At 39.9% G+C, this 487,587-nt stretch overlaps 1 long non-coding RNA gene across 21 annotated transcripts, besides 15 other annotated features; it reads right to left on the bottom strand.

The window, feature by feature from the left end:
• Window positions 1-7,494: 7,494 nt before the first annotated feature.
• LINC01811 (long intergenic non-protein coding RNA 1811) lies at window positions 7,495-284,227 on the bottom strand. 21 transcript variants are annotated; one of them, NR_183686.1, is made up of 9 exons: window positions 284,175-284,227; window positions 272,671-272,746; window positions 119,993-120,243; window positions 97,302-97,369; window positions 83,230-83,320; window positions 82,570-82,786; window positions 46,112-46,184; window positions 34,242-34,330; window positions 7,495-8,298 (listed from the first exon to the last, which is right to left on the bottom strand). It is a non-coding gene; the product is annotated as a long intergenic non-protein coding RNA 1811 (long non-coding RNA). The 21 variants fall into 21 exon arrangements; NR_183685.1 differs by lacking the exons at window positions 46,112-46,184; window positions 272,671-272,746 and having other exon boundaries at window positions 34,230-34,330; NR_183688.1 differs by lacking the exons at window positions 7,495-8,298; window positions 34,242-34,330; window positions 46,112-46,184; window positions 119,993-120,243 and adding exons at window positions 56,460-56,700; window positions 76,123-76,211.
• Window positions 23,467-23,667: a silencer, noted in NCBI's record as "peak4607 fragment used in MPRA reporter construct". NCBI's record gives its function as "represses an SCP1 promoter by STARR-seq MPRAs in K562 erythroleukemia cells {active_cell/tissue: K562}" and the evidence as "EXISTENCE:reporter gene assay evidence [ECO:0000049][PMID:32103011]".
• Window positions 24,701-25,284: an enhancer, noted in NCBI's record as "H3K27ac-H3K4me1 hESC enhancer chr3:34459799-34460382 (GRCh37/hg19 assembly coordinates)". NCBI's record gives its function as "activates a minimal SCP1, AML or CMV promoter by ChIP-STARR-seq in naive and primed H9 embryonic stem cells {active_cell/tissue: H9 hESC(naive and primed)}" and the evidence as "EXISTENCE:reporter gene assay evidence [ECO:0000049][PMID:30033119]".
• Window positions 81,489-81,658: an enhancer, noted in NCBI's record as "active region_19658". NCBI's record gives its function as "activates an Ori minimal core promoter by ATAC-STARR-seq in GM12878 lymphoblastoid cells {active_cell/tissue: GM12878}" and the evidence as "EXISTENCE:reporter gene assay evidence [ECO:0000049][PMID:35858748]".
• Window positions 81,669-81,738: an enhancer, noted in NCBI's record as "active region_19657". NCBI's record gives its function as "activates an Ori minimal core promoter by ATAC-STARR-seq in GM12878 lymphoblastoid cells {active_cell/tissue: GM12878}" and the evidence as "EXISTENCE:reporter gene assay evidence [ECO:0000049][PMID:35858748]".
• Window positions 194,878-194,927: an enhancer, noted in NCBI's record as "active region_19656". NCBI's record gives its function as "activates an Ori minimal core promoter by ATAC-STARR-seq in GM12878 lymphoblastoid cells {active_cell/tissue: GM12878}" and the evidence as "EXISTENCE:reporter gene assay evidence [ECO:0000049][PMID:35858748]".
• Window positions 244,995-245,104: an enhancer, noted in NCBI's record as "active region_19655". NCBI's record gives its function as "activates an Ori minimal core promoter by ATAC-STARR-seq in GM12878 lymphoblastoid cells {active_cell/tissue: GM12878}" and the evidence as "EXISTENCE:reporter gene assay evidence [ECO:0000049][PMID:35858748]".
• Window positions 251,754-252,255: an enhancer, noted in NCBI's record as "NANOG hESC enhancer chr3:34232828-34233329 (GRCh37/hg19 assembly coordinates)". NCBI's record gives its function as "activates a minimal SCP1, AML or CMV promoter by ChIP-STARR-seq in naive H9 embryonic stem cells {active_cell/tissue: H9 hESC(naive)}" and the evidence as "EXISTENCE:reporter gene assay evidence [ECO:0000049][PMID:30033119]".
• Window positions 287,579-287,638: a silencer, noted in NCBI's record as "silent region_14193". NCBI's record gives its function as "represses an Ori minimal core promoter by ATAC-STARR-seq in GM12878 lymphoblastoid cells {active_cell/tissue: GM12878}" and the evidence as "EXISTENCE:reporter gene assay evidence [ECO:0000049][PMID:35858748]".
• Window positions 336,348-336,397: an enhancer, noted in NCBI's record as "active region_19654". NCBI's record gives its function as "activates an Ori minimal core promoter by ATAC-STARR-seq in GM12878 lymphoblastoid cells {active_cell/tissue: GM12878}" and the evidence as "EXISTENCE:reporter gene assay evidence [ECO:0000049][PMID:35858748]".
• Window positions 352,937-353,436: an enhancer, noted in NCBI's record as "H3K4me1 hESC enhancer chr3:34131647-34132146 (GRCh37/hg19 assembly coordinates)". NCBI's record gives its function as "activates a minimal SCP1, AML or CMV promoter by ChIP-STARR-seq in primed H9 embryonic stem cells {active_cell/tissue: H9 hESC(primed)}" and the evidence as "EXISTENCE:reporter gene assay evidence [ECO:0000049][PMID:30033119]".
• Window positions 386,184-386,463: an enhancer, noted in NCBI's record as "active region_19653". NCBI's record gives its function as "activates an Ori minimal core promoter by ATAC-STARR-seq in GM12878 lymphoblastoid cells {active_cell/tissue: GM12878}" and the evidence as "EXISTENCE:reporter gene assay evidence [ECO:0000049][PMID:35858748]".
• Window positions 429,480-429,774: a silencer, noted in NCBI's record as "tiled region #2911; HepG2 Repressive DNase matched - State 7:EnhWF". NCBI's record gives its function as "represses a minimal TATA promoter and a strong SV40 promoter by Sharpr-MPRA in HepG2 cells {active_cell/tissue: HepG2}" and the evidence as "EXISTENCE:reporter gene assay evidence [ECO:0000049][PMID:27701403]".
• Window positions 431,300-431,594: an enhancer, noted in NCBI's record as "tiled region #5398; HepG2 Activating non-DNase unmatched - State 5:Enh". NCBI's record gives its function as "activates a minimal TATA promoter and a strong SV40 promoter by Sharpr-MPRA in HepG2 cells {active_cell/tissue: HepG2}" and the evidence as "EXISTENCE:reporter gene assay evidence [ECO:0000049][PMID:27701403]".
• Window positions 454,297-454,899: an enhancer, noted in NCBI's record as "H3K4me1 hESC enhancer chr3:34030184-34030786 (GRCh37/hg19 assembly coordinates)". NCBI's record gives its function as "activates a minimal SCP1, AML or CMV promoter by ChIP-STARR-seq in naive H9 embryonic stem cells {active_cell/tissue: H9 hESC(naive)}" and the evidence as "EXISTENCE:reporter gene assay evidence [ECO:0000049][PMID:30033119]".
• Window positions 468,088-468,288: a silencer, noted in NCBI's record as "peak4603 fragment used in MPRA reporter construct". NCBI's record gives its function as "represses an SCP1 promoter by STARR-seq MPRAs in K562 erythroleukemia cells {active_cell/tissue: K562}" and the evidence as "EXISTENCE:reporter gene assay evidence [ECO:0000049][PMID:32103011]".

Genomic DNA, 487,587 nt, shown 5'->3' with positions numbered 1-487,587 from the left:
TAGCAGAATTATGGAAAAAATCATGAAATCATCTCCATAGATGCAGAAAAAGCATTTGACAAAATTCAATATCCTTTCATGATAGAAAAAAAAACTGTCAATGAACTAGGTATGCAATAAATGCACCTCATCATAATAAAGGCCATACATACAAGCTCACAGCTAACATCATACTCAATGATGAAAAGTGACAGCTTTTCCTCTAAGATGAGGAACAAGACAAGGATGCTCACTCTTGCCACTTTTATTCAACAGAATACCGAAAGTTCTAGCCAAAGCAGTTTGGCAAGAAAAAAGGCATCCAAACTGGAAATGAGTAAGTTAAATTCTCTGTTTGCCTGTAATTTTATAGAGAGAACACCCTAAGGACTCCACCAAAAATTGTTACAAATAATAAACAAATTAAATAAAGTTTCAGGGTACAAAAGCAACATGCCAAAATCAGTTGCGTTCTTATACACAATAACAAACTAACTGAAAGATAAGTTAAGAAAACAATCCCATATATAATAGCACCAAAAGAATAAAATATTTAGAAATAAGTTTAGCCAAGGAGATGAAAGATGTGTACACTGAAAACTACAAATCATCCATGAAATAAATTTAAGATGACACAAATAAAAATAAAGATATCCCATATACATGGATCACATAAGTTAATATTGTCAAATTTTCCATAATACCCGAAGTAAGCTATAGAGTCAATGCAATCTCTATCAAAATTATAATGATGTTTTCACAGAAATAGAAAAAATAATCATAAAATTTGTATGGAACTATAAAAATAAAACTAAATAGTTAAAGCTTAAAGACATTATACTTTCTGATTTTATAATATTTTACAAGTCTATTTAATCAAAACATGGTGCTTGCATTAAAACAGCCTCATAGACCTATGGAACAGAATAGAGAATCCAGAAATAAGCCTACACATATATGGTCAACTAATTTTCGACAAAAGTGCCAAGAATACACATAGTGGAAAAGATAGTCTTGTCAATACATAGTGTTAGAAATTGTCAATACATGGACAATCCATATGTCTACATGCAAAAGAATGAAATTAGGCTCTTATCTCGCACCATACACAAAATCAACTTAAAATGAATTAAACAATTAATGCATTTAATTAAACCTAGAGTCATAAAATCCATCGAAGAAAACTTATGGGAAAATACCTTGTTGGTGGCCTTGGCAATAAATTTTTGGATAGGATACCTACCAAAAGCACAGGTAATGAAAGGAAAAATAAACAAATAAGACTACATAAAACTAAAAAGCTTCTACACATCAAAAGAAACAGTCAACAATATGAAAAGGCAACCTACGGAATGGAAGAAAATATTTGCAAGCCATGCATCCAATAAGAGGTTAATAACCAAAATATATAAAGAACGTATACAATTCAATATCAAAAATCAAACAACATTAAAAAACTAAGCAAAGGATGTAAGCAGAAAATTTTCCAAAGAATGCATACAATGGCCAAAAGATATATGAAAAGCTTCTCAACATCACTAATCATCAGGGAAATGCAAATCAAAACCATAATGAAATATCACCTGAAACATGTTCGGATGAGTATGATTTTAAAAAACATGAAATATAACAAGGGCTGGTGAGGATGTGGAAAAAAAGAGAACACTTGTACACTGTTGGTAAGAATGCAAATTGACAGAGTCATGTGGAAAACATATGGAGAGACCCAAAAACTTAAAATATAACTACTATAGAATCCAGCAATCACGCTTCCGGATATATATCCATTGGAAATGAAATCAGTATCTTGAAATGATATCTGTACTGTCATGTTCATTGCAGCATTATTTACAGTAGCCAAGGTATGGAAATAATCTAAGTGTCTGTCAATGTATAAATGAATAAAGAAAATATGAGCGAGAGAGAGATCGATGATTCTCAAGAATATAAGAATCAAACAGTTTTGATAGTTTATACACATACACACACACACTCAGAGACAGAGAGAAAGAATAGAATATTCCATTTTGTATCTCTGCAGAAACTTTCTGTAGAGATACAAAATTGAGTAATAAAATAAAGAAATCCTGCCATTTGCAACAACTTGGATAAATTTGAGGGACATTATGTTAAGTTAAATAAGCAGACACAGAAAGACAAATACTGTATGATCTTTCTTATACGTGGAATCTAAATAGTCAAACTCATAAAAGCAGAGAGCAGAATGGTGGTTGCTAGGGGATTGGAGGGGCATAATAGAAAGATGGTGGTCAAAGGAAAACAAACCTCCTTTAAGATAAGTTCTGGGGACCTAATATATGTTGAAAATATTGTATTGTACACTTGAAATTTGAAGAGAATAAATCGTCCTCACCGCAAAAACGTGGTAATGATTCAAGGTGATGCATGTGTTAATAGCTTGATTGTGTCAATTGTTTAACAATGTTTACATATATCAAACTGTTACACTGTTTGTTTCAAATATATACAAGTTTTATTTATCAAATATAACCCAATAAAGGTAAAAAAAAAAAGAACTGCAAAAGTCTAATTTCTGTAATTCTATCATTCTTTCTGCAAGTCCTAGTAGTAATAATTCTCTAAGGAAGTCTTCCTCATAAACTGTGTCATGGAATCTGAAATACAGTTCATATAGAAGAGTCTGGATGAATGCTTATTTTGCCTTAATAATAAAATCCAAAAGTAATCAGTTTGTGCTTTAGTAAACTCTTATGATGACCGATGAGTTTTTTTTAAATTAGTCTTTGATTTTTTACTATAATTAGAAACTAAGATTTTTATATATTTTATGTGCTTCATTCCATTGCAATCATTATTCATTTTGAAGATCAAATTGTTGCATCTTGGGCCAGTAGGAGCTCCCTTAAGTTGGCACCTATTTTGTTTTAAATGATCTTACTTGTCTTTGTTAGTTTTTAGTTTTCTACTACAGTAAAATGCAAAGACTCGCCTTGCATATTTTCTTTCCAAAACCTGGAATCAATCATATCTGGAGAGTGCTGCTTCCGTTATGCTTAGACGCCACAATCTGCACCTTAGGGGCGCTCATTACTACTTGGTTGTCATTGATTCTAGGCCATTATAAAAGCCTAGACAGATTAGTGGACAGGTTAAGAATGAGATAAGATGAAACAATCAGCATATCATGAGATAGTTCTGCTTCAAATTTTATATCATAGAGTTTTTATTTCATTTATGTTTACTTGTATCTCTTTTCTCTTAGGCCAAAAAATCTTGATTAATTACATCGGCACAATTACTTATTACCATGACAGCAGAAGGATCCATGGGCTTGCCCCTTTACCAAGTCAGTCAGGCTAAGGAGAAACCTGTTCTGACCTGAATTTCTTGGGAATGTGCCTGTGAATGTGATTTAATAGAGGAGAAACTTTGAAATTAGTGTGTAACATAAAAGAAGTGAGATGAATATCCATCAAAGATTTTCTCCACCAAATGGCAACTCTGTTAGCCTCATGCATGAAAATGAGATATCCCACCCAGAATATGTCTCTGAAACCCAGGAAAGGTGACTAAAAGGGCTATGCCTTTGGGATTTCATGTAAGACCTGCGTGTGGTTCTCTCTGGACCAAGTCCAATGCTCAGAGCAGGGTACGATTCTGCATCCAAGAGGCCTGCTGCTTTTGACTTCCCTCAACTTGTCTAGGGTACTAGCACTTGCCAAGCAGTTTATATCTAAATGCCATACCCACAGTTAGATTCAACACTACCCTGGACCACTACCATTCCAAGGCACTAGTAATCTCACAGAGATATGTAAAAAAAAAGACAGGGCTTTTGAATGGGGATAGGTAAAACATCCTGCTAGCCTGGTCATTTAGATATTTGAGTACTAGATCTGGGGACTCTACTGGGAGGAAAGTACTCTGGTTTTGACACAAACTCTAACCTTAACACAAAATGAGTTTCCTATTTTCTTATTCCCACATGGGCAACCTAATGGCTTCTTTCCATAGATTTGCATCACCCTTTCAATGAGCTGAATTAACAGTAATATACACAATAATCATGGAAGAAGAAAAAAGAAATTAAAATCAAAAGTCAAGTTTGATCATATCCCTTTCCCATCTAATTGTCCTATGACCCTGGGTGTGCCTCGCAAACTCTTTAAAATACTATTGCCTCAACCTTCATCATATGGAATATGTCACTTCAAACGTTTGCTTTAATGATTAATGAGATAATGTGTATGAAATACCTGCACATACTGAGTAATCAATAAATTTTCACTGAATCATGATCTTCCCTCTACATCTGTTTGTGGCTTCTCAAAGAAATATTTTGTTTGGCAATTTTAAAAAAATCTATATCTAGGGCAGATTATTCTCTGAGGGCAAGTGTTTGCAAACATTATATTTCTCTTCCAACATTTCTTTCCCATGAAGAAAATACCTATGTTTTTCCAGTGGCTAGGTTAAACTGCATCACAGGGTCTTTCTCATACCTCTGACATAAACCCTTGCATTATAAATATTTTGTAGGAATATAAGAATCGAACAGTTTTGATGGCTTCATTTACAATTTAAGTAGCTATATCATATTCCCTAGGAACTAAGATGCCACAATGTGTACCATATTTGTTATTTGAAACAAAGCTAAAGACTTAGTCAATAGCTTTCGAATAGGCCCAATTTATAATGTAAATGATGCATGCAGATGCTGTAAAAAGTAATAATAATTTAAAACCCCTATATCCTGTCGTATATTTTGATAGCAGCTACAAGGAAACTGCTAGCATAATTCTCTTGATGGCTTTCTGTGAATGTATTGAACCAATCCATTAAGCCTCGATAATAAGCCAATTAATTGTTTAGAAACATTACCCCAGCTCTTGTGTGTGGTTTTCCTCACACAGAGACAGGTGCCTATTTATCTCACAGGAGAAATGACCAAGTTAGATATCAATACTCTCCATGAGCGAGTTCTCTAAAATGGATTTGCTATCGATCTGTCCATTCGCTATTGTTAGCAAACTTGCTCTACACCATGAGGCCTCTGAATTTTTTACCCCTACTTAGTACCATGAATCATTCTTCTTCTAACCAACCAAAATAAAATTAGAGTTTGCATGTTTATATATAGGGTTTTTTCCTACAAGTGCAATATTGATTTTCCTCAAAAAGTATACTTTTCTTATGGTTTAATTACATATAGATTTTTGAGGATTTACACGTGCTATATAAACTAATGTCATTTCTCAATAAAGTTTAATTTGACTGCAAAATAATGAAGGGAGGAATTGTATCCTTCCTCTCATTTTACAGGTAATAAGACTGAGGCTCAGAGAGACCAAATGATTTGCAGTAAGACAGACCTGTGTGAAACTCTGGCTCTGACACCTGCCATTAGCCAAACTTGCTCTTCTTAAATCACAGTTTACTCACTTCAAAATGGGAACAACTCTAGTGTTCACCTCTGCTAGTTGTTATACAAATTAAGTGGTTTATATAAAGCTCTCAGCATATAATAAGGACTCAGTGTTACTACTGTGAGGCACAGATCTGTAATTACTTCCCTACCTTGGTTCTTACACGTAGCACATTGAATCTCATGCAATGTCTGTTTGGTTTTTGGAAATCAAAAATCATACAGGTATAAGATTTAACATCACTGGGGAGGCATGACCCCAGTCCAAAATCTGTGGCTCACATTGCCAAGCTGCAAAAGGCAAAAGCTAAAGAAATTCCACTAAACTTGGTTAAATGTATACTGTTGAGGTTTCTGTATATAAAAATAATAAAAATTCTTTTTCAAAATATGTCATCAGATATCAGCATTTCTATATGGTTCAACCTAAATTCTTTTTTTGCTCATTGAGAAATAGACTGAGATTTTGAGGGCAAGTATTGTATCTTCTTCATCTCTTTACAATCCAAGAGCCTGGAACACACTAAGCGCTCAATGAAATGTAAATAATATATTATAAAACATGCATAATATAGCACTTTCATTCATCTCCAAATCCCTGATTGTACCAGCTCATCACAGACTTTTTTTTTTTTTTTTTTTGGTATATCCTATTTCCAGGAGAAAAAAAGTGTTGCATATGTTGGTTGTGGTTAGACTTTTTAACGTAAAAGTCATAAAATACATAAAGCATGTATTTTATGTGCAGGCTATTCATGCTCAGCTGAAAAGAAAGCAAGGAAAGGATGCCTGAGTTGTGAAAGACTTTGCACAGTTCTCAGAGATCCTCACACTACCAAGCTCGAGAACACACGACTATTCACACAAGCTCCAGAACTCAGCACTCTGGGCTTCTTTGTGTCAAGAAGAGACTGTGCAGTAGCAGATCGAAATTATCAGTGACTCATAAAGTCAGGTTCCATCATGGCCATCCCTGCTGCTCTTACAAAGAGGGAGTCTTGTCATGGGACCAGAACTCCAATCACAGGCACAAACTTAAAGCTGCCCCAGTGACATTAAAAATCAACTGAGGCCAGGCGCAATGGTTCACGCCTGTAATCACAGCACTTTGGGAGGCTAAGGCAGGTGGATCACGAGGTCAGGAGTTCGAGACCAGCCTGGCCAATATGGTGAAACCCCATCTCTACTAAAAATACAAAAATTAGCCAGCTGTGGTGGTGGACACCTGTAATCCCAACAACTCAGGAGGCTGAGGCAGGAGAATCACTTGAACCTGGGAGATGGAGGTTGCAGTGAGCCAAGATCATGCCACTGCACTCCAGTCCAGGAGACAGAGCGAGATTCTGTCTCAAAAAAAAATCAACTGAAGAAATAGAGTTGCATTTACCCTCCTCATTTCATGGACAGTCCACAGCCCTGAGCTCTTATTACAAAGTCACCCTTTTATACCTGTAAAAAATAGTATAATTTCTACATTTCAGAATTGTGAAAATTAAATGAGATATGCCAAAAAGCATGGACAAAAATTGAATCAGTGTGTGAACCAGAGGCCAATGTCAAGGAAAGATGTTTCCTCCTACTTCAGAGCAAGAGTGGGACAGAAATATAGAGGACTATGAATGTTCTGGAAGTCTCTAGACTCAAGACTTCCCTCCCATACTACCTCTCATACCCACTACCAAATGTAACTCAACCAGAAATTCGATGTGGCAAAGATTTGGCGTTTGATCTTAAAAAGTAGACGTGAGGCTGGGCGCGGTGGCTCAGGCCTGTAATCCCAGCACTTTCAGAGGCCAAGGTGGGTGGATCAACTGAGGTCAGGAGTTCATGACCAGCCTGGCCAACATAGTAAAACCCCGTCTCTACTAAAAATACAAAAATTAGCCAGGCATGGTGGTGTGTACCTGTAATCCCAGCTACTCGGGAGTCTGAGGTGGGAGAATTGCTTGAACCTGGGAGGCAGAGGTTGCAGTGAGCCCAGATTGTGCCACTGCACTCCAGCCTGGGTGACAGAGTGAGACTCCATCTCAAAAAAAAAAAAAAAAAAAAAAAGAAAAGAAAAAAAAGAAAGAAAAAGAAAAGTAGATGTGAGAAAATATTAAGACTCATTGACTTTAAAGAGTCATTTTATTATAATTCGCAGGCCAGACAGAATTTTCACTGTCTCTAGGTATCCCCAGCACATAGACATTCTTCTGTTACAGAACATACCATACCCATGTTTAAATACTTCTATTTATCACTTACTGAAATCCAACTTTGGGCTACATTCTTTGGATGTCACATTACATTTAAGTTTCACAACAATTCAATTAGATATCTTTACTTTCATGTTAAAACAGATCAGGAGTTTTGAGAGTTCTTAGAGTTTTCATAACTTGACCCAAGTTCACACAGTTAACATACAACAGAGCTAGAAGGTGAGCCTATGAATGTTCATCACCATAGTCATGCCTTTGCCACCATGGCAGAAAAAAATATCTTATTTACAGGCTACTTTTTGAAAACAGGTCTGTGTCTTATTTGCTATTGTGGCCTCATTGCCTAGGTACTTAAATTCATTAAATACTGAATTAATTAGCAATCAACTACTAATTTCCTTGATTCGAAAGTACCTACAAGGCTCACAGGAATAATCACTCTTACCCTAGGACTGCCTCTAAGGAGAAGACTCATAAAGTTAGGTCTTATTAGGGACAGGGTTAAGCAAGAACCTCCAGGATATGGGGTCTCCTCTTCGTTTTTTACCAAAAGATGAATCCAGTCACGGACTAGCTTCCATTTGACTTCATGCTTTCCTGAACAAATTCCAGTCAACTGAGTTCAGTACAATAGGAAGACTTAGCTTCTGTGCCCTGGGGTTGTAGTAACGTGGTCTTGGATAAGTGATTTTTGTCCAATATGCGCCTCAGCTGCATCAAACGAAAAATGAATTGATGAAACACACTCTGATCTCTGGAAACAGGTGCTTATCTTACCTACTAGACTGTGCAGCCATGAGGCAGTGCCACACAGCAGTCAGGGTTTAGGCACTGGAGCCAGGCCATCTGGCTTTAGAACCCAGCACCAGGTGTAACTAACCATGTGATCTTTGTAGATCACTACCTCTCCCATTATGATCACTATTTGCCTCTCATTTCTCAAAGCTGTATTTTGTACATTCATAAAGAAAACAATGTCATTAAGCATCATGAGATATTAGAAAAGATTTCTAGAAATATGAATAAAAACTCGTGGTAAAAAGGGATGTTTGTTTGTGTATCCCCCTTCCTTTATCCTTTGTCTTGGTATCCTTCATTTGGTGGTAATGGGGTAAGAAGAGCCATCCTGCCCTGTGTATTTAAATTATGAGAGATATTTTCCACATGAATTCAAGTTTTAGCTCTATGCACTTCTTAACACTGTGTATTTCTTAACAGAGCATAAAAAAATGGTGTTCTCCATGTGCCATATTTTATCTGGTTTTCATGAAATGTCATACCTTTTAATGGGTAATAATTGGTTAAGAAGCTTATTGTAGTTCAACAGAGAATATTAAAGTTTATTTAGTGAGTGTATTTATTTAGGATAAAATCACTATTTGAAAGTTTTTAACCAAATTAGACATCTATACTTATTCATTCTTAACATGCAAATTTTATGAATAATTAAATGGAAAAACACTCCTTTTGATTAAACTGAAAACAACAGAACAAAAAGTAAAAGAAATTGAGCACAGTAGGTATTGATAGTCTACCAGTTAAGCAGGATTATCTAATGACAAGCTTGTTTTTCATAAACTTGCAGAAAATTTGAATTCTACCCATGGTGAGAGACCATTTTTCTCCATCATATTTCATATTAGTTTATTATTGCTGCTGTAACAAATTGTCACAAATTTAATGGCTTAAAGCAACACAAGTTTATTATTTTACAGTTTTGTAGATCAGAAACCTGACACTGGTCTCATGGGGCTAAGGTCAATGTGTCAGCAGGGCTGTGTTCCCTTATGAAAGTTCTAGAATCCATTTTCCTTTTAATACTTTAACTTTTATATTAGGTTCAGAGGTACATGTGTAGGTTTGTTATATAGGTAAACTTATGACTCAGTGGTTTGATGTACAGATTATTTTATCACCCAGGTACTAAGCATAGTTCCTGACAGTTTTTTCTTTTTTCTCCTGAACCTCTCCCTCCTCCAAACTTCTTCCCTCAAGTAGGCCCCAGTGTCTGTTGTTTCCCTCTATGTGCCCATGTGTTCTCATCATTTAGCACTCACTTATAAGTAAGAACATGCAGTATTTTTTGTTCCTACATTCATTTGTTAAAATTAATGCCTTGGGGGAGGAGCCAAGATGGCCAAACAGGAACAGCTCCAGTCTATAGCTCCCAGCATGAACGACGCAGAAGACGGATGATTTCTGCATTTCCAACTGAGGTACTGGGTTCATCTCACTGGGGAGTGTCGGACAGTACGTGCAGGACAGTGGGTGCAGTGCACCAAGCATGAGCAGAAGCAGGGCGAGGCATCGCCTCACCCAGGAAGTGCAAGGGGTCAGGGAATTCCCTTTCCTAGTCAAAGAAAGGGGTGACAGACGTCACCTGGAAAATCGGGTCACTACCACCCTAATGCTGCGCTTTTCCAATGGTCTTAGCAAACGGCACACCAGGAGATTATATCCCATGCATGGCTTGGAGGGTCCTATGCCCACGGAGCCTCACTCATTGCTAGCACAGCAGTCTGAGATCAAACTGCAAGGTGGCAGCAAGGCTGGGGGAGGGGCGCCCACCATTGCCGAGGCTTGAGTAGGAAAACAAAGCGGCCAGGAAGCTCGAGGTCAGTGGAGCCCACCGCAGTTCAAGGAGGCCTGCCTGCCTCTGTAGACTCCACCTCTGGGGGCAGGGCATAGCCAAACAAAAGGCAGCAGAAACCTCTGCAGACTTAAATGTCCCTGTCTGACAGCTTTGAAGAGAGTAGTGGTTCTCCCATCACGCAGCTGGAGATCTGAGAACAGACAGACTGCCTCCTCAAGTGGGTCCCTGACTCCCGAGTGGCCTAACTGGGAGGCACCCCCAAGTAGGGGCAGACTGACACCTCACACGGCTGGGTACTCCTCTGAGACAAAACTTCCAAAGGAACGATCAGGCAGCAACATTTGCTGTTCACCAATATCTGCTGTTCTGCAGCTTCCAATGCTGATACCCAGGCAAACAGGGTCTGGAGTGGACCTCCAGCAAACTCCAACAGACCTGCAGCTGAGGGTCCTGACTGTTAGAAGGAAAACTAACAAACAGAAAGGACACCCACACCAAAACGCCATCTGTATGTCACCATCATCAAAGACCAAAGATAGATAAAACCACAAAGATGGGGAAAAAACAGAGCAGAAAAACTGGAAACTCTAAAAAGCAGAGCGCCTCTCCTCCTCCAAAGGAGCGCAGCTCCTCACCAGCAACAGAACAAAGCTGGACGGAGAATGACTTTGATGAGTTGAGAAAAGAAGACTTCAGATGATCAGACTACTCTGAGCTAAAGGAGGAAGTTTGAACCCATGGCAAGAAGTTAAAAACCTTGAAAAAAAATTAGATGAATGGCTAACTAGAATAACCAATGCAGAGAAGTCCTTAAAGGGCCTGATGGAGCTGAAAACCATGGCACAAGAACTACATGATGAATGCACAAGCCTCAGTAGCCAATTTGATCAACTGGAAGAAAGGTTATCAGTGATGGAAGATCAAATCAATGAAATGAAGTGAGAAGAGAAGTTTAGAGAAAAAAGAATAAAAACAAATGAACAAAGCCTCCAAGAAATATGGGAATATGTGAAAAGACCAAATCTACATCTGATTGGTACACCTGAAAGTGACGAGGAAAATGGAACCAAGTTGGAAAACACTCTGCAGGATATTATCCAGGAGAACTTCCCCAATCTAGCAAGGCAGGCCAACATTCAAATTCAGGAAATACAGAGAATGCCACGAAGATAATCCTCGAGAAGAGCAACTCCAAGACACATGATTTTCAGATTCACCAAAGTTGAAATGAAGAAAAAAATGTTAAGGGCAGCCAGAGAGAAAGGTCGGGTTACCCACAAAGGGAAGCCCATCAGACTAACAGCGGATCTCTCGGCAGAAACTCTACAAACCAGAAGAGAGTGAGGACCAATATTCAACATTCTTAAAGAAAAGAATTTTCAACCCAGAATTTCATATCCAGCCAAACTAAGCTTCATAAGTGAAGGAGAAATAAAATCCTTTACAGACAAGCAAATGCTGAGAGATTTTGTCACCACCAGGCCTGCCCTAAAAGAGCTCCTGAAGGAAGCAGCAAACATGGAAAGGAACAACCGGTACCAGCCACTGCAAAAACATGCCAAATTTTAAAGATCACCAAGGCTAGGAAGAAACTGCATCAACTAACAAGCAAAATAACCAGCTAACATCATAATGACAGGATCAAATTCACACATAACAATATTAACCTTAAATTTAATGGGCTAAATGCTCCAATTAAAAGACAGACTGGCAAATTGGATAAAGAGTCAAGACCCATCAGTGTGCTGTATTCAGCAGACCCATCTCACGTGCAGAGACACACATAGGCTCAAAACAAAGGGATGGAGGAAGATCTACCAAGCAAATGGAAAACAAAAAATGGCAGGGGTTGCAATCCTAGTCTCTGATAAAACAGACTTTAAATCAACAAAGATCAAAAGAGACAAAGAAGGCCATTACATAATGGTAAATGGGTCATTTCAACGAGAAGAGCTAACTATCCTAAATATATATGCACCCAATACAGGAGCACCCAGATTCATAAAGCAAGTCCTTAGAGACCTACAAAGAGACTTAGAGTCCCACACAATAATAATGGGAGATTTTAACACCCCACTGTCAACATTAGACAGATCAACCAGACAGAAAGTTAACAAGGATATCCAGGCATTGAACTCAGCTCTGCAACAAGCAGACCTAACAGACATCTACAGAATGCTCCACCCCAAATCAACAGAGTATACATTCTTCTCAGCACCACACCACACCTATTCCAAAATTGACCACATAGTTGGAAGTAAAGCACTCCTCAGCAAATGTAAAAGAACAGAAATTATAACAAACTGTCTCTCAGACCACAATGCAATCAAACTAGAACTCAGGATTAAGAAACACTCAGAACCACTCAACTACATGGAAACTGAACAACCTGCTCCTGAATGACTACTGGGTACATAACAAAATGAAGGCCGAAATAAAGATATTCTTTGAAACCAAAGAGAACAAAGACACAACATACCAGAATCTCTGGGACACATTTAAAGCAGTGTGTAGAGGGAAATTTATAGCACTAAATGCCCACAAGAGAAAGCAGGAAAGATCTAAAATTGACACACTAACATCACAATTAAAAGAACTAGAGAAGCAAGAGCAAACACATTCAAAAGCTAGTAGAAGGCAGAAATAACTAAGATCAGAGCAGAACTGAAGGAAATAGAGACACAAAAAAACCCTTCAAAAAATCAATGAATCCAGGAGCTGGTTTTTTGAAAACATCAACAAAACTGATAGACCACTAGCAAGACTAATAAAGAAGAAAAGAGAAAAGAATCAAATAGACGCAATAAAAAATGATAAAGGGGATATCAGCACTGATCCCACAGAAATACAAACTACCATCAGAGAATACTATAAACACGTCTACGCAAATAAACGAGAAAATCTAGAAGAAATGGATACATTCCTCGACACATACACCCTCCCAAGACTAAACCAGGAAGAACTTGACTCTCTGAATAGACCAATAACAGGCTCTGAAATTGAGGCAATAATTAATAGCTTACCAACCAAAAAAAGTCCAGGACCAGATGGATTCACAGCTGAATTCTACCAGAGGTACAAGGAGAAGCTGGGACCATTCCTTCTGAAACTATTCCAATCAATAGAAAAAGAGGGAATCCTCCCTAACTCATTTTATGAGGCCAGCATCATCCTGATACCAAAGCCTTGCAGAGACACAACAAAAAAAGAGAATTTTAGACCAATATCCCTGATGAAAATCGATGCAAAAATCCTCAATAAAATACTGGCAAACAAAATCCAGCAGCACATCAAAAAGCTTATCCACCATGATCAAGTGGGCTTCATCCCTGGGATGCAAGGCTGGTTCAACATACGAAAATCAATAAACATAATCCAGCATAGAAACAGAACCAACGACAAAAACCACATGATTATCTCAATAGATGCAGACAAGGCCTTTGATAAAATTCAACAACACTTCATGCTAAAAACTCTCAATAAATTAGGTATTGATGGGATGTATCTCAAAATAATAAGAGCTATCTATGACAAACCCACAGCCAATATCATACTGAATGGGCAAAAACTGGAAGCATTCCCTTTGAAAACTGACACAAGACAGGGATGCCCTCTCTCACCACTCCTATTCAACATAATGTTGGAAGTTCTGCCCAGGGCAATCAGGCAGAAGAAGGAAATAAAGGGTATTCAATTAGGAAAAGAGGAAGTCAAATTGTCCCTGTTTGCAGATGACGTGATTGTATATCTAGAAAACCCCATCGTCTCAGCCCAAAATCTGCTTAAGCTGATAAGCAACTTCAGCAAAGTCTCAGGATACAAAATCAATGTGCAAAAATCACAAGCATACTTATACACGAATAACAGACAAACAGAGAGCCAAATCATGAGTTAAATCCCATTCACAACTGCTTCAAAGAGAATAAAATACCTAGGAATCCAACTTACAAGGGATGTGAAGGACCTCTTCAAGGAGAACTACAAACCACTGCTCAATGAAATAAAAGAGGATATAAACAAATGGAAGAACATTCCATGCTCATGGGTAGGAAGAATCAGTATCGTGAAAATGGCCATATTGCCCAAGGTAATTTATAGATTCAATGCCATCCCCATCAAGCTATCAATGACTTTCTTCACAGAATTGGAAAAAACTACTTTAAAGTTCATATGGAACCAAAAAAGAGCCCGCATTGCTAAGTCAATCCTAAGCCAAAAGAACAAAGTTGGAGGCATCACACTACCTGACTTCAAACTATACTACAAGGCTACTGTAACCAAAACAGCATGGTACTGGTACCAAAACAGAGATATAGATCAATGGAACAGAACAGAGCCCTCAGAAATAACGCCGCATATCTACAACTATCTGATCTTTGGCAAACCTGACAAAAACAAGAAAAGGGGAAAGGATTCCCTATTTAATAAATGGTGCTGGGAAAACTGGCTAGCCATATGTAGAAAGCTGAAACTGGATCCCTTCCTTACACCTTATACAAAAATTAATTCAAGATGGATTAAAGACTTAAATGTTAGACCTAAAACCATAAAAACCCTAGAAGAAAACCTAGGCATTACCATTCAGGACATAGGCATGGGCAAGGACTTCATGTCTAAAACACCAAAAGCAATGGCAACAAAAGCCAAAATTGACAAATAGGATCTAATGAAACTAAAGAGCTTCTGCACAGCAAAACAAACTACCATCGGAGTGAACAGGCAACCTACTAAATGGGAGAAAATTTTTGCAATCTACTCATCTGACAAAGGGCTAATATCCAGAATCTACAATGAACTCAAACAAATTTACAAGAAAAAAACAAACAACCCCATCAACAAGTAGGTGAAGGATATGAACAGACACTTCTCAAAAGAAGACATTTATGCAGCCGAAAGACACATGAAACAATGCTCATCATCACTGGCCATCAGAGAAATGCAAATCAAAACCACAATGAGATACCGTCTCACACCAGTTAGAATGGCAATCATTAAAAAGTCAGGAAACAACAGGTGCTGGAAAGGATGTGGAGAAATAGGAACACTGTTACACTGTTAGTGGGACTGTAAACTAGTTCAACCATTGTGGAAGTCAGTGTGGTGATTCCTCAGGGATCTAGAACTAGAAATACCATTTGACCCAGCCATCCCATTACTGAGTATATACCCAAGGGATTATAAAACATGCTGCTATAAAGACACTTGCACACATATGTTTATTGCGGCACTATTCACAATAGTAAAGACTTGGAACCAACCCAAATGTCCAACAATGATAGACTGGATTAAGAAAATGTGGCACATATACACCAGGGAATACTATGCAGCCATAAAAAATGATGAGTTCTTGTCCTTTGTAGGGACATGGATGAAGCTGGAAACCATCATTCTCAGCAAACTATCGCAAGGACAAAAAACCAAACACCGCATTTCTCACTCATAGTGGGAACTGAACAATGAGATCACATGGACACAGGAAGGAGAACATCGCACACCGGAGCCTGTTGTGGGGTGGGGGGATGGGGGAGGTATAGCATTAGGAGATATACCTAATGTTAAATGACAAGTTAATGTGTGCAGCACACCAACATGGCACATGTATACATATGTAACAAACCTGCACGTTGTGCACATGTACTCTAAAACTTAAAGTTAAAAAAAAATAAAATAAAAAATAAATAAAATAAAATAAAATTAATGCCTCCAGTTCCATCCATGTTCCCACAAAGGACATGATCTCATTCTTTTTATGGCTGCATAGTATTCCATGGTGTATATGTACCACATTTTCTTTACCTAGTCTACTGCTGATGGGCATTTAGATTGATTCCATGTCTCCACTATTGTGAAGAGTACTGCAGCGAACATATGTATGCATGTGTCTTTATGGTAGAATGATTCCTATTCCTTTGGGCATATACCCAGTAGCGGGATTGCTGGGTCAAATGTTAATTCCACTTTTAGTTCTTTGAGGAATCACTACACTGCTTTCCATAATGGTTGAACTAATTAACACTCTCACCAACAGTGTGTAAGTGTTCCCTTTTCTTTGTAACCTCACCAGCATCTGTTATCTTTTGACTTTTTACTAATAGCCATTCTGACTGATGTGAGATGGTATCTTATTGTGGGTTTGATTTGCATCTCTCTAATGATCGGTGATATTGAGCATTTTTTCATATGCTTGTTGGCTGCATGTATGTCTTCTTTTGAAATGTCTGTTCATGTCCTTTGCCCACTTTTAATGGGGTTGTTTTTTGCTTGTGCATTTAAGTTCCTTGTAGATTCTGGATATTAGACCTTTGTCAAATGTATAGTTTGCAAAAATGTTCTTCAATTCTATAGGTTGTCTGTTTGTTGATTGTTTCTTTTGCTGTGCAGAAGCTGTTTAGTTTAGTTATTTTGTATTTGTCGATTTTTGCTTTTGTTGCAATTGCTTTTGGCGATTTTGTCCTGAAATCTTTGCCAGTTCCTGTGTCCAAAGTGGTATTTCCTAGGTTATATTTCAGTGTTTTTATAATTGTGGGTTTTACATTTAAGTCCTTTATCTATCTCTAGTTGATATTTAAATATGGTGTAAGGAAGGGCTCCAGTTTCAATCTTCTGCATATGGCTAGCCAGTTCTCCCAGCACCGTTTATTGAACATGGAATCCTTTTTCCACTGCTTGTTTTTGTCAGCTTTGTCAAAGGTCAGATAGTGGTAGGTGTGTGGCTTTATTTCTGGGCTCTCTATCCTGTTCCCTTGGTCTATGTGTCTGTTTTTGTACCAGTACCATGCTGTTTTGGTTACTGCAGACATTTAGTATAGTTTGAAGTTGGGCAATGTGACTCCTCTAGCTTTGTTCTATGCTTAGGATGACTTGGCTATTTGGGATCTTTTTTGGTTCCCTATACATGCATTTTAAAATAGTTTTTTTTCTAAATTTGTGGAGAATGTCATTGGTAGTTTGATAGGAATAGCATTTAATCTTTAAGTTGCTTTGGGCAGTATGGTCATTTTAATGATGCTGATTCTTCCTATCTGTGAACATGGAAGGTTCTTTCATTTGTCTGTGTCATCTCTGATGACTTTGAGTAGCGTTTTGTAATTCTCATTGTACAGCTCTTTCACCTCTCTGGTTTACTGTATTCCTAGGTATTTTATTCTTTTTGTAGCAACTGTGAATAGGATTGTGTTCCTGTAGATGCAATTTTCTTGCCTTTTTCAGCTTCTACAGGGTTCCTGTATTCCTTGGTCCTCTTGTATTTTCAGAGCCAGCACTGGTGGATTGAGTTATTTTCACATTGCCTTACTTTTACCTTTTTACCTCCCCTTTCCACTTTGAAGGATGCTAACGATTAAATTGAGTTCATTCAAATAACCCAGGACAATCTCTCCATCTCAAGGTGCTTAATTTAGTCACATCTGCACAGTCCCTGTTGCCTTATAAAGTAACACATACACAGGTTCTAGAGATCGGGATATAGACAAAGGGAGGATCCATTATTCTGGACCCCAAAGGGGGCTCCATTATTCTGCCAGCTGTACATCTACAATTTAATCACATCTGCACAGTCTCTGTTGCATTATAAAGTAACATATACTCAGGTTCTAGGGATTGAGATATAGACATCCTTTGAGGTCCATTATTCTGCCTACTACACATCTCTTTTGAAACTGTCTATAGTGGTTAAGAGCGTTTACATAAGGTTTTTACCTGTCATATGATCATAAGCTAGACACCTAACTTCTCTGGCCTCAATTTCCTCATCTTTAAAAGAATGTTAATAATTCATGTGTGCCCTGTGTAGTTTTTGAGAATAGTAAATAAGTTAATAAAGTAAATGGGACATGTTAAGTTCTACACAATAGTTAACTGTTAGGAAATATGGGTATACAGTCATGTGCTGCATAACAACATTTTGGACAATGATGGACCACGTAATACAAAAATTGTTCCATATGATTATAATACTATATTTTTCTTATACCTTTTCTATGTTTACATACACAAATACTTACCATTGTATTATAATTTTCTACAGTATTCAGTACAGTAACATATTTACAGGTCTGTGGCTTAGGAGCAATAGGCTAAAATATACAGCCTAGGCATGCAGTTAGATTGTACCATCCAGGTTTGTGTGAGTACACTCTATGATATTAGCACAGTGATGAAATCACCTGACACATTTCTCAAGATGTATCCCCATCATTAAGTGATGTATGACTGTATTGGCTAATGTAGGCTTACTTTTATAACATGCAAACTCCCAAATTTTGGTGGCTTAGTACAATATAATTACTTCTTACTATGAAAAGTTCAATAAGAGTCAGAACAGATGGGGCAGGCTTTGCACTATGTAGTTATTTTTGTTTCCACCCTTCCCTAGGGCATCTGAATCCTCTCCCTTCAGCCATAGGGAAATAAAGAGAAAAAATGAAACATCTCAAAGGAGGTTTTTCTGAGTCAGGTCTGGAAATTATTTATATCACCTTCCATTCAGCCACTGCAAAGCAGGTTGGGGAATCTTTAACTATGTTCACAAAAAGAAAAAAAAAATGGATTTGTTGAAGAGCTAGGCAGTCTCTGACACAGGGAACCAGAAGGTAAGCATAAGGAATGGAGTTCCAGGGACTCCTGGCGCCTTTTGCAAAGCAAATCAGCCATTCAAACTAAAAAACACTTTGATCAACTTATGAGAAAAAAGACTTCTGGAGGAGACAGAAGACTGGAGTGAGAGATTTGTACAGCTCAGACTACATACTTCTTTGGACAGTTGGGAGCCCAGACTGTGGATAAGAATCAACAGCTCCAGTGTAGACATAGTTCCCTGATTTCAGAATGAAGCAAAGGCCACCGTGGGGATGACCAGCAAGCCATTAAATAAGCAAACCCAAAATTAGAAAACAAATTTGGGTTGTAGATGTGCATCTAGTCATTATTGGCATATAGATGATAACTGAAGTCAAAGGAGTGCATAAATGCAGGTAGGACCAATGAAGAACCTAAGAAGAGGAAACCATAAGGAGAAGGAACCACTGGGGAGGTAGCAGGAGAAAAGGAGAGTGGAGTGTAGCAAACAACAAAGGAGAAGATAACTTGTCAGCAGTGTCAAATGCTATCAAAAAATAAAATGACACTAGCCTACTGCCTTAAAAAACTTGAAGTCAGTGGCATCTCTACCAAGAACAATCTCTGTAGAGTGTATAGTGGAAATGATGTTGCTGAACACAAATTGTAGTGTGAAAGTGAACGAGTAAGAAAGAAAAGTGAGGGAGAGGAGGTGAATACAGACAACTCTTTCAAGACGTTTTATTGTGAAAGAGAAAAGAAAGGAGATTGGTGAAATATGATGGTTAAAATTTTATTTTTTTTTAATATGGAAGAGGTTTGAGCTGTTTGCAAGCTGAGGGGAAAAAAGCAGTGCAAGAAGTGTTGCAAAACAGTGAAGACAGGGATGATGGGCAGGTAGGAGGTATGGAGTAAGCCGAGAACCCCAAAGTTTCAGCATTTGCAGTTCCATTCTTATTGAGATCTTGTGAAGGAATGAGAGGACAGAAGGGCTCACCCCTGCAGTATTTGGGGGCCTGGAGAACAATGCAAAGTGGTTCAGTCTGAAAGTCCCTTCCAAGGACATGCAGAGTTGATTTTATGTCACTGGGTACCTACCAGTAATGGTGAAAATGAGCAAATAGCCCTATTCACATTCTGCCTAAATAAAAGGCAACTTGCGTTTCCATTTAATACCCTTACACTTCTCACTGTACAACAGAGAACAGAGAAGATCCCAATACTAATTAGGAGACTCTTTCATTAATTTATACCTGCTTTTACTCAAAAATATTTAAGATAATTAATTTGTTAAAAAATTACCCAGATATTTCACTCCTTCCCTAAGATAAGCATTTAATGCCGGAGTAATTACAGCAAGCAAAGGGCATAGAGCTATTGTACCCTCAAAACCAGTAACCAGAAAGCTGTATGGAGAACACAACCAAGCTTTTCTGTGCCTGAAGCAAGAAATTAAATAAATATTATTCATATTTTAAGGGATAAGAAAAATCAGTCCTTAATTAAGCTGATGTGAGAGATTTAGTAGAAGTGTTTATGAGTATTGAAATCTAGTTCCATAATATTGATGATAGTGTTTATAAATCACAATTGGTAATAAATCAATAATTATTCTTTTTTTAAAACAGAAAAAATGAACTCTTTATGATATTACATATAGGATGGCTAAAAAGGTTCAAAAAGCCTTGCAAAGTCACCAGTGTAATTATGAACCCTAGGCACCAGACTTCAGATGGAGGCCATAAGCTCAAGTCAAGTCACAGTGCATGAGAACAAAGGTAACCTGGCTTTGCAAGTTCAAATCCTAAAAGAAAAAATTGTAGAGTTTGAAACCACTAGGTCTCATGAGCTATACTTCCTCCATACACCTTTTTCTCAGCCATCCTCCATACACCTTCTTTCAGGATTTACTTTTCTCCATATTACTAATTACAATTCAACATACTAAACGTTTTAAATGGTTTTTGCTGTTTGTCTCATGAGAATGCATGCTCCATGAGATAAGAAATTTTGCCTGGTTTGGTCAACGTGTTATTGTCAAAACCTATTAATAGTCTCCACACATGGTAAGCACTCAGTGGATACCTTTTAAGTGAAGGAATGAACAAATCAGTAGAAGCTGCTTATATTTTAATCTGTTACTATCTACCACTTCGGCTTCATTCCCAGTGCTGCCTATGCTCCCAAATGTTCTCTATTCTCGTGTGGTCCCTGCTGTTTCATGCCACCGTGTCTTTCCTACACTTTCCCCATGGATTTGGCATCTCTTTATCCATACCCCCCCCACTCTCACAACACATGCACACAACCATCCTCATCCACCCCAATACTCAATATTCAGACATCAGGTATCTTAGCTCAAATATTTTTGTCTCAGCATAGCCTTAATTCACCACCCTAGCATATTCCCTTATTCTTTCACTCAATATTTATTCATTCAACTGATACTGATTGAGGGTTTTCCATGTGCCTGGCACTGTGATGGGTGTAAGAGGAAAAGATTGCAAGCAAATGTACATATGGATCCTGTGCTCATGGACTGTACATCACCATCATTGTATCTTTCTCATTCAGCAAACTACAATACAATTATATGTTTATCTCTGTTTCCTCAACTAGACTTGAAGTCTTGCAGGCAAACATCATTTCTTACTTGTCTCCATCTCCTCAGTACCTAGCACAGTGTTTCCTGCTTGACAAATATTTAAATGAATGAAACACCTTAATAACCAATGGAAACAAAGGATACTATCTCTACTTTTCATGTTGGCGACTTACTTCTTTTCACTCCCGGCACTGAAGAATTCTGTGCTATTGCTGTGGATGTTATTTTTACTTATGGTCTTTTTATCTTTCTTCCTCTCCAGTGCCTAATAATGGATATGACTCATTCACTATCTGCTTTGTGCCAGGCACTATACTCAACACTATACAATGTATAATATCCTGTTTAATCCTCACAACAGCTCTACCAAGCAAATATAATTGTCCTTATTTTTAAAAAGGTCTTTCATTTCCTCTTTTCCAGTCCCCCTCCCTTTGTAAATGTCCTCTATGCCTTAGTTTTCCAAGGGACACACAAGCCACTCAATATTTACAAGAAAGATCCAGATCCTTTTATCTGCTTTGCCCCTCCTACTCTGTTGGTAAACTTGCCTTTGACCATAAATAGTCCAATACAGATCCTGGCGAGGTAACAGTTCTAGACTATATTGATTTCCTTGACAAGTGACAAATAGAATATCATGATGAGTTATTTCAGTAAAAACAGAAAAAGTTACAACTTAGGACAGCTGTCACTGAGCCCAGTGCTACCTAGAGATTAATACCTGGTCCTCTTTCTTAGAAAAAGCTAACAACAGTGAATTCTCCTCCTCAAGCCTGTGACTGACAGCATTTGGACATTCACATTATATGGCAGCATCTACGGTGGTCAGTACATCATAGCTTACAAACCAAAGGGGCTTAGTAATTAAGGTATGGGAATGACCTAATTATACCCTGGCATCACTTGTAACATAGTACATAAAATGAAATCCCAGTCTGATTGTGTGAGAAAATTTCAGGGTATCTTCAGGCTTTGGATTCAATAAGACATTTTTGGAATCTCAACTTCTCCATTTGCTGATTATGTGACTTTCAGAAAGTTATGTAATCTTAGTATCTTCTCTTGTATTAGGCTGTTCTTGCATTGCTATAAAGAAATACCTGAGACTGGGTGATTTATAAACAATATAGGTTTAATTGGCTCATGGTTCTTTAAGCTTTACAGAAAGCATGGTGCTGGCATGTGCTCAGCTTTTAGGGAGGCCTCTGAAGCTTACAGTTACGGTGGAAGGTGAAGGGGGGAGCAGGCATATCACATGGCAAAAGCAGGATGAATAGAAAGATTCGGGGAGGAGGAGCCGTCACACTTTACAACAACCAGATCTTGCAAGAATTCACTCACTATCATGAGGATAACACCAAGCCATGAAGGATTTGCCCCCATGACCCAAACATCTCCCACCAGGCCCCACCTCCAACATCAGGGATTACAATTCAACATGAGATTTGGTGGGGACATGTAGTCACAATGTATCATCTGCCTTACTTGTAAAATCAGAAAATACTATCGGATTACATAGGCTTTTTGGAAATATTCGATGAAATACTATTAATAGAGGAGCTAGTATTTTACAGTAGATATAAATTATCTTCCCTTCTTTTGTTCTCTTCTGTTTCTTTCACTCTACATGATGAAAATCTAGAATCTTAAACTATAAGGGAATTAAATACTATCAATGTCAAACCCGCAATTACTGCAGAAAGCATTCCATGAGAGATCATCTGGCTGCCAGGGCTCAAGTCACCCACAAGGACTGAAAACTTTGCTACTTTACAAGGCAAGTGATGTTGAATGAAGGAATGAATGAGTGAAGAAATGAACAAAAGAACGGAAACAAAACACATCCCAGTTTTTTTGTGCTTCTTTGGCTATTCCCCCATTGTCATCAGTAATTTAGACCTGTCTGTTTTAATACTAGCCTTTTCTATTATGTGCATTTGTCTCCCTCACTAAACTGAGGACACTTTCATCATAAGGTCCATTTTTCTCCAACACCTAGCAGAGTGTCTGATATAGAAGATTGACTTAATAAACATTCAGATGAAAGATGCATGAATGAGATATTTGTAGAGTTCTGTAAATCCTTCTTTATGTAATACTTCTTTATGTAAGCAAACATTTTACTAAAATGACCCACCCTTCTGCTGTTATGCCTGTATATTTTATATAAAGCTACTAGGCTGGCTGTGCTGTGATCATTCTGATAGGCACATCACATCTATTCAGCACCATGGACAAGGTTCTAGCCCACTAGAACTGGGTGGAGTATTCCTAGAAGGGGATGGACATTCTCCATGTAAGTCACAGGAATAAGTAGTTGATCATCAGTCAAGACAGTGAAATGTGGATACTAAGACAGCCTAATACAGTATAGGCCTCTGCACAGAGTAGGCACCTGATAAATGCTAATTGACGACTAAAGGAAAAGGAGAGAAATTCCATTGTCTCTGATCTAAATTATACATTCAGACTGTCCTGGTTTTTTGGGACTGATAATAAATGAATTAAAAAAAAAAACAGTTTGGAGCATAAAGTCTTAAATGAAGAGATTTTCTTCCTCTAAATCCTTCTCTAATCTTTTTTTAAGTTTTCTTTCCTTTTTAGTGATAAAATCTCAATTCCACATGGTCATTTAAAGGGCTAAGCAGAAAATATGCTCTGTACTATTTATCAAACATATATTATTGCTCCAAACACTGAGCTAGCCTCAGGGATTGGCAGTTTGAGGGAAGGAAGGTTCCTTCCTTCATGAGCTGTCAGGTTCATAGGATAGACAGATAGAAACATAACTGTATTTTGATTCTGTAAAAAATTGCCACACAATTGGTGGTTTAAAACAACAAAAATTAATCTCTTATAGTTTTGAAGGTCAGATGTCCACAATCAAGGTTTCAGCAAGGCTGCAGTCTCTACAGAGGCTCTAGGTGAGAACATATTCTGTGCTGCTTCTGGTTTCTGGTGGTCGCTGGCTTCTTTGGCCTGTGATCACATCACTCCAGTCTTTGTCTATGTATTCCCATTGCCTTCTCTGAGTCTGACTTCTCCTTTGCGTATGCGGTATAAGAACACTTATCGGAGGAGGAGCCAAGATGGCCAAATAGGAACAGCTCCGGTCTACAGCTCCCAGCGTGAGCGACGCAGAAGACGGGTGATTTCTGCATTTCCATCTGAGGTAGCGGGTTCATCTCACTAGGGAGTGCCAGACAGTGGGCGCAGGCCAGTGTGTGCGCGCACCGTGCGCGAGCCGAAGCAGGGCGAGGCATTGCCTCACCTGGGAAGCGCAAGGGTCAGGGAGTTCCCTTTCCGAGTCAAAGAAAGGGGTGACGGACGCACCTGGAAAATCGGGTCACTCCCACCCGAATATTGCGCTTTTCAGACCGGCTTAAAAAACGGCGCACCACGAGACTATGTCCCACAGCTGGCTCAGAGGGTCCTACGCCCACGGAATCTCGCTGATTGCTAGCACAGCAGTCTGAGATCAAACTGCAAGGCGGCAACGAGGCTGGGGGAGGGGCACCCGCCATTGCGCGGGCTTGCTTAGGTAAACAAAGCAGCCGGGAAGCTCGAACTGGGTGGAGCCCACCACAGCTCAAGGAGGCCTGCCTGCCTCTGTAGGCTCCACCTCTGGGGGCAGGGCACAGACAAACAAAAAGACAGCAGTAAACTCTGCAGACTTAAGTGTCCCTGTCTGACAGCTTTGAAGAGAGCAGTGGTTCTCCCAGCACGCAGCTGGAGATCTGAGAACGGGCAGACTGCCTCCTCAATTGGGTCCCTGACCCCTGACCCCGAGCAGCCTAACTGGGAGGCACCCCCCAGCAGGGGCACACTGACACCTCACACGGCAGGGTATTCCAACAGACCTGCAGCTGAGGGTCCTGTCTGTTAGAAGGAAAACTAACAACCAGAAAGGACATCTACACCGAAAACCCATCTGTACATCACCATCATCAAAGACCAAAAGTAGATAAAACCACAAAGATGGGGAAAAAACAGAACAGAAAAACTGGAAACTCTAAAACGCAGAGCGCCTCTCCTCCTCCAAAGGAACGCAGTTCCTCACCAGCAATGGAACAAAGCTGGATGGAGAATGATTTTGACGAGCTGAGAGAAGAAGGCTTCAGACAATCAAATTACTCTGAGCTACGGGAGGACATTCAAACCAAAGGCAAAGAAGTTGAAAACTTTGAAAAAAATTTAGAAGAATGTATAACTAGAATAACCAATACAGAGAAGTGCTTAAAGGAGCTGATGGAGCTGAAAACCAAGGCTCGAGAACTACGTGAAGAATGCAGAAGCCTCAGGAGCCGATGCGATCAACTGGAAGAAAGGGTATCAGCAATGGAAGATGAAATAAATGAAATGAAACGAGAAGGGAAGTTTAGAGAAAAAAGAATAAAAAGAAATGAACAAAGCCTCCAAGAAATATGGGACTATGTGAAAAGACCAAATCTACGTCTGATTGGTGTACCTGAAAGTGATGTGGAGAATGGAACCAAGTTGGAAAACACTCTGCAGGATATTATCCAGGAGAACTTCCCCAATCTAGCAAGGCAGGCCAACGTTCAGATTCAGGAAATACAGAGAACGCCACAAAGATACTCCTCGAGAAGAGCAACTCCAAGACACATAATTGTCAGATTCACCAAAGTTGAAATGAAGGAAAAAATGTTAAGGGCAGCCAGAGAGAAAGGTCGGGTTACCCTCAAAGGAAAGCCCATCAGACTAACAGCGGATCTCTCGGCAGAAACCCTACAAGCCAGAAGAGAGTGGGGGCCAATATTCAACATTCTTAAAGAAAAGAATTTTCAACCCAGAATTTCATATCCAGCCAAACTAAGCTTCATAAGTGAAGGAGAAATAAAATACTTTATAGACAAGGAAATGCTGAGAGATTTTGTCAACACCAGGCTTGCCCTAAAAGAGCTCCTGAAGGAAGCGCTAAACATGGAAAGGAACAACCGGTACCAGCCGCTGTAAAATCATGCCAAAATGTAAAGACCATCGAGACTAGGAAGAAACTGCATAAACTAACGAGCAAAATCACCAGCTAACATCATAATGACAGGATCAAATTCACACATAACAATATTAACTTTAAATATAAATGGACTAAATTCTGCAATTAAAAGACACAGACTGGCAAGTTGGATAAAGAGTCAAGACCCATCAGTGTGCTGTATTCAGGAAACCCATCTCACGTGCAGAGACACACATAGGCTCAAAATAAAAGGATGGAGAAAGATCTACCAAGCCAATGGAAAACAAAAAAAGGCAGGGGTTGCAATCCTAGTCTCTGATAAAACAGACTTTAAACCAACAAAGATCAAAAGAGACAAAGAAGGCCATTACATAATGGTAAAGGGATCAATTCAACAAGAGGAGCTAACTATCCTAAATATTTATGCACCCAATACAGGAGCACCCAGATTCATAAAGCAAGTCCCGAGTGACCTACAAAGAGACTTAGACTCCCACACATTAATAATGGGAGACTTTAACACCCCACTGTCAACATTAGACAGATCAATGAGACAGAAAGTCAACAAGGATACCCAGGAATTGAACTCAGCTCTGCACCAAGCAGACCTAATAGACATCTACAGAACTCTCCACCCCAAATCAACAGAATATACATTTTTTTCAGCACCACACCACACCTATTCCAAGATTGACCACATAGTTGGAAGTAAAGCTCTCCTCAGCAAATGTAAAAGAACAGAAATTATAACAAACTATCTCTCAGACCACAGTGCAATCAAACTAGAACTCAGGATTAAGAATCTCACTCAAAGCCACTCAACTACATGGAAACTGAACAACCTGCTCCTGAATGACTACTGGGTAAATAACGAAATGAAGGCAGAAATAAAGATGTTCTTTGAAACCAACGAGAACAAAGACACCACATACCAGAATCTCTGGGACGCATTCAAAGCAGTGTGTAGAGGGAAATTTATAGCGCTAAATGCCTACAAGAGAAAGCAGGAAAGATCCAAAATTGACACCCTAACATCACAATTAAAAGAACTAGAAAAGCAAGAGCAAACACATTCAAAAGCTAGCAGAAGGCAAGAAATAACTAAAATCAGAGCAGAACTGAAGGAAATAGAGACACAAAAACCCCTTCAAAAAATCAATGAATCCAGGAGCTGGTTTTTTGAAAGGATCAACAAAATTGATAGACCGCTAGCAAGACTAATAAAGAAAAAAGATAGAAGAATCAAATAGACACAATAAAAAATGATAAAGGGGATATCACCACCGATCCCACAGAAATACAAACTACCATCAGAGAACACTACAAACACCTCTACGCAAATAAACTAGAAAATCTAGAAGAAATGGATACATTCCTCGACACATACACTCTCCCAAGACTAAACCAGGAAGAAGTTGAATCTCTGAATAGACCAATAACAGGCTCTGAAATTGTGGCAATAATCAATAGTTTACCAACCAAAAAGAGTCCAGGACCAGATGGATTCACAGCCGAATTCTACCAGAGGTACAAGGAGGAACTGGTACCATTCCTTCTGAAACTATTCCAATCAATAGAAAAAGAGGGAATCCTCCCTAACTCATTTTATGAGGCCAGCATCATTCTGATACCAAAGCCGGGCAGAGACACAACCAAAAAAGAGAATTTTAGACCAATATCCTTGATGAACATTGATGCAAAAATCCTCAATAAAATACTGGCAAACCGAATCCAGCAGCACATCAAAAAGCTTATCCACCATGATCAAGTGGGCTTCATCCCTGGGATGCAAGGCTGGTTCAATATACGCAAATCAATAAATGTAATCCAGCATAAAAACAGAGCCAAAGACAAAAACCACATGATTATCTCAATAGATGCAGAAAAAGCCTTTGACAAAATTCAACAACCCTTCATGCTAAAAACTCTCAATAAATTAGGTATTGATGGGACGTATTTCAAAATAATAAGAGCGATCTATGACAAACCCACAGCCAATATCATACTGAATGGGCAAAAACTGGAAGCATTCCCTTTGAAAACTGGCACAAGACAGGGATGCCCTCTCTCGCCGCTCCTATTCAACATAGTGTTGGAAGTTCTGGCCAGGGCAATCAGGCAGGAGAAGGAAATAAAGGGTATTCAATTAGGAAAAGAGGAAGTCAAATTGTCCCTGTTTGCAGACGACATGATTGTTTATCTAGAAAACCCCATCATCTCAGCCCAAAATCTCCTTAAGCTGATAAGCAACTTCAGCAAAGTCTCAGGATACAAAATCAATGTACAAAAATCACAAGCATTCTTATACACCAACAACAGACAAACAGAGAGCCAAATCATGAGTGAACTCCCATTCACAATTGCTTCAAAGAGAATAAAATACCTAGGAATCCAACTTACAAGGGATGTGAAGGACCTCTTCAAGGAGAACTACAAACCACTGCTCAAGGAAATAAAAGAGGACACAAACAAATGGAAGAACATTCCATGCTCATGGGTAGGAAGAATCAATATCGTGAAAATGGCCATACTGCCCAAGGTAATTTACAGATTCAATGCCATCCCCATCAAGCTACCAATGACTTTCTTCACAGAATTGGAAAAAACTACTTTAAAGTTCATGTGGAACCAAAAAAGAGCCCGCATCGCCAAGTCAATCCTAAGCCAAAAGAACAAAGCTGGAGGCATCACACTACCTGACTTCAAACTATACTACAAGGCTACAGTAACCAAAACAGCATGGTACTGGTACCAAAACAGAGATATAGATCAATGGAACAGAACAGAGCCCTCAGAAATAATGCCGCATATCTACAACTATCTGATCTTTGACAAACTTGAGAAAAACAAGCAATGGGGAAAGGATTCCCTATTTAATAAATGGTGCTGGGAAAACTGGCTAGCCATATGTAGAAAGCTGAAACTGGATCCCTTCCTTACACCTTATACAAAAATCAATTCAAGATGGATTAAAGATTTAAACGTTAGACCTAAAACCATTAAAACCCTAGAAGAAAACCTAGGCATTACCATTCAGGACATAGGCGTGGTTAAGGACTTCATGTCCAAAACACCAAAAGCAATGGCAACAAAAGCCAAAATTGACAAATGGGATCTAATTAAACTAAAGAGCTTCTGCACAGCAAAAGAAACTACCATCAGAGTGAACAGGCAACCTACAACATGGGAGAAAATATTCGCAACCTACTCATCTGACAAAGGGCTAATATCCAGAATCTACAATGAACTCAAACAAATTTACAAGAAAAAAACAAACAACCTCATCAAAAAGTGGGCGAAGGACATGAACAGACACTTCTCAAAAGAAGACATTTATGCAGCCAAAAAACACATGAAAAAATGCTCATCATCACTGGCCATCAGAGAAATGCAAATCAAAACCACTATGAGATATCATCTCACACCAGTTAGAATGGCAATCATTAAAAAGTCAGGAAACAACAGGTGCTGGAGAGGATGTGGAGAAATAGGAACACTTTTACACTGTTGGTGGGACTGTAAACTAGTTCAACCATTGTGGAAGTCAGTGTGGCGATTCCTCAGGGATCTAGAACTAGAAATACCATTTGACCCAGCCATCCCATTACTGGCTATATACCCAAATGACTATAAATCATGCTGCTATAAAGACACATGCACACGTATGTTTATTGCGGCATTATTCACAATAGCAAAGACTTGGAACCAACCCAAATGTCCAACAATGATAGACTGGATTAAGAAAATGTGGCACATATACACCATGGAATACTATGCAGCCATAAAAAATGATGAGTTCATGTCCTTTGTAGGGACATGGATGAAATTGTAAACCATCATTCTCAGTAAACTATCGCAAGAACAAAAAACCAAACACCGCATATTCTCACTCATAGGTGGGAATTGAACAATGAGATCACAAGGACACAGGAAGGGGAATATCACACTCTGGGGACTGTGGTGGGGTCGGGGGAGGGGGGAGGGATAGCACTGGGAGATATACCTAATGATAGATGACACGTTGGTGGGTGCAGCGCACCAGCATGGCACATGTATACATATGTAACTAACCTGCACAATGTGCACATGTACCCTAAAACTTAAAGTATACTAAAAAAAAAAAAAAAAAAAAAAAAAAAAAAGAACACTTATCATTAGATTTAAGACATATCTGGATCATCCAGGATGATCTGTCTATCTCAAGATCCTTAACTCGATTACATCTACAAAGACTTCTTTCCCAAATAAGGTGACATTCACATGTTCTGGGGATTGGGATGTGGACACATATTTTATTTTTTCAGGGTTACTATTCAATCTACTATAGTAACTACCCAGGCAGAGAGTCATTGTATTCATCTGAAGGGCAGAAACTGAGGTTTTAAAGGGTTAGATAACTTGTCCGAGATCACTAAGGGCTGGGACTGGCAACCAGGTCTGACTCAAAGGCACCTACTCTCTATGTCTCTCCTCAATCATGAGATTAAAATACAGTATCAAATGCAGTCCCAAATGGTCATGAGATCTAATTCAGATCAAATAAGGCAGGATTGTAAAAAGCCATGTGAAGGTTTGTCTTGAAAAATGAGTAAGTAGTAAAAATGCTGTCTTTAAGAAGATGATGATGTATACATTGATATGAATCAAATACCACCTATGTGGAGTCTGCAATAACAAATGTCAAGTGCTTTGGGTGAAGTGCTCTGAGCATGACATATTTCAGAGGAATAAGGGTCATTATTAGCTGGAGAGAAGAGAGGAGGTAGCTGAAAAGGCTTCTTGGCTGGATAGCGCTTGAGAGGGAACTAAGAGGAAGAGTGAGATTTAGATGTATGAAGAAGAAGATACCATAGACACTAAGAACATTAAGATGAAAGCATGAAGGAGAGAAGACATGGGGCCTGCTAGGAATCTGGAGAAATATAATGGGGCTACAGTGTAAGGTAAGCAAAGGAAATTATTGAGAGATAAGGTTGTAGGCTTGATAAAGCATTTGACCAGGCATCTTACTAAGGAATTTAGACTTGGCTTCAAATAGTGAAAGCTGCTGAAGATCAGTCAAGATACATAGTGAAAGAAGCTGATGTAAAATAGAAATAAAAGGAAATGAGATTTGCCTCTGGTTCTTCCAGTTTCTCTTTTGTGCCTTCATTGTGTGTGTGTGTTTGTGTGTGTGTGTGCGCACGTGCGTGTGCATATATATATGTGTGTATAGCATATATATGTATGTATATATGTATGTATATATATTGCACAGTTTATTAAACCATTTTAGCTCTTGTTCTGGGGAGGGATGCAGTAAAAGATAGACTGGCTCTGAGATACATCCAACACTAGGAGGTTTAAATGGTGCAATATCAGCCATTCCTTCCTAGTAGAACAAGAAGTCAATTGTTTCTGGTCCCAGGGCAGAAACTTGAGTATCAGCCCCTTTAAAATCTGGAATGAGTGGTTTGTTTTCCACTGGCCATTTCTCAACCAGCAGATTTTTTATATCTGGACACTGAGATATACTGAGGTCTACTGAGGTCTAATAGGGCTGGAATGTCTAATGAAATTGTCTACAGTGTTTGATCACAACTTGTGGGTCAGGAAGCCATTTACCTTTACTAGAAGGGCAAGTCCAACTCCCTATTGCTACACGTCTTCAGCCATGATGGGAGTGGAGAGCAGAATAAAAGGGCTGCTCACTTCTGATACCACATTGGCTGCTCTAGCAGCAGTTCATAAGGTCAAAGCCAAAGGAAGAATCAAAAACAAAAATCTAAATAATAAACCCTTTCAGCACACATTTTCATTCTCCTATCTCAAGAGTCAATCCATCTGCTTCTCTCATCACCTTTTTCTTACTTAGAAGTTATTCATAAGAGAAAACTGACCTGCTGCTGCTTCAATGTAGATTAACATTTGAAAACAGAAGAGACTGGTCTCAAATGAATCTTAGAAGGCTTTACAGTATAGGAAAATATTAATTATACCTAACATTCGTAGAGCATATTATAAAACATTTTTGCATGCATAATTCCATTTTATCTTTACAGAGTTAATGAAACAATACATAAAACATGCTTAGAGTTGTGCCTGGAACATAGCAGGTGTTCAATAAATATCATTCTCCTCCTCATTTACCACTGAACTATTTCTGCTGTCACCACTTCAGCCTGCCCTAGGCTGTCACTTCCCATTACTCTCTGTGGTGAAAACTGGGGCAATATTGCTCTTTTCTTTTCCTGCTAACAAACAGATTCTACCAAATCCTTTTAAAATGAACCTGCAGAAGTGCAGAGTGGCAGTTTCTGCAAATCATTTTTATGGGAAAAAATTATTTCTCTCCTCAATATAAACACAGCCTGGGTCTGGCAAACTAAAACAATAAAATGGGAGCAGCCTATTTGGGCTGTGCTAACAACCAAATCTCAACGGGAGATTTTAAGTCCAGGTGATTGCCACATGATAAGTTTTGCAGATGATCAGAAATATTAGTATAATCATGCTGTCATGGCTTTCTCTATGTCTTGCAGGTAAGAGGTTGGCCTTTAAGCCCAAGTCACGGAAAACTAGTGATAAACATCCTATGGCTGGCCAGATATGAAATAGTTCTCTTTGCATCTCAGTGACTCTTTCCTACACATACATACACAGACACAGACACACATATATGCACACACACACATATTATCTATGCGTACTAACCTACAGACAAAACTATGTATGAAAACAATTGAAGAATGTTGCTTCCTGTTTTGTATTGGTTGCCCGCAAAGATAAATCTAGCTCCTTTCCTTGTTTATCAACACCATGCTCATCCCTCAACATCACTTCCATATCCCCTGCTGTCAGAATTAACACCTTGTCCTGGGCTCCCAACACTAGGTACAGGAATAACTAATTAGCCCTAATTCTTTCTGCAAAGTGCAATAAATACTTGTTTGTTTATATGCTGGGCTCTTCTGCAAGAATGAAACTAGGACAAGGTCTTCTTTATCTTTGTAATTTCCCCAGGGTCTAGTGCGGTGCCTGGCACTTGGTAGGTGTTCAGAAAATGTTTGTGGAATTTAAATGAAAGTCAAGTAAAGGATACAGAGCAAATAAACACAATCACTTCTTCAAATGATTGGAAGACCCCATGTTGTTAGAGCCCTCCAGGTTCAAACACATGGAAGCTTCATGGGGAGACCAGGTTTCTTGTCTGACAGTGTATTTTCAACAGGCCCTGTGGCAAAGAAATCTTTCTTGATATTATACTGATGATTAAGGCATGCATTACATTGGCTCCCAGGTATTGTGAGACCTTTGTAAGTTATAAATGAGAGAAGGTTTAATTGTACTCAGCCTGAGAATCAAGATGATCAGACTCTATAAGGAAAGAGTTCCAGAGCCATTGCACTGATATGTGTTAGTCACACCTGCCAATCAGAAAGCATCACTAAGTTTAGGAAGATTTCATGTGCTCAAGTGAACTGAAGATCACATTATCAATAGAAATGAAAGGAACTAGAGCCAATTCCCAATGTTCTGTTGGCCAGAGCCATTGACAATATTCTAATGTTACAGAACCCTTGGAAATAAAGGTGCTATGGCTGCAACAATTTCTCCCCTTACTTCAAGATTCCAGTCAAATAGGAAGTATGATGTCTTGTCATTTGGGGACAGTGTGATGTGATTGTTAAAAAGTGATCCTTGTGTCTAGTAAGGCCTGATTCAAATCCCAAATCTACCGACAGACAGGTTGTGATATTGTGCAAGTTAATGAGATTATCTGGGCTTCAGTTTTCTTCTATAAATGGAGATAATATTAAAATGGGGATAATAAGATCTTCCTCATTTAAAAGGTGTTCATTTCCTTTCCGTCTGTGGCTTCATATTACCCACTCTAACCTAAATACATAAACAGGAATTTCACTCACTCATTCACTCACTCTGCTGTTTCTGGTGGTCTTCTTAAAGTGCATAAAAATATTACAACACAGGAAATTGGCATGTTCATGCGGTGTCCAAACACTGTGACCTATGAAGCCAAGAAGCATAGACAGATCATTAGCACCGCTTAATGTAAAAACAGATGACTGCTGTTACAGGTTAAACAAGCTACCCTCTTTCACAATGCAGGGCTAAGTCAAGGCTCTGAGTAAAGGGGATCTGGGCAGAACATCTGCCATATCCACTACACATAGATAAATTGTACCTGGCTGAGAAATATTAAAGTATGATGAGTATGTGCACCCCTCATGGTAACCTGGACCCCAAAGTAGTCTATCCCACAGTGTGGCAGCCTCCAGTTCTAACCTCAGATGATAATTGAGCCTGACTATCCATGAATTATTACACATAAGTAGATGTTGTTAGTGTTCCACCTCTATTTCTTTGCACTCATCTTGCTAGTACATACATGTTGCAATTTAAAGCAAGCCCAAAGACTTTATTTTGCCACCCACAAATTGGGCAGGCCATAAGTTCCACAATTTTGGTGCTCCCGGAAGGAGCCCTCAGTAATAACAAGTGGAAGCTGGAGGATAAATACCAAGCTTCCTCAGCCTTCAGGTGGCATACTTGAAGGTGAGTTCTGCATCATCTCCCAAAGCTCCCCAGTAGGGTTGAGCCCCAATTGCCCATGGTGTAACTGACTAAAAGGTATATATTTTGGGGCTGTTTTTCTCTTTCATGTCTTGTCTTTGAATGCTTCCTTTGATCACCCTTGAAATAAGCTACTTGTTCTCAAATCCTTATCTCAGAGTCTTCTGGGAAAACCAACCTAAGACCACATTTAACCACTAAGACTCAATAGCTACGTTCCCAACATAATCTAATTCTTAGAAAATTTGTATTATATTAACAAGACGCATGATAACTCTTTGTTATAACATTATTTAACTACAACATATTTTCCCACAGGGCTGAAAAATAGTTAACTGTACTTGCGTGCACACACACACAGAGTCTCAGTTTGAATATTATGCAAATGGAACAAGGCTTTTGAAGCATATAGCTGTCTGACATTACCCAAGGAGCCACAACTGACATTTGTATACCCCCACCTTGACTTCTGGTACTTTCCTCAGCACCAAAGCTCCTCCACTGATGAGTAGAATCTGACCACCAGCCTTCCTCCTCTTCCTCTACTTCCTCCTCCTCCTTTTTCTCATTCTCCTCTTCTCTTCCCTTGCTTTCTTTTTTCCAAGTATGATCATTACAAAATACCAAGACATTTTGAATTTCCATTATTGCTACACTAGCAAATCTGAATTGTAAAGTAAAATAAGTCCTGTAAAATGAAATAGACCTATTATTTCTTGTACTGCTCCATGAGCTGAGAGAGTGACAAATGGGAGACCAAAACACCAGGGCAGTTGGCGTTAATTAATACTAAATTTACTGAATTAAACAATGAATTTTAAAGAAATAATTCTAAGATGTCATTTCAATTAAGGCACTGTCACTGAGATAATGGATGTGGGTGGTGTCCAGGAAGGTTGATGATGGCACTGTTACAGGAAGAAACCATTAACTCCAAAGAAGCAAGTACATGAAAAAGAGAGAAAATAAAACCAAGTTTTCCAAGGCTTCTAGAAGAAACTGTCGAGCTGTTAAGCATCAAACTTCTCTACCTTTTCAACAAAGAAAGATGTATCTTGATTAAGCTCAATTAAGCTCAATAATCCTGAACAGATCAGTTTAGTAGTTCCTCAACTTTACCAAGGCTGAGCAAAAATAATTGCTTCCCTGGGTTTAAGGGAAAAGCAGGAAAGATTATTTAGGGTGAAAAGTTCTAAGTGACATAAACCTTGGCTTTCCTCCCAAAAATGATTTCCTCTGCCAGGCTCAGAGAAAAGAACTGTGAACCTAAATATATCTGAGACAAGTCTCTATCAATTTAGAAAGTTTATTTTGCCAAGGTTAAGGATGCACCAGTTACATAGCCTCAGGAGGTCCTGACGACATGCCCCCAAGGTGGTCAGGGTACAGCTTGCTTTTATACAATTTAGGGAGACATAATACATCCGTTAATACATGTAAGATTTACATTGATTTGATCAGGAAGGATGGGACAACTTGCAGTGGGGGTGAGGGGAGGCTTTCAGGTCATAAGTAGGTAAAAGACAAAAGGTTGTATTATTTGGGGTCTTTGGTCAGCCTTTCACTAAATACACAATTTACATGTGAGAGGCGGGTAGAGGAATAGTCACTTATGCCTTAGTCTGGCTCAGTGAATCTGCATTTTTACATAAACAGTGAGGCAGAGGAAGCAATCAGATATGCTTTTGTCTCAAGTGAACAGAGGGATGACTTTAAGTTCCATCCTTTGTCCCACACCTGTGAAGATAAGCTGTTAATTTACATTGCCAGGGTGAAATTCAACAGAATTATTTTAGGGTAAAGATCTTAAGGCCCACAAGGAATTTTCTTGTGGGCAAATTGTGAGGAGGTATGTAGCTTTTTAAAAATCCTTGTAGCCATCCTACTTGGGAATAAAATGGGAGGCAGGTTTACCTGGCGCAGTTCCTAGCTTGACTTTTCCCTTTGGCTTAGTGATTTTTAGGGTCCCGAGATTTTATTTTCCTTTCACAGAACAATAGCATCTTTCTAATGTTTGGAAAGCTGGTACAGGAAGAGGGAGGAATCACAGCCACAGACTTCAGAGCTAGAAGAAACTTTTTAATTGTCATTGAGTTCAACTACAAAATTGTCCAAACAAGGGTAAGGATCCAGAAACTGGAGCTTTGCCCAAGGCCACATAGTCCAGACCCCAGACCTACAGCCTGTTTATTTCTTCCTCAACATCAAAGTGGTTCTCTATCTGTGCTGAGTATAAGGAAACATCCTGAAGAGGTCCTCCGACTAAAAATGAAAATTAAAAATTATAATGAAAGGAATAACCAAATATGTCACTAACAGGCAAACACATCTGTCGATCTCAGTTTGTTCATCTATAACATGGATATAGTAACTACTAATTAAAGGTTCACTACCTGTAGGAGCACCCTGTTTTCTCATTTTATGTATTTAATACATGTCTGTCCCATTATTTAATTTTGAAGAACTCCAGTATGTCTGGAAAAGGAAATGTATGTGTGCACATTAAAATGCTGGCCAGAGGCAGGGAAGGGGAGTAGGGGAGCAAACACTCAGGACTTGTCCTCAAAGCTCCTTCCCTCACAGGGTGACTGACAGTTTCTGTGTTCTCCACGAGTAAGCCATGTGGAGGGGATGGAAGGGACACCATCAGTCTAACTGTGAGGAATAACTGTGAGTCCAACTGTGTTTTACCAACCCTCAGATGGCTTCCATTGTGTTTTCTGGTTTGTTTTTGTTTTGTTCTGCTTTGTTTTCCTTCTCTATCTTAGAATTTTTCTTAAAACAAATAGCTCTTCTGGCCCAGGACACCCCTGGGGATTTTTGTTCACCGTCACACTCTGAAAAAAAGGACAATTTCATTTTTAATTATAAATATTCATGTGTTCAGCTGAGACTGTGCATGTCATTATGATTCCCAAATTAGTTCAGAAAAAAAACTGACATTTTATTCAAATTTCTTTATTCTCCATTGAAGCAGAATAGGGTGACATTTTGCTCATGAAAGAAAATGGAAATTTTTCGTTGTGTTTGTCACCTGAATATTTACCATTCTCAATGATTTCCCATTTGCAAAGCTTCCTTTCTGAGTTACAAGAATCCGAGGGATCAAGAGAGTTAGGGCCCTTCAAAGTTTACGAGAGAGGAACTGACTTAGACAATTTTAAAGCAAACTGAAGGTGACAACATGAGTCATGCAATGTCCTCACCACTAGCCTATTATTATCCCTCACTCTACACATGGAAAAACTAAGAATCAGAAAAGTTCAACAGTTTGCCTAAGGTCGTACAGCTCTTACATAGGAGAATAAATGGAAATGAAGCTCTTTGGATTCCAAACCTAGTTCTCTTTCCAATCCACAACAGCTGCCCAAACATTGTAAAAGCCTCTGACCAGCCCAACTTCCAACTGAGTGCCACTTAATAAGCCAGCTGACACACCAACCAGAGTTATTCATGTTTCACAGATGAATGAAGGAAGGCAGAAGGAAATTAAGTCATTTGACAAATTTTTTTTTAATTTTATTATTATTATACTTTAAGTTTTAGGGTACATGTGCACAATGTGCAGGTTTGTTACATATGTATACATGTGCCATGTTGGTGTGCTGCACACATTAACTTGTCATTTAGCATTAGGTATATCTCCTAATGCTATCCCTCCCCCTCCCCCCACCCCACAACAGTCCCCGGTGTGTGATGTTCCCCTTCCTGTGTCCATGTGTTCTCATTGTTCAGTTCCCACCTATGAGTGAGAACATGCGGTGTTTGTTTTTTTGTCCTTGCGATAGTTTGCTGAGAATGATGGTTTCCAGTTTCATCCATGTCCCTACAGAGGACACGAACTCATCATTTTTCATGGCTGCATAGTATTCCATGGCATATATGTGCCACATTTTCTTAATCCAGTCTATCATTGTTGGACATTTGGGTTGGTTCCAAGTCTTTGCTATTGTGACGAATATTATACAAAGGCACCTAAAGGTTCTTGTTCTTGAAGATTCTCACCTAAAAAAATTCAAGTTTAAGTAGGAACAAAAAATGGAAGAAATCATGTGTAGGACCACTGATCAACCACAAAAAGCGGAGTGTAAATTCTTTCCACAAACACAAGGAATATATTAGTTTTTTAGGCTAACACATTTCCACTAACTTAGAAGCTTAAAACCCATTTAGTATCCCACAATTTTTGTAGAGCAGAATTCTGAGAACAGCTTAGCTGGGTCCTCTGCTCAGTCTCACAAGGCTGTAATCAAGGTGTCAATCCAGTCTATCGTCTTATCTGAGCTTAGGGTCTTCTCCCAAACTTACATGATTGTTAGAAGAATTCATTTACTTTTGGCTGTACAATCCAAAGCCATGAGGACAATTTGTCTAACCTCTAGGAAGGCCTAGGCCTTCCTTTTAAGGGGCTTTCCTGATTAGGTCAGGCCTACCCAGGTAATCTCCCTTTTGATTAACTCAAAGTCAAACTTATTAGAGGCCTTAATTACATCTATAAAATCTAATTATCATTCCCATATAGTGTAACATAATTATGAGAGTGACATACATAATATTCTTATGTCCTGCCCACAATCAAAAGGAAGAGATTATACATGGTGCATACACTGAAGGGTAGGAATCTTGGGGATCATCTTAGAACCCTGAGTATCACGGAAGCAATAAAACTTTCTAACTTGTAGCTCTCACATTCTACTGGTAATCCATACATCAATGTGGCACTGCCTCTGGGTTCTATACAGCCCTTTTAAATGAATGCCAGATAATTACTCATTTAGGCAAGCCAGGATGAGTACCTACAGTCATGCCTGACACAAAACAAAGAAGTCCAGAAATTCCAAAGCAAATAAAAACCAATCTTTTCTCACCAGATACTTCTAATTTAAAGACAGCTTGAAATGCTATTTATAAAAATTGGTAGGTCACTTCTACAGGCACAGGCCAAGTTACCAATGATGAACATGGGGAGTCAAAAATAAGGGATCCCAGAACAAATAGAGGAGCCATTTCAGGGTCTTTAAGATGAGATCCAAGAGTAATGCAGCCTTTGTAAGGTTTTGCTGGGATCCAACTTTAGAAAGAACTGAAAAAATAAAACCCAAAGAGATCCTGGGCTAAGCATCTAAAGACTTAGAATGTGGCCCTAACCTGCACCATCCCCTTTGTGACATGAATAACTCTCTTCCCATCTATGGGCCACACCATCCTTACCTATAAAATATGAGTGACCTGCCCAAGTTGAGATGATGTCTAAGGTTTTCCTCCTCAAAAAAAATACTATGATAATATTAATGATTCACGAGCTCAGGCATAGTCAATAGCATTTGTCATATGACTTCTCTCTTGTCATATACACTTGTATGTCCATGGACAATTTATTTAACCATCTAAGACTGTTTGTTGTTTAAATGGAGATAATAATGACCACTCAAGGTGGTAGTGAGAGGGTTAACTGATGTGATGTATAAGTCAACTACCCAGCAGGGTTCCTGGCACATAGTAGGCACTACTGGCCTACTCTTAGCATCCTCCATCCCCTTAAGAAAGCAAACTTCCATGAGATTACTTGTGAAATACTAGAGGCTATCTGCCTGCTATGTGAGTATACAGAAAATTCAGGTCTGATAGTCAAAACTAATAATGGTATTCAATCTAATTTTCCAAGCCAAAGGAGTGGAATGCTGAACCATAATCAATCTTTAGAGGTCAATTCACAGGGGATTTACCAGTTGAAGGCATGATGCTCCCTTGTGCAGAAAAATGCCACATTTTTTTCAGCCCTGTGTCCACACACATACTTTCAGCAAGATGCCATGTGGCTCTCTTAGACACTTGAAAACACACCCACCCTCTCGCATGACCTTATGTACTCAACTGTTTTTTGATATCAATTATTCCTTTAGAAATGATAAACTGTTTGATTCATTTTAAACAGGGTTCATTTACCTTGCACATAAAACAAATATCAAGAGTCTAGCATCAGTCTTCTTCCCACTCCTGAGCCCAGAGAGCCATATCCCTTCCCCAGAGGCAAACATTGTTGCCAAATTTCTGTGAACCCTACCAGAGATTGTGTGTGTGCACATATATAGGTATATACATAAATATTCACATACATGCATATACATTCCTCTACAAATGATAACATACTATATGCACTAGCACCTTGATATTTTTCTACACTTTGCTTTTTTCTGTACCTTACTTTTTCACATATGTTGGAGATCATTCTTTAACTGTACATATCAAGTTCCCTTATTTTCTTAGTGACTGCATAGTATTTCATTGTATGACTAAGCCATAATTTGCTTATACAGTCTCCTTTTGATAAATGTATGTATATAAGCATATATTCTTTCCCAAACTTTTCTTGTTCAAGTAAGCTATTGCTATTTATGTAATTAATAATCTCTTATTTACATTGGCTTAAATTATTGTGAGTATATTTTTAGGATAAATTTCTAGGAGTAAAATTGTGTCAGTTGTTGTTCCAATCATTTTACATGTATTCATTCAAAAATGTTTATTGAGAATCTAGTTAGGTGCTGTGAATATATCAGTGAACATAATGGACAGAATTGATCTTGTGGTGTTTTTATACTGTAGTAAAAATAATTAATTTGCTTTTCACAAAAACTGTTTTTGGATAGGGGCTATTATTCTCACATTTTACAGATAGGGAAACTGAGGTACAGAAGATTAAGCAAGTTGCCCAAGAGCACATAGGTCGTGTCAGGGATTAAAACCAAGCAGTCATATTCCAGAGTTCAAAGTCTATGCATCTTAGCACATGCTACACTTTCACACCTCTCTTAAATGTTACTCTACAATTCAACTTAATCTTACACAACGACCCTATTTATTTTTAACTTTTAGGTTCAGGGGTGCATGTACAGGTTTGTTGTACAGGTAAATCACATGTCACTGGAGTTTGGTGTACTCATTATTTAATCACCCAGGTAATAAGCCTAATACCGCATGGGTAGCTTTTCAGTCCTCACTCTCCTCCCATCTTCCAGCCTCAAGTAAGCCCCAGAGTCTATTGTTCCCTTCTTTGTGTCCATGTGTGCTCAGTGTTTAGCTGTGACTTATAGGTGACAACATGTGGTATCTGGTTTTATGTCTGTGTGGTAGGACTGCTTAGGATAATGGCCTCCAGCTCCATCCATGTTGCTACAAAGGACATAATCTTGTTCTTTTTTATGGCTGTGTAGTACTCCATGGTCTACATGTACCACATTTTCTTTACCTAATCTACTGCTGATGGACATTGGATTCCATGTGTTTGCTATTGTAAATGGTGCTGCAATGAACATATGTATGCATGTGTCTCTAGGGTAGAATGATTTACATTCCTTTGGGTATGTAACCAATAGATTGCTGGGTTTAATGGTAATTGTATTTTAAGTTCCTGGAGAAATCAACAAACTACTTTCCACAATGGCTAAACTAATTTACATTCCCACCAACAATGTATAAGCATTCCCTTTTCTCCACAATCTCACCAGCATCTGTTATTTTTTTAACTTTTTAATAACAGTCATTCGGGCTGGTATCAGATGGTTTTACATTGTAGCTCTGATTTGTATTTCTCTAATGATTAGTGATGTTGAACATTTTTCCATATGCTTGTTGGCTGCACTTATGTCTTCTTTTGAAAAGTGTCTGTCCATGTCCTTTGCCCACCATTTTCTCTCATTTGCATGTTTCCCTGACTCCATTATTGACTTCTTATGTCTATCGTCCACACTGCAACCAGAGAGTTATCTTTCTAATATGCAGCACTCATCTTGGTACTCTTTGGTTGCTTTAAACCTTTCAATGATTCCTATTCCCTTCTTTATAAAGTCTGCATTTCTTGCATGGCCAGGAAGCAGACACCTATTGGTAATCTCTGTACCCTCTATGCCACTCTCCACATACCCCATCCCACTAAACACACGCCATTGTTCAATCCAATTACGTGGGGGACCAAACTCTAGCCTCTTGACTTGTAAGTCCCACCTCACCTTTGTCAAAATCTTCTCAGCCTGGACTTCTTCTGCCTTAGGGTAGAGTTGGTCTGTTGCTTCATACGGATCTCAAAGCCCTTGGTAAATATAGGAGCTGGTCTCCAAAGATGCACCCCCCCAACACAACAAAGAACAATGCCTCTGTCAGTATTTGTGCTCTTTTATAGCCCCACCCCTTGAATCTGAGCAGGATTGGGACTCACTGGTAACAAACAGAATGCAGTGGAAGAAAAACTGTGTGGCTTCAGAGGTTTACTAAGAAAAAGCCTTGCAGCTTCCAACCTTGTCTCTTGGAAGGTTTAATTCAAGGGAAGCCAGTCACCAGAAATATTTATCTACATGAGACTGTCATGCTATAAGAAATTTTAAGCTAGCCATATGGAGAATCCATGTGAAGAAAGAGATATCTGTCAGACTATCTAACAATGGTTCCATTCATCCCAGAAGCTAGATGTGTAAGTAAAGAAAGCCTCAGATGATCTTAGTCTCAACAACCATTGGACTGCAAAAACACAAGAGAACCCTAGCTGAGTCCAATACCTCAAGAATCATAAGAGATAATAAAACTACTGTTTTAAGACACTAAGTTTAGGGTAATTACTATTCAGTCATAGATCACCATAAATATTCCTGAATTGGTATATAGACTACTGTGTAATAATTATTTGTCTTTCTATTTTCCCAACTAGGTCATCTGGGATTAAGGCTGTCCAGAGATAAGTTCATATCTGAGTCTCATAACACAGTATATTGACAAGAATATAAACTCAGGAAGTGTTTGATAAATAAACCAATGGATGGGGAAAGAGTGGGATTTTGAGGAGGATGACTCCTTTGTACCCTGGGCCATCTTCAGTGGGTCCACCATTATTGCTTCCACAAAAGTTTAGTTTTACAAGCATTTACTGGATGACTACAGTGTTATCCGTGAGGCCCTAAACATGAGCTTTGGAGTCAGATAAACCTGAATTCAGATCTCAGCTTCATCACTTGCAAATTATGTAAACTTAGGCATTTGATTTAAACTCTTACTTGCTCATTTTCAAACTTTGGATGATGAAATGCCTAACTTCTTGAAATTGTGGTGAAGATTGCATGATATGATTTTTAATCTTCACAGTATATGACTCAATGTTTTTCATGAATGTGTGTTAATTTGACAGCATGTGTAAAATACTTAGTCCAGTCATTAGTAAAAGAACTAATGAAATGGCCAATGCACTTAGTATAGTCTAATTAGGCTAGGCATGTTCCTTCCTTTATTCTGTTTCCTTCCCATAAAGTCAAAGGGGCAGCTTAAACTAAGACTAAAAGATCCACAGTACAATTAAAAAATGGTAGTGGCCTGGTTTAGTTTTGAGTAGTTATTACATGCCCAGAATTGGCATCAGCAACAATGAATCCATGTCCATACCTGCAGTCAATACCAAATTTCAGATTATAAACCAAACTTTTCTAAGAAATGAGCATCCTTACAAGTAATAAATTCTCCCTCTGGCATTCTCCTGTTTCATCCTTCCAAGAAACGTTGAGAAGACCGTGTTCCAGCCACCACTTTGTCGAGTTTTGTCATTTGTTTCTCTTCTTTAGTAAAGAAAATTATTGAAATAGAAGGGCTCTTGGCCATTTCTCCAAAAAGAGAACCTTTCAGGATGACATTTATGTGTAGTGGGATGTTTATCAGCAAAGAACATTTCTGCCTAAAGCAGAAAATGATTCCGTGAGGTAAAATTATAGGTGATCGATTACTCATGCCAAACAGGAAGGGCAAAATGTCAACATTTATATCCAGAGGATTGGGATTCCTGTAACATATTCTTCCCACGGTGCACTTAGTGTGAAGGGCTGCTTCTACAAGCCATTTCTGGGGCACTTTACCTGGAGTAACACAAATATCTTATCACCATAAATAGGGAGAAAATAACAGGGACTTTGATTTCTCCAAAGAAATATACTCATTATGATCAAGGAGAGGAACATTGGACTGATTTAACATACATAAATTGGCTGAAGACCTGTCTAGTGGCAAATATATCCTCTTCTCTCCATTAGCCTGTGGCTGTAGGTATTTAAAAATCCATTTCCACAGTGCTGCCTAATAATAAATATAAAATAGTTCGGTAAATCTTCTTTGCCAGCAAACATAGAAAAACTTGTCTCCTGCCTTGGGCACCATAGTTTGTCCATATAACTTGTTTTCCTTTCCCAATATTGAGCCTAGCACATGCATTAAAACTTACGTGAGCGTACCAAACAATTGCCCTCAAGAAGACAAAATGTAGCACTGAAATACATCAGAGGCTCAAAATTTAGAAGGCCTTAAGAACATCTATTTTCTCTCTTCAGCCAGCTGTCCTCAGGCTTGAGAAAGATGTCCCCTTTCTTGAACAAACTCTATATGAGGTGTCCTCCTCATACTCTTGCCATTACTTATCCTTTAAGTAACATCCTTTAAGAATCAACTCAGCTGTGATCTCTGCAAGAATTCCTCTTGACACCGCAAGTTTGGTTACAGATACCATTGTGTGTCCCTATCCCTCTGTGCTTACTTTTGTCACACTGCTATAATTCTTCATATGTCTCTTTCTTTGAAGAGATGCAGATTCCTGCACAGTAAGGCTGGGTTGCATTTATCTCTATAAACCTAGCAACTAGTACTGGGCCTGGAATGTAGTTGGAGCTCTGTAATGCTGAATGAAGCAAGGTGGATGGGAATAATCAAACCATATACCCCTCCCAGAAGAGTCCTTGGGTAAGATATTGTCCAAGATTCTAATTTCGTGGATATAGTTATGAAACCTAAAGTAGACTGAGGGAGTTGCCCTAGATCATACAGCATGTTGGTTTTAGAGAGGGAACCGAATTTAGTCTTCCTAAATCCAAGTTCAGGACTCCCTTATTTAAATTAAATCAACAATATGTATTAAGTATGAGGAATTCCACAAGGAATTTATATTTCAAGAACAAAAAGAACTATGTGATACATGAAACATAGATGAATGCAAAATGAGCTCTCGCATATGTACAAATAAAATGGTATGGGAGAATGGTGATAACGTGAAATTAATTCCAGGGGAACTGAATCAGATTCTTGGTGTTTTGAGTTACATCACTTTGAGTCACATGACGTTGTCCCATCTCTCATTTCAGCTTCAACTCTGTTCAGCCATGCAACCTCACTCTCACGCTAACAAGCATCTCACCTTTAACAAGCACTTTACATTTTCCTCTTCAGGGCCTGCTCCAGTGTTGGGACACCCAGCATTTATGCAAGCCCTGTGGAAGAGAATTTACAGCCTCTAGGAGCAATGCTCAACAAATGGAGAACAGAAGTCAGTGGATAAATATCCCAGCTGCCTATCCTTCAGATGTCCAGGAATACTGGAAGGCATTCTATGCATCTTTAGAAATGGAGGTCCTGGTGAAACTGAATCATGTTGCCCACATCAATGACCTTGAGAACACATGCTTTTATTGGCTTTTCCTCTTTCTCTGTCTCACCCCAGACCCTCACATCTGTTTCTTAGATAACTTCCCAAAAAAGCTGCCTGTAGAGCCTTGTCTTAGGTTCTGCTTTTGGGGAAACCAAAATTAAAACAGAAAAATGGAGATTCAGGATTGCTTTATAAGTGTCATAGGCCCTGAAACTTTGGCTTTCATGGGCCCCTTCTTCCATTGAAACAAACTAACTAGGCAAAATAGAACTAAAAATTATATTTTACCACAAACATTGATATAAAGATGTATAATCCATGGTGGATTTATTACTAGGTATTTATTATTAGTATATTTATCTTTTCCTTCTGATTTTAAAAGCATTTAAAATGTTAATGTTTTCATGGACCCTTGATACTGTACTTACTGTGCCTAATGGATAAATCTCCCCTAAGAGGTGAAAATACAAGGGAATAATATCATAGATAAAATATCATTGGACTGCCACTTGACAGGGGCTTCAATATGGCAGACTAGAAGACATCTGGCACTTACCTCCTCTACAAAGAAATAAAATAGCAATTAGATAATGTCACTTTTAATACAGCATCTAAGAGACAACACTGGAATTCAACAGAGAAGTGAGGAAATACCTGAGGCACAGAAGCAGAGGGAAGTGAGGCAGCCAGATTGGCCAAGCTTGGCTGGGAGCCTAGAGAGCCTCCCCCGTATGGGAAAAAAGAAAGTGACAGATCCCCAGCAATCCATATGTTTACCATGAACTCTTGTAACCCTAGCCACAGGAGAACTTCTTGATCCTCATGGGCCCTATGACTAACATAGGAAGCTGCTGGGGACTATGTGATGGCTTTACTCTACAGAGGGAGCTTATGCTGGATCCCAAACACCCCCTATGGTAAGTGCCAGATGTCTTCTAGTGATTCATATTGAAGATCCTCCCAAGTGGCACTCCAATAACATTTAATCCATGAGATTATTCCCTTGCTGCACTAAGCAGATGCAGCATGGTGCCATTTTGAGAGTCCAACACCCACTATACTGCATGCTTCCCTGGGACCCAAAAGCTCTTGCATTGCTATATCCCTGGAGCCCCACTAACATCCTCTCACATTCACCTGGAGGGCTGCATTAGCACAATGCTGGTGGCACCCGGTGGAGTAGTAGGGTCCCCAGAATTCTAGCACAAACTGAGTCTTACTCCTTGGAGAGACTTCCCCCAGGACAAAGGGAACCAAAGTGCACACTCCCTAGAGCCTGAGAACCACTTGGGCGTTGCATAAACAGCAACCCTCATCCTCAGCAACAGGACTGCCACACACAAGCCCGAAAAACAGGCTGTGCAAATGCCCACTGCACTGCACCCACTGCTGAGGTGGCTATGGGCCAAAGAAGAAGGGCCACTGTTCACTTGAATGCCCCCTGAGGACTGGCTTTTCCCATTGCTGCCACTGCTGTTGCCATTGCCACTGGCCCCAGGGGCTGAAGTTTACACTCCCCAGAACCTAAGAACTGCCTGCCTGTGGCTGCAGCCAAGATATCTCCACATCTCCCCACTGGCAGCAGAGCTGCAGCACACTCGCTTATGCCCCTGTCTTTACAGGCTTTCCCCACCTCAACTGCTGCAACTGTTGCAGGCACCCAAGCACTCCACCAGGGGGTCTAGGGATCACTCTATGCTGACCACTACAGCCAGCACCTGAGCACACCAACAGAGGGCCTGAGGACAGGCCCACCCAGCTGGACACTACCTCCTGAGTGACTAAGCACAACATCCAGGAGCCTGGGAATTGCCTCACCCCGTACACCACTGCTAACATCTACACACTCCTCCTGAGGGCCTGAGGATGAACCCACATAGCCTGTCACTACCACCAAAGCAAGCACCTACCAGAATATGCCATAATAGAGCCTGAAAACTGGCCTGTCAAGCCCATTGCAGCTACCATTAACACCAACATGTGATGCTTCAAAGAGTTGTCCCACCACTGCTGCTGCCATTATCCAGGCTATGCACACCATCCAGGGGACTAAAGACCTGCCCACCTGCTGAGTCCAACCCTGCCACTGCCAGGACCTAAGCAAGCCAAGAATCAACCTGTTTGGAGTCACTGACACCCATGGTCTCAAAAACAGGAGAGACTGGCCCATGCTTCCACCACTGGGGCCTGAAGACTGGGCAGCACAGCTTCCACTAACAACCACAGCCTACAACACAAAGGAAATCACAGACACAACTGACACTGTTTACAGCCTAATAAATCATACGGAGAATAAACTACTGCACACACCACAAATCAAAGCTAAAGTGTTCCACCCAACCAAAACTATAGATACATCTTCATGAAAAAAATCTTCCGCAAAAAAAGCTAATCCAAAAAAGTGGGAGAAGCCACTGTTATACCAGATGTCCAGGCATCAATGTAAGGACACAGACACACATACACACAGACACACAGACACACACATGAAAAAATAAGAAAATATGACACCTCTAAAGGAACACAATAATTTCCCAGCAATAGATTCCAATGAAACAGAAATTTATGGGAAGCCAGAAAAAGAATGCAAAATAATATTAAAGAAGCTCAGTGAGATGCAACAGAGCACAGATAAACAATACAAAGACATCAGAAAAATAACTTAGGATATAAGTGAGAAATTCAGCAGAGAGAGATATATAAAAAAGAACCAAACAGAAATCCTGGAACTGAAGGATTCAATGAATGAAGTAAAAAAATTATCAGGGACTTCAATAATAGACTAGAACAAGCGAAGAAGGACTCTTAGAACTTGAAGACAGGTCTTTTGAAATAAACCAATTTTTAAAAATTTGACATTATATCAAATATTTTCTCAGACCACAGTGGAATAAAACTATAAATCAACAACAAAATTAATTTTGGAAACTGTACAAATAACATGCTCCTGAAAGACCAGTGGGTTAATGAAGAAATTAAGAAAAAAATCAAAAAAATTCTTAAAACAAATGAAAATGGAAAAACAGCATACTAAAAACCTATGGGATACAGCTAAAACAGTCCTAAAAATAAAGTTTGCAGAAATAAATGCCTATATCAAAAAAGTAAAAATATTTCAAATAAAGAACTTAACGATGCACCTCAAGGAACTAGAAAGGCAAGAACAAACCACAAAAATTAGTAGAAGAAAAGAAATAATAAGGATCAGAGCAGAATGAAACATAGGGGCTAAAAACATACAAAGGATCAATGAAACAAAAAGTTGGTTTTTTGAAAAGATAAACAAAATCAGTAAGCCAATAGGTAGACTATGCAGGAAAAAAGTAGAGAAAGCCAAAATAAAATCAAAAATGAAAAAGTAGACATAACTGATTTCACAAAAATATAAAAAGTTATCAGAGAGCATTATTGACAACTATATGCTAACAAACTGAAAAGCCTAGAGGAAATTGATAAATTCCTAGAGATTTACAGCCTACCAAAATTGAATCAGAAAGAAATAGAAAATCTGGACAGACCAATAATGAGTAACAAGATTGAATAATAATGAAAATACTTTCAAACAAAAAGCCCAGCATTGATTATTTTATTGCCCAATTCTACCAAACTTATAAGAAAAATTAGCACTAATTCTCCTCAAATTATTTCCAAAAATTGAAAACTATAGACCAATATCTCTGATAAACATAGATGTAAAAATTCTCAACAAAATACTAGCAAACTGAATTCAACAAGACATCCAAAAGTTAATACGCCATGATCAGATGGGATTTATACCAGGATTGCAAGGATGGTTCAACATATGCAAATCAATAAACATGATACATCACATCAATAGAATTAAGACTGAAAGCCACATGATCATCTCAATAGATGCAGAATAAACATTTGATAAAATCTAAAAATGTTTCATGATAAAAACCCTGTTACAACCAAAGCAATCAGGCAAGAGAAAAAAATAAAAGGCATACAAATTAGAAAGAGGAAGTCAAATTGTCCCTCTTTGTAGACAACGTGATTATATATTTAGACAAACCTAAACACTCCAGCAAATAACTTTTAGAATTGATAAGTAAATTCAGTAATGTTGCAGGATACAAAATCCAAATACAGAAGTTGGTATTGTTTCTATACACCAATAATGAACTAGCTAAAAGAAATCAAGAAGATAATCCCATTTACAGCAGCTACAAAAAAAATAAAATACCTAGGATTAAATTTAACCATGGAGGTGAAAGACATCTATAAGTAAACTTAAAAAACACTAATGACAGAAATTGAAGAGGAAACAAACAAAAAGACATCCCATGCTCATGGATAAGAAGAATTAATACTGTTAAAATGGCCACATGACCCAAAGCAATCTACAGATCCAACACAACCCTATCAAAATACTAATGACATTTTCACAGAAATAGAAAAAAATCTTAAAATGTATATAGAGCCAAAAAGGAGCTCAAAAAACCAAAGCAATCTTGAGGGAAAAAGTGGAAGCATCACACTTCCTGATTTCAAAATGTTTCTGAAAGTAACATTTTGAATATTAACAAGTATCACAAGGGTATTAACCAAAACAGCATGATCTTGGTATAAAAATAGACATATGGATCAATGAAATGGAATAGAAAACCCAGAAATAAATCCACGTATTCACAGCCAACTGATTTTCAACAAAGTTCTCAAGAACATACATTGGGAAAGGGACACCCTCTTCAATAAATGGTGCTGGGAAAACTGGACATTCATATGCAGAATAATGAGACTAGACTTCTATCTCTCATCCTATAAGAAATTCAACTCAAAATGGATTAAAGACCTAAATGTAAGACCCAAAACTATAAAACTGCTAGAAGAAAACCTACGGTAAACATTATAGGACATTGGTTTAGGCACGTATTTTATGACTAAGACCTCAAAAGCACAGACCACAAAAACGAAAATTGATAAATGGGTCTATATTAAACTAAAAAGCTTCTGCACAGCAAAGGAAACAATCAACAGAGTGAATAGACAATCTTTTGAAAGAAGAAAATATTTGCAAACTATTCATTCAAGAAGGGGTTAATATCTGGAATATACAAAATACTCAAACAACTCAATAGCAAAAAAAAACAATAATCCCACAAAAAGTAGGCAAAGGACATAAATACACATTTCTCAAAAGCGGACATAAAAATTGCCAAAAGGTCTATGAAACAATGCTCAATATCACTAAACATCCAGGAAATGTAAGTGAAAACCACAATGAGATATCATCTTACCCTGGTCACAATGGCTATTATTAAAAAGACGAAAAAATAACAGATGCTGGTGAGCATATTGATAAAACATAACTCCTTATTAAATTTTTATTTCAATAGCTTTTGGGATACAAGTGGGTTTTTGTTACACGAAAAAATTGTATAGTGTTGAATTCTGAGATTTTAGTGCACCCATCACCTCAGTAGTGTACATTGAACCTAATGTGTAGGTTTTTTTTTTTCAATCCCTAGCCTGCCTCCCACATTCCCCATTTGGAGTCTCTAAAGTTTATTATATCACTCTGTATGCCTTTGCTTACTCATAGCTTAGCTCCCACTTATAAGTGAGAACACATGGTTTTTGAGTTTCCACTCCTGTGTTGCTTCACTTAGAATAATGGCCTCCAGCTCCATCCAAGTTACTGCAAAAGACATGATTTCATTCCTTTTAATGGCTGAGTGATATTCCATGCTGTCTATGCACCACATTTTCTTTATCCACTCATTAGTTGATAGGCACTTATGTTGGTTTCACATCTTTGCAATTGTGAATTGTGCTGCTATAAATATACATGTGCAAGTATCTTTTTCATATAATGACTTCTTTTTATCTGGGTAGATACCCAGTAGTGAGATTGCTGGATTGAATAGTAGATCTACATTTAGCTCTTTAAGGAATCTCCATACTGTAGAAAATGTAACTCTTATACACTGTTGGTGTGAATGTAAATTTCTATAGCCATTCTGGAAAACAGTGTAGACATTTCTCAGATAAACTAATAACAGAAATACCAGAAAATCCAGTAATCCTTCTACCAGGTATTTATCCAAAGGAAAGGAAATCAGCATATTAAAGGGATACTTGCACCTTCAAGTTTATTTCAGCACTGTTCACAATAGCAAAATTATGGAATCAATCCAAGTGTCCACCTTTGGATGAAAGAATAAAGACAAGGTGGTACACATACACAGTAGAATACTCTTTGGCCATAAAAAAAAGACGAAATCCTGTCATTTGCAGCAACATGGATGAAACTGGAGGTCATTATGTTAAGTGAAATAAGCTAGGCACAAAAAGACAAATATTGCATGTTCTCACTCATATGTGGGAAATAGAAAACTTGCTATCATGGAGGGAGATGTAGAATGATAGTTACCCAATATTGGGGAGGGTGTCTGTGTGGAGATTTGGGAGTGGGAGCATGAAGAAAGATTGGTTAATGGGTACAAACGTACAGTTAAATAGAAGAAATAAGTTCCAATATTTGATAGCAGAGTGGGGTGACTATAATTTTTAAAATATATTATATATTTCAAAACTGCTAGAAGAGGGGACTTGAAATGTTCCCAACACATAGGAATGATAAATAGTCAAGATGATTACTATAAATACCCTGACTTGATCATCACATATTCTATGCATGTAGCAAAATACTACATCTATACCATGAAAAGGTACAAACATTATATATTAATAAAAATGTTTAATGTTATTAGAGCTAAGCCTTAAAGAATGAGCTTAATTTGAACAGACATGAACAAAGTTCCTATAATTTCAACTCAGATTATTTGTTTTTTTAATATTCATTTTATTACATAAGTAAATCATGTTTATTACACGGAATGTGAACAATACAGAAATATTGAGATAAAAATAATCGTCTTTTTAAATTTAACCAACCAGAATGAATTCAACGTGAACACATTTCCAGCAGGTGTTCAGTTTTTGTTTTGGTTTGTTTTGGTTTTTGCATCATTTGCATTAGTAAGATATGTATTCACACAATTTTGCCTCAGTGCCCTGCAGATATTTTTATTTATTTCCTGTTTATTTCCTGGTATCTATTACTGATAACAACAGTCTGCCTTTTGTCTGATACTGACTTTTTAAAATAATCTGTCTCTTCTGCCTGATAACTTTTAGAACTTTCCCATGATACATGAATGTTGTAATTTCATTACTGTGTGTCTAGGGTGAAATTTCAAATTCTTCCATTCTTCAACTTCTCTTTCTTAGCCCTCAACTCTTTTTCTATCTCTGCTGTATTCTGGATGACTTCCTCTGATAATCTTTCTGTTTTACTTATTCACTTCTTAATCCTGTGTAGTCTGCTGATTAAAGTGTCCTTAAAGTTTCCTCCATACCCATACCAATATTTTTTGTTTCTGAAACTAGCTATTTTTCCCCAAGTTTTTCCGTCCTCTTCCATTATCTCCATTTTTATGGATTCTATCCTTTTTTAAACTTTCAATATTTTCAACATACTTATATTAAAGTACTTTTTCAGCTGATTTTATTACTTCTACTTTCTTGGGCATGAACGCTCTATTTGTTGCATCTGCTAGACTTACCTCTCATAGTGGTGTTTTTCAGTGTTTTGTGATATTTTCTCCTCAGCTTATCTTCAATTGGAATTTTCTTCAGTGAGCCCTGGGTTATGAAGCCCTCCTTGGGGGGATGTTTCCTAGAGACTTTCAGCTGGGGTCATGTGCATTCACCGGTTCTGGACTTTCTCATTTAGTCCTCAGCTCAGGTTTCCTTTGCCACAGGGCAATTCTGCTCAGGGCATGGCCTCACTGATAAATCTGAGCCCACCCTAGAAAAGAATAGGCAGCAAATTTTCTGCCAGGACTGCACAGTCCACCATTCTGACCAATATATTTGCATGTGTTTAAATTTTCCATCCTGCCTTTTATCCCTTAATGTTTGCAACATGAGTATTTAAATAGCGGCCCTTTTACCTGGAGCCTCCGGAACTTTAGGACATAAAAATAGGATCAGCTAAAGTTTGAAAATCTTGTGTTTTTGCATTTTTCCTGAGGCAAGAGTCCAGAGCTTTCATCACATTCACAAAGAGATCTAAGACTGAAGAAAGCTTGAAAATAACTATTTTAAACAGCCTTGAATGTCTCCTAAATTCATTTTAGCCCCTGGTATTATATCAAGAGCTACAGATCTAAGTTTTGAAAAATTCCTTCCACGTATTTTCTAGTGTAGGTCAGAGCTGAGAGAAAAATGTTCCAGCTGGTGTGGGTGGTACCAGCACATGCTTCTCTGAGAAGATTTCTTTATTGGAATTCATGCAAATATATTTTGGGTTTGAGGGAGCTGGGAGAGAGGATGTCTAGACAGTCAGCCCAACAAGTGTGGACGCCTTAACCAAGCAATAGGTAACCAGAGCCCTCCCCTTCTCTATACCCTTCATCCTATACCCCTAACCTCATGAAACCTAAAAGCACAGAAATACTATCAAATAAATGGAATATATATATATGTGTTTGTGTGTGCATGTGTGTGTGTGTGTGTGTATATATATCAGCACATAAAATAACATCACAAAAAATAATTTCAAGACGAAAAGTATGACTAGAGAAAAAGGAAGTCACTGTCTAATGATAAAAGGCCCAATTCGCCAAGTAGAAATAACAATTTCAAACTTAATGAACCAAAAAATTACCTCACGATATTAAAAAAAAACAAAACTTGACAGAACTACAAGAACAATTTGGCAAATCCATCATCATAAAAAGAGGTTTTGACAATTGAACACCGATAAGTGGCATCTATAATTGTGCCTTCACAAATAGTATCTGACCACAGTACTGATCACAAATGGAGGTTCAGTGAAGGGAATTTTCCCAAAGTCACACACAGCCAGTAGGTGGCCAAACTTTGATTCAAATCCAGGCTCACCTGACTCCAAAGTCAAACCACTTTCCAGTAGAGCTTGCTAGTAAGAACTAGGAAAGGGATTGCAAAAGAGATATTATACTTTAATATACATAATTCACTAGGTTGACTATTTTTCCTCTCCTCAGCAGCAGTTACTTGCTATTTTTCCCCACCTGTTAATTACTCGGGTTTGTGTGGGGGCGGATTTGGCTTCCCGCGGCAGCCCAGGCAGGTTGTCACACTGTCAAGGATTCCTCCATTAACAAGCTGTCAATGCACTGCCAACAGCCACCATTTGGTTTGTTCAGGGAGAGGGAGCTCTGGTGTGGAGACTTGGCTCTATCATTTAGAGGAATTAAAAAAAATAAGGCAAGAGGCAGATGTCTTCCAGTCTGTTCTTCCACAACAGATTCAGGGATATGGCGTGGGTTTGCACTGGGAGGAGGAGAGAATAAGGCTTTTAAAATAAGTGCCAAGAAATAAAAAGCTAAGCATAAAGGAATGAAAGGCGAGAATGATGCACTTAAAAATGTAGTCTTTCCTTTCCTCCAGACTTCCCATAGGACGAGTTTCTAAATAACACTAAAAGTGGACTTTTCAAACTCAAACTTTAAAAATGGTTAAAAAGCCATGGTTTAGATTTTTAAAGTGAAAGGTGCCATTTGCCTGCAACCTTTTCAAAGTCACCCTAATGAAATATTGGGAAAATTTTCCAGTCCACAGAGGCACTTTCTGAAGCCTCTGTCCTTTCTGTTAATTAGCACAATTAACCTCTAAGCTGGCAAGCCCCTCTGGCTCGCCACTAACAGGCCCACAGAAATGTCAGATTTTCAAAGGGCTTCACATAAGTGAATGGCAAAGTCCACCTTTTGAGCAACTACATTTAGAGCTGGGGGTCTCCATGAAAATCTTTTTTCTGCACCTGTAGACTGCACTCCTGACTCCTTACCTACAACTTCCAGCACCTGTGCTCACTGACATGCACTTGAATTCTCTCCAACCAATGAGATTTCACAACCAGCTCAGCAGAAAGCTTGTTTCCAAAAATTATATCAAAGCTGCCTTTGTTGTAAAAGTGAGATTTCAGTACTTAGATTACAGAAAATTAAGAAATACATCCACCTTTCCCTTTCTACTCCCTTTTTAGTGCACTGCGAGAAATAACATTATTGTTCAGGCCCAATGAGTCAGTCAAAACATAACATTAATTTGTGGTGAGGACTTTAGTTGGCTTAAGAAAAAAGAAAAGTCAATTAACCTGGCCTAGACCATCACTGAAGATATAAAAAAATGGTCTTTCGGCAGAGGAGTGGGATGCATGTTTGGAGGTTATATAGACATCATGAGCAATGGGAAAAAGGGAAAAGACTTGAAGATCTCCAAGCATCAGCATTGATTCAGCAGGATTCATTCCAAGCATCAGAGAGACTCCCCTCAAAAAGAACCTGAAAGGCAAACAAACAATTCAAGTTTTCCCCACATCTCAACTCTAGCTGTGTGCTATCTCACCCCCACCACAACCCCTCCAACCCACAGGCTGTCTCCTTGGAAACTCCTATTGGATTTTCTCCTATGGGATTTTCAGTTCCAAGCAAAAAAGAAAGCAAAGTGTTAGGTTTCAATCAGGCAGTAACCAAAGGTGGTTCCCCTTTAGCAGTGAGTGCTAAGAATCTTAAAAGCAACACTTTCAGAAATATTATTCCAGTGTCTTCTAATCTCAGCTATGTTATAGAACAGAGATTGGAAAACTAAAGCCTATGGGTCATATCTAGTCTGTCACCTAGTTGTGTAAATAAAGTTTCATGGAAACACAGTCATACTCATTTGTTTACATATTGTTTATGGCTGCTTTTGTCCTGCAACAGTAAAACTAATAGTTATAACAAAGACTATATGGCCTACAAAGCCTGAAGTATGTACTACCCTTTACAGGAAAAATCTCTGGGTTCAAAACACCTGTAAACTCTGGATAAAATGCTCAAAATAAATTTTTAAGGGAGGGGTGAGATGGCAAGAAAATTAGTCAAAAATGACCCCCCAAAAAAGAAGTCACAAAAGTGAGTGAGCACTTAAGCTAGTGAATGGCCTTGACGATACAGGATCGTCATACAAAGAAACCTGCAATCAGTGACACCCACAAAACCTGGAGCCCTAAAGAGTGACAACCCCACCAGGCAAACTAGCAAAGAACCTATCTCAAAAAGAGTGACAGTAAGGAAGTTTGCCTCATTTAGCCTTGTTTCTGAGTAAAGGGGAAACAAGTCGCCCCTAAGAATTTATAACCACTACCCAACCCTCAGGCAAAATTGGAGCTAAAATTCACACTGTCAATGTGGCATAAAAACAACCAAGCCAAAAGTTAACTTAAACTAATCAAGATTGGTAGTATCCCCACGGCTCAGCAAGAGCTCATGCAAGTCCTCTTTGGAGGAATGCACGTTACATACAAGCCTTAAGAAATTTCAACTTATAATGTTTGATAATAAGGGATATGAGCTCACAATCAGAATTACTTAACACATGAGAAAAATAAGCCACTTGGGGTCAGTAAACAACAAAATCAATTCTACCAATAACAGCAGCAATAATAATAAAAACAGCTAACACTTGTATAGGTTACTCTGTAGTGTGCTAGATACTTGTCTTAAGAAATTTATATTTATGGAAGCATTTAATCTTCAAAATAATCCAGTGAGTAACAATTACTTTATCTTTATTTGCCAAATGAGCAAAGTAAAGCACAGCATCTTCAGATTTTAGAATGATTAGATTCACATAGAATCTAAAACATATGTGTGTAATACATTTGAGGAAATAAATGTCATTAAAATCATGTCTCAAAATGACCCAGCATATTTGAAAGACTCAAAGAGAACTTGTAGAAATGAAAAATACAATAAATGAAAATAAAAACTCAGAAGGTAGTTTAAATCACATATTAGACCCAGTTGAAGCATGAATTATTGAACTAGAAATAGTCCCAGAATGACAAGAGAATTACTCAATTGAAAGATAGATGCCAAAAAAAAAAAACAAAATGAAAAAACCTACAATGTAGCATAGAGATAAAAAGTATAATCAGAGATAATGAGACCTAAGACATGCCTAACTGGAATTTTAAAAGGAAATAATAGGCTGGTAGATAGATAATATTTGAAGGGCTAATGACTTAATATTTTACAGAATTGATAAAAGACATAAGTTCTCTAATCATTAATTAGGATAAATAAAAAGAGCCCCATGCCAAGACACAATGTAATGAATCTGCCAAACACCAAGAAACAAACAAAGTCTTTAAAGGTACCCAGAGAAAACCAGATTACCTCCAGAGTCATGACATCTAGACTGATGGCTGACTCCCAGTAGTAATGGTGGAATCCATTTAAAGTACTAAAATAAAAGAGCTGTCAATGAGGAATTTTATAACCATCAAGGCAATATTTTTTAAATGCAGGTAAGATAAAGACAGTTACGGACAAACAAAACATGGGTTAGCTTCCAACAGACATTTAATAACATAATTCCTAAAGAATATACTTTAGTAATATTTATAATATTTTTAATAAAGTATATTCTTTAGAAATAAGAAAGAAGAAAATAATTTCAAATGGAAGGTTAGAGATCTACTAATGAATAGTGAGCAAAGAAAATAATTAAAACGTGGATAAATCTAAACACATTTAATTGTAAAAACAATGATAGCAATGTCCCTTTTGCGTGTTAAAATGTGAATAAAATACAAAAAAGTTTTTAGGTAAAAATATATAGATTCTGGGAGAGTATTTGAAAATTAAATATTTCAAATTTTCTACATTTTGGGGAAAAAGGCAATTTTAAAATTTATTTTAGACTTTATTAAATTACATACATGGTAAAAACTTAGAGGTACCAATTAAATAAAATAAATGGAATTTTAAACCTCCAAAATAATTCAAGAAAACTAAGGAAATCATGAGGGTGGGGGGAACCTCACTTGATTCAAAGGAAAAAGAAATTTAAAGCTAGACAAATGGAAAGTGTAAAATAAGAGAATGGGAATAAATCCAAATATATCAGTAATCACTGTGAATGGAAATTGACTAACCCTACCAGTTAAAACATATAGTAAAACTAGATAAAAATATACCTAAAACATGAGGGTGAAGAAAAGCTGTGAATTAAATGTATAAAAACAATGTATTAAGCAAATATCAGCACATAAAACAGTATCACACAAAATCAGATTTAAGGTAGAAAGCATTATTTGTTATCAAGGAGGTTGCTTCATAATGATTTTTAAAAACTCAATACTCCTTCCAAGAAGATATCACAATTTCAAACTTTTATACACTTAAAAAACATAGGCTCAGAATATAAAACTCAAAATTTGATAGAACTACCCAAAGAATTAGATAATTCCAAAGCATGAGATTTTAACACACCTCTTCCCATAATCAACAAGTAGGAAACAAAGTCAAATAAAGAAGATTACGACATTATAAATAACAAATTTCATCTAATGAACTTATAAAATGGATTTACATGTAATACACATGGAAGACATTTATAATAAATTTATTATTTATGTGCTACAGCCCAAAACTGACGTACATACATTGTTTTCAAGAATTGTTTCACTGGCAGTTAAATGGTAAGAGTTCATCTGTTTAAAAAGATGTTGAAAGTAATTGCAGCAGAAAATTATGATGGCTAGAATTAACATAGTGGTAATGTGGACAAATAGAGGTGAACAATTTTAAAAGAGATCAAGGAGGAATATTCATAGGACTTGGTGATTGATTAAATGTTGAGTACAAGAGACAGGAGGAGACAAGGAAGAGATCCAGTCTCCAGATTGAAAAAAAATGTGCAGGATTTTGTTCTATTCTCTGAGGGAAAAACAGAAGAAATACATTCAGAGTTCCAGGGGTGAATTCCATATGGGATGTGATAATTTTGAGGTCCAAGAAGCATAGCAAAGATTCAATAGGCAGTTGGTTTTATAGTCAAAGAATCGGCTAAATATTTGCTTTGGAGATATTGTTTTATGGCATTTGTTGTTAGAATATTTGTATTAATTTAAATATTTGGATAAGAGGATATGACACGGTAACATGAGTAGATTGAGAAGAAAACACTAAAACGGAAGAGACAGGTGAAATAGAAGGCTATATTAGTTATCTATTGCTACATAACAAATACTCCACAACCTAGTGACTTTTATTTACTCATACTTTGCAGCTTGGCAATTTGTGCCAGGTTTATTCAGGTGTTTCTTCCACTGATCTCACTTGCAATGACTCATATAGCTACAGTGGATTGGTGACTCAAATGGACGGATTCATCTAAAACAGTCTCCTTTCATCTGGTTATTAGGAAGTCAGAATATCCTAATTCCCTTTCATGTGACCCTACTAGCAGGTTAGCTCCATGCAGCACATCCACCCTATGGGTTCAGAGTTCCAATCAGTCAGAGGAGAACAAACCTATTGTGCAAGCACTTTTTAAGTCCTTGTTTGCATCATATTTGCTAATTTCTCTAAATCCTATTTGCTAATTTCCTTAAAGCAAATCATGTGATTATGATCAGATTAAATGGATACAGAAATAAACTCCATTTCTTGATTGAGGATCAACAAAGTTGCATTGTATAGGGACAAATGCACATGGATAAGAGATATTATTGAAGTCGTCTTTGCAATCTACCATAGAGATCCAGCAAAGAACTACTAAGTTGGAGAATTGTATGCAGAAAGCCCAAGAGCATCTTAATGCACAATCCAAGGGACAGAGTTTGGAGAATGATGAAGTGGTTCCCCATGTCAAATACTGTCAAAGTGTCAAGTAAGACAAATCTGAAGATAAGTCACAGGATTTATTAACAAAGAGATTGCTAGTGCTCTTATCAGGAACAGTATGCAAGTGTTAAGGGCAGAACCGCAGAGGGTTGAGGAGGGAATTGAAAGGGAGTAAATGCAAACAACTCATTCAGGAAGCCTAGTCTTGAAGAAGGAGTGAAGACTACACAGTAAGAGAAAGTAGGATGACCAAATGGTCTTGTTTCTCTTTACTATAAGACATACACAAAACTGAGCACCATTAAGAGTTAATTGGAGAGGCCAAAGGAGAGGAATATCAGGTGCAGCTGCAGGAAAGAGAGAAGTAAAAATGATGATTGACCTTTAGCCTTTTCTGTAACAAGAAGAAAGGTGAAAGCTATCAGAAATTGAAGGTAACTAAAAGCAAAGAAAGATGTAAGTGCATACCCACTTTCACACTGTCCTATGCAAGGGCCCAGTGTGTGGCTTTTCCCCACAAGTTACAGCGCAAATAGAGTTTAGTTGATATAACATAAGTTTGGAATAAAAACAAACCTGACCTTAACACACATTAACTGAGCAGCCTGGTGAAAGTAATTGAACATTTCTGATAATCTATGTTTCAGCCCATGCATAGAATCATAACAGACCCACACTGTTTGTGGAGATTATATGTGATAACATATCTGAAGATAACATACAACTTCAGTTTTCTCATCCCTCAACAGCTCCAGCTAACCGAATGGGTTGCATGGCATCAGGCAAATTGTGACACCTTTCTGAGTTCTTGTTTCTCCATCTATAGAAGTGCAGACTGACAAATGAGCTTTCCAGGCTCCTTCCAACATTGATGTTTTAGATATCTTTACGTCTCAGGAATGGCTTCAGCCTATAACCTAGCAGGCATTTGGAAGCACAAGTTTATATGATGGCAGAGAAAAGGCCCAGAGTGGACATCCTGGAAGTTCCTGGAAACCATGAACAATGCTGTGCAGGCTTTGAATGAAGAGGCAAGAATCACAGAGCCTGGTGAACAAAGAAGTCTATGTGGTAACTTGATGGCAACCTAACTGAGTGAAGTACTTTTCTAGAAATTTTACAATCCTCTGGAGCTGGCAACCTGACAGCTGCCAAAGCTCATGCCTCTCCTCATCCAGTAAATATTTACCAAATGCCTATTATGGGCCAAGCATTCTGCTAGACATTTGGGGTATAATAGTGATCAAAGGCATCATTTTGAGCAGCTAATATTCTAATAAAATATATGTTATATGGTAATAAGTACTACAGAGAAAAAATAAAGCAAGGAAAGGGAGAGGAGGAGCTGGTGGATAGATGCAGGTGTTACTTTAAATAAAACTGTCAGAGAAGGCTTCACTGAGAAGGTAATGCTTAAGTAGAGACCTAGGAATGATGAAGGCAACAGCCATTTGGACATTTGGAGAAGATCAAACCAAGCAGAGGAAACAGTAAGTGTCAAGGCAGGAATGCATCAGGTATGTTCAAGCCCAAATTCAGGAACAACACTTGTCATGGCCACGATACACAACATTATGAGACTCCTTTCTAGATATTTGCATAGAGTTCAGTTGATATAATAAGTATTAAAAATCAAATAGATTCAGGGTCCCACAACTCTGACCCCAGCTGTCCCCTTGCTACACACAGCCATGAGTTACTTGCAATGCACCATGATATCTACACTGATTTATAAGTTCACACAGTCTGTAGATATGGTTTCCTCACCAACCATACTTTTCTTCTTGTTATATTAGTTTCCTTTTCTTTTTAAAGGATAAAACTATTAGCTGGGAAATCTATTTTGTTCTGCTGTGAGCCATTTCCCTATTAACATTATCCAAAACATACTTTAAGATTAAAGCTTTTTCCTTTGGAGAATAAATTCCACATTTCAGCATAGCCATCCAGTTGCCAGGATTATTTATTCCCACATAGCAATGACCCCCTAACTTGCAGTTTCTCTCTCACATTCTTTCTTATGCCCCCAATTTTATTTTTGCTTCTATGTGATAAATTTCAGGCAATCTGGAGCCAACGAGAAGCAAATTTTGAGATAAGGATGTAAAGGTGTTAAAAGCATTTATTATGAGCCCAAGGGTGTCTACTTAAAATGCTGATGTTCTGTTATCCACCTGATATAATTGAGAAGCTGAGAATCTGGAGTGGTGAATTTCATTCCATGGCTCTTCACAATTTTCAAAGCCTTTTCATATGCCTTAATTTACTGTCACGTCATTCCCTCCCTCACTATTGACCTCCTAATTGCTAAATTCCATGGAAATTCTGGGTTTACACTGACCTTGGCCTCCCTGCAGCATTTGAAGCTCTTGACACATTTGCTGCTATGTTCTCAGCAGTGTGATTCGATCCAGTTTCTTCCCATCACTTTCTTTACTAGACCTCATTGGTAGACATCTTTCTTAACACACTCCAGTTTTGGAGTTTCCCTGGGTTCTGGCCCAGCCCTTTTTATTGTAAGATATCAAAATCCTCTTGAGTCCCCTGCCTTGTATATGCCAAGGATTCCCAAACATAGCCTCTAGTCCTAATCACTTATTCTCCACTCATCTGGCTCTGAGTTTCCAGTTGTCAGAAGGACCTGGGGGTCTCACAGGTGCCACAAACTCAACAAGTCAATAACCAAATGGTTTGTATCCAGTGCCTTTGCACATGATGTTCTGTACTGACTTTCTTTCTCTCATTCCCACTGTGGCCCCAACTAGTACATTTTCACAACCCATTCCCTATTCAGACTTTTGCTCAGACATTGTGTCCTCTGTGATCCTTCCCAAAACAATAATCAATTTCTCCTTTATACTTCTTCTGCAATAAATAACTTTGTCCTATTGCTGCAATGAACATCTATCACTGCATATACACACTGTGCTGTTACTTTTCTTGCACTAGGATTTTTAAAGTCATCAATGGTTTTGTTGATCCATATTTCCCCAGTGCCTAAAACTGCAGTCAATAAATGTGTATTGAATAATAAAAGGAAGAAGGTGAGGAGGGAAGGAAGGAAAAAGGAAAGAAGGAAGGAAGGAAGGAAGGAAAGAAGGAAGGAAGCGTTGACAGAAAAGAGAGGGAAAGAGAAAAGAAAGGAGAGTGTCCTAATCAATTTTGGTTGCTTGTAACAGAGTACCTTAAACTGGGTAATTTATAAAGAAACAAAATGTATTTCTTACAGTGCTGGAGGCTGGGAAGTCGAAGGTCAAAGAGACACATCTAGTGGTGATAGCCTTCTTGTTGGGTAGGACTCTGCAGAGTCCCAAGGTGATGAACAGCATCACATGGCATGAGAGTTGAGTGTGTTAATACGCTAGATCAGGTCTCCCTCCTCTTATAAAACCACTACTGCCACTCTAATGATAAACCATCAATCCATTAATTCATTTATCCATGAATGAATTAATCCATATATGAGGGTTCTACCCCAATCACTTCTTAAAGGCCCCAGCTTTTAACACTGCCATGTTGGGGATTTTCAACGTGAGTTTCTGAGGGGACATTCAAACTGTAGCAGGAGTTCTCAAAACATGCCTTAATTTATATATAGAAGAAAACAGATACCGGGGAATTTTAAAACTTGCCCAAATCCCCATGGCCAGAAACTGTAATTCCCACACTCAGATGCAGCCTTTTGATTTCAAATGACCAGCACTTTCCTCCTACGCTACAGTAGCCTCAGCTGCCATTTTTCCTTCTGTTTTGCTAGAAAATAGCATGGGCATTTTTAAAAAGATAAACCAGGACAGATAATTCTTTTGGCCTACAACTGGGACAGGATTTTTCACCCAGCCTTCCCTGTGCTTCTGCAACTTAAGAGAGAAAAAGTATGTTGATCTCAGCAGTCAGCAGGAAGTCATCAAAGCATTTCTCAGACAAATCCTACAGGACTGAAGGTGTCCAGACACATCTAACCCCGTGATTGTTTCATAGTATGCAATCCCAAGTGAACAAGTTGGGAAATGAAAGGTTGTGAGCATGGCTCTCTCCTGCCAACCCTGTCTCTGGCATTGCAGTCGCACTGCTTTTAGAGCTTTCGGAGCCCCTTGATCCTCTGTCCTATGGAAGCACTCCATCCAATGCCAGTGAAATAGCTAAATCCAGTGGGCAAAATGAATACACTGGACATTTCTGTCTACTAGAGTTTCCTTGATAATGAGTGAGCATAAGAGGATGAGGATGAGAAGAAGAGAAGGGCCTGGTTCTGTCCTCACTCCTCACCAGGCAGCTTGGTCCTGGCCTGCTTCAATGCGCACAATGTGTCAAGTGAAACATTGGCCAGGATTCCTGACAAACTCAGCCTTTTGCTCTCAGAGTCCAGATTGTGGCCCTTACTTCCTCATTGGCAGGAACTAGCTACAACGGAAGGGGAGCAGCGCAGCAGGGCGACTGCCAGAGGGCAAAGGCTTCTTTAGAGCTCAATGCTGAGTGAGCTTCTCACTCTCACCAGGCCCTTCCAGTTATGAAAATTTGCCGCCATTTGGAGATTGTGGCAGCAGTGAAGGTACATAGCTCAGCTCCCTCACTTCGAGAAAGGGCTTTCCTTTCAGCTGCAAGGACTGCAGTTACCTGATGGCTTCTAGCTGTCTAGTCCTCTGATTTCACCTCGGTTTCAAGGAAGGCTGTACTCTTCCAGGGCAGCCCCCAGCTATGGACATAGAACCTATGTCCAAGTTCTAGGACTTGGACATTTCAGTCGTATGCAGGACTCCTCCAGTGGATAATCCTTGCCCTGGGGCTGTTTTTGGGTTGGTCAAGGCTTTATGAGATCAGCACTACAGTCAGAGTTTCCCTCCCTCCTCCACACTCTGTCACAGGCTTTGCACTCCAACCCCAATAAGTCTTTCGCACTCCTAACTCTGTATCAGCACCTGCTTCCAGGAGAATCTAAATGACACAGTGGTCTTTCCTGGGATCCTGCCATTTATCTGTGCTTCTCAGTGATGTTTACTCTTCTTTTTCTATTTGGCGATATTTTTACTCTACCTATCTAATGATATTTTTGCCCTGTTTGTTACTATCCATTCATCAGTTGGAGGTTGACTGTGGCATAACTGGGGAAAGAAGACATCATTTTCAAGTGCAACATTAACTTTGTGTAATAAAAGAGAAATTACTTCACTAAGGATAATTACTCCGACTAATATTCTAGCCTCAACACCCATTGTATGGCTTCCAGTTTATGCACTCATGGACACAGGCCTGAGCTCTAAAGGACTGTACTTGTCCTGCCGCCACTTTAAAAAGTTCTAATTGTCAACTCTCCTAACTTTATCTGGGCATTCAAACATTGATTCTTAAAATGACAAATTACTGGCACAAATAAAAAAGATTAAATATGAAGACAAATTTGGGTTTTTTCCTTTCCAAAATATAGTCTATTTTTGCCTCTTTAATCTTATTACTAGCTGGGTAGGGACTTTCAGTTCACAGCCCATTCCCCTGAGGGGAAGTAAGAGAGGAGAATTCCTTTGGTGGTAGGAGGGGGCGTTAGAAAGTCGAAGGGAAGAAGGAGGATGGAAAGTATCCTATGAGTTAATTCATAACTGATTTTTGTAATGGGAGCTGTTGGGGTTCCTCCCTGCATCCTTTCCCGAGCCAGTGCCCCCATCCACGGATGATGTGAGTACTGGCTGCTTGTGACTCACTGACCCCTGCCCCCTCCTCTGAAGAAATGACATAGGCTGACCTGCAGCTGACCTACCACCACCCTGGGCTATAATCAGTGACTTACTGAGATGGAGGCCTGAATAACTGGCCCCCATTCCTAAGGTAAGTTTTTTTCCTTCAGTCCAGTTCTTTGTGTCCTAAAAAAACTTCTCTACAAAATAGTCACTGTGGTAATGGCCGTGCTATTTGTGAAATTGGTAAGAAATAGGCATTGTGTTTGCCTTAATTCACATAGAAAAAAAGGTTAATTTATTAATCTATCCATTTACCCCACATTCACTTAAGATGTACTCTCTACATAGCTCTATGCTATGTTGATCTCAACATTTATGGCTTAAAAACTTAATGGCTTAAAATAATGATAACCTTTATTTTTCTCATGAATCTGAAATTTGGGCAGAGGTGTCAAAGATAACTCATCTCTGCTCCACATGACATTAGTTGGAGCAGCTCAAAGGCTGGGAACATTCTCATCCTTTCAACGTGGCAGCTGATGCTGGCTGGTGGCTGAGCCCTCCACTGCGACTGAAACTACCACACATAGCCTTTCACCTGGCTGCTAGGTTTTCTTACAGCATGTTGGCTAGGTGCCCCAAGAGAACCAGGCAGAACTTGTATCACCACTATGACAACCTCAGAGTCTCATAGCATCCTTTCCACCATAGTCACTGGCCTATCCAGATTCAAAGAAAGAAACTGACCAGTGGAGGCATGTCCATGTCACACTGTAAAATGTCATTTGGAATGGGATATATATATATATAGATATAGATATAGATATAGATATAGATATAGATATAGATATGCAGCCAACTTTGGAAAATACAATCTTCAACAAAAATATAAGAGGTGCACCCAAAGCCAGTTGACCTTTATAGCCACTTTCATAGGGTGATGTGAGTATAAGCCAGAAAGCAAGAGTGGGAGTGAGCCCAGGGAAGTATGGTACCAGCATGCCCAGCCTTCCTAGGCTAGAGCAGAAGGCCAAAGGGATTGTCATTTTCATAACATCCTTGAGAACACAGTACCCACTGGCTGTGTACATCAGATGCTATCTTCTCTCCGCTTTTCCAATCATGGCAGAAACTGTTGTAGCCAGTTTTATGGTTGATTTTATGGTTGACTCCCTTTTTTTAGGTAAAGGAAAAATACCAGGTGAAATTAAATTTAATTAAGGATTCTTGAACAGATAGAAACAAGGAAAACGAAATTGAAAACCCTTGCAATATCTTATTATAGAGAAGCAATTGAAGTTTGCATTCCTTTAATGTCCAGGATTGCCAAAAGTAGTAATTTTTTTCATTATCCCTCATGTTTCTTTATTGAGCATATTTCTTTAAAGAAATCAGAGCCACAAGAAACAATTTGGTCTGTCCTATTAGTCCTGATATCTATGTAGTAGGCAGGGGGCAGAGAAAATAAATTACAAAGGGCGTGATCTTCAATGCCAGCAGAGCTTGGGTCCAAATCCTAGTTTTACTGTTTATTAACTTTATAACCCTGGACAAGTTGCTTAAACTCCTTGAGCCACATGCAGCAAATATTTATTGAGTGCCTATGCAAGCCAAGCAATGTTTTAGGTACTGAAGACAAAACAAACCAAACAAACAACATCAAAACACAAAGTCCCTGCCTTCACGGAGCATGCATTTTAGAGGGAGAATAAACAGAAAGCAGCTTATGTCAGTGGTGATAAGTGCTATGCAGAAAAAAATAATACAGGAGAGAAAGAACAAAGCATGAAGACAGTAGGGTAAAACTGGACCAGTAAGACCTCTCTTACGACAACCTGGAGGAAAGGAGGGAGACAGCCACATAGATGTCTGAGGAAAGAACATACCATAAAGAGGAAACAAATGCAAAGAGCCTGAGGTTCCATTGTGCTTGTCATGTTTAAGGAACAGTGACAAGAAACCCCAAGGAAGTCAAAGTGACAAAAGTAAGTAGAATGGAGGGGAAAGATGGAAGAGGAGATTGGGAAACAGAAATGTATACAGCCAGACCATGGAAGGCTTCATAGACCACAATAAGAATGGCAGGTTTACTGCAGAGTGTGGCAAGCCATTGGATGGCATTGGACAGAGAAGTGATATGATCAGACCTCAGTGTTTTTCATGAATCACTTTGGCCACTGGGTGGAGAGCAGGGAGTCAAGGGTGGAAGTAGGGATGCCAGTTAGGAGACTATTAAAGCAGTCCAAGTGAGAGATAGTTGTGGCTTGGATCAACAGGCAAGTAAGGAAATAAGAAATGGTTTGATCCTGGTTATATTCTGAATATAAGAGCCAAGTGAATGTGCTGATGGAACAGAAATAATAAAAGTATAGGAAGGCTGTTATGAGAATAAAACAAATAATGTGTGAAGTACCTTGCATACTGCCATATTCTCAGAGAATACGATTTGCCAGCCCACTTCTGCCCCACACTCCTACATTTCTTACAAGTAAAGCAAAATCCCTGAGAATTCACATGATATGTTGGAATGATAGGAGGGAAGAGAGGGGAGAGGAAGTTTCTGCTTTAGGGAGCGCAGACACAGCTGCCTTCCTTCCTCCCAGGTTGCCAAAATCCATTCCACCCTGGAGTGTCCTAGCTAAGAGGAAACTAGAAATCCTACACAGGTCAGCTAGAAAAATTGCAAGTGTTCTCTCTCTACCTCAGCCCTTTGCATATGCCACTTCCTCCCTCTCAAATCCTCCTTTGCTTTGGTTCTGCATCTGGGACCTGCTACTGATCCTGTAAGACTCAACTTGTAATTAGAGAGCAATTTTCAGGACTCCTACCCTCACCTTGTCCCTTTCCTTCTATGTCAGATACTGTCTCTGTCGCTTCCCCATCAAGCAGAAGCTTGCCATTACTTCATACTTTATGACATGGGGATGATGGCAGGATAGAAAATCCATCCACATTACTTTTTTTGTCTACAAAGACAATGTTGTTTCTTCGTTTGTTCTGTGACTGGTATGTTCTTCCTCACAAGCATCCCTCAGGTGAGTAAAATAAGAAAACTAAATTTAGTTTAAGCTGTGATTCTTGGATCTGATTCTAAATGTAAAGACTTGTTGAATTAAGCTAAATCCTCAGAGATCCTCAGAGTCTCTGCCATGTCTAAATCTACACTTTTGGTAGGGTCACCTCGCCTCTCCCTACAGGCAAGTGGCTGTCCCCATGGCAAGTCTCTCCTCTCAGCACACCTCCTCTCCCTTCCTGAGTTATGTTCATGCCACTGGAAAACCAAAGGTAACTCAGGGTTGCCAACTCCATCCCATCCACAGCTCTGGCCATTGGATTCCTTTATCCCCATTTCCATCTCCCTCCCTCCTTCCACATCTGCCAGAACTAGACAGAGTGGATTTTCCTCCCTGGTTTTTCCGGATTTGCAGTGACCTCCCATGCACAAAATTCTATGACCAACTCTCTTGAGATTTCTGAAGCTCTTCTCATAGGCTCTATCTCATCCCCCTGAGTGTATTATCAGGTGGGTGGGCTGTAGAGAAGGGAATCTAGTGTCCTTGAATTGACCTGGTGCCCTATGACTCTCTTCTGGCTTAGGCTGTGAAGAGGTAGGGCTAGGCTGTGCTCTAGAGTGTATTCCCTCAGGGGAGGTCAGTCCCACCCCAAGCATTCAGCCAGAAGCTGCTATGATGTCCCTGGCTGGTGTGACTAGCCTCTCTGTTTCTTCAAGAGCTGGAGGTACTATTCCTCCCTTGGACTCTCCCTGATGCCTCTCAGAGATACTCAAAGTCTCTGCCATGTCTAAGTCCATACTTGCTATAGGGTCATCTTCCCTCTCCCCACAGGCAAGTGGCTGTCCCCATGGTAAGTCCCTCCTCTTGGCACATCCCCTCTCCATTCCTGAGTTCTTTTCATGCCACTAAAGGAACTAAAGGTAATTCAGGGATGCCAATTCCATCCCCATTCACAGCTCTGGCCATTTGATTCCTCTAGCCCCCTTTCCATCTTCCTTCTTCTTCCCACATCTGCTATAACTAGAAAGAGCAAATTTTCCTCCCTGTCTCTTCCGGATTTCCTGTGACCTCCCATGCATAAAATTTTATGACCTAGTCCACCAGACCTACTTCTGCTATGTTAAATGGGAACTAAAATAATTTAGAACACTTTCTATCTCAACGAACACTGTACTTCAAGCCTGTGTCTGTCATCTAACATCACAATAATGCTGCATAACAAACAACTACAAAACCTTAGAGTACTCTAAATGAGCACTTATTTAGCTCATGTATCTGGATGTTGACTGGGGTCAGCTGACTGAGGCTAGATTCCATGGAGGTGGTTCAGCTGGGGTGATTCTGTCCATTTGTTTCTCTTCTCTCCCCTGTGACAAGCAAGCTAACCCAGGCACATCATTCTCAAGGTGGTGGTGGAATAAAGGAAGAAGCCCAAATGAGCAATGCTTTTCCTTGCTCATGATCCAGCAAGGCTGGTGGATCATGAAGTCAGGAGTTCGATGCCAACCTGGCCAAGATGGTGAAACCCTGTCTCTACTAAAAATACAAAAATTAGCAAAGGGTGGTGGTGGGTGCCTGTAATCCCAGCTACTCAGAAGGCTGAGGCAGGAGAATTGCTTGAAAGCCTCTACTGGCCTCAGGTCTGCTGATATTCCACTGGCTAAAGCAAGTCACATGGAGTAGTGTAATATGCTCCCCTCAAATTAAAGAGCACTTTAACTTGCATGTGTAAGGTTGTTTCTGATGAGGAAGTAAAAAGCAAGGACATGAACATGGACATCTGGAATATTGACTATTTTAGAATGACTCTTCTACAATCCCTATTTCCATACCTCCACGAGACTGATGATTATTTTGGACCAACTTGAATTATTATCCCTGTTATAGAATTAATCTATTAATCAGTTTCTCACCATTAAGTTGCAACCCCTCTTAAGGTCAGGGGCCATGTTTTATTTATCTTTGTAAGCCCTGAGTGCCTCGATATAGTATCTGTAATGGATAACATAGTTGCCTTCTGTTCATAGAGTCCACACTTCCCTGTTGCCTGCCAGTCATATGCTTTGGATGACTTTGAGCACACTTCCAATTTTAGGCATAGACACTATATTAGTTCATTTTCACACTGCTGATAAAGACATATCTGAAACTGGGAAGAAAAAGAGGTTTAATTGGACTTACAGTTCCCCACGGCTGGGGAGGCCTCAGAATCATGGCAGGAGGTGAAAGGCACTTTTTACTTGGTGGTAACAAGAGAAAATGAGGAAGATGCGAAAGCAGAAACACCTGATAAAACCATCAGATCTGGCGAGACTTGTTCACTACGACAAGAACAGTATGGGGGAAACTGCCCCCGTGATTCAAATTCTCTCCCACCGTGTCCCTCCCGAAACATGTGGGAATTATGGGAGTACAATTCAAAATGAGATTTGGGTGGGGACACAGAGTCAAACCATATGATTCTGCCCCTGACCCCTCCAAATCTCATGTCCTCACATTTCAAAACCAATCATGCCTTCCCAACAGTCCCCCAAAGTCTTAACTCATTTCAGCATTAACCCAAAAATCCACAGTCCGAAGTCTCACCAGAGACAAGGCAAATTTCCTCTGCCTATAAGCCTGTAAAATCAAAAGCAAGCTAGTTTCTTCCTAGATATAAAATGGGAGAAAATAGCCAAAACAAAGGGGTTATAGTGCCCATGCAAGTCCGAAATCCAGCAGGGCAGTCAAATCTTAATGCTTCAAAATGATCTCCTTTGACTCCATGTCTCATATCCAGGCCACTCTAATGGAATAGATGGGTTACCATGGTCTTGGGCAGCTCTGCCCCGTGGCTCTTCAGGGTACAGCCTCCCTCCTAGCTGCTTTGTGGACTGGTGCTGCATGTCTGCAGCTTTTCCAGGCACATGGTGCAAGCTGTCATTGGATCTACCATTCTGGGGTCTGGAGGACGGTGGCCCTCTTCTCACAGCACCACTAGGTTGTACCTCAGTAGGGACTCTGTGTGGGGGCTCTGACCCCACTTTTCCCTTTCTCACTGCCCTAGTGGAGGTTCTCCATGAGAGCCCCACCTCTGCAGCAACTATGCCTGGGCATCCAGGCATTTCCATACATCTTCTGAAATCTAGGCAGAGCTTCCCAAACCCCAATCCCTGACTTCTGTACACTCTCAGGCTCAACACCCACATAGAAGCTGCCAAGACTTGGGGTTTGCACCCTCTGAAGCCACAGCCCAAGCTCTACACTGGCCCCTTTCAACCACAGCTGGAGCTGCTGGGATGCAGGGCACCAAGTCCTTAGGTGGCACACAGCACAGGGACCCTGGGGCCGGCCCACAAAACCACTTTCCTCCTCAGCCTCTGGGCTTGTGATGGGAGGGGCTGCTGTGAAGACCTCTGACATGTCTTGGAGACATTTTCTCCATTGCCTTGGGGATTAAAATTGAGCTCCTCGTTACTTGTGCAAATTTCAGCAGCTGGCTTGAATTTCAACTCAGAAAATAATATTTTCTATTCTATTGCATTGTCAGGCTGCAAATTTTCTAAATTTTTATGCTCTGTTTCCCTTTTAAAACTGAATGCCTTTAACAGCACCAAAGTCACCTCTTGCATGCTTTGCTGCTTAGAAATTTCTTCCACCAGATACCCTAAATCATCTCTCTCAAGTTCAAAGTTTCACAAATCTCTAGGGCAGGGGCAAAATGCTACCAGTGTCTTTGCTAAAACATAACAAGAGTCACCATTGTTCCAGTTCCCAACAAGTTCATCATCTCCATCTGAGACCACCTCAGTCTGGACCTTATTGTTCATATCACTATTAGCATTTTTGTCAAAGCCATTCAGCAAGACTCTAGGAAGTTCCAAAGTTTCCCACATTTTCCTGTCTTCTCCTGAGCCCTCCAAACTATTCCAACCCTGCCTGTTACCCAGTTCCAAAGTTGCTTCCACATTTTCGAGTTTCTTTTCAGCAATGCCGCACTCTACTGGTACCAATTTACTGTATTAGTCCATTTTCATGCTGCTGATAAAATACCCAAGTCTGGGAGAAAAAGAGGTTTAATTGGGCTTACAGTTCCACGTGGCTGGGGAGGCCTCAGAATCATGGCGAGAGGTGAAAGGCACTTCTTACATGGTGGCAGTAAGAGAAAATGAGGAAGAAGCAAAAGTGGAAACCCCTGATAAACCCATCAGATCTCATGAGACTTATTAACTACCATGAGAACAGTATGGGGGAAACCGCTCCCATGATTCAAATGATCTCCTACTGTGTCCCTCTCAAAACACGTGGGAATTATGGATGTACAATTCAAGATAAGATTTGGGTGGGGACACAGAGCCAAACTATATCAGACATATCCCTCTATAAGTTTGTGTGAGAATATGTCAAGGGCAAAGATAATCAGTGAATGATATTCCCCCTGGACACAGAGTTCAGGGATGGTTTTTTCAAAGTGAAGCTCAGAATTCCTGTTAGCTTATACAAACTAACACCTAACTGCCTTGACATAAATGAGAAAATAGACTGGTCCACATAGCCCTGGTCCACTGGCAGCCAAATTGCTCCCATCAGGAAAGCCAGTCTAGCACAAAGCAGACCTGAGAGAATCACGGATGAAAGAAGATGGAGAAATAAATTGGGCCCTGCCTCTTAAATTTTCAGTTAAATACTTCACACTCCCATATCCCTACTCCTTGGCATTCTCTGTGCCCTTCATTCTGCTTAGTTTTTTCCATATCACTTATCACCTGAAATATTGCATATGTATTCATTGAGATGAACACATTAATTTGTTGTTTCTCTATCTTCACACACTAGAAGGCAAGCTCCTCGTGGCTACAGACTGTTTTATTTACTGTTCTATCCTCAGCATCCAGAACATGTCTGAAACATAAAATGTACTCAGTAAGAATTTGCCAAATAGATGAATGAATGAGTGGATAAATTAATGAATAAATTATTTAGGTCAATTTGAGTTTTCCACGAATTACCACTAGAAGACTCCTGATACACACTGTTCAATACACACTTGCTGAATAAGTGTGTATTGAATCCTGACACACACGGTTCAATACACACTTATTCAGCAAGTGTGTATTGAATAGTGTGTATCAGGATTCTTTTAGTGGTAATAAATGGAAAACTCAACCTAAATTGACCTAAACAATTTATGGATGGAATAATTGATGAGAGCATGAGACACAAGAGCTGTCTTCAAATATTGAAAGGCCATGCTGTAAAAAAATTAAAAAGAAGCATTAGATTCATTTAATTCATTCATTCATTCTGTGTCATTTCAGAAGTGGAAGTTGTATTAAGGCTCAATATAAAGAACAGTTTTCTAACAAGCTGTTCAAGATGGAATGTGTTGACACAGTAGGTAATGAGAATCCTGTCACTGGTGGTAAAACAGGTGAACCCAAGCTACTGATAGAAACTATAGAGAGTATTCTTGCAATAGTGACAGGCTAGATGCTGGATCATTTTCAATATTGATAATGTATAATTCTAGACTTCTTTCCTGGGCCTCCAGGATACACATGCATCTTAAAATGTGAACAGGTGAGAATGTCTCTTCATTATGTAGCTGTCATTTGCAAAGATTTTCTAGTCTTAGCTATGACATTTAGAGTCCTGTGACTTTGGGAAGGTCAGCTTGCCTCAGGGAACCTCAGTTTACTTATCTGCAAAAGGAGGGGATAGGAGTGAATAAATGAAATATTTCAAAATTATATTTGTGAGGACTCTTTGGCAGCTCGATGCTGTACTAAAAGCTTTATAGTAGCCTTGGTTTAATGTGATTTTAATAATTACAGAAATCTTTACACTGTAAGGGACACAGTACTATTAACCTCTTTCTACAAATCAAGAAACAAACACTCAAAAAAAAAACACTAAGTAGTTTTTCCCAGGTCACAACACAAATAACTTCTGAAACATGGAATCTGAATTATTAATCAGGACCCCAACTTGTTGATCTAGAGCTTTCAAGTCAATCAAGATTGAGAAAACTCCTGTACTCTATAATACCCAGGTAGGCTCTTCCATCTCTGAAGGTCTGGGATTACAATCTTCTCCCTCAGGCTGCATACTAAGGATTCAAAACTAAAATCAACACAGGGCAGCAAGAAAAGCAGCCTCATCCTGTACTGCTGGTTCCTCTGGGCTAAATATCTCCACATACCTGGATACCAAATCAATTCCCTAAAAGTTTGTGTTTCTCAAACATACCCTACCTCTGTCCCTTCAAGATTTCTTGACCATAAGTAGACACTCTGAGTCAGAATTTTCCAATTAGGGAATCAGGACCAATGCGGGTAAAAAGGATAATATTATTAGCATCTCCATTTTACAGATAGAAAAACTGAATTTTAATGAGACGTTATAACTTGTGCCAGGTCACTCACAGCTACTAAGTTCCAAGACATTTGAACTCAGCAGTATAGCTGAGTCTAAAAAGTCCATCCTCTTCTCTTTCTTTTTCTCAAATATTGTCCTGGAAGAGATATAAATAATAGTTCAATCCACTTTATTTATACTTTTAGAGAAATGTAACTTCTTCTCCTAATTTGAATTGTTGGAAGAATTATTAGAGGTATTACTTATCCACCTTCTCTCTAATGAATGGCCAGATAAATTATTGTGCAGAAACATTGTAAAGTTTCCTATTCCGACCTTTGATTAATGATCAGTTAGCTACTGCCACAGTAATGCTGTGTAACAGAACACCCCCAAACTCAGGAGCTTAAGACAATGATCATTTACTGTCATGGGTATAGGGGCCAGTTGCAGGCAGCTTGGCTTCAAACCACTGCATCTGACAGTTGCCTGACATAGGCTGGGTTCAGCCAGGTACCTCTACTTCAAGCTGCAAGGCTATACTCCATGTGTCTCTCATTTTCCTTGAACCGCCTAGGCAGAGTATGTTCTTCTCACAGTCACAGGTTTAAGAGAGCAAGTCAAACTACCCAGATGTTTTTTAAGTCTCTACTCGATATATCAAGTCTACTAACATTCCACCAACCAAAGACTATTCTATCACCAAACACAAAGTCAGGGGATAGCAAAGTACACTCCACCCATCAAGGTGGCATGGTACACTAGTTTGCTAGGGCTGCCATAATGAAATACCACAGAGTGGTTGGCTTAAACAAAAAATATGTATTTGCTCACTCTTGTAGAGGCTGGAGACTGGAAGTCCAAGTTCAAGGTATCAGCAGGTTTAGTTTCCCCTGAGGCCTGTCTTCTTGGATTGTAGATGGCCACCTTCTTGTTGTGTCCTCAAAGGGTTTTCAATCTATGCATGTGAATTCCGAGTGTCTCTTCCTCTTTTTATGAGGATACCATCATATTTGATTAATGCCCCACCTTTATGACCTCTTTAATATTAATTGCCTTTTTAAAGGCTGACAGTCACATTGAGGGTTAGGGCTTCCACATGTTAGTTTGTGCAGAACACAATTCAGTTCATAACATGGGGTTAGTAAATTTGAACAATAATGCTTGATCTCATTTTAAGTTTTCTACAGCTTGGAGTCTGACTAACCACAGTTTCAAATTCTGACTTCACCACTTCATAGCTGTGCAACCTTAAAAAGACTATGTGTATTGCCCTACTTGTAAAACTGGAATAATAATAGTAATTAACTCATGCATTTGTTAAAAGTTAAACAATTTATAAAAAGCATGTAGCACAGGATTTTGCACAAAGTAACTGCTCAAGAAATGGTGCTTGTGTTATGGCTCTTCATAGTTAAGAAGCTTTCACTTTATTCAGGGAGATTGCACGGGCTGTAGCCTCAGTCACATGCCTTCATTCTCAGGACCTGGATTCTCTCCTGTAGCAAATTCTATTCCCCCAAATCCATCTTCCTTCAATCTGTTTCTGCAATATGGTGATGCTTTAAAAAAAATCCACTTAACATTTCTCTGCCAATAAATTAGAGACCAGAAAGAAAGAAGATGGTACACACTTGTCTTTCTAGATATTTTGCAGATGGCTTGTTTGAAGCCATGTCATAGCCGCTGAGGCCTCAGCTAAGTGCTGGACTCTTCACAGCTATGTGAGAAGCCTGTGGGCTCAGAGGACAGTGCATGCATTAAGTATTGTCCTTTGGGAGATTCTCTTGGGAGTTCTTTTGGGATTAAGGATGTATGATCCAAATAATTTTTTTGATAACTTTACAGTCACTTTTCAGGATCAGGTTTGTTATTTCACAAGCTGCAGGCCACTGAGAAATCAGTAAAACATCTACTTCCCATATCCTCTTAATGCCTTCTCAAAAGAACTGATTACCTGCCCTCCCAGGATCAATTCCTTCAAAAATTAATTATTGTGTACAGTGGTCTTTAAACTCTCAAATCCCACCCCAAATTCAGCAAGCAGTTGGGCTGGGAAGCACAGATAAGGGTGCCAACATGTATTTCTTCTCTATATACCAACTTATTTAATGATCACAATCTGCCCAAAAAGTAGTTACTGTTTTCCACTTTTTACCGAAAACAAGATGTTAAAATTAAGTTTTGAGGAAGGCACCAAGACGCAACAGGTGTACATGCCGAAGTTAGATGCCAGACAAAATGCTGGATATAAAAGGAAATGTTTGAGAACTATTTCCACATGGATTGGCTTCTATAGGCAAATCACAGATATGAAAAAAGGTTAGAATATGGAAAAAGAACATTTCCTTTGAAATATATCTACAGAGAAATGATATTCAAAATGCAGCCTCCAGACTAGCAGCATTAATAATTTAGCAACTTATTAGAAATGTAAATTATCAGACCCCACAGCAGACCCACTGAATCAGAAACTCTGGGAGTGAGGCCCAGTAATTTCTGTTTTAATAAGCCTTCAGGTGATTCTGATGCAGGCCAGAGTTTGAGAACCACTGATCTAGAAAAAGCTATGTTCTGACTACCTCCTTTCCCCAACCAAGAAACATCCCTAGACTGCCAAGAGTAACCATTTGAGACCATCTGGGAAACCAGGGTCAATTCAACAAGTGGCCTCCCTCACTGCCAGCCATTTTCCAAGACTGGTTTACTCTAGTCATTTGTGGGGCATTATTCACGAAGCCAGGGGATTTAGAAAAGACAGAAATAAAACCAGGCTGTCTATGAGAAGACTTCCAAGTTTTCTAAAGACGTGTGGACTGGTGAAAAGTCAAAACCCTAACCCATCCTCTCTTCATTTCTGTGCCCTCATAGAGCTTGCCACACTGACTTTTGCTAATCCCTGGAAGAACAAAAGATGAATCAGGGACTCCTGGGGAAGTTCCTCAAAGTCCCTACAGGGAACAGAGAGAATTGGCAGACCAGTTTCCCTTACTCACTCAAGCATGCAGACTCAAGTTCAGTGATGAGGAAGGTCTTTGTATGAATCACTCAGGAAGGCTAATATGTGTCTCCTGGATAGTCAGTGTACTGAAATATGACCCTTGTCCTCTAAATAGTGGAGGACAGGGAACACAACCTGGCAAGTCGATTTAGTGCTTTCTGAAGTTCAGTGCATTAGTAAAGGTGTGCATTTGCAGGTTTTGTCAGTGCAAAGGATATGTATTTTCCAGGCACCCAACAATAGTGGTATGCATAAAACAGGCAGCACAGGCTCCTCTTAGGCACTGTATTAGTTTTCCAATGCTGTGTAACAAAGTATCACAAACTTAGTGCTTTAAAATGCCATTCATTTACTAGCTTACATTTCTGCAGGTCAGAAGTCCAGGCACAGCATAACTCAGTTTTCTGTTCAGGGCCTTAAGGAGCTATAATCAAGGTACCAGCTGAGCTGCATTCCTTTCCAGAGGCCCCAGGGAAGAATCTGCTCCCAAGCTCATTCAGGTTGTTGGCCAAATTCAGTTACTTGCTGCTCTAGAATGAAAGTCCTTGTTTCCTTGCTAGCTATCAGCTGGGGCTGCTCTTAGCTCCTAAATGCCACCCACATTACTTACCACATGGCCTCATCCATCTTAAAAACCAGCAACAGAAAATCCCTCTCACACTTCAAATATATGACTTCCTCTGTCTCTGACCTCTAGGCCCAGATTTAAAGGGTTTGTGTGATTAGATGCAGCTAACTTGAATATTCTCCCTTTTGTTTAACTCAAAGTCAAGTGATTGCAAAAGTAACCTATACTTAAGTACAAAGTCAACTAAAGAATTAACATTAGTTGCATGTGCAGATCTTTTTTTCCCATGTAGTGTAACAATCACAGAAGTCATATCTCATCATAGTCTAAGATTCCACTCACTTTCAAGGGGAGGGAATTATACAAAGGTAAAGTTTATTTATGGTCATTTTGGGATTCTGCCTACCATAGACCATTTTTTAAAACTAGAGAGGTAAGTGGGCCCCAGCAGGTAGGAGATAAAAGTGGATAACAGCTAGGGATCCTCCTTGGAGGTTAAGGATTTTGCAAAAAAGGATCTAAGCAAAAGGAATTCCCAAATAGCTCATGAAAGTGTCCTTTGAGAGAGAAATACAAGGGGGCTCTAAACTCTGCCAGACCTCAAAAGCAAGGAGCCAGAGAAGGAGAACACCAGTTGTCAGATGCATAAGAACTTTCTTGTATCCTCTTTTGCCCTCCACGCTCTATAAATTTTCACCCTGGCAAGGGCAAAACCTCTGCTAGCCAACAAGGGAAAGGAGTAAATGCTGGGACAAGAAAGAAATGTCACGTCATCACACTCTCTTCCCTGAAGGCAGGTGGCCATGAAATGTAGGTCTTCCCCAGGCAGGGGAAGTCTTATATTTGAATGAAGATTAAAGTCATGATTAACGTCTGGGCTGGACTTGTTGTTCCAGAATTACTAGTGTGTTTTATTGTTCATTTCGTATTCCTTTATTTAAAGTAGACACAGGTTTTCTGAGAGTGAACAGAAAAGCCATGGAGACTCCTGAGCTTTTGTATAACGGCATAGAAAAGCCCTTCTCCAATAAAAAAAAAAAAAAAAGTTCAAAAGAACAGTATAAGACGAGGAGGAGGAGGCAGAAAAACTGCTGCACCTTGATTATACCCCAAGCATTATGGTTATTCCACATACTAATTACATACATGTGAGACAACTGAGACGATTAAAAAGTGAATTGACTTGCCCAAGATACACAACCAGTGAGCTAATGAGTGACTGAGCTGGGATTGGAAATCGAGTCTTCCTAACTCTATAATGTATTCCTTTATTATCATGCCAAGTAGGAATTTTGACAGCAGGCACATTATGAATCTGAAGGACAGAAAGCCACAGAGGAGCTGCACAGAGATACGAGCCCACGCCCACTATGAGTAGGTATTTACCATCTCTTTTGTCTCCACCTGGCTTCTTTTCAAGCTGCAGAATCCAACATGATCTTCACTGTAGTGTCTCAGTACCTTTAAGAAGCCTTAATTAACTGTTCTTCCTAGATGAAACTCCAGACATTCAGACTTTCTAAAAACAGGAGGTAAGGACTCTGTTCTGAGAATAATCTAGTACCTCCCGGATAATCAATCAGTGTGATCTATTCATGACCACAGAATTTAGTTCACTTGAGATAATTCTTTCTCAGTCTTAGTGGGAAGAAAAATATGCAACAGTCTCAAATTTTTGTCTTCCAACCAGAATAACAGTAGAAGTTTTCTGGGGTGACCATACCCCAGTGTAGTGAGAGAGGAAGGAGCGCTCTCACTGAAAGAGAAAGTGCACTCAATGTGGTTTGTGTCTTCTCTTGTCAAAGCAGCAAATTGCTTCAAAAGAGGAAACAATGACAGAGAACAAAAATCACATGTACCAGCTCATGCCAGCAGGAACTGAGGAGCTGGGACACGCATAGGACACCGGGCAGTTAAACGAGGCTCAATAAGGAAACTGAGAAATGAGGTCACAGAGCACAGTAGAGTAGAAACAACAAGGACAGAGAGCTAGACAGCCTGTGATGTGTGCAAATGTGGGATTCTAGACATGCTTAACCAGCCCGTGTGAATCTCTTTCCCTCATCTGATAAACAGGCATGCAGCTCCCTAGAATTGCTCTAGAGGATGAAATGAAATAACATTTATACAACTGGTACTTAGTTGACTTGACTCTTGGTTCTTGCCACAACCAATACTATATGTTTTGGCCATTGACCTAGGAAATTGAAATTTTTAGAGAAGTCTTCGAGATTTATATAAATAATATAGTTCAAATCAGTTATGATATTTGTAATCAATATGGACGTCCACACAGCCTGTGCTCCTCCATTCACCAATTCCTTAGTTCTATCTGGTAGAGTCCATCACAAACATTTGTCATGAGGCTGGTGGTCAGAGCAGACTCTCAGAGGGAAGATGGACCTGACTATTCCCTCCCTTTTCAGAATCAGAGATGGAGTGAATGAAGAAACATAAAGCAGGAATAACTGTATTCTAACCTTGAACATGAAATCTGAGTGCTCTGCTAATATATTTCCACAGCACAAAAGAAGGGAAAAGAGAACTATAGCAGAAAACACAAGGTACAAACAGGCAGCCAATCTTCAGTGGCTGACTTTGCAACCCACCCGAGCTGATAAAGCTGCAGCCACGTAGGAATTCTCTTATCTGATTGTCAGCCAAGATGAGAATGTGGCACTGGGCCTTGAAAACTTTAGCTGTGCAAGAACTTGAAATGCCCTTACTTGAAATTTCATGAGAAATGTCTTCACTTGCCTTTCTTAGTTATTGTACTTTTGCTTGGTGTTAAGAATGCCTAGATAACTAGTCAACATCCTCATCCACAAGGAACTCACAAATAACAGGAAAAACAGATATCATATTAATCAAGGTAATTAATGCCATCTGCCCAACATACCCAACATTTTAGTGGCTTAATACATTACAAGTTTATTTCTTGCTTACATCATGTCCAAGTGTGGGTTGAGTGGCCTTCCTTCATCCTGTAGTTACACAATCTGAGGCATAAGACCTTCAAGATCAAAAAGGATGGCTGGTAGATGGCAGGAGGATCACGTGGGATGATTTCAAAAGTCGAGCTCGCAATTGGTACACATCACTTCTGCCCATACCTCACTGGCTAGAACTCAGTCATACGGAGCCGACCTAATGGCAAAGGGGTCTGGGAAATATAGAGGAACACACAACACACTGTTGCTGAGTCTTAACAGTTTCTGCCATGGAAAAACAAATTTATAATGGCAATGCAATGAGTTAAGTGCAAATATGGCATAGGTTTGTGATGACACAATGAAGGGAGTAGTAAATTCTGCTTGGGCGGATCTAAAAAGGTTGCATGGGAAAGAAGACACATGATATGAGCCCTAGAAAAAGAACAAGAGCAAGATAATTGTGGGAAAGAAGAGGGGCATTTTAAGGCAGAGGCATGGATGCATGGATTAGTGTGGCAAGTTTAGGAACTGTAAAAAAATGGGATGCCTGGAAAAGAGTGTGGATAAGAAATGCATGGAGTAGAGACTGGAGCTCTGAGTGAGAACTAATCCTGAGGTTAGGAGGAAAATTTCAGAGACACAGTAAATGCATCCTTGAACCTAGGGTTCTTACCAGGCATCAGGAGAAAGTCTGGACTCCAGGTATGATCAGATATGTGAATTGAGTCCTTGCAGACCTTCAGCCAATAAGCAAGTGAAGCCATCTTCACAGGGTTAACAAGAATTATGAACAGAAATATGGTTATAATTAAACATCAATCATGCTGCACTTGGCCCACTTCCTTGCCAAAATCACATAGCACTAGATAGTGACAATTTGCATCCCCATTGCTGCTGTAGACAAGATCTCTGACAGAATTATAAGGCTTTTGTTTAATCATCACTTAAGATGTCTTTGAGATCCCAAATTCCAGTGGAATGGCTGAAGCCAATCAGTTGAAAGACCCCCACAGAGGAATCAAATCAGAATAAAAATATAGTTTCTTCATCTCCCTGTCCCATGACTTTACCCTGCGCTCTTCAACCAGTCAACATTCTCTACAATTCAGTCCACTCCAAAATCCTTAAAAAACCCTAACCTCAGGGAGAGGGATTTGAGCGTTCCCCCCATCTCCTCATTTGGTGGCCCTATGACTAAACCTTTCTCTGCTGAAACACAGTGTCTCAATTCGTTGACTTACTGTGTGCATCAGGTAATGAACCTATTACAGTTACATAAGGCCTCCTATGTTTCCCTCTTCTGCTACAAAAAGGCAGCATTGTAACAATGATGACTGTAGGCTGCTTTAAGTAGCAATACCAGGCTTCTTTCTTGGGTTTGCAACACCATGCAGAAGGAAGGTAAGTTTGAGCATCAGACAGACCTGGATTCAAATGCTTTTCTGAAGTTACTCTCTAAGCCACATTTTTTCTAGAATGATAATAACAATGACTGCTATGGAAAAATAGCATGTAGAAGAAGTGAAATGCTGTTGTAGAGCCACAAGAATGGCATCCGATGGAGTGGACCTTCCAAATGTATTATTAGCACTTCCCACTCTCTGCCACATCCGCTTTTCTCTCCCTGTTTCTAATGCAGTTTTTGCTCATACAGTTGATGGACTTAGATTGCTCACAGGGAGCTCTTCCTTTTCACAGAGGTGTCTTTGGGCTGTGTGAGTTGAAGTAAAGCTGTTTACTGCCTTAACCCCATGCTCCAACACACCCACTGGGTAAAGTTCTTAGATGTTCCTGGAATCAGGCCGCCTCTTAGTCTCTCCTTGAAGCCTGCCTGACATTGGAGTCTAGAAGTCTTCTTAGATCCATTATCTCATTACATATTGACAATCACCCTCTGCAACAGACAGCATCATTCCCATTTTACAAATGAGGAAAACCACAAAGGGATTTGGCAAACAAGGCCAAATGTATTCCATTTCCTTTAATCCAATTGCCTGATACTCTCCCTGGTATAAAAAAATGACCACTCTTTATTCCTGCCTTAAAAAACAGTAAGAAAAGATGGAGATGCTTTGCCAGGAAATGAGATGGCTCTAAAATCAAAACTTGTCAGACTAATTTCCCCAGTAAAGCACTAAGTAATAAACCTAACTCTAGAGATAAAACACAGAAGGCACAGCTAACGTTGTTTTTAACATATGCTAAACTGTAATAAACTGATCACCAAGTAAAATAGGAGGGCCCTAGTGTGAGTATGTTAAAAGAATGACCCTCCTCCTTTTTGGCTCTATTATTTTACTGAGAAATCACAAAATCCATATATAAGATGTACAAACAAATATACACCTACACCTTTATATGTAAATGAATGTAAACATATACGTTCACACACTCATATACCCTAATTAACACAAACCAGCCTATATATACATTTTTTTCTTTTTCACTTTATTCTGACATAGGTGACCATAGTATAAAAATGGGAAAAAGGACACTTTGGATAATCTGACCCTCCCTCCATCCATCGAAAGGAGTAAACAAAATTGAAAAAGTAAAATGAAGCTTAGAGGGTACAGCATTTCACGGCCAACACCCCTGATTCAAGTAGCTTCATGATGTGTCTTTTCCCTTCTATTGGCTCCCATAGCAGAAAGTATCAGGGCCCATCCAGGGCCTTTCTTGACACCTTGAGGTCACCCACAGTCTGTTTCCATATGCACACTCTCGTGTCCTGGGCATATGCTCAGTCTGGGCTCAGGACAGGCCAGAAGTGCCAAGGAGGTAAGGTCCTGGGGGCCACTCTCAATGCTGAGCTGTGATAGGAGCTAGTGAGTAAATGTCCCAGCTTCCTCACCCCTTACAGGGACAGAATCTGAAATGTGCTCTAAACATCCCCTTATAAGGTCCCCATCAGGATTGACACCTGTTGCCCATGGCAGTGACCTGCTTACCAATGCACCTTTATTGGCCTTCCCCACCCACCCTGTCCCACTTACCCACACTCTTACTGTGCTGCCTGAGATCATTGCCCAAATAAATGACTTACCCAGGTCCCTATCTCAGGATGTGCTTTTAGGGCACTAAAACTACAAAAGTTTCCTAATTCCAAAGCCTCTAAACCAGGTCTCCAACCCCTGATATCAGCATGTCTCCCACTAAATTCCCTGAATCTTGACATATTTTCCAGATAGTTCCCAAGGGATGGTCCCTGCTCTGTGCTTTGATAATTTACATTTTGTCTCCCCTGCTAGTCTGTGGCAGGGATTCTGTCATTTACCAAGTGCAGTGCTGGAACAAGGCAGGTGTTCCATAAATGACTAATGAATCATCATGTCCTCTCTCTCTGAAAAGCACACGCCCATCTCTAACACTTCTGGCCTGACTCTGCAGCCCCGGAGTCAGTCTTGCGGAGTTGCTTAGAGGCTTGCAGAGGTGTCTGGCTTGAGATCCAAGAGCACCACGGGAAGCCCATCAGTCAGCTCTGGTAATATGCCTTACTATAACTGCAGACACATAGATGGGCAAATGGACAGGTCCCTGGCCACTTGTGCTCTGTGCTGGCATTATGTGTGCCTAAGGGGGCTTGCCTTGTTCTAGAGCAAAGAGAGTGGTGGCAGATCACTCCCGCCACCCACATCACTCCCACCAATTCCCAGCAGCTCCTCTCGTACCTCCCTGTAATGTCCCTATTTCTAAAGAACACATTCTTAGCTCCTCAGGATGAGGCTCTCTTGAAGCTGGACTCTCTCAAACAAAGCCACCCTACATGTTCTGCCAGCAGATCCAGTGAGCAGGAAAAGTCTCATGGATATCCCAGAGGGAGTTTCACCAGCCAGAGAGGGATGAAAATCCCGCGGCTACTCAACCTCAGTGTGAGTCCTCCCCTGCTTTGCCCAAGTTGCTCTTCAAGCTCATCCTCTGATACCCATGACCTTCCCCAAGCCTGAGCTCCCACAGAAAAGCTGGCACCATACACTGTATGGTAATGTCTTCCCTTCTGGACTTCTTGAGAACAGGAAGAGTTTCTGCATTCTTGTCCCCACTGCCTATCACAATGCCAGTTACACATAAGGCATTTTATATGTGTGTTGAGGACAAAAGTAAGCAGAGCTTTCCACACCAGGCAGAAACAGGCCTTAAAAATGTATATATCCCTTGGAGAGGGAACACAGTAATACACATTCATTCAGAACACTGAGACTTTGATGTGTAAAGGGGGATCTTAGAAGAGGAGAAAAGGTTTAGAAAGGAGAAACTTGAGGACAACAGAGGCATGCTTTGCTTAATTCACACAGAGAATGGATGGGAAGGATGATGCCGAGAAGGGAAGAGGATACCATCCCCTCTCCGTGCAGCATTTCTTTCGATATTTTAAAAAGAGCAAGAACTCTGAAGATAGAATTTGATTTGCAGCCTAGCTTTTCTGAGATTGTTCATGAAGGACTATGAAAATGCCAAAACACAGTAGCAGAGGAGTCTCGGGAAATGAGCTCAGGCCTGTCAGCATTTCTGATTGTTAACCAGTCACACTTTGAACTTTATTTCAAGCCTGTTTGAGGCCAGTGGAGAAATGAACAGGCCATAGCTACACCAATTACTTTCCAGATGAAGCTTCAACAGTGTGGAGGGAGGTAGTTTCTATTTGTTGACTCAACCTAGAAAATGGTTTAGAAAATTTCCTGGCAGGTATTAGCAGGAACCTGATCAAGGAATAACTCTAGGTAGGGATTTTTTAAATGAAATTCAGAGTAAACACTATAAAGAAAGTCAGCGTCGCAGTGAGAGAGGGATGCTGGCATTCCAACACACCTGGTGGAGACTGAACCTGGCGAGCAGCTCACAAAGCTGGCTCTCAGACATTTGAGACCCTCACCACAGATTTGGCAGTGCTGGAGAAGATGCATTCAAGCCCTGGCCTGGGTGTCATGGAAACCAAGTTTCATATGCACGCTCATCCAAGGTCTCCTAATTTACTGTCTAAAGCAAGCTTCCTCACCATTCTCCATCTGTTTCCATTTCTACATTTCAAAGTTGGAGATAATCCTCTTTAAAAAAAAAAGTGGAGAAAGTGAGTGCTTATAGAATACCCACTATGTGCCAGGCTCATACTAGGTGTTATACATGAATTACTCCATGAATCTTCACAACAGCCCAAAGTAGTTAGGTAGGGTGAGGTAATGTATAGCAGTCAGAATTCAGGTTTATATTTCAGAATTCTCTTAAAAACCACTTTGTTTTAGAGAAATGGATTAATACAGAGAGTATTAAATACAATGACTAAAGACTGAAGGCTGGTGAGAACTTCTGCTAGCTTTGAAGAAATTAGAAAATATTCGAACCACAGGAAGCCCCTGCCAATGATCTCATCTGCATGTTACACTGAAGTAGGGTTTCACAGAAGTTCACCTGGAAGATACTGTGAATTTCATGTTCATTACATGTCTACATGGCTATTCTCCAAAACAAGAGAGCAACAAATGCTTCTCCTCTTCTGTCTTAAAGGGCCGCTACCTACATGTCCCACATTGGAAAAACTAAACCAGAACCCTGTTGACCAGGGGTCCTGGAAAATGTAGTTTTCAGAATTTTAGCCCCTAAAAAACAAGAAAGAGCTTAGAATCAACAGTCAATATCCAGCATTGAGGAATACTATTGTGTTTATCTTATTACTGAGGCAACTAAAATTTCAAGAAGTTAAATAACTTTTCTCAAGTTCTTTCTGCTAGTTTGTGATGGAGATGGAATATTATTATAATAAACCTGGGTGTTTCTCCCTCCAAAACCTAGGAGAAATAATGGAATTTTGATTCATGCAGAGGCACAAATTTGTTCAATTGCATCCAGAGAGGATATTTCTGTGTTTGCGTTGCTGCCTATCCACTAACCCTGTCAGCATGAAGGAGATAAAAAAGGCAGGTTTCCCCATAAACCATGCAAGAGTCTATGTGATATTTGTCCATAATAATTAGGAAGAGTATGAGGGCAATAATATTAATGCCTGAGAAAAAAACTTCAAGTGCAACCAGGGGAATGCAAGTTAAAACCACAATGAGACACTGTGTCACATCTACCAGATTAGCAAACATGAAGTGCTAGCAAGGACATAGAGCCACACCAACTCTCTGCCACTGCTGGTAGACATAATAGATTGTTACAACCATGTTGGAAAACAATTTTCCATTACCTCTTTTTGAGACAGGGTCTCACCTAATCACCCAGTTTAAAGTGCAGTGGCTGAATCTAGGTTCACTGCAGCCTCCACCATCAGGCTCAAGAGATCCTCTCACCTCAGCCTCCTGAGTAGCTGGGACTACAGGCATGTACCACCATGCTCTGCTAATGTTTTGTATTTCTGTAGATATGAGGTTTTTCTATGTTTCCCAAGCTGGTCTTGAACCCCTGAACTTAAGTCATCAGCCCACATCAGCCTCCTAAAATGCTGGAATTACAGGTGTGAGCCACCGCACCCAGTTTTCCATTACCTCTTGAAGTTAAATGCATTTACAGACTATGAGCGAGGAATTTCACTCATACGAATATATCCTAGAGAAATTCTGGTACCTGTACGCCATAAGATGAAATACATACATAAATGTTTATAGTAGCATTATCCATAATAGATTAAAAACTTAAAGCAGACCTAATGGCCATTAACAGGATGAATAAATAAATAGAGTATATTCATACAATGGAATATTGTAAAGCAATAGAAATACATGAAGTACAATGAGATGGAACAAGATGTATGGACTTAAAAGGTTTAATGCTGAGGAAATAGTCTCTATTCCATTCATATAAAAGATAAAATACAGACAATACCAAATAATATACTGTTTAGACTCCATACATATGTCACAAAACTATAAAGAAAAGCAAGGCAAATATTAATTAAATATGAAAAATAATGAGTTATTTTAGGGGGAGACAGAATGGAGTAGAACTAGGGAGGGACACTTGGAGGAACCTTCTATGGTCTTAATAATAATCTAAGTGGGATGGTGAATTCAAGGGTGTTTATTATTATTCCTTACATTATAAATATGTGTACTCTTTAATATGTATATTTGTACACACATTTCTTTGTATATTTCATATGCAAAGAAAGTTAACGTCATAGTGGAGATTTTCTGTCAGCCTCTGCCTTTCTCCAGCCCCACTCAATTGCAGTTTGGTGCCGGGGTAGTGGATGTACAGCCTGTCCATCCCATTCTGGGCTTTCAAATTCAGCCCACTCTGAGACGATATAAGGTCTCCTGTGGTATATGAACTCCATCCCCAGAATTCCTCCTGACCATCTCTCACTTGACAGCTTTACAGTATGAATAAATCACATTGATTAAGAACATGAATTTTAAAATCTGTGTTTGGTTCCCAGCCCTGTCAATAAACAGTGTTGTGACCTTGGGATCATCATATAACCTCCATGTTTCTCAGCCAGTCAAAAAGTACTTTTCTCCTGGGATTGTTGTTATGAAGGTGCAATGATTTAATCTACATAAAATACTTAGAAGATTGACTGGCATACGGTGACTATAATTTAATTGTCAGGTTTTACTATTACTTCTTACTTTTTCTCTTGACAGATTTGTTGATCACCCCATCTTTCTTGCTTGACTCCACATCTCAGTAATTACTATGTACTTGGTCCCATTCCTAAGAACAGGGATCAGCAAACTATGGCCTGCAGGTCAAATTCAGCCCACTATCTGTTTCTGTAAATAAATTTTTATTGAAACACAGCTATGTGCATTCATTAATATATTGTCTGTGACCACTTTCATGTTACAAAAGCAGAGCTGAGTGGTTGTAACAGACTATGATCTGCAAAGACTATCTGGCCATTTACAGAAAATGTCTGCTGACTCCTCCTTAGAATATGGTTGAACTCTGCTCTCCTGGCTTTGATCTTGCCCATCTCCCATAACCTTTCTGCTGCAGACAGGATTCCACATATCTGTACTCCAACCTCAGGCACAGTGACAAATGAAGCCAACATAACTTATGTTCTTGGGCTATAGGGACCATGAAATCAAGTCCACTCATTTTTGGCCATTTCTCATCATTGATAGAAGGGGTTAGACACATCGAGTACCCAAGGCCACTCCTGAGCAAGGCAATGGCATGTGATAGCCGACTCTGGCATAAAAGGCTCACTACCTCCTACTAGAAATTTCCAACAGCATAGCATGTGATTACCTCACCTTGAAATAGAATATGTAGAAACATAATAAATATGCCAGGTTACATATTTATAAACACGTACAAAGATAAGCATTTACTGTCACCATGACCTGGCCATTAAAATGTTTTAACTCCTGAATATTACATCCCCCTAAGTAAGATAAAGCCATTAAAGCAATAATTGTGAAGTCATATGATCCTCTCAATGGGTCTCAGGAGGAAACAAGTCAATATAAAATAGGTGTCTATTTTTTTTAATGTAATCCCTATTCTGCTGACTTTGTCCCTATGACCTCAGCCACCAAAGATAACACACCTACTTCACAATTCTAAATGAGAAGTCCTCTAATAAGGGTGAAGGGTGACAAAAAGACAAAATCTAAAAAAGGAAACCACAAAGACTGGAAAGACAAGGAGTTTCAGCAAATCACCCATTCCCACCCAGGGAAAGAAAAAAACAGAAGTGCTCTCCTTTGTGTGCTATTTTGGTCACATGTGATTAATAGCCTGTCACACTGTCAGGAGAACCCAAACTCGATCAAATCGACACATGGCAGCTCTGTGCACTAAGGTGGGGCACATTTCTGCACAAAATGTGCCAGAGGGATGCACTGTGTATGTGTATATATATATAGAACACATACCTGCCACTTGCATCCCTTGATCCTGAAATACTGCTGAAATTCCTCTCCCTACACATACTCCCAGAGCGTTGTGTGTGTGTGTGTGAGTGTGTGTGCACATTTGCCCATTTCATTCAGCAAGCAGCTGTGAAAGCTGTTATACTGCCTACATAGCATCAGAAAAGGATCTGGTAAGTGTTTAATGAGGGGGAGGTGTGATAAAAGGGATAAGGCAGTTAAATTGGGTAACTTAGAAAAGAATGAGATAAGATAATGAATGTGTTGCCATGGAAACCAGGTCATAGGCGTAATCTAATACTGCTCTCTATCTGTAACATTCTATATTCTGAGAAATGGGCAAATCCTATTTTTTTTACTTATGACTATTATCTTTAGAGGGATATTAATAGTCTAGTCAGTGTCTTACTTCCCCACTCATTAGTGAAGCAATACATAAGTGAGATACAAACATGCCCTCTAGACTAGAAGAATGCAAAAACCCTTTGTGAATCCTAAAAGGACTCGCTATGATTTATTTTTGTTCCTTTTTAAATTGACTGTCACATTTCTCTTTACTTCCCATAAACATCCTATCATCCAAGCTTGCTCTTTACTAAAATATGCACAGGAGAATGCCCAATAAATTGATACATTTCTGTAAAATTTGGCTCCAAAACCAAATGCACCCCAACTGTCTGTATCAAAAGAGCCCTTCAAGCAATCATCCTGGAAGTTCTTGGGCTGGCTGATTCCCCAGGGTGAATATATTTATAACTCCTCCTTTGGCACATGGGAATTAAGGTGACTTTAAAATGCATGTTAAAATACTAAAACATAAATAAAAATGAAAATTTAGGACCCAAAAATGAAAATTTAGGACCCAAGAATGTAAATCTAAATGAAAGATCAGCATGGGGGCAAGGATGGTGCAATACATATTCACAGCCCTTAATGTCCTATGTGTGCTAGTTGAACTAATGTTTTGAGTGTGTCTTCTGGTGGTCAAAGCAAAAAAGAAAGCATGAAATAATAAATAAATGAGTAAACTAAAACATCCCTCAAAATAAGCCAAGCTTTTCTTAGAACTCAGTATTGAAAGAAATTTCTTACTTGGAGGTTCATACATGAACCACTCAGATATATTGTGCACAATAACCCAAATGCAAATGCAAGAATAGGTTTCATTAGGACCTTCAGCCGTGAGACCAAGATGCAAATTATGAACGCAATCTCGAGGGGTGGAGAGAGAGATGTAATGACACGGAAAGGAAGGGAATAATATGAAGAATTTATGGAGTATTTTTATTTGTCCTGCTTGGTCTAAGAATTATAATACTTTCAAAGAGAAATCCCCCCTATTCACTTCCAAATATCTCTTAATTCAGCTAACCATTAGGTAAGAATTAGAAAGCAGCATTTTTGTCCTCTGACCTAGAATGCAGATCTACTCTGGGTTTAATGATGATCATGATGATATATGGGCCAGATTTACCATCTTTTATGAAAATAGAGGGCTAATTCAAGACTCTCCAACCAATTCCCAGGTGATGGTGTTATTGCAAAGGCATTATTAGAATGAAGCACTCTGGAGATGGTTCTAAAGAGTTAACAGTGCAACTGGGTTATCCCGGAGAACTTGGTCCCATTCAGACTCCAGCAAAGGCAGAAACCATTAATGCTCATCACATCTCCATGGCTTCTCTGCATCTCCCAGCTCCCTTTACAATTAGGTTTGGACTATATAACAAAGTTTAAACCAAAGGAATGTGGGAATAAATGCTGTAAACCCTTAAAAAGTCCACAGTAACCTTCCAGTTACTTTCTTCCCTTGAAATGGCAAACTTAGAGGCCGTACGTTCCAAGTGGGGTGGCTCCATAAAGCAGTAATATGAGCAAGAAATAAACTTAAAGCACATGCTAAGCCACTGATATTTCAGGGTTTAGCTAGTATGAGTAGTCATGGATTACCCAAATGACTAATAATATAAGTCATTATATCCCATTATATTGGGATTACCCAAATGACTTAATAATAAGACAGCCAACGAACTGTCTTTACCATACTATCTGTCATTTTTAAATCATGTTTCAATAATTTTATTATAGATATTATATATTTTCAGCTTAAATACTCTTGTAAAAATATAGAGAAAAATTTGCAAGATATAACTACTGAACCATCTTTGAATGTGTACCCTTACAGACCCAATTTCTCTCTCTCCTCTCTCTGCTTCATTGCCCTCTCACCTCATGCCTTCTTAACATAGAGATGTAGAAATATAGTTAGAAAGATATATAAACAGTGGATGCCAGATATAAATAAATAAGTAGGTAATAAAGAAACAGACAGACATTAGGCTTAGATATGCTTCTGTAAGTTTCAAGTGGGCATGTTTTCACATAACCTCAACAGGTGATTGTATAAAGGCAACCCCTGTTAATTTATAAATGTTGGCATTGAGTACTGAGAAGTAAACTGAGATTAGCAGTTAGTGGTAGGAGAGCATTTTAACTCAAATAGTTCTACTTCAAAGCCTGCATCTGAATCACTACTTTTTACTGGCCTGAGTTAATTGATTATCTTTCATTCATTCCCTCAATTTTTCCAACACCAATTGTTGCTTAACTAGTAAGATAAGGGATAAGGTCATTATTGTTTCTTTCCTGTCTCCTGACAACTTGTGTTTCCTTTTCTGTCAATTGCCTGTTTTTTTAAGGATTATGTATATATTTACTGATTTGTAACAGCTCTTTATAAAGATATTAACGTTGTAACTGCCATATTTGTTCAAAAATATTTTTCCAGTGTTCTTTTTTTTAATTTATAGTGATTTTTCTTTATTTCCTTTCAAATCTTTCCTTATAATTTCCATTATAGTTTTAAAGCTCTTGTCACTCCAAACTAACATAAATATGCACTTATACTTTCCACGTATGCTAATCATTTGTTCCACCATTACATCCTTTGTCTACTTGAGAGTTATGCTTATATAAATGCTTCAAATCCTCCCTAATTTTGTTTCCTTGGTGTTTTCATTATTCATAGTTTTCCAAACAATATTATTGAATATCTATGTTTTATCCTATTGATTTGAAATGCTATCTTTATTATACGGTATATGAATTGTGATGTAGCAGGGAGAACAGACAATCTTGACAATCTTGACTTGTAAAGAACATGACTCTAGTGTTTGCGTTTCAAGTATGATGCTAAGTGCTTTGTCAGATATATTTTTATTACATGTATAAACTACTCTTCTAGCCCTATTTTACTTATAATTTACTTTAATCATGAATAGATAGCCATACGTTTTCCCTTACTAACATAATGGATTATTATAACATACATATATTTTATTAATAAGCCATCATTAAAATTCTGTAATAAAACCTACTTAGCCATAGCACATAATTTCTTTAATATACTAGAGTTCATGCAGTCACCATTTGTTTAGAATTTTTCATTTCCATTTCTAAAAGAAATCGATCTAAGTTTCCTGTAGTTAAATCAATTATAAGAAAAGAAAGAGGGAAAACTTACCTTTTATTATCAAATATTTCAACTGGCACAAAAATTTTGTGTTATATAATGGTTTGAAAGAACTCATTTCTAAAGCCTTATGGGTCTATCATTTTTTCACTGGTTATTTTTAGATACTTTTAATAATTTCTTTCAAGCTCTATTCAGCTTTTTTCCTACTTATTCTATGATTGATTGTTTTTTGTATTATCCTTTAAAATTATTCTTTCATTCATGTCTATCTATATTGGCATATATTGACATAGAATTCTATTTTTTCTGTTAAATGTGTTAAAATGTAAACAAATAATGATTTAGTTGCATCTTCTTGATCATTCCTAATAAACTGTATGGTTATTTATTTTTCTTTCCCTGGTCATGTTTATGAGATTTTGTCTATTTTAGTGGTCTTAAGTCTTTTTTAAAAAACATACAAAAAACCTCTAATATTTATTATTTTATTATTTTCAAACATTATTTCCATTTGTGCTTTTATTTCTTCCTTGGATGGACATAATTCAAATACAACCATTAAACACAACTCATTAATCCTATTGCTGATTTATCTTTATTCTGTTATCTACTTAGTATACAAAATATTGCATCTTATTATCCTGACTTTTTCAATTTTTTTTTATTTTGTACATTCCTGTGTCATTCATTAGCTAAAGTTTTGTGATTGTTTATTTTCATTTGGATTTTACCATTAGCAATGTAGACTTTGTCCCCCTTGAACATTTTATATTTTTTCATAAAATGTTACTTTTTTATATCAATCCTTTCTGTCATGTGAGGACACAACATTTGTCGCCTTTTATCCTTCACCTTCTGCCATGCGAATATGCAGCAAGAGGGCCCTTGCCAGTGCCACACCTTTGATCTTGGACATCTCGGCCTCCAGAACACTGGAGAAAAAATTTATATTCTTTATAAATTGCTCAGTATCAGGTATTCTATTAGAGCAGCATAAAATGGACTTAGGTGCCTACTGGAAACTCATGTAGTTGAATTTCGTGTTACTCTAATAGTTTTCACATTTACATTTCACACGTTTCATGTTCCTAAACATCTTACAACCACATTATCCTGCAAGACAATTTCAAAGTGTGGGAAATATCAATTAAAATCAAAATGGAAATGGTTTGTGGGCATATATGCTCTGCATGCATGTTTGTATACAATTGTATATGTGTGCACACATGTGGGTGAGTTCATGCATATATGTAGTGGGTGTGTGGTCTGCAACCAAAGATGACCAAAGAGACTGAAAAGTCATCTGACCAATAAGGACTAAGTAAAAAAGATTAAGTATCTCCAAGAGCATGTTCATTAGCTTCTCGACTCTTTACAAAGGGTTACAGTCCCACATAGCAGCGGTAGCAAGATCCCATAAAACATGATGAGCTATCATATTTCCTATGAAGACAGAGGCATATGGGCAGCACAGGGGAGACAAATCAAATTCAAGAGATTCAGAAAGACAGGTGAAGGCTAATTTAAATGAAAGTTTGAAATCAAGGCTTAATGACAGGATAATCCCTCTAGGAGCTACAGAATTTTGCTTCATATCCTTGTGCATATAGGTTGATAGTGATAATATCTGAAGAAACAATTACAGATTGCCTGATCTTTGAATAATCAAATTTGTAACAGTGTTGTGATATTTCTGTCAACTTCATGTAAGATCTCAAAATAATTTCTTCATGTTTAAAGGCTCATGCTGGCTACCACTATGGACTGCCTGAACCCCGCAAAACCCTCCTCTCCAAGTACTGCGCTCAGCTAGCTCAATTGAGCTGCTAATTCATCTGAGCCAAAGACCCAAAAGGACCTCCCCAACGCAGGGTCCTGGCCAGCTGCCGGATCCTGGTGACTGGGCTTAGTCAATCAGGTGCTTTTAGAGAGAGTGGCAAAACCATACCCTGCCAAAAAGAAGAGGTAAAATCTGGACTTCCTGAAATGTGTCACTGAAACATGCTGTTTTGGAATTCACTATTCCACTGAGAAATTCTCTCTCCTTCCCACAGAGAAAGACTCATGAGGGTGGAGAGACTAGGAGCCAGAATCCACCTGCTCCCCACTCATTTATTCAAATTGAAAATAGATCCTAAAGAACTATATGATTTTTTTCCCTGGGAAGGTATAAAAATATGTCTCTGTTAAAAGAAGAATCATTTTAATACAGCCTTGGGATGATCACACAGGTTTTTGAAAGTGAGTTCAGCTCATCATCTTTATTAACAAGTATTTATCTTTCTTATCTTTCTTGGGCAGCCTCCCTTCCACTTTTTATGGCCTACAGGTTGAGCTCACCTTCTCCATCATCATACAGTATCGGGGGGAAAATGCTTAAATACATTTCAGATGTAAATGAGCATCTTGGGAAGGAAGCATCATAAGTAAAGAGCCATCTTCACACACCTGTTGCCTCCTGAGGGCAGTTGCTCCATGGAGTCCACTGTGACCTTGTTGGCAAGTATCCTGATGATCTAGAAGAGGACACAGATTGATGCTAGCCCATCTCACCTGCATCATGCTATTAGCAGCCCAATTCTATACTCTATCCAGAACTACTTTACATACTAATCTCTCCTTCTTAATTGTTTTATTACATATACAATGTAGTCAACATGAAAACCAAGAAATATGATAAATAAGGAATAAATGAGGCACAGGTGTTCCCTGCAGGTCTCATCACAGCACAAAAAACCAACCCATTAAAGAGGCTCAGCTGCATTACTTTCTCCTTGAGCAGATTTTTATGGCCCCTTACACCTACATGTACAAAACAGGAAGAATTGGGAAGTCAGATGTGCATTCCTAGTGCTACCTGGTTAGCAGGCCCTGGAGTAAGTAAAGCTTGTGTTTTTCCAGGGAAGTAGCCAAAGAGACTTTCTTGTGCTTTTCCCGGTGAACCTACAGGCAGCAACCCCACATGTCAAAAGTGCAGACTGATGACATTGCCAAATGTTTCACACAAAGCCTGATGTGCTACCTCTTGTTTGTGTTATCATCCCTCTTCTGCAGTCAGAGCCTGTTCAGAGCTACACAAACCTTCCCTGGTTCCTTGAACCCCAGGCACCGGACAATCCCAATATGCAGCTTAATCCCAGTTTTGAAACACCAAGATCAGATTCCAAGATTCTCGTGTAACATGCAGACATGCATGATTATGTGGGCACGTAGTAGGTGTATATATTTATGAGGTACATGAGATGTTTTGATACAGGGATGCAATGCATAATAATCACATCATGGAGAACAGAGTATCCATCCCCTCAAGCATTTATCCTTTGTGTTACAAACAATCCAATTATACTTGTTTAGTTATTTTTAAATATACAATTACATTATTATTGACTACAGTCACCCTGTTGTGCTCTCAAATAGGCCTTATTCATTCTTTCTCATCACTGTTTTTGTACCTACTAATCACTCCGAACTCTCCCGAGACCTGCCCCCACCCCGCCCCGCCCCTACCCTTCCCAGCGTCTGGTAACCATCTGTATTGGTCCGTTCTCATGCTGCTAATGAAGATACCCGAGACTGGGAAATTTATAAAGGAAAGAGGTTTAATTGACTTGCAGTTCAGCATGGCTGAAGAGGTCTCAGGAAACCTATAATCATGGCAGACAGGGAAGCAAACACATCCTTCTTCATGTGGCGGCAGCAAGGAGAAGTGCCAAGCAAAAGGAAGAAAAGCCCGTATAAAAACATCAGATCTTGTGAGAACTTACTATCACAAGAATAGCATGAAAGAAACCACCCCCACGATTCAATTGTCTCCCACTGGGCACTTCCCATGACACATGGGGATGATGGGAACTACAATTCAGGATGAGATTTGGGTGGGGACACAGCCAAGGGATATCACCATCCTTCTACTCTCTATCTCCATGAGTTCAATTGATTTGATTTTTAGAACCCACAAATAACTGAGAACATGTGATGTTTCAGAATATGCCATGTTTTTCTTTCTCTGCCTGGCTTTTTTTCACTTAACATAATGATCTCCACTTCCTTCCAGTTGTTGCAAATGACTGGATCTCATTCTTATTTGTGGCTGAACAGTACTCCATTGTGTATAAGTACCACATTTTCTTTCTCTATTCATCCGCTGATGGACACTTAGGTTGCTTCCAAATCTTGGCTACTGTGAACAGAGCTGCAAAAAACATGGGAGTGCAGATAAGTCTTTGATATACTGATTTCCTTTCTTCTGGGTATATACGCAGCAGTGGGATTACTGGATCATATGGTAGCTCAATTTTTAGTTTTTTGAGGAAACTCCAAACTGTTCTCCATAGTGATTGTACTAATTTACATTCCTACCAATAGCATATGAGGGTTCCCTCTTCTCCATATCTTTGCCAGGATGTGTCATTGCCTGTCTTTTGGGGATAGAAGTCATTTTGTTATAACTGGTGTGAGATGATATCTCATTGTATTTCATTGTAGTTTTGATTTTCATTTCTCTAATGATCAATGATTCTCTGATTAATGATGTTGAGCACTTTTTCATATGCCTATTTTCCCTTTGTAGGTCTTCTTTTGAGAAATGTCTATTCAAATATTTTGCCCATATTTTTATCAGGTTATTAGATTTTTTCCTATAGAGTTGTTTGAGCTCCTTATATATTCTGGTTATTAATCCCTTGTCAGATAGGTATTTGCAAGTATTTTCTGTCATTCTTTGCATAATGTCTCTTCACTTTGCATGATCATGCTTTACCTAGATAGTAATGTTCCTGGTGGTTTCTACCATCCACTCTGCCAGCTGTGGCTAGTTAGAGTGCCAGGTTAATAAGGCCAAGATCTCTCAATTTCCACTTCCAAGGAGTTTCAAGAGAGGATGCTGATTCAGGTCTCTAAGATTTGTCAGAAATCTTCATATAGGTATTTAGCACAGATGCTTCAAGGAGAAATTTCACATGTTATGTGGAGGATATAAATACTTTAGCCTCAATGTTCCTCCAACTGAGATGCCGTGAATCCACACGTCTACAATAAATATATTAATCTTCTCATGGAATCTATTTCTCCATCTCAACTAAGGGGCTTAGATAGGGCAAATATAGCTAGGTCAAATTAAAGTGTAACTAGAATTCATGTAACTGGAATGATTAATGGAAAGTTTTACCTTCTCTCTGGTCTTGGATGGTGAGACATGTTTTCACACAGAGCATAAGATAATGAGAATTTCTAATCTGGACTCTCCTCATTATTAAAGCACATCACTCAGAATTACCTCAGTAGGGAATCTTCCGTGAATGAAGCCTTATGTCACTAAAGTCATTAATATTACTTGTTTCAGGCATGAATGAGACCACTACATAAATTTTGCTTTGAAAAATGGGGAAGAAGGGAAAAACAAAAAGTCAGTATGTTTTTCTTACGTTGGTTATTATGATCAGCAGCAGCACCAACAATGAGTGAGCTCTGAAATTAATAAACATAAATGCAGAAAATATAAACAGCCAGAGCTATCTTCAGCCAAAGATCAATCAAGCAGCAATCTCCTGATATTGTGCAACTCTAGGGGTATGCCTCAGAGTGGATTGATTGCTTGCTTTTTGGAGGCATTCTTCCTGTTTGAGAAGGAACTGTAGGATAATCATCAGACAGGTTTTTGCAGCCTGAAATGGGGTCTCTCTATAGCTTGGTTTTGTTTTGTTTGTACAACTCCTCAGTAAAAGTTACCAAGAAGGTATAAAATGACACCGCACAGCTCTGTTGCACCATAGTATTCAGGAAATCAAAGTGCTGAATGTTATAAGACATAGAAAGGAAATGAGAGGCATTTGCAACAGTGTGGATTCAAATCCCAGCATTGAGGCTCTGCTCTTACAAGCAATTTTTTCAGTTCAAATTTTAATCAAAGAAAGTGGCTCACTTAAAGTTTCTTTAACAACACTAGATGATCAGTATATCTAGACTGATCAGACAAAATGCCAGCACTCTGTCAAGCTACAGCTGCTTGCCATCTTTCCCCAGGTTGTCTTGAAAAAGAAATCAGGAAATTTAAGGTGAGGCTTCCTTGGAAGATAATTTGCATTGTGATATTTAATTGCCAAAAAACAGCTATTTCAGAAACCTATAGAGAGAATTTTAGATGTACAGTGAAAAAGGAAAATAAGCAGCCTAGGAACTTGTTTGCCACAATTCCAACATTCAGGATAATATAGTTAATTTAGAAATGAAAGGACTGAGACCCAGAAAAGAGAAATCTGAAAGATGCAGAACTGAAGCCATTGGAAATTTAGAATACAAATGGAAAAGAAATGAATGTAGTTTATTTAAAAACTATCTATCAGAGTGGCTAAAATGAAAAAGACAATACTAAGTGAGTGTAGCAATGTGGAAAAACTGGAACTTTCATAGCATATGCTGCTAGTGGTAGTGTATATTGGTACAACCATTTTGGAAAACTGTTTCGTGATATCTACTAAAGTTGAGCAAGTGCTTATTCTATGACCTAGCAATTCCACTCTTAGGAAAGTATACAGAAGAAACGTATAAACATGTTCACCAAAAGGCACGTACTAGACTGTTCAGAACATCATTATTTGTAACTGTCAAAAACTGAAAACCCTCCAAAGTCCATTAAAAAGAGGCTAATAAATTGTAATATAATCACACAATGGAATACTATGCAGTAATAATAATGAATAAACAACTACCCATAGCAACATGGATAAAACTTATTTATGTATCATTGAGTAAAGTAAGTTTGAAACAAAAGATTACATAACATAATGCCATTTATACAAAGTTCAAAATCAAGCATAACTAATCTCTGGTATTAAGAGACTGAATATTTGTGGACACAAGAGAGACTTTTGGAAATCTAATAAGGTTGAATTTTTTAAACTGAGTATTGCTTACATGAATATGCTCAGCTGGTGACGAGTCATCAAGCTACACACTTAAAATTTGAGCACTTTTCTGTATGAATATAGTACTTCAATAACATTTTGATTTTTGTAGCTGGTTATAGAGACGGTGATGGATATAGAAGATAAGAGAAATTCATCCCACACAAAATTGTTCTTGATGAACAAATGATATATAAATTCAATTATTAAAATACAGAAACTTTTTCAGACATAAAGAATTAAATTTGTAGATGAAAAGGGTAGTGACCTGCCCTTTCCTCAATTAAAAAAAAAAAAGGTAAACAATAATAAGCATTGTAATTAGATCCTACCAAAGTCACTGAAATTCAATGTTAACAAACCACCTTGGGAAGTTCAGCTTCCGGTAATGGTGAATTATATAATTCAGAACAACATTCCCACTGAAGATAGCTAGTAGAAAAGCTGGAAAACCCCCTTTTTTAAAAACATGCTGGAAGACACTGAAAAGCAAATAAGGTAGTAAAGAATTGCAATCACAAGAACTAGGAAAAGTCAAAGATGTAAGGTGAGCCCTCCATGAGAAGCCACTTTTGGTGTGGGGATTTTGCAAGTCCTGAGAAGTCAGTGGAGAGTGCAGGCAATGCGCTGTTTCTTGACCTAGGCGAGGCATACATAGGTGCTTGTTTTGTTCTTTGCAGATTTTCTATATGTGTGTGATAGTTTGCAACACAGAGTTAAAAAGGAAATATCAAGCTGTCATTTAAATAGAAAAAAAGAGTTAATTTTAGATTTATGCAAAGCAATACTATCAAAGCCAGAAAGCAGTAGACAACTGGTCCCAGTGATCTGAGGAAAAAATAACTGACAAGTAGTCCTTCAAGTATAAAGTTTAAAAGCAACAAACATACATTGTTTAGTATGCAATAACTTAGAAAAGCCAGCACTTCCGGGCCTTGCTTGAATAGAGTACTAGAGGATAAAATTCTGCTAGCAAACAGACATATCAAAATATAAACAATAGGAAGAAAGAAGAAACATAAAATGAGGACTGGTGGTTAACATTAAATTCATTTAAATACAAAACTTGATCTAAGCAACTGTGAGAATTATGAGATCACTGGTTCTTTTAATTCCACTGCAAATTTATCTCTGCTAAATTAAAGAAGGATTATGTTTAATATGTTCAATAAAAATAGCATGTGCTTTATAATTCCAATCTTGATAATTATGTTTTCTCTCTCTCTCTCCCCCAACTATATGTACTCCATATGTATATTAATAAAGAAATATCTAGAGTTGTGTTTATAAATGTTAAAAACAGGGCAGTGGAATTTTAGGCAATTTTTTTCTTTTTGAATGTCCGATTTTTGCATTTTTATTCAAAAATGAATGTGTTTGTGAAAAATAATAGTTATCATTCTTTAAAAAATAAACTGGGAACAATATACACAATATACGCAAAAATTAAGTCTATACACAAAAGTCAGCTAAGAAAGTGTATTTCCCTTAGCAACACTGAAGGAGATATTTAAATATAATCAGCATTCAATGAACACACAATTTAGTAATCAAAAAAATAACTGACAGCGTGTAAATTATTCATATTTTAATTTTTCAATTGTTTACTCTTTTCAAATATTTATTTCTCCCTTTAAAGCAAACACATTTATTCAGGAGAATAAAATTTAAAAGGAAGAAAATTTTGTATCAAACTGAGTTTAAATTACATATTGGAAATTTAGGTTCCACAAACGAAAGAAACTTCCAATAGTAGAAAATCGTCAAAGCTATCTTAAATGCTTACAGTACTAAGTCCTTTGTTAAATTCAACTTTTATAGAATCACTGTTTCTACCTAAAATTATCCCCCTGCCCCTTGTATTTCTGCTCCTTGCACATCCAGTCTTCTGAACCAAGCCAACAGGTTCCACCACTTTTGATGTTCTCTTCTGCTTTACTCGTGACATCCAGTCAAGGGCTACTTTTGTAACACATCCTCCACTCCATCCATTTTCATTGCCTCCAAAGTCAAGCCCTAATTATTTAGCATCCAGACTGCCTACCTATCCAGTGGCCTTACATCTAATCTCCCCACATTCATTCTTTCCTTAGATTACTTACGAAACCCACTTAAGACACCTAAACCCACTTGGGACACTAAGCTCAGGAACCCACTTAAACCCACTTGGAACATTAGGCTCGGACTTTGGAGACCATGGAATGAATTTCTTTCCATCAATTAGATTAAAATCCCACAAGGAGACAGGCAAGCAAGTAGTGTGCATGATACAGCATGGTAAAGGGATGCAACAGGCCCCAAGAATGAGGAATTATCCATATACAGAAGTCCAAGAAAACTTTCCCAAGAAGTAACAGGTGAAACGAACCTGAAGCATATGAGAGCCAAGTACAGAAAAGGGTATTTCAGGTGGAGACAGCATGGGGATGTTTGGGGAAATGTCTAATTGTTCGTTAAATCTGACGTGTTCAAAAAGAGAAATCTAGAGAACAGCAAGGCGGCTGTGGCGGCAGCCCACCAGCCAGAGCAAAACATATACGAGATTGAAGAGCCACCAGCTGATGTAAGGGCTGGCATGATTCAAACTGAACAGCACTGTCAGATAATCTTTCCAAAAAACATAACTGATTTTCTTCATTTGTGTGCTTTAAACTTTTCACCAGCTCCTCAATTAATTATAAGCACCTTTGGAATAAATGACAATCATTTTCTCATTTCCATGCAGGAAAAAAAAAGGCTTAAATATGCCCCATTGCTTAAAGGAACTGCAATCCAGTCAATTCATATAAATTATTATACATTCTGATTTACTGGAAGCAAAACAACCAAGCAGTAATTCACTATTCAGTGATCTTTCCATTCATTCATGTGCTGAAGATACAATGATGAACAGGAGGCAGTAGAGTCTCTTGGGGGGGACTCAAACATGAGCCAAAGCAAAAGTATGATTAGAACTTTAATAAAGATATGTACAAGGCACCTTGGGAGCCAAGCTGATGCATCTTAAGTCTGTGTGTGGATATTCTGAAAGACTTCCCCAAGAGGATGGAGACTGGGCTGAACCTTGAAGGATGAGTGTAGTTCTCAGCTGGCAAGGGCAGAAATGTTTAAAAGGTGAAAAACTCAGCCTGTCTTGGCCACAGAGTGAATGGAAATAAGAAACATGTAGAAAGACAAGTAGGATCAAATGACAAGCCTGAGAATATTTTTGGTTTTGCCTTTTTTTTTTGGAAAACTTAATATTTTTAATTGACAAATAATTGTATATATTTATGGGCTACATGTAATGTTTCAATATATGTACAATTAGTGTAATGATCAAATCAGCTAATTGACATATTCATCACCTCAAATATTTATCATTTCTTTGTGGTGAGAACATTTAGTATCCACTGTTTTAGCAATTTTGTAAAATATATTATTATTAACTATAGCCACCATGCTGTGCAACAAATTACCAGAATTTATTCTTCCTAAGTGAAACTTTGAACTCTGTCCAGCATCCCTCCTTTCCCTGTCCACCCTACCTCCTCAGCCTCTGTTAATCGCCCTTCTACTCTCTAGTTCTATGAGTTCAACTTCTTCAAATCCACATGTAAATTAAATTATGTGGTATTTGTCTTTCTGTGACTGGCTTATTTCACTTAGCATAATGTCCTCTAGATTCTTCTATGTTGACACAAATTACAAAATTTCCTTCTTTTTTTAAGGCTGAATAGTATTCTATTGCATATTTAACACATTTTGATCCAGCTGTCTGTTGCTAGACACTTAGGCTGACTCAATATCTTGGCTATTGTGAATAACACTGCAATAAAAGTGGGAGTGCAGATCTTCCTTTCACATACATATTTCCTCTCCTTTGGCTATATAGTGGGATTGCTGAATCATATGGTAATTCAATTTTTAGTGTTTTGAGAAACCTCCATACTACTCTCCAATATGGCTCTACTAATTTACACTTTCACCAACAGTAGGCAAGGGTTCCCTTTTCTCCACACCCCTGAAAACACTAATGTTTCATATTTTTGTCATAGTCATTCTAACAGGTGTGAGGTTATATCTCATTGCAGTTTTGATTTGCAATTTCCTGATGCTTAGTGATGTTGAGCATTTTTCCACATATCTGTTAGACATTTGTATGTCTTTTAGAGAAACATCTATTCAGGTCCTTTGCTCATTTTTAATTGGATTATTTGTTTTCTTGTTATTGAGTAGTTTGACTTACTTACATATGTTGGTTTTGCGTTTTCAAAAGTTCACTCTGGCAAAAGTGAGGAGTCAGGACAGTAAGAGATAGAAGTGAAGGCAGAGAGACCAGTTAGAAAGTGTCAAGGTAAACCAGGTGAGAAATGATGAGGGCCTGACCTAATGCATTTTTATAAAGTATTTGGCTTCATTCTCTCTCAGTAGGGCTTGTTGATATAAATAACAAATGTCAGGAATGATTAAAATCAGATAACCTGTGTTCTGATATTCAATTCTTTATTTTCTGGGTGAGACCTCTACTCAGACAATGAGCACTGGGAGGCAGGATAAATAGGTTCTGCTGGTATCTGTGGCTCTGGTAAACACCATAGAGATTACTAATCTGTTTTAAGTCAATTATCTCTAAAATCTGCTTTTAAAAAAGCTATGAACCTTCCTCTCAAAAATTATATACACAAAATTTTGATGTGTCCCAGTGTGTCCAAAGGTAATGAATACTCAGTTTCTATACTTACCTTGAATATTTGGTGGACTTTGCAGGAAACACTTCGAATTGATAATAGAGCAAAGGTCTCCTGCAGATGTTCATCTTGTAAATGTGGGCCTGACAGTGTGGGATAGACAGATGTAAATTGTGGGGCTAGCTCCTGAAACCCAAAGTATCAAGTACATCAAATATTAACTTTGAAGGTAGTATTCCGTAAAAGAAGGGATCTTACCGTTAAGAAATAGTATTGGGTGAATCAGCTAAGTCTACATGATGCCTTTGAGAGAAAGGTGTTTCAGTACAAAATTGCCTCCATGTGACAACAAAATAATACGGGCTTAAACTAGGTAGAAGTTTATTTTACTTTCACATAAAAGTCAAAGCTGTTAAGAAATTTCTGTTTTTACAAATTTATCTGTGATCCAGGCTTCTACTGTCTCATTTTCTGCCATGGATGTTTTGTCCACATGGTTTTTAAAATGCCTCATCATTATATCCACACTCTGAAAAGCAGGGTGGAAGAAAAAGGAAAAGGGTGTGTACCCCTCACTTCCAAGACATAGCTCAGAAATTTCACATAACTCTGATTCCAGCATCTCGAAATTAATCACATGGGTAAAACTACAGGCATGGAAAGTGGGGGAAATACACCTGATTAAAAATTATTGTAGCAGGGGAGAAATTCAGATGTTCATTTATGTTTTCTTTGAATTAGCTTCCACATTTGATGAGTTGAGAGCTATATTCAACAGCTTCCACATTTAGTGAGTGGGGAGCTATATTCAACTGCAAGATTAAGTGAGTAAAATTTAAACTTTCCAAAATTCAGGAGATTTATATCAGCAATACAATGGAATATGAGATATTAGCCTTTATCTGTCCACAAAAAATTAGATAGAAGATAGATATCCACAAACCAAAATAGCACAGAGAGGACTCAAGGACCCATTAAAAAATTTGCAGCAACACGGTGGAGCAAAAACCCAAAGAATATTTACACAGAAAGAATCATTGGTGAATTCAGCGCACTTGAGATACTAGGACATGGCTAGAAAAAAGGAAGAAAGGCAAAGGCTCTTGGCATCAGTCATATGGCAAGAGCCACCATGGTCCCCAGTGGCCTGCTTTTCAGTGAACACTGGCATCTTTTGCCCCTGAAGTAACAAACAGCCATTCTCACTGGGGAATCCGAGAAAGGGAAACACAGCTGCACTCCCATCCCCCACCCAAAAAGCACCCTCTGTTGAGCCACTTCAGGAACAGAGCTATCACCTCTCTCAATCCCAGAAATACTCTGACCATAAAGACACAGCCACCCCATGAATGCGTCCTCCTACAGACCCGGGCTCTGTGGCAGCACTACCCCACCAACGTCTCAAACACTGGAGCCATTGTCATAACAAGCTACTTCACACTCCAGGGCCCACAACCAGGTTCTTACTTTGTATGTCCATAGTCTGGGCACTGGCTCTGCCACCATAGAGAGCTAGGCCCCACCTTAACCCCAGAGCACTCTGATTGTATGAAAGCCTATGCTCCCATTCTCAGCTCCCTGGCTGCTTCACAAGTACCTGTGCCTCACATAATGTTACTAACAAAGTAGCTGGGTTTGGGGGTGCCTGAACCCCAGGTACTAGATCACCTTTCATAGAGAGTTAGGCCCTGCCCTGACCCTGGAGCTGCTCTAACTCTGTGTAAGCCTGTGCTCCTTTTATCAGGTCCCTGGATGCTTCATAAGTATCACTGCTTTGCATACTGTTACCACCACAGTAGTGGAAGTGCCGACACCCCTGGTTCCAGTACCATTACTGCCTCAGATCCAGGACCTATAATTTCTCCATGCGTGCTTTGGATTCAAATCTCAGCAACATGGCTACTTTACGGATATCGCTTATCAGACACCAGAGCCATTGCCACCATGAGTGGCTCTATAAGCCAGACACAAGACTAGGAAAAATCTCCTCAACCACAACTTTCCCAGTGGGAGAAAAAGAGATCAGGAAATCCTAAGCAGTCATCATCACCAAAGACCCCAAAAACCCTCATTGTCACTTTGAACAAACAGAGTCATGACCTCTGAGGATCCCTGAAATCACTGTCAATGCCCATATCAGCTGCCAGAGCTTTCACTGGTGCCAGAACCACTGTATCATAACCAGCAAGCACGCTCACACACACACACCCCATAGGGGAAGGTCTTTCTAAAATAAAAAAGTCCATCAAGTCTGGAAGAAGTGACTGCTCAAAAAAATGGCCAAACATCAATGTATGGCAACAAGAAACATTAAAAACCAAGGAGCTATAACACTGCCAAAAAAAAAAAAAAAAAACCCACAATAATTTTCCAGTAGCTGACCCCAAAGAAATGAAGATATAGAACATGACTGACAAAGAATTCAAAATGATTGCTTGAAGAAAGTTCAGATAAATTCAAGAAAATACAGAGAAATTTTTTTTTAAAAAAAGGAAAACAGTAAATGGGGCCAAAATGAGAAATTTAACAGTAAAATTATAATTTTTTAAAATCAAATTCTGGAGAAAAAAATATAATGAGTGAAATGAAAAATACAATAAAGGGTGTCAACAGCAGAACTGATCAAGCAGAAAAAGAATCTGTAAACTTGAAGACAGGTTATTTGAAAATATATAGTGAGAGGAGAAAAAAGAATGAACAAAGCTGATGGTATTTGTGGGACAGTATCAATAGCACAATTATTCAAATTATAGGTGTTTTTAAAAGAGAGAGAAAAGAGGTCAGAAAGATTATATAAAGAAATGTTATAGAAAAATTTCTAAATCTGGAGAAAAATACAAATATCCAAGTATAGGAGCCAAAAGTCTCCAATCAGATTCAATCCAAACAAAACTATACATCATGACATATAATGGTTGGTCAAAAATCAAAAACAGACAGCAGACCCTGAAATCAGAAATAGAAAAAAAAAAAAAAAAAAAAAAGCAAATAACATACGAGGACGTTTCACTAAGGTTAGCGGATTTCTCAACAAAAAAACCTTACAGGCCAGGAGAGAGTGAGATGACATATTAAAAGTGCTAAATAGGCCAGGCATGGTGGCTCATGCCTGTAATCCCAGCACTTTGGGAGGCCAAGGCGGGCAGATCACAAGGTCAGGAGATCGAGACCATCCTGGCTAACACGGTGAAACCCCATCTCTATTAAAAATACAAAAAATTAGCTGGGCATGGTGGCGGGCACCTGTGTTCCCAGGTACTCAGGAGGCTGAGGCAGGAGAATGGCATGAACCCAGGAGGCGGAGCTCGCAGTGAGCCGAGATTGTGCCAGTGCACTCCAGCCTGGGTGACAGAGTGAGACTCTGTCAGAAAGAAATAGAGAGAGAGAGAGGGAGAGATAAGAAAGAAAGAAAAAGAGAAAGAAAGAGAGAAAGAGAGAAAGAAAGAAAGAAAGAAAGAAAGAAAGAAAGAAAGAAAGAAAGAAAGGGAAAAGAAAAGAAAGAAAGAGAGAAACTGCTAAATAAATTTAAAACTGCCAACCAAGAGTAGTTTGTCTGGCAAAGGTGTTCCTCAGAAATGAAGAGATAAAGACTTTCCAGACAAATAAAAGCTGAAGGAGTTTATGACTATCAGAACGGTCTTGCAAGAAATGCTAAAGGAAGTTACTGAAGCTGAAGGAATGCACACTAAGTAGTAATATAAAATATATGAAAGTAAAAACTCCATGGTAAAAGTACAGATGCAAATTTAGAATGCTCCAATACTGTAATAGTGGTGTATAAATTATCTGTATTTTTGGTATAAAGGTTAAAAGATAAAACTATTAAAAATAAGAGTAATTATAATATTTAAGAGATATACAATATAAAATGATGTAAAATGTGCCATAAACATAAAATATAAGGGGATGAAGTAAAAGTATAGTTTTTTATGCTGTCAAAGACACATTGTTATCAAAAAAGACACATTGTTATTAGCTTAAAATATCTTATTGTAACTATAAACTGTTTTATGTAAGTCTCATGCCACAAAGCAAAACTTATAGTAAATACACAAAAGTTAAAAACTAACCAAGCACAGTGGCTCATTCCTGTAATCCCAGCACTTTGGGAGGCCAAGGTGGGTGGATCACTTGAGGTCAGGAGTTCTAGACCAGCCTGGCCAACATGGTGAAACCCCACCTTTGCTAAAAATACAAAAATTAGCCAGATATGTGGCAGATGCCTGTAATCCCAGCCACTCAGGAGGCTGAAGTGGGAAAATTGCTTGACCTCGGAAGGTGGAGCTTGCATTGTGCTGATATGGTGCCACTGCACTTCAACCTGAGCAACAGAGTGAGACTCCATCTCAAAAAAAAAAAAAGGAAGGAAGGAAAAAGGAAGGGGGGGGGAGGCAGGGAGGGAGGGAGGAAGGAAGGAAGGAAAGAAGGAAAGGGAAGGGAAAGGAAAGGAAAAGGGAAAGGGAAAAGGAAAAGGAAAGAAAAAAGAAAAGAAAAGGGAAAAGAGAAAGATAAAAAGTAAATAATCAAAGTATTTCAATAGAGAAAACTGCCTGATCAAAAAAGAATATAGCAAGAGAGAATAAAGGAAAAAAAGATGTACCAAACAATCAGAAAACAATAAAAATGGCAGTAATAAGTTCTTACCTATTAATAATTGCCTTGAATATAAATAGATTAAATTATCCAATCAAAATATATAAAGTCACTGAATACATAAACAAGACCCAACTATGTGTTGCCAATAAGAAATGTACTTCACCTTTAAGAACACACATAGATTAAAAGTGAAAGGATGGAAAAAGATATTCCATAAAAATAAAATCCAAAAGAAAGTAAGGGTAGTTGTATTTATGTTAGATAAAACAGACTAATTTGAAACTGTAAAACAACACAGAGAAGATCATTCTATATGATAAAGGGGTCAACTCATCTGGAAGATATAATTATAAATATATATTCATCCAAAATCAGAGCATCTAAAGATGTGAAGACAATATTAATAGACCTGAAAAGAGACATAGACTGTAATACAATAACAGTAGGTACTCCAATACCCAACTTTCAACTATGGACAGATCATCCAGACTGAAAATCAAAAAAGAAACATTGGACTTGAACTACACTTTAGACTAAATGGATCTAACAGATAAATGAACATTCTATCCAATAGCTGCAGAATGCACATTCTTCTCAAGACACAAGAAACAGTCTCCAGAGTAGATCACGTTAGGCCACAAAATAAGTTTAAACAAATTTGAGATTGAAATTATATAAAGTATCTTTTTGAAACACAATGGTATGAAACTAAAATCAGTAATAGGAGAAACTTCAAAAAATTTACAAACATGGAAATTAAGCAACATGCTCCTGAACAACCAATGGGTCAATGAAGAAATTAAAAGGGAAATACAGATATTTCTTGAGACAAACAAAAATGAAAACACAACATCCCAAAAATTATGGGATGTAGCAGAAGCAGTTCTAATGGGATATTTTATAGCAAGAAATACCAACTTGAAAAAAGAAGAAAGATCTCAAATAACAATCAAATGTCAATCTCAAGGAACTAGGAAAAGAAAACCAACTAAGCCCAAAATCAGCACAAGGAATAAAATAATTAAGATCTGAACAGAAATAAAAAAATATAGATTAGAAAAACAACAGATAAGATTAACCAAACAGTTGGTTTTATAAAAGGATAAACAAAACTGAAAAATATTTAACTAGACTAAAAAAGAGAGGACTCAAATAACTAAAATCAGAATCTTAAAAGAAGACATTACAATTAATACCACAGAAATACAAAGAATCATAAAAGGCTCTTATGAACAATTATAAACCAACAAACTGGATAATCTGGAAGAAATGGATAATATTCTAGACCAAAACTAAATCAGGAAGAAACAGAAAATCTGAACAGATCAGTAACAAGTAAGGAGATTGAAAGAGTCATTAAAAATTTCCGATGACAAAAGAAAACCCCAGGACCTGATAGCTTCACAGCTGAATGTTACCAAATATTTAAAGAATACCAAGCCTTCTCAAACTGTTTCAAAAAATTAAGAGCAAGGAATACTTCCAAACCCATTTTACAAGTCCAGCATTACCCTGCTACTACAGCCAGAGAAGGACACTATAAGAAAAAAAAAAAATTACAAGCCAATATGCCTAATGAAAGTAGATGCAAAAGTTTTCAACCCAGTGCCACAAACCAAATTAAACAGTACATTTAAAATATCATTCACCATGATCAACTGGGATTTATTCCTGTGATCACTGGATATATGCAAAACTATGAATGTGATACACCACATTAACAAAATTAAAGAAAAAAAATGTGATCACTCAACAGTTGTGGAAAAGGTATTTGACAAAATTCAACTCCCTTTCATAATAAAAACTCTCAACAAGTTAGGTATAGAAGACATGTACCTCAACACAATAAAGCCCATATATCAAAAGCCTACAGCTAACATCATACTCAATGGTGAAAAGTTGAAAGCTTTTTCTGTAAGAGCAGAAGCAATACAACAAGGTTGCCCACTTTTGCTACTTCTATTCAACATAGTACTAGAAGTCCTAGCCAGAACAATCAGGCAAAAGAAAGAAATAAAAGGGATTCAAACTGGTTTAAAAGAAGTAGTTAAATTGTCTCTGTTTGTAGATGACATGATCTTATTTATACAAAGTCCTAAAGACTCCACCAAAAACTGTTAGAATTCATAAACAACTTGCTTACTAATTTTTGCAGATACAAGATCAGCACACAGAAATCATTAGTATGCAAACTATCACTACATTACGCTAGCAGCAAACTATCCAAAAAAGAAATTCTTTAAAATATCATTTACAATAGCTATAAAAAAACTTAGAGATAAATTTCACAGTGTACAGTGAAAGATCTGTACACTGAAATCTATAAAATGTTGATGAAGGAAATGGAAGAAGACACAGATAAATGGAAAGAAATCCTGTATTCATGGATTGGAATAATTAATATTGTTAAAATACTACTAAAAGTGGTCTAAATATTCAATGCAATCCTTATCAAAATTCCAATGATATTTTTCACAGAAATAGACAAAACAATTCTAAAAGTCATATGCAACCATAAATAACCTTGAATAGCCAAAGCAATTCTGAACAAAAAGAACAAAGACGAAGACATCATACTACCTGATTTCAAAATTTACTACAAATCTGCATTAATCAACACAGCATGGTATTGGCATAGAAACAGATACATCGAATAGAGAGCCCAGAAATGAACCCATCCACTTATGGCCAATTGACTTTCAGAAAAGATACCAAGCACACACAATGGAGAAAGGGTAGCTTCTTCAATAAATTGGTGATTAGAAAACTTGATATCTACATGCAGAAGAATGAAATTAAACCCTCTTCTCAAACTATATACAAAAAATCAATTCAAAATGAATTAATAACAAACATAACATCTAAAACTGTAAAACTACTAGAAGAAAACGTAGGAGAAATACTACATGAAGCTGGTCTTGTCAAGGACTTGTTGGATATGAACTCGAAAGCATAGGCGACAAAAGCAAAAATAGACTGATGGGATTACATCAAACTACAAAGCTTTAGCATAGCAAAGAAAACAATCAACAGAGTGAAGAGACAACCTACAAAATGGAAGAATATATTTGCAAACCATACATCTGATAAGGGGTTAATATTCAAGATATATGAAATTCAAACAGCTCAGTATTAAGAAAATAAAACAACAGATTAAAAATGGACAAAAGGCCTGGACAGACATTTCTCAAAACAAGATACACAAATGGGCAGCAGGTATATGAAAAGGTGCCCAACATCACTAATTATCAGAGAAACCCAAACTAAAACCATAATGATCTGTCACCTCATAGCTGTTAGAATGGATATCATCAAAAAGCCAAAAAAAAAAAAAAAAAAAAAAGTGCTGTTGAGGATACGGAGAAAAGGGAACCCTTGCACACTGTTGGAGGAAATGTTAATTAGTACAGCCATGTGGAAAACCATATGGAGGTCCTGTCAAAAAAATAATAATAAAGCTACCATATGATCCAGCAATTTCACTTCTATGCATATATCTAAAGGATCTGAAATCAGACGTCAAAGAGTTAACTATACGCTCACGTTTACTGTAGCATTATTCACAATACCCAAGATATGGAATCAACCTAAGTATCCATCAACAAATAAATGGATAAAGAAAATATGGTGTATATAAACACAATGGAATACTATCCAGCCTTAAAAATGAAGAAAATTCTGTCACTTCCAACAACATAAATGAACCTGGAGGTCACTATGTTAAGTGAAATAAGCCAGGCACAGAAAGGCAAATACCACCGGATCTTACTTATATATGGAGGGTAAAACTCGAATTCATAGAAACGAAGAGTAAAATGATGGCTACCAAAGACTGGGGAGTGGGAGAGGGACGTTGGTCAAAAAAAACACTAAATTTTAGTCAGACAGGAGCAATAAGTTCATGAGATTTATTGTACATTCTTGATGTCTACAGCTAATTGCAATATGTTGTATGCCTGAAAAGTGCAGAGTAGATTTTAAATGTTATCACTGTAAAAAATAAGTATGTAATGCATAAGTAGCTTGATTCAGCTATTTCACAATGTATACACGTATCAAAGCATCATGTTGTATACTATAAATATACACAATTTTTACTTGTCAATTAAAAAATAATAATTAAAAAATTAAACTCTCAAGCTTACCTTGTTTGAGAACCACAAAAAAAGGTTCATAGCACCAGGTATCAAAAACCCTAGTCTCTTGGGCCAGAGTATCAAAAAGCACCAAAAGTGACCAAGGTGACATTGGAGAAAGTGCAAAGAGGGATGACTAATAAGCACATGAATTAGGACATGGTTGTCATACATTATCAAGAGCAACCACAGGAGAGAGGGCAAGGCACGGGATCCACAGCTTTCAGTGACTACTGAAACTACTTGATAAATATCATCAAGAACAAGAACAAGGACAAGGGCAAAAGTCAGTATTGGCCCTCAAGAATGTAGTAGTTGCCCTGGGATCCATCAGGGAAGTGGCATTGGTGTCTGAAGATTCAGCCAGAACACTACTGAAACTTTGAATAAGGATTATTTTTGTTGAAAATAGCAATGCTTCCAGCATCTAGATGATGTGGATGATGTACCTGGAGTTATCCATGTGTGAAGAAAGCAATAGAAAAGAAACCTTTGAGGAAGGTCTGAATTAAACTAATGATTCTCTCACTTAGTCAGAACATATACACCTGCTTTCCTCGTGGAATTTTAGGGTTAAATGTTACCTTTATTCCAAAACACATACATTTTGTTTCTTAGCAGGTTGGCGGTATATGAAATTATGAAAACGGTCTGAGAGATTAGATTTCAGAGTCTGACTTCCTTTCTTGCTGGCACTGCAGCCTCAAGTAAGTTATTTACAATTTCTAAACTTCAGCTTTTTCCTTACAGTAAGTGTATAAGTTACTTGGGTGAAAATTAATACCTTCACAGTGCTAAATCTTCTCATTCACTTTGTATCTCTTAGTAAAGTTTTCCTTGTGCCACATTTCTTGTTGACTATATATTCCTGGATGTTATATAATTTTCTTGCTATGAAGACAGAGATATTTTTCCTAATAATATCCACAAGTATGCAATAAACCTAATTGTGTTTTATATGCATATTTTTCTAACTAGCCACTGTAGGAAACTCTTTTATTAGTCCTACTACTTTTGCAGTTGATTTTTTTAGTTCTTTAGGAAAATAATAATACAACTTAGAACTTACTAGAGTCTAAGTTCTATGAACATGCAGATTCGTGACGGCTAATTTTCAAGCACCAGGCAGAGTAACTGGAACATCCTAGGAACTTTTATTAGTCAGTTTTTTCTTTGTTATACTGCTGAAACAGGTAACTAACTGCTCAGTTGATTTAATCAACAAGAGTTTATCTCAGTCACATTATGTGTTGGCAGCAGGTAGGCTGAAACTCTGTTCTACAGCTGTAGGTCTCTTTATATCTTTTTTTAAATCCCAGAATCCATGCTGATAGAGCAGATCCTTTCTAGGACATCTTTTCTCCTGGCAGAAAGGAAAGAACAATAGCAGAACCACAGGTAAAGCTCATTCTTAAATCTTCTGCTTAGATGTTGTACACAACACTCCTGCTCATAATCCATTGGCCAAAAGAAGTCATATGGGTAAGCCTAAGAACAACAGGGAGCCATGTTTCTCCTACAGGGAAACACTGCAAGTCACAAAGCAACAAGCAGGGATGTATTAATCCTTTTTCGGGTAGGGCAGCAATTTGGGAACAACACAATTCATCACAGTACTCAGGAAATGCTTGCTGAATAAATAAATGATTGCTTACTTTTTATTTTACCTTTGTCTTGTATGGACATGTATTGGATTTGGATTTTGGTTTTTCTTTATTCCTAGAATTTCAAAATATTTTTAGGCTATCTTGGGGAATGAGTGTCTATTTATTCATCTTGTCTAGACCTTAGCGAATCTTTCATACCTCTAGATTTGGTTTTGGTGGGATTGTATTTTGTTTTAATCTTAGAGAAATGTACTTTTACACAGTTGTCTCTTATTTTCAGTTTTACAGTCTGCTCTTTCTCTAAGTTTTGTTGTAAGTATAGTTGATATCCTACATCTGTTCCCCACATATCTTTTCTTACAAAGTTTTAATATCTTCATTTTTCTCTGAGCTCTGGGAGTATTTCTCTTGCAGTTACCAGGCTCCTAAATCTGTTTCCTGTGAGGGGCATCATTGTTCATTATTTCATGTAACTGATTTATTTAAGTTTTCTTTATGACTGTCTTACCTTAGAAGGATCAGGGAAAAAAGAAAGCATGTGTCAGCCTCCATAGAGCATTTTTCAATAGATTAATACATGTTTTTCCCTCAAAAGAAAATTAAAATTAAAATCACATGACTAAGTTTGTGTTGGACATTGTGTTTTGGTCTGAAATGTGTGATAAATCAATGAAACCTGGGTAGACATATGTTTTTATTTTTATTATAGGTAAGGGACTCATTAATCTCATTTTGCCCATTTTCCTAGCACAACTAATTGTTCTTATTTTAACTCTTAGAAAGGGTCTGGTTTGGAAAATACATTACGTGGTCACTCTAATCATTAGTCAACTTTTGTTTCCTTAAAAAACAAAGAAATTAAGAATAATTCAACCCCACTCTTCTGGATATTCTTAGGAGGATATCAGTTGCTGAAAAACAATTTCTCACTTCTGATGTTACATCCTTGAGGAAGTGCAAATCTGAGCCTGTTTTGATAAACAAGTACGGAGAAAAGAAATGCTATAAAAGGGCTGGTCTGTAGACAAACAACGGGATTACTGCATTTGATTAATATATCCACACTTCCCTGGTCTCTGCAGATGATAAAAAGCAGAGTTCACAAGGAGCAGGTTCATGGCCACGCCATATCCATCATTAGGGAAAGTATTAGCTTTCTCTGGTATTCACCTGGCCAGAGACTGGAGCAAACCTTCTTTCTGTGTTCACAACACCAAACAATTGAGACTCTTTTTCTTTTGGTAAATTTGTTTTATCTGAGTTCTAGCTACATAAGCTTTTGGGAAGGCTAATGGAAAATGAAATAAGAAACAGATAAATTATTCAAGTTAGTCCAGAAGTCCTACTGCAATAGACTTCTTTGAAGATCTTTTTTTAATTCCAATTAATTTTTTGTCTCCAAGAACTTTTTCCTATTTCCATGAAAAATTATTGTTTCATGATTCTCTACTTTTGTTTTATTGACTCAATCTTCTCTCTGATCTCATTGAATTATTATTTATTCTTTTAATAGCAATAAGTTCTTTTTTAATGGACTATTTGTCCATACTGGTATCCTTGTTATTACTATTTTTATAGATAGATGATAGATAGATAGATAATAGATAGATAGATAGATAGATAATAGATAAACAGTTACAGATACTATATATAGAAATATTGGTGAAGGTTTTTATGTTTATTCATTCTTATGTGATGGTAGGATATTTATGTTTGTTTAGTTTAAGGACCTATGTGCTATTGAAGGTTATATGGAGCAAATATAATAGTGTTCAAATCTTTAGGAAAAGACTGTGAGAAAAAGAAAAAATTTGAATTTATTGAGAAATAGTAATATTTTGAGAGACAGTATGGGTATGGGTGTATGTTGGTGAATACAGGCAGAAGAAACCAGATTTGAACAGAAACATCCTTTGGGGCTAAACATTCTTTCCAACTCCTAAGCCTTTTCTCCCTTCCCCAAACTTTCTACCTAACCAAACAGAAGGAAACCCACTGAGACAAGAATCCCCGCTCTAAACTAGCCTAGTATTCTCATGACCTTCAGTTCAACATGCACATCTCAGGCCATTTGGGGTGCCACTGCAGGATTATTCCCACTCTGTATAAATCCTTGAACATTGTATAGGGTTTGTTGGAAGCTCTAACATGATTATAATTTGCTCCTCACATATATTCATTGCCAGTAACTAATCCTCATTTCTAGGCCCTGTTTGTTCAGTCAGGAGGAATTTATCAAGCTTTTTGTTTGGTTGGTTTTGTTTTGTTTGCCAGGGGTCTTCTTAAATTCCTAGGTAGGCAATTCATCTCTATGAGGATAATGGAAACTAATCCATTCTTTTTTTCTTCATTCTTATCTCTACTGTTTCTTCCCATAAATCTCTAAAGTTTTAGGATGATACCATTTGCTAATTCATAGCCATGATATAGGAATTTCTTTGTTAATAGATCACATTCATGAAGGTGTGAAAGAATGAAAGAATTAGTGCTGTGGGCTTAGATGGCTGTATAGAACAGAAGTTGGGAGAAGTCTATTACTCTGTTTCAATGTGCTTAAAATCGTATGTCCAGTTCATTCCAGTATGCAGATATTTCGGTGGGTTTCAAAGTAACCCCATGAAACATTCTTCAGTCACATGAAATGGCAAAGTGATCCTTCATCTGAGTCCTTCAGCAGACATCCCTTCCTTCTATAGCTTTGCCTCGTATCTCCAAGGCCACCAACAATTAAACCAATATGGGATTAGCAAGTTTAAATCACCAAATAATTGAATTGACTTTCCCAAGGTGACAGAACTGGGTATTCCCCTCTCAGTCTTGCCCTGGTTCTGGAGCCAGGCTGCTCTCTTATTTAAGGTACTGAAGCTACATAACTTATTTGTTGGAATTTATGCTCTAAGAAGCTCATTAGTGTTACACCCTTTTTCTCAGCATGTGATCCAACATTGGAATCATTGCCAATAAAGATTCCATCATACTTTTGGTGCTTTATGTATGTAGGTAATTATTATCACGTTGCTACTATGTGGTTTAGGGAGGTTGGTTTTAGGGTGAGGGGGTAGAGGCACAGTTTAGTTATTAGTGGCACCACTGTCTCTGTTTATAGTTCTGTTTAACCACTCAGCAAAACGCTGGCTATTTAAGAGTTTCAACTGAACAGCAATTTGTGAAAAAAGATATGTGAGTTTACTGGAGTTATTTTTAACTTTGAGCTCCACCTACACACACCTGCTAAAATTGTGGGCAAGATGGAAGACATGTGGTAACAGTCCTTGGGCTGAAAAAAATCAGAGGAATCTAAGAGAAGCTTAAGGGCTCTGGGATCCTCTTAAGGGAATTGCAGAGTCTGTGAAAATGTTTCATCCAGGTGTCTTCCCTCTATTTTGAAGATTCAAACAACCAGAAGAAGAACAAATTGCCGATTTGAATTCCCAATAGGAAGCATTAATGTGTAGACCTTCAGAACAGACTGTCCTCACCTGAAAAGATCAGTAAGTCATGCATATTAATAAAGATGAGATTAAGGCCTAAAGAGGTTAACAGTTTTATTTTCAGTTAGGTAAATAGTGGACTTGGGTATTCTAATTCCTAGCCCAGAGTTCTCATCACCACCCCACACACACTACGTTCAAAGGTGTGTGTCCATAATGGTCTTGGCAAGTAAGTGACACTTCATTCAATAAGACTGATCCTTGGCTGGGCATGGTGACTTATGCCTATAATCCCAGCACTTTGGGAGGCCAAGGTAGGGGGATTGCTTGAGCTCAGGAGTTGAAGACCAGCCTGGCCAACATGGTGAAACCCATCTCTACAAAAAAATGCAAAAACTAGCCAGGTGTGGTGGGTGTGTGCCTATAGTCCCAGCTACTTGGGAGATGGGTGTGGGGGCTGAGGCAGGAGGATAGCTTGAGCCTGGGAGGTCAAGGCTACAGTAAGCCATGTTTGTGCCACTGCACTCCAGCCTGAGTGACAGAGTGAGACCCTGAAAAAAAAAAAAAAAGACTGATTCTTAATTTCCAAAAAAGACACCTATACTAAAAGCTTTCAGCTATCTCTGATTATCCTCTCTCTTACACTTCCGATCACTGAGGGGGGACTGTTCAAGCTTTCATATCCATATCTACCCTCTCTTTTCCTGCTCCACAGGTGCTGTTTTACCCAGGCCTTCAGCATTTGGGGCTCAGTTCTTGTGATGGCATCTTAATGCACTCCTTTTCTTTTACTCTCTCACTTTCCAGGTCTCCATACAACCAACAGGTGTGTCTTCTTCCTGTGTGATTTGGACCACTTCCTTCCTGAACAATCTGTTCCAGATTCTCATTGTTTACACAATCCCATCAAAAATCCTTAGCACAGCTTCTCAGGGTCTGAACCTAAAAGGATTATGCTGCTTCATCTCTCACAATTTCTGTTTACCAACTCTATGCTCCTGACACAGGGGCCTGCCAGACTTTTCCAGGAAAAAAAAGCCATGGATTTTGACTTCCTTTCAGTGCCCCAGGTCTTGATACATACTATACTTCTATCTAGAATACTATGCTTTTCTTTGCAAATTATCACAATTTGAAACAATGTATTTAATTGAATGTGGATGAACAAAATAGTTGAATTTAGTACTTATTCATTCCACTTTGTTTATATTCCATAATTTACTCCTCCAATTCCTCTAGGTTAATAGCTCATTGAGAATCAGAACCATAGTACCCTACTCCTATGTCAAGCACCATGTATTCTTCACGGAGAAGAATAGTTAGTTACCCTGTTATGCCCTTCTTATGTGTTCCTGCTGCTGTGATGTCCCACAAGTAAGTCTGCTGCCAGGGCATCCTGACCTAATTGGTATGTGACCTGTATATCCCACTTTCCTATCATGGCATGCCCAGAAAAATGGAATATAATCAAGGCTACTGTTACAATGACGGTCTGGTCCATACCTAGCTGCTACCACTGATCTCCCCAAAGCCAGATGCATACCAAAATCAACGAGAAGGCTCTTGGTCAAATGTGCACAATGCCAACACAGGCCATGCCTGGCCAAGGACTGAGGCCTAATGATCTGGCTGGCAGTTCTTAGGAAGGGAAATTGTCCAAAAATTAGATGCTAATTTCCCCACAGGGTCTCCTGAGGCCACTTTTCAGAGGAAGAATCCTTGAAAAGCAAGAGTTCTGATAGAGGAATAGTTCTCTTAAAGTTACTAAGGATTGGCCCGGCATGGTGGCTCATGCCTGTAATCCCAACACTTTGGGAGGCTGAGGCGGGTGGATTGCCTGAGCTCTGGAGCTCGCGACCAGCCTGGGCAACACAGTGAAACCTCGTCTCTACTAAAATACAAAAAATGAGCTGGGCATGGTGGTGCGCGCCTGTAGTCCCAGCTACTCAGGAGGCTGAAGCAGGAGAATCACTTGAACCCAGGAGGCAGAGGTTGCAGTGAGCCGAGATCACACCACTGCACTCCAGCCTGGGTGACAGACTGACACTCCATCTCAAAAAAAAAAACAAAAAAAAAAAACAAAAAAAAACTTACTAAGTATCTTTATGCAGAAGGGAGACAAGACTTAATGGGGAAAATGTCGTCCTAGGGGATGAAGGACATTTTCCCTATTTCTCGGCAAGGGGATTAGTCTTCATGTGGGAAAGGTCCTCATTGGAAAAGATCCTTATAGAAATAGGGTCCACATGGAAGAAGATTTCTCATGGGTAGAGGAACCTCAGGAAGAAAGGGTTCCTAAAGGGAAAATGTCCTCATGAGAAAGTGTCCTCGTAGGGAACAGTCCTCATGGGGAAAGGTCCTTGTACAGGAAGAATCCTCTTGATTTTAGAATCCCTATAGGAAAATGTCTTTGTGGAGGAAGAGTTTCTGTCAGTAATCTTTTTGAGAACTATTCCTCTACCAGGACACTTCTTCTTTCCAAGAAGAGTGGGAAATGTAAGGATGAGGCTACTAGTGTGCATGTTTGGAAGAAAATCAGTGGACCTAATAATAGCAAAGTTTCAATGAACTCATCATACTGTGTACCAGGCACAGCATGGTACCCTTTACAGTAGTAGCTCGTTTAAACCTTAATAATACCAGGAGGTAGGTACTATTATCATATCCATTTAATGAGGATAAAACTGAAGAACAACAAGGATAAGTAACTTTCCTAAATCATACAACTGGAACATGGTAGAACCAGAGTTTGAAGCTAGAACCCAGTTTCTGGCCATTACACCATTCTACAATACAGCCAAAGACCTTACATTAATCTGCCATCAGAAAAAAGTCAAAGATTCTATAACCCTGGATCAGGATTCCACAGTTTATTAGACTTTATTGCTTTCCCATTTTGTTAACTCTGAAATAACTCCTTCCCAGAAGAATAAACAACAAAATTCTTAAAACACAAAGGTTTTAGTATTTGTTTCAAAGAAGCTGAAGAGACTGAGTTTCTCTTACTACTAAGTTTTGAAAGAGGAAAATCCAGTGTTGTAGTGCAAATTGGCTACTATTGAGAATAAAAAGCAAAAGAGAATAGGTCCTTGGAGGATTGGTTCGAGGAAAAAGTCAGCTCAAAGAGCCAGTTTGGGGCTGACTAGAGAGAGCTTCCCACGGGTTCTTGACAGTTATCAGCATATCCGATGGCATGCAGAAGTCCAATATGAACCCAATCCTAAGACACTGCCTGAGGCCTCTCTGAAAGAACACCCATCACTTGCAGCTGGGCATCAGCCCAGGAAACAAGCATCTGCCTTTAGATTTAGACTGTGCTCCTGCCCAAGGGCCGCCTAAATTATAATTCCAGGTGTTGCAAGAACAGTACACCAATTTTTTTTTCAAGTCTGGCCAATGTGCTTTCTGAGAGCCCTAACCAAACAAGACTTCCAGACGTGAAGCAAAAAGAAAGCAAGTGGGAAGGACACAAATGCCAGATAATAACCCAGAAAACTAGTGAACTAAAGGGAATTTCTGTGGGCCATACTGAACATTAACTTTCAATAGCTAAGGGCAAAAATTAATCCCAGGGTAAAGCAGATTACTGATTAAATGACAGAGTGTTTAAGGCTACAATCTTGAATTCAAGTCATGGATAGCTTTGTGTCAACCCTTACACCAAGTTGCTCCACACACAATAACTAGTTGATCCCATGTAAAGATAAGCTACAAATAAAAATGGACCAGCTTCAAATCTACTCATTAAAAAATAATAATAAAGAAGAAAAAAGGAAAATAACACAAGATAAAAGGCATCCATAAGGAAATAGAAGACTCGTGCAAATAATTCTTCAAAGTCTCAAAGAATTACATGAAACTCTTTCTTTTAAAAAAGGACTTCAAGGCTAGGTGCAGTGACTCATGCCTGTAATCCCAGCACTTTGGGAGGCCGAGGTGGGCAGATCACTCGAGGTCATGAGTTCAAGATCAGCCTGGCCAACATGGCGAAACCCTGTCTCTACTAAAAATACAAAAATTAGCCAGGCGTGGTGGCGGGTGCCTGTAATCCCACCTGCTCAGGAGACTGAGGCAGGAGAATCTCTTAAACCTGGAAGGCAGAGGCTGCAGTGAGCCAAGCACACCACTGCATCCCAGCCTGGGCAACAGAGCAAGACTCTGTTTCAATAAAATACAGAAGTAAAATAAAATAATAAAATAAAAATAAAAAAGGACTTCAAAAAGAGAACTAAAGGTTCAAAAGCTTCAAAAGAGATTATAAGATAATAAAAGGAGTAATAAAGTGAGCTGATAAAGCTCAAGTAGAAATGTAAAAGAAAAATGAAAACATTGCAGAGATTAAAGCCATATTAAAAGCAGAACTCTATTGACTCTATCTATCTATATATATAATTAAAACACAGCCAAGACCCTAACAGGGTTCAGGTAATTATTCAAACAGTCAGAAAAATAACAAAGATATTCAAATTATTTTTAAGAGGACTGATAAACTAAAAGCAAAGAAGAATCAACATATATATATATGTATGTATGTGTATATATATATACATATATATACACATACATACATATATATACACATATATATAAAAATATATATATACATTATATATATATATATAATTGGTATCCTGAGAAAGAACAAAAAAATTAACAATAGTAGAAGTAAATTTGCCTAGAATAAAGAAATATTACATCCTGAGGGGGAGTAGTAGAGGTAATTGATTACAGAATATTCACCGACAATTCTATCGTAATGAAAGTATCAAACATCAAGAATAAAAATAAAATAAATTAGAAACTCAGGCTTCCACTTTTGATAATAACAGAGTAGGTACTTCAGGCCAGTTCTCCAACTGGACACTCAAGAATTAAAAGCAAACAGAAATAAGGAGGCAAGAAAATCTAAACTAAAACACAAACAAACAAAGAAAAAACCAAGAGAAACAAGAAGCAAGTAAAACACCTTACAGAAGTTTAAGATAATGGAGTTCCCAAACAAACTTAGAATAACCATCCTTAATATATTCAAGGAGATAAAATACAAGATTGAAGATTTTGAAAGATAATTAAGAATTATGGAACTAAACCAAATCAAAATTCTTGAACTGAAAAATACAATTAGCTAAATCAAGAATATTATGTACAGGTTTAGACACTGGTGAAAAAAGAATTATTGAACTGGAAGCAAGTTTAGAAGAAAATATCAAACGTGAAACATGGAAAGATAAAAGGATGAGAAATACAGGAAAGGGGTTAGAAAAAAAGTAAGAAACACTGACATCATAAAATCTCAGAATGGAAGGATTGTACGGAAGCAATATTTGAAGCAATTATGGGTAAGAACTTTTTTTTTTTTTTGAGACACAGTCTCTCTCTGTCGCTAGGCTGGAGTAGTGCAGCGGTGAAATCTTGACTCACTGCAACCTCCGCCTCCAGGGTTCAAGCAATTCTCCTGCCTCAGCCTCCTGAGCAACTGGGATTACAGGCACGTGCCACCACGCCCACCTAATTTTTGTATCTTCAGTAGAGGCAGGGTTTCACTATGTTGGCCAGGATAGTCTCGATCTCCTGACCTTGTGATCCACCCACCTCGGCCTCCCAAAGTGCTAGGATTACAGGTGTGACCAACTGCACCCAGTAGGGTAAGAGCTTTTTTAAACACTGATGAAAAACTTTAAGCTACAGGTTCAAGAAAACCTAAACGGAGTAATTAAAAAAAAAAAGTTAAGCTTCTCATAATAAAATTGATGAAACTAAATAAAAGAGAGTCTTTAGAAAAGTGTTATGGTCCCTTACAGAGGCAGATGGACCCCAACCCAAAATTTGGTTCACATGTCAAGACTGAAGGTGCTGCACACACATTAAAAGAGTATGAAGAGGTTTATTATTTACATAATTGAGGTCTCTGGGGAGAGCAGAGCAAGCCTCTCAAGCAGGTCTGAAATGGCTTGAGAGAGCAAGGAAAAAAAATACTGGCCTAGGTTTTTACTGGGTTTAGAGGGTGGGACAGGGTGAGAGTTTCCTCACATGGGCAGAGACTCACATGGTTTGAGTGCGGCTGGTGCCAAAAGAGGATGCACTCAAGCTTTCTTATCAACTTGTCCAAATGTGGGGCAGAAAGGAAAGAAGATGGAGTGAGTCTTAAAAATTGTTAGCAGTCAAATATTTTTTAATATGGCATCAGACTCCTCATTACAACGAGTGACTATCAGGCTGATAGGTGACTAACATCTCATTAAAAACAACAGAATGAGAAGACAACTGACACATAACTTCAAAGTGCTGAAAGACAACAGTATCTCTTTAGAATTCAATACTCAGCAAACATATTCAGAGAATGAAGGTGAAATAAAGACAAAAATTAAAAGAATTCATTAGCAACAGATCCAGACCACATTTAGGGAAATAGCAAAGGATGTTCTTCAGGCAGAAAGAAAATGATCTCATATGGAAGCTTGGAGATGAAGAAAGAAACAAAGAGCAACAAAACGCTAAATATGTGTCAACCTAAATGCATATTTTTGTGTTTTATATGGTTTAAAATACAGAGAGAATGAAAATGTGCAACAAATACAACAACTCATATAAGTTGATAAGATGTTAAACAGAGTTAACATTTTTAACATTGTCTAGGAAGAAGACAAAAGCTCCAAATAACAATAGACTTTGATTAAGACAGATATATATGTTATTATCTCTAGAGGAATCACTAAAATAAATATATATAAAAGGGGAAAGACTCAAAAGGACATCTAGACAGAAAGAGAAAGTTATATATAGACTTATGGGGTGTGTGTGGGTGGGGGGAATGTGAGTGTGTGTGTGTGTTGGAAAGGGATTTGGTGAGGTTTTTATTGATCTCAGCTTTACCCAAAGCAACATTTAGTATCAGTAGAAAATGGTGCAATATGCATAAATTCTAAGTAAAAGAAGGTATGACAATAATTGTATACATAGCCAAGTGATTATTCAAATTCAAATGAAACTGAGAAATATCCTGAAATATTCAAGAACTCAGGAAATCCAACACCTATGAGCCCTGCATGAAAAGATGTTATTAGAATAATAAAATATGCATAAAAAGCAATAAATCAAAATAAAGAAAAAAGAATGGAAATGCCAAGGTGAAGCTGATGATCTGTTTAAAAATAGAAGAAAAATTGACAATTGTGGGAATTACAGTTAGAAAAAGGGCTTTAAATATTATAAAACTTGACAATATTAAAATAACTAATAAAATTAGAAGTGCTGAGGAAAGACAGAAAAAAATATGTTTGCTATTTTTTTCATCTTTTTAGCAAAGATTTCCAAAGGTACACTCCAAAGTCAAATTATGTGGCTCAAATATTATTCCAAATTCATAAAAGTTTTCATAATTGTTTAGAAATATGTTTTATAATAAAGAAATATTTACCTTGAGTGCAGCCATTTTAATTACAACTTACCTTGTACTTTTTAGGTAAATTTCTAAACCTCTACCTACATACCTAGTTGGTTATCTGTGTATAAACATGGAGAGATATCTGAAGTAATTTTCATCAGAACTTTGTTGATTACTTCTAGGTTTTGTTTTTTGTTTTGTATCTGGGAAGTGGAATTTGGAAGAATTTTTACCTTTCTATGATCTTCTCTGTTGATTAAATGTTTTATGAAGGGCAAGTAGCATTTTTTAAATAATAAAAGTCATTCTTATAAAATAAACAACAAAATTGGAGAACTATTTGCAACATATATGACAAGCAATAGTTAATATAGAGCAATCTAAATAGCAACAGGAAAAAGACAAATACCAGAGAACATGGGCAAAAGACATGAAGACCCACAAGCACAGCCAACCAAAGCAAACATGGACAAATGGGATCACACCAAGTTAAAAAGCTTCTGCACAGCCAAGGATAAAATCAAGAAGGTGAAGAGACAACCCACATAATGAGAGAAAATATTTGCAAACTACCCACCTGACAAGGGCTTGATAACCAGAATATATTAGCTTGGTGCAAAGTAATGGCAAAAACTGCAATTACTTTGTACCAACCTGATATAAGGAGTTCAAACAACTCTGTAGGAAAAATACTTAATAATCCAATCCCAAAATGGGCAAAAGATTTAAATAGACATTTCTCAAAAGAAGACATACAAATGGAAACAGGCATATGAAAAGGTGCTCAATATCACTGATCATCAGAGAAATGCAAATCAAAACTACAATGAAATATCATTTCACACCAATTAAAATGACGTATATCCAAAAAACAGGCAATAACAAATGCTGGCAAGGATATGGAGAAGAGAGAACCCTTGGACACTGTTGGTGCTAATGTAAAGGAGTACAACCACTATGGAGAACAGTTTGGAGGTTCCTCAAAAAACTAAAAATTGAGCTACCATATGATCCAGCAATCCCACTCCTGAGTATATACCCAAAAGAAATCAGTATATCAAAGAGATATCTGCACTCCTATGTTTGTTGCAGCACTGTTTACAATGGCTAAGATTTGGAAGCAACCTAAGTGTCCATCAATAGATGAATGAATAAAGAAAATGTGGTACTTAGACACAATGGAGTACTATTCAGACAGAGAAGGAATGAGATCCTGTCATTTGCAACAACTTGCATGGAACTGGAGATCATTATGTTAAGTGAAATAAGCCAGGCACAGAAAAAAAAAAAAAATCACATGTCCTCACTTATTTGTGGGATCTAAAAATCAAGTCAATTGAACTAATGGAATAAAGAATAGAAAGATGGTTACCAGAGGCTAGGAAGGGTAGTGGGGTATTAGTGGGGAGGTGGGGATGGTTAATGAGTACAAAGAAAACAGAAAGAATGAATAAGACCTACTATTAATAGCACAAGAGGGTGAATACAGTCAATAACAACTTAATTGTATATTTTAATATAACTTAAAGAATGTAATTATTTGTAATTCAGAAAATAAATGCTTCAGGGGATGTATACCCCATTCTCCATGATGTGATTATTACACATTGCATGCCTGTATCAAAACATCTCATGTCCCACATATATATACATACTATGTACCCACATTTTTAAAATAATAAAAATAATAATAAAAAGATATGAAGAGCCAACACATGAAGAAAAAAGAGCAAATATCTATAAATAAATAAACAATATGATCTACTCTATTAATCCAAGCACAAAAAATAAAAACAGAAGATACAAATATTTGTTTATCAGTTTGGTAAAAAATTGAAACACTACTGGTCTACTTTTGGTGAAGGTATGTAAGTGACCTACTTGTGCATTATTGGTGTGTGACTCCTAGTTCACTTTTACATCCTATAGGCATCTTTTACATCTACTTTGCATCCTATAGGCATCTTTTAGGCATCCTATAGGCATCTTTTACATCTACTTTTACATCCTATAGGCGTATAATTTAGAGAAGACAAAGTGTGTTGTGTATTTTTAAATATAGGGAATTTTAGGCAAAACAGGACATTTAAGAGATATCATATGGCACAATAAATATTCATGCATAGGAACTCTATTCATGTTCCAGTTCCCTTCCAAAATATTCAATCTTGTCTTTTCTCTCATATTCCACGAATAAGTTTCTGCCACTTCACAGTGATTTCCAAACTAATTTTATTACCTTGAATCAATAAAAACAACCAGAATTTTCATACACAACTATTGGGAGTGTGAAATGGTATAATCACTTTAGAGCACTGTTTGGCCATTTCTAATAAAGTTAAAATACATGTTCACTACAACCCAGAAATTCCACACCTAGCTGGGTACTCAAGAGAAATGAATTTATATGTCCATAAAACCTTACACAAAACTATTTATAACAGCTTTATTTATAATAAACAAAAACCCAATGTCCATCAACAGGAGAACAACTAAATTGTGGTTTATTCATACAATGAAATATTACTCAACAATTCAAAGGCATGAGCTACTAATATGTACAATAACATGCATGAATCTCATAAAACTTATTGAGCAAAAGAAGCCAGATGCAAAAGAGTACACATTTTTTGCTTTAATGTACATGAAGTTCTAAAACAGGCACAATTTATCTATGGGGGAAAATGTCAGAACAGTGGTTATCTTTGGGGAATGGAGCATTGACTGGGAAGACATGAGATAATTTTCAAGGGTAAGAGAATTGTTCTATATCTTGATCTGGGTGTTGGTTACAGATATATGCAAAGGTTAAAATTCTTCTAGCTGTACACTTATAACTTTTGCATTTTATTGAAATAAATTAGACCTCAATAAAGTACTGCTGGCTTGAAAGAAAGGCTATTTCCTCTACCTAAAAGGAACTGAACTCTAGTTGCTACTCCCATCCTCCAACCTTCCTAGTACCTTCTCTCCCAACACTTAGTAGATTCCCGCTTGCCTGGAAGTCACTATGGGCTGAAGAGGATCTGAAGAACTGTGTGGATTCAATCCAAGGAGAGAAAGGGGTGACTGACCTCATTTCATTACTTTGGATGAAGCTGTGTCTATGCTGTTCGGTAAAACAGCATAAATGTAAACGAGGTGTAAACTGCTTTCACATCTCATTTAGGAAACAGATGAGGCGTGAAATGCATTTCACAGGCACAAGTACTGGAGGGGCATGCTTAGCATGGTGCAATGTAGAACATTTGTTCCTCTTCCCTCAGGGATACTGGATTATTTCTGAACATGGCTACTGTAGAGGTAGGAGGAAAAGCCGGTGGGTGTAAGCGCAGGAGGAAAAAGATGCGATCTGCTCTCTTCTATCCTTATAATGCCTTCCTCCCTTTCTCGGCCTGCCTACCTCTTACACACCTGTTAAAGTCTAGCTCAAATATCACCTCTGTACTCACTACTCACTCTAGCTGATTCAGTGGTTCTATCTGGTCACTCAGAGCCCTTGGTTCAGCATTCAAATATGTTACTTACTTCCATCTATCTTGCCATCTATAATGGCACAGAATGCGTATTCTTTCTGTAATCAAGTGTTTAGACTCAGCAATTGCTCAATTAATTTTTTAGGAATTAATGTGAACTGAGGCAGGGGTGATAGGGAGGAAGAAAATGTATCTAGGGATGGCATTTTAGCAGTAAAACCTTTTCCAGACACCCAAAAGAAATATAAAGTTCCAAAGGCTGTTTAAGCTTTTAAGAGCTTAAAAGATTTATATCATTGTATATTTTTCAAAGACACACATGTACACAATCTTCAGGGCAAGGTTATTTGTAAAAATAAATGTGGGAATTATGTTTTTTGATCTTTGAAGCAATGTTTTGCCTCTTTTGTGAGAGGAAATTTGATATCCTAGGTTTATATTATTATGTCTCTATCACCTATTCCAAAATATTTGACTGGTTTTGTAGGCTTTTGCTCAATAATAAAGGCAGATGTTTTTGAAGAGAAGAGTTTGGGATTTTGTTCCCAATGTCATTGCCTGATAATAATTGCATACGTCTCCAAGTAAGTTGCAACTTACATATTAAACGTCAACTCTTTATTTAAGGTGACTAAAACAAGGATGATTCCAAGCTAGAACACAATGAAGCTATCATACTAGAGACATTTTACTTAGAGAATTTCAGTGAAGTCAGGGAAATTGAGGTGGTAGCATATTGTGAAATAAACAGTACACCGAGATTCAGACCTGAGATCAAGACTAGTGACAAACTTGACCTTAAAAAATTGCTTAACATCTCCAGACCTCCATTTTCTCCTATGTAAAATATGATCAGTTCTGGAATGTAATTTGTACTTGTTCTGTGATCTAATGATTGCTTTCCTAGAAAGATATTGCAGACAGGTACCTAAATTCAGATGCACCAAGATATTCATCCTCACATTGCTTATAAAAGCAAAGAATTAGAAACAAGCTGGATGCTTATCAATGTGGGCATGGATAAATTACATTTGCACATTAAATAGACCCACATATCCTAATTAAATTGGTCTCAAAAACAAAAGATTAGTGAAAATAAAAGATGCAGTCTGGGATTTATAGCACAAAAGCATTTAGGCAATCCCACTCAACAAAGAGGGGAATGAGAATGATTATTAGAGATAGAGGAGACAAAGATAATATAAAATATTGAATAAAATAAAAAGGAACTATATATGAAGTAATGATAAACTAGATATTAAATCTTGGTTTACCAAAGCAGACACAGACAAAGATAAGCAACTATTTCTAAGTGGGCAAAGTTTTATTTTCCCTGCTTATCTCATGTCAGAGCCCCAAAACCCAAGATTTTCAATAGCTTTAAACATGGCTTCACATTCTCATTCAGTCATCTACTGCATTTGCAAAGAGGTTAGGCCCCTTCATGTTTAAATAACATATGCTGTACATTGTAAGTGGTAGATTGTCACAGATTTTGCTCAATATTAGCAATCAAGGCATCTTTTATTGTTAGTGTGATGTTAATTGGGACCATGCTAACATTCAATTAATTTTAAGCACAATAGATCATTTGTCAACAAAGGGGGGTAAAAATATTAATTGAAACATATGTGAATGGTTATTTGCTGGGTGTAGGAAACATCCCACAATTAAAGTTAATCACAGTGTGATTAATTGATTTTAATTGATTCAAGATGGGTTCCTGTGGCATAACATAAGTCTGTCAATAAAACTTATAATGAAGCCTCATTATGAGAAAGCAAAGTTATTGAGTCAAGCAGTGAAGGGGTAAAGCGGAGGCAGGCTCTTTCTTTATAATGCAGAAGGAAAGAAAGACCAGCAGCCCAGGGAGGACAATAGTGACACAGAGACTCAGTGTTCTGGGAAGGTAGAAGAGACTCAGAATAGTCTTCAGCCAAATATGGGAGCATACTTAGGCCTGGGAAATGGAAAGTGATTGATCAAAGCTTTGAAGATGAAAGGGTTGGGCAAAAAGCTGAGTCCACAGGTGGATGGGGAAGGTCAGTAGGACCAGCAGCTCTATCCATCAAATATAGTAATAAACATGGCTCATGTACCCCATGGGGTGTACAGACACATGGAGCCAGGGTGTACTAGAGGCTCTAAAATGCACTGGAATGGGCAAGACCTCTCAGTCCTAGGAGACAAGAGTGGACTTTCTCTACTAATAAAGATTATGTTAGATCCTTTGCTGGTTAACATTGGCAGGGCTCCCAGAGCCTCCCGGGCCCTGGATGTCAGTCTTGACTGTTGTTCCTAACTACAGATGCCCATATGGCATCTAGGAACTCTTATTCAGGATTCTCACTTCAGCATTTGCTGATAGGTATTCAAGGACAATACTTTCATTCAATTATGCCAAACCTAGAAAATCAAAGTAATTATCACTTGTTTTCACTGTACACATGACATCTAAGGCCTTCCATGATGGAGTTCCATCAACTTCTATGACTTCTCCCTCAATTCATGAGGAAAGCTTGGAACCTGCCAACTAAGTGCTTTTATCTAGGTGTTGGGTGTGGGTGTAAAAACTTCGTGTTTTAGTTTGAATTCCACCCAAAGTAAAACTGTGGTATAATACATAAATCTAATTTTTGTCCTCAGTTCCTGGTATAGAATTTCAAAAACCCTTGGAATTTCCTGAGCGATAGGGGTATCTTTGTTATTCCAATGAGATGGCATATGGCAGGGTCCCTACATAGGTTCAGGATGTGGGCCAGTCACTAGGAAGACTAATCACATGATTAGAGGGTTAGAACTTTGACTCAGCCTAATCTCCAGGGAAAGGAGGGGAAGCTGGAGATTGAGTTCAATCATGTGGCAATTAGTTTATCAATTACACCTGTGTAATAAAACGCCAATAAAAATTATGGATGCTAAAACTCAGTGGAGCATTCTGGCTGATAAAAACATGAATGTGCAGGGAGAGTGGTACACCCAGATGCCACCAGGGAAGGGCATGGAAGCTTAGTGTCTCCTTTTCCTAGATCTTGTTTGATATGGTTTGCCTGTGTCCTCACCCAAATCTCATCTTGAATTATAGCTCCTATAATTTCCACATGTTGTAGGAGGGCTCCAGTGAGAGATAATTGAATCATGGGGGCAGTTTTCCCCATACTGTTCTCATGGTAGTGAGTAAGTCTCATGAGATCTGATGGTTTTTTAAGGGGAAACCCCTTTTTCTTGGCTTTCATTCTCTCTTGTCTGCCACCATGTAAGATGTGCCTTTCACCTTCCAGTATGATTGTGAGGCCTCCCCAGCCACATGGAACTGTGAGTCTATTAAACCTCTATTTCTTTATAAATTACCCAGTCTCAGATATGTCTTTACCTGCAGTATGAGAACAGACTAATAACATTGTCCTATGCATCTTTTCTATTTGGCTGTTCCTTAGTGGTATCCTTCATAATAAAACTGTAGTCATAAATATAGCACATTCAGTGAATTCTGTGGAATTTGTTCTAGCCAATTATTAAACATGAGGGGATCACAGAACTCTCTGAATTTATAGCCAGTAAATTAGAAATATAGGTGATCCCTGCGACTCGCAATTACCATCTGAAGTGAAGGCAGACTTGTGAAGGACTTTGGCCCTTCACATGGGGTCTGTGCTAATACCAGCTAGTTAGTGTCAAAATTGAACTGAATTGTAGGACGCCCAGTTGGTGTCAGAAAATTGATATAAGAACATGAAATCTTGAGACAAGAACTTGGGTGCAGTTCTTAAGACACAGTCCCAAGAATCAAAAGCAAAGAAGTGGGAAAAGTGAGACAGAGAAGGGAGAAAAAACAATATGGAGTATATTAATCGCTGGTTACCTCTGTGGGCAACTAAGACTTAGTGCTGTTGGAGATGATTTAAGGAACTATGAAGAACGCATGCCCAAGGACAGAGACGCCAAGACACTCCTCCACTGATTCTCTTCTCTAGTTAGTTAAGAATTGCTCTAGGAAGGTGGATTGTGATTGTTATTTTCTCTACTGCTCTGGCTGTATCTAGCAAAGCTAAATGGTTTTCTTGGCTTCAGAGAAATTCCTGAGTAAAGCATACATATATATATATATACGTATATATATGTGTGTGTGTGTGTGTGTGTATATATATATATATATATATATATATATGGTGTAGATGCCAGAAACATACAAAAATCAGGGGGCTCGAGAGAAAGTGGCTTGGTGCATGACAAGTACCTGCTGCACTCGTGAATCTCAATATCCTCCATAAAGTACTCAAGCTGCTTTTTCAGACTAGATAATAAACAAATTATTTGTATGGCAACACTGAAGCTTTAGAGTATCTCTCCCTCTCAGTTTCATCTATAGTCCCTACAGAGGAAACAACACTAGCGCTTACTTGAAAATAAGTCACCATGCTCATGCTATGTGACAATTGTCCTTTTGCAAAAACTGATTGGATTAGGAATGATACAAGTGCTCAGTAAGGTGATCTGTGGGCCAACCAGTGGTCCACAAATGTAATGAAGGAGAGGATCATGCTGTCAGTGTTGGAGCTAGAGTAGAAACAAAGGGTTGCTAACTGAGTCCTGATAATGAAAGAGTCCTGATACTGTAAGGATATGCCAAGATGGTCTGAGGCAAGAGCTACCTTGGATAGAGCAAATTCCCAAATTACATTCCAGTATCCACAGAGTCCCATGCTATGGCTGTACTCCTGCAAGAGGCCTGGGTTTTTCACCGACAATATTGCCATAGTTGTATTATAGAAGCTAGCCCAAATGATTGTTCTATTCCTGGCCAGGACAAGAACCATACACAACAGACTCCCTCCAGTGGGGGCTCCCAGATTCCCAGATTGAAACCTGCTGTGGCCACCAGAATCAGCATTGTCCACATTGAAAGCTACTCTTCTCCATCCAACATCGCTCTTCTATCCTTAAGCCAACAATTATTCCAACAAACAATATCCCAGAGACACTTATTGAGACAGGATGGATGAAGAAACCACAGGGAAAAAAGACTCCATTCAAATGTGAGTAAGCTAAGATGCAGGGGGACTTGTCAAGGGCAAAGGAAAAAGCACTGAGCAGACATACACTTAGATAAGTTCTGGAATATTTTTTGAAGTACATACATCTACTCGGGCATTGAGGATGACATCTAAAATAAAATCCCCTTCCTAAGACAAGTCACCAATTTCAACTTGCCTTTTGTGGCTACAGCAATAGTACTTGCTTATAAAAGGGTCAATGTTAATAACGTGGGAAAATTGAATCATACATCCTTACTTTTTTCTTTTCTCTGCACATTGGCATCATTCTTTTATATGGCAGTCAGATTTTCACCATATATTGGGGCACCTGAGCAAACTCACATTCTTCCAACTTTGGGACCAATTATCATGGTCAGGGGGATATAATAATAATATTATTATATACTATCTGAGTCTGAGTCACTTGCCCAACCCTTTGGCTGGAGTAAAGGATATGGACCCAAAATAAGGTGTGTGGGGAAAGGAGGGGAGTAGATGTTCAGGTCAAACAAACAATATTCACTACACGTATGCATCATATGCATCATTTTATCCCCACATATTCATTCCATCAGTATATTTAATACCGACTATGGACCAGACACTACACCAGGTACTAAGATAAGGTAAGCAAAACAATATAATCCCTAGTCATGGAACTTACAATTCAGCATTTCTAGCTAAGTTTGGGGGCAAACTATCTAATCACTCTGAACTTCAGTTACAAATATCATCTGTAAAATTAAGATGATATTTCCCAGAAAACCAAATACCTCATGTTCTCACTTATAAGTGGGAGCTAAATCATGAGAACACATAGACGCATAAAGGGAAACAACCGACACAGGGGTCTACTTGAGGGTGAAGGGTAGGAGGTGGGAGAGGATAAGGAAAAATAACTAACGGATGCTAGGCTTAATACCCGGGTGACAGAATAATCTGTACAACAAACCCCCATGATACCAGTTTACCTATGTAACAAACCTGCACATGTACCCCTGAACTTATAAGTTAAAAAAATAAAAATAAAAAGAAGATAATAATATTTGCCTTTCATTGCTCTTGCAGAAAAAATTAGACAAGGCATCCAGTGTTCAGCATTAGCAGTTTAAGTTGTGTTCCCAGGGCAGCAGCTGTGGTGTTCCCATTGCTTCCAATTCTGCAGTGAGATTTTAGGAATTGTTTCTGGCTGCACAGCTTCCAAATCCTGTTCATCAGCTTTGCTGGAGATTCTGTGCACAATCTAATATTCCCTAATAAATTGCCCTTCTGCTCAAACCAGTTTTGATTGTGTGCTACTAAAAACCTTAACTGATAAAGAAAGTGCTTAATAAATGGTAACTATAGTTACTAATCCCTTAGCTTGTCCCTTTATTAAGAAAAGTATAGCTGAGACCCATGCAAGGTGGAATCCTGAAGAAGCATCCCTAAGAATTAAATCTGACCTTAACCCTGGCCATAGCAGGGGTTGAAAGTAGCTCCCAATTCTAATGGACAAGCAGGGTGAGGAGTCCTTTGTCATTTTCCAGAGACTAGAAGAAGGAAGGAGGCAATTCTGCCTTCCACATATAGAGGTAAAATCATGATTTCACTAAAGGGGTTTTCATGCATTGCACTGATTAAAAGTAATAACATGCTGCTGCTTCAACTCCAGATTTAATTTCAGACATTTAAATGTGTTATGGCCTTTCAATTGAGTTCTGTGTGTTCAGTGGAGCAGAAAGGTAGGGAATCTTAGATTTTCCTTGTCATCTGGCAGACATTAAGGGGAGCCACGTCCATATTCCTGACCTTCAGAGAACGGATGCAGGACCTGATTATCCCATTGACCCACAATCTTGAAGGTGGTGGGGAAGAGGTGGTATCCATGTGAGAAAACATTTTAGGAGTTTGTCAGACAGAGCCAGGGGTGATCAGACAGCCCTTGAAGGGCAGCTGGGCCACTACTCAGAAGTCTAGGTGAGTCGCTGTCTGAGCACCTGAGAGGAAATGCCTGTCTTCCCAGAAATACATATGAATGGCAGTCTAATTGTGTCTAGAATTGATTCCTTCCGGTGGGTTCTTGGTCTCGTTGACATCAAGAATGAAGCCACGGACCCTCACAGTGATTGTTACAGTTCTTAAAGGTGGCGTGTCTGGAGTTGTTAGTTCCTCCCAGTGGGTTTGTGGTTTCGCTGGCTTCAGGAGTGAAGCTGCAGACCTTTGCAGTGAATGTTACAGCTCATAAAGGTAGTGTGGACCCAAAGAGTGAGCAGCAGCAAGACTTATTGTGAAGAGCGAAAGAACAAAGCTTCCACAGCCTGGAAGGGAACCCTAGTGGGTTGCCGTGGCTGGCTCAGGCAGCCAGCTTTTATTCCCTTATTTGCCAACCCCCCTGCCCCAACATCTGCTGATTGGTCCATTTTACAGAGTGCTGATTGGTCCGTTTCTACAGAGTGCTGATTGGTGCATTTACAAACCTTTAGCTGGACACAGAGCACTGATTGGTGCATTTACAATCCTTTAGCTAGACAGAAAAGTTCTCCAAGTCCCCACCCAACCCAGAAGTGCAGCCGGCTTCACCTCTCATAATGACTTTGGGATTTATGTGGTCTCATTTCTCCTGCTCCACCCTCATCCAGCTTGAGATTCATATTACCCCAGGGGCTGCCACTTACATCCTGTGATACTTCGAAGTTAACCTTCCTTAGGCTCAGTTTCCTCACTCTTAAAATACAATCATTTTATCTAACATATTGTATTTAAAACACAGGTTATTGAATGGAACATCTACAAAATGCTTAGATTGTATAAATTGGTTAGCCATAATTTCATATTAAAAGACCAATAATTGCAACTAATTGCATACTTACCCTCAGTTTACCAGAAAGCAGGGCAGAAAGATCTGGGGTGGCAAGTATAACTCTTTCTGATGACTTGGCCCCATGTCTCTGTCTCATCTCTTTGCTTCCGTATCTTCCAACAGAGAGATGAGAGAAGACCAGTAACAATGACTATGCTGCCACAGCTCACAGCCTCAGGTAGTTTGCCAAGAGATGTTGGAACCCCTTGTCCTGGCCCCAGTCCCAGAAATGGAACCCATTGATATTCCTCCTCTGGGCTCCCAGTGGCTGGTCCAGTAATGCAGAGAGAGATATATCTTATCAGCACATAGAGCTGTGACCACCCTCATGGTGACCCCACCCTCCAGTATGTCAGAAAAAAGACTCAGGGAGTCTGAAATAAGAGCATGAAGACTTCCTCAATACATTTCTGAGTTTAGAACTCATTTGGTGGTTCGTATGGAAGCATGAAAGATTTTGGAACAGAGAAATAGAATGGAAAAACCAAGTTTAAACTCCAGCAATTAAATTGAGGTGAGAATGATCAATATTACCTCAACATTCTCCTCAGCTTGACTAAACTTTAGACAGGCTTCTTCTTGTCTATAAGCCCCTGACCCTGCTTTTCTTAGAGCAGTCGCTTTAGAAAACTTTCAATTGTAAATTTTTTCTCTGACCCTTTGAGATGTAAATCTTTTCTCAATTTTTGCTTGTTAGTTTTATAACCCAGGAATATCTTTCTCAAGTACCTAGGAGCCATTCCTTTGAAATGTAATCATCAAGAAAGATAGGGCCCCATCTCCCAGTCTCTGTGAGAAGGTAGAAGCTTAACTTTCACAAGTGCCAAAAAGCAAACACAGATCACATCAACCAACCTCCTTCCTAATGTCCTCCAACACTTTTCCTCTAGCTTACCTCAATGCTTAAAACCCCTCCACCCTTTTGTTTCAGCGGAGTTTAATCTCTCTCCCCTATTGCAATCCTGTTGAATAAAGTCTTCCTTGCCTTTATAACTCCATCCTGCGCAACTTTTCTTTGGCAAACATGGTTAAGAGAACCATTTAGAAGCTGTTATAACTTTCCAAGAGAAAGAGGCAAAGATAGCAGAGCTAGAAAGCATGGTTTGGATTTGGAAGAAGGGAGTAAAAGACAATTTAAAAGTCAGAGTGACTTCCTGCTACTTTTAGCTTCTGGGCAATAGGACTGCTACCCCATATGTGCCAAAGGTCAGGAAGTAAACTGGGCTGGAATAGAAAGACAAAATGGTAAGTTCTTTTTTAACATGTTGAATTGAAAGTTCCTCTGGAAAAGACAGAGATACAGCACAGAGGGCTGCAAATGAGGCAGGGGCCAAGGTACAATATTATCTATATTTCTTTTCTCCAAAGTAAGATGTATTTTTTAAAAATCGTTCAGAGGTACTACATAGATGTAGTAGAAAGCTGGGGCACAGATAATTACAACGTAACAAAGCAAAACAAAACCCCAACCAGAACCTCCACAAAAATAGCAGCCACTCTTTCCATTTAGAGGTTGTCTGTGCCTAAGGCACTGATGGGCTGAAACAGGAGAGGTAAGAAAAGGAATCGTTGTAACTAAGGCAATTATCACTATGAATGAGTATTAGGCAGAAGCTATGGGAGGATAGGAGGGTGGGCAATAACCTGAAAGGGGATGAGGGAAAAGTCATCAAATGGGTGACATTTGAGCTATACTTTAAAGTATGATGATTGTAAAGTAAGGAGCTTAATTTAAAAAGTAGAAAGACAAGCTATTGCCTGGGAGAAGATATTTGCTCTAGAGCACCTATCAACTAATATCCACAATTTTAAAGAACTTCTACAAAGCAATGTTTTAAAAATGCAGACAACCTAATTTTTTTAAATGGCTGAAATACTAAACAGGTACTTCACCAAAAAGGTATTTAAGTGGCCAGTAACCATATTAAAAAGGTGCTCAACTTTACTGGCTACTGAAGAACTGTAAATTAAGTCCATAATCTTCTATTAACACACACTCTCCAGAATAACAAAAATTAAAAATGCCAAGTGTGGGTGGGGCTGTGGAGCAATTAGACCTAAAACTTTTTAAGTAGGAGTATAAATTGATAAAGCATATAAATTGATAAAGCAACTTTTTATTTTTATTATTTTTTTTTTAAACAGGGTCTCACTCTGTCACCCAGTCTGGAGTGCAGTGGTGCGATCTCAGCTCACTGCAATCTCTGCCTCCTAGGTTCAAGCAATTCTCCCACCTCAGCCTCCAGAGTAGCTGTGATTACAGATGTGCACCACCATGCCCAGCTAATTTTTGTATTTTTAGTAGAGATGGGGTTTCACCATGTTGGCCAGCCTGGTCTCAACCTCCTGGCTTCAAGTGATCCATCTACTTCAGCCTCCCAAAGTCCTGGGATTACAGGCGTGAGCCACCACACTCAGCCTGATAAAGCAACACTAAAAACAGTTTAGTAGTATCTACTAAGGCTGAATCTATGCCAATCTATGAAACAGCAATTCCACTCCGATGTGTAAATCCAACAGAAAGAGGATGTATATTTACCAAAAAGCATATAAAAGAATGTTAATAGTGGCAAAATGTATAATAGTGTCAAACTGGAGAAACCCAAATGTCCATCAGCAGTAAAATGAATAAAATGTGGTATGTTCATTATACAGAGAAGAAAACAATGCAAATGACCAACTACAAGTACATGTAACCATATGAGTAAATTTCACTAACATAACATTAAGAAAAAGTAGCCACAAATCGTATGTACTGAATAATTCCATTTCTATCGAGTTTTTTAAAAGTCAAAAATAATTAACAGTATTAGAAGTTAGGATAGTGGTAACTCCTAAGGGTGGGAAATTACTGAAAGGGGGCACTAGGAGGTTTGGGGTGCTGTTCATGCTCTGTTTCTTGAGCTGGTGCTGGCCACTCCATTTGTTCAGTCTGTGAAATCTCCTCAAGCTGGAAATATACAATTTGCGCACTTTTCTGCATGTGTGTTACACGTCAGTAACATTTACATTAAGCAAAATAGAAGTGAAAGGGGCTTATTTTGTCTGAAATGCAGATTGCCTGGGAGAGGAGTAGCTCTAGGAACTAGACCCTGTGTTTGATGACTGCCTGCACAGTCTCCTCTTAAAAGCCAGACTGGAAAGAAAGGAGGTGTATGGAGGAGCAGAGATCTGCATTCCTCAGAGAGGAACAAAGAACAGGGGGCCAGAGAAGTAACAGGAAAGGAAAAAGAAGCAGTTGAAACAAAGAAACAAATGCTTACAAAGGCTGCAGACTAGAAATTGACACAGTGAAGCAGGCAATGACTTGAAAAATAACAGCTGGAAAATTTGTATCTAAAATATAATACAAGCAAGAATATTTAGAATGAGTAATTCTGCAAAAAGCCTAATTGCTCTCACCACTGTCCACCTAAAAGAAAGAAACTGAGGCAAGATTAATATAAGTAGGGGGTTTATTTGGGCCAGTCTTGAGGATTGAAACTTCAAAGCACAGATTAAAGTTATCCTGAATATGTAGTCCGGTCCCACCAGCAACAGTTACAAATGGATTTTTAAAGGAAATAAAAGAAAAGGCAGTTCCTAAGTTGTTTAGCAATAATTAACATATGAAAATAACATAAGCTATTGATCTGGCTATATGTTGTTCTTTGTTTCCTAAATTACAAGAAACGGAAGATAATGGGTGAGGCAGCTAGTTAGGAACTAAATGCTTTTAAACAATTCCCCCCACCCCCCACCCGTGTGGGTCCTGTGAGGGAGTGGGAGCATGACTGAAGTCCCATACTCACGCTGGCCCTGATCAAGTTTTCATACCTCACATAGCTCAGCCTGCTCTGAGTTGATTCTTTTTTATTGCTTTGATTCATGTGGAGTTGACACTGCATTCTGAAGCCAAGTGGAGTTTCTCATTACTTTTGCCCAACAAAGCAGGAGAGACTTCAAATAAGGGTCCAGAATTCTTACACTGAAGAAGAAAATTTTTCCATTGTTCTCTAACCTTCCCTCCTCTCCCACTCATAATCTTACCCTCATCTCTGCTTCTCTCTGCTAAATATGGAAGCTGCCACACCCACCCTGATGCCTCTGTCCTTCCTCCTCACTGCCTCTCAAATGTCTCCCTGTCACTCCAATGCTTTGACAGGAAGGGCCAGAGGACACTGGGTTCAGGGACCAGAGTCTTCACCCTGCAGGCTTTGATGGAATTTGAGCAGAATCCAGCATCGTTCATCACTGTCAGGTCTGGATGGCACTGAGTTATCACTACAGCAAATGCAAATCCAGCCATTCAGATGTCAGAAAGGCCTTCACAAATTTGCCTTTCTATTTCAGATTCCCAGGAAGGTGACTGTTCTCTTCTCAAGTTAGAAGATTTCAGGTCAGAGGCCAGAATATGGGAGGAATGCCTGTCTCTGCAAACCCACATGGCTCTGGATTAGTTGGGACGGGACCCCAAGGTCATGGTGAGGAACAAACTGTACTCTTCAGCCAAAGTGTGGCGCTCACTCTGCAGAGGTCCCTATAAAATAATAAGCTTCCTTTTGGCATCTGGATATTTTCTGCCCCTGCTTGAGCCCATGGATTTCAGAAAGACCTAACTGTTGGCTTACAACAGTCCAGCATCTGGGTCAAAAAAGGGGAACTCTAGGCTAGCGGTCCTCAATGTATGGTCTGCAGGACAAGTTGCATCAGCATCATATGGGAACTGGTTAGAAACTCAAATTAATGAGCTCTGCCTTAGAACTACAGAACCAAAAACTATCAGGGTAGAGTTCAGCAATCAGTGTTTTAACATGATGCCTTAGGTGAGTCTGATGCAAGCTCAAGTTTCAGAAATACCACTCTTAAGTCTAAGAAGATGAAGGTTCTAGGACTTCAAAGTACTCTAATGCTTCTCCTATGGTAGAGCTAGCAGGAGTTCATTTATTATTCGTCCAGATGCTGATTATGCAGTTCCAGGAATTTGAGTCAATGCCAGAGCAGTTGAGGTAGAGCAAGGAGGAATAACAAAAATGCTAGGATATCGTGGTGTTCTGAGACAGGTGAGCTTTTCGGAGCCTCCCAACTTGTCCCCTAGTGCTTAAAATTTGGCACAGATGCTACCATCAGCCATGACATGGATAGAGGAGACTCTCCCCTTTATGCTGATGTATACACCAAAACGAGTCACAGAAAAAGCAGGCTTCCAAGATTTTTCAGCTCCCGTTGTTCCAATCATCTTCTATGATTCTGTCTCCTAGACCTGTAGCCTTAAAGCAAGCTTATTTAAAATAAATCTGCCAGTCTGTTTCAAAGAGATTTGTTCTCCTAAATTTGTCCCAGACTGAAAACTGCACACGTCCAAAGTTTAAGAGGTTATGTTAGGAGAAATTGAACATTATGTTTTCCTACTGCTACTTAAATTTCCAGAGGCATTTACAAAAATTAAACATCAATGGGAAGCCAAGTCCTTTATGAAGCTAGCAATAGACATTGATCCTGTGATAATGTTATTATTTTTCTTATTGCTCTTGTCAGTATGCATTTCATCATCGCTGGGTTGGATGAGTATAGGGCAGCATGGGAAAACAATGTTTATTGACTTGCAGTTTCTAGGTGCTTTAAAAAAAGTTATGCACAGGTACATATGAGCATATTAAAGCTCTTAATTTGTGTTTCTAATAATTTCTTCTTGAATCTCTAAAATTATGACACTACGATTAGCATTTTATTACCACATGTACAATCTATCCAGTCACCTTGAAGTTAGATTAGATGGCATTCAAGTCACTCAGCACAGGTGAGTCAGACGGACTTTTGACCTCTCTGTAAAATAGGAAAATAAAGACAGTGACTTTATTTATAAGAAAAATGAACTTGGCCAACAACATTAGAGAATGCTTACTCATTCTGTACCTAGACACAGAGGAGCTTGGAACAGACCAGGAGAAATGAGACCATTATATACCCTATAATTACAACTTGTCTAATTGATCCAAGGGGAAGCAGAGAAAGTTAACTGTAGGGCAGCAAGATGTAAACTTGGGAAGTCAGATAAGAATGGACCTTGAAAGGGACCTTGAAAGGTATGCAGGGGGCCTGGGCACAACTGCCAAGCATAATCAGACACTGTGTGAGAAGAGGAAGTAAGTCTAGTCCCAATCACTTAATAAGTACAGATCTCTTAGGAAGAGGCTCTGGTACAGTATCCTTCCCCCGTCTTAAAGGGACATGGAGTCTCAGCCTCCCAGCAGGAATGTCTAGAGAAAAAGTATCTAGCTAATTTTGTGGGCAGGGGTGAGGGAAGGAGAAATATTGTCTGGCTTAGTAAGAGTGTGGTCTCCACAGTAACACAGATCCCTGATGTGACATTTGAGGCAGCATCCTTTCTGTGTCAAGACTGGTTCCTCCTCCTGCATTCTGGATCCCTTCCCTGGTGTCTTTTCAGGGCATCAATTACCCCATCTCTCTCTTATCTAGTCAACCCTTTCCTCGCAATCTTCCCCAAAACACTTAAACAGGCTCAAGCTTTCCCCACCTTAAAAATATCTTCCCTCTACCCCACACTTCCTGCAGCTACAGCACTCTCTCCTCCTCCTCACACCCAAAGTTTTCCAGAAAATTATCCATCCTTGCCATCTCCATATGCTCCCCTCCCACTCCTCAATTCACCTCGCTCTGTCTTCCACTCCTGTCACAGGCTTTAAAAAGCCACTGCAATCATTAGGTGACCTGTCTATTGCCAAAGTCTCAGGACATTTTCAATTCTACCTTACTTGAAACCTCCGCAGTGTGAAGGTCACTCCTTCCATCTATGCTCCTTCCTGGGTTCTTGGGGCTCCACAATCTCCTGGGCTTCCTCCTACCCACCTGCCTGCTTATTCATTTATTCTGCAGGCTCCTTCTCCCTACCCGACATGCCAGAGTTCCTACAAGCTTCAGGAGTCGTCCTTGACTTCTCCCTCTTCCTCACCACTCTCCAATCCAAAACATCACCAAATCTTGTTAATTTGGGTCCTTTGGTATTTGTTTATTCTGTCGGTTTTTTTCTGTCTTCACTCCTCTCATTCTCTAAGAGCTGCTATAGCCTCCTTCACAACAAAGAGAGAGAGCTGCCTAAAGTCACCCAGCTAATGAATGATGACTAGGAGTGGTTCCCAGATATTTTATCCCTTACTGCTGTGGAGGTTCCTCATCACCCTAATAGAATCACTCTTTATTCACAAAAGTAGAAAATTAATTTTGGATACATCATTTATTATCAAGATGTTGTTGAGGAAAAATAGGGTCATGTAAGGTGCCTCTCAGCATCTTCCTTCAAGTTGCAAGAATTAGAAAAACAGAGACAAGATTCTATGTGTGTCCTCAGAAGACCTTCCTGAGGACCATTCCCCTAGGAACTTAAAAAAATTAAGCCTCCAACTCTTTCCATCTTAACTGTGTAACAGAGGAAGGTGATGACAAGAGGAAGGAGACAAGCAAGAGTCAGACTTCGAAGGCTTGGCAGCCACTGTCAGCAAGAGGTGAGAACAGCAGACAAGACAGCAACACTCCTGAAATAATCAATCCATACGGACTGCCATGTGAAATGTGGAGCAGACTAGTTCTAAATGGCTCCAGGAGGCAAAATAAGACTCAAGAGAAGTTACTGGTAGATTTCAACCCAATGTGAGACAGAAAAATCTGTTGGAACTGTCCAGGGTGCCAAGAGGAGGAATGGGCCAGGAGGGACACTTACGTCTTAGGCTGCGTACAACTTTCTTATGGGTTTTGTCAAAGAGACTCTTGCACTATGATGAATAAGATAAAGTAAGATCTGGTTTTCATACCAGACCTCACAGGTAAGATAGTGTTCTGTGGTTTGACCTTCTCAACAACATTAAGAGACCAGTGGGCAGATACTATTCCCTACTTAGATAAAAGTTAGGTAAATCATCTTGATCACACAGCAAACTAATAGAGGATCCAAGATTCATCCACCCCACACTATCTTATGGGACACTATTACATTATACAGACTGTGGTAGGCATTGTAGATGAAATTGGAAAAGTAATCTCATACCACCAAGGAGATGATTAATAAAGATGATACTCATGCAGGCCCATTAACATACAGGGAGGTAAGATAGAGGTTAGAAAGTCCAGGAGGCTTACAGGACATGGAGGAAGTACACTTAGCAGGCTAAAAAGGAAAGAAGTAGTCAGAGAACGTGTGGCCAGGGCCAAGTCTTGAAGAATCAGTGAATAGAAGTTAACGAAGCAAATTTCTTCAGGTGGCTGGTATGCTGCTGCTACTCCCTGCAGATGTCCTTTACCAGGGCAGTAGTCCCACTGTCAGGAGCTTCAGGTGTTGGCTGCTATGGTTCCCATCTGCCTCCCTTCTCCAGACAATTGCTCCTGGCAAACTGGTGGCAACTCACCTTGGAGGTTACACCCCCCACCTACAGAAACATCCTACTTCCAACAGCTGACCCACATGGGGGTACTGGAGCCCCTGCTTCAAAGTGAGACAATCTCTATAGTGCAATTCACACTCCAGAACTCCCTGAGGGATCAATTAATATCTCATTCTCCTGTAATTCCTGCCCCTTACCCTATCCTGGCTCCTTCCCTCCCCTTCTCCTGAGACTGCTCCCTTGATAAATCATATAAATCTCTGTCTTCATCACTGCTTCTAGGGAACACAACCTAAGTCAAGGGGGAAGGATGTTCAAGGCAGAGAGGAAATGGAGGTGAGAAAGCACAATGCAATAAAAAACAGCAGTAGGTTGGAACAGAGAGGTGACCTGCAGTATGTCAAGGAATAAACTAGGGCAGATGAACAGGGGGCACAGTCCTACCTCCAGACATCTAGCTCAGTTACATTCAACCTCTCCAAATTGACCTCTGATATTCCACATGGCTCCAAGCTGACCTCTGATACTCCACATGGCTCCAAGCTGACCTCTGATATTCCACATGGCTCCAAGCTGACCTCTGATATTTCACATGGCTCCAAGCTGACCTCTGATACTCCACATGGCTCCAAGCTGACCTCTGATACTCCACATGGCTCCAAGCTGACCTCTGATATCCCACATGGCTCCAAGCTGACCTCTGATATCCTACATGGCTCCAAGCTGACCTCTGATATCCTACATGGCTCCAAGCTGACCTCTGATATCCTACATGGCTCCAAGCTGACCTCTGATATTCTCCATGGCTCCAAGCTGACCTCTGATATTCTACATGGCTCCAAGCTGACCTCTGATATTCTCCATGACTGCTTTAGATGCTATATTTCAGAGCACATCTAGGCCATGAAGTGAGTTTATAGAGGAAACGAGTGACAAATAAATTCCTTGATTTATTCAGTGGCATTTCACAGAGCAGGAACAAAGATGAGCTCCCTGGAATTTCCTGATTCTCAGACCTTATTACAGCTAGGGAACTTGCCACAGAATCCTTTTGAGGGAGAGCAAATTATCTCAGTAGGCTATTTTGTCCTCCCTTGCCTCTCCAGAAATGGCAACCTCCCCCTGCCCCTTTCATTGGCTCCGTCTGCTTTTCCTGCTTTCCTTTCTGGCCTCTATTCATAAGGTCATGCCCCTGGGTCTCCGTTAGTATTGGATTTTAATTCTAAATGTTCCCAAAGCCAATGAAGCTCTTTAATCACAAAATTGGGCTGCCAAGGAAAGAATGTTAATTGGAAACTTATTTCTAGAAGTCCTGGGAAGTTTAGACATGGATATTTTTCTTTTGTCTATCATGCCCTTAGCACAGAATAGACTCAGGGAAGCAAAAAATAAAATGTGGCCCCAAATATGAGAAATTGACCTGAGAAATATACAAACTCCTAAGAAAATGAAAGACCTCTGGATTTCAAATACTAAGGATAGTGACCCAGTTGGAGGCACCTGAAACCTAGTTATATTTTCCTAGGAAGCAGAGGACTGGGCAAAGGTAGACAGAAAAAGACCCCAAGAACCCAATGAGAGCTCATAATTAGGGTCAGGCCCCAAGCAAGGCCCAGCACCTGCAGCACTGCTCAGGTTCAGAGTATAATCTTCCTCTTTCACAATCACACAGGTAACCTGCTATGTTCCAAGCCCCTTGCTGGTCCCTGAGCCATAGACAAGAATAAGACACAGTTCTTGTCCCCAGAGCCTAGAAGGAAAAAGGGAAATTCATGCAAATATTCACAGCAGCATTGCCTGAGGAGACAGAATACACCCCCTCTGGGGGTGGAGGTAGAGGGCAGGGTAGACTTTCCTTTAATGGACTATGCAGAAGACTCACTCCCTTCCCAGATATGATATCCCCACAAAGCCAGAACACCATCCACCATCCACATACCAAGATTGCATGCTCTCACTGTTTCTTTGCTTATACCAACAGAATGACCCTGGCTGACATAGGCCAAATAATAATATGTTTGAAGACTTTGTGATGGTTCACAGAATACAAGAAGTGGTTAAGGGACTAACCTTGGACAAAGCTGGGGCCAGAGCAGCTTTGGGGATTTAGGTAGCAGATGTTAATACCAGCTGGAGGTGTGAGATGATTTTGCCAGAGGAATGGAGGGCAGATGACCTTAGGATCCAATATGGGGCACACAGGCTCCATGGGCCTACCTGAGATTTTCAGCCAATAACTGCTAAGTTTTCAAAAGCCATTTGTGGATCTGCTGCATCACAGGAGTCCTTATTTAAAAGGTAGAAATTCAGCTGCTTCACTGAATACAGTGACTAAATTCCTAAATATGGCCCAAGAATCAGTCTCTTAATAAGCAACTAAGTGGCTCTATCAACATAAGATCACTGAAGCCAGACCATCTCCTGACATACCCACTAATGAGTGAGTCTTCCCTGAGACTCTTCAGGTGTTGCTGGTTATGGCTAGAACTCTTCAGAGTGATCTTGCTCCCAAACCTACTGGACTCCCTGCTTCATGTCCATCACCTAGAACGGTGGCTGTTCCACGTTAGGATCTCTGTGTATTTAGTGAAGGAAAAGAAGGGAGGAAGGACAGGAAGGGGGAAAGAAATTTCTGAGTTATCCACTACAATTCAACTAGAGAACTAATCTACTGAGTACCTTTTCACTCAGTAAATTAACTCCTTAGGAATTAGTAATTTCCTGAGTAGGGACTCAGGAAAAGCAGACCAAGGGAACCAATACATCTGACCAAAGCAGCCCCTGAATTCAGAAACATTATAGTATTTTAACCTGTGGATGTTAGAGAGGTTCTATTACTCTTTATTAATACAAACAAACAAACAAACGCTTTGTTCCTAAAACGCTTTAAAAATGGGCTGGACCCTTAAAAAAATTTCAAAACCAATCAGTGCTAGATTATTTATTGTTCATTACTGCATAGGGAGGGGATTGGTGGTTAAGAAAAAGCCCTTCCCCGTGGTCCTGTCTTCTGAGTTAAGCCACAATGTAGACTGGGGAAAGTGGGGGTGCAATTTCAAGATTTAACAATGGTATCCAACTGATCTTTGCAGGATTGCAAATAAAGGAAGTTGTATCCTCAGGAGTGCTATTAACACTAAGGTCTCTCAGCTCCTATTGTTAAAGAACATTCATTACCAGGCTCTCATATAAAATCCTGAGAAAGAAGCAAATATGAGTCTGCGATGTTCTCAGTAGTTCTTATGCAATTGCCTCTTGGGCCTAATTAGAGCTGCTTGGGAGATTGGCCACCCCAAGTCAGGGTTTTGTGCTGATACTGCAAGTCTACCTAGTGACCTGAAGCTGGTGGTGATCCCTTCAGTGGCCATCTTGTGGCCAGTGGCCCTCAGACACCTGGAATAGCTATCCAATTTGCTAATTGTTTTTCTGTTCTCTGCTGATTGGGTTAAAAGATAACTTTGCATATTGTGTCAGGCAGCACCTGCTTTTTCTCAGCTAATTTATTTTAAATTGGTTTAGTACAGACTTTTTACCCCATGATGTCTACAGAGCTATGAATTCATTTCCTCATCTACCCTCTTGAATTTGATTAAGGAATGCAAATAGCTATATAGCTTTATGGTGAGATTAAAAGAACAGACACAGAGAACCCAAGCCAAGCTAATGCCGAAACTGGAAAACAAATATTTCAAAAGGTTTTTATCTGTAGTAGGAAATAGCAGGACAGTAGTTACACAAAATCTAACATCTGATAATGTGGAAGAATATATTGTACTAATCTATTGAACCTCTGTAAAATATCTAGCCCTTTACATAATTTTTCCCTTTTCATGTAAGCCAATGGGGACAGATATCTATTAATCCTATTACAACAACAACAAAAAAGAAACTAAGGCTTACGGAAGTTAAATAACTTGCCCAAGATTACTTACCCGGTAAGATTTGAACCTAGGTCAGTTCAACTCCAAAGCCAGAGACCTTTCTACATTATCCATATTTTCAAATCCCTTTGCTTTGACCTTCCAGACAGCTAAAGCAGGAGGTGATTTCAGGTGTTACAAAAGGATTCTTTACTTTCCAAAAGGATTTGCAACAGGGTTCCTTGAAATAGCCAATCCCCCTATTGTGCTGAAAATATAATTCAAGCTACAAAATTTCTATTTACAAGAAACATTTTTGCACCACATCTGCTGTGTAAAAGCAGAGTAGAGTTTGACATAGCCACTTTCCTTTTTTAATGGAAGCACCAAAGATGTAGGGCCTATAAGGGCAAGTATCATGAGAATGTAAATTTTTTGATGACCATAATGTGTGGCACATGCTAAACACTCAAAAATGTTATCTGCCATTGCAATACATTTTTCAGATGTCTCAAAATGCAGTCCGTGATAAATTGCAAAAATGGCCATAAATTCCTTTCCTCCCATAAAGAAATGGAATCTATTTCTTCACCCTTTGAATCTCCATGTACAGTGTGATTTGCTTTGGCCAACAGGACATTAGCAAACTTGATGTGATCAGAGGCTTGAAAAGTGCTTGAGCATTCTGACTTGCCAACCTGCTGAGCTTGGGACCCTGAGTCCACCATGTGATTCAGTCCAAGCTAGCCTGTTAAAGGAGAACCGAGGCACCCCAGCCAACAGGCATCCAGACCCTGGCTGCCAGCCTACCAACCACTAGACATGCAAGGGAGGCCATTCTAGATCAGCCGGCAGATCTGCCAGCTGATGGTAGCAGCATAAGAGAGCCAGCCATGATCAAGCTGAGCCAGCCCAAGACAGAAGAACTGAATGATCCACAGAATTGTAAACTAAAGAGAATGGCTTTTGTTTTAAGCCACAAAGCTAAGGGATGCTATCTTACACAACAGAAATTAACCACCACACAGTCCTGATGCATTTTTTAATCTGTTATATACCTAAGCCATACAAAAAGACAAGAAAACCATAGAATGGCAAGAAGTAAAAGCTAGCAAAGAGAGAGAACAAGGTGTCCAAAGTATGAAAGAAGTCATTGGAAAGTTAAGGGACTCAGAAAATCACATTTATGGTTAGCATTCAGCAATTTTCTCTCCCAGTTCACTGATCTTTCCACTACACCAATCTCTTTCTCTGAATTTTTGAGCCTAACTGGACCAATTCCATGTCCCATTGTAGTCTCCAGCCCTGGGGGAAGCAAGTCAATTGGAGTTTTAAGTTAATAATAAATGAAGAATTTTTCCAGTGTGCTTCTTCATTTCTCCTTCTCTCTTCAGATCTCTTTTGCAGGTTACTCAAGTCAGCGAGCAAACTATGGGGGAAATGGATAAAAGGACAGACAGGAGCTATAGTAATGTTGTATGACTAGAGGGTGTTTTTCACCTTCAAAGCGCATTGACCATAAATTCCAGGATATACTTTCACGGTTCACATTCCTATATAATGTCTACTTTTGAGTTCCTTAGCAGGGAATGATGTTAGTTTCATTTTTGTTTATTTGTAAAAATAAAAAGGTATAACACGAGAATAATGAATGATGTGTTCCCCTCGCTGTAAGGGGAAGGAAGTAGGATATTCAGAAGCTATCAGTTGTGCTTGTCAGTGGTCGAGCTAAGCATTCCACCTTTCACATTGAAAAGAGTGGGGAGTCTATTCTGATAAAAGGTGAGAAGGTGGCCTATCGCCTCCCTCAACCATAGAAACCCACACAGTTACCCAGCAAAAATTAATTGGTTATTCAGGGTTAAGCAATAAAATTCAGCACCCACCTCCAGAAGCCACTGTTTAGAAATGAGAGAGACATGTAACCACAACTAATATTCAGCAGGTACACACTATTATAAGCTATTCAAATATGTAAATATCTCCATATTGGCCAGTAAATAGTAAAACTGCCATAAATGGTAGAATTAATTAATAATGTAAATTCTAGCACATGTGGTTTATCTCAGAAACCACACACTGCAATGTCAAGAGACTCTTCTATTTTGGGTACTGGATCTGCTGCAGTTCATTGTTTTTTTTTTTTTAAATGAGCTGGCAATTTGCCTCCTGGTTCAAAAGGTTTTAGATGGGAGAGGGAGGCTAATGGGACAAGGTGAGGAGGGTCTATACCCACCCATTAGAAACATCTAACCCTGCCAGGCCTAGGTGGTGGCTGAAGAGATGGTCAGGTCTATGGGCTGAGATAGATGTCAGTACAGGACTCCCAGGTGAGCCTGGGGAGCCCTACTTTATTTGACAATCCATCCCCCATGGGGAGCGGCCATCCCTGACATTGTGAACAGTCTTGGAGGAGAATTCTGCCCTGGACATCCCAGCCAGTGACCAAGGGAGCCTCACTGCCTCTTGAGTAATCTCTGGGCAGAGAAGCCTTATGCCACCCAGTGCTTCCCACCACACCCCACCCTTCCCACAGCCAGTTGAGCCAACCCAAATAGGCCATCAATATCCATGAGGGCCTCTTTCTTTTATGTCCACATTTCTTATTGTCTCTCCCACTCTGCCTTTTTTTCACTTCATAGAGAGCACCCCAACCAGCTGCCTCTTTGTCAATGGTGCCCACTCTCCTGTGACTGGCCAAGGCAGGGCACACAGTCATTCACAGCCCTCTCCATCAGAAAGGCAAACCAAAATGCCAGATCCTGGCTCCTGCAACAACCAGGAGAAGCCAATTTGCCCCTCCCTGGCTATTCCTTTCCCCTGCCTCCTTCCCTCTACGTATGGCAATTCCTTTTGATCCCTGCCCTCAAAGAAGCAGCTGATATGAGGCCAGAACATGGATGGTACCAATCTGACCAACTGTGGGGGGAAGAGAAGATAGAAAGAATGGAGGCCTAGAGATCATCAGAAAGCTCAATGCTAAGATGGGGGCAAAGACACAAACCCCATTCAGGTTCTGTCAAGAATCTCAGTCTTCTAATGACAATCAAGGGTGGGAAGGGGAAGTGTGTCAGAAGCATTTGATGCAACTGGCAAGCCATGGTTCTGACAGGGTGCCATTTAGCTAGTGAATGCTGCATCAACCAAAAAAGCATACTGGCAATTTCCAAAAACCAACAAGCAACTAGGAAATTATATTGATGTGACAAAGGATTTCTGTTAGAACATATGGCACTTTGAAATAAGTTTTTAAAACATATAATGTTTAGTTTATACATAGTATAACCACAATAAAAACATAATATAGCATAATATGTAACACAATAGTAATATAAAATATATGCAGTATATGTAGATATAATTTAGACGTCATATATATAGTTTAATTATAGAAGAGGAATATATTTATTTTCAACTCTTATATTACATACCAGTTTTCAAGTACTTTAAATATCTAGACAAAATTAAACCATCTAATTGATAATATACAAGAGATAGTAAGATAAGAAATAACCATCTTGTACCATCACAGATATGGTAACTTTAGTATCATGATGACTGATTCTCCAATATTCAATTTGCTCCAAATAATTAGTGTAAGACTATCACGGTAATTCCATCCTTTACTAGTCAGTGATTAAAGAATGGCATATAACCTAATTCTAGCCAACAAGAAATAATGAAAGTCTCCTGGGATTCAAAGAAAAGTCTTCTCCATGTAAAGAGAAAGCCACAAGACAGACAGTCCTTCTCTCTGGTGCTGTGGTGGCAAGATAACCTGGAACTACTGATGTCACCAAGCTGCCAGCCTGATGACAAAGCCCACGCATTGAGGAAGGCATAAACTGAAATTCTGAGGAAACCAGAGCCATCACAAATACATCAGAGACTGCGTCTGTGGGAAATAATGCCTCCTTCTCCCTTAACTGTTTGTGTCAAGTGTTTCTATTCCTTGGTGCAAAAGCATCTCCTCTGACACAGGATCTCATGCCTAACTTCCCATGGAGGCCGAGGTAGCCATCACCTCAGGAGAGAGAGAGTACCTCCCAGACCCTCACCTTCACTCTTTTTTTTTTTCTCTCTTTCTGTGCGTTAAGCCTCCTTTCTCTTCCCACCTCGGTGCCACTTCTCTTGGTTGTGGCCTCCGGCAGGGATGGACAGTCCCTACCTGTTTTCACTGTTGTTGCTGACTTAAAAGAGGAGATGTTCCATATTGTGAGGTAGAGGAGGAGGGAAGAGGCTATTATTCATGTGGGATTTGAGTGCAGAATGTCTAAAGCACACTCAGACAACGTCATGCTGTGGGGAGTGACTATTTCCTTGCTAGCATGCCTCCCCTACCTGATTATGCTGAAGGCAATGTCTGTCTGCTTCTTAGGCCTGAGTTACCTTGTAAAAGCTCTCCTTACCTCCCAAAGAAGGGCAGGCTGGTGGCAGGGGTGCGAAGAGGAGGGTACCATCCAGCCACATAAAAAATGAAAGAAAAAGTATCTCCTCATGGCAGTCTCTGACAAATATGATGAAACAAACCTAATCTCAAGAAGAAAACCAACACAATTTTTCCAGCTAGAAATTATCAAGATGAAATTAAAGACATTTAATATTGGTCTGTTATCAAGTTCTCTGTCTCCATTATTCCCTGAGTTATGTGTTCTAGAAAGAGATTCTTGTTCTCTCCAAATTCTCCAGAGACTTAGAAAAAAACAGACACTGAAACAATGTGTTCAGGGGCAACTGAAACTTTTTAATAGCATGTATAACAGCTGTTTGGGTCCCTGGTACCATCTGAATTTTAACAGCTTTGGAGATTTGTTCTAATATAACTATAGCAGTCACTAATGAAGGTGAGACCATTCGAGATGATTTACATGAACGGGCCATTAGTAGGGGACCCACACAATTTCTCCTGGGAGAGTTTGTGAATGGGGATAAGCAATTTGAAAAGTTCAAAGAGGGGCTAGAAAGTTGGAATTATTTAGACACGATTTTTTTAAAAGATAACATAGCTATGACCTCCTCTAAATTATGTAACTGTTATTGATGTCAGGGAGCATTATGGTTAAAAGGAGACAAATGCTCAGATGGCTTTCCAAATAATAATAAACAATATATTTCGATTTTGTCTTTAAGTTCAGGGGGTATGTGTGCAGGTTTATTACAGAGGTAAACTTGTGTCATGGGGGTTTGTTGTACAGATTATTTCATTACCCTGGTATCAAGCCTAGTTATTTTTCCTGATCCTATTCCTCCTCCCATCATCCACCCTCAGGTAAGCCCCAGTGTCTGTTGTTCCCTTCTATGTGGTCCACTGTTGTCATGATTTAGCTCCCACTTAGAAGTGAGAACATGCAGTATTTGGTTTTCTGCTCCTATGTTAGTTTGCTAAGGATAATGGCCTCCAGCTCCACCCATGTCCCTGCAAAGGACTTGATCTCACTCTTTTTTATGGCTGCATAGTATTCCATGGTGCATCTGTACCACATTTCCTTTATTCAGTCTATCATTCATAGGCATTTAGGTTCATTCCATGTTTTTGCTATTGTGACTAGTGTTGCAATGAACATATGTGTGCATATGTCTTTATAGAATGATTTATATTTCTTTGGGTATAAACTCAGTAATTAGATTGCTGGGTCGAATGATATTTCTGTCCTCAGGTCTTTGAGCAATCATCACACTGTCTTAATTCAACAGTATGTTAATGATAAATATTTGAAGAGTCATGAGATGTTCTGTTATAAACACCTAAGGAAACCCATCAATAGTAAAAGGAGATGCCTCTGTCTACAGAAATAAATAGAATTCAATTCAGTTCAGTCTGAATGGTGACATGCTAAGTTTAAGATGCTGAGAATTATGGGTGTAAAAGTGATAATCCATAACATCTAACATACTCATTTTCAAAATCCTCAACCGCTGAGTTGTCTTATTCCTACCCACTTCCAACATATTGCCAGTCTCCAGAAATAGGAAGGGGGCATATCTTAAAGAAACCATTTGTGGGCTACTGCATAGTACACAGGTGTCCTTGTTTCAAGCTTCTCTCATCTGGAGGAATAAGAAAAAAACAGAAATGTAGAGTCTCAGAGAAGGCAAACATTTAACCTAGTTCTCAGACCCTGACATCTGTAGTAACAGGGTTATGGGCAGTTTGCCCACTCCTTGTCAGGTCTTCCTCTGAGATATTTTAATAAAGTGAGGCTTGGATTTACCCAGCAAGATAAATTTCCTCACTTACTGCTTGCACATGGCTAGTGGTAGCAGCAGCAGCAGCAGCAGCAGCAGGAGTGGAAGGAGTCTAGTTTCCCAAAATCAGTCCAGGAAAATTGTCCCCAACCCTCAGATTTAGAATGACCTTTAGAAACACTGACAATGTGCACACGTTTCAACACTAAGTTAGTGTTAAAAAAGTATTTCACTGGCACCATGTCCCTGCCAGTACCTACTGCTGATAAACATGAGTAAGAGAAGGAATTGTTGTGCTATCTCCCCAAACGTAGCTTTCACCCAGCAGCTCTGACATCTGAGAGCTGGGAGCTCCTCACAGGCCTCATGTGAGTAAAATTTTGAAAACAGTCAAAGATGATGATGCCACTATAATGGCTCTCTTTAAGCAAAGAAGGGTGAAAATAAGGACTGAAATATGGCAGCCCTGGTGGTCATAAATCTCATCAGAAACCTAGCAGCAGGAACAAACTACATTGATCAGTCAATCAAGAGAAAAGACACTGCTAGGCCACAGTCAGAACATTTCCCTCTTGCTTGAGAAGCCCTCAGGGGACAAGACACTCAAAGCAGAGACAGGCTGAGATCAGGACTGATGAATGTAACCTGTGTGTTTTACTTTTCATTTAAAGCCTCACAAAGTCTTCAGACCTCAGAACCCTGCAGAGTTCTCTGCAGTGGAAACTGCAAGACTCAGGGCACGAATACTAAGTAAGCTGATAACAATAAAATCTCTAGGGATGACCGCCTGTATCATTTAGGGTAACACCAGCTGCTATAAGCCGAAAAACAAACATTAGAAGCACAATAGAAGGTTATTCCTTATTCACATAACAGTGCTTGGTAGAGAACCAATTTTTCTTTCCATGGTCATTTGGGGACCCAGTTGATCATAGATCTTTGACACACAGCTTCCAAGATCGCCTTGGAAGTCATCTTCACTCTAGCAGTGGGAAAGGTAAAGAGCATGAAGGAACGTGCTTGGGGTTCTATGAGCCAAACTTGGAAGTGGTACAAATCATTAACTCCTCAATCCATTGGCTAGAATTCAGTCACGTGCCCATATTAAACTGCAGGGAATGCTGGGAAATGTAGTCTAGCTCTGTACTGAAGACGAAAAAGTATTTTCATACATAGTCAGTGGTCTCTGCCTCAGGGCCAGTCTAGTGATAATGATCAGCTCAAAACTTCTTAATATTACTCTTCCAATTTGGTGCACCCATAAGAGGAAAGAAAGCCCTAGACACGAATCCAGTTTTCATATGTTGTCATGTCTCCATAAGAGGGAGAGACTATAGTGGTTCAGATCTTGCTAACTTGGCAACACCCTGTCCAGTGAATTCTTAAAGTTCATTAGCAAGTGGCTCAGGGGTTCAAGTCGTGTGTGTATGTGTGTGTTCACAGAAAAATAATATAGACACATTGAAATATTTTTTCATAAGAAATGGAAAAGTACTATAAAACATACATTTCAAAGTCTGACAATACTGAATGGTAAAAAGCAAACGCAAGAAATGGCATTGTCCAAATAGAAATACAGTGATACTTATCTTTCAGGCAAACACTATAAACCTGCTATAGATTTGTCATGATAGCAAGCGGAAAGGCCAGGTGGAACATTCTTTCCACTGGAACCATCTAGAATTTTTATTTAAATTTGCAGCATGCTACAGTAAGAAGAATTTAGATTTTGAAAAAAAGACTAGACTCTTAGTTATCAGTTGTGACCTCAGCCTTCCTATCCGTAAATATGGGAGTAAAATTATAATCAATAATAGGTTACAAAAACACCCAAGTCAGTAGCAACTCCACTGTAGTTACTTGATAGATGCTAGAATTAGCGGTGGACATAGGGAAGTAGAAATTGCCATTAGAAGGCCCCTTCTCTTGAATTTGCAAGGTGTGAATGTGTTAGATAAAACAATTTTACCTAAATTTGAAGGCAGGGAGCAGACTATGTGTTAACAATGGAAATCTCTTTCCTGGCCCCTTTTTCAAATGGCAAATTCTTACTTGTCCTGGAAATTCAGGCATTACCTCCTCCAGAAAGCTTCTGTGACCCCACTAAGACTGGGTGGGTGCTTCTGAGCTGTGATTCCACAGCCCACCCTCTAACCTGTGTCTTGTCACTGTCATTACCTCATCAAGAGGGAACCCATAATCACGTATTCATCTCTACAGTGAGGTCATTTTAGGGCAGGATTGTGTCTTATTTATTATATCCCTGTCACCTCACAAAACACATGGCACTTAGTAGATCATACATGAATAAACAAATAAATGTCCAAGCCCAGTGACGCCTGAGGGATATGCAGGCAGTTGCCAAGAGAAAGATGTTTATGCTCTGTGTAGCATTGCAGATCTTGGGGGAAGAAAGCAGTGTTCATGCCCATAACGCTGGTTCTTTCCAGACCAATCATTAAAGTTCCCATCAGAAAGCTTTTAACTAAGATGTCTGACAGCTTCCTCCAGGATACTATGGTATAAGACTCAGGGCTGGATTGAGAAAAGCAGGGAGGATAAGAAAGCTGCCATTTCTTTTCATTGATGCTATTGAGAAAGAATCTGGTTCAATGAAAAAAATATATATGTACGTATCTTGAATGGAGTTAATTTGTTTTTCCTTTTCACACAAAACTGCAATAGGGTTATTTTCTTAATAGCTTGTGGCAGCTTGTTTTCTATAGCAGCTCTTTAAATTGAGCTCATATGGTAATAATTTACTTCAAAGCAACTGAAACAGTTGGAAAAAATACTGGATGAGGGAAATGAAGAGAAAGGCACTGGCCAGAAGAGCCAGTTGAATCCCTCTTGCTCCCTTTTGAGATTGTTTATCATTAAAGCACAATATCTTTCTTCCAGACCTGGATGATTCGAACGAAGACACAGTAAGCCAGCAATCAGCTGAACAATACTCTAAGCTAGAAGATGTATTTCTTATGGTAAATGTGATTTGAATCACTGAAGTTTTTAAATTCACCTCAGGATGCTCTCAGGCCATGCTGGCAGTAACAGGAAAATTCCAAGCTATTTGGTATTCTCTCCCAAGTGAATTGGGCATCATTATTACATGATCACTGTTGTTATTTAACATTCAGTGAATATCTACAGGAGTTAGGCACTGTTCAGGTTCCATTAAAGAGAGCTCTTGTCTTCAACCTGTTTGCATCCTGGAATGACAAGAGAAAGAAACACACAGAGTGAAATATAGGATTCTAGGATTCTTCACATGGCTTGCATGCTTGGTTGAGCATGGCAACTTCCATCAGGAGAGAAATTTCTCTCCCAAAATACAGGTGACCCCAATACTCAAGCCATCTTACAAATGAGTATGAGAGGCCAGGCAGGTACTGCATTCTTACTCCCAGAGGTATTACAAGCTAGCAATAGTGTGGGACCTTGAATCACTTTAATTTTTTAAAGGACCTTTTTCCTTTGCTTATGGCAGATAAAATGACCCCTTAGACTTAGCATTGTGTCAATACAGATAGCTAAACAAGGCAATCTAATGATAAACAAGACAGTGGCTAGATAGAATCCCAAACCAAGCAGAGGAGGAGAGCCTTAGTTACTTACCATGGGGTCACATATCAACTTAATGACAAAGACTGTCCAGGTCTAGAATTCATAAACAGCTACTCCTCTAACTTCCAACCACCAGCCCTCCACTGATGACACCTACCAACACACACACTCTAAATAAAAAAGAAACAACATGAAGATTAGAAAAGGAGTTAGAGGAAGTAGCAATTTGGAAGACTTCATCCATATGTTTGCATTTCTTGTCTGTGTATTTGGTCTCTGAACAGCTTGGGAAAAAATGAATTTAGTCCATCCTCCGTTAGCCTTACCTCATTAAGATCCCAAAGTGGTCTAGAACAGGTGTCTCTGGGTCTCGTTTCATCTCATTAAAATTCCAAAATGATGCAGAAAAGTTATATACATCTCTAGACTTTATCTCATTAAAATCTCAGGGTAATCCAGAACAGAGTGGCTCCAGAAGAAAAGGATTTTCTGAAGTCTCAGAGGAGATACTTTGTCCCATTGAGGTATGCATGACCACTCTAAAAAAATGAAAAATAATGAGTGGAGCCACAGGGGCAAAGTTGGAGAGAGGAAGGCAGTGGGCTCCTTTCTTGTTACATAAAGTTCTGTAATACAATCCTCAATTTGGAAAGATATCACCAATTCTAGGGTTCGTCCTTTCTTTTCTGCACGTTAGCTGAGGTCACTTTGTTTTGGAAAATCAAATAAAATTGTCTTGATCTCATCTGACATGCCGTGGGAAACCCATGCCCTGCTCAAGGTCTCACTGAATTCTCTTACATCTTTATTGTTCTCAAAGTCACATGAACCGTGATGGCTAGCAGCTCTCCACCTAACTCTCACCACACTCTCTATGCTTTCTACTTTGACCCAGGGGTGAACACTTTGACTTCTCCAAAGCACCATTCCTAAAACATTGTGTGTACATTGTACGCTTTTACTGATTCTTCAGAGTAAAACCAGGTGAGTATTACATTGCATCTAAGTACTGACTAGCAGACAAACCTGGTTGTTAGACAGCTTAAACAGTGCCTCAGCAACACCAGCTACATGCCCAACACCCACATACCTGTCACAGGGGGTTTTCTCCTCAAGCCCATTGGAATCTTGTTAGGCTGCTCTTTCATTTTCCAAATTATTTTTGCATCTATCTATTAACAAGGCTACCTCCAGCTCTCCAAATGGATTTTTTCTTTTTTTAAAGCTTTATTGACTGGGCGCGGTGGCTCATGCCTGTAATCCCAGCACTTTGGGAGACCAAGGCAGGTGGACCACCTGAAGTATGGAGCTCGAGACCAGCCTGACCAACATGGAGAAACCCCATCTCTACTAAAAATACAAAAATATTCACTGGGCGTGGTGGCGTGTGCCTGTAGTCCCAGATACTTGGGAGGCTGAGGCAGGAGAATCACTTGAACCTGGGAGGCAGAGGTTGCAGTGAGCCGAGATTGTGCCATTGCACTCCAGCCTGGGCAACAAGAGCGAAATTCTGTCTCAAAAAAAAAAATACATTGAGGTCTACTTGATACACGAAATAATGTACATATTAAATATTTATGTTTTGATGCATTTAGACATATACCTACACCCATTATTGTAATAAAAGTACTAAAAATAGCTATCCCCTCCAAAAATTTCCTTATTTTGTGGTGTGTGTGTGTGTGTGTTAAAAACTCTGAATATGAGATCTATACTCTTGACAGTTTAACATGCACAATACTATGTTGTTACCCAGAGGCACTATATTGTACAATAGATCTCTAGAATTTATTCATCGTTCATAACTAAAACTTTATACTGAATTATTTCTTTTCATTTTTAATACAGGGCAGTTAAGCGGCCTACAGCTTTCCCCTGCCACACCAGAGGGCCCATTAGGACATTATCATTAACAGTTCTGAAGCAATACATTTTTCTCTCAACCATACAATCTCCATTTCCCAATCACTACCCTAGCTCACATTTTCATTATTTCATGCCTAAGCAGGATTCTTCCCTGCTTCCAGCCTTTTCCTCTTTTAATTTAATCTGATGCTAGCAGATGCATTTTCTGAAAACCTGTTTTCATGCGGTCAACACTCCCCCCCTTTCAGACACCTTCAGTCACTCCTCACTGCCACTCTCATTTTCAAAACTTGATTTTCTAAAGGGAAATCTTGAAAGGCATGAAAATATGCCTCAATATATCACCACCAAAAGAGAATCGATGCTGATCAAAAAATAAAGCTACAATTAATGCACCATTAAACAGGAGCTGTTAAGTGCACAGAGGTCAAAGAAATCCAGTTATGTTTCCCATGCATAATAATAAATAACACAAAATATCTGTGGCACTTCACATGCTTGGAACACTTTATAGACACAGGCTAATTAATTACACAGATGAAGATATTGCAGGTCTTTCTTTTGATATCAGTGGGTTCATTAAATTTGACATTTGGTTAACAAAGTAGTTTTTTATACTTCTGCACTCCTGAGTCACAGAAATGTCAAACAAGAGTTAGCTTTCGTCCTTCCTCCACTTTCTAGGAACCTGTAGGAAAAAAGTCTGTGAGGGACACTCAGACACTCATGAGTCATTTCCCTTAGAAAAGAGAATTTGGGAAGGGCTGCCCCAGTTTCAGCCAACCTCTACCTTAGAGCTCACAGCTGCCACCCTGACATCAAGCCCCTGGATGTAGACACCACAGCTACCCCTGCCCAGGACACCACAAGATGGGGTAGAGGTCTTCCCATAGAGGTAATGATCCGGGGGGGGGGGGGGCGGGGAGGTTGAGACCCCTCTGTGTGCCCTGGTTATCAAATAACTCCCCAAAAGAGAAAATGCCAGAACCCACATGACAGGCCCAGATCTCATTTTATTCATTGTCTCTGACACACCGTCATCCCTGCCCAGCACACAAACCTGTGCTAGGATTTGAACTTTCTTCTGTGAATTCACTCAGGAACCTTGGGCCTGGATGTATCACTTTGGAAATCTAGCTCTACCATGACCCATGAGACAGGGGTCTCTGGTCCGCCTTGGGCGCTAGGCCCATAGAAGCCTAATTTACCTATTAGACTAGACCTGAAATCTTGCGCATTCCTAATGAAAACTGTTGGAGACAGTCTTCTACCACCTTTGCCTAATTACCAAGCAGTGTAACAAGGCTTATGCAATTTCAATGCAGTGTAACAAAAGCACCACAAGGGCCAGGCGTGGTGGCTCTTTCCTGTAATCCCAGCACTTTGGGAGGCCAAGGTGAGCAAATCACTTGAGGTCAAGGAGTTCCAGACCAGCCTGGCCAACATGGTGAAACCCATCTCTACTAAAAACACAAAAATTAGCTGGGTGTGGTGGCGGGTACCTGTAATCCCAGCTATACAGAAGGCAGGAGAATGCTTGAACCTGGGAGGCAGAGGTTGCAGTGAACTGAGATCAAGCCACTATACTCCAGCCTGGGTGATGGAGTGAGACCTTGGAAAAAAAAGAAAAAGAAAGAAAGAGAAAGTAAAAGGAAGAAAGAAAGAAAAAGAAAGGAGGAAGGAAGGAAGGAAAGAAGGAAGGAAGGAAGGAAGGAAGGAAGGAAGGGTCAGCAATGTGGTGCAGGTTGGATCATTCCATGAACTTGGTCAAATTTTAACAACAACTTCTGTCAACTCTAAGAGCCAACATCATGTTATGGAAAAGCTTGAACTCTGTAGCCAATTGACACTGGGTTCAAATCGCAAGTCTGCCAAGATGAAAGGAATAAATGAGTTTGAAAGTGCCTGGCATATACTAACTAGTAGGTAGGGATATTTCTTTAGTGTTATAAGGTCAGTTGCCCTTACTGTTACACTAATCAGGACTGTAATCATGGTACCTGCCATCCTAAGATACTACTAAAACAGAGACTTTGGCAGAGCATATTAAGAATTAGTTTTATTTTATTTCCATGGGAAACAAAGGAAAGATTTTGACAAGGTATTCTCCAATTTTTTTTAATTCAACCCTAATTGCTCCTGTAATTCTACTGCTTCCCAGTACAGCTCCACAATCACCCATGTGGTCCTTTAATTTTCTAAGAATGACAAAATCAGATTCTTGGACACCCTTTTCCAGACTTAGCTTTTGTTACAGAGACGGTGAAAGAAGTATTTTTTTTTTAAGAAAACATAAGTCATGGTGTAATTGGCAGATTTTCTCCCATAGTTCTTTTCTTTAATTTTTCATTTTTGTTGGTACTTAGTAGGTGTATATATTTATGGGGCGTATGAGATATTTTGATACAGGCATGCAATGCATAGCAATCACATCAGGGTAAATGGAGTATCCATCACCTCAAGCATTTATCATTTCTTTGTGTTCAAACATTCCAATTATACCCTGTTATTTTTAAATGTACAATAAATTACTGTTGACTGTAATAACCCTGTAGTGCTATTAAATACTAGCTCTTATTCATTTTATCTAATTATATTTTTGTATCCAGTCACTATCCCCCCTCCTCACTACCCTTCCCAGCCCCTGGTAAAAATCATTCTACTCTCTATCTTCATGAGTTCAATTGTTTCAATTTTTAGCTCCCACAAATGAGTGAGAACATGCAAAGTTTGTACTTCTGTGCCTGACTTATTTCATGTATCAGAATGTTCTCCAGTTGTGAAATGGATAATCTTGATCACTCCCCTGTACTCTTGCCTACAAGAGGCCATAATTGGATTCAATACGAATCAGCAGGAAAGGGATGGCATGGAGGAACTTCATTCTTCTTTTAAAGTAACAACTCCTGAAGAGTTACTAGGGGTGGAAGCAAAGATTTAAAGTTTTCTACCTGTTCTAAGTACACTGAAAGTGATAGATTAATATAATACTGGACCTGTATACTATGACAAACACTACTACTCAAAAGCACAGCATCCTCATAAGATGAAGTTTTCAATTCTTGTTTTACAACTGGGAAAACTTGGGCCCAGAACAAGGATTCAAAAGAGATCTGAAGAGTTTGAAGCCCAGTACTTAAACACTAGATTATAGGGAAATAGTTACTTGGCTCATCATCTCTCCTTTAGAGAAAGCCAGGTATGATCAGAGAGCATTTCCTAACCCGGAGCATCGGTGGTCTGGGTGCAGGGGATTAACCGCATTCAGAGAGGAAAAGATGAAGCAAGAGCCATGAGTAAGCCCAGGTGCTGCTGAGAAAAGTTCTTTCCCCATGTCCCAGCTTTGAGCTCCATGAGAGAGGTCACCTAGCACAGACAGAGGAGCTGGTGGCAAAAACAATGCTGTTTTTCACCCACTCCTCTTCTTTTCTTCTCAGAAATGCAGCTAGACATTTCCAGGCATACCCTGCAGCTAGGTGGAGACATGTGATTGAGTTCTGTGTGGGCAGAATTTATATAAACCACCTCTAGGTGGGATCCATAAGGCCACCTTCACAATCCTCTACACACCTTCTCTCTTTGTCTCCAAGCCAGAGGATCCAGTGGAGATCTGAGGATAGAAGAATCCTGTGTTCCTGAATGACTGCATGGAGCAGTACGTTACCATCCTGGCACCTGCACCGGACTATGACATGAATGAGGATAAACCTATACTTTGTTAAGCCAGGGATATTTGAGAGTTGTATATTATAGCACCTAGCACACCCAAATGCAGACCTTCACTCTTTATAATTTCACCACTTAGACAGGGGTTTTGGCCTCTTTAGCCTTTCTTTTCACCCCTCTGATGAGCCCTTGTTGTCTTTCCATTGCTCATTAGCACTCCTACCACAGCCTGTGCTGAGAAAATTAAAGAAGATGAAATTTAAATCAGTCAATTTTTTCCTTGTTAGCAGCTCTGGTCCTAAGAGAAAACAAAGAAAAAAATATTAAAAATTCAATGGAATCAGAGAGGAGGTTGAAATTGTTGCTGAAGATGAGGCTTGAAAATTATCTGTAGATTTCAGTTTTCTGTTTCTCTTCCCTTAATTAATCAACAGCTGATTATGTTACCAGGTAGCACAGTGTGAGGGTCACTGCTTTCTGAACATTTGTCTATGCTCCTTCTGGGCAGTCTGAGTCTTCATCCCCCATGAAACCTCTCCAAGATGAATGTTGACAGCCACCAATCATGGGAAGATGTCTCCACATGTCACTTCTGCCTCAGCTTCAAAGCAAAGTATCATATGATGCCATCAATGACAGAGTGCTAGAAATCATACTCAGTCATTTTGCATAGAAGTAAACCAGAAACCCAGAGAGGAAAATTGATTTTCTCACAGTCATACAGCAATGTCTAAGACCAGGTCTCCTGCTTCCCAAGTTAAATGTTGAAAATATAATTTCAACTGTTTATTCAAAATGTTTAATTTCAAATTTTGAAAATAAAATTTCAAAACCTGTGGAAAAGATGAGAAAATAAATTTACTGTGTATTAAATGGCAAACAAAGAATACACTAAAATATCAGAGAAGGTCTGGAAAAGGGCCAGGCATCTCTGCAAATAGCATTGTTCAGATATCCGGGAAGGAAGGAAGGAAGGAAGAAAGGAAGGAAGGAAGGAAGGAAGGAAAGGAGGGAGGGAGGGAGGGAGGGAGGAAGGAAAGGAGGGAGGGAGGGAGGGAGGAAAAAGAAGGGCAAGAACATTCTGTTTCCCAAAACAGCTACCCCCTGTAAAGTCCCGGCCCCTGTGTTGGCTCCCCTGTGGCCTTCAGCAGCAGTACCATGAGAATGTCCTCCTCCTGTGGACTTTGTGCTGAATCTAGAGCATGAGAGCAGGGCCAGGTTATGCTGTGTGGGTTTGACTGTCCCCAGTGTTATTATCCACATGGAAATTGGCATCAAGTGCATCTTGAGCCAGAAATGACACTCCAGAAGCAGCATCTACAGGATACATATGGACGGAGGACCCCACACTTCACTCTAAAGTGGGGAGTTTAAATTATTTAAATTTAAATTTAATCATTTAAATAAAATCCACCCTAAAGACAGCCCTGATTAGGAATCATATCTGAGGGTGCCAATGGGTTCAATTTAACTGACCAAATCTAAGAGTCAAATCCACTAATATTTAGAACCTTTTGCCCAGGACCAGATAATATCACTCAACTCTATCCCACTCATCTTCACATCCAAAAGTGCTAGGCATAAATATTGGAATACTGAGGAAATGACACTCCCAGGCCTCCTTTTACTCCTAGGTTCCATTTTTTTTTTCCAAGAGAAATGTCACTTATCCAGTTTTTAGAAAAGAGTAGGGAAGGAGGATGACTCTTAGTATGGGGCTAAACTAAACAAATTCTGCCTCCTTCAGGGTCCCTTTAGTATCTCCCTGAATCACCAAAATTCTCATTCGCCATCTAGATTCCCAAAGACCCTGGATTCATTTTAGATGGATGGTGCAGATCAAGAGACTTTATGAAGGGACCACTTACAGAGGTGTGGGAAAGGCTAAAGAAATCAACAAGAAGTGTTGTAACATTCAGAGACTAGCAAAGCAGAACACCACTACAAACCCCTAGGGCTGTCAAGGCGAGAGATGAAAATTGTGTTACTGGAGCTCAGTGAGAGCTGGGTTGGGGAAGGGCCACACAATAGGAGGTATGGCCATGGAGTGCACAGCTACATCCAGATGCTTGAGAGCGGAGGCAAGAAGAAGGCAGAAAAAAATAATCTGGCCTTTCCCTCCTCCTGTTCTCCAGGACAGGGTTTACCCATTGTCCCCACCTAACTGGAAGCCAAAGGGCATGGGAGCCCACTAAGACAGTTTATGTAGATCAGCATCCCAGGGCAGAGAGCAATACAGAGAAGAGGGGACAATGTGGGAGGGTAAAAAGAACCATCTGAGATCCCTACCTCTTTGTGCCTCCCAGGCTCATTGCTTCCCTTTCCAAAGTCTTCCAGATCCAAAATTACCTGTTTCTACTTCTCCAATTTAAAACTCACTTTCCCCTTAAAGTGGAGGACCCCAGCTATCTTGAAGAAGAAAGTAACTAATTCAGGCTAAGATACGAGAATGCTTTGTTGCATATTTCAAATACAATTCTGTTTACCATGTTTTCAAAAACTGTAAATGGAAACCATGGTGCTTTACTGCCATTACTTCAACCTCCAATTCTCGTTATAGACACCAATAATCAATTACAGTTTCCTCTCATACTGAGTCTGAATACAGTATCAGAATCCTTCCCAACACAGTACTCCAAGCAGTCACTACTAATTGACTGCAGTGTGTATTTGAGTTTTTAAGTTTAGACCTACTGGACTTCCTTGCTATAAATAATTGATAGAATTTTAGGTCCGCTGCAGTAAATAATTTAAGATTTTGAATGAGACTTATTTTTTGGATGTACAACTGCTTGAAAAGAGAAGCCCAGTTTCCTAGGACTCCTTGGACAATGACGAATGGGTCATCAGATGAAATTCATGGAGGACATCTTGTTAAGTGTCCTCCTCCCACCATCAGCATTTAATCTTAGAAATGCTTCCTTCACTCACAGCCGCTTATGTCCTCTTTTCCCTCCCTAAACTGGTCTCCTCCTCTCCTCAGGGATTGGACTACAGAAAACTGTGAGGCTTTGATCCAAAATCTCTACATTCCTTTGCCGTTGTCCAAGAAAGCCATCTTCACAACCAGCCTTGCTCTGAGAGATCTAAGTGCCGCTATCTTAGCATCCCCCACTCCTAACAGGACATGAGCAAATAACAAGATGGATAAAACCTCAGGACCAGAGACTGCTTAGCCTCTCCCCAAACTCAGATCTTCCTCCTAGGCCCATGGGTAGAGTTTATCCCCAGCATCTCCTGTCCTGGCATATGACTGAGTGATACCCAACAGAATAGGAGTCGAAGATGTATCCCACACAAAATCATCCAAAGCATAACTCTTTTTCTCACTTTCACAGTCATCTTGGCAGAAGTGTTGAAGACAGCAGAGCCAAGAGAGGAAAGGAAACTGGGCCCCTGAATTGTTACTTAAAGGAGAGTAACCCACCAATGAGGATCATCCATTTGGACTTCACACTTATGAAAAATAATCTTCTGTCTTATTAAGCCTGAGACTAGATGAATCTATCTGTTATCACCACTAATGTATCTTAACTAAAACACACGACCTTCTCAGATACATACATGTCAACCAATTGAATTCTGGCCCTGTATACTCTAATTTCATTATATGCTGACTGGGAAGCACAGTCCACTTATCAGAAATTAAATATTTGAGTAGTTTTAGAGGGGCTTTGCTTTCTGCCATAATTCTTAGGTATCAGACAGCCAACCCAACTGAAAATACACAGATTTTTAAGAGAAGAAAACCCTTTATCCTTGGGATTTTTGTTGCTGTGGCCATTTTGTAAAACGTCCTAATGTTGGTTTCCTCTTCCTTCAGGAAGAGCCTCATTGGTGGGTACCAGTGGCAGGAACGGCAGTAGGCGGAGAAGCAGAATCCATCCTCATCAATTTCAATTTGCATGACCTGGAGGCTCCATCCTCAACTCCCAGAGGGGTGTGTAACCAAGGCCTATGCACTAGACACACTAAGTGCTTCAGTAGGGAAGCTATAAGCTAAGCTGGTTCAATCAGATTGAATCTCAAGACTTGTTGGAAATGCTAAGAGAAACCGTTCCATTTTTCCAACTGGACTGGACCTTAGGATGATGTGGTCCATGGGCCTCTGTACAGAAGTTAAGAACTGAATCAACCCAGATGAAGCAGCACAAAAGAGTGGTCCTGGTAACATTAGTTACTCTAACCCCTGAATCAAGATGAACCTGAAGACTGTGCAGTTATATGCATCAGAACTTCCTTTCTTTGTATCACCAGTTGAAGTTGGGAGTTTTGCTGCCTGCAGCACTGCAACAGAATGACGCTAGCTGACTCAGGTGCCTTCTCCTCTTGACGAACAACCATCCTTTACTCAGCAAGAAGGATGAAGCTGAATGGCTCTTATTCTAATTAGGGTAGCTGAGCAATCTTTAAATTTGACACCTGGAATCTGCATTTGTTATTGTTGCAGAAACATCATAATATTGGGCTTCAGAAGGCAATTGCTTCTTTATTATAACTGCAATTGACAATGGAGAGGAATTGATTTACAGCAAAGAAATGGACAAATATCATGGGTCTACTCTCTGTCCTGTGTTGAGAGATTTACCTTAACATAATCCTCACAAAATTCTAGACAGGCAGTTATTATTATCCCCACTACATGGATAAGCAAACCAAGTTGATGACAGATCCTCCAGCTAAAGTATTCATTTTATAAATGAATAGATACTATCAGAGACTCAATACTCAGAGTGGAAGGAGAACTGAATAGAAATCACTAAAACAGATTTAATTCCAGCTCTGCTATTTTTATTGTTTCAACACTAAAGTGGTCACAGGAGCACTGCCCTGCTACCTCACGTGGCTCTTTGGAAAACTGAGTATTCTGATGGTACCAACATGGCAGAGCCAGGATATGGGCACCACACATATGGGCTCCTTCACCCCCATTGCTAGTGAGACACTATTTTGAAAACAGCTTTACAAATACTGGCAAAGGAGGATAAAGTAGGCCCTATCTCCTCCCTCAGCCTATGCCTTACCATAGGGCACACATGTACAAGTGGTTCCCACCTCCCGACTTGTCTGTCCTTTTGTACAGAGAAATTGCAATGGTGCAGGAAGGCCAGATCTCCATGGGCTTGAAATCTCTCCTCAGAGTACTTCACAGATTTGTTTTCAGCCATTTTTCTCAAAGAGTGTAGAATCCAGTGGGAGCCATGCAATAAGCAAATAGTTATACAAAAAAAGTGATGATTGCCATGGCCTGGTTGGGTGTCTATCTAGGAGACCTGATATGATTGGGTAGAGTTGAGAAAACGTTAGCCACCCTTAGATTAGTGGTAGCTTATGACTTATCACACTGGGGAAGAAGAGAGTGGATAGTGGATAGCAGATACAGTACCTGAGTCAATACCCAGTCCCTTTTAAAATAGGACTTTCAAGTTCCTATCAAGGCAATTGTCATATTGACAGGAGACACATTTTCTATATTTCTTGACCCCAAGGGCTGGGAGCTGAATTTTGCCACAAGCCAAAGGAAAGAGAATAATTCAGGATATAATAAATCCCTGCCACATGAGAAGTACCAACCTTTCTGGTTTTATGCCGAGCGCGAAGAGAAAGAGATGGAGAAGAAAACAGTCAAAAATATGTGCCCTGGCTTCCCTCCAGCCTGACATCCCAGAAAGTTTGTGCATGGTAATAATCTTCTAGTTGGAGACCATCAGGCTAGCATCTTCCTAGATCATAGTTTGAGCAGGGAGTCCTCCACTCAGCATGTCACAAAGTCCAACATGGCAAGAGAGTGATGGTGTAACGTGGATGGAGGGAGTTATCTAAATACATGGCATGAGGTAGCAGCTTTGACTCTTTGAGGTTGGTGTGCAGTAAGCAGGGGACACAAAAACTTTGTGTGTCCCGATGAGAGGATATGGAGGTACCAAGAACACTTGTAGACCAATTGAGCTTGGTAAAAACAAATGGTTATGGAGAACCAGTACTTTGCAATAAGACTTCAGCTTCAGGGAACGGCATGCACCCTGAAAAGTCAGATGAGGTCACCCATAACCAAGTAGACATCTCCCAGTAGCTCAAGAATTAGCCTGATTATCCCAGTTTCGTGGCAAAGGCCAGGAAGAACCCAGGAAAAGTACAACGCATTGGAGGGTCTCTTTTCCAACACTATGAGGACATGTAAACTACACCCCCCTCAAAATACCTAAATACCATCTTTGGAAAGACAAAGAGAAAGGGGGACGTTAATAGGAGCTGGCCTATTCCTAGAAAACACTGAGTTACCTCAATAATATAGTTTAAACAGAGACTGACAAGGATCTCTGACAAGTGTATTTTGCATCTCTAGCAATGGATAGGGAGAGGGGACAAGGGTGCATGATTAGCATGAGGTCAGTTACAGAATAATGAAGATGATGCACCCCCTGCATATTTGAATAGAACTGTGTGCATGCACTAACCCATGACCAATGTCATCATACCCTTCCTTCCCAGTATCACAGAGGTCTCGTTGATTCTTTTCATTGTGTTCTAATTTCACACGTTCTACCATAGTCAGCTGTTATTATTTCATGTACCTCAAGTCACTTTCTTATATTCTTTTTTTGTTTGAGGAAAACGCTTGAAGTAATTATGTTCAAATTAGCTACATGGGTGGTAAATATTTTGAGCCCTTGATTTCTCAAAAATATCTTTAACTGAAAGTTTGGATGGAGACACATTCATGAGATTTGTCATTTTATTCCAACAAAAAAAGATATTTCTTTACTCTTGCCAGTGAACAGTCTGATGTCAAGCTGATTCTTACTGCATCACAGGTAACCTGCTTCATATTTACAGAAACTTTTGGGACATTCTTTTTATTCTAAGAATGTTCCACTTAGCAACTATTTTGCTTCTAAGTGTGGATCTCTTTGTTCAGCATCCTGCTCAGTGTGATTTAGGGCATTACACACAATACTGTCTTACTTCACTTCTGGGGAACTTGCCTCTATTTGCCTTTTTTTTCTCCTCACTCCATTATCTCTGTCCTCTTTCTGAAACTCTTAATGGATGAATGTTAAACTCCTCATTCCTCATTTGTCTGTACACTTTTTTTTTACTTTCCTAATAGTGAAAACTGGATATGACCTATACTTTTAACAATAAGGGATCGATTAAATCCATCATTACACATTTGTTGGTGAGACATGCAGTAGTTTTCAAAATGATGATTTATAAAATGAAATCTACGTGGATACACAATTTAAACAACAAAAGATAGTAAATCACAAAATAAACAGCATCAGGAAAAAGAAAATTGTAATCTCAGACTAGGAAAGGACTTTCTGAATATAATAAAAATCCAGACCATTAAGGATAAATTGGTTAATTTGAACACATGAAGTTTTATATTTGTTTCACTTTTTGAAGGTTAAAACATATAAAAGTATACATTAAAAATGTACACAACTGTACACATTGCTGAATTTTTACAAAGCAAACCACCCACATAGCGAGCTCTTGAAGAAAGAGAATGTCACCAACACAGAAGGACCCTCATGCTGCTTCCTGTCACCACCACCCCAAGGGTATCTTTTGACTTTCTTGGCTTTTAATGCCATAGGTTAGTGCTGCCTGTTTTTGAACTTTATGTACATGAAATAACACAGCATGTGCTCTTTGTAGCTGGCTTCTTAAGTTCCCTAACTTCATGCTCATGAGATTCATCCATGTTGTTGTGTATAGTTCTAATATGCTTATTCTCATTGCTGTATAATAGTCCACACATAAATACATTCAAATTTATGTCCATTCTACTGTTGATAAGATGCTCTCTTTAGCTTTTGTTTTTCATTATGGGAGATGTCCTTGATTTATTTGCCAACTTTGGTCTTTAACCTTGGCTTTTCCATTTCTTTGTTAGTTCTATGATATCTTTTTTCCATTGTATAAACACATTTTTAGTTTCTAGGGATTCCTTTTTTCACTAATGCTTGTTCTTTTTTTCTTTTCTTGTACTTTGTAAAAATAGAAACAATATCCACCTGTTTCTAAGGATATTAGAACTTTTAAGTTCTTTTATTATTTCTCAATGATTTCTGTTTTTTCAGAAGATGGCTCTGGTTTTATTGTTGTTGTTTGTTTGTTTTACAGAGTGATCTCATTTAGCTATCACAGCTCACTGCACCGTCAACATCTCAGGCTCAAAGGATCCTCCCACCTCAGCCTCCTGAGTAGTTGGGTCTACAGGTGCACAACACCATGCCCAGCTAATTAATTTTTAAATTTTATGTAGACACGAGGTCTCACTATATTGTCCAGGTTAGTCTCGAACTCCTATGCTCAAGCGATCCTCCCGCCTCAGCCTCCCAAAGTGCTGGGATTACAGGCAAGAGCCACCACGCCCAGCTGTTTTTTTAATCTTGATCTTTCTCTTTTGTGTTCTTGGTTTTCCTTAAACGTCTGGTGATTCTTGGTTGAGAGTTCATATTCATAAGAGCTAAATTTCCTTTGCATTCAGACAGTTCTGTTTCCTCAGCAGGCTTCCCTGTAATTGGGACAACTGAAGGCAGGCTTCTCGTGGGGGCAGGGCGGGGGGAATGTGGATGGAGATGGTTGCTGGTGACAAGCAGCCTTCCCTGTGGGGTGCATGTGTAGGGAGCTGTCTGCAGGCTGAGTCTTCATGTAAAGAGAGCTTGGATTTCATAACAGAATGCTTTCCTGGGTGAAATTGCTTCTTGGTGTCCTTGTTTCTCTCTTTCTAATGTTAATTCTGCTGAGTTCATTTCTGATCTGCTCAGCTTTTCTTCAGATCCCCCAAACTGCAGAAGGATACCTTCCTAGAAAGATCATACACATTTTCTTTAGACATTAGTTCCTGGATTTTGTTCTGCTCCTACCCTGACTCATATGCTCTGTGCATAAGGAAACATGAGATAAAGAGGGACACTCCCAGGAGACTCAGCTGTTCTAATTTCAGTGTTTTAAAAGCCAAGAACCCTGGTGATCACCCTACAGCCAGCAGTGTTTATTGGTTGGCTTTGACCTCAGAGCTTCTTCTGCTCCCTTATCCCTGGTGTTTCAGGCTGAAATTTCTCCCATTCCGTCAACTCTGTTAAACTGATCATACCTGTCTTTTATCATCCAGGATTTTCTTAAACTTACTCTTTTACTATTGGCTTCTGTCTTTGTCTTCCAGCACTATTGTGTTTAAATTATTGTTTTAAAAATCTCCCCTTGTCCTTTTAGGGGGCTTTTGGGAGACAGGAAAACTAGCTGTATCAGTCTGCCCTCTTAAATCTGAAACCAACTCTGCATTTTTATAGGTCACTCCAGTGGAGGTGAGTAGACTAAGTTGGAGAGGGACAAGAACAGCTTCAAGAAGGCATGATTATAATAATTCGGGCATGATAAGTCAGGTCCTTAGGTTAGAATGAGGGCAGTACAAATTTAGAAGAGTGGAAAGATTTAATAAAAATTATGGGAGTGAAATCAACAGGATTTGGTGAGGGATTACACATGGGAATTGAGAGTAAAGCTTCAAAATGACCCCTGAAGTCTGGAGAACCAGCAGAGAGAGACACAACATTAACTGAGAGGCACTTAATAGGGAATGTAGTAGTTACTGTTGCAGCTGTCACTTTATTATGAAGAGGTGACATTTTAATATATCAAAACATTCCTGATTATAACTTAAATATTCCATAAACTGAAAGGTACAAAATATTCAAGTTGAACCCAGTAGAACAGCTTTTGCATTTCCAGAGTCATCCTTGCTGATGAGATGCAACCAGGACTCACTAGAGATTTTACCAGTCAGGCTCAGAAAATAGGCAGCAATAAATGCCAGAAGGCTTAGACTTTGAATTGTGTCTTGGGCTACTAGACTGTTTAGACTACATCTCCTGAACAAGTTTTATGGTAACTTGTGTAAATTTTGAGAAATGGAACATCTTGGGTAAAAGTTTAATCTTTTTATTTCCTCTGGTGTACTCCAATATAATTAACTTCATGTCAATAAATGCTATACTTTTATAGCATACAAAATCTGGACTGTTATATTTTGATGCTCTTGGCACTCCATATGGAGGCGGTCTTCAAAGAAGATGCTAACATCTGATTTCAAGTGGGAAGGAAGAAATTAATAGTATATTTCCAGAAGCAAGAAAAAGTGAAAACTGAACTCAGAAGAGGTAGTCTCCAAGCCTGGAAGTCTTGGCCTCATCACCACATGCTCCATATCCCCCCTTCCTTGAATGCCTACCAGCTCCTTAGCTGCTGTGTGATCACAGCAGACTGAATGGTGACCTGAGGAAGAGTGATTCTACAGCAGCAAATGCCTTATGAAAGAAATGCTGAGCACACAAGGGCTATTTATAGAAAAATACTGGGGTTTATTTGCAGTATCTTGGTTGTAACAACACAAAATCGTATTGCAGAATAAGCCAAATCAAAAGACTGGACACATTTTGTTTTTGTGTTTGAATCTAGATTTCGAGCATCTAGGATGATTAAAGTACCTATAAAATTCCAGCCATATTATAGCATTGTTAGATCATATTTATGTCCTTTTCTTGGTCAGATTCCTGAGGAAAATGAATTCCAAGAGAGTCAGAGTACCTCAAAGAAGACATAGAAAAGAGATGAGACTTTACTGGCAGGGAAAAAAAAAAAGCATCAAGTGCTTGGTTGGGAGAAAGGAGGGAAGAAGGGAGGATGTTTAATAAATGGAGAAAGAAGTGCTCAAGACCAGGGCTGAGGCCCTGGAAAATGATACCCACCTTTCTCTCAGTACTTTATAAGCTTATAAAGCACTTTCACTGCAATAATTTTATCTTTGTTTTCTGGGACACACAAGAGAGGGTATATTATCTCCATTTTATGGGAAAATAAGACAGAGATTTTAAAGAAACATGCCAAGGGTTTCATAGCTGGCAGTTGAGGGAAGTCCCAGGACTCCAAAATCCCAGCTTTGTGTTCAGTTTTGTGCTATTGAAAGACTGCAGTCCTTCATAATTTTGTACAGGCTACAATCATTCAAGCAGGCCAATCAGCCTTCAGTCTTATTGATGTTATTCTCTGCTAAAGGATAAACCAATGATCTGTTTGGTTCAGTCCATCTAATTGAAAGTTGACTTTGCATAGATGGGGAGGCAGGGAGACAGTAATTTGAACTTCCAGCTAAAATGTTATGCTACATTTAAAATTGCTTTCTAATCACACTGTGTTGATTACCTCAAAGTAATGTCTACAAACTAATGAGACTCAGTGTAACATGAAATTCATAACCATTGATGTGGTAGTCAATGTGTCGTTTGTATATGCACATAATAGAAGGACACCTGGATTACCTTATCACCATCTGCCACACTGCTTTGGTTATGGTGTGTGTGAGAATGTTGATGATGGTGTACAGGTGAGAATGTGTTTGTGTATCTGTATAGATCTGTGTGAGTGTGTGAGGGGTGTTTCAATGTGCTACGAGGAAATCAATTTTGAATGTAGGACTGCCCTTCTCTAAAATGAAAAGGTGATACAAGAAAACAAAATAAGCATATAGCTTTGCTCAAATTCCCTGGAAGCAGAGTCTGACATAGGGATGCAGATGCATGAGATTTATGGAGGGGGTGATCTCAAGATGGGTATGGGAAGGAGCTGAGCAAGGCTGTGGTCTCAGCTGGAGATGAGCTTCAGGCTTATCCTACTAGGAGCTCTGGAGCATTAATTGCCTCAGCGTCCCACCTTGAAGCAAGAGGACAAGCTTTCTTTACCCCCATATCAGTCAGTCACTGGCTGTGGGCTCTGGGAAGTAGGAAGAGGGCATAACATCTTGGGCCAGGCACAGACAGCTCTTGCTTGACTGAGGGCCAATTTTCCGGAGAAGAGGGAGCCATAAGCCAGTAGCAGCCAATACTCACAGCAGGTGAGAAAAGACCCCAGTTCTCCCAAATTCCAGCTCTGTGCTCAGTTTTGTGCTCTTGAAAGACTGCAGTCCTTTTTACTGGGCACTGGCCCAGTAAAGGTGATCTGGCCAGAGCATTAATAGCATCCACTATGTATTGCATTTGTTTTTATTTTTTGAAAAGCAAACTCATCCAGAGAACAGTTTGTGTGTTCTGCATTTTTTGATCAGCAGCTATTACCCCAGGGGTTAGAAACCATTTTGATTATGAACCAGTATCAAGGCTACACAGGTTATATAGTCCACTGGTAGCTTCATGCTTTAGTAAAAATGGTCTGGGACAAAAGCTGGTGAAATCTGAGTATGATCTGTAGTCTAGTTAATTATATTGCGCCAATGTCTATTTCCTGATTTTGATAGTTTTGTAAGATGTTTCCACAGGGAGAAGCTGGGTGATGCAAAGACAGGAAGTCTTTGCACTATTTTTACAACTTCTTGTGAGTCTATAATTATTTCAAAATAAAAAGTTTTTTAAAAGTATAAAATCTTTTGAGTCTCGGTTTCAGCAGCAATGAGCTGAGCAATCCGTTAGAGTTTAGATAGAATACTTTGAGGAGAGCTATCATGATTTACTGGTCTCCATATTTTCTGTTCTGTCACAGGGCCTGGGCCATAAAAAAATATATATTATGAAAGAATAAATCACTCAGTGATTCAATTAATAAGTGAGTGAATAAATAGTTGACCTTCAACAGATTACTTAAGCTCCCTGAGCTTCAGCTTCTATATCTGTCTACGGGGTAATTGCAAGGATCAGATGTATTCACATACAAACAACGCTCTGTGCAATACAAAGTTGTTTTTGGTCAGGCACAGTGGCTCACACTTGTAATCCCAGCACTTCAGGGGGCTGAGGTGGGAGGATCACTTGAGGCCAGGAGTTCAAAACCAGTCTGAGCAACAAGCAAGACTCCGTCTCTATAAAAAATTTTTAAAAATTAGCCATGTGTGGTGGCACACACCTGTAGCCCCAGCTACTCAAGAGGCTAAGGTGAAAGGATCACATAAGCCCAAGAGTTTGAGGCTGCAGTGAGCTGTGATCATGCCACTGCCCTCCAGTCAGGGCAACAGAGTGACACCCTATCTCAAAAATAAATAAATGAATAAATAAGGAATTTGTTCTTTTTTGAGATGGAATCTCGCTCTGTTGCAACCTCTGCCTCCCCAGTTCAAGCGATTCTCCTGCCTCAGCCTCCTGAATAGCTGGGATTACAGACGCGCACTACCATGCCCGGCTGATTTTTGTATTTTTAGTAGAGATGGCGTTTCACCATGTTGGCTAGGCTGGTCTCGAACTCCTGACCTCAAGTGATCCGCCCACCTTGGCCTCCCAAAGTGCTGGGATTATAGGCGTGAGCCACCGTGCCCAGTCAATAAGTTGTTCTTTATATGATCAAAGAACAGGACAGGCTGGCAGGCTTAGAATCACCTGGGAAGAAGCTTAGAAATCCAGACTCTCAGGTCTAATTCAGAATATCTGGGATGAGGCCCCTGAATCTATAGTTTTAATTAGCTTATCCAAGTGACTGGTGATGCAGCCAAGCTTGGGATCTATTTATGGAGAAGAACCTAGTATGCTATTAAACTGCTAAGCTAGAGGGAAGCAAAGGAAAAAGGAGGAGAAAGAGAGAAGGAAAGAACTAGAAGGTGATGAGAGATGAGGTGACAGCTGCCAGCATCCTCTCCAGCCTTCCTGGTACAGATTGCTGCCAGGTCTGTAGCAGGCATGGAATTCACAAAGAGAACTGGTGAAGCAATTTGCAGCCCAGTTGTCTAGGAGCCCAGTAATTAAAGGATGTCGTGGACCCCTTTCACCGACCCCCGAACTTACCCAATATAAAGTGACTTAGATTTTGATTCCAGAAGAAGTTTTAAAAATATCAGGCAGTGCTGTTTCTATATATAAAAAGTCTGTCGTTAAGGAAACATGTCTCAAATAAAGCTCCTTTTAACAAAATAAAAGTCCTCTGCATTCACCAGCAACATTTCATAAAAAGAGAAGGAAACAAGCTGTGAGAAAGATGATAGCTCTGGGGGAAAAATAAAATGTGCATAACCTTTGTACCCAGATTAGCATGCCACTGCCACATTTCTAGAATCACCAAGCAAGTTTTTCCCTCCTTCTACCAGGCTCAAAATCAGAATTTCTTGTTTGCATCATAAAAAAGTGGGGATTAGCCTTTGAAAATGACATTTTCCTTATTTTATGTATTATAGGCACCTGGTAAATGGTCTTCACTAGCTGTCAGGGTCTTCTGGAATATGGATGTGTATATCTGTGTCTCTGTGTGTGTGTTTGTCTGCATCTGTGTGTCTGTGTGTGTGTGCCAAAGAATGGTTCTTTGACTACTCATAGAACGAGAAATATGGCAGTCCTCTCTCTCTCTGAGAAAATGATTTCTCTACCCCAGGACTAAGATGACCCTGGTTCCTTCCTTTTACACCCTGGGATGCCTATTGGTACCTGCAAGGATGTAGCAGAATAGCACTGGGCTTGGAATCAAAAGATCTGGATTTCAGGCTGTGTTTGCCGGTGGACAAATCACTCAGCCTTCTCATCCCTGCTTTGGGAAAATTTTACTTGTCTTGATCTCACAAGGAAGTCGTGAGGACACCATGAAGGTATAACTGTGTGCTTTGTAAACTCCAAAGCAGGATGCAAGTGTGTTATTTTTATTGCTGGATAAATTGTGTTTTACTGTCTCAAACACTTTTACCCTGAAGGGTTCTCATCCCCTGTGACAATTTGAGGAAACCTTCCCTGGGTGTCCCTAGGCATCATTAGCCATAGGATAACACGTATGGAAAATGTGCCAGGCACTATGCTGAGTGCTATGTTCATTTACCTCATTTACTTAAAACAGCCCCGAGATAGGTCTTGTGATCTCATCTTTCAGAGAGGAAACAGACTCAAGAAGGCTGGGTAACTGTTCCCAGGGTCACGTAGGCAGTAGGCAGATGAGAGAATAGTGATTCTTATTTCTGTGATTCCACAGCTGGTGCTGTCCCCATGAGGCATCATGGTCTGTGCTCATTGTCACCACTTTGTAAGGTACTTTCCTGAGGGCTTGTCTGCCTTCCCATGGCTCTTGCCTGGTTATTCTTAACCTTTGAAGGCTGAATCAACATATGTGCTCAATTAATTGTATTATCTCATTCAATGTGTGAGGAAGAGTGGATTTGTGGGCTGCCACAATGAGTCACTTTTCATTGCCATTTTCCACACTCTAGAATGCCCATAATGTGATGCAGAATTGTTTTCCCAATGCAGTCAAAATTCTCAAGTGTGTGTGTGTGTGTGTGTGTGTGTGTGTGTGTGTGTGTGTGCACGTGCGCATGCGCGCGCACGCGCTATCAGACTGATTGCTATGTTCATCAAGGTCATTGATTCTCTCATCTATCCAACAATTGACGTAAGATTCTAAAGAAGCACCCCTTTGTTCTAGAAATACAATTTTATAAGTCTGAAAAAGCCAGCATTTGCATGGTGTTAAACTTAAAAATCTCTGTAATCAATGCTAATTTGACATGATGAAATGCAGCACTTTCCATCTCAAAGCTCTTTGCAAAAATTAATTACCAATTAATCTAAAACTTTAGAGCATTATTTATTATCTGTACACTCAGAACTTGAAAATATTTACATTTCAAAGCATGACATGTAAAACTATTCTATTATGTTTTAAAGTGGAAAAAAAAGTTCAAATTCTCAGAAAAGGACAAATCACAAGTACATCAGTGAAATCAAACTACCAGATTATTCTGAGAACTGTTAATATCTCCCTGGAAAATGCTATACAAATATCCAGTTGGAATCTTGCTGAAGGCATTTCTCTGAAGTAATAATGCTAATCAGTCTAGAGCAGTGAACTCTGACATGAGACAGTGAGCTGCTCTGCCCTTCCTTTCAGAATCCAAGGGGTTTTATTCATAGCTACTCCCTGAAATAGTGCTTGGTGGAAAGGAGGCAAATTGGATTGTCTCAACAGATAAATGAATCATTACATCAGAATGAGGGGGCGGTAGGGCAGGAGGAAAAAGAGAAATGGAAGGATGGGAGGGAAGGAGCAAGGAAAGGGAAGAAAAGAAAGAAGTAAGAAAAGAAGGGAGAAAAGGAGGAAAGAAAAGGAGGAAGAAGGGAAGAAGGGGGGACAAAGGGAGAGAAGGAAGGCAGGAAGGAGGGAAGGCAGGAAGGCAGGTTGCATAGAGTTGGTTTGAGATTAAAGGTACAATGCTTAATACTCTTAAAAGCAGGGACCATTTCTGCAGAAGAAATATGAACTGCAAAGACTTACTAGGTCTTAACTTTCATTTTAAGATATTAAAAGTAAACTCTTTTCCAAGACAACAAAATAAGTCTGTGGACTTCTGCCTCATCCAAAACAAGCCTCTCTTTAGCCCCACCTGGTGGCCCTTCTCCCTTCAAACTGTAAGTTAGGCTATGAGCTATAAAAATTTGCAGAAAATCCATGTACAACAACCCTAGGCTTGAGGCACACAATTACCTGGGAAGATTTTTCTAGAAACTGATCAGAGAGCATATTTGTCCACAATTCAGCTATCTCTCTGTTGCTCCCTCCATTCCTCCCTCACCACCTCCCTGTGCTACAAATTGTGGTTACAATTTATTTCGAAGCTGACAACAGAGCTAAAAGCCCAGATGACACCCCTAACACCTCCTTATGGGAAGGTGGTGCAGTCTGAGCAGGCATGAATTCATAGCACAGTGGGAACAAGTCTGTCATACCCAGGCTGTGAAAAATCCTCTGAATTTCCACAACGGAGGGAAGCAAACTGGCTGAACAGAGGCATAAAATGGACTTTGAAAGAAGAAGGTGCATCCTAGCTCTGAGATGGAGTACTGGGACAGCTTTCAGGGAGGATGTGTCTTAGCAATAGTAGCTCATGTGTTATTAGGGGCTTTCTTAGGTAGACATATTGATTGATTAATATTTACCCACAGGATCTGTACTGCAGTTAGGAGAAAGAATGGAGAAATTCACAGAGTTTCAAAGGTGCCATTCCTTCCGGAAACATCAATACCTTAAACTGTGTAACCCTGGACCTCTAGAGGGTCCCAGGTCTCGGAGGACAAGGTGAGGGTATGACTGCTGGCTATAAAAAGCTTGCCAGCTTCACCATGAACTTCCACACTGTTGCCCAGCCTCTATGTCCCTGGCCAGCTGACCCTGCAGGCCTGCTTCTCTTTGTACTAAAGCTCTGTCAGCAACACTTCTGTGCAGAGGGAGCTGGCACAGCAGCGAGCTGACAAATATCATTTTAAATTAAATAGTATATTTTAAAATGTGTTTCACATGTTAAAGGCACAGATGGTGAGGTGTCCATGCCTTAGGAGACAGCTGTGCTGAGGAGAAAACAGGTGTGGATTGCGGTTCATCCTCACACCAGCTTCCTGGCATGGTTTCCTCTGAGCAGCCAAGCTACCTGATCCACCTCCAGGCCCTTGGGCTGGGGATCTTGCTGGCAAAGATCTAGCCCACCTGGACCATACCAGAGGAGTTTCTGGTCTTGAGCTGGGGTTACTTCCAACTAAAAATACGATGCAAAACCATTTTACAACACCAAGGATACAGCTTTGTTCTTACTTATCTTTTTTGTGATGCTTGATATTATTGTTTAGGATCATTTTTGTTGTTGTGAATTTTTTTATTGCTTTGGTTAGTTTTGCAAGAAGGATACAAGTGAAAAAAGAGCAGGAGCAATGTGATATATATTCAGCTGATCAAATGTCCAGATTTTTCAGAGATCCCCAGCCTTTGGGGATCACTGAAGCCAAGTTCCCCTCCTTACGTAATCCCCATATTAACCTAAAGTGGCGACTCTCAAAGTGAAGGTCCCTGGATCTATGGCATTAGATGTTGGAAATGCAAATTCTCAGGCCCCATCCCAGACCTACTGAATCAGAAGAAACTCAGGAGTGGGGCCCACCCATCTGTGTTCTAACAAATCCTCCAGGTGATTTTGATTCTCTTCAAGACTGAGAACCACTGGCCTATGCTATCTACTGCAGGTTTGTTCACAGGGAGACAGGGAGATAATGTCCTGGCCTGGCCTATTCCAACACCCTGAGTTTAAAGGGATCTATTTCCTATAGTGAAACTAACTTACTGATTCAGTTCCTTTGTCTCTTGGGAGCTCCTTGGCATATTTGCATCCCTGGAACTCTGGTTCATGGCTGGGTCTGTATTTCTGCATTTGTAGGGGGAGGGCCAGATCTGAAATTGTGATGAGGGTACCAAGGTAATGCCATCTTCTAACTCAGTCCTAAATGCCTTCTTCCCAACTTATCCCACAGCAGGTTCTGTGCTCATAGAGAACAATGAGTCAGGTTTGGCCCATGGCTCAGTGGGAGTTCACAGTACAGTGGCGGAGACAACCTTGGAAACAGACTCTTGTAATGCAAACTGATTAGTGCTGTAGAGAGGCCTGAGCCAAGTGCCTGGGCACATAAAATAGCCCTAGGGAATACAAGAACACAATTCTCCCTTAATTTCTCCAGCCCTGGCAGAGACCCAGCATCCCAGACAGGCAAAAGGTATAGAAAATAAATATCTTCCTACATAATATTGTTCTCTGTTTCTTCTTTGTGAAAAGGACAGCTACAATGCCTAGTGTGGGGCATGCCACCTGGACCCCGGGAAGCAGTTAAGCAAAGGAGGCAAAGCAGCCTCCTTAGCTATCCCAGCAGTGCAATCTAGCTCTCTCTGAAGCTCCAGGGGGTACATTTGCAAGGAAAGGGAAAGCTTATCTATTCCTTTTTTACCCTTAAGAAGCAACAGTTGAAACCAAATTTCTAGAATTCTATGACAAAAGTCACCTCAGCCTGAGGTCTTACCACTCTCCTTTTGGCATGTTTCTTAAAATTCATCACCACTACTGTATAGTAATGACAAAGCCAGGATCCCTACCCATGCTAACCTCAGCAGAGGGGCCCATCGCCACCACTCTGACCTCTGCCAAAGGCCAGGGAGCTTTTTCTATCATCCACATTGACTCACCTGAAAGTGTCCAACACCCAGAATTCCACAGGACTCTGCCTGGGAGCTCTGGGTCTGTGACTCTGGAGGACTTCTATCTTCCCCGTTCGGGTTCCACCATTTATGAGCAAGGGCCTTCACTTCTCTGAGCCTCCCTGTATCTGCACTGAAAATGGAGCAGTCCATTCCTGCCAACCTAAGGGCAATGTGGTAAGGATATAATGAGACATCTATAGTATGGAGCCTGGCCCTGGTGTGGTTTGGTAAATGATAGTATTAGGAAAGCAATTTACAATGAGGATGTTGGTCTAGAGACTCTCTAACCAATTTAAAAGATTACATGGGATCATGGCACTGTGTCCTCTGTCTGGCAGTGCAAATTCTCTGTTCTCTGCCTGATGATCACCTGAGACACACTGCTTCATGACCATAAGAAGCTCCAACTCAGGGCAAAAACAAACAAACAAACAACTAGAACTAAGGAATGGTGAGCCAAAACGGCAATAAGTCCAAAGTGTAGAAGAAGAAACCAGCTCTGACTGTGGCATGGGGAAGTTATCTACTTCACTGATTTCATCTCACCATCAGTGAACAAGAGCACAGGCTGCACTTCGTCTTGCGCTGGCTGAGCAGAGGGTGGAATCTAGCTGCCCAGCCTCATTCTGACCACCAAGGCTCTTTAGCATGTCCAGTGCCTACAAAATAGTAGTATAGAGGACTACGAGGGGCCAAGAGGGGACTAGAGTTGCTGTGGCATCAACTTCTGGGCATGAAACCCCATCACAATCGCTGACCCCTTTACAATGGCTAAACCAAGACTGACTAAAGCTTCATAGTCACCAAAGAGACAGTGTCATGTTGCTGGGGCCCAGCTGGAGGTACCAACCCAGTGCTGGAGAGAGACCTTATTCCTGGAAGCCTAGAGAATCAGACTGTGTAGGAAAGAAACCATAGACTCCACAGTCACCCAGGGAACTCTCCTGGAAAGTTACGAGAGAAAGCAGGAGAAAACAATGCACTAAGGACTCTCCTATGCTGAACAATACTGTCCAATTAGTACTATTACTATCCCTAGTTTACACCTGAGGGAGCTGAGGCTGAGAAAGGTCAGGCAATTGCCCAAAGCAACATAGCTGGCAAGCGACAGAGGCAGAGCCCAGTGTCCTAAGTTTCCATAGAGACCACCAAACTATCCCCTTTCCTGCTGCACTCAGCAGAGTCAGTAGAAAGGTCGTGATCCCATGCCCTTTTAAAGGAAAGCAGCCCCTAGGAATACTCTGGTGCCTGGATGGGTGAGAATGTGCTTGAAAGATGGATTAAGAAGCCAGGACACTTTGGGCTTAAAACTCAGCTCTGCCACTTACATTCCTCATTTCTTTCTATCCTGGGTCTGCCAAAATGTAAGAAAAGTTTTCACATTTTTTTACCAGTTTTTCTCACCCATGACCACCCTGTCTCAAAATGATTATGCAACAGCCCAGAGTCCCCCATTCCAAAATTCTTTGCAAAGAGCAAGATTTCCCTCGCTATTTCTGAATTCATCCACACCTCTATTTCTCTCTCTTTCTCTAATTCTCCCTTCTCCCTACTTCTTTTTTTTCTCCCCTTCCTCCCTCAGTGGTTTTCTTTATTCTTCTTGCCACCATCTTCATCATCTCTACCCCCATTAGCTCCCTTTCCTCTGCTTCTCTCTTTTGCCACTCTCTCCCCGCATTTCCTCTCCCTTACTCCCTCCCCGTGTTCACTCATAAGACCAAGAGCTAAAATAAAAAGTCAAAACAACCCACAGTGTCTCAAATGACCTGGAGTGCCTCATCCTTACACATAAGCCCTCACCATAAACCTGGACCTGGTTCCTTACAGCTGCCCAATTAAAGCACCAAGGGAGGTTTTGTCTGGAGATGGTTTTATAGTGTTTGCTAAAGGGGGTAGTTGTGTTTTGTCTCCATGCCAAAATGAAGCAAACCTTTTTGGAACAGGAAGTCCAAAATAAAAATCCCAGCCAGCCCCTCTTAGTATTGTTCTGCATGCCAGCAACTTGATGCTTTTTCAGTGTGGGAGGAGAGAAACTACAAATGCCACCCTCCATACTGGCGCAGGCTTCCTCCTGGCCAGCGTACTCAGCAAGGTAAGGGCAGCTTTGAACAGGAGACAGCAAAACAATAGGAAAACTAGGCTTGGAGCCTTCGACCCAGACACAGAGGCTAAAAATGACTTCTACCCACACAGGTAGTGTTATTCAGCATAAAGGGGACGGGAGGGAGCTGAAGGCTTTGTAAAGAGATGGCTTAGAAAAGGGGGAGGAGTGAGCTAGGGAAAATTTTTATCTATTTCTGAAGCCCACAGCCTTAGGAGCCACCTAGGCAAAAAAAAAAAAAAAAAGAAAAGAAAAGAAAAAAAAGAGAGAGAAAGAGAGATGTTCTTAGCATTTGCAATTTCATTTCAGAAAACAGAATTAAATCCCAGGTCTGGCAGAGAATAAGATTAGCTAGTCCCACCCCTTATCTTTTCAGATAAGGTGACTGAGGTCCAACAACTGCAGGTTCAATGCCCAGGTCACCTCTACTGAAAGAAGAGGAGAATAGCACACTTCAAATCAGCCCTCAGCCTTCTACAACCTCCCACATCTGCTTTGTAAACAGATGAGCAATATCGCCTGGTCCTTGGAATTTTCATCAAAAGGGACTTGAAACTCAGCCCCATAGATGTTTGGGGCCCCAAGTAGCAGTAGCAGTCCATGCCACTAAGGGCAGAGCACACATATGCATGCTTTGAAGAATCTGAATTCTCTTTCATAAACTTGGCAAGAGGATAAGGATATCTGTCCCTCCATTTCATTGCATCATTTACCTCCAAATATTATACTCTCAGACTATGTTCTCTAATTCTCATCCTCATATGGGTAGCTGCTGGGAGATTTTTTCCCCCCAATATTTTATTAACTTCCATCTCCACCATTTCCTGGTGTCTTGGGTTTCCTCTGAGCGGAAGCACAGGTTGAAACAAGGTTTCTGGTGCACACAATATACTATGGGAGAACTCTCAGGGAAAGGGAGGAGGGAGTAGGATAAGGCAAAGGAAGGAGCTAAGCAAAGCTATGGTCTCAGAGTCTAGACTTGACTCAATCCACAGAGGGCTCTGAAGATAAATTACAATGCAAAGTATTCGTCACCTTTAGGTGCAACCTTTGTGCCCCCATAGGAGTTCATTATTGACTGTAGGCTTGCCCAGAGCAGGGCATGTGCAACGTCCAGGACCAAGCATCTGAGGACAGTTCTCTGGAGAATGGATGCATCTGTGAGCCTTCAGCAGCCCACACTTGCAGCAGCTGGGGGATGGGTACTTCAGCATAATAAATGGTACTGAACAAGGTACCAAGCACATCCACTACAGCTACCAGACTGGACTTAGAAATCTTCATATGGTTTTTAATGCATCCTCCCTCACAATACCTTCTCCTGGACCCCTAAGTCAAGCAGGATCAGAAGTGACAGGGTGCTATTCCTTTCTGTCTACTACCCAATGCCAGACCCAGTAGGTCTTGTCTTTACCTCTAGGGCCCACTTCCTAGTGTAGATTTCATCAACTCTTACCTGGACAGCTCATCAGCTTCTTCACGAGGCTCTCTGCTTCTAGTCTCAACATCTCTAACCCATTCTCCTGCCAGCTACCAGAGAAAACTGGGTAATTAAATGTAAACTTCCTGCATTAAACCTTTCAATGGCATCCCATTGTCCTCAGAATAAAGCCCAAATTCCTTAACATAGCAAACAAGATTCCCCAAGGCTTGGCCCTTGCCTACCACTCTGGCCAAATCACATGCTTCACCCCCTCATACTTTATTCTCCAGCTTACTTGCTTTTTTTTTTCTTTTTCATCCCTTCTTTCTTTTCTACCGTTTTACATCTCTGTGCCTTTACACAGTGCTTTCACTACCTGGAATACTTTTTTTTTTTTTTTTTTTTTTTAAAGGAGTTTTGCTCTTGCTGCCCACGCTGGTGCAATGGTGCAATCTCAGTTCACCACAACCTCCACTTCCTGGGTTCAAGCAATTCTCCTGCCTCAGCCTCCTGAGTACCTGGAATTACAGGCATGCACCACCAGGCCTGGCTAATTTTGTATTTTTAGTAGAGACCGGGTTCCTCCATGTTAGTCAGTCTGGTCTCAAACTCCCGACCTCAGGTGATCTGCCCACCTCAGCCTCCCAAAGTGCTGGGATTACAGGCGTGAGCCACCGTGCCTGGCCTGGAATACTCTTATCCCCATATCTACCTGATTATCACGTGTTCATTTTTCTAGATTGAGTTTAAAGGTTTCCTCTTGACTTGAAAATGGCTAAGAGAGTAGATTTTTAAGAGTTCTCACCATACACACAAAAAAGACAAGTATGTGAGGTAATGCATATGTTAATTAGCTTAATTTATCCATTCCACAATATATACATATATCAAAGCCTCAAGTTGTATACTATACATATATACAACTTTTATTTGTCAATAAAAAATAAATGCCTGATGCCTTTTCGGACCTCACAGCTATCACTTCACCTTGTACGAGTCTCTACATTACAATTTCCACATTTTGTAGAAGTTTCATTTTTTAAGTTAGTATCTCCCACTGGATCATGAGTTTTCTAAGGGTTTGACCCATGCCTTATCTATATTAATATCCCCATCTACTTTAATGCCTAACCTATAGTAGGCAACCACGGATCTTCCTTGAAAAAATGGACAACTCTATTCAAGGACCTGAGTGTTATTTCATCACCAATCCTAAAGAGTTAGGAAATAAGTTTCCCAGGTGGTTAGCATCCCTTTCAAAGATACTTAACGACTGAGCAGTTTTCTTATTTCATACTAATCATGCTGTCTATAAGCATTTCTATCTCTAAGTCATTGCTTAAATGGCCCAAGGCCTTGAAACATTATTTTTTCCCCTCTATGACATTATTGGGTCATAGTCTAACCATTATCCTACCAGAAGGGTCTTCTACCAAATATTATATTGGCAATTTTATTTTCCTTCATTAGACAGAGAAAATTCAAGTTGTACCACAAGCTTGGTACAAAAAGCAAATCTCTTTTTAATCACTGGAATAATGTCTGTTTGAATGGTAAGTGCAGAGTGAGTAGTCTTGGTTTTTCCATAAGAAGGAGAACCACCAAGCTGTTTTCTCTTGGTAGTTTGTGGTAAATATTATCGGTGTTCCCCAAAACCCACTTTTCCTCCACTTCCTGAGGACCTGAAAGATCATGCTTCACAGGCCCTTCTAGTTTTCTGGGCCATATGACTAGATCTGGCCAGTGAAAGGAAAGCAGAGATGAAGCGCGTCATTTCAGAGCTGAAGCGCGTCACTTCAGAGCTGAAGCAGAAGGCCTGTGTAAAACTGTTACTCCTCTCTATTCTCCTGCTCCAACAATCCTGGAGGAGGCCTCTTGTTGAAAACAGTCTGATATTCTCAGTGGCTGCCAGCAGGACAGCTGCCCTAGGGAATCACCTGGACCTGCTGAAGACTTTGCAAGGAAGGTAAGTAAAGTTCTTTTGTATTAAGTCACTGAGACTTTGGGATTGTTTGTTCCCGTAGCCTGTCCCTTCCTGACAAACAAGAGATTTGAAAAAAAAAAAACCACCCCATTACCTGTGTAGACAAGGGTAACTTTGAGTCATAAAGAGGTTGACCCCAGCAGTGGTCTTGATCCAGTGCTCCCAAGCTGACTGTGTCCTGATGAATATATCTGTGTATAAGATAAAGAAGCCCAATCCAGAGAGTCACAGATTTGGGCACCTAAGGCTGTTTTACATTCTTACTCAAGCTTGGCATAGAAGAAGTGAGGTTTTTTTTTTGTTTTTTGTTTTTGTTTTTTTACGTGAAGGATCATTGGTATCTCTGCTGAAAGCTGAACTAGCCAAAACTCACAGCAGGAGTGACCAGTCATCTACTGGAGTAGGCAGGATGAGTATGAGTAGTGTAAGCCAACTCACATCAACATTCTTGAGTTTACATGAGGACAGCCAAGCTTCCCCAATATAAAGCTATGCTCCTTATTTTGTTTCAATCCTCGAAAGACTAAAAAATCCAAATCATTTCCATCTTTGGCGGGCTGACAACAACTGTCTTCACCATGTTCCTGCTGACCCCTTGCACATTGTTGTCAGGCCTTTGAAGGTCCTGGAATGAACCAGACTCCAAAGTCCACCAAAGGGCGGCCCAGGCTCTAAAGAATTACAGGAGAAAAGCTAGTCTTCAAGGGGTCAGAAAGTCCCAGATCATGCCCTGCCTCTCCACAATGTGGGAGAATAATAGCTCTTAGTCCGTTCAGGAGTAGATTAACTCTGGAACCTGTGATTTAGTCAAAAAAACATTTACTGAATGCCTATTGTGATGTAGATAGTATTCTCGATATTGAGAATTTAGCATTGACCAAAGACATAATCCCTGACATCATGAAACTTATTTTCTAGGGTTGGGGAGACACATAAAATAAACAGATGAACAAATTGTGCATATCAGTTAATGTCAGATTGTGCCAAGTGTCATAAAGACCGTAAAAAGATGGTGTCAAAAACAGGTAGTTGAGTTAGGTATGACTGCTTGGATTGAGTGGTCAGGAAAGGCCTCTCAGAGTAACTTTGGAACTGAGCCTAAATTACAATAGTAATAGCTAACATTGATTGAGGCCTTTCTTTGTGCCAAGAAATGTTCAAAGCATTTTACATGTATGGATATTCTTAATCCTCTCAACAACTCCATGAAATTAGTACTATAATCTCCGTTTTACTGATGAAGAAACTGAGGCAGAGAAGGGCTTGGTTTGTAACCTAACCTCACACAGCTAGGAAAAGGGGGAGGCAGCCTTCTAACCCAAGCAGCCAGGCTCCAGCATCTGCTCTTAACTATTATACTACACTGTCTCTTAACAAACGCCATAAAAAATAGAAGTATGTTCTGGCCAGGCATGGTGGTTCCCAGCACTTTGGGAGGTTGAGGTGGGCAGATCACCTGAGCTCAGGAGTTCAAGACCAGCCAGGGCAACATGGCAAAACCCTGTCTCTACAAAAAATTAGCCAGGCGTGGTGGTGTGCACCTGTGGGTCCCAGCTACTTGGGAGGCTGAGGTGGGAGGATCACTTGAGCTCAGGAGGTCAAGTGTGCAGTAAGCCAAGATTGTGCCACTGCACTTTAGCTGGGTGACAGAGGGAGATCCTGTCTCAAATACATATATATATATATAAACATATATTATATATATATATATAAACATATATTATATATATATATAAACATATATTATATATAAACATATATTATATATATATATAAACATATATTATATATATATATAAACATATATTATATATATATATAAACATATATTATATATATATATATAAACATATATTATATATATATATATAAACATATATATATATATATATATATAAACATATATTATATATATATATTTATATATATATATATATATATATATATATATATATATATATATATGTCCATGTTGGTCAGACTGGTCTCAAACTCCCGATCTCAGGTGATCTGCCTGCCTCGGCCTTCCAAAGTTCTGGGATTACAGGCGTGAGTCACCGCACCCAGCCTGGAATATATATATATTCTGAGATTTCAGTAAAAACTCCAGGGCCAAGGTTAGAGCAAGTAAAAACTTCCTGTTTGCAAAGCAGACTTCTGGCCCCCAATAGTCTCTACTGGGACTACTCAGTTATTTCTAATTCTGATCTAACCCAAAACAACTGCTAAAATCAGGATAATTTCCAAGTCTGCTCCCTATGACGCCCAATAACCTCCAACAAAATATTGCACAAAGAAGATGTTGCATATTTTACATGATCTTGATATCAGGCCCAACATAATTGCTCTCTGAAATATTAAAACTCTGCTATGGCTCCCACAACCATCCGGGACCTTATAAAATCTAATTTCATCTAGGCAAAGCTTCTTGCAAGATAAACACAAGCCTATTCAAGGAAGTCTTAATTCAATGGTATTCAAAATATGCCAGCAGCTGATCAAGACAGACCTACAGGTCTGATAGAGGCTTGATGTTTTGAGCCATGTCCATTCAATAGATAATTTATTAAGTAATCCTCAGTGTGCAAAAACTGTGCTGAACAAAGTGGAGGTACACAAATTAGAATATTAATGATAATATTTAGGATCTCTACTTTAAATATTACAACTGTAGCAACTTTTGGTGCCGTTCTTGGCATAGTACTTTTCCCCAAATTCTAAAGAGGTGATAGAATTTTGGAGCTGGAAAATGAAGGAAAGGCTGGCATATGCCCTGAATCTCTGATCAGGGAAAAAGCTCAAGACTATTAAAGTGTTCAGCAATAGTGAAAAAGTATTTTTCTCTCCATTTTGGCAAAACACAATCATTTCAAGGACTGACAGGATATAAAATGCAAAGTAAAAGGAAAACTACAATAAAGTTTATGCCCCATTATCCAAATGCAGGGCTGTAGGAGGGCTGAAAGCAAGGCTTCCTCCTCTGCAGGCTGAGGCCTAGCCAAGTGCTGGACACCACAGGTGTGCCTGGGAATACACAGGTGAGAAGAATAAAACACTATCACCGGGACATGATAAAAGTTCCAGTACAGGCTAGGCATCTGTTGGGGATGTGGGTGGAGATTTCGAGTGACTTCTCAGTCTCAAAGCAGGTGGGCCATATCCAGAAAGCAGGCCAAATGTGAAAGTAGGTCATATCAATGAGAGTCCAGATTCTTTTGACCTGTGGTTCTCAAACTCACATCTGCATCAGAATCACATGCAGGGCTTGTTCAAACACAGATTTCTCTCCATCCCCAAAGTTTTTGACTAAGTCGGTCTGGTGAAGCCTAAGAATTTGGATCTTTAATATATCCCAGATGATGCCAATGCTCCTGGTTCAGGAACCACACTTTGAGAGCCACTACTTAGTGAAACATGATGGGAAGGCAGAGGAAAGGGGATTTTCAGAGGTACATCAACTTTTGGAGTCAGAGAGAAGCAGCGGGGAGCAAAGAACTGGGAGCTCCATCCTTGATGAGTTGTCCAGAACGGCCTCTGCATGGGACTTCCCACCAAAGGCACCTCTCTCTTGGGGAAGGAAGGAAGTAGTGCTTAGAGTATAGGCTGTGTGCAGGCACTATTGCCAAGGACCTCCATAAGAGTCATTTTACTTAATCCTACAACAACCCTATGAGCTGAGTATCATGTTCCCATTCCAGATGTGGAAAATAAAGCCCTGAGAGGTAGACAGATAAATCAGAATTCAAATACAGAAAGACAGGCTCTTTTCTGCAGCACATTTAGCATTCAGGCACTGTCTTTTGTGACATTTCAAACAGATACATTAATAAACTACTAAGGAATATTACCAAGGTAGTCACCATGCTTAGTAAACAAGGCCCTATCTGGTAGGCAGGCTTGTTTGTTCAGAGATTTAGGAGGCTGCTGATGTCTTGAGGACTATCAAAATGTTGCTTTACTGGGTCCCTGAGAGGCTGCTGTCAAAAAACCTAAGGATGGAGACACCCAAAAATCTTCAGCTCACCCATGAAGACGCTGCCACCACAATCACCACCACATTCACCTTTACTTTCATTTTCAGTGTCACCTCCAGGACCACTACAGGGTGCACCATCCATTAAAGCTAATAAGTAACAACTGGCAGCTGTTACTTCTACAACACTAAACCAACACATACACACACACACACACACACACACACACACACACCCCTCACATAATAAAGCCCTGGCCTAAGTTTTTGTGACACAGCCCCACCCCCCACCCCCTGCTTTCTATCTATTTATGAACCCCGGGAAAGTTCCACTCAAGCGACTCCTCCCCTGACCACTGCAGGATGATAAATGATGTGGTCCATTTGAGTACCTATAACCCATTTTCTTCCTTTCAAGCTGTTCAAATATGTACTGCCTTACAAGTTTGCTTAAAGCCAAACACTGTGTGTGGCAGAAGATACATTATTGAGTGAAATGACCAAGACACACCACAAATTCTCCATGGGACAAGGGGAGATAGGCTCCAGAGACCATTGGGGTTCCATTGAGCTCCCCTCTCTTCTCTTGTCCCTGATACACCATTTTCAGGGGCCTTGGCCCCACCTGTGGAGTGCAACAAAGACAAGAAGCCCTGAGGATGGAATTCTGATGCTGAAGAGGTTTCTGGAATCCCATTTCAATTAGAAACATTTCGCAGTTTTCCTAAAACTGGAAGCTGTCACTGAGAATTATCCATACCCTTGTGTTCTTTGAGCAATCTAAGCTTGTGGTAAGTATTCCTCTAATCATGATTGGCAGGACCCCAGGTAGCAGGAAAATCCTGAGACTGGCTCTGTTATAATGACCCAAATGAGGTGGCATCATAAGTGGGCAAAGGAGGAAAGGCCAGGATTTTGGGGAGTGTTTATATCTCACTCCACCCTTTTCCAAGGATATATATGAACATATTTTGACCCATTGTCTTTTGTTAAACAAATATGTCATAACTTTTAGAAGGCAAATTGACAGTGAGAATCTAAAATCTTAAAAATGTTTATAGCTTGGAATCCAGTAATTCCACTCCTGGGAATTTAGCCTGAAGAAATAATTATAGTGCATGAAAAAGCTTTATGTACAAAGGTATGTATCATAACAATGAATCAGTTGAAACAAAATATATGTCCAACCCCTGTAAAAAGTAAAAGTCTGATACTCCGAGTTTTCAGTTGATCTTTGTTGGGAAGGAATCCCTGAACCTGTATATCTAAAATACAAATATGGAAATCAAGGCACATCTATGCTTTGAAGTGTATAGCCAGTAAAAATGTTTCAAAGTGTAATAACATATAACATGCTTAACTTTATATATGTTGAGAAGCAGGTCATTTTCCTGGAATGTTTAGAAGCTGCCATATTCTCAAACAGTAATTATTTTGAAATCTCCTAGTGTGAATCTCAGAAAAAATGGTAGAAACTGTATATAAAGCTATGAAGGCAGCTGTGCATAAAGATAATAGATCGAAAACATCTGATTTTTCTTCTTTTCAAAAACTCTATTAAAGCTATAGTGGGTTTTTTTAAAAACATAATTCCACTAGGATAAAAAGAACAGGGTAGAAGATAACAAAATGTTGAAAATTGCAAAGCTAGTGGAAGATGGACAAGGGGCAATTGATCTTACAAACTAGAAATCTGAATTTTAAAATCGCAGTAGAGAATCCAAGGCCAACCGAAGTAAGACAGCAGAATCCTCAAAAAGCTTAGGTACTGTGAGCGGCAAGAACAGGTTGAGAATCCCTAATCCAAAATTTCAAATGCCCCAAAATCCAAAACTCTTTAAGCACTGACTCCAGGTTAACCTGGACACATTATTTTTTTCACTATATTAATGGTGTGTCATACTTTTATTGTTAATTATTTCTGTGTGAATAAATATAAGAAAATAATTCCTGATAAGCAGCACACAAATATAGAGTCAGGAGTGATGGCGATGCCAGACAAACACAGATTATCCCCATGAGTGGCTGACATGACACCTTCCTTTTCTGATCCTTCAATTTATACAAACTTTGTTTCATGCACAAAATTATTTAAAATAGTGTATACAATTACCTTTGGGCTATGTGTATAAGGTGTATATGAAACATAAATGAATTTTGTGTTTAGACTTGAGTCCCATCCCCAATATATCTCATTATGTAATATGCAAATATTCCAAAATCTGAAAAATTCCAAAATCAACACTTCTGGTCCCAGTGATTTTGGATAAGGGATACTCAACATGTATCTCTGGAAATGAGGCGAGAGAAAGAGGAGCCAAATTTAAAAGGATGGATGAAAACTATTCAAGAAGCAGGTAGATCTCCAGGTCCCGTCCTCATTCCACACTGCAGAATGACTTCCCACCTGGAAAGTCTAGAAGTTTCTTTCTGAGAAGCTTAGGCAGAAAGTCCCTGGCCTGGCACAGATAAGGGTGAGGAGTCATCCAAAAGCAGTGGAGTTAGATAAAGCTAAACATGCTGAATGCAGAGGCTAGCCCCCTCCCTTCTCTCAGCTCTCAGCCATGCCTTTACCCTTGGCCCAGCCAGGGAGGCAGGACCTGAAGATACTGACATTAGGGGTTCCACACTCAGACTACCCTACAGTGATGCTTGCCACCGTCCAGCCAACTCATTTGCTCGAGGTTTCCAAGATTTTAGTCCACATACCTTATACATGAGTACAAACCAAGGATCACCAGCCTTCTAAAGAAGCAATCCCTAACACAAAAGTATGAGAATCAAAACAAATTTTCTTAAAAAAGCAACTCAGAGCAAGCAAAATCTCTGCAAGAATGAAAACTTCCAGGAGATATGCATTGTACATCACCTCAAAGAAATAAAATGCATCTATAAAACAAGAACAGGATACTAAAGAAAAGGAACATCTGAGAACAAACAAGAGATCATATACATAAAAGCACACAAGCAAAAATTTAAAACACCACTGAAGAGTTGAAATATAAAGTTGAGCAAACATCCCCCAAAATAGATCAAAAGTAGAAGAGAAAGAAAAATAGAAAGAAAATATAGGAAAATGAGAGAATGAGTCCAGGAAAACCAATAACCAAATGGAAAGGAGAAAGGGAGGGAGAAAAAAACAATGAAGAAAGGAGAGAGAAGAAGAAAGAAAAAAAATTAGATAAAGAATTATTAATAGAATTATTTAAGAAAAAATTCCATAAACAAGGGATATCATTTTCCAAATTTTAAGGGACTACCAAGTGCCCTGCATTTCACTGTGAAAGTTCAGAAGACCCAACAGAGAGAAGGTTTTATGGGCTGCCAGAGAGAAGGCAAAAACAAGTCACATGCAAAGGATCAGGAATAAGGATGGCTTTAAATTTCCCAACAGTATAATGGAAGCAGGAAAACCACAGATCAATGCCTTCAAAATTCAGAGGGAAAGTTATTTCAAATTTCTAGTTCCAACCACATTTTCAATCAAATAGGAAGGTAGAATGAAGACTTTTTCCCCTTGGGAAAAAAAAAATGGCCACAAATGACCAGTGGTTGCTTGCTGGCATAGACAGCTTATTTGAGCCCTTAATTTCAGTAGGCTTTGCAAAGCTTGTAAAGGGATTGCCTGAACCATAAAAAAAGGGCACCACAAAAAGAGATGAAAAATCCAGAAACATAAAAGAGGAGCAGCAAACAGCAAACTCGGCAGAGTTCATCGTTTTCCCCAGGACTTCCTTGCTTTTTTTAACCCATGATTCTGGTTTGGGCCTTACTCTAAATTCCAGAAGCTTAATAAATACACCCTTCCTATTTGATATAGAGGTCACAGTCCATACACACCTACATTCTATTTATGTCACAGTCCATACACACCACAGTCCATAGAAGCCCAACATTCTATTGTTATAAACATTATAATCCGCTCTAGCCAGTTTAGGCATAAACTATTTTATCAAAAGATACCATGTAGACACAGATGTAGAGCAATCAGAACATTCATTCAAATCTATCGTACAGTTTCTATCTAGCAAGGCATGACCTAATGTTTCAGGTTGTGTTCTCCAGAAGCAGATGCTGAAATGGAGTTTGGTATACAAGATATTCATTAAATGTCACACTGTGGAAGGCGAGGGTTGTGGGGCATAAAGGACTGAGCTGAGGGAGAAGGTGGGATATGGTACAGACGCAAGAAAGCCTTGGCCAGCCCCACAGTTGCTCTGGAGTAACTGTGGTGTGCTGCAGTTGTTCCCCCACTACATTGGCCTGTAAAGGCTAGGTCTTAATAACCCCACCTCAGTCAGTCACTGATGTGGTCTACCCCAGAGAGGGCATTCCCTCAGGTGAGGCAGCTCGCTGCAGCTAAGGCAGACTCCGAAGGACCTGAAAGCTGGGGCAACAAGTCCTTCCTTGAAGGGGATTCTGGATGGTTCCTGTCTGTGTTCACCACACCTAGAAATTCTACCCCTACCAATAAACCCAACAGAAATGTGTATGTGCATTTTCTAAAAGAAATGTACGCAATGTTCAGAGCAGCACTATCAACAGTCACTCCAAGTCAACTACCAGATGCCCATCAACACTAGAACAGATAAATAATTTGTGATATACCCATACAGTGGAGTGCTATACAGCAATGAGAACAAATTAGAACTATGTGCAACCATATGGATGAATCTTACAAAGATCATTAAGCAAAAGGAGCCAGGCCAGAAAGAACATATATGGTTCCCTTTATATATAGTTCAAAAACAGTCAAAACCAATCTAGGCTGTTAGATGGTGGAATAGTGATTCCCCTTGCACAGGTAGTGACCAGAATGAAACACAACTCAAGGGCCTCCTGGGTTTCCCTTTCTTAATCTGGACACTGGTTACACAGTGTGTTCTCTTTGAGAAAAATCATTGAGCGGCACATTTATGATAGCTGAAACTATCTCTAAATATCAGTAAAAAATTTTAAACATTAAGTGGCTCACAAAAATATAAGATACTAAGTTCACAAAATCTCTGGTGGTGAAGGGGCCAGGAACAAAGTGACCAGCGCTATTGCAGTGGGTGAAAATATCCAAGCAGACCACAGAATCGTTTAATGAAAACCTGTCTACAGCTGAGTGCTCCTCCACACCCAGGACAGTGGAGACTGGATACCAGTTTCTCCGCCAAACCTGGCCCAAAAGAATCGGCAGCCTCTGCCACAGGTTTTACCGGATCAAATCTGCCTGGCATGACTAGTGCCTCACATTGTTCTTATCTGCCTCCAAGCTCACTGCAGGCCCAACAGCCTGGCTGAATTCCAGTCACGTGAAAATCGTAGAGGAAAGGGAGTTGGGAAAACGTAGTTTTTAGTCTTCAAAAGCCGGGAAATGGGTGCTGATGAGCTAGTCTACATTACTAGCTACAAATAGTGCCTTTACTACAATGATAATATCATATCTTTTGAACTAGACCCCACGTGTAATAATAATTTTTTAATCTCTATTGCCTGTATATCACCAGGCAAAATTCAACTTCAAATTCCATCTCTCTCATAGAAAATATAATTGACTTTCAGCAAAATCAATCATGGACATGAAAGATTTCTGAGTACACTTAAAATTCCCAGGAAGTTTTCTCTGATTTCTACCTAAGAAAATTAGCACCCATTGGTAAAATAGGGATAGGCTTTTCTGACTCCTCATACTTTTTCCCACTGCCTTTGCATTTCCTCCACATTGAAGAGTCCCAGAAAATGCAAAAGTATTCCTAGCTGAAAGGCAATATATCACTTCCTGCAAATTTGGAGGACTTAGGTGATATGACTGTGAAATACAAGTGCTGTATAGATGGAGTATCAGATGTTTACTTCAACAGGTGGCAAATGATCCTTGTAGAATCAGTAAATCTAGGAGAAGTGGAGTTTGGCTATGGCAGAGAACAACCAGTAACTGGAAGTTCATGACAGACTTCAGCTGCTTTCTTTCCCAGCCCTGCTCAGCCCAAAGACACCCAACCTGGTCCTGCCTAAATCGTAGCCCATCTGTACAAGGCCATAAGGTGCATGAGCAGCCCCAGCCACACCATTCAGTGGGGATCTGGATTTAATCACATTGCCAAAGGCCTAAAATCTGATGAGCCAGGGCCAAGCCAAGGATATTCAAATCATCACAGAGCCATATTTTCCTCTGCCTGTGCCATTCTTGTCCTAAAGACAGGCATGGATGTCTGATTCCATTTGGCCACTCCTGCTAGAGCCCCAACTGCTTTGGCTTAGCTACATCCCAGCCCCTGCCCACCCTCAGCTACTTTCCAGGGTTTTCTCGTAACTGCTGGTTAGTGATACCATATTAGTTCCTAGCCACATCTTAAATATCATCTGCTTGTTATTGTGTCTTGCTGACAAACTGAATCAGCCAGGCCAATGCCACTGCTTTGAAAACACACTGAGATCCAGTCCTTTAGCCTGATCAGACAAACCTGTGATTTGTCTTCCTTCTTTTTCCCCATGAACCCATGAAACAGAGGTCTCAGCAGTCATCTTGAGCACTCCACTTGACTATGACAATAGAGTCATTCAGCCTCTCAATGACCTTGCAGGGTCACATCTGACAGGAATGGATGAGATATGGAGTTAGCACATGACAGACCTTCATGTAGGTTCTTTCCTCATGTTGAATAGCAGTAGCAGTAATAGCTCCTATTTATACATAGTTCTGTGTAAGGCATTGGGCTATACGCATCACAGAAATCAATCCACCCATCCTCACGGCAACCCTTGCTTGGTCAATATGATTACCTCCATTTTATAGATGAAGAAACATGATCAGAGAGGCCAAATCACACGCACAAAGTCACACAGGAAGTTGGAAGCATTTTTGTGAAAACAACAATATCCTGCACCCTATGTTCACATCCCTTGGATGAATATATAACATCCCAGGAGATATGTATTCTATAGGAAGTTGACAGGATTTCCACACTAAGGCCTGCAAAGTCACTGGGTTAGGGGTGCTCCCCAGGAAGAAGGCTCATTTCTCCCCATACCCATTTCCTAAGAAATAGATGGGTCCTCACATAGGAAATAGAAACCCCAGAGACAAGCTAGAGAAAAACAGAGGCTTTCATTCTCTAGCCGTTTTCTCTTGGACCTAGATTGGATCATTCAGTAGGGTGTGGATGAAACAGGCTGGCTTCTTCACCACTGCTCTACATGGGAGCACTGCCTTCCTTCCCACCCCATTGTGCCTTTTTGCCTACAACAATCTCCATTTCATCCACCTATGGAAAATTACTTCTTTTGAGAAGCCTGATCTTCCATCTCCCTTGGCCCAGTAAGAATTAATCATTTTTTTTCTTTGTGCTCTCTCAACACAATGCTGTATTATAAGCAAGTGTTTACAAAGAGGTAGTATCATATTGTGGGAAAAGCTTTGAAACAGGAGTTCTATGACCTGGATTCTGGGGCTGTCATTTACTAGCTCTGTGATCTTAAACAAGGCTCTTGTCCTCATCTGTAAAATGCAGATAACACTGCTTCATCTACTTTGCAAACAGGGCTAAATGAGATGTTTGTGAAAGTGCTTGTAAATTCTCAAGCCTAGTGCCTGGGTTGGTGATTTTTCTTTTTGTTTGGGTTTTGTTTTGGTTTAGTCTGACTTTTGCTTCTTCCCCTAGACTGTGAGGGTGGAGACTTGTCTTAAGGAAATTTGTATTCCGCTTGGAGCCCACAGAGAGCCTGCCTGCTATAGTGCTCAATGGGAGTGGGTTCTCAATAAATGTTTATTGAAATTAAAATAATACAACTGTGAAAGATGGAATCTCTCATTCTCCATACGGATTTAATCACCACACCTCTCTCTTTCCCTCCCTGCATGTGTATGTGTGCCATTCTTGATACCATCCTTTTTTCTGAGCTGTGGCATCCCAGCCCTGCAGAGAAATTCTGAGGCTGATTGACAGAGCCACACAATGACTGTGAAAAGAAGTCTTTTCTCCAGATTCACACTGCCAGCAGGATTTTTTTTTTAATTTGAACCCACTGCCACCAGCCCTGCACCTTTCAAATTGGGGCAGACCCATCTTGGTGTGCAGGCTCTGGAGAGCAGCACAAGCAAGACCTGATGGAGATTGATACCCTAGCTAGATGGGTCAGCTCAAAGCCAGACTCCAGGAGCCTCAGCAGAGCCTACACACATGGCTTCTGTGCCTAAGAGGGGACAGAGTTCACAAAGACTCAGTCATTCTTTTCCCATGCTCTCTTTGGAGTGATTTGGAGAAATAGCTGGCACTGTGCAACACGGAATGGGGCCCTTCCAATTCAGGACCACATCACAAAGTACAATAACTCCAAAGTCAGCAGATGTATAAGTGGGTAATCTGCAAGATACAATACACAATTTTCAGTGTGGATGACTTCAGGACATTGACAATAATTCTTCTCCCTCCCACTGATACAAATTCATGGTGAGGCAAAAAAAAAAAAAAAAAAAAAAAGGAGTTACTGAGACAGACCTGGATTCTAGTATGAGCTCCATATACATGTTCTTAAGTGAGCTGTTTAAGCTCTCTCCTCTTCCTTCTCATTTCATAACTACCTTCCATAAACTAAGTAATTACTGCACTAAACACTACAATAGACTGGAACAAGACACAGTTCTAAGGTGAAACTGCCTCAGCCTAGTGAATGACTCTGTGTATAAGTGTCTAGCTACACATGTAGCAGTGCTCATGCTATAATAGGTTTGTTTTCTTTCTGTTCATCCCTGTCTCCTTTATCATAATCCCAAGCAGTTATCTGATACTTTGCTATTAAATCTTTATTTTTTAATTTAGGAGTTCAAACTTTTCATCATTCATACTCATTTTTAATCTTCCTCATGAATCACATCTCTGGTGGGTTTTTGAATAACAGATGTTTGAGATTTATAAATTATTCTTTAGCACATGTTAACTCAAATCATCATGCCGGGTTGATAGAATTAAAGTTCAAACCAAGAAACTTGATTTATCTGCTAAATGGCTGTTTCATGAGTAAGTGTTTTTTAAACTTAAAAACAGCTTAAGGATCCCCTTTACTATCTACACAAAATCTTGGGGTCCAAGTTCCCTAGGCTGGAAACCATCACCATCTGTGGCTCTGTTTCCTGGTAATATACATTCATCCCTATAAAAAGCATTCCTTCCTCATATTCGTTGCCTACACCTTGGTGTAAATCGGTTTATGATTCTCACCTTCATAAGGCAACAAGGGTCATACCAGGTTAGGAGTGGGTGGTTAGAGCTCTCGGAGCAGGCAATGGGACAAATAAGCGGCAGTGTAACCCTAGTTAGCAAATTTTAGAGATATTGCCTATGGCCAGCTCTAAGAACTTACTGAAAAGTTTCAGATATTGCTACTTAGATGAGCTGTTTATGCTTATCCAAAAGGTAACCACGATCATACTTACCACTCTAAGGTACTGCCCAATACAAAAAATCCTTCAAGAGAAAAGCTTACACGTACACAACAGAAAATGTGTATGGACCTGTACTTATTCATATATATTTCTAAGGCTTATCAGAGTGCATATAATGTTAAGATTGAGAGTCTTTCTGCCTAAAACATCATTACCTCATTATGCCACCAATGGAATGACAAACACAGATAGGCATTAGATGAAGTTTCCTTGAATGTTAATGGTCTGGAGAACATAATTTGAAGAGAAGTAAGAAAAGATGTGCAGAGCCCCCTGATGACTTCAACTTCTTCCAAGATGATTTTATTTAGAGACTTATTTCCCAAGTCATACTCCAGTACAGATTAACCTCTCCAATGAAAGTTCTAGAGTTCCGTCCATCCCCCAGGCAGGTAAGAAAGTTAGGGTTTGTTGTTAACCATGGAGTTGATTTCCCCATCTTTAATGCTTTTACAATGTCTTCTGGTTGGGACAATCAGAAAGCCTTGGTCAGGTACCCATATGTGCCAATTTGCCCCTGGTTGTCTCTGCTTCTGCCCAGTAGGAAAAAGTGGTAAAACTAATCCTTTTTCAAGGACAATATGACCAACTCCAGGTAACTGTACAGTCCAGTTATAACTAATGAGAAGGTCAAGTGAAATTGCAAGACGACAATAGGAGAGAGATAAAAGAAACTTTCATTTTCATTTCTGTTGAAAAAATACAAATAATCTGTATCTATCAGACTTCTTTCTTTGTTCTCCTTTATTCAAACAATAACTGAGAAAGGGGTGTAGAGATTGGGCTGGGACACAGCATATTCTTATTATTTTTAACTTTATTTTCATTGGGGGCATTTTCAGTGAAACTACATTCTACTAATCTTTTTTTCTAATTTCTTTTCTCTTATGAAAAGTTTTCTTTTATATTTAAGCCAAAATGTTTGTGAAGGTCCTTTTAAATTCAAATAAAATGAAGTCTGGCATTTTTGGTGCAGAGAGCAATTCCAGACCCAGTAGGGGAGTGCTTATAACTGAACAAAAATTCTTCTTTCACACAAAATGTGAGCTCCCTGCCTGGGGTTCACACATTAATGACTGTATGACTCATTATTATATATGCCTCCAAAGCTGAGGTTCTCTCCTCTGCTAACCCGCTCTGTACAACAGATGTTGAAATGTTAACTGAGGGACAGCAGATGTGGTTGGAGTTGTTTTTCTCAAGGTCTTTTCTCCATCACTCTTCCAAGCCCTTGTGATACAGCCAACACCAAGTTACAAGGTTACCCAGAGGCTTTAACTGATACCTGGCACAAACTCCACTGTCATTAACAAAATCACAATTCTTCCCAGAGGTGCCTCTTTCACCTTCTTCTGTCTTAGGGAGTAGCTGATAGTAGGTTTCCAAATGTCAGATGGCTTATAACTTCTGGTTCTGTCTCTGATTTTCTTCTATGAGCACTATGTGTTTCCCAGGGGCTGAACAACCATGGGATTTAGATGAAAACTTCAATTTGGAAGAGTAGAGTTGGAAAAGCATAGACTTGCTGGATGAAAAGACCTAGTTTCAAATCCCAGTTAAATCTTTAAAAGATGTTTGATGGTAGGCAAGTCACTGAAAAATCCCTCAACATCAGTTTTCACATTATGAAGTAGAAGGAAATTTATTTTGTAGAAGTGTTGGGGAAAGTGGGAGACATGAACAATTGGTGGAAAAGGCTTGGCATAGTAACTACACACAAGCAAGGAACTCCATACTTTGCATAGTAACCGCATGCTTTGGATAAACTGATATTTTGGCTACAATTTTTGGCTCTCCACCCCCGCCCACCCCCAATTCCATACTCTTTGTCATGTGATTTTGCAGTACTTTCCACCTGAGACAGAATAGAAATCTTTGTTCCTTGATTTGGGCTGTCATGTGACTTGTTTTGGCTAATAAAAGCTGGATCCAGGTGTGCCAATTCCAAACCTAGGCATTAAGAAGAAAAATGTGTTTCTATCATCTCTCTTGCACGTCTTTTATTGCAATGAATACAGCTTCCTCAGATACTCAGCTTGGGCTCTAGAATAAAATATAGACAGCAGACCTGAGTCCAATCTATAGTAAGGAACTAAGCCTGGTCAGACTGACAAGGAAAGAAAGGCTGCCCAGCCAAACCCAGCTGGGGTAGTTAATGCTTAGAAAACCACAAATTAGCCAGAATTATTATTATTATTATTATTATTATTATTAAAGTCATCAAATTTGGAGATGTCTTGTTACACAGAAATAGCTGAATGTTATAATACTCACAAAAATGAGTTTTCTGGTTTGAAGTGACTTTTGGCTGGCAGCCCCAATACATGCCTTTTCCGTCTATCTTCTCACTGAAATATCAGTGAAAATACAGCAAAGGGTGAAGAAACTTCACACTATCACATAAATTTAGGCTAAAAGGCAATCCATGAATCCACAAAGAATAGGTATGATCCCGAGAAAACTACATGTAAAAATTAATAACAGAACTAAAAATTGAAGAGCAACCTCTCTCTACTTTCTATCTCTACTCCCAACTATTCTATAATGAAGATAGAATATTAAATCCCTCCCCAATGAATGCAGAATGTTAGCCCCCTCCCCTACTTATTCACCAAATGTTTCATAACCAAGTATCATTTTTCTACATGCAAGATGAGATTGTAATACTCAGAAATTACCTGAACAGGAGTTAAGGCAACATGTGTTTGGGTAAATTGCTTGTCTGGGGCCACATGAGCTCTATAAGAAAATTACCATAGGTAGGAACAGAAGCAAGGAGTCCATTGACAATGATGCATTCTAGGAATTAAAGATTTTCACGTACAGCATTCAGGGCCCAACAGTGTGGGTAAGAGAGAAAGGCACCACCCAAATAGAGAAAGTAAAATCCTGCAAAGAATAAGAATGTGAACTATTAACTATGCATATTTATTTTCCTTTTAACTGAACAGCTGTGATAAACTGCACCAGTGGACAGAGAACATAACCAAAAGATTGGCTGTTGAAAAAGGCTGAGTCTGACCTGATAGAAAATATAACAGAAAAAATAGATCTTATTTCATGACAAATCTAACAAACCTAACAAAATTACATAAGCAGTTTCCCTTTGATTCACCAATCCCATATCTCAGAATCTACCCTGACGATACTCCTCCAAAATACTAGACAATATGTATTCAAGCTTGTTCAGAGGACTATTAAATAAATAAGGCTATCTCCATTCAGATAGTTTCACTCTGCTGTCACACAGAAAGAATGAAAAGTCTATGTACTGATGTAAAGTGATCTCCAAGATATATTGTTAAGTGACAGATGCAGGATTCACAACAATATCTAGAGTATGATAGCTTTTGTGTTAAAAAAAAAAAAGCAGGACATATCACCACACACACACACACACACACACACACACACACACACACACAATTATTTTCCCAAAAGACATATTGGAAGGATAAGCCACAACTAGGAAAAATAGTTACCTATAAAAGTCAGAGATAATGAGACGAGTAATGGAATGAAAGGGAGGAGGGTGGTAACAAGAATTTTCCGAGTATTAGTTTGTATATACTTTGTACTCATGAACCACATTAATGTTTTACACATTCAAAAATAAGTTAATCATGGAAGGAAAAAAGCAAACATTAAAATTAAAAATAGAGACAATAAACACTTCAACTGACATTTGAAAACAGTATTTGGATTGCATAACCTATAGAATAATACAACACCAAAAGGCAATGTATAAGCCTTTTTTAGGATCCTGATCAGGCAACCCAACTTCAAAAGAAAATTTGAGACAATCAGGTAAATCTAAATATGAAATAGAAACAAGGTAATACTCGGAACTTGTTATTTTTGTTAACTGTCATAATGGTATGGTGGTTACATGGGAAAAGTTCTTACAGATGCATGATGAATTATTTAAGGATGAATTGATGTGATGTCTGGGAATTCCTTTGAAAGCTGTCAACACGGAAAAAACTGTGGTTGGGATATGGGGAAAGATGAGTAGAGCAAACAGATTGGCAAAATACTGATAATTGTTAAAACTTGGTAGTGGGTACATGCAGGTTCACTTATTAATCCATGTACTTTTATGTATATATGAAAATGTAATAAAATGTCTTACAAAAAAGTCATTAAACATGGGAGAGTATAATTCTTGAAAAAGAAGATTAAAAAGACATAACAAAATGCCATGTGCAATGTATGAACCTTGATTCAATTCTGTTTTGGAGAAAACTATAAAAGACCTTTTGAGGATAAATATGAATGTGCACTAGCTCATAGTAGAGAATTATTCTTAATTCTTTTAAGCAAGATGGTAATACTGAGCTTATGTATGTATTCTTAAGAGAATTAGGCCAAAGTATTTGAGGATGAAGGGTCATGAGATATACAGCTTAATTTCAAACAGTTCGGCAAACATATTATAACATGCATGAAACTTTCCTATTTGGCTTATAGTGCTCAAAATATAAACTTACGGAAAATATTCATAACTGTAACAAGAAATTGAAAAAACTTTAAAACTCTCAGAACATAAATGCAGTATTAAATAAATGGAAAGATACCCATTGTGCTGAGATAAAAAGATGCAAAACTGTAAAGATGCCAATTCTCCCTGAACTATTTTGTAATATGGTTCTAAATCAAATAGCATTAGTTGTGTTGTTGTTGCTATAGAGATGGACATTTGGAGGGTGAGGCAAGAGGGGACCTGGAAAAAGTGATTCTCTCTTATAACCTTCTGAATGGGGTATAAATTAATTCAACCATTAAAGACAGCTCTTTGGTGACCACTAGAAAGGTTGGAGGTGTACATGCCTAATGCCCAGCAAATTCACTCCTTGAGAAATCTTTACATATATGCGCCAGAAATACTCAAGAACATTCACAGCAATCATATGGGTAATAAAACATTTTTTTAAAAACATGATCTGGAAACCATCCAAATGCCCATAAACAAAAGATACCAATAAATTGTGATGTATTTATATAATGGAATACGAACAGCAGTACAAAATTAACATAGATGAATACCATGAACATAATATTGAGCAAAACACCAAATCAAGAGGAATTAGTCAAATATAATGTAGTTTATACATAGTTCAAAAACAGGTACAACTAAACAATCCCTTGTCGTATACGTAGATATGTAAACACATCTGGAGATGAGATAGGAAAAGGGCATACAGAACCTTCTACGTGCTACTTCTAGGAAATGTTCCATCCCTCAGGCAAGTGGGATCACTGGTGTTTAGCATTATTTGCTACTTACATTTATGATAAAATATTAATTTATATCATTCAGTCTTTAATTAAAATATTTTAAATTATATTAAAATTCACTAATAAGTAAATGTGCATATTTAAGCTGGAAAATAATGAAAAGTATATGTAATGAAAGGGAATAGACATACCATATTAGTGAAAAGAATTATAAGCTATAACAATTAAAAGTAATTGGTGGCCGGGCACGGTGGCTCACACCTGTAATCCCAGCACTTTGGGAGGCCGAGGCGGGCAGATCACAAGGTCAGGATTTCGAGACCAGCCTGCCCAACATGGTGAAACCCGTCTCTACTAAAAATAGAAAAAAAATTAGCCAGGCGTGGTGGTGCATGCCTGTAATCCCAGCTACTCCAGAGGCTGAGGCAGGAGAATCGCTTGAACCCGGAAGGCAGAGGTTGCAGTGAGCCGACATCATGCCGATGCACTCCAGACTGGGTGACAGAGTAAGACTCTGTCTCAAAAAAAAAAAAAAAAAAAAAAAAAGCAATTGGTGCAGGCAAAGGAATACATGCAAAAAAATGAAAGAATCTAGAGTCCATAAATGACATTAAGATTATTTTTGAATTTAGAATATGAAAAGATGGCATATTTTACCAAAGATGAAAATAGTATTGGGACAACTGGCTTACCATTTGAAAATAAAATGAAAATTGATTAATACTCCAAACCTTACACCAAAATATATTTCAGAAAAATTGACCATTTAAAAGTAAAAAATACAGAAGGCTCATTTTTCCCTGCTTTTCTATTTTACGCAGTCATCCCAGTGTGCATATAATTTTATGTTCTATATTTCATATATATTGTACATATCTTGTATACTCTTATGGTATTCATATTTATAATACAATATATATCCAGAGGGTTTACCCTAACTTCCTTAACATTTCCCCAACTTCATAATTTGAGGTTACTGTAAATTTACAATATACTTTGAAAATAAACTGTTTTCTACAGGAAAAAATAAACAAATAAACTAAAAGTAAAAAATAAAGCTTAGACTGGGAGTGGTGGCTTACACCTGTAATCCTAACACTTTGGGAGGCTGAAGCGGGCAGATCACCTGAAGCTAGGAGTTCAGGATCAGCCTGGTCAACATGGTGAAACCCCATCTCTACTAAAAATACAAAAAATTGGCTGGGCATGGTGGCCCACGCCTGTAGTCCCAGCTACTCGGGAGGCTGAGGCGGGAGAATCACTTGAACCTGGGAGGCAGAGGTTGAAGTGAGCCAAGATCGAGCCACTGCACTCCATCTAGCCTGGGCGACAGAACAAGACTGTGTCTCAAAATAAATAAATAAAGCTCAAAAATTACTTTAAAAAGTCATCACTCATTTTTTAAATAATCTTGAGTGAAAAGGCCTTTGAAATTGAAGATAAATTAGAAAGCTGGAAAAATACTTTTACAATGCATTTAAAAGACAATGGGCTGGTATTTTAAATATTACTTCATTATTAATATGACTAACGACTATTTAGCTCTAACTATGAATCAAGTACTATGGCAAGTGCTTTACATGAATTACCTATTTTAAGTCTCACAAGAAACCTAAATGATAGATATCGTTATTATTTGCATTTTACAGATAATGGAACCAAAATATAGAAAGATTAAGTAGCTCATACCAGGTCAAACAGCTGATAAGTGTTCAGTCAGGATATGAAACCACACAGACTAGCACCAGAGGCCCTGCTTTTAAACACCACTTTATGCTGCTTTGAGCAAGTTATTTAAAATCAATAAGAAAAAGATAAACATCCCCGCTTAAATAAAAGTAAAGGATATACGTAAGCAATTCACAAAGCAATAAATATAAATAACCAATAATCATATAAAGATGCCAAGCAAACAACACTGAGACAGTAATGCCTATCAGATTGGCAATTTTAAACAAATGATAAAACCAAAGTTTTTTTAAACCAAGTGGCGAAAGAGGCATGGCCATTTTGTTTTGGTTAGATTGTGAATTATTGAAACTTTTTCAAAGACAATTTGCCACTACCTACCAAAATGTAAAATACACATGATCTTTCCTAAAAACTTCATTCCTAGAAATATACAACATGTTCAGAAAGTCACGATGGTATGCATTGTGAAATTTATGTTATAGAAAATTGTTATACTAACACTTCGAAATATTGAAATATTTGACAGTAGGGAAATTAGTAAATCAATTTTGGTTGATCCATATAATCGAATTCTATGGAGTTCTTACAAAAAAAGGTAACAATTCTGTGTATACTGACCAGGGAACATCTTCAAAATATAAGTGAAAAACAAAAATATGTGAACAACGTTAATAACATTATTTTATTTATGTAAAATATGTGCTTGTACACATGCAGAAAAATAATTTCTGGTGCATACGATGAAACTTTGAGTAGTGACCACCAGAGAGCAGTTAGGTCGTAGGAGAGGAGATTTACTTTCCGTGTTTGTTTGTTTTTTGTGAGATGGAGTCTTGCTCTGTCGCCCAGGCTGGAGTGCAGTGGTGCTATCTCAGCTCACTGCAACCTCTGCTTCCCGGGTTCCAGTGATTCTCCTTCCTCAGCCTCCTGGGTAGCTGGGATTACAGGCACCCACCACCACACCTCGCTAATTTTTGTATTTTTAGTAGAGAGGGGGTTTCACCATGTTGGCCAGGCTGGTCTCGAACCCCTGAACTCAGGTAGTCCGCCTGTCTCAGTCTCCCAAAGTGCTGGGATTACAGTCATGAGCCACCACACCTGGCCGAGATTTACTTTCTTATTTACATTTTTCTATACTGCTTGATGTTTTAGCTTGTGAATATATCATTTTACCAATATTATTTATTTATTTATTTGAGAGAGAGTCTCACTCTGTCGCCCAGGCCAGAGTGCAGTGGCATGATCTCAGCTCACTGAAACCTCTGCCTCCCAAGTTCAAGCGATTCTCCTGCCTCAGCCTCCCCAGTAGCTGGGACTACAGGCGCATGCCACCGCACCCGGCTAATTTTCGTATTTTTAGTAGAGATGAGGTTTCACCATGTTGGCCAGGATGGTCTCGATCTCCTGACCTCGTGACCCACCCACCTTGGCTTTTCTGATTATAAAGTGAAAAATACATATGATACTTTTATTTTTAAGATCTATTACGTATACAATAATAGTATCACATTACATATGATACTATTATTTTTAAAATCTATAAAAGAAGAGAGAACACTCAAAGTTTGCACAACGTCTTTGGAGATAATCAGTCAGTCCAGAATCAAATTTCCTAAAAGTATTAGGTGACCATAAAAGGAGAGAGGGGAAGCATGGTCTCATCACAAGGTGGGAAAAAGTTGCAATCAAAATTAGCAGCTGATAAGGGGACAGAAAAGATGTTAGGAGAAGAATTCATTACAACATAATTTAATAAAATTCAATAAAATATATTGAAGGCAGCAAGAAAGAAATCCAATGTTACATAAATTTCATCTGTCTACAAAGGACATGACCTGAAAAGCTGAGGAACAATTCTGAAATATAAAGAAAAAAAAGAAAATGTGAATAAATATCAAATATACATAAGTAAAATAGGACAACTCACTAAATACTGGGAGATAAATAATATCTTCAGTTTTTAAGGGATCGTGTCGGAAATTCTATATACTATAGTAGACTGATTTGCTAAAATGGCAACGAGCATCTCCTTCTTTTATGAGTCCCCTTTTCCAATGTGACTTTGCAGCATCTCCCATTAGGAGGTGGAGTCTATTTTCCTGCTCCTTCAACCTGAGCTGGTGGTCTCAGATCCTTGCTTTGGACAATAGAACATGTTAGACGTGCTGCTGTGCCAGTGGCGAGCCTAGGCCTTGTAACTGCATGTAATTTGCATGTTCTGTGCTTTCTCTTGGAAGCCTGCCAAGCTGCCATGTGAACAAGGCTGGCCTCGCCTGTTGTAGAATGAGTCCACAGAGGACAGAGCCATTCCAGATGAGGCCAGGCCCTAGCCAACCCAGCAGCTACCACAGATACATGAGTGGGACCATCCTAGACCCGAAGTTCCCAGCAGAGCTCAGCCCAAAATGGAAACCCGCAGAATTCTGAGCTAAATAAAAGATTATTGTCTTAAGTCTCTGACTTTTAAAAAATCTTTTTGACAAGGAAAAATTATATTTATGGTGTACAACATTATATACGTACATATATATACCTTTTTACACATACCTTTATATATATAAATATTATATATTATATATATACCTTATATTATATATAATAGGTATATATAAAAAAGTATATATATCTTTTATTTTATTGTGTATATATAATAAAAGGTATATATATTATATATATTATATATTATATTATATATATATACCTTTTTCGTGGTAAGAACACATATAGGCTATTCTCTTAGCAATATTCAAGTATACAATATATTGTTCTTAACCGCAATCACCGTGGTGTAAGATAGATCTCTTTAACTTATTCCTCCTGTCTAACTGAAATTTTGTGTCCTTTGACCAACATCTCCCCAATCCCTCCATCCCTCAGCCACTGTTAAGTCGTTAACTTTCAACGTGGCTTTTAAGGCAGCGATTGCTAATTAATACATTCACATTGACCCTAGCTGTCATTTATGTGGGAAGGCAAAGAAAGATAATCTCAAGAATAAAAGGGACTTGAAAATACGTTATCTTTTATAAATTACTTGAAGATGGACATGAAACAATGAAAAAAGATAAAGCAAAATTAAGATACCAAGACAGGAAAAATCATAATATAAAATTATTGGTAGAGACTAGTGATAGCAACTAGTACAAAATGACTAAATTATTATAAATATGACTTAAAATAATAAAAATGATGACAATATGCTAATGAAGTACATAATACAAAACTAATTATGAAATTGTAAAAAACTAAATTAAAATGTAAGTCTGCATAAGTAGAAAAGAAAAAGAGTATAAGTAAAAGTATGTACGAATTCTTAAATTATAAAGAGGACTTAAAGGAAACCAATTTTTATATCAAATAGATATATGTTATAACATGTTTGAAAAAAATTTAAAGGATCAAAAATGTGGTGTTAAATAGACTGCAATTAAAATACGCAAACCACTGGAGAAAAGAAAAACAATGAATGCAAATCCATCTAGCATACAGTGAAAGACAGAAACAACAAAAAAAGCAAAGCATGAGTATCAACAACCAAATAAAAACAAAATGACAGAAGTAGGAGCAAATATATCATTTATTGCAATGAACACAGAAAGATTAAAATTCCATATTAAACACAATTGATATAAAAAGAATCCAACTAAGCAAAAGGCCCAAAGTAGAAAAAATATGTCAGACAAACACAAATAAACTGAAAGCTCCCATTGAGTAATAAAATCAGACACTGCTGAATTCAGGGCAAATATATTAAAAGGAATTCTTAATGGTTTTATAATTAACATTTTATAATGATAAAGAATAAAATCTACAGTTACATTGTACATATCCACAAACATGCATCAGTCAACACTGTTTCAATATATAAAAAGAAATATAAAAACAAGACAAAATTGTTAAAAGCACAGTTATAATGCTATTGATGGATCAAATAGATATAAACAAACATAAAACAAAAATTAATCCTGCAGTTGTTCATCTTTTTAGACTCTTGGACCCCTGTGAGAATCTCATGAAAGATCTCTCCTCACTCAGAAGCCTGTGCATATTGCCTGTATGTCAGGGAATTTATAGATACCCTGAAGCCCATTCATGAACTTGCTTGTGGCCCCATATGGTTTACTAATACTAGATAAAAGGATTTGAGTTAAATAATTAATAAAGGTTGGTTTAATAATTACCAAACTTTAACTCTATGGAGAATAGATTTCCAGTGCCCATGGCTCATTCACATAAATCTATCATATATTAGACCACAAAGACAATCTATAATTCTAAAAAGTATATATTATGCAGACCACATCTCTAATCAAAGTGCAGTAAAACTAGAGACTAATAAGAATATATTAACCCTAAAAATAGAGCCACTTTGAGTTGTTAAAAGTCACTCTCTAAAATAACTCTTTGGTCAAAGAGGAAAAGAAAATGATGACTACAAAACAAATTAGCAAAACTAAGAACACTATATACTATATCTTACATATATCTTACATATCTTAGAAATGTAGATGAGTGATTAAGTTAGCACCACATTAGTTATTAAAAGCTAACTCTTTCAATAAATTGTGTTGGGACAACAGGCTAATAAATTGGCACTGAGGATACAAAGGAAGAATAGAATTCATGAAGGGCTAAGTCAGTTTTGAAATAAAAGAGGAAAGATGAGGTGAGGACAGCATGTCATTCTATATGATATTAAGATGTAGGAAAGGCCATTGTGATATAAACAGTATGGACTAATATGGAAAAAGATAAATAGAATAAATGTGGAACAGAATAGAGACCTCAGAAATAGATTTGTTTGTAAGTGACTTTGATTCACAGTAGATGTGACTCTTTAAAGCAATAGGGAAGGGATGATTTGGTTAGCATATAGTGTTGAGAAAATTGATTCCCTAGCACACGAGGAGATGATGCAAAGAAGGGATTCCCAAATGACCAACATGCATATAAAGAGACTCTTACACACACAAGTATATAGAGAAATAAAAACTAAAATGACAATAAGATACCATTGTATATCCATTATAATACAAAAATTAGAAAGATGGTGAAGATGTCAGAAAACAGGCTCATCATGCAGTACTGACAGCCGTATAAACTGGTACTGCCCTCCTAGAAAGGCATCTGGTTGTGTCGTCAATAAAACAAGTATGCACACATCTGTGATCCATAAGTCCCTCTCTTGGGCATACGTGCTAGAGAAATTTTACAGCAGGTTGGTAAAAATGCATTTTAGAAGATATTTTAACGTATATTTTTGGTATTGGAGATAACCTGGTTATCCAACAATTGGGGAATGGGTAAGTTAAAAGTAGAAAATATAACACAACATAATTTAGCCTTAAAAGTAATGAATGAGACAGCATTCAGCACCATAGACAATCATTTAAAACATGTTGTTGGGTGAAAGGTTTTTAAAAAGACAGAAATTTATAGTATAATTCCATTTGCATAAACTTTAAAAAAATTTTTTAAACTTTTGTGGGTACATAGTAGTTATACATATTAAGGGGGTACATGAGATGTTTTTATACAGGCATGCAATGTAAAATAGGCACCTCATGAGGAATGGGATATCTGTTCCCTCAAGCATTTATCCTGTGAGTTACAAACAATCCAATTTTACATACAACAAACTATTTTTCAAAGATAAATGAATTTAAGATTATATATAAAGTGTATGTAACAGATACCTATGGGAGAAGATAAATGAGACAGTGAAACAGGGATAAAGGAGAAATGAAATAAATGGATTCATACAAGAGAGGGGCCTTACATGTATGTATGATTACAATGTACTATGATTAACTCAACATTCTGATCTATTTCCACTTTTTAAAGTATGTTTTAAAACACTAGCTTCCTTCTCCTCTAATTTAGATTCAGTTAGCATTTGCAGAGCATCTACCAGTGCCAAGTACTTTCACATTCTTTCTTTCATGTAATGCTCACAAGAAACTGGGATGTTTGCTATAATTGTATACATTTTGCTAAAGGGAAACAGGCACCTGCATTTAAAGAATTTACCCAAGGTCACAGAGTTAGTACGTAGAAAAGAAAGGATTGAGACCTGGGTCTGTCTGATGCATTACACTCCCTCTAACATAATCTACGGTGTCTGTGTGTGGTGTTACAGTATTGAGATATCATTTAAACTCATGAATCATAAATCATGCTACTAGAACTATAGAACATGAGTTTATAGACTGGATACTGACTCCTAAGAGCAATGAACAAAGATATTGATGCTGCTGTGATGATATCAATCACAACACAACAACACAAGAATGCATAAATCCTGCCATGATCTCTCTTCCCAGTGGGGTTCCTCACCACAGGAAATATACACAAGAAACTAGAAGGGCTTGAAAAATGCATTTGAAGGTATATGGCTCAGGCCTGTAGGCCTACGCTGACTCCCTCCTTTCTGTCCTTGAACTAAAGATAACCAGGCCCTGAGTCTACTTAAACAGAATCTTACCCTCTTTGGAGAGTCATCAAAACATAAGATAGTGATCTTCTCTATCACAAGGCACAACAAGATTTTACATAATAATTCTGTCTTTGAACAGGAGCTTCAGCTGAGACTCCAAGATTTGTAAGAAGTCAACAGAAAGTGTGTCCATTGCCTCAGAAAAATGAGTAAGTGCTTATGACAGGGATCCACTGATATCCATGTCCTCTGCCTCCTCTGGATACAGTACTGGACTACACTTTATAATCTCCTCTTCTATGTAAGGTAGGCCCGATAACTAGCTTTCAGCAATGGAATGTAATTGAAAGGAACTAGTTCACCAACCAGCCATGTCAATTAAAAGAAAAGTTATCATCTTTGTATCAGTGAGTTATTTCTATGAAACAAACCACCCCAAACTTAGTGGCTTAAAATAACAACCATTTATCTATACCACAATTCAGCAGGTCAGCAAGTTAGGTCAAGCTTGTTGGGTGATTGCTGTAGTCTTGTCATGGCTCCCTTTTGTGTCTGCAGTCAGAGGCAGGTCAGCAACCTTCTCTGCTTCTGGAGTTTGGCTAGCTATAGGCTGGGGTGACTGCACAGCTGACCACGTGTCTCTCATTTTCCAGCAGATGAATCCAAGCTTGTTTATTTGGAAGTGGCAGGATTTCAAGAAAAAGAGCAGAAGTGTGTAAAGTTTCCTGAGGCCCAGGCTCAGAACCAACAAAATATTATTTTTAACCACACTTTGTTGGTTTTAACAGACTACCAAAGGAAGCCATGGCATAAAATAAGACCCTTCACATAGAATACAGCAAAGACACTAGTGAAAAAAAGCCTAGATACTGAGCAACTACACAGAGCAGAGCTCCCCTACAACCACCAACCTATTGACCACTTTGGTCAACGACATGACATTTAAAGCCACTGTGGTGTTTGTTATAGCATTTAGCCTATGCTGACTTGGCTCACTAAGCCACCAAACTCATTCAGCCCGTCTTTAACATCCAGCTTACACAAAAGAAGACTTGGGTTAATTAAAGGTGGAATCATTAGAGAAGATTCTTGCCCCTCACCTACCCCAAAACAACTGAAGGAGTTCCCAAAAACTCATTTTTGGAGATTGGCATTGTCAGATAGGAGGAACAAGTAGAAACTTCCTCCCTGGCTGAAGGTTTGTGCAGCCAGAGAATCTTGTGATGAGGTTGGAATGTGAGAGAGCTGTTCAGAGAAATGGACATGGTTTCCCTAGAACCTGGGGAGATATGAACATGAAGGGCTGGCTGGAGCACCGCTTGAGGGCAGAATAGAAATGGAGTGTACCTTGATAATTTGGTGGATCAGTGAAGCCAATTTTTCATGTGGACGCTGTGAAGTTTAGTCCACGCTTAAGCTATCTTGAGAGGACCTCATCGAAGAGCACTGACCGCCTGCTGGAGCAAAGCATTCCTGATGATGTGCCATGACAAGCTAGATATGGGGAGGATTTGTAAGAAGTCAGCAAAGAGTGTGTGCATCGCCCCAGAAAATAGTAAGGCATAGAGACCCTACTGGAGGTCTCTGAGAATGCACAAAAGAGGCTGGGTGTAGTGGCTCAGGCCTGTAATCCCAGCACTTTGGGAGGCCAAGGCAGGTGGATCACTTGAGGTCAGGAGTTTGAGACCAGCCTGACCAACATGGTGAAACCCCATCTGTACTAAAAATACACAAATTAGCCAGGCATGGCATGCACCTGTAATCCTGGCTACTGGGGAGTCTGAGGCAGGAGAATTGCTTGAACCCAGGAGGCAGAGGTTATGGTGAGCTGAGATCATGCCACTGTTCTCCAGCCTGAGTGATAGAGAAAGACCCTGTCTCAAAAAAATATATATAAAAATAAAGTAAAAAAGAGAATACACAAAAGAACAAGCAATTGGACACCTGCCTTTACAGAGGGCTTTTAACAGACACAATAGAGATACCAGTAAGGTTAAAAAGTGACAAACAAAAAACAGTGCCTCCTCCTGTAAACCCACCACTCCATATTCTCTAGATCTTAAAAAGCCAAAATCAGCAGTGTTCGTTGGGAAGTAGAAGGGACACAGAGAAAGACAGACCAGACCACAATCTTCCCCTCTCATCTACCTATCCTCAAACCACCAGTTTCGTCTGACTTTGGAAGAGGGGGAAATCTGAATTGGAGAGTCTGAAGTTTTGGTGTTAGATTAGACTGGACTTTTTAGTTTTACCAATGAAACTATTTTAATTTACCAAGATGACTGGAAAAGTAATGAAATCTGCCTGCAACAGCATGCAACGGGTGGGAAAGAAAAATTCTACAAAAATGTTTGTGGGAGAAAGAATGATTCCTATTTATACCGCACTAAACCCAGTGACAAGAGCAACCCAAGCCAAATAACAAAATCCACCAGAAGGTTAATTCCACATCCTACAGCCCAAAGTTTCCTCCATGCAGTTGAGCTGGCTAGAAGGAGCTGGAAGGCAGTAGGGTTTCATATGGACCTAGCAGATGTACCTTGGCTGTGACCACACCATTGGGAAGAAGATTGGGCCTGTGCCACTCCCAAGATGTTCAGAAGCTTGCAAGATCAATGCATACCTTTCATCCTAACTCATCTCTTCTCAATCTCAGACATTGTCTGCTACCAAAACCTATCTCATAGTTAACAAAAATGTAAAAACTCTGCAGTTTTTTCCTCTGAAACATGTCTGTCACTCCAAATTTCTTGTTGCTCAAGGCATGCTACTTCCTAAATAATACATTTGTCCACTATGTTCTATTTATACCAACAAAATGTATCATACATACAAAATAGCCCCAAATACCAGACACATGATTACATGCAGAAGGCACATTTTCCATGTTACTTCAGCTAATAACTTTAACTGTTTTTATGTGATTAATTATTCTTCTAATCAGCCTTACCCACATTAGCCACATTGATGTGCCAAGATTTGCCACAGGAAAAGGAACCAGAGAAAGACCTGAATTTGTTTGTTGATCTTTAAACCACGTGTAACAGACCCTATAGATGTCCCATCCATAATCCTCAGACCTTGCCATCTTGCTGCATGCAGGCGGACTTCTAACTGCCAGTATCTGCATCTCTTTGCCTGAGATCTTTCTCCAAAACTTCCAGCAGGTTTTTGAGTCTTGGAAATATTAGGAAATTAACATTTCCCAGAGCACCCCTCAACTGATGATTGATGGGATTTGGTGTATAAACACCTCAGCTCCCTCACCACAGGAGCGGGATAAGTTTGAGTTCTATCTTCCATTCTGTTTCCCAGAGCTCCCCTATGTGATTGAACTCCAGTTGCCCACAGTGGTAACTGGCTTCTCAACACGTCCTTTATTGGCTGACTTCTCCCTATCTCCAATTCTTCATCCAATTCTTGAGTTCCCTTCATGTCCCAAATAAAATGTAATTTATACTCAAAATCTTGTCTTGAGATCTGTTTCCCAAAAACTAAAACAGCACAGTAGCCCTGCCTGCTAGTGAAATGTGGCCCAAAGAATACTCTTCCCCTGAGTCTGATTAGCTTTTCCCCCTGAGAAAGTGGTAAGTGGAGATACAGACATGTGAGAGGAGACAGCAGAGAGCATTCCACAGCCCACCCAATGCAGTGAGAGCCCAAACCTCCACTTTGCTTATTCTACATGGAGATATGTCTGAAACTGCCTGTAATCAAGGTTTCTCTGCCTGTATCCCCAGCCATGGAACTCTTCATGCTTTGTTTTAATGAGAGTAGACATATCTGAGGACAAGAGATCTTCTGAAACCAGATGAGTTTGGCCACGTATTCTCTGCATTTTGCATCTTTCTGAAAGCATTCCTTTGAAATTTTTTGGTATTGGTTAATAGGGTGATCATCATTCTGGAGGAAAATGTTCAGAGAGGGAGAATAGATGCAAGCATGTGACTCTCATCTGGAACATAATGCCCCATGAAGCCAAAGGTATGCAAAACACCCAGACTCAGAATTGATTGTGACAGATGGTGCCTAAACATCTGCCTCTCATAGGAACCAGACTACTGCTCCACCTGCTCATAAGAGACCTTGCAATCATCTCCCCCAACACCCTTCCCCGCAAGGAAGGCTTCTCATCCACCAACCTCTTCTCCACTTGCCTTCTTTACTGTTTTTTCCTCTTTTGAACTCATAATCCCATAATCACACCTGTCCTCGGGGGCTTCCACTCCCCTGTAGGGCCATCTGACTTTCCATATGTGTGCTGCATCTCCTTTCTGAAAAACATGGCTTAGTATTTCAACCTCTCCTCAACATGGCACCAAGAGTATATCTACTTTGTTCTATAGTTCTTGAAGAGCCTTAAATCTAAACCATGACATCAGCCAGAGATCATAGGATTACACTGTATCTTCAGTCATTTAAAAATGAGCTTCAACTTGGTAGTTTGCAACAAAAGTCATACTCAATGACGATATTAATAACAACAAACATACATACCAATTGCTATGTGCTGGGCCTGTAAGGTATTATTTTCTCTACTTTAATGATGCAGAAACTGAGGCAGCAGAACTGTAAAAGGACTTGTAAGAGTTCATACAGTAAGTATATGGCAGAGCCAAGATTCAGGGCTGCCATGTATGGCTGTGCAGGTTATGCTTTTCACTATATCAGGAGGTACCATTTGCCTCAGCTGATATACAGCCTGCACAACACTACACACCAGAATCTGAATGTAGGCAGACTGGCTCCAAAGTTCTTATGGACTCTCTAACAAAGGGAGTTAAAGCATAGCAGAACATTTATGTATGAAGACCTTCATCACAGAATTGTTTATCCTAGCAAAAAAAAAAAATATTGAAGCAACAATAGAGGAATGACTAAGCTAATTACATTTAGGCCACTTCACAAATTATTTTAAAACTATTAAAAATAATGTGTACAAAAATGATGTAATATTGAAAGATGCCTTAAATTATAGTAAAAGATGAAAAGAATCAGCATATGAAAGTCAAAAACAGAAACACATCACCCACCTTGATCTCCTGAGATGATACTATACCTTCTGGGGCCAACCGGATACCTTCTGACAAGTCAATTATATTTTACTCCTGTCATCATGTGCAGGAGAGCAACTAGTCCTCAATGGAGTAAAATTGTTTCTAACTGAAGTTTTCTTTTCCTGACATCATGCTTGTTCCTGCACATCATGATGTCCAATCAGGGTATCTCAAACAACATTGCGCCTGGCAATGGAACTCACTTCAGAGTAAAAGAAAGCAGGTAATGACTAATACAAATGGAATTTACCAGGCTTACCATTACTTCATTACCCAGAAGTAATTAGCCTTATAGACCATGAAAATATTTGCTTTCTCAGATCATAAAAGTATTAGACTAAAAATTAATTCTAAAATTTAACTCCTCCATTTCTGACCTGGATGAGCTGGCAGATTCTTGCCCCCTCTAGTCCTCTCCACAATGCACAATAATAAACATTGCAAAAATAACTCAAGAGACAATGAAAGGGGAATTCTGAGAGGTAGAAGACGACAGTGCCTTGGTTTGAGAACCCAGGACTGGAGAAGTGACGCAGTGTCAGGGTATCCTATGTCCTTCCAACCTACGAAAGAGGCGATCCAGGTCCAGCATTTTCTGATCTGAGCCTAGCAACAGAAGGCAGCCCAGATAGGCTACGGTCTCCCCTACATTGAACAGGAGTTCGCCTATACCACCACGTGAGCCCAGCAAATAGAGTGGATCAGAAGTCCAGTTATATACTAAGGGGCAACGGAAGTTTTCTCCTTCCCTGATGGGCCTGAGACTCCCCTCCTCCTCCACCCAGAGATACCATGCAGCTGGAAGGCACCAGAAAGGGAAACACACCAAAATAAGAGAGCATTATGACTAATCGAATTCATTTTGCAGACAATAATGAAAAAGAAAATCCAAAAAGAAGTAATTTTTTTGAAAGCATTCACTTTGCCATCAGACATAAGAAGGTCCTGTTAGGCATGGACCAAGTCTATACAGCCATAACTCATGGCCTAGAGAGCCCCTGGAATATACAGCTGTAGACAGCTACAGATACCCTATATCCTTGCCCCTAGGGACATCAGGAAAATGAGTTTGATCTGCCAGACTGTGTGTGACCATGACTCAGGATTACTTCCCCTCAATCCCCTCAGAGACAAAATGAAATGAGGGTAGAGTCATCCCTGACTTTGTTTAAAACACAGCGTCCTACATAGGTTTTACAATCATCTTAATTTTTACAGCCTTTTTCTGTTATTTTTAAGAAACCCACTACTCACCTATTCATCCCCTGACAGAAACTTCTTCTAAGCTGATGAGAAAGCAGAGAAATATTTCACAACATTGAGGCAAAATAATCTGACTGAACCAAGCTTCATAGGGGAACAGGGGAAAGAGTGAAGAACCAAGCAAAATAGACGAGTCAGGAGACTAAAGTTGTAAAATAGCTTGGTTTTGAATTCTTATTTCTAGGTTTTGCAAAGAAGCATCATAACTAAGAGATTTTCCTCTAAGTTGCTATAAAAAGCAAAAGTGGGCCCAGATGTCACCAGGGAGCTGTCAAGGCTCTCCTGCCTCAAGAAACACCTTACCCTTCCCAGGGAATGACTTTGGAAAGAAGTCATTCTCAGAATGTTTACCAAAAGAAAGAAGGAAGTCAGTAACCCATATTTTTCCTGGATTTGTAATCCCTTGCTCTTCTGCTGGTTTTTAATTTCCATCTGGATATCTGGATGGCCTACTATAGGGCTGCCCTGACCAGATTCTTCCCCAGAACAAGGAGCTTTCAGTAAGTGAGAAGAGAGGAGTGACGAATCACACTCCACTTTCAGAGTGTCTTGTTATGGAAAATTTCCTCGCATCGCATCCCAGAGCATTAACATAAAATAACTGCACTAATGTTAGAAAGAACTTACGAGAACATTGTAAAAGCATCAGTAGAGCACACATTCATTCATTTCTTTAACAAATAAGTATTGAGCAACCTCTACATGCCAGATATTGTCCTAGCCACAGGAAACAGCAATAAAAGAAAAAAAAATCCTGCTTTAGAAAGCTTACATTGGAGTGGAAGAAACAGACAAATAGTTATCGGCATATGACCATAAGGGAAGTTAAGGAAGAATAAAGTAGATTAAGGAAGGCAGAATTAGGAATATAGGGAATGAGAGTACTGTTTTAAATTCTGAAAGATAATCTTTCTGAGGAGGTGACCTTGAGTAGAGACAGAATGAAATGAGGGGAAAGTATGCACAAATGTGGAAGAAAAGCGTTCCAGACAGAGAAAAAAGCAAATGAGAATATGCACATTCATGGAGAGTGAAGAGAGGAGGGTGGATGAAGAGTCTTGTGCTGGCGGTGAGAGCAGGGCAGGTGGGAGCAGCCCACAGAGCACCTACAGCCAATGGAAGGATCAGACTTTCACTGTGTGCAATATGAGAAGCCACTGGAGGGTTTTGAACAGAAGAGCAACATCATCTGGTCAATGTTTCTAAAGGGTCATGTGGACTGCTGTTGCAGGATAGGTGGTGGAAGGGGCAAAACCAGTTAGGAGGCTATTGCTACAGGCAAGACAAAAGATGGAGGTGGCTTGAATCAGGATGGGAGCAGTGGAGGTGATGAGACACGGTCAGATTTTGAACAAATTTTGAAGGTAGAGCTGACAGAATTCGTTGATAAATTGGGTGTATGGACTGTGAGTGGGAAATAGGAATCAAGCCTGACCCCAAGACTGTTGACCCATAAAGCTGATAGAATTTACTGAAAAGCAGAATACTGCAACAGAAGTAAATCAGAGGTAGGTATGAATAGAATTAAGAGTCTGATTGGAGACATATTCCGTTTGAGATGCATGTTACACGCCTAAGTGGAGCTGGCAAGTAGGCAGCTGGACTTAAAAGTTGGACCTTTATGGGAAACTTTAATTGCTGAAGTTACTTTTGGAAGTTATTACCCAGATAGCTGGTACTTAAGCCATGGCAGTGAAGTTTACAAAGACAGAAACCTTCTTGTTCAGGCCCCTTGGATTTCAGTAATTGACCAGATTTGTGCAATAGTCGACCAAATAAAAATAAATAGAACAATAAAAATCTCTGTCTCTAGAGCCTATATAGTCAAAGTAGAAAAGCCTCTGGACCTTTAAGATTTGCAGTTTACTAACTCTGTTCAAGGAATCCAACGACCATAAAATATGTGTGAGCATGTAATATGAGGATGACCAAAGAAGGGAATTTAGACCAAAATCATCAAAAAGTTGTCATAGAATACATCAAAAAGACATCTGATACACACACAAACACATACACACTAAATGCAAGATAGAGATAGATTTACCATGGACATTTATACTTAATTATCCATAAAGGATAGAATCAAGTTCCATTAATTTTAATTATTTCTCTAACTCAAGACTTTCAAACCTCCTCTCTCTTTTGTTGTCCCTTCCTAGCTCGTCTCAAATCAAAATCACAATTTATAAAATCGCTCTTACCAAACCAAAGAGACTTGGGGGGAACAGTCATTTTTACGAGCTAACTTTGGATCTGTTATCGTTTTTAACAGATGACACTTGATTTCTCACCTGATGTACTAAAGAATGGCAGAACGAAAGCCTCTAGGGAGAAAATGAGATTTTCATAGCTTAAACACTAAAAATAACAGCCCCATAACACTGAATCTCATTACCAAGCAGCAAACACTCTCGCCACTCTCGTCAACTGTAGTGTGCACGAGATGCCTTTCAGAAGCCCACACACTCATTTACACTCATCCCTACCAACCATGCCACCCCCATCACAAACAGACACACACACACCCCCCACCAGCAATGATGCTGTTACCTCTGGTAAACTTAGAAAACGTGTCAGAGCTAGAACCTTCTCTTGTCATATTATCATAATTTACTGCCCAGGATATGAGTCTGTGGTTACAGACCATTTTGTTCCTTATGTGGCAGATCTGGCCAGAGCTGGTGAGAATAATGAATGCAGCTGCACGTCCAATGTGCAAGGAGGATAGATATTCAGACCCAGGGTGAATTAGAGAAAGAAAAAACCCCAGCAAGAAGCACGACCCAGCTCACTCAAGCTTTGTCAGTCACTTTACATCATGTTCACCCATAAAATAGATAATGACAATATTTTCCCATATATTTCTAAGCCTCTGGTCTCTGGGGAAGTCTAAAAGTTCATAGTGGTCTTAAAAATATGTACCAAATCTTTAGCAGACAATAAAAGAGGTGTGAAATCAGTATTTTATCAATCACTGGACTAGACTTCCCTATGCCCCAGGCAAGGGACTATTTGCAAGGCTACCAAAAAGCAATGAGCCTTGCCCTACTCCACTGTTTTGCCCTTAAATTCTGTTGTAAGTCTTTTGGGGAAAGCTTTACCTCTGGAATCTTGTCTTAGAGTGTTCTAGAGGGGGAAAAACCAGCATAGCACACCACAACACACCACACCACACAAACTCACCTCTCTCTCTTTCTACACTGCCAAGCCCCCTCTTCAGTGCCTTCAGGAGGGCTGCCTTTCTTATCCTAACATGGCTTGGAATTAGAAGAATACAGGATTAATGCTTTATGTGCTAGGCTTCAAGAACAGTTTCAACATCCATGGGGCATGTTAGAGTTTGAAAATGCCTTCATGCCCTTTACCACAGTGAATACCTCCAACAAGACTCTGGGAGAAGCAAAGTGGGCATTACTCTCCCATTTCACAAATGAGAAGGGAAGGCTCAGAGTCAAGGCAGCACAGAGGCCAAGGTAGGAAAAGCCTTGCAGCAGGATATGACCTGGAGGCCCATGAATGAAGGTCAACCTGCAGGAACTATATTCACTCATCTTTCTTTATAGGAAAAGATTCTGGTCTCAGGCAAACCCAACTGCCACTCAGGCAAACTTATTAATTCCTCTAAGCCAATTCACTCATCTCTAAAGTTGATTTATTACACCTGCAAATGCAATTATGATTAAGGAAAATGGAGAATAGAAAGCACCAGGACCAGGACCTAGCATGTGTTCTGGGGATGTTAGTTTCCTGTGTGTCTCTTCCCCACTCCTCCTGCTCCAGCTTGGATACTCACAAAACTATCATCATCACAATAATTGTTACTCTGATGTGATTACACCTAACCTATTCTCTGTGCTTACTACCTACCAGCCACCCCTATACTTAATTCTTGCCACAACGCTATGAAGTACCACTATTACCCACCTTATTTGAAAGCCTGAAAAATAAAAACTGATTGTCAGTACAGTTGTGCAGAGTTGAGAATCGTTCTCTGGTCTGTCTGAGTCCCATGTCACAATCTCAGCCACTTTGGAACACCACCTGGATGTTCAGGCCTCCTGCTCAGCCCACTTGTTCTCACTGGCTTTGAAAGTCTGCCCTCTGTCTCTCCATTCTCATGCCCTGGTCCTCACTTGACCTAAACAACCTTGTGACTAGAACAATAAACAGCTTGTAGGACCTGGCCCCTGGTGCTATTCACAAGTCTCTCATCTAGGTTTGCCAGATACAGTAAACAAAAATATAGAACTCCCAATTAAATTTGAATTTCAGATAAATAACCATGTTTAAGTATAACTAAGTCCGAAATATTACATGCTATGCAGACTTGCATGAGACATATTTGCACTAAAAATTATTCGTTATTCATCTGAAATTCAAATTTACCTTAGTACCCTATATTTTCTCTTGATAACCCTAGGCACTTCCCAATCCCCAGTAGACTCTGCTATTCTGTGTTTCCCATGTCTATAAACCCTGCTGTAGTGGTTATTACATCAGTGGATTTTGAAAAATCACACCTCCATTATTCACGTCTTACAGAGTTCCCTCCCTTTGAATCTCAACTGATCTATGATTTGAGTCAGTAAAACTGCAGTGGCAGTGTCTCTTCTAAGCCTAGGTTTTAAGAAGCCATAGAAAATAGTGCCGGGACATGTATATCAGTTATCTATTGCTGCATAACAATTTCTGATTTTACACTCTTGTAATCTCTGAGATCTCAAATAAGAAGTCTGACTACTCTGCTGGAAAGACTATATGTATTACTTTACTTCACAAGGTTTTTATGAAATGCAAATGAGAATAGGATGATTTAGATCAGCTTCCTCAGAAGTAGAACTCAAGACCAGGACATACACACACACACACACACACACACACACACACACACACACACACGGACATATACATATATAGAGAGATATATGTGGACATATACATATATACGTATGTGTGTGTATATACATATATATATACACAGAGACAGAGTATAAACTCTCTCTCTCTCTATATATATATATAGAGAGAGAGAGAGAGACACCCTGAAACTATATGAAGGAAAGCAGTCAACAGCAAGGCCAAACCTCTGATCCTAGTTATCCTAGTTGAGCTATTTCAGCCACCCCCAGCCATTTGAACCATGGTATCAAGCATGAGTGAAGAAACTGATTTGGGCATTCCAGCCCCAACAGGCACCAAGTGAAACAGAGATATTTATCCCGACTGTGCCCTGTACAAATTTCAGACCCTCAGAATCATGAGAAAGTAACAATGCTTTTTTTTTTTTTTTTTTTTTTTGAGACAGAGTCTCACTGTGTTACCCCGGCTGGAGTATAGTGGTGCGATCCCAGCTCACTGAAACCTCTGCCAACCAGGTTCCAGCAATTCTCCTGCCTCGGCCTCCCAAGTAGCTGGGATTACAGGTGTGTGCCACCACGCCCAGCTAACTTTTGTATTTTTAGTAGATACAGTGTTTCACCATGTTGGCCAGGCTAGTCTCGAACTCCTGACCTCGTGATCTGCCCACCTTGGCCTCCCAAAGTGCTGGGATTACAAGTTTTGAGGTAGTTTGTTATGCAGCAATAGATAACTGATATATATGCCCCAGCACTATTTTCTATAAAGCTTTGGGGTTAACATCATAAGCATCTAGCTCAATCCATTTATTACCACAGAAGTCTCACAAACCAAACTTACAAGCTCTGATTCTAGATACGAGCTGCCTCTGTAGTTATAACTTTAAAAGCTGCTGGAGTCCAAGTAAGTCCCCATATTTCTCAGTTACAGTTGGAAACTAAGACATGACAGGGCACAGCAGGCAGTTATCTTGTTGTGCTGCATAACAGAAGCAGCACGAGGCCAGCCTACACCCAGGGAGACATTAGCAGAGCAAGGCTGAGAGAAGATTGTCCAGCACCTGCCTGCTCTCAGCTGGGGCTCCCGCCAATCCCATTAGCTTTATGCTTACATAATCACAAAGTCCACCTACATAGCTTTCAAAAGAAAAAAATTCCAGGAACTGTGGGCCATAATATTTGTCTGAATTATTATCTGGGTCGGTACACTGAGAGTTGATAAAAGCACAGCAAGGAAAATATGCTAGCAGCATCAACGGAAAAATACAAGAGGTTATAATATTGATCCACAGTTTAAACAATAATAATGCCATCATTTGACCCCAAAAGTGGTTAAATCCTATCCTGAGCATTACTCATGTTTGATGTCCAATATAATGATCAGGCTTGATTTTAGTGGAAGACTTCTGCATAGAAAATTAGGAAGAGGAATTCATAATTCCCCAGAATTAGAGTTGATGTCACTAGGGCCTTAAAATATGTATATCATCTGAAAATGAATCAAGGGTAAAAACCTTATGATAGAATTAGTTAATGTTGCTGGAAAGGATAAATCAGAGGATAGACACTAAATAGAGAGAACATTGGCTTGGAGTCTTTGCATTAAGCTGTAATATAGGTACTAGACTAACTCAAGGTATGGCAATTCTTCTTAAGGACTTAGAAAATCCCTTAATTTTGACTTAATTTATTTATCCAGAGTGGACTTTTTGTGAAGGAAACTGCCCTGTGGCTGGTTGTTTAATTGAAAGTACATTTGTTTGAGAGCCTATTATGTGCCAAGTACCACAATAGGCTCTGGAGATTTTGCAATTAGTTGCACATGGCTTGGGTCCCGGAAGAGCTTACTGACTTGTACAGAGCCACAGGCAAAAACAGACTCTTGAAGTAGAGCGCTGATACACGTAGGAGGTAGTTAGGTCTGAGAGTCCAGACTTTCTTAATTCCTGTGATTCAGTTCAGGAGACAACTGTCTACATAACCTTGAAAAAGAACCTGAAATTCTGAAACCACTGGCTAACTTCATGTAAATGCTGATTGTTTTTCGGGGAATTCAGTGCATTGGAGTCAGACATAGCTGGATTTAAGTCACAAGCTACAGATACATTATTACCTTTTGAGCCTCAGTTTCTTCATCTGCAAAAGGGGGATAATAACACTTCACAAGGTTTATATGAAATGCAAATGAGAGTGGGAAAATTTAGATCAGCTTCCTCAGAAGTAGAACTCAAGACCAGGACTCATGATTCATATACAAGTAATTTATTTTAAAATATGCTTCCAGGGGGACCAGTAGGGGTGTGTGTGAAGCAGGAGAGGGAAGAGGAGGAAGTCAACACAGGAAGGCTGTGATCTCAGGGAAAGTCCCACGAAGAGTGGCCTCAGCCTGACCTGGCAGGGCAGCTCTGGTGTGTAAGTCAAGCCTCAGAGTTTTCTACTGGAGGCAAAAGAGCTGGGCATTCATATTCTTGCATCTATCAGTCACTAGCTAAAAGCTTCCCGGGGCATCTAGAAGGGAAAACTAAACTTGTAAGAACTTTAAATTCTCTGCATATGTGGGTAAAGCAACTCCAACAGCCAGAGCACAGGCCTCCAAAGAACAGTTGCACGGGGCTATTTGGGAGCAAATGCTCACTGAAGCTGGGCGAAGTGGGAATAGGCATGGTAAAAGATCTGAGGATGTCTGGGTGGAATACCAATGGCATCCACTCCAGTTTATAGTTCTAAGCACATAATAGTTAATAAATTTATGCGCCTTTTCCCTTTTACGTAGAATGTGGGGTGGCAGGAATCATCCCAGCCTTTCACACATTGCAGTCAAGACATGTCTTTCAGCTTTCTCTCACTTGCAGCTCAGAATTGTGTTCTATAGCAATAGACTGAAATTCCCACGTGTGCAGGGAAATCCACCCAGGACCCAGGAAGAAAAGGGAATATGAATCGCTAACACTCTCTAGTGGGCTATGGCCCAACAATCCCTCAGTTTCTTCTCCAGCAGCTCCTTATTAGACCAGGAGAGTCTCTTTCACCCCTGTCTTACTTGCAAGACAGGAAGTAACTAAACAAGGGATAAGGGGACAAGGTGGGAAGTCTTGGTCACATCCATCCTAGACACTCAGCAGTTTCTTGCCCCACTGAGAGGCGCTGGTGTCGTGTACTACAGTGGCTGAGTTTTTGTAGCGAGAGGTGCTCTGAACTCCCACTCTGTACAGGGACAGTGGCTGAGCCTAGACATTTCTCTCAGGGGCAACCTCCCTTCCAAAAGCTGGACCAGACCTATCATATCTTGGGAAGAGTTTGTGCCCTTGGTGCCCAAATAAAGGATCTTTAAGAACCACCTGGCCTAAGCTACCACATAGTTCAAAGGAACTCTCTGCCCTCCACAAGGAGGAAGGAGGGGGTCAACACAAATCTGGGGCCAAGGGGCCTGAGTAAATCTATTGTCTGTTGAGAATCTGATATAGGCCATGATCTCCATTATTCAAGATTTTACAAACTCATTTTAATAGCTGGAACCAAGTATCTTCTTATGAGAAAATAATTTTTGCTTAAGGAAAATACTTTGCTAGACTGCACTGACCGGAGAAATGGAAACCCCAAAAGTTTGGTGCATAAGAAGACAAGGAAATTAAGATAACTCAATTGTTCTACCTAATAAATTAAGTTTTTGGACATTAGAGTGAGTACAGAAAAGATGGGACAAATCTGAAATAGGGAGAGAGAGAAGATAAGATACAAGTCTAGGAGTCTATTCCTCTCTAGGACTAATGTTAATCTATTAGTCTCTTTATCTTTAGTCTCTTCTCACAGAGACGGCTTCTACCCCTAATGCTGTAAAAATGACCATCCGCCTCCCAAGAAATTCCTGCCCAGCCCTGCTTCCACTTTAAGTCGTAGCCTGATGTTTCCTATTCACTCCCCACTGGAGCTCCTTGAGTCACCCCTGAGGCAGCCCAGGCCCTGGGCTTCATTGTATCTGGCCAGGATGCCTGAGCTGCCCATCACTCCTAAGCACTGTCAGGAACCCCACAGTATAAGGTTCTGCAGAGTCAAGTGGCCTTCCAGTTATCCAAGTCCTCATCTGTCACTCTTGACATCTGATGAATTTCCAAAGATGCCCCAGTCATCAATGAACAGGGCAACTGCCTCCCACCTCTAACATCACACCAGGCTGAAGTATCCATAAAGGCCTGTCTTATCTCCTTTCAATAGCACCGTGAGAAATGACCCATGTCCAAGGCCTCCTGCAGACAAGCAGCCTGTGCCTATCTTCCTGCTGACTGTCTAGTATTGAGGGTTATTTTATTCTTCTTTGCTTTAAAATGAAGTGTTTATAAAATGTTGCTAAACCCAGGACTCTAAACTACTTGAGAACATGAAATGTGTTGTTTTCATCTCTCCCCGGCTACAGCCCTCATGCTGTCAGCAAGTGACGCTGCTTCCAGGGCAAGCCACAGTTCTTGCCCTGTTCTAAGTAAGTGGAGTCACTGATCAAATTCACATCTTCTAAATTATAGTTCCATCTAATGGTGATAATGTGGGGATACGGGCATGACCAAACACAACTGGTGTCAAGTGAATTATTTACCCTCCTTAGAGGTACCAGCAATAATAATCAAGAGCCCTGGTGTCCATGCCTTTTAATCATGTAATTTTACTTTGTACCTAGAGAAAAGCACAAAGTTTCATGTGTAAGAAAATTATCATAAGAAAATATTTGTAATATTTGGAAATAGCCTATATGTCCAAGATTTTAATATATATGATGAAATATTTTGTAGTCATAAAATATTTCATAGGTATTGAAAAACAAGATTTGAAGAGTAATTATTGATATGGGAAAATGTTCATTTTATATATATGAGTATATGTGTTTGTATTATAATTTTCTCTCCAAAAGGATAAATGCACTGAAACACAAATTTATGAATGATCTTTTTAAATTTTCCTTATTTCTTACAACTATAGTTCACATAATATTGCTTCATAATTAGAAAACATAAATAAATATATCAAGTTTTTAATAAAAAAAGCAAATGTTTGGGTCAGAGTCATTAAAAGGCCTGACTATTATGATATATTTATTACATAGCCAATTATCAAGCAGCTCCTACATAACCAGGCACTGTGGTTGAAGCTGGAAATTCTAGGATTATTAGAACTCACTTTCTATTTTTAAAACTTCAATCAGTGTAGTGGGGGTTTATTTGTCATCTGCCAATGACCATAAAATATGGTTAGCTAATGGGAGCACAAAGGAGGGAATTCTGGCTTTGTTGGAAGAAGGATTTTAAACGTTTCATAGAGGAAGTGATACTACTTCAAGTATCCTCATTCACTCATTCATTTATTCATTCTGTCAACAACCATGTTTCAAACACCTACCATGTCCCAGGCACTGTGCTAGATGCTGGATGATGAACAAACTAACCACTCCTCCCCTCAAGGACAGCCCCATGTAGTGTACGATTCAATGTCTTGAAGGGTGAATGGTCTTTTGTCTGATTGCAAGTCCCTGGTTAGTGTCACCTGCCTCAGTTCTTCCCATCACATCTGCTTTTGTATACAGGCTTCCTTCTTGGTATCTGAACTTACCCTCCTCCATGTCCTGTTTGTCTAACAGCTCTTGTCAACAACAGCTCCATTCCCTCAGGTCTCATTTAGAATCCTGGTCCCTAGCTCTAGGAAGCACTTTAGGTCTACATTAGAGATATAGTCATGCCGTCTTTCTAACCCTATTCAACCTCCTGAGAGAGTCACCTCCCACACACCTGCTGAATGGGCAAAGGGCACAGGATTCCACCCCCTTGTTATATCATATTGAATGTAAGGGGACCCCAAATAAGAGCTGGGCCAATCAGGTTCTTTCTTCCAAGAGTTTGGGATAGAACACACAGGTTGGTCTTTGAATACAGATCCTTGAGCATGCTATCCTGCGAGGTCTGAAAGGGCCTTTTTAGGCCTGAAACACTGAGTGTTGGAGAAAGCAGGTCCAAGGAAAGAAAGAAGACACTGAGGTAGATGTCAAGGGAGCACAGCACCTGGTAGAAAAACATATACTGAGCTGCTATTTTTGCAGCTCCTGCCTTTGTATTTTGGAAAATTTCCCCCATTTCCTTTCTTTTACTGAAATTTGCTTGAATGAGTTTCTCCTTCCTGCAAATAATGCTACTTGATTAACATAATCTTCAAGAGAAGTCTTACTGGACCTTAGGTGAGTCCATAAACTTACTAGAGATATCCTCTGTTTAGATCAAAACTGGGTCATTCTCTGAGCCTTGCACAAGTCAGATGCTGAATGAATAATTATTATTTCAACGAATGCAGAAATAAAAAGCTGCCCCAAAGGATCTTTCCTGGCTGCCAGAGAGTCATCATTTACCTGTCTGATACCCACAGTCACAACAAGGAAAGTGGTCACATGGGCCCATGCACAGCTTGGATTTTCTGTCTCAAACTTGTTCCAGTAGTCATTGAACACCTGTTTTCTTTGGCAGTCCTAGTTCCACTGAGCCATTGCAGTGGATATTAGAGTTCTTCCCTGTTCCCAGACTCTAATGAGTGATGGCTTTTGTGACAAGGAAAATACTCAGTGTTTCTCTTGAGTCCCATCAGTAGTCAGGGTTGTAAGGATAAAAACACCGAATCAAGCACAGACAGGCCACTAGTGAAGATTTAGTTCATGGTTAGCAGGAACAGATCTTCCCAAGCAGTTCTGGAAATGAGGTCAAACCCATTTGTTTCCACATGGTCCCAGACAACCAAAAAAGGAGAAAAATTTCAAAGGGTAATGGAAAAATTTCCAGGCATCATATGGTCATTCATCACATCTAACTGGCACCTTCATTCCTGAAATGCTGGATAAATCTCCCTTGGAAGTCAGCCATGTAACTGTCCTATATATGTGGACTTTATTTTTCAAAGTAAAGCAATAACTTTTTATTCAAGGATTCCTAAGCCATGTCCTCTAACCAAATTAAATATTCTTTCTCCACTGCAAGTCATTTATGTTATTAGCGGTATTATTTTTCTTTCTTGTATTATTCATTTAACAATATTTGTGGAGCACCTACTATTCACTGAGCTTCTTTTCTGGACACAGCAATAGAGTACTGAGCAAAACAGTCCCCTCCTTTCATGGAATATATATTCTAGTTGGGATTTGGGTGAGACAAATAATAAACAAAAAAAGAAGTAAATATATACAACATATATTACAGTATATATATATATAAAAATACACACACTGAATATATAATATATAATGGTGATTAGGGAGAAAAATAATTGAAAATTGTGGGGACACAGAGTTCCAGTGATGAGAGGTGTTTGCTATCATACATACAATACTCAAAGAAGGCCTCACTGAGCTTGTGACATTTAAGCAGAGAGCTGAAGGAATTGTGGAAGTTAACTGCCCATATCTGGGAAAATAACGTTCTGGGCAGAGAGAATGCAAGTACAATGGCTCTGAGGCAAGAAATGCTTGGTATGTCTCAGGAAAAGGAAGGAAAACAATGTCTCTAGATTGGAATGAGTGAAGGGAGGAGTATAGGACACGAGGTCAGAGAGGTGAACATAAATACTTGCTACTAGACTTCAAGTTCTAAAAAGTGAGGACCACATATTACTCATCTTTATACCCTCCCTAGCTCTTACTAAAGCAACTGGCACATAGAATGCTTTAATAAAATGTTCATTGTAGTTATAATGAATGCATAGTTTATTTATGTTTTATGTCATTTCTAGTGCATTCCTTTTATTACTATAAAGTAAATAAATTGGCCGGGCACAGTGGCTCACACCTGTAATCCCAGCACTTTGGGAGGTCGAGGCGGGCAGATCACCTGAGGTCAGGAGTTCAAGACCAGCCTGACCAACATGTCGAAAGCCCGTCTCTACTAAAAATATAAAAATTAGCTGGGCGTGGTGGTGCACACCTGTAATCCCAGCAACTTGGGAGGCAGAGGCAGGAGAATTGCTTGAATCTGGGAGTCAGAGGTTGCAGTGAGCCAAGATCACGCCACTGCACTCCAGCCTAGGTGACAAAAGCCAAACTCCTCAATAAAAATAAATAAATAAATTTAGTTTTCCTTTCTATTACTATTTAACTAGGTTTAATTTGGGAGTCAGTGGATGTAATTCTGTTAGATGGATGGGTGGGTGGGTGGGTGGGTGGGTGGATGGATGTGTGAATGGACCAACCGACTTAGATATACAGATGTCAGATTTGAGCAAAACCCTAGATCCTGGCCACGATTATACATCTGTATCCATGGCCAGGATCTAATGGGCCTCTCAATTTATCCTTAACTTGCTTATTTGCAATTTTATCCATCAAGTGATGCCACATGAGGAATTTTAAATATCCAGACTAAGTGAGAGAGATCATAGTTTGCTAAAGTGCCGCTGTCCCAAGCTCAAGAATGTTATGCTGTTATAAGCCCAGTTCTAGGCATCATTGTCTCAGTGGCCTTGAGACATTAGCAGTCTATCTCAGAGATTCAGACTTGTCTCCTGATTGTATCTCTTTTTCTCACTTCCTGGATGATTTACAATTACTTTCTGTCTATTCCAGCACAACACTAACAAGTAAGGGCTCAGCTGACTTAGTAGCACATGAAGTCCATGACAGCACTGCAAGCCATTGATATCCACTGGGTTCTGGATCAAGCTTTTGTTCCTTTTTTCATTTACCTGGTGCTAGTCAAGCCTGAGGCCACCCTTAACTAATATGGGACCAAATTAAATGCTAAATGAATAAATTAATGAGCAAGGCTTAGACCTCAGTCAGATCTTGCAAGAAGGAAAGAGAGACCATCCATTAAGTTGAAGTTCAACAAATTTTAACTTTGTTGTAAAATTTTTACTCTAGTATTTCAAGAAGTAAGCAATTGGTTCTTGGCACATACATGCAGTTGTTTCTTTTTTTTTTTTTTTTTTTGAGACGGAGTCTCGCTCTGTCACCCAGGCTAGAGTGCAGTGGCGCAATCTCAGCTCACTGCCAGCTCCGCCTCCTGGGTTCACGCCATTCTCCTGCCTCAGCCTCCTGAGCAGTTGGGACTACAGGCGCCCGCCACCACGCCCAGCTAACTTTTTGTATTTTTAGTAGAGACGGGGTTTCACCGTGTTAGCCAGGATGGTCTCCATCTCCTGACCTCGTGATCCGCCCATCTCGGCCTCCCAAAGCGCTAAGATTTACAGGCGTGAGTCACCGCGCCCAGCCAGGTGTTTCTATGAGGTTGGTAAACCCATTTTCCCATGTTATTATGACAGATCCGATGACATTAATTGATCTGTTTCACTAGAATGTGAGTTCTGATAAGGATGTCAGAGATAAATACAACACATTCTCCTTCAAATATACTTTGGAAATGCCTTGTCTGTCTCACATATGATATAAATTCTAATTGGTATCTTTCACCAAGTATTCATTTACACCATGCTGTTTATGGCAGAAATTCCCTATATACTGTAACTGTTGTCCAAATATAAGACTTCTCATGATAAATTTCTCTTGGCTTTGTATGCTAGAGAAAGTTTGTGTCTTCTGTGTAACGGTCTACATATTTTCATCTGACAATAACAACTAGACAAACCACTAGATTTCCCTTTTTCTGTCTTGTCTTCTAAGAATTTCAAAGTTTGAGCATTAAGCTCCATTTCATTACCCCTCACTCCAGATTCCTAGTATATATTCCTACTGCTGACACTGCATGATTTCTGATCTTCATTTAGCTTTATTTCAGCTCTGCCATTGTTATGAGCTTTACATTGAGGTTTGGAGAAATTTGAGGGATGCGTCCATGAGAAACAGGAAGAATATATATTAGCAAAGAGATATGTGACTTTACTGCTTTAAGAGATTTTAAAGTCATGTAGACTTGAACTAAAATATCAGCTTCAGTACTTGTTAAAAGTGTGAACCTGCTTGAGCAATTTGCTTAAATTAACTGAACTTTAGTTTCTAAGAATAAAATTTGGTGAGAATTAAGGTAAGATAATGCATAGAGAATGCTTAGAACCCCATCCAGCACTTTGTATTTGCTTAATAATATTTCTATGTGAACAAATAAAAGCCATTGAGAGACAACTTTATACAAATGATTAAACAAGGAGTGTTTCTTGAATATAATAGAGTAGCTAAAGGTTCAGACTTAGGAATCACGTTATGTGGGTTCAAACCCCCACTCCATTATTTGCTATCTATAACCTTAGGCAAGTTTCATTATGCTTCATTTCTTCATATTAATGACAATAAAAATAAAATCTACCTCATAGGGTTATTTTAAGGAGCCACACAGTATAGGTGCTTTAAAAAGTTTCCAGCACACATAAGCACATAATAAATGCTATTACCGCTGTAACTAGGTTGACTCTAGATTCAAACTAAATTTTTAGAGATTTCTACTCCATTTTGGCCTCAAGAAAAACTGCAAATAATAAATAATGAAAACTGAATAGGCCTGGGAAACAAAGATATTTTTCCTGGGTTTATTTTCACTTCCACATTGAGAGCTATATTGATAATAACTTTAGAGGTAAACATTTGTATGGAAGTAAATGTGCAACATAAGCCCAGGAAGGTACACACTGTAACTTTTCTATAACAGAAAGGAATTGTTGGGGATAGTGTATTTCTTTTGCACTTCTATGAGTTAAAAACCAAGTAAACTGATCATTATTGATTCCTTGTTTTTATTCATTTTACTCTTTGCAATATGTTTTCATATTTAGCCATATATTTTTGATCCTCAGAGTGAGCCAAATAAAAGGGCAGGACAAGTACAGTTATTGTCAATGATAAAGTGAAGAGTCAAGTGAAGTGACCATTCAGGGCCACCCAGCTAGCAAGTGACTGAGCTGGATTCAAAACCAGCTATCATCTTCTTTCCTCACACTACACATATTGCCCCAAGTCAGACTTCCACATTGGAACTGTTTCATCTGTTAAAAGAAAGGAAAAGAAAAAACTGATTCTGCAGTGACGAGTAGGACATCTAAACTGAAACCTCACCTTACCCCCCTCAGGAGACAGGGCCATTGGAAGGTCGGAGTGCCCCTTTCCTGTTGTTCCTCCTGCATCTGGATTCTGCACACAGCCCTGTCATCCCCAAGCTGTCCACTAAACACCGCCATCAGCAATAAAGGAGTTACCATTTAATCTCTGGTACTTAAAATGGAAAATTGAAGCATATAATCACAGGATTAGAAACAGCTGAATCTAGGGACTCTGAAAAACCCTTTAGAACAAGTTGCCAAATAGTTTTGCTCTTCGCCAAAATATCTTTCCTCTTTATTTAAACCTGAGTTGTAAGAGAAATGTAATTAAAACCATGATATTCTCTACTAAAATGAACAGCTTCTGCTGTCTAAGAAAAAAAGGAAAGACTCAAAAATATACCTGTGACTATTGTAGCTCCTGAGAGAAGGAAAAGCCCTCTTGAGTCATCCAGAGTCAGGCCACTTGGAAATTGACCATACACGTACGTTGGGAACTAGGCTGGTTATTAAGCTACTTTATCTTAGCACCGCCCACCCTCCTGTTCTCTGTTATATGATTTGGAGGCTGGACTCCACAAGCAAAATTTCTCCTTTGCCATCTGGTTTCCTGTTAGGCTCTGCCAATAAAGGGTATTAGAGGAAGACTGCAAACCTAGAGGATAGCAAAGGGATTTGCCCCTTGCTGTTTGCTTTCTGTGTCTGTCAATATCCCCTCAGCAATGGTTCTTCACCCTAGCAGCAGCATTTGGGTCTACGTCTTTTTTTTTCTCCGTATTTCCAGAATCAGCTTCACTGGAGTCCCAGCAGAGACACCAGCACCAGCCAGGTGGCACCTCCTGCTCCATGGTCTTGTTCTCAACTTTATGGAGCCCTTTATCCAAGCTTCTAGGTTCTACTCATCCACTCTACCCTTTGCTCCCCTGCTCTAATGGTGAAAGATATTTCCTGTAGTTTCTATATCTTTCTGCAGTTACAGTTTTCCAAACACCTGTTTAGCAATTCAATTCCCTATATTAAATTATTTCTGTTAAAATTACTGGTATGGTTTCTGTTTTCCTGATTGGACCCTGAGGGATACAGGATCTAACTTTATTTGTATTTCAGATATAGGTTGGAATGGTCACTTTTCCAAAACTTTTATTGATTTATTCATCCAAGAGAACATATTATATGTCTGACATTCTGCTAAGGACTGGGAAAAGAAATATAAGTATCTTCCACTAACTCAGTCCAACAAACCATAGGCATACCCAAATAAATACAATGCAATCTGATGTGCTAAAAGAGAGATATATAGAAATTGCTGTGGACTTTTTTAAAAATAAAGGAGTATGCTATAACAAAAGCATCTTAGAAAAAAAATTTTTTAAACAAAAAAGGAACAATTAATTTTGTTAAGGAGGATTCAAAGACAGATAACCATACTGAAAAGATTGAAAATGAAGGTTTTTAACACAGACACAGGGAGGAGAACAACACACACTGGGGCCTGTAGGGGAGAGGGGAGGGGGAAAGAGAGCATTATGAAAAATAGCTAATATATGTTTGGTTTAATACCTAGGTGATGTGTTGATAGGTGCAGCAAACCACCATGGCACATGTTTACCTATGTAATAAACCTGCACATCCTGCACATGTACCCTGGAACTTAAAATTTTTAAAAAAGAGAAAGAACAAAAGAAAAAGAAAAATATAAAAGAAAATGAAGGTTTTAAAGGGCCATGTGAATTTACTGTAGCAAAATAGTTTTAAAACAACTATTAGCACTCTCAATTTTCATTAATTATATCTATAATTTAAAAACTATTAAATCAATCTGGCCTGTTGAATCACTGCATAATTCTTCCAGGCATTAAGATTACATTAATTTGTAATACACCACCTTCCACAGGAGTTGTATTTCATATTTTATAACCCTCCCCAAAACACACACACACACACAAATGCTAAATTTGTTAACTTTCTTTTCAAGGAATGCACACTTTTACAACATGGATTACACAATTATAGAGCAAGCCCATGAAACCTAAAGTACATTCCATGATACATTACTTCACTGGGGGCATTAGTAGGTAGTCCATGAATAAAGGGCACAATATATAAATAACTTTGCGAAACGCTGGACTGAGCAGATAGTTTTACTTACTGCAGGATTTTTCAAAGCTTTTAGTATCCTAATATGTTTGTGAATCCCAAATTGCAGCCAGCCCTCCAGATCACATTTGCTTCATCTTTCATTTATCCATCATATCTAATCAGATATTTAAGTTCCCTCTAGCTTCTTCCTCTTCCTTCCTTCCTCCTCACTGTGACCAGCCAAGTCTTAGTCCTGGTCCTTTTAATCTACCAGCCTCCTACCTGACCACCTTGCCTTACTTCTCATCCCCCAAGTCAGTCTTCCATAACAGGGGTCAGAAAACTGCAACCCACAGACCAATGCCAAACAGTTCCCTGTTTATTCATAGTTGATAAGCTAAGAATATTTTTATATGGTTACATTTTAAACAGTTACATAAGCACCTAAATAGTATCCTCATTTTGTGTCTTTTTGCAAAGCCTAAAGTATGTACTATCTGGCTGTTTAAAAGAAAGTTTGCTGAGTCCTGCTTGACACCCCTGTCAGATGCATTTATCCTAAATCGCCTGTACTTTTTGTGGTTTCTTCTCACAAGTTATAATGGCTCCTGCTTGTTTAGCCTCAATGACAGAAAACCATGAACAAGGAAAATCCTCTCACTCACCAAGCAGGGAAGTGAGGTCCTTCTTTTGATTTTGGTAAAGAGAAAAATTGTTGTCCTCTGCTGACTCCAGTGCAAAATTAAGGTACACTAAAAGTATAGAAAGTCCCTTTCTGGGGATACAAAAATGTGCACCAGAGAGTGGTAAACAAAGCATGACCAATTTTGTCAAAGCAGAATTACCAAACAGGAAGCAGAAAGTACAGGCAGTGATGCACTGACAAATGTCTCACAGCTGGCTTTCCACTGAGATGCAGGAAAGATTTTAATACCCTAATTAGAGGTGAGAAGCCTCGATGTGTATCATTGCTAATTTCCATGGTGTAAATGCTCCCACCATGCTGGTTTCAAGTTACAAATAAGACACCATGGAACAGAGTTGGGAAGAGATACACTTAATGGGCTTTTACCCTAGTACAGCAGGAACAGAGCAGGAACCAAAGCAGGACCAAAAGAAGCAGGGTCCCATTTCTCTGGGCTTCTGCACCCTGATCACTCAGGAGAAAGGCCAAGCCACCTAGGATAGTGGTTAGAAATCAAGTCGACAGCCAATCCTTGAGACCAGCCTGAAGTTTGGGAAAGTATTTCATCTGCTCCCTTTATGATTTTTGCCTGGGGGCTGGGGAGGTCCACCTTGTTCCTATGCTGAAATTCCTTCAATTTTTTCCACAATGAAGAAAGTTCTTGAAAAGGAAAGCAAGGAAATACACTTATCCACCCCACAGGCCAAATGCCTGATGTCAGACCCTTTCCTTGGGTCTGAATTTGAGAACTATGTAAGAGAAGGCATCAGAAAGAGAAAATTAGAAGAAAGGGAATGAGCTATTATCAAGTGTTTTTCATTAGACAAGAGGTTCAGGGTTCCATAAACTTGGAAGGAATAAAATCCATCTTTATTTTCACTCTTCTTTAACAAGTATTCGGCATTTTCTTCATTTACAAACGTAGGTTATAAACCCACAATGTGATTTTGTCAACAATAGAAATGACAAATATTTCCATGTACAGTATTACAGTTTGGCAGGTAAATCAAAATATCATTTATGTGCTTCTTTACCTCAAATTATAGTAGTTATCAGACCCTCAGCTTGATCTCTTATTTTTTAATACATGAACAAAGAAACATTACATTCTAACACATTTATTTTACCAAAACCTTTTGATAAATGTATCATAGTGTTGCTTTTGTAATTCCACATATTTTGTTTTATAAGTTTAAAAGTAATTGTTCTAGGGGTCCATAGGCTTCACCAGACTGCCAAAAATATATATAGTCAATAAAAGATTGAAATCCCATGGAAGACATTCTAAATATGTTAGTTTATCTAACCATCAAAATGATGCTATGATAAGTTTTCTTGTTCTGCTTTCACTGGTGAAACAAAAATTGAGTGTTAAAGAAGTTAAATGATGACCCCAAGCTTATTCTGTCATTACATGGCAGGGCCAGTAATTGAACTCCAAGTGGCTTGACGCTCTATTGCTCTTCCAGGCCCCTTCACTCTTCTGCTTGCTCCACTGGTAAAAGGAAGGAGGATTTGCTCAGTGGTCTTGATCAGGCCCCAAGTCTCTGAAAAGGTCTCTTGGCTGCTACCAAGTCAAGAGCCCCAGAAAGCAGGCCAGCAGGATGTTACAGAATGGGCAGAAAAGTAGACTCCCAGTGCTATCATTATCCCTCCTGGAGTGGCTCAGCTAAATTAAGCCAGGCCTCAGGGACCCCATCCTCCAGACGTGCTGCAGGGACCTAGCCTGACTATGTGCAGAGGCCTGAAGGGTGTATGCCTCTCCATTATAGAGACAGGTTCCATGGGTTTCGTTGCATACCTCAGCTCAGTGCCAGGGAGCAGGAACAGTATGAGAAGGAGGACTTCCAGGAGAAAAGATGGGGAGGAAATAAATTTTCTCTGGGCTTGTGCCTCTGTCCTGCAGAGTGACTTTACTTCTGTTCAACCATCATCCGTTGGGTCTTCTATGCCAATAATTTGTGAAATACTGAGATGCAAAAACAAGTTGTAGTTTCTACCAACAGGAGCTCATGGCTTAGGGGCAGTTACATGTACTGCTAGCTAATTCCAGGGTCCTTTGATGCTAATTCAGAAATCCCAGGGGGATGCAGAGATGAGAACAATCTCAAGACAGTGAGATAAGAGGAGCAATACAGGGAAGTGCAACAGGATGACAAAGAGGAGTTCATACTGGTTACTTAAGTAAACAACAGAAGTTTCCACCAAGGGCCTGAAAAGATGAATAGGAGTGTTCCCTGCAGGGTGGAGGACTGAATGGTGAACAGGTGGAAATAAGACTGGACTAAAGCACAGCTCACCTTCAGCAAGAGTGCTGAGTTCAGATTCCCCCAAAGGCAGAGCTGAGGCAAGGACTTGAGTGCAGGTGGTTTATTTGAGAGGATATGAAATTGAGGGAGTAGTGAAAGTAAGACAGAGAAGGAAGAAAAGCCAGTATAGAGGACATTTCTGAGTTGTTTACCACCGTAGGCAACAAGGGCTCAATGTACTAGGGGCCTGCTATAAAACCACATGGAACTCATCTCAGCACTGTTCCACTGGGGAATTGGGAGGCCTGAGTGGTTGAGATGAGGTTTGCTCTCAGGGAAATCAACTCCATCATACTTTTCACATTCTGCCTGCATGCAGCTGAGTAGCCTTTGGTGGTTTTGGAGACAGTAGAGAGCCACCCCTCTCTGCACTTGTGTGATGTTGTCTAGTTCATGGAGGGGTTCACCAAGGTGTGCTGAATCCAATAGGCTGAGAGGATGGGAGACATCACAAGAATCTACTACTACCAACATATGGCTTCTCCTCCCTGGACCAGAGGGAAGGAAAAAGAGTAAAAATAGAGGCTGAGAATCACACAGGAACCAAATGCTGCTCAGTCTCTTCCTGAGATTTGGACTGGGAGTTTATAAAACAAAACCAGTCCCTTTTGAGCCTTGTAAGCTGGAAGAAGCTGTTTCAGAGAGTCCTAATGTTTTGAATAGAGCAGGCCTTACCCAGATTTGAAAGTCTGAATGAAAGCCCCCTCCCCACTCCCAAATATTTTCCCCCAACTAAGCCCAAATTTTTCACTTCAGTTCCTGCCAGAAATCCTATCAATTAGATATTTATTTTCATATATTCTTTTTTGATATCAAGCAAATTATCACAATTTCACGTGGTTTCAGAAAATAAGTGCAAAAGGCTCAGGAATTATCCTAAGGAATAAAAATTTTTTTAAGTATAAAGATGTTCATTATAGCATTTTTTATTTTTATGTTTATGTGTTCAATATTCATTTTTAATGAGACAGAGTTAACACACAATAAAATGCACCGATTTTAAGCAGTTTGATGACTTTTGGCAAATTAACACATCCTGCTCTCATAACCACACCACAATCAAGATGTAGAACATTCCATTACCCGCAAAGTGTTCCTATACTCTGTTTGAAGATGATCCTCCTAACTCTGATGCCAGGCAACACTCATGTGCCTTTTATAACTGTAGATTAGTTTTGCTGCTGTAGAATGTCACATAAATGAAATCACACAGTATGTACTGTTTTAGGTCTGGCCTCTTTTATTCAGTATAATGTGTGAAATTTACCCAGGCTGTGGCATGCTTCAGTAGTCCTCTCCTTTTTGTTGCTTAACATTATTTCACTGAATTAATACACCAGAAATATTTATCCATTCAGCTATTGATAGGCATTTAGGTTGTATCCAGTTTTTGGCTATTATGAATCAAATTGCTATGAACATTCTCAAACAAATCTTTTTGTAGAGATGTTTTTATTTCTCTTGGGTAAATATGTAAGGGTGGCATTACTTGGTCATGGGATAGGTGAATGTTTACCTTTACAAGGAACTGCCAAAACTTTTCCAAAGTGGTTTTACCAGTTTTATACCCCCAGCAGCAATGTATGAGAGTCTCAGTGTTTCTGCATCTTTAACCACACTCCATATTGCGCGTCTTTATTTTATTTTATTTTTTTAACAGAGTCTTGCTCTTGTCAACCAGGCTGGAGTACAGTAGAGTGATTTCAGCTCACTGCAACCTCCACCTCCTGGGTTCGAGCGATTCTCCTGCCTCAGCCTCCCAAGTAGCTGGGATTACAGGCACCCACCACCACACCTGGCTAATTTTTTGTTATTTTTAGTAGAGACGAGGTTTCACCATGTTGGCCAGGCTGGTCTTAAACTCCTGACCTCAGGTGATCTGCCCACCTCAGCCTCCCAAAGTGCTGAGATTACAGGCGTGAGCCACCACGTCCAGCCAAGTGTTTTTAATTCTAGCCATTCTGGTGAATATGATCTAGGATCTCTTTGTGGTTTTAATTTGCATTTCTTGAATGACTTCTTATGTTGAACAGTTTTTGTGTGCTCATTAGCTATTTCCGTATTTTTTTTTTTTTTTTGAGATGGAGTCTCACTCTGTCGCCCAGGCTGGAGTCCAGTGGCACGATCTTGGCTCACTGCAAGCTCCGCCTCCTGGGTTCACGCCATTCTCCTGCCTCAGCCTCCCAAGTAGTTGGGACTACAGGCGCCCGCCACCACGTCTGGCTAATTTTTTGTATTTTTAGTAGAGACAGGGTTTCACCATGTTAGCTAGGATGGTCTTGATCTCCTGACCTCATGATCCTCCCACCTCGGCCTCCCAAAGCGCTGGGATTACAGGCGTAAGCCACCGCACCCGGCCTATAATGTTTTTTTTAAAAAATGAAACTACCTACATGGGGCAGGGTGAGGGGGCTCACACCTATAATCCCAGCACTTTGGGAGGCGGGGGTGGGCTGATCACTTGAGGCCAGGAGTTCAAGACAAGCCTGACCAAAATGGTGAAACCCCATCTCTATTAAAAATACAAAAACAAGCCAGGCATGGTGGTGCACGCCTGTAATCCCAGCTATTCAGGAGGTTGAGGCAGGAGAATCACTTGAACCCGGGAGGCAGAGGTTGCAGTGAGCCAAGATCACATCACTGCACTCCAGCCTGAGCGACAGAGTGAGACTCTGTCTCAAAAAAAAAAAAAAAAAAAAAAAAAAACCCTACATGTCAGAAAATAGAGGTTACATATTTACATATACAACATATACAACAGACTTCTTAAGCCTTCCACCAAGATACGGCAAACCATCCTTACCTAATTTATAATTGTGCCTGGAGTTGAGGTTGTTCAGACAGTTCTCATCAATATTCTATAAGTATCCTTTGTTAGCCGTTATTTTCCTCTTTACCTTTATGACAAGTGTCAAGATTTTGATTCTCAGTTTTTGTGATTTAATAATTTTTTTCAAGGAGTCAGTTTCAAATATGTTCTGCGGTTGACATGCTGCAATATATAGTACATACATATACGCATATATATAATTGCTTAAAAATAGCTCATGTGGTCTCATCTATATCATTATGATGAGATAGAGGAGATATTCACATTGGAATCTTGGTGGCTAGACAGATATTCATTGAGTAAGAATGAATTTTTATGTTACTAAATTAAAATTTTCCATTAAAAATTGTCCATAGGGACCAGGTGCAGTGGCTTACACCTATAATCCCAGCACTTTGGGAGGCCGATGCAGGCAGATCACATGAGGCCAGGAGTTCGAGACCAGCCTGGACAACATGGTAAAACCCTGTCTCTACTAAAAATGTAAAAACTAGCCAGGAGTAGTGGTGCATGTCTGTAATCCCAGCTACTCGGGAGGTTGAAGCGTGAGAATTGCTTGAACCTGGGAGGCAGAGGTTGCAGCGAGCTGAGATTGCACCAGTGCACTCCAGCCCGGGTGACAGAGTGAGACTTGAATCTATCTCAAAAAAAAAAAAAAAAACAACAACAACACATTGTTCATAGGATGCACTTAACCATGAACACAAACTACTGACCACTTAAATTAGGACTTCAAAATAACCAGAACTTTGATAAAGAAGAACCCACAGGAAGAGGTCATAACTGGAGATTTTTAAATACATGTTTAAAATAGCGATTTTAGAAATGATATGAGTACCGATGATAATAAGGTCTAGAATTTGCCATGGGTGAGGTAGCTAGAAAGCTGTGTGCTGATAAGCTATAATGAAGGAAATTATTTTTGGAAGTCATCAAGAAACCTGGAGGATAAGGCATTTGAAGTTTTATGCAGGTAGATGCTAATCTTGCACATAATATTTGAAGTTAGAAAAACTGGTCCTTGGTCCCAGATCTGCCTCTTATAGGTTGCATAGTCTTTTTCTCAGCTATTAATATAAAATGGTGATGACGATGATGATGATGGTAGTGTCCGGCAATGATGATATCAGACGATGATTATATTAGTGGTGACGACAAAAATGATGACTGATTAACTTGCCTATTCACAGCCTTAAGGACAGTATCTATGAAAGCAGTTTGTAAACTGTAAAGCTCAATACAAATATAAAATGTTGCTCTTATAATTTGAGGCATCACTTGGTCAGTATATTAGCTGGGGTTCAACCAGAGAAACAGAACCAGCAGGAGATATATATTAAGAAATCTGATTGCAAGGAATTTGCTTATGCAATTGTGGGGACTGGCTAGGCATGTCCAAAATCCACAGATCAGGCCATAGGAAGAGTAAGCTGAACCTTCAGGCACAAGCTGAAGCAGTCCAAAGGCAGAATTTCTTCTTCTGGGAAGCCTCAATTCTGCCCTTAAGAGCTTTCAACTGATTGAATCAGGCCTACCCAGATTATCTAGAGTAATTTCCATTGCTTAAAGAAAACTGATTATGAACTTTGACCACATCTGCAAAATGTCTTGACAACACCACCTAGATTAATGTTTGATTGAATAATGGGGGACTATAACCCAGACAAGTTGACACATAAAACTGACAATCACAGTCACATACTATTTTGTGTTCATGAGTTACTTATTTAGCTTCTTTGAGCCTGGGTTTCTACATCTCTGAAATGGGAATCACTGTCTTCTTCACAGGGCAGTCATGAGGATCCAGTGGTATCCTGTGTTTAAATGAATATTAACCATAGTAGTCCACCTTATCCGCAGGGGACACATTCCAAGGCCCCTAATGGGTGCATGAAACCACAGATAGTACCACACCCTATACTGTTTTTTTCTATACGTACACACCTATGATAAAGTGTAATTCGTAAATTAGACACAGTAAGATATTAACAACAATAACTAGCAATAAAATAGAACAGCTATAAAAATATAGTAGTCCCCCCTTATCCCTACAGGATGGCCTCCCAGACCTCCAGCAGATGTCTAAAACTGTGGATAGCACTAAACCCTAGCCAAGGAACATCAAGGCCACCTTTTCACTTAAAGGAAGCACTCACTTTACAGCTTCTCTTTGGTATATCCAAATTGCCAGCATCACTACTCTTGCACTTTGGGGCCATTATCAAGTAAAATAAGGGTTATTTGAACACAAGCATTGCAGTATTGCAACAGTTGATCTGATAACCAAGGCCACTACTAAGTGGCTAATGGGCAGGCAACATTACAGTGTGGAAACGCTGGACAAAGGGATAATTCTCATCCCAGGCAGGACAGTGTGAGATTTCATCACACTACTCAGGATGGAATTCAATTTAAAATTTATGAATTATTTCTGGAATTTTCCATCTAATATTTTCAGACTGTGGTTGACCAGAGGTAACTGAAACTGCAGGAAGTGAAACCATGGATAAGGGGGGACTACTGTATAAGAGTGAAAATTAAGGAGCTATCAACACCAGGAAATTAAGTTTAGCTAGCTAACTCATAGAAATGAAACCTAGACCCTGGGCCTCCCTGGTACCAGTTCTTAGTTAACAAGAAAAAAAAAAATTACCACCTACCCATGTATCTCACTGATAACGTGTATAAATTTGTCAGCTACCTAAGAGACTGAGTGTGATTGAAAATAGTGTGATTCACACCACAGTTCTTTAAAAAATAATTCTCATGTAAACAATGTTTTAAAATGTTTCACTAACACCAGCCTGTCATCCAAGCTGACACCCTTCTATGGTCCTGGACAAGGCTCAGTTCCCTTGCTTTGTCCTTGGGGAGCTGAGCAGAACAATTGCTTTGAGTCTCACAATCTTCTGAACCAATTCAGCTTCCTAATAATGATATTTAAATCAAACTCACTTTGAGTAGATGGCTGAGCCATCTCCTTTATGAAGGAGAAAAATCCCTAGCACATACCATAAACCCCACATAAACCAAGCAATATCAAATATTCAGATCAAGGTGAATAATATGCAAAATAAAGATTTCTTCTACATGTACAATAATGGTGCTTTGGAATTCATTTTTCAAATTTGCGTCTTAAAGTTACGTTCTCCAGGCCAAAAAATAATTGCAAGTTCATCTCAGCAGGTTGAGAGAAACTCAGATTTTGTCTGAGAAGATACTTTTGCAATTTGTGGAGGATGGCATTTGGGAGGATATTAGGTTCTACAGTAGTTAGGATCAGGCGTTAATAGCCACATGTAATCAGATCCAAAATAACGCTAAAGCTAATGGAAGATACAGCTTTTGTCAATTCTCAAGAATGCCAATCTTCCCAAATAGAATTTCATTCACCTGCCCAATTTTCACTGGGTCAAATCACATCAGATATTTTATAATCACCAATTCCCAGACAGCCAAGCAATTGAATATAATAAAATCCTTAAATGTCTCTCTTGCCCATGTTCTATAGTTCAACTCCATCTTTTCCTCTCTTATTTTTCTATATGCTTTACCCCAAATCAAAGATCAATTGGTCCTAAGTATTCATTTATTTATTATTTTTTTTTTTTGGTACAAAAACCACATATTATTCCCCCCCACAACAAGGTCATAAGTATTTAATCAGCAACAATCTTTGAACACCTACTATGTGTCAGGCACCTTTATAATAAACTGAGATTATAATAAAATATAATATTCTCTTGATTTCAGAGACCAGGGTATGTGACAGATAATTTTAAAAATCTCTATAACATGAGATGTGAAATAAGAGATACATGAAAGTGCTCTAGGAGCCCAGAAGGAGAAATGCCAAATATAGCTGAGCAGGGGGACAAAAAGCTTGAGTTGCTCCTTGAAGGTGGGAAAGTACCTTCCAGACACAACTGACACCTAATGAATATTTAATACATATCCTAAAGTCAGCTGAGTACTTTAAGTGTGTTAAACAGGAACGATAATAATCTTCACTTAAACACAGAGAGGATGCATAACTTGCTTTTAAGGTCAGGTATAGTAGGAAGTGACACTCAGATAGTAACTAGAGTCCACTAAAGGCTTCATTCAGTATAGAAGTAGGTAAAAGATGGAACTAGGAGCATTGTCCAGGCTAAGCAGTAAACAGCAACAAAGAAAGCCCAGCATGAAAGATCACGGACAATTAGGAAGCAATGCTGAACATCTTGTGAGTCCCATTCTCTTGAAAATACAGAGTAAAAATTTAGTGAACATTTCAGTCCTTTGGAAACAATTCAACCTGCTTGTCATTCAACTGAGCTGATATTTCCCATCTCTATGGATTTTTTTCTTAGACTTTACAAAAGCCATCCACTCTATGGACATGTCCACTCTGTCTATCACTAAGTGGACATATCCATGTCATTTAATGCAGATCCACCTATAGGAAACAATCCTTAAGAAGAGAGACCATGTCTTATTGATCTTCTGTATCCCCTGAGGACCAAGCCCAGACATAGAAACAAAACAACATCCAATACATGGTATCTCTCTTTCTCTCTCTGAAACTCAGTACATACCAGCAGAAAAATTATTTCAAAGTATTTTGCCAAATTACTTCATCTTTGACTTTCATAAAGGTCAGAAATAATTGGGAAACAGCATCTGGCTGAAACTGACTCCAAATAAGGGTGTCACAAAAATTTCTCCCAGAAAAGTTTAGGGTATTGTATTTGTTTTCTAGGGCTGTCATAACAAAATGCTACAGACTCCGTGGTTAAACAACAGAGTTTATTTGCTCACAATTCTAGAGTCTGGAATTCCAAGATCAAGGTGTTGGCAGTTTGGGTTCTCCCAAGGCCTTGCTCCTAGGATTGCAGATGGCTGCCTTCTCACTGTGTCCTCATTTGGCCTTTTCTCTTCTCATGACTTTCTCCTCTTATAAAGACACTAGTCCTGATGGATTCAAGCCTCAACCTTATGCCCTCATTTAATCTTAATTATCACTGTAAAGGCTCTATCTCCAATTCAGTCAGGGCTTCAACATATAAATTTTGCAGGAACACAATTCAGTCCATAGTAAGTGCCTTTATGAAAGGAAGGGAGAAAGAACCATTTTAAGGGTCTAATTTGAGGATGTTGCTAGAAATAACTTGTATGTGTCTTTACTGGGGAGCGTTACATGAGAAATTTGGCATAAAACACATTTCATTGTCTATACCGTGTTGTCTCTGTGAAAACAGTTAAATAAAATGAAGAAAATTACTTGTCTTTCCATTCTTCCCTAACCCCTTCCTCAAGATAGATGAGCCATCTTTAAGGAGGCCAGCATCCATCTAACAACTTTTGACTCAGTAAAATCTCTTCTAACCAATAGTGGCACCTTGGGATGAGTGACTTTTGACCTTCCATAGACTCCAATATCCCTCAAGTCATGCATGTCAAGTAATCATATACCCTAAATAAAAACAGTGAGTCTACTACAAGCAAAGAGTTTCAAAATATATTTCCTCTCACCTCTTTCCAGTTAGAACACCACTTTTAAAGCCCAACTGACAGAAAACCTCAAGCCATTGCTGTTTTCAGTCAACTGTTATTCAGAATACCAGACAAGCATTCTGTTCAGAATAGAAGATCGAATGCATGGAGTTATCTCTCTACAATATTCCATCAAAAAATCACATTAAAATTCCAATGATTGTAATAAAGAAGTTAAAAAGTGAACAAATCCATATTAGCACTGACAATGGGGAGGACAGAAGGAGCACCAGCAGATCTGAAAGTTTAGCAAAGTAATGGAAGAGAGAAAGCATATGGAATCGTATCGACAGACAAAACAGGATGAGGAAGCTGCATTAAAAGAGTAACCTCACTTGTGTACATACTCTCTGCCTCATGCCTTTAAGTGAAACCTGTTAACTGCTATGACCCACAGAACTTACAGACAGCAAGAAGAAAAGAAGGAAATTTCCCAGAACGAAGGTCCAAAACACTTGGGATGAAAGGCCCAGGCCCACCAAATGCTGAGCAAAATGAGAAGGACACATCCTCATAAACCATGAGCACACCAAGCAGGGCTATGCCTCTGGATGTACAGGCTTTACTCTGCACAACAGCACCCAGCTGAAGGGGCCAGTGGAGATCAAATCCAGCGCATACTTACCAAGCCAGGCTCTGTGGTGCAGGGCTGCAGGGCTGCACCCACCTAGAGGAAGGACACTTTTTGTACTCCACATCAATATGCCATAACAGCAACCCTACCGCCAAGGGAAAAGAAAGTGTCCTAAATCTTACAGAGAAAGAGAAAAATTTTTTAAACAGGTTTTTATAAGAATACCATGGATCAATGCTATGGTAGACATAGAGATGCGCTACCTTGATCCCCTTTCAAGGAAGACCTGCTACCCAGATGAACGGACTACAGTGAGCACAGAGCCTCCAGCTGTCAGCTCCTTCAGGGTCAGCTTCAGCCACTTCACGCAAGGTCATTCCCTTCCCAGAGCAGCATGTATCTGGTGACAGACAGAGGGAGGGCATAAGCGTTCAACCATTTCTGCCCAGCAAATAATATCCATGAGTATTATGAATACCCATGACCCAGGGCACCTGCCATGTCGGCTGAGGCTTTTTCAAGACTGTCTCCGTTCAACTGCTCAGTTAGCCCAGTCTTCCCGTTGCCTCCTTCCTTTTGCAGGTGTTGATCCTTAATAAAGATTTTGTTCCCTAAACTCCATCTCTGCTTCTGGGGAACTCAACCTGCAGCAAATGGCTTCAAAGCTTGCAGGAAAAGTAATCTTGAATCTCTAGTCTTACACGAAAACTTGTTACTCAAATGTGAAGGCTAAATATTAAATCATGCAAGACTCAGAGATATCTCCTTATACACCCTTACTGAGAAAAAAAATACTTGAGGATAAACTTGAGACCAAAAGAAAAAAGAAAAACACAAAATAGAAACCATGAAAACAATAAGCCAAATTTACTAATACATTTAAAATAAAAACCAGAGAGAGAACTATGCAATTGGCTGTGAAAAATAAAAAGCCCCAACAAGAACATTTAGATAGAGTTCCAAGAAAAAAGTCTCCATTAAAAAGTAGATTCCAGGGCGGGGCACGGCGGCTCATGCCTGTAATCCCAGCACTTTGGGAGGCAGAGTTGGGTGGATCACGAGGTCAGGAGTTCGAGATCAGCCTGACCAACATGGTGAAACCCCATCTCTACTAAAAATACAAAAATTAGCTGGGCATGGTTGTGGGCACCTGTAATCACAGCTACTGGGGAAGCTGAGGCAGAATTGTTTGAACCTGGGAGGCAGAGGTTGCAGTGAGCTGACATCACGCCATTGCACTCCAGCCTTGGTGACAGTGTGAGACTACATCTCAAAAGAAAAAAGAAAAAGAAAAAAAGTAGATTCCAATTTGATAGGTAATGTGATGAAGCAGGAACATCTTTGTAAAATGGTAAAGAATTTGTTTCTTTTCCGTAAGAAAAATGAAAATTAGAAGCTTCAGACAAAAACGGAATCTATACAAAAAGCTACAAATATGAAGCAAATTCATGTGTCATGATTTTGAGGTGCTGAAGCAAATTGAAATAAGCTTGGGTGGTGAGAAGGTGGTGGTGTAAGTTGCACATGCTCTGTGTTATTTCTCATCTCAGAAGGGCCAGTCACTCTACTTGGTTTGGGGTGAATAATATATAATCATTATATTGCTAATGACCCGCATTGGTGCTTGATTTTTGAATCCAAGCTACAGGCAAAGCATATTTATAAAACAGAATGAAAAAGTAATAAACCTTGATGATGTTTAATGATGTTGTTGGAAGATTGTGAGAATTGGTAGGGGGAAAAGTGAAAATTCAGGGCTTCTAATTTCATCTAACATCTCTCATAGCAGCAAGTCAAATTTATTTCAACTTGACAGATCAAGATGTAGCATTTGATGTAACTTTTTAAAATTATTAACATACCAATAGAAGAACCTGGACTAATAATATAACTATAAAAAATAGGATAAGAGAAGAGAAAATGGGACAAGTAAGACAGTCCTTTGCCACTCATAATAGGAGTCTATAGCTGATGTTTAAAATTAATAATTAGAGAAACAGGTTTCACATACTATTTAGAATTACACAGGTAACCACTGGAAGAATTAAAAGTAGAAAGGGTTCACCTGTGGGAAGTGGATCAGAGGAGAAAAGGGATGGGACAAGGAACAGTTGATTTTCATTGTATGTGCTTCTGCACTGTTTGTATTTACATTTCTGTGTGTATGAACACTTCACCTGGCTTCTGTTCTTCCTCTGCCCCTTGGACGAGCTCTCATATATGACTCTCTGTCTTAATTCTGATGTTTCTCTCACCTTCAGAGCAGTTTCCCCTTGTGTCTACCTGTTCCATATGGCACAATCCCAGGACCCAGGAAAGAGATGGCTCAGTCTCTGTTACCCACTTTCCTAGGCACCAGCCTCTGCTTGATAGGAGAGGAGTAGCTAACAAAACCTTGCCTCCATAAGTGACTTACAAGTGCCTTGATTAACTCTCTCTGTGTACCTAGAAAGTCCAGCATAATCATACATGCATGGGTCAATTCTTAGTTCTCTATTGCACTGATTCAGTCACTAGCCATGTGACATTAAGTAGGCCACTTCACCTCTTGGGATCTGTTTCCTCACCTGTAAAATGGACAAGAATAAAATCCAAACTTCTGTGTCAATGACCAATTTAGTCCACACAGGTAGACAAGATTTAAGACATACCCCTTGAAAAAGAAATGATAGATCTTAAAGACATTTCAATATTCACCTAATCACAAGTCCGAGTAAGATGTGAAAAAAGGTTTTTGGCAGCTGGCTAGACACTGGAGCATTTTTCTATGTCCCCTGGAGGATCCAGCAGAGTAAATTTTGCCTGAACTGAACATCTTTGAGCTGTGTGACCTGGAACAGGCCACTTCACTAATCTGGGCCTCAGTTCCCTCATCCACAAGATGACAGAAATATAATAGATGCTCTTTGGAGACCCTAAGCAAGTCTAGGGTCTTGGAAGTCTGCCTGCCCTTAGCATCTCAACAGCTCCCAAGTTTATGGCTCAGCAGTGCAGCCCTGGCAGTCCAAGAAAGAAACCACACCACCTTCTCTACCCCCAGCATTTCCAGGATCTCTACTAAATCTGACCCAAAGAAACAAGATGGTGCTTCTGGCCACTTCTATTACTGATCCTTTGCCTCATGTCCTGGATTTGCTCTTTATCTGCTTCATTGGACTCAGTGCCTTAGTCCATCCCTCCTTCCCTGGCCACCTTTTCCCAGAACAGGAGTGCCAGTTCTGTGCCCTATGCCCTACAGCCTTGGGCCAGCCACAGGGTCACTCTGGATCGTGAAGTCCTGAATAGCCCTACCATTAAATTAAAGTGATTTTTCAAGCAATGAGTTGTAGTAAAATCCCCATCCAAAGAAATCCACAAGTGAAACACTCAATACATAATTGGTATTATCATTAAAGGTCGAAAATCAGTCATCTATGAGGAATGGAACAATTATTTGGAACTAAATCTCCACCAGCACATGGGGACCAGGAAAGGTGTCTGGCACACCATCAGGGAGTCATTTGGCCTGGAGAGCTCATTGCACTGGCAAATGAGAATTAGATCCTAATTATCCCATTGGCAGGTTTCAGAAATTTTTAAAACATATTTTCTACAACTGTCACAGTGTCGAAACAATTATTTGCCTACTTAAGCAGGTGTCAGGCATTGTAAAGTGTATATGTCTTTGTAAAATTAAACAGGAAACTTTCTGAAATTGCAGTGTAATCTGGGTCCCTAATTACAGCATATATAGATACCTAAAGTCAGGAGGCAAAGAGAAAGAACACTGACTTTCCTTTTTCTCTCTTTTTCCCCTGAGGCACTGAATTCTGAGTGCACACACAGGTGAAGGTAAAATATGCCACCTGAATATCAGGGAGGGATTCCAAGCCATTTTGCCTACCATCCTTGCCTCTGAGCCAGCATTGATTATAAACATGTATTAATTTTATCTGCACAGTCTGTAGAGTTAACCTATCTTGTCTCCTTTGACCCTCAACAATAGCCCCTTAAGTTCAGCCAGGCAGCACCTTTGTGTAATTTTATAGATGCACAAACTGACTAATGAGCGGTGCTTCAAGCCTCCTGATTCTAATAAACCTGTTTCTTCTACATCCCCTCCCCTTCCCCCATGTAGCTGCCTTTCTTCCTGGTCCATTAACTAAACCTCTGCTAGAATTACCTTGATGTTCACCTTCCTGTTGCTGTTTCATGGACTCTGAGACTCTTGGACAGGTGGTCAGGAAGTGAAACTGGCAGCCACCAACAAAGGGCCCCTTGAGCTATTCACAAATAATAGACATTGTATTAATGCTGAATGAAAGTTTGACAAAAGTATTAACACCAGGAAAGGCTCCCCAAATACAAGGAGTACTGAACTCAACAGATGTTAGTTTGTAGCCTACTATGGACAAGGCATTGTGTACAATGCAGGGGTATTATACACAAAAGAAGGCAAGATTTCTTCTCTCAAGAAGCCCACACTTGAGTCAGAAAGATAGATATGCTCTTATTTTCTAAAAATTATAGCAACCCTTGTGAAGGTATAAACTGCTCAAAAACCAAAGAGGAAAGGACATCACAGGTTGGGGTCATGAGACTTCATAGGAGATAAAATATGAGATGATTCTTGAAAGACAAGGAAGATGCTGGCAGGTGGTAGTGGGGGAAAATATGGTACTTTCTGCTCAGTGATACACTCTCAATCCTAGTTGACCCCTTCTCAGATGGAAACCTTCCCTGCACCCCCAAGTCTGGGTTAGTTGGCATTCCAATGGGTACTGAGACTGTATTAGTCTGTTCTCACACTGCTATGAAGAAATACCCGAGACTGGGTAACTTATAAATAAAAGAGGTTTAATTGACTCACAGTTTCACATTGCTGAGGAAGCCTCAGGAAACTTACAGTCATGGCAGAAGGTGAAGAAGAAGCAGGCATCTTCCTCACAGGGTGGCACGACAGAGTGAGTGCAAGCAGGGGAAATGCCAGATGCTTATAAAACCAACAGATCTCATGAGACTCACTAACTATCACGAGAACAGGATGGGAGAAACCACTCCCATGATCCGACTACCTCCACCTGCTCCTGCCCCTGACACGTGGGGTTGATGGGGATTACAATTCAAGATGAGATTTGGATGGGGACACAGCAAAACCATATCAGAGACCAAATCCCTGCTCACCCTTCCCATTTTCTCTCCCACTCCGTGCCTCCCTGCAGGTTTCTCTTGATAGCACCCCCTCAAAAAAATCCCATAAACCCAGATCCCTGTGTCAAGATCTTGAATATAAGACATTTTTCTAAGAAGCTCTTCTGGAGCTCCATTTCCTCACCTGTAAAACCCTGTTAATACATCACAAATGGCTGTGAAAACAAGGTGATGTAGTTTTAAGTTCCTTGTACAATTCTGGGCTCAATAAATCATGGCAAAGACTTTTATTCTCCTTTATCTACATTTCAAGAGCATTTCTGGCCTCTGGGATATGAAACAAAGAGACCCCAGGTAGCAGCATCAGGTGTCAGCTGCGGCTGAGGGACCAGAGCAACTAGGAGTTTGTAAATGCAAGAGGCACCAATCAGCCTATGCATACTGATGGGCCAGTCAGGACTTGCGCCAACCAAGTGCATTTTGTACCCAATTTACCACAACTGGTGGGGGCAGGGAGCTGGGAGAGGAGGTGGTGGAAGGGGACAGGTGGCAGGGCAGTGGGGTGCCATTGGAGGAGTTTCAATTTGTAGGTTAGCGTCACTGTTTACCTTTTAAGCAGAAGGGCAAAGAGATCGCCCACCAGATAAAATGGCTGTCTCTGAAATATTGCTTCCTGACTCCACTGTTTCATCTCCATTGGCTTCTGCCTCCCTCTACCCTCTCCTTTCAGGCTGGCTTCCCACAATCACTGCAGGGTGAGCCCGAGCTGATGAGGGCACCTGGCTTTGGCGGCAGCTCTTCAAAGCTAGAGGTCAGGTGTGCTTCTAGGATTTAATTAAGCTAGAAATGAAATCCAGCCCTGGAGTGGCTCATCGTCTTTATTATCACATTTCTTACTGCTTGTCAGGCCACAGCGGCTGCAGGTCTTGAAAAAGAAGAAGCGGCATGCTTCCTAGGCGGGGCTCAGTTAATCTATTTCACATGGCATTTCAGGTACATTCCTCCATTTTAGGATGGGAGAAAAAGACAGTATTCTCAGGGACCTTTCTGGGAAAAGGATTACTTTTAAATGAGCAAAGGTAATTCGTATTATAATATGTGCCCACTATAAAAAAAGTATAAGAAATAACAGAAAGAATGTTAAAAATCACTGTAATCTTACCAGCTAGAGATAAACACGGCTTGTATTATAGTCTCCTTCCTGCCAAGTTACAGGTTGTAAAAGAGAACAAAAGAAAGAGTTCTGATGCTGTAGAAGGGGGGGTTCTGAGTCACTGTATAAACAAATCATATTTTTCACTCATGTATGTACTCACTAACATTAATTTATATAGGATACCCATTCACTGAGATCAATGTTCCCCCACTTTCAAACAATGTGGAACTAGAAAAAAAATCAGGACTTAAAGGAATTTTCATGCTCAGTAATACTAGTCACATTGCAGTCATGTTTTCTATGCCTAATAACATATTCTATAGTCTCTCAGATTAATCAAATGAGATGAGGGGATTTATACACTGCTGTGCACTGAGAAGGGGGCTTAACAATCTCCCAAAGTAATATCATTTGACAGTCGGTGCTATTAGACTGCAACTGCAAAGGGTATTCATTTTTTAGCCTGATTTGTGTTCTGCAGGTGGCAGTCCCCTTCATGTCCCCTTAGTGTGGTGAGGTTTGGCAGCTACAGGGCACTGACCTTTCTCACTCTGGAGATGTGATTGCTTTCACACTGATTGCGCAGAAACACTTAGCAAATCTCACACTGTTAACTCCATCCCACACCAGCAATGTTGGCATTTTCTGACTGTTATGTGGCATTAGCCAGCTGAAAACTCACTAAGATGAGGAAGCTGTGCTGAATTAATAACTTCTGAGACAGTCATTTAGTCAGTTTTCATGAAATTAATAAGTTCCACCTTGGCCAATGGTAAAAGTCACAAAATCATGAACTGTCAAAGATGGAAGGAAGCTTCAAAAACTCCTAGTTCAACACATTCATTTTACAGGTAAAGGGAACTGAGCACTAAAAAAAGGAAGGGATTTTTGTTTTCAAGATCATAGAGCTAGAATGGAGTAGTGGTTTTCAACCTGTGCAGTGACAGCTTAGATTTAAATGGAATCCTGCATGCATAACTGCAACATATATGAAACATCTAAGAAAGAAGGACTGTGACTGAAGTAAGGTGGGAATTCATAGCCTCACCCACTCCTTGTCCATCTCAGCTCTGGGGGAAGCACTGAGTTTCCATGAAGCACAGATCAAACCACCTTCTTACAGCATGCTGGCCTCAGTTACATTTCTCACACCTCCAAATACTCTCTATATAAACAAATAGTCTCTTTTAGACTGATAAATAATTTGAAATGTAAGAGTGTGATCTCACGGTTTTCTCATTTGCTAAAGGAAGACAATAATGATCTCTGCCACAGCAAAGGAAATATCCATTAGAAGTTGAAAAGATAATGAAAACGAGTAGACATTGTGATGGCCTCCCTTAGCATCCATTTCAGCCCTGGTCCACTGTAGAACTGCTATGTGGTTTAGGCAGGGACTGACGCCAGCTCCAGCTTCAAGGATGGTCTAGGACTGGTCTAAAGCAGTTAGCTATAGGTAACCACTGAATTGGCAAATGTCAATAATAGGGTAAGTATGTGATAGTTAATTTTATATGTCAAGTTGACCAGGCCACAAGGATGCCCAGATATTTGGTTAAATGTTATTTCTGAATATGTCTGTTTCTGGATGATAGTAACATTTGAATCAGGAGACTGAGCCTTCATCCAACCTGTTGAAAACTTAAATAAAATAAAAGGATGCATAAGAAAGAATTTTTCCTCTCTCTGTCTGACTGTCTTCAAGCTGGGACATCGGTCTTCTACTGCCTCCAGACATGGACTCAGACTGGAACTTACACCATTGACTCTCCTGGTTTTCAGACTCAGACTTGAAATGGAATTTACACCATCAGCTTTCCTGGTTCTCAGGCCTTTAGTCTCAGAATTTAAGTATACCATCAGCCTCTTGTGTCTGGACTTCTCAGCCTCCATAATCATGTAAGCAATTCTTTGTAATAAATCTAGACAGATAGATGGATACATAGATAGATACCTAGATACATAGAGACATATAGGGATATATACATACATATACATTCTATTGGTTCTGTTTCTCTGGAGAATGCAGATTAATTCAAGAACAAACACTGACCTTGGTTTGGGCAAATCAGACAAGGTTTTCTAATTGAAAAAGTACAGAAGGAAGTCAGAGTGGTAAAAATATACAGCAGAGAGGTCAACCCTACTCTCCAAAGGAATTATAAGCTTCAAAAATTCTCAACAATAGACCCACAGTTGCATATGATAAATTTGAGAGAGGAAGATCACATTAGACTTTCTGGACACCCAACTGCCCTCCTCCATTAATAAGGGTGGACTTGCCCTGCATGTTAGGTAGCCTGAATAAATATTGGGGTGCCCTCATTTGGGTCAGTTGCACACCATTACTTTTGGAACTATACAATTTATGATTAAACTAAAGTTGGTGGCCAGCCCAGTACAAAATACTTGGACATAAACATAGCCCTATTTTTCATTCTCAGCCTTCCCAAGCTAATATAGCCTGGTCCAGTGACTCTCTGAACTAAAGATTTTCAAATCAAAAGGGGCTCTGTTACCCAGGTATCCTTACCAGTCAGACCAAGAGGTCATTGAGCTGCTTGATCAACCCTCACCTAAAGTTGGTACTTATTGCACAAGCCAATAAATTCCCTTTGTTTAAGCAGGTTGACTTGGGTTCTTTGATACTTACAATGGAGAGCACACTTATTGATATGCAAACACATGGAGGCCTCCTAAGTTCATGAAAGCCTGAGACACTTAAATGCTTCCAGTCGTATGAAGATAATTCACTTTAAGAACTCTTCAGTATTAGGCCATAAATTCAATCCTTGACTCAACAATCTAGATCAACAAATATGTGGAAACCTAGTCTGTACTGGAGTCTGTGATGGGCAGTGGGCTAAAAAGAACGAATCCCTGCTCCAAGACAGTAACATCTTACCAAATACTAACAGTAGCAATGAGATTGGAAGGGTCTGCAAGTTATTTTTCAATACTTTGAAAGGCCCAAGAGAAAAACCACATACGTAAGCAGAGTCAGACTGGCTAAATATGTTTGGGCTCTGGTTACCTTTGAATAAGGTTACACTGGTTATTCTAAGGTGTTGAGTTCTGATTGGAAGTTAGAAATGGAAAAACAAATTTAAGACTAAAAAATAAGTTTAATATGTTTTCTTTTAATGATAGATAAATTCCAATACAGATAGATGAAGAAGGAGGAGGAGGAAAAGGAGGAGGAAGAGGAAGAAAGTGGGGAAAAGGAATGAAAGAATTAAATGGGAGGCGATGATTCAATCTGTAATTAAATCACTTTCACACTTGCTAAGGTATCTTAAACTTCATTCTTCTGAACTGCTTCATTTTCACCTCTGCTTACTTGGAAGAAAAGCCACCTTTGAAAACACCAGAACATAAGAAGCTAATAAAGATGAATGAATAGCTTCATTTTCTCTCACTTTACAGCACAAGAACAACATAATTCACAAAGTACAGACTGAGCTCCCAAAAGAGATACTGATTTAATTGCCTAGGGCTGCTGTACAAATTACCACAAACTGGATGGCTTAAAATAACAGATAGCTATTCTCTCACATTTCAGAAGGCCAGAAGATTGAAATCAAAGTGTCAGTAGGACCATGCTCCCTCCAAAGGCTCTTGGGCAGCATCTTTTCTTGCCTGTTCTAGCTTCTGGTGGTTCCTGGCATTCCTTGGCTGGTAGCAGTATCACTCCAATCTCTGCCTCTGTCTTCACATGGCAAATCTCCCTCTCCTTTCTCTTATAAGGATACTGGTCATTGGCTTAGGGTCCACCCTAAATCTAGGATGTTTACATCTGAAGACCTTAACTTAATTCTATCTTCATGGACCCTATTTCTTTCTTTCTTTCTTTCTTTCTTTTTTTTTTTTTTTTTTGAGATGGAGTCTCACTCTGTTGCCCAGGCTGTAGGGCAGTGGCGCAATCTAGGCTCACTGCAAGCTCCCATCCTGGGTTCACGCCATTCTCCTGCCTCAGCCTCCCAAGTAGCTGGGACTACAGGTGCCTGCCACCATGACTGGCTAATTTTTTTTTCTTTTTTTTGTATTTTAAGTAGAGACGGGGTTTTACCGTGTTAGCCAGGATGGTCTCCATCTCCTGACCTCATGATCTGCCCGCCTCAGCCTCCCAAAGTGCTGGGATTACAAGCATGAGCCACCGCGCCCAGCCCAAGGACTCTATTTCTAAATACAGTCACATTCACATTCACAGTTACTGGGGGTTAAGACTTGTGGATATCTTTTTTGAGAGACATTATTCAAGGTTCCAAGTTGGTGAATGCACACACCTGATTTTTACATCCATTTTTCCAATTGCCTGAGGAAATAACCACCTAAACCAACACCAGTCCCTCAAAAGGCATAACTGAAACTGAACTAATTCTGATTCCTCTCAAATGTTTTTCTTTTTCTGTCTCTTACTAGTAATGTCCCACATTGAATCAGTCGCCATACTCTATTTTACCTCTAAAATCTCTCTCACGTGCATTTCCTTTTTCAAACACAACCACTATTTCACATGTTTGTACTCCTTCTCATGAACCAGCTTCACAGTTAGCCTCCCTGACCCTGGCTCCACAATCCCCTACCACTAATCCATCCTCCTCACCACTAAATGATTGATTTTCCTGAAATAACAGTTTGCTCAAAAGCCAGCAATGACTTCCCCCACTTACATCTTGTCACATTCCACACTTACTTCAAGAGCTATTTAGGCTACCCAAGTACAACTCACTCCAAAAAACTTTCTGTAATTTCCCCAAGTAGAAATGTTCTCTTCTCTGAATACCTATAGTTCATCTTCTCCGCCTCATATTAGTTTAGTCATTGGCTGTGTGGGGCAGTAATCTACAGTCATTTCCATTAAAGTCAGACTTATCATTTCTCCCCTAACAAATGCTGAATCACAGTCACATATCGAATCCTTTATTAGTCATTTCTTGAGATTTCTCTTCATCCTTGCTTCTCTGAGTACTAATGCTTATTTTTACTGGGCCCCAACATGATTCTACCTTCTTCACTCTGCCAAAGCTGATTGGACCTGGACAAACTTTGGAACAGTCAGATGCTCTTTCTTGGACTTGAAAATTAAGGCTGAGAAGTTACAGTTCCTTCGGGGACTTCTTATTTGAACAGAAAAGAAATTTCTTTTCATTAATATTCATGCCGGTGTGGTCAGTGGAGGGTTTGTTACTGGTCTCCCACAAAATAAATATAGAAATTGAAACCAAGCATTTAGAAACTTTTATGGAAATTTGAGTAATTTTATGTCTGTTAACTCTCTAATCATGAAAAATGTAGAAACTGTATTTTGAATTTTATTTTTATTTTCTAATAATTTATACTTAATAACTTTTTTGAAATAAGTTAAAACTCACATGAAGTTGTAAAAATAGTACAGAGAGCTCCTATATTCCCTTCACCCAGCTTTTCTCAATGAGAGTATCTTACATAACCATAGTACATTGTCCAAACCAAGAAACTGACACAGTTCTGACAGGTCTGATTCTAATAATTCACTTTTATTGTATTTTACGAAAGTATACATCTGTGACAGATTAGAACAATTTTAAAAACAGGTTATTCACCACAGATACTTCAGAAAGAGCTAGTTTACATCATCTCACTCCAAAAATAATTAAGGTAGCAACAGAAACTAATAAAAGAGTGGAAATGTCAGAGGCTTGGGACCAGCTGACCTGATTAAGCTCCTAATCACTCCTCAGTGTTGTTGTGTGCAAATCACATAATCTAGACCTAGGGTTAATAGTTATTAACTGGAAATTAGGGAAAATAGTCTTTATCACAGAACTATGAGGATCAGATGGTATAACATTTGCAAAGGTACTTTGAAAAATACTTTCAAATGTAAGCTTGTATTCTTTCTATACTAATAAAACAACATTTATGTCCAACTTACACGAGCATCATATTAGTGCACAGACTATGTCCAAATATAGCAAAATTATAGGAATTCCTTATTTCACAAGCACTTAACAATTTTCAAGCCCTTTTCACATGAACCGTAAACCTATTTAATCTCAGCAAAGGTGGTTTTCCCAATTTATCCATGAAGCTCAGGAAGGTTAAATGGCCTGCACAGAGTAAATAACCAGGACAAGTCAGAGTTGACAGAGGAACTAAGACATTCTTTCTCTGAATACAGTTTCTTTCACTTACCAAAATCTGTGAGCATTTGGCAAAAACCTGAAATTATCTCAACTCTTCAAGAATCCAACAAACCAAGAAAAGAAAAAGATAATTTGTGCAGATTTTGTAAGTTACATTGCTAACTCAAAGACCTAGTTGAAAAAAAAAAATACTTAGTGTTTTATGATGATTGGCCTTTTTCATAAATGCTTCCCTTTCATTTATATGTAATTCTGTCCTTTAATTTCCCCTTTCCCAAAAGTGGCACCAGAGAGGTTGCTAAGCAATTGTCCCTGACAAGGTCTCAGCACCTGTCAATAAAACTGAACATTTTCCCATTCTCTGTTCCCTTTTAGTACTAAGGAGTATGTCAATCAAAGAACATCAGTAAATGCTGGATTCTGAGAGAAGGCAGAAAGGCTCTGACAGGCAGGGAATAAAAGATGACTATTTTTAAACTAACAAGTCCTTTCTTAAAGTAAGGCAAGTTGAATAAGAGAAAGACAAGTTTCACTACTCTGTTTGTCTGGGAGGTAAAAGGGCTCCTTCAGGTCAGGCTACCATCTTGATTTGAGAAACATGTATTTTTTGTCCAGAGAGCAGTTTTCAATGGTGTGTTACTGCTCTTTGTAAATCGAAGATAAAAAATTATCAACAAATATATAGTTGAAAATAACATTTTTCCAAAAGATTCGGGAATTTAGAAGACTCTAAAATTTAACTAAAGCCCATCATATTTAACTAAAGCAAAATCTTCAGAGAATGGAGAATTGATGTGCAGAGTGGGTATATTTAAATAGTATCAAACTTATCAACCTATATTTATACTCAATGGATACAATCCAAGTTATTATATACATATATACACATTGGCTGCCATCTTTGTGTACATCATTTGGCTATGTAAAGACAAATGCTTGGAGATTAAGATAAGGAGACATTTGCTCCCCTACAATAGGTACAACTAGTTTAATGCAGAATTAATACCTGGACACAGACCTGTAAGGAGGAACATTTAATCAAGCTACAGATAATTTGTCTTATATTTAAGGTTGAAATAATCAATCAAACTGCTATTCCACCCACTTCCAAAAAAGGAAACTTTCAAATTGTCTTGCCGAAAACTGACCTAGTTCTTCTTATAACATACCTCTCTGTTGCATTAGAATGTGCCAAGTTGCTCTTAAGCTCTTACCTGAATCACTTTTCTGAATAAACTAATTAACCTTTGCTCAAACATATGCATATGTTCCTAGCAGGTGGCAGCGTTCTTCAGTCCCTGGTAATATCAAGATAATTCTAGTGCAAACACAGAAATGTCAGTGTTGCTAAACTTTTTAATTACACAGCCATATTACCTTCATGTGACAGGAAATGGCAAAGTTCTTCAAATAGCCTGCACTGAAAGCAAATGCATAGTACAGTGGAATCAACACAGAAGCCCATGAGGGTAAAGTGGTAAGACAACTTTGACTCAGTGAGGCCATGACAATGGAGGTGGTAGGGAAAAACTGACCAGTGATAAGTGTTTAATTCTCCACCAAAGTGGCAGAGAAAGTATCCTACTCCTCATAACTATGATAAGCCAGAAAGTGTGAGACCAGCCACTGGGGACCAAGAAGCATAGAACTTTTACAATATTTTCCTTAAAGATTAGGTAAAAGATCTGCTTACATACATATTTTTCTGAGTGAGAAACAGCACATTTTCAATAACATTTGTGTTTGGTTATTAGTTTTTAATCTTGCTGGTATCAAGCACCCCAAAAGATTTTGAACCAATTTCTCATTCCCTACTCTCTTTCCAACCCATTCTCCAGTCTCTAGATGCAGACAGAATTTCAAATAACAGGCTGCAGACTCCATGAGACAGCCAAAAAACTGTGAGTGTCCAAAGTGTGTAATGGGGGAAGTCCACCCCCAAACACACATCCTCACGGGGGAACCTGAAGGTCTAGATCACAGAAGAAGGATTTAACCTTACCTGAAGCTGAGATGAATTTAGAGAGCCAAGCAAAATATGGGGTAGAGGAAGCAGCGGGAAGAGACTGTGGGCACTCTTGGTCCCCAGGTATGCCATTTATGACTTTGTCTTACAGGAGTCCTTGAGGAGAGCTGCCAGTGGAATTGAAGAAAGACCACAGGGAGAAGAAAACTTCCAGCTGAACTTTGTAACAATATCAACCAAATGCAAAGTTTCCTGGACAGAATCCAGGGGAGGGGATGAACAGGGACTGCAGCTACAAGCACAGAAGCCACAGCAGGTGGGGAGACATGAAGCCCTGCTTGCTTTCTCAGCAGGGAGGCTTGTAGCCTGGGGCAAGTTCTCAGCCCTGCTCACCAGCTGCCTGGAAACAAACTCAGTGCTGTGGGGGGCACAGTGGGAGTGAGACTGGTCTTTCTGGCTGCTTGGAAGCTGGGTGAGGCCTGTCACTGCTGGCTTTCCCCCACTTCCCTGGTGTCCTATATGACACAGCAGAGGCAGCCATAATCTCCCCTGGAAACATAACTCCTTTGGCCTAAGAACCACACCCCTATCCCCTAGAGTGACCACGACAAGCCCCTCCCAAGGAGAGTCTGAGCTCAGACATGCCTAATCCTGCCCCCACTTGATGGTCTTCTCTACCTGCCCTGGTAGCCTGAGACAAAGGACATAATCTCTTGGGAGTTCCATGGCCGAATCTACCACCTGAGAAACCCAAATACTTATCCAGGCAACCCTAGGGCAAGTTTGTATCCCCCCTATACTACCACTGCTGATGCTCCCTTGAAAGTCACCTCCCAGGTGGAGACCAACCAACATAAAACCAACACACTAAACAAAACTACAACCAAGGACTCTCACAGAGTCCACTTCACCCTGCCACTACCTCCACTGGCGCAGGAGCTGGTACCCACAGCTGAAAGACCTGAAGACAGACCACATCATAGGACACTTTGCAAATGCTCCCCAGTGCCAGCCTGGATCCCAGTAGCTCCACTGGGTGGCTAGACCCAGAAGAGAAATAACAAACACTGCAGTTCAGCTCTTAGGAAGCTCCCACCCCAGGGAAACGGGGAGAGCATCACATCAAGTGAGCACCCCGTGGGACAAAAGAATCTGAACAGCAGTCCTTGAGCCCCAGATATTCCCTCTGACATAGTCTGCCCAAATGAGCAGGAACCAGAAAAACAATTCTGGTAATATGACAAAACAAAGTTCTTCAACATCCCCAAAAGATCACACTAGCCCACCAGCAATGAATCCAAACCAAGAAGAAATCTCTCAATTGCCAGAAAAATAATTCAGAAGGCTGATTATTAAGCTACTCAAGGAGGTACCAGAGAAAGGCAAATACCAACTTAAAGAAATAAAAAAAAAAAATGATACAAGACATGAACAGAAAAACCTCCAGAGAAACAGACATCATAAATAAAAAACAATTACAACTTCCAGAAATGAAGAACACACTTAGAGAAATGCAAAATACACTCAACAATACAAAGTCTCAACAATAGAATCGAACAAGTAGAAGAACTTCAGAGCTCGAAGACAAGGCTTTTGAATTAATGCAATCCAAGAAAGACAAAGAAAAAAGAATCAAAAAAAAAAAAAAAAGAACAAAGCCTCCAAGAAGTTTGAGATTATGTTAAATGACCAAACCTAAAGATTAATTGGTGTTCCTGAGGAAGAAGAGAAACCTAAAAGTTTGGAAAACATACCTGAGGGAATAATCAAGGAAAACCTCCCTGGCCTTGCTAGAGATCTAAACATCCAACTACAGGAAGCTCAAAGAACACCTGGGAAATTCATAGCAAAAAGATCATCACCTAGGCACTTTAGATCAGAATATATAATGTCAAAACGAAGGAAAGAATCTGAAGGACTGTGAGGCAAAAGCATCAGGTAACCTATGAAGGAAAACCTATCAGATTAAGAGCATATTTCTCAGCAGAAACCCTATAAGCTAGAAGGTATTGAGGTTTTATCTGTAGCCTCCTTAAATGAAATAATTATCAGCCAATAATTTTGTATCCAGTGAAACTAAGCTTCATAATGAAGGAAAAGATACAGTGTTTTTCAGACAAATGCTGTGAGAATTCACTACCACAAAGCCAGCACTACAAGAACTGCTAAAAGGAGCTCTAAATCTTGATAAAACCATCTGATTTTCGACAAACCTGACAAAACAAGCAATGGGGAAAGGATTCCCTATATAATAAATGGTGCTGGGAAAACAGGCTAGCCATAGGCAGAAAACTGAAACTGGACCCCTTCCTTACACCTTATACAAAAAATAACTCAAAATGGATTAAAGACATACATGTAAAACCCAAAACTGTAAAAACCCTGGAATAAAATCTAGGCAATATCATTCAGTACATAAGAATAGGCAAAGATTTCATGATGAAAATGCCAAAAGCAATTGCAACAAAAGCTAAAATTGACAAAAGGGATCTAATTAAACTAAAGAGCTTCTGCACAGCAAAAGAAACTTATCAGTAGAGTGAACAGGCAACCTACAGAATGGGAGAAAATTTTTGCAACCTACCCATCTGACAAAGGTCTAATATCCAGAATCTACAAGGAACTTAAACAAATTTGCAAGAAAAAAAAAAAAACAAAAAAACCCATCAAAAAGTGGGCAAAGAATATGAACAGGAACTTCTCAAAAGAAGACATTTATGCACCAACAAACATATGAAAAAAAGCTCAACATCACTGTTCATTAGAGAAATGCAAATCAAAACCACAATGAGATACCATCTCATGCCAGTCAGAATGGCAATTATTAAAAAGTCAAGAAACAACAGATGCTGGTGAGGCTGTGGAGAAATAGGAATACTTTCACACTGTTGGTGGGAATGTAAATTCGTTAAACACCGTGGGAGACAGTGTGGTGATTTCCCAAGGATCTAGAAGCAGAAATACCATTTGACCCAGCAATCCCATTACTGGGTTTATACCCAAAGGAATATAAATCATCCTACCATAAAGATACCTGCACATGTATGTTTACTGCAGCACTATTTACAATAGCAAATACATGGAACCAACCCAAATGCCCATCAATGATAGACTGGATAAAGATAATATGGTATCTATACACCATGGAATACTATGCAGTCATAAAAAGTAATGAGATCATGTCGTTTGCAGGGACATGGATGAAGCTGGAAGCCAAACCAAACACCACGTGTTCTCACTCATAAGTGGGAGTTGAACAATGGGAACACATGGAAACAGGGAGGGGAACAACACACACCGTGGCCTGTCATGGGTAGGGAGCTAAGGCGAAGGAAAGCACCAGGACAAATAGTTAATGCATGCGAGGCTTAAAACCTACGTAACAGGTTGATAGATGCAGCAAACCACCATGGCACACGTATACCTATGTAACAAACCTGCATGTTCTGCACATGTATCTTGGAACTTAAAGTAAAATAAAAATTTAAAAATAAATAAATAAAATACCAAACACGATTTGTGCCACATCGTGTTTAATAAATGCTAGTCTGCTGCTCTCCATTTGAGTGTGAGGCAGATGATTTATTCATCTTTGTATTACCAACAGCACAGAATTTAATAAGTTGTAAAGTGCTCTCCATTTTTAAATATTTTTTCATATTCATTCCCTCCATACTCAACCCATCCCCCAACCATTCCTGCTTTCAATGTAACAGACAAAAACCCAGAAAATGTAGTAGAGTGTTGCTAAGCAGTCATAAAAAGTAATGAGATCATGTCCTTTGCAGGGACATGGATGAAGCTGGAAGCCAAGTGACTCTGGAAGATAATAATAAAAGGAATACATAGATAATGTCATCCTTGACATTAAAAGATGTTTACAGTGATGGTATAATGCCATGTGAGTGACAATATTAAATCTCATGGAATGGTTATACTTTCCAGATTACCAAAAAATAAAAACTGCTTTCTGTGTTGTAACACAGCCATTTTCTGCAATGCTCACTGATTCTACATCACGATTTGTTGTTATGAAAAGGCCAGTAAGTTACCCACAGTTATTTCCCAGCATTCTACAGCTATATCTGTGTATAAGCAGGTGGGGACATTGAGAGGGTGTGATACTGTAGTAGACCAGACCATAAGCAAACAGCATGCCACATAGAAGGTCAAAACACCTGCTTCATTGTCCCTAATGTGACTGCACACTTTGAGCAATACCTCTGTCTTAAAGAGATTTAGAAACACATCCCTAGTTGTCCAACAGACTCCCGAACATTGGGTGTGGGAAAAAGAAGCCAAAATTAAAAACATAAAACTGGAGATGAAAATTACATAAGGTTTCCTATCACTTCTCCCATTCTTAAAATTGTTCATAAGTGTGTAAGTTAAAAGATACCTTTTAAAAGTGCAGATGTTTTTCACTTTGCCCCGACCTGTGAATCAGACTTCTAATGTAAATACTTCTTCTCCTTCTGAAAAATCATACAAAAGCAAAAATGAGAATGTGTGATATCTCAAAACTCCATTTTCAGTGATATTAGGAAACATATAATATGTAAACTCCAAAATTTATGTGAGAGTTCCCAAAAGCACCTAAGCCAAAGCAGACGCTGCACAATAAGAAGTAATGAGAAAAGGCATGAGGTGTGGTAAAAGGCCCAGTAGTGGAAGATCATAGAAAATGCCAGTAGAAAGTACATTTTCTAAAGCTGAGGAACTCATCCTGAAGTAAGCTATGTCTCTTGTTTGTTACAATGAATGGAGGAACTGGGGTAGACAAGGCTGGTGGAAAAAGCCCTTTAGCACGCAATTTGATTTGGGATGGCAGAGGAAATGAGACTACACAAAAAAATATATAATTTAACTTTTAAAAATCACACAGATGAGATATATTTTTAGGAAGTAGATTTTCTGTAGTAGCAAAGACAAAAAAGCCCTTGGATTGTGCAGCCTGGAAGACTAGTCTAGGCATCTTTTACCTCCTTTCCACCATCATCAAGAAACAACTTATAAAGAGCTCATGCAGAAAAATAAAAGTGATTAAATATGAATAATAAAAAGATATAGGTAAAATACTGACACAAACTTACTAAAGAGGAATGAGTAGCAACAGACAAAAACTCTTACCGAAAAATGGTGCCAGGGGGCTGATCAAAATTGTGATCAAGCATTTTACTAGGATTTATATTCAATATTAATAAATTGGTAGGCCAAGGCGGGCAGATCACGAGGTCAGGAGATCGAGACCACCCTGGCTAACATGGTGAAACCCCGTCTCTACTAAAAATATAAAAAAAAATTTAGCCAGGCGTGATGGTGGGCGCCTGTAGTCCCAGCTACTCTGGAGGCTGAGGCAGGAGAATGGCGTTAACCCGGGAGGCGGAGCCTGCAGTGAGCCGAGATCATGCCACTGCACTCCAGCCTGTGCAACAGAGCGAGACTCCGTCTCAAAATAAAATAAAATAATAAAATAAAATAAAATAAAATAAAATAAAATAAAATAAAATAAAATAAAATAAATACCTCCTTGAATGGGAACCACAATGCAGAAATGCATAAATTCAAAAAAGAGATGATGAAATGACAGGAATATTATTCCCATGAGCTCTTTTTAAGGAAATTACTAAAATACAAACCATATAATATAAGTAAAGATACATTTAGCAGTACAAAGGAAATACTTTCTTAATTTTATTGACTAATATGAGACAACAGAGAGAAGAAACAAAGTTTTAGGAAATGGGATTATGCTGCTGTGGTGTGTCCCCTCCAAAACTCAGAAGTTCCTTAATGCTATCACCAAGTGTGATAGTATTAAGCAGTGGGGGCTTTAAGAAGCCATGAGAGCCCTCCCTCAGGAATGGGGTTAGATGTTTTTATAAAAAGGCCTGACAGAGAGAGTTCATTCCTTTTGTCCTTCCACCTTCTGTTATGTAAGGACACAGTGCTCCTGCTTTTGGAGGATGCAGCATACAAAACACCATCTTGGAGGCAGACAGCAGCCCTCACCAGACCACTGAACCTGCTGGTGGTTTGATCTTAGACTTTCCAGCTTCCAGAACTGTGAGAAATAAATTTCTGTGTTTATAAGCTACCCAGTCTATGGTATTTGGTTATAGCAGCTCAAACAGACTAACACAGCTTGTTTAGCTTAAAGCAACTTTTCTCAACCTAGACGCAAATGACACTTTGAGTTGATAATTCTTTTGGTGTAGAGAGCTGTCCTGTGCATTGTAGGATATTTAGCAGCTTCCTTGATTTCTACAACTAGATGCGAATAGCACCCTCTCTAGTTGTGACAATCAAAAATGTTTCCAGACTGTCAAATGTCCCCTGGAGGACAGCATTTCCTCCAGTTCAGAACCACTGCCCTAGTAGTAGAAGAGCCTATGTCTGTGGTGGAACAGCGCTGAATATCTCATGGGAAGTTAAGTAGCTAGTAAAGTATTTCTTATAGAACTTTAGTGTGAAAGCATTCCATGGAGATGCCTACAGCATTTATTCACTCAATTCAGTGTAATCATGATGTAGTGACAGTCCAAAGCTCTCACTAGGGACCCCTTTTCCTCATGCCTTTTAATCATGAGAATACCTAATCCCTCATATACAGGGCCCCCTACCTCAAGAAGGGTTTTTATTTAGAAACGCTTTTCTTATATTTTGTGTTTTTAGCCAGAGTGTTATTTTTCTTGATTATTCATTCCTTCTCTAAGATATTTACATATAACATAATCAACATTTCCACAACACTCCTAATCCAGCATCTGTAAACTGTTATGAGTAATAAGACAGTGATATTCTAATGAATGAATATATTTGCCCAAACCCTTCATTAACAAAGATAAGGCTTCACACTGTGGGGAAATAGACTTCCCTAAAACAGTCCAGTCAAGTCCCTAATCAAATACACAACCAAACAACAACAAAAAGTCCCACAGAGGGTAAAGGAATCAGCATCCAAAACTACTACAATATTTTATCTAAAATGTCCCATTTTGACAAAAAATTATGAGACATGCAAAGAAACAGGAAAGTGTGACTTACACATAAGGAAAAAGTGTGCAACAGAAACTGCCTGTAAAAAAAATCCAAAAGTTGGTTTAAGAGGCAAAGATTTTCAATGCAACCATTATAACTATGTTCAAAGATCTAAAGAAAAATATGTCTAAAAACTAAAGCAAAGGATGAGAATGATGTCCAACCAAACAGAAAATACCAATAAACAGAAAGTGTTCTAAAAACCAAGTAGGTATTCTGGAGTTGAAAAAGTGCCATAACTAAAATGAAAAATTCACTAGAAAGGCCCAACAACAGATTAAAATTGTCATAGGAAAGATTCAGAAACATTGAAAATACGTCAATTGAGATTATCTAGTATGAGAAACAGAAAGAAAAAAGAATGAAGAAAAATGAACAGAACCTCTGAGGTCTGTGGAACATCATTAAGTGTTCTAATACATGCATAATAGGAGTTCCAGATGGAAAGTTGAGAGAAAAAGGGATAGAAAGAATATGTGAAAAAATGATTGAAACTTCCCAAATTTGCTGAAAACATTTATCTACATATCTAAGAAGCTTGATGAACTCCAAGTAGGATAAACGCAAAGTGATCCATATCCAGACATGTCCTAGCAAAATTCTTGATGGCCAGTGACAAAGGGAATAGTACCCTGATGCCAAAACCAGAGATATCACAAGAAAAGAAAGCTACAGACCAATGTCTCTTATGAACATCGATGCAAAAACTTTCAGCAAAATAACAACCTGAATCCAGCATACAAAAGGGATTATATACCATGACCAAATGGAATTTATCCCAACAAGGTAAGGTTGGTTTAGCATCTGAAAATCAGCTAATGTAATATGTCAGGTCATTGAATTTTTTTAAATATTACTATTTTTATGCAGCTATTGATGGTTGCAGAAAAAGTACTTGACAAAAACCAAGACCCTTCATGATAAAAGCCCTCAAGCTAGAAATAGAAGGAAGCTTTCTCAATCTGATAAAGAGTATCTGTGAAAAACTCACAGTTTACATCATACTTAATGGCAAAAGACAATGCTTTCACCTTAACATCAGGAACAAGACAAAAATATCTGCTCCCACAACATCCATCTAACATTGTACTGAAGGTCAGAGCCAGTGTAATTAGATGAAAAATTAAATAAAAGACATCCGTACTGGGAAGGAAGAATTAAAATTATCTCTACTTGCAGATGGCATGATGTATATACAAAAAATCCTAAACAATTCACTAAAAAACTACTAGAACTAAGAAAAGTGTTTGATAAGTAGACAGACAAAAAATGAATACACAGTAACCAATTCTATCTCTATACACTTACAATGGGCAATCAAAAATGAAATAAAGAAGCAGAGCATCAAAAAGAAAAATACTTAATACATTGAACAAAAAGTGTAAAACTTATACTCTGAAAACTAAAAAGTACTGTTGAAAGAAACTGAAAAAGACATAAATAAATGGAAAGACATGCCATGTTCATAGATTAGAAGACTATTTGTCTAAGATGGCAATAAATATTCCCTAAATCGATCTACAAGATTCAATGTAATCTTCATTAAAGTCCCAGATGACTTCTTTGCAGAAATTGACAAACTGATTCTAAAAGTCAAGGGACTTAGAGTAGCCAAAACAACCTTTAAAAAGAACAAAGTAGGTGGAGCCAATTTCAAAAGTTTCTACAAAGCTATAGCCATCAATATAGCCTGGTACTACCACAAAGGTGTCATATAGTTCAATCAGATAGAATTTAGAGTCTAGACATAAACTCTCTGATTAACAGTCAGTTGATTTTCATATATATATATATATATATATATATATTTTTTTAACTTTAAGTTCTGGGATACATGTGCAGAATGTACAGGTTTGCTACATAGGTATATGTGTGCCATGGTGGTTTGCTGCACCTATTGACCTGTCTTCTAAGTTCCCTCAGCCAATTGATTTCAATGAGTCTATCAATGCCAAAATTTGACAAAGATATGGACCAATAGGTTCTCACACCTACTGCTGAGATTATAGTTTGGTACAATTATGTTGGAAAACTGTTTACATTATCTAATAAAGTTGAAGATGACACATTCTACAACCCAGTGATTCTCCTCTTAAGTATATTTCAAAAAAATGTCTAGCAAGAGATTGTTTTTGCAAATAGAGACCTGAAAAAATGCTCAGGAGAGCACAGTCCACAGTTTAAAGAGAAACACTGGAAGCACTTCAAATGTCGATTAGCAGTGGAATGAATAAATAAGTGATTTATTCATGCAATGTATTCATGTGTGCAATGTAAAACTACAGTTTTATGTATCGACATGTGGGAAATGCAAAATGATGATGTTGAGTGAAAGAAGCAAATCACAGAAGCATATATTTAGTATGGGTCTACTTACATAAAGTTCAAAGCAGACAATACCCAATATTACTTAGGGATATTGGTATATTACTTGGGGAATATATCTATATATAAATATAGATATATTACTTAGGGAATTATTTATGCATTATAAAATATAAAGAAAAGCAATGAAATGATAACCACAAAATCCAATGGATTGGGTTCTCTGAGGCAAGGAAGGAATGGGATTTTTTAAAAAGCATCATTAGGAACTTTTAAGGTTCTGAAAATGATTTTTCCTTAAACTGGGTAATGGGCAATAGTTTTCATTACATCATTCTTTTAAGCATACATGTATATGTTGTCCATACTAAATCACAAGATTTAATTTCAGCTTCACTGAAAATTACACTAAACTTCTCGCTTTGAAGACCGGAATGTCAAAATTTGAAAGAACATTGGTCCATGAGAACAGAAAATGCCGCAGATTTAATGAGAAGGAGTTTGGAGACAAGGAGACCAAACAGAAGTAACTTGCTGCCTTAGTTCCCTCCTCTCATTCCACTCCCACATGTTAAGTGAGCAAATTAAAGACAAACAAAATCACTCCCACTAAAAAAGATAAATAATAATTAGAAATAAACAGCATGGGTCATTGCATAAACATTCCAATAAAAATTGGAAGAGCTATAAGAGCAAAAAGCAGGTAAAATACAATTCAGAAAAAGATTTACTCTAGAAAACAGGTGAAAAATCTTCCTGACACATTACTCTTTATTTTCAAATAAAGAAGACAAAAACTCCTTGAATAAAAACAATTCAAAGAAGAAATAAGAAGCAAAAGAAAATATAAGACAACAAAAAGACATGGAGAGTTTACTGTCAGTGATTTGGGGGAAAAAGATAATGGCTTAGAGATTGATAGAATAGGATATTCATAATTCTTGAAGAAAGTTTGAGTTCAAATCTCAGCACTATCATCTACAGTCGTATGAACACTGAGCAAGTGAAATCCCTCTCTGAGCCTGTTTTCTCATCTATAAAATCAGGACAAAATTTATTTCAATGGGTTTTTAAGTATTAAGTATTAAAGGAATAACCTAGTCTAATAATAGCCTCACAGAATTCACTCAATAAATGTCTCTCCTTTGATTCATCCGTTTATCTCTGTTTATCCCTGTCTTTGTCCTCTCCATCTGTCTGTCAGTCTCTTACTTAATTTTTCTCTTTAATAAAAACTACAACTAATTCTTGGTTATTTATGCTAATAGAAAACAAATGAATAGGAAGAAGAATTTAAATCTGCAAAGTAGTCAAAAGACTCCCTCAACTATTAACTTCAATCAACTTTTCTAGCTAGAATTTTTCTACAGTTTATTGCAGAGTCTATGCTGATGTACTAAATTTGGATATTCTACAAAGCCAATAAAAGAAAAAAAGAAAGAAAGAAAGAAAGAAAGAGAAAAGAAAGGGAAGGAAGAAGGAAGGAAGGAAGAAAGGAAAGAAAGAAAGAAAGAAAGAAAGAAAGAAAGAAAGAAAGAAAGAAAGAAAGAAAGAAAGAAAGAAAAAGAGAAAGAAAAAGAAAGAGAAAGAGCATAAATGTGAGCTCAGGTATTTGATTAATGAGAAAATATTATTCTAAAATAATTCAGTAAATGTGACCCATTTGTACTAGCTCCAATCAAAGCACTAATAATGTAAAGAGATGAACAAAGAAGGAAGAGGGTATAAAACATCCTGATGAATTATTCTACAGAATGGACCATTGATTGAATTGCTCGGGTCATTCATTCCTTGTTATTATCTCAACCAGTGCTATCCAGTAGAACATTATGCAATAAAGGAAATATTCTGTATCTGTGCTATCCAATATGGTAGCCAAATAGTCACATGTGGCTATTGAGCACCAGCAGTATTATTACTATAACCAAGGCACTGAAATTTTAACTTTACTTAATTTTGCTTTGTTGAAATGTTAATATAAATAGCCACATGTGGCTAGTGGCTATTATTTTGGACAGTGCAGATCTGTACTAATTAAGTCATATCATCTGGTAAGAAGAAATAACTTCATTTAGATTCATTTTCTTCATCTTAAACAAGTCTCTTGTCATTAATGATTATGTCCCTTCATATAGTGACCAATTCACAATAGTAGCAGATCTCACTTTCCATTAATCTCTCTTCTCCTGATCATACCATCATGGAGGGACAAATAACCCTGAAATAGTTAAAGATATAGTGTCATCAATGAGCAAGGCTAGACTATTGGTGAAGCAACATGCTCAATAGATTTTTTGTCCATATTTTGCACTATATAATAAAAGACATCCTCAGGCTTATTCTCTCCACAGCCCCACAAGGTGTTTCCAATGCTGTTTCTCATAATATTCCTCAACTTAGGCTCATGATTCCCTTATAGTACAAATCTTTGAGGACTCCATTATTATTCAGTCCAGATTCATAGCTCTCTTGGGTCTGGAAGGAAATATTTACATTTCAAAAGAAAAAATTAATTGCATATCCTTTATGAAATACATGCTGAATATTGCTTTTCTCAGTTATGATTTTAATAACTATTGGACAGCTATAAATTCCAGAGTGCACTCCTGGAAAGTACTTGAACACAGGCAACTATGTGACCATGTGAGTGAAGAGCATGTGGCCCTGCACAGGTAGTCAAATTCAAAATAGGAACCTATTGGGAAACTTAAGGACCCTAGCAAGAACTTGTGGCCTGAAGGGAATACCCCATGTCTTCTAGGAGGTAAATAGCACTGATTGCCTTCCCTACCCTGACTTAATGTTACTTTATACAGCTTCTGACCTCCAAAATATTTTCACAACGCTTTTGAACAGTGGGGTGTGTTACCCATTTATGGCTTTTGGTGGTAAATCACCCTTTGCTGTGTGAATATTTTATTATGGGGTTTAGAGCAAACGTCCCATAAACAAGAGACCATCTTATTCTGTTTATTCATGGTGCCTAACACCCCCCCGTGTATATAGTGAGTGCTCATTAGATATATGTCAATTACATAAAGAACAACCATAATTGGGATAAGCAGAATTCCAACCATGCCATATTACCTTTGGATGATTTAAAAGAAATTGTTAAAATATGTTTAAAAATAATAAGGCTTAGTTTACATGGGTCCTTCAAATTATTGCCATCCTTAATGAAAATGATACATCAGAAACACAGCTTCTCTCCCAGGAAATATTTCTTCCTGTGTTTCCTCTTGACCAAAATAAAATGCCATGTCAGGCTCTCCCTCTATATTTCATTTCTTCTCTAATTCTTATTTACAGAAATAGTTTCACAAATTTGTCTTATATTAACTTTCTTTCCCTATAAACAATCTCTAGCCAATGAGTTTCCTAATTTTATTTCAAAGCTGACTGTCAGGTCAGACTGTTCAGAGAAGCTTGATGTGCCTATAGTTGACATACACGATGACTACGAGAAGATAGCATCAGACTTTGGAATTTGTGTAAAACCCGAGATTTATACTAATGGAGGAGACTGGCAATGGACATAAGTATCTAATTATCTTGAGTTTTCCACATTCTGGACACTAAAGAGGGCTTATGGGGATCCAATTAAGGTTACTAGAGTGTATATTTTTATAACAGTAGTTTAAAGAATTAAATGACTCTTAAAAAGGAGTAAGAACTATGTGGAGTTTAGGAAAAGTGGCACCAAAGAACAATAATGTTGTAGCAGTTTTCTACCATATGAGAATGTTCTGGTCACTAAAGTGGCACACTCTCTTCTGTGAACTGGAGAAAGTACCCACATGGTCACCTAATTCCATTTCTTCTGAGTCTATTCACTAATCAAACTTAGGTTACAGAGTCTATAGCACAATTACCTTAGTACCAAGAAAAACGTTCTTTGGTGGTGGGCACCATTATTATGTTCACAGGAAATAAAAGCTTTGTTTGTAAATTAATAAATAAATAGTCTATTCTAAATATTAGTCAGTTCCCTGAGGCTCATCAGATCTAGCGCACTGACAAGTTTAGTTTGTGGATTCAGAAAGAAAAGACCCTTGGATTGTGCATTGACATTGTAAACCCTCTCTAAGAAGTCAGGCTGTCTCTTTTTAATATCTCCAACTCATTATCTTTATTCTCAACATTCTATGTCTGAAAACACCTTGACAAGTCCCATTCTTTTCACTACATTTGTGAATGTATTCTTTTCTCGCTAAAAGCCAGAGAAGCTATGGAAGATGGGCATTTGCCAACTGCCAAAATATGTGAAGCTGAAACTTCTCATTTCTTGACTTGTGGATAACTCCTTTGTTTTACCTCTTATATTGGTGTTGAAGCAAAGCATCTTCTACATCAAATTCATTAACCCTACAGAGTTCTGACTAATGTAAAGAGAATACATTTAGAAGATAAACAGATGTGGTTTGAATTTTAGATCCATCATTTGCATTCACTTGCCATTTGAGATTAGACAAATCCTTAACCTCTCTTACCCTCAAAGTCTTCATCTGTGAAAATAATAATACTTATATCACAAGATTAGGAGTATTTAAGGAGTCTATATATATTTAAGTATCTGGAACTTAATGGGTATTCAAAAGTATTCATTTTCTTTTCCTCAGTATAATTTTCTCTGGCTAATAGCTTTGGCATTCAGTAGCATTTGCAGGACCCATAATATCTTAGTGAAAGAGATCATTCCAATTACTATTCCAGCCACTTTTTTCTGAAATTGCCAAGCCATAGTTTATCATCCTATGTCCAATATTAGTTATATCCTTATTACCAGCTGTAATTACAAATGCATGAGTTATATTGTTATTTATAATAAAACTATTTTTCTACAGTCTTTTAAGGGACACTTTGATTTATTACATGCATAGTCTGTGTTTGGACATCTAATACGTGGCTTAGCACAAAGCTAATCCTCTTTCTAATAATTACCATAATAAAGTTGTTAATATCAACAAAATTTACAGGTAGTTGAATATACACTCATATATCACATGACAACATTTTGGTCAAAGACGGACCACACATATATGACAGTGGATAAAATTATGATACTATACTTTTACTGCACTTTTTCTATGTTTGTATATGTTTAGATACACAAATACTTACATTGTGTTTTAATTGCTTGCCTACAGTATTCAGGACAGTAATATGCTGTACAGGTTTGTAGCCTAGGAGCAATAATAGGCTCTACCATATAGCCTGGGTGTGTATTAGGCTACACTATCTAGGTTTGTGTAAGTACATTCTATGATGTCCAGACAAGGATGAAATTACCTAATGATGCATTTCTCTGAACATACTCCCAACATTAAGCAATGCAGGCTGCATATAGTTAAGCCGAAGAGGAAACAAGGGATTTGGCCATTTATGTATATTTATTACAATATTTCCCTTACTGGTTGGTTCCACCTGAAATCTGTTCTATAGCACTGATCCCGGATAGTCTATGCCCAAGTTTTGGATTCCAATTCTAGCTTTTGATTTACAGCCTGTGTCTTTGAACAGAAAAGACTGTATAGAGCAAAATGCATAATAATGCAGACATGCAGATAAGCACAAGCCCAAGATCCAGGGGAAAAGTGGGTTAGAATGGAAAGAAATTGTATTCTGGGGAAACAAGAACATTTCTTGCATTCACTGTTGATTTCGTCAAACCCTGTCCTATCCTTGCTACCAGCTATGTTACCTCTGAGTAAGGCACCAGGATTTGTGGGGAAAGCCAGTAAACATTTTACAAGGTAGTAAAAATACTGGCAGGCCAAAGAATTATTTAATCTATCTGGAAGGCAAAAGAGTCAGACTCAAAGATTTTGAGTGATTTGGCTAAGTCAGTTTTGCACCAGTATCCAAAAAAGATGTAAATAGGAACATTAATCACAAGTATGCACAACCTTAAAAGAAAAAAACTAACCTATATTCAGTTAAACCTCTCCTGACTCTTGCCACTCAGAGATTCAGTTAAACTTCTCTTGACTGCCAATTCCATTGACTGTTAACAGTCTTCCCACAACATCTGCAAGTTCAAAGATTCATTTCCTCCTGCTTCTATTGCCACTGAATTTCTGTCTTCTTTATTTCTTTTTATTGAGAGGCAGGGTCTCATTCTGTTGCCCAGGCTAGTGTGCAGTGACATGATCACAGCTCACTATAAACTCGAACTCCTGGGCTCAAGCAATCCTCCTGCCTCAGCTTCCTGTGTAGCTGGGAACACACATGCATGCATCTATATTCAGATTATTTCATTTTATTTTATTTTATTTTATGTTCTCGTAGAAACAAAGTCTGGCTATGTTACACAGGCTGTTCTTGACCTCCACGCCTCAAATAATCCTCCCACCTTGGCCTCCCAAAGTGCTCGGATTACAGGTGTGAACCGCTATGCCTGGCCCTTGCTTGTCTTTAATTCCACAGCACCCTCAGTCCCTTTACCAGTTTCCAAAAGAAAGACACCACTAAAACAGCACATTTCTTGAATTGGAGAGACTTCCCGAAGACCAGGGGTGACACATGGAGAGAGGTTACCTCAGAGAGCTCACATCCTCCCACAGTCTCCTGGTTGATCTCTCAACATCTCTGAACAACCAACAGAATCTCTTGTATCACCCAGATGAAATCGATTTAGAATATACCCTAATTCCTTGGGGCAAAGGAAAAGGGAGAGCATAGTACCACTCTAAACTCATAAAAATCCTTTCCTTCAGAGACACCTTTCACTTTCTCTGGAGAGTTCCAGTGAACATCATTTTCTCTGGCTCATTACGTGTGATATTCAAAATGGTGGTCTCGGCCAGGAGCGGTGGCTCACGCCTGTAATCTCAGCACTTTGGGAGGCCAAGGTGGGTGGATCACGAGGTCAGGAGTTTCAGACCAGCCTGGCCAAGATGGTGAAACCCCACCTCTGCTAAAAATACAAAAATCAGCCAGGCGCGGTGGTGGGCGCCTGTAATCTCAGCTACTCGGGAGGCTGAGGCAGGAGAATCACTTGAACAAGGGAGGCAGAGGTTGCAGTGAGCAAAAAAAAAAAAAAAGTCAGGAAACAACAGATGCTGGAGAGGATGTGGAGAAATAGGAACGCTTTTACACTGTTGGTGGGAGTGTAAATTAGCTCAACCATTGTGGAAGACAGTGTGGCGATTCTTCAAGGATCTAGAACCAGAAATACCACTTGACCCAGCAATCGCATTACTGGGTATATACCCAAAGGATTATAAATCGTGCTACTATAAAGACACATGCACACGTATGTTTTTTTTTTCTTTTGTTTGTTTTTTTGTTTTGAGATGGAGTCTTGCTCTGTCGCACAGGCTGGAGTGCAGTGGCGCGATCTCGGCTCACTGCAAGCTCCACCTCCTGGGTTGATGCCATTCTCCTGCCTCAACCCCCGAGTAGCTGGGACTACAGGCGCCACCACGCCTGGCTAATTTTTTTTGTATTTTTAGTAGAGACGGGGTTTCACCGTGTTAGCCAGGATGGTCTCGATCTCCTGACCTTGTGATCCGCCCATTGCAGCACTGTTCACAATAGCAAAGACTTGGAACCAACCCAAATGCCCACCAATGATAGACTGGATGAAGAGAGTCTGGCACATATATACCACGGAATACTATGCAACCATAAAAAAGGATGAGTTCATGTCCTTTGCAGGGATGTGGATGAAGCTGGAAACCATCATTCTCAGCAAACTAACACAGGAACAGAAAACCAAATACCACATGTTCTCACTCATAAGTAGGAGTTGAACAGTGAGAACACATGGACACAGGGAGGGGAACATCACACACCGGGGCCTGTCGGTGGGTGGGGGCTAGGGGAGTGATAGCATTAGGATAAATACCTAATGTAGATGACTGGTTGATGGGTGCAGCAAACCACCATGGCACATGTATCCCTATATAACAAACCTGCACTTTCTGCACATGTATCCCAGAACTTAAAGTATAATAAAAATAAATAAATAAATAAAGTAAATTTTAATTAAGTAAAAAAAATTGGTGGTCTTAATCAGAGACACAAACTAACATTTGTGAGTGTTTATTATGTGCCACTTATTTTATGTTTACCACCTACATTCCTCACAAAGCTGACCCCATGCCATCTACATCATATAAAATAGGAAACTAAGGTTCAAAAAGGTTCAATTACACTCCAGGTGTCACAGCAAGTAAATGATGGAACTGAGTTTCTAACTTAACTAGATTGACAACAAAACCTAAGCTCAGCTCCCCAACCTCTAACTTCCTCCACACTTACCCTCTCATCAAAAAGGAGTCACTCACCCAGTTCTAAGTTAATGCCTCAGGCTGTGAAATACCCTGAGCTGCTGGAAAGGTAACAAATGAAGTCCAAACTATAGCAAAGGAGAGAGCCCCTTTCAGCTTTCTTTTCTCTCATCATGGAGAAATCCCAAATTCCAAGTGCTTCTGAGCAACATTGATATTGTCTTGTGAAAGGTTTGCAGAATACTCCAGCAAAGAATGCCAGAAATAGCCTAAGCTACTGATTCTAACAATTGTTAACAAAAAGCAACTTGATTTTTTAAAAAGCAGTAACAAAAAGCAAGGCAGTTATTTTTTACCTTTTGCTTGAAGGCAAAAAAAAAAAAAAAAAAAAAGCTTCATTCCTGAACACACTATTTTAAGTTTCTATTTTATTTCCTCCATTTTAGAGAAGCCAAAGCAACAGGCTAACCAGCCCATTTTTATTCCACATTTATGCTGACATTTTGCATTTACAAAAAAGCATAGGGAATATATTTACAAATTCAACAGTGAGGGAAGGAAAAACTTTTCAAGTTTGGCCTAACCTAGTTTCCACAGCATTTTTAAATATTTCTTTTGTCAGAGGAGCAGATGTTGCAACCCTGTACAAAATCTGAGAAGGCAACAGCCTGCTCCCTTTTGAAAGCATCTAATCTCAAAATCCCATTGTCGAGTTCTGTGGGATTTCCCTGTGTGTTCGTGTGTGTTCTCCCACTGAATTCCTTTATGTGTGCACGTGCGTGTGTGTGTGTGTGTGTTGAAGGAGCGGGAGAGAAGTGAAAACATTTCCTATTAAAAAGTGACTGAGATGTGCAACAGACAAGGAGTTGCAACAACCAACAGCCAGCCTGAACCACTGAGGTACTATCACTGGACGGTGATGCAATGTAATTTTTACAACAGAAGTAAGAAAACTGTAAAGATCCATCAACAAGGGAAGCAATAAACTACAGACAATCAGACAATGAATCTTATGCAATCAGTACAAATAAATTAGGGCTTTATACAGAGGCACAAAACAATTTCAACAATAGTTGGGTTAAAGAAAGTTATAGAATAATATAGATAGTATAATCCCATTATGTTAATATATATATTATATATATTTGTGAATTTTATTATAATAATTATGCATCACATTATATTATATACAAATGAGTCATATGATTTACACTCAATAAAGGAAGTTTGAAAGTTGTTAACAGCATGTGTCATTGGATGGCATTATAGATGTTTTTTGCTTTCTTCTTTGAGTATGTCTGTATTTTCAGTTCATGATATAATGAATATGCATTACCACTTTTAAAAGATATTTTTCCAGCCTGGCCAACATGGCAAAACCCCATCTCTACAAAAAAAAAGTACAAAAAAATTAGTCAGGCATGGTGGCTACCCAGGAGGCTGAGGTGGGAGGATCACTTGAGCCCAGGAGGTCGAGGCTGCAGTAAGCCATAATTATGTCAGTGCATTCCCACCTGGGTGAAAGAATGAGACCTTTTCTCAAAAATTTTTAAAAATAATAAATAAATAATATTTTAAAAGTTATTTTTAAATGAACATAGATGCACATGGGAAGAATTCTTCGGTATTCCAGCAGCATCCAGAATTGAGAGCACATTCTTCAAGGTGTTTTTGACAAACCTGAGTGTCTGTGGGAGGAGATTTCCACACTAGGCAGAAACCCTCCTCAGGTCTCTCAGATCATCCAACCAATTAGGGCCAGTGTCACTTTGATACCCATGGTTAGTGTTTCTGCACAGCTAACAGCAAGCATGAGCTTCAATGGGTAGGGAGAGCAGCGGGCTGGAACTCAAATGACTTTCAGGCACCCATATAGGTTTTGTAACTGAGAATGAAGCTCAACCTCCTAGACAAGAAGTACACATCCTGTCCACGTTGTTCCACTTATCTATTGCAGTATAATGAAGCACCACAAACTTAGTGGCCTAACACAACAATCATTTTATTAGCTCACAGATGCTGTGGGTCAGGACTTAAAGCAGAATATAGCAGGAATGGCTTTTCTCTGTTCCACAGTGTCTGGAGTCTCAGCAGGGGAGACTACAACAACTGGGGGCTGACACATCTGCAGGCCTCTTCAGTCCCATGCCTGGTACTTGGGCTGAGATGACTTGAAGACTGGGCTCCACCAGTGCTGTCAACTGAAGCACTCATATGTGGTCTCTCCATGTGGCTTGCACTTCTCACAGCATGATGACTGGAGTTCACAAGTGTTACAAGACTGAGCATTCCAAGAGAAGCAAGTAAACACTGCATGGTCTTTTGTGACTTAGTCTTAGCACTCACATAGTGTCACTTCCATCATACTCTATTGGTCAAAGTAGTTACAAGTCTGTCTAGAGTCAAGGAGTGAGAACATCAACGCCACCTCTTGATGGGACAGTGTCAACACACTTGTGGCCATTTTTTTTTCTAAACTACCATACACATTTATCAAGTTTCTGCTCCATAACAGCCACTGGAACTGTAGCTTCAAAAAACAAAAAACAGTATTGGGGATCAGAAGGGCTTGATAGCCCCCTTTCCTGATTTCTCCAATAAATCTAATCTCCAGTAACTCTGTATCAGTTATCAATTCCATTTCTCCCTCAGCAAAATAGAAATAGTAATGTTAGGTTGAAACATATAAAATTGCTAATACTTGACCACTTCTAACCTTAAAAAAATTGCAATTTATTTAATCATGTTTGACTTATGCACTTCATAAAAATGTGAGTCGAAAAAGTGATCAAAGATAAACGGTTCTTAAGTGGCAAAAGTATTTAATACTTCTTATTTTCTGAGCTTTCTTTTACAGGCCTTTGTAATGTATCTACTAATTTAAAGAGGAATTTATATTCCCCACTGGCTTTTTTAAAATTACATAACCAATGTCTAGTCTATTGCCGGGATATGTATTCTGTGATTATGATTCTACTCCCCTCATCCTGTGGAATGTCTTTGCTAAAACCTTCTTGGAGTTTCATTTATGATACTATAACAATGTTTACTTTTTACTAACCAAATCCTGAATTCTTGTCAATTTTACATTATGTTTGAATAATGTTCTGTCAAATGTTACATGATACTAGTATGTAGTGTCCTCAGTATTCAACGGGTTACTTCCTTTACTTATTAAACCACATTGGTGGTCATTAAGCACCATCTATACTTACAATCAACCAAGTTCTCTATTGTTATAGATACATAACCACTGAAATAAGTTTGTGTACAGAAATAATAACATATAATAGAATAGAAAAAGAGAGGCAAGAAGTTCTTTTCTGGCCAAAACTAGAAGAGCAAGAGAGGTGAAACGAGGCAAATTACTAAAAGGTAATTTTGTCACAAAATGGAACTGCAAAATAATGAGACTTCATTTCCTGAATGGCCCTAGAAACTGGGTCTAGTGATGAATCCCAAGACTTGGGATTTCCAGACATGTTTTGAACAATAAACTGAGCAACTTCTCAAAAGCAATTTTTCAAAAGGCACAAGCCAATATTGTTAATATTTGGTTTCTTCATTATCCTGTATAACTCTAAATCAGCCTTATTACTCCACTGGTAGGGCAGCTAGTATCCATGTGCAAAATAATAGAAGTCTAAACAAAGCCAATTAACACAGCAACTAAAACAGTGCATATACCAGGGAAGCTGCGAAAAACAAGAAAGAATCCCATCCTTGGATCTGAAGATCCAAAATTGAACTTACTAGTCAGGTGACCAACTCATCCCATTTTGCCCAGAACTGTCTTCAGTTCATCAGCCTACTTATAGACAACTTCGGATAAACCATTTTTCCTTCATGCAATTCAATTTCTTCAAATGTAAAATGATTTAAAAATAAAATCTAATTTGTAGACTTGCTGTGAAAACAATGGAAATAAAGTCTCAAAGCACATTTTTCACTGTCTACAAGCCTTTTGTTACCTGACCCAAGGGTATCTATACAGTTGCCCAGCCCTCTAGTAACCTCATGGTGTGGGCCCTAGACTTTTCATATAAAAAAATTCATAATTAAGAAAAGGATGTTGTTGCCTCTCCTTCTTCCAGAGACCCCTGAATGCTGCCCCAAATCAGAGGAGCCCATAAAACCCAGATCCTAGGAAAGGTGACTTAATGTAATCCCACGTTTTTAAAAAATGTGTCTTAAGAGGACTTGCTTTGTGTTTCTCTTGCCAGATGAGAATCTCAATCATCCTTCATTTTAGAACTACACCCACCTTTCCTCCCACTCAAACAAGAAGCAATAGGAGGAGAGGCAGAGGGAGAAAGTATAAAAACTCCGTCTTCAGCAAATTTTGGAAATATTTTCTTTCAAAGATGTATCAGACACATTTCCTTTTCCTAATGCAAATTAGCAATAGAAGAAGAAAGAAAATGCTTTCAGACTATTACACTAATAAAGAAGACATTAAGCCACTACAGTCAGAAAGCTAAGCAGTAATAATAATGGAATTTTTCCAGCCTATCATTTAATTAAAAGTTGCCAAAATTAGCATATGTGCCCCTCTCTGGGTTCAGTGGCAGTAAGCCCCTCCCTCATTCTTCCCCCACCTGCTGTCCCACCCCTACCATCCCCTCCCACTGTGCCCCCTTTCCTTGTCTCTCCCCAGGTACCTTTTCTTCTCTCCCTGCACCTTTCTCACACCTGGAGACCACAAGGATATGCAGGTCCAAGTGAGCTGAGAAAATGAAAATTACCTTCCTAGAGAAAGGAAAGTGCATTTGACATCCCCCTTGTTCCAGGCCTTGAGAGACTCTGGTATAATTACCTCTGAGAGGCTGCAGGCAGATGGCAGCCTCGGCAGTCCCAGGTCCTCAGTCAGCAGGACACTGCCGAGATGCTCTCTGTGACATTTTGTTCAAGATGTTTCCAGCACACAAAGCCGAGAGCTGGCAAACCAGCAAAGGAGCCTGCAGAGCGTTCATTTAGCCTGGAATTATGGCCATCTCACACATCCACTCTGCAGGTCCCAGCCGCCATACCTCTGCCCAGTCCCATAGGCAAAGATCAGGGACATGACTGATGGCTGCGTACCTTACAGAGAAGCTGAAGTGTGAGCGCACAGGTGGGATGAAGGCACAGCAGAAAAATTGGTGGAGAGTGTGCTGTGCCTGACTCTGGTCCTCCTGAGACATCATTCTCCTCCATTTTCATCTGCGGGAGTCATATAGGATGTCAGTGGAAGCTGTGAACCTCTAGACAGACGTTTAGGATTACTATCAAAGGGAACAATGGAGGAGTAAAGTAGTATAGCCCCACCACCTCTGTAATGTCTCCCTCCCTTGAATTGCCATTTCGTCAACATCCCACCTTTCAGGAATTTCTCTGTCAGTATCCACAGTAGTCAGGGTAACACACTAGCTGCTATAACAAACAAATTCAAATCTCAGTAGCCTAACATAATGGAGGTTTATTTCTCGCTCAAGGCAAAGCCTCATGTGGTAGTCAGCTCTCCTTGGTGCCTCTCCTCCAAGAGGATCCAGCTGCTTCCACCTCAAACACATGGCCTCTGAGATCACTGCTGAAGGGGAAAGCAAGAGCATGAACAATTGCACAGAACTTATAGCCATGTCTGGAAGTGTCCCTTGGATGTGACAACACTAGGAAGTTGCCAGTTGCCTTGATAATAGTTACTGAAGCTGTGGGCGTTAGAAGCCAGATAGCAGTGTGCTGAGACTTCATGATTAGTATTTTAAAAGACAACTAAGAATTCATTAATTTGTTCTACTAATGAGGACTTTCTAATAATTGAGACAAAACTGAGCTTACTTTTTGTCAGCAAATCCCTCCTAGATGCAAATTGGAGTGTGAATCATACAGAACAGGGGGATGCTGGAATACTGAAGAGACCATCCCATTTTCAGCCAATTTCGGGATTCCTCAAACAGGAGATCCTGAAAGCTCAGGTTTAAGTCACACTGTATAACATTTGTCTCTGAGAAGAGTCAAGTTACAGAGTGAGCCTAGGTTCAAAGATGGCCTTGAAGGAAAGAGAAAGTCCCTAAAGGAAGAGTTGTAGTCACAGTGGAGGAGACATGGGTGATGAGTAGAGGCACAGCCCATCAGGCTCACAGTTGCAAGGATGGCATTAATAGGCCAACTTCACTGGTGTGTCTACAGCCTACAGACCTCCTTTGCCCCCACAGGCTGCCTCCCTGGGTCCCTGCCCAGCGGGGTTGAGAGAAGTATAGGAGTCAGAGCCCAGGGGTGGCAGTTGACTAGGGTAAATGGCAGATTAGCTCTGATTTCAGGCATCTCAGCAGCTTATTTATGTGCCAGCAATTAATAAATCGACTTAAAATTTCCCCTGTCTATAAGTTAAATAAAGCAATCTCCTTTTATATCTTTAGTCATTCAGCTGACATTCATTAAGCACAAACCAACCATGCACCAAGCTCCGTGCCAGGTGCTGGGTTGAATATTCAGTTCCTCCCAAAAGTTCCCAGGCTGGGACCTTATTTCAGGCTGCATTGAGTCATTTCATTAAACTGAAAGTGGGGGGAGGAACAGAACATAGGTACTGCCTCTAATTGCAATAGGAAAATAAAGCACTATTAATCACCGTGCTCAGAGAGGCAAAGCAAATTTCTCAAGGTCACACAACTGGGAAATGGCAGAGACAAAATGCACAGTGAAAATAAGAGAACTGAACTTTCAGAAATCCTTTTCATTTCAGACTTTATGGCATGTCAGACACATCTTCCTGCTGTGTGTCTACTCACTGTTTATTTGGCTGCATTTTGTTTTGGGTTTCTGGAGTTCTTCACAACACCCCCTTCAGTCCATATTTACTCCAACACACAGGTTTGTAATTTGAAACTTGCTCTCCTTCTGACAGAATGTCATGAAGGCTAACGAGATCATGTCTTCAAATGCTTTGATCATATAGAAGACAAACTCAAGCAGAAGTTCATATTGTTATAGTGATTATAATGATTATAATTTATACTATACAACATAATAATAAAAACATGTTGTATTTATAATGTGTAATTACAGACATTTTATCATTATTTTCTTCCTAGGCCTAATGATCATGATCATCATTATTAATAATGAACATAATAACCACAGGAAGACAATGAAAACAATGATCACAAACAGCTCAGTGCCAGTTTGGTGTTCTGTAGGGAAGAGTACTCCTTCCAGTCGTCTCTTGCTGGTCAGAATGACTTTGTTAGTTGTGAAGTGATAGCTTTAATTATAAATGACAAGTGGCATTATATCACAGAGGGAAAAAAGATGTTCAGGCCACCAACACATCACTGGAACAGTGCCTGCCCCCCACTCCCTGCACAATTGATACACAAATATTTATACGGCCACAACAACCAGTACAACCTCCAAGCAGGCACCATAATTTATCTGTTCATTAAAAAAAAAAAAAAAAAAAAAAAAAAAAAAAAGAGCTCTGCAGTAGGAAGGCCTGGGCCTGAGGTCCCTGCTCCCCAGTTGGTCTGGTTCCTGGGACCACCAGGGTGCTATTCTACTTTTATCCAGACTTGTGAGAAGACCTGGCATATCTTAGGTGTCATATGAGAGAGATACTTTAGGTTTCAACCAGCAGATAGTTAATATATGCCCATATATATTAGGGCCAGGAAAATGTTAGTTAAGTCTTGGGTACATTCACTGAGTTACAACTGAAGTCCACAAAGGAAATTTACAAGTCATCCAGGAGAGACCAGGATGGGTTTCTTTTGCTGGCAAATGCTACATAATGTCTAATCTGAGCAACACTAAGGCCATGGTGCCTTAGCTGATGAACTCTGTAGCACTTGAGACTTATTGCAGAACCAAAAGTGGGCATCTCCTCTACTCCCGCCCCACTTCAGCTGCTGAGAATCCTTCTCTCCCTCTTTGCTGAACAGACAAGTCACTCTGTACCTCCTACCAAAGAAGTAGAACAGGTGTGAACATTAAAGTGATTACCACCTTCTAGCTCTCCAAAGACATGTCTAACCATGTGGCAAGCTACAGAAAAGGGCAGTAAGACCATTTGTGAGAGGATGGAGAATCAGAGGATGGGGAGAAAGAAAGAGGCAGCCATGCCCAGTGAGAAGAGAAGCATCAACACAAATGCACAGTGACCCCTTGTTCCTGAACACAAACCATCAACCTCACAAATGCTGGAAGTGCACAAACAGAAGTGTCCTCGAAATTCATTCATTCATTCAACAAATATGCATTGACAGTACCAGGCACTGTGCTGGACCATTAGGATAAAGCAGCAGACCAGACACACAAGACCAGCCCCCAAGAAACTCACAGCCTAGAGAAGACTGGCAATAAATAAAGAAGTTATAAATTGTAATAAGTGATCTGAGAGAAGAGACTGAAACCCAACCCTGTAGAAAAACAAACAACCTGAGTATTGGGGGTTTAACTAGTACAGACACACTGTGCCTTAGTGATAGATATCCAAACCTCAATACTCTGAGTTCTGGGTGTCCTGTTTGCAAATAACAAGTCTTCTAAGTATAATTTTTGAAGTAAGTACCAGATGATGTTCAACAAACAAAACCAGCAACAATATCAGTCACAGTGAGCATCAAGCTGACCCCAATGTCTTAGACTTCATGTTGCAAATTGGTTTACTAGCACTGAGACTTAGGGCAGAACTGGTTCCTGGAAATAAGAAGCTGACATTTTTCCCATTCACTGAAGAATGTTTTTGTGCTTGTGAAAAGGCTGAACACTCTGCCATAGCAACAGTCTCATGCAATTTCAACACCCACTCCCCAAATTAACCCCAGAGTTTTGTTGATGATGCTGAAGGAAAACATGGTAGAGTCCACACTGAGACATAGATAAACAATCCCAGGGTTCAGGAGATGAAAAAATCATTGCTCTACTTTGCCATCCATTTGCCCTTCATCCCACACACAATCTACCTTATATGAGTATCCGAGAACTCTTTTATCTGCCTTCTCTTTCTCATTTTCATTCCTAGCCTCTAGCTGTTGTCCTCACCCCAGGTTCTTGGGTCCACTCTAATAAGTGTCTCCTGCCATTTTAAGGGGAGATGTAAAGTTTTCAGTGTCTTCAAAGTGGAACATCTACAAGCGCTTTCCCGTGGTAACGTTGATCCTTTGTTTAATATGATTTAGATGTATTACTATAAGTCTCTGCCTCCTTACTTTGTCTTCTAAGAATGAGGAGAGAAAGAAAATAAGACGAAGACAGAAAAAGAAACCTACCCTGCCACACTTGGTCTTGCAGAGCTACATGAGATTTTTTTTAACTGAAATTAATCACTAATGGGCCTCTTCAATGTGCCCATCTCCAAAAGTTGGAGAAGCTGGAGCCTACATACTCTTCAGTTTGCTAAATAGGCCCTCTGAGATAAGGCTATACCACTCTGAAAGTGTAGACCAGACACATATCTTTATTCTTCGGCGTTTCAGGGTTCAAATCCCAGTTATAGTTAAAGAGGATAAAATTAGTGGGGATTTGGAGGCCAGCATCTATGCTATTCTAAAATCTTAGGAAGGTGCCTGTCAAGCTCTGGTCTGAGAGAAATAGACATTTGAGTTCTTCAGAGGGAGAGAAGGAAGGTGTGTTATAGACTGCAGGCAGCCACTGTCCACCCAACTAATTATCTTCTTTCCACCTCTGGGTCTTTGATCATTGGTGGTCTTTTTGCTTGGACTCCTCTCATGTTTTCCCCATAAAACACCTAGCAACAATTTTAGGCTTGATTTAAAAGATCACTTCCTACAGGAAGTCTTCCCTAATAATTCCCTCATAAACTATATTATAATAGTAACACATATTGAGAGCTTACTGTGTGCCATGTATGTCATGTATTTTTTGCTCATTTGGTTCTCAAAACCACGTTATTAATAATATTATTGTTATCTTTCTCATTAATGCTATCTTTCAGATGAAGCTCAAGTAGGTAATTTTCCTAAGGTCACACAACCAGAAAATGGTGGAGTCACAGCCCTTTGCTATCTGTTATAACACTTGACAATCTGCCTTCTGTAATAGCTACTAGAGTAGATGGCTGTGTATCATACAAACTTGGAAATTTCTGCAGGAAATGCTTGACTTTTGATTCTGTGCTTTATAATTATTAATAACAACCCCACTTCCTGCTCTCACCCCAGTAGAAAACCTTTAATATAGTAAATGCTCAACAAATGTTGTTTTTCATTGAATTGAACTAACATTGAGCAACAAGAAACAGAGTGCTCAAGGATAGAGACGGATGCAGCCCTAGCATGAGTTTAGTCATTGCCTTGAAAGTATGGACTTGGATGGACAACATTTTTCAGTTATTCCACTGAAAAGATTAGGAAGACTGGCTTCCTAATCTCGTGATAATTTTGGAATCAGAGACTAGGCCATACTAGTCATCCAGCCCTGTGGAGACATACTCACAAATAAGAAGAGCCTAGATTGGCATCTAACTGGCTGTGGAAATGTGTATGTGACACCTGCATTCTTGATCCTCATTGCCCTGCCCCTCCTACCAGAAGAGCTAACTTACATAGCCTTGCTTCAATTGACTTTCTAAAAAATAAAATTGAAAATCTGGGCTCAAGTCTGGATTAGTGCTCTATTGCTTTGTAACAAATTACCACAAACTCAGTGGCTTTAAAAGATACCCATGTATTATCTCATAGTTTCTGTGGGTCAGTAGTCCAAGCACAGCTTAGCAAGATCTCTGATCAGGTCTCACAGAGCTGAAATCATGATGTTTACCTGGGCTTTGTCTCATCTGTGTGAACACAACATGGAAATAATCTGCTGCCAATCTCTTTTGGGTTGTTGACAGAAGTAATTTCCTTGTGGCTGTACTCATGGCAGCTTGCTTCTTTGAAGTAAGCAATGGAGAGAGAAAGAGTCTCTGTTGCTTGGAGTCTGCAACTTCAAAGAAGGCCTAAGCCCTCTTTTGAAGGGCTCACCCAATTTGGTCAGGCCCACTTATAATAATCTCCCTCAAAGTCAACTGATGTGGGACCTTAATTACATCTTCAAAACCCTGTCACTTTTGTCATGCAATGTTACATAATCATGGGAACAATTCTGTTAGAAGGAAGCCCCATGTTCTGCCTACACCCAAAAAAAGAGGATTATATAAGGCTTACCACCAGGGAGAGGAAATCACAGGGGCCATCTTAGAATCTGGCCTACAACTTTCCTCCATCTTCCCCCAGAATAGCTTCTGTTGCCTCAAAATAAGAGAATCCAGGCTCAAGTCTGGGTCAGGCTGACATAAACTTGTCTCCCTCAGGGACCTCAATTTCTAAGGTGAGATGTCTTCTAAATTATTGATTCTATCACTCAGGTACTAATTCTTCCCTTTGTTCATCATCAAGACACAAAATTGTTTATTTGGAGTCCTTATTTTCTTTTCCTTTTACTTTTCTTTGAAGATGTTCCCATTATTTCCCAATAATAATTCGAGTCAACTCTGGGTTTCCTCTCCCTCCCTCCTGTTGTTTCTAACACAATAACAATAATGACAATGACAGCACTGGGGATGACAATGTCAGACAGTTCTGACAGAAGGCAATCGTTCTCCCCCACCCCCTTTAAAGACTTCCACAATTGCACATCTGTCAGGGGCTGATGGGAAAACAAACCAAATTAAGTTTAATGTCAAGTTGTATCACCTCCTATTTGTGAACTCTTTCTATTTCTTTGTCTCAGAATCTGTTGAACGTGATGGACAGCAGCAAACCCCCGATTAGCATATTTCCCACTGCCATTTCAGGCAAATGAATCTTCCCTCACCAGGATTTGAGATTCCAGTCAGATTCTCAATTCCATCTGGCTAGTCATTCTCATTATTATGCAAATGTCAGCTTTACCTGAAGGCAAGAGCTTTCTTCTTAATATTTAAACTCCATCTCTTTTTCATTGATCTCTAAACAACAGCCCATCTTTGAACTTCCCTTGGAGAATTTTTAGGGATGAAATGTCCCCTGAGATTGTTTGGTTCCCTTTTTAAAAATAGACTAGGATGACTTGGAAAGTGGTGGATGTAAGTGCCCTTCCTCTGCTTCCAGAACAGGATTTTTGAGTGACTTTGGCTGAAGTCTGATAGACAGTACCCGCTGCTAGGGAAAGGCACTCAGGGGATAAACTGACTGGCAGAGATAGGAGAAAGTCAACATGTCAGGCAAGCCCCAGTTTTGAAGAGGGCCCGGGAACCAACAAGAGGACCTGACTGCCAAGGCAAACAGTCTGCATCAGGCTGGCAGCAAATGGACCTCAACCCTGGGAATCCAAGCCAGCAGGTAGGCAGGCTTGGAGACTGCTGGCTTGGGAACTAGAGGCAGGACTAGAGATGCTGGTTTCCTCAGTCACTATCTGGAGTGAAGAGTGCATTACCACATCATGGTCCCAGTTACCAGAAGCAGGGCCTGCCATGGCAATCTAGTGTCTAATGGATGCCAGTCATCCTCTCTACGAATCATTTTTTCTTCTGCCCAAGTCCCTCTTCTCAGAGTGTCTATTCCCTCAGCAGGTTTGTTGTCAACCTGAACACTTTTGTTTGTACTCATGTGGACACCTGACCAAAGCCAAACCAATCAGATTTTTGTTATATATAAAGTTTTGGTGCCGCAAAAGGAATAGCACTCGAATATAAAATTTTCTTTTTAATTCTCAGCAAGGTAAGTTACTTCTATAGAAGGGTGCGCCCTTACAGATGGATCAACGGTGAGCGCACACTTGGACAAGGGAGGGGAAGGGGTTCTTACCCCTGACTCACATGGCCCCTGCTGCTGTGTCGTTCCACTATTGGCTAGGGTTAGACTTTACAGGCTAAACTAATTCTGATTGGCTAATTTAAAGAGAGTGATGGGGTGAGTACCTTGGCGGGAAAAAAAAATGGTTATGCAGGGTGGAGAATGAGTCAGGGCGGAGCAGGTAGCAAGTAATCTGAATAAGTCAGGGTGGAGCAGGTAATCGGAATGAGGGTGGAGTAGGTAATCGAAAAAGGTTGCTTTACGAGGAAGTTAAGTTTAAAAGTAGAAGGCAAAGAATTGAACGTACTGACATATTGATTCTTTAAAGAGAAATTTAGAACTTATATCTAAAATTTCTAGCAGGAAATGTGAAATTATGGTTCAGAGATAGTTGGTCTCATTCTCTTTCTCTGTTTATCTACTTGTCTATCTTTCCCTTCTTCTCACCTCTCTCCAATCTCATCCTCACTGTTTGAAAAGAAAGTTTATATAAAAACTAACCAATAAGTCCATTTTTCAGCTAGTGTCTGTCGGCACCATAGGCCCTTGGTTCTCTAAAGTTCTTCTAAAAAATCACTGACATTAGGCAGATTGATTAATAGGAGAAAAGGCATACAAATTTATTTAACATGTATACACAGTAGCCATCAGAATGAAGACCCAGCCCAACAATATATATAAGCTTATATCCCATCTTAAGATTATAGAAAGAATGTGGACTCAGAGCATGCCCCAAAACAGGTTTTTATTGGTAAGACAGGTTATAGGAGAGAGAAAGTAAGGGGCTTGGCTGGCAAAGGTGGACTTGCTTTATAGATGAATCCTCCTTCAGAGGTAATAAATGGTAAGTGTATCTCTTTAGACTTGTAAAGTTTTCAGACTCTCAATCTCTCCTAGATCTGGGAAAGGCATAGAAAAGGCCAGGCTACATTCATGGAGATGTTCTACAAATGCACATTTTTCCCCACAAAAGACAGCTTGCAAAGCCACTTCTGTTTGCTGGCTCTCTGGCAGCCATTTCAAAATATGTCAAAGAAATGTACTTTGAGGTAAAATATCTTTATTTCCTTTATGCCTTCTTCTCTAAGAAAATATCTGCAGAGTGAGAGAGAAGCAACCACATGGAGAACTTGAAGGGTGGGGAGAATGACTGACAACTGTTGGCTAGCAAATCCCCACTTTATGGTTAGTTCTGGAATTGGAACCCAGAAACAGGGACCATTAGGAAGTCAGCAGAGAGCACTCATTATTCTAGAGTGCAGTCTTGATACCCAGCACCACTCTTCATCTTCCTAATTTCCCTCAAAAAATTGGCTCCAAGGGATCAAAGATCCAGTTCCTCAGAGTTTCAATGGCTGCTTCTAAATGTCATCAGTGACAGATTCTTCTCCTTCTACCCCACCTTTAGCTCCCTAAGACATTTTTGGAGACCGGCATAAAAATGGAAAGATAAAATTTTATTTTCATTTTCTAATTTATCTCCAATACAAATGTCAGCATTTTAAACTTTTTGTCAGAAGAAAGAAGTGTTTTCAACTGTTTGAAGTTACTTTGGACGTTTTTAACTTGTCAAACAGAACAATGTTAAACCATCACTTCCACCCATCTCAGCATGAGACATTATGAATACAGGAAGAACAAGGGGGAGAAGGACTACAAACAAGAAGCAGAAAGTTAGGGAGGAAAAAAAGCAACTTCTTACCTACCTGTGCATTTGTCTGAATTTACATTGTGTTACTATAACAGAATACCCAAGACTGAGCAATTTATAATAATAATAAAAAAAAAAAGGTTTATTTGGCTCGTGATTCTCCTAGCTGGAAGATTGGGCATCTGCATCTGGTGAGAGCCTCAGGCTGCTTCCACCCATGGCAGAAGGCAAAGGGGAGCCACATGTAGAGGTCACATGGTAAGAGAGAAAGCAAGAGAGAGGGGAGAGGTGCCAGGCTCTTTTAAACAGCCAGCTTTCAACAAGAACTGATAGAGTAAAAACTCACTCACCCTTGAGGGAAAGCATGAATCTATTCATGAGAGACCTGCCACCATGACCCAACCACCTCCCATTAGGCCCCACTTCCAACACTGGGAATCAAATTTCAACATGAGGTTTGGAGGGGACAAATATCCAAACCAAACCATAGCAATATCGTTCTTGGCTCTTGATGTACATTATTGTTTTAATCTTCTAAACATCCCTATAAGGTAGGTACTGAACACCAGAGGGATTATTTTGGACAAGCACAGGCTCTGAAAACAGATGGCTGAGGATTGAATACCAACTCTGCTATTTATTTAACAACTTTTTTCCTCACTTTCCTCATCTGTAAAATGGAGATGATACAGGTGAAACCTACATGAGTTAATACATGTAACACTCTTAGGATGGTGCCTCTCATAAAGTGGATGCCCAGTAAAACCTTGGCTATTACTATTACTACCATTTTACAATTGAAGAAAACTAAGGCACAGAAGAGTAAGTTTCTTACCAAGGGACACACGGCTACTAAACAATAGAGTCAGAAGTCTACACTATACTGTGCTCTATAACATCCATGCAGCTCTTGTTCCATCAGTGCTCTATTCTGGGCCTTAGGAAACTGGGAGACTCTCAAACTGTTCAAAAGAAAAGGAATAAAGAATTGAAGTGAATACAATCACCTGGACCTTCCATTATAAGGTCTTCTTCCTTTTTCTCTAGGAAGTCACCCCAAAATTAAAAATAGGAAACAGAACACCAAATTCCACCCACAACAAGCTAGAAGACTTTTGAAATTCTGAACCACAATAAAAGAGAAAGAGCTATGAAATCCAGTGTAGAAGTTCACAAGGACATCAGCAGGTGCAGATCTCAGACAAAGCTGTCAGAGCACAGTTGTCCAAACAAGATGGTACACTCTAGGGAGAAAAACACTCTCGCATTTGGAGCTACATTAGGGGCTCGGCAAGCTGTCAGCAAGAGTGTTTCAGGGGAAAGGGGCTCAACAAGGAAACACACAGAATTTGCAGGAAGCAAGCTGTTATGATATAAATGGAAGACAGAGAGTTTCTCAATTGCAAACAACGCTGCACTGACAATTTCTTTTGTGTGGGGATAACTAAAAGCTGAAATAACCCATTCAGTATCAAGTGGATATAACCCTACATTTCATTAGGCCAAACCTAATGAAAAATGTAAATTCATAAGAAACTTGCTTCATTCCAAGATGGTCTAATACAAGAGAACCAACACAGATTTATATAAAGAGACCACATGAAAATGGAAGAAAGACAGACACAGGAAAATATGTAAGAAATAAAAATATTGAGCAGAAAAAAAATTAAAAATTGTTGACAAAGAGCAGGAAAAAAAATTACTAACATCACCAAGCATTTAAAAGTTTATTTAAAAACAAAACTCAAAGCAGAAAAAACAACGGGAAAAATTTTATGACATTGGATTTGGCAAGACTTTCTTAGATATGACACCAAAAACACAGGCAATAAAAGAAAAAATAGACAAATTGAACTACATCAAAATTAAAACTTCTGTGCATCAAAGGATATCAACAGAGTGAAAAGGCATTCCAAAGAATGATAGAAAATATTTTCAAGCCATATATCTAATAACTGGTTAATATCCAGAATATATAAAGAACTCCTACTGCTCAACAACAACCACCTACAAAATGGGCAAGAGGCTTGAACAGAATTCCTCCAAAGAAAATATACGAACAGCCAATAAGCACATGAAAGATGCTCAATATCACTAATCATTAGAGAACTGCAAATGCAAATAAAAGCCACAATGAGGTAGCATTTCTCACACTTTAGAATGGCTATTTAAAAAAAAACAAAAAAAAAACAAAATAACAAGTGTTGACAAGGATGTAGAAAAATGAAAAATTGTACACTGCTGGTGGTGCTGTTAAATGGTATAACTGCTGTGGAAAGCAATATGGGGGTTCCTCAAAAAATTAAAAATAGAATTACCATATGATCCAGTAATTCCACATCTTAGTATATACAAACAAAAAAATGAAAGCAAGATCTCAAAGAGATATTTGTACACAAATGTTCATAGCAATATTATTCATAATAGCCAAAAAGTGGAAGCAATCCAAGTGTCTATAAATAGATGAATGGCTAAATGAAATGTGATACATAGATGCAATGGGATGTTATTCAACATTAAAAAGGAAGGAAATTGCGACATATGCTACAACATGGATGGCCCTTAAGGACATTATGTTAAGTTAAATAAGATAACCACAAAAGTTAATATTGTATGATTCCATTTATATAAGGTACTGTATTAATCCTTTCTCACATTGCTATAAGGAAATACCCAAGACTGGGTAATTTACAAAGGAAAAAGATCTAATTGACTCACAGTTCCATATGGGTGGGAAGGCCTCAGGAAACTTACAATCATGGTAGAAGGTGAAGGGGAGGTAGGCACCTTCTTCACACAGCAGGAAAGAGAATCACTGAAGGAGGAATTTACCAGACACTTATAAAACCATCAGATCTCGTAAGAACTCACTCACTATCACAAGAACAGCATCGGGGACACCACCTCAATGATTTAATTACCTCCACCTTTTCTCTCGCTTGACACATGGGGATTATAGGGATTACAATTTGAGATGAGATTTTGGGTGGGGACACAGACAAACCATACCAGATACCTAGAGTAATTCAATGCATAGAGACAGAAAGTAGTAGGGTGGTTACCAGGGACTGGGGTAAAAGTGAATTCAGAGTTGTTATTTAGTGGGTACAGAGTTTCAGTTTTACAAGATGAAAAGAGTTCTGGAGTTGTGAACAACAATATAAACATACATAATTCTACTGAAAATAGAGTTTATAACTATTTTTAATAACTTAAAAATAGGTAATATGGTAAATTTTGTGTTATGTGTATTTTACACAATTAAAAATAAATTTTAAAATTAAAAGAATTATAAATCTATAAAAGAAATTGAAGAAGAGCTACAAAGTTTCAGCCAAAATGGGTAATGAGTGATAACAGAAGGAGATAAAGCATGAAGTGACAAGACTCAGGAAATTCATAGAAAATATCATAAATGACATATATGAAGTTCATATTAAAAGAGGGAACAAAAGGGAAAAGGTATTAGTGAAACACAGAAAGATAAGTAGGACAAGATGGTAAAAATGATCACAATAAACAAAATTTTAAAGGATTCAAGAAAAAAATGACATAGAAGACAGATAATGGTAATACAACATATGCATAATTGCTATATTTACTCTGAAGGAGAGAACCAAGTAACTGGAAACCAAAACATAAAGAGTTATTTTAGAAAACTTTTTATCAAAAAAATAATAGGCCTATAAATTAGAAATGCCCATGGAGAAATTGTTTACAGGATGGTCAACACCAAGGAATATTTGAGATCTTATACTTCAAAAATAAAGGAGCAGCTAAGCAAAAGATCCAATCACCTTAAAGTTAAGAAAAAATATGATGCCTCAAACTTGATCTCAACTATACTAAATGAAAGAAGACCACGGAAAAATGCTAATAAAGTCCTCAAAGAAAGTGTGACCCAAGAACTTTATATCCAATCATACTTTTGTTTAAAGATAGCAGCAACAGAAAAACATATTTCAAATGTGCAAGAACTCAAGGAATAAATTCCTATGAGCCTTTCTTGCTTTCTTGGAGAAACTACTAGCGAATTTCAAGCAGCTGAGAGATAACAAGAGAACGATAGTAAAAGGACTAATGGTGGGCATTGATCCATTTCACTGAAGGGCTAAGATAAAAAACTGTGAGGATTACATTCAGAGAAGAGAATACAGGTTTTTCACAATGATAAATGCAAAAATAAAATTACTAACAAAAATTGGGAGGAAGTGGAGAGGAGAAAGGCAGAAGGTGATGAAAAGATGCTAACTTTGTCAGCTTTTCTAGGCTGCAGTCTAAACATATTTAAACCTGATAAATCAACTAAGGAGTAGGGTAATTATATTTAAAGGTATAAGTGTAAACTCTAGAAATCTCAGAAAAGAAAGAGAACTGACAAAAACCGAGTACAGAAGGGGCAAATAGAAGAGATGAAATAAAGCAAAAGTGATTCCAGCAAAGTCAATAGAGTTTATTGTTTTTTAAAAAAATCATAAATATTCAAATTAATTGATATAGTAAACTTGGTCGTTGAGAAGATAAAAAACACATATTTTTGCAGGAGCTTGGTTGGCTCAAACCAAAAGCATTAGGAATCACTGATTTTTGCAGACTTAGAGCAGATTAATGAGTTGGGTCTAGAAGATGGCTGGCAGGAGACATAGGAATCCTAATTCTGAGTCCATAGGCAAAAAGCAATGGAATTAAAGAATCACCAGCAGGGATATGTAACCTCCAGCCTTCAGCCTGCTGCTATTCTGTCTGGTAATAGTATTCTCTTAACCTCATGGGCACTACCAGCTCACCTGGAGCCCAGACCACTTCCAGGCCCTACCCAACTCTAGTGAGTACACACCAGGCCTTTACAGAATGGCTCATCCTGCCACTGACCACCACACTCTAGTGCTGATACAGATACAGGTCTGAGGCAGATGGATGCTGGAGGCAGCATTCAACAAGCCATTTGGTTTTGGTTCGGGTTTGGAATGGACAGCAGTTTTGGGGGATGGAACAAATGTTTTGGATTCAGACAAGTGTTTGAACTTCAAACTCTGCCACTTGCAACCCTTATGAGCTTGAATAAGTCACCTAACCTCTCTGAGGCTCAGTTTCATCATAAGTCTCCAGGCAAAGAGAGATGTCATAAAATGGGGGCAATTCACAATTGCTGTCAGGGTTGGAGATAATGAATACAAAGTATCTAGTACATCACCTAACAAGTAGCACATGGTCAGTAAATAGTGGCCATGTGGTCATCACTATTATCCTCAAAAACCTGCCCTGGGAGCTTTTGTGCTGAATGTCAGAAGATCATAGAAAATCAATCAGACTTTCACAGAAGCCAATCAGAGAAAGATGTGAACCAATCTAGAAGGCAAGTTTTTCAGTTCCTTCGTGGTTTATTTCACAGACCAGAAAATGCATGTGTGTGTGCGTGCACACAGACACACACACACACACACACACAAACAAATATACAGCTTCCTAGGGAGCTTTGGTCCAGTAACACTGGGATTGGTTTTTTTTGTTTTCTTTTTTTTTCTTTTTTTTTTTTGCTCATCCAGTAAATGTGGCCAGGGGCTCTCATGGACTACATGCACTTATCTTTGTTTTGCTGTTCTGTTGTTTTTTAATGTTTTATTTTTATTTTTACAGATTCAGGTGTACAAGTGCAGATTTTTTACACGTATATATTGCATAGTTGGTGACATCTGAGGTTTTTTGTGTTTTTGTTTGTTCGTTTGTTTGTTTTCTTGAGACGGAGTCTCGCTCTGTCACCCAGGCTGGAGTGCAGTGGCACAAGCTCCGCCTCCTGGGTTCACACCATTCTCCTGCCTCAGCCTCCGAGTAGCTGGGACTACAGGCATCCACCACCACATCTGGCTAATTTTTTTGTATTTTTTAGTAGGGACGGGATTTCACCATGTTAACCAGGATGGTCTTAATCTCCTGACCTCGTGATCCGCCCGCCTTGGCCTCCCAAAGTGCTGGGATTACAGGCGTGAGCCACTGCGCCCGGCCAGTGACGTCTGAGTTTTTAGTGTACCCATCGCCCAAATAGTGAACATTGTACCCAATAAGTTTGTTTTCAACCCTCATCCACCTTTTGTAGTCTTCAGTATCTATTATTCTACTCTGTATGTCTATTTGTATACATCACTTAACTCCCGCTTATAAGCAAGAATATGTGATGTTTGGCTTTCTGTTTCTGAGTTATTTCACTTAGGATAATGGCCTCCAGCTGCATCCATGTCGCGGCAAGAGACATGATTTTATTCTATTTTATAGCTAAGTGGTATTCCGTGGTGTGTATACCACATTTTCTTTATTCAATCCTCCACTGATGGGCACTTAGGTTGATTCCATATCTTTGCTGCTGTGAATCATGCTGTGATAAACATACCAGTGCAGGAATCTTTGATATAATGATTTGTTTTCCTTCGGGTGTATACCCAGTAGTGGGACTGCTAAGTCAAATGGTAGTTCTAATTTTTGTTACTTGAGAAGTCTCCATACTGTTTCCATGGAGTTTGTACTAATTTACATTTCCACCAACAGTGTATAAGTGTTCCCTTTTCTCTGCATCCTTGCCAACATCTGTTTGTTTGTTTTTACTTTTTAATGATAGCCATTCTCACTGGTGGAAGATGGTATCTCATTGTGACTTTAATTTACATTTATCTGATGACTAGTGTTGTTGAGCATTTATTCATATTTATGGTGGCCTGTATGTCTTCTTTTAAAAAATGTCTGTTCATGTCCTTTGCCCACTTTTTAAGGATGTTATTTGGGTTTTTTCTTGTAGAGTTGTTTGAGTTCCTTGTAGATTCTGGATATTAGTCCTTTGCCAGATGCATAGTTTGTGAATATTTTCTCCATTCTGCAGGTTATCTCTTTATTGATTATTTCTTTTGCTTTGCAGAAGTTTTTTAGTTTAATTAAGTCCCACTTGTCTATTTTTGGTTTTGTTGCATTGGTTTTCGAGACCTTAGTCATAAATACTTTGCTGAGGCCAGTGTCCAGAAGAGTTTTTCCTAGGTTTTCTTCCAGTGTTTCTATAGTTTCAGGTATTACATTTAAGCCTTTAATCCATCTTGAATTAATTTTTGTGTATGGTGAGAGATAGGGATCCACTTTCATTGTTCTGCATATGACAATTCAATTTTCCAGCACCATTTATTGAATTGGGTATCCTTTCCCCAGTGTATGTTTTTGTTGACTTTGTTGAAAATCAGCTGGCATGGGTATGTGGCTTTATTTTGGGGTTCTCTATTCTGTTGCATTGATCTATTGTGTGTGTTTGTATATCAGCACCTTATTGTTTTGGTTACTATAGGCTTGTATTATCATTTGAAGTCAGGTAATGTGATGCCTCCAACTTTGTTTCCTTTTGCTTAGGATGGTTTGGCTAGTTGGGCTCCTTTTTGGTTTCATATAAAATTTAGGATTGTTTTTTCTAATTCTGTGAGAAATGATCTTGGCATTTTGATAAGAATTGCATTGAATCTATATATTGCTTTGAGGAGATTGGTCATTTTAATAAAATCAGTGTTGATAGTTTTCTTTGTAGAGATCTTTCAACTCCTTGGTTAAGTATATTCCTAAGTATTTTTGGCCTATCATAAATGAGACTGACTTTTGATTTTGTTCTCAGCTTGATTGTTACTGGTGTATAGAAATGCTACCGATTTTTATACATTGATTTTGTATCCTGAGATTTTACTGCATTCATTTTTCAAATCCAGGAGTCTTTTGGAGGAGTCCTCAGGTTTTTCTAGGTATAAGATCATATCATCAGCCAACAGAGATAATTTGACTTCCTCTTTTCTTAATGGATGTCTTTTATTTCTTTCTTTTGCCTGATTGCTCTAGGTTGGAGTTCCAGTACTATGTTGAGTAAGAGTGGTGAAAATGGGCATCCTTGTCTTGTACTAGTTCTTAGGAGAAATGATTTCAAAGTTTTCCTATTCAGTATGATGTTGCCTGTGGGTTTGTCATATACGGCTTTTATTATTTTGAGGTATGTTCCTTCAATGCCTAGTTTGATGGTTGTTTTTATCATGAAGTGATTCTGAATGTTATTAAGTGCTTTTTCTGCATCTATTGAGATGATCATATGGTTTTTATTTTTAATTCTTTTTATGCGGTGAATCACATTGATTGAATTGCCTGTATTGAACCATCCTTGCATCCCTAGAATAAAGTCCACTTGGTGATGGTTTATTACATTTTTTTTGAGCTGTTGGATTTGGTTTGCTAGTATTTTGTTGAGAATTTTTGCATCTGTGTTCATCAGTGATATTTGCCTGTAGTGTTCTTTTTTTGATGTGTCCTTACCCAGCTCTGGTATCAGGGTGATACCGGCTTCATAGAATGAGTTAGGGAAGATTCCTCCTCTGTAATTTTTTGGAAGAGTTTCAGTAAAATTTGTACCAATTCTTCTTTGCATGTCTGATAGAATTTGGCTATGAATTAATCTGATCCTGGGCTTTTTTATGTTGTTGGTGGAAGGTTTTATTATGACCGATTTATTTTCACTACTCATTACTTGTCTATACAGAATTTCTACTACTTCCTAATTCAATCTTAAGAGGTCGTATGCTTCCAGGAATTTATCCATTTTCTCTAGGTTTTTTAATGTGTGTGCATAGAGATGCGCATAGTAGACTCTGATAATCTTTTGTATTTTTGTAGTTTCAGTTGTAATGTCACTTTTATTGTTTCTCATTGTGCTTATTTGAATCTTCTCTCTTTTTTCTTGGTTAATCTAACTAGTGGTCTAGCAAATCCCTGGGCAATTTGGTTTGTCTTTTCAAATAACCAACTTTTTGTTTCCTTGACTTTTTCTATTGCATTTTTGGTCTCAATGTCATTTAGTTCTGCTCTGTTCTTTGTTATTTCTTTTCTTCTGCTAGCTTTAATTTTGGTTTATTCTTGTTTATCTAGTTCCTTGAGGTTATGACATCAGGTTGTTATCTGAGATCTATCTTTATAATCTAGGCATTTAACAGTATAAACTTCCCTCTTAGCACTGCTTTTGCCATACCCCAGAGGTTTTGGTATATTGTGTCTCTATTTTCATTTGTTTCAAAACTTTTTAAAATTTGCACCTTAATTTTGTTGTTTGTTCAAAGATCATTAAGGAGTAGGTTATTTAATTTCCATGTATTTATACAGCTTTGAGAGCTCCTCTTCATATTGATTTCTAGTTTTATGCTACTGTGGTCTGAGAAGATGTTTGATGTGATTTTCACTTTTTAAAATTTATTTAGACTTGCCTTGGGCAAGCACAGATGAGAAGAATGCATATTTTGTGGTTATAGAGTAGAATATTCTGTAAATGTCTGTTAGGTCCATTTGGTCTAGAGTCCACTTTAAGATGAACTCATCTTTGAAAGAGCACAAAATCCAAATGACTCTCTCTTGGGAATGTCTCAAACCTCTCCCTTTCTGTCTATTCTGATTTTTATCAGCCTACTTCTACCAGGATTCATTATCTCCATCTTCCCTTTAAAACATTTTTGTTTTGTTTTGTTTTGAGACAGGGTCTCATTCTGCCATTCAGTCTGGAAAGCAGTAGTATGATCATGGCTTACTACAACCTGGGCCTTTTTGGCTCAAGCAATCCTCCTACCTTAGCCTCCTGAGTAGTTGGGACTACAGGTATGAGGTCACTATACCTGGCTAATTTTGTCGTTGTTCTAGAGATGGAGTCTTCCTATGTTCCCCAGGCTGCTCTCAAGATTCTCCCACCTCGGCATCTCAAAGTTCTGGGATTACAGGCATGACTCACCATGTCTGGTCCTTAAAAACTTTTATTTCAAAATGCTTCTCTGACAGCTAGTCATGCAGTTTGGAAATGGTCTTGCAAATAAATATGAGCAGAAAAATTTACCCAGCAAAGTAAAAGATATTCAAGGGTTTTCTGAGAAAGCCAATTATCTTCTCTCACCTGAAGTTTATTGGTCTGTTTGCAAAGGAATAAATATATGGGTTAACAGTGAGGTTGTATTTGGGACACGGATAATAAGAATAATTAACATTTATTAATCACTTACTATAGGTTAAAAGATTTATATAATTTATCCCAGCAACTCCCCTCAATAACTCAATAGAGTACATGGAATTTCATACCAGAAAGTACAAACAGGGAAACTAAGCCTCAGAGAGGCAAAATAATATGTCCAATTAACAATCAGCCTGTGAGTAGCAGAGCATGCATGCTATTCACTATACAGCCCAATCCTTTAATTCCAGGCTATGAATACAGTGGTCATTGGTCTGAGCCTATATCTCTACCCACAAAACTAAGGTTTAGATGCCTATTTAAGAATCTGCCCGAAGATTCTCAATAAACCCAGAAACAGAATATAAACTGTGTTTCTGGCCACAGGCAAGGTTTGAGGTTGTGAATAAACTCCAGGACAAAGACAAATATACTCCTTCTTTGGAAAGAATATTGGGAGGATTATTCCAAAACAGAAGAATAAACAAGGAAATTCCTGAGAAAAGATAAAGTCGTCTGCAAAATGTCAGGGAAATGAAACAAATGCCAAAGTGAATGGATGATGAAAGGTGCCTCTTCCCAACTTCCCTCCACAGAGCCAATTCTCTTCCTCTCACCTACACTTAAATAAAGTTGTGTTTTTGCATGCAGATCCTTCAATCTTCATTTCTTTTTTAAAATGCTTTTAAGGAAGTCCTTCCCTTAGGTCCATATTTCTACACTCAGTTCAATGCAACTATGTAAGGAAACATAGAGCTTGACTCCCACCCATGTTCACAGCTTACGAGGAAGTCAGACAGCCTGCCGGTGCAGCCATCTGCTACATCTGGTACCTCTGAATTCTGATCTGGTCTGGCAGCTGAGGCCTTGGCTCAGTCCCACCTGGGCCACCCTCTCTAACCCTTTGGCCCTCAAATTGAGGTCTCCTCCTTTTCTGACATGCTATTATATAAAGTAGTCTCTTGTCAAAAGCCAAGGTTGTGCAACAGCATTGATTTTTTCCTTTTCTTCTCCATAGGGCTCTCTGGAGATTTCCTCATATGAAGTGCAGTTCTGAGTTTCCCCCTCTCTCTCTAGTCTTTCTTACAGGCCAGGGCTTTAGGCCAGGGCAACCTGCCAGCCTGTGGTCTGAGACCCTGAGTTCTTCCTCTGAAGTTGATGGTTCCTCTGTGACCATGCCAGCTTACAGTTTCCTGACTTTCTGGAATACTAGAATAGCTTTCTGTTATGATTCCCATCACTTGCACCCCACTGAATAGCCCAATTTGATTGATCAGATTGAGGTCCAAAATCTCAGTTCCCTTTGTCACATTGCTCTAATTTTCAGGCAATAATAATAACAGCAATAATGAGAGCTGACATTTAGTAAGTGCCAGACAAGTAACTAAGAACATTATGTGCATTATCTCAGTGAATCTTCACAGAGAACATGAAGTTCAGAGAGATTAAGAAACTTTTCCAAGACCACAAAGCTAATAAATGAGAAAGCTAGAATCCTAAACCAAGTCTGTCTGATTCCAAATTTTTTAATACAAATAATATATACTGCAAAAAGTATAAAAATAAAAATGTAAAAGAAAAAATTGCCCCTGCCCTCTACTCAAGCCTCGAAATAGAATACCACACATTTTGGTATATAAGGAACGTATCAATCCTCAGGGGCTCTCTTCATCACTAGGCTCAGTGGACTTCCAGAAATTAGTTTCTCAGCCTAGCAAGTCAAGAGCAAGATATTTGCCTTATTGTTATCATTCATGTCATGCCACACTAAAATTAAATATTTCCGTGTCTGAATTCCAAACAAGAGTCTGCACTCTTCAAGTTAAGTCTCCATATACACAGTGACTGGCTTATAAAGATGCTCAATAAAGATGTGTTGTTGCTGTTGCTGTTGTTGTTGTTGTTGTTGTTGTTGTTGTTGTTGTTGTTGTTACAACTGCAAGCCCAATGCTATGACCTGCTCCCTGGAATTTCTAGGCATTTGGCTCATTCTGTGAACCCAGGGAAGGGTTAGTGGTTATCTCAATGCCTCTAACAACAGCAGAGTTATCTGATAAGTCAGCTTTTCCCTCCAGCAGCAGTCTGGATGCTTCCTATGACAGGAGATAAAAAGTATTCCAAATATGAAGAAGGAAGGAAAACTCAAATTTGAAGAAATTGTACCTAATTCCAGCATTTTACTACCTCTGCCTATGAGATTGGGCCTCACCCACCAAGCTCTATGCATGGAGCACTGACACTAAGATGAGCCATGAGTCAAATTGCCACAAAAAGCACTGTGATCTGATGAGTTGAAGACTGAGGTTATTGCTATTCCAAGCCATTCTCTGGATCCCATTGGCCACTCCCTGCTAGTCAGACATTAGAGCTCCTGGTTTGCAGGGAAGAACAATAGTTGGTGAAGAGACAAAAGATCAAGATTGATCAATGTACAAACAGAGTGAAAGAGAAGGATTAACTTGGCAAGCCAGATCCACCCAGATTTTATTTGGGTCCTGAAGATAAACCTGTAAGGGTTCTCCTTCAGGCCTCTGCAGCAAAGGCTTCCTGTGGAACACAGGCTGGAGGATCCAGTGTAAGAAGAGTGATGTGTTTTTAATCCTGTGTATCTGTCATTTAGTAGGAATGTCAAGTCCCTCCATCACTACTTAAAGTGGAAATTTTGAGACTTCTCAAGGGCCTACAGACTGAGATAAGAATTAGCTCTCAAGTAAAAGTAACAGGGTCAAAAAGAGCTTCTGCCTCCTAACGGTTATCCTAGAATCAATGTGAAGAAACAAAAAATGTGAACTGAAATGATTGATGCTTTGTTCCTTCTTCAAATGGATTTTGTCTTTTATAAACTCTTGATCAGTTTATAGACTGACAGATCTAGTCCAATCCTATCATCACTACCACCCTCCCAAGTTCACAAATAAGAGAACTGATCCTCTGTGGAATTAAATGACCTCCTCACTACCACATGGCTCAATCAACCTCTTGGTTAAGACTGAAACCAGGTCTCCTGTTTCTCAGTCCCAGAGATTCTTCCTTTGCCTAACAAGGTTTTTTTTTTCAGCATGAATATAAAACTCAGAAGGAAGTGGATTGCAAACTGCAACCTGCTGAAATAGAAAGTAATCAATCATTTGGAGAGAGGGTCTGTGCAAGGTCCCTAAGCAAAACATTGTCTCTCAACCTCAGGCCCATATGCCACTTCCCTTTGCCAGGGCAGCTCCTGAACTGCTGGGTGTCCTTCTGCTCAGGACACTGAGCAAACTAGGTCAAACAGTGTTCAGCAACCTTTCTTAAGCTTTGAAGGTCACCTTAGTGCTCAGCATTTTTGCATCTTTTCAAATAAATAATGAAAATGGAGATTTCTCAATATGGCATAGCTGGGCTGACTCCCTAGGAGCTGCATTCACACTGCACTATGTATTGCTAGCATATGTTTCTCCTTGTAGAGTGGATGCCAGATTGATATCACATTAGGGAATACATTTTCACAAAGAATTAAGGACATTCAGGGTAACTTATTAGAAAAATATACTAGGAAGGAATATGGGCAAAGAGAAATCCTCTTTACAATAACAACACACAATATGGAAGTTTAAGGAGTATAATTAATGAGATAGGGTCTATAGAATTATGAAAGGAAACCTCAAAATGTCACCAGGAGATCACCATGAAGATTGAACTACACCTTACTGATGGATGAAATTTTGTAAAATGCCAATTCTGCCAGGATTCTTTAACACATACTTAACAGACTTCCAAACAAAATTCTAATGCTATTTGTGGCAGGTAAATTTATGGTCCCCCAAATATGCCCACATCATAATCTCCAGAACCTGTGAATATGTTATCTCAAAAGGCAAAAGAAACTTTGCAGATGTGATGAAGGGTGAAGACCTTACAATGGCAGGAATATCCTGGAATATCCAAAGGAGCCTAATCTAATTACCTGCCTCCTTAAAATTGGAGAATCTTTATTGGATGTGTTCAGGGAGAAAAAATGGTCAGAAAGATGCACCATTGCTACCTTTGAAGGTGGAGGAAGGGGTCCATGAGCCACAGAATGTGGGAAGCCTCTAGAATGTGGAAAAAGCAAAGAAATTGATTATCTCCCAGAGCCTCCAGAAAAGAACACAGCCCTCCTGACATCTTGATTTTAGCTAAGTGAGACCAGTGTCAGACCAGTTTTGTCTAACCTATAGAACTGTAAGGTAAAAATAAATTGGCTTTGTTTTAAGCCATTAAGCTTGTGGTATTATTTTACAGCAGCAAAGGAAAATTGATACACTCTTTTCTAACCTGACCAAGTTATGAAATTGTCAAATATGAAATTAGCCAAAGAAGAAAAAGAGGGACATATTTTTTTTAACATACAACTTTTAAGTTCAGGGGTACATGTGCAGGATATACAGGTTTGTTACATAGGTAAACATAGGCCATAGTGGTTTGCTGCACAGATCATCCCATTACCCAGGGTCCCACCCCCAACCCTCTGACAGGCCCCAGTGTGTGTTGTTCCCCTCAATGTGTCCATGTATTCTCATCATTCAGCTCCCACTTATAAGTGAGAACGTGTGGTATTTGGTCTTCTGTTTCTGCATTTATTTGCTAAGGATAATGGCCTCCAGCTCTATTCATGTCCCTGCAAAGGATGTGATCTCATTCCTTTGTATGGCTGCACAGTATTTTTCATGGTGTACATGTACCACATTTTCTTTATCCAGTCTATCAATGATGGGCATTTAGGTTGATTCCATGTTTTTGTTATTGTGAATAGTGCTGCAATGAACATATGTGTGCATGTATCTTTATAACAGAACAGTTTATATGTCTTTGGGAACATACCCAGTAATGGGATTGCTGGGCTGAATGGTATTTCTGCCTCTAGGTCTTTGAGGAATCACCACACTATCTTCCACAGTGGTTGAACTAATTTACACTCCCACCAACAGTGTAAAAACATTCCTTTTTCTGCACGACCTCGCCAGCATCTGTTTTTTGACTTTTTATTAATAGCCATTCTGACTGGTGTGAGATGGTATCCCATTGTGGTTTTGATTTGCATTTCTCTAATAATCAGTGATGTTGGGTTTTTTTTTCATATGTTTGTTGGCCACATGTATGTCTCCTTTTTAGAAGTGTCTGTTCATGTCCTTTGCTCACTTTTTAATGTAGTTGTTTTTTTCTTGTAAATTTGTTTAAGTTCCTTATAGATGCTGGATATTTGACCTTTGTCAGATGGACAGGTTGTAAAAATTTTCTCCCATTCTGTAGGTTGTCTGTTTACTCTGCTGTTAGTTTCTTTTACTGTGCAGAAACTCTTTATTTTAATTAGATTCCATTTGTCCATTTTGGCTTTTATTGCAATCGCTTTTGGTGTCTTCAACATGAAATCTTTGTCCATGCCTGTGTCCTGAACGATATTGGATAGGTTTTCTACTAGGGTTATTATAGTTTTGGGTTTTACATTTAAGTCTGGAATCCATCTTGAGTTAATCTTTGTATGAGGTGTAAGGAAGGGGTCCAGATTCAATTTTCTGCATATGGCTAGCCAGTTCTCCCAGCACCATTTATTAAATAGGGAATCCTTTCCCCATTGCTTATTTTTGTCAGATTTGTCGAAGATCAGAGAGTTATAGATGTGCAGTCTTATTTCTGGGTTCTCTATTCTGTTCCATTGGTCTATGTGTCTGTTCTTGCACCGGTCCCATGCTGTTTGGGTTACTGTAGCCTTGTAGTATCAGGTAGCATGATGGCTCCAGCTTTGTTCTTTTTGCCTAAGATTGCCTTGGCTATTTGGGCTCTTTTTTGGTTCCATGAGAATTTTAAAATAGTTTTTTTCTAATTCTCTGAAGAATGTCAATGGTAGCTTAATATGAATAGCATTGAATCTATAAATGTTTTTATTATCAATATGGCCCTTTTTTTTTTTTTGATGGAGTCTAGCTCTGTCACCCAGGCTGGAGTACAGTGGCATGATCTCAGCTCACTGCAAGCCCCACCTCCCAGGTTCATGCCATTCTTCTGCCTCAGCCTCCCAAGTAGCTGGGACTACAGGTGCTGCACCACGCCTGGCTAATTTTTTGTGTTTTTAGTAGAGACTGGGTTTCACCGTATTAGCCAGGATGGTCTCGATCTCCTGACCTTAATGATGTACCTGCCTCAGCCTCCCAAAGTGCTGGGATTACAGGCATGAGCCACCTCACCCGGCCAATATGGCCATTTTTACAATACTGATTCTTCCTATCCATAAACATGGAATGTTTTCCATTTGTTTTTGTCATCTCTGATTTCTTTGAGCAGTGGTGTGTAGTTCTCCTTGAAGAGGTCCTTCTCTTCCCTTGTTAGCTGTATTCTTAGATAATTTATTCTTTTTGTGGCAACTGTGAATGGGAGTTCATTTGTGATTTGGCTGTCAGCTTGCCTGTTGTTGGTGTATAGGAATACTAGCAATTTTTGCACATTGATTTTGTATCCTGAGACTTTGCTGAAGTTGCTTATCAGCTTAAGAAGCTTTTGGGCTGAGATAATCGGGTTTTCTAGATACAGGATTATGTCATCTGCAAACAAAGATAGTTTGACTTCCTCTCTTCCTATTTGAATATGCCTTATTTTTTTTATCTTGCCTGATTGCCCTGGCCAGAACTTCCAATACTATGTTGAATAGCGGTGGTGAGAGAGGGCAACCTTGTCTTGTGCTGCTTTTCAAGGGGAATGCTTCCATTTTTTGCCCATTCAGTATGATATTGGCTGTGGGTTTGTCATAAATGGCTCTTACTATTTTGAGGGATGTTCCTCCATGCAATAGTAAGCTGAATAAAGAATTAAGACCCATCAGTATGCTGTCTTCAAGAGATCAAATATTTGTTGATCACAATTGTTGCATGGTTGTATCTGTGCGTTTCATATAACAGCCTTGTAAGATGTTCTACTAAAAAGAAAAAAGGAAAAGGAGATGTGTTATAAAATAAGCTTGGTAAGTGCTACATGCTATGTGCCCCTCCAGATTTAGTGTATATTAGCATATTTTTTAAAAATCTCTGAGAAGACTTGCAGTAAATTTTTTTTTAGTAAAAGTAAAACCTGTTTAGTTTTTGTTTAGGAAGAGTTTATCCTACTTATTTGGCCATGAAACTGTAAATATGAGTATGAATATAGCACAAAAATACATTTAGTTTGTCTTATTATTTGGAGATCACCAAACTACAACTTCTCCTTCAGTTTGTTTAGTGGCCCTCTGGTGTTCTGGGAGCATTGGAACAGCTTGAACAATTTTTATTACCAGAAATATAATTTATTTATTTCCAGAGATTAGCTCTGGGAAAGGGAAGCTCTAGACACTATACTGAAAACAAATCTTTGGAAAAGGTCATTCCATCTCCTGAAGCTTCCTGCCTCTAGCAGGCAAACAGATGGTGGAAAAGAAAGGCGGGGTCTCAATCTGCTGTCAGTACTAGGCCTTTCTATCAGGAACATTCACTTTGAATGAGCTTCTAGCTCATGCAGCATCTTTGAGGGTGCTCAGTGCTAAGAAGAAGAAACATGTTCCGGTTATTCCAATCAACTACAAACCAAAGATGCATCACATGTCTGTCTCCAGGAGAAGCAACTCTGAGACTTATCAGAAGCCCTAAAAAGGTAAGAAGCAAATGGTGGGGAATTAAAGGGAAGTAAGATTAAAGATAACAGGGTAAATAATAGAAAAGATGAGTAGAAATGGAAGATGCTTTTAGTGGCTAAAGTCAGAAAGCAAGATAGGTTGTCTTGAGTCATGTTCCCTTGAAGCAGAGCCTGAGATGGGAATTCAAGTTCACAAAATCTGTTGAGGAAGTCCTTTTAGGAAAAGGGGAATGAGGAAAGTAGGATGGGGCAGGGGATGAAGCTAAACAAGAGTGTGGTCTCCAGACAGACAGGCATGGCAAGATGGTCAAATAGAAGACTTCATTGATTATCCCTGCTACAGAAACACCAAACTGAGCAAACATCCACACACTAAAAGCACCTTCATAAGAACCAAAAATCAGGTAAGCAATCACAGTACTTGGTTTTAACTTCATATTATTGCAGGAGGCATTGAAGAGGGTAGGAAAGACAGTCTTAAATTGCCAATGCCACTCTTCTGCCATTCCCTAAAGTAGCCTCATAGTGCAGAGAAAGAATCTGTGCACTTGGAGGAAGGAGAACACAATGATTGCAGAACTTTGCATTGGAACTCAATGCTGCCCTGTCACAGAAGAAAGAAACACCGCGAAAATAGAAAAAACTCAGCAGGTTTTCACAAAAGGCACATATAAACCAGCCCTAGCCAGAGGGGAATCACCCATCCCAGCGATCAGAACCTGACTTCTGGCAAGTCTTGCTGCCATGGGCTAAATGCTCTGGGGTTCCTAAATAAAGCAGTCCAGGCCACAAGGACTGAAATTCTTGACCAAATCCTGGTGCTGTGCTGGGCTCAGAGACAGTGGTGGACTTGGGGAGCATGCTACCCAATGAGACACCAGGTGGAGTGGCCAAGGGAGTGCTTCTGCCACCTCTCTGCCAACCCTCAGCAGCACAGCTCACAGCTGCAGTAGAGACTCCTTCCCTACACTTGAGAAGAAGAGAGGGAAGAGTATAGAGGACTTTGTCTTGCAACTTGGATGCCAGCTCAACCACAGGAGGATAGGGTACAAGGCAGAGTCCTGAGGCCCCCCATTCCAGGCCTTCGATCTTGGATAACATTTCTAGACACACCCTGGGCCAGAAGGAAACCAACTGCTTTGAAGAGAAGGACCAAGTCCTGGAAGGATTCATCACCTGCTGACTAAAGAGCCTTGGGCCCTGAATAATCAGCAGTGATACCCAGGAAGTAAGCCATGGGTCTTGGAGGAGACTGAAGAGATGTGCTGGCTTCAGTTTTGACCCAGCACCTTCCTAGCTATGGAGGCAATGGGGAGAGACTCCTGCTTGATAAAAGGCTAGGGAAGAGTAAGGGAGACTTTGTCTTGCACTTCAGGTACCACCTAAGCCACACTGGGAGAGAGAACCAAGTGAGCTTTTGGGGTAGCTGATTCCAGGCATCAGCTCTTGGATGGCATTTCTGTACCTGCCCTGGACCAGAGGGAAATCCACTGCCCAGAAAGGAGAGTCCCAGGCCTGGCAGCATTCATCACAAGCTGACTGAAGAGCCCTTGGGCCTTGAATGAACACTGGCAGTAGTTAGGCAGTATTCACCACAGGTCTGGGGTGTCCATGAGGAGAGACTCTTCTGCTTATGGAAAGAGGAGATAAGAGTGAGAAGGACTTTGTCTTGTGGCTTGGGTGCCAGCTCACCCACAGTAGAATAGAGTACCAAGTAAATTCCTAAGGTTTCCTACTCTAGGCCCTGGCTCCCAGTCAGCATCTCTGGATCTGCCAGCAGAATCGATTAAGCTGAAAAAAGAATTAGTGAGCTCGAAGACAGGCTATTTGAAAATACACAATCAGAAGAGATTTTTTTAAAAAAAAACAAAAAAGAATAAAGCACACCTACAAGATTTAGAAAATAGCCTCAAAAGGGAAAATCTAAAAGTGAATTGCCTTAAAGAGGAGGCAAAAAGAGAGATAGCATTAGAAAGTTTATTCAAAGGGATGATAATAGAGAACTTCCCAAACCTAGAGAAAGATATCAATTCCTAAGTACAGGAAGGTTATAGAATACCAAGCAGATTTAACCCAAAGATTATTTCAAGACATTTAATAAAGTCCCAAAGGTCAATGATAAAGGATCCTAAAAGCAGCAAGAGAAAAGAAACAACATTCAAAGGAGTGCCAATATGCCTGGCAGCAGACTTTTCAGCAGAAGCATTATAGGCCAGGAGAGACTGGCATGACATATTTAAAGTGCTTAAGCGGAAAAACTTATAACCTAGAAGAGTATATCCAGCAAAAATATTCTTCAAACGTGAAGAAGAAACAAAGACTTTACCAAACAAACAAAAGCTAAGGGATTTCATCAAAACCAGACATGTATTACAAAAAATGCTAAAAAGAGTTTTCTCAATATGAAAGAAAAGGATGTTAATGAGCAATAAATCATCCGAAGGTAAAAACTCACTGGTAATAGTAAGTACACAGGAAAATACAGACTATTATAACATTGTAATTGTGATGTGTAAACTACTCATATCTTGAGTAGAAAGATTAAAGGATGAACCAATCAGAAATAATAACAAGAACTTTTCAAGACATAGACAGTACATAAGATAAAAATAGAAACAACAAGAAGTTAAAAAGCTAGGGAATGAAGTTAAGGGGTAAAGGTTTTATTAGTTTTCTCTTTCTGTGTTTGTTTGTTTCTTTGTTTATGAAAGTAGTGTTAACTTGTCATCAGTCCAAAATAATGGGTTAAAAGATAGTATGTGCATGCCTCAATGTAACCTTAAATTGAAAAACATACAATAGATACACAGAGAATAAAAAGCAAGAAATTAAAACATATCACCATAGAAAATTGCCTTCACCTAAAAAGAAGAGAAAAACAAAGGAAAGAAGGAAGAGAAGACCACAAAACAACCAGAACACAAATGACAAAATGGCAGGAGTAAGTCATTACCTATCAAAAGTAATATTGAATATAAATTGATGGGATCCGTTGCAAGATGGCCGAATAGGAACAGCTCCGGTCTGCAGCTCCCAGCGTGATTGACGCAGAAGATGGGTGATTTCTGCATTTCCAACTGAGGTACCTGGCTCAACTCATTGGGACTGGTTGGACAGTGGGTGCAGCCCATGGAGGGTGAGCTGAAGCAGGGTGGGGCATTGCCTCACCCGGGAAGTGCAAGGGGTCGGGGGATTTCCCTTTCCTAGCTAAGGGAAGCCGTGCCTTCACCAAAGATGGTACCTGGAAAAACGGGATGATCCCACCCAAATACTGTGCTTTTCCAATGATCTTAGCAAACAGCACACCAGGAGATTATATCCCACGCCTGGCTTAGTGGGTCCCACATGCACAGAGCTTTGCTCACTGCTAGTGCAGCAGTCTCGGATTGACCTGCAAGGCAGTAGCTTGGCAGGGGGAGGGGTGTCTGCCATTGCTGAGGCTTGAGTAGGTAAACAAAGTGGCTGGAAAGCTCGAACTGGGTGGAGCCCACCGCAGCTCAGCAAGGCCTCTGCCTCTGTAGACTCCACATCTAGGGGCAGGGCATAGCTGAACAAAAGGCAGCAGAAACTTCTGCAGACTTAAACGTCCCTGTCTGACAGCTCTGAAGATCACTGGAACAGCACTTGAGCTCAGAGGACAGACAGACTGCCTCTTCAAGTGGGTTCTTTACCCCTGTGTAGCCTAACTGGGAGCCACCTCCCAGTTGGGGCCAACTGACACCTCATACAGGTGAGTGCCCTCTGGGACAAAGCTTCCAGAGGAAGGATCAGGCAGCAATATTTGCTGTTCTGCAATATTTGCTATTCAGCAGCCTCCAATGGTGATGCCCAGGCAAACAGGGTCTGGAGAGGACCTCCAGCAAACTGCAACAGACATGCAACTGAGGGACCTGATTGTTAGAAGGAAAACTAACCAACAGAAAGGAATAGCATCAACACGAACAAAAGGGCATCCATACCAAAACGCTTTATGTACGTCACCAGCATCAAAGACCAAAGGTAGATAAAACCACAAAGATGAAGAGAAACCAGAGCAGAAAAGCTGGAAATTCTAAAAACCAGAGTGCCTCTTCTCCTCCAAAGGATTGCAGCTCCTCGCCAGCAACAGAACAAAGCTGGACAGAGAATGACTTTGATGAGCTGACAGAAGTAGGCTTCAGAAGGTCAGTAATAACAGACTTCTCCGAGCTAAAGGAGGATGTTCGAACCCATCACAAGGAAGCTAAAACCCTTGAAAAAAGATTAGACGAATGGCTAACTAGAATAACCAATGCAGAGGAGTCCTTAAAGGACCTGATGGAGCTGAAAACCATGGCACAAGAACTACATGATGCATGCACAAGCTTCAATAGCCAACTCGATCAAGTAGAAGAAAGGGTATCAGTGATTGAAGATCAAATGAATGAAATAAAGTGAGAAGAGAAGTTTAGAGAAAAAAGAGTAAAAAGAAATGAACAAAGCCTCCAAGAAATATAGGACTATGTGAAAAGACCAAATCTACATGTGATTGGTGTACCTGAAAGTGACAGGGAGAATGGAATCAAGTTGGAAAACACTCTTCAGGACATTATCCAGGAGAACTTCCCCAACCTAGCAAGGCAGGCCAACATTAAAATTCAGGAAATACAGAGAACACCACAAAGATATTCCCCGGTAAGAGCAACCCCAGGACACATAATTATCAGATTCTCCAAGTTTGAAATGAAGGAAAAAATGTTAAGGGCAACCAGAGAGAAAGGTTGGGTTATCCACAAAGGGAAGCCCATCAGATTAACAGCAGATCTCTCAGCAGAAACTCTACAAGCCAGAAGAGAGTGAGGGCCAATACTCAACATTCTTAAAGAAAATAAGTTTCAACCCAGAGAATTTCATATCCAGCCAAACTAAGCTTCATAAGTGAAGGAGAAATAAAATCCTTTACAGACAAGTAAATGCTGAGAGATGTTGTCACCACCAGGTCTGCCTTACAAGAGCTTCTGAAGGACCAAACATGGAAAGGAACAACTGGTACCAGCCACTGCAAAAACATGCCAAATTGTAAAGACCATCAATGCTAAGAAGAAACTGCATCAACTAACAAGCAAAATAACCAGCTAACATCATAATGACAGGATCAAATTCACACATAATAATATTAACCTTAAATGTAAATGGGCTAAATGCCCCAATTAAAAGACACAGACTGGCAAATTGGATAAAGAGTCAAGACCCATCAGTGTGCTGTATTCAGGAAATCCATCTCACATGCACAGACACTAGGCTCAAAATAAAGGGATGGAAGAAGATCTACCAAGAAAATGGAAAGCAAAAAAAAAAAAGCAGGGGTTGCAACCCTAGTTTCTGATAAAACAGACTTTAAACCAACTTCCGAGACCAGCTCGGTCATAGGGACCCTAACCCAGCGGCGCTAGAGGAATTAAAGACACACACACAGAAATATACAATGTGGAGTGGGATATGGGGGCTGACAGCCTTCAAAGCTGAGAGCCCAGAAGAGAAATTTACCCATATATTTATTGACAGCAAGCCAGTGATAAGCATTATTTCTATAGATTATAGATTAACTAAAAGTATTCCTAACGGAAAACAAAGGGATGGGCTCTGGCTAATTATCTGCAGCAGGAACATGTCCTCAAGGCAAAGATCACTCATGCTATTCTTTGTGGTTTAGGAACACTTTTAAGCAGCTTTATGCCCTGGGTGGGCCAGGTGTTCCTTGTTCTCATTCCGGTAAACCAATAACCTTCAATGTGGGTGTCATGGCCATCACAAACATGTCACAGTGCTGCAGAGATTTTATTTATGCCCAGTTTTGGAGCCTGTCTATGGCCAGATTTGGGGGTCTGTTCCCAACAACCAACAAAGATCAAAAGAGACAAAGAAGGTCATAACATAATGTTAAATGGATCAATTCAAAAAGAAGAGCTAACTATCCTAAATATATATGCACGCAACACAGGAGCACCCAGATTCATAAAGCAAGTCCTTAGAGAACTACAAAGAGACTTAGACTCCCACACAATAATAATGGGAGACTTTAACACCCCACTGTCAATATTACACAGATCAACGAGACAGAAAGTTAACAAAGATATCAAGGATTTGAACTCAGCTCTGCACCAAGCAGACCTAATAGACATCTACAGAACTCTCCACCCCAAATCAACAGAATATACATTCTTCTCAGCACCACATCACACTTATTCCAAAATTGACCACATAGTCGGAAGTAAAACACTCCTCAGCAAATGTAAAAGAACAGAAATCACAACAAACTGTCTCTCAAACCACAGTGCAATCAAAGTAGAACTCAGTATTAAGAAACTCACTCAAAACTGCACAACTACATGGAAACTGAACAACCTGCTCCTGAATGACTACTCGGTACATAACGAAATGAAGGCAGAAATAAAGATATTCTTTGAAACCAATGAGAACAAAGACACAACATACCAGAATCTCTGGGACACATTCAAAGAAGTGTGTAGAGGGAAATTTATAGAACTAAATACACACAAGAGAAAGCAGGAAAGATCTAAAATTGACACCCTAACATCACAATTAAAAGAACTAGAGAAGCAAGAGCAAACAAACTCAAAAGCTAGCCAAAGGCAAGAAACAACAAAGATCACAGCAGAACTGAAGGAGACACACACAAAAAACCCTTCAAAAAAATCAGTGAATCCAGGAGCTGGTTTTTTGAAAAGGTCAACAAAATTGATAGACTGCTAGCAACACTAATAAAGAAGAAAAGAGAGAAGAATCAAATAGGCACAATAAAAAATGATAAAAGGGATATCACCACCAATCCCACAGAAATACAAACTACCATCAGAGAATACTATGAACACCTCTACACAAATAAACTAGAAAATCTAGAAGAAATGGATAAATTCCCGGACACATACACCCACCCAAGACTAAACCAGGAAGAAGTTGAAACTCTGAATAGGCCAATAACAGGCTCTGAAATTGAGGCAATAATTAATAGCCTACCAACCAAAAACAGTCCGGGACCAGACAGATTCACAGCCGAATTCTACCAGAGGTACAAAGAGGAGCCGGTACCATTCCTTCTGCAACTATTCCAATAAAAAAAAAATAGAGTTAGGGAATCCTTCCTAACTCATTTTATGAGGCTAGCATCATCCTGATACCAAAGCCTGGCAGAGACACAACAAAAAAAAGAGAATTTTAGACCAATATCCCTGATGAACATCGATGTGAAAATCCTCAATAAAATACTGGCAAACCGAATCCAGCAGCACATCAAAAAGCTTATCCACCATGATCAAGTCGGCTTCATCCCTGGGAAGCAAGGCTGGTTCAACATACACAAGTCAATAAACACAATCCATCACATAAACAAAACGAACAATAAAAACCACATGATTATCTCCATAGATGCAGAAAAGGCCTTCAACAAATTCAACAGCCCCCTTCATGCTAAAAACTCTCAGTAAACTAGGTATTGATGGAACGCATCTCAAAATAATAAGAGCTGTTTACAACAAACCAACAGCCAGTATCATACTGAATGGGCAAAAGCTGGAAGCATTCCCTTTGAAAACTGGCACAAGACAGGAATGTCCTCTCTCACCACTCCTATTCAATATAGTATTGGAAGTTCTGGCCAGGGCAATCAGGCAAGAGAAAGAAATAAAGGGTATTCAATTAGGAAAAGAGAAGTCAAATTGTCCCTGTTTGCAGATGACATGGTTGTATATTTAGAAAACCCCATCATCTCAGCCCAAAATCTCCTTAAGCTGATAAGCAACTTCAGCAAAGTCTCAGGATACAAAATCAATGTACAAAAATCACAAGCATTCCTATACACCAATAACAGACAAACAGAGAGCCAAATCATGAGTGAACTCCCATTCACAATTGCTTCAAAGAGATTAAATACCTAGGAATCCAACTTACAAGGGATGTGAAGGACCTCTTCAAGGAGAACTACAAATCACTGCTCAGTGAAATAAAAGAGGACACAAACAAATGGAAGAACATTCCATGCTCATGGGTAGGAAGAATCAATATCATGAAAATGACCATACTGCCCAAGGTAATTTATAGATTCAATGCCATCCCCATCAAGCTACCAATTACTGTCTTCAGAGAATTAGAAAAAACTACTTTAAAGTTCATATAGAACCAAAAAAGAGCCTGCATTGCCAAGACGATCCTAAACCAAAAGAACAAAGCTGGAGGAATCATGCTACCTCACTTTAAACTATACTTCAAGGCTACAGTAACCAAAACAGCACAGCAATGGTACCAAAACAGAGATATAGACCAATGGAACAGAACACAGCCCTCAGAAATAACACCACACATCTACAACTATCTGATCTTTGACAAACATGATAAAAACAAGAAATGGGGAAAGAAGTCCCTATTTAATAAATGGTGCTGGGAAAACTGGCTAGCCATACATAGAAAGCTGAAACTGGATCCCTTCCTTACATCTTATACAAAAATTAATTCAAGATGGATTAAAGACTTAAATGTTAGACCTAAAACCATAAAAACCCTAGAAGAAAACCTAGGGAATGCCATTCAGGACATAGGCATGGGCAAGGACTTCATGACTAAAACACCAAAAGCAATGGCAACAAAAGCCAAAATAGACAAATGGGATCTAATTAAACTAAAGACCTTCCGCACAGCAAAAGAAACTACCATCAGAGTGAACAGGCAACCTACAGAATGGGAGGAAATTTTTGCAATCTACCTCATCTGAGAAAGGGCTAATATCCAGAATCTACAGAGAACCTAAACAAATTTACAAGAAATAAACAACCTCATCAAAAAGTGGGCAAAGGATATGAGCAGACACTTCTCAAAATAAGCCAACAGACACATGAAAAAATGCTCATCATCACTGGTCATCAGAGAAATGCAAATCAAAACCACAATGAGATACCATCTCACACCAGTTAGAATGGCAATCATTAAAAAATCAGGAAACAACAGATGCTGGAGAGGATGTGCAGAAATAGGAACACTTTTACACTGCTGGTGGGACCGTAAACTAGTTCAACCATTGTGGAAGACAGTATGGCCATTCCTCAAGGATCTAGAACTAGAAATACCATTTGACCCAGCAATCCCATTACTGGGTATATGCCCAAAGGATTATAAATCATGCTACTATAAAGACCCATGTATACGTATGTTTATTGTGGCACTCTTCACAATAGCAAAGACTTGGAACCAACCCAAATGTCCATCAATAATAGACTGGATTAAGAAAATGTGGCACATATACATCATGGAATACTATGAAGCCATTAAAAAGGATGAGTTCATATCCTTTGCAGGGACATGGATGCAGCTGGAAACCATCATTCTGAGCAAACTATCTCAAGGACAGAAAACCAAACACCTCATGTTCTCACTCATAGGTGGGAATTGAACAATGAGAACACTTGGACACAGAGCGGGGAACATCACACCCTGGGGCCTGTCGTGTAGTGGGGGGGCAGGGGGAGGGATAGCATTAGGAGAAATACCTAATGTAAATGACGAGTTAATGGGTGCAGCAAACCAACATGGTACATGTATACCTACGTAGCAAACCTGCACATAGTGCACATGTACCCTAGAACTTAAAGTATAATAAAAAAATAAATAAACACAGACAAATAAATTGATAAACTCTCCTTTCAAAAGACATACAGTGGCCGAATGGATTAAAAAAACAAGACCCAATGATCTGTTGCCTACAAGAAACACACTTCACCTGTAAAGACACACATAGACCTAAAATTAAGGGATAGAAAGAGATATTCCATACAAATGAAAACCAAAAAAGAGAAGGAATTGCTATACTTATACCAGATAAAACAGATTTCAAGACAAAAAAATATAAAAAGAGACAAAGAAGGTTGTTATTTAATGAAAAAGGGTCAATTCAGCAAGAAGATAAACAATTGTGAATATATATGTACCCAACACTGGAGCACCCAGACATATAAAGCAAGTATTATTAGAGCTAAAGAAAGAGATAGATCCCAATACAATAATAGCTGCAGATGTTAACACTCCACTTACAGCATTGGACAGATCATCCAGATGGAAAATCAACTAAGAAACATCAGACTTAATCTGCACTATAGGCCAAATGGACCTAATGGATACTTACAGAACATTGCATCCAATGATGCAGAATACACTCTTCTCCTCAGCACATGCATCATTCTCATGGATGGATCACATGTTAGACTACAAAACAACTCTTAAAACATTCAAAAAACTGAAATAATACCAAACATCTTCTCTGAACACAGTGGAATAAAACTAGAAATCAATAACACAAGGAATTTTAGAAACTATACAAACACATGGAAAATAAACAATATGCTCTTGAATGACCAGTGAGTCAGTGAAAAAATTAAGAAGAAAATTAAAAATTTTCATGAAACAAATGATAATGTAAACACAACATACTAAAACCTATGGGCTATAAAGCAAAAGCAGTATTAAAAAGGAATTTTATAGCTGTAAGTAAAAAAATTTCAAATAAACAACCTAAGGGTGTGCATCTTGAAGAATTAGAAAAGCGAAAGCAAACCAAACTCAAAATCAGTAGAAGAAAAGAAATAATAAAGATTAGAGCAAAAATTAACAAAACTGAAAACAATACAAAGATCAATAAAATGAAAATTTGTTTATTTGACAAGATAAATAAAACTGACAAACCATCAGCCAAACTCATGAAGGAAAAAAGGGAGAAGACACAAATAAATAAAATCAGAGATGAAAAAGGAGACATTACAGGCAGTATCACAGAAATTCAAAGAATCATTAGAGGCTACCAAAAGTTACTAAATTTATGAGCCACTAAATTGGAAAATCTAGATGAAATGGATAAATTCCTAGACACATACAACCTACTAAGACTGAACCATGAAGAAATCCAAGACCTGAACAGACCAATAACAAGTAACGAAATTGAAGACATAATAAAAAGTCTCCCAGCAAAGAAAATGTTAGGCCATGATGGTTTCACTACTGCATTTTACCAAACATTTGAAGAACTAAGAAGGGTAATGGGTAGGGGAGTGTGGATGGTTAATGGGTTCAAAAATATAGTTAGATAGAAAGAATAATATCTAGTATTTGATAGCACAACAGAGTGACTACAGTCAACAATAGTTTATTGTACATTTAAAAATAACTAAAAAAGCATAATTGCATTTGTTTGTAACGCAAAGAAAGGATAAATGCTCAAAGTGATGGATACCTCATTTACCCTGATATGATTATTATGCATTGTATGCCTGTATCAAAATATCTCAAACACCCCATAAATGCACACACCTACTATGTGCTCACAAAAAAATAAAAATTTAAGAATCAGTAAATAAGAAAATAAAGCAAATTAAAAAAGAGTGTGGTCTCAGCAGAAGTCAGCTTTGCCATCTCCCATTGGGAGCTTGAATATGAGTTGCTCCACAGAATTCCCTTCCCTCAAAGTGCTGGCTTTTGTTCCCACATGCAAGTCAACCATTAGCTATGTACTCTCCCTCATAGAGTACTTCTCTGGAATTAATAAATCTTTAGCAACCAACACACATAGCAGCTGAGGACTGGCTTCACCAGCCTCCTAAAGAGAATCTGAGCAAGAAACCACAGCATCCACCAAACAGGCTGAGTGTGGAATTAAAAGGAAAGAAATGAAGAAGAAGAAAAAGAAAGGCATGATGTCTAAAAACAAAGAGCTACAAAAAAGAAAGAAAAACATGGAAGAAATGTGAGGGGAAAAAAAGAAAATACAAGGCAGTTTTTTATTTCCAAGGGCTAACAGAAGATATCCTTAAAGACAACATGCATAATACATTTAGATGTGAAAGAAACAAAATTTAAATGAATGAGAAAGGAATAGTTAGGTTAAGCTTCTTGGTGAAAGGGATGGTTTAGTCACCATGGTTTACAACGACCCTGCTGGGCACTGCACTGTGGCAAAATCTGGTATGTTCAAGGCAGCAAGAATGACCTTCCTCCAAAACAATGCTACTTTTCTCAGAACAGGGAGTGAGGGGTAGAGTAACAGTCCTGACCAACCCATTAGGCCACCTCTCCTAAAAGCTCTGGTTAAGAGCCAGCAAGATGAGATGAACTGCCCCCAGAACACTTGAGGTCAGGAGTCTGAGACAAGCCTGGCCAACATGGTGAAACCCCATCCCTACTAAAAATACAAAAATTAGTCTGGCATGGTGGCACATGCCTATAACCCCAGCTACTCAGGATGCTGAGGCAAGAGAATCACTTGAACTGGGAGGCAGAGGTTGCAGTGAGCCGAGATCACACCACTGCACTGCACTCCAGCCTAGGCAGCAAAGCAAGACTACATTGCAAAAAAAAAAAAAGAAAAGAAAAAAAATTATTGAGACTTCCTCCTCCCAACCAAGAAAAAAAAAACAAACACCTTCTAGAAATGAGAAACACTGACACCGGGTAAATTTATTCTGTCCTGGCCAAGCCTTGGAGCTGTCCAAGGGGAAACTTTGTTGAGAGTTAGACTATGCAGATCTGAGGATTAGAACATATGTGTAGGCTAGATTTGTAAGGTTGAGAGTTGCCTCCATATAGCTGGTCTGAAGATTTGGAAAATCACTTGGTAATTACGTATAGAGTGAGGAGAAAAGGCCCAGGAGCACTTTGTGTCACAGAAGCCAAGGTAAAAATGTTCCATGGATAATGAAATGGTTCACTGCATTGATTTCTGCTGCGTCTTATAACATGAGCACAGAAAATGTCACTGGACTTAGTGATGCAGAGGTCATTGAGGATCCTCGCAAGAGCTAGGCATGATGAGGACAGAGGCCAGACTGGAGTGGGTTGAGAAGTATAGATGGGAGGTGAAAAATGGAGACAGCAAGTACACAAAATGCTCTGCAAAGTTTGTATGTGGAGGAGAGAAGAGAAATAGGGCTATATTTGAAGAGGGACATGTGTTCAAAAAAATGGGGAAGAGTTTTCTATTTTAATTTTCAAACAGGAGAAATTTGAGTGTTTTAAATACTAATAAGAAGGATTCCTGAAGAGGAAGAATTTTAAGATTCAGGAGAGGGAAGGAATAAAAGATAGAATATGATTCAAGAGACAAAGGGGAAGGGTGAAACCCAGTGAGTCAAGAAACTGTCCTTAAACAAATCTTGATCTTGGGAGATCTGTCTGGGCTGGAACTGTGAATACAGAATGGATCGGCCGGGCGCGGTGGCTCACGCTTGTAATCCCAGCACTGTGGGAGGCCGAGGCAGGCGGATCACGAGGCCAGGAATTCGAGACTCAGCCTGGCCAACATGGCAAAACCCTATCTCTACTAAAAATACAAAAATTGGCCGGGCGTGGTGGTGGGTGCCTGTAACCCCAGCTACTCGGGAGGCTGAGGCAAGAGAATTGCTTGAACTCCGGAGGCGGAGGTTGCAGTGAGCCGAGATCTCACCACTGCACTCCAGCCTGGGTGAAAAGAGCAAGACTCTGTCTCAAAAAAAAAAAAAAAGAATGGATCCTAAAAGTTAATGACTTTTATAGAGAGTGGCTTCACCCATGGGAGCATGGAGAGAGAGAAGAGAATAGAGGCAACAGCCAAACAGTGGGAGGTGCCAATGCTTAAGCAGAGAGGAAGGGAGCCAACTGGGAGACTGAAAAACAATGCCCAAAGGGATCATAAGAGAGTGAAGCTCTGGTATCATGCAACCCCTCCTCACCTCATGTCTGATTCACCAAAAATAGCCTCCTGGCTGGTTCCCTAACTATTTAATCCATAATATAGTGTCCTCCAGTCTACCACCAACACAGTGAGGCAGAGGATTCCGGAGCAGTTAACACAGAACAGACATTTGATGGGTGAAAGTAACAACTTGAGTTTCCAATTACCTCTGCATTGACTTGCTTTGTAAACTTGGGCAAGACTTTTTTCTTTCAATTTCAGCTCTCCCATGTGTAAAATGAGGACAGCATTTTCTTTAATAACCTCATAGGGTTGTCCTAGGAATTACATGAGTTACTGACTGTGAGAGCATTCTAAAGACTTGTAAATCACAATACAGGTATGAGAAATTATTATTCATCTTGAATCACTATTTGCTTCCTAGTTCATCCTTTCTCAAATAGTTCCACTGGCTCTCTTTCCTGGCTGCCAGCAAGGTAATAGATGGCGCTGTCAGCACCCAAACACCACTGCCCGTTCCTTCTCAGGTCGTTCCGAATCTGAGTCACAGTTAAGCAAATGTAAAGCACTTTGCAGGTAGAGTTGGCAAGATGTGCTCCATTTGCTTTTTGGCCCAGTCCTTTAATTGCACTTCAAAGTAAACAGTGCACTATAGGGTGAAGATTGGATTATAATTTGGAAAAAGAAAGAAAAAAGGAAACTGAAATGGTTCCAGGGAAAAAGGCACATTACACAAACTTAAAATAATTAGGAATATATATGATTTCTTAAGGGCATTAAGAACTGGAGCCTGCTTGCTAGACAGACCCATCACATCCTATGCTCCTGTACCGGGATTTCATGACCCTCTGTGATGCAATCCCAACACTAGTTGCCATCACTTTCATGCACATTATTTAAGTCTCCCTCTTGCCCACCAACATGCCTATTTCTGCCTTCACACCATCCTTTATAAGATGCTTTGCAAGTGCAGACTCTCAGCACTTGTCTGCTCAATTGATATGCCCAGCTCAAGCCTCCTTTTATTCAGGAAGCCTGACCTCCTTTTCTGAAGTTCCCCAGAATTTGGAGCCCAAATGACAGTTTGACACATAACTGTAGTGTCTCCCTGACTCTGCCATTATTTCAAGTGAACTGGCCTTATCTCTCCAACTAATATCATTAACAAATGATATGTTCTGGATGCTTTATAGTCATTATCTTATTCAAGGTGCACATTCTCCGCATTTTACATATGAGGAAATTGAGTTTCACATAAGTAAATTATTTGCCCAAAGTTGGCAGGTGTTGAGGCCTACTGGTTATGACTGTAAAGTTCAGCCTCATATTTCTTTTTTATCTTTCTTGTAGTTCCTACCACAGTGCCAGTTACAGAGGAGACAATTGGGTATCTGGAGAAAAGAATGCCAGTGCAAAAAATGCTGCTGAAAGGAAAGAGGAAGACCCCAAAGATCAATATTCTATTTCAAAAGTCCCTCTAGTACAGAGCTTATCACCATATTCCTGTCCCTAGCACAATAATCCTAAACTGGATTCTCAAATAGTTTGGAGGGGAAATGATGATTTTCTTTTCTGTTCACCATTAGACAGTATTTAATTTGCCAATATTAATATATCTAATGTTATTTTTTAATCAAAGCAGACTGTGATTTTCATTTTAAACAGAACAATACTTTCTGTGTCTTAGCACTTTAGCCTACCAGAGTGTTATTTGTGTCACTGGGAACTAATATATGCAGATTCAACACAATTAGCCATCACCATGGTAATTTTATGCCTTTTGTTTTCAGCTTTTGTTGCATATGCTCATCAAAGATATTGAAGCTTTACTCATGAAATAAAATTCATTACCTGCCTTTGGATTTAAGTGCATCATATTTAAAGAAATGTTTTCAAATCCTGATGGCATTCCATTTCTGTCTTACTTCTCAGGGATAAATAAAACGTGCTGTCTAGAACCAAGCAAGCAGCTTTCACTTCCCCTTCCTTGAACTGGTACTAGCAGAGTCTCCTGCAAAACAGTCATGGCTTTCAGTGGAAACATAGGCCCCTGAGAGCTGGAAGATCCTTCAAAGCCTTCAGGGTACCTTCTATTTGCTTGAATGACTTCAACTGCCGCACATGTTTAAGCTGAGTCTTGCTTTCTACATCAAGCAAAAGGCTAGGTGCACAGCTATGGTAGACTGTCTGCAAAATGGCAGCCAGCAATCTGCCCATCCCAGTACATGCATGACACTCATTCCATCAACAGGTGGAGTCTATTTCCCCAATCTTCATTCCAGGCTGGCCCTGTAACTTGTTTCAACCAATAGCATATGGGCTAAAGCAATGTGGATTTTTGGTTTGCTGGTTTGTTTGTTTTGTTTAGAGACAGGGTGTTGCTCCATCACCCAGGCTAGAGTGCAGTGGTGTAATCATAGCTCACTGCAGCCTTGAACTTTTGGGCTCAAGGGATTCTTCTGCCTCAGCTTCCCAAGTAGCAAGGACTACAGGTGTGTGCTACCACACCAAGCTAATCTTTTCTGTGTAGACACAGGGTCTTGCTGTTGCCCAAGCTTGTCTCAAACTCCTGGCCTCAAGTAAACCTCCTGCCTCAGCCTCCCAAAGTGCTGGAATTACAGGTATGAGTCACTGCACCAAGCTGGCAGAAGTAATATTACACAAATTCTGTAATCTAAGCCTTAGAGACCTAACAGTTTCCATTTTCACACTTTTAGGATCCAGCAGCTGTGTTAAAAAAAAAAAAAACAATGAGGAACCATCTGGAGACAGTAAGCCCTAGCCAGCTGCCAGCCATTCTAGACACCTAACAAACTCTCTTTTGCTGGCTTTGATGAAGCAAGGTGATAAATTAAAGAGGACTGCATGACAAGAAACTGAGGGCAGCCTCTGGCCAACTGCCAACAAGAAACTGAGGCTCTCAGTATAACAGCTCAAAAGACTCTGAATCCTGCCATCAGTCACGTTAAGTGAGCTTGGAAGCAGACTTTTCCAGTTGAGCTTTCAGATGAGGACCCAGTCTTGGCTGGTCCTTTGATTATAGTCTCATGAGAGACCATGAAACAGAGGACCCAGTTAAACCAGGCCCAAATTTATGCCCCACAGAATCTGTAAGATAAGAAATATGTGCTCTTTTATGTCAGTAAGCACTAAATAATTAATGCAAGTATATTGGAGTTTGGGGGGTTCTTGCCTAGGTATCAGTAAAATACTACTTTGGATCCTATTCTGTTATTGTGTGTTTAACTTTCTTGAGAAACCAGTGGACATAAGAGGTGATGAAAAAGGAAAGATTTGGCCATCTGTGGATTCTAATATTTTCAAAACTACATCCTAATCGATATTAAATATTACCCATATTTTAGAGTTGAGAAAACAGAGGATCAGAGAGGTTGTTATTTACTCAAGTTTCTCACTTCTACCAGTCTTCTAAGTCCGAATACAGTGCTCCATCCACTCTAACATGGCTGCCAGAATCATATCATTGCTTCAGAATCATTAAGCACAGGCTCTGATTTCAATAATTAAAGTATAAGCAGTCCAAGGGTAGGGCCTACGTCAGAGATGTTTTTGTTCTCCATGGTAGCAGAGGGGTGGTGCTGGATGGTGCTAAGGCACAGGCTGCATTGCCTTCCTAGCACTCCCACAATCTCCATCTTCCAGACAAACTTCTCCAAGGCCACCTAGCAAGATCAATTACAGGAATCCTTCAATCACTATCCAAATAAAGCAGTTCAAATTGAGAGTGTTTTCTGAATATAAAATGATCCAGCTATTTAACATACATTATTTTATGATATTAATAAAATTGAGTGTTCTGAGAAATGCCTTTTAAGTGAACCCAGTCTAAGTCCAAGGTTGTAGAAAGCTTTTAGTTTAAATGAAAATCCACTGGAAATGTAAAACATGTCAGCATTGAGTATCGAAGCGATGTCCAGCAGAATGTGCAGGACCCAGAACCTAGTACCCTTAGTCCATGCATCACTGTGGTCCATTTTGTCCAGTAGAGCTAGATAAACTTCAAAGGCTTCTGGGTGGAGGCTACGGGAAGCAGGGTGGGAAGCACTAAAAACTGAAAGATAACAGCTGCTTGCCTGCAACTAAACTCAAGAAAGGCTACAAGGTAAAAAGAGGAAGAACCGGAATTTCTTTTTTAAGTAAGTTTGAAACTCAGCAATATGTGACTAGCTATGTGACTTTGGGCAAGTCACTCTCCCTCTCCGAATTTAGTTAGGCAGAGATGATAGTACTTACCTCACAAAGCTCTTGGAAAAGCAAGCAAAAAATAGTGGCCAACCATGCTCCGTGAGCTGTGAGATGCTATACATATGTGAGGTATTGTTATCACCCAGAGCAGCAGCTGCTGCTATAGCAGTAGTGATCAAAATAGCAGTGATAAAACAAGGTAATACTCCTTAGTGGAACATTTTATATTTTGCCCACAGTAATGGATGCTCTCTGATTTAACACTGCTTCCTAAGTATCAGACATGAGGCTGCATCAAGATCCAATCAGGGACAGAAATCACACCAGTTACTCAGACAGAGAAAAATTATTATAAAGAATTGCTATCTTGATATAACAGTATTAACTCAGTAACTGAGGTAGCAACTGCAGGAAGCATCTACTGCTCTAAGGTGAACAACATTCATAACTTGCCTAGGACTGAAGAGGTTGCCAGGATACTGGAATTTCAGTTCTCTAAAACCTAGAAAGTCCCAGGAAAACCAGATGAGTTGGTCACCCTATTCAATCCCTAGAGATGGCAGAACACTGGGAAGATATTGGAATTGTTAAAACTTCAGAAGATTGGAGGAGGAGGCCTTCAGAGATGGGACCTAGACCTCTGAGGAGCAGGTGGCAACTGGCTGGTGTCGATGGCTTCATGGAGTTTCCCCAGTGAGGTTGGTTCTGTGAATGCTGGAAAACCTACCAAGTGTATTCAGCTGCTGCTATGGGAATGAGCTGGCTCTGCTAAGGTGAGAAAGCATTGCCAGGGTACTGCACAGAACAGTAAGGAAACAGGAAGAAGCAAATTCCTTCACCCTCTTCTGCCCCCTACTGGCAAAGCTTAACAAGGAACCAGTGGGCAAGGCAGAAATGTGGTTTGCAGAGACCCAGCCCCAGCATCACCGAACAGAGTTCAGGATGTTGGGTTGGAGCTGAGAGATAATAGCTTTATAACTGGCACAGTTAGCAAACACATGTAGGGAAGAAAATATCTATGGTAAAGGATTTAATCAAAGAACTTGCCTTTTTAGAAATTTTTCCCAAACTCCTGAATTCGGTCTACCTAGGAACTCAGAAAGAAGGCAATTCATGCAAAATGCTCTTCTCTCAGCTCCTGCCCTCTGTCCCAAATGACAGTCGGGTCATTTCTCTCCCCTCCCACCATTGTGGCACCCACCAAGGAACAATCTAGGGTGCTAGCAGTCACAGCAGCAGCCCTGACTCTTGGTCATGTGTCCTGGCCTTCTTCCAAGGAGCCATGTAGTCTGCTTTGCAAACTTTTAGACAGCTGAGCTGAGAGGAGCATTAGGCAGCTTTAAAAATTGATATAGTTCATTATTCTTTTATGAGCCAATGCAAATCCAACAGCACAAGGCCAAAGGCATGCACATGGGAGCGGCTATATCACTCTGCCCCATTCCTTGCAGATTTGACTCCCTAAAAGAGGACAAAGAGAGGGCCCAACAAATACCAGACACCACTCACCACCAGAGGAGGCACACTAGACAATAGTAACAAATGCGTGCCCCATTCTTCTGGCTCAGGACAGACAGCAGCAGCCCCCTCATCCTCCTCACCCTGCACCACCCCTACATACACCCCCACCTTTGGTCCAGCAATGGGAGATGAGACAAATAGCCCATAGGTGCAACTCCCATCTCCATCTCTGCTGCCCTGACAGATGGAAAACCTTGTTCCAGGGGTTTCTGTTCACATCTTTCCCAATTTGCACATTATTTGGCCTTATTTTCTCCTTTCCCTGTTTCTGCCCTCTATTCTTCCCTTTTTCCATCTCTTCTATTTTCCTTACTATTTGCTTCATCTCTTTGTCTGTCCATCTTTCCCTTGCTCCCGGGTCCATCTTCCCTCATTCTGTTTGTCTTTTTTCTTTATGTTTGTACATATATCTGTTTACATGTGCGTGTGTGTGTGTTTGTGTGTGAGTGTGTGTTTGAGTGTCCCTGATGGCTTTCTGTCTCCTATGTCCTCTGTGCCTCTCCTCGGTCACCACTTCCAGCTCCAATTTTTCTGGGTAAAAGAAGAGCAAAGTGTTTCTGTGCTCTGGGGAGGGGAGTACTCAACTTTGTCCCCTTTCTGCCTCTGCCAACGCAAAGAGGGAGCTGGGGCAAAGATTAGTTCAATTCAAGATACAAATATTGAGTCCAAGCCATGTGCCAAACAATGAACCACAGATGCATGGTTCAGCTCAGTGCTTGTTTATTAAGATGCCAGGCCACATGCTCATCACCAGGGACTCAAGGAAGAATCAGATGGAGTATATGTGCCACAGACCCCATGGTCTGGTGAGGGGAGCAGACCTGTGAAAGATGCTACATTGAAGACATCTAAATCTTGCTGGGGAAGGGGAAAGAAGTCAGTCAAGAAAGGCTTCTTGGAGAAGGTGATGCTAAATCTCGAAGAATGTGTACATGTTAACTAGATGGAGAAGTGAGAGAAGGGCATCCGAGGTGGAAGGCATATCATGAGCAAGAGCATGGAAGAAAAACAAAAGAGCATGAGGTATACAGAGACCCACAGGCAGTGCAGGGCACTAGAGCACAAAGACTGATGGGAGTGAAGGGAGAAGGGGCTGGATGGCCAGCAAATACTTGGGTCATGCAGAGTCTTATGAGCCAGGCTGTAGAGGATGCTGCCAGCACCCCCCCCCTTCTCCTGGCCCATTTTCTCTCAGCACTCACTATTCTTCCCAAATTCATCTGCCACTTACTGCCTGAAGGCATTCTCTGGCCACTGGAGCTGCTCAGGCCCTCTGCAGGGCAGATCAGAGTGACAGGTAATTAACACTTCTGGGAACACACTCAAGCAATGACCAATGGGAGTTTTTATGGGGGAAACCTGGGTTACCCTTTGGGTAACATCACTGAGGCACGTTCTAAACTGCCTCTCAGAGGCACTCCTCAGGAATAAGCTCCTATTGCCCCTGTGATATTCTGTCACCAGCACACCCTATATTGGCTGCCTTTCCTTCCCTATCTCACATACCCACCCCCTCTCAAGTTTCCTTCATCTCCCAAATAAGCTACTTGCACTTGGTTCTTTGTCTTAGGGTCTGCTTCGGGTACAACCCGACCTAAGACTCAGGCTAATGCAGCGCCTTACAGGAATGAGGGAGCCCATGAACACCTAAGTAGAGGAGTGGCACAGTAAAATCTATATTTTAGAAGGACACTCTGGTGGTTCGTTTGGAGAACAGATATGAGGTTCAAGACAGAGGACAATGTAAAAGTCCAATACAGTCTAGGATAGAGATGGGGAGAGCTCAGTGGGATGATGATAGCAGAGGTAAAGAGCAAGGGTCAGGTTCAGAAACACAGAGAAAGAGAGGGGTTTAGGATCAACAAGTTGCAATCCCTTCCCCTAATGTGTCAACAGAGTCTCAGAATTTAGTGTAATGGAAACCAAGAAAAATGTGAGGTCCAGCACCAAGAGCCTCAGAACAAGTTGCCTAACCTAGAAAAAGGGTCCAGGAGGAGGTATCAAAGGCATCTTAAGGATGATAATGCCCAGGATGAGTTGTGAAGAATGAGTAAGCGTTAGGCTGGCAAGAAAGTAGGAAAGGGATTTTAGGAAGGAGAAAGTGTGACTGTTAAGGAAACAGGAATAGTCAAGGAGGTTGGGGTATAGAATGAAGCGGGAAGCCCCTAAAATGGGCATGCAGCAAATACCCCAGAAGCCCCCTTCTCTTACTTCTGGTGTTCTTCCTCTTCCTGAGTCCAAGCCTGCACTAGATTCTACATGGGACCAGGCCCTGTCTTGCAGGTTGAGTGCCAGGAACCCACAGGCAAGACCCCCAGAGAGGCCCAAGAAACTCCACCAGCCTTGTGTGAGTAGATGCATACCTGGGCCGTGGTGCTGAGTCCTCCCCACTTCTGAGTCCACTGTCTATCTGGTGGATCCCACTCCATCCCCCAGCCTACTGGGGCACAGGTGTACTTCACACAGCTTCTGATGGAGATGAGGAAGAAAATCCAAAAGGGAAACCCAAACAGTCCAAAATATTCAAGCAAACACATAAAACACTGTCCACCAAACCTTCCCTTACAGCTAAAATAGAGCAACACTAATTTATTGATTTGTCTCCCCAGTTTCTCTGCTCCACTTCTGTGGAAGTGGTAATGAACAAAAGAGGGCTAGGAAAGGGGAAAGCAGGGAAAACAGTAGGTGTCAGATAAGATAAGAGTGCAGAAATCACCCCCTAAAGGAAACTCCTCAGGGAGCACAATTAGTTTATCTTCCGCCTTCTTTTGATGTTCTACCAAATGGCTCTTCATGCTTTCACCAGCATTTGAAGAAGACTTGCTTCTGAGAAAGGAAGGAATCACCATCTGTGGACAGCTTAGCTGTTGTCCCTGAAAAGTGTCAACTCTGCAAAGCAGGTGTTATTATTCCTGTTTTACAGATGAGGAAACAGCCTCAGAAAGGTTCAAGAACGTGTCTGAGGCCACTCAACGTGTCAGGAGCAATCAGAATTCAAACTCAGATCTGACTGACTCAGTTATTCAATACTGTTTTTTACCTATAGGTAATTTACAAGAATAAATTTGATTTGCTGTGGGTTTGGGACATTCTTCACCATCTTTCTCACCCTCGGTTTAAAACATTGTTTAGTGGACATTTACAATTTTTAAAAAGTCTTTTGCTTTTAAAAATAAATTTTGTGAAGCACATCAAGAGGCATTCCTCACTTTATAAGAACAAAAAATCAGGTAGGGGTGTTTATTTAGATACATAGCTATATCTCCTAATGTCCTCCAAGAACAGGAATCCTCTAGAAATTTGTTCTAAATCCTTCGTTCTTCTCCTGATAGTATTCTAGGAGAAGTGTGATCTTTGAAGTCAGACGTGGTTAAGATCTTGGCTCCACTGCTTAATAACTATGTGAGACATTGAACAAATCACTTGCCCACTCTGAACCTCACCATCCTTGTGTGTAAATTTAGTGCCTCATACAGTTTGTTATGAGGATTAAATAAAATGACATCTTTATGGTGCCTGGAATATACATGAAAATCCTTAATCCCTTCCTGTTTTCTCCCTTCCACACAATTCTACCCTCCCTGGAAAATGTCACCACTTCCATGAGCCCACAACCTCAAAACAAGGATGACATATCTCTTTATTTGTTTTTCCATGAATTTGAGCTCGCTCTTCACTCAATCCTGCTTTACTCTGTGCCTAAATGTGTTTAAGGTGCATTCCCTTAAGTTCTATTTGAATTACATAATCTTGGGTAGCAGAAAATAAAAGCATATGTCAGCCTTATGTAAGGGGATTCCCCCTTGCAGAAATTGTTTGCATCGCCAAGGGACGCACAAAAGTATACGGTTCAGGAAATAAGCATGCTTGGCTTAAAATAGAAAATGAGTCATATAATTCTGCATCAAACAGTGAAGTTTAATTTGGGAATTGATTAAAACCTGCTTGACTAAGTCATATAAAGAAGTTGGGTCACTGAGATGCAACAATACTGAAATTAGGTCAATTAATAACCTTATAGTGGCATTGAAGTGTTCAAGTGAAAGGAACAATTGCACATCTCTCACTTTAAATCAAAAACTAGAAATAATTAAGCTTAGGAGGAAGGTACATCGAAAGCTAAGACAGGCCAAAAGCAAGGGCTTTTATACCAAACAGACAAGTTGTGAATGGACAGGAAAAGTTCTTGAAGAAAATTAAAGTTGTTACTCCGGTGAACACATGAATGACAAGAAAGTAAAACAGACTTATTGTTGATAGAGAGAAAGTTTTAGTAGTCTGGCTAGGTCAAATCAGCCACAACAATCCTTTAAGCCAAATCCTAATCTCCAGCACGGCCCTAACTCTCTTCAATTCTATGAAGGATGAGAGGGGAGAGGAAACTGCAGAAGAAATCTTTGAAGCTAGAAGAGGTTGGTTCATGAGGCTTAAGGAAAGAAGCCATCTTCATAACATAAAAGTCAAGGTGAAGCAGCAAGTGCTGATGTGAAAGCTGCAGCCAGTAATCCAGAAGATCTAGCTAAGACAATTCATACAGGTACTACACTGAACAACAGATTTTCAATGTAGATGGAACAGTTTTCTATTGGAAGAAGATGCCATCTAGTACTTTCATAGCTAGAGAGGAAATGTCAATGCCTGGCTTCAAAGTTTCAAAGGCTAGGCTGACCCTCTTGTTAGGGGTTGGTGAAGCTGGTGACTTTAAGTTGGAGCCAATGTTCATTTACCATTCTGAAAATCCTAGGGCCCTTAAGAGTTATGCTAAATCTACTCTTTCTGTGCTCTATGAATGGAAAAAAAAAAGCCTGGATGACAACACATCTGTTTACAGCAGGGTTTACTGAAGATTTTAAGCCCACTGTTGAGACTTACTGCTTAGGGGAAAAAAAAAAGATTCCTTTCAAAATATTACTGCTGATTGACAATGCACCTGCTCACCTAAGAGCTCTGATGAAGATATAAAAGATTAATATTGCTTTCATGCCTGCTAACACAACATTTGTTCTGCAGTCCATAAACCAAAGAGTAATTTCAAATTTCAAGTCTTATCATTTAAGAAATACATTTTGTGAGGCTATCACTGCCATAGTGATTCCTCTGATGGATCTGGGCAAAGTAAATCAAAAACCTTCTGGAAAGGATTGACCATTCTAGATGCCATTAAGAACATTCTTGATTAATAAGAAGAGGTCAAAATAACATTAACAGGAGTTTGGAATAAGTTCATTCCAGCTTTCATGGATGACTTTGAGGGGTTCAAGACTTCAGTGGAGGAAGTAACTGTAGTTGTGTTTGAATTAGCAAGAGAACTAGAATCTGAAGTAGACCCTAAGAATATGACCAAATTGCTGCAATCTCATGATAAAACTTGAATGGATGAGCTTTGCTTCTTATGTTTGAACAAAGAAAATAGTTTGAGATAGAATCTTCTCCTGGTGAAGATTATGTGAACATTATTGAAATGACAACAAAGCATTTAGAATATTATATAAACTTAGTTAATGCAGCAGAGGGGTTTGAGAAGATTGACTGCAATTTTGAAAGAAGTTCTACTATGGATGAAATGCTATCAAACAGCATTGCACACTACAGAAAACTATTTTGAGAAAGAGTCAATCTATGTGGCAAACTTCATTGCTGTTCTGTTTCAAGAAATTAACACAGCCTCCCCAACCTTCAGCAAGCAGCAACCTGATGACTCAGCAGCTACCAACATCGAGGCAAGACCCTCTACCATCAAGATGATCATGACTTGCTGAAGGCTCAGATGATCATTAGCATTTCTTAGCAATAAAGTGTTTTTTAATTCAGATATTTACATTGCTTTTTAGACATAATGCTATTGCACACTTAATAGAGTACAGTATAGTGTAAACATAACTTTTATATGCACTGGAAAGCCAAAAATTTTGTGTGACTCACATTATTGCAATATTTGCTTTATTGCAATGGTCTGTAACTGAACCCACAGTATCTCCAAAATATACCTGTATTTGAAAATAATGTCTTTCTTAGTTGTTTATTGCAATGTTCTACAAATGTTATTAAGCAGGATTTGTTAATTAAGCTTTCTAATCTTTTAATTTTAATTTTTTATTATACTTTAAGTTTTAGGGTACATGTGCACAACGTGCAGGTTAGTTACATATGTATACATGTGCCATGTTGCTGTGCTGCACCCGTTAACTCATCATTTAACATTAGGTATATCTCCTAATGTTATCCCTCCCCCCTCCCTCCACCAAACAACAGGCCCCAGTGTGTGATGGTCCCCTTTCTGTGTCCATGTGTTCTCATTGTTCAATTCCCACCTATGAGTGAAAACATGTGGTGTTTGGTTTTTTGTCCTTGTCATAGTTTGCTGAGAATGATGGTTTCCAGCTTCATCCATGTCCCTACAAAAGACATGAACTCATCCTTTTTTATGGCTGCATAGTATTCCATGGTGTATATATGCCACATTTTCTTAATCCAGTCTATCATTGTTGGACATTTCAGTTGGTTCCAAGTCTTTGCTATTGTGAATAGTGCCGCAGTAAACATGTGTGCATGTGTCTTTATAGCTGCATGATTTATAATCCTTTGGGTATATACCCAGTAATGGGATGGCTGAGTCAAATGGTATTTCTAATTCTAGATCCTTGAGGAATCGCCACACTGACTTCCACAATGGTTGAACTAGTTTACAGTCCCAGCAACAGTGTAAAAGTGTTCCTATTTCTCCACATCCTCTCCAGCACCTGTTGTTTCCTGACTTTTTAATGATTGCCATTCTAACTGGTGTGGGATGGTATCTCATTGTGGTCTTGATTTGCATTTCCCTGATGGCCAGTGATGATGAGCACTTTTTCATGTGTCTGTTGGCTGCATAAATGTCTTCTTTTGAGAAGTGTCTGTTCATACCATTCGCCCACTTTTTGATGGGGTTGTTTGTTTTTTTCTTGTAAATTTGTTTGAGTTCATTGTAGATTCTGGATATTAGCCCTTCGTCAGATGAGTAGATTGCAAAAATTTTCTCCCCTTCTGTAGGTTGCCTGTTCACTCTGATGGTAGTTTCCTTTGCTGTGCAGAAGCTCTTTAGTTTAATTAGATCCCATTTGTCAATTTTGGGTTTTGTTGCCATTGCTTTTGGTGTTTTAGACATGAAGTCCTTGCACATGCCTATGTCCTGAATGGTATTGCCTAGGTTTTCTTCTAGGGTTTTTATGGTTTTAGGTCTAACATTTAAGTCTTTAATCCATCTTGAATTAATTTTTGTCTAAGGTGTAAGGAAGGGATCCAGTTTTAGCTTTCTACATATGGCTAGCCAGTTTTCCCAGCACCATTTATTAAATAGGGAATCCTTTCCCCATTTCTTCTTTTTGTCAAGTTTGTCAAAGATCAGATAGCTGTAGATATGCGGCATTATTTCTGAGGGCTCTGTTCTGTTCCACTGGTCTATATCTCTGTTTTGGTATCAGTACCATGCTGTTTTGGTTACAGTAGCCTTGCAGTATAGTTTGAAGTCAGGTAGCGTGATGCCTCCAGCTTTCTTCTTTTGGCTTAGGATTGACTTGGCAATGCAGGCTCTTTTTTGGTTCCATATGAACTTTAAAGCAGTTTTTTCCAATTCTGTGAAAAAAGTCATTGGTAGCTTGATGGGGATGGCATTGAATCTATAATTACCTTGGGCAGTATGGTCATTTTCATGATATTGATTCTTCCTACCCATGAGCATGGAATGTTCTTCCATTTCTTTGTATCCTCTTTTATTTCATTGAGCAGTGGTTTCTAGTTCTCCTTAAGGAGGTCCTTCACATCCCTTGTAAATTGGATTCCTAGGTATTTTATTCTCTTTGAAGCAATTGTGAATGGGAGTTCACTCATGATTTGGCTCTCTGTTTGTCTGTTATTGGTGTATAAGAATGCTTGTGATTTTTACACATTGATTTTGTATCCTGAGACTTTGCTGAAGTTGCTTATCAGCTTAAGGAGATTTTGGGCTGAGACAATGGGGTTTTCTAGATAAACAATCATGTCATCTGCAAACAGGGACAATTTGACTTCCTCTTTTCCTAATTGAATACCCTTTATTTCCTTCTCCTGACTGATTGCCCTGGGCAGAACTTCCAACACTATGTTGAATAGGAGTGGTGAGAGAGGGCATCCCTGTCTTGTGCCAGTTTTCAAAGGGAATGCTTCCAGTTTTTGCCCAGTCAGTATGATACTGGCTGTGGGTTTGTCATAGATAGCTCTAATTATTTTGAGATATGTCCCATCAATACCTAATTTATTGAGAGTTTTTAGCATGAAGGGTTGTTGAATTTTGTCAAAGGCCTTTTCTGCATCTATTGAGATAATCATATAGTTTTTGTCATAGGTTCTGTTTATATGCTGGATTACATTTATTGATTTGTGTATATTGAACCAGCCTTGCATCCCAGGGATGAAGCCCACTTGATCATGGTGGATAAGTTTTTCCTGTGCTGCTGGATTCGGTTTGCCAGTATCTTATTGAGGATTTTTGCATCGATGTTCATCAGGGATATTGGTCTAAAATTCTCTTTTTTTGTTGTATCTCTGCCAGGCTTTGGTATCAGGATGATGCTGGCCTCATAAAATGAGTTAGGGAGGATTCCTTCTTTTTATATTGATTGGAATAGTTTCAGAAGGAATGGTACCAGCTCCTCCTTGTACCTTTGGTAGAATCCAGCTGTGAATCCATCTGGTCCTGGACTCTTTTTGATTGGTAAGCTATTAATTATTGCCTCAATTTCAGAGCCTGTTATTGGTCTATTCAGAGATTCAACTTCTTCCTGGTTTAGTCTTGGGAGGGTGTATGTGTCGAGGAATTTATCCATTTCTTCTAGATTTTCTAGTTTATTTGCGTAGAGGTGTTTATAGTATTCTCTTATGGTAGTTTGTATTTCTGTGGGATTGGTGGTGATATCCCCTTTACCATTTTTTATTGCGTCTATTTGATTATTCTCTCTTTTCTTCTTTATTAGTCTTGCTAGCAGTCTATCAATTTTGTTGATCCTTTCAAAAAACCAGCTCCTGCATTCACTGATTTTTTGAAGGGATTTTTATGTCTCTATTTCTTTCAGTTCTACTCTGATCTTAGTTATTTCTTGCCTTCTGCTAGCTTTTGAATGTGTTTGCTCTTGCTTTTCTAGTTCTTTTAATTGTGATGTTAGGGTGTCAATTTTGGATCTTTCCTGCTTTCTCTTGTGGGCATTTAGTGCTATAAATTTCCCTGTACACACTGCTTTGAATATGTCCCAGAGATTCTGGTATGTTGTGTCTTTGTTCTCATTGGTTTCAAAGAACATCTTTATTTCTGCCTTCATTTCATTATACACCCAGTAGTCATTCAGGAGCAGGTTGTTTAGTTTCCATGTAGTTGAGTGGTTTTGAGTGAGTTTCTTAATCCTGATTTCTAGTTTGATTGCACTGTGGTCTGAGAGACAGTTTGTTATAATTTCTGTTCTTTTACATTTGCTGAGGAGTGCTTTACTTCCAACTATGTGATCAATTTTGGAATAGGTGTGGTGTGGTGCTGAGAAGACTGTATATTCTGTTGATTTGGGGTGGAGAGTTCTGCAGATGTCTATCAGGTCTGCTTGGGGCAGAGCTGAGTTCAATTCCTGGATATCCTTGTTAACTTTCTGTCTGGTTGATCTGTCTAATGTTGACAGTGGGGTGCTAAAGTCTCCTATTATTATTGTGTGGGAGTCTAAGTCTCTTTGTATGTCTCTAAGGACTTGCTTTATGAATCTGGATGCTCCTGTATTGGGTGCATATATATTTAGGATAGTTAGCTCTTGTTGTTGAATTGATCCCTTTACCATTATGTAATGATCTTCTTTGTCTCTTTTGATCTTTGTTGGTTTAAAGTCTGTTTTATCAGAGACTAGGATTGCAACCCCTGCTTCTTTTTGTTTTCCATTTGTTTGATAGATCTTCCTCTATCCCTTTATTTTGAGCCTATGTGTGTCTCTGCACGTGAGATGGGTTTCCTGAATACAGCACACTGATTGGTCTTGACTCTTTAACCAATTTGCCAGTCTGTGTCTTTTAATTGGAGCATTTAGCCCATTTACATTTAAGGTTAATATTGTTATGTGTGAATTTGATCCTGTCATTATGATGTTAGCTGGTTATTTTGCTCATTAGTTGATGCAGTTTCTTCCTAGCATTGACGGTCTTTACAATTTGGCATGTTTTTGCAGTGGTGGGTGCCAGTTGTTCCTTTCCATGTTTAGTGCTTCCTTCAGGAGCTCTTGTAGGGGAAGCCTAGTGGTGACAAAATCTCTCAGCATTTGCTTGTCTGTAAAGTATTTTATTTCTCCTTCACTTATGAAGCTTCATTTGGCTGGACATGGAATTCTGGCTTGAAAATTCTTTTCTTTAAGAATGTTGAATATTGGACCCCACTCTCTTCTGGCTTGCAGAGTTTCTGCTGAGAGATCAGCTGATAGTCTGATGGGCTTCCCTTTGTGGGTAACCCAACCTTTCTCTCTGGCTGCCCTTAACATTTTTTCCTTCATTTCAACTTTGGTGAATCTGAAAATTATGTGTCTTGGAGTTGCTCTTCTCGAGGAGTATCTTTGTGGCATTCTCTGTATTTCCTGAATTTGAATGTTGGCCTGCCTTGCTAGATTGGGGAAGTTCTCCTGGATAATATCCTGCAGAGTGTTTTCCAACTTAGTTCCATTCTCCCTGTCACTTTCAGGTACACCAGTCAGATGTAGATTTGGTCTTTTCACATAGTGCCATATTTCTTGGAGACTTTGTTAGTTTCTTTTTATTCTTTTCTCTCTAAACTTCTCTTCTCGCTTCAGTTCATTCATTTGATCTTCCATCACTGATACCCTTTCTTCCAGTTGATCGAATTGGCTACTGAGGCTTGTGTGTTCATCACATAGTTCTCATGCGGTGGTTTTCAGCTCCATCAGGTCCTTTAAGGACTTCTCTGCATCGGTTATTCTAGTTAGCCATTTGTCTAATCCTTTTTCAAGGTTTTTAACTTCTTTGCCATGGGTTCGAACTTCCTCCTTTAGCTCAGAGTAGTTTGATCATCTGAAGCCTTCTTCTCTCAACTCATCAAAGTCGTTCTCCATCCAGCTTTGTTCCATTGCTGGTGAGGAGCTGTGTTCCTTTGGAGGAGGAGAGGTGCTCTGATTTTTAGAGTTTCCAGTTTTTCTGCTCTGTTTTCTTCCCCATCTTTGTGGTTTTATCTACCTTTGGTCTTTGATGACGGTGAAGTACAGATGGGGTTTTGGTGTGGATGTCCTTTCTGTTTGTTAGTTTTCCTTCTAATAGTCAAGACCCTCAGCTGCAGGTCTGTTGGAGTTTGCTAGAGGTCCACTCCAGATGCTGTTTGCCTGGGTATCACCAGCGGAGGCTGCAGAATAGTGGTTATTGGTGAACAGCAAATGTTGCTGTCTGATTGTTCCTCTGGAAGTTTTGTCTCAGAGGAGTACCCAGCCGTGTGTGGTGTCAGTCTGCCCCTACTGGGGGATGCCTCCCAGTTAGGCTACTCGGGGGTCAGGGACCCACTTGAGGAGGCAGTCTGTCCATTCTCAGATCTCCAGCTGCATGCTGGGAGAACCACTACCCTCTTCAAAGCTGTCAGACAGGGACATTTAAGTCTGCAGAGGTTTCTGCTGCCTTTTGTTTGGCTATGCCCTGTCCCCAGAGATGGAGTCTACAGAGGCAGGCAGGCCTCCTTGAGCTGTGGTGGGCACCACCCAGTTCGAGCTTCCCAGCTGGTTTGTTTACCTACTCAAGCCTCGGCAATGGCTGCTGCCCCTCCCCCAGCCTCGCTGCCGCCTTGCAGTTTGATTTCAGACTGCTGTGCTAGTAATGAGCGAGGCTCCATGGGCATAGGACCCTCCGAGCCACACACGGGATATAATCTCCTGGTGTGCCATTTGCTAAGACCATTGGAAAAGCACAGTATTAGTGTGGGAGTGACCCGATTTTCCAGCTGCCGTCTGTCACCCCTTTCTTTGACTAGGAAAGGGAATTCCCTGACCCCTTGCACTTCCTGGGTGAGGCAATGCCTCGCCCTGCTTCAGTTCATGCTTGGTGCACTGCCCTCACTGTCCTGCACCCATTTTCTGACACTCCCCAGTGAGATGAACCCGGTACCTCAGTTGGAAATGCAGAAATCACCCATCTTCCATGTCGCTCACGCTGGGAGCTGTAGACTGGAGCTGTTCCTATTCGGCCATCTGGCCAGTATCTAAAAAATACTCTCTAATCTTTTAATTCTTAGTTTTTTGTCATCTTGTTCTATATTTACTATGCAACATGTGTTGTCTCCCTTTATGACAATTGATTAGTCTAACTGATTAATATCTAGTATATATGTTTTAGAAACACTGCAACTCAACAAGACACACAACTGCATTAAAAAGTAAGTGAACTATTTCAGTAAACATTTCCCCAAGGAAGATACACAAATGGCCTGTAAGCACATAAAAAGGCACTCAAATACACCAATTATTTTAAAAATGCAAATCAAAACTACAATGAGATACTACTTCACATGAATTAGGATGTCTATTGTTTTAAAAAAAAAGTGGAAAATAGTTAAGTATTGGTGAGAATGTGAAGAAATTGGAACACTTGCGCCCTACTGATGAGAATGTAAAATGATAAAGTCACTGCACAATACAGTATAGTGGTTACCAAAAAAATTAAACATTAAATTATCATATGATCCAGAAATTCCACCCCTAAGTATATATTCAAAAGAAATGAAACCAGAGACTTGAACAGATATTTGTACACCAATGTTCATAGCAGCATTATTCACAATACCCAAAAATGGAAACAACTCAAATGTCTATCAATGAATGAACAGATAAACAAAATGTGTCATATACATACAAAGCAATATAGTTCAGCCTAAAAAAGAATAAAATTCTGATACATGCTACAATACAAATGAACCTTAAAAACGTTTTGCTAAGTGAAATAAGCCAGGCATGAAAGGAAAAATAGTATATGATGTCACTTAAATGAATTTCCTAGAATACTTGACTCATAGAGACAGAAAGTAGAATAGTAGTTACTGGCTAGGCATAGTTGCTCGCGCCCATAATCCCAACACTTTGGGAGGCTAAGCTGGGCAGATTGCTTGAGCCCACGAATTCAAGACCAGCCTGGACAACGTGAAGAAACCCTGTCTCTACAAAAAAAACAAAAAAAACAAAAAATTAGCCAGGCATGGGGGCACATGCCTGTAGTTCTAGTTACCTGGGAGGCTGAGGCAGAACAATCACTTAAGCCTGGGAAGGTCAAGGCTGCAGTGAACCATGATTACACCACTACACTCCAGCCTGAGTAACAAGGTAAGACCTTGTCTAAAAGCCGAGGCGGGCGGATCACAAGGTCAGGAGATTGAGACCATCCTGGCTAACACGGTGAAACCCCATCTCTACTAAAAATACAAAAAATTAGCTGGGCGCGGTGGTGGGTGCCTGTAGTCCCAGCTACTCAGGAGGCTGAGGCAGGAGAATGGCATGAACCCAGGAGGCGGAGCTTGCAGTGAACAGAGATCGCACCACTGCACTCCTGCCTGGGCGACAGAGCAAGACTCCATCTCAGAAAAAAAAAAAAAAAAATAGAACAGTAGTTACCAGGCATTGGAGGCAGTAGGAAATGAGGAGTGGCCTTATGTCTTATGGGTACAGACTTTTACTTTGAGATGATGAAAAAATTTCCAAATATGAATAGAGATGATGGTTGCACAACAATGTGAATGTTCTTAATGCCACTGAATTGTACATTTGAAAACAATTAAAATGATAAGTTTTATGTTACATGCACTTTACAAGAATTAAAACAAAGTATAATTTTAAAAAAAAAAAGTAGAGTCAAAGAAAATGAAATTCTCAGTAAAGGCACATTGTCCTTGGGTAAAAATGTGGTGGGAATGCTGGTCTCGCTTCTGTGGAGCAGAGGATTGTTTGCACTCTAAGAGGGCTGAGCCCCTAACAAGGGTGGGACTGCGGCTGGATACATGCAACTTGAGCAAAAAAAAAAAAGGCTTTGAGACCCCATTAAAACATAACTTCCCCCCAAACTGGCCAAAAATGAGGAATCTGGCAGCTTGCAGACTATAATCCATCAGGTCACTACATCGCCACCATGCTAACTATACCACTTTCCCAAACCTTGGGAACCCCTAAATTGAGCCAAGATTAGGAAATTAGGAAGAGTAGTGATTGGAAGTATTTCTACTGCTCTCTTTTTACCTGCACTACATAAATAAACAGGCTTTTTTCCTCTTCTCAGCTGAAGTCAGGTGGACCAGGCTGTCAATGGGAGCACATCTGAGACTGCGTGTAACTTAAGCCAACCTCAAGGTTGTTCCCCATCCTCTCCTGCACCAACTAAGCCCCTGTCAGTGGGCATCTCTGACTGTATGTCAAAGGCTGCTAAGCCTATCCCTCAAAGTGCAAACAAAGAAAAGGCTAGGAAAAGCCAACATCAAGAACAAGAAAAATGCCACTTTGGGAACCAGGGAGACCTGAGTTCAAGTCTCATTCTTGGAACCTCCTGGCTTGTAATCTTAGGCAAGTCACTTTGCCTTACAGTGATGAACTGTCCCTATTTCCCTGGACAAAGGGAATTCCCAGAATGCAGAAAAGCCCTAGGAAAACCAGGTTGCAATCAGCCTGCTGAATTTCTCTCAGTTTGCATTTGTCATCTGTAAACATGTAAGAAGACTTAACATGGATGGGGCTTGTGAAGACTAGAGGCCTTTTTAGTGCAGAAACACTCTGTAAATCCTAATTACTCTATCCTAGAGGCTCTTCTTCTTTTTTTTTTTAAATCAATTATGAGAGAAAGGAAAATAAGAAAGGAAAGCAAGAGAGATGGTGGAAGAAAGGAGGAATGGTGGGGAAAAGAGAGGGCAGAGGCACAGCCAACACCACCACCACAGAGTCCATCATTGTTAGGCCCTTTGAAACCCTGCAGGAATGTGGCATGGGCATTATGAGGATTTGTGAGGCTCATGGCAGAGTGACAGAATGAAAATGGATCATTCTCTGGATACTCAGCTCAGAAATCACCAGAAGCGATGCTCAGGGCTCTGTCTTTTCTGTGGCCTTTTCATCCTGCTCCCTAAATACTGAGAGGCTTCCCACTCTCCAGTGCCTGCTCCAGAGAATTGGCAGGAAGGCAAGTGCTGCATCCTGTCGGTTTTGCCAAACCTCCTGGAGTGGGAACCATTACAATGACACATCTAAGTCCAGGTGTCCTTGCAGATGACATCCACACAGCACGTTCTTGCTCCCTGCCCGTACCTGACAGGCATAAGTTTTTGCTGTAACTGCTTAATCTCCAGGCACTGTCAAGTGGGGATTTCAGCTGCTTCCTTTTGAAAGAGACTTAATTGTTGCTGCTACCTGAGTGTCAAGTGCATCTCCCTGAGCTGAAGGGATATGGGGGAAACTGCACTTGTTCAAACATAAAACAGGTTCCAGGCAAGTGAGGTGTCTCAACAGGGTCTCGGCAGTCAGAAAGGCAGTTTTTATAGTCCCCTCCAAGGGATGAAGTGGGCCCCCAACTTGGGTTCTGGATGCCAGGAATTTCAAGGAAAATGCTAGCAGGGATCTGGGGAAGATTACCAGAGACCAGAAGTCAAGAAACCTGAGTTCCAGTTCTGCCTCCATTTCCTACATGGCTATGTAACCTTGAATGAGTCACTGAAATCTCTGCAAAGGTGTGTCATCTATAAAATTAAGATAAGAGGTGGCAGCCAAGATGACCGAATAGGAACAGCTCTGGTCTACAGCTCCCAGCGTGAGTGACGCAGAAGACGGGTGATTTCTGCATTTCCATCTGAGGTACCGGGTTCATCTCACTAGGGAGTGCCAGACAGTGGGCGCAGGGCAGTGGGTGAAGCACACCATGTGTGACCCGAAGCAGGGCGAGGCATTGCCTCACTCGGGAAGCACAAGGGGTCAGGGAGTTCCCTTTCCTAGTCAAAGAAAGGGGTGACAGATGGCACCTGGCAAATCAGGTCACTCCCACCCTAATACTGTGCTTTTCCAATGGGCTTAAAAAACGGTGCACCAGGAGATTATATCCCGCACGTGGCTCAGAGGGTCCTACACCCACGGAGTCTCACTGACTGCTAGCACAGCAGTCTGAGATCAAACTGCAAGGCGGCAGCGAGGCTGGGGGAGGGGCGCCCACCATTGCCCAGGCTTGCTTAGGTAAACAAAGCAGCAAGAAGCTTGAACTGGGTGGAGCCCACCACAGCTCAAGGAGGCCGGCCTGCCTCTGTAGGCTCCACCTCTGGGGGCAGGGCACAGACAAACAAAAAGACAGCAGTAACCTCTGCAGGCTTAAATGTCCCTATCTGACAGCGTTGAAGAGAGCAGTGGTTCTCCCAGCATGCAGCTGGAATCCGCCCGCTCCTATTCAACATAGTGTTGGAAGTTCTGGCCAGGGCAATCAGGCAGGAGAAGGAAATAAAGGGTATTCAATTAGGAAAAGAGGAAGTCAAATTGTCCCTGTTTGCAAATGACGTGATTATATATTTAGAAAACTCCATCGTCTCAGCCCAAAATCTCCTTAAGCTGATAAGCAACTTCAGCAAAGTCTCAGGATACAAAGTCAATGTGCAAAAATCACAAGCATTCTGATACACCAATAACAGACAAACAGAGAGCCAAATCATGAGTGAACTCCCATTCACAATTGCTTCAAAGAGAATAAAATACCTAGGAATCCAATTTACAAGGGATGTGAAGGACCTCTTCAAGGAGAAACACAAACCACTGCTCAATGAAATAAAAGAGGATACAAAGAAATGGAAGAACATTCCATGCTCATGGGTAGGAAGAATCAATATCATGAAAATGGCCATACTGCCCAAGGTAATTTACAGATTCAATGCCATCCCCATCAAGCTACCAATGACTTTCTTCACAGAATTGGAAAAAACTACTTTAAAGTTCATATGGATCAAAAAAGAGCCTGCATCGCCAAGGCAATCCTAAGCCAAAAGAAGAAAGCTGGAGGCATCACGCTACCTGACTTCAAACTATACTTCAAGGCTACAGTAACCAAAACAGCATGGTACTGGTACCAAAACAGAGATATAGATCAATGGAACAGAACAGAGCCCTCAGAAATTATGCCACTTATCTACAACTATCTGATCTTTGACAAACCTGACAAAAACAAGCAATGGGGGAAGGATTCCCTATTTAATAAATGGTGCTGGGAAAACTGGCTAGCCATATGGAGAAAGCTGAAACTGGATCCCTTCCTTACACCTTAGACAAAAATTAATTCAAGATGGATTAAAGACTTAAATATGAGACCTAAAACCATAAAAACCCTAGAAGAAAACCTAGGCAATACCATTCAGGACATAGGCATGGGCAAGGACTTCATGTCTAAAACACCAAAAGCAATGGCAACAAAAGCCAAAATTGACAAATAGGATCTAATTAAACTAAAGAGCTTCTGCACAGCAAAACAAACTACCAACAGAGTGAACAAGAAACCCAAAAATGGGAGAAAATTTTCGCAACCTACTCATCTGACAAAGGGCTAATATCCAGAATCTACAATGAACTCAAACAAATTTACAAGAAAAAAAACAAACAACCCCATCAAAAAGTGGGTGAAGTATATGAACAGACACTTCTCAAAAGAAGACATTTATGCAGCCAAAAAACACATGAAAAAATGCTCACCATCACTGGCCATCAGAGAAAAGCAAATCAAAACCACAATGAGATACCATCTCACACCAGTTAGAATGGCAATCATTAAAAAGTCAGGAAACAACAGGTGCTGGAGAGGATGTGGAGAAATAGGAACACTTTTACACTGTTGCTGGGACTGTAAACTAGTTCAACCATTGTGGAAATCAGTGTGGTGATTCCTCAGGGATCTAGAACTAGAAATACCATTTGACCCAGCCATCCCATTACTGGGTATATACCCAAAGGACTATAAATCATGCTGCTATAAAGACACATGCATACGTATGTTTATTGCGGCACTATTCACAGTAGCAAAGACTTCGAACCAACCCAAATGTCCAACAGTGATAGACTGGATTAAGAAAATGTGACACATATACATCATGGAATACTATGCAGCCACAAAAAATGATGAGTTCATGTCCTTTGTAGGGACATGGATGAAATTGGAAATCATCATTCTCAGTAAACTATGGCAAGGACAAAAAACCAAACACCGCATGTTCTCACTCATAGGTGGGAATTGAACAATGAGAACACATGGACACAGGAAGGGGAACATCACACTCTGGGGACTGTTGTGGGGTTGGAGGAGGGGGGAGGGATAGCATTAGGAGATATACCTAATGCTAAATGACGAGTTAATGGCTGCAGCACACCAGCATGGCACATGTATACATATGTAACTAACCTGCACATTGTGCACATGTACCCTAAAACTTAAAGTATAATAATAATAAAATAAAAATAAATAAATAATAAAAAAATAAATAAATAAAATTAAATTAAGATAAGGGTACAAATCCCCATCCTGTGTATGGTGCAGGCTTCTTAGGGGGAAGAAAGAGTATTAAAACAGCTTATAGACACTAACATGGTTCTGAAAACATTAAGGTAAGCAAAAATTGGAAGCAATCCGGTAAGAGAAGAATACATAAGAGAAGGATGAATTGTGGTATATTCATATAATGAATACTATACAGAAATTTTGAAAGAACTGCTGTAACATAAAACTACATGGATAAATTTTATAGACAAAATAATGAATCATAGAAAGCCAGATACAAAAAATGACATATTTTATTATTCCATTTACATGAAGTTCAAGAACAAGAAAACTAATCTGTGGAGATAGATATCAGAATACTGGTTATGCAGGGTAGAGGTAAGAATTGACTGGGACAAGGCACAAGAGAACCTTCTGGGGTGTTGGAAATGTTCTATTTCTTGATCTAGGTAGTAGATACATGGACATTTACATGTGTAAAAATATATAGTTGTATATTTAATATCTGGGCACTATGGTGTAATACCTCAGTTTAAAAGAAAACTATAATTTAATACAATCCCATTTGTTTATTTTTGCTTTTTTTGCCTGTGTTTTTGAGGTCTTAATCATAAAATCCTTTCCCAAACCAATGTCCTGAAGCATTTTCCCTATGTTTTCTTCTATCAGCTTTATGTTCTTGGGTCTTACATTTAGGTCTTCAATTCATTTCAAGTTTACTTTTGCAGAGGGTGAGAGGTGGGAATCTAGTTTCAGTCTTCTGCATATGGATATCCAGTTTTCCCAGCACCATTTGTTGGAGAGCCTGTCCTTTTCTCAATGAGTGTCCTTGGCACCTTTTTCAAAAAATCAGTTGGCTGTAGACATGTAAATTAATTTCTGACTTCTCTGTTCTGTTTCATTGGTTTATGTGTCTGTTTTTATGCTGGTACCATGCTGTTCTGGTTACTATAGCTTTGTGGTGCATTGTGAAGTCGGGTAGTATAATTCCTCCAGCTTTGTTCTTTTTGCTCAGGATTGCTTTGGCTATTCAGGGTCGTTGTGGTTTCATACAAATTTTAGAATTTTTTTTTCTATTTCTGTGAAGAATGTCATTGGTATTTTGACAGGGATTGCACTGAACCTGTAGGTTGCTTTAGGTCGTATGCTCATTTTAACAATATTAATTCTTCCAATCTATGAGCATGGGATGTCTTTCCATTTGTTTGTATTCTCCTCAATTTATTTCACTTATGTTTTATAGTTTTTCTTGTAGAGGTTTTACATCTCCTGATTAAACTAACTTCTAGGTGTTTTTTGTTTGTTTTTTGTTTGTTTGGTTTGGTTTGGTTTTTGTAGCTATTGTAAATGCATTGTCTTGCTGATTTCTTTTTCAGCTAATTCATTCTTCAGATATAGAAATATTACTGATTTTTGTATATTGATTTTCTATCTTGCAACTTCACTGTATTAGTTTATCAATTCTAAACTTTTTTTGGTCTTTACAATGGACTACTATTCAGCCATTAAAAAGAATCAAATTCTATCATTCACGGCAACATGATTGGAACTGGAAGACATTATGTTAAGTGAAATGAGCCAGGAACAGAAAGTTAAACACCACATGTTCTCACTCAAATGCAGAAGCTAAAAAAAGTTGATTTCATAGAAGTAAAAAGTAGAACAGAGTACACTAGAGGCTGGGAAGGGTAGAGGAAACACAGGGATATGAAGAGATTTGCTAAGGAATACAAAACTACAGCTAGATAAGGAGGAATCAATTCCAGTGTTCTATACCTCTGTAGGATGACTATAGTTAAAAATAATGTATTATACAGTTTCAAATAGCTAGAAAAAGGTTACTGAATGTTTCCAACACAAATAAATGATCCATGTTTGATGTGATGGATAAGCTAATTACCCTGATCTGATCACTATACATTACATGTATTAAAACATCACTACGGGAGGTTCCAAGATGGCCAAATAGGAATACCTCCAGTCTACAGCTCCCAACATGAGCAACGCAGAAGACGGGTGATTTCTGCATTTCCAACTGAGGTACCAGGTTCATCTCACTGGGGTTTCTCAGACAATGGGTGCAGCCCACGGAGCATGAGCCAAAGCAGGGCGGGACATCGCCTCACCCAGGAAGTGCAAGGGGTCAGGGAATTCCCTTTCATAGCCAAAGGAAGTCATGACAGATGGTACCTGGAAAATCGGGAAACTCCCACCCTAATACTGTGCCTTTCCAACGGTCTTAGCAAATGGCACACCAGGAGATTATATCCTGTGCATGGCTTGCAGGGTCCCATACCCATGGAGCCCCACTCACTGCTAGCATAGCAGTCTGAGATCGAACTGCAAGGTGGCAGCAAGGCTGAGGGAGGGTTGTCTGCCATTGCTGAGGCTTGAGTAGGTAACCAAAGTAGCTGGGAAGCTCAAACTGCATGGAGCCCACCACAGCTCAAGGACACCTGCCTGCCTCTGTAGACTTCACCTCTGGGGGCAGGGCATAGCTGAAAAAAGGCAGCAGAAACTTCTACAGACTTAAACGTTCCTGTCTGACAGCTTTGAAGAGAGTAGTTGTTCTCCCAGCATGGAGTTTGAGATCTGAGAATGGACAGACTTCCTCCTCAAGTGGGTCCCTGACCCCTGAGTAGCCTAACTGAGAGACACCTCCCAGTAGGGGCCGACTGACACCTCATACAGCTGGCTGCCCCTCTGAGACGAAGCTTCCAAAGGAAGGATCAGGCAGCAACATTTGCAATTCTGCAATATTTGCTATACTGCAGCCTCTGCTGGTGATACCCAGGCAAACAGGGTCTGGAGTGGACCTCCAGCCAATTCCAACAGACCTGCAGCTGAGGGTCCTGACTGTTAGAAAGAAAAATAACAAACAGAAAGGACATCCACACCAAATACCCATCTGTATGTCACCATCATCGAAGACCAAAGGTAGATAAAACCACAAAGATGGGGAGAAACCAGAGCAGAAAAGCTGAAAATTCTAAAAATCAGAGTGCCTCTTCTCCTCCAAAGGAACACAGGTCCTCACCAGCAACAGAACAAAGCTGGATGGATAATGACTGACGAATTCAGAGAAGAAGGCTTCAAATGATTGGTAATAACAAACTTCTCTGAGCTAAAGGAGTATGTTCGAACCCATTGCAAAGAAGCTAAAAACCTTGAAAAAAGATTAGACGAACAGCTAACTAAATAAACAGTGTAGAGAAGACCTTAAATGGCCTGATGGAGCTGAAAACCACGGCAACAGAACTACATGATGCATGCATAAGCTTCAGTAGCCAATTTGATCAAGTGGAAGAAAGGGTATCAGTGATGGAAGATCGAATTAATGAAATGAAGCGAGAGGAGAAGTTTAGAGAAAAAAGAGTAAAAAGAAACTAACAAAGCCTCCAAGAAATATGTGACTATGTGAAAAGACCAAATCTATATCTGATTGGTGCACCTGAAAGTGACAGGGAGAATGGAACTAAGTTGGAAAACACTCTGCAGGATATTATCCAGGAGAACTTCCCCAACCTTGCAAGGCAGGCCAACATTCAAATTCAGAAAATACAGAGAACACCACAAAGATAGACCTCGAGAAGAGCAACTCCAAGACACATAATTGTCAGATTCACCAAAGTTAAAATGAACGAAAAAATGTTAAGGGCAGCCAGAGAGAAAGGTACGGTTACCCACAAAGGGAAGCCCATCAGACTAACAGCGGATGTCTCGGCAGAAATTCTGCAAGCCAGAAGAAAGTGGGGGCCAATATTCAACATTCTTAAAGAAAAGAATTTTCAACCCAGAAATTCATATCCAGCCAAACTAAGCTTCATAAGTGAAGCAGAAATAAAATCCTTTACAGACAAACAAATGCTGAGAGATTTTGTCACCACCAGGCCTGCCTTAAAAGAGCTCCCGCAGGAAGCATTAAACATGGAAAGGAACAACTGGTACCCGCCACTGCAAAAACATGCCAAATTGTAAAGACCGTCAATGCTAGGAAGAAACTGAATTAACTAACAAGTAAAATAACCAGCTAACATCATAATGACAGGATCAAATTCACACATAACAATATTAACCTTAAATGTAAATGGGCTAAATGCTCCAATTAAAAGACACAGACTGGCAAATTGGTTAAAGAGTCAAGACCAATCAGTGTGCTGTATTCAGGAAACCCATCTCACGTGCAGAGACACACATAGGCTCAAAATAAAGGGATAGAGGAAGATCTATCAAACAAATGGAAAACAAAAAGAAGCAGGGGTTGCAATCCTAGTCTCTGATAAAACAGACTTTAAACCAACAAAGATCAAAAGAGACAAAGAAGACCATTACATAATGGTAAAGGGATCAATTCAACAACAAGAGCTAACTATCCTAAATATATATGCACCCAATACAGGAGCATCCAGATTCATAAAGCAAGTCCTTAGAGACATACAAAGAGACTTAGACTCCCACACAATAATAATAGGAGACTTTAACACCCCACTGTCAACATTAGACAGATCAATGAGACAGAAGGTGAACAAGGATATCCAGGAATTGAACTCAGCTCTACACCAAGCGGACCTAATAGACATCTACAGAGCTCTCCACCCCAAATCAACAGAATATACATTCTTCTCAGCACTACATCACACTTATTCCAAAATTGACCACATAGTTGGAAGTAAAGCACTCCTCAGCAAATGTAAAAGAACAGAAATTATAACAAACTGTCTCTCAGACCACAGTGCAATCAAACTAGAACTCAGGATTAAGAAGCTCACTCAAAACCACTCAACAACATGGAAACTGAACAACATGCTCCTGAATGACTACTGGGTATATAATGAAATGAAGGCAGAAATAAAGATGTTCTTTGAAACCAATGAGAACAAAGACACAACATACCAGAATCTCTGGGACACATTTAAAGCAGTGTGTACAGGGAAATTTATAGCACTAAATGCCCACAAGAGAAAGCAGGAAAGATCTAAAATTGACACCCTAACATCACAATTATAAGAACTAGAGAAGCAAGAGCAAACAAACTGAAAATCTAGCAGAAGGCAAGAAATAACAAAGATCAGAGCAGAACTGAAGGAAATAGACACACAAAAAACCCTTCAAAAAATCAATGAATCTAAGAGCTTGTTTTTTGAAAAAATCAACAAAATTGATAGAGTGCTAGCAAGACTAATAAAGAAGAAAAGAGAGAAGAATCAAATAGACTCAATAAAAAAAATGATAAAGGGGATATCACCACTGATCCCACAGAAATACAAACTACCATCAGAGAATACTATAAACACCTCTATGCAAATAAACTAGAAAATCTAGAAGAAATGGAAAAATTCCTCGACACATACACCCTCCCAAGACTAAACCAGGTAGAAGTTGAATCCCTGAATAGACCAATAACAGGCTCTGAAATTGAGGCAATAATTAATAGCCTACCAATGAAAAAAAGTCCAGGACCAGACGGATTCACAGCCAAATTCTTCCAGAGGTACAAAGAGGAGCTGGTACCATTCCTTCTGAAACAATTCCAATCAATAGAAAAAGAGGGAATCCTCCCTAACTCATTTTATGAGGCCAGCATCATCCTGATACCAAAGCCTGGCAGAGACACAACAAAAAAAGAGAATTTTAGACCAATATCCCTGATGAACATCGATGCAAAAATCCTCAATAAAATACTGGCAAACCAAACACAGCAGCACATCAAAAAGTGTATCCACCACGATCGAGTTGGCTTCATCCCTGGGATGCAAGGCTGGTTCAACATACACAAATCAATAAATGTAATCCAGCATATAAACAGAACCAAACACAAAAATCACATGATTATCTCAAATAGATGCAGAAAAGGCCTTCAACAAAATTTCAACAGTCCTTCATGCTAACAACTCTCAATAAATTTGGTATTGACGGGACGTATCTCAAAATAATAAGTTATTTATGACAGACCCACAGCCAATATCATACTGAATGGGCAAAAACTGGAAGCATTCCCTTTGAAAACTGGCACAAGACAGGGATGCCCTCTCTCACCACTCCTATTCAACATAGTGTTGGAAGTTCTGGCCAGGGAAATCAAGCAGGAGAAAGAAATAAAGAGTATTCAATTAGGAAAAGAGGAAGTCAAATTGTCCCTGTTTGCAGATGATATGATTGTATATTTAGAAAACACCATCGCCTCAGCCCAAAATCTCCTTAAGCTGATAAGCAACTTCAGCAAAGTCTCAGGATACAAAATCAATGTGCAAAAATCACAAGCATTCTTATACACCAATAACAGACAGAGAGTCAAATCATGAGTGAGCTCCCATTCACAATTGTTTCAAAGAGAATAAAATACCTAGGAATCCAACTTACAAGGGATGTGAAGGAACTCTTCAAGGAGAACTAGAAACCACTGCTCAAGGAAATAAAAGAGGACACAAACGAATGGAAGAACATTCCATGCTCATGGATAGGAAGAATCAATATCATGAAAATGGCCATACTGCCCAAAGTAATTTATAGATTCAATGCCATCCCCATCAAGCTACCAAAGACTTTCTTCACAGAATTGAAAAAAAATACTTTAAAGTTCATATGGAACCAAAAAAGAGCCTGCATTGCCAAGACAATCCTAAGCCAAAAGAACAAAGCTGGAGGCATCACGCTACCTGACTTCAAACTATACTACAAGGCTACTGTAACCAAAACAGCATGGTACTGATACCAAAACAGAGATATAGACCAGTGGAACAGAACAGAGCCCTCAGAAACAATACCACACATCTACAACCATCTGATCTTTGACAAACCTGACAAAAATAAGAAATGGGGAAAGGATTCCCTATTTAATAAATGGTGCTGGGAAAACTGGCTAGGCATATGGAGAAAGCTGAAACTGGATCCCTTCCTTACACCTTAGACAAAAATTAATTCAAGATGGATTAAAGACTTAAATGTTAGACCTAAACCCATAAAAACCCTAGAAGAAAACCTAGGCAATACCATTCAGGACATAGGCATGGGCAAGGACTTCATGTCTAAAACACCAAAAGCAATGGCGACAAAAGCCAAAATTGACAAATGGGATCTAATTAAACTAAAGAGCTTCTGCACAGCAAAACAAACTACCATCAGAGTGAACAGGCAACCTACAGAATGGGAGAAAATTTTTACAATCTACCCTTCTGACAAAGGGCTAATATCCAGAATCTACAAGTAACTTAAACAAATTTACAAGAAAAAAACAAACAACCCCATCAAAAAGTGGACAAAGGATATGAACAGACACTTCTCAAAAGAAGACATTTATGCAGCCAACAGGCACATGAAAAAATGCTCATCATCACTGGCCATCAGAGAAATGCAAATCAAAACCACAATGAGATACCATCTCACACCAGTTAGAATGGCAATCATTAAAAAGTCAGGAAACAACGTGCTGGAGAGGATGTGGAGAAACAGGAACACTTTTACACTGTTGGTGGGACTGTAAACTAGTTCGACCATTGTGGAAGACAGTGTGGTGATTCCTCAACGATCTAGAACTAGAAATACCATTTGACCCAGCCATCCCATTACTTGGTATATACCCAAAGGATTATAAATCATGCTGCTATAAAGACACATGCACATGTATGTTTATTGTGGCACTATTCACAATAGCAAAGACTTAGAACCAACCCAAATGTCCATCAATGATAGATTGAATTAAGAAAATGTGACACATATACATCATGGAATACTATGCAGCCATAAAAAAGGATGAGTACATGTCCTTTGCAGGGACATGGATGAAGCTGGAAACCATCATTCTGAGCAAACTATCACAAGGACAGAAAACCAAACACCACGTGTTCTCCCTCATAGGTGGGAATTGAACAATGAGAACACTTGGACACAGGGTAGGGAACATCACACACCGGGGCCTGTCGTGGGGTAGAGGGAGGGGGAAGGGATAGCATTAGGAGATATACCTAATGTAAATGACGAGTTAACGGGTGCAGCACACCAACATGGCACATGTATACGTATGTAACAAACCTGCACATTGTGCACATGTACCCTAGAACTTAAAGTATAGTAATAAAAAAAAGAAATGAAAAAAAGAGTGAAACTGTCTCAAAAAATAATAAAAAATAAAAAAATTTTAATAAAAAAGAAAGAAAATGCATGTGTGTGCTAACAGCCCTAGTGTGAGTGTAAAATACAGCTATATTTTCATATATTAATGGATTATTGATAGCTAATCTGGTGCAAGTGGACTGGAAATTGGAGACAACTTGAATGGTGAGGGGAGATGGAATAGAAGTGTATGGTCTACGGGCTGGTAGAGGCGGAGGAGGTATGAAGGAAGAGCAAGACATGAAAAAATTGACTAATCTGGAAACCAGCAAATCCAAATCATTCATGAAAGAAACAGGTTATTGTTTTCCTGGGCTAAAAATAGGCAGAAATCGTTCTTTTTATGCTCCCCTCATCTCAAAGTCCTTTGCCTTTCACATACGGTTTTGCCAAATGGTGCCCATGCCTGGGTCACAGAGGTAGAAAGTTTTGTTCTGAGACCTTCATAAGCTTAATGTTCCTTATTAATTTACACTGCCTCATAGACTCTCCTATGTCCTATGAGGTTTGAGAGCTACCAGAAGGGCCATCTTATCCAACCCACAATCAGATGCTCCAATCCTCCTTCCCCAGTATAAGGTCCCCAGCATAAGGCTATCTCTCTCCAGAGATGACCTGCTGTTTTTAGACAGCTTCCATTCTAAGTCTCTGCCTAGCTCCACAACCACTTCCCTTTCCACCACCCCCCTCCCCAGTCACAGTGAAGCCAGAGGCTGGCTTGGTGGGGGTGGCTGAGGCCGGGTGCCACCTTTTAGAACTTTATAATTCACTTGCTCCAGGGCTTTCTTATTATAGTGTTAAACGTATGACTTTAAATAACTTATTGTCAATTTGCCTCTTTTTGGGAAATATGCTCAAATGGGCTACCATTCCCCCAGCTCTCCCCCACACCACCCACCACAGATATCTCAGACCCCAGGGACAGAAGGACTTTGCCTTCCCACCAAAGCATGTTAATGCCTTCTCAATCACTACAATAACTGTGCATGCACTCTGACACTCCAAGTCATGCTCTTACTCCACTCACTGGCAGGTGAGCATCGAGCCTTCCTACTCTTCCACAGGGGAGAGGGAGAATCCACTGCATTCCAACAAAGGAGCAGCTCCAAACCCACGCAGCATTTCCCTTTCCTCCCCCAGATTCTCTTACCTTACCCAAAGAATTCTAATGCCCCAGCCTGATTTTTACCTTTGAATTGTGTCACCATTGAGTGTTTTATAGAATGGCCCACAGAAAAAAAATAAACATGATGCCCTAGATATGGGAAAAAAAACCATCACTACATAGTCCAGGAATATGTACAAATGTTAGATGTCAATTAAAAATAAAATTAAATAGATAAAAATTAAAAAGGAAAGAAAAGTATAAAAGACTAAACAGACAACCGGAATCACTATGCTGGGCTGACTTGCAGTTAGGAAGTTTGTTCTATGCTGATTCGTCCTTCTCTATGACCTCAACAATTCTTGATAATTAAAGTGCAAAATATACAGCATTTCAAAACAGGAGGCAGTGCCATCTACGATTTAACAGCAAAACGCACACGTGCATTCACACGCAAATACAAAAGACACTGCCAGCCCTTGGCTACTAACAGAGACGAAAATCTCTAAATGATCTACTGCCAGGCTTGATCATGCTGATTTGTTTCTGATCCGAGCGGAAGGAAAGCAGAGACTCTGCAGTAAGATTGAAAGTACTGCTCGGTTTGACAGAGGGAAATATGATTAGAATGCACTGAGGCAGAAATAATGACTCGCCTCTCCCCAGGACCAGCCCGCCCTCCTGCCTGTACCCACAACAAGCCTTGCATTGCTAACGGCAGGGTGTTAGGAGGCTGGTACCATCTCAAATCCATCCTGGCTCATCATACAATCAGATAATATAAAACCTGAAAAGCCCAAATGCTTCCAGAAGAATGGCACATGCAGGCATGCAGCACAAACATCCCCATGCCTCCAGTAACGGCAAGGAATTTTCTCATTAGGTCAGGTTCCCTAGAAGAAAAGCCTGGGAGAGAGATCCAGATGTGTGTGTAGTTTATTCAGAGGACGCTCTTGGAATAAACCCATAGGGAGTAAGGAAAGCAGAGAGGTCAATGGAAGGAAGTATGTCTGTGGTGTCTGAGGCAAGCTCCATCCTGATCCCACAGAAAGTCCTGGAGCATGAATTGTACCACAGTCAATCACTCACTGCAGACTGTTCCCTAGTAGGGTGGATGGTGGTCATGTTCTTTTTATCTACCAAGCAAAGTAGCTATATCAGCATAGAGTAGTTCTCCAAAAAAGGGAGCAGCGTTAGCCATTAAGAGCCAACACTTACAGCAGATGGGGAAACTGGATACCTGTCCAGTCAAGGGTATCTGAGCTGGGCATCAGCAGAACTTAAATTCCACGGGTGTGCTGACAACTCCAAGTTCAGATCTCTAGCCAGAGCTCTCCCCTGAACTCTAGACTCATCTATCCAATTGTCTGCTCAACATCTCCAGATAAAGTCTAATTCTCAAACTGTATTTGTCCTAACTGAGCTCCTAATATTTGTTCCAAATCCATTTCCGTCTGCATTCTTCCCATTGTCCATAGATGGTTAATTCTACTCTTTCAGCTGCTCTGCCAAGATGTCTCTCTGTCACTGCCTCCTCAGTCCATCAGCAAATCCTGTTAGATCTACCTTCAAAATATAATCCGAAATTGAACTGCTTCTCATTATTCCCACCATCACCATCCCTAGTCCAGGCCACCATTGCATCTTGCCTGGAATATTACAATAGCCTCCTAACTGGTCTTCTGATTTAATCTTTGTTCACCTAAGGTCTGTTCCCAAAACAGCTGCCAGAGTGATCCTATTAAGGAAATTGAACAGTATCACTCCACTGCACAAAACCCTTTAAAGGCCTCCATCTCCTGCAGAGAAAAGCCAAAATTCTCACTCTGACCCGGCAGGCCCTGTGTGATCTGGTGCCTTACTTCTCCAGAGCTCCGGCTAGAGATTTGAACTTGGAGTTGTCAGCACACAGGTGGAATTTAAATTCTGCTGGTGCCCAGCTCAGACGCCCTTCACTGGACAGGTATCCAGTTTCCCCAGCTGCTGTTGAGTGTTGACTCTTAGTGGCTCACAACTATTCCCTTTTCTGGAGAACTGCTCTATGCTGATATAGCCACTTTCCCTGCTAGATAAAAGAACCTCCCATCTTACTGCCCTCCACTCAGTTCACCCACTCCAGCTGCCCTGCCCTCTCTCTGTTCCTCAAACACACAAGGGATAGTGCCCCTCCAGGGTTTTGCACTTGCCAGTTCTTCCCCTACCGTGGAATGCTCTGTCACCAGCCTCCTGACTCCCTCACTTCCTTCAGATTGTCTTTAAAAATCACCTTCTATGAGGAGCGCCTCTGCCTGGCCATCACCCTGTCTGGGAAGTGAGGAGCGCCTCTGCCCAGCCACCCACCGTCTAGGAAGTGAGGAGTTCCTCTGCCCGGCCACCCACTGTATGGGAAGTGAGGAACACCTCTGCCTGGCCGCCCCACTGTCTGGGAAGTGAGGAGTGCCTCTGCTTGGCCACTGCCCCATCTGGGAAGTGAGGAGCGCCTCTGCCCGGCCGCTATGCAACCCTCCAAGTGTGAAGTGACAGCCTTGTGTGTGATCTTTCTGCCCTCCTCAAGTTTGCATTTTTGACATTAAAGTTTACTTTTTAATTAATTAATTAAATAAAAATCACCTTCACAGCAATGATTTCCCTTGTCACCCCAGGCCCTCCCCTGCCCAGCATTCCATATCCCCCTGTCCTGATTTAACAATTTTATCTTTAGTACTTTTCACTAGCTAAAATATTATATATTATATATACTTATATTCTTGCTTATCATGTGTATCTCCCAGTAGAATATAAGCTGTATGAGAGTGGGGATCTTTGAGTTCTTTTTCCTCCCATTACTATAATCCTAGTGCCTAGAACAGTGCCTGGCACAAAGAAGGCACTCAATAAATGTTGGCTGAAAAAAGTATGAATGAGTTAATATATAAATATATTTATACATACATATGTATAATATTTGGATAAGCTATCAGTGAATTTATGAATGTTTCTTGTCTTCTTAGTTTAACTGTCTCTTTTAGAATTTTTCTAAATTGTCTGCAATCCACTGTTATTACATATATAAGTTCTATGTTTGTTTACTAAATCTTTTAAAGCCTCCCTTTCCAAAAGTCCTCACCTTCTGAGACTTTCATTGGTTAGCCAGAAAATTCTACTCCCAAAACAGTCCCTGTGCCCTACCAAATAGCAGATTAGTCTGTTTTACCCTAAGCTCTAGGGAATTCCAAATCCTCTGCACCCCTTCAGCCTCCTTAGTCCTGAGATGCCTATAGACTAGATTGCCAGATAAAACACAAGACGCCCAGTTAAATTGAAATTTCAGATGAACAAAAAGTAATTATTTGGTGTAAGAATATCCCAAATATAGCGTAGGACATAATTATACTAAAAAAATTTTTCGTTGTTTATCCGAAATTCGCATATAACTGGGTATCTTGTATTTTATTTGTTCAATCTGGCAAGTCTACTGTGGACTAAACTCTCTCCTTGGAGCAAGCCAAGAAAAGTCTCTTTAGGCCGGGCGCAGTGGCTCACGCCTATAATCCCAACAGAGTGAGACTCCATCTTAAAAAAAAAAAAAAAAAGAAAAGTCTCTTTGTACTCCATTACTCAAGGGAACAGTGAGGGGCTACAGGCTCCTGCTGCTCCTTTCTTCACCCCCAGAAACGCACAGTATATCTCAGAAGGCTACAGGCTTTGCTCACTTGGACAACATGCTCACATTCTTGCATGTAGACTTTATTCTTTTGCCTAGACTCTTCTTTCCACTCATCTCTACTTCCCACCTCCCATCACCTTTTAGCTTCAGCATGTCCTGCAAGACTCATTGTCTCTCTGTGGAAACCTTCCCTGGAAAACACACACACACACACACACACACACACACACACACACACACACACACACAGAGAGAGAAAGAGAGAAAGAGAGACTGAGTTAAATTCTTCCCTTCACGTGTGAAAACAACCATCCTAGCAATTACTACCCTCAGATGGAAAGCGTCTGTAGATGCACCTGTCTTCCCCACCAGGCACCAAATCCTTGGAGTAGGACTGTGTTTGTTCATCACTCTATTTCCAACATTCTATCTAGTACATAGCTTTCAAAAGGTATTTGATAAATAAGTAAATGAATGAATGCACAATAACTTTTCAGAGAAAGAAATTTCCAAATCTTTGGGAAGCAATCAAGGACAGATTTGGACTAGTAGGGAAGGGAGGAATGCTTACATGTACTGGCTCTAGAAGTCTCTCTCCCTCAGGACAAGTCAGTGACCTTTCAATCAGAAAGAACATAACTTGCTAAGCATTCAAACAGATCCTCACATTGCAACTACCCAGGGTCTAGCAAACCACCTGGCAGATGGCCTAGGACTTGGGTTAATTGTCCATGGCCAATCAGGTGTGGACCTGAGACCACACAACCAACCCTGGCCACACCTATTTGCTAGCAGCTTTGCCAAGGCCCTCCAGTACTGGTCTTGAACTACATGTGGTTTTTCTTCCTCTATTTCACAGGTTCCACAATGCACACTACTAATTTTAGTTTAACTTAATGCTCATTAAATTAGGAGCCAAATCCAGCTCTTCACTCAGCCTCCTCTCAACTCCCAGCCCTAGAGGATGCCGCTTTGTTGGATGATAACCCGGATCTCCCTCCTAATTGCTGCATGAGTCCTAAGCACCTGTTCTTTATGCATTTCGTGAGACATTCTCCAATTAAAGCCTAGGAGACTGATGAAAAACAAAGCCCATCTTCAAGTAGAGAATTATACATTCAACAGCAATAGCAATACTAGGTCACAGGATGGGTCATTAAATCACTGAATATACACCTCCAGTGCAAAAAAAAAAAAAAAAAAGACACTCTTCTGAAACATTTATGGCTGAGATTTAAAACTACTGGAATTGAGACATTCAGAGGTAAGGGTCTCAGAACAGCTTTCCGCCTGGCTCTGAGGCCTCAGCTGAGAGCCAGGGAAAGTAGTTTTCATCACTCTCTAGGTAATACCCAGGAAAGAAATTTGTCTTAAGATGCTAGAGCAATCTGTGTGGCTTCAAGGTGAGGCTAGCAAAGAACATTTCAATGAGTATATTTACTTCCTCTTCTAAACTTTGAATAATAATTGTAATCTGAAGAGAAGAGGAAAGGCCTACTTAGCAGCAAAACAAAACTTTTGTCTTCTTTTGTGTCTTCACTGTGTTTGCAATGTGGCATCAGTAAAATGGCCTTAATGCTCAGCATGGCTCCCATTCAAATTGAGACAGCAATTCTGCACTCTCATTAGGTGAAAAGTTGGCCCCCTAGATTAAGCTACATGACATCCATATTTCTAGTCATCATTTCCCTATCACCACAACCACCTGGCAGTGCTCTACCATCCCTTTTGCCTTGGCACAGTGTGCTTTTGTCTTTTCACTAGCTAACACATGTAAGTACAAAATTTATTTGCTTTAAGATGCAGGACAAGAGAAGGTAAATTCAAGCAATACCATTGATGGCTAGATATCTGGCAAAGCCCTCCAGGGCTAGAGTGTGCCAAAGACAGACAAGCTTCTGTAGGAGGAAACAAAAGGAACTTCAGACCTCTGACTGTAAGCCAAAAGCTTCTGCTGCCCCACAGTAATCCCACCTGATATGCATGGATGAACCAGGGCTAAAATTAGTGTGAAAATGACAAAGAAACCAACAAAAGAGGAGTGTTTCATTTTCTTACCCAGGTCTTGTTCAGAATATGCAATGGGAGAGCCTGGTTGGGAGCAGTCCAAGCCCTGGCTCCCCACACTGGTTGGTCATGAGGACACCAGTAAAGCTCCTAAGGACCTTTGGTTGTATGAGTCCTTCCTTTTCTCTTCTCCATATGACTTTTAAGACCCCAAAAAGTCACAGATACTAAATAGGGTTGCGGTACCACTCATCCTTATTTGTGGATCTTGGGAGGAAGATCTTTCAAGCCATTTCCTGCCTTAAAATTGGAGATCTCTAGCCATTCTTGAATACTCCAAACCAGACACAGGTCAAGTGCCTACTCATGGAAGCTTCCTTTTCCAGTGAGAGCAAAATGGAAGACTGGTGTAATGAGCTGAGCAATGTAAACCTCCACAAATGACTCAACCCTGGAAAGCCAAAGACAATTCAGGCAGAGGCTTTTTTTTTCACCCCCAGTCCAATTAACCATAAAATTACTTCAAATCTCCATTTCACTTTCTACTCAGATATGTGCTCTTTTTGCTCAAGGTTTCAGGGAGGGAGGGTCAGTTTTCTCACATTATTAGGCTGTGCCCTTTGGACGTCAGAATTTCCAGAGGTGAGAAATGACAACTGTTCCCTTATCCTCAAATAATCCCTGCATCCCACATTTCTTCCTCATACTCAGCAGAGTACAAGACATGCAATTTGCTCCTTCAGTCAACCAGGAAAATATTCTGTGGCTGCCTAGAAAGTGGGGCATGGGGAGGTGATATTCATCGAGCACTAACAAAATGCCAATCACCGTGCTGGTACCTTTACTCCTTTACCTTACTAAATCTCACAACAATGCCAAAAAATAAGACTTATTGCCCCACTTTACAGATGAGAAAATTGTATTCGAGTGTCCCATCTCCCTCCCACTGACAGCGGTGGAACTGGATGGTGGTCTGAAGCAGCCAGTGCTGGGGGTGAAGAGACCTCCTCCTGGATGGCTTACAAATTGTACTGTGATTTCCAAAACTCACTTAAACTCCCTGTTGGAGCTATTAATATTATCAGTTCTCCTAAATTGGAATAATTTTGTCTGTTCATCCTCTCCCCCTTTCCTGTTTCCTTGTCCTGTGGTGCTGCTGAATTAGATAATGTCTACAAAGCTCTCTGAGTTCCTTGAAGGGAAGTTTTGATAAACACAAGTTATTAACCTTCATAGCACCTAGAGTTTTGAATGAAGAAGTTATAAAAATTATCATAAAGTCCTGCTGGGGCTTGATAATGAACAGAAGATTTACTAAATCTTCAAACACTTCCTTTTCTTCCCAAGAGCAAAGGTGAATCCTTCCAGCTAGAATAGGCTCTATTTCCAATGCTAGTCCCTGGCTCTTCTGTCTTCTGATGTAAGGGAAGGTCAAATGCCTCTTTCCAGAGCCTTCTGCAGTGGCTTCATGGAAATTCTGAACAGCAGGTGCCTGAGGCTTCTGAACAATGCAGCCACATCATTCTCTGGCTTTCATTCCCCAGGTGCAGCTGAAACGATAATGTGACAATGCCTGCCAGGAAAGAAGATGCCACTGCTGAGAAGTCAAGACCCAGAAATTCAGTATTCAAGAGGAGTCTCATTCCTCACCACCCTGGCTCTCCTCATACAGACAGTGTGATTATCGTGGGTCACAGAAAGACCTAGTTTTGTCCACCAAAGCAATACAGGCAAGTGTAAATCCAGCTGTGCCTCTCCTGAGGCTGTGCTGTGAGTGCAAGAGGGGAAGAGAAGGGAAGGGGAGAGCTAATGGAGATGCTCCACTGCCTAGGCTGGGTCTGGATTACTCAAATGCTGAGCCAGAAGCAGAAATGGAAGAGAAGGGTATGACTCAATGGCAAAGTCATCTCGCGATCGACGACCTCTACCACATTCCTTGCCTTAACCTTCAACTTTGCTTTGGGTTCACATTGTGCCAACACAGACAGTGGTTATTGGACATCTCCATACCCAGCCCAGTGCTCAGCAAGCCCAGTAATCAGGTACCAGTGGTGGCCACAGAAGAACCTGGCTACCTCCCCTGCCTTCTAGGTTCTGTCAAGCAGCTGCAAAAATCAACTGAAGGTGGGGGTGTGAAGGAGGGCACCTATCACCACATCAGACTAGATGGGTCTGACCTCCCAGCACTAACTGCCAAAAACCTTGTTTGTATAGAACCTGTCTGCCCTTTGGGAAGAATGGCAAAGTGCAATTTTTGAGACTAGTAGGTGAATTCCAGAACACCAGAATGGAGAATCCTGAGAAAACAGAAAGAACAAAGATGCTTCCTGCCTGTGGAAAACAAGAAACTTCTCTGGAGAAAGAGGAGGTCTGAACTGAGGAGGCTGCACTCTTTTCTGAAGCATTTGTTTGAGGTTGGCAGAGCTGACCACTTTTGAGAGCAATGTTTGTAAATGCCCCCAACCGCCTCTCAGAGCAACTTGGCCTACATTCCTTGAGAGAGAGGAAGCTATAAAAAATATCTAAGCTGGTCATGGTGGTTTACACCTGTAATCCCAGAGCTTTTGGAGGCCAAGGTGGGAGAATCACTTGAGCTCAGTGAAACCCCTTCTCTACAAAATATACAAAAATCAGCCAGGCAAGGTGTGTGCCTATGGTCCCAGCTACTCAGGAGGCTGAGGCAGGACTATTGCTTGAATCCAGAAGGCAGAGGTTGCAGTGAGCCAAGACTGCACCACTGCACTCCAGCCAGGACACTCGAGTGAGACCCTGTTTCAAAAAAAATTCTAAAGATCTAAGTCTTTCCCTTTGGGAGCTACAAAACTTAAGGGAAGCAAATCCTTTGCCAATTAGATACCAACTAGACCTCCCATAGTTTCCTAAATGGGGTCCCCAGGCCCTGTCACAGAGATTTTCCCATAGAGTGGCTATAGGAAAGCTTTATTAGTCTCCAACAAAAATGCAGGTGCTTTAGAGGTAGAAGGAAATTGGGAGAGCCTAGCCATTTTACCTGAGAAGGCTGCACAGTCAAAGATCATTGTTGCTAACCTTATGTTCTGCTAACATGGGTTGTGCTATGTGACTTCAAACACAAACAACTTATTTTCACTACGTTTATGATTATTATTCATCCTTGCCTAGGCATGCTAAATTCTAAGAATTTTGGAATCACACAGATGTGATTTCAGTGCTTATCTGGCCTTTAGCAAGGTGATTTGCCTCAGTTTCTTCATCCATAAAATGAGGGGTAGTAATAGCACCTATTTATAGGGACATTGTGAAGTTTGGCTTTGTTAATTACACATAAACACCCCAACACAGTGCCTGACACATGGCAAGCACTCAATAAAGGGTAGTAGCTCTAATTAGTGACCAAGCAATAAGTGAGACAATACTAACAGGATGAAAGAAACCTGGAGGTGGAAGAGAGATGGAAAGCTGAGACTTTCCTTCTCTGGGTGAGGAGGGCAGCCCTTTAAGGTAGAAAAAAAGGATGACCCAAAGTCACAAAATATACCAGCCTAGCTATGTGGAAGATGAGCCAGGCCAGGACAGAGAGGGTTAAGAAGGAGAAGAGGCAAGGCTGCCTTGCAAAAAGACCTTGAACTTCAGGCAGAAGGCTTGGACCAGCTACAGTGGGTCATGGGAGGCCCCTGCTGGTGTCCAGGCTTTGGACCACCTGTATTCGCCAATGGACAATGATGCACAGCCTGGGATAGAAGGGCTCACTTCTGTGGCACCACCCCTCCATCCTCTCTTTGGCCCTCCTCACAGCAGATGGAGCCCTTAGAACACTGCCTACCTGAGCTACAACTCATCCAGGCACAGGAGGACCCCAGGAGGCTGTGAGAGTCCAAAGCCGCAAGGTCTGCTCCTAGCAGAAGTCTCACACATCTGAAGACCCTCAAGTTGCAGTTTGTTCCAAAAAGGCTTGCCAAAATGCCTTTTCTGAAACACCAGCCCAGAGAGTGGGCCTATGCACTTCTTCATTAACTACACAGGGTACCTTGAAACCCCCACTCCTGGAAAAGAAGCCCATTTTTCTCAACCTCCAATAAAGAAAACCTTCACATATTCAGAGAAATGTCCTGCAGATGAGGGCGCTCAGGAGGGGGCCGCCTTGATTAAAGCAGGTTGTTCTGCCAAGAAGTCTTGAATATGCTCTCTTAGTTTGGGGCTGTTAGTGCAGCACGGAGGCAGCAGGCGACATGAATTGCCTTTTATCTAATTGGAAAACTCCCACCGAGTTTAGAAGTACTCATTTAGACAGGCAGATCAATAAAAGAAATGGGAAGCGGAAGGCCGTGGAGATGTTATGGAGACAAGCTGGTCCTCTATACATCTGCTTAATAAAGATTAACTCATCTTGGTTGTAGTAGAAACCCAGAACACCCTCTTGGCTCCAGGTTGTAAGCAGGTTCCATTTGTTTTTAATGTGCAGACATTTCTCAGGAGGGATGGGAGAGAGACCCTTCCTTTGTCTTCTCTTTATCTGGATTCAAGCGCTCCAGTGGGAGGGAGGGCAAAGGAGGGAAGAGGGGCCTTAGAAATAGACTGTTTCTAGCATCTTCCCAAAATGATATTCCTTTGACCCAGACAAAAGTGAAAGGGAACAAAACGTAGTGATCCACAGAAAAAGGGCAGAAAATGGGAGAGAGGCACCTGAGGAAAGATGTAATTCTCCCTTGTCATGTCATATCATTTTACTGTGTATAAGTCACATTACACAATAGCAAACATTTCACGAGCTCCTGTTTTAAAAACTCCATCGAAATCCTTTTTTCTCCCTATCTCTCTTGTTCATCATTGAGTTAGGGGCTCTAAAATCTTTTCCATATTCCCACATCACGACCCTCATAAGCTTTATCCATCCTTGTCCTTGCCATTGTCCCAGCTCTCTCCCAACCCCGCATTCTACACACAGGAGGCTTAAACAGCTGAGCCCATCTCTCATTTCAAACATAAGCTTTTGTTCCAGGCCACAGCATCAAAGCTGATTCCCTTCAAAAGAAAAATACCCTCTGTGGCTATAGGTCCAGAAATAGAAGTGGTGTGTGCCTGTGTGTGTGGGTGTGCCTACGTGTGCATGTACGTGAGGCAGGCTGAGGGGGGTTCATTTACACTGGAGAAATTTTGAGAAACCTGGGAACCCTGTGTTTGACTTCTGTGTCCCTTCTTTGAGTCCTGAAGAAATTCCTCTCTTGGCAAGGGCTGCAGGAGGGAAACTGCTGGCACTCAGCTTTAATAAAGGCCTTTTCTCTTGAACAGTACTATGGCGAAGGCACAGACTCATACCTGGGCCATGGGTCGGTTGCCATGGAAATGACTGCAGAATCACAAATAAGACAGTATTATGTTTTCTCAGCAGGGCCAGATACAAGCTAGAAACTAGAGGGAGAAAAAGGAAGAGGAGGAAGAAACAGAGTCAGAGGCAGCACCAGAAAGAGAGAGACGGCAAGAAAAACAATAGAAATACCTTGTATAAATAGAGGGCCAGAAAGGAAACACAAATAAAAGAATTGGGTATTGTTTGGAAGAAAGCAAATTTCAGACCGTGTGAGATGAGAGAAGGGAACAAAGTGTTGTTTTCTTTGAGGCACTTCCTTCATTTTCAAAGAGGGAAGGAGGGAAACCCATTCCAAAGGGACTCCTGCGCACCTCCCAGCCTTCTACTGGCTTTTTTCTCTCCTATCTTATTGGGTAATGGTGCCAAAAGCCTGTGGTGGAAGGGTTGGGAATGGGAAGAATACAGAGTGGTGCAGGAAGCAAGAAAGGGTAGGAGGCAAGCCAAGCCCCAGGATGCAGAAAGGCTGTGCTCTGATTCTCAGCAGAAACTTGTAGCCTTTTGGTCCCTGGCTCCCTAGCAAGTTTTATGCCAAACTTTTGCCCTTCTAAAAGCCATAAGCCCTTGAGGATCACTGGAACTGCTCTCAGCACCCTTATTAATATTTTTCTCCCGAGTTGAATGTGGCTGGAGTACGAGTGGCCACATTGTCTTCCTAAGATCTTTTTGTTGTTGTTGTTCATTCAAAGCTTCATTGGTTTCTTTATTGCAGAAAAAAAGTCTGATAACCAAGACCTAGATTGAGACTTCAGAAACAAATACAAAGTACAAAGCTTATTTCAGCTAAACTATGAGGCTTTACATACAGTAAAGAATACTAAAGTTCTGCCCTTTCCATACCATGTTTTTAATGGATGTGTATATGTAGATTTCAATGTGCTCAATGCTTTGGAACAACACATAAAAGTTTCCTGTGATCTCCCAATCCATTATCAAGATAATCAGATATTCAAAATTGTTACAGATTTCACTTAATTTCTCTGAGCCTCATTCCTCTTATAGTGGCCACTACAACTACCTCTGCCTTAGCCTAGAATCTAGACAAACTGAGCAGCTTCCTGTGTAAGATGGTTTGAGTCACACTGCAAGACTTACCAACCTGAACTTTTCTCCCCCATCAATTAACATCAGAGCCTAGAACCCCACATTCCTGTTACCCTTTTCTGTCTTCAAAAGACTTATCTATTCAAAAAAAGATTTTAGGGCACGATACCCTCGTTTTTTAGTCTGAATATGTTTTCAGGTTAGCTAAGGAATAGGACTTGGGATGAATAAACTCCAATGCACACAGTTGGAAACGGGGTATTCACATCTGTCTCCTTGATGATGAGAAACACTTGATATAGAATCCAAATGTGTGATTCATTGGCCAGGCACTTTGGGGTCACCACAGGTGCTTGAGGGAAAGAAGACAAGAAAACACTCGAGATGAATGCACACTGTTATTGCCACAAGTTTTCTGCCTTTAACCCCTCCTGTCTAAAAACACTGTTCCAGTAAGTTGAGCTTGACCACCTGTCCCCTTGTCACTCAAAGGGCTGCTTCTGTGCCCTGGATGCAGGCCCTTGGTTGGTCTATCTCTTAATCTTCAACCACTAGCTAATCTTAACCCTGGAAGAAAAAATCAAGGGAATGATACTATTTCTCCCTAACTTATAAAGCTGCTCACTCCTGGGCCTTCCCAAGATGGACACAGTCCCCATGGAGGAGCAGCCCCAGACCTCCTCACAGCATTATTAGCATGAAAGCACCAAGAGTTACCAAACAGGAGAAAGAGGTTGAGGCTCATTGCTCCTCTCTCTAAAGATTCCCTGATGTGGCAAAATGGCTCCAAACTACCCATGGCCCTAACCTGAATCTGTACTTCTTTTCCTCCAGTATGGAGTGGGAAATGGAGGGGTGAGCCCTGAGCTAACTCAAGAGGCCAACTGCAGAGTCAGGGGAAGCATCCTGGGCAGTCAGCGGGCAGCCCGCCTAACCAAGGTCTCCCTAGGTCCCTGGAGTGATGGGAGAATAGAGAAACCACTTTTCTCATTGGGACTAATAATAATTTGGTTAACCAAAAACTTGTCTAAAGCAGAGAATCATAAAAATAAAAGTAGTGCATAATACCCTAGTATAACATAAACATGCTGTATTTCTGCTAACATTTTATAGAGGGTCAAGGTATTTTCTTTGGATATTATAACATTGATAAAAATTCTTCATCATCTTTCTTCAAAAACCACTTTCATAATCCATCTGCAATTTCCCACTTCCATTTCTTTAAAACAAATGGAAAATGTAAGGACATTTATGAAGCAATCTGAGTGCAAAAGCCTCCCATATTCTTTTATTTTTCCACAGTTATAGTTGTCTCACCCACACCTAATTCAACAGCAATTTTTAGCAACTCACACTTATTTGAGTCTTTTCAAAGCATGCAATTTTGTTTTCATAGAAACAGCTCTCTTTTTATACTTGATGTTCATTGGTTTATGTAATATTTAATTAAATTACACAATTACATCAGTTAATCTAGTGAATTGGTTTAGTGGAGGTTGATTAAGAGAGATTCAACTGCTATTTTTTTCTCTGACAGCAAGCTCTCAACGTTAAGAAGATTACCTGGAATTAAACTTTAAGACAAATCACATTTTAAATATCAAAGTCAATTATCATAGATTGAGAACTGTTTGTGCAAAAATTAAGAAAATAGTGTTTTGAGATACAAAAACAAAGGATAGAAGGTAAAACTTCTGGCATGACTGAAGGAGAAAGTCACCAAATCCTCTTCCTGAAAACAACTCAAAAACTGGACAGTATCACCAAAATAGCCATTCAGGACCCTGGAAATTGAGCAAAGGCTTACAACAAACTCAGAAGAATGTATTCATGAAAAACCATTGACTTTAAATAAGAACAGAAATTTGTAGTGTATTTGTCTGGGGTTGTTCCCATCAGCCTCCCCTCGTGGTCCCAAATTAAGTTAGCACAGTAGTTCTAACAGAACTACTTGGGACAGCTTGTGAATAACCAACAGCTTCATCGCCAGAAAAGGATGACTTGACTTGGAGCTAAAGGTAAACACCTGATACCCACTGAATGAGAAGTACCAATTTCAATGATGAGCAAACAGGGAAGGTCAGCCATTACAATAGTCTGTGGTTACCATCCTATTAGGGGCAAGCATCAGACCAGAAGACTAGCCAGAAATTCAATAGGAAAATACAATAAATGAGACACTCATAAAGATACCTGATAAGTTTTCCACATAGTGTTGGTTAACCTGGAGCTGGCATGTATGTGCAAACGAAATCAGAGAAAGCCTTATGAAAAGTTAAAGCCAGGGCAGAGTTTAAAACTGCCTAAACTTTGAATGCACTCTTGAAACCACAGATCCATCAGCATTGGGTGGAAGCCTTACTGGCTAAAGATGTATAAATGCAACTTCCAGAAAATCACTGGGTGGCCAGTAAGCTATGCAGACACAAGGACAAGCCCTAGGAAGCCAGACTTTAAAATTAAAAATAAGAAATAGGCCAGGCGTGGTGGCTCAAGCCTGTAATCCTAGCACTTTGGGAGGCTGAGGCAGTGGATCATCTAAGGTCAGGAGTTCAAGACCAGCCTGGCCAACATGGTGAAACCCCGTCTCTACTAAAATACAAAAATTAGCCAGGCGTGGTGGCGCATGCCTGTAATCCTAGCTACTCGGCAGGCTGAGATGTGAGAATCGCTTGCACCAAAAGGCAGAGGTTGCAGTGATCAGAGATTGCGCTACTGCACTCCAGACTGAATAACAGTGAGTCTCACTCTCAAATAAATAAATAAGAAATATATTTTGTTCAAGTGAGCAAAAACATCATCTGCCAAATACTACAACACAGACAGATTTTATAGAAAGGTTACTAAACAAATAGAAACCCCAAGGAAGAAGAAAATCATAATTCTGATTCTATAGCAAATCAGAATATTTGCTACAATATTTTACCTGAAATTTCTAGTTTTAACCAAAAAAAAGAGACATAAAAATAAATAGAAAACTACGACTTACATCAGGAGAAAAGTAGGCAATAAAAATTGTCTCTAAGTGTCCCCAGATGTTGGATTTTGCAAATAAAAATTACAAACTATTGTTATAAGTATGTTCAAAGAATAAAAAGAAAGTATGTTTAAAGAATTAAAGAAAAACATAACAACAATTGCCTAAAACTAGAGAATCTCAAAAGATAGAAAATATAAACAAGAACCAAACAAAAATTCTGGAAGTAAAAAGATAATAACAAATAAAAAAGTTCACCAGAGGGCTAAACAGCAGATTTTAAGTGAAAGAAGAAAGAATAAACGAGCTTAAAGAAAAATCCATTGAAATTATTCAACTTGAGGGAGAGAATAAAGACTGAGGAAAAATTGACAAACCTCAGAGATGACAGGACGTCATCAAGCACACCAGCATAGATGTGATGAGAGTCCCTTTGGAAGAAAAACAAATAAAAAGGGCAAAAAAGCACTTCTGATAAAATAATGTTCAGAACTTCCCAAATTCAACTTAAAACAACCTACAGATCCAAGAAGTTCAATGAATGTCAAGTAGAATAAAAATAATGAGATTCATTGCTACATTATAGTCAAACTGTCAAAATTCAAAGACAAAATGTTGAAAGTAGCAATGTAAAAACTAATTTAATTTTATATTTAAATTTCTGAAAAAAAAACTTATCCTTCAAAAGAAACAAGTAAAATAGAGATTAATGACTTATTTTTTAAAAAAGAAAAATAAACACCAAGAAAATTTATTACAACCAGATGTTCCCTACAAGAATTACCTTGGGTAGTCTTTAGACTGAGAAATACCAGATAATGAACTGAAATCCACAGGAAGAAATAAAGACTACCAGAACTGGTAAATATCTGGGAAAAATAAAAGATGCTATAAATATATTATTTTATCTTTTTTCTCTTCTTTAAAAGATAGGCTATATAAAGTAATAAGCAGGTTACTATATTGATGTGATACATATGACAATACTAGCACAAATGATAGGACAGGAAAGGAGTTATAGTGAAGTAATTTCCAAAATTTATTATATTTAGTATTAATCTGAAACAGATTACAATAAATTAAAATAGATATTATAATCCTTAGAGCAACCATTAAGAAAATAATTCAAAAATTATAGAAAAGGATCAATTAAATTGGTATGCTAAGAAATATGTATTAACCCAAAAGAAGGTAGTAAAGGAGGAATGAGGAGAAAAAATGTGATATACATAGAAAAATGTGATATACATAGAAAATGTAGCAAAATGGCAGACATAAATCCAGCCATACCAATAATGTCACTAAATGTGAATAGACTAAACAACAACACTTCAAAGGCAGAGATTATCAGACAAGATAAATAAGTAAGATCAAACTCTTCTGTCTACAAGAAACACACTTTATATTCAAAGACACAGCAGGTTGAAAGTAAAAGGTTGGGAAAATAAATAAATGTCATGCATAAAATAATCATAAGAGAGCAAGAGTGGCTATATTTTAAAAAATAAAATAGAGTTACACAAAAAAATATTATTAGAGACAACAAAAAATATTTTATAATGATAGAAGGGTCAATACATCAAGAAGACATAACAATTATAAGTGCATCCACAGCTAATAACAGAACCCTAAAATACGTAAAGCAAAAACTAACAGAATAGAAAAGAGAAATAGAAAACTTCAAAATAAGAGTCAGAACTATCAATGTCTCACTCTTAATCATTGATAAGGCAACTCAATAGTAAGTAAAGATAAAGACAAATTAAACAATTTTATCAACCAATCTAACCTCACTGACATTTACAGAATACATCATTTAATGACAGCATAATATATACTTCTTTCAAGTATACCTGACACATTTCCCAACACAAATCACATGCTGGGTCATGAAACAAATCTCAATAAAATTTTAATTTAAAATTAATATCATCCAAAGTACAATTCTGAATACAACAGAATTAAAGTAGAAATCAAAAAAAGAAAGAAATCTGAGAAATCCCCAAATATTTGGAAATTAAACAACATGCTTTTCTTTTTTCAAATTAATATCTTTTTAAATTTTGGTTTTTTTACTCATACTAAGTTCTGAGATACATGTGCAGAACCTGCAGGTTTGTTACATAGGTATACATGTGCCATGGTGGTTTGCTTCACCCATCAACCCCTCATCTACATGAGGTATTTCTCCTAATGGTACTCCTCCCCTAGCCCCCCATCCCCTGACAAGCTCCAATGTGTAATGTTTCCCTCCCTGTGTCCATGTGTTTTCAGTGTTCAACTCCCACTTATGAGTGAGAACATGCAGTGTTTGCTTTTCTGTTTCTGTGTAAGTTTGCTGAGAATGATGGTTGCCAGCTTCCTCCATGTCCCTGCAAAGGACATGGACTCATCTTTTTTATGGCTGCATAGTATTCCATGGTGTATATGTGCCACATTTTCTTTATCTAGTCTATCATTGATGGGCATTTGGGTTGGTTCCAAGTCTTTGCTATTGTGAGTAGTGCTGCAATAAGCATACGTGTGCATGTGTCTTTATAGTAGAATGATTTATAATCCTTTGGGTTTATACCCAGTAATGGGATTGCTGGGTCAAATGGTATTTCTGGTTCTAGATCATTGAGGAATTGCCACACTGTCTCCCACAATGGTTGAACAAATTTACCCTCCCACCAACAGTGTAAAAGCGTTTCTATTTCTCCATATCCTCTCCAGCATCTGTTGTTTCCTGACTTTCTTTTCTTTGGCTCACTGCAACCTCCACCTCCTGGGTTCAAGCAATTCTCCCACCTCAGCCTCCTGAATAGCTACAGGCGCGTGCCACCACACCTGGCTAATTTTTTATATTTTTAGTAGAGATGGGGTTTCACCATGTTAGCCAGGATAGTCTCAATCTCCTGACCTCATGATCCACCCATGTAGGCCTCCCAAAGTCCTGGGATTACAGGTGGAAGCCACCACGCCCGGCCTGTTTCCTGACTTTTTAATGATCACCATTCTAACTGGTGTAAGATGGTATCTCATTGTGGTTTTGATTTGCATTTCTCTAATGACCTCTGATGATGAGCTTTTTTTCATATGTTTGTTGGCTGCATAAATGTCTTCTTTTGAGAAGTGTCTGTTCATATCCCTTGACCACTTTTTGATGGGGTTTTTTTTTGTTTCTTTTTCTTGCAAGTTTATTTAAGTTCCTTGTACATTCTGGATATTAGCCCTTTGTCAGATGGATAAATTGCAAAACTTTTCTCCTATTCCGTAAGTTGCCTGTTGACTCTGATGATAGCTTCTTTTGCTGTGCAGAAACTCTTTAGTTTAATTAGATCCCATTTGTCAATTTTGGCTTTTGTTGCCGTTGCTTTTGGTGTTTTAGTCATGAAGTCTTTGCCCATGCCTATGACCTGAATGGTATGGCCTAGGTTTTCTTCTAGGGATTTGATGGTTTTAGGTCTTACGTTTAAGTCTTTATCCATCTTGAGTTGATTTTTGTATAAGGTGTAAGGGGTCCAGTTTCATTTTTCTGCATATGGCTAGCCAGTTTTCCCAGCACCATTTATTAAATAGGGAATCCTTTTCCCATTGCTTGTTTTTGTCAGGTTAGTCAAGATCAGATGGTTGTAGATGTGGAGTGTTATTTCTGAGGCCTCTATTCTATTCCATTGGTCTACATATCCATTTTGGTAACATATCATGCTGTTTTGGTTACTGTAGTCTTGTAGCATAGTTTGAAGTCAGGTAGCATGATGTCTTCAGCTTTGTTCTTTTTGCTTAGGATTGATTTGGCTATATGGGCTCTTTTCTGGTTCCATATGAAATTTAAAGTAGTTTTTTCTAATTCTATGTAGGAAGTCAATGGTAGCTTGATGGAGATAGCATTGAATCTATAAATTACCTTGAGCAGTATGTCCATTTTCACAATATTGATTCTTCCTATCCATGAGCATGGAATGTTTTTCAATTTGTTTGTGTCCTCTCTGATTTCCTTGAGTAGTAGTTTGTAGTTCTCCTTGAAGAGGTCCTTCACATCCCCTGCAAGTTGGATTCCTTAAGTATTTAATCTCTTTGTAGCAATTGTGAATGGGAGTTCACTCATGATTTGGCTCTCTGTTTGTCTGTTATTTGTGTATAGGAATGCTTGTGATTTTTGCACATTGATTTTGTATCCTGAGACTTTGCTGAAGTGGCTTATCAGCTTAAGGAGATTTTGGGCTGAGATGATGGGGTTTTCTAAATATACAATCATGTCATCTGGAAACAGAGATAATTTGACTTCCTCTCTTCGTACTTGAATACCGTTTATTTCTTTCTCTTGCCTGATTGCCCTGGCCAGAACTTCCTACGTTGAATAGGAGTGGTGAGAGAGGGCATCCTTGTCTCGTGCCGGTTTTCAAAGGGAATGCTTCCAGCTTTTGCCCATTCAGTATGATATTGCCTGTGGGTTTGTCATAAATAGCTCTTATTATTTTGAGGTATGTTCCATCATACCTAACTTATTGAGAGTTTTTAGCATGAAGGGATGTCCAATTTTATCAAAGACCTTTTTTGCATCTATTGAGATAATCATGTGGTTTTTGTCATTGGTTCTGTTTATGTGATGGATTACATTTATTGATTTGGGTAAAACAACATATTTTTCTTAACGAAATATATGGATCAAAGAATAGATCAAAGGGGAAATTAGAAAATATTTTGAATTGAAAGAAAATGAAAATATAATCCATCAAAATTTTTGGGATGCAGCTAAAACTACATTCTATATCAGAATACCTACATGGGAAAAGAAAAAGTTATCAAATCAATAACATAGATTTCTACCTTATAAAATTAGAAAAAGAACAAACTTAAACCAAAGCAAGCAAAAGAAAGGAAATAATAAAGATTAGAATGAAAAATCAATGAAATAGAAAACAGAAAAACAATAGAGGACTCAAACCAAAACTGATTCTTTAAAATGATCAATAAAATTGACCAACCTCTCAGCTAGAACAAACAAGAAAAAAAAGGGAGATGACACAAGTTACCAAAATAAATGAAAGAGATAATATCATTATTAACCCTAGGGAAAATAAAAGGAGTATAAGGCAATATTATAAACAACTTTTTGCAAACAAATTGGACAATTTAGATGAAATGAGCAGATTCTTAGAAAGACGCAAATTACCAAACTTAGAAAGAAATGGAAAATCCAAATAGACCTATACCAAGTGAAGAAATTGAAGTAGTAATTTTAAGTCTTACCACAAGGAAACCCCCAGATGGTTTCACTGGTGAGTTCTATTAAATGTTTAAAGAACAAATAATATCAATCCTTCATCAATTATTTCAGGAAATAACAGAAGAGGGAACACGTCAGTTCATTCATTATATAAGTATTTCTGTGATACCAAAGCAAGACAAAAACATCACAAGAAAATTGTATATCAATATCCCTCAGGAACATAGACACAAAAAATTTTAACAAAATGTTATAAATCCAAGTCCAGTAGCATATAAAAGAATTACACACCATGGCCAAGTGGGATTTATATATGGAATGCAAGATTGGTTGAACACCCAAAAAACAATTAATGTAATGTAACCTATTAATAAAATAAAAACAAAAATATAATCAGTTCATCAACTGCAGAAAAAGCATTTGACAAAATCCAATACCCATTCATAATTTATTTTTAATTTTTCAAAACTCCAAAAAATTCAGCATAGAAGGGAACTTCCTCAAACTGAGAAAGTACATCATGGAAAAGCTATAGCCAACATGCTTAACACTAAAGACAGAATGCTTCCCCCAAAGGTTGAGAACAAGGCAAGCATGTCCACCCTTGCCACTGCTATACAACATTGCATTAGAGGTTCTAGCCAGTGAAATATGGAAAATAAAGAAAGAAATGGAGCTAGGAAGGGAAGGAGGAAGGTGTGAATCAGGTTCATTAATAACAATTCCCAAGAAAGGACTCCCACTGCATGGAAGCAGCAAAAATCATCACTATGCCAATCACCAAAAATAGGAGTCCAAACACTTATGCCCACTTCATCCTGGGCTGAAGTGTTACCAATGCCTGAGTCCAGTGAGGCAGAACACACTAACACTCAACAAGTTGTATGAAGTGGATTTATAAGTTACAGAGAGGTAATGTGGGACAAACCAAGGAGAGGATGCACGGTGAGCCAATCCCCCAAGACTCACGAAAGCTGCCTGGGGTGGATGGAGTCTTGACTGTGCAAGCTCCACCTGCACCACAGCTGAGGGATCCTGAAACGCAGCCAGCCCTGGGTTATACACCTCAGGGGCCACATGACACACTGGGAAAAGCTTGCTCAACAATTTCAGTCATTAGGGAAATGGAAATTGAAAACACAACTAAATACCACTACACATCCGCTAGAATTTCTACACTCAAAAAGAGAAACAATACCAAGTGTTGTTGAAGATGTAGAAAGACTGGAACTTTCTTATGTTGTTGGTGGAGATGTGAATTGGTACAGCCTGTTTGAAAATGAGTTTGCCAGTTTCTTGAAATGTTAAACATAAACTTACTAAGTGACTCAGCAATTTCACTCCTAGGAAACTACTCAAGAGAAATGAAAACACATTTTCACACAAAGGCTTATACACAAATGTTTATTACCAAACTATCAATTCATCCTACAACATGGATAAACTTTAAAATCATTGTACTAAGTGAGAGAAGCCCAACACAAAAGGCAATATATGTTTCCATTTATACTAAATGTCCAGAAAAGACAAATTTATAGAGACAAACACACCAGATAAGTGATTGCCTGAGGCTGGTGTCGGGAGGAGGAACTGACTGCAAACTAACAGGAAGGAATATTTTAGGCTGAAAATGTTCTAAAATTGGTCTATGTTGATGGTTTCACAAACTCTATAAATTTACTAAAAAGCACTGAATTTAAACTTATAACAGGTGATTTTTGTGGTATGCAAATTATACCTTAATAAACTACTTCAAAAATAAGACATTATTCTATTCTTAAGATGTCTCCCCAACTAATGGTATGTGAGAAAAGGAATAGCAATAAGCAAGACCACTATAAATTCCACAGCAGTGATATAACAAGGTGATCTGTGAACAAAAGAGATGGGGGTCAGGAAGCAAGAAGAGGTAGATTAGAAAGGCTTTACCAAAAAAAACATGGTGTTTGAACTGATACTTAAACTGGTTCTTAAGCTGGGTGCGGTGGTGCATGACTGTCGTACCAGCTACTTGGGAGGCTGAAGCAGGAGGATTGCTTAAGCCCAGGAGTTCAAGGCCAACCTGGGCAACATAGCAAGACCTCATCTCTTAAATAAATAAATTACATCAAGCTAGAGTAGGGTTTATCCCAGAAGTAATGGGACCTCATTAATAGACTGAAAGGGAAAGAATAATATACAATTGCCTCAGTTGATGCAGGAAAAGAATTTGATAATGTTCAGCAACTATTTATGGAAAAATAAATCTTTTAGCAAATCATAGAAGAGAAGAGAATTAGGAATATAAGGAAATGGATTTTTTCTAAGATTGGAGAAAGTGAAAACCACAAGTATGTGCACTATCTCCATATTGTTTAGCACAGTATTGGAAGTCTTAAAAAATAGTTCTAGAAGTTAAGGGAGGACAAAAAGGAAGAGATGTTATGATTTTTAAAAAAGAGATAGGAGACTATTTGTGGATGATACAATCCCCAATATAGAAATGCAACAAACAATTAGAACTAATACAGTTAAGCAAAGTTGTTGGATGCAAGATCAACTTACAAAAGTCAAAAGTCATTCTTTCAAACTCAGTAACCAACTAGAAAATATAATAAAAATAATATTACCTTCATAACAGCAATAGAAAAGCTTAAAGTATCCAGAGAGTTTAACTAACAATTTACTATGCAGAAAAATTTTTTAAGTTTAATAAAGTACAAAGAAAATAGAGGCACAGAATGAAGTTGCATCCCATGGTCTTGAATAGGATTACATTGTAGGCATGTAAATTCTTTACCAAATGATCTACAAATTATATGTATTTACAATTATTGTATTGCAGAGGCAATCACTATGAAAATTCCACCTGATCTTTTAGGCACTTAATGATCTTGATCACCTCTATAAACAAATAGAGGTCCACCAAAGGAAAAAAGATTGGGAATTTACAAAAGCTATAATTACAAAATACAGTTTAATTTTAGAGAAAATGCGAACAAATAGAAATAGAGCAAAATATTTCAGGAAAGAAAAAAATATATATATATATATATATATGATTCAATAAAGGTGGCACCATAAATTAGGGGGGAAAGGATAGATTGTTTAGGAGAAAGTATTAGAAAAATAACTCATTACATTTAGAAATAAAACTGGGACTCTAACACCATATGCAAAGGTGGATTCCATTTGGATAAGTACCTAAATGAAAGATACAATTATAAATTATAATTATAAATCATAAATTTAGTAAATGAAAATGTAGTAGAATATCTTTCTCACCTAAAGATAGATAAGGCCTGCTTAAATAAAACCCCAAGTATGCAAACTGCAAGGCAAAAAAATCTCCATATATTTGATTACTTAAAAAGTAATGCTTTCTGGTCAATAAAAAATACTGTGCATAAAGTTAAAAGATAACAGATCAAGAGAAAAAATTTGCACTGTTCAAAATGAATAAGGAGCTAATATATAAAATACACAGGGGACATTTGCAAAGAAAAAGCAATCCTAGTAGAAGAATGGACAAAAATATGAATAGAAGGTGTATACAAAAGATAACTCAAAACACTGCCACAAACTCAGTCATCAAAGAATATAATTACAACAATATTGAAATATCATTTTACCTCAGTTAAAACTGGTAAAAATTATAAATCTGAATAAATTCTCACAAAGGTCCATAATTCTTTGCAGTGGCAGGGAGTTAGAGCAGTTTCGGAGTCCATTACCTCCCAACTGAATAAGCAAAAGGAAGGGAAGCATTCCATGAAGTAAAATGTAGTATTAGCAACGACAGATTGAATGTAACACAGCAACATAGATGGATCTTTTAAAAATGGGCTTAGTGAAAAAAGGAACAGAATGAGATCTATTCCCAAGTACCATTCACATAAACTTAAAGTACAAGCACATAAAACAAACAGGAATACAAGGAATAGAGAGTTTAACAACAGACAAAAGGATGTATTGTAAAACCCTAGAGTAGTTTCTTATAGAGAGGGAATAGAAATAGAAAATTTAAATTAAACAGAATACAATAAGTTAAATAAGTAAATGAATGAATAAATGAGAGAGGAAAAAGCGAGAGAGAATATCTTCAAATAATCAAATTATTCCCTACTTTCCCTTCCCATTAAGTGACCCCAGGGTCCATTGACGATTTCCAGGAAAATTTTTTAAATATTTCAAGTTATTAAATTATGGATTTTGTGTGTGTGGTAAGGTGTCACTAAATAACAAAATATACACCCTTACTTGAAACTCAATTTCAGCTCCATGAGAAAAGGAATGATGTGAGTCCCTATGGTCATCAATGTAATATGGAGGACACTTTGAGTTAGCTCTGATGAACTCTACAAACTTTGCAAGAAAATTAAAATGAAACCAACACTTTCTTTTCTCATAAGTTTGTTATCCTTGGTTATTTTTTTCCGACTATTTTTATTCCTGTACATACTTTCAAACTCTAGACCTAGATTTTTTTTATAACTTGACTGCAAGTCAGAGAGATACACACATACTCCTACAGTGAGCCTCCCTTGGAATATGCAAAAAGATTAAACAGATTGTGAAATAAAAAACCCATGTGTGCCAAAGACGTGGGTGTATTCACTTCTTAATTCTGCATAACAAACACAATTTTGTATAAGACACAATTTCAGTGGGGGAAAAATACAAATGAGAACTTTAAGATACTCAGTAAATTCTCATTCGTTTACTAATAAGTGAGTATTTCTTACGCTTTCTGTTGCCTAAAAGAGGATGATTTCAACTTTCTTTGTAGTGTGTGTTGGTAAAGAAGAGAATATAGTCTAACCATATATGTTAGAAGCTTTGTCACCAAGAGTGGACATCCAGACAGCACAAGGTCAAAGGCAAAGTTCAGGCCAGCCCACTCTGAGAGTTCCCCAAAAGCCAAGGTTGCAGGCTTGAAGTCTCTGATCAGCTCTTCCCACTTGTGGCCCGCCCGGATCTGGCACCTTCTCTGTCCACTTCCACAGGCATCCCTGCAGAAAACTACTACCACCAGATAGCTGCCCACCAACATAGGTTCCCCAGGCTGCGGACAGATCTCTGTTGATTTCCTCACAAGCCTACCAGCCTCTTGGTAGCATTAATCTGCAACTGTTGATAATTCACCTATGGTAAAGAAAAAGTGTACTCTTTTGTGAGTTCTGATAACTTACTAAGAATGTTCTAAAATGCAAAGTAGCCAGGCAAATATTTAAGAAGCATACTCATTTATAAGCAGATTAAGAACATCCATTCGAATTCAAAAAGTAAATGTATGCATGTCAAATGAGTCCTAGGTAATCATTAAAGGAAGCCTGGTAGCTCTTTATCACCTACTGTAAATGCTTGCATTTTCAGAGCATTGACCAAGGTGGGCCCTTCCCATAGCCCTCTGCACTAGGTTACTTATTCCACTGCATGGGCACCAAGGGTGGCTTAACTAACCAGCCTGGTGGGTAGAGAGCCTTCTCCAAGTCTCCCTCATAGACATTCTCTGCAGTCTTATATTTGCCAACTTCATAGAGTATTCTTGTGTGGTTGAAGCTCTCGGGAGTTTCCTTGGACCTCAGGAAAGCTGCCAGCTCAAAAAGAATAAAGGTTGAATACGCAACCTAGATGCATGTTTTATTTAAATTCCAGTGTTCTGCTCAAAGGCCTTCTGGCTCCCCTAGGCCCACCAGGGAAAATATAAACAAATCCATGGGCAGCCATGCCCTGGGCCACTTCATCCATGTTACTACCCGTTTCACAGCTTCCACAACAAGCCTTTGGGGACAAGAAGAACTTACAAGGAAATTTTTAAAAACAGATTTTTTATATTTCTCAGACGTCATTGCAACTCTCATTTCAAATATTTTCTAAGAAGACTAATTTCCTTCATTCAGTAATTATAAAAAGACTGAACCCTCAAGTTTACAGAACTCCCAGGTGGAAGACATGCTTGGAGACAAACAAGGCGGGGCCTATCTGCCCCACCACTAGACTCCTCCCCTGCTGTCACAAAGACCACTGGCCTTTCAACCCAGGCCTTCATTCACCTGCCTCTCTTGGAATAACACTGCACTTGAATAGTTTCATTATTTAGAAAAGCATACATGGACATAATGCAAAATTGCAGAAAGAAAAGCCACTGATACTTATCTAGCAATAACCATTATTGATATAATGTTAATAATGATTGATTTAATAAATACCATTAATATATTCATATTTCATCCCATATGCATATGCACATTTCATATACTGCATTTTATAGAAAACCTACTGTGTTTTGTGTCCTGCTTCATTTTATGTCAATATTATTTTCTAAGCATTGTTCATATTATTCAATATTCTTCAGAATCACAGGTTTTAATAGCCAAGAAAAATTTATTCTATGGATATACTATAATATTTAACCTCATTTCATGACACAAACTATATGTGAGGTACAGATTTAAATAAATAAATAAGAATCACTCACACTGCCAAAACCAAGTTAACATATTGATGTTGGCCTCTCTAGATTTTTTAAGGGCATATAAATACAAATAAACAGAAATGAATTTGATTTCTACTATGTCACTTATTTTGTCTCTGATTTTTAATTAATAAAGAATATATACAAATATTTTTCAATTCTAATGAATATTTCTGTGTTACTTTAATTGATTATTACATTTCATTGAATGGATTTACCATGATTTTCTCATTTAGAAATTTAGGTTGTTTCAATTACTAGACATTACTAACAATGCTTCATCTTTATGCATAGATCTTTATACACTTGCCCAATTAGTTTATTAGTAAAAATTCCTAGAAGTGTGAGTATTAAAGAATACGGTTTGTTAAGATTTTTGACTCATATTCACAAATTGTCCTTTCAAAAAGTTACTCTCAGACCCGCCATCAACAATGTTTAAGAGTATTAATATTCCTACATCTTAAAAAACCATTGACATTATCATTGCTTTCAAATTTTTCCTATTTGATAGCCTAAATAAAGTATTTCATTATTGGAATTGATGTTTGTTTGATTACCACAAAGACTGACTTTTTCCGTGCCTTTCTTATTATTAAAATTATCCAATTTGTTTTAGGTTGTTCATCTTTTCTTGTTGACTTGTAGGTCTCTTTTTTATTAAAGATATTAATATCCAGTATTGTACATGTTTTAAGTATTTTCTCCAAATTGTCATTTGTTCACTAATCTTTTATGGGTTTTCTTATGTTCCCATAATAAAAAAATAAATCTAAAGTCTTTTGGTTCTGGAAACATGGCAGACTGAGGTAACACAATATTCCTCTACCTCCCATCAATACAACCAAATAAAAATTACAGATCAAAAGAAAAATTAAATACACAGTTTTTATTAAAATAAAGAAATGAAAATTTCTTTGGTGCCAAAAAAAAGAGGCAGGATAAAGCCATAGGCCAATGTCATGACACTCCAGAGTCATATCAGACTGAAAAGAAGTCCTAAGGAGCTGGGTCTTAATACATGCAGAGGAAGGGGAAATGTGGCTTTGGGTCCGCAGAAGATGAGAATCAAAAACAAAAATCACAGACTAAAACCAGGCCATGGAAAAGCTAATATCTTGTAAAAGAGAAGACTAGGAAAAAAAACACACCCACTGGCTCAGAAAAACAAGATGGCTTGTCCCTTTCTGGAACTCTGAGAAGAATTTGTTAAAGTCTCCCACAAAAAAAACAAAGACCAAAACCTTATACTACACAGGAATGTGGCATTCAAATTTATGCAGCAGAAATCCCCAAGTACAGAAATAAACAACAACAAATTTTGTTTTAATCCTAAGTAAGAAAAAGAACCTCTAGGACACCTGGCTAAATCAAATGAAATCCCACACTCTAGGAACTCTTTCACAGCCCAGCATTTGTGAGACTCCCCAAGGAAAAAAGAAAAAAATGATAAGAAAAAGCTCTGCTGAAAATGTGCTCAAAATCCAAAATTCCAAACCACACTTACAGTGACCCAGTGTAGAGAACAAACAGGCTATAATATAACTTGTGATAAATAATAGTCTTAAAAGACTCAAATGATAATCTTCAAAATGATTACATATATATAAAGGAAGAATTCAAGTCATAAGGAAAGAATAGACAACTGTGAAAAAAGAATTGGCAAGTGAACTTTTAGAAATTAAAAGATTTTGATTAGTCATTAAAACTGAAATTTCACCGCACAAGGTAAGTAACAAATTAAACATAACTGAATAGTTAATTGAAGAAGAGAGATGGATAATTAACAAAGAGGTCAAAAATGTCAAATAGAACTTTTACAAAAGAGAGAAGCAAATAATATTCCAAGAGAGAATAGATGAGACACTACGAGAATTAATGAAAGATATGAATTCTGAGTTGAAGAATAATGAGCTCTGAAAATGATACACTTTTAAAATCTTATCCCTAGGCACATACAATAAAATCAAAGTCAAAAAGAAACACCATAAAAGGGATCTGAGAAAAAAATAGATGATCTACAAGACCAATAATTAAACTGACAGCAGACTCTTACCAGTGACAACAGAAGCCAGGACACAATAGATTAATATCTTTAAAGGATTAAGAGAAAATAAATAATTGTCCTAATATTCTATATATTGCTAATACTTGACCCAAGGAGCATGTGGAAATATTCATTTTCAAACGAAGTGTGAGGAAGTGAAGACTCATTATAACAGAAACATCTACTAAAGAAAATGATGCATTTGAAAAAAACACTGAACCCTAAAGGCAAGAATCGGATATAGAAAACAGGGGTAGGCAAGGAAAATGGTAACTATGTGAGTAAAGTTATGTAAGCATTGAATGAGTAGATAAAATTAATAACAACATTAATGACTTATAGAAGATTTAAAACTGATAGAAACAATAGAAACAAAGTAGTGTAAAAGAGAAACATGGGCCAGACATGGTGGATCATGCCTGTAATCCCAGCACTTTGAGAGCCTGAGGTTGGAGGATCACTTGAGACCAGGAGTTGAAGACCAGCCTGGGCAATGGAGCAAAACACCTATCTCTACAAAAAATAAAAACAAAAAAATTAGGCCAGGTGCAGTGGCTCACGCCTGTAATCCCAGCACTTTGGGAGGCCAAGGCAAGATCACATGAGCCCCGGAGTTCAAGACCAGCCTAGGTAACATGGTGAAACCTCGTCTCTACAAAAACTAAAAAAATTAGCTGGGCATGGTGGCACATGCCTGTAGTCCCAGCTATTCATGAGGCTGAGGTGAGACAATCACTTGAGCCAGGAAGGTGAAGGCTTCAATGAGCTGTGATCATATCACTGTACTCCAGCCTGGGTGACAGAGTGAGACCCTGTATCTAAATAAATAAATAAAATATAAATGAAATAAATAAATAAATTAGCCAAGCGTGGTTGCATGCATCTGTAGCTCTAGCTACTCGGGAGGCTAAGGTGGGAGGATCACTTGAGCTAAGGAGTTCAAGGCTACATACAGTGAGCTCTGATCGCACCACTGCACTCCAGCCTGGGTGAGAGCGAGACCCTGACTCAAAAAAAAATGGTTATGGGAAAAGGAGAAATCTATATAGCGGTATTAAAATGTCCTAAAATCCTTAATTTGTTCAGAATATGGTTATTGTTGTTGTTGTTGTTCCTATTTCAATCAACTATGCATGTTAAAAAATAAACTGTAACCCATAAAATAATAGGAGCAGAATGAATACATTTCGAAAACAGCAGAAGCTAAAAAGGGCAATAAATAACATTGTATTCATGTAAGAGACAGTAGGAAAGAAAAGAACAGAAAAAAGCTATAGTAGGCTGGGCGCGGTGGCACACGCCTGTAATCCCAGCACTTTGGGAGGCCGAGGCAGGCAGATCACGAGGTCAGGAGATTGAGACCACGGTGAAACCCTGTCTCTACTAAAAATACAAAAAATTAGCCAGGCGCGGTGGCAGGCGCCTGTAGTTCCAGCTACTCAGGAGGCTGAGGCAGGAGAATGGCGTGAAACTGGAAGGCAGAGTTTGCAGTGAGCTGAGATCGCGCCACTGCACTCCAGCCTGGGCGACAGAGCCAGACTCTGCCTCAAAAAAAAAAAAAAAAAAAAAAAGGAAAAAGGTATAGTATATAGAAAACATAAAATAATATGTTAGATATAAATTCCAATATATTCATAATTATACAAATTAATTGGATTTACTGTATTCATTTAAAAAAACAGAAATTTTTGGATTGGATATTTATAGATCTTGCTATATTCTATTTACCAGAGACTTATCTGAAATATAACAACATATAAAGCTTAGAAGTATATGGATGGAAAAATATATGCTGGGCATAGCCAACTAAGGGGTACAGGGAGGCTGGTATAGCAACATGAATATTAGAAAAGGAAAACTAAACAAAAAATACAAACATAGAAGTAGAGATAAACATCTATATCTATCTTCGTCCATTTGGCCTGCTATAAAAAATACCTTAGACTGGGCAATTTATAAATAGCAAAAAATTATTGCTCACAGTTCTGGAGGCTGCCAAGTCCAAAATCAAGGTGCCAGCACATTTGGTATCTAGTGAGGGCCTGTTCCTGATAAATGGTGGCTTCTATATGTCCTCACATGGCAGAAGAGCCAAGGGGCTCCCTCAAGCCTCTTTTAAAAGGGCACTATCTCATTCATGAAAATAGAGCCCTGATGGCCTCCCAAAGGCTCCACATCATAATACCAATACATTAAGGATTTGATTGCAACATGCGAATTTTGGAGAGTCACAAACATTCAGACTATAGTAATATCTATATAGATGTCAAAAACATCATATTTATAGATATATACTCATTATATAGGGATAAAAGGAGCAATTTGCCAGACACTGTTGTGCCAGTATGTTATTATTATTATTTGCAAACTGCTCCTTTTATCCCTATGTAATGAGTATATATCTATAATCTATAGTCTGAATGTTTTGTGACTCTCCATATCATTATGAGAATTAAGTGATTTCATACATATAAAAAGACACTGCCAGACACTGTTGTAAGTGCCTTTTTATATGTATTAAATAACTTAATTCTCACAATGATATTCAGGGTGCAGCCCATTTCACAGATGAGAATCCTGAATTACAGACAGTAAGTGACTTTCCCAAGGTTCAACATTTGTAAACGGCACAGCCACAATGCAGACCCAGCCAGTCTGCCTTCACTGTATAAACTCTGCAGTTTTTTCTAAAACCTCAGCTTCAAAATTTATGAAGCACACTTTTACAGAATTACAAAGAAAAATTAGCAAATCCACAATCATAATAGAAATTTTAATATGCATGTCTCAGTACCTAATTAAGCAAATAAAAAATTAGTGAAGATATAGAACACAATTAAAATACTTGATCTAATGGCTCTATATAAAACACTATTCCCAACAATTAGAGACTACACACTTTATTCAAGCAACATGAAACATTTACAAAAATAGATCACATAAAAGGTTGCAAAGCAATTTGCTATAAATCCCAGAGAATGAAAAGTATAGAGGCCATGATCTCTGACTACAGTGTAATTAAATTAGAAATCAATAACAGAAAGATAACCCTAAATAACCCACATATTTGGACATTTTAAAACACTCTTTTAAGTACATTATGGGTCAAAGAACAAATCAGGATGTATATAATAAAATCTTGAGGAAAAAATAATGATAAAAATAATACATATCAAAAGCCGTAGAAGATAATTAAAGTAGTATATAAAGGAAATTTTATATTGCTAAATGTGTGTATTAGAAAAGAATGAAAATTTAAAATTAATGAGTGTCATTGTACAAATAATGATAGACATAAAACACCTCAAGAAATTATAAAGAAAAGAGAAAATGATAAAGTAAAAGCAACTAATGAAATAGAAAAAACTCCATTAAGTTGTTGTTTCTGGAAGGTTTTTAAAAATTAGTCCTGAGGAAAAGGAGTGCAAATCACACTAAAAACACAGAACTGGGAAATCTAGGTCTTCATTTGCTACTGTGTGATCTTGGGCAGGGCTCTTAAACTCTCTGGGCAGCAGTTTGCTCATCTACAAGGTCAGTCAGTCAGTTAGATCAACTCAGAAACTTAGCAGTTCCTATACTCTGTGTTCCCCTTTCAGAGACAATTTACTAAGAAGAGTATGTACATGGAATTGTAAAGCATCTCACAGCTAAAACGTCATTTTATAGGAGAAATATCCTTTGTGCTTTACGCGATACATTTACCATATAACCAGGAAGTGAGGAGAAATATCCAAAGTGTAGCTCCTCCCTGCACCAGCCAAGACTGGGCTAGGAAAGTGCTAGAAAAGTCTCAGCTGATCAAAAAAAAAAGTCCTTTATTCAAAAGCCGCTCCCTGCGGAATACATAACTAACAACTGTAGAGGTTCTAAGACTATTGAATGCCATGTGAGTCTGAAGCCCCAAATATATGGCAAGTTGAAGACATACACAAATCCCTGGAAAGAATAGACATGGAAAAATATTTAAACAAATGAACTAAGATGAAAATGCAAGGTGATGCATAAAAAGAAGTGCTAATCCAGGGTTTGGGATAAACCAGTTTAATAATGACTCAATTCACTTAAAGACAAAAAAAAACAACAACAGTTGGACTAAATGCCTAAAAGCCTAAGTCTTTAAATTAGATTAAATCATGATTGACAATGATAGATATTCTGCCTTACCAGAGTAATAGACTTCACCCTTTCTCATGTGCCTATAAGTATTAAGGCAGGAAAGGACCATAAAAATCGCAGGTAGTGTAATTCTTATGGCCTCTCTGCCTAGAGAATGACAGGTTGAATACAGTCAAGAATTTGAGAAAAAAGATATTTACAGTGACTGGTTCCTTAAGAAATGTGCTCTCAGCGGGGCGCGGTGGCTCATGCTTGTAATCCCAGAACTTTGGGAGGCCGAGGCGGGTGGAAATCGAGGTCAGGAGTTCGTGACCAGCCTGGCCAAGATGGTGAAACCTCGTCTCTACTAAAAATACAAAAATTAGCTGGGCATGGTGGCGCATGCCTGTAATCCCAGCTACTCAGGAGGCTGAGGCAGGAGAATCACCTAAACCCAGGAGGCGGAGGTTGCAGTGAGCCGAAATCACACCATTGCACTCCAGCCTGGGCGACAGAGTGAGACTCCATCTCAGGAAAAAAAAAAAGAGAGAAGTGTGCTCTCATTAAAAAGAGTACCCCACTGGTTTGTGATGGGTCCTATTTCTAAAGGGATGAGGGATAAGATGCGCTAATACCACTCATGTCAGTTTATATAACTAAGTTACCCAGCGCCCCCACTTATGCAGATAGGTATACAGGGGTGTAAAAAGCTCCGAAAACGTGAATACTAAACTCATAAAGTAATAATAACAAGCATCAAAAATGTAGCAATCTATACAGATGCAAAATTAGGCTTCCTGCCCCTTTCAAAAACATGAGAAAGCTTATGTCAACCTAAAAAACCTCAGCTAATAAAGTACTTCCCCTGCTTGACTTAAACATGTGCGTCTTTCCAAAGCAGACCACTCTCCAGCTGTCAATATTAACCCTGCAGAATTAGAGAAGCCAAGTTCCTTGTACCCTTAATGCCACTTTCCCTGTGTCAGCTCTCCCTTCATTATGGGTGAACTAAAGTTATAATGGAACATTTGGGGTAGCTCCAGAAGAATAAATCTGACAAACAATTTTAGTTTCCTGTCTCAGACCAGAGCCAGAGAGTCAGAAAAATTCTCTCGGGGGAGGAAAGCTGTGTAATTGTTTTTGAGATACTGTAGCAACCCCCCTGAGATTTAACTGTTTAAAAGAAGGTCTCCGACAGGCCTTGGCCATGCTGAGATCTCATGAGCACTCCACCTACACAACTCATTTGAAATATTAAGCAGGGACCAAAGCCTTTGGCATGCCAGCCACAATACACAGCCCTTTCCAGGAGCCCCAGAACCAGCTGCTTCTTGGTGACATGAATCTTGGCTGAGGGAGCAGAGGTCTCTCTTCTGTGTCCCCTTTTCTCGTATGAACTTGTCTCTCTCAATGCCTGCCAGCTTTGCCAGTTCACCAAGAGAAGGGGTCCTTATACCCATGTTAATTCATGTTCTCTGCAACTCTGCCAAGCCAGCCAGAGAAAGCAAGATCCATGATTTCCTCAGTCAAGTGAGGAAGAAGAGGACAGGAAGAACCTTTAAACCTTTACCTTTTTTCTTCAGTAAATGTCCGCAGCCCTTCGTTTGCCTTCAATTCCCTCACTATCCTTTCAAAATGCTGGAAAGTAACTTGAAATCATTTTTACAAGGCTCAGATTCTTATTCCAAGAAAAAATGTTAAGTGTGAAAACACAAAGGAAGAATGCTTCTTTGTACCTCTGTTGCCTCCCTGAGGTCTCACCCTGCCGAGGTCTCACCCTGCCTCAATCTCTCTGCACCTCTTTTATTTCCAGATGTGTGCTGGGCAGCCAGAACAGCTTCAAATTCCAGAGTCATGTACTTTTTAAATATCCATCTTAAAGGGCACCACTGCCAATGGTTCAGTCGCATTGCAGAGATTTAATTACCTAAATGAAGTACACTCAAAGAAATGCGTTTTGAGCTTTCTTTCTTGCCACAACTCCACTTCAATTTGTATTTTTTCCCCTTCTAATTGAAATTAATGTCCCTTGCTGCTCTGTGTTACAAAACACCTGGATGAGGTTATTATTCTGGAAAGGTAATTATAAAATTAGAAGGCTAACCACGATGCGGATTTCCTAAATCATAGGTGGCAATGGTGCTGAATGCTGACTAAAGGGAAGATATTCACAAATGCAGGCTAAATTCTCTTGCAAAGAAACATCACAGACCTAGCAATGCCCCAAATCAGGTGATGCCTAAAGGCTTCTATTGTCAAAGAGGATGAGGGAGAGGTTATGATACACCATCCTGATCTCTTGAGAGGAAAGAACTTATTCCCCCAGCGACTTGCAGTGCTCCTGGCAGATAACCCCCAGCTGTCAGCCCCCTGTAGGAACTGCCTTGCCCAAGGTCTCACTTGCTCCTCTGAGAAGCTTGCTCCATTGCTTGATTTACCTGGGGCCTTCTTATTCCAACTTAGGACCACTCTGAAGAGCCATCCCAGCATCAGAGCTCCCTATAGAGTCATCCTGAGGAATTCATTGAAACTGTATCACAGCCCAACTTTACCCTCTGCCTAATTCTGTCTCTTTCCTAATCCCTTCCATAGTTGTGGATCTCAAGAGCACTTTCTAAAAAGCTTCCTGCACATTGCCAGTTTCAGAGTCAGCTTCCCAGGGAACTCACTCTACAACAGAAGAAAGAGTGAGTTAGATTTTAAAAATTGATATGGCATTCACTGAGTCTTCAAACTAAGTGAACATTAACCCTCTTATTTCATTGCTAAGAGTAGTTTTAGACCTTTTAGTAGCAGCCCAATGTCCTAAAGTCCAAGAAAAAAACAGATGACAGCCCAGGGAGGTAATCAGAGAAAGGAAAGTTAATTGGCAGTATGCATCAATAGCCTCAAGAAGTTCACATTTTTTGACCCAATAAATGGCATTTTTATTCATGGTTATATACCATCTCATTACCAAAATCACTGGAGGTGGCTTACAAAAGTAGTTACAATTCAGCAGAACAAACTACATAAAGAAGCAATGTATGGAAAAATAAAGACAATAGAAAACCCAGAGCTAAGGCAAGTCCAAAGAGTGGCTATAAGGCCTCTAGGGGCCCCAACGCCCATGTGGGCAATTCAAATAAAAACAGTACTAGACCAGACAGAAAACATATTGAAATTATTGAATTTAAATTTTTTTTAATTAAAATTTGAAATGTTATTGGAATTAAAATAACCTTTTTTCTAGATTTCCTGATAGCAAAATGTTCCATTGGCATATTGAAGATGAAAAAGTAAAGCAATAAATGATTGGGGCACCTGATAGGTATTTGAACTGCCTTTTGGGTAATCCAAACTGCTGAGGTTTTATGCCTTTGCTGAGAATCAACTTATAACTTGGTTTTGAGAAGGAATCTAGGTTGTTAAACAACATGGTATATAATCAGTAAAAACAAAATAGTGGCTTAGAAGAAGTGAAGCTGCTCCTGGGCCGTGGCCTGAGAATAGGCCTCGTGCAGGGCCGGCGTGGCATTGGAATGCTACTGAGAGCCTGAGAACACACACCTGTCATGCCGGTTCCCAAAGCATCTCCCCCAGGAGGCCGAGAGCAGCCTTCCAAACACAAGGCAGAAAAAAATCATTTTTAAGGGTGTAGAACAAGTTGGCCCAAGCGCTGATGGTTCAGCTAGATCCAAGGATAAAATGGAGAAGACCCAAAGGAGTGAAAGGCCCACATGCCTGCCTCAATCAGCACAGGCTGTTGTAACAAAATACCAAAGACTGGGAGGCTTTAACAGCAGATATTTATTTCTCAAAGTCCTGAAAGTAGGAAGTCCAAGATCAAGGCACCAGCAGATTCCGTGTCTGAGAGGGCCCACTTTCTGGTTCATAGATGGAGCCATCTAGCTGTGTCCTCACATGGTGGAAGGGCAAATGAGCTCCCTTAGGCTTCTTTTATAAGGGCATCAATCCCATTTATGAGAGCTCTACCCTCATGGCTTAATCACCTCCCAAAAGGCCCTACCTCCTAATATCATCACATTGGGGGTTAGGATCTCAACATAAGAATTTCAGGGAACACAGTCAGAGCATAGCAATGGCCCTCAAGAGAGGAATGATAAGTAAGTAAAGTACCTCCACACAATGACTAGCAGTCAAGAATAGTCAATAACAAATACTAATTACTAAGTATGCTATAATATTTAGTAAAAAATTTTTAAGATAAAAATTGCATTTGCTGTAGAGATATCTGTGTTGTTGTTTTTGTTTTGTTTTGTTTTGTTTTCTTGAGACGGAGTTTCACTCTTGTCGCCCAGGCTAGAGTGCAATGGTGCCATCTCGGCACAACCTCCACCTCCCAGGTTCAAGCAATTCTCCTGCCTCAGCCTCCTGAAGCTGGGATTACAAGCATGTGCCACCATGCCCAGCTATTTTTGTATTTTTTTTAGTAGAGACGGGGATTCTCCATGTTGATCAGGCTGGTCTCAAACTCCCGACCTCAGGTGATCCGCCCGCCTCAGCCTCCCAAAGTGCTGGGATTACAGGCATGAGTGACTGCACCTGGCCTTGTGTTTTAAAAATTAACAAAAACCCATGCACATAAAAAAGACAAGGATATATATTAAAGTAATCACAATGTTTGGTAACAATAATCATACTATTGGTGTTTCTATTTCTGTATTTTAACACATTTTTACATTGTCTTTCATAAACTTTTATTATTAAAATATTTATATAATAAATTTGAAAGAAAACTTAACAAGATGTGGAGAATATTCAAGGGCCTGATGACAGATTCATTGTATTTCCTAAGTGGCATCGAAATTTGAGTAGTCCAAGAATATGGGATCTACTGGTTGATTAAGGTCAGCCCTGATGCCACCCACCACAATGAATGAACTCACACTCAAAGGAGAGCTGACATAATCAATTACTACATGATGGATCCTCCTTCCCTTGGGGGTTGATTCAAACTTGCTGGTACCTGAGGCTCATTTTATTTTCTAAGTCAATGTCTAAATTGAACCCACTGCTACATTTTAGTCTCTGTCTTCAGAGAAAAAAAAAAGTTGAAGAAGTAACTGTAGAAGAAAAAAATAATAATGAAAAGGGCAAGTCTCATTTTCCCTGTGTGAAATCTCACAGCAACTTCACAGTACTGCCTCTAATCTTCCCTGGGGACCTCCAACCAGGCAAGAAGTCCTTGTCCCTAAAGAAAAGTAACTGCCTCCCAGCTATGGAGATATATTTTCAAAATCAAAATTTAGAACCTATGAGTTTGACTGTTGGGACGGAGTATTAGAAGTTGGAGCTGTTCTGAACAGCCAGGACCTTTGAGCCACAGCAAATGGCCCTTCTTTTTCTGGTGATGAAAGTGCTGCTGCACTGCACTCTATCCTGAGAAACCCAGTCACTGTATTTCCCAAAGCTCTTTCCAACATAAATGAACAAAATAGTTTTTAATTACTTCTAGGTATGAGACAGCGAGTAGAGTTTAGATGCCAAAATGGTAGAACTTCTGAACTATTTTAATGGTCTAGGTGGATGATGAAACAGAATTTTTAAAACTACAGCTGTTTAAGGAGATCCTGGATGAAAGAGTCATAATAGTCACAGGTCTTGGGCAGTGCCAGGTGCTATGAAGGGAGAAAGAAGGAAAAAACTAAGAAACTCCAGAGATTTTTCTCTTTTTGTTAGAGAGAAAGAGACAAGGTCTCACTCTACTGCCCAGGCTGGAGTGCAGTGACACAATCACGGCTTACTGCAGCCTTGAACTCCTTGGGCTCAAGGGATCCTCTCCTGCCTCAGCATCCCAAGTAACTGGGACTACAGGCAAATCCCATCATGCTCAGCTGATTTTTAATTTTTGGTAGGGATGGGGTCTTGCTATGTTCCCCAGACTGGTCTCAAACTCCTGGCCTCAAGTGATCTTCCTGTCTCAGCCTCCCAAAGTGCTGGGATTACAGGCATGAGCCACTGTGCCCGGCCCAGAGATTCTTGAAATGCCTCATTAGGGATGAGTTTCTGAGGCCATATGTATGTTGTGAGAAGTATTTGTTTCACAGGCCTCTGCTTTTCACACCAAGGTCCTCCTACAAAAAAGCTATTCAAAAACAATCCTCTCCTAACCACTGCCTGAGAAGCCAGCATTGGCATTTGTCCCTTTGACTCAAGGCTTGACTCTCCTGATGTAGATCCCATATATGGAGTACTGTCTTAAGCTGTCACCAGCCCCTTTTGTATAAATTCTGGATGCTTCTGATTCACATTTTGTGAGAGGAAAAGAGGAAGCTGGATGAGGACACTGACTTTCTGAGAGCATTGCAGAGAGAGAATCACAGGAGAGATACAAAGCATCCTGTGGTAGGCAGGTCCTGGGCCAAAGCCCAGCTGTCCACTCTTCCCCCATTATTAGCAGGGAAAGGATGGCTGGCCTGCATTGGTGACCCATCTCTTCCAAGACCCATGCTGCTTATTTCAAGCTCCAGAACATCTACCTCTGGGGAAAAGTAAATAGAGGAGAGCTAAGAAAAACCTCAGACAATAATGTTGGAGTGGGTCAGCGAAGGTGAAGAGGCCCCCCTCCAAAGGACTGAGCTGAGTAGGACCAGACAGTAGGACCACAGGCTCTCCTGAAGTTCTATGATCATAGGCCCACATTCTCTCAGTCAAGAATGAGGACCCATGTAAACCAAACTGCAAGCTCTAAGAAGACAGGCATTGACCACTTTATCCCCAGCACAGGGCTCTGTACTGAGTAGCAGACATTGTTGGATGAAAGAATAAACCCCGTTGGTCTTCAGGGTTCATTATGGTTTCCCTGTGGTCCCTGCACACCTTCTGGAAGCTACTGCTGTTGAAGACAATACATGATCTTTGCAGAAAATTAACCTGCTTCTCGCCCTACCCTCCCAAGGAGACACTAAGTCTTTTTTTTTGGGATCACAAAAACTCAGCCACAATAATGTGAAATTACAGGAACAGGCTGACAACACAGACCCCGCCCCAAGCCTCAGCTGTAGAACACGTCTCTTTCCCTCCACACCACCATCCCACATACATCTCCAGCATGGGATCTGTGCCTTGAGAACATAGAGGTAGCCCCAATGAAGCCCACCTCTCAAGGTTGCCCTAGAAATGCCCTCCAGTCTCTGGTCTCCTGCTGTCTTGGGGCTCATCCCTGCACCACCAACCAGCCCCCTACCTATGCTCTGCAAAGTTTACTCAACAAAACTTTGCCTTTTCTGTATTTCCCCAATTTTCCATAATAAGCTTGCACTGGTTTTATAATGGGAAAAGCCCACTCTATTTTAATTTGTTCAAAATAAATTCAAGTTTTCTAAGGTGAAAGAGAAACTCTGCTCCAGCCTTACTGCTCATGGCTGCGAATCTAGGGAGTTTATTTTGGCACTATAAACACCCACTCCAGAGTCCCATATGGCCTGTGCATAAGCAAAGACATTCTACTTTTGTAAAGAACCATACAGTTTCACTCTGCACTTCAAATAGGAATATAACTTGTCAGTTTTTTTGAGAAAAAAAAAATATCCAAGATCCATGGAACTAACTCTTCGTTTCTCTCATGCTTCCTTCCTAGGATATGGAAATCATTTTTGGGGGAATTAGTTAATGATTATCTACACTACCTCAGTCTTCCCCCACAGAGCCACCTGGACAAATTCAGCCTATGGTTTAATCTGAATCTTCCCTTCTGCACCGTCTCCCTTGATGCCCCTCCATTCTTATACTCACCCAACAAAGGGAGAGTGCTGACTGTCTGCCAGGCACTAGGCTAGGTTCTGATGATACTGCGAGGAATAAAGAAACCGAAAACCTGTATGCCCTGATGAAGCCCACGTTGGAAACTAAGGGAACTCCCCAGGGTCCTATCCTCAGGGATATTCAAACAGGGCAGCAGGCAGCTAGTCAAGACCTGGGTCTGGGCCAGGCACAGTGTCTCATGCCTGTAATCCTAGCACTTTGGGAGGCCAAGGTGGGTGGATTGCCTGAGCTCAGGAGTTTGAGACCAGCCTGGGAAACATGGTGAGACCCCTTCTCTACAAAAAATTAGCTGGGCGTGGTGGCACATGCCTGTAATCCCAGCTACTTGGAAGGCTGAGGCATGAGAATCCCTTGAACCCGCAAGGCGGAGGTTACAGTGAGCCAAGATCGTACCTCTGCACTCCAGCCTGGGTGACTAAGCAAGACTCTGTCTCCAAAAACATAAATAAATAAATAAATAAATAAAAAAAACCTGTCTAGCTTAGGGAGACCATAAGAATCCTCTCCTGAAATGCTGAGTCTGCAGAAAAGGAATTCCAGGGCCAGCAGTTCCTACCAGGTTGGTGTCGGGGATTGCGGGCCTTGCACACAGTGCCGGGCTACCCTCTGGGCCAGCCAAGCCCCGGCTTAACACTCCCACAAAGCGAGGGCACCAGAACTTTGTTTTATGAAAAAACTCAGGATTCCTTTCTCTCTTTTTTGTTTTCTTTTTCTTTTTTTTCTTTTTCCTCTTTTTTTTTTTTTTGAGACAAGGCCTCACTCTGTTGCCCAGGCTGGAGTGCAGTGGCATGCCATCTTGCACAGCTAATTTTGGGGTTTGTTTGTTTGTGTTTGTAGAGATGGGGTTTTACTACATTGCCCAGGCTAGTCTTGAACTCCTGGGCTCGTGATCCTTCCACCTCAGCCTCCAAAACTGCTGGGATTACAGGCGTGAGCCACTGTGGTTGGCCACACAATTCCTATTTCAAAAAAAGCATCAAAGCAACGTGGGAAAAATTAAGACCTTCCTCCATTTCATAACACTAACTTGATGATTTAGGGTTGTTTTGTTTTTTGGTTTTTGATTTTTGTTTTGCTTTTTGAGATGGAGTTTTGCTCTTGTTGCCTAGGCTGGAGTGCAATGACGCAATCATGGCTCACCGCAAACTCTGCCTCTCAGGTTCAAGCAATTCTCCTGTCTCAGCCTCCCAAGTAGCTGGGATTACAGGCATGTGCCACCACGCCCAACTAATTTTGTACTTTTAGGAGAAATGGGGTTTCTCCATGTTGGTCAGCCTGGTCTTGTACTCTCAACCTCAGGTGATCCACCCACCTCAGCCTCCCAAAGTGCTGGGATTACAGGCATAAGCCACCTCGTCCGGCTGGGTTTTTTGGGGGTTTTTTTTTTAATCTTTTTAATAAATTACATATGGGCAGGGGAAGAACCACAAATGTGTCAGTTCTTAGGGTTCCCAAAACTACTTCTGATTGTGGCCTTGGCTCCATATCACCCTGGGTAGGTGTCCCCCACTACTCTTAAATATACAGTTGATGCTCCCAGCCACTGATACCAAAAATGTAACCCTTCCCTTTCCCCTCCTCCAAGTCCCCTCCCAGCTTAAGCTTTGCCCTCAGCCTGGAATGGGAGGCTGTGTGTCTACTGGCCCGAAATGAGGATTGTAAACTCTTCTTCCTCTCACATCCCTCCTCTGAGGAGTTTATATCCTGGTTGTTTCCATCTGCATACAAATCTTAAACAAATAGTTTGCCTAGAATAAATTTGACCTTTAAAATATGAACATGCCCACACATTTTCTCTCAGTCTCTCAGCCTCACCCCCCTTCCTCCTCCAAACAACTTTCTCTCCTTCTCCTCGTCCTTCTGTCCTTCACACATGCATGTGTCCTCACTTGACACCACCCCCATGCCTGAGATGTCCCACTGGGAAAACAAGCTATCATATGGCCTTGTTGCCCTCCTCCTGCCCGCCTGCAGCTACTCTCCAGTTTCTCTCCTGTCTTTCCGTGGTTGAGCTTCTCAAGCCTGTGAGCAGCCTTCCCACTCACTTCTTGTCTCCTGCATACTGGCCGCCCACCTCTAACACAGCACTGAGAACAAGGCAGTGGCTGTCTCTGTAAGAGGTCAGCAATGGTCTCTTGGTCATTGACTCACAGCACCTTTACTTAATCCCTAATCTCTCTCCAATGACCCTGATACTACCTCTGATAATGACAATGGCTACCATTCATTGAGCTCTTAAGATGTTTCAGATGCTATGCTAAGCCCGTTGTGCTCATTGTCTTATTTAATCTTCACCCTATGAAATGGCCATTAAAGGGGCCACCGAAGAGGGACACTCCATTGAGAGGTGGGGTCTATCTCCTCCCTTCCATCTAGAACTGCTTTGTGTAAATGCAACTGTGCCAGCTTCCAAACCCTGGCCTTAAAAACAGACAGCCTCTACTTCCAGTCTCCTGGCACACTCACTCTCAGAACTCAGAGCTGCCATGATGGAGAGAACACATAGAGAGACTGCACAGACAGCCCTGAGACTTCAGGCAGAGAGATGCCCAGCCAGCCCCAGCCCCTCAGGTCACCAAGCAGAGGCCCCAGACTTCCAGATGCACAGCAAATTGTTCCCACCTGGACTGCCCAAATTGCAAAATCACAAGTACAACAAATGAGTGTTGGCCTTTTAAGACATTTCATTGTGGGTAGTTTGTTATGCAGCAATAGATAACAGACCATAGGGATGATGCTTATTATTATCCTTATTTCACAGCTGAGAAAATGGAGTCTCCAAGAGGCTAATTAAGTTAGTCGCCCAAGGTCATGGAACTAGTCCTCTCAACTGCTCAACTCCCCACTTTGGATCTCTCTCTTCTTGCTAGTGTGCTGCACTGTCGGATGGTGCAGGTGATACAGATTAAGCAAGATAGTTGCATGCAAAGTATCTGGCACCATGTCTGGCACATGATAAGCAACAAACAAAAGGTTTGCAAACATTGTCCTTACCCTTCTTGATTGTATACTTTCCCTTGGCAACCTGATTCTAGCTTACAATGCCAGCTCTCACAACTCTGCAGACCACTGTCAGGTAGCTAGCTACCTCCAGTCTCAACCTCACTGACTCCCAGCCCTTTATTGCCAGCTACCTACAGAACAGACCCTCTGAGGGTGGTCACTTCTCAGTGCACAGACTGCAAACTGAAGGCTTCAACACCCAACATAATTCAGACTGGAGCCCTCCTAGCTGGCCCATTTCTCTTAGTGGCAATACCAATCTTCTCATTTCCATGGATGAAAAGAAATCACTTTGACCTCTTTCCTCTTACTGAGCCCTGACATCCAACCACCAGGTCCCTTTTGTATGTTCCTTTGCAAAGACTCTGTCCCTCCCTGTCTCTCCGCTTCATGGATACCAAACTGCTCAGCCCATCTTCACCCACAACCACACCCTTCGGCATTGTGCCTAGGTCTCCACTCTTGTCTCTCTCCCTAGCCTAAAACCAGCGCTTACACTTTACCATACAACTAGTCTTACTAAAAGATAAGATTCTTACTTTGTCACTGTCCTCAAATATCCCTAGGGCACATATCTATTAATATGGGTTCAAGTTCAAAATCCTAAGCTTGGACCTAAAGTGACTCCAATATCATACCTCATCTATCCACTTTAGCCCCTGCTGCTCCTCAGAATGCCCTCCTATGCAATCCCTCACTCTTTGCCAAGGTACCCTCTCCCACCAATACAAGGACAGTGGTAAGGAAGGGGTACAAGCGGGGTTAGAGCCTGACATCCAAGAAACCTGTCTACCTCCCCTGTGAGGCCTGCAACCACTTTGGGCCTCCTGATCAACCCATCCTAAGAACTTGGGGAATGTTTAGTGCCTAGAATCGCTCATTTTGCTACTCGGCTTACACTGTCTCGCACCATTAATCACCTGGGCCACACGCAGTTGTCTTATCTCTTTAGGCAGACCACGACTCATTGCTTTCTCAACGTACTATCAGCATCTTGAATGAAAGAACTATATGCAGACAGCAGGTGCTCAATGTCAAGTGAAATGAAAATGAAATAGCCCATTTCTAGTCTTGCCCTTACCCTATTCTTTCTTGTTTAGCCAATGGATGCATATACATTGGATCCAGACATGGAAAATTGCACTGAAAAATTTATCAACTGTTTTGTTGAAGGTATTAGTTTGAGAATGAAGGATATTTTGAAAAGAAGCTTGGTGTAGGTGTTCTTTAAACCACTTTATGATCCCTAAGTTTAAGTAGTTACCACTGTGAACCAAAATGCACCAGCAGGCACAGATAACAGCAACTGAGGGAACTTCAGTAAGCTGTGTTGTAGGTAAGAATCCTCAAAGGCAGTTTTGGCCAGATGACTTATTTCCAAAAATGTGCTTGGCATCCAAGAGCTCATTAAAAGCAGTCAGATAAAAATTAATAATGGGGGCTAGGCGCAGTGGCTCACGCCTGTAATCCCAGCACTTTGGGAGGCCGAGGCGGGTGGATCACGAGGTCAGGAGATAGAGACCATCCTGGCTAACATGGTGAAACCCTGTCTCTACTAAAAACACAAAAAAATTAGCCAGGTATGGTGGTGGGCACCTGTAGTCCCAGCTACTCGGGAGGCTGAGGCAGGATAATGGCGTGAACCCGAGAGATGGAGCTTGCAGTGAGCAGAGATGGCACCACTGCACTCTAGCCTGGGCGACAGAGCGAGACTACGCCTCAAAAAAAAAAAATTAATAATGGGTTATTCAACATAAGAAAATAAACATTTTTCATCTGATTAGGCCTCCCGGCAAAAGGGACAAGTGAAGTTCCAGCAAAGGCTAGGAAGTCAGAAGAAGCAGAACATAACTCTAGGCTAAAGAAGAAGTTGCCAGCATCACAACATATTATAGGTGTTCAATAAATTATAAATGATTGATGGGCTGATTGATTGACTGCTTTCCTAAATTGATGTCAAGAACCGAATTTATGAGTAGTAGCTAAGAGGTTCCGAAACAAAGAATTTTTTTCATGAAAACTGAGGATGACCATTACATACCAGATAGTACTGCAGGACCATTCTGTTCTCAGGATATGAATTTTTAGGTATTTGTGGAAGCCCACTCACCCAAAAGGGAGTGGGCTTGTGTTTCAAAGTATAGCCCTCTGGGCCTATACTAAAGACAAAAAGACTCTCTTTCAAACCGTGACTGTCAAATCTGGCTTACTGATATTTGCTTTGAATTTGTATGTTATTTCTGAAATACCGTCTCTCACAGGACACAGAATATGCTGCAAAGAATTTGCTTCATGCCAAGACATAGTGCCTCCACGCAGAAACCCTGAGAAACAAAAGAATGAGAACCTTGTCTCTGGGGTCAATAAATCTAAGCTTTGTTGGCACCAAATGGGACACTCCAGTGATTCTCAAGGTGAGTGTGGTCCCCAGTGCAGCAGGAGCAACACCTCTTACCTACGTGGTTGGTCCCAGTAATCTGTGTTTTAAAAAGCCCTTGAGGTGACTCTGATGCACTTAAAGTTTGAGAACCACTGGTAAAGCTAAGTCATAACAAGCCAATTGGAAACCTACACATTCTTTCTAGTTACACGTCTCCACACTCCTCTCCCTCCCTAGCACGCCAAAAAAAAATCCTTCCCTGAGGTCTCAGAACACCATGGAGAAAAACTACACTTAATCTTCTCATCAGATTACCTCTCTCATTTTTATCTTTGCTGTGGTCACAGGACCTTTGCACAAGCTGCTCTTCTCCCTGAACTTCTTCCTCCTTCACCACCCTACTCCACAGCTACCTTTGCCTAGCTAACTCCTACTTAAACATTACATCTTCTCTCAAGCTTTATGTCTTGGTCACTGTTTATCTACAGTGCCTAGCACAGAGGACTATCCTGGAGCTCTTCATCTACAGTGCCTAGCACAGAGGACTATCCTGGAGCTGTCTCAGAGGAGCTTGCACAAGTTAATTGCTAGCATCTCTTCCCAACTCTACTTTCAATGTCACAATGTTGATAGCTTGAAATCAACCATGAGTATTTACACCACAGAAATTGGCAAATGGTTCCAGTCAGGGCTATTTTATTTGTAAAGATGGTTGTTAAACAATTATAACACAACAGTGCCAGCCCAGTACCTGTCACATCATGGGTGCTCCATAATGACTGAATGAATGAGTAGAAAATAGAATGAATGCATAACTAATGAATGAGGAATATCCTTCCAAGGCAAGAGTAACACCTCCAAGCAACTTTATTTTCATTGGTGTTTCAATGCACTTGTCTCTCTTCAGGGCAACCATTTTCATCAAAAGATCAAACTGTCAAAATTCCAAGTCCTCAATTTCATGCACAAATACAATATGTTAAATAACACCCCAGGGGAAACACAGTTTCCTGGCAACCTTTTGGAATAGACATTCTAGATTGTTTTTAATAGTCCTTTGGATGCTGAGGATGTTTTGTGGGGTAAAATACTGTAAGATTTCCAGTAAATAAAGCAAATGTGTGGGGTGGCCTGCTGAGGGCTTCCTGGCAGTATTAGGTCCACACTGTTCTATCACTGCTTCACTCCTTATGCCTCTCAGATTCTTTCTGTGTAATTGGATATTTCTGATTTACTTCTTAATATGTATAGTCCTCTAGGGTTACTGGAAAACAAGTCCAGGTTTTACACTGTAACACCTTCACCACATATCTTATTTATGCTATGGTGGACTTTTGAGCACTTTGCTATAAATTACACTTCTAGGCCTAGTCAGCAGGGATTGCAGACTTGAAGAAAAAAAGTAAAACTGAATAACATAAATGGAGACTTGCATGCACATTATTGTTGCCTCTTTAACCAGTCGTACTTTTCTGTTCTCAGAAAGTGATAAATCAAGCAGCCAAAAAAGTTAGTAAAATATACAGAAGATACAGATATAGAAATACTATAGCTATGGGCCGGGTGCAGTGGCTCATGCTTGTAATCCCAGCACTTTGGGAGGCCAAGGTGGGCAGATCACTTGAGGCCAGGAGTTCAAGACCAGCCTGGCCAACGTGGAGAAACCCTGTCTCTTCTAAACATACAAAAATTAGCCAGGCTTGGTGGCAGGTGCCTGTAGTCCCAGCTACTCAGGAAACTGAGGCAGGAGAATCGCTTGATCCCAGGAGGCGGAGGCTGCAGCAAGCCAAGATCACGCCACTGCACTCCAGCCTGGGCGACAGAGTGAGACTCCGTCTCAAAAAAAAAGAAAAAGAAAAAAGAAATACCATAGCCATGGATATAGATATATAGAAAACTTAAACAATAATATTTTTCAATTGATCAAATGGATACAAGACACTGGTCACAAAACCTAGAGAACACACATTTCTTTCAATCTCAGATGAAAATCTTTTAGAAGATAACATAAATATCTCTGTTACTTTGCAATATGAAAAGACATCTTAAATAAGACATTAAAAAGTCAGAACAGAAAGGAAAAAATTAATATGTATAAGCAACATCAAAATTCAAATTTTTATGTCAAAAGACCTCACAAAGTAGAAAATGAAATTAAAATACTTGGCCATACAAAAATGTACAAATTTCATAAATCAAAAAATTCCATAAATACAATTTAGATAATAGTTGAAGCTGATAGATTCATGAGGTTCATTGTAGTATTCTATTTAATGTCTGTTCTTTATTTCCCATAACAAAATGATTTTTTATACAGCATATAGAAAATTAAAGGGAAAATGAAAAATATCGTTATATATGAGAGAAATGATTCATAATATGAGTTCTTAAATTTCAACTTTTAAAAGATGTCTGTCAATTAAAAGATGAACAAATAATATGAACTAGCAACTTAATGTGCAATAAACACATGAAAAAATTTCCTATAACTAATAATCAAAAAAATTCAATTTAAAATAAGATCCTAGGTTTGACTTATCAAATACATTTTTTAGAAGATAACACTCTTCATTCTGAGTCTGGGAAGAAGGCCATCCCCATCTCTGCTTAGCATTAAACTAGAAATTTTAATTAGCTCACTAAGAATAAAAGGCATAAATATTAGAAGGAAAGAAATAACATCATTATTGTATACATAAAAAATTCAAAATAATCTATAAACTTTAGAATTAGTAAATGAATTTAGCAAGATTACTAAAGATCAATACTGAAAAATTAATTACATTTATTAATGCCAGTAACAAACAATTGGAAAATAACATTTTTAAAGAAAACCATTTGCAATAACACCAGAAAACATTAAGTATCTAGGAATAAATCTAAAGAAGTATGAAAGTTTTAACAGAAAAGTCCAAACTATCATTGAGATAAATTTAAGAAGGCCTAAATAAATGGAGATATATTCCATGTTCATAGATGTGAATTTTTAATATTGTAAACAGCCTAATCTTCCCACAAATAATTTGTGGTTTAACACAATCCTTATGAAAAATCTCATTAGAAGTGTGTGTGTGTGTGTATGTGTGTGTGTGTGTGTGTGTGTTTGGGTGGGTGGGTGTATGTATGTAAAATTGACAAACTGATTCTAAAATTTATTTGAAAAGACAAAAGCCAAAAAAGACAAGACAGCTTGAAAAAAAACAAAGATGGGGAACTTATATACTAGATTCAGATGTATAGTAAATCTACAGTAATGGAGACAGAGTGGTATTTGTGTAATGATAGAAAAATAGGAAAATGGATCAAAATAAGTAATCTGGAAACATACAACAATAAATAGTCTAGAAACAGATTTATGACAAAACTGTTGGACAGCAGTGGGAAAAAGACATCTTAATATATAGTGCTAGGTCAAATGGATATCCATGTGGGGGAGAAAATAAATCTTGACCCCTACTATAGGCAAAATTAATTCCAGGTGGATTAAAGATCTAAATGTAAAATGTCAAACAATAGATGCATCCATATATGCCTATACTGGCCTCCCTGGGTTATATGTTCTCCTTCCATTTATTTTCCACACAGCTGACCAACTGATCATCTTTAATCACAAATGGGATTATCTTGGGCTATGTTCAACAGTTCCCCAGTGCTCTCAAAGACCAAAATATTTGGCATGGGCTGTGAGGCTGTATGCAACCTGGCCTCCAGCCTCATCTGCCAGTATTCCTCTCTGCTCACTCACACTGTGGCCATCCTGACTTCTCTCAGTCCCTCAAATATACACAATTCTTTTCTTCCTCAGGATCTTTGCACCTCCTGTTTCCTATGCCATCCATCCTCCTCTACTCTTCATCTAGCAGATTCATTTTCTTCCTTTAGATGCCAACTAAAATACCACTTGCACAAAGAGATATTTCCTGACTACCCAATCTAAAACAGGAAATCATATTATACTGTTTTATAGCTTCCTATAAAATAGCTTTCTATTTTCTTTGATTGTCTTTGAGTGTTCATTTGTTTCATACCTGGGTTCCTCAGTAGACTGTTAGCATAATGAAGGCAAGGAATAGGTCCCTTTTTATCCCAATTGCATCCCCAGTGCCTAGCATAGTGCCAGTCTTGACCTACATGCTCAGGAAATATGTGTCAGTTGAGTGAATGGTTACATCATTCTTACTCTGAATGAGATAAAAGGCAGAATTAGTTGCAACTCAATTTAGCCATGAGTGACAGAAATCAGATTAATGTCTCAAACAAAAAGGATGTTCATTTCCCTGTCATATAAAAAAAATCCAAAAGTAGGCAGATGCCCAACCTCTGAATCTTACAACCATAAATATTTATTTCTGACTACATGGTAGTAGGTGGGTGGATATAACTCTGCTCCATGTGTTTTCTTCTTCCAGCACCCAGGCTGAAGGATCAACTCTGCTTTGGGACATGCTGTTCTTGTGACACAGAGAAAGAACAAGAGGGTCGGGAAAATGTGCAGTGGCTTTTACAGCTTTTGACTGGGTGTGGCATATGTCACTTTTGCTTACATCTCATTGGCCAAAAACAAGTCACATGGCTAAGCCTAAAAATAGAGTGAGATATTCTATGGAGAGGCATCACTAATTACATGGCAATGATAAGAATGAATGATTCTCCTATAGGAAAGAAGGGGTAAATATTATAATTAAGAACACTAGCCACAGAAAGTTTTACAAAGGCATCAGGGATGCAAGATCTTTAAACTTGCTACTGATGGCACCTGCAGCACATGGTTTCTGTCCTATTTTTAAGATGACTGCACTATTCCCAGCCAGCACATCTGCATTCCAGCTAGCAGGAATTAGTGGGAGAAAAAAGAGCATTCCCTCTCCCTTCTATTTACATCCCATTGGCCAGAGCTTAGTCATATAGACAGCCATGAAAGATTGGTCTTTATCGCAGGAAGCCATATATCCAGCTAAAAACTAAGGATTGCAGAACTAAGGAAGGTGGAACAACTGGTATCTCTGCCACAGAATCCATTCCAAATCTCGTGGTTTGTGAGGAAAATGGCCATCCATCTAACTGTGCCACCAGAAAGATGCCCAACCCAGGAAACCAAACAAATCACCTGTACTCACAAATTTAATAGGCATTTAATAATAAACACCTATTGTGTGCTAACAACTCATAATAATTACAGAATCAGAAATAAACCCTTCTCTCAAGAAGCTCACTTGCTGTGATCCTATGTGCATCAGTTAGTAATTACTGTGTAACAACCCCCACACACACAAAATTTAGTGGTTTAAAACAAAAAGGTTTTATTATTGTTCATGAGTTTACAGGTTAGATGAGTGGGTCTGCCTACCTGAGCCAAGCTTGGCTGATCTCAGCTCTCATACATCTGCAGTCAGCTGCAAATGAAAGCTTTATTGATTTTTGGTGGCCTTCTCTGGGACATTCAGACTGATGTGGTTCTGGTTCACATTATCTTTTATCCTCCAGCAAGCTAGCTTGGGCTTCATCACATTGACAAAGGATAGAGACCCAAGAGAGATAGATGACTGCAAAGACCTCTCGAGGCCTCAGCTCAGAACATGCAATCATCACTTCCATCAAATTCTACTGGCAAAGCAAGTCACAAAGCCAGTCCAAATTTATAGGTGGGGAAATGGACTTCACCTCCTGACAAGAGAAGATGCAAAGTCACTTTGAAAAAGGTATTAATGGCCAGGAGCGGTGGCTCATGCCTGTAATCCCAGCACTTTGGGAGGCTGAGGTGGGTGGATCACCTGAAGTCGGGAGTTTGAGACCAGCCTGACCAACATGGAGAAACCCCGTCTCTACTAAAAATACAAAAATTAGCCAGGTGTGGTGACACATGTCTGTAATCCCAGCTACTCTGGAGGCTTAGGCAGGAGAATCGCTTGAACCTGGGAGGCAGAGGTTGCAGTGAGTCGAGATCACATCATTGCACTCCAGCCTGGGCAACAAGAGTGAAACTCCATCTCAAAAAAAAAAGGTATTAATGCAGAGAGGGGTGGATAATAAGGAGCATTTTTGCAATATACCATAGTACCATATTTTCTCATTTTAAATGTCCTCTACCATAATGATGTAACAGAATCAAAAAGCTTGTCTGCCCCTCTGGGTACCAGCCCAACAACTGTTTTTGGTTTTGGTTTTTAATTTTTTCTGTTCTATACACAAAAGTTATTAGAATTCTCAGGAGACTTCTAGAATAACAACAAAAAAACTGGGAATCATTGTTGAGTGTAGCCTGACCTCTTATGCAGGAACAAAATACACTGGACTGTAGCTAATGATTTCTTTTGGAAGTCACTTAGATAGCTCAACTAAAGCTATAATGTTCCACCAAGGAACAGTTTTCAAGTTCGTACATTTTATGCATGCTTATTAAACATATTTTATTCATGTACATATATATATAAGTAACCATATTCAGTACAACAGCACAAATATATAATCAATATAAAAGCCAAAAAAAATCAACAGAAAATCAATATTTTGTGCTTGGCCAAAATAACCATTGATAAGGTCCTGGAATAAAGAAGAATGCTTGGGTTCGAGATACGCTTTATTACTACAAAAATACCATTGAAGTTGGCATCCATAGGAAAATATCCATGCCAGTTCCAAGGCTGGAATAATTATTTTTCCAAAGAAAGTATGCCTAAACAGTAAGATTAGCAAGCCCAGCACAATACCAATATACACATTCTAGAGAAAACTCTTTACCCTGCTTCATTCTGGATCACGTCATCATCATTTTTGATAAATACTCCATTTAATGTAAAAGAAAAAGACAGTGGATAATTTTTTTTGAGACCAGGTCTTGCTCTGTGGCCCAGTGTAGTGGCCTGATCACAGGTCACTGCGATCACAGGCTCAAGTGATCCTCCATCCTCAGCCTCCTGAGTAGTTGCTGGGACCACAGGCGCAAGCCACCGCACCCAGATAATTTTTAAAAGTTTTTATTGTAGAGATAAGGTCTCCTTACATTGCCTAGGCTATAAATTTTAAATCTGGAAGAGATGAGGTCTGCTTAGAGAAGTGATTGGCTTCTAAACACAAGCAGTATTAAGAGGACACCTTCTAGAAGGAATAAACTAACCCAGAAGAAGTAGCGAGAATAATAGTATTTACAGGACAACCTCCAAAGCAATGCCCAAAGTACCCAAAATCAGGGATCAATTTACAAGTTTTGGGAAAGACTTTAAAGTAATCTACATTAGCCAGAACTAGGTACTTGCTTGGATTCCTTCTACTAGACTTCTTGACCCAGAGTGGAGTATTCACTGCCTCCTGGGTCAATCCTTCTTTGCAAGCATGAATTGAAATTATGGTGTGGTGGATTAATTGCAATAAATGTCCAGTTTTTTCATAGATTCCTTTCTTGGTGCCCTGCCATACTGATTCTGGGCTTAGCCATGTGACTTCTTTCAGCAGATGGAACAGAAGCAATTGTGACTCCAGCAGAGACTTGAAGAGCACTTGCACATTGAAGAGTGTTCTCTTACTGCTCTTGGATCCTGTCACCATGTGAACAAGCCCAGGCTAGCCTACTAGAGAATGAAAGACACACCACCAGTGACCCCCCACTTTCCCCAGTATGCAAGTGAGGTCATACAGAACCAGAACCAGCCAGGCCCCAGCTGACCCATCAGCTAACCACAGACACATGAGCAAACCCCGTTAAGCCCAGGCTAGGCCAGAAGAACCATCCCCATAAAACTGAGCTAAATAAATGGCTGTTACTTTAAACCAATACATTTTGGAGTGGTCTGTTATGCAGCAAGGGCTAACTGATACAGATAGCTAAGTTGTGTCAGATGCTATCCATGAAGGGACACCCAGCACTCCACTGCCTATGCAACTGGACAGAGCCCCACTTGGCCACGTGTTGTGGCGAAAGAGCACTGGATGGTTTCTTCACAAGCCCAGTGTGATTGGGCAACTGCTTTCAGGCACAGGCTGTTCATCTGTGCTCCCTGGAGGTGGAACTGGACCAAGGGGTCATTTTAACATTTTTAGCCACACCAAGGATCTCCAGGATGCATCTTCATGTCCTCCACACTGACTGGGGCTGACAGCAGTCTTTTTTAGTTTCTTAGATAACTCTGTCTTCCAACCATCCCCAGCTTGCAAGCTTGAGAGATGGAGTGGCTCTGACTGGATTAATTAGGGTGTGGGTGCCAGCTCAAGGGCAAGGATACTAAGTCAATCGCCAAACAAAGAGAACAATAAAGAGTCAAGATGGAATTGAAGCTGGATAGATGGAGCGCAGGGGTGGGGAAAGGAGGCTTGGCAAACAGGGCTCAATTCAGGCAGGCTCTGAAATGGGTAAGGGTATAGCTTAAAGCCTTCAGCTAAAGAGCATGTTAACCACGGCTTCTTAGCCAGGACTAGTTTTAGAGGATGTCATTCTAACAGCTGGTGCACTTGGCAAAGATGGAATCTTGGAGCAAAGGAGTGACCCACTGGTGGCAGGAAGATGCCTGGGAAATCCACCATCACTGAGGGGGCTAAGTGGAGGCAAAAACCTGAGGGTTGTGTTGAGCCAGCAGGGACCAAATACAGTCTTCAAAGAAGCAACCTGAGTCAGAGCTTGCTAGACACCCCAAGTAGGAGGAAGCTTCTCTTGTGTACCTGGTGAATGAGATAGAGCCCTGCAGCCACACTCAGCATGAACATGGAGCTTCCTGCAGGGGTTAGCAGATGTGCATGCAGATCCCACTATGCTCTAAACCCCAGGTCCACTAAAGACCCCCATAAGAAGTTACTATGGCCAAAGACAATTGACCAGGGGCTACAGTCAGTCCAGGTCCTCTGCCTGGCTGCCTCGAGGACATCCTTGACACCCACGAAGGCACACCCAAATTCCCAGGCAGGCCTGCCCTAAACCTCCACTGTGATGGCTTTCCTTAGAGTACCACAGGCCAAAGGTCAAACTTCGGCAGCTCCTATTCAAGTTATTTCACATCTTTGAACCTCTGTTTTTTAATCTTAAAGATGGGGTACATGATACCTACCTTTCAGCATTGTTGCAAGATTTATTAATTCCTGAGATAATTTGAAGTGGCAGTTATGAAGACCAAAGGGGATGATTGTGCCTTACATATTTTTCTGCACATAGTAGACACAAAATGTTTATGCTTTCCTTCTACCCACTTTTCTTACTGTGGGGGCTGAAGGACTTAAACCTTCTCTATTAACATGTTGACACTACTGACTGATCCAATTATCAGAGAGGTTAACAACATAGATTCTAAGGACAGATAGCTTTTTTTTTCAAACCCTAGCACCACCATTAAATTAGGTAGTTGGCCTTGGAAAAACTACTTAATCTCCCCCTTAGCTTTCTCACCTGTAAAATCAACTTAATGATAGTTTCTACATTTTGAAGAGTTAATGAGTTAAACACCACACAGCAATATTCACACTAGCAGGCATATGGTAAGGGAACATTTTATAAAAGTTTATTATGCCTTTTCATTGCTGTTATCATTCTCACTTTTATTATTTTACTTATTAGCAGGCTCATGAAGAGATAAAGTATAGAATGAGCAACGAAGAAAAGGTGAAAGAGGAAAGGGAAGACATATACCCAAGCTATGCTTCCTTTACCATCATTCCCCAGGACTGCTGTAAAGGCAACAGTGAGCTTCTGGGCACAGGCCCATGGTCTCTACTGGCCTGAGACTGATAGGTAGCTACAATCCCCCAGACCAGTGACCTCAAATCCTGCTTGGAGAACAAGACATGGAACTATTTCAATCACATCACTCTCCTGCTTAAAACCCTCTGATTGCTGCTCATTACAATTAGGATAAGATCCACACTCCTAACCCTAGCCCATTACCCTGCTTTATTTTCTTCACTGACCTTATCTACCATCTAAAATTATCTTATTAATTTGTTTTTCCATTTAAGATCTTTCTCTGCCCACTAGAATGCAAGTTCCATGAGCCACAGATCTTCATGCCTTATTCACAGCTGTATTGTAGCACCTAGAATAGAGTTATTTATAGTAGGCAGTCAATACATAAATGTTGAATGAATGAATGGATGTATATTAATTAATATAAACAGTAATCTAATCTCAACTCTGAAAATTTAGAGTTTACAGAAAGTTTTCTGTGTTACCTCAAAGAATATAATATTTCATTTTACTTAATGAATGTTTGCTGCATGAATGATTCAATAAAGAAATGAATTTGCATGTCTACACAAAAGGGGAAATTGTCTGAGACTAGAAAAGCTAACATCTGAATGACTTATTATGCCAGGTACTCAGTTTCCTTCCCTCTGTAATAAAAAATCTAAGAATTTCTGGCCAGGATGACCAACTCAGTGGTGGTCAGATCCGTGGCCTCGGCAAATGGTACTAAATGAAAACCAGAGAGCTGAGTCCTGGTTCAAGATAGGCCACCATTTGGCCTTGAAACCTTGGGCAAGTTGCATCTCCTGTGATTCCCATTTCTCCTCTTAGAACTAGGGTATTTGAACTAGATTGTTTCCAAATTCCCTTCCGTCACTTAAAAAAAACAAACACCACCACCAACAAAAACCTAATGATTCCAGCGACTCATAAAATCCCATACCTTGATTGAAAGCCACTCACTGTTCCCTAAAGGAAGCCCACACTCAGCAGCCCCTCCCGTAGCTGGAGTCTTGGAGCCCCAGCCTCACTGCCTAATATTGCAGCAGGGGCTCCCCAGATGTGCAGAGCCTGCCCTTCAGAAGTACAGGTCCTGTCATCGGAGTCGCATCACCTCAAAATATACTTATGTGTTTGTTTGGCTTTGTATTTCCTTTGTGTGACTCTAAATAGCACTTAAAAGAAATAGAACCTAACTCGATGACAAAGTTTTCTTTCTCTCTAGTGGAGTAAGGCTGTCTGCCTGTTTTTCAGCTGACCCAGAAGTGCTAATTTTGCTGATTTTCTACTGTAACTGCCTCCTCATTTACTACACAGTGGAGGTCTGATTCCTTCCTACTGAGACAAGTAGTTTTGCCTGCTCCTTTGGGCTTTTAGTATTCTTCCAAATTATTCTGATTGATATAGACCTCCATCCATGCTAATTATGCATAGCTTCTCCTATAAAGTGTGGTTTCCGTGGCAACAGCAAGGGGGAAACAGGTGTGCGGAAAGCTGTGATATATTAAATGACAGTTACTCTCTGCCTCTCCTATGCAGATTGCTTTTCTCTGCGTTTATTTATAGCAGGCAGTAATTAATCTGTGTGAATCTCATTGCTGCGGGGTGGGGGTGGGAAAAGAGATGCAGAATGATTAACAAGAGTCCTAATTATCTTCATACCTTTGAATTTGAGAATTTCATCACCATCAGATAATTCCGAAGTTGAATTGTTGAACTTTCACTTGTACAGAGATGCCATTGCATACAATTCAAAGCTACCATCTGCAAAAGGAAGCATTTTTCTAACTGCTGTAGTGCTGACATGGGCACCTGCGTCATGGCATTTTGTGGAGGGTTCCAAAAGTGGACCCCGGGGCACTTGCAAATGATCTGTCAAGGTATAAAATTAGAGCAGGCCAGTGACCCAGACCCCAGGGACAGCTGATCCCTACATAGTTTGCAGTAGAACTGCTACCACAAAGCGGAGGAAAATCAGGGCAGCATCACTTGAGGCTGGCCTCATGCAGGGCCCAGAATCCTGCTGAACAGGAAAAATATTCAGGCAGACAGCAGATCTGGGCTCCAACCAGTGCCAACATTGACTTTCTGTGTAACAGATCATTTTGCTTCTCTGAGCCTCAATTTCTCTATCTATAAAATGATGGCATTAAACCAGAAAATCTCTCAGGTTTTCTCTAGCTCCCAGATGGTGTGAACTATATGTCAGATTGAGATAAGGTGTTGCTGCAATAACAGATAAGCTCAAAAGTTTAGTGACTTAAAATAACAAAGCTTTATTTCTCACTCCCACTTCATGTCCATCATGGGTCTCCTGGGGGTTCCTCCAGATCATTATCTCACTCTAGGACCACCATTGATGGAATAGCCACTATCTGAAAGAATGTTCCTGGGTAGGGGGTGATGGAGCAATCTCATACCAGCAATTAATTTATTGGCCAAAACTGATCACATAACCTTGCTTAACCACAAGGATGGAAGTACAATCCTGCCATGTGCCAAGAAGGCAGACAGCTGGAAATATTTGATGAGCCACATTAATTGCTATTGTGTAGACTTTAGTATCAGGGCTGAGAAACTCTCTGTGTGCTGTATGTGGACCACTGGAGTAACAATGACAACTTTGAAAACCACATATAAAGATGGGGGTGGAGGAAACTGAAAGAATATATCAGTCATTGGAACAGTGTGCTGGGATGATAGATTTATGAGTGTTTTCTGTTTCTTTCTTCTATTTTCCAAATTTGTGACAATATTATTTGATTTTGCATGTAATTAAAAGATTAATTCATTTTAACTCAATATATGTGTATTGAAGGTCCATTTAATATGGGCACTGTGCTAGTCACCATAAAAAATACAAAATGATAAAGTCAGGTTCACCAATGACTATCTTCAACAATGTGAGTGTGTGGTGCTGGTGAAAGAGTGGAGAAAAGTTAAAATGCTGAAATAAACAGCCATGGATGAGGGTTTAGACAGTGGGAAAAGAATGGTGGAAATGCTACTGAGGTGAACTGAGGGAAGAAACATTGAAAATGACCACTTGAGGAAGAAATAACAGAAACAATGACTTCCAGGAGGAGAAGGTGATTTCAGAACAAAGATGACAGCCTTGGTTTGGATCATATTGATGCATAAAGACAAGAGGGAAACTCTGGGACTGGAGTCCATGTTAGTGTTGGATATGTGGATATGCTGATGTGTGAATCACCTGTTCATGAATAGTACATGAATCTGTGGAGGTGCATAGGTTCCCAAGGGAGAAGAGAAAAGAGAAGAGGAAAATTCTCAGATCGTTTGAATCTCTGACTGTGGTGTTTTGTTGTTACGGTGGTGGTTCTACGTTTCTTTTTTTATTTCTAAAATGACTTGGAAAAACTAATAAAGAACACTATAAAAATGAAAACAAAAGGAGAAAATAAGGAACCAATACACGTACCCTCCAAAAAGGAAACCTAACTTCAAAGTTAGCCTGCCTTGTGCTAGGAAGGAAAGGAAAGGAAAGAAAAGGAGGGGAGGGGAGAGGAGGGGAGGGGAGAGGGAGAAAATAAAATTCATGAATAGTTTTAGCAGAGTTTTAGCACAGAAAGGGGAAACACTGAAAAAATATATATCCTTCTCAGTGGATTTCCCAAACACCACAAGAAACATCAAAAATTATTAAATTCCCAATTACTGCCATACGTACATATGTTTTTCACAGCTGGAAAACAAAGTTGAAAATCAACCAGGACAAGTGAGCAGAATATAGATGCACTTGAAGACTTTACCAACCCCCAAAGGGGTCGAGCAATTCAAAAGTTAAGGTAACAAGAGAAGATTTCCCATGGGGAAATGCCTGCCTCAGAGTGTAAGACAGAAATGTTGGTCTGCCATTACTCAGAGCTCCCTCAACAAAACAGTGGTCCAGTAAGCCAGGCTCAAAGCTGACCTGAACAGCAAGCAAGGTACCAGTGTCTTTTAAACAAGATAACCCTTTATTGCCAAAACTGGCTGGAATTAACAACTGTCACTCCCAAAATCACTGATAGACACACAGAAAAACTCACAAGAATCATTCATTTTTTTCTATCTATGGCTCTAGTGCCTAGAATAGAACAGGGTTAATAAAGGTTTTTGGAACCTTAGGACAAAAAAATTGAGCTTCTAACAGTCCAAGTGTTTTGTCTAAGGCCAAGCAACTGGTAAGTTTTGATTCCTTGTCCACGGTTTTCTCTACTTTCTTGGCCTGCCCATCCTCCTAGCTAATGTCACACACAGAACATCACATGCCCAAAACACCACATTATATTAACCACTTGTTTTCCTTGAGGATCCCAGGATGAAAATTAGCTCAGTGTAGATGGCTTGCAGTAATTCTCCTCTCTCCTTCCTTCACAATGTTATTTTGCAGCTCCTCCCATTCGGTTGTCCTTGTGACTTGCTTTGATCAATGGAATATGACAGAAGAGGCATTGAGACTGAGCCTCAAGAGATCTGAGCTGCTTCCACATGCTCTCTTGGAAACCCATGCCCACCATGTGAACAAGCACAGGTTAGCCTAAATGCCTACCACTCCCTCCAAATTCACAGTCTTTCCAGAGTCAGACACGTTAAATGACTTGCCCAAAGGCACACAGCAAGTGTAAAGGCAAAACTCAGTATAGAAAGCTTAGCTTAGCCAGGCATGGTGGTGTGTACCTGTAGTCCCAGCTACTTGGGAGTCTAAGGCAGGAGGATTGCTTGAGCCCAGGAGTTCAAGGATGAAATCAGCTGTGATCATTCATGCCACTGCACTCCAGCCTGGGTAAGAAAATGGAAGGAAGGAAAGGAAGGAAGGGAAGGGAAGGGAAGGGAAGGGAAGGGAAGGGAAGGGAAGGGAAGGGAAGGGAAGGGAAGGGAAGGGAAGGGAAAGGAAGGGAAGGGAAGGGAAGGGAGGAAAGGAGGAAGGGAGGAAGAGAGGAAGGGAGGAAGGGGAAGGAGGGAGTGAGGGATTCCACTTTAATGCTTCTTCCACTACAACCTGTAAAAATGTCATTTAATTAGGTTAAACAAAGGGTATTGGATGAATGAATGAAGCCCAAAACTGAAGACTTTCACAATGAAATCTCTGCTCTACACTTGCCACCCAAGTTCCAGGCCCACATTTCTGATAGTTTACTGGATATGACCACTGTAATTACCCTCCATTCCTCAAATCCAAGTTACATCTTATATCCAAAACGAAGCACCAGATTACGTTGTTGTTTTTGTTGCTTTCCATTTTCCTTTATTTCCTGTAGTGTATGGTGCCAGAAAGACCAGGGTTCAAATCCCAACTCAGCCACTTAATTGGCTGTTGTAACATTCCTAAGACAAGGACAAAATTTACCGTATAAAAATACAAATCTCTTTGACCTGAACTGCCCTACAATTAATTTGCTGCCTAAAAATAGCTTTTCCCAAAAAAAAAAAAAAAAAAAAAAAAAGGAGGAGGTGTTAACCTAACCAACATCTCTGGAGAAACAGCCAAAGCAACTTTACAGAGGCAGTTCCTAAAAATGTATCTGCAAGTCACAGGATGTGGCTTTTTCAGATGTGACATGCCACAGGAAAAGCGCTGAGAGCTGTTGTGTTTCTGCAACTTATTATACGTGTTTAATTAGAATTTGTCTGTCAAGAAGCAGCTTAAGCAGCAGTTATCAAAAGGGCATAAATATCTTGGCATCAACCCTTCTGCCCCAGAATTTAAATAGAACCAAAAAAAAAAGGCACAGGAAAAGGCAAGGATGCTTTGGCTACCTTGTCATATGAGCTGGTGAGGTGAGTGACCAGCTACCAAGCTCACAAACCAGCCCAGAACTGAGGCATGCTGGCACATGTCTGCCTGGGAAGCTTCACCCCCTCTCTGCCCACTAGGTGATTCGTTTAATGTTTCATTTTATTGGCTCCTGTCTTTCCTTAAAATGTGAAATACCTTAAAATGTAAATTTCCTTTTATTTCCTGGAGTACGTATGGCGTCCTCTCTGGGCCAAGAAAATGCACAGATGACAACAACAGATGATCCTTTGCCTACAGTGACAACTTTTTACCTTTGGTAGCTATGGCAGCCATAAGGCCAGGTATGGTTGAGGCTGTATGGTCATGCTACTGCTTAAACAGGGAAGTGGATCTTCTTTGTCCCACAGCCCCCTTTGCGGGGGCTAATAACACCTTGCTTTTTAGCAACTTAGCAAAAGCTACCACTTTACTGGGTTTGTAGAGCTGTACCCTAAAGACCAAGTTTAAATATTAGATTAATGCACAAATAATTGCGGTGTTTGCCATTGCTTTCAATGGCAAAACCGCAATAACTGTTGCACCAACCTAATAAGAAGCCTGGAACATTCTAGGGAGGAAGCAGCCAAGATCCCCAACCCTGGCTCCTCCAGATTTAAAGATAAGGCAGTTTATTAGGATGTCTTCAGGGACTCCAACCAAGGCCCACAACAGGGCAGGTCAATGAAACCTGAGACAAAATTTCCTCTGAAAAGGGAGAAGCCAGTCTAGCTCAAGAGCCAGGGTGTCCCTAGGTACACACTGGTCCCAGCCGTTAGGTCCAATACTGGACCTCCCCACACAGAGCCAAACTCATTCGTTTGCTCATTGTCGATGGATGCCTTTGTGCTACAAAGAGGGGGGTTGGGTAGTCACGACAGAGACCATATGGACTGCAAAGCCTAAAATATTTACTATCTGGCCCTTTCCAGGAAAAATGTGTTGACTCCTGATTTAGGGAATGGCTGGCTAAAGCTATGATATGACCAGGAAGTCTGTAACTTTGGAGCTGGATCCTGGAGTACCCTTAGGCACACACTGGTATCTGAACTCACAGCTGGTGAGTGGACAAGCTGAGACTCAAACCCATGTCCTTGGGATTCCAAGTCTGTAAACCAAATGAATATAAACTACCTTTCAGCAGGAAAACACTGAGTTCAAATGACTGCTACCAACCTAGGCTTGCATTCCAGGCCTTCCTCCTGGGCAGAGCCACAGGGTGTCATCCTGTCTAAAGAGTTTGCTCTTAGAACCCCCTTGAACCACCTCCTAGCTTCCCAGTCAATGAAGCCTCTTTGGGGACGGGAATGGAATTCAAATATGTTACAATAATTTCACAAGATAAACCACAACCAAGACAGTTGGCCACTTATTGATGTATTGCTTTGAAGCTCCAAACTCACCCTTCAATGCCTGCTCTGCCATAATGAACTGGACTCGCAGCATTTCTCCTTTATGGTAAGCACAATGTCAAGGTTTGTCAGTAGAGGGCGATGGCAGGACATTGCAGAAGGAAGGGGCTTCTCTTTTTGATTCCGCTTGCTGTTTTGCTTTTTCTAGCTTCAGCTGCATGTTCTGTCAGCAGAACATGTGGATGGGGACATTGTCCGGGGGTGCTCTGCCCCAGCTGCGCACCCAAAGCAGGCTTCTCCAGAAATCTTGCAGCCTTGGCCCAGGCTCAGTAACCACTTTGCTGCAGCCCTCCAGTCAGTCACTGCATAGTCTGGGCCTTGTTCCTGTAGTGGCATCCCCACGAAGCCCTGCTGCACACCTCCCAACCTCAGCTTACCTGTGCCGCCTAAGGTTGTTGCTGTTTGCCCAGTTATGTAGACTAGCTCTGGCCACTGCAACCAAGCAAACGTCATTATCCAGGACCCTGCAATTGAAGATCTTCTTCTATGAGATCTGAATACTAACCTTCACACTTGTCTTTCCCTGGGTATGTTTTGGTGTTCTTTTTCCATCTTTGGATACACTATCTTATCATAGCTTAATAATTCTTTATATTAAATTTCCCCAGTATTGAAGTCACTGAATACAGTGATTGAAGGCAGACTAATTCAGTGAGGAAAGTCAGCCAGTGACAGGGATGTGCTGCTGCTCTCCTGAAATCACTCTAAGAGACCAAATGTTTACATATTTGAATGCCCCTCAGAATGGGCAGATATGTGCTATTAAAATCCATTTGTTGATGAATGAATGAATGAACACATAAACAAACTCAACTATAGCCGAGAAATAAATTGTAATAAGGGATTAAATGGGCAACCTATAAAAAATAGGATGGTCTGACACAGAAACTCAGGAAGTTTTCTTGATACCACAGAACACTCTACACAATATCTCAAGCCTGTTTCTAAAAATCTATGTTTTCTCTAAGTGTATATAATCTACGCCTGTCCCTATTAGAATGTCTATTTCAATCCTCTTCAAATTCTGCTCCTTTATGTCACCATAGCAACCCACATCCCTTAATAAACAATCAAGAGATTTTATTAAGAGAATTATACATGGAAAGCTTGATTTTTTTCTAATATTCTTATGTTTCCATTATGAAAATCTGGCATTTCATAATGTACACCTCCACAAATTAGGCCATCCAAAAGTCCACTGTTTGGGTGCTGGAATATACAGCTTCAATCCAATTGCTACTTCCCCCAACATCCAGCAACTATACCTCGAAAGTCTCAAATACATGAATGCGGCACAGCAAATAAGGAAAATGTGCCCTTGCCACACGCTCATTATAATCCCCAGAGGCCATTATCATAAAAGCCTCCTTCCAGGTTTTAGATAGAGAAGTGTGATGTCAAGTGAGAGCAAACGCCTCTGCCATGCATAGAGCTGGCGTCAGCTAACCAGCCAAATTTCCCATATGTGTAAAATTTTCACATTGATAACAAGTATTTTAATTTTCTCTCCTTGAAATAAAGAAAACTGGTATTTGTTAGGCTCTTACTTGATCATAGGCAATGTGCTTGGTGTTTTACATGATTACTTCTAATCCTCAAATAGTTCTTCAAGATGCTAGATAGTATTATCCCCATCTTATCCGTGGTAAAACAGAGACTCAGAGAGATTACATGGATTAAAACTCTCCTGTTGAATGACAAATCCAGACAGTTCTGAAAGTTTGTTTTGTCTCCCATTTTTAGTGACTTAGCAAACAGCAAGGTCAACAGGTCTGAGTTATCTCAACAAAAGTGTAGGTGGATAACAACCCAATTGCTGGGCTCCAAGGCTCCTTCTTCCTGAGGATACCAAGAAGCCTCCATTGCTGTGTAGCTGCATAGATATTCTTCCTGCCCCAAACCTATAAATACAAGGAGCCTGATGGAGGTGGATCTCCTCTTTTCTGGAAATTTGGTCACAGGGCTGCACATCCCTAGACCTGGCCCAAACTATAGGAATATGAGAGTTCAGAGAATTGCTTGTACTCTGCTACTTAAGAATTTTCCCCCAATAAACGCTATTTTATTTCTGCACCAGTGGTGTTAGTAGTGTGTGATAATGACATCTTTTCTTAATATTTCCTGAGCTCCTAGGATTGGAACACAGATTTTCTGACCTTTAAGCTCATCTTCCTTCCACAATGCTGTGTGTGTGTGTGTGTGTGTGTGTGTGTGTGTGTGTGTGTGTTTGCAATCCCTACCACTTGCATCTCTTTGTTCTAAATAAGCCAAGCGATGGCATCCTTCAAGCCTTCCACTCAATTACGGGTTGGAAACAGGATAGAAGGGGACAACTGTATCCATTGTTTTTACTGCTGCCCTTGAGGGCTCTCTCTTGCAAGTTTTCTGTCTTCGTTCTGCAATCCATTCCTTGACTAGTATTTTTATTAATGCATTCTACCATTAAAATCTATTTTAATGGGCAAAATATTTACACAGATACTTCACAGAAATAAAAGATATATAAATGGTCAATAAGCATAAGTACAAGTGCTCAGCATCAATATTCATCAGAAAAATGAAAGTTAAATTGAGATACTAGTAGACACCCTCAAGAAGGGCTAAGATTTTAAAAGACTGAAAACATTAAGTGTTAGAAAGAACTATTTGATGGTTTCTGATAAAGTCGAACATACACCAGCCTATTCTATGACTTAGCAATCCTATTTCTAGGTATTTACTCAAAAGAAATGAAAACATATGTCTACAAAATATGTATACAAGAATAGGTACAGCAGCTTTATTCATAATAGCCAAAGTTTGAAAACAAACCAGGTATCCATTGACAGGAGAATGAATAAACAAATTTTGGTCTAGTCATACAATGGGATAATACTCAGCAATAAAAAGGAACAAATCACTGATATCCACAACACCACATATAAATGTCACAGGTATTTTTCTGAGCAAAAGAGCCAGATACAAAAGAGTATGTGCCATTTGACTTCTACATGAAATTCTAGAACTGAGGAAACTGATCCATGGCATCACAAGTCAGAACAGCAGTTACCTTGAAGGGTTATTGATCGGGAAGGTGCACAAGGGAATCTTCTGGGGTGGTGAAAATGTTCCATGTTGTCATATGCATGGTGCTGACTTAGAGTATACATTTGTAAAATTTCATCAAGCTGGACACTTAACACATTTTACTTTAAAAATTATACTTCAATAAAAAATAAAAAACAATAACATATAAGTAAACATGCAAGTGTAAATTACGGGAAAGTTTATGAAGAGCAGGTAATAAAAGAAAGCCCAGAGCAAGAGATGAGACAGGAGCCTAGGTCTTCTGAAACACTCTTTCTCCCTGTAGGCCACGCTTCCTCTGCAACAGAAAGTAGTGCTTTCTCACCACACAAAGCAAGGCAAACTTTTTCCCCTAATGGAGTCCAGAGTCCCTGCTCAGCAAGCTATGTGGAATTTGGGGTGTTTGTTTGGACAGTGAATCATAGCTCATGGGGATGAGAGTCCTTCAGCAGCTCAGGATTTAAATAATGATGTGTCAACATCTGCCTCCGATGACTCAGATTTAATCTTAACAGTGACCCTGTAAGCTTGCAGGATTATTAGAGCCAGCCACACAGACACAAAGAATATTAAAGTTGTTTGTCAAAAACCTCTCTGCTTCTGTCAAGAAAAACTTCCAGAAAAGAGGAATACACATGCTCAAAACAGAAGAACCTCCAACTGGAAATGGAAGGAATAAGGTGCCATTTATGCCTACTTTGCCAAGAATGATGAGTTGGAAGGAGTAAACTTCTGGTGTTTGCAGCTTTAAAGGAACTCCAAATTTCTTATGTTGTTTAAGGAGTCATCATATTGCAATGCTTTCAGATTAAAATTGTATGCCTCTTGGATACTTTCTTATCTTCTTTACCTTATGCTGAAGTCAAAAATTCTAAGTGATTGCCCCAAATCTTACTGGACTTGGTGACTAGGAATCTGACTTCTTGTCCTGGTTCTGTCATTACTAGTATAGCCACATCAGCTTCTCTGAGTCTCAGTTTTCTCATCTGTGAAATAGAAGTATTAAGAGTTTGCTATTAAAGAAGTAGTCTAGAAATTACAGACAGGCCTGGCACATGCACTAAGTACTCAGCACTCCTGAGCTGTAGCTGAAGCCTCCACACTATGCAGTCCCACGCAGGCTTTGCCCTGTCCCATCTCAAAAGTAGACCCAGAATGTATCAAACACAAATGCCAAAGGGAACTAGCCTCACCAGGGATGTGGAACTGACCAGCAGGTGTCTCACAGAGCTTCAGTGGGTTCTTTTGATTGACAACATATGCCTGACAGCATACTTAGGACCAAACAATGCTACAAAGCACTTTCAATGGACTGGCTCATTGTGGCCTCCCCGCATCTTTAGGAGGCCTTATAAGGCCCTATAATAGATTTAAAAGCTGAATGAAGTTCAAAGTGTTATGTGAACACACAGCTAAAAGATGACTGAGTCAAGGTTTGAACACCAGACCTCCTGGGCTGGAAAAGTCTGTGGCTTTTCGCAATTCAATACAATTAGCAAGTCCTTGGGAAAAAGATATACAAAACCCAGAAGAGGAAAAAAGTAACTATTTCGTTTTCTATTGCTGGGTAACCAAGTAGCCTCAAAACTTAGTGTGTTCACACAACATTTATTTTATTTTTCCACAATTCAGTGGGTTGGGATTTCCAGATTTCAACTGGGAATCTGGGAAGCCAGGGCTGGAAAATCCACTTCCAAGATGGCTTCTTCACTCATGTTTAGTATACCTTTTTGCTCCTTGGCCTTTCTTTCCCTCCACATGGCATATCATCTGGTGGTCTCAGGATAGTCATACTTCTTTCTTATATGGCAGCTGGCTCCAAGAGGCAGGAAGCAGAAATTACCAGGCTGGCTAAGGGCTACACCCCAGAACTGGCACAGGGTCACTGTGCTATTGGTCAAAGCAGTCTGGAGTCAACTCAGCGTCAAGGAGATGAAGAAAATTATCTCTTGAGAAAGGCATGGCAAGGTCATATTGAAGATGCACACGTGAAGGCCGGGCACGGTGGCTCACGCCTGTAATCCCAGCACTTTGGGAGGCCGAGGCAGGCGGATCACAAGGTCAGGAGATCAAGACCATCCTGGCTAACATGGTGAAACCCCATCTCTACTAAAAATACAAAAAATTAGCCGGGCATGGTGGCGGGCACCTGTGGTCCCAGCTACTCAGGAGGCTGAGGCAGGAGAATGGCATGAACCCGGGAGGGAGCTTGCAGTGAGCCAAGATCACGCCACTGCACTCCAGCCTGGGCGACAGAGCAAGACTCTGTCTCAAAAAAAAAGAAAAAAGGATGATGCACACGTGAGATGGAGGATGCTATTGTGGCCATTTTTGGAAAAACTAATCTGCCACAAATCCCCTAAGGGTTCTGTATTTGCAAAAGTGAGAACCAAGGACCACATTACTGCTATAACCCAATAACAGCAATAAATTCAGTGCTTTACTGATTATAAAATACTTTTTATGAGGCATGTGTCATTAAATGCTCATAAAACCCTGTGACATCAGCATTATTTATAGGGGAAGAGAGAAGAAGTGGTTTGTCTAAAAACCTGTAGACAGAAAGTAGTCAGTGTCTTTGGGGCTTCTATGCTTGCTCTGTCTGGTGTGATAACACTGTGAGGGGTAGACATGAGAATGAGGTCTTAGAGGCCTTCTATTTCTTACTACAGGGTGTTTGGGAAGAGAGCTGGGTGTTCGCCTCTTGTATTTAAATCATTTTGCTACAGAAATATTATTGTAAAACCAATCATGTATATGGCTCTTTCTACCTTACCTCTGCCATAAAATGTCAGAACCCTGTCCCAGCAGGTATAGGGCTTAGGTTTCTAGGTTAGGACTGGAGCCACTGGGAATATAATAAAACCACTTCAATCAATGAGAATAAGAGTCCCAACTGAGGCTGCAATTCACTATTTGCACCGCTGGTTTTGGTTTTCCCACAACACAGTTTTGAAGGGCCTCACTAATCCCTTGAGTCTTCTTTGTGATAAGGAAGAATGACCAGAACGGGAGTAAGACATTAACTTGAGATTTTATGTTCCCTTCCAGGAAGCCACCCCCTCTTGAGTGCATTTCCATAGCTCCAGGATGAACATATTCATGAAACTTGAGCCAATGAAGGAAAGATACCCATGTGGATTGGACCAATATGCAAACTTCAAACTGTGTCATTATATTTTTATTTTATGAACCTCCTTGCTTAACATCTCATCCCACCCAGATTATAACCTGCACAAAAGCAAAGGGAATTTGTTGTTCTCTCTTGTTCATCCCTGCATTCCTTATACCTAGAACAGAGATAAGCAAATATTAGGTATTCTATGAATGTTTATTGAACAAATAAATGAATGCAATGACTCAGCTCCTACCATATCTATGCTAGATGGATATGAACTATATTTGTCTTATGTATTGCTGTATCCCAGCTGGTGCATAGTAGATGCTCAATAAATGTCTGATGAATGAATAAGGAAAGGAGGAAGGGAGAGAGAGAAAGAGGGAGGGAATAATGAAGGAAAGAAGAAGGAAGGAAGGAAGGGAGGGAGGGAGGGAGGGAGGGAGGGAGGGAGGGAGGGAGGGAGGGAGGGAGGGAGGGAGGGAAAGAAAAAGGATCTTGGACTAAGAAGCAAGTGTTGCCCCCACCTGTGCAGTGATAAGGTTTTGCTGAAGTCATGTACTCTCCTTCTTGAATTTCCCAGGTTTTTAGAAGCCCAGCAGCCACCCTCACTCTGAACAAGCTGCCTATTTGTTATGCTGAGTAAAAGCATGATCACAGCAACAAAGAAATATCATTACAGAGAATTTAGTCTCATTTGCAAAATTTTGCAGCAAGGACAAATATAACCAATGAAACAATTTGAAGCAGAAGTTTGTGAGTTTCAAATAAAATGTGGTTTTAAGAAAAAGCCATGAAACAATTAGACTTTAATCACTACATCTCTGCCTCTCTGTTCCTCCCCAGAGTTTCATCTTATTCCTCTCTCTCCTCTGCCCTCCTCAATGCTTACTCCAACCCCCAACAAGTCCAGTGAACCCTGAGGATTTTTCCCCTCATAATCCATCTCAGAGCTGTCTCTCCTTGCCATTTCTATAGAATCACTGCAGCCCATCCATGTTACGCACCTCCCACCTTTGCTAGCTGCCTCCTGGGGGAAGATGCAATGATCTAGTTAAAGCTTCCTGCTGTGCTTAACACAGGACAGGGCATTCTGTGCAATGAAGCCTGTTCTAAGTGAGTCACCATTCCCCTGAGACCCTCCCCCAGGTCTGAGAAAGCTGATGCTGACTGAGCTCTGAGCAGCTAGCTCATCCCCCTTCCTACACAGAGGTAAAGCCACCAAGCCAACAGACAGTGGGTATTCACTGGCAGGGTGCTAAGTGATCAGGGTGGATAGGCCCATGTGAAGCAGCCCAGTGAGGGACACTACCCAGCACTTGGAGAGCTTCTGGTAGGCTTGCAATTCTAGATATTGAACATCTGTCTTGGTGAGTACATTTTACATCTACTCAAGTCATTCTCCAAGTTTCAGAGGTAGAAAGAAGCCAGGTGAGCAATGCTATGTGTCTTTACTAGCTTAGGCCAAAAACCATTAGAGTTCCTGTCATCAATGCCCAGGCTGGTGCTTCCCGAGGAGGCTAGGAAGTCATTCCTGATGAAGGCAGTTGCTGGTAGACTCACACTCAAACTGGGGCCTAAAATGTCTGAGGGGAAGCAACAGCAGAATGGACCCAACTGGCCTAGTCATTCACCCATACACACAGTTATTGAGGTCTACTCAGTCCTAGAGCATACAGAAGGCCCTAGACACACAACGAGGAACAAGAAAGTCTAGATCATGTCTTCATAGTCTAGGGCAGGGAGTACAAAAATAAACATACAAATTGGGCACAGGAATCCCAGGAGAAACCAGCAGGGCCACCTGCCTTGATGTTAGGAGGTCAGGAAACCTTCCTGGAGTGAGAAACATGCCGATCTACCTGGTTTGGAAATTGACCACTGCTCCCCATGTAACAGAAGAATTTATGGGGTAAAGACTGAGGTCCAACTGTGCACCCTGGAGCCAGGAGTTACTTTACAAGCACGTGCTCTGCTCTCCTAAGACATGGTGGCAGGCCAATGCAGGGACACAGAACAAAGCGTTGACCCCAGCTCTGCCACTCACTGGCTTTGTGGTCCTGGGCAAGTCATTTCAGCTCTCTTGGTCTCCTTTACCCCATTTGTTCAACCTGGGGCATTGCAGCATGAGCCCTGCAGGTCTCCCCTGCCACAGAATTCAGGCATCCTAGGACCATTGCCAACTACCAAAATGAGGCTGGCTTTTTCACAGCTGAGTCTCCCTGCCCCCAGATCACAGGTTGTAGCTGCTCTGGAGAGGAAGAAAGTCATTCTCACCTTCCTTTCCAAACCCCACAACATTCCAACAGCAAGGCAAGGGAGTAAAAAAGGACAATTACAGAGCCTCTACCATGTCCTGGGGGTTTTACCCGCATGATAGCTCATTTCATCTTGACCACAATCCCGAAAGGTAGGCATCATTTCCCCCATTTTACAGACAAGGAAACTAAGGCTTAGAGAGGCTGACAGACATATCCAGAAATACAGAACTTGGAAGTGGCAGAGCCTAAACTGAAATCAGGATGTTGAGGCTCTAAAGTGACCTATACCACCTACCCCCTGCAATTCTGAGGCATAACACAAAACCCTAAAGCAGGGGCTCAGTCAGCTACAGACAGAAACAGAGAACCAAGAGCAACATAGTGATGGTTGCTAAGGGTCACCATGCTATAGAGGATACAAACCCTCAGGTTCTCCTGGACAATAGACTGTGCGCCTGTCAAAGCCCCTGCAAGCCTCCACCTACCCCACTTTTAAACTCCAGCACTGGTGGAGGAAACTTGCTTACTCCTTCTGTAGTCCTCAGCTTACATGAGTCTGGCAGAGGCTCTGGACAGAGCCTCCAATTTCCTTTCTAACATTTGGACTCCCCTGTGCTTGCTCTGTAAAGACACCAAGGCTTTCTTTTAATTTCTTGACCTCCGAGAGAGAAAAATAACACTCATTTCAAAACCTGATGATCCTACTTCTCTTTCAGTTACTGAGAAAATTTCTGAGGTGTGCCCACTTTCCGTGTTCAAAAAAGAAAGAAATGTAAAGGTCTTGGGCTCTGCCACGGGTTCAAATCATTTCCTGCCAGATCGTCTTGTCTAAGCTGGTTAATTGAGAGGAAGGCAAAGTGTTCAGTGTTCCCTTTCCCTACTAGACCAAAAGCTATAGAGGCACCAGCTTTGATACTTCCAGCTTCCCTGGGGCCCAGAACACAGAGCTCCATGCGTGTTTATGGATTCAACCAAACATCCTTCCTACAGAAGGTCACACGAAATAAGCGTAACAGGGTATGAAAAACAGAAGTTTACCCTCAGGTACCTTCCAAAGGAGGTGGCAGAACACCTCTGTCATTTAAAAAGAAAATGGCTCCTCCTCAAAAATGACAAGACTGTCAAATCCACTTACAAGGGCTGGTAGTTCACTAGTTGGAATGGAATTTTTGAGAATTCCTTTAGAGAGAGCTGTGCTATGACTTACTGAGGTATGTCCTCCCCTGTTTGGGGTCACAGTGGACTTCTGACTCCTCCTTGAATAATCCCAAGACTAACAGCTGACAGCCAAGCTAGAGGAGAGGAGGTTGGGTAGCAGGGCTTACATTCCCAGAAATGCCAGGGTACTGTCAGCACATCACCATATTCCTTGGATTCCTTTTACCATTTTTGCCCGTTTATTTCCCAGCCTCTATGTGCTTTTGCTTCTAACAGCCTGCATCTGCAACTCTCTTTGGAGGGTTGCGTTCGAGTTGAAGTTGCTTTCCCTTCAGGAGGAAATTGCTGAAAGCCCCTGGGAATTTGGATCCCTGCATATTCCACTCCCATTATTACGCCTAGCCAGTGCCTCATGGGATAGGTGGAGGCACGTGAAAGCCCAGCTTCTTTGCCTTAAATCAGGACAAACGCTGAGGTGTGATTTACACTCCAGAGTGCCCTTCGTAATCCACTCAATCTCCATGGGATTTTGCCTGAAACCACACCCTTACTTGGCTTCCCATCCTTCCCCATCCACATTTCCCCACCACTTTGCACCCAACCTAACACAGGATGTCTGCAGAACCCAAGAGAAGGAGTCAGAAAGAATGCTAGCCAGGCTGCACCAGTGCCCATCAAGTAAAAATGCTACTGTGCTCCTCACCTCTTCTCCATTCTTTAAACCCTAGACCAGCAGAAACTGTGATTAACAAGTTGGGGGTAGGAAGGGTAGGCACTGAAGTCACAGGAGACAAGAAGAAACCATCCACATTCCTTTTCCTTCCTTCTCCTCAGCAGCGCTTAGCTGGCAGAACAGAAAATGCAAAATGGGGGATGTATCACACTAAACCGAGTTCAAAGTTTTGACTCCTCCATAGGAAGTGGACATTGAATTACTAACCCCAGAGGACCTTGTACTACCCAGAGTAACTGAAGAAGTCATTAAGCCCACTTGAACTGTCAACCAAGGCTAGAGGAAGGACTGCTTCTACCAAATATATTTAGCAAAACAGTGAGAACCAAAAAACATTTAATTGTTTTGTGATTATACTCCACAATGCATGCTGACTCAACACAGCTGTTTTATAAGAAAGATCCTCATGGTCATGAGGCTCAACTTTGGAAGTGGAAGCCATATTTTAGTACGTAATACTTATATTCCCAGCCTCTACACTGATTCTATAATCAGACTCCCCAAAAAGAGGTCCACACATTAGCTAACCACTGACTTCCCCACATCCCAGCCAGTGAACACATAATACAATCTGGGTTTGGTTTGCCATAATCCACTCATCTCTATTGAGTATCCAGACTTCTCTCCCATATACCCTCCTCCAGCCACACCACACTACCCTCCAACACCCCTTTAGCTCCCCTGCCAGTAAGCTTTTTCTCTTGCTGTTCTCCTACCTCCCTCTCCTGATGTCACACCCAGCCTGCCAGGGTTTCTGATCAAGCTCCACAAGGCCTTCTTGGAGGTCCTGGTCAGCATCGAGTCACAGCACATGCCACTTCATTGACAGTTGAAGAGGCTCCCCTCGGTTCTTCTGGAGATGAGGAAGTGGACAGCTGGCAGGGTGAAGAGCACTGGGGCAAGGCTGTCAGTAATCCCATGTTGTGTCAGGTTGATTGCATTAATAGCCCCAATTCCTCACCCCTTCCTGTATCCCACCCTTTGCCATGTGCATTCTGCCCCCTGCCCCTTCCCAAATGTGAGCTCAATCATATGACTTTCTTTGGCCATTTGAATAAGCAAAAGTAAGGATGTGCCACTTCTCAGCCTAGGCCTCGGGATGCCTTGCAGATGTCCCTCTCATTCTCACACTTCTGCAATATCCTAGGAAGGACACACCCATACTAACCAACTGGATGATGGAATGGTGGGGCAGAGTTCAGTCTCTCCAGCCATCCCTTCCAAGGTCAGCCTACCTCTGCCAATAGCCAGCTGACCCCCAAACATGAGATCACAACCAGCTGAGATCAAAGAAGCCACCCAGCTGAGCCAGGTCTAAATCACCAACCTGCAGCCTCTTAGACTAAATAAATGCAAATTGTTTTAAGCCACTGAGTCTGAGGTTGTTTTGTTACATGGCATTATTGTGTAGGTATCAATTATTCCAGGATTTACTGTGTGGCCCATCAAGAACCCCACTGCCTTACCCCCACCAAGCTTGTCACATTCTCCCTGTGACAGGAGACGGGGCTGGCCTCTACCTTTCCCACAAATAGGAGCCCCTGGAGGGTAGAGATCCACTTGAGACATTTGTGTATCCTCCACAGTTTTTGCCCAATAAGCACTAAAGTGCCATCTGCTGCCTCGGAGGAGAGTGTTGGTGTCTCACAGACTGCGATGAGTGTGGAGAATAATAGAAGTGCTTACTTTTACTGACCCCTGAGTAGTTAACAACTATGAACAACACACTAGAGAAAAGGGAGGAGGAGTCATAGGCAGAGAGAAATTAAAATGGAAATTTAAAAGGGAAATTTTTTTCCCTTTTATTGGCAGCATAATTAGCCAGAGGAGCCCCAACTGATGCTGTTATGACTACTCTGATATGAAACTGAAATAGAATGGAGAAGAATCAGATGAAAAACAACAACACTTAGCATTTATATGACTTCTTTACATGCAGCACTTTTTGTTCCTTTTGTACCTCACAAACATTAACTAATTAATTGCCATAGCACCCCAGAGTAGACAGTGGGTTTTCCTGTCTATTTTACAAGGAACAAAAATAAGCACTAAGCAAGGTAGAAGGAAGTTCTAAGCACCAGGTACTCTTTTCAGGTCTTTTGCATCCTGTCACGACCCTGAGGGCTCACATTTTTTTACATCTTTGAACCCAGAGTTCCAGAAATTCCTATTAATAGACTTAAAATATTAGTATATTTAAGCTGGAAAGGATATTAGGGAAGTGATGATCCAAATCTCTCATTTACAGATGCTGAAAAGAGGCTTATTTCAGCCACGGATTGTCTAAGGTCTCAAAACAATTCAGGGAAGAAGCAAGATCTGTTTTGCTCAGCCTAAGTCAACTCACACACCCTCAAATCCTGGAAGATACAGTCATTAATGTTAGACCCACAAATGGCTTGTCCCGAACCTGTATTTACAAATGATTTTGTGAGTACCAGTCATCCACTCATCAAAGCTTTATTGAGCCATAGGATTCTTGATGCACTAGAGATTTAGGAATGAATAAGGCTTGTGCCAAAACAAGTGAAGCAGGGAGTTAGTTCTGTCAATAAATAGAACACAAAGAAGCTCTGTCCCAGTGGAATCACAAGAGTCCATGGCCTGAGGCACTTTGGTATTTCTCAGTCCTCTTGTCCTGAGCACATAGTAGGTGCTTGTATTAGTCTATTCTCACACTGCTTTGAAGAAATACCCGAGACTGAGTAATTCATAAAAGAAAGAGGTTTAATTGACTCACAGTTCCGCATAGCTGGGGAGGCCTCAGGAAACTTACAATCATGGTGGAAGGCAAAGGAAAAGCAGGCACCTTCTTCACAGGGTGGCAGGACAGAAGGAGTGCAAGCTGAGGAAATGCCAGATGCTTATAAACCCATCAGATCTTGTGAGAACTTACTATCACAAGAACAGCATGGGGGAAACCAACCCCCATGATCCAATTACCTACACCTGTTCCCACCTTTGACACATGGGGATTACAGTTCGAGGTCAGATTTGGGTGGGGACACAGAACCAAACCATATCAGTGGTCAATAAATATATGGCGACTAATCCAATTTGGTATATTCCAGAGCTAGTTCAGAAGCAGCCTGAAGTGATTCAGGATACAGAAAGCTCCCAAGGACTAGAATCTAAACCCAAGGGAAGATATCAGAACCCAATCTTTTGGTTCATTCTGCCTTTCTTCTATTTATTAAACAAACATATGTGGTATATCAACCATGACTCAGGGACTGTAATAGGCACAGGTATTACAAAATCATTCTTTATCTATGTTTTATCCACTAAAATCAAACAAAGCATCAGAGATTTGTTTGGATAAGAAATTTCCAAGATGGAGAATGGAGTTGGTAGAAATTTGATCCAGCTCCTTCATACCCACCATATAATTTACTAATAACAGTGAACACAGAACTAGGCTGGAATCAAGATACCAGGTGCTTGTTGTGATTGCTGCAACCTACTTCCCTCATGATTGACTTCATCCCAGGATTATAATTTCTTCCTAATCATCATAATCATCACATCAACATCATCATGTCATCAATAGCCACCACCACCACAAATATCCCAGCCGGTGTAATGATATAGGACAGTCTTCCCTAATTCTCAGTAATGGAACTGGGAATTGAGGGGGAAAGATGAGAACTGCTGAGAATGGAATAAAATAAAGGGAGAATGAGAAAAGCTTCCAGGTGACAGAAGAAACAATATGTGCAAAACCTAACACATAATAGGCATTTAAGACTACATTATTTGTGTAGCTAACGACCAAGCTACCAATTTTTTGTAAATTTGATAACATTTTTGTAATTTCTGGAAGGCCCTGTCAGTCAAATGTGAGCAGAAGGCCTCACTACTCACAGTGTTCTAGGGAAAAAATGGGCCATTCTTTCCCAAGTTATTTGGCTTTTGGTCATCCCCTTTCTTCTCTGCTTGAACTCAGGTATTATCAGCTGTACCTGGCAGGAAAAAAAAAGTTCTACCAACAGGCAGAATTGCCTGTGTGAGTGACATAAGGGGAGCTAGGGAAACTTCCTTGCCCGAGAGAAAACTCACTCAACCAGTGCCTTGATTGCTGAAATCCCACTGTCAGCCGGCTTCAATTCTTTGTCATCTCGACTCCCAGCTATTACAATTGACAAATGCCATTCATTAAGCCTCTTCTGACCTTTGCTCCTTCATTCAGAGGTTCTTTGAAAGGCCTTTTATGACAAGGTCTCTGCTAAGCTCTTTAGCTACACCCCTCACCTCCACACACTCTGACCTCATTCTCCAACATATCCAACTCCTTGGACAGCCCTGAATCCAGGATGGAGTTTAGACCTCCAGGGCTTTGTGCAAGCTGGTCTCTCTGCCCAGAAAGCTTTAAACTAACCAGACTCTCCAGACTTTACCTTGGCCCCAACACAGCAAAGAGCATCTTCCTCCTTAATACCATGTCTATTAACATGTCTGTGTGCCCTATAAAACTGTGGTCTCTGAATCCCAGCGATTAGCCAAGGGACTTGCACATGGAGATGCTTAACACATTTGAATTTCATTTTTAAATTAAATGCTATTATAAAAACAAGGTTTAAGATTAAGAAATTGAGTAGTAACAGAAGACACCTATAGGCATTGACAAAAGAAGAAAAAGAACACAAGGGGCGACCAGAAGTTCCTTGAAGACTCATTTTTCTCCTTCTCAACTTACCCTGAAGTATCAGTTACATAAGATGAATGACACATGGTCTCTCAGATTCCCCAGACCCTCATTTGACTGTTTGATGGGCACACTCACTCATCCAGCACCTTGCAGCTGCAGAGCCTAAAGTTTTTGCAGCTCCCAAAGTGGCTTTCCTTAGAGACAGAGAGAGATGTCCACCTGAGGAGGTTGTGACTAACCACCTACTACTCATTCCAGGAAGTAATCACAGTGTGTCTCTGAGAGGCTGAATTATCCTAGGCCTTGCCAGCTTCTCCATAACTCAGAAGCCTAATAGGTAGGGAAGGGTGTCAGGCTGTGTGTGTGCCTGGATTCCCAAGCAGTTGCCAGATAACACCAAAATCTCTCTCTTACATATCACCTTTTCACCAGCTTTCTGTGTCTCTGTCACATCTTTCCTTTCTCCTCATTAACCTCTCTTTCGTTCCCCAACACCCAAAGTGATTCTGTCAGCACTGAATACATCAAAATGGCATTTAAAGGAAATTAAACAGTCAGCCTTTCCCAGTACCTGTTTAGTTCAAACACAGAGTTCTGATTTCCTGCTGATGGAAATAATTACTCGACTTTAAGATCTCCTGGGTTTTTTCCTCTCTCCAAGAGGGGAACAGCAAAATTGTCTTCCACTGTGCCATTCTGGAGAAGGGAGAAGAAATTCGTCATACAATTCATTTAAAATAAACTTTTTTAAAGCATATATAATGAAAAAACAAGGCTGAAGACTCTCAATTCAGCTGATTGTTACCTGGTTTTCACAGGTGGCTCATCAAATCTCCCCAGGTCAGGATTTAGTCAGCAACCTTGACTTGAGGATGTGGGGGGAGGGCATAGAGACCAGGATTACCAAGGCAGGGGACCCGTGACACTCAGGAATGTCGCATTTGTCTCCTCTGTGCCAAGGATGGTGCCAGACTCTGGGGCTGAGAGGGATAATGAGGTGGGCAGGGCCAGGCTCTGCCCTCAAGGAGCTCTGCCTCGTGGAGGAGACAGGCAGGTAAAGAGTCAATGACAATGGGGTGATAATGGGATGGCCAAAGGACTGACAGGAGGTAAAGGATGGGGGTGGCCAGCTCAAGCTGAATGGCCCAGAAAAGCCCTCACACCAGAAGGAAAGGTAAAATCAGTTTTGAGGGACATCCCCTTCAGGGACAGGAGCTATTATGGATGTGTGGTGCCCTATCATGATTTTTTATCTTTTTATTCTTTCCATGCTAGTGTATCTATGCCCCTGCCACAGTGTATATTGCCTGCTAATGGCTCACTGCTGCACCTTCTCCAGAGAACTGCTCTGAACCAAAGGACCTGCCTTGTCCAGGTGGTTACAATCCTTACCTCCCCAACCAGGGACAATTGCAACTGGTGACTGACAGAGGGATAAAAAAAAATACTGCCCCCTGGCCGGACACGGTGGCTTACGCCTGTAATCCCAGCACTTTGGGAGGCCAAGATGGGCAGATCACCTGAGGTCAGGAGTTCAAGACCAGCCTGGCCAACATGGAGAAACCCCACCTCTACTAAAAATACAAAAATTAGCCAGGTGTGGTGGTGGACACGTGTAATCTCAGCTACTGGGGAGGCTGAGGCAGAAGAATTGCTGGAATCTGGGAGGCAGAGGTTGCAGTGAGCCAAGATCATGCCATTGCACTCCAGCCCAGGCCAACAACAGGAAAACACCGTCTAAAAAAAAAAAAAAATGCGGCCCTCTTGCCTCAAAATGAGATCCCTTCTAGAGTGTAATTCACAGCTCCCCATGGGATGAGGGTGATAAAGATTTAGCTGGGACCCCACCCATTCTTAGCTCCTCCCAATGCCCCACCCTGCTTCCCTCACTCCTCTTCTTCTACAAGATTCCTCCTCCCCACCGCCACCTCCACCCTGGCTGAAATAAATGGACAAGTATCCCTGTCTCTGGGAAATCACACTTAAGCCAGCATTCCTGATGCAAAACAAACTCTTGCTCTAGGTTCTGGGCTATTGGCTATAGAATAAGCTGGGCTTTCCTGGCAGGGTGTGGATAAGAGTAGCCCCAAAACATATGAGTCCTATACCCTCCCGGCCTATGGCAACCACCCTAACCCTCTGCTCTGAACCACTCTCTCTGGGTGAGACTCAGTCTCCCCTCTTGCAGTTTCTACTTACAACAATGCATGCAACATTCATTCACCAGGGTAATCATGAAAACACAGGCCTGACAATGTGACTCAGAAACGTCAAAGCTCCCCATCACCAAGGGAATCAAGTCCACACTGCTCATCCTGGCACTCAAGTCTTTTCATGATTTGCCCCACTCCCATGCTCCCAGCTCTCCTACCCCACCACACTTCCTTGCACACCCTGGTTAAACAGAGCAACTCTCCATAAAAGTGGCCTGAACTCTCTCCCTTCCACATCTTGCTCTCCTGCCTCACCATCTCCTGTCTGGAATGTCACACCTCCTCCACAACTCTTCCTACAGCCACACAGTAGCAGTGAATCTTTTTCTACCCATGTCCATTCACATGCTGCCTGCCTGTTCCCCTGTGGGAGCACTTCACACAGTCTGTGTAGTATTCCAGCTTTCTGCATGAGGCCCTGTCTCCCTCCTGAACATGTCCCCTCAGTGGAAAATCATATATGTTTGTGGATGGAACTCAGGTAAGCCACATTTTGTACTTTTCTCCAGGAGACAAGAAGGCAAGGAAACTTTCTAATGTTTATTGAGCACTTACTATATACCAGATACATTATCTCTTAACATTTTGTGCATGCCATACAACTTACATACAATAATGTCCACAGATTTTATATGTGCCATTCAATGATTTTTACATGTCTACACCCATGTAGCTGACTCAGATCAAGACAAAGAACATTTCAACACCTCAACAAGTTTCCTTGTGTCTTTTCTCAGTTTATATGCTTTTCCTAGAGTTACCACTGCTCTGATTTCTATCATCAAAGATTCATTTTGCCTATTCTTGAGTTTCACATCAATGAAATATAAGCAGAATCATATAAATGGAATTTCACATAAATGGAATGAACTTTTTTGTCCAGCTTTTTTTTTTTTTTTTTTTTTTTGACGGAGTCTCACTCTGTCGCCCGGGCTGGAGTGCAGTGGCACAATCTCAGCTCACTGCAAGCTCCGCCTCCCGGGTTCACGCCATTCTCCTGCCTCAGCCTCCCAAGCAGCTGGGACTACAGGCACCCACCACCACACCCAGCTAATTTTTTGTATTTTCAGTAGAGATGGGGTTTCACCGTGTTAGCCAGGATGGTCTTGATCTCCTGACCTCACGATCTGCCCACCTCAGCCTCCCAAAGTGCTGGGATTACAGGTGTAAGCCACCGTGCGTGCCCAGCCTTGTCTAGCTCTTTTACTCATCATATCTGTGAAACTCATCCATGCATATATCAGTAGTTTGTTGCTGAATAGTATTCCATCATATATTAGGTTGGTACAAAAGTAATTGCAGTTTTTGATGTTAAAAGTAATAGTATTCCATCACAATAGGTTTGTTTAATCAGTCTTCTTTGGATGATCATTTGAGATTTTTCTCATTTATTTGATATTATGAATAGTGCTATGAATATTCTTCTATGTCTCCTGGTAAACATGAACTTTAACTTCTTTTGGGTATATGCTCAGAAATGAAGTTGCCGGGTGATATGGCTTGGCTCTGTGTTCCCAGCCAAATCTCACCTTGAATTGTAATAATCCCCATGTGTCAAGGGCAGGACCAGGTGGAGATAACTGAATCATGGGAGAGGTTTCCCCCAAACTGTTCTCATGATAGTGAGTGAGTTCTCATGGGATCTGATGGTTTTATAAGGGGCTTCCCCCTTCACCTGGCACTCATTCTCTCTCCTGCCACCCTGTGAAGAGGTGCCTTCTGCCATGATTGTTAAGTTTCCTGAGGCCTTCCCAGCCATGCAGAACTGTGAGTCAATTAAACCTCTTTCCTTTGTAAATTACCCAGTCTTGGGAAGTTCCTTACAGCAGCGTGAGACCAGACTAATACAGTAAATTGGTACCAGGATTGGGGGGTGCTGCTATAAGGATATCTGAAAACATGGAAGCAACTTTGGAACTTGGTGACAGGCAGAGGTCGGAACAGTTTGAAGGGCTCAGAAGAAGACAGGAAAATGTTGGAAGGTTTGGAACTTCCTAGAGACTTGGTGAATGGCTTTGACCAAAATGCTGATAGTGATATGGACAATGAAGTCCAGCCTGGGGTGGTCTCGGATGGAGATGAGGAACTTGTTGGGAATTGGAGCAAAGGTGACTCTTGTTATGCTTTAGCAAAGAGACTGGCAGCATTTTGCCCCTTCCCTAGACATCTGTGGAACTTTGAACTTGACAGAGATGATTTAGGGTGTCTGGCAGAAGAAATTTCTAAGCAACAAAGTGTTCAAGAGGAAGCAGAGCATAAAAGTTTGGAAAATTTGCAGCCTGACTATGCAATAGAAAAGAAAAACCCATTTTCTGGGGAGAAATTCAAGCCTGCTGCAGAAATTTGCATAACTAATGAGGAACTGAATGCTAATCACCAAGACAATGGGGAAAATGTCTCCAGAGCATGTCAGAGAACTTCATGGCAGCCCTCTCCTCACAGGCCAAGAGACCAAAGAGGGAAAAGTGGTTTCCTGGGCCAGGCCCAGGGACCCCCTGTTCTGTGCAGCCTCAGGACATGGTGCCCTGCATCCCAGCTGCTTCAGCTCCAGCTGTGGCCAAAAGGGGCCAAGGGACAGCTCTGGTCATAGCTTCAGAAGGTGTGAGCCCCAAACCTTGGCAGTTTACATGTGGTGTTGAGCCTGTGGGTGCACAGAAGGCAAGAATTGAGGTTTGGGAACCTCCAACTATATTTCAGAGGATGTATGGAAATGCTTGGATGTTCAGGCAGAAGTTTGCTGCAGGGGTGGAGCCCTCATGGAGAACTTCTGCTAGGGCAGTGCAGAAGGGAAATGTGGGCTTGGAGCCCCCACACAGAGTCCCCACTGAGGTACTGCCTAGTGGAGCTGTGAGAAGAGGGCCACCATCCTACAGACCCCAGAATAGTAGGTTCACTGACAGTTTGCACTGTGCACCTGGAAAAGCTGTAATCGCTCAATACCAGCCTGTGAAAGCAGCTGGGAGGGGGGCTGTACCCTGCAAAGCCACAGTGCTGGAACTGCTCAAGGCCATGGGAACCCACCTCTTGCATTAGTGTGACCTGGATGTGAGACAGGGAGTCAAAAGAGATCATTTTGGAACTTTAAGGTTTAATGACTGCCCTATTGGATTTCAGACTTGCATGGGGCCTGTAGCCCCTTTGTTTTGGCCGATTTCTCCCATTTGGAATGGATGTATTTTCCTAATGCCTGTACCTCCATTGTATCTTGGAAGTAACTAACTTGCTTTTGATTTTACAGGCTCATAGGTGGAAGGGACTTGCCTTGTCTCAGATGGGACTTTGGACTTGGACTTTTGGGTTAATGCTGGAATGAGTTAAGACTTTAGGGGACTGTTGGAAGGGCATGATTTTGTTTTCAAATGTGAGGACATGAGATTTGGGAGTGGCCAGGGACAGAATGATATGGTTTGGCTATGTGTCCCAACCCAAATCTTACCTTGAATTTGTAATAATCCCCATGTGTCAAGGGTGGGACCAGATGGAGATAATTGAATCTTGGGGGTGGTTTCCTTCATACTGTTCTCATGATTGTGAGTTCTCACAAGATCTGATGGTTTTATAAGGGTTTTCCCCCTTCACTCAGCACTCATTATCTCTTCTGCAACCCTGTATAGGTGTCTTCTGCCATGATTGCAAGTTTCCTGAGGCTTCCCCAGCCATGTGGACACGTGAGTCAATTAAACCTCTTTCCTTTATAAATTACCCAGTCTTGGGCAGTTCCTTATAGCAGTGTGAGAATGGACTAATACACTGGGTCATGGGGTATGCATAATTTCAGCTTCAGTAGAGCCTGCCAAACAAGTTTCCAAAGGCTTTGTTCAAATTTACACTTCCAACCAGCAGCACAAGAGTTGTAATTACTTAACTTCCTTGCTGACACTTGATATTGTCAATCTTTAATTTTATCCATTTTGGTGGGTATGCTGTGGTATCTCATTGTGGTTTTAATTTACACTTCCCTGATGACTAATGAACTTAAGCAGTTATTGATACGTTTATTGGCCATTTGAAGATATTCCCTTGTGAAGTTGTCAGACATTTACATACAAGGGGATCTCACTTAACCTTGATTCTAGCCCTGAATGGCAGTGTTGTTATCCCAATTTTACAGACATTGAAGCTCCAAAAAGCTAAGTAACTTGCCCAAGGTCATGTAGCCAGTAGAGCTGGGGCTTGAACATTTAGCTGCCTGGCTCTAAAGCCTGGGGGTTTTTTTCTACAATAAGGTCAGGCTCTTCTAGAAAAATATGCCTGTTGAGCCTCCGTTTCCTCATCTGCAATATGGGGGCAGTAATAGTAACTACCTCATGCAATCATTGTGAAGATTAATTGAAACAAAGCACAGTGCACAGCACACACTAAGAGCTCAGTACATAACATGCCACACTTCCTTCCTATTGCCTTCTCCTAGCTTGGCACTACCAAGAGGAACATTTTCCTTTTCTTCTCTGTGAAAAGTATCAAAAAATTTTTTATAAAAAGGAAGGGAGTATAGGAATCCTGTCTGCTTGCTTTTGATTTTGCTTCTCATGACACCCCAAGCAAAGATGCCCCTAGAGCTACATCTTCCAAAAACCTGTTGGAGACGAAGCATGCATGCTGTAATGTTAAGGTGCCAGGAGAGGAAGTGGACACCCTAGGTCCAAATACATTGAGTCTGTCATCATGTAACTATCTGGAGATCAACTCAGCTGCCCAACCATTGACCTCACTAGTTTCCAGATAATTCCCAAGTACTCAAGTTCATTAGTCATCAGGGAAGTGTAAATTAAAGCCACAATGAGCTATTACTTTATACCCACCAGAATGGATACAATTTAAAAGATTGACAATATCAAGGGTTAGGTCTCTGTTTTCTCCTCTCTGGTGGCCCTTCAGATACACTTTAGCTGCAGATTTCAAAGAATGGGAACAAGTTATTGATTCCTTGTTATTAAAAACCAGAATGAGGAGTCACAGACACTCAGTTCAGTAACATCCCCAGTAAATCTGAGACAAAAGACTGAATCATTGAAGGAATCTAACATTATTAAATAAATCTCTAATGGCTTCAGTTGGGCAAGTTCAAAAATAATTATTCTGGAATTCTAAGAATCAGTATGGTCTCTCATGTGTTTCCTGCTATTTTTTCCCCTGAGTTAACAAGACTTACCAAACTCTTCTAAGACACAAATCCCCAGCCCCTTATGAGGCACCCAAGGCTGTAATGGGAACAACCTTGTCACCTGACAGCAACTTAGCAAATGTGAGATCATTTCTACCTGTGCAGCCAGACACAACCTAGAAATAAACAGTTTTATATGATAAGTCCAAATTTTTATTTATGCAATGAAACAAAAAAAAATAACGTTTAAAAGTAAACAAAACAAAGAGCTGAGTAGGAGAATATCGTAAGGGAAACTGACTTTAGGTAAAGTGGATGGAAATACTTTACTGAAGAAATTACATTTAAGCTGAGACTTAAGAGAACACAAGTAACCAGTTAAGTCACAAGGAATGGGGAAGGGTATCTGAAAGTAAGCAGTTTGTTCAAGAAGCTAAAAGACCAGTGCAGCTAGACTGAGGAGCACACACAATTAGGCTGATGAAAATGGCAGGGGTCAGATCATGCCAGGTCTTATAAGTCATGAAAAGAAGTCTGGATTTTATTTTAAAGACAAAAACCGATTGACGAATTTAAAGCAAGAAGAGCAATGTAGTCAACACTGTGTATTTTTACAAGAGCATTCTGCCTGCTGGGTGGAAGAGAGCAATAATGGAAGTAGAGCGAGAATGAAGGCAGAGCCAGCTGGGAGTCTGCTGCAATAATGCAGGCAAGAAATGTTAGTGATGCAGGTCAAGAAGATGATATTGGACAGAGAGGAAAGAGAGGACTCCAGTTATATTTTGCAGATTGACTCAATAAAATTTCCTAATGGATTAGAAACAGGAAGTGAAGGGAAGAGGGAAATCAAGGATGATGCTTTGGTTTTTGGCTTGAGTAGTTGGGTGGATGTCGGTTCTGTGAACCGAGAAAGAGCAAACTGAGGGAAGGGAGCAGGGCAGGTGAAGGGCAGATCAAGACATCTGCTTTGGGCAGGTTAAATCTAAGATATCTAAGAAACATTCAGCTGCAGATGGCAGGTGAGCAGTTGGATATGTGATTCTGCAATACAGACAGAGAGATCTCGGCTGGGCTGGAAATATAAATCTGAGGTAACACTAGCATAAAAACAACATTTAGACATATGGGAATGGATGACATCAAGAAAAAGAATAGAGAGAGGAGATGACACCCCAAACTAAACTGAGAAGAACCCCGATATTTTGTGGTCTGGTCAAGAGGAAAGATAAAGGAAACTTTTAAAAGACAAAGAGGAACAACATCAGGAGGGGGGTATGCCAGAAGCTACTATAATCTGGTTTCTACCACCACTGCTCCACTGAAAACAACCTGCCAAAGTCACCTATGGCCTCCATATAGCCAAATCCCAGGAAAACTTTTAGTCTTCATCAACAACAAAGAAGACTTCAGTCCCAGCTTCCTGAAACACACTCCCTTCTTGGCTTCCATTATGTTTTCAGCTGAAATTAACAACCACCTCAACCAAACAAAATGTATTATCTTGTATAACAGGAAGCATCTCCAGAGGTAGATCAGCCTTCAGAGCTGGCTGATTCATCAGCTTAATGTCTTCAGGGACACAAGCTCTGTCTGCCTCTCGGCTTTGCTATCTATGCTATCAGGAACCTCTGAGAGAAAGGGATAAAGGAGAGAAAAGAAGCAAAGGGTTTCTTGTTCAAAAAGAAGTTAGAGCCCTTGGATCCCTCCCCAATTTCATCTAACCTGGAGACTATATCCACCCTCACCCAACTCTGGATGTTTATACTTTAGAGCAACAGTTCTCAAATTTTTAGTCTCAGGCCTATTTTACAGTCTTCAGAATCACTGAGGACCCCAAAGAGCTTTAGTTTATGATGATTACAAATACTGATATTTGTCATAGGATAAATTAAAACTGAAGTATTTAAAATATTCATTTATTAATTCACTTCAAAAATAAAAATAATAAACCCATTCCACATTAACATAAATATTTTCTGAAAAACAACTTTATTTTCCAAATCAGAAAAACTTTAGCTAGAAGAGTGGCATTATTTTATATTTTTCAAATCTCATTAATAACTGGCTTAATAGAAGATAGCCAATCTACTGTCTGCTTCTGCATTCAATCTCTTATGATATCACACATCATGTAGCCTCTGAAAAACTTCACTGTACACACCTGAATGAGAATGGAAGGGGCAAATACAGTCTTGGTGTTATTATAAAAACAGCTATCATCTTGCTGACCCCCTGAAAAAGTCTCAGGGACCCCCTAGGGGTCCACAAACCATACATTAAGAATCAATCCTCCAAAGAGGATAAAAGTGGAAATCTCTGGATTGGAGAAACCAGAAACAATTGAGGGACAAACTTACTGTACCAAAAACATGAGCATTAACTAAAAAGCCTTCATTAAATGTGGAAATTCAATCTCTTCTCCCTTTCCCAGACTCCAGCCCACCTTACATTCCAGGGTACTGTCAGTCAAGCTGAATCCTTCAACCAGCGGACCTAAACCCCTTCTCAAGATTCTAGCCAGTCTAATAGAGAAGGTCTAAAGATACTGCCATCAGGATTTCCCCAGTGAAATGGTACAATCTTCAAACTATGGTGAAACCCATGAATGGCAACATAGAACTTCAAATGAGCTTTTTTTCTCTTTCTTTTTGTTACAACTTAATTGTGGTATAATTGATATACAATAAACTGCACATATTTAAAGTGTACAATGTAATGAGTTCTCACAGATGTATATACTCATTAAGCTTTTACCAAAATCAAGACAATGAACATTTCTATCACTCCTAATAGTTTCCTCAGGCCCTTTTGGAATCCATTTCTTCCTCCTCCCCTGACATTGGACAACTGCTAATCTGTTTTCTAACACTATGGATTAGTTTGCTTTTTCTAGAATTTTATATAAATAGAATCCTACAGTATGTACTCTTTTGGTGGTCAGGGAGCATCTGGCTGCTTTCATTCACCAATTTCTCAAAAGAGAAACAATTTTTAAAATCTTGGAACTGCTGAAAAACAATCTGGGGCATATAATCTGTGATTCAGAAATGGGGAAAGGAGGGAATCTGTGGAAAGCAGGTACCACTTGGGAGAGATTCCCAAGCAGGCAGAGTAAGCAAGTCTATTATAAGGGATTCCATATTCCCCAAAATATTCCCCTCATATGATCTGAATTTTTTTAATGAGCTTTTTGATGCTCTTCTTAATTATCAGCAGATGATCAAGTTAACAAGATACCTTGTGAGGAAAGCTTGTAACATGAATAATAAAAAAGACAACAAACATGCAGGGGAAAAATTAGAGAAAGTAGAGACTATGCAAGAAGATAAACTCTTTTAAAAACTATCATTAATATCTTCAGAGAAAATACTATATGTATTAAAAAGAAAAGAATGTATTTTAAAATATTCAAAGAAGAAAAACAGAGCCCTTTGGAAATTAATAATACAACAGAAATGAAAACCCCAATAGAAGTCTTGGAAAGTGAAGTTGAGAAAACCTCCCAGAAATTACAGCAATGGACAAACAGAGGGAAAAGAGTGGGGACGGGGCCAAGATGGCCAACTAGAAGCAGCAGCGATCATAGGCTCCATTTGAAAAGAACTATAATACCATGTGAATCCTGCACCAACAACCAAAGTATCCAGGTTCTCATCAGAACTGACTAGGTGGCTGGCATGATCCACGGAGAAGAAGGAAGAGCAGTGTGGTGCAGCAGCCCACCTGAGAGCCACTTGGGGCAAAGGAGCCCCCACCCCCCCAGCCAAGGGAGGCAGTGAGTGAGCATGCTACCCAGCTGGGGAAACAGTGCTTTTTCCACAAAACTGTGCAACCCACGAATCAGAAGATCCCACTCGCAAACCCACGCCACCGGGGCCTTGGGTCCCAACCCCAAAGCCATGCAGATTCTCAACAGCCACTCAGCTAGAATCTGCTTAAGCCTGCTGAGTTCCCAGGGGAAGGGGCGACCAGCACCACAGCTGCAGCTACCTGTTCTCTAAGCCCTTTGAGCTCCTTTGTGGGAGGGGCAGCAGCCAGCACTGAGACTCAGAACTGCCTAACACACTAAGCTCCCTGGGTGGGGGAAGGGCGGCATCCATCTCTATAGTTCCAGGCCACACTTTTCCCCTGCTGGAGCCAGGGAAGCTGGACTGCTTAGTCCCAAGAGATGTCCCCCACAGCCCAACACACCACTGTGCAGACTGTAGCCAGAGCACCTCTTCAGGCCTGACCCGGACCCATCCTTCCTCACTGGGCAGGGCCTCCCTGCAAGAACTCCAACTCTAGCCAGAGGCTCAGGGACAGAACCCTCATCTCCCTGGGCCTGAGCCCCTAGAGGGAGGGGTGGCTGCAGTCTCTGCGGACCAGTAGACTTAGCCTTTCCTCCTGGTAGTTCTGAGGAATCCGGGCAGCCCAGATGAGTGGGCTCCCCCGCCCAACAAAGCACACCCTCTCCAAGGACAGTCAAAGTGCTTCATTAAACAAGTCCTCTTCCCCATGCCACCCAACTGGCTGAGACCCTCCAACAGGAGTTGTCAGACACCCTACACAGGAGTGATCCTACTGGCATTAGGTTGGTGCCTCTCGAGGTCAGAGATCCCAGAAGAAGAAGCAGGCACCCATCTTTGCTGCTTTCCAGCCTCCTTGAGTGACATTTCCAGGCACAGGAGCCAACCAGATGAATAGGGCCCGAAATGAACCCCCAGCAAACCACAGCAGCCCTATAGAAGAAGGACCTGACCATTGAAAGAAAAACAAACAGAAAGCAACAACAGCATCAACAACAAAAAAAGTCCCCACAAAAACTCCAACCAAGGGTCAGAAGCCTCAAAGATCAAAACTAGACAAACTCATGAAGATGAGAAAGAATCAATTAAAAAATGCTGAAGACCCAAAGTGCCTCTTCTCCTCCAAATGATCGCAATGCCTCTCCAGCAAGGGCACAGAACTGGATGGAGGATGAGATGGACAGATTGACAGAAGCAGGCTTCAGAAGATGGGTAATAAAAAAACTCTGCTGAGCTAAAGGAGCATGTTCTAACCCAATGCAAAGAATCTGAGAACGTTAATAAAAGGTTACAGGAGCTGCTACTTAGAGTAACCAGTTTAGAGAGGAACACAAATGACCTGATGGAGGTGAAAAACACAGCACGAGAACTTTGTGAAGCATACATAAGTATCAACAGTCGAATTGACCAAGTGAAAGAAAGGATATCAGAGTTTGAAGACAACCTTGCTGAAATAAGGCATGCAGATAAGATTAGAGAAAAAAGAATGAAAAGGAATGACAAAGCCTCCAAGAAATATGAGACTATGTAAAAAGATCAAACCTATGATTGATAGGAGTACCTGAAGAAGATGGGGAGAATGGAAAAAAGCTGGAAAACACACTTCAAGATGTTATCCAAGAAAACTTCTCCCACCTAGCAAGAGAGGCCAACATGCAAATTCAGGAAATACAGAGAACACCACTAAGAGACTCCATGAGAAGATTAACCCCAGGACACATAATCCCCAGATTCACCAAGGTCAAAATGATGAGAAAAAATGTTAAGGGAAGCCAGAGAGAAAGGCCAGGTCACCTGCAAAGGGAAGCCCACCAGACTAATAGCAAATATCTTAGCAGAAACCCTACAAGCCCAAGCCAGAAGAGATTGGGGGCCAATATTCAACATTCTTTTTTTTTTTTCTTTGAGATGGAGTCTCGCTCTGTCGCCCAGGCTGGAGTGCAGTGGCGCAATCTCGGCTCACTGCAAGCTCCGCCTCCTGGGTTCATGCCATTCTCCTGCCTCAGCCTCTCCAAGTAGCTGGGACTACAGGCACCCGCCACCATGCCCGGCTAATTTTTTGTATTTTTAGGAGAGACAGGGTTTCACCATGGTCTCAATCTCCTGACCTCGTGATCCGCCCACCTCGGCCTCCCAAAGTGCTGGGATTACAAGCGTGAGCCACTGCGCCCGGCTTCAACATTCTTAATGAAAAGAATTTTCTACCCAGAATTTCACATCCAGCCAAACTAAGCTTCATAGGCAAAGGAGAAATAAAATCGTTTCCAGACAAGCAAATGCTGAGGGATTTCATCATCACCAGGCCTGCTTTGAAAGAGCTCCTGAAGGAAGCACTAAATATGGAAAGGAAAACCCAATGCCAGCCACCGCAAAAACACACCAAAATATAAAGATCAATGACACTATGAAGAAGCTTCATCAACTAGTGTGTAGATAGCATCATGATGACAGGATCAAATTCACACATAACAATACTAACCTTAAATGTACATGGGCTAAATGCCCCAATTAAAAGACACAGGCAAATTGGATAAAGAGTCAAGACCCACCAGTGTGCTGTATTCAGGAGACCCATCTCATGTGCAAAGACACACATAGGCTCAAAATAAAGGGATGGAGGAAAATTTACCAAGCAAATGGAAAGCAAAAAAAAAGCAGAAGTTGCAATCCTAGTGTCTGACAAAACAAACTTTAAACCAACAAAGATCAAAAAAGACAAAGGAGGGCATTACATAATGGTAAAGGGATCAATTCAACAAGAAGAGCTAACTATCCTAAATATATATGCACCCACTACAGGAGCACCTGGATTCATAAAATGAGTTCTTAGAGACCTACAAAGAGACTTAGACTCCCACACAATAATAGTGGGAGACTTTTAACACCACACTGTCAATATTAGATCAGCAAGACAGAAAATTAACAAGGACATTCAGGACTTGAACTCAGCTCTGGGTCAACTGGCCCTAATAGACATTTACACAACTCTCCACCCCAAATCAACAGAATATACATTTTTCTCAGTGCCACATGGCACTTAATCTAAAATGGATCAAAGAATTGGAAGTAAAACACTCTTCAGCAAATGTAAAAGAACTGAAATCATAACAACAGTCTCTCAGACCACAGTGCCATCAAATTAGAACTCAGGATAAAGAAACTCACTCAAAACCACACAATTACAAGGAAATTGAACAGCCTGCTTCTGAATGACTCCTGGGTAAATAATGAAAATAAGGGAGAAATCAAGAAGTTCTTTGAAACCAATGACAACAAAGAGACAACATACCACAATCTCTGAGACACAGCTAAAGTAGTGTTAAGAGGGAAATTTATACCACTAAATGCCCACATCAGAAAGCTAGAAAAATCTCAAATCAACACCCTTTTATCACAAGTTAAAAGAGCTAGAGAAGCAAGAGCAAACTAATCCAAAAGCTAGCAGAAGACAAGAAATAACTAAGATCAGAGCAGAATTGAAGATAGAGACATGAAAAACCCTCCAAAACATCAATGAATCCAGGAGCTGGTTTTTTGAAAAAATTAACAAATAGATCGATCACCAGCTAGACTAATGAAGAAAAGAGAGAAGGATCAAATAGACACAATAAAAAAAATGATAAAGGGGATATCACCACTGACCCCACAGAAATACAAACTGCCATCAGAAAATACTATAAACAACTCTATGCAAATAAACTAGAAAATCTAAAAGAAATGAATAAATTCCTGGACACATACACCTCCCAAGACTACACCAGGAAGAAGTTGAATCCCTCAATAGACCAATAACAAGTTCTGATATTGAGGCAGTAATTAATAGCCTACCAACCACAAAAGTCCAGGGCCAGACAGATTGACAGCTGAATTCTACCAGAGGTACAAAGAAGAGCTGATACCATTCTTTCTGAAACTATTCCAAATAATTGAAAAGGAGGGACTCCTCCCTAACTCATTTTATGAAGCCAGCATCATCCTGATACCAAAACCTGGAAGAAACACAACAAAAAAAGAAAACTCCAGGCCAATATATCTGATGAACATCCATGTGAAAATCCTCAATAAAATACTGGCAAACTGAATCCAGCAGCATCTCAAAAAACTTATCCACCATGATCAAGTCAGCTTCATCCCTGGGATGCAGGACTGGTTCAACATACACAAATCAATAAACATAACCCATCACATAAACAGAATCAAAGACAAGAACTACATGATTATCTCAATAGGTGCAGAAAAGGACTTCAATAAAATTCAGCATCCTTCATGCTAAAAACTCTCGATAAACTAAGTATTAATGGAACATATCTCAAAATAATAAGAGCTATTTATGACAAACCCACAGGCAATATCATACTGAATGGGCAAAAGCTGGAAGCATTCCCTTTGAAAACCGGCACAAGACAAGGATGCCCTCTCTCACCACTGCTATTCAACATAGTACTGGAAGTTCTGGCCAGGGCAACCAGGTAAGAGAAAGAAGTAAAGGGTATTCAAATAGAAAGAGAGGAAGTCAAATTGTCTCTGTTTGCGGAGGATTCTATATTTAGAAAGCTCCATCGTCTCAGCCCAAAAACTTCTTAAGCTGATAAGCAACTTCAGCAAAGTTTCAGGATACAAAATCAATATTCAAAAATCACAAGCATTCCTTTACACCAACAATAAACAAGCAGACAGCCAAATCATAAATGAACTTCCATTCACAATTGCTACAAAGAGAAGAAAATATGAGGAATACAGCAAACAAGGGATGTGAAGGACCTCTTCAAGGAAAACTACAAAACCACTGCTCAAAGAAATAAGAGATATCACAAACAAATGGAAAAACATTCCATGCTCATGGATAGGAAGAATCAACACCGTGAAAATGGCCATACTGCCCAAAGTAATTTATAGATTCAATGCTATTCCCATCAAACTACCATTGATATTCCTCATAGAATTAGAGAAAAATACTTTGCATTTCATATGAAATCAAAGAAGACCCCATATAACCAAGACAATCCTAAGCAAAAAGAACAAAGCTGGAGGCATCATGCTACCTGACTTCAAACTACACTACAAGGCTACAGTAACCAAAACAGTGTGATACTGGTACCAAAACAGACATACAGACCAACAGAACAGAACAGAGCCCTCAGAAATAATACCACACATATACAACCATCTGATCTTCTACAAACCTGACAAAAACAAACAATGGGGAAAGGATCTCCTATTCAATAAATGGTGCTGGGAAAACTGGCTAGCCATATGCAGAAAACTGAAGCTGGACCCCTTCCTTACATCTTACACAAAAATTAACTCCAGATGAATTAAAGACTTACTTGCAAAACCCAAAACCATAAAAATCCTTAGAAGAAAACCTAGGCAATACCATTCAGGACATAGGCATGGGCAAAGTCTTCATGACAAAAATGCCAAAAGCAATTGCAACAAAAGACAAAATTGACAAATGGGATCTAACTAAACTAAAGATCTTCTGCACAGCAAAAGGAACTATCATCAGAGTGAGCAGGCAACCTACCGAATGGGGGAAAATTTTTGCAATCTACCCATCTGACAAATGTCTAATATCCAGAATCTACAAGGAACTCAAACACATTTACATGAAAAAAAACCCCACCAAAAAGTGGGCAAGGTATATGAACAGACACTTCACAAAAGAAGATATTTATGCGGCCAAAAAACATGAAAAAAAGCTCAACATCACTGATTATTAGAGAATTGCAAATCAAAGCCACAATGAGATACCATCTCACGCCAGTCAGAGTGGCGATTATTAAAAAGTCAAGAAACAACAGATGCCGGCGAGGCTGTGGAGAAATAGGAATGCTTTTACACTCTTGGTGGGAATGTAAATTAGTTCAACCATTGTGGAAGACACTATGGCAATTCCTCAAGGATCTAGAACCAGAAATACCGTTTGACCCAGCAATCTCATTACTGGGTATATACCCAAAGGAATACAAATCATTCCATTATAAAGACACATGTACACATATTTTTTTTCTATACTTTAAGTTCTGGGATACATGTGCTGAACATGAAGGTTTGTTACATAGCTATACATGTGCCATGGTGGTTTGCTGCACCCATCAACCCATCATCTAGGTTTTAAGCCCCACATGCATTAGGTATTTCTCCTAATGCTATCTCTCCCACTGCCCCCACCCCCTGACAGGCCCCTGTGTGTGATGTTCTCCTCCCTGTGTCCATGTGTTCTCATTGTTCAACTGCCACTTATGAGTGAGAACACGAAGTGTTTGGTTTTCTGTTCCTGTGTTAGTTTGCTGAGAATGATGGTTTCCAGCTTCATCCATGTCCATGCAAAGGACATGAACTCATTCTTTTTTATGGCTGCATGGTATTCCATGGTGTATATGTGCCACATTTTCTTTATCCAGTCTATCATTGATAACCATTTGGGTTGGGTTGTAACAATAGCAAAGACTTGGAACCAACCCAAATACTCATCAATGATAGACTGGATAAAGAAAATGTGGGACATATACACCATGGAATACTATATAGCCATAAAAAAGGATGAGTTCATGTCCTTTGCAGGGACATGGAGGAAGCTGGAAACCATCATTCTCAGCAAACTTACACAGGAACAGAAAACCAAGCACTGCATGTTCTCACTCATAAGTGGGAGAACACATGGACACAGGGAGGGGAACATCACACACGGGGGCCTGTCTGGGGATGGGGAGCAAAGGGAGGGAAGTTAGAGGACAGGTCAGTAGGTGTAGCAAACCACCATGGCACACGTATACCTATGTAACAAACCTGCATGTTCTGCACATGTATCCCAGAACTTAAAGTAAAATTTTAAAAAAAGAAATAAAGAGAAAAGATAAGAATGACTCCAAACAGCAGGCACTCTGGAAAGAGAGAACAAAGAACATGGTGGAAAGAAATCATCAATAAAATAATTCAAGGAACTAGCCAGGCACTGAAAGATTCGAGTTTCCAAATTGAAAGGTTCACAAAGTACTCAGCACACAAGAAAACAACTGACCCACACTATGACCCATCATTTAAAAATTGCAGGACTTGGGAAGTAAAGAGAAGAAGTTATACATTCCTGAGCAGGAAAAAAATGCTTCCTGTATACAAAGCATCAAGGATCCAAATAACATTGAACTTCTCAAAAGCACTACCAGACGCTGGAAATCAATGTGCAATGTCATCAGAATTGTGAGGGGAAATAATTTCCAATCAAGAATTTTATATCCAAAGTTATAATTAAGTGTGAAGATAAGGACATTTTCTGTCATATAACACTCTCAGTAAAATATCTATCGTTTCTCAGTAGGATGTGTTCCGCAAAAACAAAAGAGTAGGCCAAGAAAGAGGAAGGCAAGAAAACCCAGAAATGAAAGACATTCTCAGGGTGATAGTGAAGAGAGATCCCAAGACACAACTGTGCAACAATCCTGGAGAACAATGAGCTCAGTGTGGAGCAGGTCAGAAGATATTTCTATGTATATTTCTATATGTATTACATACATATATTACTATGTATGTAAACAGATGTATGGAAAGTAGAATAGAAAGATATATACAAAAAATACACAAAATGGAAGCATATGGGAGGTAGGAAAATTAGATTGAAAATTGGGGATAAAGAGGAAAAATACATTTAAAAATTAAAAAGGGCAGCCATTAGACCAACAATGACATGGTGTCATAAACTGAGAATAATCAACTCAATTTTCTGCACATGAGATACAAACAACCAAATCAACAAAGGCACACATATCTACCTCATAAACTCATCTCTTCCAGTACCACTCTCTCTCACTTACTACTCCCCAGACATGCAGGCCAACTTTCTATTCCTTGAATTCCATGTTCATTACCACCCCCAAAGCCTTTGGACTTCCCATTTCTTCCTGAATTTTTCCTCCCATTGCTGTTTGCATGGTCAACACCTTTTCATCTCTCAAGTCTCAACTCAACATTTTACCACCTCAGAAAAGATTTTCCTTGCCCCGCTATGCAAATTCATCCCTCCAACCCTCTTGTTCCCTATCCACAAGAGCCTGCTTATTCCTTTAATAGCAACTATCAAAATGAAATTTTCATATATTTATTTGCATATTGTTTGCACTTCTCCACTCTAATAATGTAAACTCTATGAGAGCAGAAATCATATCTATTCCATTGCTCCTGTAGCCCTTGGATCTAGAACAGTGCCTGGTACGTTTTCAGTGTTCCATCATTTATTTGGTAATTTAACTGGTCATTGAAAATCAGGCCAGAAACAAAGAGGTCATGGTGTTGAAGTCATCAGTGTGGATGCTAAAAACACTGAGAATGATGGCAGTGTTTAGGAAGTGTTTAGAAGAATAAGAAAGTAACCAAGTACTGAATTCTCCTGTGAATAAGGGGGAGAGATGAGGCAGTCAGTGGACCATACACGAAAGAGTAGAAAAGAATAGCATTACCAGATGTTATAAGCTTGAAAGGGGCAGATTTTGTGGGCTGTAAGGTAAATGCCTGTTTCAAAGCATCAGTGGGGAGCAAAGAGGACACTTATTTCACCTCCTGGCTCTTAGGTAGGTACTGTGTTGGAGACGAAACAGCCTCCATTTGAGACAACCAAGGGAATACCAAGTTCCAATTGGAGAAAGGAAACAGAAAAATTCAGAGACGAGGTTAGAGATGAGTTTCCTGGTGACACTTCACTTTCGGAGGGCATAATGGAAGGTGTGGGTTAGATTAGAACAGCAGTTCCCAATCAGGGGCAATATTGCCCCCCAAATTTGGAAAGGCCTGGAAACATTTTGGTTGTCATAGCTGAGGGCATATTACCAGCACCCAGTGAGTGGAAGTCAGGGATGCTACTAAACATGCACAGGACAGCCTCCCATAACAAAGAGTTAACCAGCCCAAAATGCCAATAGTGCTGGAAACCTTGGGTTAAGAAATCCCGGAATAAGGGAGGAATAGAACCACAGAGTATAAAAGTACAGTTGAGGATAGAATGCCAGAGAGACTCAGGCACTTGACAGTCACTGAGGCAAACTCAGCTGGATGGCATGTTGAGATTAGTTCTAACAGATTCTAACAGGGACTAATAGAATGGGAATAGGAAATCACACCTGTTGAACTCTGGAATTTAACATATAATGGAATGGTAGCTCCATCTAGCGTAAGGGAGATGCTGGGCAGCAGCTCCACAAGACCAGTCCAGTATAACGGAATGCATGGTTGGCATCTCATGGATGTTTGGCTTGGCCAAGATCCCAGGATGCTCCAGGTCTGCAAGCTTGAGTCTCATCTTCTGGGGTATGAGACATCCTTGGAAAACATTAACTTTTAGAGTGCATTGGGCCGTCTTATGTGCCACATTGTTCACTGTTATTTTCTTCAATTACTTCTCTTAACAAAAACGACAAGACAGGAAGGTCTGGGTAAGCTCCATTTTAATGTGACTTTTCTTCAAGGTGCCTATCAGTTAATCAGGAGAAGGATAAGGAAACGTGAAACAAGAGAGACAATATTTATGAAACTCGTATATACAAGGTATTGTTCCAGGTACATAATAGCAAACCCCTGTAAAGGAGGGGTTTGGAAACCCATTGTAGAGATGAGCAACCTGAGGCTGCAGAAATCGTGAGTTTTGTAGAACTCACAACTAGCATAAATTTAAAGTCAAAATTATAACCCAGGCCATTGTAACTTTAAAGCCTTTGGGATTTCTACCCTGATATCCAGCTCTAAGAATCATACTTCACATGTACAGACAAACTAAATAGTGGATGGATGGATGGATGAATGGATGGATAGATAAACACACAGTTGATGCACAAAGCATCTATATGGCTCATTCACATTTTCCCCCCTACCTTGTCCCCTGATTATGGTTTTTTGTTTACTCTGCTTTGTTTTGGCTCAGTTTCTTGAAAATATGATCAACTTTTGATTACCCATGATAAAAAAAAGGGACAGATAATAGAAATAATTGAAAATAGAAGACAATCCAGAAGTAATTTCTATTTAGTCTGGGGAATTTGTTCATGCCCTTTTAAACAGAAGATTTACAAGACTAATTATATTTTACCTTGGCATATATTAAAATTCTTTTTCATTTCTTAAACACATACCAACTGGTGGTGGGTGAGGTAAAGCTAGGCACAAGTTGGATGGCAGGAAAAGGCAAGCTGGGACATAATACTTCAGAGCAGAATAATCACAGGATTTATTACCTTCAAGTGAGTAATGAAAAGTTTATTTATAATCCCAAAAAGAGTTATTTAAATTTAATAAGAAATAATAAGAGATATTTTTCAGAATCTCTTTAGAAAGATTTTGACTCACCTGGTTCCTTAACAGTAAATCCCATGCAATCTTTGAGTGAGCACATGGGATTCTGAAAGAAATCAAGTTGGCTTAAGTTGTTTCCATGGGTTCTCCGCTCATCCTGGCTCAAGCCAACCCCCTAGTGACTCTACTCCCTCCCCCCAAAAAAATGTAAGTCAAAATCCTACAGCTTTTCTACCAGATAGGCCAGCAGATGCAGTAAGATCCTGGGAGGTAAAGGCTTGAAGAGTTTTCTCTTTGTGGACAAACTCTCTGGTGGCTCTGCAGGGGCCCTCAGGGACACTTAAGCAATACTGTAAATGAGGTGCAATTGTGGAACTGAGATGCTGAAAAACAGACAATTTCACCATCAAGTGCTGAAGAATTATGGTTCCCTGGGAAAGCAGCAAGGCTTATCCTCTAGAGAAGGGCAGAAGAGGATCATCTGGATTCTGAGGCTCTTGTGAAGTCCAGTGGGAAGCATGGTAATTGCTCTATTGCCCACACTGCCCCAGGGAACTTTTACCATTCCTTTCCCAGCACCTCTGCTCAGGACACTGAAATTTCCACATCATATCATCACAGCTAGGCCAAGCATCCATGACTTTCCATCAGAACCAGGGAGTGAGGAAAGGAGCTAGTCCCATATGGAGTCTGCTTAGGCCCAGGCACAGTGTTTGGATGCTTGACTTCACACTTACATTCCCGGGTGGTACCTGCCCAGCCCAAGAGCCTGACCATAGTGAAGATTTGCTGAGCATCTCTTATAATTCTGGGTTTTGGCTTTGCAGAGTTAATTTCTTCTTTTTATAGTGGTTGCTTTTAACATGCTTGCATAGCAGGAATGAGCTGACCAAACCTAGAGCAAATATGAGATTATTTTTATCTCCCCTTTCTTCTTGGAGGTAAGATGTGATCTAAAACACTCACTAATTCACTTGCTATCATGATAATGGGAGAAAAAAAATCTTGCCAGGGCCAAGGCAGACAAAGATAAACACTCCAACAGAAAAAGGAGGCCAGGCACGGTGGCTCACCCCTATAATCCCAGCACTTTGGGAGGCCGAGGCAGGCAGACCACTTGAGCTCAGAAGTTCAAGACCAGCCTGGTCAACCAGGTGAAACCCCGTCTCTACTGAAAATACAAAAATTAGCCAGGCATGGTGCATGCACCTGTAATCTTAGCTACTTGGGAGCCTGAGGCAGGGGAATCACTTGAACCCAGGAGGCTGAGGTTGCAGTGAGCCAAGATGACACCACTGCACTTCAGCCTGGGAGACAAAGCGAGACTCCATCTCAAAAAAAAAAAGAAAAAGGAAAAGGTTTGGGAGTCTGAAAACACCACCTGTAGGTGGGCATGAGTGGAGAGGAAAAGAGACTATAGTGTGCCCGAGGATATTCTATCTGAATGAACATGCACCCATTCCTAATTACATTTTTAATCTGTTGATCAAACATTAATTATTTTAGATTGAAAATGAATCAGGGTGTACACCACTGTGGGAGCTGTTCCTGCTGCATTCCAAACCTCTGGGGACAGCAGCTGCCTCCTACCCATCACCTCCAAGTGTTCTTGATGGCAAGACAACAGCTTCTGTCACCCAGTGACACAGCCATGTATTAGCAGGAGAGGTGCTCCAGTGAAAGAAAAAATGATGGACAAAGATTAGGCTAGCCCAGCCTGGAAGTCAGACTGCAGGTCCTGGTCATGGCATCACCCATTTTGCACCTATCTCTCAAGTCCTCTATTTCACTAAATCACTCATTTTTCCCCAAGATGGGAGAAAGTACGCATCTCCATAGTCCTGCTTTGTTTGGTTCCTACTTTCTTCAAGTTTACTCTTCTCTATCCAGACTTCTCTCAAGCTTCCCTGTTCCTCATCATCCAACCTCACACAACAATATAGCACATCCAGATATGATTGTGCAATAAAAGAGGCAGTACAATGGGAATCTCCTCATTCTAACTCTGCAGGGAACCAACGTGGAGAAGGCATGAGGGTGCATAGAACTCAGAGTTTGGAGTCATAAACCTGCATTAGATTCTCCCATTTTCTGAGAGGCTTTATTTATGGCTTTCATGAACCTCTGAAAAAAAATGTCTGAAAAATCTCCCATACCAACTTCTCTAAGCCTTGTTTTCCTTTTATAAGCTGTGAATAATAATGCCCATGAGTAGGTGACATTCCATGGGCATCTGAAAGGCTGGGCTAAATTATAAAACCAATACATAATGGATGAGGTCACTTGTGCAAATGGCATCTGAGACAAAATGTTTTTCGTGCCATCTGCAACAAGAGCAATGAACTGGCTTTATTTGTATCCATGGCATTAATCAGGACAGCAACAACATCAACAACAACAAAAAAAGTGTCCATCAGAAGGGGGAGAGAGCTCTACTTTGACCCCATAATAGAGAGACTCAGAGGCAACAGTTGACAGTGCATATCCCAAGAAAGGGAGGCCCCAGCCCTTAGAGTTCACCGGCCCAGTGTGCTGCCCAACTATTTGCCTAATGTCATTAAACACTGGGACTTTGGTCCATTCTCACTGGGCCAGCTTATGACGATTTGATTGCCATGCCCCTTCTCCTCACAGGGAGAAGGGGTGCTGGTCAAATGACAGGTCTGTCCAGTCTTCTTGACAATATCACTTCAGAGGTCATCGAAGGCACAAATAAGACCCCATGAGAAAGTACTTCATAAACTGCCCAGTGTTGTGAATTCTCAAGTGCTGAGTTTCATTGTGACACTATAATGCCATTTATTTATCAGCCATGATAATTGCGTCCACCTAACCTATTCCCACAGGAGCCCAACAACCTCAGTGAATCCTGAAAGTGGAGAGATACAAAAGAAAGTTGTTGAGTTAAGGGCCAGATGCAAAAACAACCCTCCTCTCTTTGTCCCTACTCCTTGCTTGCCCACTCTTTCTTAATCCATTCTTCCACAGACACAGAATAATTTCTTTGTCTCCAGTTCAGCTAGTTCTTTGTTTGCTGCCTTTAATCCCTACTATGGTCTGAATGCTGATGTCCCCCACAAAATTCATAAGTTGATGGTTTTAGATGTGAGGCCTTGGGGAGGTGATTAGGTCATGGGAGCACAGCCTTCATGATTGGGATTGCTGTCCTTACAAAAGAGGTCTGAAAGAGATCCCTTGCCCCTTTCGTCGTGTAAGAACACAGTCAGAAGGCACAGTCTGTGAGTCTGAAAGCAGGTCCTCACCAGACACCAAATCTGCCTTGATCTTGGACTTCCCAGCCTCCAGAACTGTAAGAAACCAATATCTGTTGTTTATAAGATACACAGTTTGTGGTATTTTGTTATAGCAGCATAAACAGACTAAGACAATCTTATTTGTCTTTAAGAAAGAGAAGTCAGATTTAAAAGCATGCCAGCTGCTAGCTACTAATTCCACCTTCCTAACACTATTGTAATATTCCTCTCAAGTTTGTAGCAGTTTCCTTTACAACTCCATAATCTCTCATCCTGGGTGTTGGCATTCTAATTTCTTGGATATCCTTTTGAAGTTCTCAGTAGTAATGAAGTCTGCTTTTTACTACAGTCATGTCCTGCATAATGACATTTCAGTGAACAACAGACTGCATATACAACGGTGGTCCACAAGATTTATAATTGAGCTAAAAAATTCCTATTGCCTAGTGATTCATAGGCATTGCGACATTGTAGCACAACACACTGCTGACCTGTTTGTGGTGATGCTGGTGTCAACGAACTTAATTGTGTTGCCGGTTGTATAAAAGTATAGCACATGCAATTATGTACAGTACATAATACTTGATGATGATAATAAATAACTGTGTTACTGGTTTATGTGTTTACTATACTATGCTTCTTATTTAGAGTATACTCCTTATCCTTATTTTTTTTTAAGTTAACCGTAAAACAACCTCTGTGAAACAAGGCAGGTCATTCTGGAGTTATTCCAGAAGCAGGATTGTTATCACAGGAGATGACAGATCCTTGCATGTTATTGCCACTGAAGACCTTCCATTGGAACAAGATTAGGAAGTGGGATACAGTGATATTGATGACCTGACCCTGTGGAGGCCTAAGCTAATGTGTGTTTGTGTCTTAGTTTTTAGCAAAAAAAGCTTAAAATGTAAAAAATAAAAAAGTTTTTAAATAGGAAAAAGCTTATAGAACAAGAATATACAGAAAATTTTTGTATAGCTGTACAATGTGTTTATATTGTAAACTGTTATTACAAAACAGTTTAAAAGTTTAAAAAAGTAAAAAGCTTATAAAGTAAACAAGTTATAGTAAGCAAAGATTAATTTATTATTGAAGAAAAAAATTTTAATAAATTTAGTGTAGCTTAAGTGTAGAGTGTTTATAAGGTCTAAGTAGTGTACAGTAATGCCTTAGGGTCACCTTCATCCACCACTCACTCCCTGACTCACCCAGAGCAACTTCCAGTCCTACAAGTTCCATTCATGGCAAAGTGACCCATACAGATGTACCGTTTTTTCTTTTTTTTTTTTTTTTTTTTTTTTTTTTTGAGACGGAGTCTCGCTCTGTCCCCCAGGTCGGACTGCGGACTGCAGTGGCGCAATCTCGGCTCACTGCAAGCTCCGCTTCCCGGGTTCACGCCATTCTCCTGCCTCAGCCTCCCGAGTAGCTGGGACTACAGGCGCCCGCCACCGCGCCCGGCTAATTTTTTGTATTTTTAGTAGAGACGGGGTTTCACCTTGTTAGCCAGGATGGTCTCGATCTCCTGACCTCATGATCCACCCACCTCGGCCTCCCAAAGTGCTGGGATTACAGGCGTGAGCCACCGCGCCCGGCCCGTTTTTTCTTTTATACCATATTTTTACTGTACCTTTTCTGTGTTTAGATATTCTTTTTTTTTTTTTTTTTTTTTGAGAAGAGTCTCACTCTGTCACCCAGGTTGGAGTGCAGTGGCACGATCTCGGCTCACTGCAACCTCCGCCTCCCTGGTTCAAGCAATTCTCCTGACTCAGCCTCCTGAGTAGCTGGGACTACAGGCGTGTGCCACCACGCCCGGCTAATTTTTTGTATTTTTAGTAGAGACAGGGTTTCACCATGTTAGCCAGGGTGGTCTCGATGTCCTGACCTCATAACCCACCTGCCTGTGCCTCCCAAAGTTCTGAGATTACAGGGGTGAGCCACTGTGCCCATCCTGTGTTTGGATATTCTTAGACACACAAATACTTACCACTGTTTTATAATCACCTAGAGTATTTAGTACAATAATATGCTGTATAGGCTTGTAGCCTAGGAGCAACTGGCTACACCATATAGCCTAGGTGTGTAGTAGGCTACACCATCTAGCTTTGTGTAAGTATACCTTATGATGTTTGCAGAATGACAAATTTGCCTGATGTTGCATTGCTTGGAACTTATCTCCATCATTAAGTGACAGGTGACTATACATGAGAAAAAATTACAAAACCACATCTCCTCTCTTGAGTCCTGCACCTAAAATTCAGAGTTCTCCTCACTGATTAAATATAATTCAGCCCTATTTAACCACATGGTAATTTATGTATTATTTAGACTGGGTCAAGGCCTAGGACCAGAGTTTGGGCAAAAGTAGTTGCAGTGGGACCCAAGTCTGCATTCATTCGTTCATTCATTTATTTTGCAGTTACTCAATACCTACTAGGTTCTTGTGTCACAGAGTCAGTGCTGAGCTCTGAGGATGGAGAAATAAGGACGTTGTCTCTTGCCCTAACCAGGGCTCAAATCCTGCCTCTGCCACTTGCTAATTATTTAACCCTTTTGAGATGAAATTGAAATGAAAACATTATCCATTGACTAGAATTTTTGTAAGGACTGCATGAAATACTATATGGGAAAGGTCTTAACAGTGTGTCTGTTACATAGTACATACTCAGTAATTGTTAACCGTATATATTGTTTGTGGTTGGCAGCTTCTGACATGACTCTAAATTATCTCCAACTCTTGGTATTCACGCCTTTATAGAGCCTCTCCCCTTTACAATGTGCTGGTCATTCCATTGGTTGCTTCTAACCACTAGAAGCAGCAAAGGTAATGAGATGTCACTTCCCTGATTAGGTTACAAAAGACAGCTTTCTAACTTGCTGATTCTCTCTCTCTCTCTCTCTCTCTCTCTCTCTCTCTCTCTCTCTCTCTCTCTCTCTCTGTCCCACTCGCTCTTGCTGTCTCTCTCCCTCTCTCTCTCCACCCACTCCCCTTCATGCGTGATTTGATGAGAGGGCCACTTGGCAAGAAATTGAAGGTGACTTCTGGCCAACAGCCAACAAGGAGCTGAGGCCCTCAGCTTAACAGTCCAGGAGGAACCGAATTCTACCAGCGGCCACATGAGTGAGCTTGGAAACAGTTTCTGCTCCAGGTGAACCTTGAGATGACTGCAGCCTCCGCTGACACCTTGACTGCAGTCTTGTAAGAGAAGGAACCCTGAAGCAGAGAACCCAGCTAAGCTGTGCTCAGATTCCCGACCCACAGAATCCAAGAAATAATACCTAATGCTTGGGATAACTTGTTATGCAGCAAGAGATAATTAATACACTGTTGTTACTAAAATTTTTACTGTTTTTGAGGGACAAGGAGCAAAGAATGTGTGGCAGGAGTAACAAGAAGGAATATAGACAATGAGGTACATTGGCAGCCAGATCATCAAGAGCTAAGAATGCCATGTTAAACATTTAAAGCTTCTCTTCAGGAAAATGGGAAGTCATCAAATGTTCTTTAAGCAGAGTAGAGAATCAATTTCTTCTTAAACAGCAAGACAAATATGGAGACTTAAAGAAAACATCTTTCAAGAAAAGGAGCCAAAATGACTTCTTGAACCAGTATGTCATCTAGGATATAAAATTGGAAAACTTCCAAAAAATTGAGATCTCTTATTTTTCACCCCTTTGGCTGTTAGGTAAATCAGTTTGGGATTCATATCACCAAGTTTAATGGTGAAGAAAATAAAAGAAAGTGAAGTTACTGAAATAAACAATTTCATTAAGTTCAAAATCAGTGAGTTCAAAATCAATTAAATTTGTAATACCCTTATTGAGGACACAAAGTAGCAAATTAATAGCAGTGAAAATGAGTTTTTAGGAATACAAAAGGAGTGAGACTTTTATAAATAACTTTTGACATTACAATTTCCTAAATCAATAAAGAGACATCTGTTTTTTTATTTGCACATCTTTGTTTAAATCCTAAATCAAGACTTTACACATCCTTCCCTTGGACAAGTTCTACAAATTAGTTTGAAAGTGACCCAGTTTTTGCACATAAGCCATAATATCCATGTGTCCAGGTCTTATTATTACAGTAGAAGTGGACTGGGATATGGTCTTTTATACAATCTATAAAGTAAATAAAAGGAAAGAATATCTCTGAGTATTTACAAAAAGGTTCAAAAGTGAAGGCAGTAGGGAATGAGGAATTTGGCGTGGAAGAATGACTACTAACTTGGAATCCACATGACAAATCCTAGTCTTTACTATTGGAAGAGCCTGTAACAGTTGTGCACATTGTTTCTTTGGCCAGTATTTATTGAGCACCTGCTATATGTGGCAGGCACTGTGCTACACCCTAGACATCCACCTACTTGATACTGACAATGGAAATCTATAGAACTCCTTGAAGGCAGGAGTAGGCTTAGTATAGAAAGAAACTTTCCATGAGAAGTCACCAAAGTGCTGGTCTGAGCCTACTCATTAATTTGCTAAATTGTTATGTAGTTCACCTCTCCAGAGTTCCAGGTTCTTCGTGAGAAGAATGAAGGAGTTGTACTCCATTATCTTAACAATTGCCTCCCCTCTAAAAGATTCAGAATCAACAGCCCTCTGAATGCCCAGATTTAGATCATTCTCAAACTTGCAAGAGAATACTACAGCAGAGAGCTCATGACTGAAAAGAGGCTCTATCTTACCCTCTTGACAGTCTCCTTCAGGAAACAAGAGTCCCCAGCATCTCCAGGACATGCTGAATGTGTTCTATCACCAATGTTTGGCATTGTCCAAGTAATATCATGGGATCCTCACTTAGTACAGCTGCTGATGGAAAAAGTATTTAGAAGCAGAGGACCTAGAGCTAGAAAAGCAGCCACTTCCTCTTTATTCTACAGATGGCTCAAGTGTGGTCCAGAGAGGGTCTTCAACCTGCGCCAGGTCACAAGGGGCTTCTATCTCCAGTTTCTGCCATCCTATCAGGATAGAGCTGGTCTTGAGCTAAAGCATCTCTCTAAATATTGCCACATCTGGTGACTACAGTTCTAATTCCTTCAAACCATGTCACTATCCCAGAACCATGGAATGCCTGGGATCCCCAACCTACCTCTGACTCTCCAATTTCACACACACAAAAAAAGTCAAGTCCAAGAGACTCAAGTGATGACATGCTTAGCAAGAGATCCAAAACTAGAACTCAGTTCAGCTTTCAGCCCAAGCCTCATTCTCCTCTCCAAACCCTATCCTACTTGCTTATTCCATAGTCATCTCCTGAGCATCCACTGTATGCCCAGTATTATGCCTAGTGCTATTATAACAAGAACTCAAACCGAGACACTGAGCTGAAGACTCTCCTACTGATGAGGTTCCAAGATGGCTGAATAGGAACAGCTCCAGTCTACAGCTCCCAGCATGAGTGACACAGAAGACAGGTGATTTCTGCATTTCCAAATGAAGTACCAGGTTCATCTCAATGGAGCTTGTCAGACAGTGGGTACATCCCACAGAGCATGAGCCGAAGCAGGGCAGGGCATCACCTCACCAGGGAAGTGCAAGGGGTCGAGGAATTCCCTTTCCTAGCCAACGGAAGCCATGACAGACAATACCTGGAAAATGGGGACACTCCCACCCTAACACTGCACTTTTCCAATGGTCTTAGCAAACGGCACACCAGGAGATTATATCCCATGCCTGGTTTGGAGGGTCCCATGCCCACAGAGCCTCGCTCACTGCTAGCACAGCAGTCTGAGATCGAACTGCAAGGCAGCAGCGAGGCTGGGGGAGCAAGCTCAAACTGGGTGGAGCCTAGCGCAGCTCAAGGAGGCCTGCCTGCCTGCCTCTATAGACTCCACCTCTGGGGGCAGGGCATAGCTGAACAAAAGGCAGCAGAAACTTCTGCAGATTTAAACATCCCTGTCTGACAGCTTTGAAGAGAGTAGTGGTTCCCCCAGCATGGAGTTTGAGATCTGAGAATAGACAGACTGCCTCCTCAAGTGGGTCCCTGATCCCTGAGTAGCCTAACTGGGAGGCACCTCCCAGTAGGGGCTGACTGACATCTCATATGGCTGGGTGCCCCTCTCAGATGAAGCTTCCAGAGGAAGGATCAGGCAGCAACATTTGCCATTCTGCAATATTTGCTGTTTTACAGCCTCCACTGGAGATACCCAGGCAAACAGGGTCTGGAGTGGACCTCCAGCAAACTCCAACAGACCTGCAGCTAAGGGTCCTGACTGTTAGAAAGAAAACTAACAAACGGAAAGGACATCCAAACCAAAACCCCATCTGGACGTCACCATCATCAAAGACCAAAGGTAGATAAAACCAGAAAGATGGGGAGAAAACAGAGCAGAAAAGCTGAAAATTCTAAAAATCAGAGCGCCTCTTCTCCTCCAAAGGAATGCAGCTGCTCGTCAGCAACAGAACAAAGCTGGACGGATAATGACTTTGACGAATTCAGAGAAGAAGGCTTCAAACGATCAGTAATAAGAAACTTCTCCGAGTTAAAGGAGGATGTCCGAACCCATCACAAAGGAGCTAAAAACCTTGAAAAAAGATTAGACAAATGGCTAACTAGAATAAACAGTGTAGAGAAGAACTTAAATGACCTGATGGAGCTGAAAACCATGGCTCAAGAACTACATGATGCATGCACAAGCTTCAGTAGCCAATTCAATCAAGTGGAAGAAATGGTATCAGTGATTGAAGATCAAATGAATGAAATGAAGTGAGAAGAGAAGTTTAAAGAAAAAAGAGTAAAAAGAAACGAACAAAGCCTCCAAGAAATATGCGACTATGTGAAAAGACCAAATCTACATCTGATTGGTGTACCTGAAAGTGACAGGGAGAATGGAACCAAGTTGGAAAACACTCTTCAGGATATTGTCCAGGAGAACTTCCCCAACCTAGCAAGGCAGGCCAATATTCAGATTCAGGAAATACGGAGAATGCCACAAAGATAATCCTTGAGAAGAGCAACTCCAAGACACATAATTGTCAAATGCACCAAAGTTGAAATGAAGGAAAAAATGTTAAAGGCAGCCAGAGAGAAAGGTCGGGTTACCCACAAAGGGAAGCCCATCAGACTAACAGCTGATCTCTTGGTAGAAACTCTACAAGCCAGAAGAGAGTGGGCGCCAATATTCAACATTCTTAAAGAAAAGAATTTTCAACCCAGAATTTCATATCCAGCCAAACTAAGCTTCAGAAGTGAAGGAGAAATAAAATCCTTTACAAACAAGCAAATGCTGAGAGATTTTGTCACCACCAGGCCTGCCTTAAAAGAGCTCCTGAAGGAAGCACTAAACATGGAAAGGAACAACCTGTACCAGCCACTGCAAAAACATGCCAAATTGTAAAGACCATCGATGCTAGGAAGAAACTGCATCAACTAACAAGCAAAATAACCAACGAACATCATAAAGATAGGATCTAATTCACACATGACAATACTAACCTTAAATGTAAATGGGCTAAATGCTCCAATTAAAAGACACAGACTGGCAAATTGAATAAAGAGTCAAGACCCATCAGTGTTCTGTATTCAGGAGACCCTTCTCACATGCAGAGACACATATAGGCTCAAAATAAAGGGATGGAAGACGATCCACCAAGCTAATGGGAAAACAAAAAAAAGCAGGGGTTGCAATCCTACTCTAATAAAACAGACTTTAAACCAACAAAGATCAAAAGAGACAAAGAAGACCATTACATAATGGTAAAGGGATCAATTCAACAACAAGAGCTAACTACCCTAAATAGATATGCACCCAATACAGAAGCACCCAGATTCATAAAGCAAGTCCTTAGAGACCTACAAAGAGACTTAGACTCCCACACAATAATAATGGGAGACTTTAACACCCCACTGTCAACATTAGACAGATCAATGAGACAGAAACTTAAAAAGGATATCCAGGAATTGAACTCAGCTCTGCAACAAGCAGACCTAATAGACATCTACAGAATGCTCCACCCCAAATCAACAGAATATACATTCTTCTCAGCACTACATCGCACTTATTCCAAAATTGACCAAATAGTTCAAAGTAAAGCACTCCTCAGCAAATGTAAAAGAACCGAAATTATAACAAACTGTCTCTCAGACTGCAGTGCAATCAAACTAGAACTCAGGATTAAGAAACTCACTCAGAACCACTCAACTACATGGAAACTGAACAACCTGCTCCTGAATGACTACTGGGTAAATAACGAAATGAAGGCAGAAATAGAGATGTTCTTTGAAACCAATGAGAACAAAGACACAACATACCAGAATCCCTGGGACACATTTAAAGCAGTGTGTAGAAGGAAATTTACAGCACTAAATGCCCACAAGAGAAAGCAGGAAAGATCTAAAATTGACACTCTAACATCACAATTAAAAGAACTAGAGAAGCAAGAGCAAACACATTCAAAAACTAGCAGAAGGCAAGAAATAACAAAGATCAGAGCAGAACTGAAGGAGATAGACACACAAAAACCCTTCAAAAAATCAATGAATGCAGGAGCTGGTTTTTTGAAAAGATCAACAAAATTGATAGACCGCTAGCAAGACTAATAAAGAAGAAAAGAGAGAAGAATCAAATAGACGCAATAAAAAATGATAAAGGGAATATCACCACCGATCCCACAGAAACACAGACTACCATCAGAGAATACTATAAACATCTCTATGCAAATAAACTAGAAAATCTAGAAGAAATGGATAAATTCCTGGACACATACACCCTCCCAAGACTAAACCAGAAAGAAGTTGAATCCCTGAATAGACCAATAACAGGCTCTGAAATTGAGGCAATAATTAATAGCCTACCAACCAAAAAAAGTCCAGGACCAGATGGATTCACAGTCAAATTCTACCAGAGGTACAAAGAGGAGGTGGTACCATTCCTTTTGAAACTATTCCAATCAATAGAAAAAGAGGGAATCCTCTCTAACTCATTTTATGAGGCCAGCATCATCCTGATACCAAAGCCTGGCAGAGACACAACAAAAAAAGAGAATTTTAGACCAATATCCCTGATGAACATTGATGCAAAAATCCTCAATAAAATACTGGCAAACCGAATCTAGCAGCACATCAAAAAGCTTATCCACCATGATCAAGTTGTCTTCATCCCTAGGATGCAAGGCTGGTTCAACATAACGCAATCAATAAGCGTAACCCATCATATAAACAGAGCCAAAGACAAAAACCACATGATTACTCAATAGATGCAGAAAAGGCCTTCGACAAAATTCAACAGCTCTTCATGCTAAAAACTCTCAATAAATTAGATATTGATGGGACATATCTCAAAATAATAAGAGCTATTTATGACAAACCCACAGCCAATATACTGAATGGGCAAAAACTGGAAGCATTCCCTTTGAAAACTGGCACAAGACAAGGATGCCCTCTCTCACCACTCCTATTCAACATAGTGTTGGAAGTTCTGGACAGGGCAATCAGGCAAGAGAAAGAAATAAACGGTATTCAATTAGGAAAAGGGGAAGTCAAATTGTCCCCGTTTGCAAATGACGTGATTATATATTTAGAAAACTCCATCGTCTTAGCCCAAAATCTCCTTAAGCTGATAAGCAACTTCAGCAAAGTCTCAGGATACAAAGTCAATGTGCAAAAATCACAAGCATTCCTATACACCAATAACAGACAAACAGAGAGCCAAATCATGAGTGAACTCCCATTCACAATTGCTTCAAAGAGAATAAAATACCTAGGAATCCAACTTACAAGGGATGTGAAGGACCTCTTCAAGGAGAACTACAAACTACTGCTCAACCAAATAAAAGAGGACACAAACAAGTGGAGGAACATTCCATGCTCATGGATAGGAAGAATCAATATCATGAAAATGGCCATACTGCCCAAGGTAATTTATAGATTCAATGCCATCCCCATCAAGCTACCAATGACTTTCTTCACAGAATTGGGAAATACTACTTTAAAGTTCATATGGAACCAAAAAAGAGACCTCATTGCCAAGACAATCCTAAGCCAAAAGAAGAAAGCTGGAGGCATCATGCTACCTGACTTCAAACTATACTACAAGGCTACAGTACAGGATAGTACTGTTAACAATACAGAGATATAGACCAATGGGACAGAACAGAGCCCTCAGAAATAACACCACACATCTACAACCATCTGATCTTTGACAAACCCGACAAAAACAAGCAATGGGGAAAGGATTCCCTATTTAATAAATGGTGCTGAGAAAACTGGCTAGCCATATGTAGAAAGCTGAAACTGGATGCCTTCCTTACACCTTATACAAAAATTAATTCAAGATGGATTAAAGATTTAAATGTTAGACCTAAAACCATAAAAACCCTAGAAGAAAACCTAGGCAATACCATTCAGGATATATGCATGGGCAAGGTCTTCATGACTAAAACACCAAAAGCAATGGCAACAGAAGCCAAAATTGACAAATGGGATCTAATTAAACTAAAGAGCTTCTACACAGCAAAACAAACTACCATCAGAGTGAACAGGCAACCTACAGAATGGGAGAAAATTTTTACAATGTGCCCATCTGACAAAGGGCTAATATCCAGAATCTACAAATAACTTAAACAAATTTACAAGAAAAAAATCAAACAACCCCATCAAAAAGTGGGCAAAGGATATGAACAGACACTTCTCAAAAGAAGACATTTATGCAGCCAACAGACACATGAAAAAATGCTCAACATCACTGGCCATCAGAGAAATGCAAATCAAAACTACAATGACATACCATCTTACACCAGTTAGAATAGCGATCATTAAAAGGTCAGGAAACAACAGGTGCTGGAGAGGATGTGGAGAAATAGGAACACTTTTACACTGTTGGTGGGACTGTAAACTAGTTCAACCATTGTGGAAGACAGTGTGGCGATTCCTCAAGGATCTAGAACTGCAAATACCATTTGACCCAGCCATCCCATTACTGGGTATATACCCAAAGGACTATAAATCATGCTGCTATAAAGACACATGCACACGTATGTTTATTGCGGCACTATTCACAATAGCAAAGACTTGGAACCAACCCAAATGTCCATCAATGATAGACTGGATTAAGAAAATGTAGCAATACATGCCATGGAATACTATGCAGCCATAAAAAATGATGAGTTCATGTCCTTTGTAGGGACATGGATGAAGCTGGAAACCATCATTCTCAGCAAACTGTCACAAGGACAGAAAACCAAACACCGCATGTTCTCACTCATAGGTGGGAATGGAACAATGAGAACACTTGGACACAGGGTGGGGAACATCACACACCAGGGCCTGTCGTAGGATTGGGGGACGGGGAAGGGATAGCATTAGGAGATATACCTAAGGTAAATGGTGAGTTAATGGGTGCAGCACACCAACATGGCACATGTATACATATGTAACAAACCTGCACGTTGTGTACATGTACCCTAGAACTTAAAGTATAATAATTAAAAAAAAAAAAAAAAAAAAGACTCTCCTACTTACAACTGAGCTGGCCAGGCAGAACCCAGCCTGAGCAAGACCAACTCCAAAAAAGTCCCAGTAGAAAACCTGAACAGAGAAAGGGACGACAACAACCAAAAAAAGCATAACCTATCTATTCCTTTAATATCCCAGATAATTCTTTCCAAAAGTTGAGGATCCCTTACTCCAGTTTTCACCATCCTCCTTTTGGGTATTTTTCACAGCAGCAGGTCAAATCTAATCTTTGCAGATTCCTTCAAGGAAAGTAGTGGGAAAGGAGAGTGATATTAGCATATGAGCTACAATTAATTAAACTGACTCAGTGTATAACACACGTTAATAAATCAGAGCACACGAGGGGAGGTAAAAAATAAGCACATGGTCTAAATACACTTCATTTCAGGGAAGCAAAGGGACAGTCACAGAAGGTTCATCTTCAAAAGGGCCTGGTTCTCTAACTGGACAAGGGGAGCACTGGCCTTTATGATTTGCCTGACTGACAGCAGTCACTCGTGCACCTTCTCCATTCCAGTCTTCTTTGTCCTTTCGAAAGCTTTCTGGCATTTGAGAGCCATCATTCAGCCTCACTGGGTCAGCATTAGCTGTAGCATGTGTGAGAAGGGAACTTTCTTGCAAAGGTGAACAAGAACTTGGTTGCTGAAAAATCATTTGTCCACTGCATGGTAAGAGTTCCTTATCACCCACCTATTCCCACCTCAGAAATTACTGAAGTGGGACAGAATATACTCAGTGACTTCAAGAGGATCCTTTTGAAAACATGAATATGGTAATTTTTAAATGTCTGCAAATACTTTGATACTACTCCCTTGAGAAGGTGAAGGCTAATTCTCCTCTGATTGAAAGCAGACTACACTTGGGGTTTCCCTTCTAATGAACAGAACAAGGCAGAAGTGATGCTATGTGACTTCTAAAGGTAGGTCATAAAAAGGATAGCTTCTACCTGACTCTCCTCTCTTGGCTTCCTTGCTCTGGGACAAACCAACTGCCATGTCATAGGACAATCAGCAGCCTGTGCAGAAGCTCAAATGGGGAGGATGTGACCACTCACCAACAGCCAGCACCAGCCTGTCAGCCATGTGAGTGAGCCACCTTGGAAGCAGGCCCTCCTGACCCATTCAAATCTTCTCATGACTTCCACCCCAGATGACATCTTGACAGCTATGCTATGAGTACCTTGATCCAGAACTACCCAACTTGGACACTCTTCAATTCCTGACCCATAAAATATATAGAAGATAATAAATATTTATTGTTGTTCTGAGCCACAAAACTTTAGGATAACTTGTTACACAGCAATAGATAATTAATACAATAGATGAGCCTGATTCACTATTACTTAGGATGATCTCACACCTAAGATGAGAAGAGGGTCAGAAAAGGTTGGGTATAGAATACGAGAATAGAAAGGAAGAAGGACAAAAACAGGGAAGGAAGGAAAGAAGAGATGGTAAAAGGGAAGAAAGCATTCCTCTCTTCCCATTCTGTCCTTCATTTATCTTTTTCTTCTCTGAATTTCTGCCCCTCCCTTACCAATGTGCTCTTTCTTGTTCCCATCTCAGCACTTGGACAACTGTTTTCTTAAGGCAAGAATAAGAGCTCATATTTCTTCTAAGTTGCTTGTAATATCTGGTACTGTGTCCCACAAGAAGTGAACAAAGACCAGTGCATAAAACTGGCAGTCCAGTTGTGACTCAGTATCAGAAGGAACATTCTATTAGAATTTGGCAAGAAAGTTTATGGTGGACATGAAGTTTCAGATGGAGGCTGAGCCACAAACAATGTTTTGTGTGCTGAGGTTGCAAAATGGTTTCTTCGAGATGGTAGTAGATTGTTACAGTTCCTTTGATGGCCTCAGTGAACCAACCTCCCAGTATTCATGTCTTTGTTTAGTCCCCTACCATATTGTCTCTGAACTTGGCCATGTGACTATCTTTGTCCAATGAGACATTAGCAGACATGATGCAAATGGAGGCTTGATATATACTTGCACGTTAAGGCTTGTTCACTTGGAACACTCCTCCTTGGAACCCAGCTACCATGCTTGGAGGAAGCCCAAGCAGCCATATGGAAAGGCCCACATGGATGAACACAAAGGCCCTCAGCCAACAACCCAGCTGAGCTCTCAATCAGCAGGAAGCACCATTTCTCAGCCATATGAGTCAGGGCATTTTGCACCTACTCGCCATCTCAAGAGTCTAGCTGACACCACATGAAGCAAGAGACCTGTGTAGTCAGCCCACAGAGTCACGAGAGAAAATAAATTGTGGTAAAATTGTGGTTGTTGTTACCCACTAAGTTTTAGGGTAGTGGGTTACACAGCAACAGATAACCAAAGCAAAGTTCAATTCCAAATCTGGGGTAGGGCTATTTCTCAGGCCACACAACTTTCTCAGCTGTGGTTCAAAAGGGGCTTAGAACCAGTATGTCTATTTACAAAATCTGAGTCCTTTCCACCAATGCCTCTGAAATCATAAGTCAGTAGACATAAAAGAACTCTGCAAACTCCAAAGTGTCTTACAGAAGTTCTCGCTGGTATAGATGGTGATATAGTTTGGATATTTGTCCCTGCCCAAATCTCACGTTGAATTGTAATCCCCAATACTGGAGGTGGGGCCTAGTGGGAGGTGTTTGGGTCTTGGGAGCAGATCCTTCATGGCTTGGTGCTGTTCTTGTGATAGTGAATTGTCACAAGATCTGGTTGTTTACAAGTGTTTAGCATCTCCCCACTCCCCCTTGCTCCTGCTTTCACCATGTGACGTGCCTGTCCCTGCTTCACCTTCCGCCATGAATAAAAGCTTCCTGACGCCTTCCAGAAGCCCAGCGGATGCTGGCGCCATGCTTGTATGGCCTGCAGATCTTACACTTTTCTTTATAAATTACCCAGTCCCAGATATTTCTTTATAGCAGTGAGAGAACAGCCTAACACGGATGTCAAGGGCTGTTTTTGTTTTCCCTCTATTTCCACCTTTAATATTAACTTATTGCCTTGTGTTTCCTTCTGTTTCTCCACTTTCTTAAAAGATCTCTCATCTTCCTAGTGCACCTTCGAACATCACTGGAACCAAAAGGCATGGCTGACCCCTGATATAGCCTGTCTTCTTTCACAGACATGAATTCTGGATTCAAGGCATAACTATACAGCCTTGGAAAAGTTATGCTGTGGGCCATCTGCAGTGTGGAAATCAGAGTGTGTCTCACTGTGCTCCTGAGAGGACCCAGCAAGAAAAAGGACACAAAACCTTTATTTACCCAGAATAGAGCCTAGAATTGCTGGGAAGAAAGTCTCTCTCTTTTTCCCCTGCTCCCCTTTTAGCTGCTCATCTGTAGGGTACTCTCTTGTATTCTAGTGCCCGGACCAATGACAAGACCTCAGTTAACTCATATGTTCCTCCCTGGAACCAGGGAACTCTAGATGAAGTGATACATGAAGTTCTTTGGGGAAATTGAGATATTTGAACTATCCTGAACCCTCCTGTTTTCCAGAGAAAATAATTTTATCCATTTTCTATGACCCCAGAACACAAGTAAACAGAACTCTTCTTTCACTCAAAGATAGAGGACATTTTGTGAAATAAAAAAACAATAATGGGAGAGGAAGAAAGAGAGAGATGCAACTAATAAGAAATCTATTCACAACAATCTATATTATGAATATATATGTATATTTATATCTCAGCAGGCCCTGTGGAGTTACAGATGAGCTAATTAAAATGCTTATGCTTTTAGAAATGATGTTTATTGAAATCACTTTATAACCATTCAAACTGAGGTTTGTTTTCAGCTATAATGCAATGCTACCTGAAATATTCTGACCTAAATTATTTATGTGCCTAAAAATAGATTGCCTTCCCCCATTACTGACTTTGTAGATATATCTCAGGATGTGGAAATTTTGGTGAGCTTTTATAACTCCTACAGGCTTTTCCTGCATCTTCTGTGCCTATTAAGATGGGGACTGAACATACTGGTAGAGTAAGAAGTCTATGAAGGGTCAAGGGGTGGAAATAACCCCCTGGGAAAGGCTGAGTCTGTTAGATGCTCCTAAATACAGGACTGTCAGTAACACATTTGGGACCTAGATAAATAGTGGTTCTGACCGGGATCAGGTCATGACCCTACTTCTTCTAGATCTGTTAGGCTTCTAGATCTGTTGAGGGAGAGAATGTGACTACAAAAAAAAAAATAGCACTAGGAGGTTTTTGGGAGGCGATGGGGCTGTTCTGAATCCTGTTGTGGTGATGATTACCTGGCTCTCCATGTGCTAAAATGTTTAGAATTGTACACCAAATGATCAATTTTAGCGGATCACGAGGGCAGGAGATCAAGACCATCCTGTCTAACATGGCGAAACCCTGTCTTTACTAAAAATACAAAAAATTAGCCGGGCATGATGGCGTGTGCCTGTAGTCCCAGCTACTTGGGAGGCTGAGGCAGGAGAATCGCTAGAACCCAGGAGGCAGAGGTTGCAGTGAGCTGAGATCATGCTACTGCACTCCAGCCTGGGCGACAGAGCAAGACTCTGTCTCAGTAAAAAATAAATAAATAAATAAATAAATAAATAAATAAATAAAATTTAAAAAAAACTTAAGGTTCAAAACATAAATAACAGTAGGTTCAGTAAATAATAATTCTACCTCCAAATTGTATCTTGAATCAGTCCACTTTTCTCCATGTCCATTACAGGCAGCCTCTCTCTCCTGGATTTTTGCAGATACCTCCTAAATAGCATTCCTACTTGCATGTTTGCCCCGATCATCCATGTCACATCCAGGCTTCCAACTTTCAAAGACTTCCCAGTGTGCTTTGGGTTAAACCCAACACGCTTCACTGCCTGCAGGGCTCTACATGATCTGGACTCTGTTTCCCTGTGCAATCTCATCTACCCGCAATCCCTCTGAGCTCACTGCCTTCCTTCAAATCGCCAAACTCATTCTGGTCACAAGGCTCTCACACATGCTGTTTCCTACACCTGGGATGTTCTTCCTGCTTCCTCCTCCTCCCTCTCCTTACTTGAGTAACTCATCTTCATCCTTTGGGTCTCAGCTTCAATGTCACATTTCCCCAGGCCAGTCACCTAAATTAACTTCACCCGTATTATTTTCTCATCATGTCCTATTCTTTGCCTTTATAGCACTTACTTCAGCTTGCAATCAGACTAAGTGTTTGATGGCTGGCTCTCCGTCTCTGTGCCGTAATCTTTACACCAAGCAAGGCTGTGTGTCAGTTGTGTCCTGGAGCAAGTTCACAAGGGTGGCAGGCGCCTGTAGTCCCAGCTACTCGGGAGGCTGAGGCAGGAGAATGGCATGAATCCGGGAGGCGGAGCTTGCAGTGAGCCGAGATCGCGCCACTGCACGCCAGCCTGGGCGACAGAGAGAAACCCCATTTCAAAAAAAAAAAAAGAGAGAAAGAGAGCTCATTGGATGCATTTATTCCTAATTCTGCATTCAGTGAGGTCAGTGGCTTGAAATCAGCCATGGTAGGAGTACTTACACCACAGACATTGGCCAATGCTACAAATGAGGGCTTTTCTTTTATGGAAAGCTGGTTTACCAGCACACCACTGTTCACTTTCAGCTGTGTTCCCAGTGCTTCACATGGAGCCTGGAATATTGACAATTATCTGTAAATATTTGGTCACTTGACAGTTCTTGTTATTGATGTTGGTTTCTTATAGCAATCCTCTGATACAAGAGGGGAGGGTTCCAATCCTTTACAGATGATGAAGTTAAAGCTCACGGAAGTTGCCCAGCTTGCCCCAAGCCATGCAGCCAGTTAGAGAGAGATAAGTGCTCTATCTTAGGTGCTCTGATTCCCTGCCCAGTGGTCCTTGAATTGCACCCTACCAAAATAGATGCATGCATAAGTTGGGAATGTGTAAAGTAAATAGTCCTGGGAATTCCTGAAGCAAGTTTTGAGGAAGAAGCAGAATTCTCAAACCCAGCTCACAGAGATGGAGATTAGCTAATTATCTTGATTCTCCATTCCTCCATAGAAAGGAATCTCCAAGCTATGCCTAAAAGCCAGAGTACAACACAAGAAATAGAAACTACTTCAGTATTTCAAACTGAAAGATATTTAATATACTATGTTTTAGGTGCTTTCAAAACATTTAAAGGTCACCAGTGTACGTACGTAAACATACACATACATATACATATATAGTCATCCCTCAGGATCCATGGGGGATTTGTTCCAGAACTTCCTTTGGATACCAAAATCCACAGATGCTCAAGTCTCCCATATAAAATGGCTTAGTATTTGCATATAACCTACACACTTATAATACCTAATACAATGTAAATGTTATGTAAATAGTTGCTAAACTGTATAGCCTAGGGAATAATAACAAGAAAAATATCTGTTCATGTTCAGTACAGATGTGATTTTTTTTTCCAATATTTTTGAACTGAGGTTGGTTGAATACATGGATGCAGAACTCACAGATGTAGAGGGCAAAATGTATACATATAATAGTGTGTGTATACACACACATACACAAGGAAGAAAATATAGTAGAGACAGATGATTGATAGATAGATAGATAGATGATAGGTAGATGATAAACAGGCAGATAGATAGATGATAGATGATAGATAGATGATAGATAGATAGATTCATATTCATATATGTTTTTTCTTCCTTTCACTGGTACATGTATGTTTAATGTATTGGCTAAACTCTGGGTCCAAAGAAAGGACACCCTAGGTTACAGACATACTCTGCCCTGCCCCTGTCCCATAGCAGCAATGCTATTTCTCCTAGATAAATTGGGTCAATCTATCTGCCCAATCACTGGAAGTTGGAAGGAAGGGTAAAGCCAACCCGCCCTCTCCAGCCTAGCTATGTAGTGGTGAAGATAGAGGTCGAGGCCTAGAAATACATCCTCTGCCTCAAAATACCTCCCCTATTACCCTCATGTCTATAATTCCACCATTCGGAAACAGCTTCTTTTTTTAAAGTCTGTCTTTGTTCATAAACTTTCTATACAGAAACAGCTTCTAAAAAGGAGCTGTTCTGTTGCCACAGGAATCCTTTACCTGAAAATTAAAACTGAAAAATGGGCAGGTCAAAAACTCAGAAATGACTTCACATTATTAAACAAGAGGAGAGAGGTGCAGCTGGGTGCCCCTTGAGGCAGATGCCCATGAGTGGAATAATAGATGTCAAGAGTATGTGAGGGAAGGAGAGAAATCCTACCTTTTATTTCCCTGGAGAGAGCAGCTCAGAAGCCTGGAATTAAAGGTGACAAGCCCAGGTGTCAGATGGCAGATTAGCTTTGTTCGAGGGATCCAGCAGGACTAAGGGATTTACACAGAGTGCCAGTCTGCGGGCAGTGGCTGGTACCAAATGCCCGCTAGAGCTTTTGCTATCTTAAAAGCAGACTCCAGGGAGAAACCTGCGGCTGGAAGCCCGAACACCAATAATGACCACAATCATAGATTATTGTGGGCTGGGTCCTCAGTGAGTGAGCTGCTCTTGTTTGGAAAGCTTAGAATTCATACAGAGTTTGATCAGAAACTCCAATTCCACTGGTCTAAGACACTTCTCAAACTAGTCTTGATAACCTAGGAAGTGTGTTCCCTGTTTAAGACTTTGTTTGGCAGGTGCAATTTCCTGACAACTGTTAGTATGGGAAAGGTGACAGTCCTGGTCAAGTGAGCCATACATCAGAAACAGAACACTTGCACCAACAGCTTAACTGTCCCCCTCGGTCTCTGGTCCAACCGTTCTACCGATGGAAAACAGAAACTGTTCTGCCGGTCATGAGAAGAGAAACCTCACAGCTCCTACAAAGCCTTCCTATTTGGCAAACCCAGATGGCCCAGGTTCTGCTTAACTCTCTGCCCTAAGTCAACTCTGTGACTTTAGATTCATGACCTCACCTCTGGGATTAAAAAGTATAAAGTGAAAAGCAGAGGATACTTGATTCCCGATACCCAGCTACCTTTACATTTCCATAATTCTGTTTGACTAAAGTGTCTCCACTTCTACTCCTTAGGCCCCTCCCCCAAAGCATATTCAACTATTCTCTCTTTTAGAAATGCAAATCTGACGCTTTAAGTAACACAACATAGGAGGAGACTTATACTCAAATCTGGTTTGCTTCTTACTTTGGCAAAGTCAATATGAGAAACAATCCATGGCAGCAAATTAGGCCACTACTTAATGGCCTGGAATTCCAATTAAAGGAAGGAGCCATAACAGGCTTTATGAGGCTTCCTGACAGTGGGGAGGAGTGTCTGACCTAATCTTGGATCCCAGAAAGGCCACCTTAAGAGGAAAAGCAATTGCCCATCAGATTTGCCATGGGTGAAAGGAAGCCATAAACTACAGGGAGACTGGGCTCGTTAAAATGGTAATGCTCCTGTCTCCACCATGAAAGCACTCCCTGGACACCTCCGGAAATGAAATTTGGAACAATCAGAGAACCAAGCATTTCCTCCCCTCACCCAATTTAATTATTCTCATTTTATGTATCTATGTGCAATGAGGCCCCTCTAAACCCGGACTCATCACTCCTGAGCATTTGCCACACTTCACAGACACCTGCAGAAAAACAGAAAACCTAGCATCTCAACTATAGGTTATTAGATAGGAATGTCAGGGTGGCATCAACAGATTTAATTCTTACTGACACAGTCTCAAAATTCATTTGAAAC

This window comes from Homo sapiens, chromosome 3 (assembly GCF_000001405.40).
Source record: "Homo sapiens chromosome 3, GRCh38.p14 Primary Assembly".
Taxonomy (NCBI): Eukaryota; Metazoa; Chordata; class Mammalia; order Primates; family Hominidae; genus Homo; species Homo sapiens.
Note: the sequence above shows the minus strand (reverse complement) of the source record. Positions and strands in the feature narration are given on the sequence as shown.